This window comes from Desmodus rotundus, chromosome 1, assembly GCF_022682495.2.
Source record: "Desmodus rotundus isolate HL8 chromosome 1, HLdesRot8A.1, whole genome shotgun sequence".
Classification (NCBI taxonomy): Eukaryota; Metazoa; Chordata; class Mammalia; order Chiroptera; family Phyllostomidae; genus Desmodus; species Desmodus rotundus.
The window spans coordinates 41,933,941-42,476,752 of NC_071387.1; the positions used below are offsets into that span (position 1 = coordinate 41,933,941).

The 542,812-nt window shown below is 39.5% G+C and overlaps 3 protein-coding genes, 1 long non-coding RNA gene, 1 other non-coding gene and 3 pseudogenes across 9 annotated transcripts; 4 read left to right on the plus strand and 4 right to left on the minus strand.

Annotated features, from left to right (window-relative positions):
- Window positions 1-32,825: 32,825 nt before the first annotated feature.
- Window positions 32,826-40,387, minus strand: LOC139440912 (uncharacterized). Its single transcript, XR_011651209.1, has 3 exons — window positions 40,254-40,387; window positions 33,793-33,986; window positions 32,826-32,947 (listed from the first exon to the last, which is right to left on the minus strand). It is a non-coding gene; the product is annotated as an uncharacterized lncRNA (long non-coding RNA).
- Window positions 40,262-204,261, plus strand: GNA14 (G protein subunit alpha 14). 2 transcript variants are annotated; one of them, XM_024555678.4, is made up of 7 exons: window positions 40,262-41,157; window positions 128,428-128,612; window positions 190,994-191,148; window positions 193,509-193,637; window positions 195,264-195,393; window positions 197,901-198,054; window positions 199,040-204,261. In XM_024555678.4, exons 1-7 carry the CDS (start codon window positions 41,034-41,036, stop codon window positions 199,228-199,230), a joined length of 1,068 nt encoding a protein of 355 aa, XP_024411446.1. In that variant the 5' UTR covers window positions 40,262-41,033; the 3' UTR covers window positions 199,231-204,261. The 2 variants fall into 2 exon arrangements, with proteins under 2 accessions (XP_024411446.1, XP_045047549.1); XM_045191614.2 differs by lacking the exon at window positions 40,262-41,157 and adding an exon at window positions 82,083-82,136.
- LOC112300488 (U1 spliceosomal RNA) lies at window positions 114,237-114,400 on the plus strand. The gene has a single exon (XR_002974397.2). It is a non-coding gene; the product is annotated as a U1 spliceosomal RNA (small nuclear RNA).
- A 4,391-nt stretch (window positions 204,262-208,652) lies between the features above and the next one.
- On the minus strand, window positions 208,653-412,673 carry VPS13A (vacuolar protein sorting 13 homolog A). Of its 4 annotated transcripts, XM_024555661.4 has the most exons (72): window positions 412,179-412,672; window positions 396,564-396,607; window positions 395,306-395,348; window positions 389,046-389,141; window positions 388,478-388,579; window positions 384,182-384,291; window positions 383,484-383,543; window positions 381,393-381,452; window positions 381,105-381,185; window positions 375,963-376,020; window positions 373,188-373,315; window positions 372,896-373,002; window positions 371,063-371,234; window positions 369,484-369,546; window positions 368,856-368,988; window positions 367,906-368,000; window positions 367,444-367,586; window positions 354,324-354,513; window positions 354,122-354,236; window positions 352,533-352,669; window positions 350,216-350,348; window positions 346,322-346,439; window positions 341,922-342,060; window positions 335,022-335,103; window positions 333,620-333,774; window positions 333,149-333,305; window positions 323,469-323,548; window positions 322,453-322,512; window positions 322,082-322,235; window positions 320,742-320,858; window positions 320,562-320,665; window positions 318,590-318,757; window positions 316,761-317,062; window positions 309,486-309,633; window positions 303,825-303,972; window positions 302,218-302,345; window positions 301,699-301,868; window positions 300,927-301,144; window positions 299,724-299,956; window positions 292,236-292,328; window positions 291,538-291,894; window positions 290,090-290,191; window positions 288,648-288,806; window positions 288,210-288,465; window positions 286,672-286,832; window positions 284,037-284,140; window positions 283,413-283,695; window positions 281,081-281,476; window positions 280,715-280,819; window positions 280,433-280,579; window positions 275,747-275,875; window positions 275,248-275,381; window positions 270,053-270,182; window positions 268,267-268,499; window positions 265,096-265,249; window positions 264,447-264,593; window positions 264,160-264,241; window positions 263,257-263,326; window positions 262,092-262,197; window positions 252,395-252,508; window positions 251,186-251,331; window positions 249,617-249,698; window positions 248,660-248,773; window positions 247,714-247,789; window positions 247,460-247,623; window positions 247,123-247,168; window positions 246,898-247,021; window positions 240,083-240,197; window positions 223,076-223,161; window positions 219,284-219,407; window positions 216,640-216,714; window positions 208,653-214,603 (listed from the first exon to the last, which is right to left on the minus strand). In XM_024555661.4, exons 1-72 carry the CDS (start codon window positions 412,276-412,278, stop codon window positions 214,553-214,555), a joined length of 9,516 nt encoding a protein of 3,171 aa, XP_024411429.2. In that variant the 5' UTR covers window positions 412,279-412,672; the 3' UTR covers window positions 208,653-214,552. The 4 variants fall into 4 exon arrangements, 3 of the variants coding, with proteins under 3 accessions (XP_024411429.2, XP_045047540.2, XP_024411436.2); XR_008426793.2 differs by lacking the exons at window positions 208,653-214,603; window positions 216,640-216,714 and adding an exon at window positions 231,724-235,035 and having other exon boundaries at window positions 219,373-219,407; window positions 412,179-412,673; XM_045191605.3 differs by lacking the exons at window positions 208,653-214,603; window positions 216,640-216,714; window positions 219,284-219,407; window positions 223,076-223,161 and adding an exon at window positions 235,042-237,578 and having other exon boundaries at window positions 412,179-412,673.
- Window positions 412,674-442,547: 29,874 nt separating this feature from the next.
- On the plus strand, window positions 442,548-443,028 carry LOC112299716 (large ribosomal subunit protein eL21-like; annotated as a pseudogene).
- A 50,989-nt stretch (window positions 443,029-494,017) lies between these two features.
- Window positions 494,018-494,993, minus strand: LOC112299700 (replication factor C subunit 5 pseudogene; annotated as a pseudogene).
- A 27,220-nt stretch (window positions 494,994-522,213) lies between these two features.
- Window positions 522,214-522,339, plus strand: LOC112300466 (small nucleolar RNA SNORA2/SNORA34 family; annotated as a pseudogene).
- Window positions 522,340-536,341: 14,002 nt separating this feature from the next.
- FOXB2 (forkhead box B2) lies at window positions 536,342-537,583 on the minus strand. Its single transcript, XM_053920139.1, has one exon. The coding sequence runs from the start codon at window positions 537,581-537,583 to the stop codon at window positions 536,342-536,344; it is 1,242 nt and encodes a 413-aa protein (XP_053776114.1).
- Window positions 537,584-542,812: the final 5,229 nt, after the last annotated feature.

Here is a 542,812-nt window from a genome sequence, read left to right on the forward strand (position 1 = left end):
GAAAATTACCATGTAACTTTGTTCAGGTTACTTTGACAGAAACACGTTTTTGGTGGGTTTCTTTTCCTCAAAGAATGCTCTAAATGCAGCTTCTTGCTGGATTCCTCACCGGTCATCACGCTGGGAAGCCCTTCCTAGACCCATGTATTTAGGGAGTTTCGTCAGCAAACATTTTTAACTTGCAGTATTTAAAAGAATCATATTTACTGTTCTTACAATGTCATTCAAATGCATGTATTGTCTACTGTTTGGGGTCGGGAACTAGTTTTGCAAAACAAAGAAAACACCTAATGTTGTATAATAATGCCCCCGATGATCTTGCTGGTTAAAAATACAGTATTTTTGGCCATAATTTGTACTGCAGTATTCTTCATTCTTGAGTTTTGCTTTTGAAGTTGCCCAAGCTTCTCTCAGAATGTTGTTTTTATTATGAGCAGTACTGGAATAAATCTTTTCTTCCTTAAAACACTTCATACTGCACATGCATTTTCCAAACTAGGCTCAATAGTGTCTAAACCAACCAAAAGAAAAGAAGAGTCTTTTCCCTTCTGTACATCATCAGAAATTTCAGTCTGCTTTAGTAGGAATAGTCATACTGATTTAAAAAAAAAAAGCAAACTTGCCCTGGCTTAGGTTGCAAGAAACTGTAAAACCAAGCTTATATAGCTGCTCAATAAAGACTTACAAAGGGCCGCCTATCCTCCACCTGAGTCTGTCTTCTAATGAGAAAGAATGCTGGCCGACAGGGGCAATGCTTGGCCTAGAGTTCCCCCAGTGAGCAGTTGTGGGAAAGGGTGCGCTCCACGGGGCAGAAGGACACATGGAGGTGTCTTTATGTCTGTGCCTTTTAGAAGCACTCATCTAGGCTTTTGAAATCAGCTAAAAAGTAGGGGGGGGGTTGGTGGGGGGGCTGGCAATTTTGTGAAGTTGGTGTTGGTGGTGGCAAGTGTTTTGCTGGAGACCCCTGTGCAGGGTCTTAAAACCCTAGCAAAAGCAAAACTTGGTCCTGCTACCTAGGATCAGGTCTTTCTGATTGACGGCCCAGCTCTTGCTTAGGGAATTTTGTGTTTTTCAGCAAACTGTTCCCTCTAAATACTTTAGAGAAGAAAGTGTCTTTCTTACTGAAAAGGATTTGGTTTAAGGCTTTCCTATCCCATTCCTGCACGTCTCAGAGACCCTTTCCAAAAGATGGTGCTCCCTTTTTTCTGGATCCGACAGTTCAGGGGATGGTGGGACTGGGGACGGTCACTTAGTGCAGGCCTGAAGCGATCAGTTCCCACAGCCTCTCCGCGGAGAAGCAGGGTGTTAAGCAGCCCTCAGCTCACCCCACTCGGTGGCCTTCTGACCCCGGCTTGAGCTCCCTAGGAGCTGCGTCCTTCTGCATCGCCATCTTGAAGACCCTCAGTCCACAGAAAACACACGCACTCACTGAACACTATTTGATCTAAGTGAAATATTTTTTACTGGACCTTTGACTCCTGGAACAAGCCTGCCTAGTCAGATTATTTTCTCTCCTATTCTTTTGGAAGGAAAAAACTCAGTTGGTCTGAAAGTTTTTCTGTGGGGCTCTTCATCTTCCGTGCCGCCTCCCATTTTTCATTTGATAGCCCGAGGGCTGCCTCTTTTAGGAGCCAGTGAAACCATAGCCAAACATGAGGGTGGAACTTGATGCTGAGGAACAATAACAGCTAAGTGACAAGGTGTACAGAGCAATTTCTGATGGTAAGTCAGCCAGTTGCTTTTCTTTTGCTAATGTTGAGTCATTACCACGCTCTTCTCTTACTCCATATTTAAAGCCCTGATTGAAATTTTGCCCAGGGGTGGAGAGCTGAAGGCAGTGGTGAAGGGTGGGCTTCTAGTTGGTTTGTTTTCTTTAAAGTTATCTGTGCATCACCATTGTTCCTTTGTTTTACTGCCAGGACTGAGTGAAATACAGATCCAGCTAGTACAAGGAACAGAGCAGCCTATTTTAAGGAAGCTTCCCAGCTCCCTGCAAAACAAGGTTGTGGTTGTAAAATGGAGGTCTCTTTAAAATCTAAGATGCACACAGGGAGTTCTGAGAAGATTCTTTTTTCTTTGAATTCTAACGCCTCAAGACTTGAAATCTGATCTGTGTTGATTTTCTCTCAGAGAGAAAATCCTGTTTCCTCCAAGAATGCAAAGGTATTTTTCTGTCCCATTAGCCTGTGGGTACAATGAAGCAACTTACGCTCTTTAATTAAGAGGGTAATTAAACCAAATGGTAACAGAGAGCTGCTGGCAGGAATCCCTTGGCGGGGCCTCCCCAGCCGCACACAAGCTCCGGAGCCCTGGAGGTGTTGCCCTTAGAGGACTGAGGGCCTGTCCCACCCAGGACTGCTTAGAGGAGGGCCGCTGGGACTTTCACTCTGTTCTCAGTTTGCCCAGTAAACTGGTGTGGTGGGTATTTAAAGTATCTTTCGAAATGAGGGGGCTAGGAAAAGGTAGACTGTCAAATGGGGTTTGGCAAACCCTTTATTTAAGTCTGCAAGTGGGAATTCCACACCATGCTACCAGCTGCTAGGAGGCAAACACAGCTGCTGACCAGACCGTGGTTTTGTCTGCTCTGGGGTGTGCCTCACCTAGGACACCAGGCCCGCTGGCCTGGATCCCATACTGCCTGCTGCACCAGGGGTTATAGCAGCAATGAGTATATGCCTGGGATCACCACAGCGTCAGCAAAAGGGGCCTGCTTCCTTTTCTTGGAATACAAAAGGGCCACTGCCAGTGGTATCCTGGTAAATGGTTAACAATTGGAGGGGGGCGGGGTGGTCCAGGAGTGTGTTACTGTTGCATAGTGTGTGCTTATTTCCTCTATGTAAATAAATACTTCCACCATGCCCAGTTTTAAGCTACTGATGGGTGATGTCACAGAACTCACAGTTGGGAAAAGATTCTAACAATAGGTGCTCCCAAGTGGCACCGGCCCCGCACCCTGTCTTTTTAAGAGGACTCCCTGTAAACCTGGGGAAATGGCAGCAGGACATGCCCACCTGGCCTGCTGCCCTCCGAGCACATGCGTGCCTGCCCCTGTGCCCTGGGGCTGACCACCAAGGGGCTCCCGGTGGGCTCAAACAGCAGCTTGGCCAGAAGTACGAAATACATAAACTCTTAAAAGGAATGGCAGGCATGGATAGCCAGGGAGCTGGGGGGAGGGAGGATGCAAAACCGATTTGGATATTGGAATAACGTGACACGTTGTGAGTTTGAGTGTATGCGCGTGAACTGTCCCCGCGTCCCTGAGCAGCTCTATTGTTACTGAACACAGAAAACGCCCGTACAGATGTTCGTATCAGTTAGGTGACAACATTAATCCTAAGCGCTTTATAAAACTAATCGCTATACCTGTGGGTTACACGTAGAATTTAAAAATGGTTTGACTTTGTCGAAGTTGTGCACACAGATACACGCGCAAATATACACGAGTACATACAGTGAGACTTGCGTATCCCTTGGTTATCAGAAGCTTTTTCACTCACAGAAAAGGACTCATACCGACACAATCAAGACAGAAAAGATCACAAAATCCATGGTTAATATTTTCTTCAAAATTTGTCATGTCAGCCTTTCCAGGTGCCATCTTCGAGAGCTCTGCCATATCTCTGAATGAATACCTGATTATGGCACCTGACTAACGTTTTGAAAAGGGCAGATGAACCTAGGCTGGGGCTTGGGTATCTCTGATGATGAGGGGCTGTATCCTCAGCGGAGAACAGGAGGGAGGTTCTCCTGGAAGATGCGGAAGTTGGATGTAATCTTCTCTAACTCACAAAGGGGAGGCCGGTATGACTTAGTGCACGGTCACGGCTGGATTCATCATTTCTCTTCCTGAGGTAAGTTTCCCTGTGCAGGTTGCTCACTTGCCGTGAAGGACGATGGATCCCCACAACCCCAGGCTCACACCTCACAAATGCCTACACAAAACCACACACTGGGCTCCACAGGGAACGGGGCTTGGCTGGCTCTCTGTCACTATTCTCAGACAGGTTGAGGGTGACCACCTTTCCATGTCCCCTGATTCTCACAGGGGTTACTGCGGGCACTTCTCTTTTGGGTCAGGAGCCACCTGCACCCTTCCAGCATTTTCTGGCCCCAGACCAGAAGCCGTAAGTCAACTCCTCAGGAATGACACACCACGAGTGAGGGACAGGCAGTGGTGGGTACACACTGCAGTTTCTGGTCCTTGGTGGGCAAACCCAAAGCTTGTTCAACACACCCTTTTAGAGGGTCCCCAGTGGGCCTGAGCCCACCTGCTATTGCTGGAACCCGCTCATTCACGTAACCTTTATTGGTTTCTCTCCCTCCCAGGCCACGCTTCCACATTCTCCCTGTGCTTTCTGGGGTCACCTCTCAAAGAAACAAACGCACCTAAATCCTTTACATAGTCTTCTGTAGGGAAAGCCCAGTTAAGGCAACAGGGCCATCCGGGTTTGGCTTCCAGGTGGGGAAGCACCCGAGGGGCTGGTCAGGAATGCGACACAATTGAAGCTAAGGAACACTTGGGCTTCACTGGACTCTGAACTGCAGCTGAGAGCTGATGTTCAAGAGTAGCACCTGGAGCCCCGGCATGAAATGACTCTGCCGCCCAAGCCCACAGTGAGAGACTGTATCTCAATAACACATTTATGAAAAAAAAATTCCACCTTCTCCTGGAAGCTACCACTAGAGCATTTTTAAAGATGATAATTTTTAATTGTTGAAGAAAAGTGATGCAGACATTTCAACCTTACTGCCATTCTGTTCAGTGGGCTGCTTTACTCCTTTTGTCCACCTGCCCAGCCCTGGCCATTGCCTGCAGGATGAGCCCCCAACCAGCCCTGACGAATCGATTCCAGATAGGTCAGGCCAGCTGCCTCCTGGGAGACAGGAATGCACTTCTGTCTTGCTCCCCGCCCAGTGGATGGTGCTGATACAATCAGAGGCAGAGAGGAAGGACTATTCCATCAGAGCATGGGCACATATGGTGATATTTAAGTGTTGGGAGAGAAATCAGAGAAGAGGGAACATATATTGAAAACTATAACAAAAGTAAAGGAACACTATCTAGGCCGTGCTCTGAAAGAGAATGTCTGCTTTCTTTAAAAAAAATAAGTTTCTTGAGTTTTTCATGGTTGATAAAAGTATGTCCTTAGAAAAAAAAATTAAGGAAACTATGTTCCCAATTTTGATACAGGACCTAAGAATGAGAGGCTCACTGCCAATGCAGAAACTATTATATCACAATTTTGTTAGTACTGATGTCTGAATACATTGTTCTGAAGTGTTGGAATGTGCTTAAATTGTATTTAGCTATCTAGTTACTTTATGAAGTAAGTTCTTGGACTGGATTATAAAGGAATGAGTTTTGGGGTAGAGGTTGCATGCCTGTAAATTTTGAGATGGTTCAAAGCTAAATAAGACTGCATTCAAAATCAAATGCTGTTATCTTTCTAGAAGATACTGCCAGGATTCCAAGTTATTTCATAAGACCAGATTCTGTTTACCCGAACACTTTTGCTGGACATAATTCTATAAAGAATGAGAAGATGTGTCCAGAAAGAAAAAGCAACAATAAAATCCAATGATGGCTTAATATATTTTAAGGCAAAAATTATTCAAAAACATCCATGTAAAAGAATGTGTACCAATGTGTCTGGAACTTGGACAAAAAGTTTAGGTAAACTAAAGGGGAAAAATTTAGGATAAAAAGAAAACCCACTGTTTTTGTGGAATTCGGCACCAAGAAACTAATTTAATGGTTTGAAATATGAGTGATTAAGGAAAATCTCTAACAAAACTGACTGCTCCCATTCTAACTAACCACCAGAAATGTGTTATCATTTCTTACCCTTTTTCTTCATCATTTATACATTTTTAAAACATGTCCTCATTTCAGTTACTCAGGCGGTTTGAGACCTCTTTCTACCTTCTTACCTTTGACTTGAGTGTTACTTATTAGCCTTTCCGAGGCAGGCTGTCCCACCTCTGGGGTTGCCAGGACTAGGGACACCCATGGAGCCACTGAAGAAAGGAAAGATAGTTTTTCTTTCTGACATCTTTACAACTTAGACTTGTCACTTTAAATAGTACATATCACCATAAACTCACTTGTGAATGTACTGGTGTTAAATATTAATAATGGGGATAAATTTTATTGCAAGTACTACAGACTGAATTACATATAGTCCACCAAACATGGAATAGACTAGGGAGAAAGTGATCTACTCCTATTGTTTTAACCCTGGGCATTTTTTACCTGAAATCAGTTTATACTTTTACACTTGGGGGAGGTCAGGGGGCTAAACAGTATGGTGTGGACTGAAGGGCACACTTTTGCCCATCAGAAGAAGCCAACTCATTACTATGAACTTATATCTTTATGCTTACACCTGTTATATACCATATATATTAAGAATTTTTTGGAGACAAAAGTCTGCTTAAGTGACTTCAACAGATCGGTTTTCCCCTTCACATTTCACCAAGTGCAGAGTAAGGGCTGCTCACCTTTTGAGGACTCACCTACAACGTGGCTGACACCCATAAGGTCTTCAGACCTTTTCTTCATGGTCACAAGATGGCTGCTGTAGTTCCAACCATCATTACTACGTGCAATGGAAGACTGAAGAAAAAGATGCGGGTACCTGTGTCAGGAAAGCAAGAGCTTTTCCAGACACTGCAGAGCAGATTTCCGCTCACACTCCATTGGCCAGATATGTATCGTATGGCTAACCCTAGAAGGAGGGCAATGAAGGAGAAGGTTCTGAATGGGCGTCGAGTCAGTCACTGGGCAGGCTCTTGCATCATGAGTCCAGGTTTTTAAAATCATTAAAAAACATACTAAACATGCATCAGTCTTAGGAGAATACAAACCACATCAGATGGTATGATTAGGCCATTGAAAAAGAACGTAGGAATTTATAAAGGCTTTGCAAAACTTCGATCCATGATCTAGAAAAGAAATGTGCCTGGTTCCCTCCTACCTCCTACCACTTACTAAGCTCCCCTGGCGTTACCTGAGTGGTGCGCCCTCAGCATACATAGGGATAGCCCACTGGGCAGCCTGGACTTGGGGGCTCTATATTTTTGTCTCCAGTGATCAAGTTCTCTACTCCACCCTAGCCACCCGTCTCCATGCTCACTCTTTGAACCTGTAACTCCTCTACCTACAAAGCACTAACTCAAACATCTGACTACAGTTATGCTTCCTAATTGTTTTTTTCAACTATATGTGTAGTTTTTTCTGTATGATGGCTCTGTTTCTACTCTGTTCGAAACAATTTTGTTAAATGTATTGTGACAGCTGACATATTAGCACGCACGTTTTAAAAAGCTTATCAAAATTGGAGAATTTTTGTGCAGCCATTTTCATACTGAAGATGGAAAAAGATATGTAACATTTTCAGTGTGTTATGCTTTATTATTTCAAGAAAGGTAAAAATGCAACTGAAACACACACAAAAAGATTTGTGCAGCATATGGACAAAGTGCTGTGACTGATCAACGGTGACAAAAGTGACTTGTGAAGTTTCTTTGTCCTATTGATATTGTGGCCAAATACTCCTTTGCTCTGGGGCTGTCTTATGTATTGGAAGATGTTTAGCAGCACCTCTGGCCTCTCCCCACTAGAAGCCAATAGTGGGAGAGAGCTGACTTACTCAAAATGTCTAAATTAATAAAATTATTGGTGAAAATGAAAAATGTCTTTTATTTTACAGAAAACTAAATAGACTTTTTTTGACCAACCCAATATTTCCACTCAATTTTCCTCAATTCTTAGGGTTTTCTTCAGGATTTCCACCACTTTACTCTCTCCTAGTGCACCAGCCCACTCTCTTCTTCACTTTCCTTCTTATCCGGGTTAGATTTCATATTCCTGAACTAAATAAACTGTAAACTCAGTATTAAAAATTCAACAAACCCAAGAATGATAAACTCAAAATCACACTAAGATCCTTCATAATCGCATTTCTGGAAACCAGTGATAACAGGGGGAAAAGGCTTTAAAGTAGTGTAAGAAACCAGACACATCATTTCCAGAGGAACCAAGATAAAAATTAACAGATACGTCTTATCTGAAACTATGATGACAATGAAATGCTATTTCAAGTGTTTGAAGAAAACAGCCTAGATATCCATATCCAATAGGAGGAGAATCCTTTAAAAATTAAAGATACAAACTTTTTTGGGAGCAAAACAAACAAATGCCGACAGAATGTGCTACAAGTAGACCTGCACTATGATAAACATTAAAGGAATTTCTTCTGACGAAAGAAACATACCAGAGAAACACTTGTATCTCTTTCTCAGGGAGAACTGAAAAAAACCAGTAAGTGGTGCACATGTGAAGAGAAATGAAGGGTGTTTTTCCTTTCTTTTTTGTTTCTTTAAAAGATAATGAAGTTAAAAACAAAAATTATAATAGATTGTGGACTTTATAACATGTAGAAGTGAAAAGTATGAGAACAATAGCAAAAGACAGGAGAATAAAATGGAGGTGTATTCTTTTAAGGTTCTTACAAGTGAAGTAGTTTGTATTATTGGAAGATAGAGTGTAATGAGTTAAAGATGCATATGATAAATGCTAGAGCTACCACTGCAAACCAACACAAAGAGGTATAGCTACGAAGCCAAGAGAAAAGACAAAGTTAAATTAAAAAACCCAGACCCTCCATTAATCCAAAAGAAGTGAAAAGAAAAAGAACCGATAGGTTCAATTAAAAAAAACAAAACAGCAGCAAGAGGATAGATTTAAACCTAACCCTATCAATAATTACATTGAATATAAATGACAAACACTCAAAAGGAGTGTCCATAGTCTTTATTTTTATTCCTCGCTCCTCCTCACTCCTCACCCTCCTCCACCAGTGCTTAGAAAGAGCCATCCCTGAGCTCGCCGGTGATCACGTGTCCATACACACACAGAATAGTCCTCAGGCCTCAATTTATCTCACAGTTCAGAAGTATTAACACCTTGGACTACGATTTGCTTCCTGAGATAAACTCTTTACTTCTGTTATGAAACTCTCCCTGTTTTTCTTGTTTCCTTAGTCTTCTATTTTCTTCCCCCACAGGTTCACTGAGCCATTAAACGTTGGAGAACCCTGGAGCTTACTCCTAGCCCCTTTTCTTTTAACTCTCGGAAGAGAGAGTTTAATTACCACCTATGTGCCCATTGTTCCTACATTAATGTCTATTGGCCTCATTTCAGAATCATATATTCATGACATATCAGCAAATGAAAGACAGCTCGAAGTTAACACATACATGACCTACTCTTGGTCTTCTGCCTGGTGGTACCTCATCTCTCTCCCACACTAACTAAATCTAATCCGTTATCGCGTCACCAGCATTTTACCTGCTGAATGTTTCTTCAATGCACATTTGTCTCTTTTATTACTGCCCTCATTTAAGATGCCAAGATCTCTCGCCTGAACAGTGGCACTAACCCTCTAACTGGTCTGTGTTGACCTCACATCCATCCGATGGTCCCCTACAATCTCAGAAACCTGTTTTCTTCAAAGCAGCCAGAGAAATTTTTAATACACAGAGAACATAATCCCTTCCTCCCCGGCCTTAACTTTTTTAAGTGCCTTTTTAGGATAAAGATAGAGCTTTTTACATAATCTGCAGGGCCAGGCTCTCCCCGCAGCCAGCTCACTGCATTTCATCGTGTTCCTGCTGTATTAGGCTTCTTCACATCCCTCTTCCTGCTTCAGGACCTTTGCACATGCTAGTCGCCTCTCCCCGAGCATTCTGCCCTTACTTACATCAGCAAACTGACACCTCACTTTGAGCTTCAAATCTCAGCATTATTTTCGCCTTCCTCTGGGAAGCCTTCCCTGGCCTCTCTGGGTGGCTCCAATCCGCTTATTATGGTCTGTTGTGGCGCCACACACTTCATCGCAGCACTGGTTAAACACACGCCTTGCATTTGGTTTTGTGACTATTTGATGACTACTTGTGTCTCCCAGTAGACTGCTTTTGCTCACCAATGCGTTTCTAGTATTAATCACATTTCTAGGCACATGGCAGGCATGCAATAAATACTGACTGAAAAAAAATGCATACATTTGGGTAAATGGGAGGTTTTCATAAGCAGATGTTCAGTTCCTATTTTCTTATTCCCTTCTCTCTCACTAGTACTATCTTCTTTTCCTAAGTGAACTAGGTCTTCTGTGATACATTTTGCCCAGACTGTCAAGCCGCAGAAACAGAACTGTGTGTCCTAGGGAAAGGAACTCCTTCTAAAGCTGCAAGTAACAAAAGCTCCAGACAATGACGAAGATGTGGTTTAGGAAATCAGACTAGGCTATGAGGAATGCCTTTGGAGGGTTTATCTGAGTGAAAACACAACTATAAACTACTAAACTTTTGTGACAAGAACCTCCAAGGGCAGTGGGGTCATGATAGGTATTATAATAACCACCCCCAAAAGATGTCTTCCACCTAATCCCCAAAACCTGTGAATATGTTATATGTGTATTGCATGCAATGGGAAATTAAGCTTTAGGTGAAATGAAGGCTGTTAATCAGATGACCTCGAGATAAGGATATTCTGGATTATGTGAATGGGCCCAATGTAATCACAAGTGTCCTTAAAAGTAGAATTAGAGGCAGAAGAGTTGTCAGGGTTGACGTGAGGTGAGAAGTACTCGACTGGCCATTGCTGGCCTTGATGGTGGGAGGGGACCATGAGCCAAGGAAAGCAGGCAGCCTCTAGGAACTGGAAAAGGCAGGAAAACAGATTTTCCCCTAGAGGCTCTAGAAAAGAATACAACCCTTCCCACACCTTGACTGTAGCCCAATGAGACCTGTGTCAGCCTTCCATCTCCAGAACTGTAAGATATTAAATTTACATTGTTTTAAGCCACCAAATTTGTGCTAATCTGTTAACGCAGCAACAGGAAGCCAATACAGGAACAAAAAGCCTTTTCCAATTAGCATGGTTGGCTACAGCTTGAATATACCAACTGGTGAGTCCCCTCCCAGAACAGAGGTGGCATTAATCAGTTAGAGTTGTGTTACGTGGTAAATACCTCCTCGAGCCTTCCCGATAACTCCTGACTGAAAATCTTGTTATAGCAATATTTCATTAAGGAATCCTCCAAGTTCAGGGGTATTAAAACATACTTCTCAGCACTTCTTGCATCCTCCTGGGCCCCAGCCTTGATATCCTGAAGGAATATCGAGACATTCTTCAAACTGAAAGCTCGCAAGCAGAGACGGCCTTGAGACTTCTCCCAAATGCTACTCTGACAATCCCCTTCCTTTCTTATCAGCAACTGGGTGGGTCACTCCATCCGTGAGGTCACTTGGAAGAGTGTCTGTCAGAACTTTGAAAGCAGGAATTGCACCTTAGCCTGAATCTTCTGCAGATGGAGTTGTGGTTGCTAAATAGCTCAAGACTTTCCAAAAGTAAAAGCTGGAAGCCATGAATTCTCCAAGAGATAGATGTGTTTGGGGGAAATAAAAAGATGTGGAAAGCAAACTATGTGAAACACATTCTTTAAGCATTACATTAGTATATCTGAACGATGACGAAACACCAGCTGGACTAAGTGTGCACTTGGTTTCTCCTTCCTGGCTTGCCGCCCCACTGTGACACAGGCCTCGCTCTTGGTTACTGTAAGCTGCTCTTGTAACTCTTTCCTTCCTGGTGTCAGCTGGTGAATAAAATAAAACTCAAGTGGATAGCAGAAGTAATACATCCTTTTCTTGAGCATATTGCTTCTGTTGTGTTTGGCCTCTTGAAATCAGTTATCTTGAATACAAAATATTAAAGATTTTCTTCCTAGACCATTCCCCGACACAGCCAACAACCTAGGTCTTTGAGAAGGAAATTCTAGTCTTACCAACCAACTTTTTTCGAGTTATTCGTAGCTTCCTGCCGAGTATAAAATTGGACTTTTATTATTGTAAAATTTGCACAGTACATGTGTTCCACATATGGAACTCAAATACCAACTTCCCAAACTGATCCTCATCCAGGGGGCATGCGGAAGCTAGGCATAGGTCACAGAAGGAATTGGGAATGACAAGGGGTCACTCTTCACCCTAGCTCCTCTTTTTTCTAATGGAACTTAGCCACCACAGAGAGAGGACCCCCACCCAAGGCAATGAGGATTTTTAGGGCTCAGACCACGAAGACAATTGGAGAATCTAGAAATGAAATGTAGATATGTTTCCTTCCTGTCTCAAAACAAATCCTCTTGCATGTTGGTTTCAGGTAGATTATATCTTCAAAGTTATAACCCTTTCTTCTCGTGAGCATAAAATGTAAGGACACTAAGTGACCTTGTGGTTAAAATTCCTTCTTATAACCCATTTTGCTGCCTTTAGAGAACTTGAGGGAGCGTTACGGTCCTTTCAGTCCACACATTAAATCAGGCATTCTTGGGAGCGATGGGAATGCATGTTGTGTCAGCCAGCTCTCACGTTTCTCTGCCATCTAAGCTGGTACCAACCCTATAATATACAGATGAGGGAAGAGATATTTCACCAAAGAAGATATATAGATGAAAAACAAACACCTGAAAAGATATCCAACATCATTAGGCATTAAGGAAATGCAAGTCAAAACCAGAATGAAATACCACGCAACACGAGTCAGAAGGGCTAAAATACAGACCAGTGGCAGCAGCAGATGCTGAGGAACTGGACAGGACCACCCATGCCTTGCTGTGGGAATGCAGACTGGTCCAGTTACTCTGGAAGACAGTTTGGTCATTTCTTAGAAGTTAAACATGCAATGACCGTATTTCCCAGAAATTGTACCCCTGCATTCATTTCTCTGGGATGAATAGGTTCGCACAAAAGCCTGTACATGAATGTTTATAGCAGTTGTATAATAGTTCCAAATAGCAATAGTTCCAAACCGGAAACAACCTAGATGTCTTTTCTCATGGCTGAAAGGTTAAACAAACTGTGGCACATTCAGATCATGAAACACTGCTCAGCCATAAAGAGGAACAGACTGTTGGTATATGCAATAAACTGGATGAGTCCCTGGGGATTATGCTATGTTAAAAAAAACAACCCCCAAAGTTTACATATAGTGTAATTCCATTTATATAATGTTACTGAAATGAGAGATTTATAGAAATAAGAATGGAGAAGAGTGTTGTGGTTGCCAGGGGTTATCAAGAGAGTGAGGGGTACAGGGTAACGGGCGTGATGCTGGAAGTGCAGCATGAAGGATGCTGTGAGGATGAAAATGTTCTGTTTCTTGACAGTGTCAATATCCCTGCGAGATTATACTCTAAATTTGCAAGCAGTTTTCATTGGGAAAATTGAAAACTTTTGCAAATAAAACTGCTAAACATTCATGTACAAGGGATCTCTTTATTTCATTTTTTAAAATGGCATGTGAACTTATAATTAGTTTAAAAGAAGTATTTTAATTGAAATATTGATTTAATGTCTTGAAAGCATGATATTTAAAGGTAGTGCTATCCAATACAAATATCAAGCAAGTCACAAACTTGAGCCTTTATATTTTCTAGTTAGCAAAGTAAACTAAAAAGGTAAAACTAATTTAAAATTACATATTTTTATCTAAGCCAATATAGCCAAAATATTATCTCAACATGTAATCAATATACAGATTATTAGTCACATTTTTTACTTCCTGTTTCAGTTGGGTCAGGCTGGGAGAGCAAAAATACCATAGAACAGGTGGCTTAAACAACAAACAATTACTTCTCGCCGTTCTGGAGGCTGGGAGGTCCAAGTTCACGGTACCTGTAGAGTTGATGTCTGGTGAGGACCTGCTTGCTGGTTCGGAGATGGCTGACCTCTCACTGTGTCTTCACATGGTGGACAGAGTGATGTCTAGTCTCTTTCTCCTCTTAAAACAACACTAATTATGTCGCAGAGGCTCTACCCACAGGGCTTCACATGAACTTAATTACCTCCCAGAGACCCCACCTATTAATATCACCCCATTGGTGTCACATGCCCATGTCAGAGCTGAGAATAGAATCAACTCCACCCAAAGCACCTGTGCTGAGAGTGAAGGCGGTGGCAGCTCCCAAGGGGGAACCACGGTGGATCACGTGCGGAGATGGCGGGAAAAATTCTCATGTTCCTCTGTAGCGTGACTGCAGCTTCTCCCATCAGCAAGTGGTGTCTTATTTCCCCTCCTGTTGAATCAGGGCTGGTCTTGAAGTTTCTGGGTTCATACAGGTTTTCTGAGAAACAGAAGCCAAGGCAAGAGTAAACATGCAAAGATTTTGTTGGGGGAAGTACCTCTGTGAAGGAAATTCTGGAGAGAAAGTTGACAGAGCCATCAAACCTAATGCAAGTCCAATCCTGAATGAAGGAGAGAGGGAGAGACAGCTGGGTAGCAGTGTCTGAGAAATATACAGCAAAGCCACTGGGGAATCTTCGAGCCAAAGTTGGCTGGTAAAGAAACCCCATGTCTCCCAGCAATAGGTCTGAGTTAATATCCAGCCTCCGGCCTCTGTGCGAATTCAGCAATGGATTTCAAAGCACAGTAGCTGAGGCACCCAGTCAATTAGATTTCCTGTAGTGGGAGGCCTGCATGTTATCGGGGTGGCCAAAAAGTCCATTGTACTCCGTAAGATGGCTCTAATAGTGCTTAGTTGTCTTTAACTTCGTTCAAAGCAGTTTTGTTAGATTGTATTGCGACAGCTCAGTGTGCATTTAAAACAAAACGTCAAAATTGGTGAATTTTTGTGCAGCCATTTTAATATTGAAGATGGAAGAAGATACGCAACATTTTTGGCATATTATGCTTTGTTATTTCAAGAAAGGTAAAAATACAACTGAAACGCAAACAAAGATTTGTGCAGTGTATGGAGAAGGAGCTATGATTGGCCAACCATGTCAAAAGTGGTTCTCGAAGTTTCATGCTGTGAGGATTTCTCACTGGACGATTCTCCACGATGGGGTAGAGCAGTTGAGGTTGGTGGTGATCAAACTGAGACATTGAGAGCAATCAACATTATACTATGTGGGAGGTAGCCAATATACTTAAAAATATCCACATCCGTGAAGTTATTGGTGAAAATGAAAAAGGTCCATTATATTTACAGAAAAAAATGGTACAGACTTTTTGGCCAACGCAGTACATTCTCTGGGCCACTCACTATACTCGCTTTGACCAGGACAAGGTGGTATAAGTGAAGTGATGTGACTTCCAAGGCTTGCCCTTAGGAGACCTTGTAGGTCCACCTTTATTCTCCTGGAGTGCTGGCCTGGAACACCATGTAAAGAATCGATGTGTCCCAGCCAAGAGCCAATGCCAACTGTAGGTGTGAGTGAGGCTTTCTCGTGTCTGTCAGCCCAGCCACCCTCCAGCTGAAAGCAACTACATCGTTGAACCCAAGCAAAATCAGCAGAGGAGTCACCCAAATGCCCTACAGAATCTCAAGAGGTAACAGTCATTGCTGTCTTACACCACTAAGTTTGGGGTGATTTCTTACATAGCAGTAGTTAACTGGAAAAAAAAGAAAAGCAGTCAGTCCTCGGTGGCCCAAACTCAGCACATGTCCAACGTGTCACTATTACAGCTAACAAAGAACGCCCCCCCCCTCCGCCCGCCGTATGGGCGATGCTGCCTCATGTTGGACATCAGCACTGAGGGACTTGAGGAAGGAAGGCAGAAGGTCAGCCTCGAGAATTCGGGGATCAACTACACCTGTTGTTCCTGTAATGGGGCCACACGATTCATCTAGAGCAGCTGCTCTCAGTTGTGCGTACACACTGAGACTGCCTTGCAAACACCCAGCTCAAACTGGTTTGGGGTGCAGGCTGGGTATCCAGTTTTTTTGGTTTGTTTTGTTTTTATCCTCAACTGAGGACATTTTTTCATTGCTTTGAGGGAAAGAGGAAGGGAGAGAGAGAAAAATTGATATGAGAATGAAACATCGATTGGTTGCTTCTGTACATGCCCGGATCGGGGATTAAACCCCCAACATTTTGGTTACAGGTCGATACTCCGACTGACTGAGCCACACTGGCCAGGGCATCATTTTGTTTATTTGGTTTCTGTTTTTTAAAGCTCCCCAGGTGATTCTAAAGTGCAGCCAAGTTCAGAGCCACTGACCTAAAGGCTTCTTTAACCTTTTTATACAGGCACACCTCATTTTACTATGCTCTGCTTTATGTGCTTCATAGATGTTGCGTTTTCTTTACAAATTTAAGGCAAGACCCTCTACCAGCAAAAATATGGTGATTTGCTTTATTGTGATTCTTGCTTTCCTGTGGTGGTCTGGAATAGAACTCGCAATATCTCCGACGTATGGCTATATTTGCTATAATCCTATCTTTTGAGGGACAAACAATGGCAGATACGAGTTGATGGGGATCCAGCAGACCTTGTTGGTGGCTCCCTGGCCTGCTCCCCTTTCCCTCTCTGCCATTCTGGGGCTACTTCCAGGCCTTCTTCCTCAGTTCTCCCCTTCCTACTGTGAACATTTAACCCACTTTCCTCCCTTCAGAGGATGCACGGACCATTGGTTTGAGTGTTTGCCTGCATTAGATGTCCTGAAACACCAAGCTGCTTCCATATGGGAATCTAGCTAGTAATCACCATACAGTCAAATTAATACGCCCTCTCCATGGACTTCCCTCCACTCTTGATGTCTGTGACCTTATGCAAGTTGCTTTACCTCTCTTGGCTTCAGCTTCCTCATCTCTAAAATAAGAGTGCTCTACCCTTCTATAATTCCAGTAGTTTCCTCTGGTCACTTTTATATGACAGTCACTCTGGTTACCAAGTTTGTTTGGCTTTATAGGACTAACAGAGAACAAAAAGTCACTTTCATTAAAATTCCATAAAGGTATAAATATATACCTGCTTGAATTTATTGTCAGCTTCAGTGAACAACTGGGAATTTAAAATGTTTGCTCAGTGCCAGGAGCACATACATGGACAAGCAATAGTGTGGGGAGTCTGTTTGAAACACTCTGTTCTCAGAATCTCTTTCCCATTGTCAATTTGCAAATGATTTCCACCCCTGAAGAGCAGCGGGTCTGCTGTATTCTTATCCTTATTTGTATACACCAAAAACAGCCTTCCTTGAACTCACCAAAACATGTAATCCCAGGGGATAAATAGTGCGGTGTCTGTCTACAGTGTTCTCAAGAAGGCATGCTTGTGCAGAAACATATTAGGGAATAAGGGATAAAAGTATAAGCGTGAATTGCCTCTCTGGAAAGCTTCATTAGGCAAAATAGGCAGTGATTGTTAATAAGGGGGGCTTCTATTCAATGACAGCAAATATATCAAACTATTCTTAGCCCCCCACCACACACAAAAATCTTTGGCTCCTCAAATCTTTGGCTTAGCAACTAGTTGCTAGAATGAACATTCTTTATTCAGCAGCTACTGAGTGGCTTACACTTGAAAAATTTCCCCATTGGTGGACACTGGCTGAGTCTCCCTCTAGTCTTGATCACTAATATGAACCCTCTCTATTTTTTTAAACAAGCTGCTGAGTTCCAGATAGACAGGTAGATAGATAGTTAGATAGAGATATAAAACTATTTCTATATATTTTCATTGATTTTATAGAGAGAGGAAGGGAGAGAAAGACAGAGAAAGATCAATGTTAGAAATATCAGTCGGTTGCCTCCCCTGTGCTCCCTGACTGGGGATCGAACTCACAGCCTAGGTATGTGACCTGAGTGGGAATTGAACCTGCAACCTTTTAGTGCATGGATGAAGCTCCAACAACTGAGCCACCCAACCAGGGCATATCCCCCTCTTTTCCAGCTCACCTCTGTTTCTCTTTCTTCTTGCCCTCTCTAACGACAGCAGTGAGGCAATGAAAACGATTTCCAGGCATACACAGGAAGAAAGGAGCTTCTCAAAGTCTGAACGATCTATAGGCAGAAGAATGGAAATGCTGGCATTGAAAATGGTCAAGTGGTGTTTCTGAACCCTGGCAAGGAATTACAGTTAGAGTTTCTGGTGCATTTTTAGCAGTGTTTGGTGGTTGAAGTTCAAGGAAGACTGGTTTGAAACATAGTCCAAATAATACTTCTCCAGTTTACATAGCAGGGCAGAAGGACCAGCTGAAATTCATCTTTGAAGTGCAATTGGAAATCTGCTGAAGGAGAGAGAGAGAACTTCTTTGCCAAATATGGGGAGATTTAAGGCAGATTTTACATTCTGCCAAATAGTACCCCTTATATCTTGTAAATCCAAGTCTGTATGTTGCAGAAAGAAAAAGATAACCCGCACATTTAAATGTATGGTACAGGGGAGCCTCTCTGGTGATTTCCGAAGCAGCTAATCATTGAAACACAAAGAGAGCTTGCAGGTTTTCACTGCAGGCAGAGGCTGGACAAAGTGCCCAGCTCAGCGAGACCTTGAGAGCACCGAGTTATCTGAACCAAGTGCCCAGAGCTATGAGCTCAGGCAGAACGCAAAGTCCACAGTCTGGTTTTCAGATAAAAACCCCAGACAACTGAACTGAGTGTTTAAAAAACTGGCAGGTGCAGGGGAAATTGTATCATTTTATCCCTTTAGTCTCTAGTGAAATGATCCAGCCATCCTGCCACCCACAAAGAGAGCCTTTGGTAAAGTAATCCTAGTAGACACAGTGAATAACCGCTTCCTCCAGACATGTATTTCAGGGTACTTCAGAAACCAGGCGGTGTCTGCCTGTTTTGGTAAACAATCTCGACCACACATACCATGACAACTACAAAAATAATCAGAGAATAAAGGAAAAATTGAAGCCCAAAGCTTTGGGGTCAACAGATCTGGATTTTAGTCCCAGGGTGCAACCTCTTGGGTAGCAGGGTAACACTGAGCACATGACAGGGCGCCTCGGAGCCTCAGTTTCTCCATCGGGACAACGGGATAACAATAATGCTTGCCTGAGAGTACTGTGGCGATAATTAAATACTGTAGTGGCTGACTCATGGCTGATGTTGAATAAAAGTTATTTGTGTTTCCTCTTAACATTTGAAGGTAGAGTTTGAAACAGAACAATAATGGTTCCTAAGAGTTGTTCTTTTTTAAACAGCTTTATTGAGATATAATTTACAAGGCATTGAATTCACTGTTTAAAGTACACAATTCTGTGTTTTTTAAAGTATATTATGTGCAGTCATCACCACAGTCTCATCTTAGAACACTTTCTAACCTCCAAAAGAAGCCCATACCTGCTACAGCTGTCACTCCCCCTTCCCCTCCCCCCAGCCCCTGGCAAGCACCAATCTACTTTCTCTCTCTCTGGATTTGCCTGCTCGGGCCTTTCATACGAATGGAATCATACAGTAGTGTGCAGTCTTTTGTAACTGGTGTTATGGCTCATTCTTGATTTATTTTTACATGACTAGTAGCAAGTGAAAATCAAAATGATTCTCTGGTAAATGATCTCATTGGTTGAATTTTAAAAGATTGACACAGCATTTGAGAAGAAGGGAATGGTTAAATGCCATATTCTTTTTCAGCCACCATTAAGCAAATAAATCATGCAATTTGATCGCATTAATGTATAACAGCCTTTCCTTGTTCATTTGTTTTCTCTGGATCCAGTCCTCAGCATTTGGCTGCATCATGAAGAAACTCCTTCCAGCATTGAGAGTGTCCTTGACTTTGGCCAAGGCCTGACACATTCGTTCCTACAGCAAAGCCTACGGTTGCACCAAACGGCTCCCTCCAGGAGGCAAAGGGTCCTAGTGTGAATGTAGGAGATCGGGTTCCAGCCCTCACTCTGCCGCCAGCTGCAGGTGCTGAGAGTTAAAGGAGGTGACGAACATGGAAGTGCTTTGGAAGGTGTCCATGTACCGGTTAGGACTCGTGGGTTATAGCAGTGGAACTGCTGGGTGGTAAGGCAGTTCAGTGTCTGACTTTCTGAGGAACCTCCAACTTGTTTTACATGGCGGTTGCACCATTTTACGTTCCCAGCAGCAACGCACAAGTGTTTCAACTTCACCAACACTTATTCTCCTTTTAAAAAAATTCTACCTATTTTAGTAGATGTGAAGTGGTATCTCATTGTGGCTTTGATTTGCATTTTCCCAGTGACTAATGATGGTGAGCATCTTTTCATATCATCTTTGAAGAAATGTCGACTGAAGTCCTCTGCTCACTTGAAAATTCTAAATATGGGCACTTCTCTAAAGAGGACATGCAGAGGGCCAATAGATGAAAGGATGCTCAACATCACTCATCATCAAAGAAGTGCAAGTAAAAACCGCACTAAGGTATCACCCCACACCCACTGGTCAGGATGGCCTATTGGTCACACGTGCCGGTGAGGACGTGGAGAAAGTGGAGCGCTTCTGCACTGCTGGGGGGAATGCAGCCTGGCGCAGCCCCTGTGGAAGCACTATGGAGATACCTCAGAAAATTAAAAATGGATCTGCCTTTTGACCCAGTGATCCCACTTCTGGGAATATATCCAAAAGAACCTAAAACACTAATTTGAAAGAACATAAGCACCCCTTTGTTCATTTACAATCACCAAGATGTGGAAGCAGCCCAAGTGTCCATCAGTAGATGAGGGAAATTTACACAATGGAATAATAATTGGCCATAAAAAAGAAGAAAATTTTACCCTTTGTGACAGCATGGATGGACCTGGAGAACAGTATGCTAAGTGAAATAAGCCAGTCAAAGAAAGACAAATATGATTTCACTCCTATGTGGAATCTAATGAACACACTGAACTAACAAGCAAAACAGAGACAGACTCATAGATGGAGAGCAGATGGCAGCCATGGGGGTGGGGGTGAGGGGGTGGAGGGGTTGAGCAAAAAGGAAAAAGGACTCATGGACACGGACAACAGTGAGGTGACTGTGGGGAGGGGCAGTTTAGGGGGATACAGGATAATGGAAAAAACACAATAAAAAAGTACTGCACAGGGAAGAAAGTGGGGTCAGTGCTCTTGTCTGAGGAGGGGCTGGGGGTAGGGGCCCAGTCAGTGACCTCACTACATTGAGCTTCACTAAGCGATGACCCCACTTCCTGACAACAGAGCCCAATAGAACTTGGAACCTGGTAACCAGACAGCCACATTCTAAAACTGCCCCTACCCGACTCATCTGGCTAGAGATGTCTGTACCAGACAGGATGTTTTCTGTTGTCAGCCCGTGTCCAGAGACAGTGGCTCCAAAAGACGCAGTGATAATAATATGTTCCACTGTGGCCACCACGGGGCCCACACTCATCTCAGAAACCTGTGGCCCTTTTCATGGAAGGACCCAGAGGTAACACGGGGTGGCCCAGTGTGGTTTTATTCTGGTCAGGCCACCAATCTGATCCCACCTGAGCAGCCCTATGTCCCCTCCCCTTGTGTGTGTGTTGTGTGTATGTGTGCATGCACACGTGTGTAAGGGGGTTCACGTGGGGAAGGGGGTGCCCAAACAGGAGCAGGCTGAGTGGGGCAGGCAGAAGCCTGATGGGCAGGTCAAGGCTGGCTGGGTGGACACAGAGTATGGGCGGTGCCCTCTGCCCCAGGTTTACCCTGAGCCTTGGAGGTGAATTTCACCTCCCCTGGGTGGAGCTCTGTGCAGACATGGGGCTGGGCCTGATCCGGGAGCAGAAGGTCCAGTGGGCAGAAGCAGCATCGACTAGGGATGGGCAGGGATTGAGGCCACTAGATGGGCTGCCGGTCACTGTCATTGCAGAGCTCAACCCAGGTCGTGGAGGAATGGCAGGTGGTGGACGAAGACCCCCACCCCATGTCCACCAGCGAGGGGCAGGTGTACCACATCACCAAGGGCTAGAGCAGGCCCGAGGAGACTGTGGCGTGGCCACCTGGGGATCTGGGGAACCAAGGCCAGTGGATAGCTGGAAAAGGACACCACCCCCGAAGCTGCCCAGGCTCCACCACCAGCTCACAATTTCTGACTGCAGCCTGGAGCATGGTGCCCACATAGAACACACAGGGCAGGATGACCTGGAGCCCAACGAGGCAGAGACCTAGGGTGAGAAGGTGGGGAGGGTGGGGGTGGCGTGGGGATGGTGGCACATGTGAGCTTCTGAGGAGAGGTCGGTGCCAGACACACAGGGAGCACCTGCAGAGGCTGGCCAGGGGCAAAGACTGACCTCAGACCACCCATGAGCTGGACTTCCCATGGGGAGGGTATCCAGGGTGGTCCTGTGCTCTGGCTGTGTCCTGTCTTCGAGGGCACATGGAAATGCCGGCATGTGGGTGATCTTTTCTCCTCTTGTAACTCCAGCACCAGCCCAGGAGGCAGAGCCAGCTCCTGCTTCAACATCTGTCATACAGCCTGAGGAGCCTGATGCAGGGGCAGACTGGGAGGCTGCTCCAGAACTGGAGCGGTGTCCACCTCTAGCGGCTGTGCCACAACCAGTGGCTGCTCCAGCTGAAGCTCTGCAGCTGGGGCCCAACTGCATGTCCTGATCTGACTGAAGCCCCACCCCTGCCTGAGGAGCCTTGAACCTGCCCTGGCTCCTGCCACAGAGGAGGAGCTGCCTCGGGAAGATGCATGAGGGCCAGCTCTGTAGCTGCCTGGTGAACCTGTTGAATTTGCTTTATCTTTGTTCCTTGACTTTCTTCTTCTATTTGCTTTTATTGTTGTTTTTCTTTCTCCATGGTGTGATTCAGTCTTTTATTTCTTTAATTTTATTATCTGGGGTTCTTTTGGTTGGGGGGGGGGTTGTATTCTTTTCTTTTTTTTTATCCTTCATTTTTCCACGGCGTGATTCATTTTAAATGCTAAATAAAAGATACTGTTTGTATTTTAAACTTGTGCCATTCCTGAGCATGACGTACGTTCATGACACTGTGCAAGCATCACCACCACTATCTATTTGCAGGATGCTCCGTCACCCCAAAGGACACCCTGCACCAGAAGTACTCACTCTCCACTCCTCCTACCCCCGGCCACCCGTGACTTGCTCTCTCTCTCTCTCTCTGTTCCTTTACCTATTCTGGACATTTCCTACCAACGAAATATTACAAGATGTGCCTTTTTTTTGTGTCAGTTCACATATTTTTGTTTGTTTTTATCTGAAATAGCATTTTGATTATTTCAAAGGGAAATTCCAGATAGATTAGAGGTCATCAGTAAAAAAAAAAAAAAAGAAAAAGGCCCTGGCTGGTGTAGCTCAGTGGATTGAGTGCTGGCTGCTAACCAAGAGGTTGCTGGTTCGATTCCCAGTCAGGGCACATGCCTGAGTTGCAGGCCATGTCCCCAGTAGGGGGTGCACAAGAGGCAACCAGCCATTGATGTTTCTCTCCCTGTCTTTCTCCTTCCCTTCCCTGTCTCTAAAAATAAATAAATAAAATCTTTTTTTTTTTAAGAAAAAAAAGCCCTTTTAGTGAGTGTGTCAATAATCTTAGGTAGAGACCACTGTCTTAAGTGTGACCCCAGGGCCACAAGCCAATCAGGACTATTCCAAAGAACTCAAGAGGAGAGAAGATGCCCAAGCTTATTTTACCAGACCGGCATTATCCTAATACTAAAACCAGATAAAGATGCTGCAAAGAAAGAAAATTATAGGCCGACATCCCTGATGAACATAGATGCAAAAGTCCTCAACAAAATATTAGCAAACCAAATCCAGCAATACATTAAAAAGATCATACAGTGTGACCAAGTGGGATTTATTCCTGGGATGCAGGGTTGTTATGATATCTGCAAAACAATTAACATAATACACCACATAAACAAAATGAAGGATAAAAATTATATGATCACATCAATAGATTCAGAAAGAGCATTTGACAAAATATAGCATGCACTTATGATAAAAACTCTCAGCAAAGTGGGAATAGAGGGAACATACCTCAACATAATAAAGGCCATATATGACAAGCCCACAGCCAATGTTATACTTGCTGGGGGAAAATCTAAAAGCATTTTCCTTAAAATCAGGAACATGACAGGGGTGTCTGCTTTCTCTACTCATACTCAAGATAGTACTGGAAGTCCTAGCCACAGTAATTAGACAAAAAGAGGAAATAAAAGCATCCAAATTGGAAAGGAAGAAGTAAAACTGTTATTAATTGCAGAGGACATGATACAGCACGTAGAGAACCCTAAAAATTCCACCTAGAAACTAATAAAATTGATAACAGAATTCAGCAAAGCAGTAGGATACAAAATTAATATCCAAACATCAGTTGCATGTTTACACACCAATAGTGAACTATCAGAAAAGGAAACTGAAAAAATCATCCCATTTATAATTGAACCAAAAAAAAAGAAAATAAAAATATCTAGGAATATAGTTAACCAAGGATGTAAAATACCAGTATTGGAAAATTATAAAGATGTTGAAGAAAGAAATTGAAGAAACTACAAGTGAGTGGAAGCATATACCATGTTTATTGATAGGAAGAATTAACATCATTGAAAAGTCCATGTTACCCAAAGCAATCTGTATGTTCAATGCAATTCCTATCAAGATTCCAATGACATATTTCAAAGAACTAGAACAAATATTTCAAAAGTTTATATGGAACCACAAAAGGCCCTGCATAGCAACAGCAATTCTGAGAAAGAAGAACAAAGTTGGAGGAATCCTGCTACCTAATGTCAACATATATTATAAGGCCATAGTAATCAAAAGAGCCTGGCACCAGCATAAAAAAGGACACATAAATCAGTGGAACAGGAAAGAGAGTCCAGAAATAAACCCACACCTTTATATTCAATTAATATTCAGCAGAAGAAGCAAGCACATGCAATGGGATAAAGGTGTTTTATTCAATAAATGGTGTTGGGAAAATTGGGCAGTATGTGCAGAAAAATGAAACTAGAGCACCTTCTTACACACACACACAAGAATAAATTCAAATGGATTAAAGCTTAAATGTTAGACCCGAAACCATAAAAATCCTAGAAGAAAACATAGGTAGTAAAATCTTGGACATTCCTCTTAGCAATATTTTATCAGCTGTTTTGCCTCAGGCGAGGGAAACAAAAGAAAAAATAAACAAACGGGACTACATGAAACTAAAAGATTTTTGCACAGCAAAGGAAACCATCAACAAACTAAAAAGACAACACACAGAATGGGAGAGCATATTCCCCAATACATCTGATGCAGGGTTAATATACAAAATTTATAAAGAACTTATAAAACTCAACACCAAAAAAAAAAACCCCAAAAGAAAATATTCAATTACAAAATGGGGAAAATACCTGAAGAGACACTTCTCCAAAAAGAACACACACAAGTGCAAAAGGGTTACATTTCACATTTCAGTCTCTCTTAATGGACAAAATCATAAACGAAACAAAGAAAAAAAACCATCCAAGAAAGTATCTGCCTCCCTTCAAATTTGTGCTTCTATGCCAGTGGTTCCCCAGAATCTTCTGTTAAGAGATCCTGTCAACAGTGTATCAGTTAAGGATTGAGTTTGACTGTGTGCAATAGGAAACTCACTGACTTAAACTAGAAGCTTCAGTTCGTTTACCTGCATAAAAGAGGTAAGGAGATGGGCAGTCCCTGGCTCTTCCTGGCTCTTGCCACACAGCCATTCTTAGTATGTGGTTTAATGCCTCAGGGTCACAAGTAGCATCTCCACCCCTCCCTCCGTATTCCTGGACCAGGAGCAAAGAAGGGGAGGGGCAAACTGTGTGTGCCAGGCGGATCTGTGCTCTTCCCTTAAATCTTCCACTGGTGACTCTTACTTCCATCTTATGGGCCCAAACTGTCACGTGGTGACTTCAAGTTTCAAGAGATTGAAAATGTAGCTTTTCAGCTAGGTATAAAATTTTCCTGTTAGTTAGGAAAAAGAGGAAATGGATTATGTGTCCCCAGAGTGTCTGCCACAAATCACCCTTTGATTTGAAAAACCCAGTATGCCAAACATCCATCCTCTAGTGTCTAGTTAGTATCTTAGATGTTACTTCTCAAACTTTAACGTGCACTGAGTCACCTGGGAATGTTGTTAAAAATGCAGGTTTTGGTTTAATACATCTGGGAAGGGATCTGGATTTTTTTAATATCTAAGGTCTCTTGCCTATACTTGGAATAGTAAGGTCTTAAATCACTAGATTTTCTCATTAATCAGAAAAGAAATGGACTATTTCCTTGTTTTTGATTTGTTTTAATGTGTAAGTTTACAATTTAAATCATATTCCCACTGCATACTTACTAATACAATGACATTAGAACTATCTAGCCCTGACCGATACGGCTCAGTTGCTTGGGCGTCGTCCCCAAAGTGAAAGGTCGCTGGTTTGATTCCCTGTCAGGGTACATGACTGAGTTGTGTGTTCAGTCCCCAGTCCGGGCACGTGCAAGAGGCGACCAATAGATGTTTCTCTCTCACATCGATGTTTCTTTCCCTCTCTTTCTCCCGCCCTTTCCCTCTCTCTAAAAATAAATAATTAAAGACTTTAAAAGAACTATCTAAATGGCCTGTAATATTCTTGACTGTATTTTTAAACTGAAATCAAATAATGCGAAACCACCAAATAAATGGAAACTGTGGAGTGTTCTATAAGTGAACCAAATTTGTCAAAAACTCAATAGCATGAAAAACAACAAAATGCGGAAAGTTCTAGATTAAAGACACTCAGTCAAGATAAAAACTAAATGCAGTGCATAAACTCTGATTATATCCTAGATTTTTGAGACAATGGGGTACATTTGAATATGTATTATGTATTAAATTATGTCATCAGATTGTTAGCATTTTTAGGTGTGATAATCATACTGGGTTTCTGTAGGAGAACGCTGTGTTCTTAAGCAACGTGGTTGCATTACTTAGGGGAGAAGGGCTGTGACGTCTGCAGCTTACTTTCGACCAGCTCAGCAAATGCAGATTTTGAGAGAGTGAGAAAAAAGATTAAACGAATGCAGGGGGATATTAACAGCTGGTGAATCTCCGTGAAGAGTTTACAGGCGTTCTTTGTGTGACACTTACAAATTTTCTATACATTTGAAAATTTCCCAAGTACCGAGTAGGGAAACGTTAGTCACATATAGCACACAGAGCTAGGAATTGATTTTTTATTTTATTTAGAAGTATTCGGAGAAATGGCATGTCCCAGGAAGGACGTTACACACTAGCATACTCATCAAGAAAATGTTTGTAACAGAGAAAATATTCTCTACTCCTGAAAGTTCCCCTCCTCAGTGATCCTAGAGCCTGGGTACACATCTAAGCACTTTTAGGGTGCGCTGTAAATTTATTGATAGATCTGTCTTCTTGACAAGACTATAAGTGCCTTCGAAGAAGAGACGGAGTCTCACGGGAGGATCACTCTGTAAGTAACATAAATGTTTAACCACTAAGCTGTACGCCCGAAACTAATACAATACTGAAGGCCAACTGTAATTTTAAATGTTTTTAAAGTTAAAAAATAAATTAATTAAGCCAGACAAATAAGTAAGGGAAATATAATTTCAAATGTACTTGCTTCTGTAGAAACAAATAAATTGGAAATGTATTTTTTGAATTAATGAATGGACTGTATATGAGACGACACATTTTATCACAACTGAATTTTGCCCTAAGAGACAGAATTACAGAGAGAAAGAGAGACAGAGACAGAGAGACTGGCTGACTTATTTCTATGATCCAGGCCAGAGACCCTCACGAGCAAGCGTATGTGAAAGAAGGAAGGAAGGCATGAATGGACTGACAGCCTATCTCAGGGTAGATTAGAAGATGGCCTTGAAGCCAAATTCAGGGTCTGAGATCACAAACAGCCTCAGACTCGGTGGCAATGCCACTGGAGTGGAGCCCTGCCTGGCTGGGTTAGTAGTTCCTTCTATGCACCGTGGAGCCAATAAACCTGTCAGACGGGTTTGCACCGGCAAGCAGGTCGTTTGGAGCAGTTCCTTCCCAGACACTTACTGCCTCCAGGCTCCAAGGCAGTTCAAAGCGCACAGATGAATTCGGCACCAAAGAAAATGAAGACAAGGGCCAGAGGGAAACCATGTCACTCTTAAATAATCATCCAAACCAACAAAAACCACTCAGACCGACGCGAAGTCTTTTAGTTTGAGTATGTAATTGTTTGCCAGGGTTCCTCTGCTCTCTGAGTTCTACGGCGATAGTGCTGGACTGACCAGTCTTGTTAGCAATACCCTTATTTCTTTTGTTTCTTCAGATTAAACTAAATACTCTTGATGCAAGTACAGATGCTGGTTCAGATGTTTGACAGATAAATATTCTCCCACATATTCAGAAAAATCTTGTAAATTTGCTGCACCCCCCCAAAAAAAAGTTTACTAACACATGCATTAAAAAGCAAACCAACAAACAGACCTGTCTGACCACAGGGAATTAAGTAGTAACTAAAGGCACAATCAAGAAATAAAGTTTGACAGAAAATTAAGCCAAAACACAACCTCATGCCAGCTATAAAAATACCTATTTGCTCATTTGTATTGGCTAAGTCTTAGCCCATTTCCAGCTTATTTTTGTGACAAAGTAGAAAGAATCTGATGGCCACTCACCATTAGTTTTTCTTACAAAGATAATAAAGTAGGTATTAAAATATTACAGGACTGTAAAATAATCATTAATGGAATCCAAGGTATCCAATTTTGCCCACCCACTAACTTCTGCGTCTTCAGGAACGTTGGCCATGATTCTTTTGGTTACAAGGCAGAGAAACACAGTCTACACTGGCTTAACTGTGTAAAAGGGACTTTTACTGGCTCAAGTAACTGCGAATCTGGATTCAGGAGTTGGGATTACAGGAGGCGGATTCTCTTTATCTCAATCTCTTGGCTGGCGTTCTGTCTTTGTGTTCTATGCAGGAGGAGAGGTTCCATATCTGCAAAGATGACCCCCAGTGGCCCCAGGTTATTTCATATTTTCAAACTAGTTATCCTAGAGAAAGGGGAACACAGCCTTTCAGATGTCTCAGGGAAGTCTCAGGGAAATTTCAGGAAGGATTCAGTTTAGCATCCCCTGAACAAATCTCTGTGGTTAAAAGGTGGGTGTTCTCATTGGCCAGCTTGGGCCATGTGCACACCTTTAAACCAATCTATTGGTTGAGGAGATGGAGTGATCTGATAGGCCAGACCTGGATCCTGTGCTCATGGGTCAGAAGCAGCATCAGTCCTGTGTCAACCAGGTGGATGGGACTGAATTTTCATAGAATGGTGAATGATTATTTCTCAAATGGATGCCAAGCAAACATAACTGTCATTCATAATATCACCTCCTACTTTTTTTGGACTAAAAGCATGCTACAAACAATGGTGAGTTAGTGTTCAGTACAGCCTCAAAGTTATCATTAGACACCCCCATCATTATTGCTAGGAAAACCATGCGAATCTATTTGAAAAGGCGAAAGACTTATACGGTCTGAAGAGAAACTAGAGGATCCATGTGAATCCGTTTTAAACACACAGAGTTCAGGCACTCGGACTCCAGTGACACAGTGAAAGTACGGTGCTGAGACAGCAGAGGACTGAGAAGGTTACCACCTCGGTTTCTCTGCCTCAGTTCCCGCCTCAGCCTGGGGAAAGCCTTCCTTTGAGGGGAGAAGGATGAAGGAGAAGGGAGATGAAGGAAGGAAAATGAAAGGCCTTGTGGGGCCGCAGCCTTTGGACCAGACTCAGCCTATTACTCATCATTGGACATGCTACTTTGACACAGGATTTAGTTACCTCAGTTACCATAGAAACAACATTATGTGCAGCCCCAGGGCCTGCCTTCCCTTTTACTATAGGTTTCCTGTAACACAGAAGGGAAAAACTTGCTTTTCTTCTCTCCCCATTCTTCTCAAGAATCTCACTAGGGCATAGTCCAGAGTTACTCACCTGGGCACTACTGACATTTTGTGCCGGTAATCTGTTTGTGTGGGGGAGGTGCTGATGTTATAGGGTGTTAAATAGCACCTCTGGCCTCTGCCTGCACCAGCCCTTTGTTCCTTAGTTGTGACAACCAACAAGGTCTCCTGATATTGCCAATTGTCCCTTGAGGGCAGTGGGGAACAAAATCTTGGCACGTGGAGATGACTGCCAAACTTCCCTACCTCCAGGGGAAAGGAGTGTGGTTCTATTTGTTGAGCAAACAAGGTTTTTGAGATTTGTTTGGGGTGTAATGTTTTCAGACCAATAATCTCAGATATGCATTGTATGTAACTTTTTTTATTTATTTTTTACATCTAAACTTAATTTCTTTCTTGAGATTCTCTCTACAAACTTTTCAATGCAGGGTAAACTCGGACCAGATCTTTCTCAGTCAATTCATGGTCTTATATCTTTCCTTTACCCTGAATTCCAAAGGAAGGAAGAGGGTGGGGGTCAGAGAGAGGTCTGACCTGAGTTTCTCATATGATGTCTTCCTCTCAATCTTGGGTCAAGGTACCTCATCTCTGTGGCATCTACAGAGATGTGCAGGTTCCCTTCCTCGGTTCGAAGTACTGTGTTTTATTCTGGTGTCAGCTACTAGGTCCCCACAGCCCCGCCCCAGGTCCTACCTGCTCCATTGCCCGCTTCTGTACCTTTCTCTGGAGGATACACCAATTTTCAGATTCTTCTACTGGGCTCTAGGGCCATAGGAACACAGGTTTCTTCCCTTGCATGTTCCAAGTGGTATTATTTTTCTATTCTATTCTTTTTTTAACTTAAAAAAATGTTATCGTAGTTTTTCCATTACCATTTAACCCCCTTATACCCTCTCCCTCCTGCAATCACCTCGATTCCATTCCTCTCTTCTCCTCCCCTCTTCACTCCATTTCATTCCACTCCAGGATATTCCATTCTTCTTATACCCCATTGAATCTTGAGAGCTGCCCAGTCCAACATGGCTAGTGGCTATAAAACATTTGAAGTGTGGCTCGTCTCAATGGGGATCGCTGTATAAGTGTAAAGTATACACTGTAAACTGCTGCTTAATATAAATAACAAAATCATTAGAAATTATAACACTGAACCAATGGTAACATATTGACTATATTGGGTTAAATAAAATAAATTACCAAAACTAATTTCGCCCTTCAGAGGTGGATGCATTCTCCAGACTTGAGTCAGAGTATTCTGTTACTCTGCCCATCATGAATCAGTTCCGGGAGGAAGCAGTGACTCAAACTCAGTTAATCAGAGTTAATCTTGGAACTTTTGCTAGAATATTGTAAAGACGAATTTTTGTTTCTGTCGAGGTTGCCAATAGATACCAAGAAGTATGGAGCTTCTGGCAGTCATCTCGCCGGCACGCTGGGCGAGACTCGCCTGACACTAGAGTTCGGAGGCAACTCTGGTCAGAACGATGGAGAGAGACGCTTCCTTAGGACGCACTTGAGCATCTGAATATAGCAGAGCCTAACACCAAAGCATCCCTGAATTTCTCTGCCCTGATCGTTAATAAATTTCATTTTTGAGTAAAGGCTGTTCATATAAGGTCTCTGTTGCTTGCAATCAACATGCTATGTCCTGTCTCCACAAATCAAGGGTCCCCAGGGGTGTTTTGTTTTCCTTGCTATTATATAACATAGTATAAAACAAATTTCAAATCATATATACAAATCTCATATATATAAATCATATATATATATGCGTATATATATATATATATATATATATATATATAACCACAATTTGTTGATTTATCTAAGACTAAACTGTATTGTTGAAATGGAATTTGGACAGAGTTCAGTAGTACAATCATAGGATTATGTAGCCTTCTCTTCCCATGCAACCCCCTTCTCCAAAATCATTGGGCAAATAATTCTGAATATTTTCTCCAGTGGATTATGAGATATATAAAGATAACTCCTGTTTCTCACAATTGTTACTATACCAGTGTTTAATACATAGCTCAAGAAGTTGGATTGCTTACTGTACTGGGTCTTCCATAGCTCACTGGCATTACAGTACCTGTGTACCCTAGGCACTCAAAAGAAAAAGGTATACCCTCCACAAAGTGGAAACTGTTGTAATATAGCTTTCCTTGGCCAACAAACCGCTTAATGTCTAACTTGCTTCAAGGGCTTTCCAATGGCTAGTTTTGACGTGTTTAATTCATCTTGTATCAGTTCAGAAATAACCTAATTTAGCAGATGAATAACTATTGAACTATATACAATATTACCAGAGAGTTCAGATTATCTATGGCTGCTTAGTAAACTACTCAAAATTTAGTGGCTTAAAACAACCACCATTTTATTATGTACTGGAATCTGTGGGCTAGGAACTGGGGCAGGCTTGGCTGGCGGCTCCTCTGCTCCCCGTGGTATTGACGTGGGGTCACTTGGTGAATCTAGCTGCATTAGGCTGGGGGCCTGGGTCCTCGATTCACACTCCTGGCACCTGGGTGGGTATGGCTGGGGGGATTAGAACAGCCAGTTCGTCTCAGGGTCTCTCCAGGTGAGCTCTCCAAATCTTTATGAGGCAGCTCAGGGCTCCAGCAGTGAGTGATTCAAGAGACAGGAAATGGAAGCTGCTAGTTTCTTAAGGCCCGGACTTAGGAACTGACCCAGTGTCATTTCCACTCTAGTCCGTCAGTCAAAATAGCCACATAGCTCGCCTAGTTTCAAGAAGAGGGAACATGTCTCACTTCTCGAAAAAAGATGTGTCCAAGGATTTCTGGCCGTCAGAACCCACCTTAACGGCGCTAGAAAGTGCGTGGGTGGACTCCCTCGTGTTCAGAGGCCTCAAGGAGGGACTCGAGTACTCAACGAGATAGAAGGCAACTATGTATTTTCTTCTCAACTCCATATTTCTGACTGGTATTTACCAACTTAACAAATCTCAAAATTATGAAGAGAAATGCTAAGTGAAATGTATTTAGGAGAGGAGAACTCTGTTGTTTGCTCTACTTGTGAAGACCTTTAAAAAACTGCATATTTGATTCAGGTATTTTAAATCAACTTTTACTTTCAAGAGAATTCAATGGCTAAATTCCTTTCTGGAGTGGACAGGCAATGCAAGGCGTTCTTCTACTTCTCTCCCTCTGCTGGGAAGACTTGCTACGTGATTCCCATCTCCTGTTGCTTCCAGATGCTTGGCATTATTTCAGATGGCTGTGTGAACTCTTCCTTCTTATATCCATAGTGTCAGAGTAACTGTGGAAGTATCTGTTGTGTGAAAATGAAGTATTTTTATTTGTTTATATTCAATATTGTTTTGTATTAGTTTCAGGGGTATGGCATAGTGGTTAGACAATCATATACTTTACGAAGTGTTCCCCCACTACTTCCAGCCCCCACTTGGCACCACACATAGTTCTCACTACCTTATTGACTGTATTTCCTACGCTGTACTTTACGTACCTGTCACTATTCTGTAACTACCAGTCTGCACTTCTCAATTCCTTCTCCTTTTTCACCCAGCCCCCCACCAACCCCACTCCCTTCTGACAACTGTCAAAATGTTCTCTATACCTTTGAGTCTATTTCTGTTTTGTTTGTTTATATTGTTCTTTAGATTCCACATATAAGTGAAGTAATATGGTATTTGTCTTTCTCTGACTTATTTCACTTAGCTTAATACACTCCAGGTCCATTCATGTTGTTGTAAATGGTTATATTGTTCTCTTTTATGGCCAAGTAATATTCCATTGTATATATGTACCACAGCTTTTTGAAAATGAAGTTTTTGATGGTGATGATATGATTTTAAAAGTAACACTGTCTACGATGAATGAATATACTAGTTTCAGGCAAGGAACCAAAGATTTTATATATATGCCCTCTTCTAAGCTTTACCAATAATCCAACGAGATAGGTGTCATTCATTCATTAATGTCACAAATACTTAGAAGCACTACATGGCTTCCTAATGACATTGCTTTAGCACCTGGAGCCGTCAGAGCTTATAGCTAAGACCATCCCTAAACTTCTCAGTCCTAAGAGCCAATAAATTCCATTTCTAACTTAACCCATTTACACCGGGTCGCTGTTGCTTACAGGCAGGGTCTTACCTCCACAAATCAAGGGTCCATAGGGTGTCTTGTTTTCCTTGGTATTACGTAATTATAGTATAAAACAGGCAAATGTCCAGCCACAAATCTCACATTGCTGGCTTTTCCAGGACTGAACCTCATTGTTGAGAATGGAATCTGAACAGAGTTGGGTGGTACAATTTTATGATGATATGGCTTTCTCAGCATAGGCCCTAAGGATACAGTAGTGAATAGGCTAGTTAGAATCCTCTCTCTCATGGAACTTACCTTCTTTTTCTGGTGGGAGAAGATGGCAGACAAATAAGGAAGCACAGAAATGAGACATCAGACCATGACAAATGCTACACTGAAAACCTAAGAGTGTGACGGTATGAAGTGGATGGGACAGGGAGGAGTGGCTGCTTTAGGCCACGTGGTCAAGGAGGCCTGCATTTATCAGTCACATTTACGGTGAGACCTACATGCCACGTACAAACCAAACATTTCAAGGTCTGGAGAAAGGCTGATTCAGTCAGCAGAGCAGATAGTGCAAAGGCCTGAGTCATGTCCCCCCCCCCCAAAGGAGAGGCAAGTGCTTTGTTTCTTCCGTGTGTGTGTGTATAAGTGCTTTTAATTTTAGACAATCTATATGACATGTGTCTTTCAGACAGTGCCTCCACTCTAAATAAAGTGAGGCGAAAATCAATGAGGAGCTCAAGATGACATCAGTCTCATTTGTCTAAGGCAGGGGTGTCACACTCATTGTCACCGGGGGCCACATCAGCCTCGAGGCTGCCTTCAAAGGGCCGAAATAACGTTGGGACTGTATAAATATAACCACTCCTTAAACACTTGGCCCTTTGAAGGCAACCGTGAGGCTGATGTGGCCCCCAGTGATGGTGAGCGTGACATCCCTGGCTAAGGCCTGGGGTTGTGTGGATGAACAGCAGCAGCCATTTATAATGACAGGTGATAGACCCCAAGCAACTGCCAAATTTGTTAACGTTTTTCCATTTCTAAACCATCCTTAAAGAAAATCATATATGGAGTCATATATACACATGACTAGAGTGTATTGGAACAGGAGGGAGAATGTTAATATACGAAGGTGGAGAGGTAGGCAATGGCCTAGGCCTCCTGGTCTAGAACAAGGACATTTAATTTTACTCTCTAATGGGAACGTATTGATGGTTTTTAAGCTAGAGAATGGTGGGATCTGTTTTGGGATTTTTATAGCTCATTCTGACTGTCTCATCCTGTGGGGAGTGGATTTTAGAGGATCAAGAGTAGAAGCATGAAGACCAGTGACAAAGTTCTTGTTTCAGTCCAGGTCAGAGGTGCTGTTGGCTTGGTCAGAAGTGGTGGCAGCAAAAATAGAAATGAATATACCTGGGGACCACATGTAACACAACAGAGGACAATTCAGGGGCCTCATTCATAATGATTAAATGTGTGTGACATTCTCCAAGCTGCTAATTGCAGGAGCTGGTGGCTGCATGCAGTGGCTCCCCAAGAATTCAGGTTGTGGCTGAAGGCCTCATCCATGATTATTAGGAAGGTCATGTGTGGGAGGCAGAGCGAAGAAGCAATCAGTTAGGTGTTTGGTGGTGCTGAGATGAAAAAGGGAGTAGGAAGATATATTTGGGGAACAAAGTCAATTTTGTTTTGGGTTTTGGACTGTTAAATTGAGATGGAGATGCCTATAGATATCCAAGCCAATATGTCAAGAAGAGAGTTGAAGTTAGGGTGAAGGTTATGCTTTGAAGTTCAGGGAAGAAGTCAATGATAAATGACATTATAGTTCATGTGGGAGAGTGAATATCTGATAAAACTAAGAAGAGTTTGATAACACTGACAGGTGATATGTCCCATTGATATGGAAATATTCCATAGAGACCCTGTAATCAAATCAAGATGGCACTGAAATGGGAATAAATCGCTCAGTGGAACAGCATAGACTTGAAGAAATGGATTTCAGTCCAAATGAAACTGTAACACATGACAAAGATTACACTTTAATACATTGGGAAAAGGATGGAATGTTCAATAAATGAATGATGTTGGTACAACTGGCTATCCATCTGGAAGAAAATAAAATTAGTCTCCTATCTTACACATTTTACAGAAATAAACACCAGATGGATTAAATATTTAAATGTTAAAAAGAAAATAATAAAAGTGCTTGCAAGAAAGTCTAAGATACTGCATGTACAATCTAGAAATGGGGAGACCGTCCTACAAAGACTGGAACTCTGGAAGCTGTGCAAGAAATTAAAGATATTTGGATATGTAAAAATAAAATATTTTCTATGGAGAAAGAGTCCATTAAAAACTATAAAGGGCAGCTCTGGCTGGTGTGGCTCAGTGGAGTGAGCACCTGCCTGAGAACCAAAGGGTCGATGGTTCAGTTTCCAGTCAGGGCACATGCCTGGAAACTGAACCTTGCGGGCCAGGTTCCCAGTGGGGGGCATGCAAGAGGCAACCACACATTGATGTTTCTCTCCCTCTCTTTCTCCCTGCCTTCCCTCTCTTTAAAAACAAATAAAATCTTTTTAAAAATTTTTAAAAATTATGACAAAAAATTAAGGACAAAAATGTATTTGAAAATTTGTAATTCAGATGTCAAAGTTGATATGTAATATTGAAGAGCTCTTACAGATTGTAAGAAAAAAGACAAGTAATGTAATTTAAAAAATGGGCAAAGGATGTAAATAGACAATTCATAGGGTGGCAAATGCAAATGCTAACATGCTTTGAAGAAATGTACAAATTCATGAGCTGTTAGGAAAACACGAAGTAAGACAACTCTTTAATGTTGTTTGTATTTCTTCTGGGTGCCAAAAATTAATGAGTGATATTCATTGCTGGTAGGGACATGGATATTCATTATTTTTTGGTGGAAATATGAGTTGTTATAGTCTTTTTGAACTGGAATCTGGCCACATCTATTAAAGTGAAAAATGTATATATCTTTCAATTAAGCAGTCTTTTCCCCCTGGGAATCTATCCCATAGAAATAACGGCACCAGTGCACGTGAGTTTAGATAGAGATTCTATTACAGCTTTGTTTTTAGTGGCCAAAAATTGGAAATAAAAATGAATGCTCCTCAAAAGGGAAAAGCTTAACAAAATATGGTCCTTTTATGTCATAAACTACTATGAATATACAAGGGGAGGTCCCCCCAAGCCCAGAATTTATTTATAAAATATTGTGTATTTATTCTTACACGTTTAAACTGCAGTCGCCTTCAAAGTACTCTCCACCTGTTGCAGTACACTTATCGAGATGTTTTTTCCATGTCTCAGAACAGTGTTTGAACTCGTCGATTTTGATGCCTTTTTGTGCTTTTGCATTTTTTTTTGTTTTACCTGTTCCATATCAGCAACACAGTTCTCTTTGAGGACTTTTTTCATTCTGGGAAACAAAAAATGTTGCTTGGGGGAGATCAGGTGAATATGGAGGGTGGGGCACAGGAGTCATGCTGTTTTTTGGTAAAAAAACTGCTGAACACTCAGCGCAGTGTGGGCAGGTGCACTTGTAAGTCACCCATTGTGAAGTGGGAAAATGTGTTGAGTCTTCAAACAAAATTCACTGAAGCCAAGTGCAGCCTCTCACAACAACACCAGCTGGTACACTGATATAGATGGTTTCCCAGAACACTCACCTAGTGGGGGGAAGCTTGTACTACAAGGAACCCATCCTCTAGAAGATAATTCTGGGATTTTTTTGGTCCTCCCTCATATGAATGTATGAAAGACTGAATCTGAGGTAAGCAGTTTACTTAGATTCCCATAAGGTATTGTTGGAGGGGAAAGGAAAATACGGAGTTCATGTAATATATTCCAATTTGAAACTAATGGTGACAAAACTCCTGTGTGCACTTATATATGTTTATGGGTTTTTTTATGCTTATGTAGCATTACAAGAGCATAACAAAATAGAGAAGAAAACATACTAGATTGTTAAAATTGGTTCATTCTGGAGGAGAATGATATAAGTGTAGAGGAGGACTTATGTAAACAAGGAAAAGAAAACAAAATAAAAATCTCCAAACTTCTTATCACAAAGACTTTTACCTTAGGTTCTTGAGGTAGCTAATTCCTATGAAAATTCAAATTTAAAAACAGTAGCTATTCCTGCCCACCCAAAGTCATGTGTGTTTGAAGGCAGGCTTTAGTGTCTACATAGCCATGCCTCTCTTAACGACGGGGATGCATTCCGAGAAATGCATCTCGTTAGGCAGTTTTGTCATATGGACATCATAGGGTGCACTTACACAAAGCTGGGTGGCACAGGCTACTGCACACGCAGGCTCTGCAGTACAGCCTATTGCTCCTGGGCCACAAACCTGTACAGCGTGTTACTGTACTGGAAATTGTAGGCAATTGTAACTCAATGTAAGAGTATTTGTGTATCTAAACATAGCTACAAAGATCCCTTTGAGCCTAATCTGGTTCATCCCTCTCATTTTGCAGTTGAGGAAAGTGGAACCAAGATAACTTTAATAGAGCTGCCCCAAATAATGTTATACCAGAGAATTAAAACCAACCAAAAAGCTATGACTCAGAGCAACCCCCTTGTTAGTATATGTCCATTTGGTCTCTTAAAAATGTGTGCATGTGCTCCCATAATAAAGCTTATATCATACTGTTTATATGTCTGTCTTACGCTTTTCTCACTAAATACAGTTTGAGGTTGCCCCCTAAATCTTGTATTGTTATTTACACATTTGTCACTGACATTCCGACTAGTGACTGTATAGTATCTCACTCTATGGCTATACCATAATTTATTTGACTGATTCCCTGTTGTTGGGCATTTAGTTTTTGTTTTGTGTTATTGTTGTTGTTAGAAATAAAAGCTTTGCACCTAAATTATGGCTTATCTCTGATTATTCATTTCTCTTTCCCCTTTTGTTGAACTTATTGGGGTGACACTGGTTAACAAAGTTATACAGGTTTCAGGTTGCAGGATTCCACAGAGCATCCACACAGCGCACCGTGTGTTCACCTCCCCGCGTCAGACATGACCGAACACTTCTGATTATTTCATAAGGGGAGAAATACCAGTTTGGTTAAAAGGGATGAACACATTTAAGGATTCTGATACATACTACCAAGTTGATCAGTCCAGAAAAGTTATACAGATTTGCCACAAGTAATGTTTTATATCTTTTTTGAAATTTTATCAACTTTGAAACAGTCATTCTAGATAATGTGGAGGTCAACTTTGCCCCAATTTTACTCATTTAAAAATACTAGTAATTATGTTGCGACTACTGGTTTGAAAAGATAAGAAGTCTTATTCTCATATCGTAGATGAACCTGCAAAGGGCTGGGGGAGAAAGGGATGACTAAATGCCCGAGGATCTATGGGAAATGTCCAGGAGTTTTCCTGTAGGGGTCACTGTTACTGTCAACTTAGGCCTGCAAGGAAATGAAAATAAAGCCAGCATTTAAGAATGTATGCTCATTCATTTTTAATGCTTGAGTTGTCTACATTCTCTAAACTGCAAAGTAAATAAGACCTTCAGCCGAATAGCATCATAGTGCCAAGTTCTTTGTATAATAAACAACTACCACTCTCTCCACTCAATATGCTCCTGCGTTTGAATTGGTTATATGTGTGCGACTCGTGAAAGGCACCGCTGCTTGCTCTTAATAGAGGACGCATTAGCTAATTACCTAACGCCAGTAAAGTGGTTTAAGTGGCATATATGCTGACACGAAAAGGAGAAGGAAAAAAAAATCCATTGCTGTGAACGACAGGATCCCTTCTCCTCACCTTCCTTTTTCTGTTGTTTCCCCTGTGAACCTGTTTGCTCTCTGCCTCAGAACCTACATAGAAGACAGAATCAGATATAATCTGCACTCTGCACTCGAGTGCTATTTGAGTACAAAGAGGTGCTTTTCAATCTTTAAGTTTTTATCAGTGCAGCTCAAACACGGTCCCGACGTTCCAGGAGCCGGGCCACCGCGGCTGTGAGGACACACCTTTCTTTGCTAGGCTGCCGTCAGGCTTCAGCGCTGGGGCAGGGACCAGGTCAGGTGTTGCTGGAAACGTATCACCTCTCTCTACAAAGCGGGAGTCTTCCCCATCATAAAATGCAAAGTAGCCTGCCGTTTTCCATGCCCCACATCCCCGGCCCTCCTCGTCCGGGGGTGTAGGAAGGGGCTGGAAGGATATTTACTCTCCGCTCTTGGATTTCTCTTATTTAACTGAACCCAACGGCATTCGCTTCTCTAAGCTCAGCGCCAGCGGGTTCAGGGCTAGCCGCACCTGGCGGGCAGGCGGCCGAGCTGACTGTGGGCTTTGACCGAGCCTGAGCTGGGCCGGGGCCTCCGGGAAGCTGAAGGAGCCCGGTTAGGAAACCAGGGTGTGTAATGTAGAGAGCTCAGCCTCGTCCCTGGCACGCCGTGTCCCGCGGCGGACGCTTGGCTTCCCTCCACTCCTCTTGCTGCTGGGAGGAGTTGAGGCTGGGAGTTGGTGAAACTCTCACCTGTCGGAACCCGGATCTGGGCAGGGAGCAGGGCCTGGCGGCCAGAGCGCGGTGGTCACAGCAACCTCGGCAGGAGGCCCTCCCCACGCCGGGACGCCACAGCCAGGGAGGCAGGTGTGGGGGCTGCTCCCAAAGACTCCAGCCGCCCCCACCCGCGGGTCCGCACTCCAGCTCCTTGCTCGCCCCTTTCGCCCACACTCGCCATCCGCTCGGTGTGCCCCAAGGTCAACTCTTGCAGACGCCAGGGTTGCAGGTTCGAGACGCTCCGCCTCCTGCTGGCACTTAGAGCAGTAAGCACCAGCGGGAACCTTTTCTGTTGGTCTCAGTCTGCGGTCATTGCCGAGGTTTTCGGAAGCTTGGCTTCTAACCGACGCCGTGCCTGCACCGTGCCTGGGATACCCCCAGGCCTGGGAGATTCCGCTCTCCCTCGGGCACCGACGCCCCAACTTTTTACGTGCTGTCTGCGCTCCCTGACTGGGTGTCCACCTCCGGTGCCAGCACCGTCCTCAGCTGAGCTCAGCTCGCCCTCCTCTCCCCCGAGCGAGTGCAGGCTGCGTGAGTCTGGATCCCGGGTGCACTTGATCAGTGCCAGCGCTTTGGGACTCACCCCCGCCTCGGAGACCACCCGGGAGGAGAGATTGAACCCCGAAGGTCCAGGCCTCTTACTCCGAAACTCCAGTCGGCCCCCGTCTTTTCTCTCCGAACCCGGGTGCCCGTCGCGGCCGGGAGGAGGATCCGGGCGCTCCGGGCCACCTCGCCCCGTCGGTGGCGGCGAGCACCATGGCGGGCTGCTGCTGCCTGTCAGCGGAGGAGAAGGAGTCGCAGCGCATCAGCGCAGAGATCGAGCGGCAGCTTCGCCGGGACAAGAAGGACGCGCGCCGGGAGCTCAAGCTGCTGCTGCTGGGTGAGTGACACCTTCCTTCCCGGCCGTTCCCTCTTGCGGATCCCCGCCTCCAATCCCGGGGGCATATATATTCCTTAGGCGCCTGTCTGTTGCAACTCCAACGGGGTGACTTTCAACTACCCCAAACAGGGTTGAGACGGGACGCTTGACCTCTGTGTGCCGTCCCCCATCTGTTCTGGTTTGCCTCTGTCCGTAAGCCTGGACCTCCCCACCTTGCCCCTCCCACCCCCTCAGCGCACACAGATTCTGCAGAACCCCATTTTGGATGTTCGGGTCGGTGGTGGGGAACTGCCTGATTCCTAGGTTGGGTTCAGCTCTCAGTTCTAATAAATAAGTACTGTTGACAGAGCACTTTATCAAGTGCGAGACTGTGCTAACTTCTTAGGGGCATCGCCGTCAACTGAGAAGGACAGGTAATGTTTCCATTTTAGAGAATTAAAAATGGAGGCCCAGAAAACTGGCGAACTTGCCTTGACGAAAAAAAGGCAAAGCAGATACCAGGTCACCAATGCCGGTGAAGCCCAGGTCCCAGCCACCTCCCCCACTGTGACCCACCTCCACTTGCCACCCCTGGCCCTCCCTGGGAGGCCTTTCTGTTTGCAGCAGACCCTAAACGCCCTTGCCCAGGTGACTCAGCGTGGGGAGGTTCCTAGGATTCTGGCTTTGTGGCTGTAGGTGCTTTGGCTACTTCTTCATTTGGCTCTTTTGGGCTCCTTGCTCTAGGTAGGACCCCCATTTTCAAAAACAGAAAGAACTTCTAAGGTTTGCCCAGTTTATGCCCTAGGAAAGGAACCCTGTTCAATCCATTTGCCATTTGAAGAACAGAGCAGCTAGCTGCAAGTATTTCAACTTTTTCTTTCATCCTTTCCAGACAGGAATCCTCTCTTATGCCAATTTGTCTTTGGTATGAGTCTTCCTCCCAGAAAGAAAAGTCGATGTAGTTAGAATAAAACAGAGAAGGCTTTTAGACTGTTTTACCTTGAACCTGAAGTAACAAAACCCCTTGTACTTATTTACAGGGTTTAGAGGGCAGGGTCTAAACTTCCCCACACTGTGTCCCCTCCCCTCACTGAGCTAAGTGTCTGCAGGTGAAGTGGACTGCCCACCCAGAATCCCTGCTGACCTTCAAGTCCCAGACACCCATGGAATTCCCTGCCTAAAGTCCCCCAGCTTGCTTTTAAGGCCTTCACATGCGGAGAGGGCAGACTCCATCCTTGAGGAGTGCCCAAAGGGGCAGGTGTGCCAGGTTGTAGACTATCTTGCAAATATGGGTTGAGGGTCCACAGGATGCCCAAGAGGCCTCCCTGGGGAGGGAAGGAGGCTGGGTAGGGAAGGGAGGGAATTCACGAATTGGCCAGAGTTGCTCTTTCCTGTCTGGCCTGGAACTCTGAGGGGTCTGGGAATTCGAAACCATACCTGGATTCCAGGTGGTCATAAAGCGACACTTGTCAAGGGAGGAGGGTTAGGTGACACTTTTCTAGCTTGATTAGCACTTTAAAGTAGTAATTATGTGGGCCTCCATTTGTGCCCTTGCCCCGAGCCCCATAGGTGATAGGGGCGGCCTGGCTTTAGCCGCACACTTTTTCTCGTCAAGGACAGGCTGAGCCCTCTTTCATTTTGAGATATTTCAGTGTGTGTCAGTGTAAGAAGTACAATGTCTGGAATACACCCGGAGCTTGGCAGATGCCGGCTCTTTGTGTGAAAAATGAAGCAGTAAGCTGAGCTATACTGTATTGGTAATAAGCCTATTTGTTTGCAGTAAAATGCTTGCATTTACACTCAGACTAGGGGAGGAATGTGCAGAGATAAATTGTTTGCCCTGGAAGCTGAATTTAATCCTGATGACTAGAATCATTCTTCATCTCCCCAGGCCCTTGCCCCAACCCTCTTCTCATTCCCTTGAGGCAGGACTGCCTGACCTCCCAGGACCCCCATTTTCATCAGGCCCAGCTGTGACTAGCTCCTTGTGTCAATGCCAGTCACTCAGAAATTGCTAGAAATTGTTTCCAAGCCACATGGAGCTGTCCAGAACCCCCAAAGGATGGATTCAAAACATCTGATTTCTTTCAGTCTTTAAGGGAGTAGGGCACATGTCCATTTTTTTCTCAAAATAGAGGAGGAGTCAATGACTCAGAAAACACAGGGATCAGGGAAGGGTATGCTATTTTGTTTGAAGTCAGGCAGTTCGTGTGCAAAGTTCATTTACCTGAGCCTCTGCAGTGGGTGGAGGTGACCCATTGCTCAGATACCTCAGGTGAATGCTCCACTTTGCAAATGGGACTTTAGGATCTTGTGTGAAACGTGGACTGGCCTGAAAAGCCACCAGCTCTTTCACAAGGAAGCGTGCTTTTGCTACTACGGGACCTGAGGACGTTTCTGAAGTGCATCAATGGTTCAGACCATATCCTGTCTGTGCATAACAAAAGTATGGGTCAGTGTCCACAGGAAAGATGAAGCTGTGGTCTCGTTACAGGTAGTCATTGGAAGATGTCAGTGTGATGGTTTCAGAGAAAGGCAGTTGAAAATAAAGAAGAGGCTCCGTGTTAGTAGAAAGAAAATCCTTATCAGTTCCGCAGATAAAAGTAGGACCAACAGGAGTTCCAGTGAGAACCCTCATGAGCACTTTTCAGTGTGAGAAGAAAGTGGCTGGACAATAGAAAGTAAATGGAGAGAAATGTAATCTTTTATTGATTTTTTGTGTTAAATGAGGCTTGGTTAAGTGTTGTTAATCAGGCTGAGTCTTAATTTTGGATGCAGACCTCATGTTGGAACTGCCTGGAAAGAATGTCTACTGGGGAATTAGAATTGAACTTATATGGGTATAGGAGTCAAAAATGTAGGTTCTTAAGCCAGACTGCTTGGGTTCGAATCCCAGCTCTCCCCTTCTTAGCTGTGGACTAACTTCTTTCCACTTTGTTTGGCAGTGAGCACTTGGTGTCGGCTCTCATGGCTCCGTTTTCCACCAGGACGGTGCCGCTTTCCATTTTAGTTGCTCAGTTGTTGGTAGCGTCGTAGCTGTTTGTCTAAATAGTCCTGGTGGTACTTTGACAGAAATGGCTTGCTTTGAGTCTCCCCTACTGGGGTTTTGTTTTGTTTTTTGTGCCATAAGCTCATTTTAAAGTGTCTCTTCCTCCTTGTAACAAAGAGTTGAAAATCTGAGCCCCAGAAGGTTTTATTACATTGGTTACGACAAAATCCCATTTTAAAGCTGTGTTTCTGGGCTGGAAGTCCCTTGGAGGAAATGGTGTAGATAGCATGGGTTTCTCAGTAGAAGGTGACAGAACTCTCTGACTCTGTGAAGAAGAAAAGGAATGAAATGGTAAGTATGCCTACGTTCCTTTTTGCTTAGTTTAATCCAAAAGGCTTTTCCAAAGTGCCAGGCACGTGCTCAGTGCTGAGGGTCATTTCCAAGTTGACTCGGAGTTGCTTTCTCACAGTAACTGTTATGAGGAAGATAGTCTGTTGGGGAGGGATCCTCTGGGTAGGGCCTTGAAAGATGGGGAAGGAAGGGTGTTGATGCCATCAAAAGGTGGGGTGTGGCTTGTGCGGAACACATGCAAGAACCCCTGCCTGCCTACAAAGAGCAACCTTTGAGGACAGTAAATGGTGTTCTCAGGATCTGGGATAATACGAGGGACCCCTTGGGGGCAGATTTCTTTGAGTTTTGGTGTTTTATTTTAACCATTTATGTGAATATTATGTTCCCTACAAAATAACTGTTAATGCAAAAATGCTTAAATTTTTGTGCCATAATATGCTTCAGAAAGGGAGACCATGAGGGTTTGTCTGTGGCTTATGCCCACCCAGGTTGGAATCAACCAACCTCATCAGGTAGCCGCTCCTGCCCTTGGCACAGCGGTCCCTAGAGCCTCTCGCGAGACAAATGAAAGTCCTCCCTCTCTCCTTTCTGCCTGTAAACAAACACAGAGCCTTTCAGATAAAGGGCTTTCACTTGTCTTTTACCTGTTCAAACAAGGTGCATCAAAGTATGATTTACCTACACCAAAGTCACCAACTTTAAGCGTGCAGTTTGACACATGTGAACAGCTGTGTAAGCAGTAGCACAGTCACGATGCAAACATTTCCACCATCCCCTAAATGTCCCTGTGCCCTCTGTCTCAATGTCTTCCCCTCAAATCATTGAAACGTTTTTTTTTTTTTAATTTGGAAACAATTTGTAATAATAAGAATAGTGCCAAAACCCATAGGTGTACCTTTTCCCCAAGTGACTGTTACTGAAATTTCAGCCCATCTTCGTTCTCATTTGTGTGTTCCCTTAGTTTTTCTGACATGCTTGACAGTGAGTCGTATATGTATCAGTTCTCATATATGTGAATGTATTTAGTTTCTTCTACTCTGGAACACTTCCACAGGCTGTCATCGCTTTTGCAACTTCACATTTTTGAAGAATATAGTCCCCTCTTCCTTTTCTTTCTTCTCTCCCTTTTTTTTAATTTGTTAAACCCTTTAGCTTTTTAATAGACAACTTCTCATTTGGGGTTTGTCAGATGATTTTCTTATAATTAGAGATTCCAACTATATGTTCTCGACTGGAATTCTGGGTAAGTGATGTGTGTCCTTCCCAGGGGTCACCTCTAGAGGCACCCCATGTCTGTCTGCCCCTCATTGGTGATATTAAGTGATCACCCGCTTGTTTTCTCTACTGTTGAACAGTTTCACGGGGAGATACTTTCTAAGACCATGCAATTCTGCTCCTCATCAAATATCCCTCTAGATTTTGTATCAATATATGTAATTCCTGATCCAGTTTCTAACTGGATGCTGTAAAGTGATGATTTCCCACCTGCAGCACTATCTCACATTTACCAGTTGGCGCTAGGCATTCAACTGTAACAACCTTCCCTTTGCTCCCACTTATTACCCCTGAACTCTTGGATCCCTAGGGTTTTTTTTTAAAACCAATGGTTTTTACTTCATTACTCTATTTAATCACATTGGTGCTCAAATTGTATCCGATTTGCACACTGAGATCCCCTTCTAGCTGGTTCCCATGTCACTGTGACATGCCCCAATCATTTCCTTGAGCACTTCCTTCCTTTCAGGCATAACTAGTTACTCCAGGCTCATCTTATAACCCCCTTCCCGGTCTGGGAATCAGCTATTTCTCTACAGGGCCTTGGTTACTTTTAGCAGAGAACTGCACCTTTTCTTTTAAGATGCTTAAGCCTCCTGAAACAAAGATATCAAGTGCAGTAATTCAAATCAATCACCAATATCAAGTACCCGAGGACCACATTTCTAAAGCATGCAGTTAGAGGATGAAAGTTTGAGGTTGTGAGAAAATATGAAATGGAAAATTCTGACAGTGAAGTTTGATTAAAAAGCAATGGAAAAAAAGTCTTAACCCTCAAGAGGTTCTTTGTCTTTTTAAAAGATGCCTTCTAGTCTAGATCACTTTTTGTTTTCCCTTTTCCCATGATACCTGAATCACAAGTGAAGACCTTTCCTTGTATGAGCTCCCATGTGTGGGGCTGTAGGGAGAAAGGGAACTAGATTGAGAAGGCAGAGAGAGAGAGAGAGAAAGAGAGAGAGAGAGGTTTTCAGTGAGTCAGTGTAGAAGAGATATTATGTTAATACCAGAGACAGAGGGTGAAATTCAGGTCAACGAGGACTTTATTGAAGGATGCTCACCAGGGCATCTCATGAAAATAGAGGAGTCGAGTAATAAAGCCTGGGAAAGAGCAAGTGCCAGGGCAGTTCTGGGGCACCACCATCAGCATGACCTGGCTTTCTTCCTTTCCCAGCTTGAGGGCCCTCTGGGCCTTCCTTGCCCCTGTGAGAGCCTGAGGCCTGCTCTGGATCAGGGTGAACTCCTGGGTCAGTCACTTCTGGCCAAGGGAAGTGCATCACAGACATGGCCTGGGGCGGGGCTCCCTGTGACTCCAGCAGTCTGCTGCAGACATTGTGGAGGGAATCGAAGTGGGTTGGGAAATGCACGAGCTCTCAGGGCGGGAGTCCCTGCAGGAGCCTCTGCGGCAGGCCTCACTTTCCTTAGGAGCGCTGGCTCTCTGCTGCTGAGGAAATTCATGGGCTATCATGTTGGCTAGGGTTCCTGGTTGCAGACCATTTGAGCAGAAGAATAATTTATTGGAAGGGAAGCAGGAAGCACACAATCGATGGGAATTGCAGAACAGGCTCAGCCAAAGGGCAGGATCCTAGGGAGTTTTGACACTGGTATCAGGTCAGACTGCCAAGCACACAGCCAGCGACTCTGCCATCCCCATAGTCACTGAGCCTTGAGCCGGACACTTACCTCCACTGCACCGCTGCAGATAATCTGTGACCATCTCCTGCATCCTTGTGCCACTTTTCAAAACCTCAGGCCATTGATCATGCCCAGCTGGCAGGAAGACGGGGGAGAGGCAGCATGCGCAGTGGTGAGAACATGCTCTCTGGGTTTAAATCTAGGCAAGAGGTAGTTCCCATTGTGCTGCCAATGCCCTGTCTGGGCCCAGGACACCTACCTACCTACCATTACAAGGTCACTGATAGAACTAGCATGTAGCTCCTAGAAGGACATGTGGGTAGGAGGGTCAGCAGCATGAAGTCCCTGCTGGCACCCCTTCTTCTCAGAGATCAGACTCCTGATGTGTGGCCACAACAGAATCATGATGTGAACTGTGCATTAAGGCTCTGGAGACCCAAGTTTCTTTCTGTGTGTGTGTGTGTGTGTGTGTGCAGCCTCTGAGTGCTGGGTATATGACAATGAGCAGGACTTTGAGCCCCAGGGTCCTTACTTTTAAAATGAGAGGTTTGGGTTAGGTAACTTCTGAGGTCTTCCCAATTCTGTCATCAGATGTTTTATACCAATAGTTCCCAAAGTGTGTTTCTAGGACCAGTAGCATCAGCATCAGCATCTCCCAGGAATTTGTTAGAAGTGTAGACTCTCAGGCCCTGTGAAACAGACATCTTGGAATGGGGCAGCATTCTGTATTAACGAGCTGGGCAGGTGATGCTGGTCCATGCTCAGGGTGAGAGCCCCTGCCGGAGAGCGCTGGCCTGGCGCTCAGGACCGCGCAGCCTCTGATTGTTGCTCTAGGCTCTAAGGCAGACAGCCTCATCTTTCAGCGGTTCTCCCGGAGGCCCTTGGGCCTGCTCTGCCTGGGGAATGCTCAATTTCTTGAAAATGAAGCACTTTCTCCTTCGTGAACTTGATGAAGAGTCTTCAGAATCTGAGCTGGGTAATTTCTAGGGGTCTTTTGGCCTTGTACCCAAATTGGTGGGCAGAGAGGAAGAGCAAGCACACGCGTACGATTTACCAGGCCAGAGTCCTTCCAAATCCAGCAAGTGGTCACATTTGCATGCACTCCTGCACTTCGATGTGTTACTCAAGAAGTTGTTCTCCTTCAATTACGGTGGCTTGGTGGATAATAACCATTAAGTAGTTAACTTTCTATCATGAACTAAGTGGTGAGGAGGAAGCAAATTCTAGGAAGAGCTCTCATGTATCGGTCTTCTCTCTCAAAGTTCACCCTCTGTGAAACATTGGCTGGTAATTCCATCCAATGTGTGATTAATATTCCTGGTTGTCAAGTCTTTTTTAAGCAACTGATAAATTTTCATATTTTTAATTTTTTTTAATAAGAGGAAAAGAGAACACTTATCTTTTATTATTCTGCCTGAAAGGGGTCTTCTGTATTGTTAGTTGTCAGTGACCCACAAGCAGATTACCATATTTTTTGGACTGTAAAACGCACTGGACCATAAGATGCACTTAGGATTTAGAGGAGGAAAATAGCAAAAAAAAATTGAAGCAAAAAATGTGGTAAAATATTTAATAGCATCTTAATATTTAATAACAATATTTAATACCATTTAAAGCGGAAATCCTTTTCTGCTTTGACATCTTTCCGCAATTACGGTAGATTCAGCAGGAGACTACGGTACGCTGTCATATCCTTCTACAACAAATACAGTAATGACAGAACTACCAGCACTGTGTCCTTCACAGTTATGGGAGCACCGTAGCTGAGAACATCAGTGGGTGACCCACTGTTATGGGGAGATCTGCTGCTGACACTGTCATGGGGGGATCTGTTGCTGGAGGGCCACAGGTTGTGCAACACTTTTGTATGGGGACAGCAGTTTTGCACAACCTGTGTGGCTCTGCATCTGTTGCCAAATTACAGCTCCCATCATCCCACCCTGTCCAAGCATGATGGGAGTTGTAGTTTTAAACAGCTGCAGGGCCACATTGACAGGTCACCCTGCAGTGGAATCTGCCTATGTTAATGTTCATGGGGGACACACCAGTCACGTGATGGAGGCACATTCGGGCGCTGCAGGTTTTCTTCTCCTAACGTGCCTGCATCGCCTGTACCCTCCTCCCTAACACTATAGTATGCTGCGGCCGGGACTCTGCTCCTGCCTCCCTTGCTTTGCACCTCTGGGACACTCCTTCTCCCAGCCCAGGGCCCGCAGCATCTCCCCACTCCTGCCGCTGCCAGCTTCCTGCAGTGGTGACCCTACTCCTGCCTCCTGTGACACCGTTCCACCGCCGACCACCTGTCCCTTCACCCCCCGCCAAGCAAGCCAGGTAAGCTACGTTCTTACTATAAGACGCACCCCCCCCCCCAAACTGGGGGCTGCGTCTTATAGTTTGAAAAATACGGTAACTATGCCACTGCTTTCTCAAATTTTCCACAAATAACACCTTCCTTTTGAATAACTGATTCCCAGAATTGTTGTTCCTTCTGCTCAGCTACTTGGTAATTGGGGAGTAGAAGCTAATTGTATTACTGAACAGAATCAAATAAAAGAAGGTGGTAAATCACCTTCTAGAGTCATCATCTAATCTGCATAGTGGTCTAATTCCCAGTAGTTGAAGTCGGCGCCACTCACAATGCAGCTGGAGGCCCTGGCCAGCCTGTTCAGAAAAGACAGGCACAGGGAGTAAGCATCTGGGGGCTTTTGTAGCAATTTACTATGGCTGTGCCCTGGAAGGGTGTTTTTATTGTATCTTATAAACATATCAGTCTGCCACTGAGGGGGAAGTTTTAAAAACTGATTCCTCACTGCAGAGAATGTGAGGAACACAAGTGCAAAACTTCATTTTACGGATGGGGCAGAGAAGGTCCAGAGTGGTGAAGAAACTCGACAGATGTCACGTGGCTTGGGGCTCCGTAGCTAACTGGCAGTAGAACCAAGGCCAGGAGTCCAGCCTCTGAGTTGCCAACCCATTCTTTCATTGAATCAGTCTGAGTCTTCATGCTGAATTGCGTTGTTTCTAAGGCAACACTGATCTTATGGTTTGTCATTGACTTGAAAACAGCTTTTTCAGGAAACCAACAACCACCATAGTTAAATGTACACTTCACTGCAAAAGCATTTCAACCTTAAAAATGTTCATTGGTGTGGCAAAAATCTTGAAATCGTGGATATAAGGCATTTTATTTCTTTTCAAAAATCTTGCAATCATGGATATAAGGCAATTTATTTCTTTTATCAAAGAGTACATATTAAAATAAAGCAAAACTGTTCCAATTATTGACATTGTATTTAATTTCATGAGACCAATTTCCATGCTGAAATTAGATCAGGGAAGAAACCTCTCTGTATTACCATTTGCTCACAGGGTTTTATGTTGAGTTATTATATAAAACTTTGAAAAGGGTTGCTTCCTGGATTAGAGGGACTGTTATACACAAAGGAGGGTAAGAAAAAAAAAATAAGAGCAACCAAATGTTGTGAGGACTCCAATGCCTGTGGATGGGCCACATCCAGGCAATAGATAAGTTTAGGAAGAGTTTCAAGTGAGACCTTGAACTCCTGAGGGCTTTGCTCACCACTGATCCCACAGTGCGGGGCACAGAGCTAAGCTCAGATGCTGGTTGAATGGAAATGTCAGTCATTCTCTATGCAGCGGTTTACATGAAATACTGGATGGGAAGTATGAGGAATTTCTTAGAGGAGATGGAGATCCCTGCTGTTTGGGATGGTCTGCGAAGGTTCGTGAAAGGAATATAGACCTAGGCTGGTTCTTTAAGAAAGACAAAGTGGAAAATCCCAGAACTGATTTTTTAAAAAATGCCCAATATCTTGGCTAACTACTCTTTTTGAATATGTATTTATATCTAGATTAGTGGTTTCAAGATATAAAAATTGAGCCTGGGTCCCAGGACTGAAGTGATACTTGGAAAAGAGTCATTGTATTTCCACAAAGAATTTTTCCTGTACAGGAAAGAATTTAGGTATGTAACTGGAACTATAATTGAGAAATTTGCCAATTGTTCTTCTCTATTGCTTTGTTCTGAAATAATTTTAAAAAATCATAACTCCTCATGGTCTTTATGTAGCTTTTCTAATCATATATAGATCTGTCTATAAAATAAAGGTGTTAGATATCATGACTTTAGAGGCCAGTCTCACACTTAATTTTATGGATAAGAAATTTGGAAATTCCAAAACGGGAATCAGTAATTGCAAGGACTTAAATACTCTGAAGTTTAAGACCTAGTGTAGTGTGTTAAGAGCCATGGCATTCATTACCTGAGCAAATTTCATATGGAACTGGCCTCTTTGTGCAACTAACAGAAATAATAATCTTATATTGCACTAAAGTGGGGATATTTGAAGTGATAAGAAGGTATGTGCTCCATATATAAACCTATTGCTTTTGTTGATATAAATCTTTATAATTGGTGTTACTTGAAACAGTGGTTTTGCCATGGCTGGTGTGGCTCGGTGGATTAAGTGCTGGCCTGTGAACCAAAAGATTGCTGGTTTGAATCCCAATCAGGGCACATGCTTGGGTTGCAGGCCAGGTCCCCAGTAGGGAGTGCATGAGAGCCAATGACACATTAATGTTTCTCTCCCTCTCTTTCTCCCATCCTTCACCTCTCTCTAAAAATAAATAAAATAAAATCTAAAAAAAAGTGATTTTCAGATTTGGGAATTTTGAGTTTGTTTATAAAAATTGGGAAAGGAAACAAAATGGGAGTATTCATTAAAAAAAAAAAGCCAAGTAAGAATGTTAAATGTATTTTAATATATTCATCTAAAAAGAGTGATTTTAGACATAATTACTACCTCTTTTTTAACATATCCAAAATTGAACACATTGAACAAAATTGAAGGCTTTTCCCTTCTTCCTCCCCAAGTCATGTGTTTCCACCTATCTTCCTTATCTCAGTAAAGGGTACTATTAACCACCCAGGTGCCCAGACCAGAATCAACAATCTTTCTTGACTCTTTTTTCTACAGCTAACACTAGAGATGGAAACGATAATAATAACATTTAATAATAGTAACAAATTATATTAGTAACATTATACATCTAATCATTATTTTAGACACTTGAAATGAATAATCTCACCTATTCCTCACTGTGCTATGAGGTACAGTTAGTATCACCCTCTCCATTCTCCAGCTGAGGCAAATGAGGCCCCAGGACAAGGTTTACCAGCCAGAGTAGGACTAGGGTTTGAACTCAGGCAGCCTGACTCCAGAGCCCTGGTTCTTAATCATGGTCCTGCTTCTACCTGAACAGACACTTTTCCAAGATGGACATACCAAGGGCTCAGAGACATATGAAAGGATGCTCAGCATCACTAGCCATCAGAGAGATGCAAATTAAAACCACAATGAGATACCACTTCACACCGGTCAGAATGGCCATCATAACTAAATCAACAAACAACAAGTGCTGGCAAAGTTGTGGAGAAAAGGGAGCCCTAGTGCACTGTTGGTGGGACTGCAAACTGATGCAGCCACTGTGGAAAACAGTATGGAATTTCCTCAGAAAACTAAAATGCAACTGCCTTTTGACCCAGCAATTCCACTGCTGGGGCTATACTCTAAGAATCCTGAAACACTGATTCAAAAGAACCTATGTACCCTAAGGTTCATAGTAGCACAACTTACAAGAGCCAAGTGTTGGAAGCAACCTAAGTGCCCATCAGTAAATGAGTGGATCAAAAAACTGTAGTACATTTACACAGTGGAATACTACACAGCAGAAAGAAAGAAGGAACTCCTACCCTTCATGACAACATGAATGGAACTGGAGAGCATTATGCTAAGTGAAATAAGCCAGGAGGTGAAAGACAAATACCACATGATCTCACCTATAAGTGGAACCTAATGAACAAACAAACAAGCAAGCAAAATATAACCAGAGACATTGACATAAAGAACAAACTGACAGTGGCCAGAGGGGAGGTGCGAGAGGATAATGGGGGGGAAAGGAGGGAGGGTTGTCAAGGACCATCTATAAAGGACACATGGACAAAGCCAAAGGAGGGGATAGGATCGAGGGTGGGATATGGGGATGGCTGGGGTGGGGGGGTGTGGGGAAAATGGAGACAACTGTACTTGAACTACAATGAAAGAGAGAGAGAGAGAGAGAGATCATTGTCCTGCTTCTGTCTCCCAGAGCCCCCATCTCACCAGAATCTACCCCAAGAGGGCAAATCTCTACTGTGCCCTATTCTTGCCATCCTATTTGCCATCCTACTTTCTTCCTACCTCTTGTCTGGATTACTCCATCCATTCTCTACGCTATGGCTAGAGTGATAATTTAAAAACATAAAGCTGACTATTTTCTTGCTCAAAACCTATGCTTTCCCATTGTCCTTGGGTATAAATCTCAAATTTGTGCATGGCCTGTGGGACCCTCTGTCTGTCCCCTGCTACCCCTCTGCCGTTATTTTCTGTGATAATTCATTTCTGGCCACAGGGCCTTCTTTTAGGACTTTCAATTGGTCAAACTCTTCCTTCTTACGTCTCTGCACATGCCAATCCATCTTCTACAATGCACTTCCTTATTAGTCTTCTAGCTAACTGCTACTTATTTTCAGAATGTAGCTTAAATATTCCTTCTTCCCAAATATTCCTGACTCCCCAGTTCAAGTCTCCTCAGAATATTCTCTCATAGCCCATTCTACATTTCCTTTAAAAAACAATGCTTATCCTAGTTCTAAACTCTCTTTCAGATACTGTAGTGACTATCTGTTTTCCCTGCTGGATCCCAAATGGGAGGAGTGTAGGGGTGATTAGGACCAGTGAGTCCTCAGCATTTTGCATAGTGCCTGGGTGTTTCATAAACATGTCTGAATGAACAAATATATTGCCAGTTAGTATCAACATTATTGCATTAAAGAAAGGATAGTTTAACTTCGAAAAGTAGAAAGAGCTTATTCTTAATAGAGAATAACCTTTTACATTGAATAAATATGCTTTTATGACTAACTCACTATTCATTCTTTTTATTTAAAAAAATTTTTAAATCCTCACCAGCACTTGTTGTTTGTTGACTTACTATTTTTTAAATTTTATTTATTTTGTTGGTGTTGTTCAAGTACAGTTGTCTTCATTCCCCCCCACCACTCACCCATATTTGTTCTTTTTGAACCTTCACTTTTGGGCTAATGAAAACACCATTACATACTGATATTGGACTCTGAGCTGATGCTCTGGAACCAGTGATTTATTTCAGGTATCTTATTTGTTTCCTAGGCTTCTAGATTTCCTATGCACAAAAATGAGTGCTCCTTATATGTACATATTTTTTAACTTAAAAACGGGCATATTTGTATTAGAGTGGCTAGCCATCTCCTGAATATCTGTTCTTTCCTCCTGTAATAGCAGAAGTTTTTTCTGGGCTCATGGACACCATCCAAAGACTATGTATTTCCCAGCTTGCCTGCTACTAGGTGTGGCCATATGACTAACTTATAGCCCCCGGGATGTAAACCCGTAGTAATATTAGCAATTTCTGTGTCTTGACCTTAAAAGGAAAGGAAGCTTTCTTTCCTTCTACAGAAGGAGGCTGACTTTGGTGGCAGGAGCTGACGCAACCATCTTTTACAAGAAAGAAGGAAGTCTATGTTGAGGATGCAAAAGCACCACGGCAGAAAAGGCCGTGTCCATGATTCCATGAGGCTGCCATATTAGCCCTTAACTACGAATGATGGGGCCCTGTTCATAGCAGCTAAACGGGTATTCTAGTTAAAAAAATGCTAGGCATTTTGTTTTGCATTAAGCTTTTTAATATTAAACAATATGTCTGAGAGTTCTTTGCAAAGCATATATAATTCTAAGGCAGAAAAGTCAAAATGGAATATGGGGGAGGGGGATCTAATGGGGTGCTGTTATCGGCCAGCTGTGGGCAGCTCTGCATCTGTGTCTCTCATTCCACAACGTCATTGGCATTGTGACACACGACATGCTTTCCTGTATTTTCTGTAACTCAGTTTGCAGTTATGCGATAGGGGCTCTTCTGTGAGCAAACAAACATTTGAAGCTTCTTGTTTTAATTGATATTGAGTTTATTAAAGTTGAAAAATGGAAAAACCTAGCTTTCCTAAGCCTTTAGTGTTTATTTTAATTTTTTAAAATCTAGACATTTTTGTATACAAGTAACTATGTATTTCACTTAATTCCTTGATTACATATTAATTTACTACTAAATTAACTCATTATTAAGTCAGTGAATTAAATAATTAGATTTCCTTCAAACATTTAAAAACACATTTACACATATTAAAAACAGGAGTATTCTCAAGTATTTCAAACCCCTGACAAAACTGGCAAAAAAAGCTAAGCATTTAAGAGACTCCAGTAGACCTCATAAACCTTAAGTTATAAACCAGGCAGAGAACACTGATGCGTGACTCATGGGCTCAGACAATGATACGGGGATTGACTAAGGGAGGGGAGTGGGTGGGGCCGGGGAGATGGGCAAAGGGAGAAAAGGCAGGGACAACTGTAACAGCATAAACAGTACAATTAAAAACTCAATGCTGACTAATGGCTACAATACTTATTCTTAAATTTAACTTAGAGTATCATCACTACATGTGTGTTTAGGTATTCCTCTTCCTTAGTGTGATGGGGCTTGCAAAGTTCAGCTCAATCAAGAAAAGATTTGCAATTTTGACCTAAGAGTTAGGACTATTTTTCAAGTCCTTACAATATCTGGCAACCCAAATCATCACTTATTCCTTTATTCCAATTTTTACTCTTTTTTTTTAACTTGTAATCACCTCAGTTTAATTGATTAGATATAGAGCCTGCAGTGGCAACTAGTTTCTTCATTATCTACTTGTGTTGAAGAGATTCTGTACTTCTCAGGCTCTTTTAGTTGTTCCATGACCATGATTTCTAATTCTCTTACTGCCACTTTAAAGAAGAAAAACTTAGGCCTCAGATTCAAGAAATGAGAGATGTGAGGTCCTTGCTTAATGCTGGTCTCTATTCTGCTCTGGACAACCTGTGTTTGAACACATCTTATCAGTCTAATATTGTTCACACATTTCTTCCCTTTCAAAGGAAACATCAAGCAATTTAAGAATGAGTTAGAAACAAGGTGAAATAGAGTGAATTAAATATAAAACCCTAATCACAAACCATAAGCCTACTGAAAACTCCACCAGCTAGAAGCCTTTAAAGCAAGAAGTAATTAGGTTTAAATTTACATGCTTCTCTTTTTTGTGTTCTAAAATGTCTAAAATTTGGCTGAATCACTCGCTTTAACATCTCTCTGCCTTTGCATTTGTTGCTCTGGAATTGCAGACTCTCTATAGGTAGCTCATGCATGAGGAAACTGCTTGAACTTTCCCTGTTTTCAAATTACCATTCACTTAAAGCAATGAGGAAGTCTATCTCCCTTGCCTAATAATTTCATTTGTCTGCACTAGGGGATGGGCAGGTGGAGGAAATGAGGAGGCGTTGGTTTATTTGACTTAAGCTCATTCGGGAAAGATTGGACACTAAAGTTAGAGGCAATCAAATAGGCATGGCCCCAGTGAAGCCAATTCTCTCTATGTGTTTGCATGTGTGCACACACCCCCCATTACCAGCGGATAATTCGAAATCAGTTAATACTTACAATTTGAATGTTCCATTAGGATAATTAAACTGATTCTATCCATAGTGAAGTTATATCCTGCTGCAAACCAGAAAACGGCAAAACAACTTACTGTTTATGAAAAGGGTATTCTTTTGTCTAGTTAAAGGATTCATCTGAAATTTCTGTTTTAAATCAACTTTCTCTTTAAGGAAAGTCATGTTGGCCAAAACAGAATGGGTGTGGTTTTTCATTATTACTAAGATTAAGAAAACTCAAGGAATACCTTGATTTATATTATGATATCTGCTAGAGCAAAAATGAGAAATGTCATTTCAAAATTCTAAACATTTCATATTACAGTCACTGCCTTGCCTGTTTTGTGAATTGCTTTTCCTTTGAATACTTTCCAGCTTTCAACTACGTGAAAAAGCTGGATGTTGTCTAAAGCCTGGTTGTAGATGGACTGGCAGGAATCTTTGGTGTGAGTCCTAGCATGGCTTCTGATTTGTAGTGTGACCTTAGGCAAATCGTAAAATCACAGAAGCTCCTCATTGTTCAAGTGAGGAGGCTGGATTCAGCAGTCTCTTAAATTCTTCCAGCTGAGTTTCCATGGTAACTCTTCAGCCATAGTGGAAGTGTTAGTTAGCGCCATCACTCCGTAGAAACGGGCTCTGTGTGTGTGTGTGTGTGTGTGTGTGCATCCAGCACAACTGAGGAAACAGTATCTGGTTGCTGATGCCTTAGTAAAAAATGGCATAGAGGTCTCCATATTCCTTTGTTTTCTAACTGCTCGAATTTTCATGTAATATGAGACTTGACCCATGTAATAATCTCCGTGTATCGAAACAGGTTTATCAGGGACAGAAACCTATTGAATGGGTACTCTGACTGGAATGTCTTGTTGTAGAAACATCTAGTAACATAAAAATGACTTCTGAACTAACACTATTTGTCATTAGTTGAAAATCTTTTAGATTTCAATTTCCTTTAAAGCACACGAATATTTAATAATAAGCTTCTATAACACTGACAATATGCCAGATATGATTCTAAAGGTTTGTATCTGTTAATTCCTTTCATCCTGAAGGTATGCAATATGCTTTTTCCATTTGTTGAGGAAACTGAGGTAAAGAAAGATTTAATGTGCTGCCCACAGTCATACCCCAGTAGATGTGGAGCTGGGATTTGACTGCCCAGGAGTTTGGTTCTAGGGATTCCTTGCTCTTATTGCTCTTCTTAGAATCTGCTGTGTATTTTACACTGACAGCACATTTCAGTTCAAATTACCTACATTTTAAGTGTTTAATGGCTCCATGTGGCTAGTGGCTACCATATGGGATGACACAGCTCTGGAAACCCTGGAGAGGTAACGTAAAATGAGATCTTGGTGATGGATGATCACTAGGTCCTCAGCTCTTAAATTCTAGGAATCTATGACGAGAAGCACCTGTTCTCTTCAAGTGGTTTACCATGAGATTACTTGTTTCTTTCTTCCCTGCTTACCTGGCATGAAGAAGGCATTCCAAGATAATAATTCAACAATGAAGTGATCCTTTAAGAATCACAAAAGCGATGTAAAGTCAATATATGTATGCATACCAGAAAAGGATTTTCAGAAAGTGACCGTGCTTTATTGGGTTAAAAAAAAATTATGCCCTGGCTAGTGTGGCTCAGTTGGTTGGATGTCATCCCATAAACTGAAAGGTCACGAGTTCAATTCCTGGTCAGGGCACGTGCTTAGGTTGCATTTCATCCCTGTCAGGGCACATACAAAAGGCAACTGACTAATGTTTCTCTCTCACGTTGATGTTTCTCTCCCTTTCTTTCTCCCTTGCCTCCCTTCTCTCTGAAATCAATGATTATATCCTCGGGTGAGGTTTTAAAAAAATTAATGATTTCTTCCATAAATATCCAAGAGGTTACTGTTTGACAGGTCCTGTTGTAGACCCCTGAGGTTCAGAAGAGAACAGCTCAAAGCCACTGCCCACACGGTGCTTATGGTGGTACGACAATAAATAGACGCATGAGAGGTTTTTAGCTTAGGCAAGTACGAAAGGCAGCTGATGGATACTTCTCTCTCACATCGATGTTTCTGTCCCTCTCTTTCTCCCTCCGTTTCCCTTTCTCTAAAAATTAAAAAAAAAAAAGAAAGAAAAAATAGTTGATGGCTATTCTGGAGATTGACGGAATCAAGTGGTCGGTCATATTTCTTATTTTCTAAGGGTTCTGTGATGGTGCTTCTGCCACATTTGTTTCAGCCACAAACCATTTGCCTTCATTCCACAGGCAACTGAGAACTTTCTCCATGCCAAGAACAGCGGGCTCAGAGAAGATGCATGTAAATGGGTTTTTGGTTAAATTAGACTTTAAAGCCCCCTGGTCTTTCCAGGCTCATAACCCTTTAGCAGCTGGCTTCTAAAGCAGCTGGCTTCTGCTGCTTTAAATGCTCTTGGCACTTACAGTAAGTTATGATAGTGGGAGTATTTGCAGTTGACCACCCCCGACTATCTCTTTGAGGACAAGAATCTTTTTCACTGGGTCTGCTGGTTGCTCTCCTTGGGAGGTCTAGGCGGTGGAGGATGCAGAGAGAATGCTGAGAGATGTGAGGGAGGCCACGTTGATCTATAATGAAGAACTGAAGTGGGGAAGAGGCAAGAGAGAGAAGCTATGGGGCCGAATGGCAGGCAGCGCTTTCAGAGGGGATTCTGGGGAGTTGAGAGTAGGAGAGTTTCAGGGAGTGTCTTCTCTCTGTGTGGAAGATATTAAGAGGAACAGTGATCAGGAGAGAACATTCTGAGGATATGTTCTGGAAATTAAGCATGCACCTCTCATTTGGCATTTTGTAAAGATTGAGAAAGAATTGGAGAATAAAATACATGTTAGTTGCCCCACTGTGCTTATTTGAATCTGACACATGTCAAAACTGAGCTGCTTGGGGCCCCAGGATTTACTGAGGAAACAAGGAACTATGAGGGGGGACCCCCCCAAAACCAGAATTACCTTCTGGAGGGTGGGCCCCTTATAGTACAGTCTTCCCCCAGTAGAGGAGTGTTCCAGGAACTCATCCATATCAATGCACTATCTGGCGTTGCTGTGAGAGGCTGTGTTCGGCTGCAACAAATTTTTTTTTGAAGACTCTTATGAGCGCGCCTGCCCCACCGTGCTGAGTGTTCAGCAGTTTTTGACCTAAACCGGCATAACCTTTCCCTGGCTATCTCACTGTGAACACCTGCCAGCCATGGTCTTTGGTGAGGATTTTGATTTTGGCTCTCTGGGCACATACAAAATTACTTTTTCTTTCTTGTCAGAGACAACCCGGGGCACTGTGTAATAGCTCAGCTTTTGTGTCTAAATTCCAACTGTCACTTACTGTCTGTATGACTTTTGATGAGTAACTTAATTTCTTTAGGACTCTACTTATTTGTAAAATCAAATAAAATTGTGTGGGTGTGTATCTTTAACACAGCTTCTGGTTTATCATAACCAGTAATAACTGTTCTGTTGATGCAGTTGTGCACCAGTTAACAATGGAGATACATTCTGAGAGATGCATTGTTAGGCAATTTTGTAGTTGTGCAAACACCTCAGAGGTGCACTCACACAAACCTAGGTGGTACAGTCTACCAAACACTACGCTATTGCACCTAGGCCAAACACCTGCACACTATGTTACTGTACTGAACACTGTAGGTGATTGTAACACAATGGTATTTATGTACCTAGATATAGAAAAGTACAGTGCAAGTATGATATGAAATATAAAAATGCTACACTTGTATGGGACACTTACCATGAATGGAGCTTGCAGGACTGGGGGTTGCTCTGGATGAGTCAGTGAGTGAGTGGTGAGTGGATGTGAAGGCCTAGGGCATAACTGTACACCACTGTAGACTTTCTAAACACTCTACACTTAGGCCACACCAAGTTTCTAAGACAACATGAGATTAAATCAAGCACAAGAGAAAATGTTGCAAAGACCTGGTAAACATGAGGTATATATAAGGCTACTGCTGTTGTAACACGACATACGGTTTTGCAGCAAACTCTTTTTTATAAGTAGAAAGGGTACACACTAAAATAATGATCAAGAAGTATAAGTAGAGCAAATATGTAAGTTAGTAACACGGCCATTTGCTGTCAAGGGTTAGGTACCAAACGCACTTGCGCGTGCTGTAGGCGTACTTCTGCGTGCCTGGCATTGCAGTAGGTTTGTGCGACAGCGTCACCGCAAGCACGTGCGAATTGCATTGTGCTGCCATGGTTATGCGTCACTGGGTGAGAGGGGTTTTTCAGCTCCTTTTTAATCTTAGGAGACCGCTGTTGTACATGCAGTTCACCGCTGATGGAATATGATGCGGCACGTTGGCTCTGTTATTACTATTAGTGACAACGTTACCCGTTGTTTCCTCTTTAGTTTCTTCTTATGTTGCTGTTTTTTAAGTTGTGCATTGATTATGGGTCTTCATACTGTGCATTTTGGGGCAACTGAAGTTTAGAAATTTCCAGGTCATGAGAGAATTCTAAGTTGATTTGGGTGCAGAAGGGCAGCTCAGTGTAGAAATCCAAAGGCTAAATGCTGTTTGGATCACTGAGAATAGTCTTTTCCATTTTCAACTTTGGTGTCAGGCTGCGGTGGGTACAAGAAGCGCAAGTCACTCAAATAGTCACCAGTAGCAGAAAAATACATTATTGCTTCCGTCACCTTGGCTTTGCTTATTTTTTTTTCCTCCAGAGAACACACATATGAGAAAAGGGCTGGAAAGGGGGCAGTACACAAGGAGGATGATTAAAGCCAAGGCAGATGCACTGTCTGAAATCTCTGCTTTGCACCTTCATGGCCACTGTTGGGAGGTAATTCCCCACGGACCTCTCCTGTTTCTGCACGTCTTGCAAGTGAGGCACTAACTGTCCTTTTCCCGGACTTACATTCATGTAACAAACAGCTTTGAAAGATAGAGACAGTGTTTTTCTCCAGAGTAGAGGGCAGGCATGCTCACAATCCCCTATAAAAGATTCAAGTGTCCTAAACTCATAGTCCCTCTCTTGTAATGCAACCACAGAGCATTCAGGCATCCATCTGGGCCTGCCCACATAGTTCCCTTGGGACCTTGGGCCAGGGGAACTGATACAAATATGCTGATGCTAATGCTTTTTTCTATGTTATGAGTAATACTGTTCCTTGCCTCTGACTCTTGGCAGTCTCGAGTCATCTGCCAGCACCCGGGAAACCAGTGTGGCAGGCTAACTCGTTAGCTTTCAGGTAGGGTTAAATCTCAGACCCTTCTTAGTTCTTGGCAGTGCTGGCTTAGTCACCGGTCCTCTGGCTGCCTTAAACCCACTTGGGAACAAGGTGGGGTCAAATCGGTGTAACCGAATTAAAGTCATGAGCCACATGGTCCAGTCTCAGAGTGCGAATTGATCCACTTATTCTTCTACGCTTCCTTTCCTCCCAATTCTGCATCATTAAAGCCCCAGGAGCAAAATCATCCTTGAAGTGAGTGGAAGGGGAGAATGTCTTAAGAAATTAAACCAGAGTCCTTTTTGACACAAGTGAGAGGGGAGAAATTGGTGGCATTCATACATTAGTCCTCTCTGAAGCAAGAGTTGAATCTTCTTACATTTTACAAATATTTCCTATAGATGGTTCTTGCCTTTTTCTCTGCTCTGGTCTGTAACATTATAACAGAAATGAATACTAGAAGTATTTTATTTCGTTGTCTTCATCTGATCAAACTTATGTAGATGTTGGCATTAATGAATCAATGACTTATTTAGCTCTAGTTTGTGAGTGTAGAGGAGCATGTTATGGACTGAACGATTGTGTTCCTCCCAAATTCATAAGTTGAAGCCCTAGTCCCCAATGTGAGGGTCGTTGGAGATGAGCCTTTGGGAGGTAAATAGAGTTAGATGGGTCACGAGAGTGGGTCCGTGGTCCAGTGAGATTAGTGCTTTTGTAAAGAGACACCCTATCTCCCTACTTCTCCCCCTCGCCCTCTCAGGATACAGTGAGAAGGTGGCCATTTTCAAGCCAGGAAGCATGCTCTTACCAAGAATGGAATTGGCCAGTGCCTTGATCTTGGGATTCCCAGCCTCCAGTTCAATGAGAAAAAAAATGCTATTGTTGAAGCCATATAGTCTGTGGTATGGTGTTATGGCAGTTGTAAGAAACTAATACAGAGCAGCATGCAGGCATTGAGATGTTCAGCAGTCAGAAACGTTTGTGAGGATCTTGGGAGTTGGTCTTTATAGGAAATATTCTGGTTTCACGGCCACTTTGGAACATCTGGTTCAGGTGTGTGAGGCAAAGATGGTGTTAATCTGCATGAGACACATCTGAACACATTTGGCTCGGTGTGCCATCCCAACTCCCATACGTGCTCGCTTGAATCAGCTGCCTCAAAACATTGTTCCATCAAGTGGCTTTCCCTGCTTATGGATCTACGATGTCCTCTGTCTTCAGGATTTCTCAGCAATTACTTATTCTGATTTCTTATGCTTTATCAACATGTCTCTAGGTATCTTTGTGTATGTGATTTGTCTATGTGAGCCAGTGACTGATGTGGAATCCTCTTACTTTACTTCCGTGGTAATCTGTGCTTTCTTTTATTATCATACATGGTTGAAACTTGAATAAATCTAAAATCATTCCATTTGAACCATTATTTTCCAGATAAGGAAAGGGAGGTGTCTTTGTCAGTTTGAAGCTATAACAAAGTATTATAGACTGGGTGGCTTAAACAATAGACACTTACTTCTCACAGTCTGGAGTCTGGGAAGTCCAAGATCATGGTGCCGGCATGGTTGGGTTCTGGTGAGGGCCATCTCCCTAGCTTTCAGATCATTGTTTCCTTCATGTGTCCTCATGTGGTGGTGACAGGCAGCTCTGGTGTCCCTTCCTTTTCTTAGAGGAGCACTAATCCTGCCATGGGGGCTTCACACACATGATCTCCCCTAAACCCAATTACCCCTCAAAGACCCCCACCTCGTCATATCAACATATTAGAAGTTGGAGATTCAATGTATAGAATGGGGGGGGGTGTGGACAGATACTCAGTGCAAACTGAAGACTTAGTGAGGATGAAGCTTTTGAGCTACATAGCGTTTTTCCTTTCACAACATCTACCCAGAAAATGACAAGCCATGAAATCCAACTATATAATTAAGCCCTTTATTAGGCCATTTGATGGCAGCATTCACGCACCAACTCTCGTCTGGGGCTCTGCTAAGACACTGGGTACGCAGGAGCCACAGCATCTGAAACAGGTCTCAGTCTTGGAATTTATTATCCTTGTTTCAATGATAGTGGCCCTTCACCTCCTGAAAAGAAGGGGCTCTGCCTATTTACAAAGAAAGGATCCAAGAGGCTGAGATTCTGGTTTGGTATAATTACAGGATAATATTCATTAGCTAGTTGTACCAGAAATCACAACCAACTTAATGGGTTTGTAGGGAGAGATGTTGCTTGACTTCAAAGAGGTTTGTACAGACTCTCACTAGAAAGATTCAGTAAGAATGAAGTATTTTATCCTAACTGGAAAATTACCTTTTCAGAATGTATTGTTTTGGTAGGAGATAACTTTTATTTCCTTTTTACAGAACAAGCACTATTGATTGCTGGTAGTTTTTCCCAGATCAATTAGATTACCTTCTCCTGGGTCAAGGCCTTAAAAGGAGAGAATAGTTTCTTCCTTTTGGGAGAATAATAAAGCACTTACAGTGTTTCTGTTTCATTTCACCGCTGCCTACTTAAGAATCTAGTTCATCTTGCTCTGGCAAACATTTCCTGAATTACTTCATTGTTTGAATGACTCCCTCCCATTAACAGGAAAGGGAGATGTCTTTCAACAGAATATATTAAACTTATCAAGGATTACTTTTTGCCAATGGATAGTTTTTTTAATCTAGTTTTGTTTCGGAATGGAAAAATAGTGCTGCTTTTAATAGGATCTCAGAACATGGAAGGAATTTAGAAATCATATAATTCAGCTTCATTATTTCAAGCTGAGGTAACTGGGACCAAGGGAAGAAACCTGCTAATTATTAAAGAATCAGAACCAGAACCAAGGCTCCTTAGCATCCAGATTAGTGTGGTTTCTGACCCATGACACTGGCCTCCTTTCTCATTCCATGGGGCTCTGTCAGCCCTATGTTATCCTCATCCATGGTGAATGACAGAAACAAAGCAAGTCTCAATACAGCGTTCAAGCAGCCTTCTCCATGACTCAAAGATGTATGAACGTGTCTCCAGAAAACTGGGATCATGGCCCCTTGAAAAGTTCCACAAAGGCTTATGGAGCACGTCCGGGTACCAGACACTGTAGGTCCCAGGGTCAAAGGGGCATTCACACTGCAGTCAGTGGCTATGATGTGCAGTGAATATTCTTGCTTATAATAGTCTTTAAAAAAAAAAAAGGAAGAAAAGAAAATTCTGACAGTGATTCTAGTCTAGTTTAAGACTAGTGACTCTAGTCTTAGACTCTGGTCTAAGGTCCCTTCTAGTCCAGTGGAGAAATGGCAGGAACTTATGATGCCTCCAAATGCAGAGATCCAGAATATGAAAGGAAAGACACATAAGTAAGTCTTGAACTGCTTGCTGGGTTGACCTTCCCCTTTGAGTTAACCCAAGGAACATTTCTCTGGGGTTTCCAGCCTCTGCTTCTGTCACCTTTGCATCTTGCACCCATTCTTCCCCTCCCTGGGGCCCTGGAGCTGCTTCAGCCGTCCTCTCCTCTTTACTCCCACACGTTTGCTTTCCTGTATCTGTGTGCAGGGAAGGCTCCACTGCTGTGCATTTGTGGCTTAGTATGAATTTACACCAATGGTTCTTGTTTACCAGAGCCATTTATTCGATATCTCTAGAGTCTGTGGAATGAATAGCTTTTGTAATGGAAGGGTAGGGACTCAGGCCTTTAAAAATCTGGAGTGGCTGGGATGTCACCTCTACCTTGACATTTTATCCTTAAGACTTAGAGCTTACCCTAAAGAGTCCCCTAAGCCCATCTTTCCCTCCAAGGACTGGTAACCTCTTTGAATGACATAGCTGCAGTGCAGGGTAGGCTCTTTCCTATAGAAATTTTGAGAAATTTGTGGGCAATGAAGCGGCACTGGTTCCCTTAGTCACCATAGTCCAGCTAGATTTTCATCTTTAAATATTTAAATTGAAAAATTAATGTGGAGATGAGTAGGTAATTTTTATAGGGTTAAGTACCAATATTTACAGAGTTAAGTTGGACTGTTGGGTGATGCTAAAATCAATGAGAAGGGTAGAAAGAATGAGCTGATTGTTAGCACCATATAGTATACGTAGTGCTTTCCTCTATGTAGTATGACCCTTATGATGACCCAGTAGATAGTCAGGTGTTACTTCCACTTTCCCTTTGCAGAGACTCAGACACATTTAGCCAGTGGTGGAACCATGGCTTGGTTCTAGATTTCTGGGCTCTGAATAATATGTTTTTGCTTCATGTCATTCTGCTTCCTTGGTAAGATTTGTAAGATAAACCAGCAGGTCTGCCAGGTGGCTAGTTAGGAGAGAAACTCCAGATGGGGTCTGTTTTGCTATGTTTTCAGACAATATCCACAGACTTGAGATAACGACGGACTTAAACAGTGATCAGCTCGTCCTGTTGCCCATGTGGCCAGAATCACCTTAGTGACAGCATGCGTAAGGACTAGCATCAGCCCCAGATCCCATCCCGCTGTGCTGACTTTGAACCTCCACTTGGGGCTTTGCCAAAATGAGGGAGGCTCAGACTCAATCTTTACCAGATGCTTGTTTTCTTCTTCATGCAAACCACAGGGCTGTCATCCTGTGAGAACTTATCATATCTGTGGTTCTTAGAGCAGAAAAGAGCATTCTGAAACTTTTTCATCTAAGTATCCTTAATAGCAGAGGAGAATGAAAGAGGAACCTTGGGCATTTTAGTATAAGCTTAAGCCACAGTATCCCAGCAGGAAGTATCTCTGAGGTCTTATATTTACAAAAATTAATGGGGATTTTACATTAGTCTCTAACATATTTTTTCCCATATTAAAGATAACATTCCAGATTAGTTATGATGAGTAATACCTTCTTTCTAGACATCACCACCAGCTGCCCTTAGGTTTCTCTTCTTTAGTTTAAGAAGCACAGAGGCAGGCTAGTACTTGAGTTCCTTCTGTTTCTCCTGGGACTGGAGAAAGCTGGGGTCATTCCTGCTAGCCAGTAGGTGTGGTCTGGGGCCTGCATCAATAGCTCGTAGACATTTACAGTCACCAGACCAAACGTTTCACACTGTAGCCATTTTCTGTTTCCACACACAAAAACCATCATAGTCGTGCAATAGTGCCCCTTGCCTGCACTTTCACCCTCCGTGGTTTATCGCCATCAGTCACACTCCAAAAATATTAAATGGAAAATTCATGGACTAAACAATTCATAAGTTTTAAATTGTGTTTTGTTCTGAGTAGCATGATGAAGTCTCGCACCATCCCACCTGGAACCCGAATCATCCCTTTGTCCAGCATGTCCACGTTGTAGGTGCTGTCTGCCCATTGGTCATTTAGTAGTTGTGTGGTTGTCAAGGTAAGCCAGTGCTCATGTGCAAGTAACCCTCAGGGTAGCCTAGAGCTCTGTCACAATGCCTGTGTCATTCACCTCATTTCATTTTGTCACACAGGCATCGGGTCACTGCACATCATCATAAGGAGGAGGCGCAGGACAGTGCGGTAACATAATTAGGGAGAGAAAAGGAGACCCCACTCATATAACTTTTACTATGTATATTGTTGTCACTGTTCTATTTTCCTTATTGTTGTTAATCTATTACTATTCCTAGTTAGTATATACAGGGTTTGATACTATGTGGTTTCGAGCATCCATTGGAGGTCTTGGAATATGTCTTCTCACTTAAGGGGGGACTCTCTCTAGTTAGGAGGAAGGACATCACTTATGTAATAGTAGAAAGTGAGGTGTGGTTTTAATACAGATGTAATTTATTTTATGAGAGAAGAATATAAGCATGCCCACACGACAGATACCAGTATGAGCCTGCTGACTGTGTGAAGAGATGAGTGGGCAAAACTTTGACAACCACTGATTTGTTGGGAGCCTGGTACGACCACGTGTTTGCTGTACTTTAAAGAAGGCAGGAAAGAGTTGGCAGCGTAGAAATATAACCCAGGACATGTAGGACATTTAAGAATTGGTAGCAGGTTAAATAATGTTCAGAACTGGCTGCCTAATTTGCAGGCCAGTGCAAAATGAAAATGGTCCTTTGTGCAAATATTAGGAAGAAGTTCAAGATGGCATCAGCAGAGCATTGCACTGAGCTTAGGGCCCTTCCAAGCAGGAAGCCCTGTGAACTTGCACAGCTCACATGCCCATGTGGCTGGCCCTGATAGAGCTTCGTAAACTGAGAAAGTGCTTTCTATGTAGAATAAAGCCCTGTTGTTACACGAATGTGTTGTTTTCTCATTTGAAAATATTGGAAATCCTAACTTCTGAAACATTGTGTGTAGGGCCAGAGAGTTTTAATCAAGTCATGTTTACTTCATCAGAATATATGAGGGCTCTGTCTGTGAACGCTGACATTAGAGACTGATTAATCTGGAGGAAAGAAAGAGTCTTCCTTTGACTTCCTTTTGCCAAAGGTCCCTGGATCTGTTCATCACTCTCGCTGTTTTTCACGCCGTGGTTTCTCGTCTCGCTCTGCGGACTACCCTGACTCTCACAGGGGGCACTGCCTGAGAGCGTTTTAGCAACTCCAAGGCGCCGTGTGACAAGCATTAGGGCATTTGCACATTTTGGGCCCTAGACAGAGAAATGGGAGGTCACAGATTCCCCAGTTTTGTCAAGAAGAAACCTCACATGTACTGTACAGTCCAGGTAATAAAGAAGAAATTGATTGCTCTCAAAATTTCCTAAGAAAAAGAGAGTTTAAGAAATCAGTTTTCCTGACAAAAGCTCTTTCCTGATGAGCATGCTTGAGCGTGGTTGTCAGAACAGAGGCTTAACCATCATTCCGCGTTACTGCTCTGAAATGCAGTGATGAGAAGGAACACGCTTCAGCTGTCCTCTCTTCTCTACTCCATCGGGCAGATCCAGAGCTTGGACATCATAACATCTGAACCTCCAGTACTTTTAAAAAATTAGACAGTTGTGAAAAGACCCCCAACAAGGATATCATGACTATTTATAGCTGAATCTTAATTAAAACAGGAAGAGAAATGTTGTTACCTCACTTTTAGAATTGAGATACCTGATGATGTCACACATATAGTTTTTTGATTGACTAATTTTTTAAATTTAATTTTCCTCATTTCTGTCACTAGCCACCATATCTCACACCTTGGTATTACTTGATATAATGGTGGATGGAAGGGATGCCTCACCAGGAGAAATGCCTTAGCCTGGAGGAGTCCTGGTGACAGCTGTCAGCTCATGGTCCAGCATGCACTTGACCAATACGTCTGAACTTGACCAACCTGACACTGGAAATAGACCACAACAGGCTCCCTGCTGGGTTAGCATATGCTGTGCCCTCAGGGACAAGCTTATCTAAATTACAAAGTTGGTGGCATTTGTCCCACTCACCTCTGTTTTCTTCATGGTGATCAAATTTCATTACCAACAGAGACACAATGACCTATCTAGTGTCTTTGTGGGAGTTAGGAAAAGGTTATCTCTCATAGCAAATCCCTGGGCCAGATCCAGCCCGTACTTACCACCCTCGGTGTGGAGCGTGACCTGCCCGCACTTGCAGGGATGCTCGGTATTCCAGCAAAGGGCTCTAGCCTTTCCCCTTTCCCCTACTCAGAGCTTCTCTGATGTGTGGCTTTTTCTTCCAGGCTTTCATTTTACGGAATGACCTAATTACTCAATGAATAAATTCAAACCAAGATGTTAATAGCAGTGCTTATGCTAGGCATGTATTACAATGCCAGTACTGCTTTCATTGTCCAGAATACTGTGTCCTGACTTTACATCTGGTGGAAATTTTGTCCCTTTCTCAAGGCTCACTCTAATATTGATTACTCTGTGAAAGAAACTCCTGACACTCTCAACTGTTAGTTATTTCCTTCTCTGAATAGTTGTAGTACTGGGTGTGCTCATCTACCATATTTTCATGTTTCTCACATTGTTTAATAAGTATTTATACACCAGTTTCCCCTAGTGGGAGATCCCCTGGAGATCAGAGGCAGTGTTGGTCATTTTTCATCGCTGGCTCCTGGTTTATTAGACACGAATAGGTACCTAACAAGTAAATAATGAATCATGGTGTTGAACTGGTCAGTCAGACTTTGCACCCACCATGGGGCTCTTCACTTAAAGAGGGCACTCCCAGAGACTACTCCTCAAAGCAGCTGATCAGAGCGAAGGCTGCTGGAGGTAGTGAACTCCCTGACTCTTTGCCTGAAGCCCAGGTGGTATTTTGTATTCAATTCATGGCTGGATCAAGAATTAGTAAGACCTCTAGAAGGAGTGGTTTCCCCCCCTATTCCTTGTTTTCACCTGAGACTCAGGAGCAATAGGATTTGATGGATTGGAGGCCAATTTACAGCTTATGTTTATTCAGTGTAATTGAACATAAAGCACTGTCTGCGAGGTAACGTACACTCCAATTAGGGAGATGAATACATAAAAGTGATAAACTGTGCAAGAGGTCAGAAATCCCCGCAGCCTTTGGTGACTAGAGAAGTCTTCATGGGAGCAGATTTTGAGGTGGATCTTGAGTGAGGAGTAGGATTTCAGTTTAGTCATTCAACTGAGAAATATGTATCTGATGCACCCCATTCTGTTGTAGGATGTGAGGATCCAAAGATGACCTAGTCAGGAGTATATGTGTATCAGTCCCAAAATTTTTAAAAGATTTTATTTATTCATTTTTAGAGAGAGGGGAAGGGAGGGAGAAAGAGGGAGGGAAACATCAATGTGTGGTTGCCTCTCGCACACCCCGTACTGGAGACCAGGCCCGTAACCCAGGCATGTGCCCTGATTGGGAATCAACCTGGTGACCCTTTGGTTCTCAGCCCGAGCTCAATCCACTGAGCTACACCAGCCTGGGCCAGTTCCAAACTTTTAAGGTGGTGGAGACCCCAAAAGCAATAGAGTTCTTTGCCTAACCCTATGAAATATTGACAAATTAACACAAAGATGACTAAGTGGGCTAAGCCAGGTTTCAATGCAAAGAAAAGGAAACGTATGCTCAAAACAAGTTTTTTAAATACAAAAATTTGTTGGAGAAAACTAAAAGATGTGTCAAGTATCTCATTTTTTTCTGTATTTTCTACCAAAAAAGATCACTGAGGATGGGATGCCAAGCAAGACCAATATTTCAAAAGCTTGCTGAAGAAGATCGTCAGGAAAAGAATCTCACATTGGAGCAGAGGCTGTTTATTAAGTTTACCAGTGGATTTGGGTATGATGCTGTTGGTTTTGTTTTCAAAACTTATTTTTTTCCTCATCCAAGTATATGATTAGAGACAGGGGAAAGGAGGGAGAAAAAGAGGGAGAGAAACATTGATGTGAGAGAAAAACATTGATCGGTTGCCTCTCTCATGCTCCATGACTGAGGGCTGAACCCACAACCCAGGCATGTGCCCTGATCAGGAATCAAACCCGCGACCTTTTGGTTTATGGGACAACACTCCAACCAACTAAGCCATAGGCCAGGCCTCAGAACTCAGTTTTGTATTGAAAGTTATACTGTGCCCGTTCAAGGCCACTTGTTAGAGCCATTTCTGCGAAGTTTATCAGTTCTCTAGAGAAGTTCAAGCTGTGAGACCACAAGGGGTTTTTACCCTTTTTGCATATTTGTAATTTTGGTACAAATGCAACATCTTTAGAATGTGGGCAAGATGTGGGCAAGATGTTCGGTTTGTCAGGGCAGTGCTGAGGGTCTAATTAAGTTCTAAGGAATGTTGTTTGTTTGAAGTGCTGCCAATAGCTACAAAATCATCCTTCAACTATTCAACCACGCTTGGAATTAAAACTTAAAATAAGACAGTAGAATAACCAAACTTGTTTTTTATCCCTTTTGGAATATTTTGGGATCAGCTTAATGTCTTATTCCTATTTCCTTCCCTTGATGTTATCACCTGAAGTATATCCCAAGGAGCATTTCACTGAAAGCCTATCACATGACAGCATCAGAAAAGCACTCATTACTGTATGTGGTGGGGAAGAGGCGGAGGAGAAAGCAAGAACCTTGGTTTTAAGGGAGCTGGGGCGATTTCACAGTCAGGTCTTTATTTCTAATGGTAGGCAAAAACAGCCAAGTATCACTTGTGTAATACCTCATTCTATACAACAAGTCTCTCTAGTCAGAAAGAAAGAAATTAATTGGGAGATACCGTCACCCTTTCAAGGTTTCTATAATCAGCTTAATGAACATGACTTAATTTTAATCATTAAGAAAATACCTTTTTATCAATCCTGACATTTATGTTTATACTCGATGCAGTGACTGACATTTGCTTAGTGACACTGTCTCTAGACGACGAGCTGAGGAGGAGTCGGCATTTGGAGAGAAGTATGTCACAGTGCAGAACATGAAGTGGTGTGGCATTTTCCTGTTCAGAAGCATTTGTGGTGCTGAATATTTTCATGCAGTATACTTCTCCACGTGTCCCTGGACTCCGGGCCTGCAGGGGAGATAACAGCTACCTCCCTGAGGTCTGAGGGAGCCCCCATGTGCCATTTCCATCCTCCCTGTCCTGAGAGATAAATACAGCCCTGTCTCGGGCAATCTTCCAAGGGATTCATATCTTGTCTTTGTTTAAAAAAACAAAAACAAAAACAACTCAGCCTGGTCCATCAAGAGGTGCTTGTCTTTCGAAAACATCCCTAAAAGCCTTGAGTGTTTCTTTCCTATCTTTCTCTTGTCAAAATGGTTGCAATTTGGATTCTGCCACAGTAAAATTCATTTCCTGTCTGTGGTGCTGGCCAGATTTACTTTATCACACTTACATGCCTGTCAAGTGATAGCGTGGGTTAGTTGAGAGCAGCAGGAAGCAAAACAAAATGAGAAGCGCCGTGTTTTATAATCACACAATCAGCATCTCACTTTAGGGACAATGGTTTGGAAGGGAGTATGTTGGGCTGGATAAAAGCAAGAGCCCTGAGACCAAACCCCCTCTGCTGCCCTGGCCTAACTATGTGATCTCAGGCCCAGAGAAGTTAAATAGCTGCTGGTTTCATCTTCTGCAAGAGGAAGCGGTGTGTGTGTGTGTTGCATCCAGCATGGTGTACGTGGAAAGCCCTGGGTAGATGGTGTTATTGTTATCGTGAGCAAAGAACTAGGAAGAAGCACTCAAGGCATCTGTCACCAAGAATCACCCACTGTGCTTATGAGCTGTGATAGCTCATTTGGATAGAGAAGGCATACTCCCATCTGTAATTTATTAATTTAGCTTCTCAAGTCCTTGGTGAGTAAAGCCAAGGAATAAATCCGGACATTAATTTAGCAAATGGTCATCAAGCATCAGCTGTGTACTCGTGGATCTTGCCAAGTGGCGTGGAGAATGCAAATACGAAAGATGTGGCAACAGCGGCAAGCATTCCACTGCGGACACGAAACACGGCAAACAGCCGTATCATCGGGCAGGGCTGCTGCCAAGCGAAGGGCGTGAAGTGTTTAGAAGGGTGTAAAGTGTACAGTTCAGAAGTAGTCAGAGAAGGTTTCCTGCCAAAGGTGGCATTGGAGCTGGGCATTGAAGAGCGGAGGAAATCCTGGGGAATGGCATTGCAGTCACAGAAGCAGTGAGAAAGGCTGGGTTTACTCCTTCACACTTACATGAAATGCTGGTCAGTTATGTTTTTTTCCCCAAGGGCCTACAGTATTCTTTATTTTTATAACATGTTATATCTTCTTGCTTCAAGCAGAACCAGAGTTCTCTGCAATGCACATGGACTTGGGGAGTGCAGCCAGCTCTGCCACACACACATGGGAAGACACCATGGTTGAAACTTGAGCAAACCTGGCAGGGCCAGGGTCTTCTGTTCTGAGAATGGATTGCTAATTACAAACTCAGTTGTACCTCAGGAGAGGGTTTCTCATGACAGCTGATATGTCATTTAATTTCTTCCATCTTTTATATACACTATCCAAGGCATTAAGCTTTCTAAGTGTGCCTGGGGCCCTTTTCAAACTTGGAAGATGAGGAAAGTGGATGTTTTATCAAGACTGACTAGTTCTGTAGCTTTGGCAGCTCGGGCTCTTCAGAACCCAGCAGCCTCCCCATAAACACCAAAACTTTGGGTGTAAGACACTTTGTGATTTGGTTTCAGTTCTTATCCTATTTAGGGCGAGCTGGAGACCAGGGCAGCAGGCACATCCGTGGAAAGACACCTTTTCCTTCCACCACTCCGGGCCCGTGTAGAGGGGGCGGGGGATTGCTGCTGCACTCCTCAATCTCCGACCTGCCGTGTTCAGGAGAGCAGACACAATCTCTGTCTTGGACGAGAAGAACTGAATATGAAGAAAAACACAAGCCTAGATGCAAGGAATGGGCCTGCCCAGTCTCTGAGCTGAGAGTTCTTATATTCTGACTCTTTCTGATTCTGTTGTTCCAACATGTTGATGCTGAATTATTTCCTTATTTCTGTAACTGTTTCCAATTTATTTAGTCTTGGCAATGATATAATACACATACCCCCAACTCCTAACAAATGAGGCCTTGAGGGTAAAGGGGCTTTTTAAATTCTGAGGCATTAGACAAAAAAGGAAACAGGTCTATGAATTACATCCTAAACATGAAAAACAGTACAATATAAGGTGGCTTTAGCCTTATCAGACCTCCTCATTTGCTGACTAGTAGGAAAGAATTTTAAAAATACTTGAAACCAAGCTTTTAAAACTGTGCACATATTTGACCTGGATTTTTTTTCCTTCCTTTCTCTGCTTTGCCAATATGTAGTTGAACTGCATAGTTCAAAAGGCGAATCTGTAGGCAAGAGAGTGATTGTGATTGTTTGCAGGACGTGTTGCGACAGCCCTGATCAGAGCTTAGATGGTGCAGACAGACACATTGCCCTCAGCCCAGACATCCCAGAACCCCTCTCTCTGCCCCGCACAGGTCTTCACATCGTTTCAGCCTTCAGCAGTCAGGAGCCTTTAGGGAGAATGTTTTGTTCATGCAAAGTACAGCTTTGCCTTTGAGCTCTGTATTGGGGGTCAAAACGCTGCCCCAAGTCCTCCTGGTTTTCATGTGATTCCAGAGTAGCAACGTCTGTCACAATACATGGAACAAAATAAAGTGCAAACCAGACAGAGCATCCTAACACATCAGTCATTAGAGAGTTTAAGGAATGTTTTCCTGCAGATGAAGATAGGACAACATTTGAAACTGCACATCAGGGCTAGAAGTACAACATTCTCTCCTTTCCTAGTGAACTTCCACCCCTCTTCCTGCCACCTCCCTTCCCCCAACAAGAGCTTCCTAGTAATTTTCCTAGGAGGAATAATTGATCATTGAAACCAAGCCCAGCCCAGGGAGAAAAGTCTCATGCCTTGTGTGTTCTGACTTTCTCATGATCAAATACCTGGTTTTTGTTTAATTAAAATTATTAATTAAGAGAGAACCAAGATGGCGGCGTAGGTAGACACACTGAGCCTCCTCACACAACCAGAACTGACAGAAAATCAAACGGCAAGGAAGTCCGACACCAAGTAGATAAAAAAGAAACATACATCCAGACCGGTAGGAGGGGCAGAGAGGACTCGCGTGGCTGTGGTGGGACCGTGACTGGCGGAGTGTAGGACGAACGGGGCAGGCAGTCTGACCACTAGCAGACCCTGCGGCCCCACATTCACGCACAGATAAACTGAGAGCGCCGGACTCAGAGTAAAGCAGACCGTGCAACCCAGGGCTCCAGCGTGGGGAAATAAAGCCTCAAACCTCTGAGTGAAAACGCCCGTGGGGGTTGGGGCGGCAGCAGGAGAAACTCCCAGCCTCACAGGAGAGGTCGTTGGAGAGACCCACGGGGGCCTAGAGGGTGCACAAGCCCACCCACTTGGGAACCAGCATCAGAGGGCCCCAGTTTGATTGTGTGTGGCGGAGGGAGTGATTGTAATCCGGTGGAGAGTGGAGTGGGAGCCATTGCTCCCTCTCGGCCCTCCCCCACGTACAGTGTCACAGTGCAGCGACCAGCATTGCCCCGCCCCCGGTGAACACCTAAGTCTCTGCCCCTTTAAGTAACAGACACGCCAAGACAAAAAAAAAAAAAAAAAAAAAAAAAAAAAAAAAAAAAGGCCCAAATGACAGACCAGATCAAAGCTCCAGAAAAAAATACAACTAAGCGAGGAAGAGATAGCCAACCTATCAGATGCACAGTTCAAAACACTGGTTATTAAGATGCTCACAGAATTGGTTGAATTTGTTCGAAAACTAGATGAAAAAATGAAGACTATGCCAAGAGAAACAAAGGAAAATGTACAAGGAACCAATAGTGATGCGAAGGAAACTGGGACTCAAATCAACGGTGTGGACCAGAAGGAAGAAAGAAACATCCAGCCAGAAAAGAATGAAGAAACAAGAATTCGGAAAAATGAGGAGAGGCTTAGGAACCTCCAGGACATCTTGAAACGTTCCAACATCCGAATTATAGGGGTGCCAGAAGGAGAAGAGGAAGAACAAAAAATTGAAAACTTATTTGAACAAATAATGAAGGAGAACTTCCCCAGTCTGGCAAAGGAAATAGACTTCCAGGAAGTCCAGGAAGCTCAGAGAGTCCCAAAGAAGCTGGACCCAAGGAGGAACACACCAAGGCACCTCATCATTACATTACCGAAGATGAAACAGAAGGAGAGAATCTTAGAAGCAGCAAGAGAAAAGGAGACAGTTACCTATAAAGGGGTTCCCATAAGACTGTCAGCTGATTTCTCCAAAGAGACCTTACAGGCAAGAAGGGGCTTGAAAGAAGTATTCCAAGTCATGAAAGACAAGGGCCTACGTCCAAGATTACTGTATCCAGCAAAGCTATCATTTAGAATGGAAGGGAAGATAAAGTGCTTATCAGATAAGGTCAAGTTAAAGGAGTTCATCATCACCAAGCCATTATTATATGAAATGTTAAAGGGACTTATGTAAGAAAAAGAAGATAAAAAATATGAACAGTAAAAATGACAGCAAACTCACAGTTATTAACAACCACACCTAAAACCAAAATGAAAGAAAACTAAGCAAACAACTAGAACAGAAACAGAACCACAGAAATGGAGATCACATGGAGGGTTATCAATAGGGGATTGGGAGGGGGAGAGAGGGGGGAAAGGTACAGAGAATAAAGAACATAAATGATAGGTGGAAAATAGACAGGGGGAGGGTAAGAATAGTGTAGGAAATGTAGAAGCCAAAGAACTTATAAGTATGACCCATGGACATGAACTGTAGGGGGGGAATGTGGGAGGGAGGGGGTGGGCAGGATGGAGTTGAGTGAAGGGGGGGAAATGGGACAACTGTAATAGCATAATCAGTAAATATATCAAAAATTATTAATTAAGTACCTGCTTGTATTTGGTGCTAAGCCAGGCATAGTCCAGTCACAGGATCTGTCTCAAGGAGCTTGTACTTCGGGAAGGGCAATAAAGCAAGAACATAAAGTATTATGACACAAGACACTGCAGTGTAAGTGTCACTGCTGTGACACGTACCTTCACCAACACAGCCACGGGAGCTGAAAAAGAGGAAGAAAAAGTATTTTGAGTACAGAAGAATCAAGGAAGAATATATGAAGGGCTTAGGATGCATAAGATATATTAAATAGATTGGGGATTGCAAACTCAGATACCTTCAGAGGACCAAGCAGGGAACCTAATGAGGAATACTGTGGGGGGGGGGGGTGGCGGGGATCTGGGGTAAACTAGAGAAGGCTCATCCCTCCAAAAGGGGTTGCAATTTTTCAGGCCAAGCCAATGGTTGCCACCTGGGAACAGAGGCCCAACATGGCTAGACCTCATGTTTCATGAGAATGTAGAAATCTTTTTTGGGTGAAATATTTCAATTTTTGACAATTAAAAAACCAAGCTAAGATCCCATGAGAGTAAATATGCTTGTGCGGTGCGCACACAGTCATTAGGTTACAACCTCTGAGTTCAGTGTTAGGGGTGGATTCAAGCACCCAGGCACAGGGAGGAGGGTGTTGGATGTGAACGAGAAACTCAAGTGCGTTCTCATAGAACTGGAGCTTTGAGTACAGGGAGGGCTAGGGAAGGAGGTCAGAGGCCCTCGGATGCCAGATAGGAAGTTTAAACCTAATCCTCTCAGTATGGAGAGTCAGTCAGTGGTGTTTGGGAGCTAGGGGTGGGTTTACCAGATGGAGAAATAATCTGATCCACTATAGGAGAAGCATTAAATCAGAGAGATCTAGGCACTATGCTACTGTATTACACTCTACTATGCTGCATGTTTTACACAAATGAAACCGTTTCACCCTAACTAAGCTAGAGGTAGATATCGTTAATTATGTTTATTTAACACATGAGAAATGGGGGCTGCAGGGAGCTCCCCAAGACCATACAGGTAGGGAGAGAGGGGCTAGGATTTGAATCTGGGGACATTTGATTTTAATATCTGGATAATTTGACCTTCTGGTTTATGAAATTATTATTTTTTAATGGAGATGGAGAAATATGTTATTTCTTTTAATATACTAAATCTATCTCCTGTAAGTTCACCTTATATTCAAATATCTGAGAGCAAGGAGGGAGCGTTCTGTTCCACCAGGAGGGTTGATGTTAGGAAGCAATTTCATGTAGGAGGTAGAGCGGCGGCTGTCGGGAGGGTAGGACCAGTGCAGTTCGCCCTGGATGTAGTGGGCGATTGTCCTGAAAATGCCGTCTTTGGTGCAAGGGCTGTCTTCCTGCAGGGCAACGCCCATCTCTTAGAGCATGCTGACATTGTCATTCATTGTCTGTCAGTGAACCTGACATGACTGAATTTACTGATTCTTTCAGGGCTGCGACCCATGTTTCCTTATTCCTCAGGAGGAATGTAGAACCTCTCACCCCAAAGCCAGGTCTGGCATATGGTCTCCACTGCTGACCTGCGCCAGTAACACTTTCAAATATTTAAAAATGTTCAGTGTTATTCTTATTTATCCAGATATTGGATCTTGTGGTTTTCTAATTGGAAAGTGAATAACATACAGTCTAAGTTCCACTTAAGTTCTGGAACTTTAGTTCTTTTAAAATGAGCTGATTATGGGGAATGTTTGTGTTGATAAGTAATAGTATCTTCCTAATGACTTTGTGCGTAAAGTTTTTAAAAATGTGTGTGAGCCAGGACAGTCTTTGCTGGTCCCAAAGGGTGAATGGGCCTTTAAAAAGGTTACTTGCCTCGCCCCCTGCTATGCTACTGCTGCCCATCATTCTGACGCAGGAATGAGCTCAGGCAGCCCAGAAGCAGACTTCTGGGACTGTAGGTCAAAATGAATGAAACCAGGGCCGCATGGGCAATGTGGGCTGTCTGGTCCCCATCCCCTGACGTTTCCCCAGCAGAGAAGCAACGAGGGGGGCAGTCCCACGGCTCACTGAAACGCAAAGCTGTGTGCCGCGTGTCGTTAGGTCGCACTGGTTTCACTGTGAATCTTACGGCAGCCCCTCAACCACATGCTCCCTGGCTTCCTTCAGTGCAAGCCCGTGCCCAGATCATTTGTTTTGCAGGGAGAAATCTCTTAATTGATTACAAGGATTAGGAAAATGATAAGGAAGTGGGCTGAGTGTAAAACTGACATTGTACTGATTTCCTTCTCGGTAGCACTGGCTTTCTCATCCTTTTCGGGGAGAAGGGACGTGATTATACAGTTGACCCTTGAACAACAGGGTTTGAACTCTGCCGGTCTGTTTATGCACACATTTTTTTTCAACAAATGATTAATCAGCCCTCCATATCCCTGGGTTTCACATCTATGGATTCAACCAACCGCAGCTTAAAAACTGTATTTTCTATCCAGGTTGGGAGTCCACAGATGTGGAGGTTGTTCTATGCCATTTCGTATAAAGGACTTGAGCATCAAGGATTTGGGTATCTGCGGGGGTCCTGGCACCAATCCCCTCTGGATGCTTAGGGACTGTAGTTAAGTTTCGGGAGAATCAAAAGTTATATGTGGATTTTTGAGTGCACAAGGGGTGGGTGCCCCCCTACATTCTTCAAGGGTCAACTGTAGTCTTATTTAATATTTTCCTGACTAAAAGGCATGTATTGTAAAGCATCATTTTAGGAAGTTAATTTCTCTGTCCTGAAGGCAATAACTCTGATTGATGGTCATAATTAAAATCCTAGAGACTGCCTTTGCAGGCAACTCCAACTGCCTGTGTTGCTTTAGGTAACCTGGTTTACCCAGTGTGTACCGACTAAAGGTTAAAACCCAAGCAGAGAGGAAAAGGCGATATCCAGCCATCCTTGGTGCTTTCTCCACCCTGGACAAACAAACACCCCCTCCCCTTTTGACAAACACATATCTATAAAGGCTGAGCTGACTCATGAAATGGCTTTTGAGAATGGAATACAAGTGATACCTGAACCCCAGGGTGATACGTTGAATAAGGATTATTCTTTGTTCTTCCAGGAACCCTCACTTCCTAAAAAAAACATAACTCACTTTGTTTAGCCTGAATAAAATTTCTAGGTCAAGGTCAAATAAATTGGCTATACTAACAGTTTGTTTAAGGCAGAGGCAGTCAAATAGCTCTGCCCTAAAAAGGCTTCAGGAAATGAAGTAGCCTGGCTTGTCAGAAAGGTAGACTGTCCTCACAATTGATTATTTGATTACCAGGCCACAGAAATGTACCTGTGAAAACCAATGCCAGGCCCTGGCCAGATGGCTCAGTTGGTCGGAACATCGTCCTGTACACCAAAACGTTGCATGTTCTATTCCCGGTCAGGGCACCTTCCTAGGTTGCAGGTTTGATCCCTGGTTGAGGTGCATATGGGAGGCAACTGATCAATGTTTCTCTCTCATAGCAATGTTTCTCTTTTTCTCTCTCTTCCTTCCTCTAAGTCAATTTTTTAAATGCCAAGCTTTGGAAAGCTGGGACTAAAAGTTAGTGAACTAAATAGATTCCTGGGGCCCCCAAAAGTCTTGTGATACCAATCTTGATTTCTCAAATATATTGCAGGATCTATATAAAAATGGAATAAAAATGAAGATGCCTTTAAATGCTCATGTCTCAACAGACAGCTCTCCTTGTCGGCCCTGCCGGCACTTTGCTTTTCCTGATGTGGCTAACATGCAACCCCGTGCTGCATCCTGAGCACCTTTAGGCGGTGGCCGAGGGAATGCTCAAGCATGTGCCCTCCTTTGATGAACTGGCCATGGCTCTCACCGTTCAGAGCAGCATGGCCACACTCAGTACATATTTGTAGGATGGAGAAAGCTGTTACTCAGTGTGGGGACAGCAGAAGGCCTTTCTGGGCTGAGGTGACCTCTGACTCAGTTTAAGGCTTAACAGTAGGAAGGCATCACCCCATAAAGAAGGGTGACTGGTAGCAACTTCCATGCTGTACGTGCTACACAGCATGCTAGCTTAGGTAGTAGATTTACTACCTTTGACTGTTTCCTGACTCGTCTCCGTGCAGAGTTACCCTTGCTTCTGCAGGCTCTGATTAAATGCTGTTGTTAAACTTCCCGTATTTAGTTCTCATCCTTTTATTCAAACAGCCCTCAGACGCTTATTAAGCATCTGCTTGTCTTGCTTCCTTGCTACTGGGGAAAGCACTGTGCCAAACCCAAAATTCCTACCAAGTTCCTTAGTCATTCTCCTGTTATATCAAGAAATCACCACATTCTGCCTGCTGCTTTCATGTTCTCCATTCATTCAAAACGCTGAAAAATATAAAGCATTTTATTGGTTGAGGTTCTATGGTTACAAGTGATAGACACTTGCTAATGAAAGCAAGAAAAAGAATTCACTGAAGGGCTTTGGATTGTGGGAGAAAGAAAATGGACTCACAAAGATGTCCACATCCTAAACCCTGAAACCTGGGAATACAAAGGGACTTTGCAGGTGGAGAGTATCCTGGACTATCCCGGAAGCCCAAGGTAATCACAGGGTCCTGATAAGAAGGAGATGGGAGGGTCAACCAGAGGAGATGTGATGACAGAAGCAAAGGTCAGAGGGATGGCATTGCTGGAAGGAGGTGACACGCCGGGGAAGGCAAGTAGCCTCTAGACGCTGGAAAAGGCAAGGTAGGAATCCTTCTCTGATGCTTCCAGAGGAAGTGCAGACCTGTCACCCCTTGGTGTTAGGACTTTGGACCTCTAGAACCGTGAGATAATAAATTTGTGTGCGCACACATGTGCATGCATGCATGTGTATTAACATGAAATTTACACAACATAAAATTAACCACCTTAAAGTGGATGAATCGGTGGCTCTTAGTACATTGCAAAAGCTATACAGCCATCACTCTATCTAATTCCACAAGATTTTCATCACCCCAAAAGGAAGCCTCGTACTTATCAAGCAGTCACTTCCCATCTCTTCACCCCCTCTCTCTCTGGGAACCACCAACCTGAGGTCTGTCTTTATGGATTTACCTGTGCTGGGTATTTTATATAAATGAATCATATGGTATGTGATCCTTTGTGTCTGGCTTCTTTTACTTTGCATAATGTTTTTAAGCTTCGTTCATGTTGTAGCAAATATCAGTATTTCATTCTTTTTATGGCTGAATAATATTTTGTTGTATGGACATACCATAGTTTGTTAATCCATTTATCCACAGATGGGCGTTTGGGCCGTCTTGACCTTTTGGCTACTGTGAATAGTGCTGCTTTGAACATGCATGTGCATGGACTTATTTGAGTACCTGTTGTTGATTCTTTGGGGTATATACTTAGGAGTGAAATTGCTGGATTATGTGGTAAGTCTGTGTAACTTTTTGATGAAATGCCAGACTCTTTTCCTTCGTGCCTGAACCATTTTACATTCCCACCAGCAGTATACAAGGATTTCAATTGCCCCATATCCTTATTAACACTTATCTTCCTTTTTAAAAAAATATAGCTATCTTAGTGGATCTCTCACTAGTTGGTTTTGGTTTGCATTTCTCTAATGACTAATGATGTTGAGCGTTCAAATTTTATGTACATCTTATATATAGAATGGTACATTCAAGTCCTTTGCCTATCTTAAAATTGGCTTTTGTCTTTTTGTTGACTTTATATACTCTGGATGCTAGACCCTTAATTTGTGTTGTTTTAAACCACTGAGTTTGTAGTAATTTATTATAGCAGCAATAAAAAACAAATGCAGAGGAACTCACAGAATTCAAGGAAATATTGAACAACCAAGTTGTGGGAAAGATGCTGTGGGATTCTGGGTCACAGGAATTAATGGATGATCCATGTGAGACATTTCTTTTAAGATGTATCGATTCTAGTTGCTTTCAAGTTTTGTGTCCCTGATGTAAGAGGGCAGAGTGGCTTGTGTAGTCAGTGTAATGCTCGGTTGCTAGGACAGACGGCTGCAGATGGCCTTGATTGCTAGTACCACTGAGACTGCGTGTACTTGAAATAGAAGGGCAAATGGTGTTGGAAAGGCAAAAACAAAAGGAATCCACAAAGGCATGCTAAGAAGGTAACACTACAGAATAACAAAATAAACCCAATGTGATAGACTTAAAAGCTGTGACAATCCAAGAGAGAAATCTGGAAATTATAAGATAGGGAAGGTGTAGCAGAAGACAAGCACCAAAAAGAAACATTTGGGGCTTAGTGGATAGATATCACAGATTCCATCCATAGGAACATACCATCTGGAAAAAGGAGGTGATGACTCTTTTGTTCTGCACTCATCATACTCCCCTTCAGGTAAGGAATTCCATTCTGTGCTCCCCACCTTGACAGTGATACAGGCAAAACAGAGCATGTTCAGAGGTGAGAGGCCAGGAGACAGGAATCATGCCATTGGAGTAACAGTCAAGGAAATGGGCTGTTTACCTGAAGGAGGAAAGATTCTGGACAAGAGGAGGTAGGCTGTGATAATTGTTCTCAAAGTGGGGAGGATTAAGACCAAAGTAGTTTAGTTGAACAAAATAGAAGTCTCCTTCTCGCTCGCATCATAATCCAGAAGGGTCTGTGGTGGTGAGAGCTGAGTTCTGCTCCTTGGATTTTATGGCTCCACCTTCCTCCAGACCTTTGCTCCCTCATGCAGTAAAGGAAGAAGAAAAGAGTGAGGACTCCACATGCATGTATGTGTGTGTTCATGGACCAGACCTGGCACTTCTGCACATCCCTTCTGCTCCCATTCCATGGGTTAAAACTTATTCGCACATCCACACCCACTGCTAGGAATGCTGGGAAAAGTAGTCTTGTTGCTCAAAAAAAAAAAGGGTGATGTGAACATTACTGAGCACAAATCACTTTCCCAAGGCCATGTGTAGTGGGCCCACAACTCTGGGAAAGCAAGATTGATTAATTATTGACCCCCATGGGGAAAAAAGGAGGAAGCAAATAAGAATCCCTGCCTTTGCTCTTTTGTTTTCATTAGGTTGGCTCCTTATCTTGCTTTTCCATGTTTTCTTTCTCTTTTCCTTCCCCTTATAGGATTTAGCTGTGTGTTGACTCTGACTTCATGACATATGAACTTTGCTCTTCATTTCCTGCCTGTCTTTGTATTAATTATGATTATGGGGCTTCAGGTAAAGGTTTTAACTCTATACAGAGTGGATAGAGCAGACCAATGCTCACGGTCCAAATGTGGCTTGAAGTCTTGGCAAATTCAAGTGTGTTTGTGTGTGTATACATGTGTGTGCATGCATGTGCACCTACGTTTCAATATTGTGTGATACCCAGTAAAAATCCAGATGTGTGTTTTCCTTGAAATATGGAAAGATTGGGCAAGTCTGGGTCTGCATGCCCACGCGCACAAAGAACAGTAAGAAGAAAAGGCGTGCATTTTCAATGTTGCCACAGTCTCTACTACTCCCTATTGTATTCTTGGTGCTGAGACCTAGAGTCAGTTTCCACTTATCATCACATGGGTTCAATCATTTTTCAAAATGTTCTGCTCTCTAGATAATTTTGTGATCCCTCCTTTGCTGTTAGGCATTTGAGTTTGGAATCATTGGCTTTTCCTACTGCCACTGCAGCTGAAACATTAGTTAGAATGGAAGGTTGGGGGTGAGGGGTCACTGAAGACAAGGTGGGTTGGAGGCAGAGGGTTGACTGAAGGATGCCAAGTTGCTTATTCTGTAATACAGGGGAGGCCAACTGAAGTATGGAGCAGTGGTCTCTAAACCTTGATGGTGGGCCTCATCAATAAAATAATATTTGCATATGTGTCCCTCAAAGTAGGAATTATTACTTAAAATTATATGCACATACTGATATTATTCCCAGATGCAGTAACTCTTACGGTCATAATTAGAGATGACTGTAAGTCCATATTGCAAATAATCTTCATTATAATTGTGGCTTTCTGGACCAACTATTTAGTTGGCAGATTCTTAATGTTATCTTTAATTGGCAGTTTCTTGGCATTAGTTGAGCCTCTTATATATTTTGTGAGGGTTAGTTTAAATGAAACTAGATGATGTGTCCTATAAATTCTGTGACTTACACACTTCAGCCTGTTGCATGCAGTAAGCTACACAGAGTGAACAAGTCATTCCACCTCTCTCAACCCCTCTGAGTTGCCAAATTTTATTTCCACCCTTTCTCATGATTCTTTCATACAACCTGTTAGGAGGCCATCTGACAGATGGACCAAGTGAAGGTACCTGTGTTTGTTTAGATTTAAAACTTTTAGATAAAAATAACATAAATAGAAGTTTAATACTTTCTTCCTGTGGACCAATGAAGTATCTCATTTGTTTCCTAGACAGCCCACTTTAGGTCCAGTGGTGGCGGGTTAAAAAGCCTTGCTACTCAGAAAGTCTCCAAAACAGCAGTGGCATCATCTGGGAGCAAGACAAAAATGCAGATTCCAGACTACGCCTCAGACCTGCTGAGCCAAAATCTGCATTTTAACAAGAGCTCGGGAGATGTGTATGCACAGAAAAGTTTCAGAGACACTAGTGAAAAGGCCAACCAAGGAGATTTGGGGGGGAGGGGCAGTGGAGGGCAGGAGGCATGTAGAGGAGATCATGGGATCTCATCATAACCCGCAGACACTAGACACATCAGTGAGGTGTTCGGCAGCTTCCCAGACCCATACTGGGAAGTGGGTCAGTCAAAGCCAACAGAACTATTCTGAAAAGATTTTTTTTAAAAAAAAAATTCCCAACCCCTCAACCAACAAGAAGATAAAACAAAAATAATTAAAATCCCAAGCAAAAGTTTAGTGGGATTTCATGAACTTACAGAGAAAGCATTTGTTTTGGAATCTGCAGGCAGATTAGTCCAGATTCCTTGAAGGAGGGTTTTTTGGTTCCCAGAGCTTTTCCACATTTCCCAGCTGCCTGCAATTTAGCTGCCTTCTTAGCTGCAGCCTAATGACTTCAGGCATGTTCTTGTCTCCCCTGGTTGTCTTCTTTCTCCCTGTCTTCCAACCTGAACTCAGCCTTCAAGGCCCTGCCTCCATTACCTGAGCAGATTCACAAAACAAGGCTTTGCTGTCTCTTCATTTGTTTGGGAATTAGGTCAATTAGAGATGGAATAAAACTCTTGCGTATCCCAAGACATCTAGGTCTTTGTACCCGTGAGTGCTGAGGGGAAGTCTCTGTGCATCCTTCTGTAAGCAGTTTGACCAAAACAAATTTCAGACACTGGCGCTGTAGAAGTCAGCAGGGAACCTGATTTGACATGGCTGAGTAGAGGTGTGAAAACCCGGCCCTGCCAGCCAGATGGAGGTTTCCATCAATGCAGTGGTTTTGACACCTCCTGGATACTGCTCAGTGCCCTGAGAATCAAAGATAAGCAAGACCAGGCCTCTGACCTTACAGAGCCCAGTGTCTTGTGGCAGATAGAGATTTGTAGATGGATACTTCAGCAACCACAGATATGTTGTGCAACAACCAAAATATGTAGGAGGTGTCAAGTGATAAGAGTGGAGAGAATGATTAAATTTTGTGGCAACCGAGATGATCAAGCAAAGGGGGGCTGTGTTTGAAAGTTAAATAATATTTGTCTAGTGGACTGGAGGGAACAAAAAGAAATCTAGATAGATGGAATAGCTTATGCAAAATGGACATGTGAATTGGTGTTGAGTGTTGGTCAACTGCAAGGCCAAGGTGATGGGCAGGATCTCAGGAGAGGCAGATAGACAGTGACTAAGGAGTCTGGATTTTACTCTGGTGGACAGTGTCTCTTAAACCAGGGTGTACCTAACTAGGGTGCAAAGCAGTAGGGGAGGGGTGAATCCTCAACAGAGTAGGAGGGGGAAAGGCTGGTAAAGCTGTAGTGGGCAGTGATGAAGGTGGGAACTGACCAAAGTTGAGGGAAAGCACGGCACCGAGGGTATGGAAATTATAAGCACACATCCAAGGTTTCCTCGGGTTCTCTGGGGCTTTCACGTGCAGAGTAGGATCAGGGCAGGGTCAGTAGCTCTGGGTGCCCCAGCTGGGCAAACACTGGGACGTAAAAGTAAAGTGTCAGTGAAAGTGGACCAAGAGGAGAGAACATGTGAATTATTTTTAAAAATGATAGAGCTACATGATCCAGACCATGTAAAAAAAAAATGAAGCCAGGAGAGAAAATAATTTGAGGAAAAATGGGGGTTCCATAGAACTCAAGGTATTTATGAGCTCTAGGAAGCTGAGCTGATCTGAAGTTGTGGTCAGAGAGCAAATTGTTAGAATTGAATGTTGCACAAGGGGAAGGTTCCAGTGGACTCCAGGTTTGGGGTGCCAGACTTCCCCTGTACCTCTTTCTCTGTGCATTAAGCTGGGTCTGTCCCCCTGTGTTGCTTTAAGGTGGTGGGGAGGTCCACCAACAGATGAAGTTGGGTGATGGGAGATCATAACAAAGGTGCAGGGGAATGTGGGATCAAGGCTGATTCTTTGGAGGAGTCAGGAGCCCTGGGGTCTAAGGCGTCTGTGACTTGGCCAAACTGTGGGAACAGGAGCTTCCTGTCACTTGAGATTCAACTTTAGTGACTTGCCTAGTTTGCCAGGCATTTATTTCCTAAAAGAGAGAATGTGACTGGGTTGATTCGGTCAATACCCAAACCAAGGTCTTTTGTACCAAATCTTCTCTGAAAGTGGATCTCCCTTATGCCGGGGCAGTTTGTAGCTGTGTGGGCCTGTAATCTGGACCCGGGAGATAGTTCACGGCAGGAAACTCTTTCTAACAGGTAGTATGTGCTGGCACGCGGACTCGTGTTCTCTTCACAACAGCCTCGTGACGTAGGTACTATATTGTCTTCACTTTACATGTGAGGAAACTGAGGCACAGAGAGACTGAATGACCGGCCCAGGTGCCCATAGCTGAGACGTGTCTGGCTGTAGAGTCTATGTTCTCAACCTCTTGAGTGACTGGCCGCTTCTGAAAAGAAATGATTCCAAACATGTTTCTTAAAAGGTGGGAGCAGGCTTCATGGTTTCCTTCCACAGCCTGTGAGAGAATAGCAAATAAATAAAGTTTCTTGAGGTCCCTATAAATGTGGCCCTCCTCCCACATACCCCCACGCCCCACCCCAAGCCCGTGAGAGTTGCAGGTGGATCTAGTTAGCTGTAGGGTGACAGTACAATTAATCAGTCAAACTGGGGCAGTTGGAGAGTAAAAGTGGGCATTATTGACTATGCCAGCACAACAGGCACAGAGTAGGGCTTCCCAGGCAACGCAGACCACCTTAGTTGCATGTCCTATATTAAGCAAGAATTGAAAGGAGCCCCAAGTTGACCCATAATATTTACGACCTGCCAGAGGAGGACAAAAATTCAAAAATTGCAAATTCCAAGAAGCCTGGTTTATAGATTTTGAAGGAATAAATGACAGAAGTTCAGTGTGTCCCGAAGAGGTTGCGGAGAAGGATAGGAAACAATCGCCGGGAGCAAGGCGAGGGCATAGCTGGTGTCCATGTAAGAAATGTCCAAACCTGCAGAGAATTTTTATAAGAATTTGAGCCAAACTGATGACAGTTGTTGGGAAGCGACATGTCAAATGCTCCCTAGAAAAATGCTTCCTGCAGTTTGCAACTTCCTTTTTGCATTTTGAATTAAGGCCAAAGTGTAAAGTTACCTGAAGGTGGGGGAAAGCAAGGAGGGGATAGTTAACAAGATTACGCACTCTCTTGAGAGTGGCTTTTGAGGGTCTGAAAGAGGCATTTCAAGGTGTTAACCTAGATGCACAGAGACAATGGACAGGGCCTGCCGAGGGCAAGGACAAACCTTTACGAAAATGTTATGTGCTGGGGGAATGACTGCCCACCATGACCTGCCCAGTTAGGAATTTGTGATTAGATCGCCCTGTGAGGTCACTTCCCATAGAACCTCTTTTTCATCCACACTGGAAAGTGAAAAAACAGGCCACTCTTTGCAATAACTTTTGTCCAAGCCCTTTACAGATGAACAAGTTAATACTTGCCATTGATTTAAATTAGTCAGCAAACCCAAAGGAAACTTTATGAAACCCAGGTCGTTTTGCCTCTCTTAGAGAGTCTATCACTGAAATGTGTCTCAGGGGAGAGCTTGGGGTCCACTCAGCATTTCCTGCTGTAGAAAGCAACCTTAAATGGCTGAAAGAGAAATCATAGTACTTTGAAAAGCCCAAGACCAGAGATTTCAGGAATCCAGATTTCCTTTGAATTTGCAAAGCTAACATCACTTTACAAAACTGGAGAAACTTGATTCTTGGGCAACTGAAAGAATGTGCCTCAAGGTCATAATGTCATAAAACCAGAACCAGTACCAGCCTGGGCAAGCAGCTGGCCTCTGGTTCCAGATTTTCATCTTTGTTGTTGAGGGAGGGCAGGACTGGGGGCACCCCTCACCCGGAACTTCTAGTCCCAGTAGTAGTTGGTTTAGGGAAACAGTTGAGGTGAGAGGGTGAGAGGGAGGGAGTCAGGGAGGCAGGGAGAGAGAGAGAGAGAGAGAGAGAGAGAGTTGTCTGTGTTGGCACAAAGTATTGTCACCCGAAGACAATTGTCAACACTACCTGCTCTGCTCCTTTGTGGTCACTTGTGCTCAGCCTTGGAGTGAAGACCCTTCATTTGTTCAGGGTGCCTGAGGGCTGGCCACATGGGCTGGTACTCCAGCTGTACAGGAGTGGGATAGGATGGGACTAAGGCCACAGATCTCAGAGTTCCTGATGTGGGGGAACAGGAAATTTCCCCTCTTTTCCCTTGTAGTTCTGGCTGGCCTAGGAATTAAACTGACGTGAGAGTTTAATAGGAAAAAATAACAAAATTTAATTACGTATGTACCTTTGGAGGTTCCATAAGAATATAGGACCTGAGGACAATTGGGCAGTTAAAGCTTTTATGCCATCTGAAGCTAAGGAGAAAGGGGGTAGTGGTTTGTACTTCAAAGAGGAGGAAGGCAGTGGACATGGAAGTGGAAAGCAGATGTTCGGTAAACGAATGTTTGCTGGGCCATCTTTAGCCACGGGACACGGGGAGCGCTATGCTCAAAGAGGCCTTGCCAGGTTCCTCCTTGTCGGTCACACCTAGTTCATATTAATTACGATTGTCTGTGAGGATAGTTTTTCCAAGAGCAGATCCTCTATTTCAATCCCTTTAGGTAGTTAGGGGGAGGTCAAAGATTCTTTGAGTCTTTTGTTCTTAAAAAATAATCAGCTTAAAATCATCAATATGCCCCCAAAAGGCCTACTTTGGGGTGGCAAACTCTGCTTCCCTTACTGGGTCCAGGCATCCTCAACCCATGCCCTGCATCTCACCCCCAGCCTCCCACAGCTGGATGGGCCAGAGGCAGTGAGTGACTCCGTGGTTGCCCCAGACATCTTAACCAGTGTCACCCTGTAATCTGAGATAGGACCATGCATTCTCTACGCCCACAAGGCGGTGTTTTGGATGGGAGTCAATTTGGAAGGATTTATGACTCGTGAAAACTGTGGAGCTCTATTTTTCCTGGAGTATGTTAGGTGGCCCTACAGTCTGTGTGCCTCTCACTCAACTGGTCCATTCCCTTTCCTGGTAATGAATCCTCTTCGTGTTCGAAGCCTATTTCTTTATGAGGACAACAGTTGGTGTGGAAATGAGGTGCTGGAGGGTTTCTACTAAACTGCAATATGGGAAGCTGTGTGAGGATAAGTGTTGGAAGGACAGTCCTCAGTGTTTAAACTGAGGATCTGGGTATACAGGCATGAAAATATTTTTGCACTCTCATTTGCGAGTTTTTAAAATCCTATCCTTTAAAAAATTTTCAATATTATCGACATGCAATATTAGATTAGTTTGAGGTGTGCAACATAGTGATTAAACATTTGTCTAACTTACACAGTGACCTCCCTGGTAAGTCTTGTACACATCTAACTCCATAAATAGTTATTATTTCAATGCAACATTATTGACTGTATAAGTTTTGTGAGCTTTAAGGAAGTTGGTGCTAATCTATATCTTAAGATTGTAGCAACATGTGACCAAACTTGTTATTTTCGTACTATAGGTGGTGTTTTTCACTGTTGTACCTATTCCAATAGTTGAGTCATATAGGAAACACAATGCAGAACAAGTTCTAAACAAGTTTTTCAAGTGATATAAACCTGTCACGGGCCCTGGACGTAATAGAGTTTTCTAAAATTAATGTGAGAGATGAAACCACAGAGCCACTGATGCAGGATAGTCCCAGAGGTCCTCAGACAAAAGCGAGGCAAGACTGGATCTTATTGCCAGGACCGTTCATTGATTCACTCTGTCATCCTCGGCCTACTTTTCCGGCTTCTGATGATGAGTGACCCGACACTGCATGATGCGGGCTTGTGATGGTGAGAGAGGAGCACTTAGGGTTTCTTTGTTTGAGTCCATAAAAACACACGGCTCCTTGGAGAACAAGAGTTTTCAAGATCGTTTGATGGGAAAAAAACAAGTTATTGCAGAGTTAAGTGCAAGAGCCAGACAGTGGGGTGCTGGGATCGGTCAGAGGCTGTGGAAGTTATGAGTTTACCACCAAAACAGCGCCCCAGAGTCCTGATAGTGTGACCAGCGATTCCAAAGTACCCCCACAAAATCCTTTTCTCTCTTCCTGCTTCAGATGCTAGAGAGCCCCCTTTGAAAGAGGTAAATAAATAGGCAGGTTCTCAGAGTGTTTAAGTTATAGATGGGGAATATCAGTGATTTAAGGAGGTTGTGCTAAAATGATTCCAATTGTGTTGATGGTAAACCAGCTGCCTCTGGAAAACACTTTGGCAAAGAGAAGTCTTATCCAACTGGTAACAACCTTGGAGGGGGATACCCCACCATCGGAAGATGGGTGGACTTGTGCATTTTTTAAAGTACGTTGACTTGAACCCACTAAATGGCTGTGGCTACCAGACCCACTAATTAAATTTCTGAGTAAATAAAGAGTAAGCTATGGTCAAGGTCTGAGAACTATACTCTATTTTATTGTTATACTACCAAATTGGCAAAACTCTGAACTTCCATTTAGGGGAAAAAGGAATTTATCTGAATTTTTTCCTGTAAGTGTGAAGTATGTAGACAAGTAGGGGCAGATGCCCTCCGTGTCCCCTAAGCAGTAAATTCAGGTGTTCAAGTCCATATAGCCAGGTGACAACTAAAGTGAGTTCCTGAGTGACTTTTAACTTAAGATGAAGGATGCCCCTCACCACCCACCGCCATTAACTCTTCAGACACCTATGGATCTGCATTAATATGTGTAAGTGCTTTGGTGTCCAGCCTGAAGTACTTAATTTACACTTTCTTGCAGAGGGCTAGGAATATGACTGTTCCAAAGGCTACTTCTGTGTGATTTATTATATTTCTGTGCATGCCCATTCTACTACTGTATGGAAAATGCTAGAGTTCAGCAAGGAACAGGAGTAAGTTTCTGAGCTATCAGATTATAAGTAGGGTTCAGATGTTTGACATTTGTAGGTTAGCAGATGAGGTTCATATTTTAATAATTTCATTTACTCCGGAAAACATCGTCTTTGTTTCTGAGAACAGTCATAAATTGGGGGAGGTTTAAAATGTTCATCCAACCTTTTGTTCCTGAGTTGTTATTAGATGGAGTCGTGGAACATATATCATTTCTATAAAAGTTTAAGGGAATGAGTGTAGGTTTTTAGATAATGGAAAATATAAGAAATTATTGACTAGACAACTGGATTGTGGTAATAATGTAAGGAATGTAGAGAGCAAGGTGGGAAACATGAATCTTAGGCCATCTAATTTTGGGGGTTATCACACCATGTTAATTCATTTTTGATAAAGCTACACAAATATATCAACTAGAAACCTTCAATGGCTTATCATTTAGTAGGATAAGATGTTAATATGTGAAAATGGGCTCTTTCTCAAACTATTTCGTGTTCACATCTTTAAGCAGAAAATTGAAAGCTATATATATTTATGCTTTCAAACTTTACATGGGAATTAATTATGTTTTTTAAAATTCTGATAACTTGAAAAATATTCAGGACACTATCATCAGCTAAGAATAAAAATATGTTGCTTCTAAAAGATAATTAGTCATAATTATTTTAATCTATGCCTTGCTCTCTGGACAAACAACAAAACATTCTTTCTACATCTTTCTCTTGTCCCCATTCCCCACTCACTATACCCCTCAATCTCTCTTCCTTAACACACCATGATATAGAAATAAAACCCCACAGAACAATAGATATGTGTTTAGTAAAGTTTTATATCTCTCAATTTTAAAATATGCAGCAGCAGAAGATTTATGTTTTATCACTTTAAAAATAGATGCTCACCGCCTCACCAATAGAAAAATTCACCTAGATGACATTTCAGCACCACGGAGAGCACCACCTGGTGCGGCTCCCCCCTCCCCAGTTTTAGCTGGGCCACCACCCACCTTTGGTCTGACAAGGCCTTGGGAGGTGCGGATTAGAGATGACTGTGTTGCCATAAAATGGCAGTTCTTGCAAAATTAACTACATGTGAAATTGCCCTGAAGAACTGTAAATATACCAAAGTCCAGCCCCCACCACCCTGACCAATTAAACCAGAATATCTGGGGTGTGTCGCAAGCACTAATCCTTCTTAAAGCATCCCAGCCTTAATACCAATAGACAGTGGTAATTTCTAGTTAAGGTGAGTTTCTTCTAAAATATAGGTTCTCAAACTTAATTGCCTCTCATTACCCGAGTAGCTTAAAAATAAAATCATTGCTTGGATATGTCCTTAGCCATTGTAACTCAATTGGCCTGAGAAGAGGCATAGACATGAGTAGTTTGAAAAATATCTCAGGTTGTTATAATTTACAAGGGTTGATCAACAGTACTGTAAGACCTAGAATTAATTTTTTTCTTGTGGAAAGTTTAGGCAACTTTGACATCTCAATAGGAATCCTACATTCTAGAAAGAAGCAATGTGTAGTTTTATGACATTGGACTTGAAGTTGAGAAACTTGCATTCTAGCCTTATTTGAAATCAAATGGGACCCCAGCAGCAAGCAACCTTCTGCTCACATGAGGTGTGAAATCATAACCTTTTACCAACTTGCCACGGAATTACCTTTTGTCTCCAACTAACATTGGAAATTTCAAACTCTCTTCTAGTTAAAAGTGTCATTAGCAGTCTCATTTACTTTGCCCACTATAGGGCATGTCCCTGGCTGACAACTCTTCTTTAATAAGTTAGGAGAACATCAGTTAGTGTTCACCAAGTGTTTCCCATGCTGCTTTGTGTTTTTACTCCCCCTTACAGTTATATTGGAGCCATGTGACTCTGAGTAGAGAGCCCCTCCTGGGACAATGCAGATAAGAGCTCAGGTGTCTCCCCCTTTTCCTCTTCCTTTGCTGACTGCCTCAAGGGGGGATAGACCACATGCTGAAGATAGCATAGCTTCATCATGGAGGAGGGCTGCCTGCTTGCATGAAATTGAGTGTAAATAAATGAGCTACTGAGAGTATATCAGAGCTTTTCCGATGTGATGCTACTGCTAAGACTCTCAAATATTAGTGAATATTATTGAGAGTATCAGCTGATTTCAATCCTTATGTTCCCACCCATTTTTTAAAGTTTTTATTGTTATTCAATTACAGTTGTACCCACCCGTTTTAAAGGAAGAGGAGAAAATGTGTGTATATTCATCCTTATGCTCCTACCTATTCAAACTAGGGGGAGAAACAGTATATATAATATATGGACTCCAGATTATATAATTTTTCTTCTTCCATTAATCATACTTAGCTATACTACTAAAGCATATATAACTACCTTTTCAGATTTGTGCTAACTCGGGGGAAATAACCTTCCACCAACTTGTCCACAAACATTACTTTTTGTTTCCAGCTAACATTGGAGATTTTGAACTATCTTCTAGAGAAGGTAATTTCACATGAAATTATCAGACACGACTTCTTTAATTCATAAGTAAGGCACCCAAAGTCATTATTTCTATCAACCTTAGCTTATCTTTTTTTCATACCTGAAATACTTTTAAGGACAAGCTCAATCTTTCTGTTGCTGAGACTGGTTTTTACATCTGCCCCCCTGTATACTCAGTGGCAGCTGCTCCCCTGTGCATCCTGCAGGCTCGCTCTTTGCTCAGCTGCGCATGTGCTGTGCTTCCCCTGGTTTCCTCCTTCGCTGAGGTGGAGCTAGCAGCATGCCAGCCCCGAAAGTTTCCCCAGCCTTGGAGTAACTTTCTGACAACCACGGAGAAGCAGACATGTTAAAAACAAAAGCAAATAAACAAATGGTGGTGCTTACATGGTACAAGAAGTCTAGTTGTTTTGGGCCACTGACTGTCTTTGAACTGTGATGGTTCTTCAGTGGATGTCAGGCAGCCTGGGCTCCTACAGATTTTGGTGGAAGATCTTCCTCATTCTGCTGCTCATGCTTTGCCTTCCCTCATTCCTTCTTCACTATTACAGAGCCTGCAGATGCCCGGAGAAAGGAACCCAGTCTATCTGTTTTCAAACTCTTGAGCATAGGTCAATTATATCCCAGTGGAAGCTAGAACCTAGATCTTCACTATTAATGCTCCCCCCTCCTGCAACCCCAACATCCTTTGTGCAGAAAAATCCAACTTTGATTATTCTCTGGAAATGTTCAACATCTGGAAAAAGTAATTTCAGCAGGACATTAAAGTAACCTATAGTCTAATTTTAGCTAGAATAACATCACTTAAGTATTTACTTCACACAAACTGTGCTGTGCTGCTGGGCTTATTATTCATGGCTTATATCTGTAATTCCTAATTGTTCAGTTCTACAGACCTGTGCTTATCTACCTGCAATATTATCTCCATGAAGCCACCAGTGGCATATTTAGCAAATTATTGCTACAGCTGATTAAATTATGACCTCGAAGCATTTAGAGACATCCCTGTGTTCACCTTTCTAATTGGATCTGGCCTAACCTCATTTCAAAATGTGCAAAGTCCCCAGGAGACACACAGAGAGCAGGTTTTTCAAGGCATGGAATGTCTTTTAGGCTAATCGCTGCTTTAAAATGTTTGATTCTTTTGATAGACTCCATTACCTGGGCCCATTCAAACTAATTTGATTTTTTATTTGTAGCTAGTTAATTTTAGTTTTTTAATTACAGATTGTGATTTTGATATAAATATTTTCAAAAACTGTGGATCACAATCACAGATTAGTTTATTGCACATTGAAACAAAGCTGGTTCTTCTAGGATCTTTTTGGGGGTGAATTTGGAATTAGTGTCTCGTTACATAGTCTGTAGAACTAAGATATAAAGGTGTTTTCATTTTATAAAAGAAAGAATGGTGGAAAGAGAAGACTAACCCAAGATAGGGAAAAAGATGTAACATTTGTCTGTATTTTTTTGGATATTATTTCCCAGTCTAAATTCCTTCACAGACGCATTTTATAATCTTTCTTCCCTTTAGTTTTGATGTTTCTTACCCCTGATTTTTTTTTCTTGTGAAATATTCTGTTGTCACTATTATTGCCCCTTTTCCAAATCCTTATCACTTGCTGGCCAAATATCACTCACTGCCAGTAAAGACTGACTGTAGTTTCCAAAATGACCTGACTTTTCTGCTTAACCTACATAGTTTTCATGGGCTTGCCAGGGCACACTGCTAGGGCTTCCCCACGAAGTCTTTGGTCCCAGCCCCCACCCTGCTTCAGGTCTTCCCTGGGTTGCCGGAATACCAACATTTGCACCGTTGAAACCTGCTCTAAGTGGCAGCAGACTCTCCCATGATGTGACACCTAGCACTGAAGTCAAGCCCTCCTGACTTTCCTCAGTCCCTTGGCACCCTTCCTCCAGGCTCCAAAGGAGAGCACCAATGACTGTTTTCTTGGCTTGTCTATAAGCAGAGGCCTCCAACTCACCTAATTTGAATTCTCAGGATTAAGGTTTAGTTTCAGGTTAAATAAAATATGCATTCTACATTTTCTTCCTTTTTCACATCCTCCATATGCTTATCCTCCAGAACCTGACATATTACAGGAATACCAGAAAGATTAAATAAATGAACAATGAAATTGAAAAGCAAAAGGGTTGAAGGAAAATAGTTGTTATATTACTTTGAATATTTCTATGTACTTTTCCCGCTCATAAATGGACCTAGTGCTTACCACTTACTTAAATAACTGCACGGTTGAGTATAAATGTGAGTAGACAAATTGTTTTTATTTTTTTCCTCATTTGACTGTTAACTGTTTATGGTGCGAAAGTGGGATAGACTGGCCTTTGCCCTGCGCTTTGTTTTCTGGGTCAGTGTCTGCCTCATCTCCCAGTCTGTGTCTCTAGTTTTGTTTCACTTTCCCCCAAACCCATTCTAGATTCTTGGCAGGGCTTCACTTCTTCAACTTCTTATGGGAACTTTTTTGCACCCAGAACTGGGTAACCCGGGGTAACCTGGGTATTGGGGCCACTTCTGAGATGGTGTTCATGGGCGTCTGATGGCAGCCAGGCCCTCCCTGCCACTCAACACTGTTCATGAATAGGACCAAACCTTCTTATATACCTGCAGCCACCTGTGCCCCCCACTCCAAAATAGCTCTGTGCCTTCAACGAGGGTCACTCTGAACCTCTGGTGGACGTCAGCACCACTTAGCTCTTCAAAGGCTCCATCTATGATCATTATCCCCTAACCCTGCTCCTTCAGTGGCCCTTCTCCTTGCCTTGATCTTCAGAATCACTCTTGACTTCTTCTGAATGGCTCTTGTTGATAAAAAGGAATTCCTTTGACCTGCTTCCCTCTTCAAGCAGCTGACAGCCCCTATCTCCTGCTGACTTCTAAAATAATCGGACAAGACCACGTTTGCCAGTCCTTGCTTTCTTCTGTTCCAGCCACTGCGCTGATACTGCTCTTGGAGGCCTGGGGTTACAGCCTGGTCACCAAATCAAAAGCACTATCTCATCTGTGTCTATCCCATTTCTGCTTGACATTTGGCACCTCTGGTCCCCCCTCCTCCTTGACACTGATGTCACTTGACTCACCAGGCAGCCTCATCTCCCAATTTCCCTGCACTCTTCCTTGTCAAGGTCCTGCATTGGCTCCTTACTCTTTCACCAACTTCTCTTTTCCAAGCTTCTGTCCTTTCCTCTGTTGACACAGTTTTTCTATTGTCACTTTTATGCAAGTGATTCGATTTCTCATCCATTTATGTGCAGGGCAGTCACCTGGGTGTTACATGTGATCCATCACTTTTATGAGTTTGGAGAGTTAGGCTGAGGAGGTTGTTCTTGATCTTTAATTTGAATACACTTTATTTAACCCACTATATCTAAAATATTATCATTTCAACATATATTCAATATAGACATTATTAATGAGCTATTTTACATTCTCTTTTCTTGAACTAAGTCTTTGAAATCCAGTGTGTAGTTGTAACACTTCCCGTTTGAACTGGCCACATGTCCAGTGTTTAGTAGCCATGCGTGCCCGTATGGGAAGGCACCGCCTTAGAGCATTGACACAAGATGTTCTTCTACCCACACCTGCCGACCAAGGCCCACCTTAAATCCCACTTATCCCAAGATAGTTTCCAAGAGTCCCTCTGTCAAAATTCATCTCTGTCCTCCCCAGAGTACTTTTTAAGATTGCACTCATAAAAAGGTACATATTACCCTTTGTTGATCTTTGCAAAACAGCATGAAAGTATAGAAGAAAAGTGGACATTGGCAGAAAACTGTGCAGTGGTTGCTATGTAATTATGACACATTTTTTAACCTTAGTTCCCTCATTTGTATGTTAAGGTAATATCTCTCTCACAAAGTCAATCAGCATTAAGTAAGCTATGCTAAGGACTTAGTTGGGGCTCAGTAAATAACTCTATTGTAGTTGCCACTAGTTTAAAGTGCATGTGCATTTAATAACAGACAGCTATTAAAGAGTGTAAGGGGAGATGACTATATTAAATATGCGCATGGATTATAAATGGTACCCTTACTTCAGAGACATTAATATTTGAGGGCTCATGTACTGCTAGTGGAAATGTAAAATGTTGCAGTCACTTTACAAAGCACTTTGTCAGTTCCACAAAAGATTAAACACAGAGCTGTCATATGACTCAGCCACTCTACTTCTAGGTATCTATCCAAGAGAATTGAAACATATGTCTACAGAACACTTGTGCATGAATGTTTATAGCAATATTATTCATAATAGCCAAAAAGGGGAAACAATGCAAATTTCTACCAACTGATGAATGATAAACAAAATGTGATGCACCCACACAATAGATTATTATTTGGCAGTAAAAAGGAAGGAAGTACTGACACGTGCTACAACCTGGATGAACTTCAAGGAGCCTTATACTAAGTGAGAGAAGCCAGTCTCTAAAGACCACGTGTTATGTATCTGACTGGGCAAATCTCTAGAAACAGGAAACAGATTAAGCACTGCCTGGGCTGGGGTTGTGCAGATGGGAAATAACTGCTAACCGGTCCCAGGTTCCTCCTGAGAATGACAAAAGTGTTCTAAAATGAGATTATGGTGATGATTGCACAACTCAGCAAATGCACCGAAAACCATTGAATTGTACACATTAAATGGGTAAACTTGGCAATACGTGAATTATATCTCAACAAAGCTGTTAAAAATTGGGAGGAAATTGGTTTAGAATTAAGGGCATATATTATTTATTTGTTTAACTTAAAGAAAGAGAAACAGCTTCCCCCAAACAAACCATAGCAACAAAACAGAAGCTCATCGGTGTAAAATTCTCAGACCTCGAATTAATAGATATTTTCCCTGTGCGATATGTATAAAGAAAACCATGTATTTCCCACCAGAAGTTATCTCTTCTTTCAGTCTTGCTTCTTTTGGAGCCAGACAGAGACCTTCAATTCCAGTGAACGCAGGTGGGAACCAAAGTCCAGAGGCAGCCTTGGCCCTTTATTCCTCCTGCCTTAAACCCTCCCTGGACTGACCCCCCGCTTCTATACTCTGAGGTGGTGTCCTGTGGAGGTGTCTCTCCCTCTCATGGGGAACAGGGACCATGTCCATCTTGTTCACAGCCATTTTGCAGGACCTGTCATATAGCAGGTGCCCAGGAAACCTGTTGGGCAGGGCAGTTCTGACCCCTCCATCATCGGAGAGGAGATGCCAAATCACCAGCACCTTCCCGCCAGGCTGCATCTGCTAACATGTGTTTGCCTTTCTGAGCTGTGCCATCTTAGAAGCCCAAGTGCCAGTGACATCTGTGCTGCTGCTCTGCCAACAGGACAATGATCCTCTTGGCCTCTCGTGTTGGTTACCGCTTCAGGGCCAGCATCAAGGAAAGGGCACACCTGGAGCATGTTTCATGTATTAACAGCAAGAGTAAGGTCAAGCCACCTTCTGCAGGGAAGGAACACTATTTTTCTACTCCATTCATTAAAAAAGAGGAGAAAGAGATGCATTAGGTTGAGTATTAAATTTAAAATGCACCTGGGGCAGTAGAGCCGTTTTACAGAATGATAGGGTTAAGGGTATGGGACTTGGGTTTCTCATCAAGTATTGTTTAAATATTGGGTTGGCCAAAAAGTCTGTTTAGTTTTTTCTGTAAAATAAATGACATTTTTCATTTTCACCACTAACTTTATTGATTTGGATACTTTGAGTATGTCAGCTATCTCCTGCTATTGGCTTCTAGTGGGCAGAGGCCAGGGCTGCTGCTAAATATTTTCCAATGTATAAGACAGCCCCACAGCAAAGGATTATTTAGCCAAAATGTCAGTAGTACCAAGAAACTTCGCAAACAACTTTAGACATGTCGATCAGTCATAGCACCTTCTTCATAAACTGCACAAATGTTTTTTTGTGTGTTTCCATTGCATTTTTACCTTTCTTGAAATAATAAAGCATAATATGCTGAAAATGTTGTGTATCTTTTTCCATCTTCAATATTAAAATGGCTGTACAAAAATTCACCAATTTTGATAAGTTTTTAAAAATGCACACTGATATGACAGCTGCCACAATACAATCTAAAAACTGTTTCAAATGAAGTTAAAGACCACTAAGCACTAATGAACATTTTGGTCAACCCAGTATAAGCTGTTGATTTATTGTTGTTTTTTCCTGCCCGAGCATTGGCAAACTCCTTTGATTTGGAGTTTCACCTGAAGCTATCAAGTAGATCAGTTGCCTCTCATACCAGGAACCAAACCAGCAGCCTTTTACTTTGTGGGATGTTGCCCAGCCAATTGAACCACACTGGTCAGGACCCATTAAGGTCTTCTGAAGGGTAACTTGGATGCTTCAGTTGCATTTTGCTACTTCTGCTAGGCCAGCCGAAGCAGGTTAGGTTTGCTCTGTAGCCCGCTGCAAAGGCCACACGGGCCCAGGACAAGACAGATTCTGAGAGACTTTGCCATCCCTTCCCCATCTCCCACAGCCCAGGAAGGAGTGGCTCTGTGCACTTCCTCCGGCCTATCCAGTATGCACAACTTTGCCACGTCCTCATTCGCACCTCTGAATCAAGAATACAGGTCTCCTCTGTGTGCTTTGTTACCTGGGTTACTATTTTTCTCCATCTTACACTCTTTAAACAAGTATTTGAATGTTGCTGGATGTTCCAGGACATGTATCAATACTAGGAGCTGTGGATAGAGTGATAAGCAGGAAAGACAATTCCCTTTCATCAGGAAGTTGACAGTTTAGCCTCTCCTTTTTCTTCCTCATCTTTTTCTCCTCTCCCCTCTTCTTTCTTTTATTATCTAGAATCTTTTAGGGTCAATATATGAAAGTCAATAAATATTAGTTTACAGCAAGACATAGCGAAGGTCCTCACAGCTCTTGTTGGCTATAATTTGAATACCTTTACTCAGGAAACTGCCCACAAAACATATTTTTAAAACACCTGGGGGGAAATGGTGACCAGTCACAATGAATTGTAATTGTTTCTAGCATTTACCTTGTTTTGCATGCTCTCATGCTGAGAATGAATTCATGACTCAAAATCACTGCAGGAAGAATTTAAAATTAGTTCTTTATTAGGAGTTCACAAAAGAAGAAGAGTCACAATTTTCCTAAAAAGCTTTATGGCTGTAGAGCACCTCACATTTGACTTGTCATGTAAAAAACTGGGAAATTTTTGCTGCAATTTGCATTTTTGTAAATATGACAACTGAAGGTTGGAGAAGGTAAATAATCTTGCTTCCTAAAAAAAAAAGACTCGGTAAAAATTCAAATATGGGAGCAATGCATTTCATATAAATTTTACCTCCAGATTTGCATAACAGATTTAGATCTGCAATATATTTCTCCTTGCTCAGTCATGTAACAGGATCATCTATAATAAACATATACTGTGTTTTAGGACGAGCAGCTGCCCCTGGCACACGACTTATCAGTTACTGCACATGAAGGTCATCCCAAGGGCAGCCTTTGCTGGGAAAACACAGAGTGCTGTAGGGCCCTGGGTGTAAGATAAACACAAGTAGGTTTTTTTGTATTTTTTTAAAATTACCACAGTATTTGAGACTTGTACCTCCTCTCCTAAGATTCAAATTTTGGCCACAGTTGAAAAGGAAAGAGAGATATTAGTTAATTAGTCTAGTTAGTTAAAAATTAACTATGTCAGAACCCCAAATGGATTATGTTCTGAGATCAGAGAAGACAGTTTTCAAAAGGAGAGATTAAACCTCCAAATATTATTTACACTCTGGGGCTTAGAGTTATCTTGTCACTCCTGTTGTTGACTGTAAGAACTCAGACTAGTTCTTACATTGTGAGGTCTCTTGAACTTCTCCAGACTGGATTTATTTGTTTGTTCTTTAATGATTAATTCGAATATTCTCTACTGTAATGAGAGAGGAGTCTGGAGGGAAGTTGGGTGGTATCTGTAACACTGGCAGCAGCACAGGAACTCCAGGACTTCCGAGCTACCTTTGAGAAACGCTCTCCCACACGTGGATAACCATTCATACATAAATGGGTTTCCCAAACTCAGCACTTTGATATTTGCGGCCAGACTGTTTTTCGGTGTGGGTGCTGTGCTCTGCATTGCAGGGATGTTTAGCAGCATCCCTGGCCTCTGCCTACTGGATGCCTGGAGCGTCCCCAAGCTGTGACATCCAAAAATGTCACAGATATTGCCAAATGTCCCCTGGGCAGTGTGCCAAGTTGCCCCCTGTTGAGAACCACTGATGTGTAAGAATGTCCACTAGGGTGCTGTTTTGGTAATGTCGAATGAAGTACAAATGTCTTAAGTGCCGGTCATTTACAACAGAGCCATTCGATAGAAACATAATATGCACCATTCAATAAAAATATATATTTTCTACTCATGACATTATAAAAGTAAAAAGAAATAGGTGAAATTGATTTTAATGTAGCATTTTATTTAATCCAGTATACCCAACATACCATTTTAACATGTAATCAATATAAAGAATTATTGAGATATTTTATATTCTTTCTTTCTAGTAGTAAGTAGTCAAAATCTGATGTGAATTTTATACTTATATCACTACTCTGTTCAAGCCGGCCTCACTGAACTATTCAGTAGTTGCCAATAGCTAGTGGCTACCATACTGCACGCAGCAGATTTAGAGGGATGGCTTTTAAAAGCAACTGTGATGTGCTCATTCTATGCAGCAGTTAAAACTAATGAGGCAGGGCAGTACTTCATCGAAAGAGCTCAAGGCGTATTATTAAGTGAAAACAGAGCAGCAGAATAACCTGGTGGTATGACATGTTAAAAATTAGTTTGAAAAATGAAATGTGCATGTATTTTCATATGTAAAAACATGGAAACACGTCTGGAAGAGCACCTGTCACTGAGAGAGGACTGGCGTTGTGAGAGGCAGGAGAGGTGTCTGAGGCAGGCTTTAACTGCAGTACTTTAACTTTTAAAATAAGGATAAATGTGTTCATGTATAACCTGTGTAATAATAAGGGCTTTAAAAAGTGGGCTCATTAGTTCTAACCGTCCCGACCGCCTGTGGATGCCGATGGCTCTTAACCTGGGCCACACTGTACAATCATCAGAGGAACTTTATAACCTGTCCTGCCTGGACCCCGCCTTGGACAAACTGGTTCAACATCCTGAGGGTGGAGCTTCTATCTTAAGCTCTTCCGATGATTCTGAGGCGCGGCCAGAATTGAGAACCACGAATATGGAGGAAGGGGGCTTTGAGGCATTTTTACCTGGTGAGGGTTTCTGATGTTGAAGAAGCTCACATCTATATCTCACAGTTAAAATAGATCAGATGAGTTGAAGAATGGGCTTGACGGAGTTTTGTGAAAGTTGCAATGTCTGACAAGTCTTTCTAACTCACGGCCATACAACTTCATGTCAAGTTTGGTCGAGAGCGTCTGTAAAAGTAAGGCTGGTCTTTCTTTAAGGCAATTTTAGATAAACTCTAACAAATGAACACGTATTGTGGCAGACCCAAAGTCTCCATAGAAAATTGCCTAGAGGTAGTTCACAAAAGAAAGGATTATAGACTTTAAAAATTGTTTACTTAATTAGATTCATGAGCTCATCATCACCGTTTGAGAACTTGAGATTCACCATCCTTGGTATTTAGAACGTACCACTTCAATTGGACCGATAGAAAAAAAATCTCTTTAAAAAACCAGGTTTTCCTATTGCTGTGTTCTGCCCGAATGCATGACAATCACAGTGTCAGTGCCATTCTGGGCAAAGCCAACGTAATTTCACTTGACAAGATAAGCCCCTCTGAAAATCAGGCATGTTTTATCCTTGATCTGGGTCAGTATTGGTTTGGGATGTGGTTCTCTTACATTTCTCCATCATCAGCCTCCTCTGCCTCCTCTGGCTTAGAAATGAGACAAATCAACATTTGGCAAGACTTTCAGCCATTATCTGTCTTCTCCTAGGCTTTGAAAATACCCAGAAATTGCCTGGTTTACTGAACACTCCATTCATACGTCCTGGAGTTTAAAGGCACACACTCTTGTCACCATGGAAACACATCCTAAGGAAACTGATTCAGAACCTGCCTCCTAACGATAATATATAGTATGAGCTCTGAGGAGAACAAGGGATCTTTGTTAGGCTCCATTGCCGAGATGACGGCGTTTCCTAGCTCCATAAATCTCTTCCTCGGTGGGCTTTAGTCCCTGGGTTTGCATTTGCTAGGCAGTAGTACACGGTGAGAGGTTTGACACTTTAATCCCTTGCCACTGAGTTACTGCATTTATGTGAACAACCCAAATGCCAGATGGGTTTCCTGCAGACTCTGAAGTTGCCGGACATTGGCTAGCAGGTGCCCGTGTATACTTCCAGGAGCCTAGTAGTCTGTTACTGGGATCTCCTTCTGGACGGAGCTGGAGTGAACTAGTCAGGGCTCATGAGAGACCCCATGATCTGGAGGACTGACTCAGGGAAAAGGCTACTGAAACGGGCCCACTGAGGGTGGGGCCCAACGTTTCGGAGTAAATATTCTGGAGACCAGAGTGCTTTAATTGGGATTTCGCTTTGAAACATAAAGCAAAAATTATAAACAAAGTTATTTGATCTTCCATTAAAAAATTATGTCATGCTATCAAGAATGGTTGAAAATGTCAGTTGACTTAGGCATGAAAGAAGTATTGCATACTTTGCTATAAATTATGCAGCAGAATTAATAGCTCATGGGTGCTTTCCTGCACACGGGACTTTTGGCATGCACCAGCAGCCCCGGGTCTGTCATTCAGACCACTCCCTTTTCACCGTCCCATCGAGTTGCAGCCTCCCTTTTTCATGTTACTTTCTGCTTCCTAGACGAAATCTCTCACTCTAGCTTGGTGGCTCCCTTCTATGTCTTCCCCCTACCTCACACCTAAGAGTGTTACTAACACATCCATATTATAGAATATCCAATCTATATTCAAATATCCTCACTTTCTTAACAACAATTCTAAAAAACTAGTTTCCTAAAAAAAGCTGCAGAGACTGGGAAACCGAGGCAGATTTGGGGGGTGGGGGGCATTGAGAAGGAAAGAATGAAGTGGCACCGTGAGGAAAACCTGACACTCGGCTCCAGAGTCCCGGGTTGAAGTTCCGAACTGCAGCGAGGCCTTAGGGAAGACGTTTAGCCTTCCAAGCTCACTGGCAAAGTGAGGGAGTTGGGTAAGATAATCCCTAAGGTCCCTTCTGATTCCCTTTCAAAAATATTATAAATCGTTAATGTAAAAACATGCAAATGATACCCTGCTTTTTTGGAGGAAATTCTTTTTTTTGCCTCTACATTCTTGATTAAGGATGGTTAGTTTAGTGATGAAACCTAAAGGTCACTTTCCCTTCTTTGGTGCCCTTTTCTCCCATGAAAGAATCAGCTAGTAACCACTGAAGTTCCCCTTGTTCCACTGGAGGAGGAACTGTTTTAAACTTAGCATACTTCTTTGTACTATTTATCTGGACCCACTCTTATTTTTCCATTATATTTTTGTTATTTTTTGAAAAGATGGTTTCATCCCCTGCCAAAACATTTTCCCTAACATGGACCATTCATATTCCCTGCTAACCAGTATCCTGTTCGTAATGAAGTATTGTTTGGGGAATTGTGGAGCGAGAGTGCTGAGCACAATGTCTGTGGTTGCCCTAGGACATAAAAACATTGGGAAGAACAAGGTGGTCTTCTCTGAATGGGCTGATTTTTTGATTTGCACTGTTTTCCCAGTGGGCCAGAATTGCTTTGGGGTATAATAAATCTGGGAGATATGGCTGGCCCTGCTAATCCGTCATAGTCTGACCAAGTCTGTTGCTTCTTTTTCTTTCTATTTTTCTCTCTCTCATCCTTCTCTTTCTCTCCCCTTCCTCCTCTCTTTTTCATTCACGTATTCATTCATTCACTTGTTCAGCATGTTCCTGTATTGCCCCTCCTTGCCCTCAGGCACAGGGCGGGCTGCTGTGGAGGGGCATCCCCACCCCATTGGTTTATTTCTACATTGGCACAGCCCACATCAGAATGAAGGGCTGCGAGAGGGTCATTGCTTTCCAAGAGCCTGCTTGATGACCATCATGCAAAGGAACCCGTGGGAGGTGTGTGGAGTATTAGTCACTTACAAGGCAGGTTTCAAGACAGCTTCTGATTTGGGAAGCCTGGGATTGGTTAGAAGGGGGAGAGCTCAGAGCTCACAGTTGCAACTGGCCTGAGCTGCAAAGAAGAGGGAGGCTCAGTGTCCTGGGATTTGCTGACACACAAGTGGAGATGCTGCGTGATGCCTTGGTGGTGGCCTGGAATGACTCCGTTTCATGATGAACTCATTTTAGTCATTTCTAAAGCATTTACTCCATTAAGTTGAAAAAAAATAAACAAAAACCTTCCCCCCATGTGTTGCTCAGAATTAGATTGCTTTCATCAATACAGGGTGGGATAAGGGTAGGCTTACAGTTGTGAGTACGTAAAACACAGAGTTTGTTCTCATATTATTATTTATTAATTATTGTATTACTGTCCATATTAACAACTGTAAACCTACTTTTGCCCCACCCTGTGTTATCTGTAAGCTCAGTCATGGCCCCTCCTTTTCTCTCAGGGTCCCCCTACCCCACCCCATTAGCATCCGCCTTCCTGTATCTACCGGGACTTCTTTCTCCACAACAGACATTCTCCATGTCTGTCACAGCTATGCAACCAGGATACAACATATTTTGTGTGTGCTTAAAAATGGACGTTTAAATAAGTAGGTTGGAAGACTCATTGGCCAAACCACTTTTATTTATTTATTTTTCATTCAGCACTGCTTTATGAGATTCATCTATGTACCTGTCCCGCAGGTTCAGTGCACGCCTTTCCATTGCTGTAAAATGTTTTTATCCAACAAACATATATTTGATTGGCCACTGGGGCAGGTTTCAGTTCCTATGGTTCTTTGCGGTGGCGCAGGTTGTCTTGCACACACGAAGGGGTGCCACCGTTCCTCCCACTCTTTTGTTTTGAAGATCTTCAAGACTGCAGAACAGTTGAAAGAGCATATAAAAATGCACTGCTTTTCATTTACCTGGGTTTTCCAATTATTGACTTTCACCATATTCTCTTTTCCTCCCCCTTCCCTCCCTCTTTTCTCCCTCTCCCTCCCCCTCTCCTCTCTCTCTCCCTCTTTCTCTCTCTCCTTTTCTCTCTCTCTCTGTTCAGACTGCTATATCAGAATACCATAGAATTGGTGGCTTATGAACAACAAATTTATTTCTCACTGTTTTGGAGGCTGGGAAGTCCAAGATAAAGGTGTCAGAAAGTTCTGTTTCTGGTGAGAGCTGCTTCCTAGGTCTTAGACGGCTGTCTTTTCATTGCGCCCTCACATGGCAGAAGGGGGAATTGAGCTCTCTGGAGTCTTCGTAAAGACACTGCTCAGGACCTAAGCTTCACCCTGCCAACCTAAGCACCTCTGAAAGGCTACACCTTCTAACACTGTCACCTCTGGGATTAGATTAGGTTTCAGCATATAAAATGGGAGGTGGGGACACAAATATTCAATCTCGGGCATTCTTGCTCTCAGTAGATAGACAGACAGACAGATAGACAGACAGGCAGATAGAATGTGCATATGTATATACACACCTACATACATATATATGTGTTTAGGTTTGTTTTTTAAAACAATCTTTTAAAGTTTTAGAGCTCACTCCTAAATATTCCATCATTGGTCTCCTAATAACAAGGTCATTCTCTCACATAATCACAGAACAATGATCACACCTAAGAAAACTGAACAATTCCATAGTATCATATAATACAAAACTAGATGCATATTTTTATTCTAAAAATAATTCCAACGTCTCTCCAGAGCATTTGTATTATTTTATTGTTCCCAACAGCAATGCATGAAAATTTCAACTTTCCTGCACATTCACCAACATTTATTATTATCTGACTTCAATTTTCGCTGGTCAGATGGATAAAAAGTATCAATTTTACATTTGCATTTAAATAAGAAAAGTTAGCCACAAAAACATGTAAACCAAGTATAAGATTTTATCTTTAATTTTCAAAGTATAAAAACAAGAGATCCCAACTTGACTTCCAGCGCAGGAGAGTAAGCTCCATGTCTGCGAGCAATTTAGAGCAACATGCTTACATTTTTCTGAAGATTTAGGAAGGAAAAATAATGCAGCTCAATTCTTCATTTTATAAATGTAGACCGGCCAAAAGTCTTGTCAGACAATGTTCTGACACAATTATCTTGGGGATCTGAAATTTTTTCAGTAAAGCATTAATAGTTAATGTCATTTTAAAATTTATGTGAAAAGAATAACTTAGTATTAGAATAGCCTGTAGGATACGTAGTTCTGATGCTGAGAATAGGGAGGAAATAGAACAGACTGTATCCCTGATCTTTGTGACAGTAAAACTCATACTAAAATTTTTTAAAAATCCAAAAAACTTAGTTTTAAACCTTGACAACTGATATGCTCAGAACTAAGTAGGCATAAAATTGTTTACCTATTTATTCATAAGAAAAACATTCTACCCCTACTACTCGGTAATTGCCACTATTAACATTTAGTGATTAAATAATTTGAAGTTAAAAATGTGTGTGTGTGTGTGTGCATGAAGACATAAAAGCAATCCAGATCACTTTCACCTTAAAGTCACACTAACGCTTACTGAGTACTTGCTATGGGCTAAGCACTGCTCTAAGTGTTTACACTAGAATCACTTCATTTTCCAGAGGAGGCCACTGAGGTTCAAGTTTAGGCAGCAAGCGAGCAACAGACCTAGAATTTGAGTGTAAAATTGGAGCCCTCTTAACATTTACTATATCCTAACAAAGTAGGTTTGACGCATGACTTTCTCATGTACTGTACTAGAAACATCATTCCATGTCAATAAGTACTCATCTGCATTAATTTTCTTGGCTATATAATATTTTCATTATATAGAGTTAACATAACAAATTGAGTTCATCTTCTACCCCTGTGAATTTAATTTTTTAATTTATTTTTATTATTGTGTACCACACTGTGGTCACTGTCTCATTACATATGTCTTCTGCTACCTGTCCAATGACTTCTTTAGGTTGCATAACCTAGAACTAGAACTTCTGGATGACACAGCATCCCATTCTGCATGATGTTGGTCTAAGCCGTCCTGTTATCTTTCCTATTGCTGTGCATAGGGGCTGCAAGAATACATTGGAGTGCTTTCCTGTTGTTTTTATATTCCCACTAATACTGAAATTTGTCCATTCTTCTCCTCTTGTGAACAAAATACAGTGTCTCATCATTTTAACTTGCATTCTTTCACTACAGAGAAGCCAAATAATTGTCCTATGCCAATTTGTATTTTCTTTTTGTGAATTGTCTTTTGGTACTTTACATGTTTTTTTCTCCTGTTGATATCTTTAAAAAATCGATTTGCAATAGCTTTTTAAATGAAGAATATAAATTCTTTGTTAGGATAGCTTTTTTCCTAGCTAGGTCTTCATTTTGGGGGGGTTTGGGGGGGTCATGTTTTTATGGTGTATTTTACATCTTGTGTATATTAAAATAGTCCAAATTTCTCCAATGCAATATTTGACTAATATTCACCTTTCTTTTCTTGAAGTATATTGATCATTTAAATTTTTTTGCACATAGACCTTTAGTTCATCTGGGATTAATTTTGATGTGCCATACAGATCTTTTTGTTTTTTCCCCCTACTCAGTTAAACTCTCGTCCCAACACTGCTTACTGAGATGACATTTGTGAAAGTGGTAGGTGTGGTCTCTGGTACACAGCTTCTCCGGAAACAACCCGTGCTTTACTTGCTCCCTGTCTCTTGCGTTGTCTCAGAGGTGTAAGCTACCGGTAAGGGGCTTGCAATATCCAAGAGCTGGTCTGGAGGTGGAGAAACAAGGAGCAGGACGAATAATTGAGATTTCACCATTGCATTAATGGTAAATATTTATGCGGCTCCTATGAATGATGGGTGAGAATTGTTAGCTTCTGTAAAGCTAGTTTGGGATTTTGATAAACCCCTTCTCTTGGGACTTGCTTTTCCAGCAGGCCAATGTCATCACCAGGGAAACAGGAGATTTGCTTATCTCTCCATCTCTCAAAGCCTCCCCATTTCCTGCACTTTCCTCCACCAATTTGCCACCAAAATAAGCCCCCCCCCCCCAACCAAACATGTAAATAAATAATCCCTCAGAATCTGGATATTGCAGGTTCCTTCTACTTCATCTTAGAACTTGTTGGAAACACTTGACTGCTTCTATGGAATTTCTTTATATTAAGGCTGTATTGCAAATATTGCCACTCTAAGGTTACGGCACCTATTTTCTACCAGATAAACCAAGAAAATGAAAATGATTGTTTTTTTTAAGAAAAACAAAGAACATGCCACCAAATCCCCTTTTATTATTGCTTCTTTTTTATTGGATTTTTCCCATTACCATTTCTCCCCCTATACCCTCTTCCACCTCCACTCACCCCCCATTATTGTTTCTTGTTTTCCCAAAATGCCATTCAGATCTAGTAGGAGGATAGTCCCTCCCCTCCATTTTTAACTATATTCTCTCTTGTGGGGGCTGAAACTGACCGGACTTTAGGAGCAGGGGAGGTTCCATGAAGGAGGACTTCAGCTCTAGTCTGGAAGGAGCTTCAGTACCTGATGGCCTAGTGATTTGGGGTCACTGGGAAGGGTGGGTGGCTAAGTGTGTGTGTATGTCTGTAATGAAATCCCAGTTATAGTCTTGTATCTGCCACTCATGTACTTCATGGAGGAAGGGGGCTGGGGTGGGCGGAGGGTGAGTTTATGTCAGCCGGTGGTTGCCAGATACCACAATCCAATGAAGGAAGTTAAAGACTCTGTCTGCAGGACAGAGTTTGGATTGTAAATGTATCAGTAGACAAATGGAAACTGAACCCTTCAGGAATGCAGGAAGATTCAGAATTTGAAATGGAATGAGGAGGAAGGGGAAGAAAATAACAGCTAGAGAAAGTACATCAAACTGTCAAAGACCATTAGCCAAGGATTCTTGATTTGAGTTCTGGTTGATTGGCAGGCACATTAAGTTCTGCATAAAGTATAATGAAAATTCTTAGCTAGTCTGCCAAAGAGGTTGAATTTTTTCCCTTAAGTCTATAGCAGAAAAAAATTAATTCACATGTGTTGGGATGGAGCAGGTGTGAGGGAAGGCTAAGCAGACTGCATGAAAATATTTACTATTTTCATCAGGAAAATCAGAACTGAATTTTCATTTCCCTGAAGGATTTAAAAATGGGAATTAGACCCCAGTGTCATAACCAGTAAGGGAAAAATCTCAAATCGGATCTCGAGACCTAATAAAACTAAGTTTCCAGCGTATGACAGTGAATATGAAAGTGACCATTTAAATAAGCACACTATAGCCCATAACCAATCTCATTTCTCCTGTGGACAATCAGACTTTGGCGAAATCCTTCCAAGATCATCTCACTGCCATCTCCCATTAGATTCTGTTTGGATTTCAAAATGTAGAGAGTAGTTGGATGATAGGAGAGCATATGAGGTGTTATTTCATGGCTACTTGGAAGATATTCTACATGCATTTTTAAGTAGTATTATCCAATTGATTTCACACTGTAGTGCCCAACTTACACCCATGTTATGATAATGCATGTGTTTGGCACCTGGATGTGCCCTGTGATAATGGTTATTTTAGGGTAGAGGTTTACTGTGATCAGGTGACATCATTCCCAATTGTCCCGGGTCCAGAAATACTGGCTAACTCAGAAGAATCCTCCCATATTTAGCAAATGACATATATCATTCTTAATGTGCTTTCAAAGTTTTCTTCAGTTCTTAAAGACCCTGGGTGAAAACAAGTATTCTCTGTGTTAGTCTGTCTTCCTTTCAGGAAATAACTTAAAAGTCAGATTTTCTCTACTGGGTAGATCTATACCAAATATACCCAGGCTAGGAAGGCATGTCCTAGGTAAATAAGAAACTTTTGTGATTGAGATTGACCCCTTGAACTCTGAGTATGTATGGAACCAGGGAAACAGTTAACAAAGCCAGGGCGTGGGTAGGAATACAAACAGAAGCCCCTGGCGGGTGTCTTGCCACCCCTACCTCCCACACACCATGCAAAGGGCTTTCCATGCACGCAGGCCAGCACATCCAAGCTTTGCCCACACCCGCTCACAGACATCTGTGCCTTGGCCGCACTCAGGCCTAGGGACACACACACTGATGGGATGTGTGCCCTCAAGAGGATGGATTGGGAAAGGGCCCACATAGACCCTGGAAGTGGGCTTGGGGCCATTTGGGCAGGGAAATTCAGGGTCTCAAGAGCCTGGGGCACGGTCTTGAAGCCGAGGAGAGGACAGGCATTCTAAGAGAGCATGTCCCCTTGGCCCTGCGGCCTCACTGCCCCATTGGTTGGAGAAAGATGAAAGAGGGCCAGAAGGAGTTTGAAGCAACTTTGTCCAACTCTGAGGGTGGCACCATGTCCAGCCCTGGACAATGGGAATGACTGCAGGATGCTGTCTTGCTGGCCCTTCTGTGTTTAGCCAGCACCCACTCAAGTGTCTGTTCTGTGCAGGTGGTTGGACCAGGTGTTGTGGGAGGACACAAAAAGAAAACTTTGTTTAATTCAGTTGTGGGGGAGACAAAAGCTGACCTGAGGATAGTTACGAAATAACTGATTAATAAGGAAAAGTGGTTGGCTCAGAACTGTGGGACAGGGGAATTTGGGGTGAAATGGGGTGAGTGACGGCCCTAGCTGGGGAGGAGGGCTGGTCTGGGGGCTGTTGGGCTCCAGAGAGCCTGGAGTTCAGCGGGGGCCCAGTCACGTTTCCAGGCTTCAGCAGGTACCGTAAGTGTGTGACCGAACCTGGTATAAGACAGTGAGGACTAGGGGTAGAATGTGGGAGGGTTTGTGTGGTATTAGCAAACCAGGAAATTCCAATTAAAAGTTAAAATGTTGCCACTTACCTGGCAGCGGAGATTCCATGATCACGGAGGTGGTTTTCCCAGGGTGCGGCTTATCCGTTGCACCCCGGATGTGCTGACCCCTGCGATTTCCCCAGATGCGGGAAACTCGACTGCATAATCTGTGGAAGTGGGGGGCTGCATTCGTGCTCTCCCCTGAAAAAAAATTAAAAAATTAAAATGTTGAACGATATACTGACCAAATAAAATGGGAATGGGATCCCAGAGCCCAAACTGCCGGGATTGTTGCTGACGGGATCAAATTCCTGTTGCCACGCTGAAGCTGAAACATAATGAGCTCACCCACAGTTACTCCTAAAAAAGTAACTTTATTTTTTACAAAACCTTTTTATTTTTTAATTACAGTTGACAGACCTTATTATATTAGCTTCAGGTGTACAACGTGGTGAGGAGACATTTATAGAACTTACAAAGTGATCACCCCAATAAGTATAGTACCCACATGAACAGCATGCAGAGATATTACAATATTATTGACTATATTCCCTATAAAAAGTAACTTTAGTCGAGGAAGTTGCTTCACATAGAAAATGTGAGGGGGAAAGTTCTAAAGAGAAAAACTTTGGCATCCGAGAAACAGTCCAAATGTTGGTTAAGACAAGTGGAAACAGTGAATAGCCCTTGTCCCTCATGCTGGAGGTTTAAAATGTTCATTATATTTAGAAAATGTGACGGAACCCCCTTTTATTTTTATTTCTGTAAAAATCCTACCAAAATTATTAAATCAATTTTCTCTGAGTGTTGAGAATGCAGTTGCCTTTCCCAAACAGACACAGTCCTGGGCTGACTAGAGTGCCCCCCGATTCTTGATGAGTTTGGCACCTGTGATGCGAGCTTAATTGGAATGGGGTCTCTGCAGATGTAATCAAGTGAAGATGTAGTCCTCTGGGATCAGGGTGGGCCCTGATCCAGTGCGACTGGCGTCCTTAGAAGGTGAAAGATATTTGGACGCAGACACACTCAGAGGAGTGTTGGCCATGGGAAGACGAAGGCTCGGACTGGAGGGCTGTTGTCACAGACCAGGTTGCGTCATGGGTTGTCAGCAACCACCATGAAGCTAGAGGGGACGCAAGGAATGGATTTTCCCCCAGAGCCACAGGGAGAGAGTAACTTTCTCTTGTTTTAAGCCACCCAGTTCGTGGTGATTTATTACAGCAGCCTAGGAAACTAACGCAGGCACTACTTCCCAACATCCCCATTATCGTCAGAAATGCCACCAAGTTCCTGGTCTCAGAAAGGTTACAATTCCTGTTTCTAATCTTGTCTCTCAAATACATTCATTCTTCTGCACCATTCCATTCCATTCTTCCTCTGCATTTCCACAGTGATCTCCCTACCACTGGTAATAATAATATTTGAATACTGCTTTCCAGAATTAGAGTGATTTTACTTCTCACAGCTGAAGATGATGGGACTGGTATTATTTGTTCTGTTTACTTAATTGATGAGGAAACTGAGGTTCAGAGAGTTTAAGTAATTTGTCTAAGATCACACAGTTAATTAGTTAAAAATCTGGGATTCCAGCAAAAATAAGCCCGATAGTTCCAAGAAAAGAAAAATGCTCCACCCCAGATGGAGTGCCTGGCTGTGATGGTTTGCCATGCTGCCTTCTCATCATTCCAAAGGGAAGGCCCCAGGAGCACACCTGTGTCATTGGGGCGAGATGAGAGTAACGCCCGAATCATTCTCCATTGCACCCCCACCCCTTCTGGGACTCACCCTTGTTGCGATCACAGCAAAGCCATCCCAGTGTTGACAGACTCGAAAAGAGAGAGCTATTTGCCTCTTTCTTTTTGTCTTAAAACAACAGAATTTCTTTTATATGTTTAATTCCAACCTTAAAAGACATTGGATTGACTTTTGGTGGAAAGCTTTTTTTCCCAGAAGTAGGTCACTAGAGATATAATTAATAGAGATAATAGCTATTTCATACACAGATTTCTTTCAGTTGAAATGACCTTTTCTGAATATGTTTTCCCCCTGCCAGTAACAAAGCAGCTGGTTGGGTTCCGCTGTTCAGCTGGTTTCATAGCAAGGTCAAAAGTGCATCCTCCCAACATAAGAAATGTGTTAGCTACTCCCGTACTTGTCTTACTGAAAAGCTGTTTTTTTTCCTAAGGTGGAGGTTATGGATTTTCTCCTTGTGGGCTGTATGTTTACGCAGTAAATTAGAGTTGTAAGGCCGGAGGCGGCTGTAAAGTCTCTTCCATCCTCAATTTGGCAGTTACACTGAGTGTGGCCACATTCTTTATTGGCCGAACTAGAACACTTTTGAGAATGAAAAAAGATACCAACAGTAATTACCTCAAGACAACAGGGCTGGTCCTGGGCAACTGGAAGACATGGTCAGACTACTCATTTTAATTCACCCTGCGGAGAGGAGTCCAGCCACGAGCAGAGAGAGCTGTCCACAAGCAGAGAGAGCGCTTGATGAAGGGGCTGGAAATTACTATTAGTCATGAATCATTAGATTGTCTTTGTTTTAAATTAAATATATGTATTTAAGGAACTCTTTTGGATATCTGTGAGAGACACATTGAAAAATTCTTACCCAAATCTTTTGGTCTCAGTCATTCTGGAGCTCTTGGGTCCGGGAGACTGAGGTTCAGAGGGATCTTGGCCTGGAGGAAAGGATACCAGGGAGCTGCACTTCCCACCGGGGGGAAGCTGCGTGCCCTACAACTAGCACCCAACCCAGGCACTCAATATATGCTCAGCAAATAATGTTTGGAATGGCTAAGCACATCTTCCATTGGATTGTGAACTTATTGATTCACAGTTGTACAACAAGAAAGAAATGTGTTTCTTTCAGTGGATGAAACCACAGTGAAGACCATTTAATGAGAATCAAGAGTTGAGTAGGCACAGGCTCATTTGCTGATACGGGGGTTGAGAGGAGAATGAAAGGGGGAGGATATATCTCATTTACTTTGGGAAAGGCTCCGCTGAATTGAAGTGGTAGGAAAGATTCCAAGGCTGCATGATTAGGTGAGGAGTGCCAAGGAAAGTAGTATCAGGTAATTCTTACACTATCCAGGCGTTTATTGAGTGCCTACTCTGTGGCAGGTGCTGCCCAACGTAGAAAAGAGAGTTTCTGATCTAAGGGAAACCACAGACTATTGAGAAGACATATAAATTTATAAGCGTCATGACAAAATGTAATAAGAATGGTACGTAAAAATATAGTAGTAACAGGAAGAAGATCATGAGACTTCTACCTGGGTTTCAGGGGGATTCATGGGAAAAGTGATGCAGGAGCTGTGTGATGAGTTGACCTGGGAGGCTGCAGGCTACTGAGGTAGGAAAAGGAAGGCAAAAACTATGTGGCCTGAATTTTAACCTTGCCAATGTCTCACTATTCCTTAAACTGGACCTTTCAAGGGTAAAGTCACATATTCTGGTTGTGATGGTGAACCAAAAAACACCATATATCTATGTGTATTTCTACGTAAATCTGAGTACAACTCATTTCATATCTGTAAGAATCATGAGAAGGACTTCAGGAGAACAATTACATCCCAAGTGTATGGATGACGTTGCGTTGTATTTTCAAAGCTCTACAGTTTGGAATCCCATGCTTCGGTCCTTAACTTGATCCTACATGTAATTGCACTTTTGTCTAACTAACATTTATGATCATTTCAATTTATCTTTGGGGCTGGGGGAGGATGGGTAGTAGAGTAGGTCAGGTCCTCTGTAGTTGCAGCTGTTTTGGCAAAATGGTTGTGTTTCAAAATGGTAACTTGTCTACTTGCCGGCACTTACTGTGGCTTAAGGATTATATAAGTTCATTGTCTCTTTTGCTTCTTTCTTTCCCTTAAGAAATTTTTATCTGTTTACTAGTCTTTCTCTCCTTTCTTTTTCAACATAGCAAACATCAAACTATTGGACAATCATAACTAGAACAAGAACAAATTCTGATTGATTTTAGACTCATTCTGGTGTTCACCATTCTAGGGTTCTTTAACTCCTCATGCTCTTTCACATGTGAGAGGCCAAAGTCTTGCTGGTGCCCTGGTGGTAGGATTTCTTGGTGAACGTTTCTGTAAGAATGGGTGGATATTCATTTTTAGGAGGAGCAGTGAACTGTGGAAGATTCTAAAACCATTTACGAAAATGCTTCCTATTTGTCCTTTTGGAGAGTAAAACAAGTCAGAGTCAGATAGCAGAAAGAGATCTTGTGACCTTCCTTAGAAGTAAAATGAGTTGCACTTCTAATTGAATCAGTAATACTTTAGCTGTAAGCCATAGAGCTTATTTGAATAGTTTTCTCCCATCCTTTGTGTGTCTTATTCATTTTGAGGGAAAAGTAATTGATGCCCAGGGCATCTTCCATAATAGAGTTTTGTCACTAACAAGCACTTGATTATTAAGATTCTACATATTTTGCTACTTTTCCAGACTTACACACATGAGCTATTGACATACAGAGAGCAAAGTTGTATAACTCTTTATAGAAGGGTCAGTTATAATGTTTGGCAAGTAACAAAGATCTCTAGATCATGTGATTATATACAAGAAATACCTATCAGTCAATGACAACTGCTTCCTAATGCAAAGCAGTTAGTACTCAGCTAAACATTTGCATTGAATTTTTGAAGAATACCATACCACATTTATAGTAAACTACAGAAATTTGACTGTATAGGTAAATGGCTCAAACCAATTTAGAGTAAAAATTAGCTTTGTGTGTTATCGCATTTTTATATTAAATTTATTGGGGTGATGATTTCCAAAACCATACAGTTTTCAAGTGCACAACCCAATAAAACATTACGTGCACACTGCATCAGGTGCCCATCACCCCAGTCAAAGTCTCGTTCCATCCTCAATTTTCTCCCGCTTGCCCACCTTCACCTCTCTTCCCCCCCTTTCCCTCCGACCAACAGCACGTTGTTATCTGAGTCTATGTACTTATGTGCTACATATGTACGTTCTTTGGAAAATCCCTTCACCTTCTTTCATCTAGTCCCTCAACCCCGCCCCTCTGACAGCTGTCAATCTGTTCCATGTATCCATGCCTCTGTTTCTTTTGTGTTCATCAGTTTATTTTGTTCATTAGATTCCACATATAAGTGAGATCATATGGTATATATTGAATTTAAACTTTTAAATATGAGAAGTACCATTATTTCCTGGTACTTCCAATTAGAAAAACAATTATTCAAAAATTCTTTTTGATCAAAAATTGTGAACATGAACTTTTGGCTTTGCCTGAGATCAGAAATTAAGTTTGGACTTGCAAATATTTTCTTGATCAAAATGAAGCCTAACAATGACATAAAGTGAAGGGAAATACTCAGAATTGATGCTGTTATTGGTTAGTCAATAAAGATAATTCTGCAGATTAATGAAACAAGTAGACTATTAAATATAATACAGCATCTTTTGAATTTTGCTCCATTGTTTATGGTTAGTTTTTCTTTTAATCTTATACTGTCTGTTGAGCCTCATCACTTAATTTCTTTCAGCTTTCTGTTCTTGTTTCAAAGGCTTTGTATTCACCTCTTTTATTGAGAGAATAGCCATGAGCCCTGTTTCCAGTTGTTTACAGTTCTGTATTGCCTAGGACATTGCTATGTCTCCTTTTAGGGTGAAAAATAGCACCTCCTCTAACTGCAAGCACAGGAGCTGGGGAAGGAGACGTACTTGTGATGTGACACGGGGGCTGGGCAGAAGCAGGGCTGACTTGAATAAGTAAACCTTTATGGCCCTTTAAATATGTTTTCCTCTGGAAATTGAAAAACAGAGCTCACACGGGGATCTTTTATTCATGCAGAAATGAAATTAGAACTTGCTATAAAAACCCATCAGCTAAAATGAACATGATGTAAAAACTTGAGCATTCATTCCCAAGTAGGTTATATTAGCAGAGGTTCCCCTTGGAAGAACCCTGGAGTAGTGCTTCCCAACCAGTCTGTGAACTGGGTGCATCAAAACTCCTGGAGTACTGGTTAAAAATTGCATATTCCCAGGCTCCTTCAAGGGTCAGTCAGATTCGAACTGAGGAGGAGCCCAAAATTTGCATTTTTCTTGAGTATTCTCCTCTCCACTGGATTGCACTTGGGTAGGTATCTTAGTCCATCAGGCTGCTATAACAAAACACCACAGACTGGTATTCAGCAGTACCCAACCTTAATGGCATCTGACCTCCAACTTCCATCCTCCAGACTGTGAGTAATAAATTTCTGTGGTTTATTTTATTTCTCACAGTCTGGAGGCTGGAATTTGCAGATCATGTGCCATTGGGTTCTGATGAGTGTTCACTTGCAGACTGCAGACTGCTCCTTGTCTCCTCACATGGTGGAAGGGACAGAGGGACTCTTTAGGTTCTCTTTTATAAGGGTACTAATTCCATTCATTAGGGGTCCACTCTTATTACCTAATTACCTCCCAAAGGCTCTTAGTACCATCACCTCGGGTATTAGATTTTTCAAATCATGAGGTTGATTTTCGGGGAGGAGGGACACAAACATTCGGACCAAAGCAGCAGTGAATGGCTTGGAATTTTCCCCAGCATTAGCCAGATTCTCTCATAAAACTAGAATGACAAGTTCCCAGACTGCAGCACTTACAGGTGCATAAACTCCCACTGAGTGGGGTGGCTGCTACCTCGAGTCAGCTGCAAGGTAGAGGGGGCCAAGCAGAATGCCCCAAAGTCTCATCACTCTCAGCCCTCTGTGCTGCTGAGAACACTCCTACTTAAAGATTCCAAAAGTAATTTCCTTAACTCATCTATCTCCACTACCAGGAAACCGTGAATGGAACCTGAACCCGCCTCTTTGTGTGGCTGGCACTGGGTCTTAAGTGTCCATCAGAAAGGGCAAGTGGCAGGGTGCCTCCTTCTGTGTGAGGTAGCCTGGTATACTCAGATTTATCCAATCAATTCTGAGCCTTCCCGTAGCTAGGAAAACCCACTTCCTATTGCTTTCCAAAACAGTAATCATCCTGGTTGCCTTAGTCAACAAATACCCATTCACAAATATTTATTAGGGTCCTAAAATGTGCTCTGTTTTAGGCTCCAAAGATTCCCGGGAACAAAAGAAACAAGGCCCCTTGCTCACAGAGCCAACCCGTGGGTCCCCTCAGCATGTCCAGACCCTCGTCTGAGCCCACTGGGCTCACGGACCATGCAAACAATATCCAGAGTTGTGTTCTCGGTTTTGTTCTGATTTACATTTTGTTTTGTATGTATTCTGTAAAACTGAGCTAAAACACAAGGACTTCTCACAGATGCACGGTTTTAGAAAACATCACCGACTACTGAAGAAGGCTTTGCCCATCTCAGAGCTTTATCAGCCCCTGGCCTTGGCTCTCAGCAGGAGGTCTTTACTCAAGAGCGTAGAGAAACTGTAGAACAATTGGCTTTCTCTTTAGATGTCCTTGGTCCATCACTTGGAAAGGATTTATTTTGCTTTGGCCTCTGTTCCCTCATAACTCCTAAAAAGCAACGTTCTTTTTCTTCATGAGCTCTTCTGTGTATTTAACATTAAGCTGAAATGTGCACCACGTATTGCTTTCTCAAATCTCAGAAAGAGTGTAGAATTTTAGTGCAAAGACATTTTGTTGGCCCTTTTTCAATGCCATCAGTTTCAGCCCCCCGTTTTTTCATATCTGGGTGAGGTCTTGGGTAGATTCAAGAAGCCCCTAGACAGAAAGGGTGGGAGTTCCTTTAAGGAGGTGATATAGAAGGGTAAATTTCACATAAAGAGGACAATAATTTGTGTGTTTTGTTTTTCAAAATATGATAGCCAAATCACCGGGGACAGACAAAACGTTTTTAGTTGTAATATATCACTGGCTTATTTACTTTATTATAATATGCTTAATTTGATTAATTATGGCAGATGATATTGGCTTTCATTTATGACAGTCATGTTTCCTTTCATAACAAGATTATTTAAATAAAAGAATATAAAAAGATTAAATAAACATACAGGTGGTTTATGAATATGATAAAAATCACATGGCAGGTATAGAAATGAGTTTTAGGTAACACTGATGCCAGGAGCAAGGCCCCAGACCCACACCTGCCAAGGAGAGGTGTGCACCCATCACCCACAGAAAGCAGGAAGCTGGTGGAGGTGAGCTTTGAGTTAAAATAGGGCACATGTTATCATATATGCCAACCACACCAGAGCAGCAAGCTGTGTGTGTTCAATTTAACCACTTACTGAGCGAGCGTCTACTCTGGAAAAGGAAAGAAGTCACGTATAAGGGGCTGGGGGAGGCCAGGGATCCCCAGCAGACCTTCCCAGTGAGTCAGAGACTCAGGGAGATTAACCGAGACTTCCTGGAGAAACAGGTTGGACATCAGCCAGGAGGGCAGAGTGCCTTACCCAGAACTTACCCACTGATTTTATTTGGCGCTAGGGTGATACTAAGCAAGAATGTCTTAATGAAAGCTTAAAAGTACTTATAACCACTGTTGTTATTTCCCCCCAAATATGAAAACCATGAAGCAAAAACAAAATGGAGAAGAGAGCCCTTTCCTTACTTATATTTGAAACAGAATCTAGAAATAATATTGTAATTATATTTCTTTCCGCACCTGTGTTTTAGCAGATTTGGGTCAGGGAGCAAAAGTCTTTCTGGGCTGCTCAGAGTGGTTCCTCACCCCAGTACCTCCCTGCCCCTCCCCCATCCTCTCACGTGGCTTCTCCCCCCCACACACACACCCCTTGTGGCCTCTTAATGAATCCCTTAGTTACCTGACAGCAAAGTTCACCTCCCAGTTGACAGCGGTGCCCAAGTTGAGGGCTCAAGTTGCCTCTCTTTCTGCAGTTGTTCAGGCTGTAGAGAGGCCCCCACCAGCACGTTGATTTGGGGAGCGGGTGGGTGAGAAAGTCCTTGCAAAAAGACAAGAAACAGAGCAGAGTGGATCCGTGCTACTGACCCAAACCACGCATTCTGATGAGTAATTAGGTGGGATGTAAAAGCTAAGTCACCTAATCCTCCAATCACCAACACCTTTCTAAAAGTTACATCCTTAAATTTTTCTTTTACTTGTACAGAATAAATGGTTACACTCAAGGTCCAAATGTTGTTTCTGTTTAGAACCAGTGAGGAAACTCGACTCAGATCCTCAGCCTGAGCTTACTGGTGCCCGTGGTCTAGTCGCAGCTGTCATTGCGGATAGGCCCTCGTCTCCTGCCTTTTCTCCCTTCAAGCCTCCATCTGCTGCTGGGACCGGCTGGTTTGGAACAGAGCTCTGAAGGATTAAAGATACAGTCCCACGTGTTAGAATCTCAGCACCAGACAAAGCCGTTCATAAGCAGATAGGAGGGTGTGGCCGTCATTTACTTGGAGAAGCACTCAGTGTAAAGCCAGCACATGGTGTTATCTTGGAAAGTGCATGCACCAACATTTAGACCCCAAACCCAACACTTCCAAGATGGGTGACCTTGAACAAACTTAGACCTGGGACAGAGATTAAATAAACTATTTGGCCTTTCTGAGTTTCAGTTTCCCTTCTGGAAAAAGAAGACACTCACTGGGTTGTGTCGGGGCTTAAATGAGAGCAAGAGAACCTCCCACGCTGAGTCTCTACCGTCTTGACTTCATCCCCCAGTGGCCAGCATCTTTCAGGCTCTTTGCCTTTAACTTGTCCTCTTTTGTTCTATACTTGGATTTTTATTCTTCAAATAACCACAGTATAGAGCTGAAGAATACTTTAAAGTATTGGTATTAATCAAATACATTTACATGTTCTCTTTTAGTCAATATTAATCTTTAAAACATTTTTTTAGAAAGTTCCATGTCCAAAAGCAAAAATCAATGACTTTTTAGAAATGTGTCTATGTTTGGGACGGGTGGTAGGGGTGGCTTAAAACTCTTGTTAATGACTGGTCTTTATAGTTAAAAGGATTCTCTATTTTCACAGTTGGGCTGAGTCTTGAGTGATTTTTTTTTTTTTTTTTGCTTCAGGCCCAAAATCATAGTTTGCCTTGAGATAGTTACATAATCTCTCCATTCATCTCAGCTTTGTGGTGTGTAGAATGTTTAACACTTAAAAGTAATTGTTAATATTTTCTTGGGGTAAACTAGCACAGCCTTACTGAGGTGGAATACAGGAAAGCATCGCAGTGTCATAGATGGGTAGAGGTGCCGGGACCCCAGGAGTCTGCAAGAGCAGAGATCTGATCTGACCGAGGACTTCAGAATGAGCTCTGACAGTGTAGGATCTTTCCATAGGTCCTCACATTATCATATAGGGTTTAGGCAGCCAAGAGTCATCATTAGAACGGTGGCTTCAGGGGCACCTGTTCTTATCATGATCATCTTCAGACAACTTATATCACATTTTTCTGCAGTTGTCCATGATATAAGACCTATGGAGGAACACTGTGACTTCCCACACTTGTTCACATCATGCCTTCACATAGCCGTTCTTTGAGAGCTGGTTATGTAGCAGGCACCGTGTTCGTGGTACCTAAATGAGTGAATCCCAAGCCTCACCCTTACTTGACTAAGGATGTGGGGAGAGGCTTATTTGTAAACAAACAGTTATGGGGTGTGCTCCACTGGGGTGTCCACAGGCTGTTTGAGAGCTCAAAGGGGGAAGGTCTAGCTGTTGGGGGTTGGAGGGGAAGAAATTCCTTCAGGGGAGGTAATATTTGTGCTGAGCCTTGAAGGCCGAGGTGCTGATGGCCTGACTTCTAGCCCCAGCTCTGCCTTTGCATCTACCTTCCCTTGTTTGCTGACTCACAGCCAGGTTCCTCCTCTCTGATGTGGGAAGACAGCACCCACTTTTCCTGCCTCCAGAGGTGGAAGTGAGGTGACGGTGAGACTGCTTCTGAGGATGCTCACCTGTCTGAAGGTGCTTCCTCATGCCCTGGCAGCAGGCACCTGCAAGATGGTGGGTCTGCTGGGGCTTAGGGTTCAGTGTGTGGCTGTGAACTTCAGATGTGTCCTCATTAGAACAGTATAACTACGTCCTTTTGGTCATGACCCTGACTTTCTTCTCCGACAAACCAGTTTGCCTTTAGAGTCTGATTGCCTGAAAATCCTCGTTCTCCCTCTTACAAGCTGTGTGACCTGGGAGAGGTTACTTAGTCTCAGTTTTCTCATCTGTAAGATAAAGATGATGATAATAGCACATATCTTGTGGGGAGACTATGAGGATTAGAGGAGGTAATCTGTAGAGAGTACCTGGAGCATACTCTTATTCATCATTATTGGGACTCGGAGAATACCAGAAAGGGTCTCAGAGAATGACGATAAGCCTCCTGCTTGGCCACTTTTGGGGGTTGTTCCTGCCATGGTTGAAGTCATTGCTACCCACATAGCACTGGGGGGTTGAGAGAGAATGACCCACTCTATTTTCCTGTGTTATGGATAGTGTAGTACTTGAGACTAGATGAATTCTTTGTCACTATCATGTATTTAAAAATACTAGAATACTATTTGAGCCCTAAAAAGGAGGCAAATTTTGACCTGGGCTATAATATGAATGAAACTTGAAGACATTATGCTAAGTTAAATAAGCCAGTCACGAAAAGACAAATACTGTATGATTCCACTTACATAAGGCACCCAGAGTAGCCAAATATCCAGAGAGAGAAAATCCAATGGGGTTGCCAGGGGGAGGGAGGAGGGGGGAGTGGTTTAATGGGTACGGAGTTTTAGTTCTGCAGGATGTAAAGAGTCCTGGAGGATGATTGTACAGGAATGTGAATGTACTTAGTGCTACTGAACTATACACCTAAAAAGATTGACATGGTAAATTTTATGTCTATTTTACCAGCATTTTTACAAAGCATATTAAGCATGTGCCAAGTGTTGGGCACTACACCGGGCACAAGGAGAGGTAGGGTGACTACCAACAAACACGGCTGCATCTCCCCTTAGGGAACTTACAGGCTGGTAGGGGGGACACATGTGGTAAGGAGAATGACACTAATGGGCACAGCTACAGGAACAGGTGCTGCAAAGAGCAGTTCATGGAACCAGCAGAACCTAGAATACAAAGACTTGACCTTGACAGGGAGGCCAGGCCAAGAGCAAAGTTGAGTGGGACAAAGGAAGACCACTCTAAGAATGTACAAAGCGTGGGTCCAGGTTACAAGAAGGGAGGGTCTGAACATGTGGCAGGAGTGCAGAGAGCAGAAGAAAGTGTGTTGTGAGAAGCGGCTGGTGAGGACGGTGGGCCGGGCCACGCAGCCTGTTGGCTGTGTTAACTTCCATCTGTCTTTCTGAGCAGAGTGGGAAGTCATTGGGGGTTCTGAGCTGAGGTTAGGGAGACAGACCAAAAAGCTGGTGTGTGTTCTGAAAAAATAGATCTGAAGGAATATTTTTTCTTACAAGGAAAAATCTTATCAAATACTAAGAGTCTCAATTATCTACATGGAATAAAACAAAAAAAGAGTCCGTTAAGTGTTTCTCAGGGCCCTGATTTGAATACAAATGTGGACCCAGGTCCCATAAGTCTTAACAGTTACAGGTCATTATCAAGATAACAAACTGTTACCAGTATGTCCTTTCTTCCTACCCTGACAAACACGTCTCTATAACTAAAATGTCAAAAAAGCTATGTAAAACTATTTTTTTTTATGACTAGGAGTTGGCAAAGTATTAAAGATAATTGAATGTAACTACAAATACACTATTTGGGTGTTCTGGTGGGTCAGTGAGACACTGGAGTAACAAAATAAAGATCTTATAATTAATAATTTCCTATTCCATAATGTTTGTCTTCTTTATAGAAAAAAATCAGCCCTGGCCGGTGTGGCTCAGTGGACTGAGCACCGGTCTGTGAACCAAAGGGTCATTGGTTCGATTCCCAGTCAGGGCACGTGCCTGGGTTGCAGGCCAGGTCCTCAGTAGGGGGCGCACAAGAGGCAACCACACATTGATATTTCTCTTCCTGTCTTTCTCCTTCCCTTTCCCTCTGTCTAAAAATAAATAAAATAAGCTCTTTAAAAAATCATGAATAATATTGTTTTAATTAAGATATTTATATAGTTTTGTGTTCGTTTAACAGAAACACTGAGTTAGACAGCTTTTTTTTTTACTTTGCAACACCTTTATTGAAATATAATTTGCATACCATACAATTCCAGCGTTTGAAGTGTACAGCTTCTCTGGAGTCATTTTAGTTTGGGGTCGTCTGTGAGTCATTTCTACGTGAAGAAGCTGTGCCCTCCTGGGGCACACCGACTTGCATTGTTAACAAAACTCAGAAAGCAATATTTAAACTTAAAAACAAAGCAGATATATGAGGTGCCATGTTCCAAACATGGCAATGGGATTTCACACAAGAAATTGTTTTTACCACAAAAAACAGTAGAAATGACTTTAATTCCATCATAAAAATCTCTATCACTGATGCAACAACGTTGACTGCCTTTTCACCAGTGTCTCAGTCTAACGTGAATGCGAAGCCCAGGCATCACATAGCACACGTGTTATGCCTGGACACCTGTACAAATATGAGAGCGATAGAAATGATTTGCTGTGCTCAACTGTTCCTGGGCTGCCAGGTGTAGGTGTTAGAGGGCCTCCTGAACGACAAATTGGAATATGAGGAGAAACAAGAACGTAGACACTTGTACAATGGGGCAGGTGCTTCATTGTGCAAGGGCCCATTGTGTTCAGGGATCTCAAAGGAAGGGCGTGACCAGTGAATTAGCCTTTCCCCTTAGCCAGGAGTTCTGCTGCTCACGCCGTCCTGCGCTCTGGAGCAGCCTCCGTGACCGCCACTGCCCCGTGTGGCGATGGGGAAAGCTCAAGTGTCTGCAGCTTTCAGACACAGCTGCCAGTTGTTCTGAGGCCTTGGGGTAAGGGGGGTGGGGGAGCAGTTCCCTGGGGCCTCAACTATATTAGTCATAAGAGCCGATGTTCAAGATTACTCCAAGTGACACAGACACTCCCGTGTCCTTAATAAACTGTGTGTATGTGTGTGTGTGTGTGTATGCGAATGTGAGAGAGATGCTAATTGATTGATTGATTTGAGGCCTTCTAAAGCACAGAGTCCAGGGTAAAGACCCCTCTGCCCAGGATTAAGGACAGTACTACCCTGGCTCAGCACTCGACAGGCCTTTTCCAAGTTCACCCGGTCAGCCTGTTAGTTGTGATATGGACCGACCTGCCAGGAGGTCCTATCTCTCTCAGTGTGCTTTTCTGAAGACTGCTGACTGTGTGTTCCCCTGGTTTGGTCTTGCTAGGAACCGGTGAAAGTGGCAAAAGCACCTTTATCAAGCAAATGAGAATTATCCACGGGTCTGGCTACAGCGATGAAGACAGAAAGGGCTTCACGAAGCTGGTGTACCAGAACATCTTCACCGCCATGCAGGCCATGATCAGGGCCATGGACACGCTGAGGATCCAGTACGTGTGTGAACAGAACAAGGTAATGCGCCGAAGGGCGTAGGCTCTGTTTGTGAGGCTGTGCGTTCCTACTCCCTTAGCAGGTGTGTTTTGAACAAAAAGGCTTACCGAGTGCTTTGGTCAGAGGCCAAAAGAGGCTCTTGAGGTCAAATGTCTGAGTGGTGAATGTGGCCAGCCCTGTGGTCTCATTTACGCAGGAGTTCTAGCAGAGGGAGTGTGGGCTATGCCCCGTGCAGGGAATCAGATGTGGGCAGTTATTAGTGGGCTGTTTCAGGCACTGAGAAAAGGAAGACCTATACATGTTCCCTTTCAGCTAAGATACCCTGTTAGTTTTCCAATGGAGCAAGGGAGACCTTGGGTTTATAATGGCCAACTTTTTAAGAATTCCCCATCTTAGGAAATATATTTTCACAAATGCCCTGTAGATACTCAGAAATAGAAGGGGGTTTTGTTTATTTATTTTGAGAGTTAACCCTTCTTGGGAGTTAAGTGATCGCTTATGAGAATGACACTTTATATCCCAAATAGCAGCGGACTCTGGCAAAGTGATGATATCAAGTTGGCATTGGCTTTCCTGTTACCACTGGTTGTTTAAAATACAAATCATTTTAAGACCATAGGAAATATTGAGGCAGGATGGTGGGAGGAGGAGGCAAATAAGACTGTGCACGGTACAGTGGCATGCAAATCCATGGGAAAGTACTATGCCTGGGTTCCTTAGGCATGTGGGTTAGAAATAGAGTTTATTTAAAGTAATACCAAATTACGACATGACCTGATGCTAAAGAAAAAAATTCTGTCTCAGATGAATCTCTTGAGGATCTATTAAAAAGAAATATAGCTGCTAAAGAGCCACAACTGCATGGGCTTTTGTACAGACTCCAAGGACAACTTTATCATGAACCTGGAGCGCCTGTATCCATGTATATTTTATACAAACAGTGTCCAGCAGAAGTAATGCCTGCTTGAGTGTGGTGGGTAGGGTAATAATATGGGTGTAATAATTTACAGTTTTAAGTTGAATATTTCACCTAAAATGTCACATGGTGTGCTTGAGTGTGATATTGTTATGTTACAGAATTACACACTCATGATTTTGTAATAAAAACAGGGGCATTATTTGTGCTGGACCCTGTATAATATACAAAGGTTTTCAAAGCAATCAATCAAAAATTTTTATTTCTCAATGACTGAATTACATGGAAAAACACAGCATGCTTCAAATCTTAGACTTACTTTTACATTGTGTCTACAAATTTGTGTCTACCACTATATCCTTGCAGTCTGGAAGAAACAAAGGATTGCATTTTGCCTATAGTTTCAACTTTCTGAAAAATGTGTTGAGGGGACATTAGCTGGAAAGTATGTGTGTAGAGGGGTTATGAGCCATGAATACATCTGGGGCCGAGGAATGTGAGAGGTGCATACTGAGCCACTGGGAGATCCTGAAAGTCACTTTGATGATCCTTTCCCACATGTGTTTTAAGTACACACTTGTGTATCTTTCGAACTTGTGCCATTCTTTTTTCATCACCCTGTCCAAGGCATTTTAAAAATTAGGCCATCTGGGAAAATTCAGAGTTAGAAGAAAAGGTATGTCAGGCACATCCTTGTGGTTTAGTTAATCTGTTTTTCTCTACTGTAAAATGCATTTGGTTTCTTGGTGACAGAAGGGTGACTGGGGAAAGCTGGGAATTCAGGGATGGATTTGTAAATGGACCTCAGGGGAAGAAAATGTTTAAGTGTAAGTCAGTTCTGCTTACCTTGGCAACGTGTTTGTGAAACCCAATCAGGTTTAGTACTCAAGGGTTCTGGGTTTGGTTTGATTTTGTTTTCCCTCAAGGCCTTCTAGAGCGACAAGTTTATACTTGGAACAAAAAGGTTTTATGGGTTTAACATTCTACTATTTTCTCCGTTCCTCTTGATCTTAATTCTTTTTCATCGGCCATATCCACCTGATCACTAATCTCTGTTAGTTTCCTACAGCCGTAACAAAGTGTCCCGCCCTGGATGGTTTAAAAGAGAAATGTATGTGGCAGCTGGAGGCTCTGAGGGAAACTGTTCCTTGTGTCTCTCCTAGCTTCTGGTCATTGCTGGCAATCTCTGATGTCCTCCTTCCCAGACTCTGCCTCTCTCTGCACGAAGAGCTCTCCCCTGTGTGTCTCTGGGTGCACGTGGCATTTTCCTCTCTATGTGACCACATTTCTTCTTATAAGGACACCTGCCATTGGATTAGGGCCCACCCTCATCTAGAATGACCTCATCATAACTTGATTACATCTACAAAGACACCATTTCCAAATATAGTTTCTTTCTGAGGTTGAGGTTTGCATGAACTTCGGGAGGTTGCTATACAGCTCAGTACCGTCTGTCCCCAGTCTCCTGTGTATTCCACAAGCAAAACACATTCGCCTCATTCCAATAGTCCCCAAAGTCTTAATCCATTCCAGCATCAGCTCTGTCTCATATCTGATCTAAATATCAACTCAAAAGGTTCTAAATATCACCGTGTAAATCATCTAAATCAGGTATGGGTGAAATTCAGGATTTGATCCATCCTGGAGCAGAACTTCCCCTCTTCCACAGATCCGTGAAACTGGGAGACTCGGGTACCTTCGGTCTCCTCACTTCATGTATCTGGCTCTGTTCTCAATGCCCTCTTTCTTTCTACTTCAAGTACGTACTTTCATGCTTCGTAAACGTCCTCTTATCCCTCGGACATATGCCTGGGATGAACCACATGCTGCAATGGTTTAAGGAAAGGCAAAAGATTGAGTGGAAAGAACATTGGATTGGTTCCTAAAAATCCGGGCTGTACTCATGGCTTCCCTGTAGGTTTCAGGCAGGAGTCAGCAAACTTTTTTGTAAAGGGCCAGAGAGGAAATATTTTTGGCTTTGAGGGCTGTGCAGTCTCTGCAGCAACTATTCAGCTCTGCTGCTGTAGTGCAAAAGCAGCCACAGGCGATGCAAGAACGAAGGAGTGGGACTCACTTGTAAACTCCAATGGCAAAATGTGAAAGCTACCCTTAGCTCATGGTCCATACAAGAACAGGCCACAAGTAGACTGAGTCCACCGGCTGTAGCTGCCTACCCTAGTCCTAGGGGAAGCCTATACCCTCTCTGGTCTTGCATTTCTCCATCTGTTCAGTATAGCCCACACATGCTCTATTTCATAAGCCAGCACGAACAAAAGGAAGTGCTTTACAATTAAACACCACTCAACAAATATAAGGTTATTATTGAAGCAGGTTCAAAAACCAAACATGGACTCATCATTTCTTCTGGTTTTTTGGTTTAGTTCCGTTTCATCGATTCCTTCTCTGTTGTTTTCTGAATGATTTTCTCTGTGGGTTAAAACTGATTCCTGAACATGAAACTGTAATAAAGTGCCATACTCACCACGTCATACAATGATGAAATGATTAGAGTTCCAAAAATATTACGTAATTAAAGAAGTGTGATATCCACGTAGCATCTTCTTTACAAAGTATCGCATCGCTGGAAGACATCACCAATGGCATCGCTAATTGCATCCACGGTGAAGACAGGGATGAGCAAAGCCCTCATTAGCTTTTATTTTCACAGTGGTATATTCCTTCCCTCATTGCTTCTTTGCTGAGTATTTAGTTTGATTATCTGATTTTTTTTTCAGAGCTGGGAACACTTTCTTAAAAGCATGTGTAAGGAAATGAATAGAGATTTTAGAGTTAAAAAAAATTTAAATGTTAGCAAGATTGTTGCTCAGCTAGGTTGTTGAAAACCTTTGCCTATTACGGACAGGCTTCTTATGAAAGAAAAATTCTCAGATATTTAGTTCAGCACTTGGCTTTTAACCATCATATTTTTTCCAGTTAAGATATAGCCTTGAAGAATATTTTCTTCTACGTTGCTTGCTTTTATTTTTAAAGAAATGGTTCCTATGTACCTGCTCACTCTGTTGATGAGCCCTAATTTTTATGAATTCTGACATGAGCACAGGTCGGAATGTATGACTTCTTGAGTAAATATTGCAAAGGCATTTGCTCAGTGGCTCGGCTACTAAATTTTCATTAGCCTGTAACTCATGTTTACTAGTGACGATGTCACTGAAGCCTGAAGGACTTCGTAGTTTTTGCTGTTTGTAATGTCTCCAACTTGGAAAATTTTCATTCTAGACCTGTCCTAGAAGGAAATCTTTCTGATCCCCTGGAAGGTTCTGCAGAATCTGCTTGGATGATTTAGATGCAGAATTTCCCAAGGGCAAAGGACAGCCTCCCTGACTTCTCAAAAGCCTTCTAGTTCTATGTTCAGTGGTGTGGATGAAAGAATTAGGTCTATAGGCTCTCTTGGCAGCAGGTCCCCAGCTTCTTCCCTGACCCCTTGCTTTTCTATCTATTTCTAACTGATCTATTGGAAGTTTGGCAAGTTCCACATTTGGGTAAACAGATGCCTTTGTCATCAGTTCCCTGCAGTGTCCTGGGTTTCGGCCCCTTGGGGTCCCCCTTTCCTGACTGCAGAGTTTATCAAGCAACAGGGCACCTGAAACAAGGACTGATTTGCAGACGTGGCTGCTGTGCTTTGGAATTGCCAGGGGGTCTTTTCTGTTGCTACCCAGGGTACCACCCCCAAGAGTCAGAGTGAAATATTTCGGGAAGCAGCCTGAGCTTTGGAACTGACTTAGAGAAGCTTCCCAGGTGATTCTGATTAGGCAGTCAAGGCTGAGAACCACTAACACCTGTATCTCAAGATGATTCAGAGGTGTCCTGTTTGCATTCGACTCTCCTATCAATCTTTCCATAGCGGGAGGTAATCTTTTCCATGGAATGAGCTAATTAGTCTCCACCCAATGGCAAATTGAGCGAGTGGACAGCATTGAGATGTTTGTTTTGTTCAGCCGTGCTGGCTGCCTTGGTTAGACTTGGTGACAGTAGTTTTGACAGCACCTCCAGGGGACATTTTTAAATTCAGATCAGATTCTCTGTTTGTTTCCTCTGAGTCTCTCAGGGGCCAGGCACAGCATCAAGCCTAGAGCTGTAGGGATGGGTGCCGTCAGGGGAAAGTGCTGCATTTCATTCTCCAGAGGTCGAAGCAGTGGCGCCTTCTTGCCCTCCTTTTCCTACTGTTGCTACGTGGAAATTATATATATGTTTCTTTCTGGAGGGGATTTTATTGCTCATAATGCTGAAAAATACAAAGGTTTCATCAGTGCCTCTTCATTTCTCCTTGGAAACATGTCACTTTGCCACCCCTCCCCTTGATTTCCCTTATTTGACAATATAGACCCAACTGGAAAGATTTAAGTGCACAAAGGCGCCAGTTGTGGTGAATCTTACTGGGAACAAAGAGCTCAGTAAAGATTGGCAAGCATTTCCGAAGAGAGCCCAGTCCAGCCTGTCCTGTGTAGTTGCCTGCGGGAGCTGAGGTGAGACAGGTCCAGGGAGAGTTCTCGGGGTGGGAGGAGAGCGCTTGGCGGCAGGAGCTTTCATTCCCCTCCTCTGGTGGCTCTGAGACGGGACCTGGAGACTTAGCAGAGATGGGGGGGTGAGGCAGGTGTGGGGAGCTTTTCTAAGGGTGTGATGTCTAAACTTGTGCCAAAGGGGGACTATTGCCTCTCTGTAAACGTGGACCCTTCCCTGAGATGAAGCACAAAGGAGGTGGGACCGGGCATCCCTGGTAGCAACAACTTCCAGGAAAAGGGGAGGGCAATTCCAGGCAGTAGCAAGGGCTCAGTAGAGAATTTCCTCAGTACTTGGGCCGCCCTGTGGCGGCAGCAGCTCTGTAGTGCCCATCCCGACTCCAGGGCTATAATAATGGGAATGAAATCAAGGTCCATCTGTATTATCAAAACTAAAAGGTTATTTGGTAAAAGGCTTTTATTACCTTAATGCTGATTTTTCTATGCTTTTCCCCCCTTTCCAGTGAAACCAGAGAGCCTTCAGAATTGCCACGACCAATTTTCACTTGGTTTCTTTGGCTTTTCTCTGAGTTGAGTTGGGATTCACCTTCTGTTCTGGACGACTTGGGTGGAAAGGTGGTGCAGGCCAAGGCCCCTTCTAGGGGCCACACCTCGGCCAGCTGCAGTAGGGCTTGCTCATGCTGCCCCACGACCTGAGCAAGCCCTGAGCCTGGAGACACACTGGCAAGTCAGCTGTCCAAGGGAGAATGGAACTTCCATCGTATCTCCAAGTTCTTGTATTTTGACTCTGTGTAAGTTTGTTTGGGTTGCTTGTGATTTTCAGTTGCTCTCTTAACATTTGTGTTAGAAACAGACTGAGAGCCTTTGTGACTCAGGGGCACTTGTCTCTCAGTAAGTTCATGAAGGTAGTTCAAGTCCACATTGGAAAGAGTGCTGATGTGATCTTTTCTTGGTTTTGCATTCTCTTTCTTTCTAAAATTTGTCACTGAGTGGTATCCAGCAGAGTGTTTCTAATACCCTGCCAGAAGTCTGCTCTGCTGGAGCAGGTCCGTTGGAGGTTACTCTGGGCCCCTGGCTCCCAAGTGCACTTGAGTGACATAAGTCATCGTTAGAGGCATTCATAATCCCAGTTGTTTCATTGATACTTCACAGTTGTTGAAGTATCAATAGGCTTATTTTGACTTCATTGCTGTCTGGGAGTATTTTTCGGGTTTCCTTCACTGACAACCAGATCTTCAGTCACCAGAGACTTCAGGCCACGATCGAGTTTTGGCTGTTTTTGACTTGCACATGGCTGGTCTCCTGGAAGGTCACTGGCCATTGGTTCTTTCAGAAGACTGACCCTCTGGTGCAGTCCTTGAATTTGCACTCTCATATTACTCTGTCTCTCAGGAGGAAAAAGAAGCCCAAAACAGAAAAGTCTGCAGCTCAACATTCCCTGGTCTCAGTTCAGCATCTCAGGCATCTCCCGGTAATCTGTGCTTGGCTGGACCGGTCCCACAGTCCCCAGCACCGTCAGCATTGTCACCGCGTTCTTCAGCTCTTCATCCAAAACCATGTGGTATCTCCGCATGGCGGGCCAGAGGGGGTCCTTCTTCACCCTTTCAACCTGAATGGCCAAGAGGTCATTTCTTTTTGATCAATAAAGAATCAGGGATACAGATTATGTTGATGACATGCCCAAGAATGTAGATTTTGTTTATCCTAAAAATAGCTTACGGCTTTGTTTTGTGAGTAATTAGAGACACGACACATTAGGATATTAAGCAATTATGTATTTTCATCATTGTTAATAGATTTTTATCTATTGAGATGCTAACTTACCAGGTATACAACTTAAACACCAAATATACAACTTTACATTTAAGCAATAAAGTCTAGCATTTATGGGGGAGGATCACAGAAGGTAACACTTTCTCAACACCCAAAAGAGCTTTGCTAATGTCTCACTTGTGTATATGTAACTCTTCCAGCTTAATTTTGCATTGTCAGAAAGCAAGAGGAGGAAGTTCCAGAAGGATGATTAAAGACTCATGTGAGGAAATCAGACCCAGTTAAGTGAAACGAGTCAATTGATGTCACTTTTTGTAGAAGAGTTTCTCAGGGCTTGAAGTATTTTAAGACCCTCTTATTTTCTATTTTTTAAGCATCTATTTAAATATTTTTCAGTCCTACTTTCTCATCCAATTTGAAAAGTCCGAGTCGCCAGGAGCCTCTGGGAATAGGGAGGCCCGTGCTCCGACTTGGGCTACAGCCCAGGGCTGCTGGTTCTCTGGCAAATGTTTAACTTAGGCTCTTTTTCCCAAGTCCTACTGGGTAGGGAAAATTGTCTGGTACATTTTCTCCTCACTAAGAACTTAGAGTTCTAGCGAGTGTCACAACCACAAATCTCTACCAACATCCTAGGCTGCAGATTTTTTATGTATCCCAATAGTTCTCTGATTAATCGCTGTTGAGTAAAAATTGCTGTAGTCAGAGTTTGAAATGTAAGATTTTGGAAAGTGGCAAAGGATGTAATAGAGAAAGAACTGCTTTTCTCCTTAATCCCATTAAAAGTAAATCTGACCCCTCCACTCCCATTAAGCCCGACTTGAGAAGGGGAAGAAGTTATTTGAGCATTGATATATTAAATTCTCCCCTACCTCAAGTCTGGCACATACTACCACATCCAAAGAAATGCTTTTAAAAATCTAGTGAAAAGGGGAAATTTCACAAAGTGACAAGCAATCCAGAAACTAATGTGACTGTTAGTCTACTTGAACATTTATCCATCTGTCCCACACATATGAAATGTTTGCCTTTTGTCTCTTAAATTACATACTACTTTGTTGCTCTCTTAAAATGTGATGGGGGACATGTGAAACACCCTCATGATTCAAAACTGAAACAAATGCTAGAATCATAATTAGTGATGCCAGTCAAGTTCTTGTGAGATCTAACATCCTTCACAGCTTGCTTTTTCCTTCTGGGCAAAGCTGCACTTTCGTTTTCTCAGGTTGGAGACAGAACAGGTGTGTCGGTGCTGCTGTCCCCTGAGCCCCGCCTCTTTGGACACCTAGTTACCTCACTGGTGAATGAACACCATCAACATGTGCCAAGAGGTAAATTCCTCTCCAGGTTTGTTTTGGAATCCTGCCAGGGGAGTCACGTACTCGTCTGGTATCATTGAATCTAGAGGTAGACTTTCTTATTGACTGGTTAGCAAGCTCTGCGATTATTATCCTAGGCAAAACCTTCTGGAAAGCCTGATTTCTGTATGAAAAGATTTTTTAGGGGGGGAGGGGTGCTCAAATGGGATCCTGTAACTAATCTGACTGAAACAAATTGTTAAAAGGTTGTGTGTGTGCACGTGCCTGCCTCTGCACGCACACACGGTGAGCGTGTTTAGCGTGAAATCCGTATTCGCTAGAAGCCAGAACAGTGAGCTTTTCCTTTCTATTCTTTTTTTTAAATTGATGCTTTTTTGGAAGCTCAGATGTTTCCAGGGAGCGCTGAGACATTGTGTCTCATGTACTTCATCTTGATTTCTGACACTTAAAACTGTCAGGTTTAATTAAGAATGATCTAAATTAATGTGAAACAGCTTTCACATTGATACTAATTGCTTTGTATTTTCCCTAAATTAAATTTTAAAATATTTTGGCACTTTCGATCTGTAATTGGAAGTAAAGATTTGTTTAAATTGATCACTTACAAGATCTTGTTAGGAAATTGTTTGTTTTTGTGTGTGATTGCATAATTTTTTAGAAAGATTTAGGAAGTTTTTCTAGATTCTCCTTAAAAATAAAAGACACTTCCAGTCTTTTAATCGTTTACATAGTTACGGTGGAGTTAGTTGTGAAAAGGTGGAGGCTGCTAGGAATGACTGCACTTGAGCGACATTGTGGCCTCTAAGTTCTCCCCCTCCTCTTTAAACCGGGGGCAGTGGAGGTGGTTGAATGGTGGCAGGCAGGGGGACCATCACGGCTGACCAGTAGCCCCCAGTGCTGCCCAAGGCCCTGAGCTCCTGACCCCTCCTATTGTGTCTCTGCTTTGTGCTGACGTGGAATGTCTTCCCTGGTGAGCTGTACGGAGACTTCACTTTGGAGTTTTATCCTCCTCCTCCTCCTGCTGCTCCTCCTCATGATTTGGACCAGTTGAGGTGCAGAGCCCTGGCAATTTAGTAACTACCCCAAACAAGACAGTCTTTCTTTCCAAGGTCGGGTTGGCCTTAGGTATACTAGAGTGGCACAAGAGCTGACAAAATCGAATTCCTGCCCTGCCTGTCATTTACCTTGATAACCTCGGGCAGATCACCAAAGTCCTCAGTGTTTTTACCGTCTTCCTCAGTTACAGGCTATGTTAGCTTTTGGGGATAAGACAAAATTAGATGTATGTGTCACTCACCTTCAGAAGCAAAAAATCCCATTCTGCTATAGCCTAAACAGGCTGCGGTTTTCACCAAAATTTTAAAAAATGTTACTTTTTATTATTAACTTTCCAGTTAATCAGACACTGTATCAAATATACTGTTATCTATAATACATCAGTATAGGCTATTCTACTTAATGTAATCCAGCAGTTCTTTTCAGATACAGTAAAAAGGACCAGAACGAGGACCAGAAAGACACACACATCAGACTTGCAATGAGGAAACCCATGTTCCAGAGTGTGTGGTTTACAGATGTATCCTCGTCTCCTCCCTGAAGATAATACCACTTTTTAGGTATTTAATGCTCGTTTTCAAATGAGCATCTCCCGCCGTTCTCATCCACCGCCACGAGAGCAAGTATCTGCAGACAAGGACATCGCTCACAGAAATCTTGGGTCTCAATGGCAGAAAAACAAGGCAGAATCCATGTAGTGTCTTTTGGCTTTAACGTTTTTTAAATGATGAGGTTAAATGATTGGAGAGAGAATCTTCCCTAACAAATGTTTCTGTATCCGGTGATTTCTTGACTCCCGCAGACAAAAAGAAATGTCCCACCTGGATCAGGCACTCTGGCTGTCTCTGTGTTTGAGTGTGCCCAGACTTGGGCTTTGAATTAAGGGAAACAAGAGCTAGTCCCTTTGAGTCATGCTGTCTACTTTCCTACCTACAAGGGAGAAATCTTCACCACTGTAGTTAGAGTGGTTTGTTTTTTTTCTTTTTTATTTGGCTAGAGATGACCCTTGTTACTGTCAGCAAAAGTGATGTCCTTCCTAATCCCCGTGCAAGGTCAAGTCCTCCCTTAATTTGGTTATGAAAACCCACCTCCTTGCTTCTGGGTGGGTGGAATTTCTGCCACTAGATGTTAACATGAATGGCTGATGAAGCCTAGTCATCTCTATAGAGAACTTACATGTGAAGACCCATCCCATGGCAATGGTAGTCACTTGATATATATTTATTTTATGAATTAAAGAAATGCCACAAGCTAAGAATTCTCTCTACATGCAAAGTTTGAGCCTAAGAGAAGATGAAATGGACAACTATTTTAGATCCTAGGGAATCAAGGATATAATGGTGTGTCTGTTTCCCTGGAAGGAGAGTCCTCTGAGTGAAGGTCCCCTCGTGGCCTGAATGCTCAGGGACTCTCTCCACAGTGCTCCCAGGTGTGCTTCTGTTAGTGCTTCTCTCCCCTCCCAGTGTGAAGCGAAGCTGTTACAGTGCTGTCTCCCAGCTCCCTCTGAGCTCCCGAAACGCAATCATATATTCATGTGTGTTTCTTCCAGCTCTCAAAGGGGATGCCAAAAAAAAAAAAGAAAAAAAAGAAAAAAGAAAAAAAAAAGCTGCTTCCAGGTGGATAGCATCAGAAATCTCAAGTTGTTACATCATTGTTTTGGCATTAAAAACAAAACAAAATGCACCCAATGATGCAGACAGGCCTTGTTTCTCCAAGCATCGGGGCTGTGGTCAGCGGCACCCCCACCACCCCACTGTCTGCTCCTTCACCCCCAACCACGGTGACCTCCTCTCTTTTGGCCTCGGTATTCACAATGCTCCTTCAAGTCCAGAACTCTGTGCATGATCTTCTCTCTGCTCTTCCTTTCTCTCTTTGCCTAGTCTTTCTTGGCCTTGATTAGAATGAAAGGTTCATGTAGGTCAAGGGCGTGTCTGCATTTCCGCACTGTTATAGCTCCAGTGCCTGTCATGGGTGCAGGCTAGTTTGCTGAAATCCCATTCACTGAAGAACCAATTTCCAGGACAAAAGAATATGATATATTTTTTAATGAACCCACACAGGTGATCATAGGCCCATGTGTGGCCTTTCCAGAACTTGTCTCTCTGACACACTGTCTAACCTCATCTGCTCTCCCTATTGGGTTATGGTTTCTGGCACATCCCATGCCTCTCCGTTTGCTCATGTTTTCCATCCGTTAGAATACCCTGGCACCCATTCCCTCTGCAGTCATAAATAGCTGGCTTCATTTATCTTGAATGAGGCATCCAGTACTGTAGCCGACTTTGTCTGACAACCTCCCTCTTCCATCCTCTGTGGGGATACGCGCTCCTTCCGGTGTACTTATAATGCCTTGCTTTGACCGCATTACATTATGATTTCTTATGCATCGCTCCCACTTCAGACCAGTTCTTTGAGACTGGAAGTCATGTCCTGTTCATCTCTGTATCTCTTTGGGCTCAATAATTGTTAGTGAAGTAACATTAACCATGGGTGAAAATAACATCCTAAATTCAAAGCTGTTTGAGAACTTCGACCTGGGGTGAGATTCACAATCCCAGGGGATGACTGAGCTGTTCTTTCACATAATAGGATCTTGTTTCCTTACCGGTGGATTGTGACACCAGGCAGAAAGGAACAAAGAGTCTATAGGGCCTTGTTTTCCTTCTTCCAAAGAAATAGCTGACAATTAGAAATACTGCTTTTGAGTTACGAGATCATCCAGAAGCCTGGCGTGCCTGTGGGGCTCCACATCCAGCGCAGGAACTTGGGGTTGGCCGTGCTCGCTCTCAGGCCGTGGCTGGAGGACAGTGAACGTGCTCGGCCTGTGCAAGTCAAGTCAGTGGTGGTGACTCTTTAAGCTGAGTCACCAGGCAGCTGTTTGGGAACCCCATGGGGCTACAATTGGTGCTGTAGGGAAGAATGGCTTGCTTAGCAGTGAGAAGAGAGACTCCATGAATTACTTTACAACTCAGCAACCTAGTTGTAGAGTAATTGAGAAATAAGGTGAAGAAGTAAGCCATAGGGTCACCAAAATGGCATGTTAGTTCATCTACAGCTAACGGTAGAAAATGTGGCTCATAACAGTCATGTTACCTCTCAAATTAATACTTAACTCAGAGTGTGACAGGCTTACCCATAGGCCCTCATGAGGTCTGGAAGACCCCAGGCCTCACCCACAGGGGCAGAGTTCAAAGAGCATAACAGTGGGGTGGGGGTGGGGGGACAGAGGTCAAGCAGAGGTCAGGAGAGTTACTCATCTGACAGGCCTCCACATGGAGAGTGTGGCGTCTCACCTGGGTCACGGCACTTATCGAGTCCATCTCTGTCCTTGCTTAGTTAGCTCCCTGAGGGTGAGCACTCAAACAGGTATGAATTTGTGCTGAGCTTTACTGAAGGGATATCATCTACCTCAGCGATTCTTCAGTGTGGATACTATTGGTATATAGAAACTGATATGGAAACTGAGGTTTACTGGGGTTAAATCACTTCCCTCAGGTGAGGCAGGTATTACCTATCAGCGCTGGGAAGTGAACCCAGGCGCCTGACTTCCCGGGCCCAGCTGTTAACCCCTGTGCTTCACCTTCTCCGTGGGTAAGATGAGGCATGTGCAGTGGAGTCTTGGATCTTCCTTTAAAGGTTTGATGATAAAAGCAGCAAATTATATGAAAGGAGAGTTCTCTTTCTCAAAATCTCAGTTCCTGGACTCTTTCAAATAACTCCTTGTCTCCCTAGCTGGGATCTGACCTGCTCACACAACTGTCCATATTATCTCTATCAGTATTTACACAAACAAGTCAGGCAATTAAAAAACCCAGAAATATCAGGATTGTGCATCTGTTGGATGAAGTTTGAGGACTGAAGAACTTTCTTTTAAGTGGATTTGAAACAGTTATATGGAGAATATTTTAAATTTTTTATTTCCCTAGAGGAGAGAAGTAAACAAGCCAGAGATGATTTCAAATTTATTCTCCAAACTGAAGCAAACAAAACACGGCAATGACCTTTGAACCAGTGCCAGACAGTCAGGAAAGATCAAATAAAACCTGAAGAGCACGTTCTGAGGACGACGGTGTGCAGGGGACTCACTTTAGCTTTGAGATTCTGCCGGGACTATGCCTCCGGTGTGATTGTAAGTTCTAACTCACTTCACCCCCAATTTATTCAGATTTCCAGACCTGCTCGTGGGCTTGGTTTAATTCAGCTGGGAAAAAACACAGGAGGAGAAAGAAGAGAGATGTGAACGAGCTACCCGCACGCTTGTTGCACTTGCACTTTCTCTCTCTCCGTGAGGAGCGGTCCCTGATTTCCGGCGCCTATCAGTGAGCTGGGCCACGGGGCCCACGTGGGGCATGGCGTGCCTTCTGCTGTCTGTGCAGCCTTAGGGGTGCTTTGGCAGTCTCGGGGTGTAAGAGGAAGTTCTGTTCTAGTGAGCAAAGCAGGGATTGGAACAGTGCCTTAGTGGCTAGTGTGCTGAATGAAGTGGGCAAGTTAATGGCCCTCTCAGAACTTGCTTCCTTGTTTATAAAATGCAGGAACTGGACTAAATGGCTTTTGAATTTCCAAACTATAGAGAAACGAAGGACCTATCTTAGAATTGGAGAATAAAAAATGAGGACATTTTAGAATTTCATAAGATTATGGTCACCTTGAAAAGGCTTTTGTTTTTTTTTAATTCTATCCCCTCTTGACTTAAAAAAAAAATTGTTTTGAGATGAGAAAATGTCTAGTGCCCTGGACCTTGGGGTCTGAGATTCAAATCTGCTGGGCAATTCTAATGTAGAGACACTTTGGCCCCATTTTGACTTTGGCTTGTTCTGAGAGCTTCTGCTCTTCCCTGCAAGGGCTGGCTGCGCTGCTTCGTCATTTACCAAGTAAACTTAGAACATCTCCCGACCAGATGCCTCCTCACTCCTTTCTCCCTTCTTCCCCTGGACACTTTTCAACCTAACTCCCTGCACGTCTGTCCTGAGAGCTGCTTCCTAATTATATCCTAGAAGCTTGATACAGAGAGGGCCAAAGGGAACATTCCATCTCTGCCTCCTGAGCTGTCTCAAGGGCATCTTAGGTCATGGATGGAGGCTTACTCCTTGGTGAGATGCCCAGAGCCACTGACTGGGAACCAAACCTCAGCATGCAACAGGGCCCATCTGAGGGCGGTGTGCTTCCGTGTGAGGACCGCAGGGTATTCCCAGTGTCCGGGCTCCTCCGTTTCGATGTGATTAATGATTCTTGATTAGAATTGAAATAAATCACGCATTCCATCTCAAGTTCTGTGAAGTAAAAGCCCTAAAGTGTCACCCCAATGAGGATATATTCAAAGAAAGATTCATCCTGAATACCACTCAAAAAGTAGGATTATAGAATCATAGAATTTCAAAGCTGGAAGGAACCCTCAAGTATGTTCTAGGTTAACCCAGATCTGTCCATGGCTGGGATAACTGTAGTCTACAGTGGTCTAGCTTGCTCCAGGCAAGTTAGCAGGACTGCTCCACGTGAGTCAGCAGGGTTCTGCTTCATGTCAGTCTACTATAGATCTAAACATGGCCTTTAAAGTGAGGTTCTCAGGGTTTTTTTTTTTAACATCAGCTTGTGAGAAGTTAAGATCACAAATTGAGGAGAGCTGAGAAGTTGTCTCCCTGTACTTCTTTCCCCGTCTTAATCTGTGCTTTCTTTCTATAGGTTAGAATTTTTTTTGTTCCTATGTTCTCCAAATAACTTCTCCTCTTAACTTTTTAAAAGAACAATTTCACAACTAGAAAAAGACTTGAAAGATTAGCACAATGAACACTCATGTACCCTCAAAAATATTGATCGACAATATTTTGTGCTACTTTCTCTCTATCTCTGACTCCTCTGCTGCACATGTGTGCATGCGTGGGCACACATGAGCACGCACACACACACTTTCCTTTTCTTTATGTGAGTAAAAGTCACGTTATGAGCTGCAGGCATCATAACATTACCCTTAAAAAGTCCGAGGAGTGTCTCCTCAGAAACAGGGCATGCTCCGATAGCACCATAAGCACACCCCGGGGAGTTTGCTTTGTAGGTAGAATGTTACACAATATAAAATGCAAGTTCAGGTGTCTCTTTGTGCCCCAATATGTCCTTTACACCTTCTTTTTTTTTAAATCCAGGAACAAATTGTGTGCCCTGCATTATATTTAGTTTTTATCCTTATTCCCCTTTAAACTCCCCTTACATTTTACTTTTGTCTCTAGTGACATTGGCGATTTTGAAGGGTCCGGGCCAGCTGTCTGGTAGAATGCCCCACAAAGAGGATTTCCACTGTTTTCTCATTAGAGTAAACATTCAGCAAGAATAGTTTACACAGGAAACCTCCTACTCTGCATGCGGAATGTAAAACGGTGCAGCCACTTTGGAGAAGAGTCGGGAAGCTGCCCAAAAGGTTAAAACGGAGTTCCAGAGAACACGACAGTTCTTCCTGAGAGACTCCCGAGGGATACCCGAGAGAAGTGAAAATATTGCCATAGGGAGACATGTAATAAATGTCCATAGCGGCATTTTTCATAATAAAAAAAGTGGAGATAGCCCAAGTGTCCATTAATTGATGAATGGCTAAAAAGTGGCATATCTGTATAATGGAATATTATTTGACAATAAAAGGGAATGAAGTACTGGTACGTGAACACCTTGCATGAAAACATTATGCTCAATGACAGAAGCCAGTCACAGAAGGCCAAATATTTTGTGAGTCCATTTATATGAAACTTCCTGAGGTAGGAAAATCCAGAGGAAGAGAGAGATTGGTGGTTGTCCGGGCTGGAGGAATTGGGGGAATGGGGAGTGACTGCTAATAGGGCTGTGTTTTCTTTGGTGGGGAGTGGAAATGTTCTAAAAATTGTTGTAGTGATAGTTGCACAGTGCTGTGAATACACACAAAAAAACGTTGAATTGTGCACTCTGAGGGGCAAAAGTGTGCGTACGGTAAAGTGCCCCCTGGGCACTGTAAGAAGCCCTTAGTGCCAGTTCGTCCTGATGTTGCTGACGCCAAGTTTTGACCACCCGGTAACGTGGTTCCTGCCAGAGCTCACCATCGTGAAATTGCCTTTCTCTGCGATGAGTGAGTGGTCTGCAGGGTCGCACTTGCCACCGTGCGAGCCTCCTGTTCTCCACCCGCCAGCACCCACTGACGGTCGCTGCCAGTAGGGTCTGTACATACGTGGGGGAAACGATGATTTTCAGTGGTCATATTTTTTACATTTATGAAGTAGTAGTTTTCTGTAGAGAAAGTATTTCTTTTCCCTCTTTTTCAAAACTCACTAGGCTCAAAAGATTAAACATAATATTATCATTTGACTCAGCAATTTCATGTCTTGGCATGTACCATGCGAATTGGAGGCAGAGACTCAGATGGATGTTTGTACACAGGTGTTCGTGGCAGCAAGACACACAGGATCCTGGGGGTGGACAGCCCGCGTGTGCATCAACAGATGAGGGATAAACAAAATGCAGTAAACGCAACGGAATACTATTCTGCCTTAAAAAGGAACAAAGTTCTGACACGTACTAAAACATGGATGGACTTTGAAGACGTTATGCTGAGTGACATAAACCAGATGCAAAAGGTCAAATATTGTGTGATTCCCCTTATGTGGGATGCTTAGAGTAGCGCAATTCACAGAGACAGAAAGTAGAATGTGGTTTTTAGGGGCTGGGGGGAATTAGGAGTGGAAAGTCATCGTTTAATAGGTACGGGATTTCAGTGTGCAAAGAGAAGAAGTTCTGCAGATGGGAGAAGGCGATGGTCGCACAGCAATGTGAGTGTCCTTAATGCCACTGAAGTGTGATGCCACGTGTAATGGTTAGGATGATCAATTTTATGCTGTGTATATTTTACCACTGAAAATACCTCATTCAATTCTTGTTTATTCCTCCTTATTTTGATATATGATCCTAATTATTCTTTTTTGATTCTAGAAATTGGCCACCAGAAGTGCCTTCAAGCTGCTTCTGTGTCCCCTGTTCCTCTTTGAGGATTCCTTACTTCCTGGCACAAGACATGTCAGGTCTACTTTTCCTTCCCTGTCTCAGTCTTAGACACAGCCACTGGTCCAAGGACACGTGGGCCCACTTACAGGGCAAAGGTTGTCAGAAACCGAGGTCTGGATGCTAGGTGAGCTCATTGCCACCTGGTCGTCATGCGCTTCTTACCCTCTCAGTGGGCAGCGCATGCCCTCACACACACACATATGCACGCAAACAATACACACATACACACATGCACATGTACACACACATACAAGTACATACAGATGTGCTAATCATTAGTCGCCAATTTAAATCCAATGCTGCATTTTCCCCAGCTCACCTCAATCTGTATTTATCTCTCTTCTCCCATAAAACAACTCTGGTTCCAAAGATTACCAACATATTTACTTATCTGCTCTATCCTTGAGTAAACAAAATTTTTTCAGATTCATCACACCAATAACATTAATCATTTTAAGAACTAAAGAATAAAATTCACATCATCTGATTCTTAGCAGTGCTAAATGCATTCTATGGACCTATTTGCCTTCTTAGTGGGTGGGGAGGGTGAGGTTGAGGGCGTGGGGGTGTCGGCAGTGGCAGCGGAGAATGGAAAAGGCAGAAAGGGAGGGGGAGAGTGCAAGAGTGGGGGAGCGGAGGGGAGAGAAAGAGAGAGGTTTTCCCACATGTAAGATTTTCACATGGAGTGAGGTATAGAAGAGGTAAGAATGGGGAGGAGAAGAGCCAACAGGACAAATATTTTTTAAAAGAAGAATCTGGTTTTCTGACTTTTGGAGTAAATGCTTTTTATGTTTACTTAAAAGAGAAATAGTACAGAAGGTTAGACTCAGTGAAAACAGAGAGAAAGACAGCTGTTTTTTATGAATTCCGATAAGATTTTATCCTGCACGGGGGGTTCAGCTGCTGTAGTCGGCTTTGATGGTGACATTTTCTCCGACGTGACATTTGATCCAGCATGCATGTTCTACACGGCTGTTCTTAAAATGAGGAATTGATTTATTTTTAAAGGTTCTCCTGCCTTTGGAAGAGAACCAAGTATTTCTTTCAAGTTGGAGAAATAACTTCCTTTTGAGACCTAACCCTGTTGTCACCCCAGAGGGCCGTTTGGCCTTTTGCGCAGCAGCTGGGCGCGTGGATGGAAACGAGCGCTTCTTCTTCTTCCGGACTTAACTCGCACACAGGCTGTTTCCTCCGCCGGAAAGTCCTCAGTTTCTGAGAGGTGACGAAATGAAAACGAGGTGTCCCAGGACCTAGGCTTGAGTTATGGCCTGAGATTTAACCAGCCATGTGACTTACAGATACCTTACAACCCTGAACTTCAACTCTTCAGCTGTGGAATGGGCATAAAACCTGCTTTGTTTTATTTTCCTTTAGAATTTTTGCCCTACACACTTGCCAAAAAGACTTCAGGTGACTTGTAAGAAATGACACATCTCCAGCCACTCTGATAATGTCAGGATAAGTAATTAAGAGTCATGGGGTGGGGGGCAGGGGGAAGGAAATTAATGACACCAGAAACCCAATGGAGAGAAGTAGTTGCTGTGAATGAATGTGAAGTATGTTTCTAACCCTCTGCTGTCCAATGTGGCAGCCCCTCACCCTTACAAGGACTCCGTGGCCAAGGACTTCACGGCCATCGAGTCCTTGGAAGGTGGCCAGTTTGAATCAAGATGAGCTGTAACTGTAAAATATGCACTGAATTTTAAAGACTTGCAATATCTCAATAACTTTTTACATTGATTATATGTTGAAATGGTGTTTTAGCTATACTGAGTCAAAAAATTTTTAATTAAAATTATTTTCTTTTGTGCCTTTTTATATTTTAATGACTACTAGAAAATGTTAAATTTTGTAAGAACCATTAACATTACATATTCCTAAACATCTCATTGTATTTCTATCAGTGCTGGGCTAACCTATTTTTATCTGAGGACAAAAAAAAAGGAAGGATGTTGTTTTGTTGGCATGCCATGCATTCATGTGGGCCTGGGGACTTTAAAGTTTTATATGAAATAAGACAAACATAGTGCCTCGCTATGCTGGCCGTCCTTCCTCCCTGTTGGTAAGCCGCCGAGTCTCGCTTCATGCCTCTCCCTGGCATATGTGGGAATTTCTGACTAGCAAATAACATGTGACTCAAAAATCTGCAATATATATTTTTATTGGATCACTCAGTAATGCAAGCATCCATTTATTTATTTCACAAGTTTTGTTCAGACAGTATAGTGCATCTTTGTAGAACAAAGATGAATCGTGACTCAGTCCTGCCTTTAACAATTCCCAGTGTTCAGTGAGTGGGAGAGCAGGAGAGAGGCAGCCGTGCTGACCAGTAATTTACAGTAAGCACTGCAAACGCTGGTCGGGAGCTCTGTGCAGTGTGCAGCCGTAAAGGGGAAAAGGCGACCAAGACTTGACTTGGCTTTGGGTAATTTATGATTTGATTGTCTACACTGTTATTTAAGGAGGCTTTGCCAAGTTTATTTAAAGAGATTGAAAATAGCAATACAAATGCTAAAAGAGTTTCTTATTTATCCTACACTTTCAAAAGACCCTTATTATAAATATATATTCTTTATTCATCAGGCTGGGTCTACTTACTCTCTCATATTTAGTCTGTCCACTCAACTGTATCCTTGGCCAGACTAATTCTCTGTGAAAAGCATACATGGGTGACCAATGTGTCAGAGCCTACTTATCATGGGGGTGTGCTTCTCATTTGCACCCATACCTCTAATTCTACATCCTCTCAGGAAAGGATGAATACAAATGATCAGAGACCTTTAACTTGAGAGAACCCCGTGAATTAAAATTTTAAGTTGACCAGATGGTCAGAACTCCATAGCCCGACAGAGCCATGGCCTTCCCCAGCAGAGGACTCGGTCAGTCGTATTGAATGTGGGCTTGCCTCTTGCCTCTCTCTCTCAAAGAAAGAATATCATGGTTTGGCAGACTGTTTCTTTTGGTTAGGAACATGCTGAAAACTTGATCATGGTAATGAGTCTTCTGAGGAGCTTTTGCCTTTTTAAACATTTCTGACTTTTGCCCTTCAGAAGAGAGCTCTGTGAGGTCTCAGCCAAATCTCGCTACAGGCTGAAGGCTTAGGGGAAGCAGGTTCCCCGGGAGAGCACCCTCGTGAACTGAAGATCTGATTTGTATACTCTTGAACAAATGATCAAATATTTAAGGCTTTAAAAAAAACGACAGTGTTTATAAGGGCCCTTGAAAAGAATTTCTGATGGAAAATGGTGAAAACGATTTGTTTCCATTGCTCATAGCTCAAATCAGCTGTGATGGAAGTTGTTTAAATTCTCACTTTTCAGTGGGAAACTTAACAAAAGTGGGTGGTGAAGATGGTTGGCACGGGTAACTTGGGGGCAGAATAAGTAGAGAGGTGACAGGGTCTGGCTGGAGGTGAGTTAGCGTGCTTGGGTTTATACACCAGGCCCAGCTCATCGCCTTCGGCGCTAGAATCCCGGTGTCCTGGCCTGCGTGGGATGTAACTATCTTGTGTACTTACTCAGTCAGGTTAGGATATTTCCACAGGAAATTTCCATAGAACGTTTTTAGAAATCAACACAAGCACATAGCGCAGATGGAGATGCCCCAGCCCTGCTGGGCAGTGCCAGAGGAGGCTGGGACTGACATCCCCACAGACAGGTACTAAGGGGTCCTCCCTCTCCCATGGGGTTGATGTCAAGGGGGCCAAGTGGAGAAGCAGGACTTGCATCACTGCCTAAGCATGTGCTATGGGCACCCAGGAGCTGTTTGAAAAGGCACGGTGAGACCTGCAGACATAGGAGTGACTGCTGTGAAGGGAGGAGTTTGTATGGACAGTTCCCCAGAAACAGGGAAGGCACACGGTGCGCAGTCACACGGGGAAGCACCAGAACGGGTCAGGAGGCAGAAGGAGCAGGAGACAATATGGACGAAGGCCTTTACTGTGTTTTCCACGAGAAGGAACAGGGGAGGCAGGGTGAGCAGGCTAGGGTGGGCTCGTTTCCAGGTCTAGGCTGTAGGGCTGTCCCGAGTTGTCTGATTGCTGCTCCTGGGGTCTCAGGGCAGGAGAGCAGTGGCCCAGAGTACAAGAGCCCAACAAAGGAGTGGCTGGGGCTGTGGGGTCTGGATTGGTTGGTCTGTACAGGGAAGGTGCTCCTGCAGGGCAGTCATTTCCTATCACTAGGAACCGGCAAGGCCTGCAGACTCAGCAAAGGTCCAAGATGTGAAAACACCCCAAAATAAAAGACATGGTTAATACAAAGAGTAACCAGTCCTCCTCCCCCTGTCCCCATGGCAGGTGGAGGTCACATGTGGAACAGTCATCAGGCTCTCCTACCTCTTTCAGCAGAGACGTATCAGTGGGGGTCACGAGGGAACAGAACTCCCATCTGCACCCAGCAGTATCGAAGGGCCCCAGCCACCTCTGCTGCCAGAGCAGGGCAGGCCAGCTGGAACAGAATTCAGAGACTCCTGATGTAATATCCAAAACGTCCAGGTTAATTGAAAATCACTCATCATGCCAAGTACCTGGAAGATCCCAAAGGAATGAAAAAAGTGTACGTAACCACTAATACCAACCAAGATTTTATTACATGACAAGACGTTAAAGCAGCCATGGTCAAAATCCTTTGATGAGCAATTATGAACACTCTAGAAGCAAAGACTCGACAACAGCAAAAAAAACCCCCAAAAGACATAAAGAAGAACCAAATGGGGATTTAGAACTAGTAAAGGTAATAACCAAAGCAGAATGGAAGAGACCAGGGAAGAATCCGTGAATTGGAAGATGGAATAATAGAAATTACCCAGTGTGAACAGCAAAGAGAAAATAGATTTTAACATTGTATTAAAAGGATGAAAACACAAACTGCAAACAGGAAGAAAATATTTTCAAACCATATATCCGATAAAAGACTAGAATTACAATGCATAAAGAAAAACCTATCAAAACACTAAAAAATTCCAATTTAGAAATGGGAAAAATAGACATTTCAAAGAAGATAAACAGATGGCAAATAAGCCCAAGAAATAATGGTCAACATCACTAGTTGTTAGGGAAATGCGAATTAAAATCACAATGCGATATCCCTATCCATCTACAAGAATGGTTAAAATGAAAAGTACTGGCAACACCAAATGCCAGGGAAAATGTGGAGACTGGACCACTCATAAATTGCTGGTGGGAATGTGGAATGGTACCACCACCCTGGAGAACAGTTTGGCAGTGTTTTAAACAAAGTCAACGTGTAATTACCATACAAGCTAGCAATTGCATTCCTGGACACTTATCCCAGAGAAATGGAAACTATGTTCACACAAAACCCTGTCACAGATGTTCATGGCCGCTTTATCTGTAACAGCCCCAAGTGGAAACAACCCAAATATCTTTCTCAAAGGGAACCGCTCAACAAATTGCGGTGGTTCTCTCTCTACCATGGAATGCGGCTCCACAGTAAGTAGGACTGGACTGTTGATACACACAGTAGTCTGGATGAATCTCCGGAGAATTATGCTGAGTGAATAAAGCCAATCACAAAAGATTATATGCTCTATGATTCCATTCACATAATATTCTTGAAATAAACTTACGGAATTGAATTGGAGAACAGATTAGTGGCTGACATGAGTTGGGGACGCGTTAGAAGTAGCTGTGGCTATGAAAGGGCAGCGTGAGGGATCTTTGTGATGGGGGAAGATTCTATATCTTGACCGCATTAGTGTTGGTAGATCCCGGTTGTTGGAGGAAAGTGGGTAAAGGGTATAGCTCTCTGTGTGCTATATTTTTACAACTGCACGCAAAACTATCATATCAAAATAAAAAGTTTACATTAAAAATTGTCATATATCCTTTGCCTCAGTAGGTTCACTTCCCAAAGTTCTAAAGAAATAATCAGAATTCAACATTCACTAACAGATAAATCCCTTTGGTGTCTGCAGGATCTGTGGTGTTATCTACTTATTTCATTCCTGATATTAGTAACTTCTGTCTTTTCTCTCTCTATTTTTTATTTTGGTTAGTGTTAATTATTTTTTGACGTTTTATTCACTTACTTTTAGAGAGAAGGGAAGGGAGGGAGAAAAACATCAATGTGCAAGAGATATATGAGTTGGCTGCCTCTTGCACGCCCCCAACCAGGCACCTGGCCCACAACCCAGGCATGTGCCCTGACCTGGAATTGAACCAGCGATGTTTTGGTTTGCAGGCCAGCACTCAGTCCACTGAGCCTCACCACCCAGGGTGGTTTGATCAGTGTAATTAACAACATCAGTGTATTTTAGACACTTTTCAGATGTCCTACAATATTGTAATTTTAAATGCTATTAAAAAATATTCAGAGATTTGCATAGAGATCCTAGGTCCTAAATATATAGCAGGAGAAAGATTAGATTATGGCACGTATGTGTGTTTAAATACTATGGAGTAGCAAGACCCATATTCCAGGGGATTTTTTCTATTTTACTTATTTTTAAATGAACGTACATGTTATACAGTCCTGTTTGTATGCATGCTGTACAATAGACTAAAATATTTTTTAAAAATTAAGTTTATTTTATAACCTGGTGAGATGTACAAAGTCTAGATGGAAAAATCACCATACTTAGTTCTTTGAAATTTTGTCATGAGGTTAAAAAATATATATATATAAACTATAAAATACTGAAAGAGATTCACCAAAATGCCAACAGTGGATATCTCTGGTGGTGGTGAAGGTTTCCATATTTCAAAATCACTTTCTGGTATTTTCCAGTGTTTTACAAGGAACTTTTGTAATTATGAAAAATGGAATGAGCTTTTGAAATCAGGAACTCCTACAAATGTTACTTAATGAAGCAATGGTCTGAGCGATGCTTAAAGGTGGTAAGGCTAAAAGCCTGGGGTAACCTCTAGCTAAATACCCTTTTCTTAATACCATCTATGTTTCCGATGTGTGTGTGGAATTCCCCCACACAGCAGCATTTTGCTTGTTTTTCTCCCCCATCTAGAACATGTTTGACATTCACTCCCCTCACGTCAGGCCAAAGTGCCAGAAAATTCCACTCACATAATTCCTCACAGCTGTTAGCATTTCTCCACCAGCTTGCAGATTTTCGTGTGTAGTGTCCAGTTGGCTGGACACTTGTATGCCGGAAACCTTGACAGAAGGGGGAGGAGAATGGAGGCGAGGGGGGCAAGCACTGGCCCTGCTCATGGCCTGTGTCTGTCTGTTATCACGAGACCCTAGGAACTGTAGCACACTCGGTCAGGAGGACCAGAGACACCCATCAGTGCCTCTGACTTTGGCCATTCAGCCGTGGGTAAAGCTAAGCTCATGGCACCCCTCAGTGTGGGGAAATCTGAGGGCCGTGAGACCAAGATCACGACTCACTCCCTCAGAGCCATGAGATATGCATCAAGACCATTATTTTAAATTGGTGTAAGAGTATTCCTTGTTCACGGTGTATGCTGAGCACTTCCAGGCACATTTAATCACATGACCCTAGGAGGTGGGTCCCAGAATCCATGTAATCAAGAATTCTATTATAAATAGACTTCCTTCTATAGCCCCAGTCCTTTTCCAGGTATGTTGTTAGATTCATGAATAAAATAGACCCAAATGCTTGCCCCAGTGCAGATTGTTTCTTTTGGGTTAATTACAGATGAGAAATTGAGAAGCAAAGAGGCTAAGTCATTTGCCATGACTAGTAAGTGGAAGTGCCTGGATTTGACCTTGGCAGCCTCGCCACAGAGGCGCAGGGCTCGGGCATCATCACAGCAACATTTCCAGGTGCAGCATCCAAGTAGCAATGCTCTGATGGGGGGCACTGGCTACCAGTGTCATTTATGCTAATTTGCGTTGCCAAATGAGAATTATACCTGGTGTTTGTATGCTTTATAGATCATGAATATATGAGTATGAATGTGTTAGATTGTAAATACAGTTATGTTTGATCAGTTTAATTCATCCAATATTTGCCGAGCACCTATTGCATGTCAGGCACACGGTCCCTACTCTCAAAAACTCACAGTTCAGTGGAGAAGGCAAATGAGTCAATAATTATTATACAGTCGTGAAATGCTCTAATAGGGGTAAGTTTAAGATGCCAAAGGAGCATGTCTAAGGCACACGGATGCAGCCCTGGTAGGCTTGCAGCTCAGGCACGTGGTGTCTTTGTTTCATAAGTAAATAAATGGACTCAGAGAAGCTGAGTGTCCTGCCCAAGGTCACTTTCTAGGGGCTGGAGGAGCTATGGTTTGAAACCAGGATTCTGACAGTTGGTCTAGTGTGGTGTTTGCCTCCCCAGATGAACAGTTACTGGAGTGTACCCTTCAGGCCCAGATTAGCTTCTGCATAGACAAGAAGCCAGAGGGTAGATCCGACCCATCTCTTAGGTTCTAACCTTCTGGAAAGAGATGGAGTTAAAGGTGAGACCAGCAGGTTTTATCATTCATGACAGCTTCGATCAGCGGGACCTTAGTGGAGAACACTTCTAAGGTTCATGGGAAAGAATTAACAGTCTGTTAGTAGCATCTGCCATGGAGGGAGAATGAAGAAGCAGAGGATTCAAATTCCAGATTAGAAAAATGAGTGGGTTATCTCTGGAGAGAAAGAGAGGAATATGAATTGGAGAGCTACCTGGGAAGCTTCTATGTGACATTAAGACCTAAAGCAAATACCATACAATATTACGATTTGACAGAGCAAGATAGCGGGTACAAAAATGGTTGTTATATTATTCTTTATACCTTTCTGTTTGCTCAAAATATTCCATTAGAAACACAAAGCATATCATGAGTGTGGTATAATATGTGGATTAATCCCATAGTAAGCACTTCACTGATTTCCAATAACCTTGACCTTTCCTGAACAAGTGCTTTGTTGCTCTAAGGTCTAGTTCAAATGTCACTTCCTCTGTGAAAACATCTCTTATTCCCCTACATGGTGGAAAGAATGTGCCCATGAATTCCTGCGATACAATTAGTACCTCTTTCTGGGCAGGCCCAGGTCACATCTTTCCTACTACAGTGTCTGGTTTAACTCAGAGCTTCTGGCAGCTCCCAGCCCGGGCGTTGCTCGGAGAGCTCTCTGTCCAGTCCGAGTTGGCTAAATGGAAGAACAAGCCTCTGATGCCCCAGGCAGAAGTGCGTTGTTCTGTAGTTTTCTCTGAGAATTTCACATTTTACTTCCTTGGATGAGTCATTGCAGCTGAGTGTTGTCAACATAAAATGTAAAATCGCGGAAGGAAAACGTACTAAGAACACCCTCCCAGCATGAGTGGGGAGGTCAGAGGAACTGGTGTAGCCAAGGGCACTGATGCCCTTCCAGTTGTGTTTCTAATGGACTGTTTTGATCAGACTGAAAGGTGTAAAGAACAATATAACAAATGTGTTTGTACCTGCTATCCTGCTTTGTTAAATCGTAATATTACGTGGTATTTGCTTTAGGGCTTAATATCACTCCCTGCCTTTCACAGCCACTTCTGTTCCCGGGCATCAGAGGGTACTTCAGGGCGTCTCAGGAGCTTCGCATGGATCTGGATCCAAATAAGCAGGGCATTCCAGGGCCACACTCTTCTTAAAAGGACTTAGTGATAAGTAAAGAACCACCATGTTATGTCCTGGGAGAACTTGACTCTTGAACCTGAGGCTTTACATGAATCAATCCAGAGGAAAGTAACCAAGCCAGTGTCCATGCAAGGGGATTACTCAAAAGTTTCCTAAAAGTCAACTGTTTCAAAAACAGTATTTTTCCACTATCATGATTCGAAATGTCTTTATTTGCCAAAGGAAGGAAAAATGGCAAATTCCTTCCCTATCTACTCATCTCTAGAGGGCACAAGGTTCCAAGAACAAGGTAGATGTGCCGCCTCCTGCAGAGTGCTTCCCCCAGCAGCGGCGCCGTGGCCAGTGCTCCTGCCAGCCTTGGGGGCCGGTCCTCACAGAGCAAGGCCAGGGTCTCCCTGGTATCGAGCACAGTCTTTATTCCTTTCATGAAGCATTATTCTGACTCATTAAGGAATGTGATTTTTTACTGTGTGACAGAGCATGTTGCCTTTCTTTTATTTGACTATGTCACCTCAGGACAACTTGTTTTTATTTTAAATACTCATCTGAGGATAAGTTTTTTATTGATTTTAGAGAGAGAGAAACTGGGGGGAGGTGGGGGGAAAGAGAGAGAGAAAGAGAGAGAAACATCAATGTGAGAGAGAAACATCGATCAGTTGCCTCCTATACACGCTGACTGGGGTCAAACCCAAAACCTAGGCATGTGCCCTGACTGGGGATTGAACCTGCAACCCATTTGTATATGGGACCATGCTCCAACCAACTGAGCCACCTGGCCAGGGCCAGAACCATTTGTTTTTATTTTATTTTAAAAAATATTTTATTTATTTATTTTTAGAGGGATAGGAATGGAGGGAGAGAAACATCAATGTGTGGTTGCCTCTTGCATGCCCCCTACTGGGGACCTGGCCTGCAACCCAGGCATGTATCCTGACTAGGAATCAAATCTGCAACCCTTTGGTTTTCAGGTCGGCACTCAATCCACTGAGCCACATGATCCAGGGCCAGAACCATGTGTTTTTAAAGAAATAGAGCACTAAAACATAGTTAAAGCCACTTGTATATACTTTCCCCCTTCTCATTTGCTTCTTTTTTAAAACTACAGTGAAATTCTCAGAGTGCCTAAAGGTGTGGAGCATCCTGGTTTTCCAGTTATTATAAAATAAGCATGCAGCAAACTGTAGAGAGCATAATTAATACCTTTGTGTTCATTACTCAGCTTTGTCAAAACCTGGGAGCCATATTTGCTGTGTAGTCAGGGTAAGTATTATTAGCTGATGTAACAGACAGCCCACAAACCTCAGTACCTCAACACCTTCGAGGTTTATGTCTTGTTCATAAAACATCCGCGTACCCAGTCCGGCACCTTTCTGCCAAGCAGTGACTCAGGGCCCCAGGCTGCTTCGTAGTGTGCTCCCACCTGCCATTTGCAACGTGTTGTCTCCGAGTCACTGTGGCACAGAGGGCTTATTAGCCCAGAAGTGGCTTCCCCACAACTCTGTACTGTGGTGGGTGAGAAGGATTTGTTTTTGGCTAAATAGCTACCATTGCCTCATGCAGGGTTTTTTTTTTTTTTAAGGAATTTTTTCACTCCTACAGGGCAGCCCACTCACTGTGTAGCAACTTGAGGTCTTAAATAGTTCTTCCTTTGGTGTAACCTAAGTCTCTGCTGAGTCTGAGTCCCACTTCCTTGTGTTCTGTCTTCCAGCAGTGCGAGAGGTTGCAATGTGTATTAAAAAGCTCTGCAAATTTCCCCTGGCTGGTGTGGCTCAGTGGATTGAGTGCCGGCCTGTGAACCAGAGGGTTGCTGGTTCAATTCCCAGTCAGGGCACATGCCTAGGTTGCAGGCCAGGTGCCCAGTAGGAGGCGTGCAAGAAGCAACCACACATTGATGTTTCTCTCCCTCTCTTTCTCTCTACCTTCCCCTCTCTCTAAAAATAAGTAAATAAAATCTTTCAAAAGAAAAAAAAAGGCTCTGCAAATTTGAAGGCCCTTTCTCTCTTTGTTTTTCACATTAAAGTTAAATACTTCCAGTTCAATATTTCCTTGTAGATATGAATTTCCAATTCCTTTACATCAGAATTTCCCAAAGTATCTTCCCCAAACGGGATTTTAAAAAATGGTAACTCTAAAGTGGTCAAACGTGTTTGAGAAATACTGTAGACCAAATAAAACCATCTCTTTTCTGAGAATATCTTAATACACTAACATGCGTTGGGAGTTTTTAGAAATAAACTCTGCTATATTTCCCAAGTAGATTTGCTCGTGGACTTTTCCTGTGGTGAAGCACAGCCTGTAGAGTGTCCAGGGAATGCATTTTAAGATACAGTGCTTTAAATCTCTGTCTCTTCTCTCCTTAACCTCCGAGTTATCCATGCCCCTTTGAGATACTGGTCCTGATGTCAAACGTGATGGCTTGAGTTCCCTGATATTATGTACTGAATTCTTAATGGAACCCCTCCCAAATTTGTATGCTGAAACCATAGCCCCCAAAGTGACTGTGTGGGTACAGAGCCTTTACAGAGATTATTAAGGCTAACTGAGGCCAGGGGGTTGGGACCCTAATCCAAAAGGACCAGTGCCCCTTTAAAAAGAGACTCCAGAAGTGTGCACACAGAGGAAAGGCCATGTGAGGGCACAGCAAGAAGGCAGCCATCTGTAGGCCAAGACACCAAACCTGCTGCTGACATCTGGATCTTGGACTTCCAACCTCCAGCACTGTGAGAAACACATTTCTGTGTAAGCCACCCGTCTGTGGTGGTTCATCAGGGCAGCCCGAGCAGACAACGCACCATGCTTTCCACACTGCCTCTTTGACACAAATATGCCTGGTATGTGCAGCTAGTATTTCCCATGCACATGTGAAATTCTCCACACGTCTGCGTGTGAACGCCACTATTCTGTGTATAAACTAGTATTTTGGTTTTGTTCGTTTGAGCAGTAAGCCAGGTGCTAGGCTCTGCTCCGTGGCTACTCAGAGACGAAGACGTTTCTGCTCTCAAAGAGACTCCTCCTCGTTTACTACAGAGGGCAACGCCAGCTTTCAGGATCCAGATTCTTCTATGCTATTTTAAAGTACCGAGACAGGTATCTTTGTTGGTAGAGTTTTGTCATGTCAGTATTTCTAAAAATCTAAAATCTGAATCATTTCCCCAGGAAGCTGGATGCTGCATTAAGCAACAGATTCTTTCATTTCTAAAGCATTCTGACCGCATTCCTCCCCCGCTTGAACCCTTCTAAGCTAAATTGTTTGAATTCCCATGTCCTAAGTTACTCATACAAGTGGGGCAGCTCTTGTTACATTTCGTCACCACGTGCATTTGTGCCAAACCAATTTCATTGTCAATGACTCAAACTAGAGGCCCCACCTGGGCCTGCTCCTGCAAGGATTTCAAGGGGCTTGGAGGACATGCCCACCTGGAGCCTGTACCGTGCTTCTAGACCATGTCTGGTACCCAGACCCCCAGAATCCCCAGCCAATGGCACTGAGTGGCTTCAATGGTGTGGGTATGTCCCCCAGGTGCCTCTAGTGAACAAAGGAAACATACACAATTGTGCGCCCACTGGGGTTGTGCGGGTACCTGAGACAGCACGTCATGTCCCCTTTAATTGTGTACCCTCGACGCTGCACTTGTCTCGGCCTGGTCCTGCTAGGGAAAGAATGAGGAGTGGTGAGAATCAGAGGAGAGGGGGGCAATGATGGAAGAACATTCCCAGGTTCAGATCTTCCCCTGGAGCCAGACCACTCACTTCCCCAAGGCCAGATTCCCTCCACTCCCTCTGCTATTTTAGTGAAGGACCAGCACTGTTCTCCTAGGGCCTGACCTCCACCGTTCACCCCAGGATACATTTTAGGTGATGCAAAACAAATACTTAACTACAGGTGTTTTCATGTGGCTTCAATAATGCAAAAACTGTCATCCAGTCATCCTTTTCAAATTTTGTTCCTGGGGACCAAATTTTTCTTCATGCAATGTGTTTCTGCTTATCTTTACAAAAATCAAGCCCGATTATAGGTGTTGGTGATTATCAGGGGAGCAAATCCCCTTGCGCAGCACGCTGGAGGAGAGGGTTCATATCAATACTTCATCTTCCGGGCCACACCCTGTTCTCATGTTGTTCTTCCATTATTGTAGGGTGACTGTCCATCACTCAGTGATGGTAAGCAGTGCCGGTGAGTTGCTTCTCCCTTGCCTCTGGGTTTGCACCAAAACTCATAGCTGCCGGGAGAACAGCAGCAGTTCTCAAACTTGGGTGTGCTGCACCGTCACCAGAGCACCTCAATAACCCGGACTGCGGGACTCTACCCCTAGGCGTTCTGATCCTGGAGGTTGGGGTGGGGCAGAAGAACTGGATTTTCTAACAGGTCTGCAGGTGATGTAGATGTTGCTGGTGGGAAGCACACCACGAGGGTTACTGGAGTAGAGTGGTCCTTCTGACTCATGCCTTGAGTTGAGACCCAGGTAATGAGAGAAGGAACAGTGTACACAACTTAGGTGTCATCCTCATTAAGCCGCCTTAGTTACTGCTTCCACTCTCCTTCCCCCGGTCTGGACTTCCAGATCTCCTCTTTCTAAACTGCCCCTGAACAATTTTACACCTCTATTCAGATACAGTTCATGTACCGTGCAATTCACCCCTCTAAAGTGTATAATTAAATATTTTTTAGAAAAAATTTCGTCTCCCATAAAAGGAGCCCTGTACCCATTAAACAGTCACCTTCCATCCCCCTCAGCACCTCCCAGTCCTGGGCAGCCACTCATATACTGTCTGATCTATAGATTTGCCAATTCGCACATTTCGTGTAAATGGAATCACACAGTGGGCGGCCTGTTGTGACTGGCTTCTTTCCCTTAGCCTAAGGTTTTCAAGATTTACCCATGTCGTAGCATGTGTCAACCCCTCATTACTTTTTCTTGCTGAATGATATTCCATTGTATGGAGATATAGCATTTCATTTATCTGTTCATCAGTTTATGGGTATTTGGGTTGTTTTTACTTTTGGCTATTAAGAATAGTACTGCCATATATATTCACGAATAGGTTTTTATGTGGATAAGTATCTTGTATTCTCTCTCTCTTTTTTTACTTTTTATTGAATTTATTGGGGCGACACTGGTTAACAAAATTACGCAGGTTTCAGGTGCACAGTTCCACAACACGTCATCTGCACACTGTACTATGTGTTCACCACCCCGAGTCAAGTCTCCTTCCCTCACCTCCACCTCTCCTTACTCCCCCACCTCAGTGATCACTCCACTGCTGTCTGTGTCTGCGAGTTTTTCCCTTATTTGCTCAATTCCACCTCCCAGCACACACACCTAGCCCCCTAACTTGTATTCTCTTGTGTATAGACCTAGCAGTGGAATTGCTGGGTCCTAGAATAACTCTACATTTAACTAGGTGAGGAAATGCCAAGCTGTTTCTCAAAGTGGCTGCATGATTTCCAGTCCCACCAACAATGTATGAGGGTTGTACTCCCCTACATCCTTGCCAACACTTACTTCCTGCCTTTTTTGAATATAGCCCTACTAGTGCATCTAAGTGGTGTTTCTGTGGTTTTGATTTCTATTTCTCTGATGGCAATGATGTTGAACATCTTTTTAATGTGTTTCTCAGTTATTTATATTTCTTCTTTGCAGAAATGTCTATTCAAATTCTTTATTTTTGAGTTTTTCACTTTTTTAATAACTGAATTGTTCAGGGTTCTTTATTCTGAATAGAAGTCCTTTATCAAATATGTGATTTACAAATTTTGTTTCATTATATGGATTGGTTTTTATTTCCTTCACTTTTTTGATAGTGTCCTTTGAAGCACAAAAGTTTTTAATTTTTTTAAAATCCTCACCTGAGGCTATGTCTATTGATATTAGAGAGAGAGGGGGAGAGAGAGGGAGAGAGAGGGAGAGAGAGGGAGAGAGAGGGAGAAAGAGAGACATCAGTGTGAGAGGGAAACATTAGTCAGTTGCCTCTCATATGCACGCTGACTGGGGATCAAACCCGCGACCCAGTATATATATGCCCTGACCAGGAATCAAACCCACAACCCTTTGGTACATGGGTCGATGCTCCAACCAACTGAGCCCACCCAGCCAGGGCAAAAGTTTTTAATTTTTATGTAGTCCAATTTATTTAATTTTTTTCTTTTGTGGCTTTCTCTTGGTGTCATAATTCAGAAGTCATCGCCTGATAAAAAGTCACAAAGATTTTCTCCTATGCTTTCTTCCAAATGTTTGACAGTTTTAGCTCTTACACTTAGGTCGATGATCTATTTTAGTTATTTTTTGAATATTGGGTGAGATAAGGATCCAGCTTTATTTTCTTATATGTGAATATCCAGTTGCCCCAACACAATTTTGTTGAATAGCCTATTCGTTCCCCATTGGGTTGTCTTGGTGCCCTTGTTTAACAAAGGAATTGACCACAAGGACAAGGCTTTATTTCCAAACTTCAAGTCTGTTTCATTCATCTGTGCGCCTAACCCCATACCAGCGCTGCGCTGTCTTGATTCCTGCAGCTTTTCAGTAAATTTTGAAATTGGGAACTATGAGTCCTCCAACTCTGTTCTTGTTTTTTAAGATTATTTTGGTGGTCCTGGGTCTCTTGCACTTTCATATTTCTTTGAAGATTAGCTTGTCAATTTCTTCAAAAAGGAAAAAGAGGCAGCAGGGACTTTGGTAGGGAATGCTTTGAGTATATAGATCAGTTTGGAGACTATTATCATCTTAAAAATATTGTCTTCAGATCCATGAACATGAGATGCTTTTCCATTCATTCAGATCTTTAATTTCTTCCAACAATATTTTGTAGTTTTTGGCATACAAATCTTGCACTTTTAAAATTAACTTTATTAAATATTTTATTCTTTTTGGTGCTATTGCAAATAGAATTGATTTTTTAATTTCATTTGTGAAATGTTGATTACTAGTGTATAAAAATACAATTGATTTTTTATACGGACCTTGTATCCTGCATCCTTGTTTAAGTTATTTGTTCATTCTAATATTTTTAATATACACCTCAGGATTTATTACATGTAAGAGCATGTCATCTACAAATAGAGATAGTTTCAATCTGGATGCTTTGTATTTCTTCTTATTGCCTAATTTTCCTGACCAGAACTCCAGCCTTGTTTCCTGTCGGGAGGTAAGGGCCCCAGAAACGCAGGCTTCCCTTGCTGGGATTGAGGCCGCGAAGATCCCGTGCACAGAGAGGGGCTTGTGAAACTCGTTCCACTTAACATGGCCCCAGTTAACACACCTTCCCATGGCCACATTTCAAAACATCTTACAATAGAAAAGTCCTGGTATGCTGTTATCCATTTTCCAGGCTGTCCATGCAAGTTCTAGGGAACAGATTGGCACGAGTATTTTATCTGTAAATAATAGGGGGAAGGGCGTCTGGGCAACAGCGCTGATGTCAAGCCGCACGGAGTTGAGTTCGCTTGTGCAACGACTGCCAGACTCAGCACTTTGTCAAATGCTAGAAGACAAGTCCAACTCTCAGAGCATCGGCCACTAATGGTAGTTTATAAACGAGTGATCCCACAGGGAAACAGACCTCCAAATAACTAACAGCCCGCAGTTTACTGCTGCAGGTGGCGCATACATTACCTTTTATGTATTCGTTCTTTACTTGCTCATAATAATTTTCCGGGTGCGTGCTTTCTCCTTTCATCGGACTCGAGAACAGGGACCTTTCCCGGTCCTAACCCCCTGGTGTGTCAGTGCACAGACTGGCAGGTAATTGAGCCTAACCCAGGCACATCTGTAGCCAATGACTTTAGTGATTGACTTACCAGTCCTGACTTTTCTCCTGTGCTCTCATCTTCCCTGTCAAACATCTCCCTAAAATGCATCCTTAGCACCTCAAACACAACCCGTAACAAACCGGCCCCCCACTGCCCCTGCTTCAGCTGCTCTCCTAAGATCTCCATCTTCTCAGGATGATGCCATTACACTTCTTGCCTGAGTCCCTTGCGAACACACCCTCTCCCTTGCCTCTTTGTCTAGTCTTTACTGGGCTGTGTTGAGTCCCACGGTTTGGTTTCTAACAACTGCATTCCTACTTCCCTCTGCCTGTGTTCTCAGGGCTCTCTACTCATGTCCAGTGGCCTTGATTGTTTGAGGACCCTCTATTCATCTGTTCAATCAGTGTAATTTGTTGAAAGACGAGCCTGTTAGCATTGTCCTGATCATTTCTCTTTCCTGCTCGTACACCCTCCAGGGCTCCCCCATTGCTGGGAAAATCAGCCCAAATTCCGCAGCATGCAAAGTTTGCCGTGAAGATGTCTTTTCCGTCAAATCTATCGCTGGCCATACCTCAACATCTCCCATTTGTGTTCCTTTGCTTTCTTACTGCCAGATCTTTGCTTACCTTGTCTTATCATCTGTGAATGCCTTCCCTATCTCTGTATTTATCCTCTTGTGTTCTTATAACTCATCTCAAATGCTACCTTCTCTTTGAAACCTGTCCTGCTTTCTCCAATCAGTAGTAATCTCTTGTGCTTTCTGCAGCCCTGTTGCACTTTAGCTATAGGTTTCTTAGGCACTTTTCACTTTCTATCTTATCAATTAGTTATGGTTGTAAATGTGTGAATATCTTAATCTCCTATGAGCTATTTGCAAGGAAATGGATGTTGACTGAATCCATCACAGAGTATTTCACAGCCACCATGGTTTGACATTGGCACTAGATGGGATCAGACCCTGGTCATTTCTCACCTGTGCTTTATACTCACCTGTATTTACCATTCAGCCTCCCATTCTTCTCTTTCCCGTTTCTGCTCATTTGAAATACTATCCAGAGTCATCTGATTAGTCACCCTCCTTCCTAGTATGATTTGATGCTACCCCATGTTCTCAGGGCTCACTTTAGGCCCCTTACTGCCCCCACCACCCCCAGCCTCCATCTCCCCACCCCCTACCTCACACACACACTGGCAGGCTCCTTGGGCATCCTGAACGTGCCATGTCCATTCTGAGCATTCTCCACTTCCCAGAGTGTCTGGGGTCCTGGTAACTCCTTGCTATCCTCCAAAATATAAATATTTCTCTTTGAACCTATTCTGTATTCTGCCCTTTCCTTGTCATCACTGAGTCCAAATAAACCCACAGCCTCTATATCTTGCATAGTCCCCCAAACATACCGAGGCATAGCTTTGTTTGTTTACACAATTATGTGTGGACACGTCTGCCTCCCCACAAAGGCTATGAACTCCCTGAAGAGCAGAGGCTTTCTTTGCATCTTTAAAACATCAGCAACTAGCCATCTGTCATTTAATAAATGCTTGAGTGAATGAAAACAAAAATCCAGGAATGCCTTTTGATTCTGAAGAGGAAACCAATGAGCAAACCACAACCAATCAAGCCAATACTGTCTCTTCGTAGCCTCCTGAGAAAGAGAGGAAGTCAGACCGGGTCTGCAGCACAACTTTCTGCATGATGTAATTCTCAGCCTCCTTCTGGGAAGTAGTTCACATTCCTGATTGAATGCTTGAGCAACCCTCTGATACTCCTAAATGATTAAGAACTTCTGGGAAGTTAGGCTTGTCCACCCAACTGACTGACTAACCTAATAATCTGTTAACAGACTTTTCTTTTTCTTGTTGTCAGTCTTCCCTTGCCAAGAGCTTGAAATAAAACTTCGGTACAAACTTGTGAGCAAGTATCCTGGCAAGCTTTAAAAAAACAAAACAAAACACACACCCAGTTCATCTTAAGACTATTTCTGGGCCCTCCCACTTTCATAGCAACTTACACGCAAATGCAGTATCTTGTTCATTTTCTCTTCATTCCACCTTCCCCTCCCGGCCTTCCCTGTTTGTAGAAGGTGGCACATGTGGAGTCTGGAAGGTTGGATGTTGGTACCATGTAAAGGAAGAGGGAACGGGTGGTATGCTCAGGGGTCAGAGCCTCGTGCAGTTACATATAAGAGAGGAAGGGGGAGGTAGAGCATCCTTGGACAGCTGAGACCAACAGATTGGCAGGGCACAGACATGGAGCACCTTGTGGACTCACTAGGGAGCTAGGATTTTATACATACACCAGACAATGAAATTGACCGTAACCAGTATCTTCTGAAGTTCAGAAACATGTACTGCATATGATAGAAGTTTTAAGAAGAATATTCTTATCAGTCGGGATAGACTAGGATTGCTTCAGAAGCAAACAATCTCCAAATCTCAGGGGCTTAGAACACCCAAGATTCATTTCTTGCTCACACCATGTGTCCAACCAGAAGAGTGAAGGCTCTGCTTTGTACAGTTACCTCTCAGGACCCAGGAGACCAGAGGCTTCTTCACTTTGTGACGCTGTCATCCCAAAGCTTCACGGTTTGTTGCAACAGAGGAAACAAGATAGAGAAACATACAGCAGCAATCAAGCAATTAATGCCAAGCAAATTATTCTTCTTGGAAGTGACAAACTTCTCATGTTTCATTGGCCAAAGAAGATAGGAGTCACACCCAACTTTTTAAAAAATTAATTATTATTATTTTTAATTAATTAATTAATTTTTATTCAGCTACAATTGTCTGCATTTTCTCCCCTTCCCTCCACCCCACCCCAGCCAGTCCCACCTCCCTCCCCCACCTCTACCCTCCCCCTTGATTTTGTCCTTGTGTCCTTTATAGTAGCTCCTATAGACCCCTCTCCCCACTATCCCCTCCCCACTCCCCTGTGGCTATTGTTACAATGTTCTTAATTTCAATGTCTCTGGCTCTGGTTATATTTTGTTTGCTTTTTTCTTTTGTTGATTATGTTCCACTTAAAGGTGAGATCATATGGTATTTGTCCCTCACCGCCTGGCTTATTTCACTTAGCATAATGCTCTCCAGTTCCATCCATGCCATTGCAAAGGGTATAAGCTCCTTCTTTCTCTCTGCTGCATATAATTCCATTGTGTAAATGTACCATAATTTTTTGATCCACTCATTTGCTGATGGGCACTTAGGTTGCTTCCGGTACTTGGCTATTGTAAATTGTGCTGCTATGAACATTGGGGTGCATAGGTTCTTTTGGATTGGTGTTTCAGGGTTCTTAGGGTATAATCCCAGCAGTGGAATTGCTGGGTCAAAGGGCAGTTCCATTTTTAGTTTTCTGAGGAAATTCCATACTGTTTTCCACAGTGGCCTCACCAGTCTGCATTCCCACCAACAGTGCACTAGGGTTCCCTTTTCTCCGCATCCTCTCCAACATTTGTTTGTGGATTTGTTTATGTTGGCCACTCTGACTGGTGTGAGATGGTACCTCATTGTGGTTTTAATTTGCATCTCTCTGATGGCTAGTGATGCTGAGCATCTTTTCATATGTCTCTAGGCCCTCTGTATGTCCTCCTTGGAGAAGTGTCTGTTCAAGTCCTTTGCCCATTTTTTTAATTGGGTTGTTTGTCTTCCTGGAGTAGAGCCGTCACACCCAACTTCTAGGATGGCAGGAAAAGAGAATCTTTCCATATTCCCAGAAAGAGAGAAGCCTCCGAAATATTGCTGAGTATTAGAGAGGTCTGTAGTACAGAACAAAACGGTACAAAGACAGAACAGCCACTTCAGATCTTGGAGGGTGTTTTAGATTGTGGCGACAAAGAAGACTCAGTTGACCGCTGTATGTCTGACTGTAAGAGGATCTCAGATCTTCAGAATGATGGTGTGAGGAGTTTGGTAGACCCTTTCACCAGCAAAGCCACAGAGCTGGTGAAAATTATAACAACCATTTAAAAACTCCTGGAAATTGTTCTAAGAGCATACGGCAAGTGGAGAAACACTTATTCAGAACATCCATAGTTCGGGAGAAACATCAGGAGTTGGTAGCGTTTGAGCCGTGACTTGTCCTCATCTGCCTCCCCCGCTGTATGTGAGGGAAGCTCTAACCCAGGAGGACGTGGCTGAGAAGATGGGGCCACCCAGCCTTTTCCTCAACACCGAGTCCAGGGCTGTGGTTTCGCTCTGGGAGGGGGGGACTGCTGTCTTTCCTCATCCTCTCCAGCCCTGTGTATGGAAGCACTGTCTCAGGTGAGCCTGGTTGAGAGGTCTGGGCTCCCTGTTCCCACTCAGTTCTTCCTCATGGGGCAGGATCTCTGCCCAAGGCAGAAAAGGCTGAGCATGCTGGGGCCTCAGTTGCCCCCACCTGAGCCTGCCTGCAGGGTGGATATTTCATGTCAGGAGGGCTGAGAAAAGAAGACTAAGGATTATCAACTCCCCCGACCTCACACACAGTCCTCATTTGTAGAGCAGAGCTTTCACTCAGGAGAAGTGGGCCCTCCCCCAACTCTGGTGTGGGAGTTCTACCCCCCAAAAGAGCCAGGATGTAAAAATAGCATTTCCACCAGGAGAACTGCCTTTACTCAGAATACAGCATGAAAATGTTCATGCCTAAGGTCATTGTCAAAGACAAAGGAAATTTGGGTGGTGACTAATTAAGAAGGTGCTGGTAGTCTGAGATGCTAGCAGCAACAAGCGAAGTGGCAGGCTGAAGACAGCTAAGAGTGACTGTCCTGAGACCGCCGTCACTCTAGGGCCCAGAGGACTGTGTGCATGCAAAGTGCTGAAAGGGAAAAAAACTGTCAGCGAACCCCCCTGTATCCAGCAAAGCTAACTTTCTAAAATGAAGGTGACCCTCAGGTGGTGCTGGCAGGAGTAAAAACAAAAGTGGGGCAGCTGCTTTGGGAAGCAGTTTGACAATTCCTCAAAAAGTTAAATGTTGGCTGACCCAGTAATTCCACTCCTAGGTATCTACCCAAGAAAAATGAAAACATATGTCCCCATGAAAACTTGCACACAAATGCTCATAGAAGCATCATTCCTAAGAGTCCCAAAGCGTAAAAGATCCAAATGTCCACCACCTGACGAGTGGTTAAATGTAGCATATCCATGCAATCGAATAACACCAGGCAGTAAAAGGAAACGAAGCACTGACACACTCCACAACATGGGTGAACCTTGAAAACGTCATGCTACGTGGGAGAGGCCGGTCGCAGAGGACAACTCTCTGTTGTGTGGTCCCACTTGTGTGAAACTTCCGGACCAGGCCACCCCACAGCGATGGAGAGCGTACTGTCGGGTGCCTAGAGCCGGGACTGTGTGGAGGGGATGGGGAGTGTCTCAGTACCGTTTCCTGAAGTGCCACAAAACAGCATAAAACAGCAAAAATGTATTCTCTCACAGTTCTGGAGCCAGAAGTCCAAAATCAAGTTGTTGGCAGGACCGTGATCCCTCCAAACCCTCTAGGACAGAATCTTTCCATGCCTCTTCCAGCGTCTGGCGGCCCCAGGCATCCCTTCCCTCGAGTATCTGTATCGGGCCTCCCATGGTGTTTTCCCCTTCATGTGTGTCTGTGTCCAGTTCTTCCCCTTCTTATAAGGATGCCAGTCAAACATATAAATGGCCTCATCTTAACTTGATTACTTCTGCAGAGATCTTATTTCCAAATAAAGTCACGTTCACAGGTACCAGGGGCTAATACTTCAGCATATCCTTTTGGGGACAGAGTTTGACATATAACTAACTGTTAATGGGCACAGGGTTTCTTTCGGCTTTATACAAACGTTCTAAAATTGATTATGATGATGCTTATACAGCTCCTGACTACCCTAAAAACCATCGACTTGTACATTTTCAGTTGGTGAGTTGTATGGTATGTGCATTATATCTGAGTAAAGTTGGCTTAAGGTGAACGAGAAATATAGACATTCCCAAATTAAAACAGCAAAAGCAGAATTCGTGGCTGGCAGGCCTCTCTTAAAAGAAATACTAAAGGAAGTTCTTCAAGCTGAAAGGTAGGCACACAGACAGTAATTCAAATCCAATGAAAAAACAGAGTTCCAGTAAAGGCAATTATGTAGGTAATGATTAAAGACAATTACATTGCACATTTCTTTTTCTTTTTTCTCTTTGCTGTAATTTGAAAAGCAGTCGTATACAAGAGAGGAATCTACACATGCACTTTCACCCACATGAGGCCAGAATGACCCTGGCATCGCTCCCAAATTGTAGCCACTCATTTAGACCGGTTCTGTCCAGCTTCCAAGATGTTCCTGGACGCTGAGATCCCCTGGCTTTGTTCAGGGCTCACGGAGTGCTAGCCTTTTGAATTTGACATTATTTTACCATCACCCACTCCTGAAATGGGGGCCAAATAATCATTTTTGAGACATTTCTAGTTGCTTTTGATCTTAGTTAAGAAATTATGTGTGTTCTCTGCAGAAGAAACAAAAGTTTATCTAAAAGTGAATCACACTTTCTCAATGATAGAAATGTTTGGCTGGAGTTAAAAACTAAAGGTTAAGGATAAAGGTCCGTTTTCTCCAGTGCGATCCCCTTGGCCCGGGCCTGCCCTGTGCCACACAGGGAGGTTTTCTAGTGCCAAGGTCAGCATTGGTCTGAGAAGCGACCATCCCACCCCTGTAATGCAGCCTTTTTTTTTTTTTTTAAATGACATTAACTGTTTCCAAAGTGTTTCATTAGCAGCCCTGGGTCTTGGGCATCTTGAGTGTAGAATCATTACTGGTTTTGCCCAAATCGTGGCCACTGATTCGGATGCACCATTACTGTGTCTGACCGCGATGGGGATCCATGGCATCTTTTCCCATCCACAGAGCAAATGAGTCTGTGTAGAGGTGTGAGTGTTTTATTGTGAAGTTCCACTGCCACTTGCTCTAAAATCTAGAGGAGAGCCAATATAACTCTGTATTCTGGAATGGCGTGTTTTGCGTTCGCACCAGAGGATCAAGATAAGAACTTGCTCTTCCAAGCTCCTCTTCCTCACCCTGTACTTCCAACTCCACGGTATTTAATGCCCTTGAGTTGTTGCCGCCAGAGGTCCATGGGGTGGGAATGAGGCTGAAGTCACCACAGCGTTACCTCAGGAGAGAACTCAAGCCAATTTCCCCGCCATCTGGAGAGACCACTGGAGTCCAGTAGGGAGACCCAAGGACAGCTGATCTAGTGGAGGAAGTTGCTGTTTGGGTATCTGTGGATCTTGGGGGTCAGTTTGAAGCTGCCCATTCTCCCTGAACCCTGAAAGGCCAAAAGAAACTGCAGAAAGAGCGAACTAAGTTCTTTCTTAGAGAGAAAGAAGAAGGGAGGGAAGGGAGAAGGGAGGGAAGGCTGAGGAGCCTCTAGACATTGTTCATCCAGCTATTTCATGAGGAAGCGAGCAGCAAGAGCTGTTGTACCTTTTGAGCAGGACCCCTCCATCACTGGTATTCCGGTGACCAGGCCCAAGCACAGGTCAGCCTCTAGAGGAAATGAACTGCCCATCTAAGTAAAAGCCACGGCCTCCTGGCCAGCTTGGCTGAGCACATGCCCAGGGAAAGAGAGCCAGAAGTTGGAAATCAGGTGTTGACAGGGTGGGTTCCTTCTGGCGCTCTGAGGGAGAAGCTGCTTGATGCCTCTCTCCTGGCCGCTGCTGAGCTCTGGCAGTCCTTGTCATTCCTCGGCTTGGAGATGCGGCACTCCGCGCTCTGCCCCCATCTCCACATTGCCTTCCTCTCTGTGTCTCAGTGTGTTCTTGTCCGTCTGTTACAAGGACCTCTCACAGGATTTAGGGCCACATTAATCCTGTACGATCTTATCTTGATCCCTACTTTAATTACATCTGCAAAGACACTGTTTCTAAATAAGGCCACATTCAGAGGCGGACCTAAATTTGGTGGAGACCCTGTTCAACACACTAGAGTTGGGAGGAACTTTCTGATGGGTTTGTAGGGTGAAGATCTACAACAGGGACACCAAGGCAGAGAAGGAAATGAACTTGTTCAGGGGGAGTGCAGGGAGGCCCCGGCACAGAGATATGGGTGCTATGGGAGGTTCTCCATGTGACTCATTGGTGGCCTCCCAGGGCTACAAACAGCTTGGTGAGCAGGACCCTGAGCCTGGGCCACTGTGAGGTTGGGGATAGGGCAGAGCACAGAGTCACCTGGCAGCGGGCACTGTGAGATGCTGGGGGGTGAAAAGGCACTTTGTGCGCCCCCTGGGCTGTGAGAGAGCTTTGTACCTGTAAGTCAGAGGGGTTTGGGGTTGAATAAGGACACATTATTATGCTTGGCTGCCAAGAAGCTGATTTGACATTTGGAAAATAAATAAAAATTGTTGAGAATGGGGCATTGCTAATATTCCATAAATAGCAGGAGAAACCGTGGGCCCAGCCTCCCCTGCAAGGGCTGACGGGGGAGAGCTCAGGAAGGAGTGAGCGGTGGGGCCTTGGAGATGAGGGGTTGAGAGCCGTGATGTTGCCTGCGGCAGGAGATGGGGGTGGGGCCATCTGTGAGGGAGAGCCACATGGGGACACGTCACGGTAGCAGGAAAGGCCATGCATGGATCTGTGGGTGGGTGAAGTAACGAGCATGCACGCAGAGGCAAATAGCAGGTTGTGGGGACGGACTTGCTGTGACTGAATTCCGTAGGCGGAGGGCACCCAGGGCACGGCGGGCTTGTGGGGCATTGCGGGCGTCTTGTAGTAAGACAACCCGTCTGTTCTTACTTTTTCTTTTCTAAATTGTTGTGAAACACACATAACATGAAGTTTATCACTGTAACCATTTTTAAGTGCACAGCTCGGTGGAGTTAGTCAAGTGTATTCATAATACTGCGCGGGTTCCTGACTTCCTATCGTGCGTGAGGATGGAAGGCTGTGTGTGGGGGGAGTACTAATGTGGGGGGCAGGAAGGGACCCATGAGGACATGGGCCTGGAGTCTCGGGTCAGGGGGATAAAGCTGGTCCTGTCCAGCTTGTGACAAGAAAGAGCTCTGGTTTTATAGTCAAGTGGACTTCCTGGAACACTGGGAGCAGAGCAGAGAGGTGTCCTTCAGAGGTAAACGGGCACTGATTTCTGTCTTCTCCCCGCGAGGGGAATATCGTCAACAACGTTAATAAGTTTACCCGGTGACAGACAATTTCTAAAATTAGCTGGGTGATCACAGTGTAAGGTATAACAATATCAACTATACTTCAATAAAAAATAAATTTATAAAAAGGAAAAAGAAGATACTTTAACGCAAGTTCTTTTCGAAAGCATGGGGGCATCCTTATATTAAGAGAGAATTTGTTGTGTATCTGGAAAGCAAACTTAACCAGTGTCCTCTATTTTTATTTAGTAATCGTATTCTGATAAAACTTTGATATCAGAGCTCACTTAATCCAGAACTTCGTTGTGGTGGGGTCTCTCACCACCAGTCCGTGACCCGTGGGAAACATGCAGGCTCATGCACATGGGGTGAGCCCATCTCCGCCCTCACATCCCGCCCCCCCATCACTAGTGCAACGAAGACAAAGCACCGATGGCTCCTGCCAGCACCCCTCAGGCCACATGGAGTTCCCGGGAGACCTTTTTCCCTCTCCAAAGCTGTGCACTTGGGCCTGGTGTCACCTGCAGTGGGCAATGACTGAGAGAGAATAGGGATCAGCCCGGTGCCCACCAGAGGCCGTCGTTTCCCCTCCATAATCCCATCTAGAGAGCCCAGGACACACGCTCTGAAAATTGCAGGATGGGCCTGACTTATTGCACTTGGCACAACACCCTCTGGGTCCGTCCATGTCGTCGCCAGGGGCAAGGTTTCAGTCTTCTTATGGCTGAGTAGTGAGTGTTCCACTGCGTGTGCGAGTCACATCTTTTCCATTTATCTACTAATGGACACTTGGGCTGCTTCCATATCTCGGCTCTTGTAAATCATGCTGTGATGAACATAGGGGTGCGAATATCTTTTCAACTGGTGTTTTGAATTTATTTAAATATTGTCGATAACATCGTGATAACTATGTATGGTGTCAGGTGGGTACTAGACTTATTGGCGTGATCACTTCGTAAGATAAAAATGTCTAATCACTATGTTGTACACCTGAAACTAATATAATATTGTATGTCAACTGTAATTAAAAAATAAAAAATATTTTTGAAAAGACCATAGGGTAGGGGAGTTGCTGCAATGGCCTCCCCCAGATCCAAGGATGAGGGAGGCTTTGGGAACCTGGGGCACCCTGCTGTCCTAGTGCTCCTCCCAGGTAGACAGGCCTGTGGGTTCCCATTGCCAAAGGAAAAACCAAATATGCATCCAGGATTATAACCACCATTTCAAAAGCACATCATTAAAGCAAGCTGTGACCCAAATATTTGTTGTGGTGTGCTGGAGAGTCTTTCAAGCTATTGAAAAGAATGGAAAAAGTGAAACACCAAAAAAAAAAAAAGTGGAAACCCCACCCCCAGAGCAAGGAATGTTGTTGGATCATTCTCTGAAGTTGCGTGGCAATTATTTTGTTTTCAGAAATGCAAGCTTCGCGTTGGAGGGGGAACCACCACATCATTGGAGCATGATTCTGGAAGTCTGGAAGGCGGGGAGGTGTGGTGAGGGCGTCTCCAGCCCAGACAGCTGTGCACTTGAAATGAAAGGCGCACCAGTGGGGAACACAGGCACCTGAAACACGATGTTAAATTCCGTGCAAACGGGTGCACGACCTCACGCAGCACCTTGGAAGCCAGGGATTGGCTGCCTGCTTGGGAGCCTTTCCCCACTCTGGTAGGCGCTTGCCTCCTGGCCGCACAGAGCTGGCCATCAGAGCATTGAGGAAGCAGTTTGGACAGCTCAGGGACAAGGACAGCAGGGCTCTGTCCCCTTGCTTTATGACTAGTAGATGCAACTTAACCCTTCTTGTCGAATTTTATGTACTTCAAAGGACTTGCCAATAAAATCTGAATTTACAGGTCACTGTCCTGTAAGTGGTTAATACTCCACTACCTTTGAGAGTAGCAGCAAACAGCAAAGCTATGCCTTCCACGGAACTCGAACTCTCTCTCTCCTACTCTTGTGCCCTCTTTCTCTCAAAGAGTGAGAACGTCTCAGTCCTTACCCAGACGTTCTTCACTCCAAGATGGACTTCAACATAAACTTCAGACCATGTGACTGCGGCTAAAACTTGATAGGAGAGTATGAAGCAAGGATGATGAAGAGTCTTGCCACTATCTGTGGGCTTGCAATCAGGGAAGATGCCACTAGGTAGCGCTGTGAGTCATTGTGGTGTGACCTGACTGGGCGGGCTCTCCCCGGTCCTGGCTATTGGTGGGCCCAGGTAAATAAGTGAACTAATTAGCGTTACTTATTTTTCTGTCACCATCACACCCATTGATATTTATATAAAACACAAAAACAATGAATTGATTTTAAGAATTGTTTATTACATAAATGACATCCTTTACAGTAAGCATTGAAGAATACATGCTCTGGCATCAATGGCGAGCCTCCTGAATGTATACTTCTAACTCCGCTTTTCATGTTATGTTTTAAGAAGAACACATTCTACCTCACTTGCGTGGTGTCTACCCGAACGTCTTCCACGTGGAAGAGTCCATGGCGTGCTTGGGGCTTGCTGTCAGATGTTCTCTCATACCGGTTCCCAGTTCATCACAGAAAAAGCTCACTTGTTTCCAAGCCCTGCTTTTACCTTGCGAGGCCCCTTTCCTCCTTTCCTTCGCGAAGAGCCTTGCTGTTGAATTCTGTATTCTGAAGAACTTCACTGGAGGTTGTCGAGGAGCAGTTGGCAGGCAAGGTATGCAACAATTCTTCTGGCTCTCACGTACGACAATATCTTTCTGGTCTGGAGGGTTTCACAGGCGACCCTGTCCCCCGTCCTTCCTCCCTGTAAAATGTAAGTGTTTTAGCTCCAGCTGAGCGTGATGGTTAACTGCACGGGCCGCGGTCTCAGGCTTGAATGGCTGCTCCACCTCTGCTACCTCTTCTCCTCTCTAAGCCTCAGTTTCCCCATCTATTAAATGAGGCTGTTCAAAGCATCTAATTTACAGGGTTTTTGTAAATGGTCAAATGAAGTAATGTTTATGCACGGTGGTCACATAATAATGGCTCGGTTTATACTAGTTATTATGTTAGTTTTTTTGTATTTGTGCCTAACTTTTTAGAAGCTACTTATAAGAATATCTACTTTAAAAAAAAACTCAGTGCCAGAAAAATTTTGAATTAAGATGAAGAGTGAAGCTGGGGGAAAGTAGGACATGGGAATTATAGGACACTGGCACTCATAAACTTTTCCTGAGTTACTTGGACCTAGCTACATACTTGTTTCTGAGCTTCCCACTAGCTAAAGTGAAAAGAGAATCATGGTCATTTACATAATTCCTATGGCCCACAAGGCAAAACCTACTACTCCCTCAAAGAGGCATGATTATTCTTGGTTCTTACTTCAAAAAATATGTATTTCTTATGTGGGGCATCATAGAGCAAAGGCAAACTGATATAAGACAGTAACCCCAATAATTGCCCTACATAAGGCATAATAGGCACTCCTTTACTGTAAGCTGGGGGGAAGTAAAACGTAGTTACACTCCCCAGAACCATGAGAAAGACCAGGTGGTAGGCAGAGTTCTAAGATGCCCCCCACTCAAGATTCACTCCCCCCATGTACATGCCCCTCAGAATCCCTCTCCTTGAGTGTGGGCAGGACAAGGAGGGATGCTGTTCCCATAACCAGATTAATGTGATAAGCAAAGGTGAAGGGTTTTTCTGGATGTAATTTAAGTTCCTAATCAGTTGACTTTAAGTCTCCTGGGTGGCCTGATTTAATCAACCCATTAGAGGACAACCTGGAGGTAGGGAGATTCTCCTGCGAGTCTTGAAGAAGTAGCTGTGGTGTACTGAGAGGACCACAACATGCCCAGGACCTAAGGGAAGCCTCTAGGGGCTGTGAATGACATTCAGTGACAGCCAGCAAGAAAGCTAGGACCTCAGTCCTATGACTCAGTCACTGGCAGAAGCAAATGAGCTTGGGGAGGACCCTGAGCTCCAGGGGACGACACAGCCCAGCCAATGCCTCGATTTCGGTCTTCTGAGATCTGAACAGACAACTCGCTTGCACCACGCTTGGCCTTCTGGCCTACACAAACTGTCAGATAATAAAAGAACATCGTTTTAAGCTGCTACGTTTGTGGCAATTTGTTGTGCAGCAATAGGAAGCTATTTCAGGTAATATGGCTGAAGTCCACAGCCTTTGGATAGATTCGGAAATAAAGCCTAGTGCATCGATGGAATTTTCCAAACTACATTTAATGCAACACGACTACAGGAAGATGTTAACAGATGTGTCTCGACAGCAGGAAAACATTTATTGCAGACCCTGGCTGTTTACGTTTGTTCTGCTGGCGTGAGGGGCACAGTTTTTGAGGGGTTTGTTTGTTTGTTTGTTTTCATTGGAACCAACAGCAAGATGCTGGATGACACTTGGGGAAGACAGTTTGTGGAAAGGCTGTGGTAGAGGACAGCACGAATCAAGGACAAGGCCGAGAAACAGCCTCAGAATAGGCAGGACCCTGGAAATTCCTGGGGTCTCACTACCAAGAAAAGCCTTGGCCTCATTGCTATCAAAATGAAAGAATTTCGCCCGTTGCTTCCCCCTATCCCACTAATATCTCACAACTGTGCTCGGGGTGCACGGTCTCAGCGAAGGGGGGCTGGCCAACATGTAGCCACAGGACGGCAGGACACCTGAATTAACAGACCCTCCAAGATCCACAAGGTAGTGCCCGCAAGGCTGATTGGAACCAGAGGGGGGAGAATGGACGGTGGACACCAAGGCGGAGGGAGTCCACACAAGCGGGGTGGGCTTGTAAATGCGGAGGATCATCTGAGCACTTCTCTCCGGTGTCTGAGTGATGGAGGAAGGGGAAGTCCCTCTGAAAAGAAAAAGTGAAGAACTGAGAGCCCCTGAACTCCAAAGCTGCAGGAGAGAGGGCCGAGGAGGCAGCGGCGGAATGGGGGTTGGAACTGCCGAGATGGCAGACGCTGTGCGGGGTGACCCTCCCTTGTGAAACCCGTGATTGTGCACAGGCGATGCTGTGTGTACGGTGTGGGAAGGCTGGGCTTTGTGCCTGTGCCGTGAGGATACTGGAGCCCTGGGACCTAGCAGAAGTTACAGAAGAGCTTCTGACTTTCACAAGCCATGGAATCGACTGGGGTCTGAGCTAGTGAGACCTTTTGAGAAAAGGGGGTCTCGCCTACCACTTAAGCTACCTGAGTTTTGCAAACAGTCTAATCTAAATCTCCTCTTTGGAAGCTCATAATAAAATGAGGGTTCTGTGCTCTGTTCGGGCGACCCTACCTGGTAGTGTTCTATCTGTCGTGGTTGCTACAGGCTTGTTACTGCTGATGTTCGCTCAGTTCCGTGAGTGATCACTGAACGCTGCATCGCTGAGGGAGTCCCGTGGCAGTTCCCTCAGGAACAACACCCACCTATCGCACACCTGCGCATTCTCATTGTACGTGATCGAATGGTCAGGAATTTGGTGTGAACACTTACCCATTTGCATGAACTGCTACATCCTATTAACGCATGTTGCTCCTTGATTTAATGTATTTTATCCACATCGACTAAATGTCAAGTTTTGATGTCACATTCATTTGTTCATTCATTCATTTATATTGATGTGCCGACTACCATTCTAGGCATTGGGGCACATCGACGAAGAAAAGAGACTAAGGTCCCTGCCCCCTCGGGGGGCGTGTCCTGCACTCTCAAAGGCTCACTCACATACACAACTGGGAAATCCTGCAGTTTAAAGAAAACTTGGGAGACATTGGGAGACTGTTTCAGACCTTGTCCTGAATTTATCTGGACAAAGAACTTCTTTTCAGCACACTTACAGCACTTTGCAAAGTCGTGTTCTCTATAGCATAGCACTCTGGGAAATCCTGACTGAGGCCTAGCTGGACTACGCGTACTCAGACAGAACATCCTTGCATGTCATTTGTTTCAACGTTTGACGGGAGTCAGACAGCAGAGAGATTGCTGATAAAGTCTCTGCCAGGGTCGGGAGTGCAAGTATTCTCTGTCGCCACTTAAGGGGAAATCTAGACGCTTGACTTGGCCAGTGAGTAGGTGACTTTGGTGACATCTGAGGCCTTATTGGAGACCGTTACTTGACAAGATGTCAAGCCCACATCTGCTGACAGGACTGGGAGACCTCTGAGGGACTCCAGGTCGAACAGCACTGTGATCAGCTGTGCCTGGTCTTTGTCTTTACCGCAATGTCACTCTCAAGTCAGGCTCCGGGGACTGTATTACCCACCTCCCCTGGACCCAGAACCAGTAGCAAGCAGCAGGCACGCAATCCATTCTATTGCACTCTGGGGACTTCAAGAAACCACGCTGAGTTGTCTACACAAATACCTACCTGCTGCCTAGATGTGCCCAGCTGGTCACTCGGTCAGGATTCTTTGACAGGAAGCATGAACTTGGTTACATGTTTGCTCAGCTTTGAAATGCTTGAGGAGAGACTCACTTTGCACCAATTTCAACAAGTGTTTGAACTCGCCCAGGCACCACAGAGAGCCCCGTGCTATTGCGTGGAAGAGGGGCTGAGTGCCTTTGCAGCATGTTGATTGGCGCGTTCCGTCTGGGATGGAATAACCTGAGGTCCAGGGCCCTCAGGGCTACTGGTGAATTGTGATGAGAAAGGGGAAAGAGTTGGGGCAGTATCATCTTTGGCAGGGTGGGTAACTGCCTGTGATGCTGTCTTCCAGTTATTTTGAGGTTAGGAAAGACAGAGATGAGAGATGGGCGGGGCATTGGCCATGCTAAGGATTCTTAGGGCCAACCCAGACGAGCCCTGACCCTGGGTCACAGGAGCTGCACCAGCCCCTTGTCCTGGGCTGTGCGTTCCTTGTACTTTACTGGGGGCCGTCTCTCATATCCGCAACTGGGCATGACTTACTCTTCCTCCCTCAGAAATTATGATGATTGCTTTGGGTTTTCCAGAAGAGTGATAATGGTGGGTGTGTTTTCTTTTACCCAGAAGGACATCCACAAGACTAAATGTTTATGAAATCTAATAGTGAAAGGATACATTCTTTAGCGCTACAGATTGCTAATGCAGGAAAGATCACCCCACCACTCCCATCTCATTTTACCAATGAGGAAACTGAGGCCCAAGGGTCCAACAGATTTATTCAAAGCTCCTTGCTGGTGAATCAGCTGAAATTGTATTCTGAGGCCCCCGATTCCCAAAGGAAGTAACGCGTGTGTTCTCCCCGTGAGGCCCACCCCAGCCTTCTTGTGCTTAGGATCTCAGCACTCCAGCACTGTACTGGGGGCCATTTTAAATGGCGAATCAGGAGAAAGCACAAAACCACCAAATCATGGCAGTAAATAGACGGCAAAAAGGACACGTGTTTATAGTATGAGAGCTGAAACCAGAAGGCAGAGCTTCACTGTGTCCCACCTCGGCTGGTTGCCCGGGCATCAAGCAACTCCCATTTTTTGTTGCTCTGTGCTTGCTTGTAAATGAGGGTTACGGATTTTAACAAGTAGGTGAATTTGCAAACACAAAATCTGTGAATAATGAGGACCAACTTTCTCGAGGTGATACGTAAACACCAGGCCTTTAGGAAGGCACAGGGAAGTGGATGAGGGCTACTGTCTATGGAGACTTTACTGGGTACCTGGCACGGTGCTGAGCACTTTATGTTTGCCGGGCTGACCATAGTCCCCGTGAACTGAAATGTGGAGAGAGAAGAGCGCTCATCTTGCCTTGATGTAGCCCATCCAGGAAATCAAGACTCAAGAGTAATGAGCATGAAGAATCCTGGGTGGAGACAGAAAGGGCAAGTCATTTAGTCTGATCAGCTGGGAACCAGAATTCCAAAGTCCCAGAAAGCTGCCGCCCCTGGGACGAATGCCCCGAGGATGCAAGGAGCCATGGAGTACAGAATGTCCCTCTGCCCAGCCCCGTTTACAGTCTGTCTGGGCCCCCAGTCCCACTGATTTCCCTGCTCTCTGCCGTTTCTGGCCTTCATGTCAGGGTAGGGAGGAGAGGCTGTCTGGATGACTGTGAGGCACACACGGAGCTTCTAGAATTGTGGCTGGGCCCTAGACGACCTTTAACTGGAGACATCCAGATAAGCCTCTGGCTCGGTGCCATTGGAAGGACTTTATTTCTTAATGGGTGTCCTTCAGCTCAGCCTCAGATGTGCCTGCCTGGCTGGCGTTACTGAACTAACTCTTGAATCTTGCATTTTCTTCCTTTTGTGGGGTGTTAATAGAAAACTTGTTTTATAGGAGTAGATGGGAGGGTTTTTTGGAGTTACCTTTAAGAATATTGCCTTAAAGAATTTCCTTGAATGTCAGTAGTGCCCCAGGAAGGATATGGGACCTTTCACCTACTCCAGGGCCAGCCTAGGGGGGCGTGGATTACAGGGTGTCTGGAAACGTCTGGCCTTGGTCCCCAACTGGTGACACAGCATAGACTTTATAAAAACAGTAATATTATACCTTAGGAAACAAGGACATAATAAAATGGGCTGCTTAAGGGAGTAATGAAAGAGAAAAAGAAATGGAAACATTCTCACAATTTGGTGAAAAGGAGTCTGAAACAGAAACAATCCCAGCTTTCTCCACTAGGGGGTGTTTTGTTTAATTTTACTGTCTGCTTCCAGTCACAGGGCAGCTAGCTCCACATTCCAGGCCGGGTCTGGGCACTGCCCTGCGAAAATTCTGAAGAGCTGGGGGAATTTACTTGGGTAGAATTCTCTTGCTTTTCATACTAATTGATTATGTTTTTTGCTTTTTTAAAAAAAGTCTGATACTATAAGTTTTTATTTATTTTTTGATTTAACCTTTATTGTATTTTTCCCATGACCATTTAGTCCCCTTGTACCCCTTCCCCCAGCAAGCACCACACTGTTGTCCATGTCCATGAGTCCTTTTTCCTTTTCGCTCAGTCCTTCCACCCCTAACCTCCCCTCCCCCAGCTGTCACCCTGCTCTCCATCCACGAGTCTGTCCCCGTTTCCCTTGTTCGTTCAGTTTGTTCCTTAGATTCCACATGTGAGTGAAAGAAATCACGTGGCATCTGTTCTTTAGAGGATTCTCTTTCTACGCTCTAATGCCTTTTTCCATCACTCCCATAAGGACTGGACACTTGAGCACAAAGGGTTTTCACAGCCATAGTCTTGTACCACGCATTGTGCTTGGCAAAGAGTGGGTGCCTCACCGTTCTGTGCCCGCTGACTCGGTGACCGAGGGAGTTAGGGTTACAGCAGTTTCTACTTGGCACAGTTGAACAGAGATTCTTCATCTACACCGGGGCTGGCTTGCGTCTTCTGTGAAGGGCCAGAGTAAGTATGACAGGCTTTTGCACCATGCAGACTCTGCGGCCACAACTGGCTGCTGATGCAGTTGTGAAACCAGCCAGACAGTATGGCAGGGTGTGGCTGCGTTCCAACAGAACTTAACTCGCACAGGCGGGCAGAGAGCTGGATTTGGCCATGGCTGTAGTTCGCCCTGATCTGTACAAAGGCACACACAGGCACAGCACACACCTTAGAGATCCCTGTGGAGAAGAGACTTTGAGAATGTGTGAGTGGCAGAGACAATGCCAGGCGTCCACCAAATCTCATGCCACTTTCCACCTAGCATGGGAAGACCCCATCTCCCAGCTTCCTTGACAGGCAGGGGGCATCTTGTGACTACTTCTGGCCAATGAACTGTGTATCCAGGAGTGAGGCCCTGTTCAGACCTGGCCTGTAAAATGAGCAGCCCACTGCTCCGTGCTCTCCTCCCTCCCCTGCCAACTGGGTGAAAAGAATCCAGGGCAGGACCCCAGGGCCCTGGGAGTTGGCGGGGACACTTGATAGGGGTGCCGGGGTCTCTGCAGAGTCCTCCCCACCCCCACCCTCGACTCCTGTTGGACTGAAAAGGAGAGTAAAGGGCACCTGTGTGTGTTGTTAAGACACCGAAATTTCGGGGTTGTTAAGCAGCCCTCTCTAATAATACTGAGCTTCAGCTCAGATGTGGATAAAAGAAAGAACCTAAAAAATAAGAAGAGCTCAGAGCCGTCGTTCCCTCCTGCCTGGCAAACCTGTGGTTTTTGACTGGGGAGAAGGGGGCGAGGGGACTTGGGAGCTCACACTCTCAGAAAGTGGGTGTGTATGAAGTAGTACTGCCATTTGGGTCTGAGAAACTGGGACCTTGAAGAGAGAGAGCCAGTCAGGGGACGGAGTGGGGTGGGTAGGGGTAGCACATGTGAGATCAGAGATAAATGGCTTTTAAAAGAACCCACACCTGGGCCCTGGCCAGATAGCTCATTTGCTTAGAGTGTTGTCCTGATATGCCAAGGCTGTGGGTTCGATCTCCAGACAGGGCACATACAAGAAGCAACCAATGAATGCATAAAATAAGTGGAACAAAAACAAAAAAATCAATGTTCCTTTCTCTCTCTCTAAGTCAAAAAGTAAAAAATAGAAACAAAAATAAAATATTGTACTTGAGCCACACTGACCCTTGTACAGAAATGTGGCCTCGTATCTTCAGCATGATGGCTCAGCTCTGTGCTGGCTGAAAATGGGTTCCTTTGCGCTGGCCCAGGACCTCCCCATCCTAACGTCATTTCTCTCTCTCTCTCTCTCTCTCCATGGGTGCACAAAGCAAAACTTGTAGCCTTATAATAAATCAACACTGAAACTTGTGGCTCGGTGAAGTATTTCTCAGTCACGTCCATCTCAATCCGATGTGAAGTGGTGGGTGGTGGGCTGTGCTCCACACCGTCCCCGGGGGGCGCCCCTCCACTGGGCTCTCATCGTCTTCTCCTTTCAGCTGAGAAATGGGAAAGGAAAGAGTGGGGGAGGTTGCATGGGGGTTCTGAAGGCCAGGCCCGGAGTGGTGGGCATCACCCCAGCCCGAATTCCATGGCGCAGGACTCGGCTACGAGGCCCTGCTGACTTCAGGGTGGCAGGGAAATAGAGCACAACCTGAGAGCCCAGAGGCAGCTAAAGCTGGATTTGGGGACCCGCAGCAGCCTCTGTCTCAATGGGAAAACACTTTGAGCTTCTAGCAACCAACTTTACAAATAAATGTTTGGAATCAAACTTCTCTTGAATTGAGGCGTGTTAATGCTTTTTAAAACGATAAGCCTTTCGTTACCAAACATCATTGTCTAGAAAGGCCACAGACACAATCCAGTACCTAGGAGAGACTGTGAGCCTGCCGGAGGCCGGCAGGGGGAGCAAAGCGTTTGCTACTTTCCCTGTGGGGAGGGCCTGGCAGGGGCTATCCCCCCAGCCCTGCCCCTCTGTTGCTCTCCTTTTTCTGCTTCTCTGCCTTTCCCTGCAGGCCCTGCCCCTCAAGGTCAAGAGCCCACAGTCATCCCTGGCTCCGTCTGGGGAGCGCCGGGTGGGTCCTCTGAGGCTGTGCCATTCATTCCTGCCAGCAGGTTCTGCAGGCACACAAGAGGCAAATCTTCCCCTTGCTCATTGGAATTCTCTCTCATGAGACAATTTTGACCTGCTCGGAGAGGTTGGGGGGGGCAAGGTGGTGACAGGGAGGGACAGTCCCATCTTGGTATATATCATATGACCATATTCTATGTCCTCTGAACACAGTAAAACTCACCCCAAAGACGTGATTTTTCTGATAAGCAACTTGCACTGGCCAAATATACTCATTCCTTTTTCGAGGGACTGTCAGGTCCTATTGGTGAGTTATACCTTGAAATCTAATCCGGTCCCATCCTTTAACACGGCTGCCTTTGGCAATCACAGTTAGGAATCCACATTCACGAACACAGGAAGAGGGGGACGCGGCCTACCTCTCCTTCCTAACATCAGGCCACCTGTTTGACATCTCAGCCCATCCCCTCACTCATCCCCAACTGAAATCTGTCCCTTTCTTTGATTGCTTAGCGTTTGTGTGTAGATCTGAAGTAGTTCCCACCAAATGCATCACTGTCATTCTGAAATCCTCAAGGTCAGGGCCGCGATCCTATTTGTGTTCTCAGATGGCGGTCCTGGATGTACCTAGAGCAGCCGGGAGCACCTGTGAACTGGATGGTGGCTGAGTCTGGCTGTCAGTGCCCAGCTGAGTGTGGGACATTCAGGCCACCCCGAGCTGAGGCCTAAGCTGCTGCTGCCACCCTAAGGTTATAGGGGATTTTGCTCCCAAAAGAATTGAATGGACCAGATTGGAAGGTCCTGTGTATCAATTTGGGCTTCATTAGGAAGTCAGAGTTGCTTAGAGTGATGTACAATCATGGATTTATTGTAGGGAGTGTGCTGTGTATAGCTGTTGGAGACGGGAGGAAGGAGTTGGAAGCTGTTGTCTCTGCATATCTGGTGGCTGGTCAGTGGGCCTGGCAGTCGGGGAGAAAGCTGGGTCTGAGGCAGGCAGAGCAGAGACAAACTGGAGTCTGAAAAGGAAAACCAGAACCCACAAAGGCAAAACGGACCCATGGGGACCAAGTGGAGCAGCATGCATCCCTCATCACCTCCGTGCTAGCAGTGTAGGTGACTTGTAGAAGCAGCTGGCATCCTTTGCCGTGGCCCTGCACATGTGTCTGCCCCAGGACATGGAGACGCTGCCTGGGGACATGGAGACGCTGAAGGAGGAGAGCCGAGTGGGAGCTGGGGGGACCGAGGGCCCGGCTGCTGCCCCATGCAGTGAGGCTGACCGGGAAATCAGCTGCAGTGCGCTGAAGCAGAGCTCCGACCTGCAGAGAGTAGTAGCCATTGTTTCACCTCCAACTCCCAAATCTCTTTCAAATTCCTCAGTGTGAGAAGGGGTGTCAGCTGAACCTAGTGTGGCAATCATTGCACCAAACACGTAAATCAAACCATCACGCTGCACACTTTAAACTTACATATGTTTGTTATATACAAGTCAATTACTTCTCAGTAAGACTGGGGAAGAACGAATAAAAATTAAAATTAAAATGTGAAAAAAAATTCCCTACATGTGAAAAAGTTTGCTTTCTCTTCCTGCCAACCCTGACCCGGAACCACACAGGGGAGCCCTGGGAAGCGCCATCAGGGCCTAGCCAGGCCGACGCAGTGCGTGGCCACGGGCTCTGCCCCTCAACGCACTGTGAACAGCGTCGCGGCTGCAGAGGTTTGTGCCGAAGGAACTTACCGCTGGAGCCTTTGCAAAGAACAGTTCTAGTGAAACCTACTGAAGTTCTGACTGACGGGAAAAGATAAAGTGACTCGGCCTTTCATGCCAACACTTCGTGGCCAGCGAATTCTGTTATTTTGGTTGGAGAAAAGATGAGAAAGAGGAGGATAAATATGGAGTAGAAATGAAGATTTCCTTTGAATCTTGAACTGGGTTAGAAAAGCTTACTTAGAAAGCCTACTTTCCCTTGTGAGTGTGGTGGGAGGTTGCTTTCCACGAGAAGTCTGGACGGCTCAGGCCAGCGGGGAAGTGCTCGATGCCGGCTGCTGACAGTGTGTCCGTGGAGCAGCTGGAATTTGACCAGAAGAAGCTGGAAAACCACATTTTTTAACATGAAAACCTTAATAAATGGTCACTTTCATAAACATTCTAGATGTGCTTGAGAACAGTAAGTATTTTACGGTTATTTTGAAAATAGGGCTCCACCTGTGTCCATAAGGTCAAATTTGGTGAGAATGATGTTTGAATTGTCTGTATCTTCACTGAATTTTTTATCAGTCACTGAGAGGTACGTTAACATTCCCTGTAAAGTGAGATTTGTCTATTTTGCCATATCCAAGACATTTTTCTCTATATATTTTGAGCTTATAAAAAACTTTTAAAATTTTTTTTGTAACTTTTGGTTATTTAAAATATATGTATCTCTTTTAAATAGCATAAATGGTAGGTACAACATAGGCAGGGGGAGGTTAGGAATAGTATGGGAACTGTGGACGCCAAAGAACTTATATGTACAACCCATGGACATGAACTGAGGTGGGGGAATGTGGGTGGGAGGGGGTGTGCAGGGCAGAGGGGAATAAAGGGAGGAAAATGGGACAACTGTAATAGCATAATCAATAAAATATATTTAAAAATAAAAAATATCCCTCTCTCTTAAGTTTTTAACCTTCAAGTCTACCCTTTTCAGCTTTATTGAGGTATTATTGATAAACAAACATTCAAGTCCACTTTTATACTGATAGAGTCTCAAGCTGCCTTTGAGTTAGTGTTTGCATGGTGCATCATTTTCCATCTTTTTACTTGTTGCTGCTTTTTGGAATTGTCTTTTCTTCTTACGCTTGGTTATTTTTATTGATGTGCTGGACACCCATGAGAAAAATAATTTGAGGGCAAGAAAGATATTATCTTCCAAACTCCAAAAAAGAATTTCTTTTTCTTATGCCAGGTGTCTGGGGATATTCAACTCTGAGACAGTGATGATTCCAAGCTTAGCTTCAACCCCCAAAAGGCTTTTCTGTGGGACCCCACCCCAGAGCCAGAGGGCTTCCAAGGGCTTATTGCTCTTGTTCGCTCTTAAACTTCAATCTCTCTCCCTCAGCCCTGTGATTTTAAAGCAGGAGCTGTCCCAACTGCCCCTTCCAGAATAAGCAGAAGCCCCAGGGCAAAGGCCTCCAGAATGTGGGGTTCACCTCCTTGCCTGTCACCCTTCCCTACATTCTGGCCCAGCAAGTATCTGCTATTTCTTTAGTTTTCTGATATTTTTGAGCATATTTTAAAAAATATTTTTCTCACCATTCCTAGCTGTCCTTAATGGAAGCTTTGATCTAAATTTTCCAGTTTTCCTTTACCAGAAGGTCCTCACTGATTTTCTCCAGAAAAAATTCTTTCTCTCACGTAGTTGTCCTTGTAATGTTTGGTATACTTTAAAAGCTGATGGTTTTGGAGCGCTGCCATTTTACCTCATAGTTTTCGTTCAGTAGGCTATGTTGTGTAATTCTGGGTCTTGATGTAGATGTTCAAACAAGTGGGGTGGCTGTACAAAAGTCAGAGATACTGTGGTACAGAGAGCTTTCATTTTTAGTCATGTATTTTCTTTTCATCTCACTTGTTTTCACAAAGTGTGTGTGGTTCCTAGGTACTCCCTATGTCAGTAGACACTTGAAATATTAAGTCAGGCTTTTATCATCTCGGACATGTTAATGAATACAGGTTTTAATGACAATGCTTAAACATCTGATGCAGGACAAGAACTCTGGCTCCCTGGTAAGAGGAGACTCTCCCGTTGTCATTGAGAAGGTCCGTGTGGGAGAGAAAGCGTGGGCCTGTGGTCCGGTGCGGTGGGGGTGTGGGGCCTTTCCCAGGGAGGGTCTGGGGGAGAGCCGGGCTGCCTGCTGGGCCCTGGTTCCCAGCCAGTGAGGCCTGCTGGGCTCCGCCGAGTCTGTCACCTAGGCAGCCGCGGGCCCACATGTGAACCCAGCAAGGCACCACTTTGCGAGCAACTCCTTTCCTTGTCACCCTGGGAAATTGCAAGCGAAACACATGCAGGACATCTGTTGGCCGTGCTCCTCCTTCAGAGCACTGGGGACACTGGTTTGGTTTGGGAAGGGGGGACAGGAAAAGCTCCGTGTTTGGGAAAGTGGTCATGTTTCTGTTGTATCTGCTGCATTGGCTCCTTGTGGTTTTCCTTCCTTTTCAGTGAAACGATGTTAGGCAATTTCCACCTGTGCTCCAATTTCAATGTGCTCCTCTAGCCTAGGGCTCCCCTGAACGACAGATCCATTGCGATCACCTGCGTGTGTCCTGGGCATCTTAGATGTCGGCTACCTCAGAGTCGGCATGTCCTGAAACAATCCTACATCGTGTCTGTGAGAGGAGGTAGAGACACCTGTAGCGTCCCTGATGATTCCCCAGTGCCACCTCTCAGCGGTCAAGCAGAGGAGGATGCCCAGTCACCAGAGCATCTCCTCCTCTGACACTTTCCGGTCTTCTAGCTCCCGGTGCCAGAGGCTTCTGTCCTGCCCTAGCATCCTTGTGCTATTATTTCCTTTGTGATTTTGCGTCAGATACATTTTTTATGAACGCCACGAATGTTTACTGGACACTTGCATCAACAGAGGGCACCTGGCATTTGCCAGACACTGCCGCCCTGGGTTCTGGGACGTAGGGACCAATAAGACATTGATAGACTCTGCCCTCGTGGCGGTTCTTGACTTGTGAAGAGACAGAGAGGAAAACAGACATTTTAAATTTAGATGGTAGAGCTGGGCACAGATACTTTAAATTTAGAGGGTGAGAAGAGACCACGTGATCCTTTGGGGAGGAGGGAGGGTGGGGAGAGGAGGGGTGAGTGGGAGACAGCCCTTCTGTTCGATACAAACACTGTCCAGCTTCTCCCTTTATCATCCTCTCTGGCTGAGAAGAGGGCAGGGGATCAAATGTGCTAGTGGGTGGGGTTAGAAGCTGTGGTTTAGGGGCTATCAGTGTGTCCTGTTTTGCAAACAAGAACTATTGGGATGGCCAAAAAGTCCATGTGGTTTTTTCCATAAAATAAAAGACACATTTTCCATTTTCATGAGTGACTTTATTGATTTGGATATTTTGAGTATGCTGGCAGTCTCTCACATGGTGTAACATTGACCGTTCTCAATGTCTCAATTGGATTGCTATCAAGTTCAGCTGGTCTACCGGACCATGGAGCAGCGTCCAGTGAGAAGTCTCCAGCATGAAACTTCACAAACCACTTTTGACACGTTAGACCAGTCACAGCACCTTCTCCATACACTGCACAAATCTTCTTTTGTGTTCAGTTGTGTTTTTACCCTTCTTGAAATAATAAAGCATGATATGCTGAAAATGTTGCATATTTTCTTCCATCTTCAATATTAAAATGGCTGCACAAAAGTTCACCAATTTTGATGTTTTGTTTTAAATGCACTTTGATATGACAGCTGTCACAATACAATCTAACCAAATTGTTTCCAGTGAAGTTAAAGACAACTAAGCACTAGAGCCATCTTACAGGAAAAATCAAATGAACTTTTGGGCCAACCCAATATTTATTAGGCATCTGCTACGATAATAAGGCTACTTCTACTTACATCTGGGTGATTATAAATCAGGTTCCCCTGAAAATCACTGGCTCCTTTGACAAACGAGGACGCTGAGGCACGTAACCTGTTGGGGTCCTTGAAAGTCCCAACCGCACTACTTAGAACCTGGGGTCCTGCTTTGCCACCCAGAGCACTGCCCACTGACCCATCCTTCTATGGACTTGTTTGAGACTTCACCCACCTGAGGATCCCACAGGCTGGCAGAAGAGTTTAAACCTGCTCAGGTGATGGGTGTGGTACAAAGGCATTTGATTTCATCACAGCCCTCGGTCAGGCTTAAGCCAGGTGAATCTAGATCTCCCTGTTCTTTGGCTTCCTGTTGGAGTATTAATGAGAATGAGCAGTACAAGATAAGAGCAACTTTTCTGGGGGTACCACATATACCCGTGGAGATCCCAACTGCAAAGTGGATGCTTTGCTGATGCACAGCTGCCAGGAGTAGCCAGCTCTGCATGATGTAATTGCTGTGAGATTCTGCAAGAAGGGAGAGTGAGGAAGGGGCCAGGCCCCTGCCTCTCTCAGCAGAATTCTCTTGTTTGCTCAACTTGCAGCCAAGGATGGGATGCTGAGTCCTGGGGACTAACACATGGATGTGTTGTGGATGCAGGCCAGCCTTACCATGTTCATTTGCTCAGGTTTGGAAAGATTTCTGGTCTTGTGCTAGCCTTCCAATGATTCAAGAAGATAATGTATGTAGAAGCCCTGGCACATAGTAAGTGGGCAACAAACAGCAACTGCTATAATAACAGTAATTGCAATAATAATGATCTTAATTACTGAAATAATAGGGCAATAGCATTAGAGCAATAATTATTTAATAATGATGGTAATAATATGCATACTAACAGTATAGTAATCAGTGGCATGGGATGGGGGCTGCTGTGGGGGGTTTGTCCCAATGGGAGTTTTATCAGTGACGTGATAATAAAAAGACTCTGCGAACTCTCTGTACTCTCTGCTCAGTTTTGCTGTAAACTAAAACTCCTCTAAAAAATAAGGCCAGTTAAAAATTTTTTTTAAGAAGAAGAAAGAGAGAGTAAACTGGAGATCAGCTGGTGTTACTATTGGTTTTCAATTCTCTAAAGACAGTGCACGCACCCCCTTGTTGCTTCCACCCACTGCTACCACCCCGCCCTTGGTGCGCACGCCACTGACAGGAACCATGGCTATTTTTAAATTGCTCCACTGGCTATGCAGATATTCAAGTAAGTAGCATGCCAATGATGCTCAATTGGTCCAGGGTTTCTCTGTTCATGACTGGCTGTTGAGTGCTGGTAAAGCTGGCCTCCGAGTACTGCTGGGACCAAAAGTCACACGCGCTGGGCTCTGTGGTTCTCTCTGTGGAGTGATGCGGCCACACCAGCCCCACTCAGCGTGGCTGCAGCTGAGTGGTGTGGCTGTGAGAAGACCCTCCAGAGGGCACCCACCATACCCTGGCACCTATGATCTTCCCCAATCCACGAACCAGGGCTGGTCTTGTCCCTAAGTCCCGAATGGTTTGGCTTCCGTTCCGTTGCTTAATGAGAGGTTCTCTTTCCTTTGAGTAGGAAAATGCCCGGCTGATCAGAGAAGTGGAAGTAGACAGAGTCTCCACACTCTCCAGGGAGCAGGCGCAGGCCATCAAGCAGCTCTGGCTGGACCCAGGTATCCAGGAGTGTTACGACAGGAGGAGGGAATACCAGCTGTCAGACTCAGCCAAATAGTGAGTACAGTGCCCAAGGGGCTTGCAGGCCAGCATGCTCTGTATACCTCAGAGAAGAGTCTCATGGGGAAAGGCAGCTGTGTCTAGCTCGGGGGCAACACTGCCTCCCTCCTGCTTGTCTGTATTCCCCTCTTGCTTCCTGGGGAATCTCTCCCCACCTACTAAAACCTTCAGTCCCTCCGCGGATCCCAGATTTCTCTCCTTGCCCATAACCGCCTTTCCTCACCGAGTCCTGAGCTTCTGTCCTTTCCAATGAAGCTAAATCAAATGTGAGGTTCCGTTGGTGGAACTGATATCATTTGGGTTGCTGAAATGATCTGATTTAAATAAGGACCGGCTCTGCTTCTGGCTTCTACTTCCCTCTTCTCCATATCCCTTTGCCTTCTGGTTTCCTGATCAGTGGACTGCAGGTCCAATTACCCTAAAATCTAAAATCAGTTTAGACCTCACTGCTATAGGCTGTCAGTGGCTGATCTTGTGCTGCCCTCTAGTGGGCAGTATAGGCTCTGCAGGCCCAGCACAGGGAGGAAGCTGAGTCCTGGAGCCCTTTGTTTATTGTCTTGCAAAAGCCTACACATTTTTGGGGGGGGGGGATCCATAAAGCTCTGGTTTTAAATGTTATCTTTAGGGTAAAAAGATAAATAGATGGTTCTGCATGTAAACTATTCCAGTGAGATGACAGAATCTCCATTTTCTTAAGAATTTCCTGTGACGCTCCCTCGGTCAACCAGATCACTGGGCAAATAGTTTAATCAAGGTCCTTCTTAAAAAAATGATTCCTGCTTCTGCAGCTCAGCTCTTCCGCCCTTGGCCCATGTCACCTTCCACCTTTGGTTGTCATTGCCCTCTGAGCTGGCGTGGTGGGCGATTCACTCCCATCCTCTGGACAAGGCAGTGAGCAGGAAGGGAAACTGGAATCTTGCCTCTGGCTCTGGTCCCAGGCTGAGTGTTTACTCCATTAATCCAGGCTGGCACACTGACTGAGTGTAGGGATGTTTAGATGCAAAGCAGGAAAAGGGAATAAGGGAGTCCCACTAAGGTGTTGAATGGGCACTGAAAAGAGCCAGAAGGGGGAAGGGAGGTAGTGTCCCAAGAGGAGGGCAGACTGCCTGTGACTGCTGGGGCACCAGGGACAGGCACCAGTCGGCCAAGGCATCCCTGGCTCCTTCCTGAGAGCCTAGCGTCACTTGCTTCTGTGGAGGGGAGGGGCTGGGGCTCTTGATGCAGATCCCTTTGGAAGAGACCCATGGGAGCTGCTGTAAAATTCAGGGGAGCCCTGAAAACTGCGGCAAGTCGGGGAGGACCGCTGAAGAGACTAGGCCAGAGCTGCAGCAGCGAAGATAAACCCAGACAGCTGCCCCGCCTTGGGAGCTGGTGACCCCTGAGACACTTGTGGGTTTCCTTGGTCCAGGCCAGCAGTTGTCATCTGCTCTGCTAGTCACGTCTGCTTATTTGGACAGGCATTCATTGCACAAAAAACGTGATGTGTGCCTGCCATAGGCCAGGCACCGAGGTGAGGGTGGCAGGTACAACCAGTGCTCTTAATGTTGAGAAACGTACGATCTGGTGGAACAAGAGAGGTGTAAAGATCACACACACGGAAGTCCGTGCTGATTAGCCACAGGGTCACGTATGGGGCACAGAGTGGGTCTCAGAGGGCTGATGGGCTTGGAATCTCCAGCTCTGTCATTGGCCAGGGCCTGAGTTATTTTACTCAAAGATGCCTTTTTTAAAGGCCTAATTATTATTATTATTATTTTTAAAGTGCCCTCTTGTTTTACCACAGAGAAGTGATATATTTTAAGCTCCCGGCTTTCTTCAATATATGGCAAAAAATAATTCAAGACAAGTTTTGGTTTATTTTAGATGTTTAATTTCTCTGTGTAACAGGAAAACTTTTCCTTGTTGTTATTTGGAAAGAACTTCCTGTCGGCCTGTTTCATGCCGTCATACTTTCTTAGAAACTCTAATTCATTGAGGAGAGCACTGGGGAACAGCATCTGTAATCTGTAATCTTGGATGAGGGCGAGTGTGGGAGGGGGAAGGACCTTCGAAGGCGAAGGCGGAGGGCAGATTCCAGTACCCCTTTCTTCCTGCCCCGCTGTCTCTCTCACTGCCAGATAGCGATCAAGCTGAGATCCAGGAGGAAGTGGTGTGGTCTGCAGATTTCCCAGAAGGCTCATGAAAGCTTCTGATCTATACTGTCTCCAAAACAGTTGTAGGAGAGCTGGCTCTCAAAGTCATGGATGGAACCCATGAATCTGAATGGGGGTTGCTCCAAGTTGGGGTGACTTCCCTGGAATGGGAAGCCCCTCCTTTCTCTAAAATGAATCTCAGTGCATTGTTCTCTAATGTCATAGTTACCTGAGTGACATTGACCGGATTGCCATGCCGTCGTTTGTGCCCACGCAGCAAGACGTGCTTCGTGTCCGAGTGCCCACAACCGGCATCATCGAGTATCCCTTTGACCTGGAAAACATCATCTTCCGGTAAGAATGTCTCCCTGCCATGGTCCATTAAGAATTTGTGCAGAAGTCCCCCAAAGTCTTCTTACATACGTTATTCCTAAAAGGGGTTATGTCTTTCAGGGCAATATGCCCTCTCCATCACAGGGTGTTCAGAGTTACGGCAGGTCTCAGGTCCTGGTATAGAGAGGAGCCCACCTTTCTATTCCCCCTGGGGATGAAGCGTCTCCGTACTAACGTCTGGGACAATGCTTATGTGTAACTCCCCTGCCCCCCCACCACACACACACACACACAGATGGATACTTCTATAACCCACACACCGAATATGCTGATGTCTCTTTCATAAACTTGAAATTATTTCTCTTCCCTTCTCCAAGATTTACCGTCAAAAAAGAAAACTAAGAATCAATACAGAAATGTGTATTAAAAATTATGTTACATGCAAACTATTTTCCAGCTGTGTTAGAACTTTCACATATAAATATAGTAACTTTTCGGATGATTTAAGTAGGTCTTCATTGCATTTAATTATGGCAGAAGATGAACAATAATATGGCACATGCGCACGCCCTGCAAATTTCAAAGCGCCTTTGTATCCATTAGTCCCCTTGTTCCCCCTGATAGTTACTACACACGAGTGGAGACAACACGAGTCCAGCCCTGCCACGCCCAGGTCCTGTCTGCAAACCCCAGACACCTCAGGGCTCCTGGAGCAGAGGGGAGCCCTGGGGTCAAGTCCCTGGAAGTCCTGTGTCTTTGTGAGCACTTCCCCGTGCTGTGTGCGCATGAGCTTATCTCAGCCTTTCTGGCATCAATGCTACTTCAACTCCCAAAGCCAGGGTCTGGTCCACAGATGTGTTCTCTTTGGCTCACTTGGTGTTTTAAAAATCTTTTGAGCCAACATTTACGATTTGGGCTGTTTCACTTAAAACATTTGGTATCTAGTTTCTCTGGGAAAGCTGGCAGAACTGGTCACAGTGAGCCTGCATTTTCATCCCCCGTGGCTGGCCTCAGCCGTGTGGCAGCCGCCCTCCAGACGGGCCCTCGCACTCTCCCCGTGCATGCTGCCCCAGTCTGCGAGGGCGCGCGTGGCTCATTTTCATCAGCTGCCGGACCCTGTTGCCTTCAGGCGTGGGATCGACCCTTTGGCTAGGAGTGACTGCAGTCTTTCCTACAGACACTTTGGATTTCCATTGTCAGAGGACACTTACACACCACGCATCTTTAGAGGGAAGAAGGGGCAGCGTCCACCTAATGTACAAAGGGCCAGTGGATGAATCGGAGGAGCCATGACCACAGGAAGGGGCCAAGGCCTGGGGGAAGCCGAGCGCATGCGTGCTTGTGCCTTCTGCCCGGACGATGGCAGCTCTCTACCCAGTGTCCCCAAGCAGGCTCCACCGGAATGACCTCTGCATTGTTTTCAGTAACTTCACTTACAAAGTCCTCCTTTGCTAGGAATCTCCCAGTGTTTCCTCATGTCCTAAAGCAGTGGGACTCAAACGCTGCCACCCTAGGACCCCTTTCCACTCTTGAAGAATCCCGAGGAACCTTAAAAGCACTGACTCCCATGCTATCGTGACTTGTGCCCTTTTTCTCCAAAGAGTCGGGTGTTCTACTCTTTGAGAGATCTGTGTTTCTGCTGAACAGGATGGTGGATGTCGGCGGCCAGCGGTCTGAGAGACGGAAGTGGATTCACTGCTTTGAGAGTGTCACCTCCATTATTTTTTTGGTTGCTCTGAGCGAATATGACCAGGTCCTGGCCGAGTCGGACAATGAGGTACGCCGGGTGGGGAGTTCGGTTACCTGTAGAACACAAAGATCTCTTTTTGTAGTTTGCAAAAAGCCAGCCGGCTCTGCCATCAGACTCCATTCCTGAGGGTAAGCTGTCTTGCTACTCAAAGTGGAGGCCGTGGCTGAGAAGCACAGACATCCCCTGGATACTCGTTAGAAATGCGGGCCCTCTAAGTCAACCCAGACAGAATAAATCAGAATCTGCACTTTAACCAGATCCCGGGTAATTCACGTACACATGCAAGTTTGAGGATCACTGACCTAGAGACCTGGTTCTCACAGCTGGGTGCACACTGGAACTCCATGGGTACCTGATGGCAAAGCCTGGATTCAGCCTGAGATTCTGGTGTAACTGGTGGGGTGTGCGGCCTGAGCGTGGGATCCACTCTAACGTGCAGCCGGGCTGGAGCCACTCCAAAGCACTGGTTCTCCGCCTGGGCTGTGTGTTGAAATCCCTTGCAGGGTTCTGAAAAAAGAAATACCATCTTTTGGACCCCACAGTGGAGATTCATATTGCTGGGTTTGAGGTGGGGGGCATCTTTTCCAAGTTCCTAGGGCTGCAAATGTACTGCCAAAGTTGAACAATGCTATTTCTAATAAACTTGACCTGACAACAGGCTTCCCACTGTCCTGGGCCCTCCCGGGTTAGGCCCCGGCTGAGCTGGCATGGGGAGTGGCGCCAGCTGCTCACAGCTGTTCAGGGGCCTCCTGGACAGCATCTACCCTTCACTTCCTCTTGAGGGACTAGCTCAGGGCAGCTGGGACCGATCCACCCCGCCAGGCTTTAGTGCCTTCGCTTCTGCAGCGTCCACAGTGCTGGCTGGGCGGGCTCCATTAGCTGGATCTGCCCAGAAAGTGACATCGACCATCACGGTCACTTCTTTGTGAGGGTGGGGGCATTTTCTGTGGGACAGCACTATCCTCCCAACGTCTTTTCCCCTACCCTTCACAAGTCCTCTTGACTTTGAAGAAAAATGTCTTTTGCTTCTAGGGCATAAAAGACAATCAATAAAGAAGTCTGTCCAGGATTAGGTAATAACTAGGAACAAATCATATCTTGTATTTCTTGAGAGCAGACTCTTCTCTGAGGAGCACAGCTACATTAGCTAATTAGTGGAGGGTTAACCCACTTACTAGTGTCATTGTGTGAAGAAGAACAGGATCTTGGCTGCCACCCAGCTCTTCGGGCGGAGAAATTTTTTAAAAAGGAAAGTCCTCAAGTTATTAGTATGAAAAATTGGCTCCAAATTTCTCTCAGGAAACTCGAATGATCAGTCAGATGTGCAAGGGACAAGCACTTCAGCCTGATGTGCTAAAAAATGTTAAGTTCCTCCTCTCCTAAAAAAAAAAAAAAATCACAAGGTATCCGGAGAAAAATTAAGTGGTGGCTGCCGCTCTAGACTCTCCCCTTCTGGCTGCAGCAGGTACTGCTTCCCTGCCCTGTGCTGCACAGAAATTATTTTTGTCCTATGTTGTATTTCCTCAGAGGTTATAATTGATAAGATCATCACAATTTTTAAAAAAGCTTTAAAAGCCAAGAGGGCTTACTGCTCTGGTGATAAATTCCATATCTTAATCCCCCCAAATATATGGAGGAGGAGACTGGGCCCATGTGTCTGGGAGTTGCAGGGGAACGGAGACTTGTTATGTGTCCCTCTGGGCTGTGACGTTTTTCAGGACTCCTGAAAGGGAAGTTCTTGCTTCTCTCCTCTTAGAAATACTTGAGAGAGAGCAGAATGCGATCTAGAATGATAATTGTCACCGGATAAGATTTGTATGTGCCCTGCCTGCTCTCCATACATTAGGAACAATTAATATTTTCTTGCCAACGTCTAATGCTCAGAAGTTTTACTGTCCTTCTGCATTCATTTCTACCGTTACATGGGCTTGGGAAAGTATTTAAGTTTTGTGACCAATGGTTTGCCTATCCATAAGCTAGGGACCCTGTTCCCCTGGAAGAGTGCGCCGGTATTACCGGTGCGTGAGGTGGAGCACGGGGTCCGGGCTCGGGAGCGCTGGCTCCCTTCTCTCCAGTGTCCAATATTGCTAAGGGTGGTGGCCTTGCTGGGAGAGCAAGTCTTCCTCTCATGGTCCCATGACACCCCCATAAAATGGGTGTCTCAGGTCTGAAACTGTGAACTTCCCTCATCTGGCAGTCCCAGTAATGGCACACAAAACTTTTGTCAAGTATGGGTAAGGACCCTCTTTTTCTGTGTTGCACGAAAGCCTTCCTTATATCCTTGCATATGAGTTTGGGGCTAGACTGAGGGGCTACAGGAGAGGAGAGCCGGGGGGCGGGGGGTGACCAGCGAGGGTGAGGGTGAGGTGGGGAAGTGGCGTGGAGGGCCCACGTGTTCACCGGCTTCAGCGAGGACAGGGACCACCGACCGCGGCTGGGTGAGAGGCCCGACGGATCAAACCAGCGATTCGGCATGTTGTTTCTGCTGTACTGCCTTTCTTTCTAGTTAACCGAAGTGCCTTTTCTCTCACTAGAACCGCATGGAAGAGAGCAAAGCCTTATTTAAAACCATTATCACCTACCCCTGGTTTCTGAACTCATCCGTGATTTTGTTCTTAAACAAGAAGGATCTTTTGGAAGAGAAAATCATGTACTCTCATCTAATTAGCTATTTTCCAGAATACACAGGTAGGTGTCCATCTCGTCCACCGTGCTGACCTCAGTCCAGGGCTCTTAATGTGACTCACAGGGCCCCCCCCCCATCTGCCTCTAACAGACGGTCTCCGCAGTCCTTCAAACAAACCACCAGCTGCATCATTGTGTGTTTTCAGCTCCACACATGCCTCTCCTGGTGCCTGGAATACACTTGCTAGCTCCCTTTGTTAACTCTCCGACCCTCACCCCGACCCTCACCCCATCCCCTCCCCAGCAGGTAGGTGCACCTGCTGCCCCCTTGGCAGCCTGGGCTCACCATGCTTCCCCACAGTCGGCTCCCGAGGGCAGAGACGGTGCCCGACATGCCTCTGCATTCCGAGTGTCGGGCAGAGCGCGGGGCACTTCTAATGTGTAGGTTAAAGTGTGGCTCCCTTGCACCAGACCCAGGGCCGGCACTGAGTTTCTTTATACACATGACCGACCGCTCCGGGAGAGCTTATGACCTATTGCTAATTATTTCTCGCACTGGAGGTCTCAACTATTACTAAGTTTGACATTGATATTTAGAGTGGTGGTGTTTTAGCGCTTTGCCTTTTACTTTTATTAACTGCGTTGGCCATGTAATATAGGAGCCCACAAGCTTTACAATCAGGCTTGGGCGGCTAGTAATGCTAGCTCCCATACTCATCTTTTTCCCTCTCCTAGCTCAGTTCTGTCTGAGTAGGAATTACCTCTCTTCAAAAGTGGTCCAGGTCAGAAAGTTAAATGGGTCACTATTTTCAACCAACTGCCTTAAAGTACAATTTTTAGATACCAGTAGACACTTTAAAATACTCTTTTACAGGTTCATAATGAGAGATAATAAAAAATAATGCCCCAGGTAAAGTATTTTCTAGAAATAAGACAGCTTAAAGAAGGTCCCAAATAAGAACAAGGGGACATTGGAACCCATCTGGGGGGTACCTGGTGGTGAGCTGGTATCTTCCTTCCTTATTCCTCTCACTGCCCTTGTGCCCAGGCCCAAAGCAGGACGTTAACGCTGCCAAAGACTTTATCCTGAAGCTTTATCAAGACCAGAACCCGGACAAAGAGAAAGTCATCTACTCCCACTTCACGTGTGCGACGGACACGGAGAACATCCGCTTCGTGTTCGCCGCTGTCAAAGACACCATCCTACAGCTAAACCTGAAGGAGTTCAACCTGGTGTGAAAGCTGCTTCCGCTCCTCCCGGGACTGGAGCGCCGGGCTGGCGGGTCCGTGTTTTCTGTCCCGGTGCTTCCGGCACCAGCTGCCCCGCCCCGCGGGCAGTGCCAGGTCCGCCTGCAGGCCGCAGGGACAGAGAGGGGTGGTGGAGCTTGTAAGATACTGGAGGTTAACAAAGCTTTTAAAATGTCTTTATTCCCAAATTGTCTTTATATTTCTTTTCTTGACTTTTGGCTGTAAGGTGTTGTGTAATTTTTGAACTTGAGGTTTTATAGAATATTCAAAAGCCACTCTGATTTGCGGTTTCTTTTTAAATTAAATTTAAGTGTGTTTAACAGCCATGAGAAAATCACAATGGGGCCTATTAATTTTAGGTATCATGGCTTGAGACCTCTAGGATTAGCGGGGGTGGCTTTTTAAAAAAAAGTTGTTTTAAGCTTTTTATTAAATCTTGTAATTTTGAGGCATTTTTGTTTTTCTCTTTTTATGCTGAAAAGTATGATGCCTTTAACATGCCACCAAAGATTTTAAAAAATGGTTCTTTTCTGTGTTAGCTTTCTAAGTCACACTAAAGACTATGTCAGTCCACTCCTTTTGGTTTTGCCAGTTTGACCACCACAAAGCCCAAGTCGACACAAGGCACACTGGCTCCAGAGAGCACGTGCGGTGTTACATTGTTGAACAACATGCGTGCGTGTGTTCCGGTGTATGTGACCAGGTCACACACACACTTACGGAATGGCTGAAAGCCACAGCTGTTTAAGAAACACGATGTAACCCTGCCGGGGTTCCGCTGGCCACCACAACGTGCCCTTTGAGAACCACGTGCTCGGTGCTTGTCTGAGGAGGCTGCAAATATACCATCCTGCCGTTAGCACTGGACGATGTGTTTCTTTAAGCTCACGGTGGATTTATGGTTCTGCTCCTAAAAAGAGAAATGCTGTAACTTCAACAGCTAACTACTGAGAAACTTTCTAAATGTCCTTATAGGAGAGGAAGAACAATTTTACCCTTCCCTTTTCGGTCCTTGGCTGAGCCCTGTTCCTGGAGTCAAAGAGATTAACAGGAGGAACACAAAAGGTTAAGAATGTGCAGGCCCCCTGTATCCGTGGGAGACACCCAGGAACACTGAGTACCTCTGCGAAGCCGCCCAAGCCATCACATTATGTTGGGTGGGGAGTGGGAGAGGCCAGTTACGGGAGGTTACCAGGAAAAGCACAGTGAAGAAGGGTAAGGCTGTTTTGTAGATTTAAGTTGGAGCCTTTCTGATTGATAAGACTTCTGATGCAGTTACCATCCTCTTCCAGGTTCAGAGAGAGAAACACCTTTACAAATGGGGAGATTTCTGTTATAATTTTAAGTTTCCCTTATGAAAGGGTCACTACTCTACATTTTCACAACTTTTCCTGTGTCTGCTATTTCTTAAAAATAATCAGCTCAAAAAAATCCTTATACCAAAGAGGCATATTTTGGGGTGGTGTATTCTGCTCCCCCCCAGTCTTACCTTTGAAACATCATGGGCATTTCACAGTCCAGAAGCTGAGTTGATAGACAGCTGTGCTACTTCCCTGCACCAGTCTCTCAATCTTGAAACAGGTCAGTTCAGTTAAACATGCATTTCTCATTTCAGGAGGTGGTATTGCAGGTGGGCTCCCAAGGTTAGGCCTGTATGGTGGGAGCAATCAGATAAGTAAAAAGAGGCGTTTCTATGGAAACGAGGGAACACAAAGTTGAAGGCTGTGTGTCTGACTTACTGGGTGCTCAGGTAAACCGTCTCAGAGGCCCGGGCAACACAGGCAGGAAGTGTCTGGACAGGAGCAACTGTGGCCACTTAGCTGAAGTTGTATCAACATGTTCACATTCTGTGCAGGGGTTTGGGAAACTCCTTTGCAAAAACAACATAATAACTTCTGTAAGTGAAAAAGGCTTAAAAATGGCAATGGTTCAAGATTTGACGAGAGTTCGTTATAAGGCAGTTGACAGACAAATTTGGTTATTTCTGTGACGTACCTTTTCAGATAACTAGAACTACAGGTGATAACGTATCAGGACATATAAGATTTCTAGTAATTTCATGAGATGTGTTCTTATTGATTCCAAGTGAAAACAGTTGGGGGAAAATGGGAACATTAGTTTGGAGAGTTGAAGCCAGATTATTTGAGGATATTAGAAGAATTCGGGATCCAGTCCAGTTTATAGGTTGAAAATGAAACCTCACACAATTAACAGGACTAGAATCAGCCTCAAGATGCATTATAGTTGCTACTTTAGCATCATTTTTCTCTCATCCCACTTTTCACCAAAGATAATTATAGTAAAACTGTTTTCAAAATACATGCAGTCTCAATAAACTTGGCCTGATTATTGGCGTAAGTGCAGCCAGGACAGGGACCGACCAGACACAGGATCTGCTGGAATCTGCTTTGCTGGAAGTTTTCATGAGCAATCTCAGGTTGGGCTTCTCAACGCCTGTCCCAGCTAAGAATCCGAGCCAAGGTCTTGCCCTCACACTTGGCCTGCAATACCTGTGTCTGTTTGGACCTCTTCTCAGTCAAGGTCCCCCACATATCCCGAGACTCCTGCATGTGCCGAGAAGTGACCTTCAAACCCAGTAAGGCTGCCAGGAACCCTGTAAGCAAGGTGCCAGGTGGCTTTCCCAAGGGGCTTTAGTAGAACTCCTTAAAGCTGGTCATACATGATTCTTTGCACAGTCTCCTGTGACTTTCCAGTCAAAGTCTTGGTAATGAAACCAGTGTTTCCAATTGTGTCCTGTTACAAGGAGAACAGATCTTCTTGAACTTATGCAAATACCTATGTTGTCGTGAAAACAAGGGTAGCCCGAACTTCCAAGTTCTGCAGGAAGAAGGTAGGGAAAAGAGGGATTGTTTCATCTTGTTCACAAAGGTACACTTACCAAATTGCTGTGATTCACAGGCACTTTAAGAGAAAAGAGTTCCTTAAATCTGGAAAAACAACACATAAAAAATGTTATAAAAATAATAATCTTCCTTAGTATTTCACTGAGTCCCAGATAACAAATTCTTTGGGTCCCAGATAATACTTGTTGATCTTGATCTTAAGTTAGCAGTTTTACGAATCCATTTTTTCCTTAGAATTTTCCTGGTTTATTCTCACCCAGTCCAATGGTATGATCTGCGAGTTAACCCGAACCCACACTCTTCAGAGTCCTTTCCCTGAGTCTCCCTGATGATGGGGCACTTTTGCAAAAGCAAAACAGTTTCTGTAGATGACAAGAGAGAATGGTCATGGTTAAAGGTCTATTGAGAGCCCATTATAATGCAACCAACAAGGACATTTGGTTGTTCCTGTGACATACATTTTAAGACAATTAGTTATAAGTGATAAGATTATACTAGGACACATCAGGTTTCCAGGAATTTCATACAAATTCTGAAACACAGTAACATGTATCCATACAAATACAACCTATAAAAAAATTTTGGCATTACTTATTTGTCAATCCTTCCCATGTAATATAATAAAAACTTAATTAGTTTAATTAATATCTCTTTTTACAAGGAGAGAGAAATCTTGATATGTTCTAGAGGTCCTCTGAAATATTCCAAGTTAGTTCAAGTTCAAATAGGCTTAATTTAGAATTTGATTTTCAAAGGTTTTTCCAAAATAGCAAAAGTTTTGGACATTTGATAAAACAGGACCACAGATCATTATGAAACAATACTTAATTACCCATTTAACCAAAGTGACAATACAAGACTTTAAAGGCAGATACAGAAATTTATACAGTTGTAAGCAAAACTTAGCTCTTAATATTGAGAAGACTTGGTTTTCTTAAGTAATCAAACATCTGATGATAAAGATAACATGACACACACAATTGTTTTAGTAAAATAAAATCTTTGCCTTTTAGGAGGATTACTTAAAAGGGTAAAGAAAAACCTTCATAATCTTTTATTAGGGACATACTAACAGTCCAAGAAAATCCGAGATGAAAAGAAAAGTTAAGTTTCAGTTTTATGTAAGTACACTATTGATATTAAAGCTTCCATTTGAGCCCTCATAATAATTCATTCCATTTTAGCTACCTTAATTACCCAAGATTCCCTCTGTGTCTCACTTCCCCACTTTCTATAGCCATTATTTTGTCCTTTATTCTCCTCTTCGCAGTTTTGAAACAACTGGCTGTACTTTAGGAAAAATTACTTTCCCTTAACAAAAATGCATCTTCCTGCCTCTAATCTTTTCTTAACCAAGAACACATCTTACTTCCCGTGTACAGAGATGTTTCCCTTACTATTTCTACATTTCGTTACGTATAATGATTAGGATTCCTAACCTTTGAAACCTTAATATCTATGGAAAACTGAGAAGTAAGCAATCTCGAACTGCTACACACTAGCATTATGTAGAGTAGCAAATTTGGTAATTTCATAAAAAGATTATGCTTTTGTGTAGTACAAGTTTTCAATGTAGCACAAGATATGTTTAGTTTTTCTGTAACAAGAAGCCAAGAGTAGGTAAAACTAAATTCAGTAATTCATGTTTTCAGTATTTTATCATATTTGAAAATGATCTAAATATTGAATGAATTTCCATCATTTAACTTGGCAAAATTTTAAGGTTTCATGTTACCAAAAAGACTTGGAAGCTACTTTACAGCAGGCATGTTATAAAACTTCATAATTGTTTAAAAATTCATTGGACTTACATCTATTTAATTCACTTATTCTTAAAAATTGTGTTTAGATTACTGTTGAAAATTTCATGAAACATTAAACAAAGTTACCATCATCCTGTTATTTTTTTTTGCTGACAAATTTTGTAACAGAGAAACTTGAACCCGTTTGACTAATAAAGCATGTCTGCACTATATCTTAATTCTGACAACTCTGAACACATGTCTATTTTAAACTGACTTAAACTTTTACTATTTCCCCAGATCATGTGAAATTAAGGAATATTTGAATTAGTTTCCATATTTCTAAGAGTCTAGAAATACTTATTTTATATAAGCACACATTAAAAAATTTTTTTTAATCCTCACCTGAGGATATTTTTTCGTTGCTGTTAGAGAGAGAGGAAGGGGAGAGAGGGTGTGTTAGAGAGAGGGGAAAGGAGGGAGAAAGAGAGGGAGAGAAACATCAATGAGAGAGAGAAACGTTGATAGGCCACCTCTCGCACTTGCCTAACTGGGGACTGAACCCTTAGTCTTTGGGGTATGGGGTAATGCTCCAAACAACTGAGCCACACCTGCCGGGGTATACGCACACCTTTTAAAGCCAATTGAATAGAGCTCTGTTACAAATTAACTTTGGCCATACCATCTGGAGGTGGAAAAATATCACGCGTCTACAACATACATATAGACTCATAGACATACACAGACATGCAAAACAGAGACCTTGTAGCTACAGGTCAAAGTTTTGGCCATGAATCAGGTATAGTAATACAAAACTCACCAGCTTATAAAAAACAGCTGGATCCAAATTGTGTTTCTGGCAGATGGACTAAGTTAAATTTACCTGCTCAAAGGGTTCAAACTTCTTTACATATATTTACGGAGAAGACACGTTTTCTTCTGCCCAATTTCTAAATAGCTCCTTTTCCACTTCTGATGAGAATCATCTCTTTAAAGTGTGCATTACCCAGAGATGGCTTGAAAGTGCTAACAACGGGGGCAGAAAATTTAAGTCTCAAAGGCACACAGAAAGTATCCAAGTTTCCTCCAAGGAGCTTTGGGTGTATTTGCCTATTATCAGATATCTAGGGTCATTGCTCTAATTGTTTCCTCTTCTTAACTGCCGAACAGTTCTGTCAGCGGTGTCCCAATTTTTTCAATGTCTGTAACATCTTGAGATGAAGAGGGGAGCTTTGGGGATTGGGGGACAGGCGGACTTTGCACTGCTAGGAGAACTGCACTTCTGGTTTGGGAAAGATGTGTAAGGCAAATACAGCTGTTTCCAATGCCCCGAAGAGTGAGCCTGAATGATATCACGGGGCTGACCTGCCCGTCCAACTGCATTATCTTCTACTTGTTTCTTTACATTAGGGAGAAGATTTCCATCCCAACCGAGACAGAAATCGAGGGATTCTGATCCTATGCTCTGAAATTTCAGGGTTTCATGCAGTATGTCTTTGTAAAGTCTGTATAAAGTGTTCAGGAAAGGCCTTCATATGCTCTCCTTTCTGAGCAAACAAATTCAACCTTGGACAGACTCACTTTAGGGGGAAAGCCTCTATTATTGCTTCTGTCAGTCCCAGAACATTGGCTTCCAGCTGGTCCACTTCCTGGTTATTTGTAGGAGGGGTGGGAGAAACTGGGCTCATCTGTGCCCTCTGGAAGGGCATTTCCCGAGGAGCTGCCTGGCTTGTCCGATAGCTGCAGTGTAACTGTGGGTGGGATGAACACCCCCGAGCTCCCGGGAGAGGGGTTGTGCATGCGCACCGGTCTTTCTCCGTTCTCAATCTGGTAGGGTCTCCTGAGAGTGTAGGTAAAAAGGGCTTTGTAGTTTCATCTTGTTAAGAGTCCCTAAGGCCGGATGCCATGCTCTTCCATGTCCCCTTTTCAATTTGATCATTCCATAGGTGCCAATAAGAAAAACGTTTAGGAAGTGAGCTCTCTAAAAATTTTTTTAACTATCGATGTTATTTCAATTTAAAGGATCCATTGTCTGGCCAATTTTTGAGTAGGATCTTCAATGGTAAATTAATTCCAATAGCAACTCAAACCAAGAAACTTTTTTATGACTCAGCCATGGACATGAGAGGCATCCCTAAAGAAGTTGCGAAAGGTGCGGCCTTCACAAGATCCAGAGAGTTCACTCCCAGGGACCAAAAGGCCCCTTATGGCCTGGGACCCCATAAGACAAACACTCCTGAGGGCTGGCACTGTGGGACAACGAGAATGCAGCTATCACTCTGTGTCTCAGATTCTCAGCCTAGTCAGTCTGCCAGAGACGAGCCCACACTTGCATCTTCCGGCTGGTGGAGATCAGAGTATTCTTGAACTGGTCAAAAAGCCAAGCTCTTAAGACACAGAATAAGACGAGAGGAAAAATCTCGTCTGGTCTGTGGTTTTCCTCTTTATAACAAATGATACAAAAAGACAACAGAAAACATCTCTGGGAGGAAGGGGATCAGTGGAAAACAAGAGTACTAATAGAAATCTTTTCCAGAATCTCTTAACTAGTCCATATGAATATTTTCCCTGCTAATCTAAATAATGGAAAGGAACATAGAGGTGGAGTTTTCCCTTCCTCTCCGCACTGGGCAGCACAGAGACTCGGGGGAGCTGACGGGCAACAGTTCATACCTTTGCCGGCTTTGGTCAGTTTTCCAGGATCCTGTCTGCAGGCTCCAGAGCAAGAAGGGTATCTCAGCACGTCCCATCACGAGTTGCCAAGCTGTATATGGGGAAAAATTATTTTCCCTCCACCCTTCTAGATTCTTGACTGAGACCCACTCCTATATAATAAAAGATTACGAGGAGAAAAGCAAGTTTAATAACATGTATACCTGTGTTATATAGGTATATATATCAATACCTCCTGTGTACATGAGAGACAACCAGGAAAATTGAGTAACTCCCTGAATACGGCCCAAGCCATCCCCTTAAATACCTTCTTCAGCTAAAAACACAAGACAGATGTTGGCGGGGGAGGGTAAGTGGGAAAGACCAGTTAAGGGAGGTTGCCAGAAAAAGCACGGTAAACAAGAGTAAGGTTGTTTCGCAGATTTAAGTTGGATCCTTCTCCATTGATAAGAGTTTCTTGTCATTTTGAGTCTCCTCTTTTAGGTACAGAGAGGGATTACAAATGAGATTTCTCTTATAAATGTAAATTCTCCTTATGAAAGGATAACTTCTGCTAGGTTTCTAGAGCTTTTCCTGTGTTTGCTGTTTCTTAAAAATCATCAGCTCGAGACAATCCTTATGCCCGAGAGGCGTATTTTGGGGTGGCACATTCTGCTCCCCTTCATCTTCAAGGCCAATCTGCATTCATTCGTCATGTAGGTTAGAATTCCCGTAGTAGCTGGTTCAGGAAGCAGAAGCAGAATCACCTGGGAAGTGCAGGGTACTTCAAAGTAAAGGCCCCAGATGCTCTTATCCTGCTTTGTATTGGAAGGTGCGCACACACGTTCACACACTCACACACACGCACATCACTCAGGGATTTAAGGTGTGACACGTCTTATCTCCAGTCAGTCTACAGAACGCTCCCAGTTAGTGATGTTGTGGGAGGAATGACGTGTCAGCATCGCTGTAAGTGTACTGAGCCTTCCTCTCAGCCAGGACCATCAGCTTCTACCCCCAAGAGTAAAGCTATCGAAGAAAAGTGCATAAATGCTGGAGAAGACAGGAATTATGCTTGTAGCTACCATAGCAACACTAAGCTTTATAAAGTAACTTTCACTCGAGAGATGAATGTAAAAGCAACAGTTTTTACGGAACCTGAGAAACCGATATTAAAAATTTATCTGGAATAGTAAAGGCCCACAAAGAGCCAGGAAAATTTACATGAGAACAAAGAAATGGGGAAGTAGCTCTTATTGAAGTTAAGAACAATCTAACCATAGCCAGGGGGGAGTGGGGAGGGGACAGTGAGGAGAGGGGATTACAGGAACTACTATAAAGGACACAGCGACAAAATCAAGGGGGAGGGTGGAGGTGGGGGAGGGAGGTGGGTTCAGCTGGGGTGGGATGGAGGGATAGGGAGAAAAGGCATACAACTGTAATTGAATAACAATAAAAATTAAAAAAAAAGAAATACAACAAACAAAAATCAGGACAATCCTGGGAAGGGGGTGGGCACCCTGCATTAAATATCATGGACTGCTTCTGCCTACCCATCTACTAGGAAAAGGATTCAAGAGAATCAGTAGTCAGGGGGATTAAAAAATGTGGGATTTAAAAAAATTACTTTCTAGCACCGATTTATTGTTATTTTTCATTTACCTTTGGCTGACAACGCATGCAAGAAGATGATGGCTTTCAATCACTTCTGTTGCAGGAGGGCTGTCAAATAAATCGTAACAAAAGGTAGTGAAGCATTTTCTCATGTTTTAAGGCTGAACTCCCCATGTCAGAGGTGAGTTACTATTTCTGTCACTATTAATCCTGCAAGGAGAAAATTCCCTCCTCGCCCTTCTTTTATACACTCGTTACTTACTTACTGTGGAAATGAGCCATCTGCAGTTTTCTGAGGCTGACAGGCAGTCTTGCTGCTTAAGAATTTAGAAGAATTACCACTCGAGCTTTTAGTCAGCAGCGATCATGTGGGCCGGAATGCTGTCGGCTGGCTGCCTTGACTGAGAAATCAGGATCTTGGGTACTCTGTTAGCTACCCACACTTATTTAGGCCTCAGAGAGGGTAGAGGTTAGAGGGGCGAGGGAAAGTTCATTGGTAATGTTTCTAGTTCAATTCAGTTAACTAAAAACAGAGGCAGGCTGAAAATCAGAAATCTTTATTTGACTGAATTTATTTGAAAAAGGCATACATAATGAAACCAGGCAATCATCTGACCAAGCAATTTAATTCTACCAATAGCAATAAATAATTATTATTTAGAAAAGGTAGTCATCAGCGAGCCCAGCCAAACAATTTTCAGGAAAAAAAAGAAGACTAAGGTAAATTTCAAGAGGAAGAACTTCACTGTAAACATTTGTGCTAATAAATCATCTATCAGAATACACAAAAGCAAGGCAGAAACTGTGTAACAGGCGACTGGGCCAGGAGCCCACAGGAAGGGGACACAAAAGTGAAAGAAATACTGCAGTGATACAGAAATCGATATTTAAAAACTATCATCATCAACAGCTGTATTTTTACCAAAGAGTAAGCATTCCAGAGCAGCACTTTTGGTCAATACAAAAATTAGTAAGAAAGTATCTTTAAAGTGCACATTCCCTGAAAAAGTCATGTCCCTATGTAATATATATTCATACACAGAGAGGATCACTTTAAAAGGTCTGCAGCGATCTGTCTGACCTTGCAACAACCCCCAGATTAACTTCTAATAGTTTGTGGGTGTGGAGATGACATTATGGACACTGACAACATTTCAATGGAGTCTGCACTCTCACTGGGACGTTTTCAGTCCCCGAACCCAGAACTTGTGGGTAGCCGACGGCATGCTGGTGCCGCGACGGCGCAGGAAAACGCTGGGGTTTTCCCAGGGGCTCTGTTCTAAGTGTTTCTGATGGTCAGACGCTCGATCAGGCCGCTCTCACCGGCCTTCTGGTCACAAGGACGCTGTGAGAAGGAACACAGCGTGAAGGCGTCAGAGCGACCCTGAAGGAGGGGTGCTCAGTGCCAGGGATTTCCAGGTTGCCAGATGTCCATCACAGCAGGGGCTAAACTACAATGCAAATTAGTTTGTATTTGTATAAAGTAAAAAATGTCCAAATACACTCGTATTAAGCTATAAAATTTGAAGTTACACTTCTTATGTAGCTCTGTGGGTAACCAAAATATTTTTTCTTGGAAAATGTCATAATGCTTTTTAAAAAGAACTAATCTATAATTTTAAAGGAAAACTTTAAAAGATATGAAACAATTTATTTTACAAAGGAGGAGAAAAAGTAAAAACCATTGCAAGTAAAAAACATGAAGGAAGTTTGTGATAAAGTAGGACTGTCCTACTTTGGGCGCCTCATGAGGAAGCAGAGTTCTTTGGAAACGACAGAAACACTGGGAAAAGTAGATGGCATCGGGAAAAGAAGAAAACCAAACAGGAGGTGACTGACTCCACAAAAGAAGCCCGCGGCAGGAGTCTACAGGAGCTGGGCAGGGCCGCCGAGGACATGACACTGTGGACTTCGCTCGTGCACAGAGTCGCCAGGAGTCAGAACTCACTCACGGGCAAGTGGCAAACACTTAAGACCCAGCATCCTCTCAGTAGTGTGCTGACCAGCTTCTAGAACAGCCCTGAAACAAGTACTGCTTTACACCAACTGTGGCGAAAGAAAAGCATGAACAGAAGTCTGCACTAATAGCTGTTTTGGCCAATTATCAAAAATGTAGATAAGAACAACCATAAAAATTTAAACTAATGGATGCCAACTTGATTAGGTTAGCATTAGCAGTACGGTATAGTTTCAAAGGATTGGGCAGGAGGGTGAATGATCCCCTTGAGAGTATGTGAAGGAGCTACAGGTGATTACAAGGTAGCACTGAAGAAGATCAGACTGGATGAATTTTGTATCGAATACTGCAGTAGAAATGCAGGTTTTAACGCATCCCGCAGAAAAGAGGAAATCCAATTATTTTCAGCTAAGCTGCACTGGCATGTTTACAGTGCCCTCCCGTGAATGAGTACGGTGGCCCTACAAGAATGTAGCCTATGTATAAGCTCCCCGTTTTTAAGGGCTTTCGCTACCTGTGTGATGAATGGGAAGGTATATGAAGCAAATGCAACCTACTTAAAAGGAGAACTTCTGTCCCCAACCCTAGTTAAATGCTTAGGGGGAGAGAGATTGAAACACATCAAGTAAATGATAGCCTGTGGCCTTCTTTGGGTGCTGTTTGTGGATCTCAGTTTTCTATGCTTTTTCTGGTCCCACTGACACCTGGTAGCAGTGAGACCTGATACACACCATGAAAGCAAAACATTTTGTAAACCAAAACAACATCTATCCTGTCTTCTCACTCTAAAGAAAAAGATGGTGCTCACAATCTGAAGTGTCCCTGAGTTGTAACCTCCGCTCCTTACCTAAGGTCAGGCCCCACCAGTCCACAATGGTTCAGCTTCCCTGGCTGGCCCACGCCTCCGACAGCAATGGCTCTCAAGGTCTCCGGGGTTTTTTGTTTCTGTGTTTTTTACCACAATTCATTTTATATTGTGACTCAGTACACACAGTATGTAGAGTATTTAACCGAAACAGTATTTGACCTTGTTCCTTGTACTGTTCTCTTTTTTTCCTGTTCCACTTTTAAAATGTACTGGTATTGAACTATTAAATTGATATCATGGCCCACTAATGGGTTAAGACTTACAGTTTGAAAAACACTTGAGGGTGGTGGCTGATCTTGAGAAAAGGTAAAACATAATGCCTCTGGGCCCTGGCCAAGTAGCTCAGTTGGTTAGAGTGCCAAGGTTATAGGTTTGATCCCCGGTCAGGGCACATGCAAGAATCAACCAATGAATGTGTAAATGGGTGGAATAAGTTGATGTTTCTTTCCCTTTCCCTTCCTCTCCTTCTCTCTCCCTCTCTCACAAATCAATAAAACCATTTTTTAAAAAGGGTAATGGCTCTGGAACCCGAACAGATTTCTCTGAATTGTGCTGGCTGGGGCACGAAAACACCCCATCCCACGTGGCTACTTCCCCTTTCAGGGTATTCAGCACACGCTTCTCAGCTCCTCCAGGCAAACTGACCCAGCACCTTCTCCCAGTCTTTCTCATACAGGGGCTGTGGCTTGGCCTGAAGGATCAGCTGGCGACTGGGCAACTAAGGTGCAGACAAGTCAGTACTGCGTACGCGCTTCATCTTTAATCAGGCAGAAATAGAACACTATTTACAGGATAGTTCCATAGGTGCGTATTTATTCACTGGGAAAATATTATGGCCGCTACCATCAGGAAAAAATGTGAGGAATAATTATGATAGAAAGAGTTAAGCAAACTTTCTTATTTAAGGCCACAGGATCATTGGAATGCATTAGGACTACGGAGGAGAGAGGTGCAGGGAAGGGCTGTGCACAACTGGTGATGACTATTCAGGGGCCAGAAATGAATGCAGTTCTACTAAACTGCGATGGGAAAAGCTCCACAGTCTTGCCGACACTAGAGAAGAAGCGGCCGACACATAGCTATAGTAGGGAAGCCACTGCGGGAATGCACATTCTTTGGTTCAGAGAGTATTTTGTTAATGTGAAGAAATCACAAGCTTCGTTTTTTACCTGAAATCAAAGTTGCTATTTCTAATGATCGTAGTGTTCCGGAGGAGCGCGGGCAGGGAACAGACACTCTACTCTGCCCTGGGTGTCATACAATAATCACAACCCAGAATATGTGCCGTGCTGGAGGTAAGGGCCTGGGGCTGTAGCTAACAAATAATACTAGGAACTGACATAACACTCAGAACCTCATTCCACAGCAACTACCAAACAACGAGCTTCAAGTTCTCAAATTAAATGTAGTTGAGTAAAACTCAGGGCAGATTGTTTTCATTATAATAAGATTATGGACTCTGTGATATCTAAGAAAAAAGAATACAGAATCAAATATATAATTGTAAAATGTTAAAAACACTAAAAAGACATACCCGTCTGCTCTACCGATACTCTCTGTTGAGAAGATGAAGACAACCTAGAACAACTGAAAAACTACCACTCTCGACGTTGTGAGTCTGTCTACTTTAGAAACAAGACGTGACAGGTGTTGACAGGCAGATGACTGATAGAGAAAGAGTAAGAAAAGACATTTTTAGGTTCTCACTGGTAAGGGAACAGGAAGCACGGGCATACTGGCTCTGCACGGGCAAGAGTCAGAAGGCCTGCCCTGCTAGCCTCCGGAGGATACTAGAATTTCTCCGCTAGTCTTTTAGGCTTTTCCCCTTTGCCTTGGGACACCCAAGCAGTTACGGGCCTGTACTTTCTTCTGAGAACAAAACCATGAAACGGGAGTGGGTAAGGAGGCACTAGGCTACTGGCACTGATTGGAAATCCAGTAAAGGAACATTTCGGACAAAGGCAATCTGCTGAGTTTTCTGACTACCTGTACGCTCAGGTTTAACTGTGATGTACACAAAGCTGGACGAGCTCAGCAACAGAGAAAACGTATGTATGACTTTGAACAAATGCCATCAAGGGAACCCGCAGTATCATGTAATTTGAAATATGTTATCTTTTGATTCAATTTATGTTCGGCAAAGAAAAAACATTCTAGGAGAAACTATCGACAGCAAACAATGTATCTTTATAATCATAGGAAAATCAACAGTATTGAGTGGCAGAATTTGGTCAGGAAGAAATATAATTACAGTCTGGCATGCCGTTTATTTTACTTTTACAACAAAGCAAGGGTTTGAGGAATCTGAGGAACATTTCACAACCATTTACTAAACAGTCTCCAATCCCCAAAACAGTTTATAATAACTTTATGGCACATACAACATGCATCAAGTACTCTGTATTGTTTAATAACTAAGTAAGACTCTGCATCATTTTCTTCCTGGTTTACAATCAACATTCATCTCCTTTCACTTGAGAAAGTCCATTAATATTAAGGTTTTTGAACAAAACCAAGGAAAAGAACCCATAAAGAAAAGAACCCATGACCTTATTTTTACTATTGTGCCACCGTGGTTTTTGTTCTGATGAACTATATATTTAAAAGAATGATTCTCATTTCACCAACTGTAGAGAAAGGAAAACCAGAAGCTCTCAGTCTGTTGCCGACAGGACAGGTTACTGGGGTACGCTTTAGGACACATACATTTATTGGGGGAGGGGCTCTCTGTTCTGAAGCGTAACTCCCATTTAAGGTGGTGGGAATTCTGTTTATTTCATATTCCCACCGAGTGGAAAGTTGGTATTGTTAAGGCCTCAGGAACACTACTTCAAAGTTCAGCGATCTATTAAAAACGTGACTGGGGTGAACCGAGAGGATCCCGTGGACATGGCTTGAGAAGGCGTCTCTAAGGCTTCAGAGTTCCGGGACGGGCTTCCTCTTGTGCGGTGCGACGCTCAGCTTTCAAGCCCTTCTTCAGAGCAGGCTTGAACAGGGTTATTTAATTTGTGGTATATTATATATAAAAAGGTTGTTTTTTATATTCATGCTGTGTATTTGAATTATAGTTCAAACTCATTCTTTATAAAAATAAGGAAAATAATACCAAAATATTTATCTGTAAAAAGAACTTCATGTTTCTAAAGAAACCACCACTAAAGTTCTCTTGATACCACTGAGGCAATGTTTGATTTGATCACTGATGTGATCACTCCCATCACTTATTCAGGGAGTGAGACGTAAGCATGAGAAAGGTTTAAAGTGTAAACTAGGAACATTAAACTTAGCTCCATGTGAAGGCTAAATACGAGTAATTTCTCCACCACCGCAGAGAATCATCTGGAGCAAATATTTAAGATTTATAAAAGAAATGTTTCTTTTATAAAGTAATTAGAATTTTAACCTGATGCATGATTCAAGTTAGAAAACCAGATGGAGCCCCAAAGAGTTGAAATATTTTAATCACATAGCTGTTTTACTTGATTCTAACTGACACACATTTTTTTTTTATGTACTTGAAATTGCTTCTGCACTATTCTTTCCAAACAGGTTTCGGAAGGTACAAAGTGGCAACTGTAACGATTAATTACTGTGTGTCTTCAGGCAGTGTTCTCCATCAGAGGCTCGGGGAAGGTTCTCTTGCTTCTTCCAGCTTTGAGAGGATCCACTGTTGTGAGGAAATAAACCAGTAATTGCTTACTTCAATGAACTTGCAATGAAACTCAATATGTAATGAACAGAAATCTAAAAGCTGACTTTCCAGTTTAGGTAGGTGTATACTCATGGCCAGTAATTAAACTCATCCTGCCTAAGAGATCATTTACTCACATAAATGGCTGACATGGCTCAGGGTCAATGGTACTGAGTTTTATTTAACAGTAAGAATAATGTCTTCCTAAGGTCACTGGACTTGAATGTTCATGTTCAGAATAATGAAAGTAAAGCGAACCAAGCTGAGAAATGGGGTATTATGGCAAGTAGACTGAGTAACTCTAGCATAGCGTGGAAATTACCTACACAGAATTCTTTCCAACCTATACCAGTCCCGTACCACAAGCGTTCATGACCCCATGTACAGGATTCCCCTGATGGAACAGCAGTGATTACATACCCTACAGCGGCTAGTGGTAGCACAGCAACATTCCTGAGCATTTTTAGTTGTTCTCATATTATAGCATTTTCTGTTTTGACAAGATTTGAAATTATAAACACAAAATGCAAATGTAACGCAAACCTTTCTGTAATAGTGTCTATCATCATTGGGCCTGCATGACAGATAAAAGCCTTGGAGGTGATACTGGGATTCGCCCATTCGGATAAACTTTGGCAGAGTTATCTGTGTTTCTTTAACTTAAGGAGAACCTAGTGGGAATAGCTGTAGGTAGGGTAAGGAGAGAGAGAGAACTGAGCTCAGCAGCCGTCTCTGGATGTTTCTGGCAGAGCAGGAGATTAAAAACAACCCTTTTCATATAAAATAAAGCAGTGACAGAGATTAAATGGGAAACATATTACAGAGAAACTGAAACAGGTGGTACTGCCCTTCGGCACCATGAAAGAAGACGGCCCGAAAGGCATGCTATTATCATGCGCTAGACTCTCTCCTGTTGCAGGCAACAAGCCTATCGAGGCTCCAGTCACTTCATTACCCCTGTCAGCTTTCTGCTGTTAGAACGCCGGTGCTGTCTCACATCACACTGTCTGGATGGAAAACTGCGTGGCCCACACTCAACGACCCAGCGTTCCTGGTTTGGGCTCCAGATGTGACAAGTAAACTGGGAAGCAGTCATGCCCAGCCAGGACAACACAGTATGAGGGATTCAGTAAATATGTTTCAGGACACAGTGAGGACAATTCAGTATCAGAAACAGCATCTTAGTTGTGATTAATGAGGTAGATAATCAGTTTGCAGTCCTCCTTTTCCTGACAATGCACATCCTGGTAATTGCCATTAACCCCAGTGCTTTTAAATCCGTATCATTCATATTTTAAGGAAACTAAGGTTAAATCACTTCCCCAAGGTCCTACAGTCAAGTAGGAATAGAACCAATATTCAAATCCAGATTTTCTGACTACAGGCTTGGCTCATTTTCTTAATGTGCCAAGTTATAGCAATTAAAAAAAAAATCACCATAGACCTGACTGGTGTGGCTCTGTCGGTTGGGTATTGTCCTGCAAGGTGAAGGGTCTCCAGTTCAATTCCCATCAGGGCCTGTGCCTGGGTGTGGGCCCAGTCCCCCCTGCTTGGGGCATGTATGAGGGGCAACTGATTGATGCTTCTCTCCCTCTCTTTCTCCCTCCCTTCCCCTCTCTCTAAAAATAAATACATAAAACCTTTAAAAACTTAAAAAATCACCATAGCTATATAGCAGAGAAATCTACAATGTGGGGCTAGCCTCTCCCTGCTACAGCTGGTAGATTAGCATGAGAATGAAATAATTTCTTTGGTTTGACTTTTTCACAAAGTATTACAGTTAGGATGTGAAATAGGATGGAACCAGTTGATATTAAAGACAAGTGGATGTGTTACATTCAATCTAATGAAAAGTACTTTTGGGGAAATATTGTCTAGTTACATATATTAAAACTGTCAAAACGTAAAAACAATTAAAAACAAACAAAACTTATCTGCCTTAAAAAACAGTGCAACTTTCACAACTTTGAAAAGTGCAGCTGCTGTCTGTCTGTGTAAAAAATTATATTTACCTTAGCATCCTCTGGGGTCTTGAAGTTAATTATTTTTCCAAACTCTTTGGCGTGGAATACAGACTTCACTCGTTCCTATAAACAGAATAAGTGACTTCATTAAAATGAAAGTCCGGTTGCAGAAACATAAGAAACGGCACACAGTTTCAGAAATCGGTGCTTAAACTGTCCATTTTACACGAATTAAACACCTTTAAAAAAGCCGAGAGGGAAACCAAGAAGAATCCAACACAAATTGAAAAAAAAGACTAAATGCTAACACATCCATTGTCACTAAACCTAAGTCCTAGAGCTTTAGGTGAGATTTTATTGCTAAAGCCATACAGGGTTTACGTAGAAGATGCACAGGAGACAGGTTTGGGAGAAGGGCCACTGTTTTTCACTTCAAAAAACTTCTCAGATACTTCCTGATATCCGGCCATGGAATAATGATGATTTCAGCTCAAAAATAATAATACATATTTGTGTACATACTTATATACATGCACATGTGTTTATGGAGGTGTGTGTATGTTTGTATGTATGTATGTAACTTCTGACATTTTAATCATCCAGTAAGAATGTAGCTTGAGGATCAAAGAAATCAGGTTGGTTCCTAGACCTAATGTGACCGTCTTCCACTTTTTACACTCCTTCAGTATTCTGTTAAGCGGTTGTGGGGAGAACTGTCTAGTGGTGGACATTAAACATTAGAGGGACATTAGAGGGACAAATAGAAAGAATGGATTATTGAGGAAGAGGGTGGTGCCTCCCACTATTAATTATGAGTAGGGTCACAGAATAAGCAATATGGAGTTTTTTAGCCATCTAACAATTCCTGTAAGTCATTCCGATCTCCATGCAAATATAGACTCCAGAAAAATCAGATTCATTTATTAAAAAGAAAAGGATGGCCCTGGCTGGTGTGGCTCAGTGGATTGAGTGCTGGCCTGTGAACCAGAAGCTCTTTAGTTCAATTCCCAGGCAGGACACATGGCTGGGTTGCGGGCCAGGTCCCCAGTAGGGGGTGCTCAAGAGGCAACCACACACTGATGTTCCTTTCCCTCTCTTTCTCCCTTCCTTTCTCTAAAAATAAATAAAATCTTTAAAAAGAAAAGAAAAGAAAAGAAAATGATGACTGCTAACACAATGTCTCAAGAACACGTAGAAGAGGAAGAAATCAGGGAGATAAGAAGTTTATCCTTGGAGAGAAAAAACATGAAAAATGATAAGACTAGATCAGAAGCTACTAGCCATTATCCATTACTTCATATGCTCACCACAGGGTCTTTCAATTTCTGAGTGAATCAGAGAAATTCTCGAAGGGAAGAGTTCACCTGGAGCTAATATCCAGCCTACCCCACCCCCATGTGTTTGGAATGAGGGATAAGATCGGAGAAATGGCCTTCGCTGGTTACAAATAAGGCCTAGGGCAGTTATGCCCAGAAGGTATCTGCTGATTCTGCCCGCCTGTGTCCAATGTCCCCTTACTTCTCACCTTCTCTCACTCCAATGCCTGGCAGCACCATGGCGATCCCAGGACCCCTCCCTGACCAAACTGACTGATTCAGGAATAAGCAAGTGGCCAAAGGTGACCGAGTGAGATTTCACTCGGCTGAGCTACTAGGATAAGAGCCTGGAACTTCTGCTGTCATCCTGTCACCACAAGACAGCCTGCTTGAGAATGAAGCCAACACTGAGGAAAGGAGAACCTGGAGATGAGGGCAGCAACGAAGGGAGAATGTGGTGAAAGGGAGAGAGAATAATTGCCGATGACATCATTTGAGCATATCTAAGTTACAAGATGTGGTCTTAAGAGTTTTCAGTTACATGAGCCCATTAAATCCCTCAAAATCAAAACATAACAAAAATGACAAAAAACTTACTTGGGTTGAGTCAGAGTATTTGCTAATACAGCCAGTGCCAAAGTGACCCTGTACATAGGTAACTAGTTAAATACCTGAGGCCAAATAACATTATCTTTTATCACATATACCTACTATATTACTATGCCTACATACAACTGCAACCTGTAAGACCTAGTGCGATGATTACCACTTACAAAGGATACTGAGTCTGCCGATTTACCCAATGACTAGACATTCACTGTATTTTATATCAACATTCAAGTACCGGGCACTGTGCTAGTTGCTGGTAATGAAAACAGAAAGAAAAAAAGCCTCTGCCTTTCAAATTATAACTGAATTGGGAAGATAAAATAATACGTTTAAAAAGAGAAAGAACCCTCAACTATCAGCTGTCATTTTCAAGTGTGCTTTTGTGAGATTTTCAAAGAAAACCATTCTGCAGGGTACTGCTGGGGAGTTTGAGACATACAAGTGATTTTCTCTTGTTGTACAGCAAGTAGTGAAGAGGAAAGTAAGGTTCTACTACTGAACATAAAATAAGAACCCAGGAACGTGGCAGTCGATGTAACAGCACAGTGAAGTAGCGCATTTTTCCTTAGCCTAGCTTTCTCCTTAAACCTGAGTGAGGCAGCAGGTGCAAAAACCACATGAAGATAAAACAGCATCCACAAAGGAGGACACTTGCAGAAGTAAAGACGACTATTTCAATGTGTCAGTCAGTTCCAAGACTTTTATATGATCTGAAGAGAAACCGGAGTATCAGTTCCAAGTTTAAAAAAAAACTCTATTCAACTTACCTTTGCCTCAATGCGCAGTCTTCTCCCATGAACAATGAAAGGCTCTTTGGTAAACTCATCAAAACTGTACTGCCACTCACAGGTAAGCTGCCCGAATGTTCCTTTTGTTACAAACAATACACCGCTGCAGGGGAAAAACCCACTTTAAAGACCAAGGCACTTATATCCAGTGACACAATCCTATCTGTATACCCATTCTTCGCGAGTGTACACAGAACATTCACCAAGATTATGGTAGACCATAAAAAAACAGCCTTAATGAAGTTAAAAGAACTGAAATCTTACAAAGTCTGTTCTCAGATCACAATGAAATTAAACTAGAAACCAATAACAGAAAAATAAGAATATTTCTAAATGCTTGAAAATTAGCATACTTCTAAATAATCCATGGATCAGAGAATCTCAAAAGAAATTAGAAACTATTCTGAACTGAATGAGAATAAAAATACATCGTAACCAAATCTGTGGGATGCACCTTAAGTAATGCTAGTGGGGAATTTACAGCACAACATACTACATTAAAAAATAAAGTAGTTATGAAGTATAAAGGTACTTTATAAGAAATAGGAAAAATTGGGGAGGGTGGAGGGGGGAGGGAGGTGGGTTCAGTTGGGGTGGGGTGGAGGGATGGGGAGAAAAGGCATACAACTGTAATTGAATAACAATAAAAATTAACAAAAAAGAAATAGGAAAAATTTGCAGAACCATTTATCTACCAATATTTTGGGGACCTCTCATGTAATTAATACTGTAGAATAAATGCTTTTATTACTAAGACTCCATGTAATATGTTTGCCAACCTACATCAGAAAGAGGCTTTTAAAATTAATTATGGTCCCTCCCCCCAATTTTGAGGGAAAAAAATAAGGCGATGAAAATGTGTTCTGTCTACAGTAATTCTATTTCATCCTCCCTTCAAAGGCCTTTCTTCCCCAAGAAAGACACTGATTGTAAGTGCAACTGGAGGTTTCTTTAAGTTACATATACAGTAATGGCACGGATAATGCCGTTTTATTACAAAATATTTTATTACAAAGTCATAAGCATGTAATTCTGTAACATGGTAATATCAAACTCAAGCACACCATGTGACATTTTAGGTAAAATGTTCAAATTAAAACTATAAATTATTATACCCACATTAACCCTACCAAGCACACTCAAGCAGGCGTTACTTCCACCGGACCCTGTACATTAAGTTAAGGAACTGAGTTAAAGAAAAAGCAGGCTCCTGACTGGAATGGAAGAGAAAACTAATCGGGACTTAGTATTTCTCACCTCAGTCTTCTGTCTCTGACACCCTCTTTCACTAATCCTGGATCACGGGGCTGTGGCACAAACCCTCCTGGTCCTCTAGCACATCTCCAAACGTGAATAATCCAAGGTAGGCTAATCCCGCAGCTGGTACCTAGCACTCCCTCTCCTTATTCAAAGACCCTATTACCCTGAAGTCTGAGACTTGGAAAGAAAAAAAATCCTGAGAATAAATATTACCTTTCAATTAATTACAACTAAGTTACTTCCCTTACTCTGTCAAGGCTTATGTAACCTCATTTAAAGAGTTCTATGTCAAAATAAGGTCATGTATTTAAAAAAGAAGAATCATGTATGTAAAAATGTTGCAAGATTTGTAAACTAATAAACTGACTCTTCTTTAACTCCGATGAATCACGTTTCCTTTAGTCAGTGAGAAAGAGGGTTGATAACAACATGATTGAAAATTGCTATGAACAAAATAACTGCTGAAGCACTGTCTGCCAGCTACGAAGGTTTAGGAACAATTTTTGATGTAAATTACAGTACCTACTATTGAATGAATATTATTATTAGGCAGTCTTTTACAAATTAAGAGAGATCTCCAACTGCTGACAAAGAATAATCATTAAGACATAGATGTAGAGTAAAAAAATTAAAACGAAGTACAGTGTATATATAATAGAGTCCATTTACATTAAAATACATATGCTTGCAAAGGCATAGAATATTTCAGGAAGTATTCAAAGGAAACTAGTGAAACTAGTTGTTTCTTGGATGCAGAAAAGAGGAACTGGCATCTGGGATGGGACAAAGACTGACTTGTACATGCATGCTTTTAATACTGTGTGAATTTTCTGTATAAGAAACTTAAGGCAGTGCTATAAATTCTAGACTCAGAAATTATTAAAATTAAAAACATTAAAGGTTCGATAGTCAACTTGAACAAACGAGATTCTTATATAACTTCACCTTTTCGATAATGAACAAAACCACACAGGTGTACTGACCACTCCTTTCCTTTTAGCCATAAGCTCTCCCCCCTCAGCCACAATTTCTCTCTCTGCCACCCGGAAATCTCCGTATTGAAACTGCACCTGCTCATTCTTTTCCTCAGTAAAAAACTGTGACTCCTGCAAAAGCCTGCCCTTCTGAGGCTATGACACCGTATTTTTGCACGTGTCCTTCAACTGTCTGTCTAGAGTCTAAATTTGAGAATTTGGCTGTAGCTGGGAGCATCCACATAAAAAATTGACCTGTCTTCAATGTTGTATCTGAGGCAGGATAGTAAGAAGCCAGGAAAATTCCTTGGCAAGTGGAATGGGGAAGCTGAGACAGACAGCTGAGGCAAACTGGCCTCATCCAGCACCCTGACTCACCTGCCTCCTTCTCTCTCCCACGACCACTTTTCTAAGCATTAAACCCTCAGGACAATGAGGTTCTGATCAGTATGGAATAATCTTAGGAAGAAAGCCTCAGGTCTGTTGACCACACAGACAGAGTTTTGGTCAAACTAGAGATAATATCTAGGCCTCAGTTGTGTTTCAGCTCCAGGCTCAGCAAAGCAGCAAAGCCAGACAGAGCAATGCCAGGGCTGGCATCAGGACCAGATGCAAGGACGATAACCCCCTACCCGAGCACTGACCAGGAACCTGCCCCTATATGCTCACTCGATGAATCAGCATACTAAAGAACACAACTGGAAAGTTGATGAATATTCTATTGAGATCCTCCCCTGAGGCCTCCCCTAAAATTTGTGCCTTTAGAAAACAGACAAAAACCCTTAAAACAAAGGACCCAGTGTACACCTTCTTTCCAGAGCATGCCCACACCTTCCTTCTTCAGGCGTGTGTCTGTTTTTTTCCTCCTAATAGCTAAGGGCCCTTCTTTTGCCTCTGTAACTTGTTTTCTGAGGCTCTGCAGCCCAGCTGGCTCACTTCTTCTGCCTGTGACTTTCTCTCTAACAGACCAAGTAAGCTCTCTGAGCAGTCCGCTCAAAACTTCTCTAAGTGTACTTTAATTTTGCACGCTAAATAAACTTTCTCTTGAACTAGAGTTCTTAACTCTAAATTCTTTCTTTGCCGAACTCAAGAACTGAGAGCCGACTTCGCTGCTAACACCTCGACTCACCTGAGTGCATCAATATGTATGCTAATGGAGAGTTACCATGAGAACACTGTTGACTCCTGGGCTAATTTGAAATTGTGTACTTTTTCAGAGGGGAAGATGGAACAGTACTGCCTACCCTTGAGAGAACAGTTTTACTGAAATTCCTGTGTTAGTCTAAACTGGTTCAAATGAATTCGAAATTATTTAATTTACAATTATGTCTGTGCATGGCTATGTATTTACCTGTATTTGAGCACAAAGCTAAACATGAAGTGATGTAAGGTTTTAGGTACGAGGCTTACAGCGAGAGGGCCAGAGTTAGCAGGAGTCAGGGAGAGTATCTGGAACAAAAGGTGAGTAACAACTGCTCACTTGGGGAGGGGCTGTCAGTTAATCCCTTATCAAATTCCATTAGAGAAAGAAACTTACCTTTTGGTTATCATTAACATATCTGTTTTGTTGATCATGACATGGGTAAAATATTTGTATTTTGCAAATCTTCCATTTTCTATGACCTAAAAAAAGGTGAGAGAAAATCAGTAATTAATCCAATTGTAATGTAAGTAATCCCTTATGACCTTCTAAAACGATTTCTCAATGGGGCAAGTCATTAACGTATTTATATAGTAAATATATCATCAGAAAATTGAATATTCACAAATTAATTGCTGCTTCCTTTTTAAAAGCATCTATCTGCATTGCTTTACTCAAGATTACTCAAGTGCAACTACACCAATCTTTACTGCTGGAATTGTAGAAAATATTGTTAATAGCTTATAAAGTTTAAATGGAGCCAGTAAGTTTACTATTAAACTATCACATTCATTTTATCTTCGAAAATATGTTAGTATTTGATCTCATCTGTACAACACATGTAAACATGCATACTTAAACATACATATCACATAAATTACTAGTAGCTTCCACCCTGCCTCTTCCCTGGAATTTCCCTATCTGCCTTACTCATATGCTTTTTTTGTCAATCTCACAACTCATTAAAAAATAAGGAGTAGAGCATTTCCGGACAAACAGGGAACTCCAGGCCCCAGGTCCTAATTATCCTATGCAGTGGCCTTTAATTTATTCTCAAGGCTGATGAAACATTTTCTACCCATGACACTGTCAACAATTCTTTGTCCCAGAATATATAAAGATAACTATATAAACAAGAGAGACTTATTCTTCTGTTCTGAATACTACTATTTGTTCTGAGGATGAAATTACTTTGGCTATTTAAAATATATTGAAGGCTAGACTACTATTTTTTAAAGACAAGTGAATAATTGTGACTAAGATCCCTGAAGAAGAGGTATGTTAAGAATTTAGCCTAAATGTTTAATCTTTTGAAGAAATCCCAAAAGAGGATATAAAGATTTTAGAAAATTGTGTTCCATGAGGCTATATTAAAAAAAACTAAAATTATTTAGCCTAGAAGAAAGGTAACACGTAACTACTTAATAATCTTGGTAAAGAAGCCCGATAGGAAGAAAAGTCTTCATTTCTATTGGGGGCAGAAGTTAAAACAGTAACAATAACAAAGACCCAACTACGAGGCATATAAATTAATTACATATTCTACTCTCAGAGATTAGGAAGAATTTCCTAATCTCAAAGATCATAATATTGAGCAAAGAGTATCTTTACTATTTTCCTGTAGTAGGTAGGGCAAGTAGACACACATCTCTTGAATTACAAATAAAAAAGGGACATAACCACAGATGCAGAAGAAATTTATAAGGATTATTAGGTCATAAATTATGTAAATAAATATGAAAAAATAGGTCATATTTTTAAAAAATATAAATTTTTAAGAGAAAGAAGCATCAAATGTAGGAGAAAAAGGGTAGAAATTATTTGCAGATGAGATGTATCTGGGAAACCCAAGTACGTAATATCCAGTAACTTTATTTAATAAACACAATAATCAACTTGAAAAGTGAAAGAAAAAAACCTGTTTTACAAGTGTAATAAAAAAGAAATTTGCACATAAGTTTAACAAACAACATGGGCAGTTTATATGATAAAACCTCTAACACTCTACTGAGGGTAATAAGAAAATTTGAAGATGGAGATCCATGTCTTATTCTTGGATACACAATAATAAAGATGTTTTCCTCCCATGTTTATTCACACATGCGTGCACGCACACACACACACGCACACACACACACTCTCTCTCTCTCTCTCTCTCTCTCTCAGTGTGACTCCAAGATGGTATTTGGTAGTTTGTTTTGGAGAGGGGGAGAAATGACTTGACAAAATTATACTAAAATTTGTCTAGGAAGAAAGTGATAACATTCAGTAAGTTATGAAAGGAGAATAAGAACTACTCTAGCAGATATTAATGCAATTTATAAGTTGCAACAGTGAAACCGTTTGGTGCTGGCAGAAGTTATATATAGACATATCATAGACAGAATGCAGATTATAGAAACTGACCAAAAGGCACAAAGGACTTTATAAAATTCTATATATACAAATATAGAGATTTATCAAATCAAAACAGCATTTCAAGTTCCTGGACAAAATCATGTATTATCAAATAAATGGTGTTTCAGGCAAGTAGCTAGCTAAAGTTGGATCCCTACTTCTCTTTATATACCAAATTAATTCCACATGAATCACTTCTTTAAGTATGTTGAACAATACTATAAAAGTACTAAGGAATAACATTTTAATAATCTTAAAGTGGAAAAGGCTTAAATGTAAAATACAAAGTCCATACAATTTAACGTAAAAAAATTTCCTAAGTATATGAAATCAAACACTATTAAATGGCAAAACAATAAACAAATAGAAATAAAATAACACAAAAACCAAAGAAAAAGTTTGGAAAACATTTGTCAATACAGAGATAAAGAGCTAATTTCATATACAGAGAATTCAGGGATATAAATAAGGCAATATAAAAAAATGAGTAAACTAATAAGAAAAAGGGTGAAGTTTATGAACAGTGAGTTCAGCAAAACACAAATAAATTGGACCAATAAACATATGAGAAAATGTTCAATTTATTTCAAAATCAAGAAAATGCAAATCAATTAAACGTAACCTTTGAGTCTGCAATTCCACTGCTAGGATTTATCTTATGCAAAAGTATCCCGAGATATACATATAGAACTCTTCATGGTAATATTGTGTTAAAAGCAAAAAATCGAAATGTTCATTAATGGGGTACTATTTAAATAAATATAGTATAGCCATATAATGGAACATTACATGGCCAGTAAAAAGAAAAGGGCAGATGTGTGTGAAGATGCAGAAGAATGTGCAACATATATTAAGTGAAATTACTGAGAATGCTGGAGGGCAAGCAGAAACAGATACATGCATACTTACTGACACGTGGACAGCATTTTTGGAAAGGTTGGTACTAACAGACCAATCTGTTCATTGCACTTATCTCTGGGCTTGGCAAGGGTAATAGTGGGGGTGGAAGTGAAGCTTTATGTTTAACTTTACCTCTTTGTTTCAGTTTTGTGGTTATCTGAAAATAAATTAGCTTAAAAGTATTTACTTTCTTTTGTTTTATATGGCCAACTTTTAAAATCAAGAATACAAATGTTGACCTCAAGAATATCACTGCTACCAGGAGTCAGAAGTCTATATATCCCATTAATAGATCAAAACCTTTAAATAACTTAAAAGCTATGGTTAACCTCTAATCTCAGTACCTAGCTTCTATTTAAATATTGCGTTAAGTTTGGGCATGGCAGCTGAGCCTGCCTCTCTTCACTTTCCACTTTTCAGACCTAACTGAAATCAAATCTAACCTGTGCATATATGCAATTAAACCAATTTCAATAGTCACAGTAGCATTTGGTATAAATAAAAGCTAAAAAATCCAAAAAGTCACTCCCACAATGTTTTCTGGAATTCATCAAACACTTTAGCTACAACACCTGAAGAATGAATGATCCAAAACAGTCTACTTTGAATAATGAACTGCATTCTTTGTTATCAGAATGGATACATTTGAGTTAATGTTAAAGATACCTCCACATAAAGCAACATTTTTCTGGTCAGTCTCCACTACAAACATGTGAACATGGAATAAGAACAGCACCATAAGCAGAAGCTAAAACTCTGGAAATAAAACCCATAGATGCATGGGAGAGAATGTGATATATTGGCCATCAGCTTCCCTCACGCTGGAAACAGAGTCTACAAGTATCATGCTTTGGTAACAATTTCCTGCCTAATCACTTGACTTTATTTTTTCAGAATGTCATTATATATTATTTTAGGGGAAAAAACAACAGAATTTTAGACCATTAGGAATGTTATTATACACCCAAACCAAATGCATACTTTTAAACATGAGGAAACTGAGGACCAGGTAAATGTCTGATTCATCTAATCTTCACAACCACCCATACAGCTTGGGTAGACTGCAGTTAAGTGACTTGCTTGGGGTCATATTGTCAGTTGCAAAAGTGGGCTCCGTGGAGTGGCTCCTTTACTTCTAATTCCAGTGCTTTCACTATACCATGATGTCCCCTCTTACGGTGTCAGTCATACATTTCCCCAAAAATAGCTACCTCAAAAATAGCTCCAATACTCCTGGATGCTGCCTGGCGCTGAGGCGGGCTGCTAAAGCAGCTTAGGCTGGCTGTTCTTGTTTATTTGTTTCTTTTAGGGTGACAAGGTCCAAATAGTTCACTGTTAACACGCTACCTTTCTCCATCCCAAACAGATGTCATGTATGAATGTTTCTGCTAAAATAATTTGTGATACCCTGTAAAGTAAATGAACTAGCAAAACCAGGGGCTAGAAATCACTATGCAGAGCCTTTGCATAAGGACCAAGGTTTGGCTGAACTATCTAATGGTGTGGCTGAAGCATCAGGCACTACTCAGCACTTTAGATGTGTCAGCCTGATGTAACATGCTATAATGTTAAAGGAGAAGCAATTTTTTCCTTATTCATAACAAGTACATAGGAATTACCTACCATTTTGAAGAACCTCCTTAAATAAGTAAACAGAAACACAAAGGTAACTGCATTCACGACATTTAACTGTCAGAATCTGTAGGTAACGAATGTATGGTTATTGGTAAAAGGACCCCTTTTGCACTAGGAAAGATGAGTATGCAAACCTTAATTATTAGATATAAATAAACCCAAACAAAATTTATCAGAAACTCAGAAACACACAGAGAGTAGGACCTTGAACGACACTGGTGTCGGGGTTACCCTCTACTAATACCTGTATTTCCTGTGAGACATGCCCCAAAGCTTTAGAAAGAGAATACATGCTAGAAACTACGATGCAGAAAACACTGCTAACTCTCAAATCATGCAACTGCTATGAAGCAGCAAAGTTCTGTAACAAAAATATTTCTGGAAAAACCAAAGTATGAATAGAGAGATATTAGGAACAAATCAGTACTGCAGAAGGGTTTAAATCCCAAACGATATCCAGTTGTTCCTCAGTATCCACAGGGAATTAGTTCCAGGACACCCTCTCCTCCCAGCCCCAGTACCAAAAGCTGGCAATACTCAAGTCCCCTGGTTGGCCCTCCATATCTGTGGGTTTGACATCCTCGGATTCAATACAGTATGTGGTTGGTGGAATCAGCAGATATGAAGGGCTCCTTTTAAAGTGCTAATATTAGTTGGAAATATATTTAAGGTAATTGGATAAAGGATAAGAACATACAGTTGGGCTAAAAACAAAAACAAAATTTGATTAATACTAATTTTTTAAAAGATAGTGGGGAATAAAAGGAAAATAAAATTCATCTAGATGAAAGATAAGGCAGGAATGCTATCAAGCGAGAAAAACCAACAAAACTCAGGCAGGTAATTGTAAATGAAAATAGTAAATGCTACCATTTCTTAATTATTTAAGATGTAGACAACTTGTTCAAAACAATCCTATCTTTAGAAAAAATGTAACCCATCAGTATAACTTCTTTAGTTATGTGGTTAAAGGGTATGCAAAAAATGGTTTGCTAACTCACTTCAAATATGAAAGGCTTTGGGGGGCACCGCCAGGAAAAACAGGCAGTCAACGAAGACGCATGATCGGTGGCAGCCGAAATTCATGATCTTGCCTCAAAGCTCAATGATTTCATACACATAAGAGAATAAATGGAAACAAGAGCAAAAAGGGGATACTTAGCTTATGCTGTGAGGCAATTTGGTTAAAAAACAAACAAACAAACAAATCTAATCGGCTGTCATCAAATCTGAAGAGGAATTAGCCCTTAATTAATCCCCCACACCTGTCTCTGCCCATGCTAATGAGCTATTTCATTTGTCAGCCAAAGTATAAACTATGCTCACTGTTTAGACAGTGCAGGAAAGCCCAGAATAACCCTGTGACATAAAATCAAATAAAATAACTATTTCTTAAGAAAGGTGAACTGTCATCAACTGGTTCAAACTAAAGCAGGCTAGAGAAAGGAAGGCATTACTTTCACCACATAGTATGTGCATTGACAACAGACCAGTAATTAACCTACCTAACACATTCTAAAAAAGGAGCAGAAAGGCTGGTTAGAAATAATGATGTAAGTGAGGAGTTTATAAGACTCTCTCCAACACATGTCCCGCAGAACCTCTATGAGTAACATTTATGACCCATAATACCATATACACTTGAAAACGACATTTTTTATGAAATATAATTCAGAGCAGTTCAAATAACTGAGGTTTTATTGTTTATACTGCTCAACGATTGGTGTGTGAAAATTGTCCTGGTATTTTAACTAAGTGTTGTATTAATTTTCAAAGAAAAAAGAAGGATAAGATTGAATGATGCTTTTATCTTGGTGAAGAGGAGACAAATGAGAAATATAGAATAATTTAATGATAACCAAGAGTTAGCATCAACTGGTATTCCTCTGGAATAACAAAAATATAACAACAGGTTCTTAGTAGGCATTGTATTAATAATCACATACATTACTTCACTTGTTTTAATCTCCGCAAAACCACTAAGGTACTCTTGGTGTTACATATTTCAACATCAAGGTACTGTTAGGTACCGTAATTACCTCTATATTACAGCCTGAAAAATGAGGTCCGACAAGCATTATATAGCTAATAAAAGAAAAGGCTGGCATTGAACTCGTTTACTTGGTTTCAGAATCCAGGCCCTGAGCAACAGGGTACTGCTACATCTCAGTCAATTTTATTGTCAAGATGAGCACAGAAGAACTGTATACATTCCAGCAAATGAGTTGGGATTCCATTTTTACAACTCACTGGAACATGAGTTCAGATATACCACAAGCTGTCCGTCTCGTGCAAAGCTTCAATTTTATGCGATACCTGGGGATCACTATCTCTTTGGAAAGTTGGGCATATCTTATGTGTCTTTGGATTCCCACAGTTCTTCAAAGCCTGACATGCAGCAGCTAATCAACAACTGGCAATGAGACTGTGAAGATCCAACATTTCAGGATTGGACTCTAGCGGGCATGTGTTTCATTCCCAATCACCAGAAGAGTAAAGTTCATGATTATTATAACCTCACAAGACGAGCAGCAAGCCTGACTACTCTCTTCAGGGCTATAACCTTAAGATCCAGAAGAGCGTCTAATGCATAACTAATAAGGGTTTAACAAATACTTATAAAAGAATAAATATGTGACATTACAATTTTTCTTTGTATTCATATAAACTATGCTACCAAATCATCCAGGGAAATTCAATTATACATATATAATTATACATTTACTCTTTTGGAAATTTTAAAATTCAAACTAGCCTGGCAATTTTTTTTCCAGAAGGGTTAACTTTACTTGAAATATCCAGTCACCTATACTTGTATTCTAACACTGTAGCCTCATGAAATTTCTAACTAAAACAACGACCTAGACCCAAATCACCACAAAATATCTAAAAGGACATTTCCCCACACTGCTTCTTATAGGGTTCCTTAGGGTTAATTTTCACTGAAAAACTGGCACTAAGTTCATTAGTGTCATCGTCAATAGTAACAGCAATAGAACAGCAATTCGTTTGAATTTATAACTAAAGACTCTTCACTGACAAAAGTATACAAAGTGCTTCCTTCCATTGATTACATGATTTTGTTTTTAGATGAATGAAAGAGGCCTGCAATCTAACTGTGTATGAAAATGAATTTTCATAGGACCAATAAACATAATAGCGTTTTCGTACTTACACTAAAGTCTTCTAACAACACTATGGTAGTATTGTTATAAAAAATTTGATTTGCCTTTACTGAACTCAACTTATGCTGAGAATTTTAGTGCTTTCCAAAGTAACCAGGGAAAGTTATAAGGCAAAGCTGGAACACCAGTAGAGAAGTCATGGGTTGAGTCCCAGGTTACAATTTAGTAGCACTGTTAGCTAAATAAAGGCTAAAGATCCTCAAAACTAATACGGACTGCAGGGTTTCGGCTCCATTTGCACGGTTTCGGTATGAAGAAAGGAAGACTCAAGTTGAGTCTACTTAACATTTCAGGATTTCTTTTAAAGCTAAATGTACTAACTTTTCTATTTTAATAGTATATGTCCTTCCTTAATATATTTAAGGAATGTAATGATGACAAACTTTTGGAAAAGAATTAGGAATTAAATTAATCTCATTCAAGTTACTAATTTAAAAAAAGAATTAAAAATTTCATTTTACACTTGAGACAAAGAGAAAACTGGAACCTCCCATGAATGGAACTACTGCCTCAAAAAAAAAAAAAAAAGTAATTTCAAAGCCTTACACAAAAAAGGATTTTAATGGAATACTGGAGGATTCTAAGTAGGGTGAATCACTCTATCAGGCCAAAATAAAGTTAGTGTGACCTATTACTAAATATTCAAAAGTATGGGCCTTTGAAAATGATGTGCCAAAGACTCTCCAAGAGATTTCAGCTAAACTAATAAATGAGGTATAGTAATTTTATCCAAGCTGGATAGGTAATCTCCATTTCCATTTGATCTGCTTTATCTGAGATGCTAATAACTCTAATTGGCTTGGACAATAGAATTTGGCTCTCTTCATTTTTCTCATCCCATTCAGAAGTATGCTTCTGGAGAGGAAGAGTTCCAGAATGAAGAGTGAAATCCAATAAGACTTTGTCTCCTAGTTCTTGTGCACTTACTCAAAATTTCAGATGAAGCCAGGAAGAGTTGAGTCACTACTCTGATGATCTGACTGCCTATGGGAAGCCCTTTCTCCAGATCAGCTGTGATTCTCCTCCAGCAGTAAAGGGAAAGGCCACGCGGCTGAAGGCAGTTATCGTCCGATTGCAATTAAGGCAGTGTTTGAAGCTAATTATAAACATCTGTCATTTCTGAAAGAAAAGAAATATACAACAAACGAAAACAGCCTCCCTTCTACAAAAACTTACATCATGGCAACTATGAGATCTTTGTAAGAGAATCAAAAATAACATAGATAGAATTTAAAAATATCTGAAATGGATAAGAATACACTACCCCCACTGGACAACCCAGCTATCAATACTCGTATCAATGAAGGAAGAAGACAAGGGTCATACACACACACACACACATTTTATGGGGTAGAAATTTTTTAAAAACACATAGAATCAAAAGGTAGAAATCTGTTCAATCTTCTGTATCAGCTATAAAAATAAAGAAAAGGCTTTGTTGGCTATTTGTGCATTCCAGAAATAAAAATCAGGCTTTCGATGTTGGAGATGAATCTATAAATACACTTTAAAAATCTTTACAAGTTAATAATTTTGTTTATAAAAATTCACAATAAAAATATATAAGACATTTATATAGTTGGATCAAAATCACAATTTAAAAAGGAAATACATCATCAAAGGTGAAGAGAAAAGATAACTTTTCCGAGCATATATTTCTTTAACAATGTAGAACATAATGTATTTTAATTTTTGAAAATGTTCATGCCTCCTGTAAAATACTAAAATTGTAGACTGAGAATATTAGCTAACTCATTCACAACAAGAATTTAGCTTTATCCATGGAAGTATGAATCACTAAATTTCTAACTTAATTGTAATTTCACATTTTACTGAATATATTCAGAAAATCTTTGTAGATGTATGTAGTTAACTGGTTATTGATAAATTACTATTGTAGAAAAACAAGCATGTCTAATCAAGAAGAATATACTTAGCTTAATCTCTGTTTTTAAACACAAATAATGATTACAGTACTTTGAATGCTCAAATATAGAGCCATCTCTAAGATACAGAGGACTGGCATTATACAAGTAGTAGATGTCTCTGTTACCATCTCACTGCTCAGAATATATACATGCAATGACGGTTACATTTAAAACAAATTTTATAAAATTATTTATTTTAATATTTAATAATTTAGGTACACTGTTGCTATATATATGGGTCAATATGAAATAACTGCTAAATAAATTCATCACACTGATTGAGAAATAATTATGGACATAAAAATGGTCTACCACATTAAAACAAAAAACCGTAAACCCCTATAGATGATAATCATAAATTATTCTAATTTCCTCCCTAACACAGACCTATTTAAAATCATGTATTTTATTTTTCTTTGATTTCGTACCTTCTATGTTTTGTGTAGTACTACTTGTACTCACTGTACTTTATGAACTCATTCACTCACTGAAATTAAAAATTATCTAAATATTTTTAATTGGCCTCCACATATCTCAAAGGTGCAGGGATAGAATAACAAATAATGTTGACATTCTTTTATATATGTACCCCTATGTTTACTGCAGAATTATTTACAACAGCCAAGATATGGAAGCAACCCAAGTACCCATCAATAGACGAGTGGATCAACAGAGTTTTGGTGTATATACAATGAAATATTACTTGGCTATATAAAAAATAAGAATGAGATCTTACTTGTAACAGTATGGATGGATGAACCTATAGCGTGTTATGCTAAGTGAAATAAGTCAGTCAGAGAAAGACACATACCATATTATTTCAGTTATATGTGGAATCTAAAAAACAAAATAAATGAACCAACAAAATAGAAACAGACTCATAAAGAGAACAGAATGATGGTTGCCAGAGGGGATGAGGGTTGGAGAACTGGGTAAAAAGGTGAAGGGACTAAGAAGTACATACCGGTAGTTACAAAATAGCCACAGGGATGTAAAGTGCAGCACAGGGAATGTAGTCATTAACATCATAACAACTACGTGTGGTGCCAGGTGGGTCCTGGAAATAGTGAGGGGAACGCTTTGCAAAGTATATGACTGTCTAACCACTATACTGCACACCTAAAACTATCAGAAATGAATACTGAATGTAAACTGTAATTGAAAAATGAAATAAATAGACATTCTTTTTATATATTCATCATAAGTATTACTTGATCTCAATGAATAATCTGTGTATCTTATTTGGACTCCAAAGGACCTTTAATATTTTTGGACTATAATAAATTATAAGCTTGCAATTAAATATATAAGACAAAAAAACAAGAGGATTGGACGGGCAGTAGAAAAATCGTACTCAAATAAAATTTGGAATGGTTGTCTCTAGGCCTCTCATCAACACAGAAAAGTATAATGCAAAATGTCACCACGGGGCTTAAATCACACAAAGCAGTACAGCAGTCACTATAGCCGTTGTCATTCTTCAGTGTGTATGACCTTTGGATGTAAACACAACAGCACATATATCATGTTGACCATTGATGTCCCAGCCACAAATCAGTAAGGCTCCATCCGCAAATTTTAGTAACACGCCATGAAATCAGTGCTCAACACTGCATCGATGATAGGTGTTTTGAACTATTTCAAAAAGTAAAATTTATAAAATCCTGATTATCTTAAATATAAACAAACTGAAATTTATTCTGACTTCCTTTTCTATAAGGAATGTTGAAGCTGGCAATATTGTTCTGGATTTACATTTCTTTTCTATATGCAATGTGAGCATAATTAGTTTTACTTACAGGCTCTCACAAACTCATCTAGGATGACGGGTCTCCACAGTTTCAGGTAAAACTTTCTCCCTGCCAGCTGTCAGTACGTTACTCAAGTGTCAGGTAGACACAGGCAAAACAGAGAACGAGTGAGTAGTTTTCCTTAGGGAAAACCCTTTTTTCTATATGTCAGACATGATCACATAGAAATTTGGAATATAAATAAAGTTAAAGGCCATGGAAAGGGATGGTATTACATATTTTTTTAAGCATAGCTTTCTCATTCAACTTTCTTGTTAAATGGATACTTCCATTTTAAAGTTCTAATTATTTACAGAGCCACTGATACACAGAAGATCTGTTCATCTTATTAAAGTCCCAAAGTTAACTCTTTTTTTGTGCATTTGCTGAGGAATAAGAAGATACAGTAGAACCTTGGTTGTCGAACTTAATTCATTCAAAGTCTTCGAGAAGCGATTTGTTTGAGAACCGAATGGTCTGAGCCGAGTGTGACCGCTCATGCAGGCGTCAGCGTGAAAGGGCTGTTGGGTAGAGAAGCAAGACCTGCAATTCTGTTAGACAGACAACCCAGACATTTTTTCTGTGAACAACCTGGTCAAGAACCGGACTGTTTGAGAACCAGGATGTTTGGGAACTGAGGTTTGACTGCATTTTTGTACAGGCCCTATTTCTCCATCAAGAAAACTGCAGCGTAAAACAAAAAAATCTCATTTTCTACATATTTGATGAGTACTAAAAAGGGTATTTGGCCCAGGTCCTAAATCTCCATCAAGAACACACTGATGTAAAATGATTATGTTATTCTCAGTGTCAAACATTTCTCTAAAAAAAGGAACAAAATATTTTTTAAAAACCCTGAAAAAAGTAATACCTGTGGTCAAAGAAGCTTAAAAAGAATATTTCTCAGTGGCAGAAAACAGAAAGAAAAAGGGCAATTAAACTATCAAAGAACATATTTCACTAGTTACTAGAATGTTGTTTTAAATCTTTTTATTGTTCAAGTCATTTTAAATAAATGTAATCCTACTTTCGATTTTCTTTTCATTAAAATGGTGTCACTGATGAAATATCCAGAACTTTTTCCAGATAAATTCTTAAGGATCTTCATGAAACCTGTACCATAGAGTTAAGCGTCACAGACCAACCACAGGAAACTCACTTAACAAGTAGTTGAGCATGTTTTCGTTTAGAAAGGTCTTGGACCTAGCCGAGTGGGAATGTAAGAAGCCAGGGAACACATTCCTCAGGCATACACAATGCACAACACGAGGCTGTACTCTTTACAGCTCTAACAGAACCCGCGGGCTTTGATTCTGGCCGAGGGGGACAGAGCACTGGGTGCACGACAAACTGTTTCTGATACAAGTAGTGACGACTTTCATGTACACTGTTTTCATTTATTCACTTATTCCAAAAAGATAAGAAAATTACTTTGATGAAGACACTAATTAAAGAATTTGTTATGCACATATTTCTTAGTCTTAGTACCACAACCTTGGTTTCTATCTAATTTGAATGAAAGCCAGGCAGGTAGGAATTTCAAAAGAGCTGATAATTTTTTAGCTTCCTTTCCTGTAAGTTCAATTGTAAACAGTCATTTTCTAAAACGGAGAAAATAGTGATTCACAGAGATAAAATCTTGATAAACTTAAGAATTTACATGCATGACCCATGGACATGAACAATGATGGGGGGATTGCTTGAGGGAGTGGAGGGTGCTGGGTAGGGGGGGCAAAGGGAGAAAAATCAGGACAATTGTAATAGCATAATCAATACAATATAATTTAAAAAAAAGAATTAGAAGAAATTCAGAAATCATGGGCTACATCCATTAAGTCAAAAGTTGAACAATTAAGGGAATTATTTACTGCAATCTAACCTAAGTCCATTATTAACAGAGTGCTTAACGTAAGTCAAGTCAAATGTTCCTTTGCTGATCTAAAAGCACTGCAGTCTAAAGGGGTTAAACAACATAGTACTAATAGTCACTCACTTTTTAGAGGGTTTTTTAAAATAGTACTCTGATATACTCAGGGAACAAGACTAGACAGGTTCAGTAAGTAGAAATTACAAAAAATAAAACCCTTCAGTATATAAAATATAAAAATTTGCTCACAGAGACACAGGTAACATTTTTCCAATATGACCAAGAGAAACTATACTTAGTATAAAAATTCTCTGTCCTGAATTAATTTGTATCATTTTATAATAGGGATATAACATATGGATATGTAAGTTAATAAGTAATATAATGACTGTAAAACCAACTTTGTTCATTGTTTTACTATATATATGACATGATATATATTATATACAAAAATAAAATAAAAAGTAAATGAAAGAACCCTTTTTTCATTTGCAGACTATAAATTATCACTTCTGTGACAAATCATAAATGTTCCTTACATTAGTCCAAGCTATATGATTTTGGAATAGAACAACAAATTTGTATTGCTTCAAATTATATGTTTATTATTATTAAAAGAAATATGACAAAAATACTTCTAAAATGCTAAAGGAGGATAAAATACTGGCTAGCTATTATTATTTTGTCTTTTCTTTTTTTTTTATGCAATGGCATATGACAGCCCAAAACATGTACAAAGAACATTAAAAATGAAGTTTCACTAATAAGTAAACAGATAATTTAAGATAAGGTAAAGCTAGCTAACATCAACAAAAAACTTAAGTTTAACTTTAAATCTTAAAGACAAACTGTATTACAAAACTACAAAATATATACAAACAAATTCTATAATATATAGTATGCCGTACTTTGGATGTAAAATACATTTTTCTGTGCTTAAATAACGCAATTATTTTGGTTTTTGAAATAGCATAGAAAAACATTTTGAAAAGGAAAAGTATTTTGATTCACTAAAAATGGGCATATGAGTGTTATGGAGGCAGTCATATAAGACATTAACAAAATATTTTAAATAAAATGACAAAGAACGTATGAATTTTAACATCTGAGTTCTGACTAATCATCATCATCATCCTCATCATCATCATCTCTACTGCTACTGTGGGTCATAATCCATTCCCTGTAGGCCTGAATTTTCTGTAAGCATGTCAAAGGGAAAAAGAAGCACAATGTTAGTTAAGAATGACAAATTCCTTGGAAAACATGTAAACTTATAAAATGTTCAAGGAATCAAATAATTTTGAAGCAGACTATTCAGCTCTGAGTAGTTACAGGTATAATATTCCATAACTTAATAGACTAAGATTAAACTCTACTGGCTGCTACATTTAACACATAAAATAGTTTGGTGATACCAGTAAAGTATTCTGGGGATATATTAGAATTATTCTATTTCTCTAGTAGGAAACTTCAATTTACCACTAGGAAGCACTATAAAAATGTGCTACTTTCTAGATAGAAAGTGACACAATGAAAGTATATTTTATATTTAATTATTACATAGGGGCATATATAATTTAGTAAACACAGAACACTATTTTTAGAAAATTAGAAAATAAAAGGAGAAACATTTTTAAGTATTAAACATTTTCTAAGGGTATCATGGTTAAAATCTAAACTGATGAGATTTTAAATCCTATTTCTATGTCATCTAATTCTTTACCACAGTGTTCATATATTTTAAAGCTTTTGTTAATAGTACAATAGAGTTTTGATTCAAAGAAGCACCATTAACCACCAAAGCAACAACCCGCTTCTTACACCCCTAAGAGTATAATGTTAACCAGGAACACCCTAAGGCATCTGGTAGATGCCTCTAGGTATTCCAGCTAATACTGTGTTTAATTTTCTTGTTGAAAAACAACTAATGGCCAAGAAGGATTATGAGTTTTCAGTCATTTAAAAAGCTCTTTTAGTAAGAAATGCTGAGACTGGCCTACTAAAAATAATATACATATTTTTAAAAATATAATCAAATGTTGTGACTTAAATCCCGAAGTTTAAAGCTTCAAAAAACAATTAATGAAGGTGAAGAATAAATTTACTCATCAGTGAAATCAAGTTATCAATCGTGAGAAACATTTGTTATCACATGGCTTTTTTATGTATTCTAATATGTAATTTGTTTTCTAATAATGACGATGTATTTCTAAATTCTTATTTATTCATCCTTACTTCCTATTAAGTTTATTAAAATAGTTTCTTAAATATTTTTAGTTGTTTAAAAGATCTGATAACTATTCAGTCTGGTAAAAAGTTAGTGACCTGTTGTGCTCTAAAGAGGGGAGGCAAGTACCGAGTAGAAAGGTACGTGTCAAGTGCAGGAACCACAGGTTAGTTCTGCAACCCCCCCCTTCCACAGAAGGGCCCACGGCCACTGCAAGGACTGTCTGTACAAAGTGCCAGAGAGCACAGCCTCCCCCCCAACTGCCAGGTCCATCTCAACATGGAACCATGGTGATGACTTAAAAAATATTTTAAACACAACGTAAAATCACTTTACTAAACATCACACATTAATTCAATGGTTATGTTTTACTACATTAGATGAAAGTACATTTTATGCAAAATTATATACTCTGCATATAGTGAGCAAAGTATTAGTTTTATTGATCTTTAGCACTTCAAATATGACAATATTTAAAATTTCAAGGCTATAAAGGGTCATATTCCCACAGTATATTATTACCCTGAATATTTTCAAGTCTATACAACATAATAACTCCTTGTTTTCAAAAATAATTTTATTTAGTATTCTACATCTAAACCACACAAACTACTTTAAAATGGTATAATCTATTATGATGTATATTACCTATACCATAATCCAGATTTTTATAAAGTCCAATGCACTAGTAAGAAAGTAATCTGAACAGATACAATATTCTACCACCAAACTGTCTATTGTTCCAAAAGCTAATTTTCCTCACTAAAAGGTGCAGGCTTTCTTGTGAACTACTTATCAAATTCCACAAGGTTTTAAATGGACTTATAACCATAAAGCAAAAAGAGGGTTTTGGCCACTTGAGCACCTTCAAAAGAAAATCACACGAACCCAAGAATTCGAATCACAATGATCCTGATGTTTCTCCTTATTCATGTCTAATTGGGCATGAGAATTGTATTGGCATAAAAGCTCCTACTGACTCGATAAAGAGAATGAAGCACCCAGAACAAAACAGTCTAATTGGCTACAAAGCACCATCGACTATGAGGGTATACAGGCAAAGTGGCTTTCAGCCAATCTACCAAATCCAGCACAGAGCTAAGAAGCACCTATGAAAAGATCAGATTCACTAAAAATCCTATACAAAAGTTACCAAAAGTTTGTCTTTGTATTTAAAATTCTGAAACAGCTGTAGGTAGTTTGTAAATTTTAAGACTAAAATCTACTGTTGGCTTTCACTTGCAAAGTCATGCATTAACTCTTTTCATATCAAATTTTTTGATGCCTGTAAAAAAGAAAAAAAAATCTCATAGTAAATAAATGTACATTAAAACCTAATGAAATATAAGCAACTTATAAATGGAATTAAGCAAATCATAAAGAAGTTGAAAAAATCTAATATATATTAAAGCATTATATAGTGACTTTTAATAAAGCTAACTTGACTACATCAATTTTAACTTAACTTACCCACCTGTAACATTTGATTTCCAGTACCATCCCTCAACCTGTAAGGTCGAATAACTCCGTCTTCATTAAAGAACCTAGGGGGTCGCAGACTCTGCACTTCATCAGAAGTCTCGGTAGCCCTAGAGGGGGAAATATAACTTGATTTTAAAAAATATTCAGAAGTGGGTACGTAGTCTTTAAAATGCAGTTACTAAAAAGAATTTTCTTTTGGATAAAATAAGACTATTATACCACTTCTCTTCCAAATTTGTCTTTATGCCACAAATAATGTAAATTCTTTAGAAAAATGTAGAACTGTAAAGAAGTTTGTTCATAGTGCCTCTCGGACATTGTAGATCAGAAAATCAGGAGATGATGACTATTGCTTTTTGTTTTCTGATTTAAAAACTTTAAATTCTTTTTCTTTTCCTCTGATGCTATCTAGTTCTTCCAGTCCAATGCTAAATATAAGAGAGGTTTTCAGTCATCCCTTCTCATTCCTAATATAAAAGAAAAAGCCTCTAAGGGTTCTCCATGAAGTACAGACATTAGCAACATTTTCTTAAAGATCTTATTTATTTATTTATTTTTAGAGAGAGGGGGAGAGAAGGAAAAAGAGAGAAAGACCAATGTGCAGTTGCCTCTCGTGTGCCCCCTACGGGGGACCTGGTCCGCAACCCAGGCATGTGCCCTGACTGGGTGTCGAACCAGCAAACCTTTGGTTCGCAGGCTGGTGCTCAATCCACTGAGCCACACCAGTCAGGGCTGTTTTGTTTTTTAAACGCACCTTCTGTCAACCCAAGGGAGTTCAGTTTTACTCTTAGTTTGCTTATAGTCATTTCTTGGTTATTGGTACTGTTTCTGAAAATCTTGAATGGGCAATAGATTTTCTATAAGATTTATTTCCTGATCATTGCTGTGACCACCTGGTTTATTTTCTTCAGTCTAAATGCTATAAATCTTATTATATGGTTTTCTAATGTTCAAATATCCTCAGATCCCTCACAGTTCTACTTGGGCTTGATATGTATTATTTGAAATACATATATGCATCACTGAATTTGGTACTTTAATATTTTATTTAACATTTTTAACTTATGAAACTACATGAGAATGGTTCATTTGTTCATTTATTCAATATTCATGCGTTCAATAAATATTAATTACATAAATATACCTTACCACATAATTTGTCCACATATACAGACATATATGCAGGGATAGTGTTAATATTTCTAATTAAAAGCAGAGATTGGCAAAATCGATAAAAAACAGAATCCAATCATATACGGGTCTGGCAGAAGTAACGCCTGCTTGAATGTGGTTGGTAGGGTAATAATATGGCTGTAATAACTTATAGTTTTAATTTAACATTTCACCTAAAATGTCATATGGTATACTCAAGTGTGATATGTTTATGTTATGGAATTACATGCTTATGATTTTGTAATGTAAGAGTCTGTAATACAAGGGGCGTTATTTGTGCCGGACTCTGTATACGCTGTTCCTAAGTGGCTCACTTTAAAGTGAAAGACACAACGAAGTCGAATGTAAAAAATACGTAAATTGTATCTTGATTTTAGACAGACTATATATGAGGGTGTTTAAAGCAACATTATACAGTACGGGGTTATCTGAGAGGGAGGTAGATGTAGTTATAAATTATAAAAGGGCAACACAAGGTTTTTGTGGTGCTGGAATTGTTTAGTATCTGAGTGTGGTGGTGCGTGCACAAAAATACACCTGATAAAATTGTATGGAATTAGTACACACACAAGCAAATATGTACAAGTCAAACGGGGGATCTGAATAAAATCAGTGGGTTATGTCAATGTCCATATCCTGCTTGTGATACTGTTAATGGTTTTATGAAATGTTACCATTGGGGAAACTGGGCAAAGCACAGTGGTCTGAATGGTGGTTCCCAAAGATACAGGCTTGGAGCCCTGGGATCTCTGAATGTTATTTTACGTTATCTCTGAATGTCAAGTCCATGCAGGTGTGACTGATTGAAGGACTTTTAGATGAAGTGATAATCTTGGATTATCTGGGACGGCTCTGAAAGTCACAAGTGTCCTTATAAGAGAGGCAGAAGGAGGTAAGACATACAGAGGAGAAGGCGATTTGAAGATGAAGGCAGAGACTGAAGCGATGCGACCACAAGCCCAGAAATGCCTGCAGCCACGAGCAGAAGGTGCGAGAGGCAAGGTGCAAATTCTCCCCTCCAGAGAGAGCGCCGTCCTGCGACACCTTGATCTCGGACTTCTGGACTGCAAAGCAGTGAGAGAATAAATTTCCGATGTTTAAGCCAGCAAGTTGGCGATAATTTGTTACAGCAGCCGGCGGAAACATAATACAGTGTATGAAGAATCTCTCTGCATTATTTTCTACAACTGCATGTGCCTCTACTATTATCTTAATTTTAAAAAAGACTCCCACGTGGCAAGCAACAGTCTAAGTGCTGTGGAAGCCCAGGAGCCACTGCATTCACAGGACTTACACACTAGCAGGAGAGACAAATAAACAAGGGAAAATACACACTGTATTAAACAGTGATAAGAGCTAAAGAGAAAAAAAATAACAGAGGGAAGAAAGATAGGAAGTACCTGAGGTGGGGGTAGAGGATACACTGAAAATTCAGGGTGGTCACGAAGGCCTCACGGGGAAGACAACTTTCTGCAGAAAGTGACTGTGCTGACAGCAGAGTGAAGAGTGTTCTAAGGAGAGGGGGTAGCTCCTCTTTTAAGTTCCACGTCTGATTTTCAAATCAGTATTCTCACATAAGACGAATGATATGGAGGGGGGTGTTGAGATTTTGAGATTTCTCTTTTCTCTTAATAGTCTAAGCTGGGATGATCTGTTGGCTTTTTGAACACCACTTTCTCAATGATCCCCCTTACTTTATCTGCCATTCCTTTTCATCTCCTTGGCTGGGCCCCCTATCTCCTCAACTACTAAGTGTTGATGTGACCCAGGACCAAGTCCTTGGTCCTTTGTTTGTTTTGTTTTGTTTTGTCTCTCTTCCATTCTCATTCCCTAGATGACCTTGTCCAATCTTATGGCTTTAACCACCTTATTATAGGCTCACGAAACTCAAATTTTTAACTCTAGCTAGGACCATTCTCGTGAACTTCAAACTCCTGTCTCATTAACTATTTGATGTCACTATTTGGATATCTGTTAGTTAAATTTAATACACTCTAAACAAAACTTCTAATTCCCTAAACTGAGTAATAGCCCCATTCTTCCAATGGTTCTGATAAAAACTTCAGAATTATCCCTGATGAATCTGTCTTTCATATCTCACCCACATCCAATGTATAAATCAATCCTGTTACCTTCAAAACACATGTAGAACATGACCCCTTGTTACAACTTCTACCTTAGAATAGTCCAATCATTATCACTTTTCATCTGATTTATTGCAAAAGCCTCTTTATCTTCCCCATTTCAACCCAGGTCTGCCTGTGCTTTATTTTTAGTACAGCAGCCAGTTTGTGTCATTCTGTGAGAGGATAGTAAGAAGCTAGGAAAAGTCATGGGCAAGTGGAACAGGGAAACTAAGACAGGAAAATTGAACAAGGCCAAACAATGTGAACAACGTAGAGCCAGCTAGTGAATAGTGAACTGCAAGACCTATTCTTCCCTGAGCAAAGACACAGGAGAGCAAATGGTTTACACCTCTCCTCCCTAACCAGAGAACACATAGCTTAAATCACCCTGGTCAAGAAAACAAAGAACAGAGACTCAACTAATGCCATTTGTGCCAGCTAAAACCAAGAACAGGTGAAGTCAGGGAACAAATAACAAAAACCTGCTTAGAGCCAGACAGACCTAAGATAAAAGTGAACAGTAAAGCAGACCAAAGAATAATCCCGAACTCCCTATACACTCATTTTAATGCATCAGCATATTAAAAATGTACCTGGAAAGCTGATGAATATTCTACTGAAACCCTCCCCTAAGATTCTTGCCCACAGAGGAAAATTTAAAATCTGCAAGACAAAGACCCAGTATAGAGGCTGGCTCTAGAGCATGCCCATGCCCCTTCTCTGGCATGAACTTTTTACTTTCTCCTAAACTCTAAGGGTCCCCAGGAGACTTGCAACCAGGGAGCAGTGGGCAGCAGCAGCTCATCCCAGGCTCACCCAGGGATCCTGTGTCCAAAGACCCTTTTTTCCGACTTTCCAGTGGACTAACAGCAGACCCTCACTGGCCCACTCCTTTCCTACCACGTTTCTAGGGAGCCGAAGCAGAGCACTGCCTAGGCTCTCTCCTGTTGCTTCTTCTACCTTAAGTCCTTCTTTGTTTCACAGTCCCCACATGTAATAAACACTCTTAAAATCACCTGGACTCGTGAAACCTTTCCTACATAAAGTCAAGAACCCACATACTACAGGCTAGTCTGAGGCAGACCCACTCTGGGCTGGTCCCTGTCCGGTAACAGTTTTTCTCTTGTCCAAAACCTTTCAAAGTGTTTTGTCTTACTTAAAGGGGGAGGGGGGGGAGAAAGAAAGAATAAAAAAGCCAAATCCTTACAGTGGCTTACTAAGCCCTATATGATCTAATTCACTGCTCACTTTCTGTAGCACCTTTCCAACCTTCTCCTTTGCTTGCTCTATTCCAGGTGTACTGGTAGCTGTTCCTTAAATAGGCCAAGCATACTCCTGCATCAGGATTTTTTACCTGCCATTCCTACTGCCTTCAATGTTCTTCCCACAGGGTTCACTAGCTTACTTCCTCCATGTTTCTCCTCAAATTTAACCTTACCAATGAAACTCCCCTGAACACCTTATGTATAAAATAGCTACCTTTTCCCTCCATCACTTTGGATCTCTTTATGTCTCCTACTCCGCTTTATTTTTCTTAATAGAACTTTTCACCATTTAGTATATCATATATTTATCAGTTTACTTACTTTCATCTCTACTTTCCCACTAGAATATAAGCTGTATGAGGACAGGGACTCGGCCAATTGTATTCATTTCTGGTTCCCTGGGTGACTAAAACAGTACGTAGACGTCCAAGATGCTTTCTAAAATGTGTTAAGACAATACATTTTATATTTATATGTATGTTTTAGATCAAGCTTGCCAACTATTCAAGTAATTTTACTTTAATTTTGTTTTCCTGATATATCAATTATTGAGGGAAATGTCAAATTCTTCCACCATTATAAAAGATTTGGAAAATTCTTGTAATTTTGTCAGTTTTTGCTTTATAAAGATGAAGTCCATTGTGAGTTGAGTACAAGTTCAAAATTATTAATATCTTGTTGGTTAATTATTCTTTTTATCATTAGCTAATTATCTTATGTACCTAAAATAATGCATTGTTTGGTATTAATGTCTATTTCATCTAATACTATATAGTAATCATCTTCAGAAATGATATTAAAATGCTTAATGCCAATCATTCCCTTTTCAAATTGTATCTTATTATTTTTAATATTTTGGTTCTAATGCTGTTTTTATCCAGTTCAATTAGATCTACCCACTAGTGTATATTCATATGTTCGGTTCTTGTAACCCACTTCTTTCTTTTTTCAATGTCTTCCTTCACAAGTGCATTCTGTGTTAGTTTTTAGTCTTATTTTTCTGAAAATGTTTTATTTTGCCGAAAGGGAACGTAGCTGGGAATAGATTGTATGGTTTTAGATAAATGTAAGGTTATTCTAGCAGCCTGGGTAGACATCTGCATAGATCTCTCTCTCTTTTTTTTTTTAAAGATTTTTTTATTTATTTACTTTTACAGAGAGGGGAAGGGAGGGAGAAAGAGAGGGAGAGAAATATCAATGTGAGAGAGATACATGGATCGGTTGCTTCTTGAACGCACCTAACCGGGGACCTGGCCCACAACCCAGGCATGTGCCCTGACTGGGAATTGAACTGGCAACCTTTCAGTTCACAGGCTGGCACACAATCCCCTGAGCCACACCGGCCAGGGCAGATCTCTATATATTTTGAACTCCTCATGTTTCACTGACTTTTGATCTTCTCCAAGGACTATGGCTCAACGATTATATTTGTGAAACTAAAGTTACAGGTAGAACAGACTGTGAACCCTTTTTTCCAATCTTACTTCTAAATTAGAAAACTAGAAACACCCCCAATTATGGTAAAGCAGTATGAAATAGTGACTTAAGGGGAGCAACTCATACAATGGCAACACTTATCTCTTTAGAGCAGGAAGCAAGAGAAAATACAAACAGACACAGATTAGGAAGATATCCACCCACCTAATTTTCTAAATTAGGTCTCATTGGCATGAGTGTAATCAGCTGTAGTCCACACTGCAAACTTCTAGAATAGGGGTAACAACAATGCAAATACTAAATTTCAGCCTTAAGCTAAATTTAATTTGGAGGAAAAGAGGACATATTTTAAAATTTGCATAAATGAAGAGAAATAGAGGAAGCGGACGTTGTAATCTTGAACAAAATATTATAAAGGAAGGGTGAACACAAATGGGTCTGAACTCAGAACAGAAAATGCCATTCTTTGTTCTCTCCCACAAGGAAACAATATTCTACTTGCTAATTTTATAACTGACATGCAGCATTACATTATTGTAATGCATTCTGATCAAGATAACAACAAAGCTCGCTCGCTAAACCTTTCAGGCTGTTGGGAATGAATGACGAATAAAAGAAAACTCTATCAAGGGGAAATGGTGCGATGGCAACAACTTAAAAAAAACATGAAAAGGGTCAGGAAGATCACATGCAACCTGCCGTATTACAGGTTTCATACCTAGGGGCCCTGAGCCAAACGGCAGGTTTACTTCATTTCTCAGGGTTTATAAGCATTTTACTCATATCCTGTGTCAAAGAAAATTCACCTTTTTATTCCTTGAAATGTACTGCTAGCCATGTCTATGATGCCTCCAGTTGGCCTTGCCACAGCGCCAACTAAACCTTTCCCAACACCTTTCAGGAAACCAGCTGCTCCTCCTTTTTGAGCTCCTAGGAATTAAAAAGACAAAGTTTTAGATCAAGAATAAGAATTGAATCGATTTGTGAGAGGCTTGGTAATACATATCACCCAAAGGAACTACTATACTTGCCTTTGATTGGTTTTGTAACAATTCCTGTTATGCCACTTACAAAACCCTAGAAGAAAAGCACAGTTGAAAATTTGTAATACATTCACATGATGCCTTGATGAACCAAGTCTGATGTGCTCTCTAGATACCATAAGAATTAACGTATTTCCTAAGCATTTTATTGAAACAGGGTGCTTCTGGAAGCTACTGAGATATTTTATACAGGCCACAACCCACTGCTCCTCCAATATCCACATAATAGTTGAATGACTGAAAGTTACTTGTCTGTCTCCTTATTCACAGAATGTGGCTTTAAAAGCTATTTCTTGCAGTGTTCACACACTAGGACATGTCTTACAGAAACTAGGCCTTTTCCTCCACGAGTGATGCCTTCTCTAAGGCCAGCCGGCTGCTTATTCATGGCTTCTCTTCTCTTCTGTTGGTAGTCTTCATCCATGGTCATAGCTGCTACCCCTTTCGCCATAGCACTGGTGATTCTGGAGGCAGCACCGGCCAATCCCCCTACAGAAATTATCATATATATCTTTAGTAAAAGCAAATATGTCGTTACTTTCTAGTGTCACTGTACTTGGGAGGCATTCTGTTTCTTACCAACAGCTCCACCAACTAATGCCTTCAGTCCTAGTGCCATTCCCTCCACAAACTCTTCAGGACCCTGGATGGCCCCCTAAAGGGTCAAAAATTAAGAACAACAAATAAGGTTATGTTTACTTTTAAAGGTGACCTAATTGATATAAATGAGAAAATAACAGTGACAAAAACAAAGAGATGTGACAAGAAAGTGACACCAGCAGACAATTTCACGCTAACAGAAGTCTCAGATGTTTGATGACATTGCAAGTAAAAAAGATTAACTGTTGGAAGTTAATCCAACCTCAGACAGGAGTATGACTGTTCACAAATGTGCACAAAAAATGTTTGTTCTGTATCATGAGGTATACAATACGAAGGTGGGCACACACTATTCTTGATCATTTTTTATAAAATAAAACCACTTTAATTGTTAATATATCTAATGTTTTAAATTAAAGTGTACAAAGTAAATATTAGTTTTACTATATTTTTCATTATCACCTGCTCTTATAAGTAAAAGCAGGAGAGTTTTGAACACTGTGAGAGAGAACTTTAAGGGACATAGAAAAAGCATAATCTCTGCCTCTGTTTCAGGTTGCTGTGCACAGCGCCAGCCTGCAGGGCTACGTTTACTGTCCCGCACTGCTGTGCAGAGCAAGACTGCCTGCCTGTGTTCCCCTTCCTTCTAGTGCAGGGTGAATCTGTCCACCTGTGATACCCCAGCAGAACACTTAAAACTCAGTATACTTTTATAAAGTCTTGAGTTTAAATGTTGAGGGAAATGATAAAAGTTTCTCCCCTGATTGCTTAAAAGCTCTTACCATTGTTTGCTGCAAAATAATGTCCCTTTGTAGTATCTCCCAAAATCCATTTACAGCTGCCACGTAAGTTAACAACTGGAATGCACTGTTTATTCAAAAGTATTAGTATGATATGGTGTACAATGCAAGAACAACTATGTTACCTGGTAAGGTTCATAGAAAAATGCTTCTACACCTTCAGAAAATTCTCTAATTAAGCCAAAGGGATTTCCCAAAACTTCAAGTCCAAGAATGAGTACATACATCTGCTTAATGGCCTAAAAATGAAATATGAATATTAATCAATTTGGATAACCAGACTTTACATCTTTTCATATAGTCAGTATACACATCCAATTTTTCAGGTTAACATTTATCATCAATTTCAACACCTAAACCAGGTATCTCACACCTTACTCATCACCAGTCATTGTTTTTAAAAAGAAATTTGATGTCAGAGTATTAGAAATAATATATTTACATAGTGATTCAGAATATTCAAAATGCTTTCACTTTTACAACTATGTGTGACAGTTTTTAATACTACTGTCATTTTATAGATGGAGAAACACAGAGGTCAAATCATGCCAAAGGCCACACAGGGGTTAAACGGCAAAACTGGGATCCAAACCCAGGCCGTCTGAGCCGCGCTCAGTGACCTGTCCACTGTACAACAGTTGTCTCCGACGTTCTGTTATGTCAAAACTCAGAGTCTTTCCAAAAGTGGAAGAAATCCAGTGAAACAAAATATATAGCAGATTCAACAACTCCATTACGTTAAAAATACCGTGTTCATCATGTAGTTACTAATAAATAGTTTCTCTTGAACCTATGTTTTAAAGTAAGTGTGGCAAATTATTTAGTATTTTATTTAAAGGTTTATGTCTAGTTCGCACTGATCCAGAAAAGATTTTGGTGCATGGCTAAAAACTAGAAGAACAGAAAACTGCAATGGTCATTAGTCTCAATTTCTTTCTACAATTCTGAAAATAAAAAACATGTTTTAAAATTTTCAAACTGGCTACTAACTTCCTTGCCAAATCTACATTATTTATGTAGAGACACATTCAGATGCACTATTTTATATCAACTGTCCCTTTATAAAACAATCTGAGACAAACCTGTTTTGAATAGTGTCTTATTACTTCAGTTTGTAGTTCAGATGTTGTGTGAAATCGATAGTTGAGTTCAAAAAATGCAAGTCTGAAAAAAAAACATATAACTGTATAAATACATGTGTATGTGTGTGTGGAGAGAGGGAGGGAGGAAAAGAGGGAGAACGAGTTTTTAATATTAAGGTTTTATTTTCATTAGACCTTTTCTGCAAATCTCTCCTTTCAGTACCTTTTCCCATGCCAATGAGAAAATCTACCCCTTTACGTACATCTCTGCACGTTCTGGTCAAAGAGAGCTCTCAAAGTCTGGTGAAAGCTATGGCTCTTATCCTCAGAAAATCCACCTACATGCACCTATTTTCCGCGTAATTTAGAGGATTCAGAGACCCCTTGGATCCCACTCATGGGCCAGAACTTGTACTTGTCAGCTCTGCCCTGTCACGGCCTGCACAGAAAATGGTTGATACACTGAGATAAACGGAAGGGGTTGCTCAAGAATGGCCAGGGTTCAGTTGCTGCAGGGTAGGGCCTGCCTGCTCAGCCAATAGCTGAGGAATCAAGATTAGTTTACCTACAATCTACTCCCAGCAGATACCCAATCAACTAATTGGGAGGCTCCAGGATAGCAGATAAGATAGCAGCAAGATAAGAAATCTCACTTTATTCCTGATGTGGTATCTTCAAACCTGTGTTCTTTAATTGGACTGCTATCTAACTTTCTCCAGACTTAAGAGTCAACAGGGGAGTGGGAGGGGGAGAGGGGGGGAAAGGTACAGAGAATAAGTAGCATAGATGATAGGTGGAAAATAGACAGGGGGAGGGTAAAAATAGTGTAGGAAATGTAGAAGCCAAAGAACTTATAAGTATGACCCATGGTCATGAACTATGGAGGGGGAATATGGGAGGGAGGGGGTGGGTAGGATGGAGTGGAGTTGGGGGGGGGGAATGGGACAACTGTAATAGCATAATCAATAAATATATTTAAAAAAAAAAAGAGTTACATCTTATTAGACTCATTGATTCTCACCACTCTGCTCAGTAACAGTTCTAGGTGCTACCCGGAAAGGGCATCCTCATCTAAACTCTCCACTCCACCTCTGAGTCTCTTCGGTCAGATATTCTAATAGCTCCCATTATGACTCGCACACTAAAATGTCCATTCCTGATGGTAACTTTAAACTGATCAGTTCATTTCTCCTATCACGACATTCATTTTTTTCCTAGTCACATATGCTTGAAGAGTCTTGATTCCATAGGCCTTGAAGCCACGTCTTTGAAGCACCACCCCTCTGGGCACACGCAGTTTCTTAGGCATTCCCTAGGCTAAGAAAGGCCTTATGTAATACATAAACATGCATGACCCCATCCCTACTTCTTAAGGAAATTATTTAACAATTCATTTGTTACTTGATAGTTCAGGGTTAGCAGGTGTACGTTGTCTAAATTATATTCCATTTAACAGCAAACACCATATTGTGCCTAAGATCTGCAATGTACTTTACACATTTTTCTCTTACAATTTTTTAGATAACTATAAAAAGGACTTAAATTCATAGATTTGAGTATTAAACATACTTAAAAACTACATCTTGCACATCTGTGAGAGTGGCACCAATACTCTTCAGCAAAAGATTTAAAGAACGAATTGCAATAAATCCTACGTGTTTTTCTGATTCTTCAGCTGCTTCTTTACCCGAACTCAGTGAAACACTTAAATGCAACTAATGAGATAAAGAGATAAATATCAGTATCTTCATAATGACAATATTAACTTTTAATATTCATTTTAAAGTCACTACATCATTAATAAAATTTCAAAGTTATCAGTACTATGCCACAACTAATAAGTGGACAGTTACAAAAATTTTTAAATCTAATATAGCTCTTTTTACATTTTAAATTTAGTGATATAAGATGATATATTTAGTTGAATGCAATTCTTTTGATAAACCTAGGAAAATATTAATTTTTATATATTTTAATGACAATAACCTAGGAGTTACAGTTGTCGGAAATAACTCAAATATCTCCATTAAATGAATGTGTCAACTATCAGAACTAAGCTAGCAGGATGAAGCCAGTTAAAAAGCACTTCTATGCTGTATGCATATAATACTGTATATACCATATTACAATAATTTTCTTCAAGTATTCCATAACTCATAGAAACTTTGTATTAAGAACTTACATTTAGTTCTATTCAATCTTCAAATCTTAAATCAAGACTTCTTTATAAATGAAAACTTATACACTACAGTTAATAATATTGTAGTGCATATTTGAAAGCTAAGAGAATAAATCTTAAAAGTTCTCATTACAAGAAAACAGTCTTTGCAATATGTATAGTGACAGATGGTAACATATTGGGGTGATCATTTCACAGTGTATACAATACCAAACCCTCACGCCGCACACCTGAAATGAATGTAACATGTCACTTATAACTCTATTAAAACACAAACTTACACATACATCATACACAAAATTTTGAAAATTGTCACTAAACACCTTAACACTAAGGTAATATAATATCAGTCAAGATATAACATACAAACACATACTGCTGGTGGCTCCACTGTTATTTCCATATGGTAAAAATTATTACAATACAAGAATAAAAATGTAAAAGGATTATTGCGTTGTTATTTATTTATATTTGTAATTGTGAAGTTACAGAATTTATAAGCTGAGAACAGAATTTAAATATTATGTTCGCCCAACAGAGCCGGTAAATTTGCTATGGCCCAGATTACTGTGGATAATAAAGATAACTGATTCCCCTACCTTGATAGGAGATATATGAAAGTACTCGTAGAGACTGACTTGTGATGAATCGACTAATGACGCTGTTTTATAGTCTTCTTGGAAAACTTCTATATCTTTATGAAAAAGTTCAATCTATAAAGGAACACAAAAAGGTAAAGTTAAGGGACCTATCTTCATGCGGCATTTAGGCCAAGAGCTCGTACCTGCGTAACACTCCTCTACAACACCCAGGGCCAACATTATTCATAACTAGACAGTCACTGCCGCAGGGGAGAACTATTTCTATTGTTAGAAAAATTCTTTCTGTCCCTCACAAACTAATCAGCATATCTCCCATGTTTCCATCTAATAATCCATTGGAAGATATTAAGCTTTTCCTCATGTGACTATAGATTTATTCTAAAAGGCCACTAACCCAATCCCTCAACACTTTTTTTTAGGAATATTTACTTTTTAAATATAATGTCCACTTGTAGCTTTTTGCTTTATGCCTTACTTAGATGTATAAAGGCCATCAAAATGGGGAAGGCACTTAAAATAATTTTTCACAAAGTGATTAATTAGTGCTTTCATTCTTGATAATCAATACTACTTCTCTTCCAAACACTAAGTTACTTCTATGTGTTGAGAAATAGCCCAACATTCATTTTTTTTAACCTATTAACAAAACATCAAAGTGATAGCCTTATTAAAAGTATATATGAAAACCGACTTCTGGATGACACTGTGAAGAGCTCTTTCCCAGCTCCCCAGTGACACTGGTGAAATTTATTAAAAAAAAAAACATTTAAGGTTTCTAGGAATGGTCTTAAGGGCATAAAGAAATGAAATATCTATTCAAGAATACCTACATCCCAGTCAGGGCACATGCCTGGGCTGCAGGCCAGGTCCCCAGTGTGGGCCACGTGAGAGGCAAGCACACATCGATGTTTCTCTCCCTCTCTTTCTCCCTCCCTTCCCCTCTATCTAAAAATAAATAAATAAAATCTTTAAAAAAAAGATTATCTACAAAAACTTGGTTAAAAAAGTGAGCCTGTGGTATTTATACAAAAACCATTCTCTCAATTTCTCCTTCCAGCTCAATAAGCTAGAATTCCACTCTAGAATACTACACTCAAGAATGCAGAACTACCTCTCTGCCCAGACTCCAACTGGAGGAGTTTCTTCCTGGCAGACACAGGATGTGAACATTTCTCATCCTGTCCCCAGCTACCAGGTGCTAAATAATGGGAGAGGGGAGAACTACTTTCTTCTGTCCAGCCTCCACTCATGGAGTAAAGGCTTACTTCAGTGTGACCACCACTAAGAGTACTGAGGTTCTGATCACCCTTGCCCCACCCCAAGCTCCAAAGCTCTGGGTCAGAGATTTCACCTGGGAGAGAAATAGTTTTAAACAGATAGTTCCTAATGTCTTTGAAATGACTTCATTTACAACAGTGTGAAGAAGTTCAAGCCTAAGAAGGCTCTAAAACAGTGATTTTCAAAACTTTTCATCTCATGGAACACATGAACTAATTACTAAAATTCTGTGGCATACCAAAAATATACTTTTGCCCATCTTTTAAAAATAGGTATAATTTTAATTCATTCACACTGAGTAGCTTTTCTTGTGTTGGCTGTTGTCATTTTTTAAAATTTGGCAATCTAAGGGAAAAGAGATAGTGCACGTTTGACTAAACAGTCAGGTATTGTGTTTTTAAATTCTTGGGGCTCACCAGTGTGCTGCAGTACATTGGTTGAAAATAATTGCTGCTCTAAAAAATGGTGGATGTTCCTCAACATAATAAAGGCCACATATGACAAATGCGCAGTCAACATCATATTCAATGGGCAAAAGCTAAAAGTGTTTCCTTTAAGATCAGGAACAAGACACAGGGATGTCTGCTTTCACCACTCTTATTCAACATAGTACTGGAAGTCCTAGTCACAGTAATCAGACAAGAAAAAGAAATAAAAGTCATCCCAATTGGAAAGGAAGAAGGAAAACTGTCATTATTCCCAGATGGCATGATATTGTACACAGAAAACCCTAAAGACTCCACCAAAAAAACCTACTAGATTTAATAAATGAATTTGGCAAAGTAGCAGAACACAAAATTAATAGTCAGAATTTGGTGGCATTTTTATATACTTATAATGAACTATCAGAAAGAGAAATTAAGAAGACAATCCCACTTACTACTACTACAACAGCAACAAAAAAATAAGGTACCTAGGAATAAATTTAACCAAGGAGGTAAAAGTTTGTACTTGAGAAATTATAAACCTAAAGAAAAACTGAGAAAGATACAAATAAGTGGAAGCCTATACTGTGTTCATAGATAGGAAAAAATTAACATCATTAAAATGTCTATACTACCCAAAGCCATCTACAAATTCAATGCACTTCCTATTAAAACACCAATGGCATACTTCGCAGATATAGAACAAATATTCCAACAATTTATATGGAACCACAAAAGACCTGAACAACCTCAGCAATCTTGAGACAGAAAAACAAAGTTGGAGGTTTCACACCACCTGATACCAAACAATACTACAAGGCTATAGTGATCAAATCAGCATGGTACTGGCACAAAAAAAGGCATATAGATCAATGGAGCAAAATGAATAGCACAGAAATAAACCCACACCTTTATGGCCCATTAACATTTAACATAGGAGGCAAGAACATATAGTGGGGTAAAGACAGTCTCCCTAATAAATGGTGTTGGGAAAATTGGATAGATACAAGCTAAAAATCTGAAACTAGACCACTAACTTATACCACATACAAGAATAAACTAAAAATGCATTAAAGACTTAAATGTATGTCATGAAACCATAAAGCTCCTAGAAGAAAACATAGGCAATGAAATCTCAGACATTTCTCATAGCCATATTTTTTCTGATATATCTCCTTGAGCAAGGGAAACAAAGGAAAAAAAATAAACAAATGGGATTGCATCAACCTTAAAAGCTTTTGCACAGCAAAAGAAACTAGCACCAAAATGAAAAGGGAACCCATTGAATGGGAGAAAGTATTTGCCAATGGTATATGATAAGGGGTTAATTCCAATATATATAAAGAACTTATACAACTCAACAAGAAGACACAAACCAATTAAAAAATGGGCAAAGGACCTGAATAGACATTTCTCCAAAGAGCACATACAGATGGCCAATAGACATATAAAAAAATGCTCAACGTCACTAATCACCAGAGAGATGCAAATTAAAATTACAATCAGGTATCACCTCACAACAGAACAGTTACCATGAACAAATCAACAAACAAGTGCTGGTGAGGATGTGGAGAAAAGGGAACCCTCATGCTGCAGCCACTGTGGAAAACAGTATGGAGTTTCCTCAAAAAATTAAAATGAAACTATTTTTACCCAGCAATCCTACTTCTGGGAATGATTCTAAAGAAACCCAAAACATGAATTTGAAAGAATATATACAACCTGTGTTCATTACAGTGTTATTTACAACAGCCAAGAGCTGGAAGCAGCCCAAGTGCCCTTCAGTAGACGAGCGGATAAAAAAGCTGTGGTGCATTCACACAATGGAACACTACTCGGATGTTAACAAAAAAAGGAAATCTTACCTTTTATGACAGCGAGGATAGACCTGGGGATTATTATGCTAACTAAAATAAGCCAGTTAGAGACAGATAAATTCCATATGATCTCACTTATATGGAATCCATTATTTTATTGATGAACAAAATAAACTGATGAACCAAATAAAACAGAGGCTTGGCACATGGAATAGACTGACAGTTATTCCATGTCACAGGGGAGGAGGTCAGGGGATGGATGAAAGGTGAGATTAAGTGCAAAAAAGTTTGTGCGTGTGTATATCACAGACAGACAATAGTATGGTGATAACCAGAGGTAGGTGGGGGGTAGGTAGAGGTGAGCAAAGCAGGGAAAATGGGGACAGAAGAAGATTTTTCTTGTGGTGATGGCTGCATGATGCAGTGTACAGATGATGTTTTATTGAGTTGTACAACTGAAACCTGTTTGGTTTTGCAAACCAATGTCGCCCCAATTAATTCAACTGAAAAGAAAAAGAAAAAAATGGTGGATGTGTGGTGAAAGGCAATTGGGAGGAAAATCCAATATTGATTCAATGAAGATACAGGCCAGCCTATAGTATAGGCTTGTTAGTCTTCATACACAACTGGGTAAAGAGACAAGCAGAGGAGTGCCCCTGGGGTCAGAACAAATATCAAACACTAATCATCAGATCAATTTATTAAAAACTAAACAAAACAAAATTTGATTGAATTAGCATATAGAGTAATTTATACCCTAAGGCATTTTGAAAAAAAGCAATGGTTGATGCTTAACAACAGGAAGCACAGAGAGTCCCAAACAAGTTGGACCCAGAGAGGATCCCACCAAGACGCATCATAATTCAAATGCCCAAGGTTAAAGATAAAGAGAGAATTTTAAAAGTAGCAAGAGAAAAGCAGAGAGTTACCTACAAAAGAATTCCCATTATACTGTCAGTTGATTTCTCAAAAGAAACTTTGCAGGCAAGAAGGGACTGGCAAGAAGTATTCAGTAATGAAAAGCAAGGACCTACAACCTCAATTATTCTATTCAGCAAAGCTATCATTTAGAATGGAAGGGCAAATAAAGTGCTTCCCAGACAAGGTAAAGCGAAAGGAGCTCATTATCACTAAGCCGTTATTACATGAAATGTTAAAGGGACTTACTTAAGAAAAAGAAGAGGATCAAAACTATGAACAGTAAAATAGCAACAAATTCACAACTATCAGCAACTGAATCTAAAAAAAACCCAAACTAAACGAACAACCAGAACATGAAGAGTATCATAAATATGGAGATCATTTGTAGCGATATCAGCTGGGAGGGGAAAGGAGGATAAGAGGGGAAAGGTGCAGGGATTAAGAAGCATGACTGGTAGGTACAAAATAGACAGGGGCATGTTAAGAATAGTATAGGAAATGAAGAAGGCAAAGAACTTATATGCATGACCCATGGACGTGAACTAATGTGGGGGGGATTGATGGAGGAAATGGGGGTACCAGGTGGAGGAGGGCAACTGGGGAAAAATGGGACAACTGTAATAGCATAATCAATAAAACATATTAAAAAATAAAGCATATAGGTATTAAACTTATGAGAGGATATTGAATCTCACAAATAGTAAATTATTTTAAACAAAGAAAAACAACAGCTTGGTGTGGGCATGGAAATAGATGAATAGAGCCATGCCGAAACATCGCAGGGTAACTGTGGGTATCCCAAATATTTGCCTCCCTGAAGAATAACATCTAAGACTAAACACTGAAGGGAAAGGTAGGGGTGTTGGCAGGAAACCTTACAACAAAATAATTCAGCCACTGAATGAATAAATAAACTAATAACAACATGAGCTTTGGGGGAGGGGGACCTGGACCCACAGTTGTTACTGTGTATTATCTAAAATGTCCAGTTTCCCACCAAAAACTGAGATACGCAGAGACATAGGAATGTATGTATGACACACACTAAAAAAAGCAGGCAAAGAAACTGTCTGTGAATGAGTGACCAGAGTGGATTTAAAAGAAAAAGACATCACAGAAACCATTATAAATATGTTCAAAGAACTAAAGAAAAGCATACTTACAGTAACAAAGGAAAGTATGTCAATAATGTCACATCGAATAAAAAATATCAATATGGAGAGAGAAATTATATAAGAAAACCAAATAGAAATTCTGGGGTTGAAAAGTGTAACAAAAATAGAAAATTCACTAGAAGGACTCAACAGTGGATCTGAACTCGTAAAAGATATTTAAATGCTTCATTATATGCTAAATTAAATGCTTCATTTCGTTAGTAAACTCGGAGATAAACTGTTACAGATTAAACACTCTGAAAAACAGAGAAAAATGAATGAAGAAAAATGAACAACCCTGGCTGGTGTGGCTCAGTGGATTGAGTGTGGGCTGCGAACCAAAGGGTTGCCAGTTCATTCCCAGTCAGGGCACATGCCTGGGTTGTGGGCCAGGTCCCTAGTATGGGGCGCACGAGAGGCAACCTCACACTGATATTTCTCTCCCTCTCTTTCTCTTTCTGTTCCCCTCTGCCTAAAAATGAACAAATAAAATCTTTTTTTAAAAAAGAAAAATGAATAGACTCAGAGAAATGTGGGACATCATTAAGCATACTAACATATGCAATATGGAAGTATCAGAGAGGAGAGAAAAAAGGAGTATAAAATATTTGAATAACAGCTAAAGACTTCCCAAATTTATGAAAAAAACACTAAACTAGGGAGCTCAATGAACTCCAAGTGCAATAAATACAAAGATGTCCACAAACAAATGCTGAAACTCAAAGACAAGGAAAAAATGTTACAAATAAGAAAAGTGACTTATTACATACAAGGGGACCCCAATAAGATTGACAGTTGGCTTCCTGGAAAAAACAAGGAAGCAAGAAAGTAGCAGAATAACATATTCACAGTGCTCAAAGGGGAAAAAAAATACTGTCAACAAAAAATCCTATACCTGGTAAGGCTACTTTTCAAAATGAAGGGACATAAAGATATTCTTAACTTTTAATAAAACTAAGATAATTTGTTGCTAGTAGCTCTACCTTACAAGAAATTCTAACAGAAGTTCATTAGACTGAAAGCAAGTGATCCCAACTGATAATCAGAATCCAAACTAAAAAACAAAAAGCACTGGTAGGGATAAGTATATAATTGTAAAAGACAGTATCAACACATAATCTTTTCCCTTTCTTGTCTTAACTAATTTAAAAAGCAACTGATTAGGTAATGTATCAGTTGGGCCAAGCTCTTATGAATACGAATACAAAAAATCCTCAATAACATGCTAGCAAACCAAACCTAGCAAAATATTTTTAAAAAATTATACACATGACCAAGTGGGTTTTATTCCATTTATACAAGATTGTTTTAGTGTGCAATGTAATAAAATATATCAATAGAACAAAAACCAAAACCACATAATAATTCCAACAGACGCAGAAAAAGCATGTGACAAATTTGATCATGCTTGGTAAAACTGCTATAAAAACTATAAATAGAAGAGAACTCAACCTGAAACAGAGCATCTACAAAAAAAGTCCACCATCAACATTAAAATTAATGGAGAAAGACTGAAAACTTTCCCTCTAAGATCAGACACAGGGCAAAAATGTCTGCTCTTGGCACTTCTAGTCAACGTTGTACTACAGGTTCTAGCAGGACACTTAGGCAAGAAAAAGAAACAAAAGGTGTCCAGATCAGAGAGGAAGAGGTAAAACCACCTCTGCTCTCAGAGATGATTTTATACACAGAAAACCCTAAAGATCCCACAAAATAGCAATTAGAGCTAATGTATAAGTTCAGTAAAGTTGCAGAATACAAGGTAAATGTGAGAAAACTATTTCTTTATACTTCAATGAACAAACCAAAAATGAGTAAGAAAACAATTTCATTCATAGTACCTTAAAAAGAATGAAATACTCAGAAGTAAATTTAACAGAAGAAATACAAAACTTGCATTCTGAAAACTATAAAATACCATTGAAAGAAAAGAAGGAAGATCTACATAAATGGAAAACACCCCATGTTCAAGGCCTGAGAGGCTTGAGACTGTTAAGATGGCAATACCCCTTAAATTGATCTCTAGAGTCAAGGTAACCCTGGTACAATCCCCAACTTCTCAAGAAGTTGATGAGCTGACTCTAAAATTCACATGGGATTGCAAACTGATCCATAATAGCCCCCCAAAATCTTGAAAAAACAAGGTATGAGGAGTTACACTTCTCAATTTTAAAACTTACTATAAAACAACAACAATAAAGACAATGTGGTATTGGCATAAGGATGAACATATAAATCACTGGAATAAAATCATATATCTATAATCAACTGATTTTTGATAAAGGTATCAAGGTCATTAATGTAGAATGAATAGTCTTTTTAACAAATGGTACTGAGACAATTGGAAAGCCCAATGCTCAACACCGATGTATACCCTTACCTCACACCATATACAAAAATTAAAGACCTAATTCTAACAGTTAAAACTTTAAACCTCTTAGAATATAGAACTAAATTTTCATAACCTTGGATTTGACAAAGGATTCTTAGAAATGGCAGCAAAACATGATCACCAACAAAAAACAGTTTGGGTTTTACTAACATTGAAAATTTTTGTGCTTCAAAAGACATCAAGAAAGTTAAACAAAATACAAATAATGATAGGAAAATATTTAAAAGTCATGTATCTGATTCCAGATTTGTATTCAGAATATATAAAGAACTTATACAATTCAATAAAAATAAGACAACCCATTAAACAATAAGTAGCAAAGTATCTGAATAGACAGTTCTCCATAGAAGATACACAAATAGTCAAATAAGCATCAAAAGATGCTCAATGTCATGACTCATCAGGTAAATGCGAATCAAACCCACAATGACATACTACTTCACACCCACAAGGATGGCGAGAATGAGAAGGACAGATAATAACAAGTGCTGGTAAGGATGTGTTTGTTGAAATCAGAATCCTCACACATTCTGGTTAGAACATAAAATGGTCACTATGGAAAACTGCCTGGCAGTCCTAATAAGATTAAACATGGTTGTTATGTTCCTAGAAGTTCCACGCCTAGGTATACATCCCAGAGAAATAAAAACGTATGACCAGATAAAAGCTTGTACACAAATACTCATTGCAGCATTATTCATAACAGCCCAAATGTGAAAACACCTCAAATGGCCATTAACTGATGAATGGAAAAACAAAATGTGGCACATCCATGCAATAAAATGTTACTTGCTTATAAAAAAAATGAAGTACAGAAACTCTCTACAATATGGATGAACCTGAAAAACATTATGGTAAGTAAAATAATCCCATCAGAAGAGACCACATAGTGTAGTAGTCCATTAACATGAAATATCTAGAGTAGAAAACCTACAGACAGAAAGTATAGTAGTGGTTCCACTGGGCTAGAACAGTTTCCTTTTTGGGTGATGAAAATGTTCTAGAATTAGATAGTGGGGTGGTTGTTTAACTCTGTAAATATACTAAAAACCACTGAATGAAACACTTTAAATGGGTAAAATATATGGTATGTGAACTATATCTCAATAAACTTACTAACAGAAAAAAGTTTATTTGCCCTTATCCTTTATCCATGTAGTTTGTCGTATCTTCAGAATTGTTTCTATAAGGGTAGCTGAAAAAGACAACATACGTGACCCACCCTATTATTGTGATTTTATAGCCTTCCCATCAGTCACAAATAAGATACTGCCTTTAATTTGCCTTATCCCTTCTTCTATCAAATATCCTGGTCATTTCCAAATTTCTAAATTATTAATTTAAACAAAAGTAATCCTGGACCACAAAATAGGAAAAAATAGTAATGTGAACATGACTGATTATCCTCTTCCTCCTAGTATTGGGCCTCCTACTAAACTTTCCTTCTATTTGCTAACTCTGACTTCTATTTGCAAGACTATTTTGGCTTATCTTGCTTCTATACAGTTTTGTTTAAAACTATTCTTAACTAGTCTTCTATAATCAGAAAATAAGATTTCTACCAATGTACTTACCACAGCAGCATAATTAAAATTATATTTTAAAATAAAACAAAATCATTTTAATACTTCTAAGAATTTATAAGGATATTTTTCTTATTCCTCTTTCCCCAGTCTCTCCCATCAACGTTAATACTGTAAGTCTTACCTCCGTTTTTTCAGTCACTTCGGCTTCTGTCATGAGTTCTGCTAAAGCATAGACAAACCCAAGGTCTAACCTGAGATCCATTTCCTGGATCAGCACTTTGAAGTACCTATATTACAAAATAGAAAACATTAACGATCATCAATTAATAAGTTATTAAGAAAATTAGATGAGAAAAGTGTAGGAATAAATTATTCTTCTAGAAAGACGACTGTCGCAGCAAGATTGCTCATAATAGCAACAAGTGCAGCATGACAATGACTGTAGGGAGGCCGTCTACAAGCAAACCGTGGTGGTGGTCAGTTAACACCGAGTGACGGTGACTAAACTCTAGCTACATACAACAAGATAAATACATTTTAGTAAAAAGTTTAATGCAAAAAGCAAGTCCCAGCGGTATATGTACAGTATGAAATTTTTTTCTAATTAAGGGGAAAAGGGAAAATTAAGAAGAATAATGTTAGGTACACATATGCAATACAACTATAATTTCAAAAGCAAGGGAATAAAAGTAGTGTTTTTCTTGGCGATAGGGCAGGGAAAACAAGAGAACGGAGTAATGCATGGATGGGGCTTTCTGTAAATGTTTTATTTCTTGGGTGGTGAGTGAATTTGAAAATACTCTTTCTTTCTTGTTTCTAAAACAATATGCATTAATTAGAGAGCTTATGAGAAAAAAATAAACAAAAACAAAAATAATAAAATGCCCATCATTTTTTGAAGATTTTATTTACTTATTTATTTGAGAAAGGGGGAGGGAGGGGGAAAGAGAGGGAGAGAAACCTCAGTGTTTGACAGAGACACCAGTCAGTCGGCTGCCGCTCCTACATGCCCAGAGTAAGGACTGACCCTGCAACCTAGGCACGCGCCCCGGCCAGGAATCGAGCCTGAGACCTTTAGCGTTGCCGAACCAACTGAGCCACACAGGTCAGAGCAAAACGCCCCTAATTTAGAAATGGCTATTGTTAATATCCAGGTATATTTCATTCGGATCCTTCTGGTTCCCCACGACTATAAAATCATTGACTTTTTCTACGATCTTTACAATTTAGTATTTTAAACTTCAATCTTTTACTTGTCTAAGATTTACTTTTTAAAGAGCACAACTACCTCACATATTTCAATCAAACACTGAACACACACACCGGACGTGGATTGAGACACTCACTTAATGCGCGATATCTGGGAGTGCCCTGCAGATCTCATGACAATACAGACGTCTGTGAAGGGCTTCGGTGCTGTAAAGGTCAATAGTGTGGTCAATCCCAGAATGCTTTAGACGAAAGATAATAAGCATTTGCTTGCAATGTAATGCACATCACAATGACCAACTAAATTATTTACTCAATTACGAGTATCAATTAAAATTACTAATATTTGCACAATCCATTACAATCTTAATTTCAGACTCCCGGATTGTTTTTGTAAATTATCTACAGTCACTGTAAGGATTACCAATCCTTTAAATTCATAATTTTAAATTAGAAGCAAGCATTAGAAGCATCAGGGAAACTGTGAAAACACAGATTTCGGGATCTTGCCCTGGACTTCTAGATGCAAGGGCTTGGGCATGTCTACTGGTCAAAAAGCTTCCTAGCAGATTACGAATATTCCTTAGATAGCTCAGAGTCAGTGGTGTGGAGGTGGGGGTGGAAAGCAAAAAGAGGGGATGGGAGCAGGGTAGTGGGATGGGAAGAGAAAGCGAGGAGAAGAGAGACAGCAAAGAAAGAAAGTGAAGGGGAAGAAGAGGAGGGAAGGAAGGACCTGTCAGTCACTGTCCTGTGGAAATTACAGGACACTTTCTGTGGTCAATGAACAGTCTGAATTTCAGCTTCGCAATTTATTCAAAGGTCCCAGTGGCTTTTAAATCAGAGATTTAAAATTTATAGTTTTTAAAAATTAACATTTCTAAAAATTTAAATATATATTTCTACTTAATCTTTTCTTCAGTATTTATTCAGTTTTGTTGAAGTTAGCTGAGTAAAATGGTTTCATTTCATATTTCTTATAGTAAAAAAACCCAAATACCTAATAGTACCATATATATTGCACTCTAGAAATATAAACAAACCTGAATCCATGGTGACCGACTTGGGAGGTCTAATAGGATAAAATACAAATGGAAATATAGCACCATGTATCTGGTTTTGGATCTAAGAAAATTAAAAAAAAAAAAAGTCAGTATATTCAGATGTTACTTACAGAACCTGACTAGAATAGCAAGATTTAAGAAGTAGAAGGAATCAAAGAGTCTAGAACCACATTGAAAGGGAAGGGCTAACGAAAACAGACCACGGGAACACATTAGTTTACTGCTCATTCCTTTAGAATATAATTTGACAATCTTTTCAAACTCACCTGTATTCTATAAATTTGAATTCTAAATGATGACTGGTGTGCAGATGTGTTATATTCCACTTTTAATGCTGGCAGATAATTTCTTCGTATAGCTATTTCATGTGGTTGCAGAATTTTCATGTTACTACCACTAGGTGTAAAGACAACCTGAAAAATATGCCATCCCCCCAAAACATAGAATTTCTCTTTACTCATAATTCATCAGAATTAGACATCTGTACCAAAATACTTTAAATATTAATTAAAATAACAGGCTAAACATTTGGTTAGGTTCAGATTGAGATTTTTATAGCCCCCATCTATAAAATTCAAAAAACTACTCAGATATTCCTTACAGCGTGGTTGTACGACTTTTTATGTAAATTTACTAAAATTTACCACAAACAAGTGATAAAAGATAAAATAATATCTTAGAAATAAAATAAATAAAAAATAAAAGGCTACTGCCGTGCTAACCAAGGAACAGATAACTTGCATCTCAAGAGAAGTCTGAGTTTTTAATAGACAACTATTTAAAATATTTTGTTTATAGTATGTGTTACAGCATTCCTTGTTTTATAAAAAAATAAGACTTTCCTTAAAAATTCACTAGTGATTAATTATAACAGATAAAAATTAAAACTTCATTATCAGTACTTAAAAATATTACCGGAATATTAGTGTCCAACTCAAAAACCTTATCTTCTGAAGGTGAAGATTCAATATATTCCTTAAATTCTTTCTCTAACTTCTCAGTGTGCTTTATACTCATTGGCTTCCATCTTGCCTTCTTCTTGGGCTTTGTCTCCCAAACCACATCAGAACTTACATATGAAAGCAAAAATCATGGTACTAATTTATACACATTTACATTTTAACTGGTTTATTACATGAATTACAAAACCTTGAGTAAAAATTTTGCAATATCCTCAATAAGCAAGCACATTACAAGTTTAAAAACATGAATTCATTCAAACAATCTTATTAAATTGCTACTTATGCCCCATTGTAGGTGGTAGGAATACTGTCAGTAAACATCTCTCCCATTCTGAAGCTTTATTTTAGCTGAGGACATAAATATAGTAATTGAGCATACTTTAACATATTAGGAGGTGAAATTATTTTGAAAGAAAAAGAGTAGGGTAAGGTGGATATGGAATATTGATATATGCAAATTTGTGGGGTTGCAGCATTAAAACAGAGTAGTCAACAGGGCTTTAGAAGCCCAGGGCTTTGTCGTAGACGATTTCAAGAATCTTAAAGGAAATTTACCCAGAAGACAATAGGTGAGCATTTCAAGCAGAGGGACCAGGTAGAGCCAAGGCTCCAAAGCAGAGCACATGTGTAGTGTATGAAGAGGAGGAAGCACACGGGCATACCGAGAACACAGGAAGAGCAGAGATTAAGTAAGACAGATTGTGAGAGGCCAAATAGTAGGAAAGTCTTGTAGGATATTGTAAAGACTTTGAGTTTACCTCTGAGATGAAGAACTACTGATCGATTATGAGAAGATCAAAGACATGATCTGACTTAACTGTTGTTAGGAATACACTGCTGGGATGGGAGAAGAGATAAGGGGATAACTGCTAGAAGCAGACAAACTTGTTAGGAGTTCAATTATAGTAGCTGGGGGAGAAATAGTGATGGTGCTGCCTAGGATGATAACAGTGAGCCAGTGGAAAGTGGCCAGATTTTATGTGTGTTTTGCAGGTAGTGCCAGCACAGAACTTCCAGATGGATTAGAGGCAGGGTGGGAGATAAAGAGATGAATCAAGATGACTCCAAAATTTTTGCCCTGAGCAACTAGAAGGATGTAGTCATCATTAACTTCAATGGGGAGGCAGGTTTTGGTAGAAGATCAGGCATTGGGTATTAAACGCATAAAGTTTAAGAAGTCTCTTAGGTATCTGAGTAGAAATTTTGTGTAGGCAGTTGGATATACAAGCCTGGAGTTCAGGGGGAAAAATCTGGCTGAAGGTGTATTTCTAGAAAATTCTGACACATGTAGTACTTGAAATCACAAAACTTCTCAGTGGAGAAGACAAGGAACCAACAAATGAGACTGAGAATGTTGGACAGAAAGAAAAATCAAGATGGGAGGAACCTTAAAGTCAAGTCTAAGAAGGGATCTGTGTTAAATGTCATGACTTTAGGCAGAAGGGGAAGTGGTTGGTCACAGTGCAGTTAACCCGGCTGGCAATACACTGGTCTCTAGGGTGATTTCGACACCACTGGTGGCACGGTACATTGAGAGCAAAGGCCTATTTGGAATGGTTAAAGGAAAAATGGTTAAAAAAAGATCTGAACATAGTGAATATATCTAACTTCTGTAATGGACAACACTTTTGGGCAGTTTGGCTATAAAAGGAAGCAAATAAATAGGTAGTAGGTAGCAGAGAAATCAGGTTCAAGAGAATTTTTTTTTAGGTTGAAAGAAATAACACTGACAAGAACAATCCAAAAGAGAGCCAAAAATTGTTGATATAGGAGAAAGAAAGAAGAGAATAACTGTACTGGTGTCTCAAGAGGTAGGAGGGAATAGAATACAATGCAAAAGTAGAAAAAACTGTATACATAGGAGCACGTATGATGTATCTTTGATAACTGTGGGGAAGTATGTCAACACAGTATGTAGGTAGTAAGTGTTGGGGGTAGGAAGCTGATATTGGGGGGTGCGTCTCTAAAAGTTCCTCTTTGAAAGCTTCCATTTTCTCAGTGAAGTGAATGCAAGGCAGTGAACTAAGGGAGGGAATCGGGGTTTAGAAAGACAAAGAATGAAACAGTAATATAAGAGGGACAGACAGCGAAAGGAACAAATCTAATTCATTGAAAAGTTGCTGAAAAAACTAAATATAGAATAAAAAAACCTATCCACATTCTAAACTACTTCACTCTTTCTGTTTTAGTATGTAAGTTATTTAATTTTTTTAGGCATTCTATTTGTTTACTTTCTAAAATTTATATTAACTTAATTAAAAGAAAGGTAGGAAATCTGTATTATTTATTTCCACTTCCATTCACACCACAGCGTAGGACATAATAGACTTAAAATCTGCTGCCTCCTGACATTTCTGTTGAAATAGTAAACACATTTTTTTAGAACAATAAATATTTTTACAAAATAGTGTTTAATAATCTGTTTAAAATGGATTCCATTCAATGAGGAGTCAGAGGCATTTCTAGATACATTTACAGAGAAAAACAAATTTAGACCTGTATTATATACCTTATATATATATATTTATCTAATAGTTTTAGTCAAAGGATTGAAACGATATTATCCTGGTTATATAGACTAGAATCCAGAAATGCTTTCAAATTAGGAACAAACATAAATTATTAATTTTATTTTGAGTTTTTATGACTAAGAATAGTAAAGGTATAGGGAAAGGAAAGGGTTTTACTAGGGATGACTTATATGGGGAATGATAAATATAGTATTACTTTATTATATCTTAAAGTACCAAGGTCAAAATAGAACATAATTGTCTTTACTCTCTGAGAAACTATTTAAGGAACATCCACAATGGACCCTGCATTGTGGTAGGATAACCTTATGACATGTTAAATAAAGTATACTTTTGGTAAGCTGAATAAATCTAAATTTTCAGAGAGCTGAGAGAATGAACAACATAAAGAGGGGTTTACAAATTTGATTTCTGATATATCTTTATCTCAAAGGGCAAAAAAAATCTCAAGTATTTTTAAATTAGCATTACCTTCGTATCAAGACTAAACAAAACGAAAAAGTTGAACTAAATTATTTTATATTTTACAGTCACCACCTCTTGATAATTAACAACTGATCACTTAAATTTATACAAATTTTAATGCACCTAACCTTGTAATGCCAATATAGGCTACTTCTTGCTTTGTGTAATTGTTGACCAGAGAAATTCCAACATCTTGTAACGCCAAAACAATTTCTTGCTCTGCTAATTCTGCTTTCTCATTTTCATATGTCACTTTAAATACCTTTGGATCTTCAGTGAATAAAATAATGCGCTGTAAGCCTTCAAAGAATGAAACTAAATAAATAGTCTTTTTTCCCGAATTTATAGCTGTCATCATATCCTAAAATAAAACCACCAAAAAAATTATTAAGAATTTGGTCCCAACCAACATGAAATCTAGAATTCACATTTAAAAAAATAAGCATAGTTATGGGACCTCCTTCATAGAGTTGAACAAACTAAATTAACTAATATTTGTATAATACTGGAAATGTACATAATTAGAATCATTTGATATTAGCTTGTGCCATTATTATAGTAAAGTTATTAGGAAGATACATCAATTGTTCTTTTATTTAACATCTCGATAAAATCTAATTAAATAGTCTTCCTGTGTAGATTTATCAATAACACAAAGTATTATGTTCTCTCCTTTATTCTAAGACTACCCAATATGTTACATGTTTCAGTCAGAAATTCGTATTTTCTTACAGGCTGAATTAAAGAGAATAAAACGTATCTGACATCTCAATTGTATGCTCTACAAAACATGGATATTCACCACAGGTGAATAATTCTGTAGGAAGTTCTTATATATAAGGACTGTGTTGACATCAGTGTCTTGAGGTTCAATGACAAGTTAAATATAGCAAATTGTAATAATTAACACAGTTATCCATAAATTTCTAGTTAAGTAACATTCTGATTAAGAAAAAATATACAATATACAGTCATGTTATAACCCACTGAAATTAAAAACCGGAGTTGCTACCATAAAACCAGTATCTAGGAAGAGTTATATTATTTATGATTCTTTCTATAATACATAGCAGTAAAATTACATTGAAAAATAAGAAAACTAACTTATTTTCAAATATTTCTGAAGTTTGGCAATTGCCAGAGTGAAGGGAGTTGAGGGAGAGGTAGAAGAGGGGAAAGGGGGATAGATGGTGAGGGAAGGAGACTTGACTTGGGGTGGTGAATATACAACACAAAATACAGATGATATATTTTTCACATGAAACCTACATAATTTTATTAGCCAATGTCATCCCAATAAATTCAATAAAAAATAAAATGAAGTCTTTCTAATATTCTGTAGTGGATTTCAGATTTAGCTTTTTCAAAATTAATTATCATTATGACATAAATATACAAAAATTACTAATCAACAGATAGAGTCAAATTAAGACATATTTTGAAAGACTAATAAAATTTTAATAAAACAACTTCTGAAAGCCATTGGAAATGTTACTGGAAAGTGTTTATGTACAATTTTATCATCATGAAAAAACAAATCTAAAATCACTTGCTACCAGAAATAACTTCTTTAGTGAGGAGACCAATAGGTGTTCCTCACACCAGTGAAAATGACCCAGGATGACTGTCAGCCAAGAGCTTATCTGTTTACGACGTGAATGCTGAAAGCACCTCTCTGAGCACAATTTACCTCTGAAACCTAATGGAAGCAAATAAGGATGTAGACAAAGACAGACTAGTTCTAGTGTTAAACATTCTTGGTTAACTTAAAGGTTGAACACTACTTTTAAATCTTTGGCAGTTTCTTTTACAAGTGTAAACATAAGACAAGCATTAAACTAGCATGGCTAAAAGAGAATACCATTAAAATATAGCTACTGAGAACACCATGAGAACCACCAGCCCAATACATACATCCTTTTGTGTCACTTCACCGTAGCATTTCCCACAACTCCACTTCAGGTTTCTAGAGCCCACTGGATCGGCCCACGTATAAAATACTGCTTTTCCGGGAGGGAGGGAATCTTCTATTTCACTGAGAGAACTAACATAAGCAGTAAATATATGCATTAAATTAGGTGTAAGTATACGAATATATAAAGAACGCAAAATAACACTTCATTAATTCCAAGTGCAATAATTGAGATTTAAAATAGCTCTGATTAAGAGTAGACTGTAAATTTTTCCTTATGCAATGGAAAAGAAGTTTTCTAAGGAAATAATGAGAATACTTCAAGGAAAATATTTGTCCTACATAGGAAATAAAGGTCTTCAGGTCCTTCAAATTACTTTTTCGACTTTTGTGTTAACAGAAATTAATTATGAAAGAAAAGTATTCTAATTACTTTATCTTATTTATACTAAATCGGAGAGAATTTAAATTGGTTGGTAACTCTTTCCTAAGTATTCGTTTTGGTCTGGCAAAAACAATACAGCTCAATTATTTCTAAAAACCTAAGACACAGAATATAAATCTAAGAAAGTCAATCAACTCACAAACTGATTACCAGAATAAAAAAACCAGAGAAGTTAAAAACCAAAGGAATAATAAAATATAACTTCTGTGAGCTGTGTAAGTTGATTCCCCAAATTAAAGGACTTCATTAGTTATGAGACAAAATTAATAACAACAGAATATCATCCTAGAGATATCTTTGTAAAATATTTAAATTTTAAGAAAATAAAGAGAAAACAGTCTATGAACATCTAGGAAAATTGAAGTTACACACAAAGTAGCAAAAAGAAGACTGGTCTCACACTTTTCCAAAATTCTGAATGGCAGAAAACAGTGGAGCAATGACTACACAATTTTAAGGAGAAAGCTTATGACCGAGGTTTTTGTCTAATTCTCATTAATTTGCAAGAATAAGATTTACAAGCAATAGCATAATACATTATCCACAAAACCTTACTAAAAAAGTAACTCATAGACTTTTTTCCAACCAAGCCAGACATGACTCAAAATAAAATTTGAAGAACTGAGATGCAGAAATATTAAGCAACTATACCAGTCAAGAAATCAACTTGTCCATGTTATAAATGAATGCAAATGCCAAAAAAGCCTTGAATGAACATATTTTTAAAAAACTATCCATTTTATATTAACCTGGATCAAAATCCCAAATTATATTCATAAGACACCAGGAATTTGGAATGAGGACTTGAAGAAAATGAAGAAGTATTACAAATCTTTCATGGGTAGTTAGCACTCTCAAAATTTAAAATGCATCAAAATCTTCAAGAACAAAGAAGTAATTATCTAGAACAGAAACAGAATGCATAGTTTCCAAATCATTACTAGCAGGAAATAATCCCCATTACAAACAAGTGTAGCAATGGATCATAAATTAGTTATTATAAGGATTAAAAATGGGTTAAAGATCTTCAGATGAGTATTTATTTGATAGTGATTCTATATGATGGAATATCATGCATTCATTAAAAATTGATTTTGAAGTAAGTTTACATGCTAACAATAGTTGTTAAAAATGAGATTCAGATAGACAGATAAAAAGAAATAGTAAAACAGTGTGAAAAATGCGTTAAAATGTTGACAGTGTTGGGATTCCAAGAATTATAGTTTCCTCACAGTTTATCTATAGAATTTTTAAAAATTAGCAGCTAACACTTTTATGTACAGGAAACAATTAACAGCCATAGTAACAACAACAAAAATACCAAGGGAAAGGAAAGCAGAGGAGATAAAAGCCCTATCCTTCTTATATTTTTTATGAAAAAATTATCAAATATAAATATGTTGAGCAGATAAAATAAAAACTAACCATAGTCCTCAGAATGTTAACTACGGACATGTACATGTCTTAAACGCACAAGAAAATGAGAATACAATGACAAACGCTTTTATCTACACATGTCAAGGTGCAATCAAAAACTGGGGGTACAGATTAAGGTGGGGAAGGAAGGGATCACGTGAAAGTGGAGTGTTTCTGGAGGAAACGAGAACCTGTACATGGAAGGACCCGAGCATTCAGGAAACAAAGACTTCAGTTGGTCTTAAGTACAGGTTAAGAGTTATGCAACAGAAAGAGAAATGGTTAGACAGGTAGCCTAGAAACATAGTTTATTTTAAAAGAAATGAAAAGCCACTAAAGAACTCTAAACAGGAGAGAGATATGATTATATTTAGTATTTTTGCAAACCTACCTCTAGTGGCAAACAGAGGTTTGACTATTAGGAGCCGAAATGACAGGAGAGATTAGACAAAAGGAGAAGGTGCGAAAAAACAGAGCTTAACTGGTTGGTGTGGAGAGGCGGGGGAATCCAGGATGACAGGAGGAGCTGACACTGCCATTCACAGAGAAGGGTCTGGAGGAGGAGGAGAGTTTGCAGCACAAATGAGGAGGTCAGTTTTGAATCAGTTAAGGTTCTTGTGTGATATTTAGTAGGTGGCAGCCTGAAATATCACAGGCTCCAAGAATAGGCTGTGTTGGAGTAAAGATGTGGGGAGCACTGGCACCTAGGACTCTGGATTCAATCAGACTCTTGATGTAATAACTACTTCAAATAATTCTAAATCCAAATCTAGTGTTCACTCTTGCAGGCTGTAAAATTGCAAATTTTATAGGTTTCCATTAAGATTGTGATTTTTTGTTTCAGAATTTCAACACATGATCTAGTTGCTCCCTTATCCCTTACTCTTACAATTAAAACAATCTAGTAGATAAGATTTCTAAAAATTTTGTATCTGAATTGTACTATTAAAAAAAATTGCAAGGTCAAGGCCAAGAAAAGACTGAGAAGTTTCTAGGCTAGTTTGAGTCTCAGCTAGGCTCATCTATATATCAGAGAATTAAGTTATGATGTGCTACATTGTAAGTAAAACATAAAGAATTAACTCAGCTCCTATGTATCTCAAATGCTACCAGCTATGCACCTACCTTTGAGAGAACTGAGAAAATAGTCACTAAATTCCTTTTCTGTAGGTCTTGATTCTGTGAATACTCTTTGGGAAAGATTACTTGAGGTTAACGGATTGAGGAAAATCACTTCTACCTGTTTTTGTTAGTTTTTTAAAAATCCTCACTGGAGGATGTTTATTGATTTTACAGAGGGAGGGAAAAAGGGAGGGAGGGAAGGGGAGGAGAGAGAGGGAGAGAGAGGGAGAGAGAGAGAGAGATCAACTGGTTGGCTCCCATATGCCCTGACTGAGGATGGAACCTGAAACCTAGGTTATGTTCTCTGACCAGGAATTCAACCTGCAACCGTGTGTGTGTGTGTGTGTGTGTGTGTGTGTACACACTCCAACCAACTGAGCCACCAGGCCAGGGCTGTTTTTGTCATTTTTAATCAACAAATTTATTATTTTTATAAATATAGATTACCATAAAAAATAAGCTTTTGTGGTACCTCAACATTTCCAAAGATGAGAGAACTGATGGGCAAAGAGGGGTCTAGGTTATGTGCCAGCTCAAACTTGGGGTCCTCACTCATTGTTTATTTGAGTCAATGATTAGAACTGTACATTTAGCAGTGGAAGGAAGCGGTACACTCATAAATATGGGCCCACTTGTAACTGATAGATGAAGACAAACTAAGAAGAGCAGACAAAATAATTTCAAGACAGTCTGGGACCAGTAAGTGCAGGAACAAAAAGTTCCATAAACTATAGCATTACTGCAAGACATGGTATCACAGCAAATTGAAACGATGATGCTCGTAGGAGTCCTGAAATATCAATATATAAATACAATCTTTGGGGAAGTTTTAAAATGTAGCAGTCCTTTAGCACATACCTCAGCAAAAAGATACCTACTGTTTGGGAAAAAAACACTGAAGTTTGAATATTTATATTGTGTTCAATAAAAACACAAAAAAATTGAAAAACAGACAAAACAAAGATTAACCCTGACATTTTCCTCACGGAATTCTACAATGATCAAGCTTCTGCCATACTTGCTTCAGTTTCCCTTTTTGTTTTACTGAGGCATTTGAAAGTAAATGAAAAAAGAACATACAGATCATATGAAAAGATGCTCATCATCACTAATCATCATGAAAATGCAAATAAAAATCACAATGAGACATCTCCTCACACCTATTAGAATGGCTATTATTTTTTCAAAAAGAAACAGAAAAGATATAACGAGCATCGGCAAGAACGTGGAGAACAGGATGCCCTGGGTACTGCTGGTGAGACTGGAACTCGGTATATAGCCACTATAAAAACAGTACGGCGTTTCCTCAGAAACTTAAAAATGAAACTAGCATATGATTCAGCAATTCTACTTCTGAACATTTAACCCCCCCCCAAAACCCTCAAGAAAACACTGACTCAAAAAGAGGGCGCCCATGTTCACTACTGCTTTACCTACAATTGCCAAGACATGGAAACAATCTAAGTGTCCAATGACAGAAGAACAGAGAAACAAAATGTGGTATATGTATACAATGAAATATTATTCAGCCATATAAAAGGAAAACTCGCCATTTGTGACATCATGGATGGATCTTAAGGGCATTATGCCAAGTGAAATAAGTCAGAGAAAGACAAATATCACAGACCTCACTTACATGTGAAATCTTAAAAAAAGAAAAAATAAAACGACCTAAAAAACCCAAAAGAAGAAAAAGGAAAACAGATGGGTGGCCGGCTGCCAGGGGCGGAGTTGGGGAATAGACCAAATGGTGAAGGTGGTTCAAGGGCACAAACTTCCAGTTATGAAATAAATGTCATGTAGTGTACAGCATTGTGACCATAGTAATAACACTGTATTTTTTTAATTGCTAACAGAGTATATCTTAAAAGGTCTCATCACAAGAAAAATTATGACTATGTATGGTGATAGATGTTAACTAGCTTTGTGGTGACCATTTTGCCATATGCACAAGTATCAAATCATTATATTGTATATCTGAAAGTGATATAATGTTATACATCAATTATGCCACAGTTTAACAATAGTACAGGTATTAAGTCAGTTTTACCCCTACATGTTTCAGTATAAATTTTTTTTAAAAATGAGAACACAGTTTAATATAGCCAAAATGCCATTATCAGTGTTTACATTTTTAAGAAATCATCATAAAGTCGGTGTCTCATCACTTAGACTTTGCTCAAATCGGGGATACTGTATTTGTGATAATCTTACCTTTGCCTATATTCAATAATGTCATCCTTAGTGTGATTTATTAACAGGAATGTCGCTGCCCCATCATGATAATCTGAAAATGTAATAACTGTAGAATGCTCAGCCAAGTTAACTTCTGCTATAATACCACCAAGCTAGAAAAAAGGGAAAAAACATTCTCTAATATGATCATTTTCCAAAGAATATTAACAACATTTAATAATAAAACTACTCATAACTTTTTTTATTTTATATTGTATGTTTGGGAAACCATGCTCTTGATTATTATACATAGATGTGCCAAATTCCAGATGTATATTTTCGGCACTTCAACTAACTTTCTGTAAAACAAATTGTTTTATGCCTGTCTCCTTTTAGTACTATTTCCCTTCACAGACACAAAAAAATCTTCGTTAATTTTTGGTGAAAGGAAAAAAATAATGAGAAAATTATTTGATACAAAAAAATTAAATATTAGTAAGTAACATTACCTTCTTTAATCCCTCCCCGCCCAAAATACCTCATTATCCAGACGCAATAAGATGCAATTTTCTTGCTTGTTAAAATGTATTTTTTTGGGAGGGCCTTTACTTCTTTCAACTTGAATAAGAAGTGTATTTGAAGCATCCTCAGGCCAAAAGGGGATACACTAAAACACACATATTACATATATTTATTTTTAAAACACAACAGATTGCATCATAAAGTCCTTTATCATTTTAATAAGCCCATCAGAGTAGACTTAGGATAAAAGTAAAGTAAATCTCTTTCAACACCGTTCTAGTTATTGGGTTGTTTACCTAAACAGCTGTAAACTGTCCCCTTAGAGATGGGCTGTCACGTGTGGGCCAGGGAAATGAAAGCAGTAATTGGTAGTAAGTCGAAAAGCTATAATAAACAGAGATTTTAATGTGGTACAGATCTACAGAAGGGCTGAAAATCCAGGAAGTCAGCTGAGGAGAGAGCCGGGAAGCAGGTGAACAGTTTAAAACAAGGAAACACTCAGTCATGAAAAATCATAATCAGGTTGTGGGCATCATTTGGTAATTAAGCAGCAGTCAAAGTACACACAAATGTTGACTCAGGATACGTGTGAAATCCAGAGCCAGGGAAGTCAAGTAAGGGTAAAAAGTAAAAGAAATATTCAAAGTTCAAAGCAGGAAATAGGTTCAAAATCTTCACAACCTGGATATCAGTGATCTGGAAACCAGGTAGTCGGTGTACCCAGAAAGAAAACTGGACAATAGGAGCTGGAAACAAAGCAAAGAGCTGAAAGAACAGGAAAGGAGAAGCAAACTCGTCTGAAAGCCACTGTAAACCCTGTCTTACTATGATAGGCCCTGACCAGACTGGGGACTTCACATATTTCAATGAGACTGTTCATGTGTGACTCTGATTATCACCATATGACCTGGGAACAATGTAGCAGAACTGAGATGTCAAGTCCGTTCTACTCAACCATAAAAGGTAATTAACAGAACTAGACAGGGAATATGCTGAAGGCTGTAAGGGGCTGAGAAGGTTCCTCTCTGGGTTTCTTGCAACCTAGCAGAAACTTACCTGGAAGAGTCAATACTAATCCAAGTATACTTCCCATAAGCAACTGATGTGCTCTCTGAACATCCCCTAAACTGCTATTTTCTGATAGCCTTTGCCTTAAAAATATATGTTTTTATGTTTAGTAAGGTATGCTGTGTATCTTTTAAAAATATTATGTGCTCCACCTCTTGAGACTAGAGAAAGTAGGAAAGTACTTGTCTTGTAGTTGAAAAATAGAAATAATAGGTAAGTTTAACAAATCTACATAAGTAATAATCATGAGTATAAATCCTACGGTAATGTTTGCTATGATAAGTTAAAATGAAAATGCAAAACTTTTAAACTAGCAAAGAAAAACGATCTTAAAAAAACTAAAACTAAAAATAAAATAAAATAAAAAATAAGTTGTTATGCAGTTTTAACTGCAATTAATGTAAATATAAATTAACTGTTGAAAGACAAGCTATGGATTAGGTATTTTAAAAGACCCAATAATGTTATCAGCAATAGACACATAATGCAAGACATAGAACTGTTGTAAATAAACGTATAGAAAAAAATATACTTAGAAAAATCTAAAAGGCAAAGCAAGGCTGGAGTTGTAATGTTAGTAACTAGACATAGAGCTCTACATTCAGCAAACCAAGAACCCATAAGCACACATGGAACGTGTGTAAAAATAAATCACATGTTATTCAGCAAATATGTATTGAGAGCATACTGTGTTTAATCACCATTCAAAACCCTCCAACAGTTATCCATTTCACTCAGAGCAAAAGCTAAAATACTGGCAATGGCTCAAAAAGTTCTACATGATTATTCTTCAACACTGTTATACCTTGTTCTCTGCTACTTTTCCTTCTTTCAGTAATACTGGCCACTTTTGCTACCCTTCAAACATGCCAAGTATTCTCCCACCTTAGGGGACAAGCCCCGGCTGATTCTTTTGTCTCTAATGCTCTTCTGCAGATTCTACATTGCTGGGGAGTCTGACTGCTGGCTGTGTGTAATTTTTCAGGTCAGAACATAGTCAGTTATAAAGGGGGTTTTGTCTGGCAGGCCTCACAGGGAACCGACCTCCTCATACCAGACTAGGCACACAGCCAGAGTGCTGCACTGTGAAGGACTCAGCCCTACCTCCAGCCAAGCTCAAACACAAACCCTGGGCACCTCCATTCAGTGGCCTCGTTATTAGGGCCCTTGGCAGAAGCCTTCCTCAGGAACCTCTGCAAAACTTTATCAGGACTTTTCCACTCATAGCCTTTTCTTCTTGTTCTTTCCCTTCCCCCAGGTCCATAAAAAAGCCTTTTGTTCAGGGCTCCCCTGACGGTGATAAAACCCCCTTATCTGTGCTGATCCATTTGACCACTGACCAATGCCACTCCTGGGGGGAGTCACTGTTTTCTCTGGTTTAGCTTCTTGTTTATACTATCACAGTAAGTAATCAAAGGCTTGACTGTTATATTCATTTCGGTTTGTCGTCTTAATCAGCTACTCCAATACCTAGCAGCTCAGCTCCAGCTCAGCTGAACTGACAATTGCTACCTCTCACATTTCCTCCAAGTCTGATGAAATACGACCTGAGTCCTATCTGTGACCACCTTACATAAAATTACAGTTCACCCCTTGCTTGTGACAACTCTTACTACTTCTTTCTCTTATTTTCTTTTCCTCTATTACATTTGTCACCTTTAAACATATATATTTTATTAATTGATCATGGTATTATTAATTTATTGTTTTCCTACACCTCCATTGAAATATAAACTCCATGAGGACAGGGACTTGTTTCGTTAACAGATGTATCAATGACAAGCCACATAGGAGTACACAGTAAGTATTTGCTGAAAGAATGTATTAACAGGCAGACTTAAAAAAAGTAGAGCTTCTGGAAATGAGAAATATAATTATTCAAATAAAAAACCCAACCAAAGGCTTAAAAAGCAGTTCAGACACAGTAAAAGTAAAAAATTATGGAAGATATACATGTAGAATTTATCCAGATTGCAGCAGAGAGTTATACAGATGAAAAATATAAAAAAGACATTAGGAGACATGGAAGATAGAATGTAAAAGTCTAAATATGTTTGATTAAAGGCTCAGAAGGGGAAATGGAAGGACAGGGAAGAGACAATATTTAAAGAAACAATAGTTGCAAATTTTACAGACAGTACGAAGAATTATTAATCCACAGACCCAGCAGTAAGGCGTCTCAAACAGGACATATTAAAGGAACTCACACGTGATTAAACAGTAGTACGACTGCAGAACATCAAACACAGAGACTGAAGGCAGCTAAAGAGAAAAGAAAGATAACCTCTAAAGAAATGACAGAACCACTCAACATGAAGGGATGCCAAAAAACAGTGGAGGAAAATATACATGCTGAGAAAAAATAGAATTCATTATCAAGAAAAAGTACCATGAAGTAAAGATGATGATAAAAATTGGAGAGCATTATGCTAAGTGAAATAAGTCAGGCGGTGAAAGACAAATACCATATGATGTCACCTAGAAGCGGAACCTAATCAACAAAACAAACATGCGAGCAAAATAGAACCAGAGACATGGAAATTAAGGACAATCTGACAGTGACCAGAGGGGAGGGGGGAGGGAGTAATGGGGGGAAAGGGGTAAGGGTTGTCAGGAACAACTACAAAGGACACGTGGACAAAACCAAAGCGGGGCAGGATCAAGGGTGGGAGGTGGGGATGTCTGGGGTGGGGGGAGAGTGGTAAGGGGAAAATGGAGACAACTGTACTTGAACAACAATAATAACATGTGAACAAAAAATTAAAAAATATTTATTAAAAAAAATCACACAGGCTGGAGGGGCAGAACTGGGAATTAAATGTACAGTGCATTCCAGAAAATGTGCTTCTAACTTAAATTCCAGACTGCCTTTTGGCAATCTGAGGAATGCATAAATAATTGAAACTATCTCTTTTAAGCAAGTATTATGTTTAAATATAGCTATTAGAGGATTTATTCTCAAAAAAAAAAACTTGTATGGATATACACAAACATTCCATCTTCCTCCAACAACAGCACAAAGGAAATTCTAAAGGATGCACAACAAGAAGAATGATTCCAGAAGGATGGCTTAAAAGCAAGGAAAGTGAATAAAAATAATAAATATTTCTCTTATAACCCTAATATATCTAGAATAAAAATTCCTCAAAAGTAAAAGATTCTGTCAACCTCAGGCAGTCCTTCAGAAAGTTCTTGTCTAGAGGTTTAACAGCTAAACATGGAGTAAAACAAATATTTTCCTTCTAAGTCACTATCACCTCCCTAAAAAAACTGGTTTACCATGCTCTTTAAAGACAGTCCTAAGAGCTTCCTGAAGAAAATAAATCATTTCCTTCTCTTCCCTGCATTTATAACGTATCTAGTCTTATTTGACTCCATTTGGTTAGTAACTGTTAAATGTTTACACCTCCCTTATCAAGCAATGTATTCCTAGATGGCAAGGTTTGGATTTTAATAATTAAATATCCAGGGCTTGGTTCAAATACTCAATGAATGTTCATGGAACCGAAACAAACTTGGGGGAGTGCAGGAAAACTTGGGGGAAAGTTAAAACATTACATTGTAATTTCAGTTATCTAACTTCAAGGAAAAATAAAAATCCAAAGATTAATGTTATTGAAATTCATCTACCCACCTGCTCCAAATCAAGGGAGAGCCATTTATCATTTCCTTCTTCAGCCACTGATATACGGTATTTGCTTTTGTTTTCAATCATATAAAAAGGGGTAAATGTCACAATTCTGGTAATGTTAAAACTGCTGAGGCCAATAGTAACACCAACCTAAGGAAAATAATATTTTCAAAAACATTTCAAAAGCTGTTACATTAAAATTACATCCTTAAAAATTAAGTTGTCAGTAGAGTCAATAGACACAGTTTAGATAAAAGTTTCTTAATGAGCACGGAGTGAACTCACTTGATACTCCATTTTCAGGGCTTTACATTTAACAGCTCCATGACTCCCGACAGTATCAATTGAAAACTGATCGGACAATTCACTGTCAGTTACCATAAGCTGAACCTAGGAAAAAACATTTCAAATATATTACAATCTTTAAAAAGTCCAACCTAAACTGATAATTTCTTTTTTGCTTTTTAGTATAAATATTATATTGTTAATGCACTAAACCTTTCCCAATATGAAATTTTACTCTTTACAACCTCAAATATTTAACAAATGTTATTTCTACCTGTTTCATAGTATTTTATTCTTCAAAATTCTAAACTCTAGAAAGGAGTGATAAATAGCTAAGAAAAATGAAAGTTAAAAAACTTTACATACCTTATTGTTATTAAAAAAGTGCTTGGGCTGAAAAGAAAAGAGAACTGGCATTTTATAATTAGGTGGATGCTTTCGATGAATTCCATCTGCTTTATACTGTAACATTCGACCAGTTTTATTGACCATCCAATAAGGACTATGAAATGCCACAACCGTCTGGCCAGGATTATAAGTCACATGGATAGCAATATCTAAATCAGTCTTTTCTATTTCTGTAACACAGGTAAAATTGATGAAGCTAATATCCTGTTGATTAGGTTTTATATGATATTCACTTTTCCAATCATGATCAAGATAGTCAAGTAGCTTCAAATGTATCTTGGCTTTATCCAGTTGCACAGTACAAATATGGGCGGAACATCCCTCATTTAGAGTAAAAACTCTCTGTTCATTCCCCTGTAATAAAAAAATATAGTAAAATTTTTAACATTTCAGAATAATATGTCATAAATTCTATTTGATTCCAAATGCTATACAAAATGCTTTTGAAATATACTTCTGTCAGAACAAGACAGAAGACTTATATTCAAATTCTAACTCTGCCAACTATGTGACTTGTGTAAATTATTTGAGATATGAGTTATTGTATTTGTAAAATGGTCTACATGGACTATTGTTAGGATAAATCTAAATAACACAATGTGAAACTCTGTTGGAACTAATAAATGTTATAAAACACTATAATTAGTAAAACATTTAAAAGTCTTATCCATTAGTGATTTTAGTTTGGAAAACTAAAAAATAATGAAAAATGCATGAGAAAACTGGTGACAGTCCAAAGTAAGCAATCCCTACTAACTCCCATTCTTGATTTTTAATACTCCCTCACCACCCATTTCCAATTATTGTTTTGCATTTTACGTATCTCTCAAAACTGTTCATTTCTCTCCACCCACACTCCTATTACCTTAGTTCACGTCACCGTGACCTCCCAGTTTAAGTCGCCTAACTGCTCTTGTCTCCTCTAATCCCTTCTCCATACCACAGCTAAACTGTCTTTTTAAAAACTGATCATATGCTTTGGAAGCTAGCAAACAATGTATTCCCTAAAAGCATCAAATTAAAAGTTCTATGAGAATTGAACATAGATGGTACATCTGGATAATTCACCAGTTTTTCCAACATCTCTAACCTAGTTCCTTACTGTTGTTATAAATAGGAATCTCTTCATCTTAAGGTTTTAAAGTAATTAGAGCAAGAATGATTTCAGAGGTTGGTACCTAACACGCAATGTGCACAGAAGAGAAGAGTAGTGGAGGCGGTGTTAGAGAGGCACAGAAGTGGCAACTGCGTGTCTGTCAGGCGCTCTACTAAATCCTTCACATACAGTGTTTCACTTGATTTTCCCCATGCCCCAACTGTGGCACTTTTATTACTATGCACGTTTTATAAACTAGGATAAATAATTCAGACAGATAATATAACCTGCCTAAAGACATGTAAGTAAGTAATACAGCTAGGATTAAATCTCAAAGCTACCTGACAGCAAAGTGCAAATTCTTAACCACTGCCAAACGTAGAAAAAACAGATATTCTTAAATCATAGATATGTTAACTTCACCCTCCCAAAAAATTTTATAAGAAGTGTATACATATAGTAAACCCCAATGATTAATAATTAATAGACTACAACAAAAACAATAATTAATAGATTACAACGAAGACCTTCCTTATATTTGATAAGCATGGCAAATGTAATATTAATATCCTAAGATCAAATCAGATATAACTTGTTAAAACAGAGTATTTAAAAGAAAAAGCATCTTTCTAGGGCATAAAATCCTTTTAGAGAACATGAGGATAATATAATGTAGCAGGGTTTTTTCATTTAAGTCCAGTACTTGAATGCAATTTTAATACTAATTCTCATACTTGTTTTACAAGTTAGAATCCATCTTTTTAGTGTATGATATATGACATGCACATGCATAGAAAAGATTGAAAAATACATATTCTAAAACTAAAATGATATTTTCATCTAAAGTGCTACCTTCAGATGATGTGATTATAGGCATTTTTTATTATCTCTATTTTCTAAATTTTCTAACAGGAATTTATATTACTTTCATAAATATTTTTAAAATGCCATATCACATTTGTGTATATTATTTATATTCAACTTAGTAGCCAAATTTCAAAGGTAAATTAATGAAAAATATTTTTAATCCTCTTTTTATACATGATTTGAAACATTTTCTTTTCCATTTGAAGTACTACCTATCACCAGTACTAAAATTTTTATTAGAACAGTAAAAAATTTATTCTTCATACTTTCAAATAACTAAAGCTACAAAATCAAAGGTACAAAGGCATTTAAAAATTTCCAAAATACCTCAATATAATAAGCAATTTTGTAAGGGAGAAGATTTCGCAGTAGGACAGGTGGCCACAAATGTATTATGTACGGTAAATCCCAACCGTCTTCTGAATAAACTGACAGAGATGACAGATTATCTTTCTCTGGGACAACATTAATAATAAATGGTTTCTTAGAAGGGTTTATAGGTCTACAGCTCTTCTTCAGAAAAGTGCCTTCATTTTTTATAAGTTCTTCAAAGTCAATTCCTTCACACATTTGATAGTCCTCATCTTCTGGCTTCAGACAAAAAAGTGATCTGCATAAAAGATTAAAGAATATGCATTGAAATACTTTAAAAGGGAATATATTAAGTTATATGAATACAGCTTTAGAACAACGAAATTACCTCCCTCCATATTATTCTAATACATTTTTATATTTTCACAGTCTTAGAAATAGGTAAGATAGACAATAGATATCTCCATCTTTCAGGAAACTAATGAAGTTATTTAACTTTTAAGAAAAGAATATTTTTCTTATAAAATTACTATCTTAGATGTATGTTTACAATATATGTAGATATCCTTACCAAGTCAGAAACTAAAAATTCCATACGAGACCACAGAGCAAACAAAAAGAAGGATAAAGAAGAGTCACCTGTAAGATGCTAATGGTATGTTAAATTCATTTCCAGATGTAGCTATTCCCAGTAAAGTATCCCCTTCATAAACTGAAAGTGGGACTGAAAAATGATTTCTAATCTGGGAAAGAAAAACAGTAACATTTAGTACCATTAATGTAATAAACTAAAGACATTTAAAATATATTCCGTCTAAATACCCCAACAAAAGAACTATGCAGTAATATTTACCTTGCTTAAATAAATTAGAAAAGAAACAAACATGATTGTTTTTCCTGGAAATACAAGAAAAATTTTGATAGTTTTATAGAAAAGGAATCTCAAAAAATGAAACTTTAAAAATCCTAGAAAGAAATAAGTAGTATCTTCTTGACTTTGAGATAAGTAATAACTTCTTCTTTAAACAAAAATAGTAGAAAAAGTTCAAAGGAAAAAATATTACATCAAAATTTTAAATGTCTATATGACAAAGTAAAGAACAAGCCTCAGGCTGGGAAATGCCCTTTTTCACACTGCTGTTCTATGTTCTTCATGGATGAGACACAGTGTATGGAGGGTGTCATACCCAATGAGTAGCATATGACAGTGATATGCAGGTAACATAATTTTGATTATTACACATTATCTGATAAACCTACAAGCAGTTACAGTTACCTTTGGAAGGATAAAAACAAATTGGTTAGAAAGACCATTTTCTTATCTTCCTATATCTTACTAATAAAAAAAGTCATACAAAAACATAAAACATGCTCAGTGGGAAATAAGATTAAAATAGTCTTAACATCGCTATATTTTATTTCTAGATATATTGTTTGCCCCACCTATTTAAAGCCATACAAATACATTTTGATTTCTATAAATACCTGTAAGAAACTTAAAATTAATGTTTAAGTAACTTAATGAAATTTTTAAAATCAATCATAATGAGAACTGCCCAACAGTCATCTTTTAAAACAGTTGGTTATAAATCATAAATGAAAGAAAAGGAACTTACATTTTTAGCCATAAGGGAAAAATAGGGACCAGATATACCTTCCAAACCTAAGTAACTAAGCACTGGAGGGAAAACACACATTAAACTATAATTTTCAGACACCGGGTAATAAGCAGCACAGGAAAGAAAAAATAAAAACAAAAGCCTCCAAGAGAAGCCCTAAAATTGCTCGAGCTTACTGCCTGGAGAGTCTCTGGGCTGCTGCCCAGGGAAGGAGAGGTCAAACAGAGCCCAGGCTGCCTAAACTGGAGATGACAATTTTGGAAAGCCAACGCGGTATAAACTGAGAGCGCACTGCATGAGAGAGGAGTGCACTGCTCTGAGGGGTGAAAGGTGCAGGGAGGAAATGTGTGCTCTCCTTTCAAAACTTCAGTTCAGTATTGACCAGCGTGCGCACATGAGAAGACTGTCTAAGGCTTGGTAAGAGCAACCGAAAGGGGCCGCATCCCTGTGCCGAAATAGTTCCTTTTCTCACCACCCAAAGTGGTAAAACTTTGTTAGTACAGAAGATGTTAGTTGCAGTTCCTTACTAGTGGGGCAAAATTAGCCCTGGACTAAAGGGTGCTTGAATCCCATCTAAAAAATTAAAAAATAAAGACTAAAAGGATCACTTTCTAACATAACTGCACTGGAGAATACATGAAGAAATAAAACATCCAGCAAGGTAAAATTCACAATTTTAGGTATCCAATAAAAAAATTACTAGACACAATAAATTTTTAAATGACCCATAATAAAATAAAAGTTAATAAAAGGAAACATATCAGATGTAATGCACATGAGAGAATTAGTAGACAAGGACATTAAAACAACTATATTTAATATGTTCAAAGTTAGGGGAAAGACAAAGTATTAACAGATGACAGAAAACATAGATAAAAGTGCAAATTGAAATTCTAGAGATAAAAATATATTGGAGGGCAATAAAGAAAGACTGGACTTTGAAAAACAAAAGTACTATAAGACACAACAATATAAACTAAACAAACACAAGGGGGAGAAAACTGAAAGAAAAAATGAACAGAGCATTACTGAGCTGTGGGGCAGATCTAAAACTCTAATATATACCTAACCGTGGTCAGTGAAGGTGAAAGAAGAGGGGAAAAATATTTTTAAAATTTTGAAAAAAATGGCAAAAACTTTCTAAAGTTGATAAAAGCTGTAAATCCACAGATTCCAGGAAATTAATAAAACCAACTACAAGAGACATGAAGCAAACAGCACTAAGATCCATCACGATCAAATTACTTAACATCAGCGATAAAGGATAAGACCCTTTTAATGCAAACAACTTGAAATGTATGCAGCTTATTGCACATCAATTGTACCTCATTAAAGCTATAAAAACTTTCTCTCACCATATTGTTTGATTAAAACAAAAGGATATATACATACTATAAAACCCCAAAATATTAATGAGTATTTTTCAAAATGCTCCAAAAAGATTTTACAAAATAGCCCTATAAAAAATTACAAGTACATTGAACAAAACCCCATGACTGCTCATATTAGAGTAGTACAATTACTGGTAATGATGCTTTGATATTGGCTGTATTCCTATTATAATCTGTATTCTTTCGGTAGTAATTTTAGTTCTTTTTTTTTTATTAGCACATAAATATGCACATGACCCCACAAAAAACTGTATCATTTCATACCTGCACTGGGGAGCGAACTGTTACCTTCTTACTTCCTTCCACTGTATCGATTTGACAAACAATAGATCTTTCAACTCCAGACTCTCTGTGTCTTACAGTGTACAGTCTGCGTCCCACTTTTGTTAAAGGAATTTTATCAGCAGTGGAGTGGTTAGCAGGTGCTAAATTGAATATACATATTTGAAAAGTTTATTATAAATCATCATATATTAATTTTAGATAGATGTTAAGAGTAAGAAACAACAGATTATTTCTTAAAGTTACTCAAGTCTTTGGATTTATCACTACACAAAGGGTATTTCTTTGCATAGACATAATGTATACCAAGGGATATTCTAAGAAACCACAATGCATTTTCACCACATTCACCTAAAAGTTTCAAAACATTTTAGCAAAAAAAATTTTAATTGAAAAAAAAAAGATACTCATTCACTAGTTGGACATAAGGCAACTTATGAACAAAAAGGTTTCATAAACCTTTTCAAAATAACTACTGAGAAGAATTATTATAAAATACAAGAAAAGTGATCTCTGATTTGCTGTTATAATAACCAGAGTCTAATACCTTCAGGCAATCACTGGAAATTACCAAGGTAGCTGCAATTTTTCCGTTTTTAATTTTGTAACATGTGACACTGTGGTATCTAGGATTTGATTAAACAAAATTATATACACACTGATCTAATATACATACATATGCTGTATTGGGGGATAAAGTATTATTTACATTAATCCCCTCACTCCTGACTATATAAAAAAAATGTTAAGTTAAAATCAAACAGAGGTAAAACTGGCAAGGACAATTCACGGACAATGCTCGGACAACACCTGAAACCTAGCCATAGTTGTGCATCATTTCTTGATTAGGAGAAAGCACTAGCTGTCAGTCTGGTAACTCCAATCCAATGTCTAATTAACCTTCAAACACCCTCCACCTTAACTATTTAAATGTCAAAGTATCAGAAAGTGGTGTAGGCAAGGCTCTGGGAATATTTAACTTCATAATGAGTAGATATGTTATGATAACTTAAAGTTTATTTATTTTCACTTCTCATGAAAAACTTCTGGGAAGCAGAAAGGACAAAAGAAATGTTCACCTCAGCAGGCTTAACATAAATAACATTTATAAACCCGAAAACTATTACAATGTGCCATTTCCATAAATTCAAACCTTATTTTGAATTCATTCAGGGGCACTGGTGGAATACTACTGAGTTATACCAAAGGTGGTTAAAACAACTACCACCAATAGCTATAGTCTGTAAAAGCTGAGTAAGAATGAGATCTACTATTTCTCCTCCAAAAAATGTACAGTAGTAAATTACCATGCCATAAATAACGCAGTGAATAAGGAAAGTTACAATTTGGCATGTGAAAATACAGTGACAATAGCAACCAAAGACCTGCAAAGGAAGAAACGAAATTCCCAACCTATTAGGAAGGAGATAAAACTTGTAGGATATCATAAATGAGTAAAATGGGATGTAAAATATAACTGAAAAGATATTTAAGCCCTAGGAAGATAATTTATCACTTACTAAGAAGGATGAAGAAAAGTTTGCTGCTTAGGCTGGTCATTGCATTGAAATGATCGTTGTCTTTTGTTCGGACATAATCCATACTTAAACTCTCCTCATTTTTCAGTACATACGATTTTGCCACTGGAACACTGAGTACACTGAAAGAGTCACTCGGTGAAACAGAGATGGTAAGTCCAAGAGAGTTTACAATCATAAATGGCGCTAGATCCCTTATGAAGACAGCTGAAGATCCAGTGGCAGCTTCTGTAAATGCCTAGTAAGGAAGAATGGTCGTAAGTAAAATGAAATGAAATGTGGAAAACTAAATGACACGCAGAACCCTAATGGACATATGAAAAATAACTAAGTTAATATAAAAACATTTTATCCAAGAAAAGAAAAGGGATAACTCAGACGAGGACAGATACATTTAAAGTTTCAAATGTCTCTTCTTACCTTGACTAAATTATTTAACATTACAATACCACATTTGGATAATGTAATGTTTAGTTGGTCTTTTGAATAGAAACTGATGACAGTTTTATATTCTGGAACTTTGTAATTTTCTTCTTCAGTATCTGATTCAACAATGGCCTGTTTTGCTTTCTTTTTCATCTAAAATGACATACAAATTATAGAAATATAAGGAAAATTTCTCTCTAAGAGCACAACATAACTCACTTTGCAAAGGACACGCTTTAGATAAATTCCAGTAACATTAAAGAGAGCAAAACATTTTATCAGTTCCACTGCCTTATTGGAATTACTTGGATTATCAGCCAACTAAGGTCACATAACACAGGAGCAGTATTAGAAGAAAAATTCTCATCTTCAATGATACTAAAATGACAGTCATATTTTAGAAGAAAAAAATCAAAATTACTAACTGCATGTGGCATCAGAATGAAAATGAAAAGCACATACTTCACAGCACATGAAAACTCAGAGAGAGGAAAGTCACTCAGTCTACTGGCCATGTTATAAAGGAAGAACAGAAAACCAGGGACTTAAAAGTCCAACAAGAGCTACAGGACAGTGCCACTAGAACCCGGAAAGAAACAATACCATCTCCTTCTTTTTAGGATTCACAGATCCAGTGCCCAGGTATATATTCCAACCTAAAAACCACCAAATAAGTCCCTTACCCAAATCCTTTACCTAAAATGTGTTAAATCAAATGGAGTGATCTAATACAAAAAACCTGAACACGCCAAGCTAGTCACCTTTGTTGTTAATTTAAATGGCTTTAACCACCGAACACCTGTCTGCAGGTTGGCTGAATCTTCATTAGGGAGGAAACATGCTAGTAATTCTGTAGTCACTTACTTCAGAAGTGTAATTTCATCCACCTAAAGGTCCTGATTCTTATGATTACATAAATGCACAACATATTTCAAACCAAATAACAACATAATTTTCTTCCCTATGCACATCCTTCAGAAGACGAAGGAAACACAGGATAAAACCACCACCTACAAGACGCCAGTGGCATTTGAAAAGGAGTGGGAGCTCTGTAACCAGAACTGCACCCCACTTCCTCCACTTTGAAGGTATGTGTATTACTACTTCAGCAAAGCCCCTCTCTAGTCTCAGTCTTCTCACATTACCATAAAGTTAAAACTGTATATTCTTCAGACAGTTGTTATAAGGGTGAAAGTAAAAGTGTATCATTTAGACAGTGCTTAGTACATATTAAATGTTATATAACAATTTGTATTAGAAAAAGCATAGGTGGGCATTGACCTTGGGTTTGAAAATTACATTCAGAGATCAAACAGGGAAGCACACAGCAAGGCTCACAATGAGGAAACCTAAACTTTGTTGTGATTAAAATTAATGTGTTTTCTTCAGTGTATACATCTTCAATTTTTGAAAAATTTTTAGAATTCAAAATGTACCTTGATTCCAAGATTCCATGGTCTAAATTCCTCAGTCTGATCAATTTCCAAGGGTTCAAGCAAAGGTTCCCACACACCAAACATTTCATTGTAATAATGCACCTATAGAGAGAAGTTTTAATTTTTTAAAAATGGGCATTCTGGTATTTGCTACGATGACCTTCCATGTTGTTTTTCTCACTACCGTTCCTTTTGGCTGCGCTGTTTCTTCTAGATGCAAGCCATCCTATTTGCCACTCATTGGTTTCCTACACACACTCCCTCCCTCAGCGTTTTCCTCACCTGGTTAACTTCACAGTTCAGTCTTCATTATTTAATCCAGACAACATTTTCTTTTAATAACCTTTCCTTGACTGGCAGTCCAGGCTAAACTAAAAATCTGTGTCTGTTTATCATATATTATTGACATTTTTAGTATGTCTGTCTACCTCTACTGACTTTTCAAAAGCCTTCAAAGGCAAGTAACACAGGATTCAATGGGTGTATATTTATTTCAATTCTCTGAACTTCCTGGATATCTTAGATTAAACCCTCTGGAAAATACACAGAATTCCAGCCAGAATGTGAACATCTATAATCTAGTCAGTCAATTCTACCTCTATTAACATGTAACTGTATCAACACAGATAACATAGCAGATTATAAATCTCTGCATTTCTGGATAGAAAGGTAGATTATCAGATTAGTTTCCACTAGATATAAACTTGATTAATAATTTAAACCAAAGTACCTCTGGATGATTCTATATAGGTAATTCCAAAGCAAAATATACACTGGTTCAAAGAAATATTTCTTATGCAAAGTACTCTTACAAAAATCTAAAAGATCTTCGTGGATTCTCACTAGAGTATAAAGATTCTGCATTTTATAAAAGTATATGATATATCCTTAATTCTTTACATTACCCTTTCAGAAGAGATTCAGAAATAGTTTACTTTTAAAGAAAACTTAATTCATAAATTCTTTTAAGTTCAATTTAATTCATAAAAATAAGAATTTTGAATCCAACAAGTCTATTAATATATTATGTTTAAGTTGATAAAATTAATTGAAATATAAACCTTAATGCTTAATGTGGATAAGTAGTCTACAAGTAATGTACTGCAGGTCCTCAAATAATGTTGTTTTGTTCATTGTTTTTTTACTATAACAGCAATGAGATGCTGTAGGAATTTACTCTTGTTCATATCAATTAGCTATGGTAAAACTGGTTTTGTTATATGTCCTTTTGCGTAAAGCCAAAGAACCTATCAATGACATTAAGTGAGGACTTACTGTACACACAAAACTATATCACAGGCATATATATATAAACTTTCTTCCAAAAGTTTTGTAAGATGACATTATATTTATAATGTTTAATTTAAATACTTAAATAAGATTCTCAAAATATTCCATGCATAGCATTATTTGTTATAAAACCTAGAAAAAATACTACATATGCTTACTTCTAGCTCCAGCTGACAGTGGAGATTTATGAGGGTACTCCAGTTTTTGCCTTCCCCTGAAAAACATGATTTTGCCAAAAGCATAGGCACTGTTCTATGACCAATTCCAGCCTCGAGAACTATAAAAATAGAATCAATGTTCATTTTTATTCTCTCTCCTTTAGGTACCAGTTCAGTTGTGGGAGCTATGTTTTGAACTTCATTTGGTTCTTCAAGAAACCACATTTTTAAATTCTTTATATCCTTTTTTTCCCATAAATGTGCTGTAGAAGAAGTAGTTTCTTGTGGGATGGTTTCCTTCGTTGTATAAAGTGCTGAAGTTATGGTAATCACAGTATTTATGATAACTGGTGAAACCTAAGGAGAAAAAATTAAACTAATAAAAAAATCTATTCATACTCTTTTAAAAATACATACATCAAAAAAATTGAATATATTTGCTGAAGGACAATGAATAATTAATGTTGAAATAATTCTACTACTACCATGAAATAGCAAATACAATTCATTGCCTACAAAACTTTTTTATCATAACTAATTTCAATGAAGATATTTACATGAATCTTATAGATATTAAAATAATTTTAAACTACAGCTTTTTATTTAACAAGAGTTGCTATAATAATTGCTTATTTCTAGTGTTTACTATTTTTTTAAGTTCACTAAAGATCTAAATGACTGACTACATTTTAACTTACCTTGAGTGTCAGAGATTTTACTGATATATCAATCACTTGTGGATCTCTACCTGCCTGAGTAGCTTGATAGAATAAGTCGCAGGGCTGCAAAACCTATGAGGAAAAAAATCAATACCACTAAATTACCATTTTCTTAAAATATTTTTATTTAAAAACTTTCCTAGTAATAGCTAACTGTATTAAATAAACAAGTTAGTCAAAACTGTTAAAAAATAAGTGACTCTATACTTCTTAATTATTCTCTTTACATAATCATTTATATTAGGAAGTATAATATTAGCAGTATTACTAACACAATGAGTAATATGTAAACATATAAATATATAAAATTTGTATTACACATTTTATTTTACTTACTAAAATAAAAACTTATGGTATTTTTTCCATTATGAAATTACAATGAAATGTTCATCTACATAGAAAAAGCTACAAAAGATGAGATGGAAAAATTACAAACACATTAGACTTACTAAATAATCCTTCATGTAATTATAAATTTACTGAGTTTTCCCTAACTGTGGTAAGCAGAATTCTGCTCTCTAGCACCCAGTAACTCATATTCCTCCCAAACACAAAATATATTCACCTCCTCCTAGGGTTCTTAACTGTCTCATGCCATTAGAGCCCAAAGTCCAAAATCACATTATCTAAGTCTGTATCTCATCATACATCTATCTCATCTCTCTCTCTCACTGATTCAAAAATCCAGAATCTCATCTCTTACCAACTCGAAGTCCAAAACTAAATCAGCTCCAGGTGCTGATGAAATTCCTGGGTGTCATCTATTAAGTAAAGCTGCTAAGGCACAATTTCTTTCCCTTTATAAAATTGTGAAACTAAGATGAGTTACCTTTTCCCACCACTCCCAACATAGAATGGTGGGATAGACCAAGGATGACAATTACCGATATTCCTGTTCAAGCGGGGAAAATGGAAGGTAAAGAGAAGCCACGTGTCCAAAGCAGTTCTGAAATCCAGCCAGGTAAATGACTTTCTTGATTTGGTTTCAAAGCCTAATAACAATTCTCTGTGGCTCTCAGCTCCACCCTGAGCCATCCTTCCTTCTTTATAAAAGGTAGTGCAAGTTTGCAGCAGGGTTTTTTTTTTTTTTTTTTTTTTTTCAGCTGAGTAGTTTTATCATAATGCCCGTAGATTGTTGGGCATTCAAGAGTCTGTCTTCCTTTTGTGCCCCCCTATCCCCCTAAGTCCATGCTGGCAGTGCTTCTGCTAAAATAGTTTTCTCACAAGGTTTTACTCCATTAGGCAAAAACCACATCTACAGATCTTTTTTAAATACTCATGGCCTCCTCCTGAGACAGCTGAGGTTGATACCCTTATGATTCCTAGAGTTCCTCTAGTTTGACTCAGAAGTTACATGAAAGACACACACATTAATTTCTTGAAAGGGCCCTTTGTGTGACTGAATACTATGAATTTTTGATCTAAGGTTTAGCAAAAGATTATATAATCACAGTCTCTTCTCTATACTACACTTTAGCAGCCAATTCTGACTTTTAACATCTTATGTCATTTAGAAGGCTAAGAATTATCAAAATCATTAAGTCCTAGTACTTTTTGTTTTATTGTTTTTCTCTCAGTTTCTCTCTGCTCTGGCATTTTACTATGAAAAGTAGAACACTGGGTAGCACCTTCAAACCAGGCAGCTGGGAAATCACAGTTACACATCCATGTCGGTCACTTACGCATTCTGCTTTACATAACACTGCAGGACAATTTTGCAAAGCTTTCTGTGACTACGTATCAAGCCATCCTTCCAGTTTCCAGTAACATGTCTTTTATTCAATACCTTCTTTCTGATAATTCATTGGCAGTGTTCTCAAAGACCGTATTTCTACCAAGAGGTTGTTCAACACAATTTAGGCTTTCCCTATCATTCATTTCAAAATTCCTCCAGCTTCTCCAAACCTTTGCATACTGCCCAGTTCCAAAGCTGCTCCCACATTTCAAATAACTGCCGCATCTTACTTCTGGTACAAAAATCTGTATTTGTTTCCTACTGCTGCATAACAAAGTACCATAAACTTAGTGGCTTAAAACAACACAAATTTATTTTTTTCTTCATTTTCATGGGATAGGAATCTTGCTGAAATCAGGGACCAGCTGTTTGTGTCCTCTTCTGGAGGCTTGACCAGGGAAAGGTCTGTGCACAAGTTCATTCAAGTTGTTGGGATAATTCATTGCTTTATGGCCCTAAAACTGAGATCTCGTCTCCATCTGCTTGCTGCTGTCAGCCGGGGATCATTTTTGACTCCTATTAGTTGCTTATAGGTTCTTGCCATGCAGCCTTCCCCACAACAGGGCAGCTTGCTCCTTCAAGGCCAGCATTTTTAAAATTAGGTTAGGCCCACCAAGAACCTCTCTTTAGTTAATTCAAAGTTAACTGATTAGTAACCTAATTCTATCCCTTGGTCCTGTCCACACTCAATGGGAGGAAACCACACTGGGTACATGCAACAGATGGTAGAAATCTTGGGGGCCATTTTAGAATTCTGCCTATACTAACAATAAAAAATAAATTCAGAAAAAAATATGACAATCAGACCCATTCTCCAAAGAAATCGCAACTAGTATGTGACTTAAATATTCAATGTTCTTTCTTGAAACTTCAAGGACAGGAAATTATAATCACATTACAATACATAGCCCAAGAGTTTCACCATAAAATTTGTGTTATATCTTCATCTTAAGGAAGGGAAAAAAACAAAAAAAGTATTATTTTAAATACATATAAAAAGTTTCTAACTTGAAAATTTTTAATTGGCTTTTTTGTATAGCCCATTCCCCCCTAAAATAAAGTATGCTCTTTTCCTTATCCGACTCCTATATTTTCAAGTCTTGTTAAGCTTCCAAGGATTAAAAATGCAGCTGGTCCAATATGTTAATGACAAAACTACATTACAATCAAGTTGTCCATAATACAGTCCATACATCAATTTAAAGATGTAGAAATATATCTTAAAATAGAATTACTTTCCTACTATTAATATTTTATTATCTCCAACTACATTCATTGTATTTTAGTGCCATTTTTATTTTTTCCCCCTTTCTACTCCGATTCTCACTATACAATTCCCATTTTATATGATTTTTCACTATTGATGCATTATTTTCTTACTGCTAATGCTTCCCCTTTAAAGAATGACCTCCAGCTCTCTAACCTCTATAGAAGCCTACAAGAGCTCACTGTAGTTCCCTACTTAACAGCATTATCTTGGTGATTGGAAGGCTGCCCCAAGTTGAGCACCATTGAGTAACAAGAAAAAAGGAGTATATGAGTATAGATGTTGGTTTGTGCAAAGATATGGGGTGGCAATCTGTGTTCTTTGGAACCCAGCTCTTCTGCATATGCTAATCCTTCATCCTGAAACACACTCCTATGACTCCTGTTTTAGCTCAGTTGGTTAATACCTAACTCATCCTTCAGGCATCAGCATAAATGTCACTTCCCCTGAGACGACTTCATTACTTACTCCTCCAGAACAATTATAGTCTCCTACTATGGAATACAACAACAAATCAAAATGCCCTCAAAGTTAGGATTGACCCATAAATATAAAGCTGGTATGCCACTGCACAAAACATCAATGTAATTTATCATAAGAATAGTAAAAACTATGATAGTTCTTTAAAAAGATGGCAGTAGACAGTAAAATTCCATACTTACTCATAATTAAATTCTTTTATATTAGAGATGAAGGATTTCTCAATACACTAAAGGTTTTACATGTAAACTCATAAGCAAATATTAAAACTACAGTAGTATGACCTCACTTAGCAATAGGGGTACAATGTGACGAATGCTTATAGCCATTCAAGGAGAAAACAAGAATTTGACTTTTGCAGGTAATTTTCAGAATATCTAATATTAATAAAATAGTACAAGTCACAAGTTTAGGAAAGTTATAGAATAAAATAAATTCATGAAAAGAGCTGATAACCATCTACAACAAACATAAAAAATTAAATCTCTGGATCATAATTTAGCTTTATTTATAATTTAGAAATTTATTTAAAATTTATTATAAATCCCCAATGGGTAAAATAAACTCAGATAAACTTATAGTCTAGAGGCCACAAAGATGAGTTTATCTCATATGTTAATATTTCAAAAAATTGGGAATCATATATCCTTTGAAAATTAAATAAATTCTCATAGAAAGAAACACATATACAGTAAGTCCTTACTTAGTGTCCTTGATGGGTTCTGCAACTTTAAGTGAAATGATGTATAATGAAACCAATTTTACCAAAGGCTAATCGATACAAACAAGTTAAGTTCCTATGGCATCTCATCAGTGTTACAACAACACATTTAGTTAATAACTGAACTGAATAGCATGACTCTAAGGCCTGTTACACACAACACTTTATATACCTTTTCGAAAGGTTCGCAAATAGTCATGAGCCCCATAGATGAATGTTGAATTAAGAAACTCTGTTCTAACAGAAAGTGAAAATAATGCCAATTAAAGTTCCACTAATAACAACTTATCAAAATGCATGTGGCCAAAAGTGCTAGTTGGCCATAAATACTCTTCTCAAAATTCCCTATTATCAAAGAAGTTTCCCTTGGGACATGATGGCCCAGCTAAAGATATCCTTTTTTAGACTTTTATTTCCATCTGTGAAGGGATCAACTCACGGCAGAGCAATAATTCACCTACCAATTGATATATCATGTAAAAAAAATTCTGCTTAATAGTATAAGCAAGCTACCAAGGCAACCTTGCCAAGTGCCCAACAAGGGGAAAAAGGAACAGAGAAGCTATCTCAAAACTTGGTGGTAGTTTACTGTCTAGCTATTTGTCAAATTCCTTACCTAAATACTAAGCAGAAGGCTACTGTTAGTAGAGTGGAATGGGCAGTTGTTTTAGAACACTCAGCAAAATGAGGCTGAGAAAAAATTATTTCAGAATTTGCCAAAACAGGCTAATAGGGCTCCCAGACGGGACCCTAGAGAGATACTATTTAATAATGGATATGAATCAGAAGTAAGCAAGGCCTTACCAACACTATAATTTAGCCTCCAATAAATTGTTTCTACTGCCTAACAAAATACAGTGAAACCCTCTTTAAAGAAAGAAAACATCATGAAAGCCTCTCTACCCTTTCATTATACTGTCTGACATTCAATTTTAAAATACCTGATATATGAGAAACAAAACCAAAAGGTAAAACAGAAATACAACTCAATTATTGCGTTAGCAAAAGTAAACTTTAAAATAATTGTGAATAATTTTTAATAAAAAGGATAGGAAAAATCAATAAAAAGGACTGATTGTAAAACCTAAAAATTCAGTAATAAAAATTAAGACTCTTTCAATAACTGATAAAACTGACCAAAAAATTGATCTAAGAATACAGATGATCTAAACAATAATAAACAAAATCTATATAAACAGAATTCTCCTCAAACAACAAAACACATTCTTCCAATGTATTTAAATATTCATAAAAATAAAATTAATGATATCGTGGGAAGTAAAGTAAGTCTAAACAAATTTCAAAGAATTAAAATCAGGGTATGTTAACAGACCACAAAGATATTAAGGTAGAGATCAATGATAAAAAGGTAGATTCATAAAAACTTCTCTAAGGCTAAGCTCCAAAAGTTTACTACCTATGTTTTCTTCTATGTAACTTATTGTTTCAGGCCTTATATCTAAGTCTTTGATCCATTTCATGCTAAGCAAAATAAGTTAGACAGAAAAAGTCAAGAACCATATTATTTCACTCATATGTAGAATATAAACTAAAAGCAACAAATGAACAAAAAAAAGAATCAAACAAAAACTCAGTATGGTGGTTACCAAAGGGAAAAGGGTGGAGGGCATTAAAGGACAAGGGGGTCAAATACATGGTGATGAAAGAAGATCTGACCATTTCTTCTCCTTATCACCGCCACGCACCTCTGGCAAAATATAAGCTTGACTCATTATAAAGGGCTTGGTTCCCCTGTATTAAACCACAGCCATTATATTAAGACATTGTACCATGTTCCAAAAAAGAAACATGTAGTTCTAGCATGTCTTAAACTATCTTTGTGGTGGCCATATCTCTTGTTATAGCAGCCTAATTAATATCCTAGCTAATACCAAATTTCATACCTAGAAATTGGTGCTGTTGCCAACAAAGTAAAAGAAATATTTGTGGTTGATTTAGTAATTACATGGACAAAGTATATCTCAAAATACAAAGTGGTGGATGACTTTAACAATGCTATATTGAAGTATTTGGTAAAACTGCTGCTGGTGATAACTAGGAAGGAAGACCATACAGTTTTTAAACAGCCAAAAACTTTAGCCATACAGTTTGGAATATTTAGAATGTTGTTGTATTATTAGCTCTTTCTGCTGTTTGCAAAGTCCTATACGAGAAAGGAAAATACTGAGGAGATTCAAGCTCTAAAGAGAAGCCTCAGCAAGACATAAGACTGTGGCTCCTATTCTTTCTCTGGCAATTCTTGTTAAAATCAGAGATAGGAACCAGCCGGTGGCAATCAATCAATCGATCAGTCAGTCAATCAGATTACAAATGTTCTCTATCTCTCCCTCCCCAAACCTACTGTTAAAGTAGCCTTTAGTAAATCAGATGAAGAGAAGATTTTTCTGGGCACAAGGTGACTCCAAAAAAAAAAAAGACCACATTCTCCAACTGTTTTGCAGGTAAGTATGGTCACATAGCTAGCTATGTTCAAGCTAAATGATGCATATAGAACATATATACAATTTCTAAGTCATCACGTGAAAGAGAATCAGATACCCTCAGTTTTCTATATCCTACCTTTTCTTAGTGATGAGCTATCAGCCTTGCAACTACAGATTTATAACTTACATTTCCATGTTGACAATTTTTAGAATATTTATGCTTCTAGTATTCCTGTAGAAGACTAAACATTTTTATGTTTTATAAAAGTATTAGGGGTCAGATAGTTAACTTGAAAAGATGTCTTTGAAGAAATAAGTTTTATGTTATGAAGAGAAGGCCAAGAGGTTGCTAGAGTAAAACACAAACGTGGAATATGTCAGAGCAAATGGCTGAAGTTCAAGTATATTGCATGAAGAAAAGCAAAATCATGTATCTGAGCAAAATATCCAGGTGAGAGGAAAATATGAAAAAAATAAAACTGCAACAACGTCTCAAACAACTGGTGGGCAATCTCCCAGCCTAAGAACAGTGTGGAATTGACATGGACAGAAAGTCCAAGTGGGGTCTTTAGAAGCGTGAAGATGAAAACAGCCTTTTTAGTGAGACTTATTCACACAGACATAATAAAATGAGGAACAACCGGAAGACTGAAAAAGAGTTTCAAAGCGGGTGTAATAATAATCCAGATTAGGCTCTCCAAGCAGAAAGAAAGGACTTTATAGAGAAAGGTTGGAAAGTCTGTAGGTAAAATTCCTAAAGTGGAATATAGTAAATCCAAACCAGTTTATAACTAAGCAGACAATTAAATAATAAACTCACTGTAGTGATTTTGTCTTTTCTCTTGTCTGGAAGAAATGGGCATGCTCTCATTTGGAGATCTTTAATAGCAGCGGTCATTGTATTGTTCTCAAGGTCACCCTTCCAACAAATTTCACATTGAGTCGTAATGACTAAGGCAGGAGCATCATTTCTTGTCATGTCGGCCACAAACACAATTTCAGGATTTTTAATAATAATATTAATTTCCCACTTCTCTTGTTCCTGTATAGGTGCTAAAATAGAAATAAAAATAAATGAATAATTAAAAATATTTCTAAATCTTTGCTATATGTATTATTTATAAAAATTTATTATGTATCGGAAAAATGTTATTTTCATTCTAAGTAAAAAGTAAAATAAAAGAATCTTAGATCCCAAAGAAATAGCAACTCTGTTAGTATAAGATTTGAAGAAGCTACTGACATAAGGACATTTAAAAACATGGGGAAAATCTTGACTATACCATGGTAGACCAGAAAACTAATCCAGTTTCTGACTTCCAACTTGATATGCTTTCCACTATGCCACAATAAAGAAAATATGTGAAAGACAGTAAAAAACTATAAATAAAATAAAAATTAGAGTATTTTAAGTTAAAATACGTCTTTAATAATGAAAAGGAGTGATTGATTCATCATTTCCCCCTGCTAGTTTTCTTCCAAAAATTTTTTCAAATTACTTCCTGCAGAGAAATACAGGTACTTATTATAATAATGGTCTCATTAATTTTTGAACCCAATATATATTCACGCCTTGAAAAATATGCAAATTGAACATCCCAACAGAAAAGTATTCCTCTTACATCTGAAAAAACAAAGATTTTAATTTATCAATTCACTTAACCTCATCAAATAGAACAGTAATTTTCAACCATTTTCACCTCATGGCACATATAAAATAACTATTAAAATTCTGTAGCACACCAAAAAATATATTTTTTGCTGATCTGATGGAAAAAATAGAAATAATTTTAATTGATTCACACGAGATGGTGAATGTTGTGTTGGCTTGTCGTCATATTTTTTATTTGACAATCTAAGAGAAAAGAGGTCAGTGCCCCTGACTAAGCAGTCGGGTACTGCATGTTTTAAAAATTCGTCTGGCACACCAGTTGAAAATCACTGATCTACAAAGCTAGTCAAGTTAAGTGCTATTGTAGCGCTTCAATAGCACAGATATTAGACATTTTAGTCAATAACTAACCTTCTTCCTTAGCAGTCCATGCTTGAACACTGGTTTCCACAGCAGTGCCTGCGGTGTAGGCCTCAAGAAAGACATTCGCCACTGTCAGCAGAAACTCCACACTTGCACAAATATACATTTCTTGAAGGACCAAATCAGTCACGCAACCATCTCTGACTCTTTTATACTTTACATCCATCATGTCCTTTTTGTCAAATCCAACTGTCAGCCCTATCATTCTGAAAAACACAATGATAATTCCTATGAGTATTTTACAAGAAACTGAACATGCCAAAAAAATCTCAAAGACCTCTTATCCCTTTCACTGACAGCCAACCAGCCTCTGAAGTCATTTCTCGCAGGAGGATCCCCAAGTACTGCAAATAATAGACTTACAAACTTCTGGAGCATACCTGTTCCATAAATTAGGAAGTGTGTCTTTAAGAAATTATCAGAATTTGGAATCTCAGCATAGTTTTCCTCTCAATTTTTTCATGTATTTCCCATTATAATTTGAATGGACTGATAATAATTTAGATAATATAGGTTAAGTTTTAAAAAACCAAAATAATGCCACTGATTATTTGTATTTAATCAATCTATCAACCATCCAGCAAGAAAAGCACATAACTGAACCAAGACATTTTAAATGTTGACTGATAACCAGGATTCAACTGAATTAAAGTTTTGAAGATGTTAAGGATCTACCAGAAAATGAACATGCAACTTTGGGAATAAGTTTTATAAAATACATCCATCATTTCTCAAGTAAAAACTCAAAGAACACCATTACCTAGGAGTTGCCTTCTTGACATGAGGCCTTTTATCATCTAAAATACAGTTTTTTAATGAAAAGGCAGAAAGTGTGGAGTCATCCGTATACATTTTTAAAGTGCTTATTATATTCTCCAACCTAAATTCAGCAAGTTTCAGAGCAGGATCACGGACATCTGTAAAGGAAGTCTATAGAGGAGAAAGTCAATACAAACTCGACACACAACACAAATACACAACATTTTTTAAAATATGAACTACCACATTCTCTGTCTCCAAAGGACGCACTAATGAAAGACCAAAAACTATAATGACTTTAATTTAAAAATTTATTTTTCACATCACTGGTTATAAAAAAGATAACTCATTTTAAAAGGAAAGTGGTTAAAATTATTTTATTAAAATGAACAGATCAGTATTTTCTCTCACAGAAACACTCTAAAATATACATGAAATATCAGTAACTGTTATCTTAATAAACACTCACTATATAACTTTCATCAAGCGGAAATGTATTTTCTTCCCCCCCGCAACTCACCTGTTCCGGACCTGGGCTGTACAGTACCATGGTGAGATAGTCAGTTCTGAAACTCATGTTTAGTGTTGTCTTCACTTGAGAGGCACGGGAATGTACTTCTACCACAGCAGCTGTCACTACAGTCGTCCCTTGAAAAAATTATTAGATTAAAAAAATGTCAGGAAAGATAGAACTCATTAAAACAGACTTGAAATAAATTCAACAGAATTATTAATTAAATGGGTATAGGAGAGAGTTACAGTAGCAATAAAAAGTCACATGATATTAATTGTTGAAATTGGGTAATGGGCACATCCATGTTATAAATGTAGGGTTGTTTGTATATTAGGATTCTCTTTGACCGGAAAAGCTGTGTAAAAATCTCAGGGCTTTGTGAGAGTAAATTTTACGAGCTAGTGGGTTGCGCTTTAAGATAAGTAGGTTTGGGGATCTCCCAAAATGCCAGAATGAGAACTTTGTTCTTGTGAAGCAAAATCATCTCAACAGCCCTATCCTCTGTCTGCACTGGTGTTAAAATTTGAACCCAGTCAGGTTCCACAGAGCACACTATAGCCAATATTCGATGCACTGCCTTTCTTGTAACAGGGTGCAGCCAAGAGGGGGGCCCCAAATAGGGATTTGTAATGGGGTCCAGAAGAGCTTGGAGATAATTGGCTCCACACCACAGGCCACACCTGCCCGGAATGTTGGCAGCTGTGGCCAGTTGTGGGAGGAGCCAGAAATGGGGCTGCAGAGGAAGACTGGTGCTGGGATTTAAACCCAGGCGCGGCAGCCATTGGGCGTCTCTTTTTGGGACCACAGGGCTTTGGAAGTGCTCCCTTTTTGCCACGTGGATGGTGCTGGGAGCCTGAATCACGGACTTCTACTTCCTTTCCTGAGATACGATAGCCCGCACTGGGCAGAGGGAGAAGGAAGGACTGTGTGCGTCTGTGGGTATCCTTAAAGGACTTTAGTATTTTAACGAAGACATTAAGTCATTACTCTTAAGTTTGTACAACTTTCAAGTAAATAATTCCTTTCCTTTTCACCAGTCTCTGGCATTGAGAGACGTCTTTCTTCTGGCAGCGGGCAAAGCGAACCTAGTATGGGGGGAGGAAGCCCCGGAGAAAAAGGGGGGATCTTTAATATTGTTCACCCCCCACCCCGCCTGTTCTGTAACATTCTGAGTTATGGTTCCCTCTGTTTTGTTCCTTTCATCCGCCCTCCAAAAATTTGTAGAAATCCGTAATTTACTAATATTCATCTTGTTTTGTCCCCTTTAATTATCTGATACTCCTAATATCAATAAAAATACCCCATCTGGGTTTGATGCTGCACTAGGAATGAAGAAGACGAGGTAAGGGGAGAAAAACTGGAAAAAAAAATGTATAGGGAAGCTGGGATAACAAGAATAAATACTAAGGAATTTAATTCACAACAAGACTAAGAATTTTGAATCAAAAGAAAAAAATCAACAGAACTAATAAACAATTTAGAGATACTTGAATGGGATTACATAATACAAAAAGATTTATAAATATTATTTTACCCAAAACTAGAAATAGAGGTTGAAAGGAAAGAACAGTGGGAGGTGTGGGGGAAGAAAGAATTCAAGGTCAAGAACATACCTCCTGAATGATGTGATGTGTTATTTACTCCACTAGTACCACTGTTCTGATCTTTTATTCCAGCAGGTGAGACATTATCACTTTCATACCATATGTTGCCATATAATGTTTTAAAAATAGTTGTTATATCTTCTTGACTAAGAATAAACTGTTAAATAAATAATATTTGCTTGTTTTAATATTACTACTTCACATATTTAAAAAATTCCCACACAATAAAAATAAGTCTTTCATTTCAGCCCTTTACAAAACCATTTTTACATGAGATAGTTCTACTAACTGAATATTTTGTTTTAAATAAACTTGGGAGACCTTCAGTACCTTGGGAGACATTCAGAACTAAATAAGATGTCAACACCAATGAAGCTACGAATGGTGAACTATTATTGTTATGACTGTACTTATTAACTAGTAAATTTTAAAACAAAATAAAATTAAATGTTTCAGTATTCATTTAGCTACACTTTTTTGGTTAGTAAGCAGCTAAATTTATAAATTAGGGTAAAGAAAATAATACATTTATATGATGAAAATTAGTTCACAATGTATTTTACATGAATTCCTTTATTTAAACCTCACAAGTCCTAGATATAAAGAATATATAGTCCTGATTCTATAAGAAGTTGAGGCTTAAATGGTTTAGTATCATGCTTTAGTCTACTTAACAAATTTAGTAACTAAAAACCCCATGTGTTGGGAATTTAACCTAAAATCACCTGCACAGGCTCTGTCCTGAAACATGTGGTAGTTAATTTTATGTCCACTTGGCTGGGTCGCAGTATCTAGGTATTCCTAGATGTTTTATACACACACACAAACACACTGCAGACCATCTACAAAATGCCTCGCTGCCTTCTGCAGTGGACCCACTAAAATGACCCACTTAGGGGCTAACAGCTATGGTAGCCCATCTTGGCGGACCACATATGGACCCCTCTTGGACCTCAACCTCAGTGTCGGGAAAAGGCTAAATCAAGTCTTCAAGAAGTCAGTGTTATGCATCCAGGCTACGTGTACACACAAACCCATACATCACATTTGTTTTATTTATCTGGAAAACTCTTAATTTAAAAGCCACTATGGAAAAAAAAATAAAAAAACCTATGTTTTAAATTCATATATTTAATTACCTCAAGGAGATAATTTTAATTTCACAACATTAACAACTTGGTTTTCATCAGGCTTCCTTTGGCTGCATTGCAGAGGTGACACAGGCATACCTTGTAGATATTGTGGGTTTGGTCCAGACAACCACAATAAAGCGAATACCACAATAAAGTGACTCACACAATTTTTTTGTTTCCTGGTACATATAAAAATTATGCTTACACTACCCTGTAGTCTCTTAAATATGAAACAGTATTATTTCTAAAATAAAACAATGCATACATTTATTAAAAATACCCTATTGCTAAAAAATGCTATCATCTGAGCCTTCAGTGAGTCATTATGTTTTTGCTGTTAGAGGGTCTTGCCTTGATGTTGATGGCTGCTGACCAATCAGGTTGTGAGTGCTGAGGTTTGGGGGAGCTGTGGAAATTTCTTAAAATAAGATAATACAAAGGATTGTAAGAACTTACTAAAAACAAGTATATGCCAAGAAATTTGAAAACCTGGGTGAAATGAACAAATTTTTAGAAACATATAATCTTCCAAAACTGAATCAAAAAGAGGAAGAAAGCCTGAACAGACCAGTAACAACTAGTGAAATTGAAGCAGAAATCAAAAAACTCCCAGCACACAAAAAAGCCCTGGACCAGAGAGTTTCACGGGAGGATTTTACAAAACATTTAAGGAAGAGCTAACCCTATCCCTTTTCAAACTATTCCAAAAAATCCAAGAAGAGGGAAGACTCCCAAACTCTTTTTATGAGGCCAGTAAGGTAATAGTGACATCTGCCATATTGATTAACTCTTTCTTTCACAATTTCCTTATGGCATGCAATGCTGTTTGATAGCATTTTATCCACAGAACTTCCTTCAAAATTGTAATCAACTTTCTCAAAACCTGCCACTACTTTATCAGTTAAGTTTATGTAAAATTCTATAATAAATCCTTTGTGGTCGTGCCAATAACTTTATAGCATCTTCACTGGGAATATTTTTCATCTCAAGAAACCAGTTTCTTTGCTCATCCATAAAAAGCAACTCCTTTTATGATGAGATGGCAGCAATTCAGCCACATCTTCAGGCTCCACTTCTAAATCTAGTTCTCTAGCTATTTCTATCACATCTGCAGTTATTTCCTCCACCGAAGTCCTGAACCCCTGAAAATCATCCATGAGGGTTGGCATCAACTTCTTCCAAACTTCTGTTAATGGTGGTGATATCTGACCTCTTCCCACAAATCATGGATGATGTTCTTAATGGCACGTAGGATGGTTAATCCTTTCCAGGAGGTTTTCAATTTACTCTGCCCCGATCCATCAGAGGAATCACTACCTATGGGAGCTACAGCCTAACAAAATGTATTTATTCAATAATAAGACTTGAAAGTCAAAATTACTCCTTGATCCAGGGGCTGCAGGATGGATGTTGTATTAGCAGGCACAAAAAATAACATTAATCTTGTTGTACTGCTCTATCATAGACCTTGGGTGACCACACATATTGTCAATGTGCCGTAATATTTTGAAAGGAATCTTTTCTTTTTTCTGAGCACTAGGTCCCAACAGTGGGCTTAAAATATTCATTAAACCATGTTGTAAACAGACGTGCTGTCGTCAGGTCCTGTTGTTCCATTTACAGAGCACAGGCAGAGGAGATCTAGCATAATTCGTAAAGGCTATAGGATTTCAGAATGGTACACAGAGCACTGGCTTCAACTTAAAAGTAACCAGTTGTATTATCCCCCAACAAATGAGTAAGCCTGTCCTTTGAAGCTTTAAAGCCAGGCATTGACTTCTCCTCTTTAGTTATGAAAGTCCTACATGGCATCTTCTTCAATACAAGACCATTTCCTCAACGTTGAAAATCTGTTGTTTAGTGTGACCACCTTCATTAATTATCTTAGCTAGATCATCTGGATAACTTGCTGCTGCTTTTACATCAGCATTTGCTGCTTTACCTTGTGCTTTTACGGTATGGAGACAGCTTCTTTCCTTAACTTCAGGAACCAACCTCTGCTAGCTTCAACTTTTCTTCTGCAGCTTCCTCACCTATCTCAGCCTTCAGAGAATTGAAGAGAGTTAGGGTCTTGCTCTGGATTGGACTTCAGCTTAACAGAATGTTATGCCTGGTTTAATCTTCTATCCAGACCATTAAAACTTTCTCCGTATCTGCAATAAGGCTGTTTCACTTTCTGATCATTTGTGTGTTCCCTGGAGTACACTTTTAATTTCCTTCAAGAACTGTTCCTTTACATTCACAACTCAGCAGTTTGTTGCAAGGGGTCTCGCTTTCAGTCTATCTTGGCTTTTGACATACCTTTCAACTAAGCTTAATCATTTCTAGCTTTTGATTGAAACTGAGAGAGGTGGAACTTTTCCTTTTACTTGAATACTTAGAGGCCACTGTAGGGTTACTAATTAGCCTAATTTCAATATTGTTGTGTTTAAGGGAATAGGAAGACCCAAAGAGCGGGAAAAACAAGGGAACCAGCTGTACCAGGGGCCAGTTGGTAGAGGAGGTGAAACACATAGACTAATCTATTAAGTATGCCTTCATATATGGGTGTGGTTCATGGTGCCCCCAAAACAATTACAATAGTAACAGCAAAGATCATTGACCACAGGTCACCATGACGAATATAATAATAATGGACAGATTTGAAATATTGCAAGAATTACTAAAATGTGACATGTGAAGTGAGCAAACACTGCTGGGGAAATGTTGCAAATAGATCAATTGCTCAAAGCAGGTTTCCCATTCAGTTTGTAAAATAAATGCAATATATGTGAAGCGCAAAAAAAAAAAGCACAAAAAACCAAGATATGCCTCTACATTAATCTAGTTTTTAAGGTCAAGTTCCTGTGTACCTTATTCATGTTACTTACATGTTTTATTTATGTATACCTACTACTTAGGTTTTTTAAAATTATTTATTCATGACATTTATCTTGTGATTATTGTGCAGATGGCATTCAAAAACAGTAAGTTCATACAAATTTATAAACTGAAATCCAATATTACAACTTCTAAGCCAGTGTAGTTTCAGTGAGTACACATATATTGAATGCCTGCCAAATCTTGATATTAATCACCACTCTTCCATCTTGTCAAGAGCTGGCAGCTGGAAAAAACGGTAACAACCCCAGACTGTTGCCCGGTGGCTCCCACATGTCAGGACAGGCTGCGTGTGCTATCACCAAACATCTGCCAAGTCAGAAATCACAAGCTGCAGTGCTTAGTTTGGATGCATTGGACTAGTTGATTCCAGCTTCTCTCTGATGCAGAGGATAATGTCCGGGAGGGGTCAAATATGTAGACCACGGGGCGGGCTACAACTGCTAACTATCCAAGTGACATCAGGGTGAGGGAAGACCCAATTTCATCTGCCCTGAAGGGCAGCTAGGCATTTGCATGTCATCTGAACATTCTGCAAGGATTCTCCCTGGGGGACAGTGAGAAAAACAGTGTTCTGCCACCCCACATAAACCTGCCCAGTGACTGTGCTTAGTGGGAGGATTTTCTCAGCAGGCTACTTGTTTTCTAAGTCTCTATCTTTTGTCTAACCAATATAAAGAGACTTCAATTATTTATCTTAAGAGGGTACTTTCCACCTATAAGTTAATAACTCCATATAATTTTTTACACTAAGAATTTAATATTTTCTTTCCGCTCAGATGTTTTAAATTCTAAATATCCTTTTAACTTAAAAATCTTGAAACTGTAAAACAACTGTTTTCTCTTTTTGAATACATTTTTAACAGGAAGACACAGAAAAGAAAACTGGGGATGGGGCTAGAAAGAGAAACCTTCAGACACAACATCAGTTGCTGTCACTTCAGCAAAGCATGTGATAATCGTTTTGGCCTTCCATCAGGTCGAGAGGGAATGATATGAACTTGTGGACAGTTACACTAGGTATCTGTGAAGCAGTATCAACCAACAGGAAGGTAAAGTTATGCCTAAGGCCCTGACCCATTTGAAATTTTCATCTTCAACTTCTCCATTCTTCTAGAACCTTCTCTGGATCATTTCATATATTCCCATGACTGACAATTTCCAAATTACTATTCCTAGCCTAGACCTCTCCGCTAAGTTCTATATTAGTATATCCAACTGACTACTTGTGGCACCTGGTCTAATATTTGTTTCCTTCAGGGAGTTTGCTGCAATTTAAAACTATTTTAATAATATATCTATTTACTTTTTTACTATCTATCACACCTCTAGCTAGGGGTTGGTGATATTTAAAACCACCACCAACCCCTGCATCAGACTGGTAAGTCCACAAAGCCACAGAAAATGTCATAGCTCCTTTGCCACTGTATCACCAATATCTGGCATAGGGCCTAACACAGCAGACACTCAAATATTTGTTGAATGAATGAATGGAGAATATTCAATGAACTCCAGGTTAATATAGCTACTATTTCAATTCTGACAAAGGTGATTAATAAATATATAACCTCATATAACTTCTACACCCAAAATGTCTTATGTCCCCAAGCAATATTTTTTAATCAAAAGTGGAATCAGTAAGTATCCAAAAAATTACCTCCATGGGCTTTAGTTGAGCATTTACATTAAAACAAGGAACTTCCTGGTACCACTCCCAGGATAAATTTCGCTCAACAATCACCTCAAGATTTAATGGCAGCAGTAGATCCAACACTTCCTGGTATGTATCATTAATAAATTGAGACCTATAGGGAGAAATAAAATTCTTTTGAATAGTTACATATATATTCAGATAGTAACAATTAAATTTATCATTTTAGATACTAATAGTAGAAGTCATTTGTTTTGTGTGTGTGTGAAGACAAAAAATAAAATTCATTAGGCTTTCCATATCAAATGAAACGTGTTCCTCCAGCACACGAGGAACCTAGGTGACTTTCTCTTAGCTGAAGTGTTCTATGAATTTTTAAAACAGAAGTTTGCAACTCGTATAAAAGTGCCAAACATATACAAGTTATGTTGTTTCTAATTCTTCATTGTAATAATTACTTGAATCATTATCTTTACAAATATGTTTGAGTAAGTTTCTTCCTCTGGACTGCAAGAGTCATTAATTGCTATGTCAAAAGATAAATTATTCTGGAAAACTTCTCCTTATCAGTACTACCCACTATTTGAGGTAGACGCCTTTCCTGTGTGCTCATACAAATAACTCAAACTTTCTCTGTCATTCTGTTTCATGAACTGTATTTTAATAGCTTATTCTTTTATCTGTAGCTTCAATTAGGATGAAAGCCTCATGAGGGCAGGGACTGTTTATCTTATTCTTTGTTTTATTGCCAATACTTGGCTCAAATGATTGCAATATATTATGTACTATACAATTATTTGCCAAGTTTCATTCAAAAAACTGGATCAATATATAAACTACAACATATAAGAGCTCTACCTCCCTGTACCCCAATTAAGAAATATTAATTATTAAATTTCTGACAATTAAGAGTAGACATTATTTTACTGTATTAATTTTCATTCCTTTGATTATTAATGAGATTAAACATTTCTATTAGTTGCTTATTGGTAATCGTTACTCCTTTAAAGAATCTAGTCAGGTTCTTCACCAATTTTTCAAAATATCTTTTTCTTACTGGTTTAAAATATAAAGATTTTTATCCTTTGATAAAAATGCTAATTACCCCATATTCTATTTCCTTATACTTTTGTTTTGATGATTAATGCTAGAGATTTATATCCTCGTAGAGTCAAAACCAATCGATATTTTTCCCTTCCTTATCCCTTTTCTTCTTTCTCCGATGCTTAAATTAGGAATTTGTGTTCTACACTATTACTGATACTTACATGTTACTTGCCTTTAATTTTTTTTTACATTTTTTTGTATTTTATTTAATCTTTCCTGTATTTTTTTCCATTATAGACCCCCTACACCCCTCTCCCCCATCAATCACCACACTATTGTCTATGTCGATGACCCCTTCTTCCTTTTTGCTTAATTCCTCCACCTCCTAACCTCCCCTAAGCCTTTAGCTTTTTAAAAAGTGTTATTGAGACAATTCAGATCCATACAATTCACCCACTTTTAATCATTTATGGTTTTTACTGTCACTATGCTTGGCACCCATCATGAACAGCAAAATGGCCAACAGAAAGTCCCCAAATGCAAAAAACAGCATGCAAAAAGGCACTTGTTTACAACATGAGAGCTGAAATAAGAATACAGGGTGTCACCTAGTTTGACACCTCAGCCTAAAACGTAGACTTTGGGGGACCCAAATTTCTCACAGCTCTGCACATGCCCACAAAATGCAATCTATCAATTTGGGGGTTACAAATAAGTTATAGCAAGTAGGATACTTCACAAACACAAAATCTGTGAAAAATGAGGATTGACTACACACACACACACACACCCAATAAGGAAACACCCCACACACGGTCAATTGCAGAGTTTCCTATTCTTCTTCACTATTTGAATTATTTTAGCTTTATGACACATTTTAGTAGTGTTTGATATAATTTAATATATTTTAGCAGTATCTCTAGAATTGTTATGATTCTCCCATGGCCCATCAAAATTTCTTTCTAAAATAACATTAATAGATTCTGTTCGCTTTTTATATTTCCAGAAAACTTAACAATTTTAAAAGGCTTTAAAAATAAAGTGTGCTGTGATTTTTATTTAGATTGGATTAAGTATGTAAATTAATTTATAAGAAGCTGATATGACATTGGGGAGGGAAAGGAGGGATTAGTCAAAGAATATGTATGAATGACTCATGGACATGGACAACGGAGAGTAGACAGTCAGTGGGCAAGAGGGATGGACTGGGTGCAGGGGGCGCAACCGGGAAAAATTGGGACAACTGTAATAGAATAAACAATTAGAAAAGAAACTGACATTGTTAATAATACTAGATCTAGAAAAACATTCTCTACATTAATCAAGATTTCTTCCTGGCCATTAGTTAAGTTTTACAACTTGCCTTACATAAATATTATAAATATATTTTTGTTTTATTACAATTCAGTTTTGCAACAAAATGATTATAATACAAGTAGTAGCAAATATGAAGTATTTACTTTTCTTTATGTGCTTTCTATGAAGCTATAAATAAACTGAACTTTTGCTGAATGCAAGTCCTACAACTACAGAATTGAAGAAGAAACCTCTGGCAGGAGAGGCAGAGGTGGGTGGGCTGGTCCCACACCCACACGTGGCAGGTAAAAAGCAGGAGAGAGATCTCAAGAATGAAGGGTCGCAGCACCACACCAGGCCCCCCAGCCCAAGGTTCCAGTGCAAGCAAGATAAATCTCCATAATTCTGGCTGTAAAAAACCAGCGGGGACTGAGGCTGTGGAAGACAGAAAGTGCTGCAGTCTCAGGCAGTTCCTCCTAAAGGGCCCATGCAGAGACTTACTTGGACTCACTCCCTCTGAGCTCCAGCACCAGGGCAGCAGATTGAAAGGCATTACAGACATAGGGGGAGGAACTGAACTGTCCAGCATCAACGTGAAAAAGCTTGGCAGCAGCTTTCTCCCAGACAAAAGTGCTGAAGAGGCCACTGTCCCTTTTCTGAGCCCTGCGCCCACAAAGCCAGCAGGCGGGTGCCTTATCAGAGTCTCCACTAATCTGGCTCACACTGTTAGACCCACCCTGGTGATTCCCTGAGGCCCTGCCATACCCAAATTTTAGGCCTAACTAAGCTGTTTCCAGTGACTTTTCCATGTAAAAGATTTGTCTTGGTCCATGCTTCAGATTTTCCTAAATTATCTCAAATAAGCAGCATCTGGCTTCAGGAGGCCAGTACCTCTTGCTAAGTTGCCCCAGGTCCAGCACCAGCAACAGTTGGCCTTGGTTCACAGCGTGGCCTCACCTGGGCACCTCCAAGCCAAACACAATTAGCAGCCATCAGCAAATCACTCAGCTTATGCCGAGAGACTCCTGACAGAACACAGGCAGTGGCTGCATGTGATCTAGGATGTGCCAGAAGCAATCAAGGCTCAAGTACAAGAGAGTGTGTATACAGCCCACATGTGGGCGCACCTTGAGAACCCAGCTCGGGTAATAGGGGAAGCTGTGCTTCCTCATATTCAAAGTGATGAAAACCAAGGACCTACAAGCAAGATTACTCTACTCAGCAAAGCTACCATATAGAATCCAAGGACAGATAGTTTCCTAGACCATAAAAAGTTAAATGAGTTCATTACCACCAAACTAGTATTACATGAAATGTTAAAGGGTCTTCTTTAAGAATAAGAACATCAGCCCTGGCTGGTATGGCTCAGAAGACTGAGTGCTGGCCTGTGAACCAAAGGGTCACTGGTTCAATTCCCAATCAGGACACATGCCTGGGTTGCAGGCCAGGTCCTCACTTGGGTGTGTGTGAGAGGTAACAACACATTGATGTTTCTCTCCCTCTCTTTCTCCCTCCCTTCCCCTCCCTCTAAAAATAAAATAAAATCTCTTAAAAATGTAAAATAAAATGAATGTAGAAAAAATACTATGAACAATAAAATGGCAATAAATACATATCTATCAACAACTGAATCTACAAAACAAAATAAACAAACAAGCAGAATAGGAAAAGAAATCAAGATATAGAACAGTTTGATGGTTGCCAGATGGGAGAGGAGCCAGAGGTGGGCAAGAAAGGTGAAGGAATTAAGAAGTTCAAACAGGTACTTATGAAACAGTCATGGGAATGCAAAGTACAGCACAAAGAATACAGTACCCAAAGCACATACATGCAGACCCACAGACATTGACAACGGTGTGCGGACTGCCTGGGGAGGGCTGAGTGGAGAGGGCAAAGGGGGGAAAATAGGACAACTGTAACGGCTTAAACAATAAAAATAAATAAATTTTCAAGTATCAAGTATGAAATGTTCAATTATTGCAGGGAAAATTGATTATATTTGATAATAGTAATTCTATTTATAAGAATTCATGTGAAGTAAATGAATTATCCTTAAGAAATAGAAAATCATAAGTACTGATAAACAAAGATATCAAGCATCATTATAGAATTATTTATAACAAAAACTGGAATCAAATTTCTAACAATAGGCAAATGGATTTTTAAAAACACCATGGAATATAATAATGTATTTAGAAAATATTGTGCATTCAAAATAACATTCAAAATATGGCATATTGTTAAGGGAAAAAATTATAATCCAAAATCCCCAAAATAATTCTTATTTAACTTAAATATATATCCATATATAATTAAGTAGAAGAAACATAGGAAATTATTAATAGTAGCTATCTTCTGAATGGTCATATTGTTGGCAATCTTTAATGTTCATCCTAATACCATTTTATGTGCTTCAGTAAAAAATTAATCTTTTTTGGACATAGAATTATTATATAATGTTCTACATATATTTAGTGAAATCTTAAAAGCAATCTATTTGCTTTCTACCATTTCCTAAAATCTAGCAGTATGTGATTAAATACAGATATATAAATATTCAATTTTAATAAATTCAGACTTTTATGTAGTTTAAACTCCAAGTTAACGAGCCATCTAGAGCTGAAAATCGTTACTCTCTATCTATGGGCTATTATTAAAATAGAAGTCTCTCACCTAATAATATTCCCTGTAATTTCTGAAATCCCTAGTCTCATCCGAACAAATCATTCTATGTTTTCCCATGTCTTCGCTAAACATATCATTAAGTTCTTATTTTAATGAAACCTAACTTTCTATGGCATTCTATTAAGTAGAGGCAGACTTTTCTCCAATACCTATCTCTCTTGGGGTTAAGAGACAGAAAAGAAATGTTTACATTTTGCAACAGCATGGATGGACTTGGAGAAAATTAAGCTAAGTGAATTAAGCCAGTCAATGAAAGAAAAATACCACATGATCTCACTTATATGTGGAATCTAATGAACACAATAAACTAATGAACAAAATGGTAACAGAAGTTAGATACATAAAACAGACTGATAGCTGCTGGAAAGGAGGCAGGGGGAATGGGATGAAAGATGGGGAAGGGATTAACCAAAAAACATTTATGCACAACCAATGGACATGGCATTGTAGGAACTGGTGTGGGAGAGGAAAGGGTGGGGCTGAATGGAGGTGGAGAAAAGGGAGAGAAAGCTGGAACAACTGTAACAAAGTAAACAGTAAAAATAAAATAAAATAAAGTAAAATAAAATAAATGCAAAAAAATCATTTTCTTAATTTGCAACTATGACCCTGAAATCTCACTCCTATTCCCTGAAGAATAGTATCATCCAGGTTAACCATGTCTATTCTTGCTATAATCCACCAACGAGATGCCATAACCTACCAACAATTAATCAGTACGATTTTTGAGATCTCCAGTTTATAAAACCTTTTCTACATTCTTTTATTCTATCAGTACCATCTTGTATTTAATTTCTTCCCTCTCCATTATCCAATAACATGACTCAAAACTTAAAATCCTGACCCACTAACTTTAGTCACATCTGCTTGTTAAAATTCTGTCTTGCCTGAATCCAAATGACTGTTGGACTCCAAATACCAAATATCAAGATTGCATAAAAAAATTACACACTATTAATTCAGGGACACCAACATCAAAGAACCCTCAGCACTGCCTCAGTATTCCTGGTTCCCCTCCTATATCTCTATCTACTCCTTTTTAGTCTCTTTTAAGAATTCTTTTTTTGCCAATTCCTTAAGTATTGGTATTGCTAAGTATTCTGTCCCAGTTGTCCCAGTCTACAAACTCTCTATGTGATACTATTCCAATGGTTTCAATAACTAGCTAAATATTACTAAACCCCCCCAAATCTAGAAATCAAAACTCTCCTAATATCCAGACACATTATCTAACTGTTTTCCAAATCTCTTTCTACACAGCTCCATAGAAAAGTCATGCAACCAGTTCCAAGTTACTATGCCCATGACGGAACTCGTTACTATCTCCATTTTACTGTTTTTTCCCTGCATTTCTCAATTTTATCTCAGTGTACTGCACTATTACCAAACACTGAATTTTACGTGCCTACAACCTGGAGTCAACTTTAACCTCTCTCTTTTAACCCAGCATCCCCTCAACTCAACAGTTACTATTAATTCCACTTCTTAAATTTTTCATAATTGGCTAGTTCCCTACTACCTGACTTCCTTTACCCTAGACTGTGCCACATATCATTCCTATCATGAATTACCAAACCAGTCTTCCAACTCTCAGTTGTCTCCTATTGAACTATTTTCTACAACCCTTCCAAAATCTATATGTGATCCTGATTTTATGCACCAGCTCATTAAATTCATTAAATTGTACTTCCCTCGACAACCCAATGAGGTAGGTACTATTTATTCATTCTTTTTAAAGATAGCTCACTATTATACTTCATGTTCCCAGCACAGTTACTGCATAAAGTGCTTAATAAATACTCAAAATTTTCAGCTGATGGAAATTTCTCCTTTCATCTAAGATAGAAGAACATGAATTGATTTATCCTCCTGACTCAAGCAATTACCCCCAAACACACCCCCCAAAATTGTGATGTGAATAAATGTTTTATATTAGGAATTCCTCCAATTCTCCCATAACCTGATAATTCATAAATAACTGCAAATAAGCACAAATATTCTTCCTCAGGTAATTTTACAGTGTTCTTAATTATCTAAGAACTAATTTTCAAATACTTTCTTAAGTTTTCAAAGACTAGAAGACTATGATTGATTTCACCAAAAAATACTTGGGGGAGAGAGCATCACAAAATTCAGTATAGTTATAATAAAACAAAATCTCACTGTAAACAGAAGACTCAGGATACCAAAGCCTTTAATGTAAAAAGTTAGAAAAAGATTGCACCTGCCTGAATATACTTATGGAAAGCTTACCTATATAGTCGCATTTCACTCAGTTTTATTGTAATCAGATCAATAATGGGTGGGGGGTTGCTCTGGCTCTTTACCACATGAAATGTGTTGGTCATTGTAATTAGTCCAAAATCAGCAACAAAAACATTTTCAGACACTGGGGACTGAGGGATGACCACGACCGGGGCTTTGATGTTAACATCTAGTGCCAATCTGGAACTTCTCTGTGCCAGTTCTTTCACACCGGTAGCAGCCATTCCTGCTGCCTGAACGGTTGCCTCAGCCAAGGCTTCTTTCACTGCTTGAAAATTATCTATAAACGCCTGTAAAAATAACAGAAGTATATTTACAAGATTACCATTAATGAATGAGACTTACTAAATGTGTATGGAGGTTTATAATTTTACATACATAAGAAAATATTTTTCTTGGTACAGCCAAGCATTATTTATTCAAGTCTGGCTGCCTATATTAAGTCTTAATTTTCTCTATTTAAAAACTGGGAAATAAAAAGATACAAAGTTATAGTAAAACAATAAAAATCTAGGACCTGGAACAAAGTAACATGTGGATATTGTAGTATTTCACTGATAATCTAGTTCCTTCATTATCTTTCTCTAATTGTCAAGCAATTATATTGTACAACCTCAATGGACAGAGAGGTTATTCATGTTTATAAGATAAAATAATAATAAATGTTTCCTTAAGAATGCTAAACTTTTCTAATTTCTGAATTCTGGAAAAAATATTTCAATGACCTAAAATATACCTAGAATTATACTTAATTTTCATATTTAGAAAAAACATTTCAAGTAATTTTTTAGTATAAGGAAGTATCGCACAGGTTCAGTGACATAATGCTTTTGAGATCTAAAAAGAAGTTAGAAAAAATTATGCAAATTTCTTGCCTACAACCTGGAGTCAACTTTAACCTCTCTCCTTTAGCCCTGACATCCACTCAACTCAATAGTTACTATTAATTCTACTTTTTAAATTTTTCGTAATTGGTTAGTTCCCTACTACCTGACTTCCTTTACCCTAGACTGTGCCACATATCATTCTTATCGTGAATTACCAAACCATCCTTCCAACTTCCAGTTGTCTCCTTTTGACATATTTTGTTCATCTTTTCAGTATAAAAAAATTTGTATGGTTAAATGAAAAATTACATGACAACTTCAATTAAAAAGATTTTTAAAAGCAATTAATATTTACTTAGAATCAACCAATTATCTACTTTATATACCAAAACTAGGAGCATTTTAAAAGAATGAATAGTGAAGGCAAAGAAACATGTATGACACAGGAAAAAATATCAAATGGCAGGTTGGGAAGGCCACAGGAAAAAAACACCATGAAAAGCAGCACTAACACTCAAACATCTTAGGGTATATCATATACATACTAAATCTAAAGCCTTTAAAGCCCCAGTCACAGAATTACAATGCCATGGAAAATACAATTTTTAAATAATAACCTCATAGAAACAACAAACTTCAATTATATATTTAGCATCTTTAATTACAGTTGGAACTCAGGTAAAGCAAAAATGTAAATCAATGATATATACATAAAAAGTCAATTCTTATATGAATATATATAACATGTGACATAATATACATATATTTAATATGTTAATATATGAAATAAATATTTAATTAACTGGATACTCCCAGGTGCAAATAATGCTACACAAATAAAGTGTTATACATTTCAGTCATAATAAATGGTACCCAAACAATTATAAAAAATCAGGGGAAAAAGCAAGAAATTATTATTCTTCATCTGTGTTTGATGCACAACCATTTCCAACTCCCAGGAAGAATCAAAAAAATGATTAACATACTTACCAATATAGAATATAAAAATTTTGTGACAAAAACTACTTCAATGCAACCAACGGTTAAATTAACTTGAATGTCAACCACACTCATATCTGTGTATGCAGAACCCGCAGTTGCATCCACGTAAGAAATCATTTTGAAGCTGAAAACTTCTTTTCCAGTGATATAAACAGCCTTAATGAGAGAAAATTCAAATGTCAAAATCCATCTTTTAAATGATGTGTCTTAAGATCTTGCAAGTCTTCAAGGCAAGTACAAATAAGGCAACAATTCTAACTCCTTTACTGGAACCATATCGCAGGTTTTTCAGATTGGTGGTGGCAGCTCCCCTTGTGTGCAATGAAATCAATTTAACAGGTCTGGCCCAACATTTTTGTAAATGGGGAGAACAAAAGAAATTTACCAGGATATACATTTTCATTTAGTGTGTTTACTTATGTACTAAGAATTGGCACACAAATATATTTCTGGTCACTATCAAAATTTTGAAAAACTATGTACCTCTATGATTTAATGAAATGTGCTTCTGTTGATTTGAAGTACATGAATAGATCTTCCAGATTCTTCAAACAAGTCTCCTATCACTGTATCTCTGTTGTTTATTAGTTTCTGAAATCATCTCAGTTGCAAACCAATAATTACTGTCAGCAGATTAAAACCGCAAATTTTGCAATAGTTTAAAATGGTGGAGCTGACTTCCAGTCCAGATGGCAGCATAGGCAAATGCAGAAGGCACCCACTCCCACAACCACATCAGAATTTCAACTACACTACAGAACAATCATCATTTAGAATTACCTGAAATCTAGTAAATGGAAGTCCTACAACTAAGGACTTAAAAAGAAGCCACATAAAGATTGGTAGGAGGGGCAGAGATGCAGACGAGCTGGTCCCCCAACCACATGTAATGGATAAAAACCAGGAGGCATATCTTGGCTGCAAAAGTTCCCCTAAGGAGGATGGGTTACAGCCCCACACCAGGCCCCCTTATGGGCTTACATCCAATAACAAAACACCTACCTATCCTTCAACCACTGGCCATTCAGTTCACACGACTGTCTTAACATTGTAACAGCTATACTAGTAAGCATTGATGCAAATAAACTTATTTATTTAATCTGACTTCAGACCCACTACTGTTGAAATCTAAAACATTATGCTAAATGAAATAAGCCTGTCAGAGAGAAACAGATATTATGAATTCACTCCTATGTGGAATCTACTGAACAAACTGAACTGACAAGGAAATGGGGAAAGACAGATGGAAAGCAGGATGACAGCTGGTGGGGGGAGGTTAGGAGGTGGTGAGATTGAGCAAAAAGGAAAAAGGACGCATGGACATGGACAACAGTGTAGAGGTTGCTGGGGGGAGGCAGGTATAAGGGGACTAAGTGGTGGTGGTAAAAAAATAAAATAAAGAAAATTTTAAAAAGGAAGAAAAGTGAAATTTTATTTTAAAAAATATTCTACCCTGGGAAAATGTTTTAAGAACTGTTTCTTCTGCACAAAACTGTTTTTGTCACCTCAATTTGTAAGGTGGAAAAATTACTTCTTTCCCTCAAAAGTTTAATTTGATTAAATTATTTTGTGACTTGAAAAAAAAATGCATTACAAGGTTCAAAGTATTTGAAAATTTAAAAAAAAGGAAAAAAAGTGAAAAAGGCATTTACTAGTCTCCCATCCTTCCTCAGTTGTCACATACTCCTGCAACTACATTCGCTGGAGTGATTACTTACACTTATCTCATTTACAAGATATTTAATCCTCATTTCACACATAAAGAAACAGAATCCAATATGAGGTCACACAACTACTAAGGAACAGAGCTAAGATAAGAACCTAATTATGACTAACTCTAAAAACAAAAGACATGAGTCACACAGCTAAAATGTGACAACTGTCTAATTTAAAGCTATGACTAATCTTAAAGGACAATGAAATTTAAAAATGTATTATTAAATAATAAATAAATTCATACCTTTTTGTATAAAGCTGTTATATCAGAATCCAAAACAATTATATTCCTTAGCTTTGCATTTATTTCAGTTACTGAAGGCCTCATAATTATCTCAGAATCAAGCCCTAAGGGGGAAAAATGGTTAAATGCCTTTTCTTTCTGGTATTAGTTCTGAATTTATTTTTTCTGATAATTTATTACCTTCAATCTTAATTTCAGAAATGTTACGTTTCTGATCTTGAATAAAGATCTGTAAACATGACAATTCTGCTAAAATCTGCAGGGTAATAATATCTTCATTCTTGGATCGTTTTGATGCTGCAGAAAGAAATTATATTGTAAACATAAGGAAAAACTTGTAGCTACCTCACTACACTTATTAAGTAAATAAAATGTAACAACAAATAATGGTATTGGGTTGGCCAAAAAGCACATATGTTTTTTTCCATAAAATAAAAGACATTTTTCATTTTCACCAATAACTTTATGTCGGCCATCCCCTGTGATGGAACATTGATTGCTCTCAATTAATGTCTCGTTTTCATCACTAGCAACTTCAGCTGGTCTGCCAGACCATGAAGCATTGTCCAGAGAGAAGTCTCCAGCACGAAACTTCACGAACCATTTTTGACACATTTGATCACTCACAGTACCTTCTCCACACACTGTACAAATCCTATTTTTTGCATTTCAGTTGCATTTTTACCTTTCTGAAACAAAGCATAATATGCTGAAAATGTGTGTTTTCTTCCATCTTCAATAATTAAAATGGCTACCCCCAAACTCACCAATTTTGATGTTTTTTTATATGCATGCCGAAATGACAGCTGTCACAATACAATCTAATGAAATGGTTTTGAATTAAGTGAAAGACAACTAAGCGCTACTAGAGCCACCTTATGGAAAAAAACAAACGAACTTTTTGGCCAATCCATTAATACTAGAGAAAACCCTGATTTGCAATTCAGCTGAAAACAAGCAAGATATTCCCTAATAATTAAGAATTCTAAAAAACAAGTATAATGAGAACAAAAAGCCAAAAAAGAGCAAACAATGGGCAAAAACAAAAAATGGTTGCTAGATTAGACTAACATTTGAAACTGAGACATTACTAGAGGTAAAATCATAAATCTTTTGAGAGTCAATAATTACTAGATGATATCTGTTATCACTGAACTTGCAACTTTTCACAGCTTAAAAAGTACTCTAATTTAAAAAATACACTGATATTATTCAGTTTATTAGTTCCGTTTTTCTAATCTAAAGTAATGATATTGAATACATGAATTTTAATCTAAATCAAATAATTCTATAGTATAATCTTCAACTTAAAAGAATGATTGATAAATTAAAGACATTTTCTTCAGCAGTAATCGCTTTATTATTATTTTCTAAAATTAACCTGGAATATAATGAATCCTTCTAGATTTTAAGCTAGGCAATGAAATTCTGAAGGCAACATTATAAACTGATAAAGCCAAAATCAAAATTTATTAATCTTCTTGTAAAAAAATTTAAAGTTAAATTTTAAAGAAACATACATATTTTTTTAATGACCCCTCCTTTGTCTTCAGTGTCTGCAACATACACTGAGGCTGATTTTTCCTCTAATTGTGGAAGAATATTATTAAAATAATTTATTGTATTCAGAAGTGCTTCAGTATGCAAATGAATATCCAAAGAGGAAAAATTCACCTAAAAAACAAAGTTGATTTTAGTAATAGGTCAATAAATATTTGTTTACCTCCACTGCATAAGGCACTAGGCTTTGTGTTACAAAGAATCCAATTTATAATATTCCATTTTTATCTTCAGGGATCTTAGAGTTCTGGCTATAGAATAATTTTCATAATATCCTATTTACTTAGAAATACAGTATCTAATTAAAAACCAAATAATTATTCACTAATACCTTAATCAGTTGTGCAACATTACTATAGGAAGTTTTCAAGTTTGGTACATTATTTTCAGCCTATCCAAAGAGAAAAAAAAAAATCTGTTAGAAAAATCTTTTAAAAAACAGTTAAATACATAAACACAGTTATATAATGGTCCCAATAACATGTATAGAAAATGTCCAGTTATTTATACATATAATTACCTAAATGAACAACTGCTTCCACACAACAAATTTGGCACATAGCAAGTATTCAATACATTATCAACAGTGGACAATTAAATATTGTCAGCTATGGAGAACAGTCAGTCATCAACAACTCTGTAAGGTCCTTCCTAACTCATCCTGTACGTGAAAAGAAAATTTGTGACAGAATTTTCCACCAAGTATCTACATAATCCACATTATCTTCATATCTAGAATACTTCTGTAATATTCAAGCTATTTAACGAATAAACAAAAAACCCTAAAGTACCTACATAATAGTAAAAATGGTCTTGAAAGTGATAAAATGGTCTTTCAGCATTATGCTTACCATAAAGTAATTATTAAAATAATGTGGCACTTACATGAAAATAGGTCAATGAAAGCATGGAATAAATCATAAGTATATCATAGTATATACAAAAACATAATAAATGATAAAATGGATATCAAAAATCAATAGGAAAAAGATGACATCGGGAATCACGGACACCAGGATAATTAGGTAACTTCAGACAATTGCAAGAAATAAAGTAAAAGCTTCATCTCATGTTATAAATCACAATAAATACTATCAAGATTAATGCATTTCTTTCTTTTTGATACCTTGATGGCGGGGAAAAAAACTGCAGGTCATTTCCACTTAGAACACAGGCTTCTAATTTTGCTATATGGAATATAGCAAAAAAACCCCAAACAATGTAAAGTTTTGGAGCTATAGATATCTCAATAGAATCAGAATCAAATTGTATATTACTAAACTTACAAAACTTAGTATTTCAGCCATACAGTCACAGTGGCAAGCAGATATAAATGGCACGGCCTACCTTCACATATTCCAGTGTTAACAGGTCTTCCATTGTGTTATCCAGTGTTGTAATCAAATAAACTGGTTTTTTGTTTTTATCTAAAAATAATTTAAAAAATTATTCTTTCACAGTAAAACTAAGTGAAAATAAATGCAAGCAATATTATTAAATATAAAATTGGAAATATAAAATATCAGTTCTGGATGTAGGAGATTCTTTTTACTCAGACAGAATCTTTGGATTCCATCTTACCCAGGTCAGGTCCATCGTCCTTTATTTTAAACTCTAAAAATGTAATTTCTACTCACAATTCCCTTCTCTTATCTTATTCTAATGCTAAAACCTCTTACCTTGCCAAACCTAGATAAACGGAAGGTTAATTAAAAAAAAGTAGCAGTCAATTAAAGCAAAAACATGAACAATTTAAATATATATATGAAAAAAGAAAAAAGCATAATAGTTAACAGGAACAATGAAAAGACATGAAGATAATTCTAGCCCTGAGCCATAGAAGTAGCTTTAAAAAAATTGTCAGACTCCCTGAAAACCTAGTTTTTGAGAAGAAATCAATAAAGTATGTGATGAGAAACAAAGTTTTCTTGTGCATTAATATAGATTAAAATGAACCCTATTACCATACGACCAGTCTTACTAGCTGTATTATTGCTTCTGTTCAAAACTTAGAAAAATAAATGAAAAACTGCTGTAGAGGAGTATTTTATATGGAGCCCTAAACATTACCATTACCAAATTTCTTATGAAATTAACATCTAGATACTGGAAGAAAAGACTAAACCAATTTTACTATTCTTGAGAAAAAGATGCAACATATTCTACAGAGTCCTCCAAATTTAAAAGCTTACTTGTACTTTAGCCAGACTTCTACTCCAGGTGTTCCACCTTTCGACCCTTGAGAAGGTCCCCATTTTCCTCACATTTATTTTCATTGAACAACTATTTACTGATATGCTTTGTGTAAGTAACTACTATTCACTTCTTCCCATTCCCTCTAAGAAAACAGAAGCAAAACTATTACAGAAATAGGTGCAATGATAATTGTATATCCTGTATTCTGTGTACAAGGTTTTTCTTATCCTTGCTCTTGGGGAAGGAAATAAAAATAAACATACAAATTAACAACTGGTATAATGCTTCTGGATTACTGGAAAACACTGTCAAGTTGGTTCACCTATTTTTCCAATTACCAGAGCAAATGGTTTCTTGATGTAAAAAGCATAATAAACCAAAACTCTGTATCTGCTATTTATGATGGTTTCCTAGGCAAGAGAGGATAACACAATCCACCACACTCAAGTTCTCAAAGGCTACAGAACAAGGGTAGAGAGTATGGAACTATTGTCAAGGAACATGTATAAAGGAGACATGGACAAAAAGCCAAAGGAGGTTAGGATCAAGGGTGAGAGGTGAGAATGGCTGGGGTGGGGGGGTGGGGGGGATGGGAAAGTGGAGTCAACTGTACTTGAGCAAAAATAAAAAAAGTTAAAAAAATTTTTAAAAAGAGAGAAAAAAATATATATACACTGCATCCAATGACTGAGCTTTCAGGTCACAATACTTAGTTTGCTTACCAAAATACAAATATCATATTTAATAAAGAGCACATAAAAGGGGACGTTTTCATGATACAAGCTAATTGACATCTTTGCCTGGGAATGAGTACCTAGATAAATGGCTTTCTTAAACCCTTGAGATGTATACAAGCATATTCAGTATCTTTCTTAATTTCCACAGACAGAAGCTAGGCCTTAAATTTTCACTTTTAGTTTAAAGTTCTGTAACTCCCTTATTTTCAGTATCTCAATTTATCAGAGGAAAAATTCCTAAGTGAGTTGAAAGTATGTCACAAGACAGCTTCAATTTAAAATCTGAATCACTTATAAACATTAAAAAAGTCAACCATTAAAAATATATCAAATCCTCGGATGACCAAAAGTATTTCTATACACATGTAAACAGAACACTTATGTGGTCTCAAAAATAAAGTTAAATGGTTACTTTTAATTTCCAAAAAACTTTTAAAGCCAACTGTACCAATAATTGCTTTACACATCAATGGAATAAATCCACTAATTAAAAGACAAAGATTGCCAGAGTGAATCAAAAGAAGACCCAACTATATATTTTATATAAGGAACTGACTTTATTTTTTTAGTCTGGTCAAGTAATTTTTAAGTATAGTTGGTATGCAATATCATGCTACTTATATTAGTTTCAGATGTACAATATAGTGATTTCACAGTTTTATACACTACAATGTGATCACTAATGATATTAATCATCTGTCACCATGCAAACTTATCACAATATTTTTTACTGTATTTCCCTTCATCTTTTTCATCTAACCTCCCCTACCCATTTCCCCTCTGGCAAACATCCCTTTGATCTGTGTTTCTATTTATGTTTTGTTTTGTTTATTCATTTGTTTTGGTTTTTTTAGATTCCAATTATAAATGAAACCACACAATGTTTGTCTTTCTCTGTCTGACTTATTTCACTTAGCACAACACCCTCTAGGTCCATCCATGTTGTCTCAAATGGCAAGATTTCATTTTTTTATTCTTGCATAATATTCCATTGTATATATACATTATTTATATCATATCTTCTTTATCTATTCACCTGTCAATGGACACCTAGCTTGTTTCCTTACCTTGGCTGTTGTAAATAATGATGCATGAGGTTGAGATATCTTTTCAAACTAGTGTTTTCATTTTCTTTAGATAAATACCCCAAAAATGGAATTGGTAGATCATATGGTGATGCTATTAAATTTTTGAGAAACTTCTAATACTCTTTTCCACAGTGGTGCCATCAATGTAAATCCCCACCAAGAGTGCATTAAGGTTCCTTCCTTTACTCCACATCCACACCAGTATTATCTTTTTGATAAAAAGAGACATTCTAACAGGTGTTAGGTAGTATCTCACTGTGGTTTTGATTTCCATTTTGCTGAGTATAGTGATGTTGAGCATCCTGTACCTGTGGGCATCTTTGGAAAAGTGTCTGTTCAGATCTCTGCCCTTTTATAAATTGTATTGGTTTTTTGCTATTGAGTTGTATGAGTTCTTTATATGTTTTGGATACTAACCCCTTATCAGATATATAAATGAAAAATACTCGTATTTTCTCCCATTCAGTAGGTTGCCTTTTCATTTAGTGACAATTTCCATTGCCATGCAGAAGTTTTCAGTTTAATGTAGTCCCACTTGGTTATTTTTGGTTTTGTCACCTTTAGTTCTGAAGTCAAATCCAAAAACATCATCACGGAAACTGATGTCAAGAAGCCTACTGGTCGTGTTTTCTTCTAGAAGTTTTATTGTATTAAGTCTTGCATGCAAGCCTTTAGACCCTTCTGAGGTAAGTTTTCTATGAGGTCTGTCCAGAAAGTAACAAACCTTGTAATATGAAAAATAGAGACATTTATTGAAGAAGATACAAGAAATAAAAAACTGTACACAGGACAATGATACCTCAATCCTCTTCAAAGTAGGCATGTTGGGACCTCACATAGTTCTCCCAGTGCCTCTTCCACTGTTCAAAACTCTCTGCAAAATGCTATGTTGCAATCCCCAGCAGATGCCCCCTCATATTTTCCTGAATTTCACTGATGGTCTGAAATCTCTTCCCTTTCAAAGGTGATTTTTTGGGGGGAAAAGGCATAAGTCACCAGGCACCAGATCTGGGCTGTAGTGGGGCTGAGTCACCTGAGTAATTTGATGTTTCACCAAAAACTCTGCACAAGACGTGATGCATAAGTGGGCACGCTGTCATGATGAAGCTGCCAATTGCAGTAGCCCAGAGCTGCAGCTGCTCGCATTGTATTGCACCTCTCACTGATGAAGAACATTGAGGTAGGACTCTTTATTAATTATTTGGCCTGGAGGAGCGTGATGGACAGCACCTTCCCAATCAAAAAACACAGTTAACATAGTCTTGATCTTGTTGCGACTTTGTTGTGCATTCTTTGAGCGTGGAGAACCAGGTTACTTCCATTAGGACAGCTGGCCTTGGTTTCCGGATCATAGCCATACACTCATGAGTCAACTCCAGTTATGACCTTCTTGAGGAGATCTGGTTCACTGGTAAAGGTTTGAATTAAGTCATTGGCAACTGCAGCATGATGTTACTTCTGCTCTGATAGCAGAAGATCTGGAATGAATTTTGCCATGACACATTTCATACCAAGATGCTGCATCAAAATCTCAGACACAGTAATTTTTGGAATCCCCAGATTGGCTTCTAGTTCTCGCGCTGTTGGTCTCCGATCTTTGTTGACAGCAGCCTGTACACGTTCAACATTCTCAGGTGTTCTGCTTCTTGCAGGCCTTCCAGAATATGGATCACCGTTGACAGACTATCAACCATCTTTGAAGCACTTGTGCCACACTTTTATTTGTGCTGCACTCATTGCATCAGCCTGAAAGCCTTCTGAATCATCCAAATACTTTCCACAGAGGAATGTTTAAGATAAAATTTGATGCAGATTCATTGCTCTACTCAGTCATTTTGATTGTGGGGGCCACAAAGTACACGCATTCACTCAACAGCATGTGCCACCCACACTGACTAGTACAGTGAAGTTGTCATTGTTCATGCATGCCCATTCCAGTCCATTGTCCTTGGCTGCCAGGTTACATCAATGTGGAACAAACCATTCTCATTATATTAACAATGGCTGGTTCCGGCCAAGATGGAGGCATATGTAGACACACTTTGCCTCCTTGCACAACCATAAGGAGGACCACCACCATTCTAAAAACAAAAAACAACCAGAACTGCTAGAAAATTGAACTGTATAGAAGTCCAACAACCAAGGATTTAAAGAAGAAACATTCATCCAGATGGATAGGAGAGGAAGAGAGAGGGAGCTGGGGCACAGGGGACATGGTGTGGGATGGCGAGGTGGTGGTGGCGGGGAGGCAGCGGTAGTAGCCAGTGGAATGGGCAGTACCACATTCATGGGCAGTGGATAAAAACTGGGAGGAACAACTGGGGAATGAGTGATCCCAGCCCCAAGCTAGACTGCACAGGCCAGGGTCTGGAGCCAGGAAAATAAAGCCTTATAACCTCTGGCTGGAAAAAGCAGTGGGGATTTGGGCAGTGGAAGAAACAGCCAGTCTCTCAGGAGAGTGTGTTTAAAGGGCCTGCAGGGTCCTAGAACATACACAAACCCAACCACTTGGGGAATTAGCACTAAGGCAGCAGCTAGAAGGACACCTGCCACTTATGGGAAGTGGGGGAAGTAACCACAAATGGGGCAAGAGCTGAGCAAGCAGCACTGTTCCCTCTCTGACCCCTCCCCACATACAGCGCTACAAAGTGGTAAAGCAGGTTGCCTCATCCTGTTGAATATCTAAGGCTATTCCCTTACATCGTAACAGGTGTGCCAACACAGGGGTCAAAGCAGCTCTACCTAATATATAGAAACACAGGGAGGCTGTCAAATTGAGGAGACAGAGAAATGTGGCCCAAATGAAAAAACAGATCAAAACGCCAGAAAAACAAATAAATCAAAAGGAAACAGCCAACCTATCAGATGCAGAGTCCACAACACTGGTGATCAGGATGCTCACAGAAGTGACTGAGTACGAATACAAAATAAAGGAAGAACTGAATGCTATACAAAGTGAAATAAAAATATTCAGGGAACCAAAAGAGAAGGGATGTAAGCTGGGATTCAAATAAATGATTTGGAACAAAGGGAAGAAATAAACATTCATCTGGGACAGAAAGAAGAAATAAGAATTCAAAAAAAATGAGGAGAGGCTTAGGAACCTCTGGGAAAACTTTAAATGTTCCAACATCCAAATCATAGGGGTGGTAAAAGGAGAAAAGGAAGAGCAAGAAATTGAAAACTTATTTAAAAAAATAATGAAAGAGAACTTCCCCAATTTGATAAAGGAAATACACATACAAGTTCAGGAAGCACAGAGAGTCCCAAACAAGTTGGAACAAAAGAGGGCCACACCAAGACACATCGTAATTAAATTCCAAAAGTTAAAGATAGAGAATTAAAAGCAGCAAGAGAAAAGACAAGAGTTACCTACAAAGGAGTTCCCATAAGACTGTCAGCTGATTTCTCAAAAGAAACCTTGTAGGCAAGAAGGGACTGGCAAGAAGTATTCAAAGTCATGAAAAACAAGGACCTACATCCAAGATTACTCTATCCAGCAAAGTTATCATTTAGAATGGAAGGGCAGATAAAGTGCTTCCCAGATAAGGTCAAGTTAAAGGAGTTCATCATCACTAAGCCCTTAATATATGAAATGTTAAAGGAACTTATCTAACAAAAAGAAGATCAAAACTATGAACAGTAAAATGACAACAAACACAACTATCAACAACTGAATCTAAAAAACCAAAAATATACTAAACGAATAATTAGAACAGGAACAGAATCTAGAAATGGAGATCACACGGAGGGCTATCAGCAGGTTGAGGTAAGTGGGAAAATAGGGGAAGAGGTACAGGGAATAAGAAGCACAATTGGTAGGTACAAAATATACAGGGGTAGGTTAAGAACAGTATAGGAAATGGAGAAGACAAAGAACTTATATGTATGATCCACTGACATGAACTAATGGGGGGGTGGATTGCTGGAGCAATGGTGGTAATAGGCAGAGGAGGACAAAGGGGAAAAAATGGGACAACTATAATAGCATAATCAATAAAATATACTTAATAAATGGAAAAAAAGACAACGTTGCCGACCAGATGCAAAAAAAACAAAAAAATAACAGTGGTTGGACTTTTTCCAGATAGATCTGTATATGGTGTAAGGCAGTGGTCTGGTTTCATTGTGTTTATTCAGTTTCCTAATACCAGTTATTGAAGAAACTGTCCTTTCCCCGTGTATATTCTTGACTCCTTTGTCACAGTTAATTAGATGCGTGAGTTTATTTCTGGGCTTTCTCTTATGTTCCATCGATCTATACCATTTATTTGTCGATACCATTTTGTTTTCATTATTATAGCTTTATAATGTAGTTTGATATCAAGTAGTGTTATGCCTTCAGTTTTGATCTTCTTTCTCAAGACTTCTTTGGGTATTTGGGATCTTTTGTGATTCCATACAAATTTTAAGATTCTTTTGTTTATTTCTGTGAAAAATGTCACTGAAGTTTTGATAGCATTTTCATTGAATCTGTAGATTGCGTTCGGCAGAAAGAACATTTTAACAATATTAATTCTTTCAATTCATGAGCACAAAGTATTTTTTCATTTATTTGTGTGTTCCTCAATTTCCTTTCATCAGTATCATAGTTCCCAATGTACAACCTTTTTATATTCTTGGTTAAATTTATTCCTAGGTATTTTATTCTTTTTGATGCAATTGTAAATAGAATTGTTAATTTAATTTCTCCTTCTAGTATTTTTTGTTAATGTATAGAAACACAAATTTTTATATATTGATTTTGAATCTGGCAACTTTATTTAATGTGCCTATTTTAAAGGGTGTTTTTTGGTGGAGACTTTAGCTTTTTTAAAATATAATGTTATATTATCTGTAATAGTGACAGTTTTACTATTTGACCAATGAAGAAATCAAAAGAGAAATTTTTAAAGATACCTTGAAACAAACAAAAATGGAAATACAATAATTTATGGGATGCAGTAAAAGCAGTTCTGAGATAGCAGTTCATAGTAATAAACACCTACCTCAAGGAACAAAGTAAATCTCAAATAAGCTACCTAGCTTTACACTGTGAGGAACCAGAAAATGAACAAATGAAACCAAACAGGAGAATAAAGGAGATAAAAAAATATCAGAATAAATGTAGTGTAAAACAGTAGAAAAGATAAATAAAACTAAAGCTAAATCTTTGAAAAGAGAAAATTGACGAGAGGACTCAAATAAAAATGAAAGAGGAGACATTATAACAGATAGCTCATAACTACAAAGGATCATGAGACTACCAAGAAAAATTATAAGCCACCAAATTGGACACCTAGAATAAATGGATAAATTCCTAAAAAAAAATCCTTTCAAGAGTGAATCATTGAGAAACAGAAAATGTGAGTAAGCCAATTGCTAGTAAGGAGAGTCAACCAGCAGCAAACACCTTCCAGCTAACAAAAGCACAGGACCAAATGACTTCACTGGTGAATTCTAGCAAATATCAGAGAAGAATTAGCACCAAATACTTCTGAAAATTTTCAAAAAAAAAGAGGAAGAAACACTTTCAAATTCATTTTAAGAGGACAGCATCACCAAAACCACACAAGGATGCCACAAGAAATAATTACAGCAGTATCCTTGATAAATATTGATACAAAAATCCTCACCAAAATATTGTCAAAGTGAATATAACAATACATTAAGAGGCTCATACACCATAATCAAATAGAATTCATTCCAAGAATATAAAGACGATTCAATATCTGCAAATTAATCAATGTGATATATACCATATTAACAAAATAAAGGATAAAAATCATACAAAAATCTTAACAGAAGTGATAAAGCACATGACAAAATTCGATATCTGTTTATGGCAAAAACTCTCAACAGAGTACAGAGAAAACATACCTCCACGTAATAATTGCCATATGTGACATGACCATACTTAAGATCATACTCAATGGTAAAATGCTAAAAGCTTTTCCTCTAAGATGAAGAACAAGACAAAGATGCTCATTCTTACCACTTTCACTGAACATGGTATTAGAAGTCGTCACCAGAGTAATTAGCAAAGAAAAAGAAGCTTAACAGACAGCCAAACTGGAAATAAAAATTTGCCTGGTCATTCGATCAACCGCTCAGAATTATCTTTTAGGGAATAACCCAAAATTATAAGGAGGAAATATGAATAATACCCTCCTAAATGCCTAACATAGCAAATGGAAATATTTTCTAAGGTGTCATATAGTTGATCCATTATGATTATGGGACATAAAGTGTTTGTGGTAGGCAGAATAATGCTCCTCCCTCCAAGGATGTCCATGCTGTATTTCCCAAAACCTGAAACTATGTTATCGCATATGAAAAAATGAACTTTGCAGAGCTAAAGTTAAGGGGAAATTTTTCTGGACTGTCCACATATGCCTAATCTAGTAGCTTGAGTTTTTAAGAGTGGAATCAAAAGGCAAAAGAATGGGTTAGAGAGATTGTTCAGGGATCTAAGGGACTACGTGCAGGAACCCAGAGACTCCAGGAGGAGCTAAGGACAGCCCTTGCCTAGTAATCAGCAGGGAAACAGACTTAAACCACATGGAACTGAATTCTGTCAATGTCTGAGTGAAAAAGGAAATTGCTCTTCCCCTACAGGCTCCAAAAAAGGAACTCTTCTCTTGACACCTTGATTTATGCCTGTTGAGACTTAAGTCAGGTTTCTGATCTAAAGAAATTTAAGATAACAAATTGGTATTGTTTTAAGACACTAAGTCTGTGGTAAACTGTTACAGTATCAGTAAGAAACAAATTTAGTGTTGCAGAATACAGTTAAACAGATTTATAATTAAACTATGACTTTTATTTTCCATAATAAAAAAAATTATCTTCATTTTCTCTCTGGTCTATCTAGATTCCCACATATAAGATAAAAGTTAAAAACTAACTGATAATATGTTTCTGAGAATGTTTCAGCAAATGTATTTATTTAATGCCTAGAGAGTTAAAAACTGTACAGTAGGCAGCTGAACAACAAAATTATTTATTTTAAAACACAGATTCTTACCCAAGTATTCTGGGCATTTTAGGCAGAATTCTTTCAAAAAGGCAGTGGCTTTCAAATCAAATGTTCTAAGCTCTACTTCTGTGCCCAATCCTAAGACAAGAATTTCTACCACAGGTAGTTCACAATCTTCAACAAGGTGATAAAATTGAACTGATACCTGGAGAAGAAAGAAAAAAGAAACTAATATTAGCTAAATGAAAGAATTGCGTATGCGGTGACAGTTATGTATGGATACCTGAGGTATGCATACAATGTAAATGATACGTACTTAAAATAAAAGATGTTATAAGCACACAAACATACAACGCACACAAAGAAAAGAAGGGGAAACAACACAGTAACATCTGGGTTCGGCTTAAATAGGGTGAAAGCAACAGTGTGTATTAGTAATGACACTATATAAATAAGCTGTGAATAGTAAAAATAATAACCAATTTAAACAAACCATATCAATTTTACCATGGTACATACCTCTGGTACTTCAAATCTTATTTTATACTGAATTATATTTTTTGAACAATCCAGGTTTTGCAACTCGTTTAGTTGACAACTTTTAACTTTAGTTGTTGGCTGAAAAGGTTCTTCCAAGGGACTACATGGCGCATCATAAAATTCCTCCTCTGAATCTAAGTATCACAGAACATTGTTTACATCAATAACCAAGATGATTTATTTAATAACATATTTATAATTTTTCTAAAGTAAATATGAACAATAAAACACCAAAAATGGTCTCTTTCAAAAATTTATAATGTAAAGAGGAGAAAATAAATCTTAAAGTTTAGAGATTATGTCTGAACAAATAACATTCCTGATGACAAAAAGTACTGAAGCTTACAAAATGCATTCCTTACCTAAATGAACTTGTAAAATCATTGGTCTATCTAAAAATGGTTAAAGAAAATTTTATAGCAAGTGACAATACCAATGATTACCACATCATGAATAATCAAAGGAACACACTAATATGTTCACCCCTGGAGAGCAAAAAAGGACCTAGTTAAAAACTCTGCAATGTTAAAAGCAGAAGGCAGGTCCTAAAGTTTGAATGGAGCAACCAACATGGAGCACTACTTCATATACATACATAGGTACATACACAAATACATATGTGATAATAAATTTGTAGAATTTGCTACTTTAAAAAAAGTCAAAAAGTTAAAACCATTAAAAGAAGGTTTAAAGGAAACTAAGACAAGCTGAAGTACATCTCTAACAACCTAAGATCGCATTTAGGGCAGATGAGCTCACAAACAATACCTTCACCCTTCCCACCCCTCCCTGCCCTGGTCACAGCACACAAAGGAGAACATTCTCTAGAGAACTGAAAGCCAACATGGCAACTTCTGTTATTTAATACGGAGCAATTTTAAAAGTCTTAAAAACTGAAAATTATTTTTCTTTCCTATGTGGCCAAGAAAAAGCATCTACTTGAGGTCAAAATATTAACCCGTTTCCTTGTGTAAATACATAGTAAGGCTTGGTTTTACTCCTTTAATAATAAAAAACAAAAAAGGAAAATATCCAAAGTAAAAAAAACCTTATAATAACAAAATTCTCCAAATACATAAGTATCACATGAATTAGATATCTATAAAGTTTAATGGGACCTCTTAGCTCACAGCAGGATTAAGATGATTAAATTACTAGATGTCCTTGTAATTGAGTTCAACTTTTATGCACCAAAACTCCCACTGCAAAAGTAACTTTAAGGGACATCCAAATTAGAGTGACTTAAGGGAATTTTAGTAAAATTTCTGGAAAACGTACAAATATCTGCTATTGCCTGAAATTTTTATATGCTTTCAAAGTGAAAATTATTTCTGTAAGGTATTTATAATAAGGAAAATTTTCTAAAGTGGCTTCCTTTTACCATCTTCAACACGTTTCAGTTCCAATAGAGGAATCACTTTCTGTGATATCTGTGATGCTCCCAAAGAAGCGGACCTTTGTATCTGAAAGAAAAGTAATTCACTGTTACTTAGCACAAAGACTTTATTCAAGGCTCTAAGGCACTTTAGACACCACCCCCAAAAGAGAAAAAATCCAGTCTGAATTAGACAAGTAAATTATAAGAAATACATTTAAAGAAGTGATTTTTACAATTTCAGGGCTAGATATAAACTGTAGAGCTATTTTTGTAATTTCTCCACTGACAGACTTTGAGTAGAAAGTGACCTTAGATACATCTAAACCCAATGCCTTGCAAATGAAGAAGCCACCTTCATGACATCCATGAGGAACAACAAGTCTCAAGATTTAAAGCCTATACACTTGAAGAATTTGCAATTTTATTTTAAATTTTTATAAGCTATTTTAGTAAATTTACTTACTGCTCTGGGAAATATAGCATAAAAAACATGTAACGCAGTTTGAAAATCATAAAAAAAAGACACCCTGTATCTGTCACGCAGGCCGAGAAACAAGCCATACCCCATTGACCTAGAAACACCCTCCTCTGACTGCCTTCCCCACCAATGATCGCGATCTTGCTTGTATTTAGTCTGCTTTTCTAAACCTAGGAACTAGTCTCTAAATAATGCATTTACCTCTGCATCTTTCTATAGTGTAGAAAAAGAAAATATTGCATGTATCTTTTGGTGATATTATTCTACAAAAAAACCTTTCAATTGTATCTGCATTGACAGTTTACTCATTCTCACTGCTATAGTGTATTCCATGGATGAACAAACCACTACTTCATTGTCCCCTACACTGTTGATAAATATTCGTGTGGTTCACAGGTTTTTGCTTTTATTCACAGTGGCGCTATAAGCATCCTTGAACCTGACCCAGGTGCTCACATGCAAGACTTCCCGTGGTGTATATATCAAAGAGTACACCTTTGAAATGCATATGTACACCTTTCTAAGTTCTACAAAACTGTATTCACAAGTGGTTACAACACATTACACTGATGTGAGCACATTAGAGTTCGTATGGCCATACCCTCAAAAAAGCTTAATGTTTTTAGACGTTTTAAACTTTGCCAATATCACTGCCAGTTTCACCCTAGTTTTAATTACAATTTCACAAATGCATAATAGTTACACAACACATTAAAGTTTCATGGGTTATTTGTGTTTGTCCTTCTCAGAATCCTGTTCATTCTGGGAATACCTTTTTATTAAAAAATGATCTACTACACAGAGGCACATAACTGTACGTACACGGCTCAGTAACTTTTCAAAAAGTAAACACACTCATGCACACAGCATCTAGACCCAGGAACAGAACTCTACCAGCAACTCAGAAGCCTCCCTCGTGCTCCTCAGAATCATTCCACATGCTCCCAAAACACAATGACCATGCTGCCCTAATTTTAATTTTAATGCAATAAATGTTTTTGCATCTAAAGCCATAAAATAGCAGTTTGCTTTTGCATTTTCCTGCTGAGTAATAAAGTCACACACTTTATCTTAAAAAACCAACAAGTTCACTAAATCAAAGTAACATACACTCAAATAAATCAATACAAAAACATGATCAGTTAAAAGACACTCAAAGAAAGAAGCTCCTGGCCACATACTAGGTCTCCTCATTAAATTAACAATTGATTTCTCATTTGAATCCATGAAAGACAAAAAGTACTGGAATGACATTGAAAGGGCTAAAAGAATATAAAGGTGAACCAAGAATTTTATGTATGATGAAACTGTTCCTTAAAAAATTGAAATTAAGACACTGCCACACAGACAGCATCTGAAGAAGTGTGTACCATTAGACTTGACCAACAAAAAATGCCAAAGAGAGTCCTTTAGGTTGAAGTAAAGAACACTAGGCAGGAACACAAAGCCATAGCTAGAAACAGAATTTCCAGTAAAGATAATCCCATGGACACATACATAAGAAAGTATTATTGGATTTATAGTTCAAAACTACAATTTGTATAATCTACATGCTTACAAGAAAAAAGTATTAAAAGGTTATAATGGATACTGAGCACCCAGTGCACGAAGGTGCAATGTGTGACACCTTAGTAATGGCAGAACAGAGCTCAACCAGTAGCATGCAGAAACTCTTCTGCGTTTCAACTCAAAACACAATGTTATAAACTGGTATCAACTCAAAACACAATGTTATAAATTAAGAATGTTAAATAAAATAAAACTGACATACCAGCTACAAAGAAAATATCTAAAAGTATACACAAAGTAAATTAGAAGGGAATCAAACAGTTCACTCCAAAAACCCACTAATTCCAAGAAGAGGGAGTAAACAGAGAAAATGAGTGTAAGACATACAGAAGACAAAAACCAAAATGACAGAAGGAAGTCTGTCCTTATCAGTAAGCATTTTAAATATCAACAGATTGAACCATCTAATCAACAGGCACTAACTGGCAGAATGGGTAAAGACATATATATACATATGATTCAACTACATGCTGTGTACAACAGATTCATTTTAGACCCAAATACATAAACAGGCAGAAAATGAAAGGATGAAAAGGGATATTCTAATAGCAGTCAAAGCATAGGTGGTTTCAAACCACCTACTGGTTTCAAACAAAAGTCATCATATATAATAAAGAAGATAATTTGCTAGGAAGATGTTAACAATTATAAATATATACGCCAAACAATAAAGTCCCAAAATATGTGAAGAAAACATTAAGAAAAGAGGAGAAATAGTTTGATACTTCAATATCCCCTTTCAATAAAGGACAGAACATCTGGACAAAAAAGATCAGTAAGAAAATGACTGGAACACTATGTATCACCTAGATATAACCGATAAATACAGCATAATGTCATGTATATGTGGAATCTGAAACAAGAAAGAAAGTCAAACTCAAAGAAACAGAGTATAAAAGTGGATGCCAGGGGCTGGGGGTTGAGGAAAAAGGAAAAGTTTATTAAAGGTAGAAACTTTTAGATATAAGATGAATCTAATTTAAAATATGGTGACTATAGTTGATAACACTATATTGTATAATTGAAATATGCTGAAGAGTAGAACTTAAATTCTTCTCCCCCACCCCACCAAAAAAAGAGATAAATATGACAGGTAATGGATGTGTTAATTAGCTAGAAATGGGAAAAACTTTCACAATATATATCAAATCACCCCAATGTACATGTTAAATGTTTGAGAATTTTATTAATCAATTCTCCCTCAATAAAACTTTTTAAAAAATCACTGCAGAAAGCAACTTCCTACTGAGGAATATATAAGCAACATTCAACTTCAACATATATTTAAATTTAAGACTTGTGACTAAAAGTTTGTTTGAGACATGTCAAACAATCATTCATGAAGGGGTGGTTCTTTGTTTAAAATATATTTTATTTGACCTATAAAACCACTTCAACTTAAAACAAAGCTCTTAGTACAGATCTACTTTTTATACTGAACTTCCTTGGGAAACTTGGAAGAAGCAGAAACAGAACCCCTGCAGATTAGGAAACCACCTATATATATGTGTATAGAAAACTATGTGGTAACAGCACAAAGAATGCCAGCTGGAGATTTGTTTTAAAAAAAGAAATGAAAAGAAACAGCAAGCTACAAGCTACATGATCTTAGGCAAAGTATCTAACCTCTCTAAAAGAGAATTTGTCAGCAAAATAATGACGGTAGTATGCAACTTGCTGGATTGTGATAAGGATTAAAGATAAAAATATGCAAAAACATAGAAGTTTGCTAGCTGTTAAATATAAATAATAGAGAGCCTTAAATAGAGTCCTCTTCCAAATGTGTGGCCTGACACAACACAGAAATTCACTTTAAAAAAGATTAAATGGTAATTTTCAGATTTTTATGTAAGCATTGGATTTTTAAAAGGAACATGATCTAGTGTAGATCATGTGTTTGAGACTCTCTTAATATAGGCTTACAGCTGTAATACAAATAAATAATATAATTAATAAATAACAAAACAAGAATAAACTGTCTCATTTACTTACCATTGTAAACCTACTTTTGCCCATCCCTGTATACTGTGATTAAGTCTGGGAGTGGGTGGGGAGGGAATTCCTCTTAGCCATCACTGATAACTAAGATAGAGCCTAATAGTTACACAGACAGTTTTTCTTAAACTTATAACAGCTTAAGAAAAAAAATACTGACAGTGTGAAAGACAATAAACATCAAGGCAAAAAGGACTCAGAGGTATGCAGTCAGCACAGCATGAACCTGATGGAAGAACCAGACTTAGGAAACTGTCACAGAAATTCTCCTCAACAATTTGAACAGCATAAAGTTTTTTAAAAATTTAAAACTTTAATTGGATTGTTTGTCTTCCTGGAGTCTAATCAACAAAACAAACAAGCAAGCAAAATATAACCAGAGACACTGAAATTAAGAATAAACTGACAGTAACCCAGAGGGAGGTGGGAGGAGATAACGGGAAAAGGGGTTGGGTTGTCAAAGAACTTGTATAAAGGACCCATGGACAAAGCCAAACGGGGGATAGGACTGAGGGTGGGAGGTGGGGGTGGCTGGGGTGGGGGGCGGGGTTGTGGGGAGAAAATGGAGACAACTGTACTTGAACAACAATAAAAAAAAATTTTAAAAATAAAAAAAGTAAAATTAAGCCCTGGCTGGTGTGGCTTATTTGGTTGGGCGTCATCCAACAAACGAGAAGGTCAAGGATTTAATTCCCATTCACAGCACACGCCCAGGATGCAGGTTCAGTCCCCTGGTCAGGGGTTAGAGCACAGATGAAAGGCAACCAAGTGATGTTTCTCTCTCACACAGAAGTTTCTCTCACTCTCTTTCTCCCTCCCCTCTTCCTCTCAGCATGTCCTCGGGTGAGGATAAAAAATGTTTTTAATTAAAAAAGAGGTTTACCATGTAAGTAACTATAAATAAAATAGTATGGTATCGGTGAAAGGACAGACACAGACAGATCAAAGGAAAGGATACAGAAATCATTGTAAAAGATCATAGCCAGAAACAGATTCAACTCACTGAAGAAACTTTTTTCAACAAATGAAACTGAAATAACTAGAAATATAAATGTAAAATAGAATGATGACTCATCATACTCAATGTATAAAAATATTAACAAGTAATGGATCATAGCCCTAAACATAAAATCTAAAAATATAAGATTTCTAGAATAAAACATAAGAGAAAATCTTTTTGCCAATGTGTTAGGCAGATTTCAGATGAGATAAAAGGCTTTATCCATTAAAACAATTAAAAATTAAATTTCATCAAAATCTAAAACATCTTTTAAAAAGACACTTAAAACATAAAAAGCACAGCAACAGACTGAGAAAATACTGTAGAACACGAAAGTGTTCAGGATGATGGTACAATGTATCAGAAACATTCTCAAATCTTTGAGGAAAAAACTTCTTTACACTATTTTACAACATTGCTATAAGTCTGAAATTACTTCAAAAAAAAGTTAAACAAAAAATCAGAATTTTTTTCAAAAGAGAAAAATAGGAATGGCTATTTCCTTTTTGAAATTCACTTCATAAAAGACACATAACACAAAACCCAAACATCATGAAGGGAAATCTAACAACTTTAACTACATAAAAAGTTTGGCGTGGCAAAAATAAGTGTATCAGAATAAAAACAAATAATAAATTTTTAAAAACTGATTGTAAGTGAAAAACTTTGAATATTTCCTTAACTGGAAAATAATAACCCAACAGAAGACATAAACAGCTGTTTTCAAAAACAGAAATGCAAATATTCAAACTTATGAAAGTAAGGTCCATCTTATTCATAAAGAAATGCCTATTAAAACCACAAGGTAACATTCCTTCATTTAATAGAATAAATTTTAATATGTGTTAATATGATTCATGAGAACAGAGAAACGGACACTCATTTCCTATTGGTGGGACTATAAATCAGGACTCAATTTAGAAAAGAAATTTGGCAAAGTTCATTAAATTATAATATTCACATGGTATTTTATAATATTCAAATGGTAATTATAATATTCACATGGTATATTCAACAATTCTTCTAGGAATTTATTTAATGGATAAAAATATGCCCAAATCTATATAAAAGAAAGTTCAAAGCCATATTTTCACAAGTAAAAACACTCGTAACAATGTGAATGTCCACCAAAAGGGGATTATGTTAGGTAAAGGATGGTATACACACACATAATTCAAAACTACAGGATGGGGCAAAAGTAGGTTCATAATTGTTCATATGGAAAACAATAATTAATAAATAATAATACCAGAATAAACTCGGGGTTTAGCATACTCACAAGGACAAACCTGCTTTTTCCCCACCCTGTATACTGCAACAAAAAATAAGGTAGATCTGGGCTAAAATGGAAATATCTCGAAGATGTTTAACATGGACAACAATGGTAAAGAATACAGGTTCAGAACACTAAGTATAATCTCACTTATGTAAATTTTTTTTCAGGTTTTTTAAAAAATTTTTATTGTTACTCAATTACATTTGTCTGCATTTTCTCCCCATCACTTATGTAAATTTTGAGAACACAAGAACATATATACATGTACATACACACAAGCACATATGTTTATATGTGTGTGTACTAGCATAGGCCATAAACATTTCCCGAAAACTAGAGCTGCAGTGGCTAAAGTGTTACCACTGAGGACAAGAACTGAAGGCTGGAGAAGTAAAGAAAGGTAGACTTACCATTTTACACTTTAGGCACCTTTTACTACTTCATCATTCGTCCTTTTAAAATATAATTTTTAAATGTCCATTCAGATGAATTGGTTTTTTTTACCCAAAATTTCCGTGGCTGTTAAAATAACAGCTGTGAATTCTTTTTAATTTGTGCTTTTATTCATTTTGTAAGTAATATTACCTGAAACGGTTTGACAGGGGTGTGCACTTCAGTTGCAGGTGTGGGTTTTGGAATGCTTTCAATCAATTCCAAAATCCCTTGCAGTTTTTTATCTGAAATTCTTAAAGAAATCAGTGGTAATTTTCCAAAAATCTTGAATCTGTATCAAAAAGAGAGGAATCATCATAACTCAATTTTTATTCTGATTTAAATGCATTAATTAAAAAGATGACTGTTCCCCTTACATTATCGCAAAATAATCAAATGTGATTTTAGCACTAAAAATTACCCACAGTCCATGTGCAAATTATCCCATGTTCTCCACTCAAATTTACACAACCTTATTGGCCAGTCATTAGATAAAATAATCTCATTTTTCAAACGCTATTTTCTAATGTTACTGTGTTTATTATCCCACTACTATCTGCCAAGGACAGTTGACAATTACTATTTGTCAAGTCTTAGTTACATGATAGGCATTAAGGAGAGCACTGGATATGCATTATGCTAAATAGTCCTCACAACCTAGGAGGCAGACAACTTATTTCTCTTCCCTGTTCCTTATAAGTTCTCGTATGTATATAGCTCCTACCAAGAAATTAAGACTTTAGTAATTCAAATAACTTGTCCAAGAGATTATACATCTAAAACCATGTTTAAAAATCTGATCTGACTATAAACAGGAAAAAAACACATGAGCGTATAAAATAGATGCATGTGACAAAATCTAACGTACATTCATAAAAAAAAAAAAACACCTCTCAGTAAACTAGAATAAAGGATAACTTTTCAACTTGAAAAACCTACAGCTGACATCACACTTAGTAGTGAAAATACTCAAAGCTTTCCAGGTATGATTAGGTGCAAAGCACACATTCCTCTCACTGCTCCTTTTCAAGATCATGTTGACGGTCCTACCCAATGCATTAAGGCAAGGAAAGAAAATAAAAGTCATACAGATTGGAAAAGAAAACATAAAACTGTCCTTGTTCAAACTGATGAAATAATCCTCTACGTAGAAGACCCAAAGAGAAACAACAACAACAAAAACACCTCCTGGAACTTATAAACGGTTATTGTAACTGCAGGATACAAAGTTAATATGTAACAGTCAATCACTTTCCTATACACCAACAATGGAAAAGTGGAACTAGAAATTAAAAACACAACACTACTTATATTAGCACCCTCCAAAAGAAATACTCAGGTGTAAAACTAAAAATATATACAAGATCTACATGAGAAAAACTTCAAAACTGAAGAATGAAATCAAAAAACTATATAAACAGAGGTATTCCCTTTTCATGAACAGGAACACTCAATATTGTCAAATGTCAATTCTTCCCAAACTGATCTACAGATTCAATGCAATCACAAACAAAATCCCAGCAACTTATTTAATAGATATTAACAAAATAATTCTAAAATTTATATAAAGACACAAAAGGCTGGAATGGCCAATACGATATTAAAGGAGAAGAACAAGGTTGGAGGATTGACACTCCAACCTTGACTTACTATAGCCCTGACTGGTGTGGCTCCTTGGGTTGAGTGGCAGCCTGCAGAACAAAAGGTCACCACCAGTTGAATTTTGGTGGTGTCACATGACTGGGTTGCAGGCCACGTCCCCAGGTGGGGGTGTGCAAGAGGCAACTGATTGATGTTTCTTTTGCACATCAATGTTTCTCTCCCTCTTTCTCCCTCCCTTCCCTCTCTCTAAAAATAAAAATAAATTTAAAATCTTTTAAAAAATACTTACTATAAAGCTACAGGAAGACATTGATGTTGGTGAAACAATAAACAAATAGATCATCTGAGAAAAGACAGTCCAAGAAAAGACCTCCATAAATACAGTCAACTGACCTTGGACAAAGGAACAAAGGCAATAAAATGAAGCAAAGACATTCTCTTCAACAAAGAGAACGGGGCTGGAATAAATGGACATCCACATGTAAGAAACATGTATCTAGACAACAAACTTAACCTTCACAAAAATTCAAAATGGATCACAGATCTAAGTGTAAAATCCAAACACTATATAACTTCAAAAAGATAAATTCAAGAAAACCTAGATGACCTTAGGTATTGGCCATGACTTTTTCTACACAAAGGCACAATTCATGAAAAACAGTAACTGATAAGTTGGACCTCATAAAATTAACACTTCGGATCTACAAAAGACAATATTAAGAGAATTATGAGACACACCACACATGGAGGGAAAATATTTGAAAAACATACATCTCAAAAAGAACTGTTATCCAAGAATATACAAAGGATTCTTAAAACTCAGTAAGACCAACAATCCAATTGGAGAAATGGGATAAAAATCTTAACAGATACCTCATCAAAAAAGATATACAGGTAATAAGTGAACGTATGAAAAGATGCTTCACAGCATATATCATCAGGTAAATACAAATTAAAACAGCAACGAGATACCACAACACACTTATTAAAATGACCACAAGCTGGAATACTGACGATACCAAATAATGACAACAGTGTGTAACAGCAGGGACACTCATTCATTACTATTGGAAATGCAAAATGGTGCAGCCACTTTGGAAGTTTGGTGGTTTCTCACAAAAGGAAACATAGTTTAACCATATGACCCAGAAACTGAGCTCTTTGGTATTGACCCAAATGATGTGACACTTGCGTCCCCATAAAAACCTGCACACAAATGTCTGTGGCATCTTTACTCATAGTTTTCTATGAATGAAACTTATCCACATAAACTTTATACTCCAACTTTATAACCAAAAGTTGGGAGCAACCAAGATATCTGTCAGCAGGTGAATGGATAAACTGTTGTATATCAGACAATGGAATAGTATTCACCACTAAAAAGGAGCTAGGAAGTCATGAAAAGACATGGAAGAACTTTAAATGCATAGTATTAAGTGAAAGATGCCAATCAGAAAAGGCTACATATTGTGTGACTCCAATTACATGAAATTCTGAATAAAGCAAAACTACTGACACAGTAAAAAGGTCAGTGTTTGCCAGGGCTTGGGGATGGTAGAGGAATAAGTAGGTGGATCACAAAAGATTTTTACAGCAGTAAAAATACTCTATGTGATACAGTCTATATGAAACCATAACAATGAATACATGTCATTATGCTTTTGTCCAGAACCACAGAACACACAACACCAAGAGTGAACTGCAATGTAAACTATGGACTTGGGTGAACATGACGTTTAACGTAGGTCCATCGATTACTACAAATGTACTACTCTGGTGGGGATGTTGTTAATGGGGGATGCTATGTATAGGTGGATACAGGGGGTATATGAGAAATCTATCTTCCTATCAATTTTTCTGCGACCCTAAAATTGCTCAAGTCCTTAAAAATAATAAGAGAGACTGACATCAAAGAGAGAGTAAATATTCATTCACTGCACTTTTTTTTAATCTGCACACTTTTCTTAAAACTTACTTTTCAATTCACATACCAGTTTAACTTAGGAACATACTATGGAGCAGTCTCATTAATGTATCTAAACTTCCCAATGTCTTTAAATATGCCTGTATGACCTGAAGATGATGGGTGCCAACACACTACCTCCCAAATAATACAGAACTTCCTTTGCCTTAAAATTTCTAAGTTCAAACTTAAAAAAAATACTACCTGATATTGGCAGGGTTCTAGGATTTTATATACTATCATATTTATACTGCTTGCCAAGTTACAGAATTTCTTAAAAAGCTTCTCAGATTTCATCTTTTTAAACCATTATAGTTTCTACCTGTGGTTATTTCCGGTACACTTCTCTCATCCTAACTTACAGCCATTTTAGTATCACAGAATACTAATTCGAATGGCTTTCCTGGTGTCATTTCCCTTTTACTAATCACATTTGGCTGTCGTGCACTGAACCAGAGGCTGGCAAACTATGGTCATGGGTTAATCCAGCGTGCGGCTTACTTTTCTAAATAAAGTATTATGGAAACACAGCCCATTCATTATGTATTGTTGAATCAACAGATGCGAACCTGGCTACACAGAAGAACAACTGTATATTTATTTTTTTAAACTGCATGTAATTGGACCCAAATAGTTCAAACCCATGCTGTCCAAGGGTGAACTGTACCGAGAGTAGTCAAATTCATAGAGATGTAACACAGACATGACTGTCACGAGCTAGGGCGGGGGAAGGGAGAAAGGAAAGGACATTGACGTTTAATGGGCACAGAGTCTCCATTCGGGAAAGTGACGAAGTTCCAGAGATGGAGAGTGGTGACGGTTGCACAACATGAAAGTACCTAATGTCACTGAATTATTCAGTTAAAGTGGTAAATATTGGGTTTACTCATTTTAACCACACACACACAATGAATCAATGAATATGGTATTTCCTTAGCTACCGAATTACTGAGAAAACCTATTGTCTCATGAAACAGATGATACATACTTAGGCATCCTTATATCCATGAAAACCATGGCCTTCGAGAATTCCACGTTGAAGTGCAGAGGTACCAAAATATGTTGTGTAGATTCACTGAGTTTCCGTGCTTCTTTCCAATTATCACCTAATTACAGAAAACAGTGTGTTTAACACATGTAGAACTTAAAAGATACCAAACGTAAAATTATGTTTAATACTTCATAGTCACAAACTGCATGATTCACATCTAGATAATCATAACACCACGTGCCCAGGTACACATAATTGGCAGGTAAATTCTTTCCCTTTCATATTTTTCATTTGCTGCTTCATAAGACTCTCTATGTTTTAATAGGGAAAATGCTTACTAAGAACAACATAGTTTTAGTCAAATCTGCTGTGCATTCACTGGTAATCACCTACTCACAAAAACAACACGGCTCCAAGGCAATAATGAATACGGTAGGGGAGAGCACAGTTCTTCAGTAGTAACTAATAAAAGCTGCCATTTACTCAAGATTTGTAACTGGCACTGTTCTAGGCAATGTTTAAACTTTCATATAATTCTCACAATGATTTATAATCATCACATTTTAGAAAACTGAGACACAAAGGAATTTATAACTTGCTTACTACTACCGAAAGGCTAGTGAGTGATAAAGTTGAAATTTATATCCAGGTCTGCTAACATGTGACCTTCGGGAAACATTCACTGCAGTATTTCAAGCCTTACTGTTCAATAAGGAAACGGCTAAATACCTGACAGCACAGGCTTAGAACATCAGAGAGCTAATAAACACCATGGACTCAAGTGCCTAAAATATTACTGGTAAGTGAAAGAAAAATCACGATATAAAACTATGTAACTCATGTAAAGAATGCATTCATAAATACTCCCACTCATAAATACCACACAAGCATATTCCATATACTCATAGGTACATACATTGGAAAAAACACCCAAGGGTATGCACTGAAATATATTACATACATTACCTCACTTGAACCTAACAATTCCATGAGTCAGATAAAATCCTTAGTCAGGAAAAACCAAGTCAACAAAAGATTAGGTTTCTAGACATAGGTAGTAAAACAGATTTAATTACAATTTTAAATTCTAACAGCACTGAGACAAAATATTTCCTTCACGTCTCAATTTACAGGTAAAAAGATAAGATATTTAAAAACCGGGACTTCCTGACAAGATGGAGGTGTAGGTAGACACACTTCACCTCTCGCACAATCACAGAAAGAATTACAACTAAATCTCAAAACAAATAACATCCAGAACTGTCAGAAAACCAAACTGTATGGAAGTCCAACAACCAAGGATTTAGAGAAGCCATTATTTATCCTGACAGGTGCCTTTTACAGGGAGTCAAAGCAGCTCCACCTAAAACACACACCAGAAGGCTGCCAAATTGAAGAGACAAAGAAATGTGGCCCAAATGAAAGAACAGAATGAAATCTCAGGGAAAGAACTAAATGTGATGGAGATGGCTAACCTATCAGATGCAGAGTTCAAACCCTGGTGATTAGTATGGTCAAAGAACTCATTGAGTATGGCAACAACATAAACATAGAAATGAAGGTTACATTAAGTGAAATAAAGGAAAATCTACAGGGAACCAACAGTGAAGGGAAAGGAGCCAGGATTCAAATCAATGACTTGGAACTTAAGGAAGAAATCAACATTCAACCAAAACAGAAAGAAGAAACAAGAATTCAAAAAACAAGGACAGGATAAGAAGACTCTGAGACATCTCCAAATGTGCCAACATCCAAATCATAGGGGTGCCAGGAGAAGAGGAAGAGCAAGAAATTAACAACTTATTTGAAAAAACAATGAAAGAAAACTTTTCCAATTTGGTGAAGGAAATAAACATGCAAGTCCAGGAAGCACAGAGAATCCCAAACAAGTTGGATCCAAACAATATAACACCAAGACACATGATAACTAAAATGCCAAAAGTTAAAGATAAAGCGAGAATCTTAAAAGCTGCAAGAGAAAAGCAGAGAATTGCCTGCAAAGGAATTCCCATTAGATTGTCAGCTGATTTCTCAAAAGAAACTTTGCAGGCAAGAAGGGCCTAGCAAGAAGTATTCAAAGTGCTAAAAAGCAAGGACTTACAATCTAGATTACTCCATCCAGCAAAGCTATCATTTAGAGTGGAAGGGCAGATAAAGTGCTTCCCTAAGTAAAGCTAAAGGAGTTCATCATCACCAAACCATTACTACACAAAATATTAAAGGGAGTTAGCTAAAAAAAAGATCAAAACTATGACCATTAAAAAAGGCACAAAGTCACAGCTATCAACAACTGAATCTAAAAAAAACAAAGCAAACAACCAGAACAGGAACAGAATCATTTGGAGGTTTATTAGCTGGGAGGTGGAGAGGGGAGAATGGGGGGAAAATACAGGGATTAAAAAGCATATTAGGTAGGTACAAAATAGCCTGGAAGATGTTAAAAACAGTATAGGAAATGGAGAAGCCCAAGAACTTACATGCACAATCCATGGACATGAACTAAGAGGGGAACTGTTCGAAGGATGGGGGGTACTGGGCCTGGGGCAGCAAAGTGGGAAAAATTTGGACAACTGTAATAATATAATCAATAAAATGTACTTAAAAAGATATTTAAAACCTGTATTTTAGAATTTATCAAGAGAATCTATGACAATTACATAAAGTAACTCATCATAAAACCACATCAAAATGATTTAATTATTTAATAGTTAATGCCTATCAAAAACATGCCAAGAAATTCCAATAATTTTCAGACAATAATGATATATTTAATTTTTTTCACAAAGCATCTCAATATCTTAAATATTAAGTACAGTTAATGGGCTTCAAAAACTAACGACCAAAATGTATCAAACATACCAAAATACAGTAATTTACTCCCTGAAAATATTTATGAATGTTCTACAAACAATTTACATGTGCTACCCACTATACTTCTGGGCTCCTTCTACACCAACTAGAATATGGTAGAACCAACCACCAATTTCATTATCCTAAAGCAAATATAAAGAAATATAATCAAAATGTTCCAGTCGTAAGTAAACTGATATTTTTAACAATCATTACTTTGGATTCTCCATTGCTTCTCCTTTCATTAGTTAGCTCAGTTGATTGGAATTTGACCATATAAATACATAGAGATCTCCAACACAGTCACCAGTCCACCTTTGCTGAATTAGCTGAATGTTCACTAACAGTCCAGGGATTCAAAAGCAGTATGACAGTGGGAAGAGGGCTCAAATGCTCAGGGCTCTCTCACTATCCTTTCGTGGCTCCTGACAAGGGAATTTCTGGCTCTGTCAACTAGATCTGGATCAAAGACTCCTGATTAGCACAACAAAGTGAACAGGGTGAAGTTATGACTAAGAGAGTGATTCTCCTTGTATTTGAGTGGATATTTACGGCTGGCACTGTCACAGCCCCTGGGCTGGTTGCCTCCACCCTTCAGCAGTCTCTTCTGCTTATCTCACTGTCTTACACTAATATTTTTTAAAATGTGTCCGTGTTTTCCAACCTTGTCCAGCTTCTGGAAAACAGTGGTCTAAAACAGGATTTGTTAATCTTAGCACTACTGGCATTTTTGCCAAAGATGTCTTGGCTAACATTCCTCTACATTGTACGTTCATTAGCAGCACTGACCTCACCCACTAGATACTGGCAGTGCCCCCAGTGTCCATGTGTCACAACCAAAAACGTCTCCAGACGTTGACAATGGCTCTTGGGAGGTAAAGTTGCTCCCAGTTGAGATACTGCTCCTGTCTACCATACACTTCTAATGTAAAAAATGTAAAGTTATAACATATTCAGAATGAAGGTCTTCAGAGAAACTGTCTAAAAATATAATGAATCACTCCAGGAAACTAAACAATACATAATGCACTGTCTACTTACCAACTCTGCTGTAAAGCAGCTGTATGCTTGTAAGCTGAATATCAAAGGAGTCGTAAGCTCTATCCATTAACTCTTCAAGTTTGGCCCCGCCTTGTTTCATATCTGGTAATTCTGAACGACTTTTACTTGTTACCTTGAAGTTAATTTTAAGAGTTTAGACCCAGCAAAAATACTTCAAAGTGAAAAGATAAGGTTTTTATCTTTCAGAATATAATAAAAAATAGGAGAGGATAAACTCACAAGCTGACATAAGACTATTAGAAATGTCTTTATCCATAACATGTATAATGAGAAGGTTAGATATAAAAGTGAATTATAATATATTAAGTTATATTTCCTAATTATTTATGTTAAAAGAAAGGAACCAAGCCAGGCCTAGAGAATAATGAATATAACTAAATTATTTAAAAATCTGATACGAAGTCTTTTAAATAAAAACAAGAGACAAATATAGCTTATAACACATTTCTTTGACATGATGACAGGTATATAGTAGTTTTATAATAAGAACTAAGAGTCCAGGATTATACCATATGATTTCACTCACACATGGAATCTAATGAACAAACTGAACTAACAGCAAAATAGAGAGACTCAGAGAGAATTTGGGATGACAGCTAAGTGGTGGGGAGGTTAGGGGTGGAAGAAATGAGCAAAAAGGAGGAGGATTCATGGATGTGGACAACAGTGTGGAGACTGTGGAGTGAGGGAGGTGTAAGGGGACTAAATGGTGAAGAAATAAAATAGAATAAAAAAATAAAATAAAATAAAATAAATAAAAGTCCAGGATTAAATATTAGGAGCACTGAATTTTAGTCCCAACTCTGACATTTATGCGACCCCAAACAAGTTATATTTGTACCTCCTCTTTATTGATACACTATGCACACTCCATTTTTCACATAAGCATCCTGGAAATCACTCCACAACAGTAAATAAAGATCTTACTTAAATCATATATATATATATATTATATATTTTAACATTTTCCTCTGTTTCATATTGCGCATGTGTATAGTCAAAATTGATTATCTCTCTTTGAAAGGTAGTGAATTTTAAGCAAAAGATTAAGCAAATTGCCTAAGCTCAAAAAATAGATTGATACCCTTACTTTTGACCTTATGCTCTTTCCATTATACCAGGTTTCCTTGAACCAATTTCATAACCAAATCTACATATGAATAATTAGCTGTATAAATATTGTAACTGTAAATCCACCAGTTGCCTACATAATTACCAACTGAAAAGTAAAACATAGAAAAAAGGAGAATATCAATATCAAGGAAAGGCATATATTTGTTAGGTAGCAAGAAAGGGCATTCTAATATCACCCATCCCTCTTGGATCTTTAAGCTGTTACAGCTATTCCTTTACATTTAACAATATAGAGCAGTGCTATCCAACAGAACCTTCTACAATGATAAAATCGTTCTCCATCTGTGCGCTAACATAGTAGCCACTAGCCACTTGTGACTATTAAACACTTGAATGTGGCTAATGTGACTGAGGAGCTGAATTTTTATCTTACTTTATTTAAAACTTTTTTACTGATTTTGAGATATACACAAAGAAATATTGATTTGTTCTTCCACTTATTTGTGCATTCACTGGTTGTTTCTTCTGTGTGACCTGATGGGATCAAAGCCACAGCCTTGTATGGAGACAATGCTCTAACCGACTGAGCTATCCCGTCAGGGGTTTCTTACTCTATGCTGTTAACTGGCTTAATCAACCACATGTGGTCAGCGGTTATCATATGAACAGTGCTGATCTGGAAACACAAAAAAATTATCCTCTACTTAACACTACGAAGAAAAATACACATAATTGGATAGAAGGTGAAATGACTTAGGTAAATGCAATATGACCATCTCTCAATGTAGGATTATATGACAGAAATATTAAAATATCAATATCTAAAGTTATATACCCCCCAAATTTCAGAAGGACAAAGATATATTTGATTACTTCCAGAACTCCCACACAATCTATACATTGTAATTCATCCACTAATAAACTTCAATTGAAAAGAAAATAAACTCTTTAAGCATTACTCTCAAATTCTACACATAAAAGTAATTCTTAGGTTCACCCCTGACTTGCAGAGTTCAATTGCTCATTTTGCTTTTAGAAATGTAGGAAAATTACCTAATTAAATGAAACCTCACTTTATTCACCAGACAAGAAGATTTCTCAAATCCTACTACGTACCATAAATCTAAAAAGCAATATGCCAAATCAAACAGTCTAAACAAAATACATTTTAAACAAAGAAATACCCTATATTCCATATTTCAAAATAAATATTAGTATATACCTTTAAATGACCAAGGTCCAAAAGAAGCAGATTTGACGTTGGGCTAAAAATTCCATCTTGTGGGATAATAACATATGAAGCTTTCAAATTAATTCTGAGATCAAGAACTTTCTGTGTTTCAATAATATACAGCAGACCTGCAGAAAATACAAATCATCACAATATTTTTCACAAATTACTCAAGAAAAAGAATTACTAAATGTATGAATGTGCAATTAGAATTCATTTTAAAATGACCTAGAGCAAAATATTTTCAATATAAAGTAAAAATGTTTGTTATTAATGTGTACACACCTAATTAAATATAACTGAGTGAAAAATTAGAATTATTCCTCAAATAAATGTTCTTAACCCCCAAAACAATTTGGATAAAACTCAAGAGATAACATATCTAAAAAATTAAGTTTTATGAAACATTTATTAATAACTGCTATATTAGAATCTATATAATTCTTTCCAAATCATGAACTTACTACAGCTACATCTACCTTACTGAAGAATGATTCTTGATCCTTATGATATCACTGAGACAAGAAGAAGCCTGAATTATTAAATCATCTTCAATAAAAGCATATGTAAACCAGAAGAGGCAACAAACCAGTGTTCTCTATTCCTCAGATATTCCATTCACTTAAGGTGTTTTATTCTCATAAGTTTAATCCATTCACTTTCATGTGATTTGTATACCAAATTAATCTATTTCATAGTCCCAAATCCAGCACTGGCTTTTAAATCTAAAATTATTATCAATGATCACATTATAATGACCCCATGACATGGGAACTACTCCTCAAAGATGAAATTCTGTAAGCAGCCACTGAATCATTTTGAATCAATAAACAATGTTTATTTTTAAGGTTTAGGGCATCTGATATTCAAACAGAAAGGTACCTTACTTCACAAAGGACAACAACAACAAAACCCACACAAGAACTAACATGTTTTGACATGAATTGTGAGAAACTAAAAATGATAGTAACAATCTAATAAGTAAAATTATAAATACCTAGATTGAAAAAGTTTAAGTGATGTAGTTTATTTAACGTACATAACCTCATCCTATAGTCAAAAGCATGTGCAGTTAAAAGAACATTTTGTTCAGAGGTTACATAAGGTCACAAGAGAGCTAAATGGTAAAAGGGCAGGGATTAAACTAAAAAAGACCATTTCAAGAAGCCCTATGATTTTATAAAAGAATTCAAAGGCCAGTTTCTGTCATAAACAGAACTTCAAAAATCCTAACAAAATTTTATAATTAACTTGAACGTGGTTAATAGGTTTGACCTGAACACAAGAAATGATTATATACAAAATTATTTTCAATTAAATTGTATCTGGTCTAGATAGAAATTTAAAGACGACATTACTTATGGTCATGGACAATAGGCTGGGGATTGACTGGGGAGGCGTGGGGCAGGGGAGAGCAATGGGGGAAAAGGTAGGACAACTGTAACTGAACAACAATAATAAAAAATAATAATAATAAAGTAAAAAAAAAGGAAGACATTATTAAAATCAGCTTTAAATGCCTGAATGGTTACTATACAATTCCGTATTTAATTCACCAAAATTAATGCTGGCATTTTTACCTGTTGCTGTCTTATCACGAAATTCTTCAAGTTTTGTCAAAGTCGCTGAAGTGAGCTGTGATAGATTGACCTGTTTTGGAGGTCTGAAGAATTCCACTATACTATTCACTGTTCTCTGGTAAAATAAGCATTATTAAAATTAGGCACAAAAATCAAACCAAACTGAAATGTATGAAAACTTAGAAATTTAAAAAATGCTTACTGCATCATATATCATTTCTAAAGGTTCAGCTTCTATAATACACCTTTGAGCAACAGTTTCATCTAATGGATTTGTCTCGAATGTAATCCGGAAAAGTGAGGCAGCATTATCCAATGAAGACAGAAGGCGGGGTTTTGCTGAATTGTCTGGTAGGCCAGTAATGTGAAAGGAATCTATTTTGGTCTCAAATCTGCATGAAAAAGATAGGATAAATATTAGCAATTGATATAACTATAAAGTATTTTTCAAATTGAAAATAATAAAAAAACAACTTCACTTTGCATTTCCTGCTATTCCAGTCTGCTCACATCAAACAAAATATACAACTATTAGATCTGACTTGAAAAAGATTAATTCACTCAGAACCCTATTCACATGTTGATTTCTACATAAAAAAGCTATGAAGGGTTAGGGGTCTCTGGTTCCCCATGAAAGGAACTTGGAAGTCACCATTCTATACTAACAAGTAAAAAGTTGAACTGAAAAATGAACAGCTCTTCTTAGATATGTAAAAGAATGCAGCAGCAGGACACGCACCAAACCGCTGCCCCCCAGATTAGAGACACAGGTGAATATAGGGAGGCACGGCTTACCAGAGGAGAGACTCAGGACAGGAAACTACTGTGGATACCAGTACCGAGGCTGAAAGCCTGAACTGTAGCTGATGAATTGCTGGAGAATCAGTGTGGAGAACTCAAGAGTGTTAAAAACTCTAGGCAGACCAAGTCATAGCAAAGCCTCCACAGTATTTTGAGGTATCTCCAGAAATCTGACCAGCTTACAGTAAATATTGCAGAAAAATTCCCTTGAGCTTCAAGCAAGGGGAAGGAGACAAATCATTTTAAAATATGCCAGAGTACTCTGTACTTCTTAACAAGGCCTGGCCTTTAGAGAAACTAGTTAACCACAGCCTACCCTGATGGGGTATTATCAGAGCCAAAATGACGGGGAGAAATAAAAAGATGCTTTACATTATATATTATCTGGGAAATACAAATTAAACAATAAGATACCATTGCACACCTATTAGAACGGCCAAAATCTGGAATACTGACCAACACCAACTAATAGCAAGGATGTGAAATAACAGAAACTCTTAGTACATTTCTGGTAGTATGCAAAATAGTACAGTTACTTTGGAAGACAGTTTAGCAGTTTCTTACAACACTAAATATAGTCGTACCATACAAGCAAGTAATCACACTCTTAGTGTTTACCCAAAGAGGCTGAAAACTTATCTATACAAAAACCTGCACGTGGATGTTTATAGAAACTTTTTATTGTTCTACAGTTACAGTTGTCATGCCTTTTCCCATTGCTCTCCCCTACCCCCTCACTCCCACAGTCAGTCCCCTTCCCACTGTCCGTGCCCATGGGTCCTTTTCCTGTTCCTTTGCTTGCCTCTTCCCCTTCGTTCCCTGTTCCCCCCACCCCCCCTCCCCTCTGGTCACTGTCAGTTTGTTCTTTATTCCCAAGTCCCTGGTTCTATTTTGCTCATTTGTTTACTTTGTTGATTAGGTTCCACTCACAGGTGAGATCATATGGCATTTGTCTTTCACTGCCTGGCTTATTTCACTTAGCATAATGCTCTCCAGATCCATCCATACTCTCGTGAAGGGTAGGAGCTCCTTCTTCCTTTCTGCTGCATAGTATTCCATTGTGTAAACGTACCACAGTTTTTCAATCCATTCACTTACTGATGGGCACTTAGGCTGTTTCCAGCACTTGGCTATCATAAATAGTGCTGCTATGAACATTGAGGGGCGTAGGTTCTTTGCAATTGGTATTTCAGGACTCTTAGGGTATAATCCCAGCAGTGGGATTGCTGGATTGAAGGGCAGTTCCATTTTTAGTTTTTTGAGGAAATTCCAAACTGTTTTCCACAGTGGCTGTACCAGTCTGCATTCCCACCAACAAGCATAATAGGGTTCCCTTTACTCTACAAGCTCGCCAGCATTTATTTGTTGATTTATTTATGACGGCCATTCTGACCAGTGTGAAGTGGTATCTCACTGTGGCTTTAATTTGCATCTCTCTGATGGCTAGAGATGTTGAGCATTTTTTCATGTTTATGAGCACTCTGTGTGTCCTCCTTGGAGCAGTGTCTGTTCAGTCCTTTGCCCATTTTTTAATTGGGTCGTTTGTCTTCCTGGTGTGGAGTCATGTGAGTTCTTTATATATTTTGGAGATCAAACCTTTGTCTGATGTATCACTGGCAAATATTTTTTCCCATGTGGTTGGTTCTCTTTCCATTTTGTTGATGTTTACTTTAGCCATGTGGAAGCTTTTTAACTTGATGAAGTCCCATTTGTTTATTCTTTCCTTTATGTCTCTTGCTCTATCTAGGGCAGGGGTATCAAACTCACTTTCACCGAGGGCCACATCAGCCTCGTGGTTGCTTTCAAAGGGCCGAATGTAGTTTTAGGACTGTATAAATGTAACTACTCTGTAACAGTTAAGTGAGATCTCAGTGCTGCTGCTGGGGAGAAACAAGGTGTCAGGCCAGATAAAACAAGGTACAGGGCCGGATTCAGCCCACGGGCCACCTGTGCTCTAGGGGACATATTAGTGAAAATACTGCTGCGTGGGATATCTAAAATTTTCCTGCCTATGTTTTCCTCTAGGATTTCATAACTATTCTAGGACTTCTCTAAATCCAAGAAGGGGGAAAACTCCCAAACTCTTTTTATGAGGCCAGTATTATCTTAATTCAAAAACCAAATAAAGATACAACAAAGAAAACTACAGGCTAGTATTGCTGATGAACATAGATGCTAAAATCCTCAACAAAATATTGGCAAACTGGATCCAGCAGTACATTAAAAAGATCGTACAACATGATCAAGTGGGATTCATTCCAGGGATGCAAGGATGGTACTGAGGCAGGAGACAGCATAGGAAGAACCCTGAGACTGCACTGCTGTTACTGGCCAGTGTCTAGTATCCTGGTTGCCAGGAAACACCTTTTACCTCTTAGGTAGAATGAATAGGAAACCGAGGCAGGAAGGAGGGAGGAGACATGTCTTACACACTAATTCAGTAGTCCTGAGCCTGGTCTGATAATAGTGGCAGGTGTTCCAACACCACAAAAAACACTATGTTAGCAAGAGACAAAGGAAGTCCTTGAAATTATATGTAGCATTTCCACTATCTGGGAAAGAAAGCTTTGAAACTGTGCTTTCATCCCAGGGCCTGGAATGTGGGAGAGGGTGCATGCTGCCCAAAGAAGAAGCCCATAAAACAACTTTGGTCAATTGTCTACCTCTGGTCACCTGGGTTTATGAGGGAGTCCCAAATGCTTACAGAAAGAGCCCATAAATAACTTTCAAAAGTGGTCCAATTTTAATTAACTGCCTCCTGTCACATATTTGTTTTATGACAAGATGAACAAATAGATTCTAGATAAGGCAGATAAGGATTCAGGCTGATAGACACCCACACATACCTACATTTGGGTAGTCACATCCCCCCAGGAGAGCTGGTAACACCTTTACCCACCAATCAGTATTTAACTTTTTTCTCCCATCCAACCAACTATGTAAGTCCTCAGAACAAAAAACTTGCTTTCTCTCTTGGGGGCTCAGGGCACTCTTGGCTCTCTGGCCACTGGACCTCTGGACACCCAGCCTCAGGCCACCTGGGGGTTTGCCACCCTGATCTTCAGCTGCTCTTAACTGCCTCCCTGCTTTGCCCTGAAACTGCCTTTCACCCTCCACTCTAGCTAGTCCCGTTCTCTTCCATGGGAACGGATCACTAGTAAACTGACTGCACGCTAACAGAGTTGCTGATTTGTAATTCTTTACATGCATCAGCAAGAAGAACCAGATCTCTCCCGTAAACAGTGCAATATACACAAATCAATAAACATAATACCTTGCATAAACAATAAAAAAGATAAAAACCACATGATCATATCGATAGATGCTGAAAAAGCAGCTTTCTTTATATTGCCAAAACTTGGCAGCAACTAAGAGGTCACCCTTCGGTGGGTGAATGGAACTAAACTAGTACATCCAGACAATGGGATGTTAGTAAATACTAAAAGAAAATGAGCTATCAAGACATAAAAATACACAGAGAAAACTTAAATGCATGTTACAAAGTTAAAGAAGCCAATCTGAGAAAGCTACATAATGTATGATTCCAACTACATGAGATTCTGGAAACAGCGAAACCATGGGCACAGTTAAAAAGATGATTGGTCGGTGGTGAGGGAATGACTAGGCAGAACGTAAGATATTTAGAGCAGTGAAAATAATCTGTATGACACCGTAAGAATCCAAACCCATAAAATATACAGTACCAAGAATGAATCACAATGTAAACTAGGGACTTTAGGTGACCATGACATGTGAATGAGGCTCATCCTTGGTTTAAAAAAGAAAAAGTACCAATCTGGTAAGAGAGATTGAAAATAGGGGAGACTATGCATGTATATGGGGCAGGAGCTACATGGGAAATGTCTGTACCTCCCACCCAATTTTGTTGTAAGCTTAAAACTGTTCTAAAATAAGAGTCCTAAAAAATGTTAACGGAACATTGTCATTTAAAATGCCAGAGTCAGGTGCTCAAAGAATCACTTTCCCCACTGAAACGGCCATTATTAAGCTGGTAAAAACTGCCAGAATTAACAGTTTTGCAAGTCTGGAATTTAAACAAAAACTTAGAGCAACCAGGAAAGTCCTAAATGAAGGAAAAGACAGCTGACTTTCAGAAAGAAAGCACTCTGCCATAGTTGTTTAAATGACTATCAACCTATTCCTCACTGCAGCAGTGACTACGGGGAAGATGGAAACTCTCCAGGCCTGGCCTGCTGAAGCCAGGAGACTAACACAAGCTACTAGGTCGAATGTTTGTGTCCCTCCACTTTCCTTTGTTGAAGTTGTAATCCCAATGTGACCATATTAGGGCCTTCAGGAGGTAATTAGGTCATGAGAGCAAAGTCTCTCATCACTGGGATTGGTGGTCTTATAAAAGAGACTAGAGAGATCCCTGCCCCTTCCACCATGCAGGGACACAGCAAGAAGTCAGTGGTCTGAAATCTGGAAAAGGACTCTCATTAGAACCCAACAATGCTGGCACCCTAATCTTGGTTCTAGTCTTCAGGAGTGTGAGAAATAAATTTCTGTTGTTTGTAATACAAGTCTGGGAGCTCCATGCAATCGGGACATGAAGGCTAAAGCAGAGACGTAGGTAGTCTGACAAGGCGCTGAAGAAGTGCCACAGCTTACAGCCAAGTGCAAAGACAGAGAGTAGTTCTCTTTGCTTTGATTTGGCTCCAGGAATTTAAGGCAGTCTTTGTCAGTTCACCTGCTAACCAATGAAATAGTGCAACAGAGACATCAGTGACCTCACAGGACAAACAAATAGTCATTTCAAAAACAGTTTGGGAAATTCACTGTTATTAGTTTACTGGGTCTGTAATAACAAATTATCACAAACTGGACAGCTTAAAACAAGAATGTATTCTCTCACAGATTGGGAGGCCAAAATTCTGAAATCAAGGGTCAGCAAACTGCTTCCCTCTGGAGGCTCTGTGAGATATCATGTTCCAAGTTTTTCTCCAAGATTCTCGTGGTTGCTGACAACCCTTGATATGCCAACCTCTACCTGTCATTTCATGGCATTATTTTCTGTGTCTGTCTTTAAATTGCCTTCTTCAGCCTCCCTATTTCTTCTGTGTCTGTGTTCAACTTTCCCTCTACTTATAAGGACATAAGTCATATTAACCTTTTTATATTTGGAAACAGACCATCTCAAAGTAAGTTCACATTCACAGGTACTAGGGGTTAAAACTTGACATAGCTTTTGGGAGGAAACAATTCTACCCACTATAGTCCTCAACAACAGCAACAAGCTCAAATGAGGAGAGGGAATCTAATTTCTATAGAGTTACACTATACAATTCAAAATGCCAAGTTTTAAACCAAAAATTACAAAGAATACACATAAAGAGAAAGCCCAGATATGGTGTTTAGGAATATAAAAGAAAAACAGCAAAACTGAGTTGATACTGTCAAGAGAGCAATCTGAAATGATGCCAAAAGGGCCTCCAGGAAGCTGGGCTAATATATACTTCCGTGTGAAACTGTGCTTTTGAACTGAGCTAAACAACAAAGCTACATCCAGATACAGTTCCTGGAACTGACTCTGCATCACTGAACTCTCTATTAAAAACTAAATTTTTCACCAACCAAGAGACTTAAGTAATTAATCACTTATAACAATGTAAGTCAGCTTGCCAGCACCAGTCACAGTTCTTTCAAAGCCCCCTTTTTCTTTTATAAATTCTGTCCTTTTGTTTTCCCCTCCAAACACAGTTGGAGTATCTACCCAAGTCTGTGCTTCTGAATTTCAGCCCCTAGAAAAAACACCCAATAAAGTTTTTGCGTGCTTTACAGTTCTTGAACAAAATTCACTGACACTAGAAAAGATATTAAACAATTCTCTTAAATATACTCAAAGAGCTAACTAAATAAACAGATGATTATTTTTTAAAACACCTGGACAAAGAACTAAGAAAATCTAGGAGAAAAATCTACAAACAGAGAATATAAATAAGATTATACAACTGTAAAAATAAAACAAATAGAAATGTTGGAGGTAAAAATTACAAGTTGATATGAAAAACCACTAGAGAAGGTCAGCATCAGATTTGAGCAACCAAAAGAAAAAATTAGTGAACTCCAATAGAGGACAAGTGGAAGTATTGAGAGTGGAGAAAAAAGAAATAGGAATGATGAACAAACACTGAATAGTACCTAAGGTGGGAGACCATTAAGCAGACCAACACAGGTATGCTGGGAATCTCAGAAGAAGATAAAAAGAAAGGGACAGAAATCATATTTGAAGAAATAATGGCCCAGAACTTATCAAATATGATATAAGCCATGAACCTAAACAAGGAAGCTGAACAAACTCTAAGATGAATTCAAAAAGACTCACACACACAACACATAATTAAACCACCAAAAGTCAAAACAAAGCAGTAAGAGAGAATAAACATCACATACAAAGGATACTTAATAAATTAATAGCTGATTCATCATCAAAACCCACAGAAGTGAAGTCAATGAGATGATACACTCAAAGTGTCAAAAGAAAAAAGTGTCAACCAAGAATTCTATATCTGACAACACTATCCTCCTAAAATTAAAAAGAAATGAACATTTACAGATGAACAAATGCCCATCTAATTTGTCACTAGATTTGTCCTACAAGAAATGCTAAAGGGAATCCCTTCAGGCTAACAGGAGGGGATACAGTAACTAGAAGCTACGTTAGTTAAGAAATAAAGAATTACATTGATGAATATAAAATCCAGCATTGTTTTATTTTTGGTTTCTCACTTCTTTATTTCCTCTAGGTCTAAAGACAACTGCATAAAAACAATCATAAATCTAGGTTAATAGGCATGGAATATAGTGAAAATAGTAACATATAGGGGATAAATTTACCTCTCGGGGAGCAGAGTTTTTGTGGGTTATTGAAGCTAAGTTAGTATCAATTTACACTAGATTATCTTCAATTTAGAATGTTAATTGTAATCTCCATGGTTTCCACTAAGAAAGTAACTAAAGTATACACAGAAAAAAATAGGAAAAAATTGAAATGAAATTGAACACAAAAGAAGGCAGAATTAAAGTTGAGGGGGAAGGTACAAAACATACAGTAAACATATAGCAAAATGACAGAAGCCCTTCCCTATTTACTTTAAATGGCAGTGGATTAAAGTCATCAATTTAAAAACAGAGACTATCAGAATAGGTGAAATATCATGATAAAATATACTGTCTACAGAGAGACTCACTTCACATTCAAAGACACAAAAAGGTTGAACATGAAAGGATAAAAAGATATTCTATGCGAAGAGTAACCAAAAGGGAGCTGGGTAGTTATGTTAATATTATACAAAATAGTCTTAAAGTCAAGAACTGTTACAAAAAAAGGTGATTTTATGATGATAAAAAATGTGAATTTATCAAACATAATTATGAACATGTATGCAAATACCAAAAATACATGAATCACATATTGACAAAACTGAAGGGAGAAACAGACAATTCTGTATTAACAGTGAAAAGACTTCAATACCTCACCCTCAATAAAGGCAGAAATCCAGACCAAAGAACAATAAAGTAATAGAGAACTGGAACACTATGACTCAGTTAGATACAACAGACATATATGGAGCACTCCACCCAACAGCAACAGAATACACATTCTTCTCAAATGCAGACATATGGAACATTCTCCAAAATAGAACATATGTCAGGCCAAAGTATGTCTTTAAAAATTTACAAGGAGTAAAATTGTACACAGTATCTTCTCCAATCAAAATGGAATTAAGCTAGTATATGTGCTCCCAAGGTGAGCACAGGAATTAATCTAGAAATCTTAGAGGTAAAATCCAAAGTTCCTGGTAATTTTCAGAAGGAAAACCCTCAAAATTCCAAATAAATCAAAAGGAGACAGCCAACCTATCAGATGCAGAGTCCAAAACACTGGTGATCAGGATGCTCACAGAAATGACTGAGTACGAATGCAAAATAAAGGAAGAACTGAACGCTATACAAAGTGAAATAAAGAAAAATATACAGGGAACCAAAAGAGAAGGGACCGGAGCTGGGATTCAAATAAATGATTTGGAACAAAGGGAAGAAATAAACATTCATCTGGGACAGAAAGAAGAAATAAGAATTCAAAAAAAATGAGGAGAGGCTTAGGAACCTCTGGGAAAACTTTAAATGTTCCAACATCCAAATCATAGGGGTGGTAGAAGGAGAAAAGGAAGAGCAAGAAACTGAAAACTTATTTTAAAAAATAATGAAAGAGAACTTCCCTAATTTGATAAAGGAAATACACATACAAGTTCAGGAAGCACAGAGAGTCCCAAACAAGTTGGACCCAAAGAGGGCCACACCAAGACACACCATAATTAAATTACCAAAGATTAAAGATAAAGGAGAGAATCTTAAAAGCAGCAGGAGAAAAGATGAGAGTTACCTACAAAGGAGTTCCCATAAGACCATCAGCTGATTTCTCAAAAGAAACCTTGCAGGCAAGAAGCGGCTGGAAAGAAGTATTCAAAGTCATGAAAAACAAGGACTTACAACCTAGGTTACTCTATCCAGCAAAGTTATCATTTAGAATGGAAGGGCAGATTAAGTGCTTCCCATATAAGGTATAGTTAAAGGAGTTCGTCATCACCAAGCTCTTATTATATGAAATGTTAAAAGGACTTATCTAAGAAATTGAAGAAGATCAAAAACTATAAACAGTAAAATGATGACAAACTCACAACTATCAACAAATGAACCTAAAAAAAAAGAAAAACTACAAAAACAAAAACTAAGCAAACTAGAACAGGATCAGAATCAGAGAATTGGACATCACATGGAGGGTTTTAAGTGGGGAGAGGGAGGTAGAGAATAGGGGGGAAAAGGTACAGGGAAGAAGAAGCATAATTGGTAGGCACAAATTAGATGTGGAGAGGTCAAAAATAGTATAGGAAACAGAATTCAAAAAACTTATATGTACAATCCATGGACATGAACTAAGTGGGGGGGAAATGCTGGAGGGTTGGGAGGTGCAGGTCAGAGGGGGCATAAAGGGGGAAAATTGGGACAACTGTAATACCATAATCAATAAAATATACTTAATAAAATCAATCAATCAATAAATAAAATGGACTTTTCAAAATTAAAAACATTTGTGCTTCAACACATACCATTAAAAATGAAAAGAAAATAATGGGAGAAATTAATGGAAAATATTGGATCTGATAAAAGGCTTACAGAAATACAAAGAACTCTTACAACTCAATAATAAAGAAAACCTAATTTTAAAATAGGCAAAAGATGGATTGGAAGAATTAACATTATCAAAATGGCCATACTACCCAAAGCAATTTATAGATTCAATGCAATCCCTATTAGGGTACCCATGACATATTTCACAGATATAGAACAAACATTTCAGAAATTTATATGGAACCATAAATGACCCCGAATAGCTGCAGCAATTTTGAGAAAGAAGAACAAAGCAGGAGGGATCACAATACCTGATATCAAACTGTATTACAAGGCCACGGTAATCAAAACAGCCTGGTACTGGCATAAAAACAGGCACATAGACCAATGGAACAGAATAGAGAGCCCAGAAATAAACTCAAGTCTTTACGGTCAATTAATATTTGACAAAGGAGGCAGGAGCATAAAATGGAGCAAAAACAGCCTCTTCAACAGATGGTGTTGGGAGATCTGGACAGCTACGTGCAAAAAAATGAAACTCGATCACCAACTTACGCCATACACAAAAATAAACTCAAGATGGATAAAAGACTTAAATACAAGTCGTAACACCATAAAAGACCTAGAGGAAAACATTGGCAGGAAAGTCTCAGACATTCCACGCAGCAATATCCTCGCAGACATGTCCCCTAAAGCAAGGGACATAAAGGAAAGAATAAACAAATGGGACCTCATCAAAATAAAAAGCTTCTGCATGGCTAAAGAAACAGCACTAAATTACAAAGAGAACCAACAGTATGGGAAAACATATTTGCCAATGATACCTCAGACAAGGGCCTGATCTCCAAAATATATAAAGAACTCACAATACTGCACTCCAGGAAGACAAACAACCCAATTAAAAAATGGGCAAAGGACTTGAACAGACACTTCTCCAAGGAAGACATACAGAGGGCCCAGAGACATATGAAAAGATGCTCAGCATCACTAGCCATCAGACAGATGCAAATTAAAACCACAATGAGGTACCATCTCACACCAGTCAGAGTGGCCAACATAAACAAATCCACAAACAAATGTTGGAGAGGATGCAGAGAAAAGGGAACCCTAGTGCACTGTTGGTGGGAATGCAGACTGGTGAGGCCACTGTGGAAAACAGTATGGAATTTCCTCAGAAAACTAAAAATGGAGCTGCCCTTTGACCCAGCAATTCCGCTGCTGGGATTATACCCTAAGAACCCTGAAACACCAATCCAAAAGAACCTGTGCACCCCAATGTTCATAGCAGCACAATTTACAATAGCCAAGTACTAGAAGCAACCTAAGTGCCCATCAGCAAACAAGTAGATCCAAAAACTATGGTATATTTACACAATGGAATTCTACACAGCAGAGAGAAAGAAGGAGCTTATACCCTTTGCAACAGCATGGATGGAACTGGAGAGCATTATGCTAAGTGAAATAAGCCAGACGGTGAGGAATAAATACCATATGATCTCACCTTTAACTGGAACATAATAAATAGAAGAAAAAAGGAAACAAAATATAACCAGAGACATTGAAGTTAAGAACAATCTAACAATGGTCAGGGGGGAGTGGGGAGGGGACAGTGAGGAGAGGGGATTACAGGAACTACTAGAAAGGACACAGCGACAAAATCAAGGGGGAGGGTAGAGGTGGGGGAGGGAGGGGGGTTCAGCTGGGGTGAAGTGGAGGGATGGGGAGAAAAGGCACACAACTGTAATTGAGTAACAATAAAAAATTAAAATAAAAATAAATAAATAAATAAATAAATAAATAAAAATAGGCAAAAGAACTTAATAGACATTTTTCCAAAAACTACAGCCACTAACCACATAAAAGATGCTCAACTTCATTAGCAATCAGGGAAATGCAAATCAAAACCAGTGAGATAGATACCAGTTTATAACCATTAGGATGGCTATATTGAAAAGGACACACAAGTGCTGCCAATGATACAGATAAATTAGAAACCTTATACACTATTGGTAGAAATGGAAAAGTCTGGCAATTCCTCAAAAGGTTAAACAGAGTTACCATATAAGACAACAACTCCATTGTATAGGTATATACCCAAGATAATTCAAAACTTATTGCCCACGCAAAACATTGTCTAAGAATATTCATAGAACTATTATGCATAACAGTCAATAAGTAAAATCAATCCACTATTCATCACCTGATGAATAGACAAAATGTGGCATAACCATGAAACGCAATATTATTAGGCAATAAAAGTGAATGAAGCACTAATTCATGTTATACCATGGATGAACCTTGAAGATATCAAGTGTAAGACTCCAGATAGAAAGAGCCATATATTGTACGATTCTGTGTATATTAAATGTCCAAAACAGATAAATGCGCAAAAATAAATTAGTTTTTGCTAGACACAAGGGAGGAGGGAATAAGGAGTGACTGCTAATGGGTATTAGGATTTCTTTTTAGAGTATAAAAATGTTGTGGAATTAGCTAGTGTTAATTGTTGCACAACCTGATAAACATACCAGTGTAATTTGGTATACAATACAGTGTCACAAACAAATGAATTCTACACTTTAAATGAAGTAAATATGTGAATTGTATATCAGTAAATCTATTTTTAAAAACAAAGGTAGCCCTAGCTGATGTGGCTCAGTGGATTGAGCATCAGCCTGCTAACCAAAGGGTCACCAATTCGATTCCCAGTCAGGGCACATGCCTGAGCTGTGGGCAGGTCCCCAGTAGGGGGTGCTCTAGAGGCAACCACACATTGATGTTTCTCTCTCTCTCTTCCTCCCTTCCCTCTCTAAAAATAAATAAAATCTTTTTTAAAAAGGTAAAATAAAGACATTTCCGGATAAAAACCAAATTATCAATGCTGTTTCTGCATTGTGTGACTGCTGAGATCTTTTGTGTCATTCCATAGTGTCTATGTTTCCTGAGCATGCAGTTTTCTACTGACTACATATTATTTTAATAATTATAAAGAAATGTATTACTGAAAAAAACTTAAGTTCCTAAAAATACAAAAGGATACATTAAAACGTAGTACTCTTTGAAAAATACTGCAAAATTTACTCTGGCTGGAGTTGCTCAGTGGATTGACTGGCAACCTGCATACCAAAGGGTCAATAATTTGATTCCCAGTCTAGGGCACATGCCTGGGTTGCCGGCCAGGACCTCAGTGGGGGGCACATAAGAGGCAACCATACATTGATGTTTCTCTCCCTCTCTCCCTTCCCCTCTTCCGTAAACAATAAATAATTTTTTTAAAAAAAGAAAATAACTGGAAAATTATAATCGAACTCCCAACTTCACAGTGAAATATTTTTCTTATAGATAAAAGAAAATAAATTAGTACTTACTTAATTGCTTGTGCTCCCGGTCTTTGTACAATCGAAGTGCTAAATTCTTCTACTACAATATCCAACAGCTCAGGTTTTTGTTGTTCCTCTCTTAGAACAATAGACATACTTTTCAAGTGTACATAAAACTTCATGGCTTCAAACTAGAGTATATTCAGATGAATAAATTAAATAAGTATACACACACACAATGAAAACAACAACCATTCTTATTTACATCCTATTCATATAGTTTATTCTTTCCAAAAACCAGAAAATACTTCAAAAGCAACCCTTTATATCTTAAAGAATCACCATATAACACTACGAAGTACAAGACAATGTTTATCCCTACCTTAAAAATTAAAAAAAAAAAAATTACAGACCCAGAAAAAGATTAAAGAAAAAGCAACACGTATTTCCTAAAGGATTAAAAACAGGTATCACTATCATTAAAGGTAGTAAGGCAAGAAAACCTCTTACTGATTTTGGCAAGGTTGGGTCAACAGCTGTTTCACTATAGCCAATTGCTTCATAGAGTGATGTTTTTTCTTCAGGTGTCAAGATTTCTTCAAGACCTACAAATTATATAAAAGTGTTTTGTGTTTTTAACTGATACCAAGATAAAACTAATCTATAATTTAGTTGCCTTTAATAAATTAAATGTAAACTTATTCTCTTTTTATAATACTTTCAAGAAATCATAGTTACAATGTTAGAATGGCATTGGCAATTTTAGAAGAATTATTCTCCAAAAATATAAATTTCTAAGTACATAAACTTAGCAATATAAATTTGTAAATATTGGTATTAACCAAGAGCATATAGAATGGTTTAACCATATTAGGCACTGAATGACACTGTGCTAGGCAACACACTTAGCACACAAAGTAAGCAAATATTAATTATCAAAGTAAGCAAATTATTAATACCATAATTTCCCATCTTCCAAATGATAAAATTGAGACTCAAAGAGCTTAAATAATTTACCAGGGCCACAGTGCTCATAAGTGATAGATCCATGAATAAACCCAAGCCCCTAAGACTCCAAAGCTATAATCTTAAGCATTTGGTTGGGAAACAAATATCTTTCCAAGAAATGATCTGACTTCAATAAAGATTTGCAATGATTTATACACATTTGTAGTTTTTATTTATCTGTTATTGTGTTATATGCATTTACTAAACCCAATGGGCAATTCTTTTGCAAACACTAATAAGATAAAAAAATTTAATTTTTATATGGCATATACTTACAATGTTTTAATAGTAATTTTATTGATAAAAAGGATAAAGTATGTATCATGTGCATATATACTTACAATGCCTATTTAATTAGAGAATTTTCTGCAAAACAGTTTTCATACCTGATGATTAGCTACATTACCACACCTGATGATTAACCGCACTGATATAAAATAAAATGAACGTACTTCCAGGTTTAATATCTGGCTGCTGTTCTTCAGTCTTTGATTCTGACCAACTCCACAACCAGTTAAACCATCCTTTATTTTCCTCTGAATCTTTTGTTCCTTCTCTGTAAATCCTGTATCCAGCTTTCTTTACCTAAAATAAATTTTCAAATAAATGACAAATTATCCTTTATTGAACGATCTAAAGAAATAGAAGCCTGATATTTCAAAACTTGTCCACTTAAGTAAATAAGTGTAAACAATACACAAACTGACAACATAATGAAATAACTGCAATATTAGCCAAACATAAGAATTTAGTATTACCAGGCCATTAACCCCACTGTCTTATAAGCAAAGGTAATTCCAAAACCAAAAACAAACAAAAAAATTGGCTTTTCATTTCCACATGAACTCTGAGTATTTGATAAGTCCAATAACTTAGAAAGAGTATTTTTCTAATAGAACATGTCTGCTTTCAATGGATGTATCAAAACATTAAATTATCTTATAACAAATACAAAAAAGCAAATTTGAATCCCTTTTAGGAAATACTATAACAGAGCACCATACTAATAATATCACAGCACTTGCAAATCTGTATCAATCGACATTTACATTTACTAACTGAAAGATAACCTGAAATTACCTCAACTTCCGCTTGTTGTCTCACTACAGTTATACTAAATACATCCAGGGTCTTTTCCAACTCCTAAAAATATAAATAGAAATGTGTTTACATAAATAACTTTAGTATATACAATGTCACATTGCTGTGCTAAAGATATAACGGGAAGCAGGAAGCAGATCATCCATTGACATAATATTCCTATTAAGTTCTGAGAAGCAATAGTTTCATATATTTATATTTATTTTTATATATCAGCTTGGAAATTAGTAATAATGGAAAACTTTGTGAACAAAAAAACATTGTATCATGCATATGAGTTACAACTCTACAAGACTTACGAACACATTCTAAAAGATACCACACATGCACTGTGTAAAATGACTTTCACTTGGGTTTTGACTGTACTAAGGATAAACACAGTGTCACTTTCAACTAAAAATACAATTATAAAACCTTCACATTATGTGCACAGCACAGTATTATACGTCATCACTGAGATACTCCAACTAGATCTACATACACTTAAAAAACTTGTTTTTAAATTGTATACTTTTCAAAGTTGTTATGGCTATTGAAATAAACTGCAATAAGCTAGACCTTTCACCACATCACTCTACATGATGTCCATGATTACTTTTGAGAGTTCCACGTGCAGACCAGTTTTCCTTCCAAAGAGAAGCAACCATGACCTACTGTTTAGAAAACAACTCAGGGTTCTACTGTCCAGCAGACTTAGAGGATTCAGGTTAAGATCCAAAACTAAGTAAGGAAATCTGTAACTAGCCCAAAAGGCCTCTAAAAATTTAAGCATTTATATTAGCGCAGGTCTTCAGAAAATCTACTTTGAAAATAACAATAAAACTCAGTCTTTAGGTGTCGCTAGTTGGAAACTGGCCTGGATTCAAAATGGTCAGCTATCTTTATTCATCTGTAAAACAGTCCCTTCTAGAATATACTATAATGCTGAACGATAAGATGACTAATATTTAGAGAACTCTCAAGATAAATACTTAAATGTGAAGTTGCTGGTAAAAACTAGAAATGCCACAGGAATTAAAAGAAAAAGAGCTCTATGTGGGCAGAAAATTCAGAGAAGAGATGGGACTTATGTAGAACTTGAGGGCTGAGTAAAACTGGGACAGGCAGAGAGATGAGGAAAGGCAGACGGAATACATGAGCACAGATATGGCCATAAGCATAAAACGTATAGAAGACAGGAGATTCTATTTGATGAATCACAGTCACATGGTGGTAACAAAGGGAAATGCACTAGTGACATAATGCAAGGCCTAGAAACCAACACAGAGAAATTGGAATCAATGTAGGAAAAACTTTTTAGGCTTTTGAAGTTAAAAGTGTCTTAATAATATAAGGCTTCAAGTTACTATTTGCATAAACCCAAATCTCTCCAGATTGAGAATCATGTTAAATTCCAAAAGCCCCCATGAAAATAACACCAAAGTTTACATCACCCAACTGACTTTAATCAGGAATAAAAAAAAATCTAAGCAAAAGAGAGACAGAGAATGGTCAGTCAAAATTAGAACAAATAATTAGGAAGTACTAAAAATACTCAACAATTTTTAAAAATGCGAACCTCCAAAAGGCTGAGAAGTTCACCAGGTGGCTTCTTGCTTGTAATTTTTTTCTTATACAGTTCTTTGTATTGCTTCATTTTTTGCCGATGTTCTCTAACATGCTTCCATGACCACATCCGTAAGCGGGGGCAAACATTTACTTCAAGAATACCACGAATAGCATAAGCCCACCTAGTTCAAAAACAAAACAAAAACCCTACACTTAATACCCTCAAACCAACAGTATGACATACAGTTAATACTGCTTCTACTCTAACATACATATCATTCAGAGAGTATAAAAATGGTGTATTATCTGAGCACCTGCTTTTTTTCAAACATCATGTTTATTTTCACAATAATTAATATCTCCTTCCTCAGTGAAAATAAGCAAAATCCTTTAATTTTGTTACAATAAGTAAAGGTCTACAGAAAAACTATTAAAGTATTAATTGGCAAATAGTACTTTAGTCCCCTAAATAGTAATTAAGAGTCAACTAAAGAATAATTACAACTTCTAGAAACTATGGAAGAACCTAATAACTAGAATAACAAGACTTCTGAATTTCAAAAAAGGATAGTACTTTAAATACTCCCATAACCTTTACAAGTTTAATAGGTTTAAAGTGTATAATAAAGAAATTTGAAAATTTTTAAAGATACTGATGGACAACAAACTGAATATAGTATAATAATTCCAAAAATACAGTAGATAAATTATATTCTAGTATCCCCAGTTGTAAATTCCATTATAAGTGGAACCTAATCAACAAAATAAATAAGCAAGCAAAATATAATCAGAGACACTGAAATAAAGAACTGACAGTAACCAGAAAGGAGGGGAGAGAGGGATAATGGGGGAAAATATGGGAAGGGACATCAAAGAACATGTATAAAGGACACATGGACAAAGCCAAAGGGGGTAGGTTCAAGGGCAGGAGGCGGGAATGGGTGGCATGGGGTCGGGGGGCTGTGGTGGGGTGAAAATGGAGACAACTGTACTTGAACAACAATAAAAAAAAAGAATCCCTTAAGTGAATTTTATTAGCATAATAAGCAAAATCAGCTACATAAATTTCTCATTGCAAATCAAACTTCAGTTTGTATCAGCCTTTAAAGAGAGTATCTTTAAAAAGTCAAGAAATTCGCTTTTCTGCTTTATTTTTTAAATCTTAAAAAAAACGTTGTAGCTCAAGCAATTCCACTTATGGACATTCACCTGGAGGAAATGAAAAGATAAGTCAAAAGTATATGCATGCCCCAGTGCACTGCCACATTATCTACAACAGCCAAGACATGGAAACAACCCAAGTGTCCATCGATGGAAAAATGAATAAATAAAGTGTGGTGATATGTATACAATGAAATACTGTATTACTCAGCCATAAAAAATAGAATCTTGCCACTTATGATAACATAAATGAGCCCTGAGGGCATTCTGCTAAGTGAAGTAAGTCAGAGAAAGACAAGTTCTGTATGATCTCACTTATATAATCTTTAAAAAAAAAAAAATGGAGCTCACAGATACACAGAACAGATTGGTAATTCCCAGAGATAGGGTTTGGGGTAGGCAAAATGGGTAAAGGAGGTCAAAAGGTTCAAGCTTTCAGTTATAAAATAAGTCACAGGGATGTAATATACAGCATGGTGACTATGCTTAATATTGTACTGCATACATAAAAGTTGCTAAGAGAGTAGATCTTAAAAGTTCTTTTCACAAGAAAAACGTTGTAGCTATATATGGTATGAATGGTAACTAAATCTATTATCACGATCATTTGAATCATTATTTGTACACCTGTAACTAATATGACATATGTCAATTACACTTCAATTATTTAAAGACATTTTACCATTCTCTGGCATGGTCGTGAACAGGTACATCAGGTCTGAATTTCCTATATGGTAGATTTTGCGTCATCATATCAACTGATTCAAGAAGCTCCATAAGACTGAAATACTGTGAAGCAAAAAAATTAAAGTTCTTACATGTTTCAGGTTTTTTCCAATTACTGAAAACAAAAGTTAAATTACTGACTTCCTAAAGGAATTTTATCATGTAACATTAAGAATTTTTGAAAAACATTTAAAATCTTAGTTCTTCAAACTATAACTCACAATTTAAAATACCATTTAAAAAATCACCTGTGGTTTATTAAATTCAATTGCTATGTCATGTAACTCAACATCCAGGTTTATCTTGGGGGCAGAAAAGTCGAAATCAGATCGGCGATTCATCTGAAGTTTGGCATTAGCAGATATGGGGCGAAATACTGGAAAATAATACAAATTTTAATAAACTAAGTTACATTCCAAGAGTTTCAAAGTACTCAAGGGATCAAGTTGAAAATACTAATTTTCACTTCTTATATATCCTTTCTACAGTTTCCATAGTTCCCCAGTACTATAATTTGGTCAGGTGAACTGTCACTTAATTGGTAAAAAAGTTTCTTTTATCTTTTTCCTACCTATTCATCATATTGTCATCTCTAAGTACAATAAAGGCTAACTAACTAAACTCCTCCTCAAGACACTAACATAAGCTGTGAAAGCAAGAATGTTCTCTAAAAGGCAAAATAGTCCAATAAAGTAGCTTTAAAAACAATATACAGTTTTAAGGAATGAAGGTACATGAGAAATTCAGGAAAAGAGATTATACAGGGATGGTGAATAATACAATAATTAATAAATCAATAATACGAGAATAAACTGTGTTTCACATACTCACAACTGTAAACCTACTTTTGCCCACCCCGTATTAAACACTGACTTCCATTATATAAATATAATTTCTGAATTTCTGATCAGTTTCTCTGTATCCATCTGTTTCCCCTTTTAACTTGTAAAGGAAGCAGAGAAAAGATAAGTGAGGTAAGTTGCTCAGGATAACCTCCTTGGCTCAATTCATAACCTAAGACAGATTTCTCTCAACTCTTTGTAATGAGTGCCAAAAAAGAATGAGAAAAACACAGAGGGAGACAAATAATAGCAGAATCTAAATAAAGATCAACTATTAAATTATAAGCTAATTTACATACAACAATACTGTCTCTCTCATTTTAATCATCCCTGAGGCCTAGCACTTAAATTTTTACACATTAAGCATTAGAACATACTTTTAAGTTGAATGGAACATTAGCATAAACAATAAAATATAATTTTAAAAAAGAAAAAAGCTATTCACTAATAGATCATTGGTTAAATTCATTATAGATGGTACATCTATACAATAGAATACTATACAGTTAAAAATGAGAAATCTTTATATGTACATAAATGGAAGGTATAGTAAGTCTAAAAAGTATATGTATAAAGTAAAAATATCAGTATTTGAAAAATAAAATTATTCTTCTCTCCAACTTTAATTCTTGTGTTACATAAAAGGTATACCACCCATTATACTGTCCCTGGTTGCAATCAACTACCATCTCTGTGCTACACCCCCTCCTACCTCTCTCAGACTTTAGCCCTGGTAACCCTAATTTCCAAGTGATTTCAATACACAAACGATCTTTCCAAAATTGTGGCCTGTCGGTTCCTTGGACTTCTCCACCCTTACCTCACCTACTAGACCCGACTGCACCGATATCCTCGCCTGCTCTATAAACCTGGTCTCAAGCATCAAACTCTCCTTACCACCACCACCGCCTCTAGCTCTAGTTTTCCAATACCAAACCCTCGAGTGCTGGGGGATGTACCATTCATTGACCCTCTCTCTGTCCTTCACCTCTGCTTCACGTTCTCAGTCCCCTCCCTACCCTATTGAAATGCCATGATCAATTATTTCAATAATTCCAACCAGTGAGCCGTGGCCATGCCTTTTCCAACACGTTCTAGACCTCAGTGCTGAGGAAGGCAGACTTTCCTCTCTTTGGATACTCCTTCTCAGTCATTGATTAGGAGCTATTTCTTCTATCTACTATTCCTTGATTTTTTAGATTTCTCTCTACTTTTCTACAGATATTCCCTTTGTTAATCCAATCCCCTGTTACACAATAGTTGTAATTCTTTAAACTGTCCCTACTCAAAATACTTTGTGGTTTCTCTCTCCTCACTGGGCCCTGACTGATACAGTAGGAAATGACAGTTTAAGAAAGGAAAAAGAAGTCAAACCTAAAGTGACAGATTTGAGAATCAACACACATCACAGACAATCCCATCTGTTCTTAAAGTTTTGAGGAGAGAATCAAGAAAATGAAATCAATTCAAAACCATGAAAATAATATTTTAAGAGTGAGCACAAAAGGAGCCACTTCAAAAAAATTAATAAAGAATATTTATGAAAGTAGTACACAGAAACATATCACTAAAGTCAGAAAAAGAAATACTTTCAGGAAGGATAGTCATGGTTAATGACATTGTCAGCCAATCCAAGAACTAAGTTACCCATTGCCAATCAATATTTACTGAGTGCCTTCAGGGTAAAAGAAACAGCACTCCACTTCTCTGCATACTTTAGTAACTTATTTCTGATTGTTAAAGTACTACATGTTCATTTCAGAAAATTTAAAACCAGAAAAAATATAAAGAAGAAAAATTTTAAGTAACCATTTTTAAAATAGTAAGATCACACCATAGACTACAGCAGCTGGCCTTACTAAATTGTATTTGCCATGTCAAAATGTCTTGAAAAGTATCGTAATTCTTATCAAATAATCCGTAGAGACTTCACAATTTATTAGCAACCCCTCTTATTGGACATTATTCTTTCCTGGTTTTCATTGGTTTGATATATAGCCAGTAGCTCAACAACAATAAATAATATATGTGTTTTGCTTTTGCACATACATATATATTATAAATACATTTAATTACATAAGAAAACATAAAATATCACAATAATATCAACAATGTTGATTTAAAATGTATGCTGATTAATAAAATAAAATATGCAATTTTTATTTTAGGAAATGTACTTACCAAAATCATAACCTTCTGGAACAATATTTTCATCGACAATGCCAGCCTTCAAGCTGTCCTATTAAAAAACAAGTTGCTTTTATTTATATTAATGCCAATATGCCTTTATCTTGACAAAATCCTATTATATGCAAAATAAAAGTTTAAAAGCAGTTTTAAGAAAAACTTAGGAGGACTTACATATAAAAATATTATAGTAGTCAGATATTTCATTAAAGACAGTAACTCATAAAAGAATATCTTAGAAATATTAAGATTTATGTGTATGTTTGAACATACTTATATACAAGCACAAATATAAAATTTAACAAAGTTCAATTTCTACTTATGATCAGTACACTTGAATATAATAAAGGGTTTATATCACACACCTGCAGCTAATATCACACTCAACAGTGAAAAGTTGAAAGCTTTTCCTCTAAGATCAGGAACAAGACAAAGATGCCCCCTGTCACTACTTTTATTTAACATAGTACTGGAAGCCGTACTTAGAGCAATTAAGCAAGAAAAAGAAAGAAAAGCCATTCAAATTGGAAAGAAGGAAATAATACTGTCACTATTTAGATAACATGATATTATTTATAGCATCTCTAAAGACTCCACTCAAAAAAACCTGTTACAACTAATATGCAAATTCAGTAAAGATGCAGGATACAAAATTATACAGAAATCTGTTGCATTTCTTCTACACTAGTATCAAACAATCAGAAAGTAAAATTAAGAAAACAATCCCATTTATAACTGCTTCAAAAAGAATAAAATACCTAGGAATAAATTTACGAAGGAGGTGAAAGACCGATACACTGCAAACTATAAAACTTTGATGAAAGAAACTGAAGACACAAATAAATGGGAAGATACTCCACACTCAAGATTGGAAGAATTAATATTGTTAAAATATCCATACTATCCAAAGCAATCTATAGATTCGATGCAATCTGTATCAAATTTCCCACTGCATTTTTCACAGAAAGAAAACAATCATAAAGTTTGTATGGAATCACAAAACCCCAAATAGCCAAAGCGATCTTGAGAAACAAGAACAAAGCTAGAGGCACAACACTCCCTGATTTCAAACTCTGGTACAAAGCTACAGCAATCAAAGCAGTATAGTACTAGAACCAAAGCAGACACATAGATCAGTGCGTCTATCAGTCTCTAATAAAACAGGGAGCCCAGAAATAAGCTCCTACAAATGCTTAATTAACTTACTACAAAGGATTAAATTTGGGAAAACTGGACAGATACATGCAAAAGAATAAAACCGTACTGCTATCTTACACCATAATCAAAAATTAACTCAAAATAGATTAAAGATTTGAATGCAAGGCCTGAAACCATAAAACTTTGAGAAAGACCATACATGGTAAGCTCCACGACATCTGTCTTACTGATGATTTTTTTGGATCTCACATCAAAAACAAATGCGACAAAGACAAAAACAAGAGGGACTACATCAAACTAAAAAGCCTCTGAGTAGCAAGGGAAACAATCAACAAACTACAAAGGCAACCTACGGAATGGGAGGAAATATTTGCTATTCATATACCTGATAAGGGGTCAATATGCAAAATACATAAAGAACTGATACAACTTAAAAGTAAGCAAAACAATCAATCTGATTAAAAAATGAGCAGATGATCTGACTAAACATTTTTCCAAAGAAAATATATACAGATGGCCAACAGGTACATGAAAAAATGCTCAACCTCACTAATCAGGGAAATGCAAGTCAGATGACAATATAATATTACCTAATTCTTGTTGAAATGAGTATTATCAAAAAGACCAGAAATAACAAGTGTTGGAGAGAATACGGAGAAAAGGAAACCCTTGCGCAATGCTGACGGAACGTGAACTGGTGCAGCCAGTATGGAAGACAGTTTGGAGATTCCTCACAAAAGTAAAAACAGAACTGCCACATGACCCAGCAATTTCACGTCTGGGTACTTATCCAAATAAAACAAAAACACTATCTCAAAAACTACGTGAATGCAGTTCGCTGCAACATTATTTACAGTTTTCGGACAATATAGAAACAACTAAATATCCACCAACGGATGAATGAATAAAGAAAATGTGGCCACATATGTAACAAAATATAATTTTGCCATAGAAAAATAAGGAGATCTTGCCATTGGAGACAACACAGGTGGACTTCGAGGGCAGTACACTGAATAGAATATGTCAGGCAGAGAAAGACAAATATGGTATCACCTCACTTATATGTGGAATCTACAAAAAACACTCATTAATATAGAGAATAAACTGGTGGTTACCCTTGGTGCAATCAAAATGTACAATCTTCTAGTTATAAAATAAATAAGTAGCAGGGATTCAACATACAGCATGGTAACTGTAGTTAATAATACTGCATTGCATATTTAAAAGTTGCCAAGGGAATGTTAAAAGTTCCCAATTCAGCAGCATTCAGGCCAAGATGGAGGTGTAGGTAGGTACCCTTTGCCCCCTTGCACAACCAAAAGAAGGGAACAACCAATCTAAAAATAAAGAACATCCAGAATTGCCAGAAAATCACACTGTATGGAAGCCCAACCACCAAGAAGTTAAAGAAGAAACATTCATCCATACTGGTAGGAGGGGCAGAGATGTGCAGCCAGGGTGGAGAGGATGTGTGGCAAGGTGGCGGCTGGCAGACATGCAGGCAAGGCAGCTGAGAGCTGAGCAAGAAGCACTGTTCCCTCTCTGACCTCTCCCCCACATACAGCACCACAACACGTGGGTTGCCTTGCCCTGGTGAATACCTAAGGCTCTGCCCCTTACAACAAAACAGGTGTGCCAAGACAAAGAAATAGGGCCCAAATGAAAGAACAGATCAAAACTCCAGAAAAAGAACTAAGTAACACAGAGACAGGCAACCTATCAGATGCAGAGTTCAAAACATTGGTGATCAGGATGCTCACAGAAATGACTGAATATGAATGCAAAATAAAGGAAGAAGTGTAGGCTATACAAAGTGAAATAAAGAAAAATATACAGGGAGCCAACAGTGAGGAGAAGGAAGCCAGGATTCAAATCAATGGTTTGGAGCAAAAGGAAGAAATAAACATTCAGCCAGAACAGAATGAAGAAATAAGAATTCAAAAAATGAGGAGAGGCTTAGGAACCTCCAGGACAACTTTAAACATTCCAACATCTCAACATAGGGGTATCAGAAGGAGAAGAGGAAGAATAAGAAATTGGAAACTTACTTGAAAAAATAATGAAAGAAAAATTCCCAATCTGGCAAAGGAAATACACTTCCAGGCAGTCCAGGAGCTCAGAGTCCCAAACAAGTAGGACCCAAAGAGGGCCACACCAAGACACATCATAATTAAATTAACCAAGTTTAAAGAGGAGAGAATCTTAAAAGCAGCAGACAAAAGTTACCTGCAAAGGAGTTCCCATAAGAATATCAGCTGATTTCTCAAAAGAAACCTTACAGACAAAAAGGGGCTGGAAACAAGTATTAGAAGTCATGAAAGGCAAGGACCTACATCCAAGATTGCTCTACCCAGTAAACTTATTTTTTAGAATAGAAGGGCAGATAAAGTGATTCTCAGATAAAGTCATGTTAAAGGAGTTCATCATCACCAAGCCCTTATTATATGAAATGGTAAAGGGACTTATCTAAGAAAAAGAAGATCAGAACTGTAAAAAGTAAAATGATGACAAACTCCCAACTATCACCAACTGAACCTAAAAAAACAAAAACAAAAACAAACTAAGCAAACAACTAGAACAGGAAAGATTCACAGAAATAGAGATCACATGGAGGGTTATCAGCAGGGAAGGGGAGGGTGGATAATGGGGGAAAGGGTACAGGGAATAAGAAGTGTAATTAGTAGGTACATACAAAATAGACACAGGGAGGTTAAGAATTGTATAGGAAATGGAGCAGCCAAAGAATTTATATATACAACCCATGGACTTAAACTAAAGAGGGGGAATGCTAGAGGAAATGGGGGTACCAGGCAGAGGAGGATAAAGGGGAGAAAAAAAGAATGGGACAACTGTAATAGCATAATTAATAAAATATACTTTAAAAATAGTTCCCATGTCAAGAAAAAAATATTTGTATTCTTTTTTATTCTTATTCTATTACAGTTGTCCCAATTTTTGCCCCTTTGCCCTCCTCCACCCAGCCCACGAAAAAAAATTGCAACTATGTATGGTGACAGGTATTAACTAGAATTACTGAGGTGATCATTTTGTAATATATGCAATATCAAATCATTATGCTGAAACTAATATAATGTTTTATGTCAATTATTAAAAACAAGGTGTATGTTTGTACATGTTCACGTACAGGTACATGCGAGGTCTGTCTGGAAAAAGTCTAACCATCGTTAATATAAAGAGAACAGTTAGCGTAATAGCGATGTTAACCTGGAAACCAAGGAGAGTGAACTGGAATGCACATCTGTGAGCAATGACAACTTCACTGTACTGGTCAGTGAGGGCGGTAGATGCTGTTGAGTGAGCATGTGTACTGTGTGGCCATCACACTCAAAATGACTGAGTGGGAAGAGCAATGAATCTGCATTAAATTTTGTGTTAAGCTTGAACATTCCTCCACGGAAACTTCAGATGATTCAGAAGGTTGCAGCTAAGGGCAACTGGTGATTGGCAGCTTCACAAGATGATGTGCCCCCACATAAACCATGTGTTATAGTTTTTTGATGAAACATCAAATCACCCCAGTGACTCAGCCCCCCTACAGCCCAGATTTGGCATTCTTTGACTTCTGGCTTTTTCCGAAACTAAAATTACCCTTGAAAGGGAAGATATTTCAGACCATTGATGAGATTCAGGAAAATACAACGGGGCAGCTGATGATGATGACTGTGTGAGGTCCCAAGGTGCCTACTTTGAAGGGGCCTGAAGTTTCATTGTCCTGTGTGCAATGTTTCTTTTGTCTTTTATCTTCTTCGATAGATGTCTCTAGTTTTCTCATTGCGTGGCTGGATACTTTCTGGACAGACCTCATATGCATTCACCTGTTTCTGTGAATTCTGCTAGCAGATTTGGCCTTAAAAAAATGACCACTCACTACTGTATGTTAGATAAATGACAATGAAAAAATCTTTATGCAAAATACAATATCAACATATGTGTATACACATATAAAAAATTACTTACCAATGAATCATCATAATTAGTAAGATAAAACATCTGAGACTTCACATTCCAATAGGCAAAAAGGTTATCCAATCGGATTAACTGAAAATAAATGGTTCATTATATGTCTCATTTTCTTTGAAGGATCTTTAGCACATGCTATTTTCAGAAGTCCCAAATAATTCAGTGATATAACAGAGTTAGGCAAGTAAACACAATTCACATACACTCATGTTATATATTACCATTAGCTTTTCTAAAAGTCTCTTCTGTCAACTCTCTGGGTTGACGAAATAGAATATTTGTTACCTTACGAAATAGTTTCTCAGTTTCATCCTGTAAACAAGGAACCCAGTTTTGATCAGTTGTCTGAAAAGGAAAAATGGTAGTAAAACTGTCATTTCCATGTCATATGTGGCAGAGTGATAAATCACATCTATCATGTCCTAGACCAATTTCCCATGAAAATGTCCTCAAAAACATAACACTGAAAGAATATTAACTGACTATAAGAAGGTCTCTGTTTTCAAGGAGCTCCTTGTTGATTGAAAAAGCAAATGAGAAGCAATTACAAACAAGTGCCACTATAGAGAGAACACAGTAGGAGCCTCAAACTCGGAGTGTGATGAAAAAAGTGATATCTAACCTAATATATGACACGAGAATAGAAATTACTGATTCTAAGATCCCAAGGGAATGATTCATCCTAGGAAGATAAGCAAATACATGACACATTCAGAGAACACATTCAGTTCTAAATTCAGAGAACTTAAGAGACCCGGTATGACCAGAGAACATAATGCAAAACAAAAGAGCTGAGACCACGTATGTTCCTTGGGATCAGATCACAAAAGGATTATAAACGACCCGAAGACAAAACTATGGACTTTATTCTAAAAGCAATAAAAGCCACTGAGGACAATAACGTGATCAATTGCTCATTTAAAAAGATGGTTTTCATTTTTTTTTTTTAGAGAACTGAATTTAGAACAGTGATTCTCAAACTTTCTTATGCAACAGAATCACATAGAGGGTTTTAAAACATGGATTGCTGGGCCCATTCTTGTTTCTGATTGAATAGGTCTGGGCTGGGAGACAAGTTTCCAAGGACCTCCAGAGGTGATGGTCAAAACCACGGCTGTCACAGTCACCAATGACTTTCACAATGCCAAATCCAACAGTTAATTCTCCATCCTTAGTTTTTCAACATAACAGCAGCATTTGCCATTTTACCCCACACAACTTTATTGAGTAACTTTTCATTTGGCTTTCCCTTTTTCTGTTTTTTTGCTTGTAGCGGACCCATGTTTTAAACAATAGTCACACATGCCCTGGCTGGGTGGCTCAGTTGGTTGGAGCATTGTCCCATACACAAAATACGGTTGCGGGTTCAGTCCCTGGTTGGGGCGCATATGGGAGGCTGCCGACAGATGTTTTTCTCCCACACTGATGTCTCTCTCTCCTCGCCCCCTTCCTCTCTCTCTCTCAAATCAGTAAACATATCTTCAGGTGAGGGTTAAAAAATAATAATAAAAAACAAAAAGAAATCATACACAAAAACCCAATGGATGTAACAAATAAAAGCATGTAATAAAACACTATATGGCAGTTAAACTGATAGAAATGAATTACATGTGGCAACATAGATGTCAAAAACATTGTGAAGAGAAAAAGGGAATTTATAGAAGCACATAAAACACTTATGTAAACTTTTAAAAATCTACCAAATACCATATAAAATTTTAATGGTTATATTATGTAAAATTTAAAAACTTAGGATGTTTACCTCTGTGGTAGGAGGAAAGTGTAGTAGAGAACAAAGATATTTAAACTTTATTCATGACAGTTTATTCTTTTAAAGTATTTAAAACTTTGTGAAAAGAAAAAGGGAACTTATAGACAAATAAGTCAAACCAAATGACAAATTTAACAAGGAGTCATTCTGGTTGCAAGCAAATGTTTCATAATCCTCTGTGTACTCCTATACTTGTAAATTCTTCAATTTGAAAAATTAGAAAGATTATTATTATTAATATTGGTGGCAAGGACATGGTGATTTGTTTCTTTACACTTCCCATGACTTATCGAAGTTTCTAAAATAAACATTTATTACTTTTATTTTATACATACTCAGAAATGGATTCTTTTAGGTAAAAAAGTAGCAACTATGATAATTAACAAATATAAACAGGCCCTCGTATTTTAACTTGAATTTGATTATCAACCATAATTTTAAATGTGAAATTACCGATCCTCATTTCTAATCTAATTTATGCACTGTCTGTACCAATCCTATATAGATGCCTATTTCTGATGGTGGCATAAGTGAATAGTAATTAGTAGTCTGATTGACCATACTACACAATTAAATATAGTTAAACTTATTTTGAAATAAAGTACCTGCATGCTGAGATTTTGAAGGGAAATACCAAATGACAGTGGGTTTTCTCGATTTGTGATCTAAAGAGGAAACACAGTAAATTTTACTCAGGTTTTAATAGTGGGACAAAATTCACATTATAAAAAAAAGCTCACTTTCTGGAAGTAAGCAGTTTCAAACATTCAAAAACATTTTAATACTTTTCAGAACTTTTATTCATATATTTTTCCTAATATAGTATAAATTAAAATAGTATCAATGCATTAGTGCTGTACAGTAGTAATATACCCTCACAATACCCTCACAATAGTACTATGAGAACCTAATTATTATGTGTTTTAGAGAGAATCCCTGATCTATTTGGGCTCAATTATTTAAGTCTTGTTCTATTGATTCCTAGACCAGTGCTCATCCCAGGAGATAAATATTGTATAATTTGAAGTACATTAAAAATATATAATAGCTAAATTCATAACTCCCACCTATCAAAGGCAATAAGAAAGGCACTTTTTTTCAGTATCTAATGTTTGAACATTTTACAAAAGTGTAAGCAAGACAGTAGGGATTGCAAATTACAACTATAGTTAAGGAAAAAAAGATCACGTCATCTTTAGCCCTATCCCTCCACTTCCCTGCTCTGGCTTCTACAGAGCAGATTTTAATAAACAGTAGAATATATGTAAATATAAAAACAAGTATCATCTATTAAAATACTTACATCATCTTCATAACGAATATGGATGTTGGAAATTTTCACTTGAAGATTTTTTATGATCTGAGTAATTAATTTTTCTGTGAAAGTGTCCTGTCTCTCAACCAGGTGTTTTTCTAGAATTACAAATATTTCTTTTTTAACTTGAATGAAAAATATACTCAATAAATTTCCACATACTGAGGTAACATAAATGTTACCTTGTTAAAGAAAAAAATCTGTATTTGCAGATTTGCTTTCCAAAAAGTCTTAGGTACCAAAGACTTTTCAAAAGTAGCTAAAAACACAGTTTTCAAAAACTAGTTTCTTGTTCAGGGAAACTAAAGCCAACCTTGCCGAATGTATTGGTATTAAATTGTATAACTTCCCTCTGTTGACTATACCTGAGTAAATAAAGATATGAAAAACAATGAAGATTATTAGGTAAGAATTGTAATAGGCTTAAATGAGAAAAGCCAGAGAAAGCAGCAAAGACGGACTCTATCAAAATTAGAGATAACATCCTAAGTTGTCTGTCATTCGAGGTGTAAAACAGTTGAATGTGATTCTCCTCCTGATGACTACAAAATACGATAATTATTTCCCTCTGTCCTGCCTGGCAAGAATGAAGTTCTTCATGGTTTTTTTTTTTCCTAAAAACTATATTTACTATCTCCAGTTTCAATACTTTTCAGGGAAACAGAAAGAATAAGAAATTGAGGTTCCTAACCTTTTTAATATGCCTTTGATAACAACTAGTTACTACCCCTTTTTTCTTCCACTTAAAAATGCCAGTGAAAGCTATCTTCTTTCCTCTTTCCGGTCCTGTTCTACCTGCATATATGCGTTACCTATCTTTTCCTCTAATGACCTACTACTCCCTTATTTGGCTGGTGCAGGAGGCCTTAAAGGAAAGTTGATGAAAATGTCAGTGTGAGTGAATGAGAAGTAAATATATTTGAATATAAGGACTTCAGAATTAGTAAGTACACATAAGCTCTTTGAAGACAGGTTTTTAATCTTTATATCACACCACTACCTAAGAAAACCCTTTACTCCATAAACTTGTTCATTCAATTAAATGCTAAATCTTTGACCATCCATTAGTTCCCTCCTGATTTCTTAATCCAGCTCAGATTCCATAATTTATTTCACCAACACTTTAAAGTCTTGGTCTTTTTTTCTCATTTTCCTCTGTCAATACAACTCCAACCCTGAATAAAACCAACTATCTATGTTTAATATAAACATGCCTATGTCTTGCCAGGTGAACACTGCAAGAGAAAAATCACAACAGGACAGACTGGAATCACCGTAAATTAGCCATCCCCAACTTACACCAACCAGCAACCTTGCTACAATTCTCCAATCAACTTGTTCACTCTCTTCAGAACAACTATTTAAAAATTACTTTTGAATTTCCTTAAAGTTCCAACAACCTTCCCACTGCTCCCTTAGTACATGACATTGCTGCCAACTTTGGAAGAAATGGAAGCTCCTTCTCTGAAATCAACAATCAAAATATCTATTTCTAAGGTGACCAGTGATCTTAAATAAAATGATTATTTCCTAATCCTCAATTTACCTAATATCTCAGTAGGATCTGATACATTTTTCTTCCTAAAACACCCTCTTTCCCATGGAATCATAATCTCCAAATTTCCTTCTACCTATCTGACCACTCCTTCTTGCTCATCTTTTTCTAACACTCTCGACACAATCATGAAATGTGGGATTTCCTTAGGGCTCAGTGCTAGGACTGCTTCTCTTCTCACTCTGTACCCCTGCTGCAGGGAATATCATCCACACCTTAGAGTCTAAAATATGCTGGCAATTCTCAAATGTGTATTGGATAACGTAGGAAGTGAGACACAGTCACAGAGAAGTTGGTACATTCAGGAAACTACAAATAGGTCAGTATGGCTGGAGCAAACAGTACAGGAGATATGAGAGAAGCAACAATGAGGCTGGAGAGGTAGGCAGGTTTCAAATCACAACAGCTTTTATATATCTTGCATAGGAGTTCAAACTTCTACATGATAACAGTAAGGTATCTCTGATCAATTTTAAGCATGGTTAAACAGTTGTCTTTAGACCTAAGTATACATAGAAATAGGAGGGACATCTTATTAAACATGATGGATTGTATCTAAGAGGAATATTTCTCTATTCCTCAGTAAAACTCCATTAATGCAAAAAGTAAAGGGAAAACATAGATAAATTCAGAAGGCTAAAAGGAAGAGTATAGGAAAAAGGATATATAAGAGATAGATAGCATCAAAAAAATAGAAGCTGGAAAGAAGATGGCCTTAGCCAACTTAGAGAAGAAAATGCATTCCTAAATGCCCAGAGACAGAGATAACAATAACACACAAGATGAGGGGAGGGGAGGGGAGAAGGAAGGAAGGAAGGAATTAAGGAACCCTGGAAAGATTCAGGAACTGGAGTCCTCAGAAAATATGAATAGTAAAGAGAAAATGGTGGAGGGAGAGGGTGATAATACACAGATTGATTTAAAGTCTGTATAATGAGCAGTTAAGAGACTTCCAGGTACTCTCCTTCTCCCGGCCACAGAGCCAAGCAACTATCCTTTTCCTACACCACTAATAAGCATGGGTTGGTTCTGGAGACAGTTAACCTGGCAGGCTCCAACTCTGAAACCACATAATGAAGGTACAGGGAGATTTTATCACACCAAGAACACATAATAAGTAAAAAGATCTACATCATAAACAATCAGACCTAGATGAACCTACTATTGCCAAGCAAATAATAAACTTGTACCAGAAAATATATGTAATCAGAGAACACTATTTGGCTCTGTGGTAAACTCTTGTTATAAAGCCATGGGAACATAAACAATGAATATTGATTTGAACAAAAATGTGATATAACTATATTGGGAATATGGAAAAGAGGTTAATCTTCATAGTGCATAAAATTAAGTTTATGTATTAAATGATATATAAATATAATAAATCAAGTAATAAAGATATAATCATCTTATGTAGCCATTTGGAAATAAATGAAAAAAACCCCTTAAAAACACGAAAACAAATCTATAGGGAGTAGTTAAGCCAGGAGACAGAATTTTTTTTATACTATAGGTCATACACTACTATTTACCTTCTAAAGCAATGTATATGTATTTATTTTATCTCAATAAAATAAAAAAATTAAAGGAAAAATCCTAGAGGACTTAGGAAAGAGAGGACTGGAGGACAGCTGATGACGATTAGGAGAACTGTGTGAGGTCTCAAGGTGCCTACTTTGAAGGGGACTGAGGCGTCATTGCCCTATGTACAATGTTTCTTGTATCTTGTATCTGCTTCAATAAATGTCTGTACTTCTCATAGTGCACGGCTGGGTACATTCTGGACAGACCTCATATATCTACTTTTCTTTTCAGATGTTTAATTTTTAAATGAAGGACAGAGGAGAAGATAAGCACATGACCAGGTTAGAAACATGACTTTATGATAGAAGATAAACACTACAGTACATTTACATGCTAAGAAGAAAGATTCACTAGAGAGAGAAGTTAGAGTCTGAGGACAAAAGGTAGCTGCTGATGCTGCATGAAGCACAAGTGGAAAAGGATTAAATTTCTGCAGGACACCTCTTCCACCAACAAAAGAAGGGGTTAAAGTAACGGACCATTTGGTCCGGGTTGAATAGGAAAGGATGTGAAACCAGAGAGCAAATAAATGGATTTGGGAAAATTTAAGTATATCAAGGGACAAAGTACATCCAAAAGGTGAACTGATAAAAAGAATAAAAATAAAAGGCTAGCTAAGCAAAGAAAAAATAGAGACTCATGCACACAGACAACAGTATGGTGATTGCCGGGACGGGGTGAGGGGGTTGGGGCAGATAAAAAGAGGGTAAAGGGGGGATAAATGGTGATGGACTTGGGTGGACTTGGGGTATTAAACATACAATATGATATACAGATGATGTATGGTAGGAATTTATACCTGAAACCTATATAATTTTATTAACTAGTTCACCCCAATAAATTTAATTTTTTTAAAGGCTAGAAAGATAAGAAAACAAAATTAATTAAATTAATTACTATAGTTACAGTTAAAAACTAACCTCACCCTTATAGGCTAGGTGCATTATTTGCTCTAAGGTAAATGTTTATAAGGTAAAATTTCTATAAACATGATAGAACACACTACATTAAAATGCTCCTGTAATAAAGCTCTCTCATATTTGTTAAGTAATCTCAGTGTTTCCAGAGAAAAATAATATTCAAATGTAACCAATATTTAGGTCTTTCCCCCATTTCTTATTGCCATTCTTATTTGCTTTGTTTACCTTGATCAGCTACTTTTTGTTTTGCTTCTTCTATTCTTTTTAGTTCCTGTTGCTTTGCTTCCAAGAGTTGCTTTTCTTCTTTTAAAGGATCATATTTTATTACTACAGGAAACATAAAAAGGAAGAACCTTAATTATCTTAAATTTAAATAGACTCATTCCAAAAAATATACTAGGAAATAATCTCTAGTTCCAAGTCTGCAAAAATTTAACATAAAAACCAATTTAATTCAATTATCTTTTACCAAATTTAAATATTAAAAGAAAATTCCCTGAAAGTACTCTGACCATATAGCTCAGCTGGTTGAGCGTCATCCTGCAAAGCGAAAGGTCGCAGGTTCAGTTTCCGGGCAGGGCGCACGCCTGGGCTGCAGCTCTGTTCCCGGTCGGGGAACATATGAGAGGCAACCTATCCATGTTTCTCTTCCTTTCTCCCTCCCTTCCCCTCTCTCTAGAAATAAGTAAATAAAATCTTTTAAAAATTTTTCCCAAAAGTATTTAGAACAAATATAAAGACTTTCCATTCGCAAAAAAGTAATTTAAATTAAAATGTTTATAATATGACTTACTAGAAGAAGGCACTATGAGTAAATAAATGTTTTCCAGTACAGCTACAACTGGTTGAGTATAAAGGTTTTTCCATGGAATTTTAAGATTTAGATTACCTACATTAAAAAAAAGACAAAAAAATATTCATTTAACCAACACTTACTGTCAGCCTATTTTCAGTCAGACATTAGCAGATAAAGTGGCCTCTGACATCACAAGCTCAGTCACTTTATGCAAAGCTATTTTACAATGAAAAACAAGCCTTTTTGTGAAAATTTGAAATTATTTGTATTAGTATCATTGGAAAATCTATTAAATGATAACTTAAACATTTATAAGTTTATTTTTATGGCAATCTGTATCACAAACATTCTAATATTCTTCTTCTATTAACCAACAATCCTTGACATTATAATTTAGAATCTTCTTATTCTTACTCTAAATCTCTGTAAGTAGAGTTTCCCTTTACTTTAAAAAAGTAGATTATATACTTTGTGTTATTTTCATATATATGAGTGGGGACCCCCCCAAAATGTAATTTACTTATTTAAAAAACTGTATTTATTTTTACATGATTAAACTTCAATCACCTTCAAAATACTCTCCATTTGATGTAATACACCTATCAAGATGTTTTTTCCACTGCTCAAAACAATTTTTGAACTCGTCGATTTTGATGATTTTAAGTGCTTCTGCCATTTTTTTGTTTTACCTCTTCCACATCAGCAAAACGTTTTCCTTTGAGGACTTTTTTCATATGGGGAAACAAAAAAATGTCGCTCAGGGTGAGATCAGGTGAATAGGGAGGGCAGGGCACAAGGTCATGCCGTTCTTTGGCCACAAGCTACTAAACACTCAGTGAGGTGCGGGTAAGTGTGCCAGTAAATCACCATCATGAAATGGGCAAATGCATTGAAAGAGTCTTTAAAAAAATTCACTGATTCTGAATGCAGCCTCTCACAACACCACCAGCTGGTACACTGATACAGATAGGTTCCTAGAACACTCACCTATCAGGGGCCTATACTACAAGGGGCTCGCCCTCCAGAAGATAATTCTCTTTTGGGGGGTCCCCCTCCTACAGTAATGTGCAGCTTTGCAATGGGGATGCATTTTGAGAAATTTGTCATTAGGTGATTTTGTCATTGTGCAAACATCATAAGGTGTACTTAGACAAACCTAGATGGTCTAGCCTAGTATGCACCTAAGCGATGAAGCATAGCCTATTGCTCCTGGGCTACAAACCTGTACAGAATGTTCTTGTACAAAACAACACAAAATTAAATACAGCACAAGAGAAAATGATACAATCAGGTGACTGAGAAGCACAAGATGTATGAGGCCCTTTTTGGGCCTAACATGGCATAATGATTCACAAACAACTTTTTTAAAATAGAAAAAGTACACTCTAAAATACAAATTAAAAGCATGAATATGTAAAACAGCAGCAGTCATTTATTATCTTTATCAAGGATTATATAGTATACCTAAGTGGACGTGCTATACATCTAAACTGACAGTGCGGTAGGTTCGTTTACACCAGGACCACCACAACCACATGAGTGAATGCGCTGAGTTGCAGCAGCTACAACAGCACCAGGCAGTTGGAATTCTTCAGCTCCATTATAATTTAAGGGACCATATACTGTACCTTGAAATGTCATTATGCTGTTGTTGACCAAAATGTCATTATGCAATGTATGAATGTATGTACGGTAACATACATGTATATGATTATCACCATCAGAGTATGTACACACAAATATCTCTAGTAATGATGAGGATCATAGGAAATATTGAGAATTATTCAAACAAATATTTTACAACCCAATAGCAAAAAAAACTAAACATCTTGAATGAAAAAATACTATATAAGGGGTTGTCTATACTATCAACTCTAGCTTTGTATTTAGAAAATTTATATAATAAAGAGTTTTAAATATTTTAAAATTATTTAGAAAGTATGGTCTCTAGATTTAGAAAGAGCTGTCATAACTGAGAAAGGGAAAGATTATTAAATACATTATTATCACATTGACTGATTAGTAATTTGGCAAGGGGAAAAAATCTACTTAGATCTCTTTTCATAACCCATGTTTTAAAAAAACCCAAAATGAGAAAAAGATTCCTTCACACAATGTCAATCTAGAGAAAAAGAACCTATCAGATTTCTACAAGAGGAATAACTTTCTAAGTTTTGAAATCAGAGAAGATGGTGACCATTTCAAATTCCTGTACAGTACAAAATGTAACCAAAATGAAATGAGTTGTGACATATTTGAGTTTATTTATAATTGTATCGAGCAGACTGATTACACACATATACACATGCATTAATAATCCAAAAAAGTAAATGAATTTAAGGACAGAGAACAGTGACAAAATAGCATTAAGTAATCAAAGAAAAACATATAAAATTAATAATGTAGCATTTCATCACTCAATCTTTTTTTTAACCAAACTTTTGTTCTCTCATTATAAGATGTAGACTTCTTATAGAAAATGCGGAAACTTCATTAAAAATATAAAGGAAGGTTAATTCCAAAAATCACCCACATGAAGACAGCTACTTTTAAAATATGTATGTATGAATATTTATATTAGACAAATGTGGAATTCTGTATACTTAATGTGGAAAAGTTTGAAAGATCAGTAAGATTAACAATATACAATAATAGCAAGGGAACAACATGTTCCTATAAAACTAGTTGTATTACTGTACCACTCATTTGGAAACATGTATTTCTTTCATCCAACAAATTATGTTTCTACTATATGCTAGGTATTGTGCTAAGTGCTGTGGATACAATAAAAATTCAATCTACTTCTCAAGAAACTTATTGTCTAGCAGAAGAAAAAAATGATATTAAAGAATGACAGGTGTGCAAACAACACCTTAAATGAGTATGGAAATTATTGTGTATTAGGTACTTAATGCAGTATACTTTCCACTATCATGTATTAACACTAAAAATTACCTTATTACCATGGTCAAATACTCAGGCAAGAAAAAAGAGGAAAGAAAGAGGGCAGGCTCTAAATGAATCAGATCTATCCACTCTATTTGTACATTTTTTTACTTTTCTTGGATTGATGTTAAATTTATAAACACTGAAATATAGTGATTATAAAATTCGATTACTTTTGGAAAATTTTTAAAGCTACATGAAAATATATACTGTAATATTCTTATAGCTTTGAAAATACAGGATTTCTCTACAATGTCCAAATATATATTACTTGTATTATAACACTACCATAAAAAATAAATGAGGTCAAATCAACATGGATTATATCTAATGGGAAATCGTTATTAAATGTTAAGAGTATGGAATTGTACATATACTATGATTACAAGTAATTAAAGGGTACAAATAAAATATCATATAGAAATATGCAAAAATAAATGTTAGGTGGAAAAGTAATGGGTGCCATGGTTTCCCCTCTTATTGATACTAAAATGCCTTTAAATTGGGAGGAGTGGAGATAATTTATGTCTCAGCAATGTAAGATAATGAAAATTTCCTTGGGCAAACGGTCTAACTGCTGGGGGCCACTTTGTGTGGTACCAGAGACTGTAGCCCCTCGTGAGCAGGCCTTGAGAGAGGCCTGTAAATCTCCACCGGAACACAGGGAGTGGAGGTGGCAGGCACGAAGGGATACTAACACTGAGGGTTCCCGTGGGAAATCAGGCCTGAAGAATACATTGTATCCTTTGAAGCTTGCTTTGCTTTGCTACAGCCTGTTGGGGTAAACCAGATGTTTAAGTTCAAAGCATAAGGAGTGAACTCCTTATCTCATGAAATAAGCCATAACAACCATTTGACATCAGCATGTCTAACAGACCCTGACCTGAGACAGATCTCTGTGTTTCAATTGTCATCTATAAATAGTATCTGTTTTTTTATAACTGTAGCCTTTGGACATAGCTCATTGATTGATGAGCTAAGCATGTATGCTATATATCCCTGCACATACTGATTACAATAAAAACCATTTCAGAGAAGGGCTTGGGGCATTTTCCACTAGAGGGAATTGCCACCCCTTTCCCACCTGAACAACAGATTGTGTCCAGGATGATGCATTCTCATCCACGATGGGGAAAGCTCCACGGGAGGGGGCATCCCACAGTCTAACACCAACTGTAAGTGTACAAAATTATGGAGATATTTATCACATAACTTAGATAAGCTTTCAAAATACCTTGTTCTATCTATAAAGGACACATGGACAAAGCCAAACTAGGGTAGAATTGAGGATGGGAGGTGGGGATGGCTGGGATGGGTGGGGGGAAAATGGATCAATTGTACAATAATTTTTTAAAAACACTCAATCTACTGTACCAAGAACCATCATAAATCTTGAGCAGCTACTTAGGCACTCTGTGCCTCATTCCTCATTTGTAGAATGAAACAGCATTACTGTCCCCATCAGACGGTCATGGGAACAAAATGAGATAATGCACTTTAAGCGCTAGTAGATTCACTATATAGCTTATAGTCCTCAATCAAGAGGAACTACTGACTGAGAATGATGATGAAAATAATGGTTACCCTTCGTGGTTATGACTTTCCCAATTAGGCAGATAAGAATACTGAGGACACAGTATGACCCAGCTAGTAAACGGGGGCAGGGCTCTCTGCTTCCAAAATGCACACTTTTCCTATGCTACCCCCATCCCATCCTCTGCAGCCTGACTGCTCTATGTCACAGAGGAGAAATGAGTCCATCAGATATTCTCAGGTTTGTAACAAGGAACAGAGAGAACTCAGCTGACACAAGTGCTTTAGACATAGAAAATAATAAAGTACAGTATAAGAAACGGAGTAGCCAAAGAACCTATATGCAAGACCCATGGACATGAACAAGGGTGGGGGGCTACCTGAGGGAGTGGGGGTGCTGGGTGGAGAGGGGCAAAGGGGAAGAAATCAGGACAACTGTAACAGCATAATCAATAAAATATAATGAAAAATAAAACAATATGAGTCTATGTAAAAAACAAATAAGAATAAAAAATTCCAAGGAAATTCAGGATTAGAGATTGATAATTTCATTTTTTAAAAAGACAGAGCTTCATTGTGCTTTATGTTAACTCATTCCAAGACAGTTTTCTCTATAGTGGCCACCTTCCATAACAAGAACATTGTTTTGTCAAGAAATGAATCTTAATGAAATGTCACTTTACAAGTTTCAAGTGAAAGAAGTATTTGAGTTATCTTGCTTACAAGCATGACTATGGGGTTTTATTTTTAACAGCAAATATTAAATTTGAGTCAACTTGTGTAAAAAGAAAAGACAGAATACCTTGCTCCCCCACTGACACCAATGTTACAATAACATATAAATCCTACTACACAAACTATCTGTACAATAAAGTATATCTAGGTAACTTTCAAGTCTCAAATAATGACACTATCATCATGCACAATATTTAAAAAATAAAGTTCAAACAGTAATTTAAGCAATGAAGTTGACAACAATAAGCCAAATAATTTAAGAAACCAAACATACATGTTTTTATTAAACATCTTATTTTTAAGTATACTTTATTGATTATACTATTACAGTTGTCCCATTTTTTCTCCCCTTAATCCCCCTCTGCCCTGCACCCCTCCTCCCACCAACATTTCCCTCCACTCAGTTCAAGTCCGTGGGTTGTACATATAAGTTCTTTAGCTTCTCCATTTCCTATACTATTCTTAACCTCCCCAAGTCTATTTTGTACCTACCAATTTATGCTTCTTATTCCTTGTACCTTTTAATCAAACATTTTAAAACACATATTCCAATCAGTTTTTGCTCCAGCAATACATTTAAAATGCAAAATATCAACACCAGGAAAATAACATAGAATGAGGACTAGCATAACATTTATGGAAACCTAGAAAACTTCTAGTGGGAAGAAACTTGGTTTCTGATAGTTCCATAGCCACACTGTCTGGCTGCTCTAGACTCTACTCCTTACAGCACATATCCATGGCCAATCAGCATACAGAAATGATAACTAGTTAGAAACCTAACTGAGTGGGTTACGCTCAAAGTTTTGGCTCTTAAATAACTCATTTTTAACAACTAATAAGATGTATAATTTCATATGTATTGGGCAAAGAATATGTGGACCACGCAATATATTTAAGCTATAAAGTTCCACCTAAATGAAAACACATGATTATTTTCAATTAATGCTCAGAAACATAAAAAATATCGCATTACAGAATACTAAGTATATTATTCTGGTTGCACATCTAGTAAGGAGAACATTGAAATAAACAGAGCTTACCTATATGACCAACTTTAATTTTAAATGGTACATCCAGTTGACTCTACAAAAAATATATAAATATAAAATATTAGTACACATATAGTTCAACAAAATCGATGCCTATTTGTTTTTCCTAGAATTATTTAAAGAGTTTAAGTTAACTTACATCTTCCCTTTACCTTCAACACATTTAAATTTATAAATATATAATATGATTATTGTGCTCAAATCCCTAAAATTCAAGAAGACTGATCTTTCTGAAAATAAACAGGGAGCCCTGGCTGGTGTAGCTCAGTGAATTGAGGGCAGGCCTGTGAAGCAAAGGGCCATGGGTTCAATTCCCAGTCAGGGCACATGTCTGGGTTGCAGGCCAGGTTTCTCAGTGAAGGGCGTGCAAGAGGCAACCATACATTGATGTTTCTCTCCCTCTGTTTCTCTTTCCCTTTTTGTCTGTCTAAAAATAAATAAATATAATCTTTTTAAAAAAGAAAAAGAAAGAAAAAGAAAATAAGGTTGCGAAAAAAAAAAAGAAAGTAAATAGGTAAAAGGTTCTACAGTAATACTGACCACCTAAGTGTCCATCAACAGAAAAACAGAGAAACAAAATGTGGCAAATACATATAGTAGAATGCTATCTGGCCATAAAAAAGAAAGATGTTCTGATATACACTATAACACTGGTGAACCTTGAAGGAATTATACTAAGCAAAACAAGCCAGACAGAAAATGACAAAATAGCATTATTCTAATTATATGAGGAACCTGGAGTAGGTAAATGAACATAAACAGAAAGTAGATTAGAGGCTGCCAGGGTCTACAGAGAGGAGGACTGGAAGGTTAGTTCTTTCATGGTTACAGGGGTCCCTCTGGCATAATGAGAAAGTCTTAGAAACGGATCCTGCTGACGGCTGCACAACACTGTAAATGTAATTAATGCCACTCAGTTCCATACTAAAAACTGGTTAAAATAAGAAATTGAACTAACTGGGAAAATAAGTAAAAAAATATACAGAAACTAATACAATATTGTGTTGCAATTATACTTGAATAACTTTTAAAAATAAAACCATAAAGAAATATTAGAAGTTTTTTTAAATGGAGAAAATTATGCTGTCAGTTTGTGATTTTAAGGAGATTAATAATCTATTTTTGTAAAATTCACATTTTACAAAACTTTCAAAAAATTTTCTCAAACTTAAATTATTTAAGGTGACAAAGTAAATCAGGAAAAAGTCTATATAAATGCACTAACAAATTTCTTATAGCCAAAACATACCAGGGCATTTTCTTTAATTTCCAGGTTCTTCAGAGCCACAGCTCCTAAAAAAGATTTAAAAAAATAAAATTGAAATATTCAAATATTTTTCATTTTAAAAGTTAGGTGCACTTCATTCCTAAAATGTTGTGTTAAGAAAATATAGTTACAAATAAGGTAATGGGTTGGCCAAAAAGTTCATTTGATTTTTTCCATACGATGGCTCTAGTAGTGCTTAGTTGTCTTTAATGTCATTAGAAACAATTTTGTTAGGTTGTATTGTGACAACTGTCATATCAGCATATGTTTAAAAAAATATCAAAATTGGTGAACTCTTTGTCCATTTTATTATTGAAGATGGAAGACAATAAGCAACACTTTCAGCATATGTGCTTAATTTCAAGAAAGGTAAAAACACAACTGAAATTCAAAAAAAGATTTGTGCAGTATTGGAGGAGATGCTGTGACTAATTGAATGTGTCAAAAATGTTTTTGCAAAGTTTCTCGGTACTATTGACATCGTGGCCAAATAATTCTTTGCTGTTGGGCTGTCTTGCAGGTTGGAAGGTGTTTAGCAGCAGCCCTGGCCTCCACCCACTAGAAGCCAATAGCGGGAGAGAGCTGATATATTCAAAATATCCAAATCAATACAGTTATTGGTGAAAATGAAAAATGTGTCTTTCATTTTATGGAAAAAACTAAATGGACTTTTTGGCCAACCCAATACGTAACAGAAAACTGAATCCAACTATAATCTTATTAGCTCACCTTCATTTTTCCACTTGTCTAAGATTGTATGTTTGCCCAAACATCATTTAAGTTATGACCTCTGCGGTTGAGCTCCATGTTTTTACATTTTAATCACAATTACCCAAATAACATGAATCTAGTAAGGCAGCTTGATATAAGAACAAAATACAAAAATGAATTATATTTGTATATACTTGCAATAAACAACTGGAAATTCTTTAATCCAAAACCAGCAAGATACATAAACATAAACTTCCCAAACGGAAGTACAAAGGGAAATAATAAAAGAAAAATAATGAAACAGAATGTCCAAGAACTGGAGGACAATTGTAATAATTGTAACATACGCATAATGGAAATGCTAGAAGGAAAAAAAAGCAAAAAAAATGGGTTAAGGATTAAAGAGAAATTTCCAAAATTAATGATAAACACACCAAACCATAGATCCAGGAAACAAGGAGAATACCAAGCAGAAAAATACAAAAACAAAACAAAACAAAACAAAATAAAATCTACACTTAGATTTTATCATATCATACTCAAACTGAAGAAAACCAAAGATGAAGAATAATCTTGAATGTCATTCATAAATGCCACTTCTGGGTGTACACCCAAAGGGAAGGAAAATGGGATATCGCCAAGAACCTCTGCTCCCATGTTCACTGCAACATTATTCACAATAGCCAAGATATGTTACCGACCTAAGTGTGACATCAACAGAGAAGGGATACACACAAGAAATAAAATATCTGAAATACGCAGCCATGAGGACAACGGAAATCCTGCCATTTGCTGTACCATGGATGGACATTAGAGGGCATTATGTTTAGTAAAATAAGCCAGATACAGAAAGACAAATATTGATGTGGGATACAAAAAAGTCGAACTCAGAAACAGAGAGTAGAATGGTTGTTACCAGGAGCTGGGATGTGGGGGGATTGGGGAGGTGTTGTTAAAGTGTGCAAACTTGCAACTAGGAAATGAGTAAGCCTGGCCATCTAATGTACATCATAGTGATTATAGTCAACAACACTGCATTATATACTACAAAATTGCCAAGAGACTACATCTTAAATGTTCTCACCACAAAAAAGAAATGATAATTATGTGGCACGGTGAAGGTGTTAGCTAAAATTACAGTGGTTCTCATAATGCAATACAAGGTGAGGCAAAAGTAGGTGTGGAACATAATACAATAACTAATTAATACAAGAATAAACTCTGTGTTTTGCATACTCACAGCTGTAAACCTATTGTTGCCCAATTCTGTAAAGGAATGTATCAATTCAATAGGTTATCCCATTAAATTTACACAATGTTATATGTAAGTAAGATCAACCAAAAATTAAAAACCTTGAATGAAAGCAGAGAAACACACACTCCCCAAGAGAGGTACAAGGAGTAACTGAATGAACAACTCACTAGAGAAAGTCAAAAGCTGACTCAGACAGACAAAACAATGAATCAGCAACCTTGAAACCAAAATATTTAAAAATAAAAAATACATGAATAAAATAATAATACAGAGAAACGAAAATTTTTAATGAAGAAAAGTGAACAGTGCCTAAGGGACTCATGGGCCACTGTCAAATGTACGTATCATATAAGTCCAAAAGGAGGAAAAAGAAAGGGGAAGGGAACTTATTTGAAGCAATAATGACCAAAACTCCCAAATCTGAAGAAAAACATGGCTATATGAATCCAAGAATCTCAATCAAGAAACATGATAATCAGAGACAAAGAAAGATTAAAGGCAACAAGAAAATACTGACGTATACACAGACTCCTCAATAAAACTATCAGTAGATTTCTGCGCAGAAATCTCACAAGCCAGAACAGAGATGATATCTTTAAAGTGCTGAAACACAAAAAAATAAAAATAAAGTCCACTGACAACATTATATCTAGCAAAATACATCTATTTAAAATGAGTAAAAACTTAAGATATAGTCAGATAAACAAAAGCTGAGGGAGTTCATTACCAATAGATCTGCCTTACAAGAAAATTTAAAGGGAGTCAAAGTTGAAAAAATGCTAGGCAGCAACATAAAACCATTAAGAAAGACAAATGTGTGTGTGTGTACACACACATATATATGTTCTACAGTAAAGGTAAATACATGGACATATAAAAACAGTATTATTGCAATTTTACTTTGTAACTCCACCTTCTGTTCTTTTACAGGATTTAAAAGACAAAGGAATAAAAGTAAGTCTATGTTAACAGGTACATAATATAGAAAAACGTCATTTGTTATACCAACAACAAAGTTGGGGAGGCAAGCTCTAATGGACTGAAGTTACTGATGTGATTAAAGTTAAGTTGGTATCAGGTTAAAATATGTTGTTATGAAATTAAAATATGCCCTGGCTGGGGTAGCTCAGTGATTGAGTGCCAGCCTGCAAACCAAAGGGTCGCTGATTCGATTCCCAGTCAGGGCACATGCCTGGTTTGTGAGCCAGGTCCCTGGTGGCGGGGCATGAGAGGCAACCACACAGTGATGTTTCTCTCCCTCTCATTCTCCCTCCCTCCCCTTCTCTCTAAAAATAAATATATAAAATCTTTAAAAAAAGAAAAACCTGCGAAGAGAAGTGTTAATGCAGGTGTAGATATAATGAAACCCATATACAATATGGCTGAAGTGTATAAAAAAATTAAAACATTGTATGTCATCCCTGTGGAACCACTGAGAAAATATCTATAAGAATACACAAAAGGAAATGAGGGAATAAAAACATGTCACTAAAAAAATAAAATTCACTGTATGCAAAGGAATAAAGGGAAAAATGACAGAAAAAGTTAAAAGGTATATAGGAAATAATTAACAAAATGGCAATAGTAAGTCCTTCCCTACCAGTAATTATTTTAATTGTAATTAAATTCCCCAAAAGACAAAGATGGGCAGAATGGTTTTTTAAATAAACCAAGATCCTACTATTCAACACCTACAAGAGACTCACTTTAGCTCTAACAGCATACATTGGTTGAAAGTAAACGAATGAAAAAAGATTCCCCATGCAAGTACCCAAGAGGGCAGAGGTGTGTGCGTGTGTGCCCATGTGTGATACATGCCACCGAGTCAGCTCCAACTCCTAGCAACCACGTGAATGAGTGACGCCCACAGTGTCTGCCCTCAACAGCCCTGCTCACATCCTTAAGACTCATGCCTGTGGCTTCTTTACGGACTCTATCTCATCTGTGGTCTTCCTCTTCTCCTGCTGCCTTCTATTTTTCACTGAATTGTCTTTTCCAAAGATCCCTGCCTTCTCATATGACCAAAGTAGAACAGCTTCAGTTTTGCCATTTTTGCCTCCAGCAATATTTCAGGCTTAATTTGCTTGAGGACCCCCTTTTTCATCCTTGTGGTGATTCAGGATATCCATAAAGTTCTCCCCAAAACACTGTATTTCAAATGAATCCATTTTCCACCATCACCTTTCCTCATTGTCCAGCTTTCTCATCCACACATATGCGGATATTTTCTCATAGTAAATGAGAATACAGGGGTGTGGATGATCTTAGCCCTGATCACTAATGACACATCTTGGTACTGGATGACCTTTCCTATTCTTCTATTGCTGCCCTTCCACCCAAGTTTCAGCCTTCTTTTGATTTCTTGGCTGCTGTCTCCATTTGAATTCATGACTAAACCAAGGTAGTAAGCAAAATCTATAACAATTCCAGTATCTTCACAGTTTATGTTAAAGTTGTGTATTTTTTATGTAGTCATGCTTTCTGTCTTCTTGATGTTCAAATGCAATCCGGCTTTGACACCTTCTCCTTTCACTTTCATCAGAAGTCATTTCAAACTACTGCTTCTTTCAACCAGTGAGATGATCATCTGCATATCTGAAGTAATTTGTATTTCTTCTACCAATTTTCACTCCTCCTTCCTCTGAGTCTAGCCCAGCGTTCATATGATATGTTCTAGTACAGATTTTTAAATTAGGAAGATAAAATGAACCCTCCTCTGACACCTTTGCTTAGAGGAAACTGTTCTCTGTGTCCATATTCTGCCTTGATGGTGGCTTCCTGCCACAACACAGGTTACACATCAGGGCAATCAAGGACCGAGGCACTTCTTTCGAGTGCTGAGGCACAACCATTTCTTTCAGACACACCCACAGCACTTCATGATCCACAGTCAAAGGTCTCACTGTAATCTATAAAACACTAACATTCTTCTGAAATTCTCTGCAGCATGCCAGTATCCAATGAGTGTTCACAACTACTACCTCTTCCTTTCTTGAATCCAGCGTGAACATCTGGCATTTCTTGTTCTACATAAGGTTGCATCACACTGAGCATCACTGTCCTTGAATGGGAAATCAAGGTGATGGTCCTGTGCTTACTGCACTCCTTGTCATCTCCTTTCTTAAAAATTGGGATGTATATGGACCATTTTCAGTCTGTGGGCCATTGTTTTATTTTCCATATTTGTCGACGCATTCTTGTTAGAATTTTGAAAAATTCAGTCTCTACAGCTGAAAAATTTCTACTAGAATCCCATCTAACTCTGGTCATTTTTTCCCCTAATACTTTCAGGGCAGTTTTCACTTCACTTTCCAGAATTGCAGGTTCTTCCTCTTAAGAATCTACTTCAAAGCTATCTGTCATACTTTCGTCTTTTCTGTTATTATTTCCACCTTCCCTTTACTTCTCCTGGCCAGATAGTGTACTCCCTCGGTGGTCGTTCAGCCTTCTTATTCTAGGTTTGGATTTGCTTTTATTTCTTGAATCTTCTGATAGAGATCACTTGTTTTTTCTTTTTCATTGTTCTCTTCTATCTCCATTGTAAATCTCCAACTATAAATGTTGCATTCTAGTCTATTTGAGCTCACTAACACCAAACACTGAATGTGTAGCTGTCCCATTCTTGGTTTACCTTGGCTCATGCTTGTTACATTCCATTTCTAACGGCATGTACTGTGCAGCATTGTACTTTCCTTTTGCCTCTGTGCACATCAGCTGCTAGATGTCCGCCTGGCGTTGGTCCGGCTAGGTCATTAGCAACAATGCTATTTGTACTTGTTCTCTACTCTCCCCCATTAACCATTTCAGTGCTTTCTGACCTGGGAGTCTTATCTTTCAGCATTATCTGATATTTCATTTTCAACTGTCTCATCATAGGGTTTTCAAGGTAAAATGAAATGAGAAAAATAATTTGAAAAATGCAGCAGTGGTTTACCATTGTATTCTGCTGTGCAGTGTATGGGTCTAAATCACATGTGTTTAGGTCCATGGTGCTGCAAATGCATACAAAATGGAGGAATTTCTGTGGGTAGAACAGATAGCTATACTAATATTAAACAAAATGGGCTGTGAGTCAAAGTCATTACAACAGACAAAAAAAACATTGTATGATGATAAAAGGGTCAATTCACTAAAAAGATATACTTGTAAACATACATTTATACACCAAACATCACACTCAAAAGCATATGATGCAAACACTGACAAAATTAAAGAGAGAAATAGAAAGCTCTACATTCATACTAGGAGGCTTCAATATGACTTTAGTAATGGATAGAAAAACAAGACAGAATATCAACAAGGAAACAGACTATTGAACTTAACAAACATATACAAAACATTCTGCAAAACAATGGCACGATACATAATTTTCTCAAGTGTACATGGATCATTCTCTAGGATAGGTCCCATGTTAGGCAACAAAATAAATCTGAATAAATTTTAAAAGATTGAAATCATATAAGTATCTTCTCTGATAAAAGAATGAATCTAGACATCAATAGCAGAAGGAAAACTGATGCAGCAAAAGAATACATATGTCAAATCAACAATTTAAATCTGCACATTAAAGAAACAGAAAAAAAGTAACTAAACCCAAAACTACCACAGACCAAAATAATAAAGATTAAAATAGAGAAGATAAAATCAATAGAGAAAAATCGATGAGAACAAAGGTTGCTTCTTCAAAAAAATCAAAGTTGACAAATCTTTAGCTAGGCTGACTAAGAAAATAAAGAAGAGTCAAATAACTAAGATCAAAAATAGTGTGGACAATACTACCAATTTCACAAGTACAAAAAGGATTATAAGGGAGTACTATGAGCAGTTAACTGTGTATCAACAAATTGGATAACCTAGATGAAATGGATACAATCCTAGAAACAAAATTCTAACAACTAATGAATATTAAAAATATCAATAATCTGAACAGATCTATAATAAATAAGGAGGTTTTATCAGTAATCAAGGACCTCCCAACAACAACAAAAGAAAGGTCCAGGACCAGACAGACTCACTGTGAATTCTACCAAACATTTTTTTTTTAATTTCCCTTAACCTCTTCCAAAAAACTGAAGTGCAAAGAACACTTCCAAACTCATTCTATGAGGTCAGTATTAATTTAATACAAAAGCCATGTAACATATCCAAAACTTAACTCAAAATGGATCAAAGATTTAAATGTCAGACCTTAAAACTATAAAACTCTTAAAAGAAAGCATAGGTGAAAAGTTCCACGACACTAGATTTGGCAATGATTTCTTGGATATGACACCAACAGCACAGGAAACAACAAAAGGGAGATGATTTGGACTTCATCCAAATTAAAAGCTTTTGTACATCATAGGACACTATCAACAGTGCAAAGGCAACACATGGAATGGGAGAAATGTTTGCAACTCATAGCCAGAATATATAAAAAACTCCTTCAACTCAACAACAACAAAAACAATTAAAGGATGGCCAAAGGTCTTAAACAGACATTTGTCCAAAGAAGATATACAAACGGCCAATAAACATAGGAAAACATGTTCAATATCACTAGTTATTAGGGAAATGCAAATCAAAACAAGGTATCATCTCACAATCATTAGGATGGCTTCTGTCAACAAAATAACAAATGTTTCTGAAGATGTGGAGAAATCGTAACCCTTGTGCGCTGTTGGTAGGAATGTAAAATGATGCAGCCTCTATGGAAAGTAGTGTATGGCTCCACGAAAATAAAAATAGAATTACCATATGACCCAGCAATTCCACTGGTAGATATGTACCCAAAATATTTGAAAGCAGGGACTCAGAAATATTTGGACACTTACGTCTGTTGCAGCATTACTCACAACAGTCAAAAAATGGAAGCAACCCATGTATCCACTGACACATGGAGTGAGAAACAAATGTGGTACATACATATAATGAGATATTATTCAGCCTTACAAATTAATGAAGTCCTGACATATGGAACAACACAGAGGAACCCTAAAGACATTATGCTAAGTGAAATAAGCCAGACACGAAAGAACAAATATTGTATGATACCACTTATATGAGGTACCTCGTATGGTCAAAGAGACAGAAAATCAAATGGTATTGCCAGGGGCCAAGGGAGAGGAAAATGGGTAGTTACTGCTTAATTGGCACAGTATTTCAGTTTTGCAAAATAGAGTTCCAGAGATGCATGGTGGTGATGAATACTTAATGCCGATGAACTGCACACTTAAAATGGTTAATTAAGATGCCAAGTTTTATGTTGCATCTTACCACACTTTTTAAATAGGGGGGCTGGGGGGTAAAGGAGAAATACTTTCTCAGACAAAAACTGATGGAATTTATTGCTAGTAGACCTCCCTTGGAAGAAGTGTTGAAAGTTTTCAGAGATTAATAAAAGATGATATAGGTCAGAAATTCAGATGTATAAGAGCATGAGAAAAGGGATTAAAAAAAAGTAAAATCAATCCTTTTATTTTCCTTATTCCGAATAATCTAATGAAAAACTGTTCAAAACAATAATAGCAATAGCATTGAGTAGAGCTTATAGATGAGTGAAATGAATGACAGCAATGTTATAAGGGGCAGAAGGGATGGATGAGAATACTGTTATAAAGTACCTCCACTATCTGTGAAGCATTATAGTGTTATTTTAAAGTGATATTATATTAAAGGTATACTGTAATTCTAGGGCAACCATTTTTAAAATTAAAGAAGTATAATTGATATGCTAAGAGAAGAAAATAATTAGGTCATGCAAAATGCTCAATTAAAACCAAAGAAGGCAGAAAAGTAGGAGAAGATTTTTAAATGAAAATAAAGACATGCAACAAATAGAAAAGAGCTACATATATGATAGCTATAAATCCATTAACCCAACTACATCAATAATCACTTCAAAGAAAATGTTAATGGTCTAAATATAACAAATAAGAAACAGAGACTTGACAGAGTGGATAAGAAAACCAAAAAAAAAAACCCCAAACTCAACAACTATAAGGGGTCTAGAAGAAACCTACTTTAAATATAAACACACAAATTAAAAATAAGGGGATCTAACTGACATGTATAGAGCATTTCACCAAACAGCAGCAAATACATACTCTTCTCAAGCCCACATGGAGCATTCACCAAGATGGACCACACTCTGGGCCATAAAATGTACCCTAACAATTTAAACGAATAGAAGTCATACAAAGTTTGCTTTTATACCACAACAGAATTAAACTGGAAATCCACAACAGAAAGCTGAAAAATCCTAAAATATGTGAAGATTATTAAATAAACACTAGCTTTAAATAACTCATATGTCAAGAAGACATCTCAAAAGTAATTTAAAATATTTTGAATCAAATAAAAATACAGCTTATCAAAATTGGTGATATGCAGCAAAAGCAGGATTCAGGAAGATTTATATTATTGAATGTATATATCAAAAAGGAATATCTAAAATCAATAATCAAAGCTTCTACCTTAGGATTTCAGAAAAAGAGAAACTTAAATCCTAAGTAAACAGAAGAAAAGAAATAATTAATAGACCACAAATTAATGAAATTCAATACAGAATACCAACAGAGAAAAATCAATGAAACCAAAGACTGGTTCTCTGAAATCTAACCAGGTTAAGTAAAAAAGGGAAGAGACAATTATGAGAAGTTAAAGGAAAGGCCTTCAAAAATCAATGAACATAATACATTATATCAATGGCTGAAGAAGAAAAATCTTATGACCACATCAATAGATAAAGAAAAATCATTTTACAAAATTCAACAATCTTGAAAAAACCCCTCAGCAAACAAAGAACAGAGATATGTATGATAAAAAAATCCGAATATTGGATGCCTCTGGGGATGGGGACAGGGAAACGTTTGGGTGTGATGGTCATGTCCGTTATCTTGATCATCATGACAGTTTCCCAGGTGCACACATATGTCAAATTTATCAAATTGTATACTCTCAACCTGTACATTTTACTATGTGTCAATTTTAACTAAATAAAGCTGTTAATATATAGTTAACAATAGAATCTAGATTGTGGGTATATGGTTATGGGCTGTAAAACCTTATAAAATCAATGTATGTTTTAACACTTTTCATAATAAAATGCTCCCTTTCAGCTCTAAAGTTCTACGAAATTATCTTAGAACATAAAGGTAAAAATAAAATTTAAAAATTTAAATTGATAATTACCACTAGACTATAACAATCATTTGTGTGATCCCACAGTGTATTTCTACCACAGAGTAATGCCTTAAAATCAGGAATTGTGCCCTGAGTAAATCTTGATATTCCCACGGAGCCGCTGGTACAAGGGGCTATGCAGTTAAATGGCCACTGAAGGTAAGACTTTTATAAAAAGAACACTGAAAGAATAACATTTCAAAAACAGAATACGAAAACTAGTTAACAACAAATCTGAGCTTCTAACGTTACATAAATATGATAGACATAACAAAAAATTTGCAAACTTGACCAAATATTTTAATTTTAAAGAAAACAAGAGAAAGAGGGAGAAGGAAGACTACACAGTAGTCCCCACTTATCCTAGGTTTCACTTTCCTCAATTTCATTTACCTGCACTTCCAGTTACCAGTGTTCAACCATGATCTGAAAATACTAAGTGAACACTCCAGAAATAAGCATTCGTAAGTGTTAAATGGTGTGTCATCCTGCATAGCATGAAGAAATCTCACGCAGTCCTGCTCCAACCCTCCTGGAACCATCCCTTTTTGCTCAGTGTGTCCACTGTATATGCTCCTGGCCCATCATTGTCTCTTTGTGGCCAGCTAAGTTATCAAATCGACTGTCTTGGGGTTGCAGTGTTTGCATTCAAGAAACCCTTATTTTACTTAATAATGGCCCCAAAGCACAAGAACAGTGATACTGGCAGCTCAGCTTTACCAAAAAGAAGCCATAAAGTGCCTCCTTTAAGTGAAAAGGCATATACGCTTAGGAAAAAACATAGCATGTATAAGGTCAGTACTGTCTGTGGTTTCTGGCACCCACTGGGGGTCCTGGAACATATACCTTGTGGATAAGGGGAGATTACTGTTATAAAAGGAGGCTATAAAGTTCGGGTGCTCCCTGTGTTATAAATGATAATTCTATCACACAAGCCACCCTCACTACTGCTTCTGCCACTGAATTTCTATTACTTTTGCCCTGAAGTACTCTAAGGGCACCTAGTGGTACAAAGCAATCCTGAGTCATTTGTTTAAAAAAAAAAACAAAAAAAAGGGAAGGAAAGATTTTGGTGTTCTGCTCCAGATAAATTAATTTATATTAACAGCTTTATTCAGTTACAATTGACATATAGTAAAATGCAGCCTAGCTCTGTGAAATGCTAAGATTGCTTTAGAAAGCTGGAAGATAAACCTCAGATGAGTCTATGAAGCACCACCACCTCCCTAAGTAGTTGATATATAAGAGTAGAGATTTGTAAACGGTGTAGAAAAAGTATACTTTTGCATTGAAATTAAGAACAAACTGACAATAACCAGAGGGAAGGTGGGAGGGGATAATGGGAGGGAAAACGGGAAGGGTTTTCAGGAACATGTATAAAGGACACACGGACAAAACCAAAGAGGGTAGAATGAAGGGTGGGAAGGGAGGATGGCTGGGGTGGAGGGGAGTGGTGGGAGGAAAATGGAAACAACCATACTTGAACAACAATAAAACAATGTGTGGGGGGGGGAGAACAAGTATACTTTACCAACATCAAAATTTGCCAAGACTTGAGATAAAGATCAATTAATCTTTCTCCTCCCACAAAATAAATGCTTTCTAGCACTTAATCTACTTAATCTATAGGACCCGGTATAGCAGCATTGTTCTACTCCATTATAATTAAATATGTTTTTGGAAACTCGCCACTCATATGTAACAATACTTCTAATGAAAAACGGATTCTAATTTCCAAAAACTATCTGAGAAACAAATTTTCAGAGTACTACCCATAATTAAGTTTGGAACCATCCATGTGACTCCTGAATACTAATTAATACTATTAATATGCTAACAGTAAAATTAGATGGAGTATCATACAGAAGCCTACCAAAAGCATAAATTTAAAACTAATAGGTCTGACATTAGACCATAAAATATTAAGTCCATAACCTTAACATTTTTCCAAGGTAGCAGCTATTTACAGTTTCGACTATTGAAATTTTCAAAGAATACTTTTTTAAATCCTCTAAATATATAAAATATTACTTTTTAAATTCTCAAAAGACTTTTTAAAATTTCCAGCTATTATTTAAAGCTCTATTTTTCAAAATATAACCAACTACTACACATAAAACAGTGACGTTATTTTAAAATTTGACAAACACCAAAGTTAGAGGGATCAAATGACCTGATTCCAAGACTTCCTACACAGCTAGTTATCAAGACAAGCGTGGTATTGGTAAAAAGATGGACACACAGACCACTGCAACAGATTACAATCCAAAAATAAATCCACACAATATAAAGTATACTGATATTTACAAAAGTGCAGAGATACTCAATAGAGAAAGGATATTTTCAGTAAATGGTGCTAGAACAATTAGACATTTGCATCCGCATGCAAACAAATGAATCTCAACCTTCAACGATACCACACCTTGCGCAAAAATAGATCAGAAATTTAATGTAAAATATGAAATTATAAATTTTTAGGAGAAAATCTTTGTGGCTTTGAGTTAAGCAAATATTTTGTAGATGTACATCAAAAGCATGACTCAAAAAAATTTTAATCAACTGGACTTGATCAAAATTTAAAACTTCTGCTTTGCAAAGACAAACTTGGGAAAGAGTAGGGGAACATATCTACAAATCACATATCTGACAAAGAACTTGTACCCCTAATATCTCAAGAACTCTCAACAATGGACAATAAGAAAACAAACACTTTGGAAAAGAGTGTTTTCTTAAAAGTCATATGACTCTGCAATTCCACTTCTAGGTATATACCCAAGAGAATTTAAAACACACCCATAAAAAACTTGTACATAAATGTTCACAGCAGCATTACTCATAAAAGTCAAAAAGTAGGAATAACTTAAATGTTCATCAACTGAATAAAGGATAAACGTGATGCATTCGAACAATGGAATACTATTCAATCATAAAAGGAATGAATACTGATAACATGCTATATAATATGATGAACCTCAAAAACATGTTAAGTGAAAGAAACCAGAAATGAAAGGCCACTTATATTGTATGATTCCATTTAAATGAAATATCTAGAACCACAGAAATGTCCATAGAAACAAATTAGATTAGTGGTTGCTGAAGGTAGGGTGGAGGGAATCTAAGAGAGATATCTAGTGACTGTTGATGGGTATGTTGTTTATCTCAGGGTTGAAAATGTTCTAGAATTAGACAGTGTTGATAGCTGCACAATTTTGTGACTACGCTAACAAAACACTTTGCATTTTAAAAACATGAATTTGATATGTAAATTAAATATCAATAGAAAAATAAAAATTAAATAAGCAAAAGATTTGAACAGACACATCAATGGAAATACACAAAGAGCAAACAAAAACAAGAAGTTCAATATCTTTAATTAATAAAGAAATAAAAATTAAACCCATAATGTTTTATCACTCTATAGCTATCAGAATGGCCAAAAAAAGTTTAAGTGACAATACTAAGTGCTAGTGAGGGGGCAGAGCAACTAACCACTCATACAACACTAATGAGACTGCAAATGTAGAGCCACTTTAAAAAGCAGTTCCATCACTTCACATAAATTAAACATCCCCTTACCATATGACCTCAAAATCCCACTCTTGGGTATTCACACAACAAAATAAAAATGTATGTTCACACAAAAACCAGTACATAAATGTTTAAAGCAGTTCTTCATAATTGCCAAAAACTGAAATGTCCTGCAACCCCTGGACAGATAAACATTTACAGTATAACCACACAACAGAAATACTACTAAAAAAATATAAGAATGAAACACTGATGGTATGCAACACATGCGTGACTCTCAAATTCACTTTATGTAAGTTAAATGAAAGGAGAAAAACTAAGTAAAAGATGCGAGACCCCAAAAGCTACATACCACACATTTCCACTTACATGGCACTCTAGAAAAGGCAAAACCGTAGAGTTGGAAATAGATCAGCGCTTCCCAGGAGTTAGGGTAGGGACTGGGTGGGATGGATTGCCAAGGGGCAGCAAAGGGAATTTGGGGGTCTTGCTGGAATTCTGTATCGTGACTGTGATGGTGGCTACGTGCCTCTTTGCATTTGTCAGGACAGATGGAACTATGTATCACAAGAGTGAATTTTATTGTAGGTAAATTTTAAATAAACAAATCACAGACAGGATTAATCACACTCCACACAAACCTCCACCTAGTATATAGAAGGAAACTGCCTCTATAAATCAAAGTACACCATAAACTATTTTCAAGGCTCCCAGCACTGAGGTAGGTGGAGGTATGTTTTGTTATTTTAACTTTGCAAATGAGAAGCAGCACATATTAAACAATATCCAAAAGGACGTAACACTTATGTCCTTAGTTTTTGTAGTCCCACTCTCTATCCAGGTAGTAACATTAGTAAGTAACAAGACGTCTTCCTAGTCGTCTTTATCAAACTTAACTACCTATGTCGTAAAGGACAAAATCAGGAAAAGCATGTATTTTAGAAGAAGCCTGAAAGTGTGTCCATATTCAAGAATAAATTATTTTTTAAAAAACAATATACTATTTACACAAAAAAATTAACCCAAACTTCATTTGGCCTGGGAGATTCATTTCATAAAAATAAGGAATCTAATTTCTAGCGGGTGTTCAAAATAAAGGGTATAATACAAAAACAGACGAAAGCACTAAAAATGAGGTTGCTAATAAGAACACTAGAGTAAACATAAAAAGTAAAAGCTCAGGTCCTTCATTAACTAAGCAAAGTTAAGTGCTTCCAAGGTTGATATGTTGCACCCCTGCACCTCGTTTCTTTAAAAATTCAGTCACGCACTCTGACCCACAAAACCCCAAACGTAACACATTCCTGAACCAGGTCGTGAATTGCAAACACACAACCCAACCGTAGGAGTTATGCACAAGAGTTTCGCTTTTTGTTATCAGCCGAATCGGGGAGAGCAACCGGAGTCCGGGTGGTGTGGCCCAAGAAAACATCACGGTTTGGCCGTACGCGGAGGCTGGGGAAGGAAAGAAGAGGGTGTTTGGGTGACAGCGTCTTGCCTTCACGTGCAAGGCAGCGTGCGACACACCGTGGGCTCTCCGTCATAAGCCAAGGGAGAGAAGTGACACCGATAAGACCAAGCCTAGGTGCCCCCGGTTGCCTCCCCTTGTCCAACACAGCTGAAGCCGGACCACGAGGGCAGGAATTTGAACTCCACACCCTTGGAGTCCTCTGGGGCACCCTCAGCCGCTCGGCTCGGAAGAAGTGGGCCTCTTCATCCAGCACCCATGACCCCATCCCCTCCAGACAAAAAATAAACTCGCGGGAGGAGGCCCGGAACTGCCACCCGCTTTACGTAATTTGAACCCGAGAAGGGCGGTGGCAGGTGTCTACGCCCGGCGAGCCAAGGGCCCGAAGCCCCAAGATGGTAGGGCCCAGCTCCATCAATAAATAAATAGTCGTGCGGGAGGCAAAACTGAGGGACAGCGGCGGTTTCGTTACCTCCCCAGATGCCCAGAGTGAGCTGGGACTTGTCCAGGTTCACCACGTAGTCCCCCAAGAAGCGGTTCAACACATCCACGACCACCGACTCGAACACCATTTTCCTCAGCCGTAGTGGACCCGGAGGCCAGGCCCCCGGCGCCTTCCTCTAGTGCTGGCCCTCCCGTCCCCGTCCCGCGAGACCGGCTCGGCTCACCGGCTCCTGCGCGGCTCTGACAGCAGAGTAACCCGTGCAGGACGCGCGCAGCTCCGCCTCCAGCCCGACACCCCGGTGGAGGTGGCCGCTCCAGCGACGCGTGCGCAGCCCCGGCTGGAGGGCGGAGGCGGAGCCAGGCCCCGACCTGGGCGAGCCAGCCGGGCAGGGAGCCTGGGCTACCAGGCCGCCGGCTCTGGGACGCTCGCCCCTCGGTTGCTGTGCGGGATCCTTTTTTCCTGGTGGGCCCGCCTCCTCCCTCATCGCCTGGCAACGGGGCCAGTAGCCAGACCTGCGGAATTTTTCCGCCCCCGCCCCCACCTGGTACAAGTCTGCTGCGTGAGCGGGGGCTGGGCGGTTACGCCTGGCAGGGAAAGGCCCACCCCCTATCGAGAAGAAACCCCTCCTCCAGACACGTGGGCCCGGAGATCCTGCACTTAATAAATTGGGGGTGGAGTTTTCGCTTTTAGGCGGGAAGCGTTGCGATGGTTGTTCTAGGGAGCACCCCTGCGGTTGTAACACGGTGAGAGGCAGAGGCTCCTGGCATTGCTGGCTATCTGGGTCCCGCTAACCTGTAACTACTTGCCCCGATTCTCTGAGGGCCTGGCGGGGACTTAACTGTGGGTCACTTACCTTCCCGCGCTGCAAATCATAAACTCGTGGTTGCTATTCTACTCCCCCTTCCCTGCATCTGAGATGGCACTCTTTTGATCAAAAACGCTGAGCCACCTTTCATCACATAGAGAGTTTCTTCAGATTTGAAGTTAGAAGAGTCACCCCCAAAGTTAGAACTAACTGAAGTTTGTGAGCAAGTTCCCAACCTTGGTCGACAATTGGTATAGAGATTTGTGTGAACTTTCAAAAGTTTGCCACAAGACAGGAAAAGACATTTCCAAAAAAGGATATACACAGGCATATAAGCGTATGAAAGTATGGACACTATTAGCCAATGAAGAAATGTAAAAGCCACAAATGAGGTATCACTGTCACTACATACCCATCAAAATGGCTAAAAAAGAAAAAGTGATAACACCAAATGCTAGTGAAGACACAGAGAAACTGGATCATTCATGCTTTAGTGGGAGTGTGAAATGGTACAGCCACTCTGGAAAATTTGGCAGTTTCTTAAAAAAAAAAAAATTAAACATGTCTACCATACAAACCAGCAATTGTATTTCCGAACATAATCCCAGAAAAATGAAAACCTTGTATTGTAAAAATGAAAACACACAAAACTTATATACGAGTGTTTATAGTGGCTTTATTCATAATAGGCAAAAACTGGAAATAGCTCAAATGTTTTTGAACAGATGAATAGCTAAACAAGCTGTATGTAGTACCTCCATACCATGGAACATTACTCAGCAATAAAAAGTAATTAACTGTTGATAAATGCAACTACTTAAGTGGATCTCAGGGCATTATGTTGAGTGAAAACTCACTCTATTTATCATACAGCAAAACTCACATTATGTGACTTTTGCTGTATGATAAAATAACAAATGTGTAGAGAGAGAAAACATTAGCAGTCGCCAATGGTTAGGTATGGGGAGGAGGGATGGATAGCAGGGAGTAACCTGGTGTTCATAGACCACTTCTGTATATTGACTGTGGTAGTGGTTACATCAAGTTGCATTATACTACACACACACACACACACACACACGCACGTGCATATAAAATTGGTGAAGTCTGAATAAGTTCACATGTTTTTATTTCCTGATTTTGATACTGCACTATAGTTATGCAAGATGTTATAATTTGGGGAAACTGGGTTAAAGGTACATGGGACCTCCCTGAAATTTTTTTTGCAACTTTCTATAAATCTATAGTTATTTTGAAATAATTTTTTAAAGGCTCTGCTAACTTGGGGCTTAATAGGAGGTGCCCCTGAGCATTCGATGAGCCTGAAAGATGAGATTCTAATCTACGTGATGCTTTAATATCCCTGTGCATGGTGCTTGGTAAAATATTCAAAAAGGAAAAGGATTTGTATACGATACCTTATCAGAACATATTAAAATATCAATTACTCTGTAAACATCAAATATTAGGGGAAGAAATATATTTTATAAGGGATTTTCATGCACCTCTTTCTGGCTCAAATTATCTAAAATGACTGAGCACTTCCCCCCATAAAGCAGAGTCCCAAGTGATGATGTCCATCAGTGTTTGCTGATCCCAGATTTTCACATGACTGATTGCTTGTCATTCACGTTTCTATCCAAATATTACCTAATCAAAAAGGCCCGTTCTGACCTCTCAGTCCCAACCAGCCAACTTTTACACTGTCATATTCACCTTACGATCTTCGTCTCACTTATCACTCTCTGAAATTATCTTCCATCCAGACTTTTAAAACTTCTGTCTCTCCCACCACTGCCACAACTAGAACAGGGAGCTAATGCGTCTAGTTGACTGTCGTATGCCCAGTACCTACCTGAGCACCTGGCACAAAACAGGTTTTCAATACATATTTGTAGAAAGAATAAACAAACGTTGAGTATGAACACACACCTCTCACAAGACCACACATACCACCAGAGAAGTAGATTAATATATTAAGACGTACTGAAGGAGAGACTATTCAGCAGGTCCAAAAAGAAAAGGAAAAAAAGAAAGAGGAGAGAGGGAGAGGGAGAGAAGGAGAGGGTGGGGGAGGGGGAGGGAGAAAGAAAGAAAGGGGGGGGGGGAGGAAGAAAAAAAGGAAAGAGAGAGAGAGAGGAAGGAAGGAAGGAAGGAAGGGAAGGAGGAAGGGAGGGAGGAAGAAAAAAGGGAGGAAGGGAGGGAGGAAAGAAAAAGGAAAGAAAGATAAGGGGAAAAAAAGAAAAGAGAAACTCCAGAGGCTGTGATTGTGGAGTGAAGGTGCAGCCCTAGGAGCAGGGATATTGGAAGCTTGGCTGGGGCCTGCCACTGCAGTGCTGTGAGAGGCCGGTATGGTACAAAGAGAAAGAAACGAGGCACATGGAAGGCAAGACTCTGGATCCAGAATTAAGGTCCGTTTGACAGGGCTGACGTGAATCCAGGTCCAGGGAGGCCTATCTACCGTAATCTCAAAAGAGCACCCAGAAAGATCCTTCAAAAAAGTAAGTCAGATCCTGTCACTTCTGTGCTCCAAAGAGGCCCACATCACCATGGTAACAGACACAGCCCTTACAATCCTAGATAAGGCCCTACCTAACCTGCCTTCCTCTTTACCCTGCCTTTATCTACAATGCTCTTTCCTCAAATATTTGCCTGACTCACTCCCTCTGTCTTTGCTCTCTTGTCTTCTTTCAGCCCTTCCCTGAACAGCCTGGTTAAAATTGATACCTGCTCTCTCCCCACCCCTCAGCTCTCCTATCACCTTCCCTGCTTAATCTTTCCTCAGAGCACTTACCACCTAACATGCTAGGCTTTTTACTTGTTTATTTCTTGTCCATCTATCTCTCCCCACTATAATGTATATAATAGAATGTAAGCTACTCAAAGAGAAATTAATATTATTGTGTTACTCATGGTTCTATCCTCTGTGCTGAGAACAGGCTGAGCACTCACATTTTTGTGGAAGGCAGGCAAAGCATACCTGCTAGTTATTCAATCATTGTCAATCAGTGCCAAACCTACCCTTCTACATTCTGCTCTATGGTGTGGGGGCAAACCACGTTCACTTTCCACAGCTGGCTTCTGGTTGGGCTCCGCCAGGAGGGGGCGGAAGAGGGGCTGGAGAAGGAAGAAGGGGCTTGCCTGTTTCTGTTCTTTATGGGGCTTTCTGTCTACTTCCTTTTCTTGTGAGCAACCATTCTTCACCCAGGCATCGGCAGTTCCTTCGCAGCACCTGAATCTGACTTATGTTCTCCCCAACTTGCACAATTAGCACCATTGCACCATCTCAGAGACAGCAGAACCAACTTCATCACCTCCCCAGATTGAAACACCCAGCCAAGTAGCCCCCTCCTTTGACCTCTGAGCTTCAGCCCAAGCTCCTCTTCTAAGTTCCCAGGTCTGTTCCTTTGCTCATTCAACACTTTGAATTTTATTCGCTTCCTGCAACAACTAACTGGGCAATACACTACAGCACTTTAATTCACTCTTTCACTACTTAACAATTTTATACCTTGTTAACACTTCTCTTGTATCTCTTTCTATCACAGCATACATACTCTAGTATGCTCCAAAGCAGTCCGTATGAGCAGTGGGAGTGAGGGGAGATGTTGGGCTGAGAGAAGGAAGCAGCAGCATCAGAGAGAGTAAATGCAAATTGTGGGTGAGGACAGGAGACAGACTTAGGGCCAGAGATCGAATTAAGTGTCAGGATTGGCAGCAGCTGCCAGTCTGTAAAGTAATGAGTCCAAGGATCAAGGACTAGGATAGTCAAGAACAGGTCAGGCAGTGAAGTGTGCGGTGGACACCACAAAGGATTCAGGAGACAGGCTACCCACAGGACGTGCTGGGGGTCTGTGCTTAATGATCCTTTGGTGCAAGGGCAGGGGCGTTAGGTGGCTCACTACAAGCTGATATCAGCCCCTTCCTTATTTCTTCAGTCCAGCTCCCAATTCCTGAGCCCATCTTGACTTAAACAGAATTTCTAAGTCCTACCAGACATGAACTCTCTGCCTATCTGAACTTTTGAATATTGACAATTATCTCAACGTCCTGCTTCTGTTCTCTCTCCTTGGTTGGGGAACCACTGACTGAACTGGAGGCTGTGTGACTCTGTGTGTGTGTGTGTGTCTTTCCACAGAAGCTGGGCATCTCCATGTGTACTTCTAAGGCCGGCCCCTGTCACTCCACCCTACCTACCCCCCATCTATTAATGCAAACAATCTGAAACATTCAGATAGGAGGCACTGACCCATGTGAAAGTTGACGTAAGTGGAGCCATTATAAAATGGAGTCGGAGCAGCCATTCCAGAGGAACTGTCTTGCATGTCTTTTCCCTTGAATCTTTGAACTATTTAAATTGGGCCAGACCTTTGGAATAAACCAAACCAATATTGTCTTACAACAATTGTTTGTAAAGCCAGCAGGAAAACAGATATCCTGTCCCTAAGGACTGATGTTTATGGATTCTCTACCTGAAGATAGAATCAGTAACCAACTGTGTATAAGTAAGGAGTAACTCAGCTTATTAGCACCAATAGGGATTCCTTTCTTCTATTCATGTAATTAGTCCTTTCCTTTTCTCATAAAAACCCTTTGCCTTTACTTTTGGGCCATTCTTTGGGGTTCTGCCTGAATCTGTACTTCCAGATTTGCAATTCTTTGATCCTAAATAAATGCTTATTGCCTCTCATTTCACCTTCTTCCAATTTTGGGTTAACATGAGGATGGAGTAGGGTGGGAAAGTTCGGAGTTAGAGAGCAGCCAGGAGGCCCTCGTCAAGATTTAGGCAGGAGATGATTGTAAATCTCAACCAGATCATGGCAATTTAATTGAATAGAAAGGCATAAATGAAATGGAGGTCATACAGGTAGAATTTATGAGCCTTGGAAACTGCTTAGGTAAATAAAATAATCCCAAGATTGTGTCATTCATAGTAACGGGAATGTAAAAACAAGGTACTGGTTTTATAGGAGATAAAGGGGAGTTCAGATCCAGGGGTGGTTCCATAAGATTTGAAATCTAAGGGAAAATATCCAGGACACAGTGTGATTTGTCTAGTGATATAAATTGAGAAAGGAGGTCCCAGTGAGACTAGAACAAGAGATGGAATCTTAGAGCTCCCTACAAAGAAGCAACTATCCGTACTGAATGTGTGGATGACGCTTGGTAGTAAACAAACAGAGAGAGAGCAGAGCGGACCAAGGATTGAACAGTGAAGAAACATTCTCATTTAGGGGAGAGTCAAACGGACATGAGAGAGGAGGCCTAGTACAGAAATCAGCGTCCTTGAAGTGGGATGACACAGAAGTCCAAGAAGAATTTCTAGGAAGAAGGGGTTGTCAACAACATCAACAATGTAGAAATGTCAGGAAAGATAAAAACTGTGAAAACTCAACCAAATTTAGCTACTAGGGAGTACTTGCAAAGTCTTTTTAAAAATATATTTAATTACAGAGGGGAAGGGGAAGACAAAGAAAGGCAGAGAAACATTGATTGGTTGCCCCTACGAGGAACCAAACCTGCAACCCAGGCATGTGCCCTGACTGGGAATTGAACAGGTGACCTTTTGCCTTACAGGATGATGCCCAGCCAACGGAGCCCTTCCAGCGAGGGTATACTTGCAATGTCTTTTGATTTAGCAACTAAGAGACATCTAACCAAAGTCATTTTAAAAGAGTAGACTTTAATATCAAATTGGGACTAGCAAATTTGAACTTTATATTTACCCATACGATGTTTTTATTTTTTTATAAAATTAAATTCATGTTGACATTTATCAAGACTTACACACATTTCTAATGAGGTTTCATTAACTCAATAAATGCTCACATTATTTTTGTATTTTTGCAGTATTTAAGCTCTTCTTGTCCTAGCTTTTATCGTCACAATATAATGTCATTCCTGGTAAGTATCTTAACTGATCCAGAAATAAACCAAACAGTCACCTCCACATATCTTATTTTCTGGCTGCTTTAATCACAGTTTGTCCCTGCATTCTTTATTTAACAACTACTTGCCTGGAGACAGGCTAGTCTATAAATAGATATTGAAAAAGCTGTACTGTTTTCTCACTTTATGTGCTGCTATAAAAATCTTGACAAGACATACCATTATGACACCATGAGCACGCATGTGAGGTCCTGAGAAAACAAATCCCTCAAATACATGTGCACACACAGATGTGATATAGAAGTTGTAATATGCTCTAATATTTTGATAATTTTATCCGTGTCATGTATAGCTTATGTATTTTATATGTTTGATTCACATGTATTATGTATGTATATATAAAATTCACATGTAGTATCACAGGTGAAGAATAGATTTTCAATAACAAAAAAGATTATTGGTGGTGTGTTTTTATTTAAAATATTTAGTTTAATTCAACAATTACTCAAGTAAAACCTGTAATGTTTAAAATTTTCTATGTTCATATTTGATAAGATCTCACTTCCCAAAGAGCACAAAGAATCTCTTCTTTGAAAGTAATATGGTATTTTTCCGTTTCTAATAAAAGTAGTCTCCATCAATTAGTTATCACATTTTTGGTGTTCTTAGGTTATACAAGGTGCTTTTTAAGGCCAAGGAAATTCTAAGTCAGATGCGCTAATTTTGTTTCATTAACTTTAAATTAGCAGAGTCAGACATCAACTGCTGGTTCAAACTTCTTCGGTTTTCCCTTAGAGGAATTTATAAGAGCACCATCTAGTGGAATTTTTTTTTACAAAACATTCATCCAAGTTAGTCTTCAAATTGAAGTAATAAATTTTAAACATTTTCTTTTTAATGATAGTGATTACAAATTAATTCTCATATATTTTCTAAAATAAATTCTAAATATATTTTCAACTGAACTTCAGATTAGAAAATCACAATTAATAATTCATTTGACATTTAATCACATTTTAACTACTAAATTGATTTTTCTCCCATGAGTGTTAATTATAACATATTAAAGATTTTATTACTTTACATGCAGATTCACATTTTTTAAAAAGATCTGATTGAAATATTATGTCATTGATTAGAAATTTGACTTTGTTTTTTCCCCCAACATTTTTTGTTAACGGATCAGTTCCTAAACAAAAGTTTAATTCTCCTCACTGGTTATGTCAAGCATTTGAGCTTGTCTTTGAAGAGGTTCAAAAGTTTTAAGTGTAGAATTATAATTTGTCTTTTATTGGCAATGCCCAATACAAACTATTTGACTTGTACCTTAATTGCATAAAGTTCATCATCACATTGGTTATGAAAAGACAAACACGGTGAGTGCCTCGGCTTGAAATACTGATTTCATACCAGACTAGAGGGCCTGTAAACAACCGGAGCAGCAAAGGAAGGCCGTGTGTCTTTTCCATACTGGAAACGCATAAAAGTGGTCACGCAACCATACTGACCGATGGGAATACAAGTTATAGCTTCCAGCTAAGTTTTCTTTTCACTTTAGGCTTATTCCCTTATTTCCTTAATTTTTGTTGTTGTTCTTGTAGCCTCTACTCCTCAAATTCCCTAAATGATCCCTCTTTACATTAAGGTGTCTCTTCAATTATCTCTTAATCAAAGAGGCTTTCCTTGACCATTCTATCAAAAGTAGCGCCGACCATCCCTCCACCCATACCTCACCCCTTGTTATGGTGCTTATCACAACCTCTCATAATACATATTTGCTTATTTTCTGTGTCCCTTTGAAATAATTTCAACATTGGCTCTATATTTTATCCATCTCCAGCTTGTTATTAAACTTTGTATTATGGGTGGTGCATCCAGCCCAAATCTTTGACTCTATGCTCAGTTGTGTGACTTGCTTAGGCCAATGAGATATTAACAGCTATTATGCAAGGAGAGCCTGAAAAGCATTTGCACAACTGGGCTTGTTCTCTCCCTCATAGCCAGTGTAATGAGAACACACGTGGTCCAGGCTACTAGAGGGGGGGCAATACACAGGGCAGTGCCCGGTCACCAGAGTTGCCCCAATAACCCCAACTGGCCTAGTTAAGTTACCTCTCAGTCTTATATTTGGAAAACTCTAATAATAAACTTGTATTTAAAGACACCATCTAGGGTTAGTTTGTTATACAGCAATAAATAATTGGTATACCCTCCCCTAGAATGCAAACTCCCTGAATGCAGGAAGCTCATGTTTTCTTCATTGCTACAACCTAGCATCCAGCTTTGTACCCGACAAGTAAATATTTGTTGAAAAAATGAATGTATTGGGGGTAGGTAGGCCATATACTACAGCTTAAGTAATAACTTTTGTTATGGTCTATCTTTAGTTTATTTAGGGATAGATTCAATGACATGGAAAGAAATAGGTAAGTTACTTATCCTACAGGCAATTCTCAAAATTACTATTTCTCTCAGTGAAGCTTTTGATAAGTATTAAGGACTAGTGAGCTAAAGGTTATGTATCGGAGTTCAAGGTTATGTGTCTGAGTTCAAGGTTATGTATCTTACCAAATATTTTAAGTGTAACAATTTTAAGTGCACAGTAAAATTCTATAATAACAAACTCAAATGAAGTGGCGTTATGACTGGCTTCCTTTTATGATCGTCGAGTAACTTGACAACAAAGTTTAAGAAAGCCATCCCACCTTCACATACAGGTGGGCTCAGGGTACACCTTCTCATAAAGGAATCGATTTGAGCTTTAAGAGGAAGATGATGGCATAAGCAAGACACCCAAGTTCTGCGCCGAAGAGCATGGCTGTAATATTTTTAGCCTGAAATGTATTTTTAAGAGATCTTACCAACTGTAATACCCAAGCTGTTTTTTAAACAATCTAATAATTAAATGTCTAATTTTAAAAAATTGTTTCCCCAGTCCAAGTTAAAGAAAATGTATTGCCTTGTGTTACAAAATTATTAGCTCTGAGACAACATTTTATTTAGCATTAATATTAACACTTTGGGCTGGATAATTCTGTGTTATAGAGGATTTCCAGTGCAGTGTAGGATGTTTAGCAGCATCACTGGTTTCTATACAATGTCTCAAGACATTTCTAAATGTCCCATGAGAAGCAAAATCCCTCTTTGTTGAGAACCACTTCTCAAAGCTAATAATTGTTGGTAGAATAACTACCATCAATGATGTTTCATTGGTTCATATGCAGTTGGAAGAAATAATACAGAAAATCCTGAAACAATACAGAGCATTTCCCCAGTGGTAACATCTTGCAAAACTATTGTTCAATATCACAGCCAGGAAATTGACACGGATACTGTCACGATCCAGAGCATTTCCATCACCACAAGGGTCAGTCATGTTGCCCTTTTATAGCCACACCTACTTTCCCTCCTACACAACTTTCTCAAACACTGGCAATTTTAAGAATGTTATATAAATGGAATAAGACAGTATATTACCCTTGGGGGCTAGCTTTTTTTACACTCAGCCTGCATTCATCAATGTTGCTGCATGGATCAGTACTTTGCGTCTCTTTACTTGAGTAAGTGGTATTCCAATACACGGGTACACCACAGGTTGTTTAGTCTTACATTGAAGAATGCATCAGTTGTTTCCCATTTTTGGTCATTACGAATAAAGTTGCTGTAAACAGACTTTTGTGTGAACATTGATTGTATTTCTCTAGTCCAAATGCTCACACGTGCGTGCCATTGCTCAGTGGTGTAGTCGTCTGGTGTTTAGTTTTTGAAGAGACTGTCCGACTTTTCCAGAGTGGCTGTCCAGCTGCTCCAACACCCTTTGTTGAAAAGTCTATCTTTCCTCCATGGAATTGCTTTTGCACTATTGTCAACAGCATTTGCACATATTTGGGGGGGTCTATTTCTAGGTTCTCTGCCTAATACTCCTTAAAAGAATACAAAACAAAACAAAAAAACCCACTAAAATTTAACAACATGACATCACAACGTCCAGCATCCAATTAAAAATGACCAAGGATGCAAAAAATCAGTAAAATGTTGGTGACAAAAGAGAAATGATCTAAATAGTAGTAGATATACCAGTTAGTTGCAGAGTGTACCTGGATGTGTACAGTTCGAATTACAATTCTTTCTGTCTCTAGGATGATAATAGCACCTACCTCACAGAGTTTTGCTGAGGACTAAGTGACTTAATGTACAGAGCACTTGGCAGAGTGCTTAACACCTAGAAAACTTATAAAAACAATAGCTGCTATGGTTATCATCACAGTAAAATTTACAAAATTGTTTCTAAGGAAAAAAGTGAATTTTGTTCTACCTCTCTTGATGCCAGAGACACTGCATTGAATATGAAAGGTATTTTTCAGTTTCTGTGGGAGAAATGGCTGTGGAATATGGAGAAATAGTGGGTCAAATACATTTCAAAAATTCTTAAATTATCCACTAGTAGAATGGGTAAGAAAAAAGAATATATGTCTGTTAATGACACCATAGAGAAATAAAAGGTAAAAAAATCAAATGATCAATATATAAGAGGAAATAGGATTTTTAAAGAATAAGACAATAAAACATACTAAGCCAAGATATAAAATAACAAGACTAAAAATAACATATTAGTCATTATAGTAAGTATAAGTGGGTTAATTCCTCCTTATTAGACCCATATTGAGACAAAGAATAAAATAGTTATGTAGTATTATAAGATATGCCTCTAAATGAAAAAAGACATAAAAAGATTGCTATTGATCAGGAAGATGGCGGCAACATAGGTGGGAGCAGAATTCACTTCCCCTCAGTGCCAGGGAAATACCTAGCTGATCTGAGGAGCAGAGCGAACAGCCAACAGTACTCCAGCATATACGAAGATTAGAGACCAAAGATAGAGGACACTGAAAGATCTGACGGTAAGAAGAGTGCTCAAGGACAATAAGGTCCCCGGGACCCGGGACCGCGCGGTACAAGGGCTGCAGAGGCGCCAGCCCTGGCGCAGGGGCTGCTGCAGGAGTCCTGAGAGAGGGCCAGGCTGCGCTGTGAGCAGCCAGGTGCTTGATTGGACCAGGGGGGCTTGAAAAGGAGGAATTTCTCAAAAAGAAAAAGAAAATAGAGACACTCAGGGGCTAGTTAGAGAACTCTCGGTGGTGGCCGAGGCCCCTGGCGCCCCTCCCCCCTCCGCCCCTGGACTGCGAACGGGGAACGCGGGATAAGCAGCACCGGCGCTCACCTGAGGTCCGGTTGCGCGCGGTAGCGCGCGCGCAGATTAGCGAACGGGGCCCGTACATGAAACCCCGGAGGGGCGCCCACACCTGAAACCTCCGAGATCTTTTGGAGCAGAGACTAGCTGCTCCACCCACAGACCCAAAACCTCGGAACCGAGGACCGCGTGATTCGGTCCCAGGGCGGCCCCGCCCACCCGAGAGTCTCAAGCCCCGGACAGCTGGATCGGGCCCCCAAGCGTAGAGCCTCTGGCTCGGCGGCGGGCTGCGCGCTCACCAAGCGTAGGGCCGGCTGGATGCGCACTTCCCAAGCACAAAGGGGCTGGCGAGAGACGTAACACCAAGGCGGCTGAACCAGCAGTTTGCGGCGCGCCAGCCTCCCTAGCCTGGGCGGCTCGATCAGTCGGCCGGCTGCGCGCTCAGAGCCCAAATAACGTCACAAACCCGAAGCGGCTGGATTCCCCTGCTGCGCGCGCACGCGTCCGGAGCCAAAGCGGCTGGAGCGGCCACTCGAGAGTCCCAAGAACAAAGCTGCTGGATTGGCTGATCAACGGCCTGATTGCCTGCCAGGGACCACACCTACAAAACAGTGAAGAGTGTGACCCAGGAAGGAAGAAAAGTGAAACCAATCCTTCCAACCACCGCCTCCCGTTGCACAGACAGGACAACAGCAGAAATAACCTGAACGGTTTAAAGCCAACAGAAGATTTTTTTTTTTTTTTTCCCCCCTTTTTTTTTTTTTTTTTTTTTTTTTTTCCCTTTTCCTTTCCCCCTGAACTCCTTCTTCCTCTCTCTCTCTTTTTTTTCTTTCATTCCTTCTTCCTCCCATCCTTTACCATTTTTATGTCTTCTTCCTCCCTTCTTTTATCTATTTCTATGTTTTAATTTTTGTTAAAATTCCTTCTTATCTTGCCTCCGATCTTTCTTTAATCCTTCTTCCCTCCTTCCTCCCTTTCCTCCTTTCCTATTTCCTTTTTCCCTCCTTCCCATCTTTGGTTTTTTTTGTTTGTTTGTTTGTTTGTTTGTTTTTTCCTTTTCTTTCTCCCCCCCTTTCTATTTTTCCCACAGGTGCGACAACAAAACCTGGAGTGCTGAAAAGACTAGAGTTAGACCGTGTTAAACACATAAACGTCAGCTCAAGACCAGTGAGCACAGGAGAGTAAGGAGACAGCACCACCGAATCCCATTGGCATTCTACCATAGAAGTTCATATCATAAACCCAGGGATTCAGAACAAAGCAATTTAAGAAGCAGAGGCCAACAAGAAGAGCCTCACAAACAATGGGAAGACAAAGAAACAATTCCCAAATGAAAGGAAAGGAGGAAGTCTCAGAAAGAATACTAACCGAAAAAGAGGCAAGTCAACTATCAGATACTGAGTTCAAAGCAATGGTCATCAGGAAGCTCACTGAGCTCTCTGAGCTCAAAGAGAACTACCAGAAACTACAAGGAAACTACAATGAACTCACTGCAAACTATATCAACATGAAAAAGGAAATAGAAAATATCAACAAGAGCCAAGAGGAAATGAAGAATACAATTTCTGAATTGAAGAACACAGTAGAAGGAATTAAAAGCAGACTTGATGAAGCAGAGGATCGGATCAGCGAGCTGGAGGATAAAGTAGAAAAAAACACCCAGAAGGAACAAGAAAAGGAAAAGAGGCTCAGAAAGAATGAAGAGGCAATAAGGGAAATGCAGGACAACATGAAACGTAACAACATCCGTATAATAGGAATACCAGAAGGAGAAGAAGAAGAGCAAGGGATAGAAAACCTGTTTGAAAAAGTAATGATGGAAAATTTCCCTAATCTGAGGAGAGAAAAAGTCACCCAAATCCAGGAATCACAGAGAGTCCCAAACAAGAGGAACCCAAAGAGACCCACTGCAAGACACATCATAATTAAAATGGCAAATTTCCAAGACAAAGAGAGGATCTTAAAGGCAGCAAGGGAGAAAAAGGAAGTAACATACAAGGGAGCCCCAATAAGGTTAGCAACTGACTTCTCAATGGAAACGCTCCAAGCCAGAAGAGAATGGCAAAAAATATTCCAAGTAATGAGAACCAGAGGCCTCCAACCAAGACTACTTTACCCAGCAAGGCTCTCAATCAAGATAGAAGACCAAATAAAGAGCTTCCCAGACAAAAGAAGTCTAAAAGAATACAGCTCCACCAAACCAGCTCTGCAAGAGATGCTAAAGGGACTGCTTTAAGGAAAGGAAGGAAAAGAGAAAGACAGAGGAACACAGGTAGGAAATAATGGCAATGAATAACTACCTATCGATAATAACCTTAAATGTAAATGGATTAAATGCTCCAATCAAAAGACATAGAACAGCTGAATGGATAAGAAAACATGACCCACACATATGCTGCCTACAAGAAACCCATCTCAGGACAAAAGACTCACACAGACTGAAAGTGAAGGGCTGGAAACAAATTTTCCAAGCAAACGGACAGGAAAAAAAAGCAGGGGTAGCAATACTCATATCAGACAAAATAGACTTCCAAAGAAGGGCCATAAAGAGAGACCCAGAAGGTCACTTCATAATACTCAAAGGAAGAATCCACCAAGAAGACATAAACATTATAAATATATATGCACCCAACATAGGAGCACCCAAATACATAAAGAAAATCTTGGAGGATTTCAAGAAAGATATTGACAGCAACACAATTATAGTAGGGGATTTTAACACCCCACTATCAAAAATGGACAGGTCTTCCAAACAAAAGATTAACAAAGATATTGTGTCACTTAACAATACCCTAGAGGAAATGGACTTAACTGATATATACAGAGCTTTTCATCCCAAAGAAGCAAAATACACATTCTTTTCAAGTGTCCATGGATCTTTTTCAAAGATAGACCACATGATAGGACACAAAGCAACCCTCAACAAATTCAAGAAAATTGAAATCATATCAAGCATCTTCTCTGACCACAAGGGTCTGAAACTAGAAACCAACCCCAAGGGTAAAAACCCAAAACACTCAAAATCATGGAGACTGAATAGCATGCTATTAAACAATGAATGGGTCAAGAACGAGATTAGGGAAGAAATCAAAAACTTCCTGGAAACAAATGAAAACGAACTCACAACAACCCAAAACCTATGGGACACAGCAAAGGCAGTCCTGAGAGGGAAGTTCATAGCAATACAGGCCTACCTTAAGAAGTTAGAAACAGTTCACACAAACAACCTAACCCTACGCCTACAAGAACTGGAGGAACAACAACAAAGACAGCCCAGAGCAAGCAGAAGGAAGGAAATAACCAAGATCAGAGCAGAACTAAATGACATAGAGACTAAAAGCACAATTGTAAGGATCAATGAATCCAGAAGCTGGTTCTTTGAAAAGATAAACAAAATCGACAAGCCTTTAAGTAGGCTTATCAAGAAGAAACGAGAGAGGATCCAAATAAACAGAATTAGAAATGAAAGTGGAGAGATTACAACTGATACCACAGAAATACAAAGGATCGTAAGAAATTACTATGAAGACCTATATGCTAAGAAATTTGAAAACCTAGATGAAATGGACACATTTCTAGAAAAATATAATCTTCCAAAACTGACTGAAGAAGAAGCAGAAAACCTGAACAGACCAATATCAGCAAAGGAAATTGAAGCAGTCATCAAGAAACTCCCATCACACAAAAGCCCTGGACCAGATGGTTTCACAGGAGATTTCTACAAAGCATTTAAGGAAGAACTAACCCCTATCCTTCACAGACTATTCGAAAAAATCCAAACTGATGGAAGACTCCCAAACTCTTTTTATGAAGCCAACATCATCCTAATCCCAAAACCAGATAAAGACACAACGAAGAAAGAAAACTTCAGGCCAATATCGCTGATGAACATAGACGCTAAAATTCTCAACAAAATATTAGCAAACCGCATCCAGCAATATATTAAAAAGATCATCCACCATGACCAAGTGGGATTCATCCCAGGGATGCAAGGATGGTACAATATTCGCAAATCAATAAACATAATACATCACATCAACAACAGCAAAGACAAAAATCACATGATCATATCAATAGATGCGGAAAAAGCATTCGATAAGATACAGCACCCATTTCTGATAAAAACACTCAGCCAAGTGGGAATAAAGGGAGCAGTCCTCAACATAATTAAGGCCATATATGAGAGACCTACAGCCAGCATCACATTCAATGGACAAAAACTTAGAGCTTTCCCACTAAGATCAGGAACAAGACAAGGATGCCCTCTCTCACCACTCCTATTCAACATAGTATTGGAAGTCCTAGCCACAGCAATCAGACAAGAAAAAGCAATAAAAGGCATCCAAATTGGAAAGGAGGAAATGAAACTGTCACTGTTTGCAGACGACATGATAGTGTACATGGAAAACCCTATAGACTCCACTCAAAAACTACTCGACCTAATAAATGAATTTGGCAAAATAGCTGGATACAGAGTCAATACCCAGAAATCAAAGGCATTCCTGTACACCAACAACGAAACTGCAGAAACACAAATCAGGAAAAAAATCCCATTCGATATAGCAACAAGAAAAATAAAGTACCTAGGAATAAACCTAACCAAGGAGGTAAAAGACCTGTACTCAGAAAACTACACAACACTGAAGAAAGAAATTAAGGAAGATACAAACAAATGGAAGCATGTACCATGTTCATGGATTGGAAGAATTAACATCATCAAAATGGCCATACTACCCAAAGCAATTTATAGATTCAATGCAATCCCTATTAGAGTACCCATGACATATTTCACAGATATAGAACAAACATTACAGAAATTCATATGGAACCATAAACGACCTCGAATAGCAGCAGCAATTTTGAGAAAGAAGGACAAAGCAGGAGGTATCACAATACCTGATATCAAACTGTATTACAAGGCAACGGTAATCAAAACAGCCTGGTACTGGCATAAAAACAGGCTCATAGACCAATGGAACAGAATAGAGAGCCCAGAAATAAACTCAAATCTATACGATCAATTAATATTTGACAAAGGAGGCAGGAGCATAAAATGGAGCAAAAACAGTCTCTTCAACAGATGGTGTTGGGAGATCTGGACAGCTACGTGCAAAAAAATGAAACTCGATCACCAACTTACGCCATACACGAAAATAAACTCAAGATGGATAAAAGACTTAAATATAAGCCGTAACACCATAAAAGTCCTTGAAGAAAACATTGGCAGGAAAATCTCAGACATTCCACGCAGCAACATCCTCACAGACACATCCCCTAAAGCAAGGGACATAAAGGAAAGAATAAACAAATGGGACCTCATCAAAATAAAAAGCTTCTGCATGGCTAAAGAAAACAGCACCAAATTACAAAGAGAACCAACAATATGGGAAAGCATATTTGCCAATGATACCTCAGACAAGGGCCTGATCTCCAAAATATATAAAGAACTCACACGACTCCACTCCAGGAAGACAAACAACCCAATTAAAAAATGGGCAAAGGACTTGAACAGACACCTCTCCAAGGAAGACATACAGAAGGCCCAGAGACATATGAAAAGATGCTCAGCATCACTAGCCATCAGAGAGATGCAAATTAAAACCACAATGAGGTATCATCTCACACCAGTCAGAATGGCCAACATAAACAAATCCACAAACAAATGTTGGAGAGGATGCGGAGAAAAGGGAACCCTAGTGCACTGTTGGTGGGAATGCAGACTGGTGAGGCCACTGTGGAAAACAATATGGAATTTCCTCAGAAAACTAAAAATGGAACTGCCCTTTGACCCAGCAATTCCGCTGCTGGGATTATACCCTAAGAACACTGAAACACCAATCCAAAAGAATCTGTGCACCCCAATGTTCATAGCAGCACAATTTACAATAGCCAAATACTGGAAGCAACCGAAGTGCCCATCAGCAAACGAGTGGATCCAAAAACTATGGTATATTTACACAATGGAATTCTACGCAGCAGAGAGAAAGAAGGAGCTTATACCCTTTGCAACAGCATGGATGAAACTGGAGAGCATTATGCTAAGTGAAATAAGCCAGGAAGTGAGGGACAAATACCATATGATCTCACCTTTAACTGGAACATAAGCAATAGAAGGAAAAAGCAAACAAAATATAACCAGAGACATTGAAGTTAAGAACAATGTAACAATAGCAAGGGCGGGGGTGGGGGGTGGGGGCGGGGACAGTAGGTAGAGGGGATTACAGGAACTACTATAAAGGACACATGAACAAATCCAAGGGGGAGGGTGGAGAGGGGGGAGGGAAGTGGGTTCACCTGGGGTGGGGTGAAGGGATGGGGGAAAAGGCATACAACTGTAATTAAATAACAATAAATAAATTTAAAAAAAAAAAAAAAAAAAAAAAAAAAAAAAGATTGCTATTAAAGAATAGCCAAAGTTAAAATAAGAAAATTCAGGAGTAGAAATTCAAGATGCTAATATTAATGTAAAATAAACTAGTGTTCAGGTAAAAAAACAAATAGCAAGACAGAAATATTTTATATTGATTAAAAAGTACAATCTACAAAGAAGTTTGAGCAAATATATAGCTGTACACTATATAGGATCACAATACATAAGCTGTTTGAGATATAGGAGAAATTGACATTGGCATGAGTAGAAACCTTTGACACACTTCTCTCAGGAATAAAGATTCAGAAGATCTATAACATAGTTGAGAAAATTGATTACATATCTATGTATGTAAACAAGCAAACAGACATGTAGGTGAGTGACATAATCTTGGTGTGCTGGAGGATTTTTTAAGCATGACCCTAAAGCTAAATATCCTGAGGGAACTTAAAAGCAAATGGTAAAATGAGGAAATGGTTTTCAAGTCAGTCATGAGGTTACAATACAAGATATTCTTATAAACATAAAAGCTCTCTAGTAGAAAAGTACACAAGTGACTTGAATAGACAATTTATGAAAGGACAGATATAGATGCCTTATAGATATATAAGATATTTGAGTTTCCAGAAAGCAAAATAAATATAAATTAAAAAGTAGTTCTTACCTACAAGATTTAAAATTTAAAAAATTTTTAAAAATACTGATAGTGCCCTCAATTCTGAAGGAAGTGATGAATGGGTAACTTCAGACACCAGTGATGGTAATAGAAATTGGTATAATCTTTCTGGACAGCCATTTGACAATGTATATCGAAAGCTTTTAACTTGGACTAATATAGTCCAACTTTGGTAAATTATTCTTAAAATATACCTTTTATTGAATTCTACCTCTGAGCTAGTCACTGTAGTAGGCATTTTATTAACATAGGTATTTAATCCTTGTAACAACTTTGTAAGCAGATGGTAGTGTCATCTTTTACAGATGAGGAAACTAATGCGTAGAAAGTTTTAATGACAAGCCAGAGATCAAATAGCTGGAATAGGAGTTTACATAAAAGTCTATACTTTTTTTTTAATGGGCATATATGCACATCTGTAAGAATAAAGATGTTTACTGCAAAGTTTATAATAGAGAAAAGTAAGAAATAGAATTCATTAACCATTGATAGGGGAATTACTATGCAAGTTGCATTTATTTAAATATACATATATAAATTTTGAAAGAATATATATTTAGAATATATTGCTAAATCTAAAAGATTGGTGGAAAAATAGTGTTGATAATAATAGCTGAATTCTTTTTTGAACACTTGCTATGTGCTAAGCACTTCACAGACATTTGTTCAGCTCTTGTGAAAGTTTGCATACAAAATAGTCTGGAAGGATTTGCGCTGGACTCTAACAACGGTTGTCTCCAGGTGGCAGAATTAGGGGACAATTTTTTAGTGTGATTTTTTTTTGATGATCGAATTTGTTTCAATGGGCAGTATTTATTTTGTAATCAGAAAAAAAAAAACCCGTTAACTAAGAGAGAGAAAGTAGTGTCTTATACATTGCGAAACGAGGGAGTGGAGTATATTCATATTGTTTTGAGCCAGAAGAGTGTGCTATGCTTCCATCTTCCCGAATCTTCTACCTTTTTTAAATAGAGTACTGCATTTTCAAAGATGATTATGATATCTTTTTTGTAGATTCTTTAATAAAGTCTTTATAGTCATGATTTAGTTTTCCAAATGTTTGAAATATTTCAGAAGACTACAAAATGAAATAAAAGCAAACAGGAGGTTTCTGGTTTGTCTAATAGATTTATAGATGTAACTCACACATCTTCATTTTTCAGCTCCCTGGAATATGGGTACAGCCCAAAGGGTGTAGGTTATAACGACAATAGTCTCTTTTGAGCCCTCTGCTGCTCATCTGCATTTCCCAGAACATCACTGCCTCCTCAGCGCTGGCAGGATCTGGGGGGGCTCAAGCTCTCTCTTCAACAACTTGTTTGCCCAAGTCCTGGCACTAAGTAAGCCCTTGCGTCCTGCCCTTTGCTTTGCCTACCACCACCTGCAGGTTGTAGCTTCTGGTGACAGGAATGTCTCTGAGGTTCACGAGTGAGCCAGACACTTGATATTTCCATGCTTGACATTGCCACTGTCCATTTCGTCACTTTAGAGAGGTCAGTGGAATTGTTGACAGTTTTTCCTCAAGGGGTCCTAACAGCTACTCTGCTGCATTAAGCAAAAAACGTTTTTTAATAAAGAGATTCTAGCTGCTGCTTCTTTCTTTTTATTCCTTCCGCTTTTTTGCTAGTAAATTTCATTACAAACTAATTATAATTGTCAGAAGTTATAAAACAGAAAATTGAAATATACACATACATACATAATACTTTGGGTTTTTACAATGTCCTAATGTCACAGTATTAATTAGTATTCCTACCACGTATGTCCATCAGATTAGGAATGGTAACAGACCTCTGACATCATCGAGCTCCCTATCTTTTAAACAAATCTACCAAGTGATAATCTGCAATTTTCTTTGTTTCAGAATATTTAACTTTCATCTTCCCTCCTTGTAATCTTGATAATCTACTGATATTTTACATGTAGGAGGAAACCCAATTGATATTCCTGGTACAAAAGGCTGAGGAAACCTGAGTCATATGGAAACTTTTCGGTTCCGAGGAGAAGGTCCTCTACGTCAGAAGATACCAAAAACTCACACGAGTAGGTGGTGTCTTTGAGATGTTAGAGGGATTGACAAGTTTCTACCTTCTATCTTCCCCAATGCTATTAGGCTGAACCGTATGATACTGTTGAACTTCCTAGGTAAATAGTTGATTATCAGTGATTTCATAGGGTCCAACCTAAAGTAAGGAAGTATGCGTTGTACGTCAGAGTGAGGAAAGATGATATGGAAGGGATTAGTGAGGGGTTTCAATGGCAAATGCATTTTTGTTGACTTCTAGAAGTATTGGTTAACATGGATCCCCTGAGGGTAGACTGGACATGTGCGATCTTCCCTCCTAGTGCTGGCAAGTATGCTGAGGTCCATGAACCCTCCGGAGAGCCAGTATGTCAGACTAATGTCTACTTTAATGAATATTTTACCAAAACCTGATTGTGTCAAGTTATATATACAGATAACAGAGACACAGTCTTCCTTCAAGGAGCATTGAATCTTGGGGAGAAAAGGACATAACCAATCATATTACAGTACATCATCCTGGATGTATGTTCGAGGTATAACAGAAGCCTAGAAGGAGCTCGAACACTGCTTGGGGAAATCAGGAAGGCTTCACAGATGTGGATCAGAGTCGACTCAGGTTGTGGGAAAACAGATACAAATAACATCTCTGCCACATTGTTTTCTACAGGACGGTTGGTCAGAGTTGGGCATTCTTCCGCATTATGTTGCTGGAAGTCGTATCATGAGTGGATGAAATGGCAAGAAGGGATTCGATCCCTACCCAAGGAAACAGAAAAGGACTTCGCTGGGACTCCAGCAGTGAGAGATCCTGCTCCGATAGGGGGAAACCTGAGTTTAATGTTAAAAAGTTATTTGGATGTAAATGTCCTTTAAAAAATAAAAGCAAGCTCCGTCTTGAGGATTGGATTATTTCAGTGGACTCAAGCATCTCTAGATTAAATACTTCATTTATCTTGCTTGTTGAATATGTCTCTCTCTCTCAGAAATATTCAAGGGGCCAGACTATATTCTTTGGGGCCAGACTTTCTATCCCAAATAAAGAACACTTTCCCTGTGCCTTGAGCCTTCCTGGTACTCTTTTCAGTTTTAATTGTGTTTTAATTAGCCATCCTGGCTTGAAGCTTTCATGGCCATTCCTATGATCTAAGTCCTAGGAGATATTTCAAAGTGTTTTGGTCCCCATGTAGCTTGATTTCACCATCGATCCATTATTCATTCAACAAGTATTTATTACTACTTACAGCTATGTGCCAGAAACTGTTCCAGGTGCTGAGTATACAAATCAAAGTCCCTGTTTTCAGGGAGCATCTTCACTCAGTTCTATGAGGTATATTATCCTGATTTCACTTAGAGGAGACATGCAACTGACAGATTATAAAATTAACAATCATTACACATTTACTCATACATTCCTATATGTTTCTAATAATACCTAAAATGAACCAATAAAGATAACACATGCTGTTAGAATTACGATAATTTTAAAGATTTTATTTATTTATTTTAGAAAGGGGGAGGGAGGGAGAAAGAGAGGGAAAGAAACATAAATGCATGGTCGCCTCTCGAGCACTCCTTACTGGGGACCTTGCCTGCAACCCAGGCATGTGCCCGGACTGGGAATTGAACCAGGGACCCTTTGGTTCACAGGCCAACATTCAATCCACTGAGCCACACCAGCCATGGCAGAATAATGATAATTTTGGTATATCTTAACCCATCTGGATATTTTCTCCCTGAATTTCATTCAATACCATGTGACTCTGAGAAAGTACTTGTACCTGGTTGGTATAAAGGAACCTATTAATTGAGCTTATTTTTCTGTCTTACCAGAGCCCAATCTTTGGAAAGGATTAAATTACGTGTAAACAGTGTATCTATACATATTTTAATGTATGAATAATTTTGAAATGTTCCTTTTCATTATGATTTAAGAAACTGGGTACTTAATCACTAGAACTCAACCGTAATTTCCTCCTTAATCTTTAAATTTCTGTTTTCCCAGATGACCTACTTCAAAGGTTTATTTTCAGTACTACAGAACATTAAACAGGTCTATGGAAGCAATTAAAGAGCATTGCGTAGGATCAGCGAAGACATAGATATATTCAACTGCCCTCATTTTAAACCGGAGAACTAACACAGAACTGTGATGAACACCCACATGGTGGGCAGGCTCACCTTGAACAAAAAACAAACTACTTCTGTTAGCTCTGATCTCAAAGCCGATGAAAGTCAATAGTGATTTTTATCTTTTTTTTCAATTTTTATTGTTATTCAATTACAGTTGTATGCCTTTTCTCTCCATCCCTCTACCCCACCCCAGCTGAACCCACCTCCCTCCCCCACCTCCACCCTCCCCCACCTCCACCCTCCCCCTTGATTTTGTCCATGTGTCCTTTATAGTAGTTCCTGGAATGCCCTAGCCTCACTGTCCCCTCCCCACTCCCCCCCTGGCTATTGTTAGATTGTTCTTAACTTCAATGTCTTGATAACGGAATAATTAGGGCGGCAGGACAGCAGAGCAGCTGAGAGCACTGCAAGGAAAACCAGAGGGGCACCATGCCGGCCACATCGATGGGAGGTAAGGGACTGACATGTCAGGGATTAGGAAGGTCTTATGAAAACTGCAGGGAGGCAACCGGGAGGCTGTGAGAAAAGACCTGCCACATTGTCCCTGGTTGTTTCCTATTACTGGTATCTGTTTGCCCCGAACACCTGCCCCTGCAAATCCAGCGCTTAGAATGATCTTTGTTGTTCACCTTTACAGTCACCATTCTCTTCACCTAGAAGATCAGAACACGTTGAACTTAGGACTCAGCTTGGCTGTTCACAGCCACTAATCTTAGTAATGGTGTAAACCTGCCCTATCTTTGGTCCAAGAGCACATAAGGAAGGGCCAGGAATATTTTTAGTTCTGACTCACTGAGAAGTGAAAGTAGTAAGAATAATATGTAAAACTTAAAATACATGAATTATACCCTGATCTGTATACAGGAGGCTGTAGAGCAACTTCCTGTAGAGACTTCCTGTCTCCCTTCAGAACCACAGCTCATTCCCTCAACTTCTGCTAGCTGCCGATGGTTCATTACTTAGTCCCTCTCTGAGCATTGCCCTGGACCGGAGAACGTTCCCTCCTGCAAGCTATGTCTCCTCTTCAGGGGCAGCCTACCTCCAGCGAGTGGTTCATGCAGGGGTGCAAAGACTCAGTTCCCTTGTTTTGAGAGAGACATCTTGTAAAAGGCGGTTTCAGCTGCTGACATTTCTACAGAATTGGCCGAGCCCTCTGCTGCAAAACATCTCTGCCACTCAGCTTCTCTCTGCCCAACCCTGTTTCTTTAGCTCCCTTAGAGGGGTTCTTTCCAAGAGCCTCCCTGTGAACTTCCTTCTTGCAAATCTCCACCTCAAACTCCGTTTTTCAGGAGAACTGACCTAAGGTAGCACCTGTCCAAAGGAGTTCGTGGAGGGGAATTTTATGGAGCTAATTTTCACACTTCTGTGAATAGTATAGTAAACCCTACTGATTACAAAACAGATACCCAGTGTTAAAAGACTTAATGGGAATAGAGTCCAGTGTGGTCTGATGTTCCAATTTTCCAAGAGAAGCTGGAAATCCAGATTTTTATGTGAACGTACCCATTTGAAAATCAATACCCACAATTTCATAAAATTCTATGTCTAAATTTCATACTTTGTATCTAGCCTACAGTTTGCAATCTCTGACCAAGAAGAGCCATTTTTCCTGGGGGGGCCAAATTTTTAAGAAATGTTGTACCATGCAATAAGAAATGGACCCCATTCCCTTGCAATCAAAGTTGAGGGAGGAGTTTGAAATGAAGGTTTAAGTGACCAAATCCATGGACCAGGGCAAACAGTTATACCCTGTGGGCAGGCAGCCCATCAGCCACCTGGCTCTCTTTCCCCCTCTGCCATTCATAAGGGGCTGGCTCTGAAGCCAGCATGTACAGTATTTTTACAAGCACAAACCACAGATTTGCCCATTTCTTGCATCTTTCTGTTTTGACCAGAAGATGGCAGCAAATATTGACCAGACTTGGGCTCTAATTTACACCTTCAGACTTGATGTTCTTTTTGATGCGTTTTACTTGAATTGTGTCAACAAAAACAACAAAAGTCATTTACATTTGCCTCGCCCATTACTTCTCACATTGAGAAGCAAGGAGTTTACTCCATTTTAGACCTGGTTTATCCTTTTGAAAGAGTTGTAATAAAAATTTGACTACATGAAATAGTGGAGCAAATGTCTTAATTTATTCCTTGATAACACAAGGATATAAAATTTAATGTATATCACAAAAAAGGATTATTTATTTAATTTTAGCTCTGAGGGCTGTTCTTAATAAAAGATACAAATATTTTTTATATTTCTAAATAGAATACAATGACTTCAGAACATGAACAAAACAGTAAACATTTACTGCTATTATTTTATGAATAACTTTCATATTTATGCAGACCCATCTCTTTTTAAATGTACTTCATCCTTTCAATCACCTAGAGGTGCAAATAATGAGATATGTCAGGAAAAGTTAGTAGGAAAATCTTTAAGTCATTAAATTAAACTCTTGATATTATTATTGTTTTATTTTTTGGAAAGCAGCAATGTAAATATTTTTGAGAGTTTTTTTTTCTGTCATCAGTGATTATGAAATAAATACATGTCTCTGAGGGAAAAAGGCAACCATACTCATTCAGCAGTGGTCAACAAGCAGGTCAGATTCCTCTACTTTAAGTGCCTCCCTCAGCTTCCTCACCAGTCATGTCTGATAAAACCAATATGGCCGAGATTGAGAAATTTGATAAATTGAAATTGAAGAAGACAGAAACACAAGGGAAAAAATCCATGGTCTTCCAAAAAAATGATTTAATGGGAGAAGCAAGCAGGCAAATCGTAATGAGGCCTGTACCACCAATATGCACTGTACATTCCACAAGTATTGCCTTCTTATTCTACTTCTTTTAGCTATTTAAGTTTGTAAGATGCAAAAAGGTTGGATCAGTTTAAATGACTGTGCTGCCCCTTTTCACAGCAGAACTATTGACAATTAAGGGCGTACCTGCTTCTCCAGTCTGCCTCTCTGGCTGGCAGGGAAGGAAGAGAATTTGCATGCTGGTGAAGGAAGAAGCTGGTGGGACGACAGTGAAATCTAGAGTGAAAACCAAGCTGGCCCAACATGTCCTGCAGGCTACAAAATGCAGTTTAATCAGAGTGACAATATTTTTTTGTTAAAATGATTTTAATTATTGGAATGCACAATTTTTAAATATGCTAATAAAATGTTTTAAAACCTGAAAAAAAGGAAAACCATATTCAATAAAGTAATTCAAGTATCAGAGGGTACTAGGTCTACAGAATAATTATTTCCATACCTCATGTTCAAAGTTTTATAAAATGTAAACCAATTTCTCAGTAACCTAAGAAGCAAAAAATATATATATGACAGATGAGCAATCAGGCTACACAACAAGTTAGAAGATCAGGCATGAAAAAAAGGAGTTATCAATGCTTGAAGATATCAACAGAATTGAAATATAAGTTGTTGGGTTTATTAAGAAATGTAAAGACATCTAAAGATGATTGTTAAAGGTAAGTAGATGGAAAGGTAACAGACTGAGAAAGATGTTGTGATAGTTCTGAAAGAATCAAAATCTTTGTAAAGTAAAAAATAAAATAATAAAAATAAAGAAAGACAAATTTGTTACAGACTGCATCAGAGAGTTACAGAATCACGGGGGGTGAAAGAGTGTGGGAATTTTTCTAGGGTAGTCTTCAGCCTGCCAAAATTCTGTGGATTTCTTCCTTTGCATCTTTGGACATGTTTATCTGGCCTCTGCTTGATTGCTTCCACGGATCCTGAGCTCTTGACATTTTGCTGTAAAGATTTTATTTTCAAACAGCTCTCCTTGTTATAAATTTCTTCTTTACAGAGGTCTGAAACTGGTCTCCGCGTAACATCTGCTCATTAGTTCTCCTCTGGAGAAGTAGTTCTAAACATTATTATTTTGGATCACAGACAGCTTTATGAGATTTATGAAAGTTATGGACACTCATCCTAGAAAAATGCATTCCCTAGGCTTATTCATGGAGTTCAGGTTAAAGCATCCCTACTATACGGAGGATTAAAGCCTTTTCCACAAGAGAGTTTTTCAAACAGTTTAAAACATCATGTTCTTTTTAAAAAAAACCTCACCAGTTTTTTCAGTTCCTTCTTTTCTTCTCTTCCTCCTCTCTCTGTCTCTTCATCCACTTTTTAAAAACAAGAATATAGCCCTGGCTGGGTAGCTAAGTTGGATGGAGCATCATCCCATACACCAAAATGTTGCGGGTTTGATCCCTGGTCAGGACGTGGATCAAACCATTTGGGATCTTGTGGATCTGGTTTGGAATAGAACCCTCCACTGAAAATAATAGATTTGGAGTTGCTTTTTGTCCTTCGTAGCCCAAGTCATGAGCATGGATGAAATAGCCCAGGATGCACAAAGGCTGTGAAGAAAACGGAAGGCAACCAAGGACAGAACTCAGGGAAACACTAGCATTTGAAGGTAGCTGGGGGAGAACGGGGAGGAACAGCTGATGAAGGCAATTGACAGTTAGGGGAGCAGGCAAAAGCTATCCCTTAAAAAACCCAAATGCCCAGTAAGCTTCAGACATTCTGCTAATTGTTAATCTTAACTTTTTTCTTGTATAGATAGCATGTTGCCCAGTGCCGTCCTTGTCTGTTGCTCTATGACCACCCACACAATGAGCCGAGGCCCCACTTGTGTTGCTATGCTCTTTATTATGGTCTAGATGTCTATCTCTGCACTAATGCCATGCCATTTTAATTACCCAGTTATAAAACTTCTCAAACTTCTCCCTCCCACTATTTCATTGTGAATATAAATTATGGTCATATTTCAGGTGGACAAAGTGGCTGGCACATTTCCAGCAATATAAGTGTGCTGAATTACATAGACTGGCCATTTAGAAACCTCTGTGCAGCCAGTTCTAAGATGAAACTAAGGAAAGAGTTAACATACCATGTGGTATACTCTCTCTCTTTCCACTTTTCATCTACATAAATCACATTCTCTCAGACAGTGATCCCTAAACTTGGCTGGGTGTTGGAATCACCTGGGGAGCTTCTAAAAAGTGTAAGTTCCAGAGCCCCTTCCCAGATGTACTGGGGACGATGGAGCATTTGGGGCCAAGGAATAGGTGGGTGTGATGCGTTCAGTTCATGGCCTGGCACTTGGGAATCCTTAACAGGGAGTTCTGAGCACATTGATTAAAGACTTTTCCAGTGAGGTTAGAGTGCTACTTTGTAATTAACTTTCATAAAGCAAGCAATTTAGTAATCTGTCTTATTATTATATAACAATGAATGTTGTTAAAAACGACAAACATTTTAAAAATAAAAAGGAATGTAATATAACCTCATGATTTCCTCAGTGATAAATAAAGGATATGAATAATTTTGTGAATAATCTGTGTTTATTTCTCCATGATTTACTAGGTTATTTTTTTCTGAAAGTAAAATTGGATCATACTATATTTCGGGAGACTAGACTAAGAACCTGCACTTGGAAGCCAGGCTTGTCTGGGTTTGAAACCCAGCTCTGACCCTTACCAGCCTCCTTGGGCCAATTATGTAACCTCTCTGAGCCTTGGGTCTTGTTCATTAAATGCAGATAAAAATATTACCTACATCACAAGGTTCTTGTGGGAATTGGAGGTAATGCTTATAAAGGGCTCAGAACAACATACAAAATAAGTTCCAATAAATATTTCTTTCTTCTTCTCCTTCTCTTTATTATTATTTAAAAAAATTGCTAACAGTTTAGATATATCCACCCAATATGTTGAACATTTGTTAATAAAACATGTCCTTAATTCTTTTACACTTATATATATATTTCACTATATGAGTGTACAGTGCTTTATTTAACCAATGCCCTACTTGTACACATTTAGTTTTTCTCCCAGTTTTTTATGATCATAAAGAATACTGCAGGGAATATCCTTGTACGTATATCTTTTCATACTTGCATCAGTTTCTCTCTAAGAAAAGAAATTGTTGAGTCAAAGCATATGAATATTTTAATAAAGGTTTTCCCATTAACTCCACACAGTTTATGTATTTATAAATAAATAAACAATAAATCAACCAAAAGTGTAGGGGTTTGTTTTCCTACATACTTGCCCACATTGGATATTAGTATTTTTTTTTTAATTTTGCTAATGGGATAGGCAAAATGATATATCATTGTATTTGTTTATTAGAGAAAGGAAACACTTAAAATAATCTATGTCATATTTTTTTATTTAGCTTTGTATTTTCCCATATGCCCCTGGTGTATTTTTTCTGAAGAGTTTACCCCCTCTTTCACATTATTCCTTTCATTTCTTTTCCTTCCACTCATCTTCTGATTTTCTTTCTCTCCTTGGTTTATCACTTGAATGATATTCTATAAGTTAATGTTATTTTTCCTTCTCCTTTAATATTACATGGTCTTTTAATATTCTTTTATAAAAAGAATATTAAAATATCCTTTTAAATATTCTTTAAATATTCTCTTTATTTTATTTGTCTTTTCTAACCAGAAGATGCCAAATTATTTCAACCTATATTAGTCAAATCAGTGTTTTCTCTCTCCCCAACAATTCACATTGTGTGGAAGAGGGGAGAGTGAGCTTCCTCACTATCGATTTGAAGTAGAAAAAGAGCTGGCTGGTTTTATATTTCCTTCCTTCCCAAATCAAGTTATCTTCTGCAGCATGCGATTGTTTCTTTGGCTTTCCAGATCCAACCTATTGCTGATAGAAAGTGTCAGAGCTTGTGTGCGTGCCCGTAGCATCTAACTGTACCCTCAGTGATCTGCACTGGCGTTAACAGGCTTGGCAGAACGTTATGCTTTGGTGAGATGGAAATTTGCTTCAATAAATTGTGTTTGCATGGGATTTGACCTCAAATTAAATCACACTGTTGTATGGGCTAAAACAGAAGTGGCCATCAAAGTACTAAACAACCAGGATAACATGAATATCTGAATGGTATTTTTAGATAGGTTACAATTTATAGCTTATTATAATAACATAATGGTCATAAATAGGGCTTCATTCTTTCTATTCCAGATTCACTGTGTTCTAATTTTACCAAAGTTGATATCTTTCCTCATTTCCTACGAAAGTAATACATAGAAATATTCTCTAAGTAGGCATGTAACGTATTGATTTAAATTTTATGTTAAATAAATGAAAATCATTTGGTATTTATTATAAAAGTAATTTGTACCTTTAAGGTATAAAAGTAATATACCTTAAAGGTATATTAGCACATTTTCCAAGTTGAATTATGTCAGTTTACAGTGTAGGATTACAATGTTTTCAAAAGCCTAAGTCAGCTTTTCAGACAGAAGCGCCATCTTCCAGTAATTCGCCAAAATGACTAACATGGAGGGAAAGAGGAGAGGTACCTGTTATATGTTCTCTAGGCCTTTTAGAAAACACGGAGTTGCTCCTTTGGCTACACACATGTGAATCTACAAGAAAGGTGATAGTGTAGCTATCAAGGGAATGGGCACTGCTTGGGAAGGAATGCCCCACAAATGTTCCCCGGGCAAAGCTGGAAGTCTACAACGTCACCCAGCACACGGTGGGCATTGCTGTAAACAAACAAGTTAAGGGCAAGATTCTTGCCAAGAGAAGTAATGTACGAATTGACCATATTTTGTACTCTGAGAATTGAGACAGCTTCCTGAAATGCGTGAAGGGAAATGACCAGAAAAAGAAGGAAATCAGAGAGAAAGGTACCTGGGTTCAGTTGAAGCATCAGCCTGCTCCACCCGGAGAAGCACACTTTGTGAGAACTAATGGAAAGGAGCCTGAGCTGTTGGAACCCATTGCCTATGAATTCATGCCATGATAAGTGTGAAAAAAATAAAAGACTTCTATGCTGATAAAAATGTGGAAAAAAAAAGCCTAAGTCATTAAAATAATAACTCACTAAGCAATATTTTTAGTGGCTTGTATCATGTGTTCAAATATATGAGGTTTCCCCAAAACATTATTACCATTACATTTAATATTAAAATGATAATGTCACAATTAAAATAAAAACTATATACACTAACACAGTATGCCGCTATTGAAATATGATTAGGAAAACTATGTAGGGACAAGAAAATATTTTTGACAATGTATAGTGAATAAAGTAAATATTAAAATATGATTGAAGGCCAACATAAAGAATCCAATGAAAATGGCTACATTCTATTTTCAGGATTAAGTTGTCTTCGTCTTGCTATTATATTGTCTTCTCAATAAAAAATTCCTGTGTAATAAATATAAACAGTAGCAAAGGTCCAATCTTTATTCAATAATTCAACAATTCTATCTTTCATTAAACAAAAATCAGTAATAGTGACTTAACTAATATCTGTAATATGCAATTAATCTTCAGAATATACATATTCCTTGTATCCTTAATAATCTTGGAAAGTTGGTCCTGAATAGATTTGGATGGAAACAAGGGTGATATTTAAAACATTAAAAAAATCTACCATCAAACAGAAAATCAACAAGCAGAACAGTCACAGCCACACTCAAGCGTAGGGGCCGAATGTCTGTGCTGGAGGGAAGTGACAGTGTGCGTTTAGAACAGGCCGAGGGAGCTCTGTTTTTCTGGACATCAGCATAGTTTGATGGACAACATAGTAGGTTGGCAATGAGAAGGCATAGGTTATAGATCCAACTTTGCCAAATAAACCCCTTCAGTCTTATCTTCTATATCAATAAAAATAAATAATTGAAAAGATGAGGTAATAAATTTGGGAAAACATTGTAAATTTTAGAGCTGGATAGAATCCATGAGGTCTTTACAGTAATTAATGAAATTAACATTTTATTTGTTTACTTGCATATTGTAGATATAATTAGCAATCTTGTTCTTCTAACATATCATTTAACGAGTCCCATAACTGAATTCTGACTAAAAATGCAGATTTCAGATAGTATACACTGATTCGATCAAAAACCTATCTGTGAATTATGAATAATGATTGGAACTGCCAAATGTACAGGAAGTTGTTGTTTTAATTATAAAAACCAAATCTGTGTTCGGTGACTTGAGAAGTATGAGCCACATATGGTCACAAAGCTCAGAGTTTAACACACACATTTCCTATGTTAGACTCTTCCAGGGTGGGTGGGAATTTGCTGAACACTTATTGTACAGTAATGCTGATATTTTATTAATCCTGGGAAGTTTTGCCTTTCCTCCCTCATTTTCAATCCATTTTTCTTTCTCCAAAGTTTTCCTCCCCACTAAGTCATAGGGGGGTTTCGGTTGGTTCTCCCAGACTATGGGATGCCCCCGTGATGTTTCACTGTGTCCTGTCAACTGTAGATTCTCTGGGTTTTTATACACAGAGCAGTTTTATACTTCTAAAACCTCTAAAACTTCTGAGCTTTTTATTTACTTTCCAATGCTTAAAAAGTACCAAAAGTTATGTTGTTTAAGTAAATGGTCAGTGGTTCAGGCAGTCTTTGTAAAGAATTTTTGCACTTTATTAAGTTCTGAATGTTGTAAAAATCCTGAGCTTAATTTTAGAAAGCTTACTTAACAAGTGCTCAGAAACTCATACAATCCTTACCTCACTATATAAACCACTATCAGTGTCAACATGTAAAAAGTACAACTTGATAGTCATCTCTGGCTGGAGTGATAAAATTATACAGGGTCCCGCACAAATAATGCCCCTTTTTTATTACAAAATCTTTTATTACAAAGCCATAAGCATGTAATTCTGTAACATAACAATATCACACTCAAGCACACCATATGACATTTTAGGTGAAATGTTCAAATTAAAACTATAAATTATTACACCCATGTTATTACCCTACCGACCACACTCAAGCAGGCGCTACTTCTGCCAGACCCTGTATATACAGTAATAATACCAGGGACAGAGTAGCAGTTGTAACAGTAAAGACAATTTTGAATATCCTGTAGAGACTGAGAACCAAGAAAGTGTTTATTTGTCCCAAACATTAAATCAAATCTTGCCCTAAGCATTTTATCACCAAAAAAGAGAAAATACTGTCCTAAAAAATCACAACCTAAGAATTACATGTCAATTACAAGTCTTATTTATTGCATTTTGTATCCTCAAGGGGCTCTTCTCATAGGAATTATGTCATTTTTCTAGCATGGAGGCAGTATAGCATCATAGACAGACACCTGTTGTATAAACCGTCTTCATACAAATGCACATACAGCTCATATTTTCATGTGTTCTTTAAAACATACTGTCATTCATACACATTCACACGTGTCATAATAATGCAGCTATAACCATACATATAATCTGAAATGATTCCATTCAAGAAAACGTTTGAAATGCTTGCATGGACACGGTGGGAGTATTTTCTACCCTCCGCATCCTCCCTCTTCAGGGATTTATCTTTGACATCAAACATATCAGCCCTCTGTATCTCAGAGATAATTACATACACAGAAACATACACAGCACAGCACTGTATCTGCACCTTCCTATCAGTTCTTAGAGCTGTTTTCATATTCTAGGTTCCAAGTAATTGATATTTTCTTATAACATCAGATCTCTGCGCTCTGCCATCTTTCATTGTTCCCAAATCAGGCACCACTTACTTCCCCTTATTCTCCTCTACTTCCTCTTATTTGTAGTTAAGCCAATTTCTTTAATGTTTAAAACAAACAAAAAACAAAACCAATCATTCCATCTTCTTTACTTTTGCCCTGCAAACCTGTTAAGTTGCATGATATTGAGCAAGCCAGCCTCTCTGGGCATCAGCTTCTCTTCTGTGAAACAATTGCTGAAAGACCTCATCTGATTGTGAAATGCTGTTTTTTCTCAGGCAGCCTCTTACCCTGGGAGCCTGTCCTGGAGCACTAAGTAAAGCTGGGGTTACTGCACCTTCAGATTTTCATGGCCTCCCTTTGAACTTACTTAAATTGATTTGCATGCCATTTCCCAAACTTTTATGCTAATTCCTTTGCATTTGTTATGGTTTGTTTTATTTATGGCTTTGCTTCATCTCTCAGTCCAGAAATGTTTATCTGCTTCTCTGGCTCTAATTCTGGTCTCCCTCCAAATGATCACTCATCCTCCTAATCCTTTGCTGTGGCCTCTGCGACTAAGAACTTTGTCATGGTTATTCATCTGGTCACAGACCTTGCACCTTTGGCAGAAGCAGTTGGAGCTGATGCCCCTTGCTAGCTTCACCTTGCCAGCAGTGGGAACTTGGCATTATGATTCTATGTTTCTCTTGCCTACACATTTTCTGCTTCTGATACAAATGCTGCTCACCCTTCTAGGCTCAGCTCAAGCCCTAACTATTCTATGAAAATTCCCTATCCTTATAATATCAGCTATCATTCATCTTTTTAGTTGGGTGCTTACAGTTACCACCTGCATCACGTGTGGCACTAAATCATAGCATAACTTTTAATAAAGTAATCTTAGATGTCATTTAGTCAAATTGCACCATACAAAATTCCACTCTCCCACATTCTTCACCAAGCCTTACTCGGGATAATTGTGCTCCTTGGGAAAACAGGCATTCTGTTTATGGAATAACCCAAATATCTCAGATATCATTTTCTTCACTGGACATATTGACTCTAGGATGTTACAGACTAATATGTATCAACTCAATTTGAGAAAACGTAAAATGACTTCCTAGGAGACGTACGAATCCTGTTGTTCAGAACACACTGTCAGCTTTAGGTAAAGGACTGGCATAGTGGACTGAGATAAGGGAGGGGGTCGTACGTTTAATGGATGGATGGCAGGAATCTTCTATGTTTAATAGGTGGATGGCAGGAATCTTTGGTCTGAGGTTTCCCAGTGGAGGACAGTAGAAGTGAAAACACCTATTATCTCACGCTCCAGAGAATGAAACTTCTACATGTACAGATCTTTTTTTTTTCCTGCTAAAGACTTGAAAATGATGGCGATGATGTTACATTGAAGAGTCAAAGATGGCCTCAGTATATTGGTCCCTAAATTGTTTACTTCTTCACAGCAGGCTAGGACTGTTAGCTGAAGCCTACTGATGCCAAACTCAATTTTCTACCTATCTAATTGCTTTAAATATAGCCTCAATAAGCTATAGCCACTTAGCCACTTAGAATCTGTTTGCTTTGCATACCAAAGATAACTACTGTCCAAAGATAACTACTATCAACTATTGCTTGGGTATACACATGGAAATGTCCCACGTCCACATATACACACGCACGTTGCATCAGTTGGCTAGGGCCACTGTAACAAAACCCCGTAAACTGGGTGGCTTAACCAACAGACATTTATGTTCTTATAGCTCTAGCAGCCAGAAGTCCAAGATCAAGGTGTCATCCACTGTGGTTTCTCTGAGGCCTCTCTCCTTGGCTTGCAGATGGCCATCTTCTTTCTGGTTTCTCACATGGTCTTTCCTCTGTGCCTGCCCATCCCTGGGGTCTCTTTGTTTGCCCAAATCTTCATATAAGTACATTAGACAGATTGGATGAGGGCCCAGCCTAATAGCCTCATTCTAACAGAATTACTTCTGTAAAGACAGGCTCTATCTCTGAATACAGTGGTGTTCTGAGGGACTGGGGTTTGGGGTTTCAACATATGAATTTGGGGGGACACAATCCAGCCCATAACATGTACCTATATCTACCTTCAGAAAAATACTAATGAATCTTACTGTGCATATTGTCTTTTGCTTTTTTAATTTACTATATGTTGATGTTCTTCTCATATCAGCAAACAGATATACTTCCATCTACCTTCTTCTTTTAATGACTGTGTAGTATTTTGTTGTCTGGATAGATGGAGTATGCTCTTTATCTCAAACCCAATTGTTAAACAATTTGGCTGCTTCCAGTTTTAATTTCTTTTACAGACAATGATACCATAATATCTTCATAATTATGTTTTCTTTTACAAGTGGAGAGATAGCTATAAGAAAAATTTTTTCTGAATGAAGACTGCTCAGTCAAGAGGAATGGGAAGGTACGTTTGAATAGATAGCACTAATTGCCTCACAAATAGAGAGCACCGGTTTACACTCCCATCAACAGCACCTGTGAAAACCCTCCATGTGCTTGCCGTGGTTCTACATTATCAAATGGTGTCAGCTTTGTTCGTGAATTATTAAAAGCGACATCTCAGTGTAGTTTTAACTTGAATTTCTTTCATTGAAAGTGGGGGGTGAACATCTTTTCATGTTGAAGATTGTTTGTATTTCCTGTAAACTGCCTGTTTACATTCTTTATCCATTACATTATGGGCCTTTTCCTTAGTGATTTATCTGTCCTTCTCTACATATAAGAGATTCATATGTGGTTTTATGGGAGACAGGTTGCAACATTGCCCTGGAACCCTTGGGTCTCGCGCAACCTCTTGGGTAAGTGGTTCCTGGAACCAAAGCATCTTAGCCGTGGTAATTCAGGCACAGATAGAAGGTGAATTTCCACCTCCACACCTGACAATCTCTTGTTTTAACTAGGATAATACTAAGAAGCTGAGAAAGGTTGGATGTTGAACATATTCGCTGATTTTGTCAGGCACTTTCTAGAACTTTAATTTTGCTAACCACATGAATTAGTAAACTGAGTACACAATTACAAATTAAATAGTTTAGTTCATAACACACCTCTTTTCTAAAAATTAAAATCTCAATTTCAATTAGTAAACTGCCAGGGAAGTAGAATCATCTTGTTATTCATGTTGTCGATGGGATCAAAATTTATGGAATATATCTCTAAACCTTAATGACCTGTTTACTCAGTTGAAAGGACCACACTCCACACTATTGGTCATTGGGTCGTGGAACATTATTCCTGCCTAGCTTCTTCTCTTCCTTCTCATCCCAGTTGAAGTGCCTTGTCCTCAGAGACACCTTGCCTGATACTTACTCAAGCCCTCGCATAACAAAGACCATTCCCATTAAGCTCCAAAGTACACTGTTCCTTCCTTTAGTAGCACTGAGCATGATTGGTAGTCATATATATATTTGTTTAAGACAATGTCTAAAATGTATTCGACACTCAACAAAGGGATGAATACAGGGTGGTGGGAAAGTAGGTATACAGTTGTTTGTGTAGAGAATAATATAATAATAAATAATAATACAAAAATAAGCTGTGTTTTGTGTACTCACAACCATGAACCTACTTTTTCCCTACCCTGTACGTAGAGGAGTGGGGGTAGGAGAAATGGATGAAGGTGTCAAAAGGTACAAATTTCCAGTTATAAAATAAATAAGTGATGGGGATGAAATGTACAGCGTGGTGACTATCGTTAGTAAGACTGTACTGTATATTTGAAAGTTGTTAAAATGCACTCTCTAGTGCATTTAAATGTTGTCACCACACAAAAAAATTTGTAACAATCTATGGTTAATTAGACTTATTGTGGTGATCATTTTACAATATATACAAATATCAAATAATTACATTACACACCTGAAACTAACATAATGTTACATATCAATTACACTTCCATATAAAAGAGATGAACACATGGACTAAAAATTCCTTTAAGTTCTAACATTGCACAATTTTATGAACGGTCACATTCCAAAGAAACTATAGATATTTTTATATCTTTTAATTCTTGAAGTTACCATAACTACTTTGCAACAAAAGCATACATGTCTGGACAAAACTCAGCCTTCACTATTCATTTCCATCCATATTCTTGGGAAGACAAGCTACCTGAGACATCCCAGACTCCTGTCTTGTTCACTGCATAGCAAGCCCTCTCCATTTTGAACTCTCCACAAGTCTTGCCTGGTAACTTAGAAGTGAAGGAAGTGTGAGAGAAGGCAGTTAATATGTCCAGAGCTGTGCTCCAGTGTGTAGGTACAGGTTAAATGCCTCTTTTATTTTTATCATTACAACAGAGTTTATGACTGCAATAAAGATGTGAGTGGTTTCTTCGAAGATAAACATCTGAAACAGAGAGGCAGGTTACATTCTAATAGCCTGTGGCTGCTGTCAGACATAATTTAATGCTTAGTGCTTTGTTGGCTGACCCGAGTCCTTTGAAGAAGTGAAGCATGCCACTTGCACATCATGGCTGCCCAGAATCCACTCATTTATGTGAGGTGCTCTGTAGTGCTGCTCAATGAAGGCAAGAAGCCTGAACTTGGTAATTGAGAATGAATGTCAAGTAGTATCAAGACGCCTCAATTCATAAGGCTGATAACTCCTTCTGTGATTGCATTTCCATTTTTACAGCTGCTTCGGCGGCCAAGTTCGCCAGCCTTGTTTGGGAAAGTACATACATTACAGGACTCCTGGCGCCGCCCGAGGAGAAGCTGGGTTCCTTCCTTTTCCTGCGGGCTGTGTAATTTGCCAACTCATATGAAGGCCAGTTGTACACAATTGACAAAGAGATAGAAAGAAGAGAGAAATTCTTATAGGACAAAAAATAAGGAAAGAAAAGGCACGGATTGTTGTGTTACTATTCTAGCAGTCACACATTTAAAAATAGCTTTGACATTGGCAATATATTTCTTCGAGAGAAAAAACTTCCTTAAATGAAATGAAAATATCCAAATGACTAAACAATGGTGAGGAATGAATTCAATTCCTAAGATGTCTTGGAACTACAGTTGTTTAAATGGAGTAATATACCTATTACCCCTAACACACAGTCTAGCCCCTCCTTCTGTAAAGAGCTAGAGAATAAGTATTGCAGGCTTTGCAAGCTTGATAGCGTCTGTAGCAACCTCTCTGCTCTGGCGCTGTGTACAAGTAGCCATGGACAATGTGTAAACTAGTGAGCATGGCTGTGTCCTGCTAAAACTTTACTTATGGACACTAAAATTAGAATTGTATTATTATTTTGTCATCAATATTTTTTAACCTTTTTAACGATTTAAAAACGTAAAAATCATTCTTAGCTCATGTGATATATAATAGATGGCATGCCTGATTCTACTCCAGGCCATTGTTTGCTGATCCCAAGTATAACACACGGCAGATGCTCCCCAGCTGTGCTTGAGTCCCTTAACTAAACAGTTACGTCTCTTGGATAAGCCACCTGTGTGGACAGGGTCTTTGGCCAGTGCTTCATGCCACCGTCTCTGGGCTTTGCTCCACCCATGGTAATGTCTGTTTTCATCAACAGTTTTTCCATACATACAAAACTGTCTGGGCAGAGTCGATAGATAAAAAGAAGCATAAATTGTCTCAAGGACATTCCTCCTTCCTCCCCACCCCCACCTTTCCAAAAAGACATTTGGGTCTCTTGTTCTAATCTGGAAGTCAGAGTGAGGCAGGAACCACTATGATATAAGCAATAATACAACTGAATAAAGTTGTTTCCAGTTACCCTGAGGTGTGGCTACAAAGAGAGCAAATGGTGAGGATTGGAGAGCATTTTGTAAAACTGCAAAACTGAAAATTTAGTTGAACATCATATGGTCTGTTTATACTTAAACCGTGAGTGTACCTACTACCCTCTTTTCTCTCTAATTATATAAAAGTGATTAGCAGATTGTTCTTACATCAGAAATTTTTTAAAAGACATTTTGAATATAAATGATACATGTGGGAGAGTCTGCTTTTTTTTTTCTTATTGTGATATAAATTGCCTAGGTTGGCTGACAATATGGAAATCAGCCAGAAAAAAATATATTGACTCATTGTTCATTTTTTCCCTGAGAGTAGAAACCTAAGGCTTCACTCTAGCAGTGGTGAAATTACAAAGAGAAACAAAAACAAAACAAAACATTGGAGTTATTTTCACAACTTGGGCGCCCACTTGCGACATGGAGCTGCTTTAATGGCGCCCCACTTTAAACCTTCCCTTTTGTGCTGACGGCAAAACAAAGGGCATCCTCGATGAGAATCAAGTTGACTGAATTGCAAGTCTGACTGTCCCGTTTGTCTAAGGAAGGGAATTAATATATAACGCAAATGACAAATTGGATCTGATATGCAAGAGGCACTTTTACATACTGAATTCTAATAGTTCAAGGAAGCAGCTTCAGATTTAGCATGTCTAATAATTCAGAAAATTGTGAGAAGCAGTAGGTAGCTTTTACAATTTTGTTGTCTCGCTATTGTTACATCTTAGAAAGCAAGTGACAAAAGTCATAGTTGCTGTCATAGTATTTAATGTGCTTTGGGAGGTCTAGATTAACCTACACCAAGGATTTAGACAAAAGTTTCAGGCATTTATTTACATATTTCCTAATCACAGAGTCAGCTTATTATCGAGATTTTTCCCAGTAACAAATATCCTGATAATTGAGGACGTCTTTGGTATTTACATGGATGTCAGGCATTGTCCAGGTGTCTGAGACTACTTAGCATTTCTATGCCACTTTGGAGATGCTTTCAGACTTCGGGTGGCTAACAAGCAGTGTTTTGTACAACACTGAGGATCTTAATCTGATCAAATGGTGGCACTGAAAGGCTCCCTCGGATTCTAATATGATGATCTAATGCTAGGAAATTGCAGTCCCTTGTTAGCGCACATAGATCAACACATTCCATTCTGGACGTGGACCGTCACCTCTGCAGACCTTATTCTGTTACTGCAGATCAGAGAATCTCGGGGCCATGGGAGCAAGCTTAAATGTCTTTATTTTGTCCACCAGTATGCCTTCCTCCCACTCCCATCCTGAATACATCTTAGTCCACAGCATAAGCCACATAGTAAAATGAACGGTTCAGGTAGTTTTAATTACAAGTCACACTGTCATTGGGTAATAAATAATTCCTTATAAATGATCAGAGGTAGATTTATTTTTAAATGCTGTTTTGCTGATAAGCTTTCCATTTAGCTCAGCCTTTTTAGTCTTTACCTTTAGATGTGGGACCAGTACAAATTGGTCCTAGTGGGTCTTCATAGTGTTGATGAAAAAAGTATTTAAGAGACCTCAGAATATCACGTAACTTAGGTGACATACTGAGCATTTGATAAGCCCCTGAAGTGCTTCCTTAGCTTCCATTCCTTTTAGCTATTTTTAGCTCTTTTTATCATCAGGTTTCTTTATTTTCAAGTGGGAGCCCTACTTCTGGTCACTGGAAAAACTACTGTGTTTTACTTTATCCATCATCTGCTTGATAAACACAATAGGTAATTTTACCATAACAGCTTTCGATCAGTTAGATCGGAGAGGGCCCTCTTCAGTCAGATCACAATCAGGAACAACGCACTTCCTGAAACACAACCTTCCTGAAACGCACTCACCCGAGCAGCTAAGTAGGTCCTAATGAAACACCAAATGCAGTTTTTACCTGAGGAAGCTAATAAACTGGCTCCTCCCTTTCTTCAAAGCTTATTTTCTCTTTCAATGTTGTCACAGATTCTTCTGGTGATTTTAAAAAGCTTTCTTGGTTTGTCATGTACCAAAGAGAATTTTTCTTAAAATAGAGTCAAACTTCTCCAAGAAATTATTTTTTTTTGCCTTTTCTTTAAATCATTTAGATGCTTTGGGATTTTTTTTTTAAACCCTCACGTTGTTAGTATTTGAATGTAAACTTTCTCTTTGGTATCCCAAATGTTGTATTGTAACACTGATAGAGTTAATGTGAAATAAATAAACAAACTCAGTTTGGCAATGGGTTCAATCACATAGGTAGGTCTTGGGCATCAAAGACAGGTTTTTTTCTTTTCCTTTTCCGAGTTTTTTTTTTTTCCTGCTATTACAAAAAGAATGAGAACTTAAGTAAAAATTGGAGGTTGCTGCAGCTGTTAAAAGCCCTCTGAAGCCCATTGAGCAAGAACAGAGCTGTTGAATAATGCAGACAAGATAATGAACAGCAGACAAATGATCCCAGGAGGCTCCCCGCTGGGGAAAGGGAGTGTATCCTTAGAAGCTAGATTTATTATCCTAACATCTTTTCTGGTGACCTCCAATTTATTGGAAATACCTGAGACATTTATAAACTCTTGAGTTCTTCCCCTTCAACCAAAGCCAAACTTGCTCATCACTTCTACCTCAGCTACTTGAAGTCACATAGCAAAGTTGCAAAACCCAGAAATCCCACTTTGAAAGAAGAAATGGAGACTTAACGAATCATGTAAAGGAAAAAAGACTAGGAATGCATCTTTGTGGTCGATATGTTAACTGAAGTACAAATGTGTTTCCCTAGACTAAAGAAAAGCATTCTAGGTAGAAGGTTTTCTTGTTTACTAGAAATTGCCAGTATGGTAAAACCCTAAGTAACTAGATTTCATAATGCAGCACTAAATTTGGCCTAGCCAAATTTGTTGGCCATTTTCCAACAAAGGCAACATTGTGAGATATACAGTATTGTGGGATTATAAATTACTTAAAATCCAAGACACCTTTGATGCATAATTTATTCTTTGAATGCAATTCATCAGATTTTATTATATACAACTTCACAGTCAAATTCTGTGAAAACTTCACTTTGAGACTGAAGATATTACTCAACATAAGCAGAGAATAGTTTCCAAAGCCATGAGTAAAAATATTAGTTTTAGGAATTTTTGAAATAACAAGTTTCTAAGATACCTGGTCCATTTTTTAAAAATTCCATATTGCTGGTTTCTCAACTGCTTCTTAGGAAAAACAAAACCACCAAAACCATATCTAACTTTAAACCTCAATTGTCCTGACCTGCCAGGCCAGTTGAACTTATTGAGGTCCTTCGAGCTTAACATATGCTAATTATGGCAGTATGTTAATTTAAGATAGCAAGATTCTGAAGACATTTGCTGTTTGAAAGGTACTACTCACCCTAAGTGTTTATTCATAATGTATATCCATCATTTCAGTCATATTAAAAAAAAACATTTGGGAATTTTTGTTAGTGTTAAGTAATATATTTAAATCATAAAAAAATGGCATATGTATATGTGAATAAATAAAGTGGAAAGGTTATAATTTGCAAAAGGGATTGAACTGGAGGAGATTAAAGGTTAATTTGGAATACTTGGAAGTTTTCTCATCATAAGAGATAATGGAAGAATAAAATCTTAGTGGGGTGTTGCACAAGGCTGGTGAAGGGGGCGGATTCTTAATACCAGTTAGATGAATTAAATTCAGTATAGCTGAGATAAAATGAGTTCCATTACACTACAGTAGGTCCTGAAAGAGCACCCAAATGACTTAAGTATATGACTTTAAATGCCTACCAGAGCCACAAAATAACTAAGGCTATCTGATGAATTTATGTGTCCTTTCTTCTTCTTTTTTTTCTTGACTTCTGTAAAAATTAAATTCCGTCTTGATCAGTTGATGTCTAACTATTTGAATCATGTTAATGAACTGATTGTATGGACTACTTCTGAATAGTCAAGTTAACAATGCACGTAAATCCAATCACAGACATTGAGCAGCAAATTGCACGGAGAGATATAATTGAGCCTCTGGAAGTGTATTATGTGTAATGTGTATATTCCTACTAATGAAATAAAATGGGGAAATATAATAGAACAACGAAATACATGTGCTCAAGTTATGAAATTATGTGAATTCATTCATCCTTCAATTATTTTTTTAGCACCTACTATTAATAGGCACTGTTTTAGACAACAGTGGTCTTATGGTTAAGAGCTACAAGATCATTGCTTTCATGAAACTTATATTTTAGAGGAGGAAGAGGACAATAAATATGTGCATATTAAGTGGAGATAGAAGAATAAAATACCATCACTGCTCTTGAGGAGTTCACAATCTGTTGGGGAAACAGGTAGAGAGAAAAAAATTACATTTTGTTAAAGCTACATCTAAGATAGGACTTCCAGTTAAACTTGGTAAATTAACCAGGTATACTTATCTTATCTTAACTGCCCCTTGGGAGCCCCAAGAAAATGATAGTAAAAGGATAAAGTATGCATAAACTCATAGGAACAAAGAGGAGAAAAAATATAGAAGAGATAATACATGTTTTGAATTTGAAAAAAGGATATGTAACCAGTGCTAAGAGATTTAGCTGGCCAGGGGAAAGCTGAAACTAAACCTATAGGAATGGAAGCCTCCCAAAAGCAGGCCAAACCCAGCAGAGAACTCGGAAAAGATAAGAAATTGTAGGCAATAAGAACCTCTAATTGGATTGTTTTATAGAGTTGTACGGAGTTTCTGGCATATACTGGAAACAGGTCCTTTGTCAAAATGCGTGTTGTGACTATTTTCTCCTAGTGGGTGGCTTGCCTTTTCATTGTTCTTTTCTCCATCTTCTGAAGAGCAGAGGTTTTTAATTTTGGGTGAGATCCATTTATATGTCGGGTTTTTTTTTTTTTGGTTCTTGCTTTGTATTGCCTATCTAAGAAATCTTTGTGTATGTTACACTAATTTCATCCTGTTTTATGCTAAAAGTTTTATAGTTTTATATGATATCCACTAGAATTGGACTGTCCATTACAGCAGCCACTACATGTAGCAGCTAGCTACGTGTGGCTCTTGAGCTCTTGAAATGTGGCTAGTCCAAAGTGAGATGTACTATAAGTTTTGTAAGTATAAAATATATGAAAAAGAGAAGGTTGAATATGTAAGTAACATTTTATATTGATTACATATTAAAATGATAATTTTATTAGGTTAAATAAAATATATTGACAAATTAATTCATTTTATTTTAAAACTTTAAAAAATATAGCCAGAACATTTGAAATTACATATGAGGCTCTTGTTTGGGGTACAAATATTTTCTATTAGACAGGGCTGATTTAGATACCTTTCCCTTCACTCATCACATCTTTTACCCGCCCCATGGAGCAGACAACTACTCCTCCATCACACTAATAGAAGATGGCATGTTGTATAAAGAGGTTGAGTCAGTGGAATTTCCTCAGAAAACTAAAAATGGAACTGCCTTTTGACCCAGCAATTCTGCTACTGGGATTATACTCTAAGAACCCTGAATCACCAATCAAAAAGAACCTATGCACCCCAATGTTCATAGCAGCACAATTTACAATAGCCAAGTACTGGAAGCAACCTAAGTGTCCATCAGCAAATGAGTGGATCAAAAAATTATGGTACATTTACACAATGGAATTCTACACAGCAGAGAGAAAGAAGGAGCCCATACTCTTTGCAACCGCTTGGGTGGAACTGGAGAGCATTATGCTAAGTGAAATAAGCCAGGCGGTGAGGGACAAGTACCATATGATCTCACCTTTAACTGGAACATAATCAACAGAAGAAAAAAGCAAACAAAATATAGCCAGAGACATTGAAGTTAAGAACAATCTAACAATAAGCAGAGGGGAACGGGGAGGGGACAGTGGGGAGAAGGGTTTTCAGGAACTACTTACTATAAAGGACACATGGACAAAACCAAGGGGGAGGGTGGAAGCAAGGGAGGGAGGTGGGTTTAGATGGGGTGGCGGGGAGGGGTGAGGAGAAAATGTAGACAACTGTAATTGAACAACTATAAAATAATTTAAAAAAAAGAGTTTGAGTCAGAAAAGCTCTGGACTCAGAAGCAGCGAGATCAACTGTGGGCAAGAATGAGGTGTTATAATAAAAATAAAGGGATTAAGAGAAATTTGACATATAAAATAATAAAAGCCCTTAATCCCCTTTCTATGATTGATCTGTGAACATTGGCATACAGGTATATACCCCAATACAGAATGCTGAGTGTAAGAACTTTTTTCTGAGGAAAAAAACTTGACCAAAAGAAAACTTACACATATTGATATTTGGGAGTGACCAAATTTACCCAAACCCTGACCCCTGGTCAGTGAAACCCATAATTGACAAGCCCCACCCATGCAAACAAGGATTACAAATAGAATTTTAAAGCCTCATTCTGGACAGTAAAGATCATTGAACATTTGAGGAAAGCCTCCAATGTGAAAGCCAGAGACCAAAATAAAAATAAAATAAAAGGAATTCAGAGGACATAAAAAATGTCTTGGCAGAAAAAGCACTCAAAGAAACATAATTATTTTTCTCAGAGAAATAGAATATATATACCTTCCATAAAATAAGCGCATAGGCTATAAAGGGAAAGTATCCTGTGAACAAGAACATTAAGCATTAAAAGGATAGATTGGATTAAAACTTAATAAAAGAGCTTGAAGATATAGCCAAGCAAATATTTTAGGCAGTAGAATAAGGAGAGAAAAGGAAAAACAAAGAGCATAAGTCCATATGGTACAATATTTAAATAATTTTAAAGAACTTCTTGAAAGAACAAAAAAAAGAGATGGGATAAAATCATCACAGCAATATATTTTCTAAACCACTAGAACTGAAAAACATAAGTCCAGATTCAAAAGTCTATTGAAGCTGCAGCACAGCAAACTGAAGAAAGACCCTTCAAGGACATGATTATAAAATGTTAGTACATTGGAGAAAGAAAAGGTCCTGAAAGCTTTTGAAAGTAAACAGACAAAAACACCTTGCAAAGAGCAAGAATTAGGACGGCATTGAATTCCATGGCTACAACACTGGAAACTGGAAGACGGTGGAGGAATGTCTTCAAAATTCTGAGGAAGAATGATGTCTAATTCAGATTTCTATAACCAGAAAATCTATCCATCAGAAAAGAGGACTGCGGATATTTACTGCCTTCCAAATTAATTCTCATACACCCATTTCCAGAAAGCTCTTATAATGCATATTTCACTAAAATAAGAAAGAAAACTGAAGTAAAAGTATGGGAGTCCAAAAAATGGGGAACATAAGACTTAAAAGGGTAAAAGGAATCCCCAAGCTGATGGTACAAGAAGACTCCCAGGACATCGACTCTGTAGCAGGCCTGGAAAGCAGTCCCAAGTAGAGCAAGAGGAAGTTACCTTCAGGAGGGACATATCCCAGAAAGAAAAATTATAAACTATATAGATTTGATATATTTGAACATAACCAAAATGTTTTTTCTTGCTTTAGAGTATTTAGAGATAAATTGATGCTTGACTCATAGCAATGAATAAAATATGGACTAAAATGATACAATCATTAAGTCCAGGGGAAAGATATGCAAAATAGGAAGAGTAATCAAAGTATTTGATGTGCTCCATTGTGAATAATATTTACACAGTAATGATCATGTAAACACTGAATACTTATCTAATAAAAACAGGGTTGTATATAATTTGTTTGGATAGGGGAGTAAAGGCACATGTGTGTGTGGCAGTGACATATAAGAGAATCAAAACTTTTAGGATATCAATAGATAGTACCTAAAGACTAAAGTATTAGAAGAAAGAGTTAAAGAAATTGAAATGGTTATTATTGGGAAAGGCCACCATTGCTATGGCCCATACAAGTCAATTCCTGGGGCCCAGAACAGTAGAATGGAAAAGGATGAAGAGTGAATCTGGAAGAGCAAAGAGAATATAACCAGTATACACAGTTCCAGAGAAGAATGGGGAAAAGCATAAAAGAAAAGGAACATAAAATATATAAATAATCTTAATTCTAAATCCTAGAGAACAAAATAATTAATAATAATTCCAAAATATGAAGTTTTTAGACTAGAAAATAGCTATTTAAATGGTTTTTTTCATTGAAGCACTATTTACAATAGCCAAGATTTGGAAACAGCCAAGTGCCCATCAGTAGATGAGTAGATTAAAAAACTGTGGTATGTTTACACAGTGGAATACTACGTAGCAAAAGAAGGACTTCCTACTTTTGCTATAGCATGGGTGGAACTAGAGACTATTATGCTAAGTGAAATAAACCATTTGGTGAAAGACAAATACCATATGATCTCACTTATAAGAGGAATCTAATGAACAAAATTAACTAATGAGCAAAATAGGAGCAGAGGCATGGAATCATGGAACAGACTGACAGTAGTAAGAGGGGATGGGGGGTAGCGACTATCTGAAAGAAGGTGAAGGGATTAGTCAAAGAACATATATGAAGGACCCATGGAAGTGGACAACGGTGTGGGGATTGGCCATGGAAGTGAGGGACAGGCTGGGCAGAGTGGGGAGAAGGGGGGGAAATGGGACAACTGCAACATCATAAATAATAAAACATTAAATAAATAAATAAATACTTTTAAAAAAATCCTGGAATATAATGAATAGGTTTTACCATAATTCTGTAGACTAGGTAGTATGACAATCTATGCCAGCAAGGCACATCAAACACTTGAATGAATCCTTGGGGAAGTATTGGGCCTTTTCTCATGATACTGATAGATATGTCAGGTTTATTAAAATCCTTCCCCTTTTAAAGATAAAGACAATATACCAAATAACTCTTTTTCGGTTCTATTTTTTTCCAGAGTGTAGCCACATTAAGAGCTACTTTGTTTCTTCAGGCATTTGTACTATCATTAGAAGTTGTATACATTTTCTATTGTTATGTAACAAATTGACCACAGACTTAATGACTTAAGGTAGCATATTTATAAAGTCACAATTTCCACAGGTCAGGAGTGTGGGCATGGCTTAGCTGGGTCCTCTGTTTTTGGTTTAACGAGACTGCAGTCAAGGTGTCAGATGAGCTGTGCTCTCATTTTGAGCTCCACTGGGAAGAATCTGTTTCCATCCTCATTCAAGTGTGACCAGAATTTGTCTTCTGGTGGCTGAATGGCTGGGGGCCTCAGCATTGTTCTAGCTGTTGGCCGGTGGTCACTCTCAGATCCTAGAGGCTGAATGAAGTTCCTTGCCATGTGGGCTTCCTCAGTGTGACTGCTTACTTCATCAAGCCAGGAAGAGAAATTGCTCACTTCAGTCCGTTAGCATGGAGTCTGACGTGAAGAAGCATAATCATAGGAGTGATAGACCGTCACCATTGCCATATCCTGTTTGTTAGAAGCAAGTTACAGAGTCTGCCCACACTCAAGGGAGGGGATTGCACAATGGCATGGAACCAGGAGGTGGAAAACCAGTGGAGACCAACAGTAACAAAAAAATACAGTAAAGATTAAATCAAAAAATAAAATAACTTTCATGTGTTGTGGGGTGGGGGAAGAAAATCACTGGGGAGCACCTTAGGTCTGTTTGCTACAGAAGTGAATGAAAAACAGGAAAAGTTAACATTTGCTAAACCTTGATGTGCAAATGTGGTTTTCAATATAATTGTTTCTCTACTCACATATATTTGAAATATTTTAAAGTTCCAAAGTATTTATTTACAGAACAACTCATTACTTCTCTTTGCTCTGTTTTCATCACCCATTTGACTTGCACTGCACTGGAACCCACTTCAGTGGTCTGTGCGCTCTGGTCCTCTTATTTCCCACACCTGCCACGGTTTCTGACTCACAGAACCCGATCAATGAATGATTGGCAATCACAGGAATTCCCTAAAAGGTTAAAAAGAAATGACAAAAAATCAGTTATATATCCACACATTTTACTCCAGCTCCACACTGTCAGGACCTGCCGTGTGGTTAATGATTGCTACTGTCACTCAGGTATAGACTCGTAATTAAAACTAAAATTTATTGAATGATTATTCTACCCCAGCCACTGGTCAAAGTGCTGTACACATTGTTAACTACTGTTTAATTCTCATGGCAACCTTAAAGAGTTAATTAAATATTTTAAGAATGGTGAGCCCCTCTAAAAAATCCTATGGCGATGAGTTTTACAGACAATAAAACTAAGATTAGTTAACCTAACATTTCTTCTCTTACAATTTTATTATCATAAACAACTCACTCTTTTTATTTCTTTTTGTAAGGTAATAGTTGCCTAAGCAAACTCTAACCTTCACATTAAAACATCTTTTTTCCTCTGGCCTCACGTGTTCAACAGGTCTTTGCCCTAGGCACAGAAAGTAGTCTTTTATATTTAAACCAGAGATGATTATTTTATGCAGATCTTAAAATGTATTTATAAATAATCATGCATTCAAACATATTAAGTCATTTAGGACTGTAATTAGTCATTGTCAAGTCTCGGCAAACAGCAGGATTCTAATTGGAAAGCAGTGTTTGCCCTACTTGTGCCTCAATGAAACTTTCAGAGAAGGGCAGCATGTGCTTCTTAATCTGTCTTTCTAACAGCTCGTAGCAAATCAGTGAAGACGGGGCTGGTGGGTATGATAAATTAATATGCACACTGACAACTTATAACCGTGCAATTGCTTAGGGAATTGCTATGCGACCATATCCAAGTAATTATATGTTTTAAATGATTTATCTCAATTTATTAACAATACACCCCTAAAATGGAAATAAAAAGAGAGAAAATGCAAATAGCATGTTATACCAACTTTATGTTGAACTTATTAAGAGGTTGCCCCTTTAATGAAAAATTTAATAAATTAAGAGGTTTGTTATGAATAGGCATTCTTACTACTTGTTAAGTACTTGCCACCACAGACCTGTCATAGTCATTCTAATTATGATTAATACCTTATCTTGAATTCCATCTTCATTCACATTTCAGTTCCAAATGTAACTTCTATTATATGATCAAGGTTCATGAAAACAGGATCATTTGCCTATGACCTTATATTTTATTCATTTTTACATTCATATTTAACAGATTTCTCTGAAAGTTAACCTTATGAATCTTGTAATTTTTAAAGTGCATTTTATCTTTGACATGCTTTTCAACCCTTTATACTGTCTCAAATCATAGTTGTGTACTCAACATAAATGAAAAATCCTAACATTTTGATTATCCTTGTGTATATTTAGGAGCTGCTACTTTGAGGCTTTGCTTTAACAAAAGTTTTTGTCTGCAATGAAAAGGGCTGCTTTAATTCTCTTGCTATGCTCAATATGGAAGATCCAGGTTTATGAAGTTCAAAAAATCATGTGTTAGAATGCAAGGTCAATTTTTTTCATTGTAATCTATGTATTATAAATCGTGAATATGGAGGGTTTTGTTGTTGTTTTTTTTTTTTCCAGTGGTATAATAGAATGTACAATCCATATCAGACTATGCTATGTTACATGTTACATAGTTCTTTTTCAGTTCTTTCTCTTTTTCCTTTGTACCCTCTCCTATCTTCTACTTAATTTTCTCTTTCCAGCTTTCTTCAATTTCTGTCCCCATTTTATTCCATCTTCTGTTAATTGTTTCTTTATCTTTTTCTCTGAAGTTCTTTGCCCCAATTCTCAACAAATATATTATTCTCACCATTTCCATCCTCCTTTTGGTCCTGTTTCTCTCTCACCCTTTACTTTCTAGCCCCATCCATTTCTCTCAAGGGAGTCCGTATTCTCCACCTGTGTAAAAGAAAGGCTATAAGTCATCTTTGCATTCGATTTTTGTGGTTTTAGGAGTCCTCAATTATTTACACTAATAGGTGTTAAAAGCTCCAGAAGGAAATAAGAATAAAAATATTACTTCTTTTTCTATCCCTTTTATTAGACTACAAGAAAGCCTCTATGAGCATATAAAGTGCTACATTAACTAATAAACTCACAGGACTCACCATGAAAATTAATCCAATTAACTTTGGGCAAAAATAATAGTAACAATGGATTGTAAGGAAACTAGATCATTTATCAAACATGAAGTCTGCTCTCCTAAGGGTAGGATATCAGTGAAGGGCAGCTTCTTTAGCAGGAAGAAGCTCCCTGGTCCCCAGAGCCACTGAATCCTTCTCAATCTCTGGTGTTGACGAGGAACACTCTACACACACATCAGCAGAGCATTTGTAGTAAGCCAGGTAGCATAAGCGAAGTGTATGCAAATCAGAGAAATGAACCCTCTCCTGAGGTCTTCCAAATCACTCAATTCTTGAAGCAATTAGCTGATAGTCTATTTCCCCTTAAACCAGATGCATTTACATTTTCTTCATCATTTGAAGCATGTCTTCACACATTTCAGGTTCTCCATTATAAGCAGAGATAAGTACTATGCACTTATTGTTGAATCCAGTGGAATAAAGTCAAACACTTGTGGTATGCAATATTCTAATTTTGTAAAGATCTGATGAGTTTTTCTTTTAAAAAATACCACAAAACAGACTACATTTTAATTACATTTTCTCAGAGGTATCTGTGAGAAGGAAGGTCATGTGTTTAAGAGTGTTTAATGTACTTAAAAATTATATCTTCTTGCAGTCTCCAGCACTGATTTAATAGGTCTGGTCTTTTGAAATGAATCCTATATCATATTTATGATGTCTTATTCAAGAATGAGGCTAAATCTAATGAGAGGCAATTCCTTTGATGAGAGTGACAATTACATCACTTGAACCAACACATCAACAGCTATCTCATCTTACTGACAAACTACTTGCCTCAGAAATAAATTTAATGTTTTAATCTCAGCTTTTTGATTGTCAGTTGTGAACAACACAGCTCTAACTTAGGTGTATCCATAATCATGCAAAATAAAGGGGAAATAGGAAATCAAATGCCGGAAATAAATCAGAATTTCCCATTCACCATCATTTTCAACTCCTCTAAACACCAAATCTTTCCTCGAAATGCAAGTGAAGAAACCAAATATGGAGGCTCTCCTACATAGCAGACTGTGTTACACCTGACCTGCCTGGTTCAAATCCTTTTACAGATCTAACCTGGAGATACTATAGATTCAGTTCCAGACCACATCAATAAAGTGAATATTGCAATAAAACGAGTCACACAAATTTTTTGGTTTCCCAGTGCATATAAAAGTTATATTAAAATGTTATGTTTATACTATGCTGCAGTCTATTAAGTGTGCAATGTATTATGTCTAAAAAGCAATGTACATACCTTAAAACGCTAATCATCATCTGAGCCTTCAGTGAGTCATAATCTTTTTGCCGGTGGAAGATCTTGCCTCAATTTGTTAAAAAAAAAAAAAAAGGCGATCTCTGTAAAGCACAATAAAATGAGGTATGCCTATGTTTCTCCTACAAGTCCTGTGTAATTAGCTAATAAGTACTGAACTAGCTCAAGTGTCAAAGGCAAGGAAACATGGCAAAGTTCTATGTGCTTCACGAGCTTCTGATTTGATGCTATGTAGTCTAAGTCTTTAAAGCTTAATAACTGAAAGTCTTAAAAAGGCAACTCTTCTGCTGAGGAAAATGTTAATGGCAAGCAACAATCCACAGTTTTAGCTTGGTTAGTTGACAGAGTACAAAGGCACCACAGTTGGTAAAATATGTTTTAGTAAACAAACAATATTGAGGCAATTGGCTAGGCAAAAATAAATTTAAGAAAATCAAAACCCTTACCTGATTTCTAATAGCGTTATAAATTCTAGATGAACATGCTGAATCACAACAAAAATATGTTCCTTCTAGCTCTAAGGTACTTTGATGTGAAAAAAAATGGAGTTTCAAATTGCCTTTTTTAATTCTACAAAGATTTTAATAAAATTGCAGAGAACATTAAGTAAAAGATTGCTTGTATCTTGTCTAAACACCAACTAGACCTTACTCATCTGTCTTTACATTTGGCAGCCCGTGCAAATGTCTTATTTTGGCAAATGTCCCTCAATCTATAAACTTCTTACCAAAGAAAATGAATCGATCTCATTTGCTAAAATGTCCTGCACACCGTGGCCCAACACTGCTAAAAAGAGGTGCGATTTGTCTACCTGTTATAATAAAGTTTTCATAACGAAAGCTTTTGGTCACTTTCCATTTTCATCATATAATGAGATGTATGACTTTACAGAAATGGAAAAAGCCAGCAGCTTCCTGAGACCCATGCCTACAAGATGACTGTCATTGGTGCTGGCCTGGCGTCACTCACCTTTTCAAAATGTGACATAAGCAGCACGTCCTGAGCTCCACTGGAAACACATCAAGAATGAACACCTAGTAAGGGATTATAGCAAAACAGGAATGTAGTTGCCATTCAGTGACTGCAGGTAATACCAGCCAGCCCATCCAGCCAAACCCTCCCCAAACTGGTTTAATTATCTCTGCTGAGATCTTAAAGAGCCCAGTAAAGAATTAATTGATGGAGCACTTGATTGTTTGATATTAGTGTAGGTTGCAACAAAAGTGGTACAGTGAAAAAAATTCCTTTTATAGAATAAGGAAAGAAAAGAAAAAAAATGCCACCAGAAAAAGGCAGCCAAATTAAAGAGGATCTTTTCAATTTCTTTACTAAAACTGTAACTTATTTGGTGTCCTATCTTCTGTTTCCCAAGTTCAAATTTGCTCTGTGCTTTAAAACCACTTGTCCTAAGAAAAGGGGGTACAGACCTTAATTAATGATGACACTTAATGTGCTTCGGAGCATTTAAAAATGACAGACAACTTAGATGTGGATAGCTTGTAATGAGGAAGTTATAGATGGAATACACCTGGCTGACAATGAGCTAGCTGGTCCCCAGAACAAGCCTGCAGGTGCACAGTAGATGGGCATTATCAGAGGCTACAAGTCTAAATCCTGCTCTTGCTAGTAAGTAAAATACTAAGTATTCCATGCTCGAATGCCTTTGTTGGGAGAACATTTAGCTTGAATGACGTCCCATTCCACTGGTATCAGCACTGGTGTAAAATAGGCTTGATAAGAGCAAAACTGCAAGTCCAAGTGTACCATACTTTTGACTATATTCAATTTTGCCACCCTGGAAAGGAAATAAAGGGCATCCAACAGGTTGCAGGTACTTCTTTTTCCAATAATACTTTTGGAAAAGAAAACAGAAAGAGTAAAAATATCCTATCGTATCATAGAACAGAAAGAAATATCTCATCATTTAAAAAAAATTAACTAAAGGTAGTATCTGTTTTATTATTCCTATTGTATTTGTGTTCTCATTTTAAAAGTTATTACATTTAGTCCTGGCTGGTAGAGCTCAGTGGATTGGGTACCCGCCTGCACTCAAAGGGTTGCCGGTGTGATTCCCAGTCAGGGCACATGCCTGGGTTGCAGGCCAGGTCCCCAGCAGGGGGTGTGTGAGAGCCAACCACACATTGATGTTTCTCTCTTTCTCCTTCCCTTCCCCTCTCTAAAATTAAATAAATAAAAAATATATTTTTAAAAGTTCTTACATTTATATATCTTAAGAATGTACACAAATTATAACATGAAAAGTCTAAAAATCAATAGTATCTTTTAAAAAATTGAAATAAATCACTGTACCAAAAGACAGAAACATAATAAAATACTGTTACATTTTTCTCACTTGTTACTTACTTAATGAATCCTACTATTAATCATTTCTAATTGCTACTGTTAACTAGGCTTATTATTGTTTTGTTTAAATAATAGCAGTTATTTAACACAAAATAAATAATACAGAATATATAATTTCAAATAAATACCCATTTTTTCATATTTTTATGTTAAAATAATGACACATTTGAATATACTTATTTATTACATACTATCCTTTTATGGTGTTTTTTTAAGTCTGGTATAACTGTGTCCGGTTTGGCTCTCTAAAAGGTTGTTTCCTCCCTTAGCCACAGTTCTTGCATGTTATAGTTCAAGGCTCCCAAAGGGCATGTCCCAGGAGGCAAGATCCAGGTGGGTGCTGCATTTCCTTTTAGGGCCTACCCTTGAAAATCACACCACTAGTGCTAGAGCCTGTTCTTTAGAAATGAGTCACTAAGTCGGGCCCACATTCAAAGGGAGAATCAGACTCCATCTTCTGTCAAATTGTACACATTTTTTAAAACTACCACAATGTATAAAGAATACAGTCACTCAAAATTTTGCTGGGCAAATACGTGGGTTCACTCTTTTTAGACAGTTAGCAACTTGGAAATATCTATCAAAATTAAAAATACTTCTATTTTTAGGAGTTTAGGATATGGACATATTTACAAAAATATGCCAAATATATTAAAGATTTCCCACACCACCCCAATTTTTGATTTTGAAAATATTAAAAACTACAGAAGCCTATTGCGGAAGACAAGAAATGGACACAAAATGTTTAATACTCTTCCCATTGAGACAGAGTCTCTTTCTCCTTCCTTTGAACCTGAACTATTACAACTTCTTTAAGCAATAAAAAAAGGTGGAAAGTACCCTGTACTGGTTCTGGACCTGGCTTTTAGTGGACTGGCTCTTTATGGTGTGGTTTCTTGAACCATGTAAATTCAACTACCCTGGTGTAGAGACCTTGATGCTACATAGAGAGGGAGAGGATTCCAGCCTAATTCAGCTTCACATCTATCCCTACCAAGGAACCAGGCAAGGTTTGGATTCTGTGTAACGGCCCATCCAAACAGCTGGAAGCCACAGAGTGACTATAGGTAATGCCTCATAGAGCAGAACAATCGTCCATCAGGGCCCTTTCCAAACTCTTGATCCACAAAATGGTTAAATATAATGGAATTTTTGTTTAGCCACTAAGTTTTGGAGTTGTTTGGTAAGTAGGATGCTTCTATGCCCTTCACCCATATCCATCAGCTGTTAATATTTTACCACTTTTGCGTGCACTCTATCTTTTCTTTAATCGTTTGAAAGGAACTTGCAAATACCTTATAATCCATACCAGATAATTCAGCATGGATTCTTCTTCATAATCGCTACAGCATTATCACTCCCCAAATATTTAACAGTGACACAACAATGTTACCTAATATAAAGTATAAATCATAGAGCTGTAAAAATAGAGTATCTGATCAAGGATTACACATAGCATTTCATTGTCATGTTTCCTTAGTCTTCTTTTATTTATTTTTTAAAGTTTTTTCTTTTTAAAGACTTTATTTATTTTTAGAGAGAGAGGAAGGGAAGGAGAAAGAGAGGGAGAGAAACATCAATGTGTGGTTGCCTCTCATGCGCCTCCTATTGGGGACCTGGCCTGCAACCCAGGCATGCGCCCTGACTGGGAATTAAATTGGCAACCCTTTGGTTGGCAGGCCAGGGCTCAACCTACTGAGCCACACCAGCCAGGGCTCATTAGTCTTCTTTTAATCTATTGCAATGAGCCTCTGCCCTTTTTGTCTTTCATGGTATTGATATTTTTGAGGAGTTCATGGCAGTTGTGTTATAGAATTTTGTACCATCTGGATTTGTAAAATTAGTTTCTCTTGATTATCTTAGGGTCAAACATTTTTGGTAAGAGTACCACATAGGAGGACATGCACTTTTCATTATATCATACAAGGAGACACGTAATGCCGGTTTGTCCCGTCATTGATAATGCCAACTTTTAACATTTGATTAAGATGACTGGCATTAGATTTTTTCATTGGGAAGATATATGTAATATATATATTATAGATCTTCTCCTTTATAATTAATAAGGTCTCTGTAGGGTGATACTTTGAGACTGTGTGGATATCCTGTCCCCTCACAACTTTTCACCAGATTGTTTTAGCATTCATTCATGATCCTTGATTGACTCAGTTATTCTGTGGGGGTTGTATAATGGTGGTTTGCTAATTCTGCATTTCTTCCTACATTTGCTAGTTGGCATACTTCTGTAAAGAAGTTCTTTACCTCCTCCCTCTCCTTTGTGCTTGTCATAAGAGACTAAGAGATTCTGTTTCTTTTTGCCTTTTTTAAGATATAACTAACAAATATGATTGTAAGATATTTAAAGTGTACAATGTGATGACTTGAAATACATATACATTGTGAAAGAACTCCCCACACTGATTTCATTAACATATCCATCAACTCACATATTTATCTGTCAGGTGTGTGTGTGTGCGCATTTAAATTTCACTTTGTTAGCAAATTTGAATTATACAGTTCGGTGTTATCAACTATAGTAATATTATACTTTAGATCCTCAGAACTTGTTCACCTTAAAACTGGAAGTTTATACCCTTTACCAACGTCTCTCTACTTGTCCCAACCCTAGCCCCTGGCAACCACTTTTCTATTCATTGTTTCTACGAGTTTGTCTCTCAAATTTTTAATTTTTTAGATTCCACTTATGTGATACCATGCAATATTTATCTTTCTCTATCTGGTTTATTTTTAGCAAAATGCCCTCCAGTTTTGTCCATGTTGTTGCAAATAACAGAATTTCCGTCTTTATTAAGGCCGAGTGCTATTCCATCGTGTATATATACCACATTTTTTTGTTCATTCATCACTGATGGGCACTGAGGTTGTTTCCATGCCTTGGCTACTGTGAATAACGTTGCAATGAACATGGGAGTGCAGATATCTCTCCAAGATAATTTTGTTTCCTTTGGGCATATACCCCAAAGCTTTATATATCCAAAGTGGGCATTACTGGATCATATAACACATTCTTTTTTCAATTATTGGTTTTGATGTTCGAATCATCTCAATTTGGCCAATGGCTTCTACATTCTCTTTGCTTGTCCCATTATCTCGTTGTGTACCTTCCTCCTTTGTGGTGTAAGATGTTCCAGGAGGGGCTGAGCAAAAAGGGAAAAGGACTCATGGACATGGACAACAGTGTGGTGACTGCAGGGGGAGAGAGGGGTGTAGGGGACTAAATGGTAATGGGTAAAGAACACAATTAAAATTCCTTTTAAATCCTCATAAAAAATAAAATAGATGTAATTTAAATAAATCAAATATTGTAAATAGATCAGCACACCTTTTGCCTTGGTTTTGGTAATCATATTATTACTTGAACTTCATTTAATCATAGGTAAATTTTTTTATCCAAAGTTTAAGTGTGAGCACTAACATTTACTTAATTTTGTTTTTGTTTTCTCCTTGAGTATCGCATGGAAATTAAGGTGACATAAAGTTAAAAAAAAATGTTCCAGGCTCACCCGGATCAGGAATTGACCATTTCCCCAAGGAGCTCTGGTTCCCCTTATAAGAAAGGTATTTAGAAGCCAAGTACTGTGTTCTAGGTGTGCTTATTACTACTGGAACTCAGTTTATAGTGACACCACCAATTCAAATCCAACATTACAGGGTCCCTCATATTCCCTTATTCCATATTTGTATCTCTCTCACAGTGGTTCCCTGTAACATTTATTCATTTGCTGTATCTTATACATACACAAAAGTTTCAGAATGATTCTACCAATACAACAACTGAATAAAGCACAAGATTTCTTTGTAATTATTTTTGATCTTAGAACATATTTCACTAAAGAATTTCAGCCAGAGTTTCATATATAAAATTTGCTTGAATTAATTCTTTCTTCTGTTTGGTTATCAATTTTATTTATGGCCCAACTCCACTTTCAATGCCAGTGACTTCTTTTTTCATATTTTTAAATTCAATTTGCTTTAAAAAGAATATCTAGACCATTTACATGGGTCAAAAGTCAAAAAGAACTCTTTCTCCTATCCCTATTTATTTTAGTCCATTTCCACTTATAACATATAGGTAATCAATTTCAGTAATTTGTTTTCTATTTTTTCTTTCTTTTTTTAAAACTAGGAAAATATATTGACCCTTCATTTTATATAATATGTAGCAAAATTAATATATATTTTAACTCCTTTCTTTTTTTCACAGGGTATATCTGGGAAATATTCATATCAATTAACAAATATCTTGTTCTTTCTTTACGACTAGTTGCAGAATCCTTTTATAACTAAACGTTGTTTTAAAAAATCATTAAACAACAGACACTCTGGGATCAACCCCTCTGGGTTCAAAACCTGATTTTAATCTCCTCAAGTAGCTTTTTCTCAGCCTCTTCCCCCCACCCCTCACTGGTGCCCTAAGGTTCTTTCTTTGACCCTTTTTCTTTTTCACTCTCTTTACAGAATTTCTTTTGATTGTTTTTTTTTCTTTCAGCCCTGAAAAATATTAGAACACTTTCTTCAAACATGTAGCATGTTTCTTCGAACTTATATCATGTTTCTTCTGATGAGAAACATGCTACAATTACAATTGTTTTTCCACTGTAGGGATGGAGTTGTTATCTATGGCTGCTTTTAAGATTTTCTTTTTTGTCATTAGTTTTCAGAAGTTTAGTCATGATGTGTCTTGGTATGGGTTTACCCTGTTTGGCCTTCACTTAAATTCTTGAACCTGAAGGTTTACGTCTCTTGCCAAATTTGTGAAGTTCTCAGCTATTATTTCTTCAGGTACTTTTTCAGCCCTTTCTTCTTTCCCCCTCTTGTCAGGACTCTGATAACATGATATCAGATCTTTTGTTTTAGTCCCACAGGTTTCTAGGGCTCTTCTTCTTCGTTTCCCCCAGTCTATATTCTCTTTATTCTTCAGGGCAATTTCTTTTGTTCTTCTTTTCAGTTGGCTGATATTTTCCCCTCTGTCTCCTACATTCTGCTACAAAACCCACCCACTGAGTTTTTTATTTGTTATTGTATTTTCATTGCTAAAATTTCCACTTGGTTCCTCTTTATATCTTCTATTTCTTTGCCGAAGCTTTCTATTTTTCTTTTGTTTCAGGCACGTTTATAATTGCTTGTTGAAACATTCTTATCGCATCCACTTTAAAGTATTTGTCAGGTAATTCTATCTCTGTTGGCATTTATTGATTGCCTTTTCATACAGTTTGTGGTCTCCTTGGTTTTGGGTATGATAAGTGCCATTGAGTTGAAACCTGGACATTTTTATATTATGTTATAAGACTCTGGATCTTATTTATACCTTTTGTTATAGTTGACTTTCTTTGACACTACTCCATCAGAGTGGAGAGGTGTATCGTCTCATTACCGTGAGGTAAAGGTAGAAGTCTGGTTCCATTCTGGTTCCATGAGCTGGAAAGATTCATTGTTACTACTGGGAGAGAATAGGAGTTCCAGCTCACAAGGCCACTGTGGGCGTGGACTTGTCACTACGGGGCAATGGTGGAAGTCCCTGCTTTTTACTAGTGTCCTCTGACATCACCCCATTGGGGAGAGGTAATCTCATGGCAATGGGGGGTAGAAGTCCAGGCTCCCCACTTGGTCTCCACTGACATAGCGGAGGTGTGGGGAAGGCCTTGTTAGCAGCAGTGGGGGGGAAAGTCCCAGCTCCCTATTTGGTCTTCTTTGATACCACCAGGGCAGTGTTCAGGCGCCTGTATTAGTCTCACAAGTGTGGAAATCGAGGCTCCCCACTCAAGTCTTTGCGGGTTGGGATAGGAATGGGCCACCACATTCTCTGTGATGCTTAGCTGTAGTGGTTATTGACTAAAGATTTCATCTTTCAAGGCTTCCCTTTTCCCAGTCTCTTAGGTAGAAAGATCAATCAGGCCTCGTTGGTGCCCTTTTTCCATCTGTGTCCACTGGAGTTTCTGGTTTACTGTGTTCTTCAGCTCTAGATCTGGAATGTATTTGATTAAAAAACCAAAACAACAAAAACAAACACAAGTTCACCACTACATCATGTCGTGGGTCCCAAGATCCTTAGCCAGTCTGCCTTCTTCTGTTTTTCAGAGACCCTCTCACATTTGTTTGATATATAATGTCCAGGTTTTTTAGTTGTGCTCAGCAGGAAGAATAGGAAAAATGTTAACTCCACACTCCTGTAAGCAGAAGTCCTTTAGTGTTAAATTTTATCAGAAGCTTTTTCTAAATCTATAGATATGACCTTTCTTTTTGACTTTTGATGCATTGATTTGACCAGCTGATGTATTATTGCTTATTAACAGATCTTGTAAAATACATAGCACTAGATTTTTAAAAAAATGTATTATAATAGAGTATAGGAATACATGCAAATTAGATAAGCTTTAAAATGTGTATTTAAAAGAAAAATTATCAGTTATGTAAAAAGTGGTTTATATAAAACATTATTTTTCAGTTCTAAAAAATAATTGCCATATATTTTAAAGAGGATTGTTTATTATCAGATTTTTGTACACAACAAAAATGCCCATTTTCTCCACTTTCCCCATCAGTTTAAAATTGAATTTCACATTGAATTTAGAAGAAGGGGACCCAGAAAATTGTAATACTTGGTTCTGTGTGCTTACACATGGTCCTCATTAAAATGGCAACCTGATCCTTGTGGTTGCGCAGGCAAAAGTTCTGTTCTTCTCGATTCCTCTCTCTCCTGCTGCGTGGTTATCTCTTCAGCTACGTATCCATGCATCTTGCTCTCACTTTCTTAAGGTCTTCTCTGCCCCCTACCCCCACCGCTCCCAGCCCCCCATACAAAATAGAACTCCCTCACCTGCTTTCCCTTTCTTTCTTACTTTGTTTTACCCTTTTTCCCCTTCCTGTACCATTTACCCCTCCCTGACAGTTCCATGTTTATTCGTTTATATAAACTGTAAGTTGTATCAGGGCAGAGAGTTTGTCTTGCTCACTACTTTATCGTAGATCCCAGAACAACATCTAGCGTGTTATACGAACTCAATAAATATTCGTTCGATGAGTCAATTGTTAAAAGTGATGAAGACTATGGTGAATAAATGACTTTAGTGAAGATAGGCTGGTCTTCATACTTTTCATTTTAACTTGGCATCTACATTTCTTATATTGTTTCATTTTGATGTCCTGAAAACAGAACTTGTGCTTTAACATATCAAATTAAATTCCCTAATAAGAGAGATAAACTCACATTTGTAACAAGCCATCAAAATAAAAGTTTGTTTCCACCTTAATTTGGTATATATTATGGATCGTATTTATGGTACATGTTATAGGCAGTATGCTAATGAAGGGCATGGCAAAGGATGCATGATGAGTTTAATTGCAAGTCACCACTGCACTTGAGTCCAACCTTTCTGCATAGAGCCATTCATCATGAGTGACAGCCAGGAGAAGGAGGAGAGGCAGCAGATTCTTCCACAGATCACTCTCCCCGCTGCTCACCTCACCCTGTCATTCAGTTTACAGTCCTCTTTGTTGGCTGCAATTATTCCCAGAGGATGTATTTATCACCATGGCAAAAACACAAATGACATCAGCAGCAGTACTGACAACCCTGTGGCTGATCCAATAAATAACATGTGCTCAGTGTGTGGAAGTGTTGAAGTGGCCCCTAATGTTATCAAGGAATAAGAAAGGTTACCTGGGAACTGGTGGGACAAGGAGAACCTCAGGCTTCACTCCAGATCTGCATTTCAACAAGACCTCAGTGCTTCGTATGGACACTGAAGTCTGAAAAACACTGGTCTAAAGAAGGTCTGACCAATATCTAAAACTACCATATCTTTAGCAGATTATTTAGGACCACCATAGACACAAATAGAATTCATCACAAATTCTATTCATCACAAATAGAATTTGACTAAAGTGAGAAAACAAAGTCTTTCACTTCTTACCCAGCAGACATAATAGAAAAAGAAATTGAATTAACCCACTGGATTGACCTATGTGGGTATATGGTTTCCAAAGCTCTTATGTGTAAACCATTTCATTTCCTGCAAGATGGGTGTCATCATTCCTGTTTTCAGTGGAGTGAACTGATGTTCAGAAAAGTGAACTGGCGCTCCCAAGGTGACACAGATAGTAAATGGACCAAAAAAGTGTCATAACCAAGTTTTGGACACCACCTCCAATCCCAATCCAACTCTCTTTCACCTCACCATAAAATTTCAAAAGTTTCTCTCTCTCTCTCTTTCCCCCCCCTTTCTCCCTCCCTCCCTCCCTCTCTTCATAAAGGATAATATATAGCTAGTAAAAGCACACTTTTCCTTCTCATAACTGAATCCCACATTCAATTAATGTGACGCAGCCCTAAAGAGATCAATTTTTGATGATTCTTTGCAAATCACTTATTTGAATCTGAAAAGGCCTCTCCCTGTGGTGAATGTTCATCATTTGGTTAATGTTATATAGATACAGACTAAGTTCATATTTGGGGTCAGCTAAATGAGTACTCAGCATTACATCAATTTGTAAAGAGGTATCTAGTTAAGTGGTACCGCTTCACTTGGTTTATTTCTTAAATATGGATTGGTGTTTATGAATATTTTTGCTGCTACGAAGAACAAATTTAACATAGTTTTGGGAGGACTAAATTGTGAGGATTTGAGAAGAGTGAGGAACATTGTCAATAGTTCCCTAAAAGGATTTTTTTAAGATAAATGAAAACAAAGTATCTCTATTGACTTAATGTGTGTGTGATACAGCAGGCTGTGCACATGCACCCACATAATTTGATCCTAATACCTCCTTAGGTATCATCTTTCCTTGTAGTACTTCAGAGCAGGTCCTGTATATTTTAGCTGGTAGTCCTGCAGAATCTGTGAAACAGACAATAACAGCATTGAGTGGATTATACTTCTGTAAACAAAGTTATCAGTGATTAAGACAGTATACTAAGTGCCCATCAGTAAATGAGTGGATCGAAAAACTGTGGTACATTTACACAACGGAATTCTACATAGTAGAAAGAAAGAAGGAGGTCTTACTCTTTGAGACGGCATGGATGGATCTGAAGAGTATTACTCTAAGTGAAATAAGTGAGGCGGTGAAAAACAAATACCATATGATCTCACCTATAAGGGGAACCTAATGAGCAAAACAACAACAAAAAAATGAGCAAAATAGAACCAGAGGCATGGAAACAAGGAACAGTCTGACAACACCAGAGGGGAGCGGGGAGGGACAGAAGGGGAGAAGGAAGAGGAAGGGTCTAGTTGAGGAACAGGTATAAATGACCCAGGGACATGGACAGTGGGATAGGGATTGACTGTGTGTATGGGGTGGGGGGAGCAGGGCAGGGGAGAGCAGTGGGGGAAGTTGGGACAACTGTAATAGAATGGCAATAAAAAAGAAAGAAAAGAAAGGCAGTACATTTAGATGAGCGCCACGATATCATGAAGAATGGAACTGTTAAACTCTTCCAGTTCTCTTCTTTGGATTCTTTGTACAAATAATGGAAGAGCTGAAGGTCTTTAAAGCTATTTACTCCTCCACAAACCTCATATGGAATGGCTGTTGGGGAATACACAAAATATTATATGTAATTGACTTATAGGGTTTGTTTATTTTAAGTGTCAAAACCAGCTCTCTTTGGGAATCTGAAATCTAGTTTGGAAAGAGCATAACTTGAGTAGCCTCTGTGCTCCCATCAACATACTAGATGGCTGTAAGTCACAAAACTGTGGCTGAAGAAATAATAGTTGACATTCTGTACTCTCACAAGTAGATCTCAAGGGCTCAAGAAATCTGTATGGTCTATACATTGGGTACGTCATGTGAGTTCTCTATTCAATCTGTTTTTCCATCAGCCATATTTCATCAGCAATCATTTAATTGAAAATGGGAGCACTATAGGAGGTTCATAGCTTATTGCCATTATTTAATATTTGTTTTTATGACCAGCTAGCAAGGGGCTGTGGAAACCAGCAGTTTTTCTCTTGGGGAATACATACAATCAGAACCATCAACGCCAAGCATACATAAAACAGGATCTAAATCACATTTATCTTCCACCAGAGAACCAGTAACACAGTGACTATGTCTCCAGAATTAAAAATTAATAGCCATAAAAGGGACTATAAAAGAGGTGAAAAGGATGTAGGTTTTGTAACAATATACAAGGAATGCCTAGAGGACCATTTATTTGCATTTTGGAGCTGAAGCATTACAGAGGTGGTCAATTCTGTTTAACAATTTTTTAAATGAAAAAAGCTTATTTGCAAACACCAACTTGAACTCAGTTAAACTTTGTTTTGAATTGAAAGCTTGTTAGCCTTAAATTCTAGTTTAACTGACAATAAAATGCAACAATATAATTGCAAAATGTCTTCATTTTCTAATGCTTGACTACTATTTTATTGTAATAACATTACATTTTCTTCCAATCTTGTGGTTATTTGTAAAATCAAATATTGACTCTTTCTAAGGGGAAAAAAACCCTTTGATCTCAACAATGACAAAAGTAATACAATCACAATATTTTCTAATTCACTGCATGATGTTAGCATAAAGTCACTTATTTATTAATGGAGATATTTTACTATGCTACATTTTTACAGAAAAAAGGCTGAGAATTTTAACCATTATATTCAACAGGACAATTGGTACTTTGTCCTGGTAACAGTAAGATTACTGGCATTTCACTGAGTTCCTTGTATAGCTGCACATGACAAAGATTATGCTCTAGAGTTACATATACTCGTACGTGCATCACACATTTTCTGAAAATTCCTACACTTTGGGGACCTTGACAGATGTTTGTTGAGTAACTAACCCTCACACACCACTCTCCCAGCCAAATGAGCACAGTGGAGCAACAGCAGACCGCTCATCCCCCTGGCAGGCGACTAGCAGGAGGAAACAGGGGGTAGATGTTTGCCAACATCGGAGATTTAAACCACAACATAACTTTTGGCTCCTAGAAGAAACGTGAAGTGCAGCAACTGCGGGGACCGTCTAGAACCTGGTTGCAGCTCATCTTTATCTGCAGGGATGGGAAGCCTCTTTTTATCTCACTCAGCACGGATCTTACTTCCACAGAGTGGCTGTCAAGTCTCTTACAAATTGCCTTTATTTTGTACCTTTCACTCACATGTCAAAGTGGATTTCTTTAAAACAAACAAAAACGAAGAAGCAGACTGTTATGGGTGAATCATTCTTGCCCCAGATAGAAGTGCTGGTCCTTAAAGAATTGTGTAAAGACTATTGCATGAAGGTCAAGAATTTACCGAGGTCAAAAAGAGTTGGGCTTAAAACCTAACTACATGGTTTGTCAGTTGTAAATCCATCCTCGCATGCCTCAGTTTCCTCATCAGCAAATGGCAGTAAGTAGAGCTCCTACATCAAAGGTAGCTGTGGGGAGTAAATGAGCTAATTCTTATAAAGAACAGAAATAGTGCCTTTCACATAAGACCCTTAATAATGTTAACTATTATTAATATTTCTCCTGACATTGCTTGGTTGTTTTTACTTTTAGTGTACCTTTTTATTTTAAAAGAAATATAATGAGACTATGTTTCATTCTGCAAAGGCAACAATACTTGAAAAGAATTTCAAAATTCCCTCCAATACTACCACAATAACACTAACTATTTTTGTTTGTATATATTTCCTTCCCTTATTGTCATACGCATGTATGTTTCTACATAGTTGAAATAAACCCACTCTTCTGTCAGTATTTCCCAACATCAGAAACCATCATCTCTCACATAAACTCATTGCATTCAAATCCCTGACTCAAGAGTCTGTTTCTGGGGAAGACTGAACTAAGACCTTGTTTTGTATAGTATGAGACACAAAAAGCTGCTTTGGTCTGAGGAGGAAAAATTACTATCTAGCTGAATAATTGCTTGAGTTGACCATCAGACATCTGCAGGATTTCCCGAAGTGAAGATTAAGGAGAAGAACCTCTTGCTTAAACAAGAAGGGGGAAGAGCCCAATGCATGTTTAGGAAGTAGGTGGAACCCTGAGTGGTTTTTTTAAGTTTAAAATTCAGCTAAGCAGGTATTTTGGGTTGGTGCTCCTGAAAGTCTGGTTCATGGACTGGTGGTGTCCCTACAACTGTTGCCAGTCAGTGAAACCCAAGTGCAGAAAGTAAGGGTTTAGAAACTTTTATAGCAAAGTGACATAATTGTGATATTTTATTGTATTTAACAGGAAACTCAATTCACAGATCGGGTTTGGTGGGGGTCCCTGGCTCTTCACTATAGATAGTTTGAGAAGCATAGCTCTACAGATAAAAAAAGTTATCATCTGAGAACTAAGCTACAAAATGTTTTCTCTAATGAGTTCTCGTATATCAAGAGCAAAGATGTGTCATGAGAGACCAAGGCTAAGATCATCCACACCCTCATATTCCCAGTCACCACTGTATGGTTGCAAAAGTTGGACATTGGAGAACACTAATAGAATAAACATGGATTCATTTAAAATACTGTGTTGGAAGAGAACGCTACAGATAGTCTGCACTGCCAAAGAGACGAACAAGTGGCTCCTGGAGCGAATTAAGCTTGAAACATCGCTGGAGGCAAAGCTGTCCTACTCTGAGAACATAACGAGAAGGCAGAGTTCTTAGTGAGAGATAACAATGCTGGGAAAGATAGAAGGCAAATGGAAGACCAGATAGGAGAGGGACTGACTCCTTAAAGAAGCCATCAGCAGGAGCCTACAGGATCTGAGTGGGGCTGCTGAGGACGGGACACTGTGAACATCACTAGTTCATAGTGTTGCCATGAGTCAGAGCCCATTCCAGGGCAGGTAACACACACATTCAGAGTGAGGAAAAGGTCCCCCAAAGAGACAGACATTACCAAAGGTAAGAATGTGTCCATCCTGCGAGGATCGACAGCTACCTCTGTGAAGAAAAGGAGCCCATATAAATTCAATCCTACAGAAAATCTCAGCCCTTGGGGTTTTCTCAGTCATTTGGGCAGGGATGGATCTATGCAAAAATGTACATCTAAGGCCCCCAGCTCTGAGCGCACGTCTCCCAAACACCCTTGGGGCTCTAATTTGGCCTCCCGTGTGGATCACCCACATGAAGCCCACACTGCTCATGCAACATGAGTTACCTCATCTATATCACAGTATTATTTCCTATGATTTGGTTTTATACATCAAGCTTTAGAGGTCAAATAAAGTGAGTTTCTCCCAACAAAACACTGACTAAGTTTCTGAGTCTGAGTCTTGGTAAATTGCCAAAGGAAAGAATGTCAACCATAAGGTCTCACGGCATATGACTGGCCCACCTTCTCCTGCGGGTAATCTTCTGTGCTGAGCCTGTCCATCTGAAATTTCTACAGGAAGAAAGGATCTTAGAGGGGTCTTGGATCCTAAATCATCTTGTTTAATAAATACATTTAGAATGTATGGAAAACCAAGAACTAAAATATGTGTTACGATGGTTGTCCTGTGGCCAGTCCTATGGACTGTAACTTGAGTTTCTGAACCACTTGTCTAATTTCTCTGAGGAGTCGGTCAGATTCTGTGACAGCATCTCTCCCAGCATGTATTAAAGATAAAAAGTCCTTAATAATAGCCGGTAATTGTTAAGTGTTATTATTTTCAGAGTACTATACTAATCACCTTACATGGTGTTATTTAATGCTCCCAACAACCCTTTGAAATGGGAACTATTTATTATTTCCATTACACAGAGGAGGGGAATGGAAGAAGTGAGAGATTAATTAACTTGCCCAAGGTCACAAAGTTAGGAAGTGCCAAGGGCAAGGTTCAAACCTAGGCTCTCTAATACAGCCCAGCTCTTAGCCACTGTTCAGTTCTGCGCTGCTTTTTTGGTTTTTCCAACATTAGTTTGTTCTACTGAACCAAAAAAAGTGAAGATCATGAAAGTTTTTGTCTTGTAGAGCCAAATCCAGAGGGCGTTGGGACTATAAACTCTGCCTTTTATTTCAGAATAAGTGGGCTCTGTGCTGGAACTGGAAGAATTCACTTCATGATTTTTATTCATATTCAGGAGGGTTGAGTATTGGTTGATTAAAAATCCCCAAGTCTAGTGGATTCAGCTATGCAGCTGTATCCACACTGGTGGGATTATGTTAATTTTATACTCCCACATAATTTCCTTCACCCAATTTCCTAACCTTTTAATTTGAATTATTAAGGAAATACATTCTTATAATAAAATACATTTAAAACAATATAAAAGGGTATAAAGTGAGAATAGGAATAACCCTTTCCCTTGTGCTCCCTCCAGTCCTGTCCCACTTCTCAGAGTTAAGCACTGTTACCAGCTGCTTCTAGGTACCCCTATAAATGTTGCTAGGTATTTACAACTATTATTTTTTAATAAATATTATCACACATACATGACATCCTACTTTTTAAAAAATGTATCTTGTACATCATTTTACTAATATCTATAGCTACATCAAATGCTGCATTGCTTGGTGGGCACCTAGTTGGGGCACTGGCAAAGCAAGGGCAGGAAGAAAGAAAGGGAAAAGAGAGAGGAGGAGGAGAAAGGAGAAGAGGAGTAGGGAGGGAAAGAAGAAGGAAGAGATGTATTCCACAAATTTATACAAAGTCTGTGCAAAATATTTTCAGAATCTAAATAATCTACAAAGAAGCTATTTTCTCCTGGCAGAGAGTTTTGAGTTTGTGGTTTAAATTTATTTGAAATTGGAATTACATATTGAAGGAGCATCCTATTTTCAATGTTTAGGGTTTTAACATCCTTAAACCATCTCTGAACGTAACATTCTTTTAATGTCCACATCCATTTCACAGAAGTCCCGTATTTATTTACCCTGCCCTATGGAGGGGCATTCACATTATTTCCAATTTATAACTACAAACAATGCCTCAGTGAACATGTATTTCTGCATTTTTTTACTCTTGCTTACCTGTATACATACATCTGTACACATGGCTATAAATTCCGATAGGTCGAATTCCCAGTTTTTAATCCTGAGATTTCCTTGCCAATTCAAAACTTTTCTGGAAGAAAGAAGAGAAAACAGAATTTTGTATAAGAAAATCATCCTATTAATTAAGGCTCTGGAGAGAAGGGAGAGTTTTTTATTTTGTTGTTCTAAAATTTAACTCCAAGAATTTTGGGGGGAGAACACAACAAATCTCTGTATACTTGGTAGAAAAAAATGGAGACTCTTTTATACAGGTACAGCTGGTTGTATTTGGGGGATTCCAGGAAATCGGACTCACTATTTTCATCAGTAGATACTATTATTACTTGCTTGCCATTTATGTGTTTTTCTTTTATTGTGAACAAATAATACCATATTTTTGGACAATAAGACACACTGCCACCCCAAATTTAGGAGGAAAATGGGGGTGCATCTTATATAGTCCGAATGTAGCTTACCTGGCTCACTGGGGGTGTGTGTGTGTGTTATTTATGTTATTAAATATTTTACCAGATTTTTTGCTTCAAAATTTTTTTTCCTATTTTCCTCCTCTAAAACCTAGGTGCATCTTATGGTCCAAAAAATATGGTAGTTCATAGATATTAGGAAATTAGGAAGGACAAGCCTCTTCATCAATTTCTTTTTATTACAGTCTCCTGCTGACATTGGATTTTCCACTAGGTAGGGGCCATTAATTCAGAGCCTCAGAAACTGGAATCCCCTTACCTTCCTGAAATTCTTCTAAAAGTTCACTGAACAGGGCCCATTCTAAGCCTGCTATTTGTGCTGCCTTATGCTGAATTCTGCTTTAGAACAAATACTAATGATACTGCCAGATCCTATTATGTTTCATAAGCCAGCATCAATCTTTTTCTGGAAGAACATACCACTATATTAAGCAGTTTGGACACACACAGCAGAGGGCAGAGTTCTTAATTAGTCAGCTAAAGGTATGTGAGTATGAACGCACGTGTGCGAATACACGCGTCTTCGAACATTTACCCCAAGTGTTCTTTGTAGATGACACTAGCTGGGTATGTGGAAGAAAAAAAAGACAAGCTCTTAGAATTTCCTATTGCCATTTGGGGCAATATGGATGGACCTTGAAAATATCATGCTACACAAAGTAAATCAGACAGGAAAAGACAAGGACCATATGACTTCACTCATAGGTGGGATGTAAAACAGAAAGCAACAAATGAACAAACAAAACAAACAAAAAAAACTCAGACACAGACGACAGTACTGTGGTTAGCAGAGGGAAAGGTGAGGAGGGTAAAAAGGGTCAAATATATGGTGATGGAAGGTGACTTGACTTTGAGATAGTGAACACACAATGCAATATACAGATGATCTATTATAGAATTATACACTTGAAACTTATATAATCTTATTAACCAATGTCACCCAATGGATTTAATAAATTTTTTTAATTCTCTTAGAATTTTCATAGGTCACCATTTTTTCTTGCTCTCGAAAAGATTTTATTTTGAGAAATTAAATCCATTTTATATTCACTCCTATTTTACAATTAGATGGCCATGTTGGAACCCCATGTTTCCTAGAGAATTGGTTGTTTTTACACAGCAAAGGAGCCCTAGATCCCTGATTACTTTGTAAAGAGTGAATCCCCAAGATTATTTAGTCTTTAGTGCATGGAGCTTACCTGATTAGTTGCCATTAAAGCTAATGTAAGACAAATACTCATCCTGGGAGGAGAGCGCCTGTAACTTTAATAATGCCCAAGGGAATATGCATGACCTCACACCTCCAACCCAGAGATTGTTTAACCATACCCCACAACTTGTGAATTTCAATTATTTGTTCAGAGGGGCCATTCATAATTGCCTGGTGTAAGCCTGCCTTTAGGATGCAAAGCAGAAGACAATGAAAATGCTACCCAGGCGAATTAGGGCAGCAGCTCTTAAACATATAAATTAACTAGGCCTCTTTTCACATCTCTTCCTTTCTATTCTGAGAGGTTTCAGTCTAGTTGACATCAAAGACAGGATTACGGGAGAAGATAAAAACTTGATCGAATGTCCATGTTTGAAGTCATGAAAGTCCTCCTCTCTCCATGGTAAAATAACCCTCTTCATAACACACACAAAACGCGGGTCCAGGTGCAAAGAAGTTGGGGGTGGGGTGAAGATGAGGGCCAGCTGCAAGAAGGCCCTGGCTCCTTGAGGTTGTAGGAATAACTGGGTGTTAAAGCTCTGCATTGCTGAATGTGCTAATGGCTTGTTTGTAGGCCTGGGCTGGCTTTGTTCTGCAAATTAATATGTTAAGTATTTCTTTTAAGCCTATGTGATGTTGGGATGGTTCTTTAATGAGATTTTAAATAGGTTTCCCTTACTATCAGCAAAACCAGAACAGAAATTTTTCTTAGGAGCAAGGAGAGTGATCTTTAACTTCAACACCATTAACAAATATTTCCTTTACTGTCATTTGTCAATCAACAGTTTTGCCCCATAACAAACTACGGTATTTGTGTCCACTGTGCCAACGGGATATGAAGCATCACATATATTTACATTAAAGTGGTAGGGTTAAAAATGTTTCAATAGATAGTTCTTTGGAGGCGAAAATTTGCAGGAGGAGAGCATATCATAATTTGAAGACATTACCTTACTTTGGAATTCATTGAAATTGACTGTGATGAATACAAACCTTGGCCCTTTAAACATATGCAGCTGCACTGCCTGGCACTGCAGCCCGGGAGATTTATTTTCAAAACTCCGCAAGCTACAGCCCCATGACTTTTAAAGTCTTTAGTCCTTTAAGCACCAAATCAGCATTCAAGTGGCTGGTTAATCTCCCAAGGGCCAAAACGAAGTGCTCCAGCCTAGTTTATAACCCAGGCTCACAGTTGGAAAAGTCTTTCTTAGCACCAAACCTAGTGAGCCTGGAGTATAAGCACAGCCTTTGGACAAAACCGTTGTGTTGGCTTCCCTCCTCCCTTTCTCCTTTCTTTATACGTTGTACACTCATGTACACTTGAACCCCCCCAAAAAGAAAAAAAAAATTATTAAGGGAAGAGAGGTAGCAGATATTACAACTTGGTCTGACAAACGTAGTTCTTTAGGCTCAACAACCATAAAAAGCTCTTAGTTCCTCTCTGTATCCCCAGCCTACTTGGTTGGGGGTCTCACAGGGTATGACTGCTCTCCGTATACTATGATTGGCACACCTCTAGAGGAAGAAGGCAACACACGATGGCAGTCTATCACAGTGAGTGACATGTTCCAGTCTGAACAATGGCTCTGCCTAACAGTTGGAGGTCTTTAATCTATTTCTCCAAGTTAACAGAAAAATCAAACCTCCCAATCTATTCAAAAGTTGCATCTTTGTTGTGTGTTATTGGTAGGGATCTCACCTTTTTCTAGAAAAGTCAGATTCTAAAAAGGAAACCTAAGGAGCCAAATGGCTTAGGAGTCTGAGCAACCCCAGATAACTTTCTTCAGCCTCAGTTTTATCTCTTTACACACTCCCTCAATTTTGTTTATATATTTACCTTAAAAGTTATTTGGTTGAACGTAATAAAGGTCAATCATTTATTCTGTTAAAGAAAACGTGTCAGCCTCTGGATTTTTACTTTCAAGGGCATTTAAGAAAGTTAGCACATCCAAAGCTTGAAAATTCAAGCAACCAAGTGATGAAAAAAGGTCTACAATGAGCTTTCAGAGTGTAAGTCACATACCAGAAACTGGTAAAATGCACTTGTCTCTAAGAAACAGGCAAGAAACTTGCCCTTTTGCTTGGTGTCAATATGCAGAGTCTTCCAGCTTACACCCTCAAAATCCCTTCTGTTACAAGGTACAAGCAGACCTGAATAATTTCTATTCCTTTTTCTCAAAACTCTTCATGGCTGGTGTAATATATGAATCACTCTGCTTTGAGTGTTGACTATCTCCTGCACTCGGGTGAATTCTCAGCCTTTGTAAACAATTCTGGTAGGAACCCATTGCTGTAATGCTGTCTACATGCCCCATTACCAAATAGCAGCCATGGGTCAGGCATTCTTTCCCAGTGATTCAGACATCAGCATGTACACTCTCGCAGTATTTTTTCCATGCCTGGTACTTGGTCGTTGTTAATCAGGGAGAACATGAGAAGATGCAATATGAGTTTTGTATATTTCCTACATAACTGGAATAGCTCTGAGATACAAAAACTTGAACCAGAGTGATTTAGAGAAGTGTTGGACTTCCTCATCATTCTGGAGTTAGATCTATCAGGGCATATTCTTTCAGTCCAGTCAGACGTTGTTGCCACTGTGTCAATTTCTGCAAGATTAACGGCAAAGGCTCTCATTTCCTGATGGGGCTCTGGAGACCTTGGTGGGTAATTTCCAGGACATTGGGGACGCAACAACTCATTCTCAAGGACCTTGGGGGTCCTTGCATCACAATAACTCTGGGTGCCTCTCCTGAATCTTATATGGTGGTGATGGATGTTTCTTGAAATGTTCTTCAGTCAGTGCGGTTCAAGTCTCACTTGACAGAGACTGTCTGATTGCTTAACGTGAGCTCCCCACAGTGGATTGCAGGTTGTGAAGATTTCATACTCTTATTTTCCCAACTTCTCAGCCAATCAGAAGCTGAAAGGCCACTTTAAGCACACTCCATGCCAGACATCAGAAAAGGAGTAATGTTGGTAGTCAAAGCAACTGGAACTTAAGTAGAGCAATAGCAGTCGCCATTAATAAGATTTGCGTAGCTAGCTCCAACTCAACTGATTCTGTATGTTTTCGGTCTACTTCATCACCACTGAGGGAAGGGTGTTAAAATATCCAACTATAACTGTAGAATTATCCATTTCTAATTTCAGTTTTATCATTTTTGCTGTAGGAATTTTAGGGTTCTATGCATTAATTCTGAAGAGCAAACATTTGTTTTCTGAAGGTTATGTTATCAATATTAGAAAAAGCAGACATGATTGTATCTAACATAAATTAGAAAGTGAAGCCGTTTATTATCAAAGTCCAAAATCTAGTCTCTTTATGAGGCTGATCATTGCAGTGTGCTGCACATGTGTGTGTGTGCGTGTGCGTGTTTCAGGGTGCACCGAGAGCAAGCTTCTCCATCTGAGTAACAGTGCAGACAAAAGCTGCCAAAAATTCTACTGGAGAAAGTTTGTTTGACTCCCACTGTTTGCATCTGTGAGACAGGACACCTTTTGTATAATATCTAAACATATGAAACTATGAATCCATTTTCTTTATTATAATCTTTTTGAAAAGGAATAACAATGGGGTCTATACTACACACTGTACATTATCTTTATGCGTAAGAAAAAAGGAGGGAAAATAAGAATGCATGTATATTTCCTTTAGCTTGTAAAATAAAACTCCAGAAACATAAATTAGAAACAAATAAAAACACTTACCTATGGGAATAGAGGGGAACAGATGGAAATGAGATTTCGCTAAGTATATTTTTCTCCCTTTATTGAAGCATAACTGACATATAAAAAGCTGTACATATTTAACATATATAACTCAATACGTTTTTGGATAAGTATACACCCGTAAAACAATCATTGCCATCAAGGCCATAGACATATCACCTCCCAAAATTTTCTCTGATGATGATGATGATGATGCTGCTGCTGATAAGAACACTGATCATGTGTGGTAAGAACACTTTACACATGGTTTAGCCTCTTCCCAAGTTGTAAATATACAGTGCAATATTGTTAGCTATAGACACTAAGCTATATAGTCGATCTCCAGCACTGATTTATCATGCGTAACTGAAACTTTGCTCCCTGGGACCATCACCTCCCTCGCTTCCCCCTCCTCCCAATCAATCCCTAGTAACCATCGTTCCACTCTCTGCTCCTGTGAGTTGGACTATTGTAGACTCCACATAAAAATGAGATGATTCAGTATTTGTCTTTCCACATCTGGCTTATATCAGGAGTTTTGCCCTTTAAGGCAGAATAATATTCCATTGTATGTATATATGCCACATTTACTTTACCCATTCTTAGGTCAATGGGCATGTAGGTTGTTTTCATGTCTTGGCTACTGTGAATAATGCTGAATGAATATGAGAGTACAGATATCTCTTCAGAATTCTGATTTCATTTCCTTTGGATAAATACCCAGGGGTGAAAATGCTGGATCACATGGTAGTTCTACTTTTAATTTTTTTGAGGATCCTCCGTACTATTGTCCCTAATGGCTATACCAATTTATGTTCTCACCAACAGTGTACAAGGGTGCTGCTTTCTCCACATCCTCGCCAACACTTGTTATCTTTTGTTTTTATGATAACAGCCACTCTAACAGGTGTGAGATGATATCTCATCATGGTTTTAATTGCACTTTCCCTATGGTTAATGATGTTGTACGCCTTTTCATATACCTGTTGCCTATTTCTATGTTTTCCTAGAGAAATATCTATTTAGATTCTTTGCCCTTTTTAAAATTTTATTTTCTTTTATTTGTTATTGAGTTTATGAGTTCTTAATATATTTTGGATATTAAGCCCTTATAAGATGTATGATTTACAAACATTTTCTCCCACTTAGTAAGCTGTCTTTTCAGTTTGTTGACCACTGCTGTGTGGAAGCATTTCAGTTTGATAGGGTTTCACTTCTTCATTTTTGGTTTTGTTGCCTGTGCTTTTGTTGTCCTACTCCTGCCACCCCTGCCTCCCAAAAAATCATTGCCGGGACCAACCTCGAGAAGCTTTTTTGCTATGTTTTGTCCTAAGAGTTTTACAGTTTTCATTATTATACTTAAGTGTTTAATACATTTTGTGTTGATTTTTGTGTATGGTGTGAGATGGCTTCCATTTCGTACTTCTGCTTGTGGTTAAGCAGTTTTCCCAACCATTTATTGAAATGACTATCCTTTCCCTATTTTGTAGTCATGGTGCCCTTGTCAAAAATTAGTTGAATGTATATGTGTAGGCTTATTGCTGGGCTATATATTCTGGTTCCATTGGTGTATATGTCTGTTTTATTTACCAAACCATACTGCCTTGATTACTATTGCTTTGTAATATAATTTTAAATCAGCACATTTTGTTCTTACTCAAGATTGTTTTGGCTATTCAACATCTTTTTTGGCTTCACAAAAATTTCAGGATTTTTTTTCTATTTCTGTGAAAAAATACCATTGAAATTTTGATAGGAATTACATTGAATCTATGTATTTCTTTGGGCAGTATGCACATCTTAATAACATCAACTCTTCCAATTCATGAACACAGGATATCTTACCATTTATTGGGGTCTTTTTTAACCTGTATCAATGTTTTATAGTTTTCAGGGTAGAGATCTTTCGCATTCTTGGTTAAATCTATTCATAAATATTTTATTCTTTTTAATGTTATTATAAATAGGATTATTGTCTTACTTTCTTTTTTCAAATAATTCCTTGTTAGTGTGCAGAAATGCAACTGGTTTTTCCATGTTGATTTTGTATCCTGTGCCTTTAATCTTTTTGTCTATCAGATCTAACAATTTTTGGTGATATCGTTAGGGGTTTCTATATATAATATCATATTCTCTGCAGAGAGAGACAATTTTACTTTTTCCTTTCTCTTTGGATGCCTTTTATTTCTATTCCTTACCTGACTGTTCTGGCTAGAGCTTCCACTACTATACTGAATAGAATTGACGTCCTTGTCTTGGTGCTAATCTTAGGGGATATGCTTTCAACCTTTTCCCATTAAATATGATGTTAGTTGTGGCTTTGTCATATGTGGCCTTCATTATGTTGAGGTACATTCCTTCTATAATTAATTTGTTGAGAGTTTTTATCATGAACAGGTGTCGAATTTTGGCAAATGTTTTTTTTTTTTATTGACCGTGATGATCATATGATTTTTATCCTTCATTTTGTTAATGTGGTATGTCACATGTACTGACTTGTACATGTAGAATATGCATCCCGGGGAAAATCCCACTTGACCATGATGTATGATCCTTTCAGTGGACTGTTGAATTTGCTTTGCTGATATTCATTGAGGATTTTTCCATTTATATTCATCAGGGATGTTGTGCTACAATTTCCTTCTAACATAATGTCCTTGTCCAGCCTCATGATTTTTGCAGTATTCCCTCTTCTCTAATTTTTTGGAAGAATTTGAGATGGATTGGCATTAATTCCTTAAATGTTTGGTAGAATTCACCAGTAAAGCCATCCTGTCCTGTGCTCTTCCATATAATTTTATTTTTAATTAAAATTTTTAAAAAATTTGTTAAAATACACATAGCATAAAATTAACCAATTTAACCACTTTTAAGTATACAGTTAAGCTATGTTAAGTACATTCATACTGTTATATATTCAATCTCCAAAATTCTTTTCATCTTAAAACTGAAACTATATTCATTAACCAACTTCTTATTCTTACCTTCCTCCAACCTCAGGACACCATCGCTCTAGTTCTCTCTTTATGAATTTTCTACTTTAGGTACCTCATATAAGTGGAATCATGCAGTGTTTGTTTTTTTGTGTCTGGCTTCTTTCACTTATCGTAATGTCTTCAAGGTTCATCCATGTTGTATTATATGCATTTGCCAGAATTTCTTTCCTATTTAGGGCTGAATAATATTCTCTCGTGCATATGCAACACCTGTTTCCTCATTCATCCACCAGCGAGCTCTTGGGTTGCTTCCAGTGTAGCTATTTTGAGTAATGCTGCTGTGAACACGGGTACACAGATCTCTGTTTGAGTCCTGGCTTTTAGCTCTTTTGGGTATATGCCTTTTCATATACTTTCAACTTTCTGAATGTTTTTATATTAAAAAGTAAAATCAAGTTTAAAAAACCCTAAAATTGGAATCAAACCCCAAATTGATAAAACATGAACTATTTAATTGGTGTCATCAGAGAAAATAATTATTTCCAGCTCTTTACAAAAGAATAAAAGCCAATCAATGATGATGAAGTGGTAAATGGAAGGACCATTAATGGATTATAAGGCCATCAAGTGAAAAGATGGGGTTGAACAGCATATTTTAATATTGCCAAAGTATAATCCCACAGATTTCTTGCTATTTCAAAAAGAAAAATATATCTTTATAAAAGTGCAGTCTCATTGTTACCACCATAACCAATGGTGAAGCTTAGATCAAAAGAACAATTTACCTGACATCATGACCTCCAAGCATGAATGCATCACCTATACAGTATTGCCAAGAACATTTAACTGAAGTCTGATTGAGCCCTTAAACTTCCAGTTTACAGGAAATATAAGAGCTAGAGAAACAGGTTAAGTGACTTCAAGGGTAAACAATAGAAAGTATACAGAATGTGAAACATTATACAAGAATCTCTTGGTATCTTCAAAATGCTAGCGTCATAAAAAATAAAAAGGAGGGATGGGGGAACATTCTTCTCCAATGAAAACTACTAAAGTGATACAATGACCAAATGCAATGCATATACATCATCTTAATACTGGTTTTAAAAATCAGCCATAAAACACAATTTTGGAACAAATGGGGAAATTTGAATTTGGACTGGGCACTATATGATGTTAGGGAAATATTAATTTCCTTAGATGTGTATTAATGGCATATGACTATGTTAGAGAATGTTCTTATTCTTAGAAGATGTACACTGCAGCATTCAGTAGTCAAGGGTCATGATAAATAAATAGATATATTCAAGTGTGCCAAAGTATTAAACATTTAGGTAGTAGGTATATAGGCATGGAATCTGGATGGTGGGCATATAGCTATGCATTCTATTATTTTTTAAATCCTCACCCAAGGACACTTTTTTCATTGCTTTTAGAGAGAGAGAAGAAGGGAGAGAAAGAGAGAAACATCGATGTGACAGAGAAACATCAATTGGTTGCCTTCTCCTACGCACCCTGAGCAGGGATCGAACCTGCAACCTGGGTATTCTGTCTACGGGATGACACTCCAACAACTGACCAGGGATTTCATATAATTTTTGAAATACTTCCATCTTCCCTGTACGTTTAAAGTTTTCATAATATACAGCTGAAAAAGTAAAAGATCAAGCTTTGACAATCAGCACAGAAGGCATATATCATATATATGGCTTGCAGAGGCTCCACACTGAAATTCTACATCAAGGAATTGTCTCAACTGAGCTGTGGAGAGGAGATTTGAGATCTAGAAAGTTAGCATTTGTCTAGTGATGGATCTTCTTCCCCAGAAGAGAGACAGGATTCAGTGACTAAGTTTTAATTCTAGGCCCCCAAGCCAAAACTTTCAGACGGGACTTTTTAGCCTTTGCTAGTTATAAATTAATCAGCTTTCTAGTGGTGAGAAAGCCCCCTTCTTTCTGCAACCCCCCTTCTTACCCCTCAGTGTTTATGCCTAGGGCAAGAATGAGACATTCTATGGAACACAAAGAAGCTGTTAAAGAAGATGATATGGTTGCTTGGTTGGTAGTGATGAATGGAGCACTGGCATAATTATGATCTGTAAAGTTTTCAAAAATGACTCAGACTTTTTCCTTTATGGAGTGGAGTGGTCAGTGGAATAGCAGTTAAAAGGGAGGGCTGTGAGTTAGGCTGCCCAGGTCCAGCACTGGACTCCACCACTTAGTCACTGTGTGAGATGGGAACTGGAGAAACCGTACATTAAGTGAAGATAATGACAGCACCCATCTCAGTCACGTGAGAATGAAGAATGATAAATAATACATGCCAAATAATAATACATGCCAATAATACAGAACCTAGCAAAGAGTAAGCACAAAAATATTAATAATTATTATTTTAATTATTATTCACTGAAGGGAAGTGAATACTTACGAATGAGTTGAAGGAGTCTTTAGAACACCCATAGGAAGGAAGAAAGGGTCTTCCTATTGGGTCTTTAGAACATCCATAGGCAGGAAGTAAATTTGGGTCCCTTAGTTTATTGTGAATTTAAGCATTTTTACATGAGGGTCCTGAGAGTTCTTTCAGCACAGACCTGGCACACTACCTGTCCATCTCCAGCACCCTAAGAAAGCTGGGGTCAAGGACACCATGGAGAGAAGGCCCACAACATCCTCTGTCACTCTGCAACAGTGATGCTCTGTATCACCATCTTGGTGTCAACAAAGCAGGCAGTTAACCCCTCTCAGTGGGAGCTGCAGCACTCTTTTCCCAGCAGGTTTTAAAATGTAAAACCTCTGTTAAAGTATCTGGTGGTTGTTGGAAAACAAAAACTTTCACTAAAAGCATTTTTTCATTTCTTGCCTGAGATGCTATTTCAAATATTTTGGGGTTCCTGGCAATTGAGATGGCATTTAGTGCTATATAATTTCACTGATTATGCACCAAGCACTTCAAGACACCAATCTAGCTCTATAAGTGGTCATTGTCACCCATCTGTTTCTGTGACTATTGAAGTTTTTTGGGAATCAATTAGTAAAAATTTTTATTTTAAGGGGTGTCTTGAAATAGGAGACCCTCTGCTTGACCATTAGCTTTCAAACTTCTGAAGATGTCTACGTTAGCTAATGGAATCTACAGAAATCATAGATGATGAAATAAGACTTCTCCCTGTCAATATTATAAGACTTTAACACTTTTATAGAAAAAAAAGAAGACGTCCTAAGAAAAGTTCAGTACTACCAGGAATGGTGATTCTGGGATCCTCACACTGGAGAGTCCTGAATAGAGATGCATACTGAGTAGGGCAGCCTATCTGTAACTGCGTCACTTAAGAAAGAAGGGTCATATGTCATAGAAACAAGAAAGCTGCTTTTTAAAAAATTATGAAGAACACTAACATAAATGCAATACAATTGCTGTAAAATAAGCTGTTTGTACAAAATGCCCTTTATTTTCAATTTTACAGGTTTAGAAACAGGCTTATTATCTGTTGTTTTTACTATAAAAGACAAATAAGCAGTCCAATAACATACCTGTACATGAATTTTGCTTTCTATGTGTTTACTATACCATAAATGCAGCACTTTAAAAAAATTCTGCCAACTAAAGCCTGGAACTCTGCTTCCCAATACTTTTGGGTGATTATAGTTGTGTCCCATAAATGTGTCCTTTGTTCTCAGCTACTGCTGAGTCCTGTGAATTGTAGCTAAAGTGTAATTCTCTGCAACAATCAAGTTGCTGGTGATTTAAAAGCAGCAATGAAGAAACTCAGTTGAATCTTCTCATTGGTATCAACAGAATGTTTCAATGTCGCCATTTTAATCAGTAAGAGTATTTGAACCAATCATGGGAAGTCAATTCCATGTACAGAAAAGAGTAACATGTACTTCCAACCTCTTTAGAGTTGTCAACTCCATATTATTTCTATAGGCTGTGGCAGGGTCTTGATTTAGCATCCAGGCCAGAATGTTGGCAATATCAGATTTGAAGTGGTATCTGTCCTGTTTCTGTCCCCACAAAAAAGCATTTTGGAACTCTGCAAAATATTCAAAGCCCTTCATATATTTCCATCAGAAGGAAGTACAAGTGCTTTCAATCCATCTTCACTTATTCAGCTTTGTCTCCTTGTATGGTTTGTCCTACATAGGCAACAATGAGTTCCGGAGTCAAAGGACTGACTTCAATCCTAACGCACCAGGATTGCAATGGAGGGGTGATCTTTGACAGATAGTTACAGATAAGGCAAAAAAAGATATTCTTCATGAATTCCTCAATCACTCAGACATTCTGAGCATTGGGAGTCATGGCATTAGCTTCTAATTTTAAGCCTTTCCTAAATATTGTCGTGTGTGGGCAAAGTTCAGGATTGGCTCCTGAATGGTATCTATTCCTCCATTTAGCAAGGTGCTAATTTTTAAAAAATCTTTGTATAGTTGCTTAGCACAGGCTAAGATAGCCTTGAGGGTCATTGAAAAGCCAATGGGGTAATCAGTCTTAATTGACAAATTTTTGAATGGTTCTCTGGATGTCCTGATGAGAAATGTGGCTTGTATCTTTCAACCTAGACCTAGGGGTGACCAGCTCTGAGGCTCCAAGGGGAATTGTTATGTCCCTAGCATGTCTACTAATGGAAATCTGACCCTGAAAAGTCCACATTAGTGTTATTTATATGTTTAGAAATTTGTGTTATTTTTATAGTACACGTAGTTCATAGTCATTGTAAAAGAAATTGTTCTATTGATAGGCAGACAGAAAATACCTCTCCTGAAAGCTTCCTGCCCAGATATTGCCATTGTAAATATTTTGGTAGGTATCCTTCTGAAATTTTCCAAATAAAAGTTCGCTAATATTCTTGTACTGTTCTGTTATCTTCTTTTTCTACCAGCATAGCATGGATATCTGTAAAAAATGAATATGCATCATAATTTTCATGGCTAAAAACAATCCCTTGAGTAACAGTTAATTCCTAATAGCTAAAACTGATTGCTGTTAATAGTCAAGTGTCTGATCAACCTTTGAGGAAGTCCACCTTGAAGGAAGTGATTGCTGTGCCTTCAGAGAAATCCCACTTTATTGTAGTCACCTTCCAGATATTTATCATGACTTTGTTCATCCAGCCAGACACAATAAAGAGGGCACTTCTGAGTTCGGTTCCAGGAACTTTTGTCCAAAGAGGACATAAATTAAGGTAGCTATGAAATTAAACTATACTCCCCGCCCTGGCTGATGTGGCTCACAGGATTGACTGCAGGTCTCTAAACCAAAGGGTGCAGGGTTGATTCCCAATCAGGGCACATGCCTGGGTTGTGGGCCAGGTCCCCAGTAGGGAGTGCTTGAGAGGCAACCACGCACTGATGTTTCTCTACCTCTCTCTCCTTCCTTTCAGCTCTCTAAACAGAAATTTAAAAAATATTTTTAAAAAATTAAATTAAATTAAACTATACTGAGTTTAGTTATTTATTTTATCTATCTTGAGTTATGCCCTGCTCAGTTGTCCAGTCTAACTCACTAAGAGTGTTACATGAGCACAACCCCAAAGCACAGCCCAAATAATACAACCCTAAAAATAAAAATATCCTGAAGTCTGTGCATTATTAGGAGAGAGTCCGTTTCTGGCCTTCGCCAGCTGCCAGAGGCTACCCATATTCCTTGGCTCATGGCTCCTTTCCTCCACTTTTAAAGGCAGCAATGTTACATCCTCTGACCATGTTCTTTGTATTCACTCACATCTTTCTCTGATCATAGCTCGGAACGGTCCTCCACTCTTAAAGACAGAGCTGATTAGATATTCCAAAATAATCTATCTCAAAGTCCTTAACTTAATCACATCTGCAAAGTTTCTTTTACCACATAACATCATCATAGGTGCCAGGAGTTAGGACATAAGGATCTGGAGGATCGTTATTCTGCCAACTACGGTGGCTATGACAAGCATATACCAGTAACCAGTAAGATGTTTACTGTTTAACATTCAGAGGAAAAATGTTAGGTATGCTTCATCATCATCATCATCATTATTACTATTGTTATCATCATCATTACTATCTTCATCATCATCATCATTACTATCATCATCATCATTACTATAAATAACTACCTTATAAAGGTAGTAAGACCAGTAAGTAATTGTAACAAAATTGTAATTGTAAGACAGTAAGACCAGAAGTAATTATAACAAACACTAAGGTAATTTTCCTTAGGTTAGAAGAGAATTTTAAAACATATTGTATTTACCATATCAACACTAATCAAAAGAAAGCTAGTATAGCTATAATAATTTCATACAAAGCAGACTTTGGAGCAAGGGAAATTATCAGGGATAAAGAGCATCAGTTCTCTAAGAAATGTAGTGATCCTTCATGTATATGTGCCTAACAATGGAGCATCAAAATTCACAAGGCAAAAACTGATAGAAATGCAAGGAAAAATAGGTGAATTTAGTATTACAGTTGCTATAATACTAAATTATATTAGTATTATATATACTAGAATATATATTATACCATATATAATATTATAATACTATATTATATATAGTATAATACTATGTTGTAGTATTATAAAACAATAATCATAAAATTAATATAAATATTATATCATAGTATTATACTATTATATATTGCTATACATTAATAGTAATATATAGTAATAATATTATTATATTAATATTTTGATAGTAATATTGTAATATTACTATTCAACATCACTCTATCAGAAAAATCAGTAAGAATGTAATGGAACTCAAGAGCACCATCAGCCAGCTAAATATAATGGACATCTTTAGAATAATCCATACCACAACTGAATACACATATCTTCAAGCTCATGTGGAACATTCACCAAGATAGACCACATTCCGGACCACAAAACACACCTTGACAAATTTAAAAGAATAGAAATTATACAAGTATGCTCTCAGACTACAGTAGTATTAACTAGAAATCAATAACAAAAAGATAGCTAGAAAAATCCTAGTATACAAAGGATTAACAACACACCTCTAAGTAACACATAGATCAAAGAAGAAATCTCAACAGAAATTAAAAATAATTTAAACTACATTAAAATGAAAATATAAAAATATTTACCAAAATTTGTGGACTGCAGGGAAAGAGTGCTTAGCGGGAAATTTATATAAAGCACTGACTGCATACAGGGTGGGGCTAAGGTAGGTTTACAGTTGTGAGTATGTGAAACACAGAGTTCATTCTTGCATTATTATTGATAAATTATTGTATTCTTTTCCCTATGAACAACTGTAAACTAACTTTTGCCCCACCCTGTATATTAGAAAGAAAGATCTAAAATCAATAATCTAAGCTTTCACCTTAGGAAACTAGAAAAAGAAAAATTAAATCCAAAGTAGGGAGAAGAAAAAAACTTAGATCAATGTCAAGGAACTTTTTTTGCTCTTTTCTTCTAGGAAGTTTATGGTTTCAGCTCTTACATTTAAGCCTTTAATGCATTTTGAGTTAATTTTTGTGAATTGGGTAAGATACGGGTCCAATTTCATTCTTCTCCATGTGGTTATCCAGTGTTCCCAATACCATTTATTGAAAAGACGATCCTTTCCCCATTTGGCTCCCTTGTCAAATATCAGTTGACTATATATGCATGGATTTATTTCTGGACTCTTGATTCTGTTCCATTGGTATATGTGTCTTTTTAAAAATTTTTGGCCAGTACCATGCTGTTTTGATCTCTGTAGCCTTGCAATATAGTTTGAAATTAGGAAGTGTGATGCCTCCAGCTTTGTTCTTCTTTCTCAGGATTGCTTTAACTTTTCAGGTTTTTAAAAATTTTAATTGTTGCTGTTCCACACAATTTTTAAAATTGTTTTTTCTATTTCTGTGGAAAAATATCATTGGAATTTTTATAGGAATTGCATTAAATATATAGATGGCTTTGGGTAGGATGGACACTTTAACAATATTCTTTCAATTCACAAAACACAGGATATCTTCCCATTTGTTTGTATCATCTTTGATTTCTTTCATCAAAGTCTTGTAGTTCTCACTGTGCAGATCTTTCATCTCCTTGGTTAAATTTATTCCTAAGTATTTTATTGTTTTCGATGCTATTGTGAATGGGATTTCTTTTTCTAGTTACCTTTCAGATAGTTCATGGTCAGCATGTAGAAATAAAACTAATTTCTGTGAGTTCATTTTGTATTCTGCAACTTTACTGAATTTATTGATTAGCTCTAAAAGGTTTTTCTTTTTTTACAGAATCTCTTGGTTTTTCTATGTATAAGATCATATCACCTACACAGAAATAATTTTGCTTCTTTCTTTCTGATTTAAATGCCTTTCATTTCTGTTTCTTGACTGATCACTCCAGCTAGGCCTTGTAGTTCTATGTTGAATAGGAATTGTGAGAATGGGCACACTAATCTTTTTCCTGATGTTAGAAGAAAAGCTTTCAACCTTTGACCACTGAGTATAATGTCAGCTGTGGGCTTGTCATATATGACCTTTGTTATGTTGAGGTATGTTCCTTCTATACCCAATTTTTTTTATCATGAAAAGATGTTGTATTTGTCAAATGCCTTCTCTGCATCTATTGAGGTGATCATATGATTTTTATCCTTTATTCTGTTAATATGGTGTCACATTTACTGATTTGCACATGTTGAATATTCTTTGCAGCCCAAGAAAAAGTCACACTTGATCGTGATGTACGATTCTTTTAATGTTCTGCTGAATTTGGTTCATTAGTATTAGTTGAGGAGACTTGCATGTATGTTTATCAGGTGTACCGGCTTGTAGTTTTCTTGTGGTGTCCTCATCTGGCTTTGGTATCAGAATAAAGTTCATTTCAGAATATGAGTTTGGGAATGCTTCTTCCTCATTAATTTTAGAAGAGTTTGAGGAGGATTGGTGTTAATTCTTCTTTAAATATTTTATAGAATTGACCAATGAAGCCATCTGGTCCTGAATTTTCTTTGCTGAAAGATTTTTAATTACTGATCTTTTACTCAGTCTTTTTACTATTATTGGACTTTTCAGATTTTCTATTTCTTTATTATGGTCTTCATAGATTGAATGTTTCTAGGAATTTATTCATATCTCTTTTAAATGTGTTTTATTGATTATGCTATTGCAGTTGTCCCATTTTTCTTTCCTCTGTTCATTTCTTATAAACTATTCAATTTATTGGCACATAATTGTTCATGGTAATCTTGTATAGTCCCTTGTATTTCTGGGGTATCAGTTGTAACGCCTCCTCCAAAAGACATATCTGATAAAGAACTTTTATCCAAAATATATAAATAACTCTTAAAACTAACAATAAGACAATGAACAATCTAACTTAAAATGGGCAGAATATCTGAATAGACACTTTACCAAAAAAGATATACAGATGGAAAAAAAGCGTATGAAAAGATGTTCTGTATCATGTCTTCAGGGATTATAAATTAAAACTGTAAGATATCACTATACGCCTATTTGAAAGGTGAAAATCCAACACACTGATAACACCAAATACTGGGGAAGATATGGAGCAACAGAGACTCTCATTCATTCCAGTGGAAATGCAAAATGGTGCAGACACTTTGGAAGACAGTTTGGTATTTTCTCATGAACTAAACATTTTTGTACCATATAATCCAACAATCATGCTCCTTGGTATTTATCCAAAAGAGCTGAAAACTTACATCCATGCAAACCCCTGCACATGGATATTTATAGCAGCTTTATTCAGAATTTCCAAAATTGAGAAGCAACCAAGATGTTCTTCAGGAGGTGAATATATAAACAGTATGCATGCAGACAATGAAATCTTATTCAGAGCTAAAAGAAAGGAGCTATCAAGCTATGAAGAGATATGGAGAAACTAAATGCATATTACTAAATGAAAGAAATCAGTCTGAAAAGGCTACATCTTATATGATTCTAACTATAGGCCATTCTAGAAAAGGCAAAACTATGGAGACAATAAAAAGATCAGTGGCTGCCAGAACTTAGAGGAAGAGAGGGAAGAATAGGCAGAACGCAGAGGACATTTAGGGCAGTGAAACTGTTTTGCGTGATGCTGTAATGATAGACATATCTCATTACACACTTGGCCAAGCCCTTTGAATGTAGAACACCAGGAGGGAACCTAATGTAAACTCCGGACTTTGGGTGATAATGATGTGTCCTGTAGGCTCATCGATGACCACAAATGACTCTGGTGGAAGACACTGATCGAGGGGAGGGTTGTGCATGTGGGGGTGAGGACAGGGCTATAGGGAAGCTCTTTGCATATTCCCCTCAATTTTCCTGTGAACCTACAACTGCTTTTAAGAAAGTCTGTTAATTTTTTAAAAAGTGTGTTTAAATGTGGCCTTACTTGGCCACTTACTAGTTGTGCAACATTAACAAGTAACTTCCGTAGGCCTCCATTTCCTCATGGGCAAGAACATCCATCTCAAAGGGTTGATGCCATTCAAAAAAATCGGTAACTCAAATAAAGTGCTTAACATAGAGCCCAGCACAAAGTAAGCACTTAAGAAACATTGGCAGTTTTTAAATTATTATTATTATTAATTTCTTTAATCTTACAGATGTGAAAATCTCATTGTCTTTCAAAGTACGGTGCTTTTCTCACCAAAGAAGCTGGGGTGTCATGTCTGGAATTTACCTGACACATTTCTCCCAGATGAAACTCAACATACGTGTGGTGGAGGTGTATGTGAGCTATCTCACTTGTTTGGAGAGCTGATATGTACCTTGAAAGATTCCTCCTATATGAAATATTAATGTGTTTTTTTTCCTCCAGAAAGCTACTCTGCCTCAAGGCTTCAGGTGTTTCTTCATTCAGGTTAACAGGTATTTTCAAACCTTTAGTGGGTTTAAAACTGAGATTAACTTTTAAAAAGCATGCTGGTTTTTTACATTGCTTTAAAACTTGTAGCTTTGTTCTCTGCCTTGTCAGCTACAATTTAGGGGAAAAAAAAAACTTTGAATTCTAAATGATCCTCGCAGCCTTTTGATTCTAAATTAGTTAATTTCTTTGAGGTGCAATGTTTGAATTTTTAAAAAAGAACAAGAAGATGAAGTGAACGAAATGATGAGGAATGACAAGAACCCAGCTGAAGGCATCAGTTGACCGGGTGCCTTTACTTGTCTGTCTGGGGCAATCTGTTTCGTGTGTCACACAAAAATGTGGCTTTTAGTTCCAAATGACAAGTGTAATGGAGTGTTTTGTGAAAAATAACTGCATTACTGATGGGATTTTATGATAGAGTTTTACTGATGACTCAAGAGTTATCCAACTTAAGACATTTTAAACTGGGACAAAAAACAGCAAAGCTTTTAAAAACATATGTTGGGGGGAGGAGGTAACTGAACTTGATGGAGTTTCTGACACTATCCCCATCTTAGCCCAACTCTAGGGGTTGAGCTGATTGGAACTTGTTAGGGTTACTTTTAAGAACTTATAAAACATGGTCTTGTTCTGGGAGAACCTGCCAAGCCTCAGGTAGTCTCTCTGGTAGGAAACCCTCTTTGGAGGGCAAGTGAGCTTCAACCACTGACTTGTTGTAGATTTTCTCATGCACAGTCCTCAGCATATATTAAGGGCTCAACAAATATTAGCCAAATTGGATGATCTAAATTTGCATCGATCATCTTCCTCGCAGAAATGCAGCAGCTAAAGACATCATTTATGGTTTAATGTGTGATGGTCACAAGTATAGCCTTCATCACCAAGTAAGTATCAGTAAATTTCTAGTGACTTTCTACTACCTCTCACTAAACAGAGTTCTGTGTTGTTTTCTCTCCTCCCTGCCCCTCTTTCTTGCTATGTTCTTTACTTGCTTTTAATGTGGCCAGTGACATACATAGGAATTTTATTCTTTGTAGATAAGTCTCATCATCAGAAAGATTTCTGACTCTTTGGTTACGAGATAATGGAGTTGGGAGGTGAGGGGAAAGCCCACCAAGGGTAATTTCAGAAGCTGAGGAAACTGTTATCTTATCCACTAATTATGTATGATGTGGTAGGCAATTAAAAGTTAAATTTTATAATTTAGGTGCCATAAGAAAATCAACTTAATAATTTCTCAATCAACAATCAACGTTAGTGAATTCTTGCTATAAACAAGATCATACACTAAGCCCTCTTGTAACAGGGTACAAAGTCAGGGGTCCCGAAAATATTCCCCATATCCCATGGTTGGGGGATCAGATGATACAGCTGTTAAGATACTTTTCATAACAAAGGCAAGTTGATAGCTATGTCTTTCCTGAAGGGAAGCAGCTGCCACCCTGTGAAAAAGGAGTAAGTGATTTTCAGAATGTATAATGACTTGTGACATAGCCAGGGAACTTATATCATGCCTGCAGGTGAGGCAGGGAGGCGGAGGCTCCTGTGTCATGAGCCACCCTTACCTTGACTAAAGATGGCAGCTGAAAGGAGGTAAGATATGGGGGAAACTGGCAAAAGTAGCTCATTGCAGAAGGGGCTGGATATGAGGTCATGTAGGAAGCTCTGGGTCAGCATTTAAAATAAGGGTCAGCAGTCATGCAGTTTGAAAGGGTGTAGAAGGGCCAGTGTGCCATGAGGTGGTGAGGAGGCAACAAGCAACCATGCCAGTCTGTAGTGAAGAGGGCAGCCATGCAAGAGAGTCTCAGCCATGCTGCCTGTAGTGAGGGAGGAGCTATGTCTGCTCCTCTGAGCAGGTAGCCGTGAGGTCTGAGGAAGAAAGCAGCAAGCAGCCATGCAGTTTGCAGACAGGTTTCCACCATGTTGCCTGGTGTAGTAAGGAAGCAGGCATGCAGTCTGTAGTGAAGTCGCAGCTGTGCAGGAGGAAAGGGTGTAAGGAGAGAGCTGATGGAGCTGTGCAGGGACCTGCCGAACCAAGCATGGGTTCGTGGGAGATGCCTGGAATGCTGAACTGTGGCCAGGAATGCTGAGACTGTAGACTTTTGCTTCTCTGAAGGACATACAGAGAAGCCACTTTCTTGAGACGTGTGCCTTCCTGGATTTCACCATGATCCAGTGTAACACGGCACACGTTTTCCTGGACTACTAGATGGAGGTTGAGGACAATGTACCCCAGATCTTGAAAGAGAGAGCTGCCGCAGGAGGATGACGATTCTGAAACCCATGAGTGTGCCTTCCAGAGGAGATGGAGAACTGTTTGTACAGCCAGCTTAAGAAGAGAAAAGAACTGGGCATGGTTTTGGCTTATAGCCTAGTGGGGAGCCAGGGAAGTGCTGGGTCTCATGGGAGAACCGGGCTCTGAAGAGGAGTGCTCTCAGCTCCCCGCAACTTTTCCTCAACACTAATTGTTGGGTCATGCATCAAGATGCCAGGTGCACAAGCCCTGGTTTGCTCAGTTACACTCTGAAGGTGACAAAAATAAATACAAGGGGCAAAGAGCAAATCCAATTTGCAAGGTAATAATGTGCTTTTAGCTGGACTGCAGGAAAAAAGATTCTGGCTGGGAAAGAAAAGGGATTAATAGGTTATTGGTCTGGTTGATTTCACAGAAGCCAAATAACTGTGGCTTCCACAAGAAAGAATATTTCTTTCTCTCTCACTTTGAAGTTTGACGTGGCAAACAGTCCAGCACTCCTTATATCTTATGGCTCCTACATCCCCTACTGTGCTGTTTTCACCTGCAAGTTTGAATGTGACTCCCCACTATCTCATTACAATCCAGACTGCAAGAGGGGAAGGAAGACAAGCATCTATATTTTAAAGATGTGAGTCAGAAGGTACACACTTCACTTCTGTTCTCAAGCTATTGACAAGAACTTACTTGGTCAGGTGACATTGTGGCTTGGGGGAGAATATGCAGCTGCCAGGGACGCTGGGAACTGTGGTCTTTAGCTGGGAGGCAGGGTGCTCAGGTACATTACCGTAAGAAGAAAGGAGTACAGCTATTGGGTGTAATTAGCAGTCTCTGCTATAGGGGACAGACTAAGGGCAAAGAGATCGATGAAAAGACTATTAAAAAAATAATAATGGCCTGAACTAGGTTAGTGTCCATTATAATAAGGATTAAAAGAGTGTTTAGAAAAAAAATTGACAAAACTAGGTAATTTATTCAATATGAGGAATAGAAGGAAGTAAAGAATAATTCACTCATTCCTTAAGCACACACTGGGCCCATACGATGTGTCAAGCATTGCCCCAAGTGCTGGATATACAGTGGTGAATAAATTGGTCGGGGTTAGATTTTGGTAAACAACTGTAATTCTCGCCTTAGGGAACTTAGTGAGTAGGGTGTGCTATCCAGATTTCTACTGAAGCAAAATACACTGCCATTCATTGGTATAGGGAATACAAAAGAAAGAGCAGGTTCGAGAGAAAATGATGAATACATGATAATCATAATAAACTTATGATGCAAGTGGGACAACCAATTAGTGATATGCAAGATATGGTTGAATATGTGAACCTGAATCTCAGGAGAGAAACTGGAGCTTGAGATACTTATGCACTGGGGACTGGCAGCACAGGTGGTATTCTGTAGCCGTGTGAGAGATTGCTTAAAGAGAGTACAGAGAAGATAAAGAGAAGAGGGCCTCAGACAGAATACACCAGCATCTCAGTAGGAGACCATTGTGCAGAAGGAGTGATCGCAAGGGCTAAAGGAAAACTAAGTGAACCTGTATCATGGAAGCAAAGGGAAGAGAGTGCATCAAATACTTCCAAGAGATTAAATAAACTAAGGACTGAGGCTGTGATGAAGGAAAGGGAGTAGAGTGGAGCAGATGCAGGATTACAAGGGGACATTTTTTTGTGACTGCAGGGGAATCTTTTTGTTTTGACTTAAAGGTGGAGACAATTGAGCCTGTTTAAATGATGATGGGAAGCAGCCAGTCCAAAGGAAGATACTGGTGATAAAGATGAGAGAATCAAGTTCCTGGAGGTGGTGTTTGGGGTAGAAACAGAGTTTATATAACAGCTAGCCTTATAACGATGGGACCCTTTCTTCCTCGTGAACTGAGAAAATTAAGAGAATATAGGTATAGATTCAGGCAAGTTCATGAGTTTGCATCAGAAAGTAAAGCAGGCCCCATCTGGAGCCTTTTATTTAGTTAGTTATTTTTTGCCTGTGAAGGCAAGCTCTTCTATAGACAGCTAGTGGGTGGGGAGGTTATAGGTTGGAAATTTAGGGAAATTAAAATATTGCTTGATAGGATGGAGGAAACCAATTATGCATAGGAACCATTACAGAAATGTACAGTTATACTGACCTCGTTGTGGAATCATTTTCTCCAGTGGTATTCATAAACCTGGATAAAATCCTGGAGGTAGCAGATGATTAAATTGGTCCAGGGTTAGATTTGGGAAGACATCTGTAATAAAAAGAATAAAAACCAAAGGGTTTGGGAGTATTTACAAGAATGTAGTTGAAATGGTGGGTAGAGAAGAAAGGAAAGATGAGAGGGGTGTTAATAGGGAAGATAGAGGGAACGTGGAAACTTGAGATCCCAGATTCGTTTAAGAGAAGATAACTGAGTGTGAGAGCTGGAAGGGCAAGGGATTCTGGTCAAAAAGTAGCACAATTTGGAATAATACCAGGATCCAGATTTAGAGAATCACAAATTTTTACAGCATTTTAGAGGCTGGAGATGGGGAATAAGAAAAAGCTTTGTGCATACAGGAAACGACACTTGAAATTGACCATAAAAAGTTGGTAGGTTGGAGCCCTGGCAGGGTGGCTCGATTAGTTGGAGCATCGTCTCCTACACCAGAAAAGGTTGCAGGTTCACTTCCTGGTTAGGGCACATGCCTAGGTTGCAGGTTCGATCTCTAGTCAGGGTGCATATGGGAGGCAACCAGTCGATGTTTCTCTCTTCTCTCTCTCTCTCTCTCTCTCTTTCTCTCTCTCTTTCTCTCTCTCAGGTCAATAAAGCCATCTTTGGGTGAAGATAAAAAAATAAAAAATAAAGAAAAGAATGGGCAGGATTGAAATAGACTAAAGGGAAATATGATGACAAGTTATACCTGAAAGCAAATAGTCCTGCTTCCGTGTGGACCAGAAAATTGGTCACAGGCTGTGGAAGGCCCAGAAAGTCGTGGCTGCAATAACAATAACTACAACAATACTACCACTGACTTTTTTGCACTATGTGCCAAGAACAACACTAAACATTTTACACATTAGATTTCTTCTTGTCATCTCCACTTGAAATGCTCAAAGATACTAAAATTCAATACTTCCAAAAGCGAACTTTCATCTTTCTACCACATCCCAAGCCCAATCCCCTCCCAGGGCTAATTTCAGGGAATGATGTAGCATACATCCAGGGAGGCAAGCCAATGCCCTAGGAGCCGTTCTGGACACCTCCCCCTTCCCAACACACTACACTCTATTTGCCACCAAGTCCTGCTGATTTTGCCTTTTAAATGCCTTCTTCTATCTTCAATATTTCTTTCTCCACACCTAACTAATCCAATACTGTCATCATCTTTCAGTTGATGTGACCCCATGGCCTCCTGACCAGTCATCTCTTTGCTTCTTCTGATGGTTTCTCCTCACTGGGACCTGAGTGATCTTTTAAAAATGAGAAATCAGACTATGTCATTCCCTTCCTTTCAAACCAAAGACATCTCCATTAAGGGCCTTCCTCTTAAGAGACCACAGCCTGCAAGGTCCATGTTCAGGCTCCTTCTCCACACTGTGCCTGCGTGATTTTCTCTCATTCCTCCTATGTGCAGTCTCTCCCAACACAGAGGTGGTTTCCTTTCTTACATAATTTTCCCAACCCCTTCATCTATAAATTCTTCATTGCTTGCATTTTTCTGATCAGTTATTTCTTCTCAGAACTCCGTACCTGGCTCTTTTATGACTAAAGCAAAATACCTTTCACAACAATCCTTAAGGTAAAGCATTTTTTAATCTCCATTTTACAGATAAGAAAACTCATGCTCAGAGAAGATCAGGAATGGCAGCAAGGTTACATGAGAGAGCTGGGGATGTAGCATTTGGTTCTCAACCCTGTGCTGTTGCCATGACATCATATTTGCTTTAGCTACATCCCCGAACAGTATTCAATGATAATGCTACATTAAGAAACACATCCGTTTTTAACCTTCTGTAAAGAAGTTTTTATCTAAGGGAAAGCAGAGAGAACAAACCTCCTTTACTAAAAAGTACACTTTTATGTCTGAGGGGTCCCTCACATCCACTCCATCAGCTCCCTGCTGCCTACATGACTAACTATTTGGAGATGAAATTGTAGCAGAGAGATTTTCCTCTCACCAAATATCCATATGCCATGTTTTCCAGCTCTAACAGATAGGCAGGGCCACGTGGTTAGTTCTGACCAAATACTACTGTTAAATGGAAGTTATGTGTCTTCTAGGCTAAAGCATTTAAATGCAACTCTCCAGCCTTCTCTTCCTCTGTGTGTCAGACAACCTGAAGGCCACATGTTCTGGATGTCATAACTAAAATATTAAAACTGCCTGGGTCCCCGACTCACCACTTGGAGAGGGGCTGACCTGAAAAGACGCCAGACCCCAGAATATGTGTATGCATTCACCACTCTGATGTTAGAGTTGCTTGTTAGTGCAGCATGCTTTGGCCTATTTTGACTAATACAAGCTCTATAATTGAAGAATTCTCTGGCTGTAATTAATTCTATTTGCATTCTGAATCAGTAAAGGCCATTCAGTTAGCCATATTCCTCCCCTCAGAGTCGGAAGTAGCTGCTTGAGGTACAGTACTATCGCTGTTTAACATTAACTGGATTCCGAGATTTCTTCCACTTCCCACCTTTATCCTACTACATGATCTTGGGCAGTCACCTAACCTTTTTTTTCCCTTAAGGTTTATTAGTTGGAAAGACAGGACAGAACAAAACAAATCTTACTCTACTGTGAATAGACAATAAAGGGAATCACTAATAAAAGGATGGAAATGTTTTTTTGAAAGTAAACTGCTAGGTGCTTTGTTGGTGGGTGCTGCTAGAATGCAGGATATTGCTTCTTTCTCTTTGAAAGTTTTCAGTATATGAATGAGAAAACAAGTAATTACTCTATCCACTTGGTGAAGGGTCTGTTGGAAAGGTGGGTTTGAGATGAAAGTTTTCATTTTCAATGAAATTTTAAACAATGATCTTAAGAAAAAGTATAATATTTTGATTTCTAGGTCTTAGACTAGAACGTGAAGGAATAAATTCCTTTAAAATGGCTTACACAATAGATGTTTAGTGAATAAAAGATGAAAAAATGAAGCCATATGTTAAGTATTAAGAGCTCTTGGGATTTGGACAGACAGTGTGGAGCTACCTGTTGTATTACAGAATTTATTTCTGGGTAAACCTAACCTCTGCGGGCCCACATCTGCTCTCTCATAAATACCAGCTTGATATAGAGCTGCGAGGTATCTTCGTTTGCTTCTCCCCCATACTCTCCATTCTTTTTCACCCCACTTCCTTTTTCCAGGAAGCTAATCTGTGTGGATTATACAAACTAACTCCCTTGCCTAATGGTTTTTTGTTGAGTTTGGCCAGTGGGAGCCCTCCCAGGTAATCAGAGGGAGAAAAATGAGTCCTTGCCCTTTCTCTACAGGGTGGCCTCAAGCTGGCTGTGCCCCTTCCTCCAAGGTCCTGCTTCCCCAAAGGTGGCTTCTCCATAAAACTGTCTTCTCTGGGATCCTGGTAACCATGTTCTTTCCTTCAGTTCTTTCCTTCTCACCAAGGGGGTGGTAACAGCTCTGTTGCTACTAACCCCAGGTTAGTGTATTATTTCTATGGTTCCCTTAAACTCCACATAGTCCCTTTATAAACAAGCACTTCTAATTACACTAAGTAAAATGTGTGATTGGTTTTTTCATCGAACTTCCATTTAACACATGGGACATTTCTATGCATTCCCTAAAGCACAACACTCAACTTCCTGCTTGTTGATTTTCAAATGATGGGCAACGCCTTCTCACCTGTCATCTCCCAGCCACGTGCAGAAACCCAGCATAAGAGCCAAAGGCGGTGTAAACTAAGAAATGATGTAGAAGAGGAGAGGGGATTGAGAAGTACAAATAGGTAGTTACAGAATAGCCATGGGGATGTAAAGTACAGTATAGGACATGGAGTAGCCAAAGAACTTATATGCATGACCCATGGACAAGAACAATGGTGGGGGGTTGTCTGAGTGAGTGAGGGGTGCTGGTGGGAGGGGGGCAAAGGGGAGAAAATCAGGAAAACTGTAATAGCATAATCAATAAAATATAAAGAAAAATGAAATGATGGTGAGGGCAGGTACCAAGAGATAGAATTAATTGTTTTTTGAAGGGGGAGAGCATTCAGGTTGAGAGCATTCAAAGATATGGTCAATGTATTCCTTGCTAATAAAAACAAAATATTTATAGTGTGATAAGATCTAGATTGATGTAGTAACATAGATTCTTTTCTTCACCTTTTTTCCCATACCATTTTAGCATGGCAGTGTAGATTATGGATAAAGCGTGCAGTGTAGAGTGATCTTTATAGCTAAATTCTGATTCTGCCACTTACAGGTTATATGACATTGGACAAGTTATGTACCCTCTCTGTCTCAGTTTCCTCATCTATTAAATGCAGCTAGTACTATCATTTAGTTCCTAAGTATTTGTGAAGATTAAAGTAGTTGGTATAGGAAGTGCTTAAAATAGTGTTCAACCCATAGTAAGTGTTCTGTAAATGTTAACTATTAATATTTGGAATCAAAATAAATCTTAGAGTTTATTTAGACTAAATCATGAGACAAAGAAATAAAGGAGTATAGACCAAATCACCTGGCCAAGGTCAAATGGCAAAGATTAATCTCAGGTTTGTTCATTGGCTTATATGTTCAACAAATATTTACCTCCCCAGTACAACTATGATAACAAAAGTTCCATTAACTTGGCCAAGTCTATAAATATGGTTAAAGCCAGAGTGAGAACTAAACAAACAGCAATAACACCAAACAATCACGAGAGAAAGCCCTGGATCTCACTTGTTCAGCTGTTTCTTCCCTCTTCGTGCTACCTACACAAGGTACTGCCTAGCTGTCAGAATGCCCACCTTGGATTTTAATCAGTTTCCCGTCTAGCATCCCTCAGAAAATCCATACATATTATATGGGTACAACAGTTGATACTTAGATCTTGGCTTTTGGCTGATATGCAAAAATGAAAAAGAGCGAGAAATTCCCCCAGAGACTCCACAGCTGTGCATGTGAAAGAACACAAATCTCTCCAACTAAGGCCTAGGAATTAAAAAACAACAACCCTCAAAGTAATTTATGCTCTAAGATTTCCCCCTGGATCTACATTTTCTGAAAGTCTCAGATAGTATGTTTTGTGTGTGTGTGCTAATTTCATCCTCCTTGGTCAAACCATCCACTTCCGGGAGCGCAGAAGTCCCACTGGTTGGGGAATTGTCTCTGCCACTGGGGAGGGCAACGTTTCAGTAAATCCTTTTTTAAGGGTGAAGACAGCTGAAAATCCCTTTAAATTTATAAGTGAAATTAATCACAGAATTCCATAGGGTGGGTTTGATACTACTGAGAGATTCCCCAATTGCAAATCTAATCCTTCAGTTAAAAAGTAGCAAATCCAGTGCTCCATTCAGGATGGATAATTCGATTCCCCTGGGTGCCAGGGAGGAGGGTTGGATGCGACTTACTCAAATAATAAAACAGAACAAAATCTGTTTATTAACTAAAGGCATATCAACATAGGACATGATGAAGGGCACAACTGAAGTAATTTTCCAGGGAATTTGTGTTTGAAACAAGGCCTTAGAGGATAAAAAGTCTTTTTTAAAAAACATTTTAAATTAAAGTAAATAATCTGTTTTAATTGTCCAGCTTTAGGGATGGAAGTTGGTGTATTTTTCATGGTCCTAGCTGGAAGTCAAAAGTCTTGGTGTCTATTCCCAGTGGCAGAATTACCTGCTGGTGTTTGGGACCATTCACTCATTGTTCTTAATGCCTAAAATTTTCTGTTATTGGAAATAATATATACTGTATTCTGCCACGCATAAAGCACACTTTTTTGCCCAAATTTTTTAGCAAAAAATAAGGATGTGCATTATACATGGGTATAATGATTACATACCATGGGTATAATAATGGGTATAATAATCCCGTGTATAATATGCGCCAAAACACGGGTGTGCATTATACGTGGTGAAATAGGGTAATCTACATGTGATCTGCCTTTAACACATATGCTACTAATTTCTTTACGTAGTAGAGAGTCGAGATTATTAACATCCAATTTCAGTTATAAAAATGGAACTTGTATTTCAGGAATATAACTTGAGACTAATGAAGTATACCATCCCATGCTATTATTGGGGGAAACACTATTTGGAATTCAAAACACTTTCCCCATTTGCTCAGCAAAGACATCAGAGAAAAAAGGAGATTTAAGGTAACTTTTAGATGAGCATTTATGTATTACTTGAGCACCTGTCATAAATTATCTTAAAAATAAAATATCCTCCTGTATAAGTTTACAAAATAAAGCTTGCTCTATGTTAAATGTTTTGTAAAGGAGTTACTGGGTATCGTCACCCAAACTCCTGATATTTACATTTCATATCAACACACACACATACTTCCTTTAAATGCTGGAATGTGAAGATCCACATGTATTACAATTAGTATAAACCTCTGCCTTTTCACTGAAGTGAGGACCAGTTATCCTCACCTGTTTTTGCCTTTTCTTGCTGTTTCTTTACATTCAATACATAAGCGTGGAGCCAATGTTCTCAAATCCATAGAGATTGAGGTCAGTTTTTCCTTTTCCCCAATCTCTTACCCCTGAATCCTGTCTCTTAAGGGAAGAGGTTCCAAATTTTAGAAGGGTCAAACTCTGTTATATAATTCTTACCTCAAAAGTCACATGAATTTCTCTTGTAATAGATTTGCACCATCCTAACATGGCTAAATATCTCTACGCTTCATCCTAAACCAGGTAAAGGTCTCTTTTAATATACTTTCTGGGTGTTCTACAGACTAGTTAGATTATACACGCTTGTCAAGATATTTGAGGACCCATCTCAAGTTCCAGGAATTTGCTATTCCTGGAAAATTGAGCTTCTTTTGTAGGGGATTATTTTGAATCAATTTTCAGATTTGATTTTTCATATTATGTTAGTATCAAAAACTAGACAAATAGAATTCTAGGAGGAATCCCTTGAATAAAAAACTAACATATCTCCATTGAATATCTTTTGTTTTGTACTGCTGAAGATTTCCAACACAAGCTGGCTTCCCCTGGCTTAGAGTGAGCATGTCTTCACACTTTATATCTGCAAAGATCTTTGCAGATATAAAATCATCTTGCAGTCAGTTAATCTGAGAGATATATAAATGAACATTTTTTATCATTACGTTCTCTTTTATTCTAGTCTTTCTTGCTTTGTGATCTTCAGTGCCAGCTGGTCTAGTTGGAGTTCTCCTCAGAACTCACTGTGATGAACAAATAAGACACCAAATCAAAAGTTACTATATCATTTCCATGTCATGTGGATGAGGTTAATTAATGAGTAACTTGCCTGTGTGGGAGACTAATGGCTTCCCCAAGTGTCAACATCCAAATCCTCAGAACCTGTAAATGCTAATTTATATGGCAGACGGGTTTTGCAAATGTGATTAAATTAAATCGAAGATCCTAAAATGGGGATATTATCCTGGATTATCCTTGGGGCCTTATTGTAAGTGTCTTTATAAAGAGGTAGTCAGAGAGGGGAGAGAAGATGGCAGCCAAGTAGGTAGAAGCTGAGTCAGCTTGCTGTTGCCCCCAACTCAGATACTTGGCTGATCTTCTGAAAAAAATACTGAACATTCAATGGAAATGTAGCTGATAGAAGTTTGGAAGCCAAGGAGTACAGAGATGCTTCACAATGGGCGGTAAGGAGATTTTATATGTTGAAGGGGAAATATCCCTTCTGTGGTGCCTGCGGCCAAGGAGAGCCTGGTCAGAGATCACAGCCTTGTGGCTCCCTCCCCTCCCAGGGCAGAGAACACCCAGGCCTGGGCAGGGAGCGACTTGGATACATGAAGTCAGGGATATCCAGGCTGCACACACAAACAGCGAGAAGCACACCCACAGCTGTAGCAGCAAACACCAACTGGGAGAGTGCCAGAGAGAGAGAGGGATTCTGTCTGCACCTGGGTCAGGCAGAGGAGGCAGGCCATGCCCAGCTGTGACTGTGAGAGACTTTTGGCTTTTTGGAGAGGTGGGGTGTGTAGAAAGCTGGAAAGTGATTCAGTGCTGCAGTAAGAGTGTCCAAAGAGACTTCTTTTAAAAGGGGAGCTGAGGCGAGCTGGTCAGGGACCCCATGTGCAGCTTCCCTGCCAGCAAAGGGAAAGGATTGAGGGAGAAGTTTGCTCCCACTGAGTGTAGCTGGGCAGAGAGATCAGAAAAGTGAACAGCAAGGGGATTTCTTGGCCCCAAGCCAGCACAGCTGGCAGGCCGGAGGCTGCACAGAGTGGAAAGTTTGGGACTGCGTCTGTTGCAAAGGCAGTGGGTTGGGAACTAGATGGATGAGAGTTGAGCTCCTGAGATTATTTACAGCCAGACAGAGCCCCTTCCCCAGAGACAGAACATCCAAGAAGGGAAGGACACACCCAGCCCCCACCTCCTGCAGGATCACAAGCACCACCAACAGGGAGGCTCTGAAAAACAGGAAGGACAGGCTCAAGAACCCTCCTGCAGGGTGCATATATGCAAGAGAAAGACAGAAAGAGAAAAAAACTAAAGGGCCTATTTTGAACTTCTCTCAGGGTGATGTTCAAAATACACTGGTCACCTAGGACAAAATACACCTAGAACAAAATACACTGGTTCCTAGGGCCCTATTTCCCTGAGGCCAGCAAAGCAGGGAGATCAGTAATCAGTGCAGTAAGGGTGAATCAGGGCCCCACTCAGCCTCGGCTCTCATGTAGAGCTGCCATCAGCACCAAGCAGGAAAGAGCTGACCCTCTTACACAGATGGGTCCCTCCCTTGAAACAGACAGCTAATTCAGCAGAAACTGTACATTATTGGAAGTAAGCTGGGACAGAAGAAGATGTGTGGTGCAGGGGCTGAGGAACACACCCACAACTTTCCCAGAAGACTGAACAACACCTCCCAGGGGAGACTCAGGGGTCCTGCCCTCCTGATTGCAACAGAAGTCCCCTCTAAAGATGGGTGAAGGTGATGCAGGCAGTGCTGCCAGAAGTTGGACAACCCACCCTCGGAACTTGAGCTGATAAACATCCAGAGGCAGATCCAGAAAGAGAAGATGGAAGGCAAACACCAAATCTGCAGAGACAAATTCCACCTCGTTCTTCTTCAGAATTTATGTTATTCTTTCTTTCTTTCACAGAGCCGTTTCATATTTCTTCTTTTGCTTCCATTGTATTCCAACTAATTCACTATGCTTTGTCTTTTGTTTTTTACCTAGAGTTTTATTTTTTATTTTATTTCTATTTCAAATCTCACATTTTACCCTTCCCTTGTCCTACTCCATTTTGCCTTCTTCCTGCCCTTCCTTATTTTCACTGTAAATTTTACTTTCCCCCATGCTATGTCTTGTTCCTATTCCTTACTCTTACTATTTCTCCTCCCTTTATCCTCTCAAAGGCATTCTTCCTTCTTTTAGTCAACTCACATTCTTTTCCCCTTCTTAGAACATTCTTATTTTCTTTCCACCTTTGTAATTTATGGCTTGTTAGCATGGATATTAAGATCATTGTTATTCTTCTTCAACTGTATTCCTATTTGTTACTATTTTTTAAATTTCAGATGTCATGGGTTACTCTCCCCCTGTCTTACTCCATTTTGCTTTACTCCTGCCCTTGCTTATTTGAGTATGGAATTTTATTTTTTTCCCTTTTTAGCCTGGATTCTATTCTTTACTCTTATTATTTCTCTTCCCTCTATCCTCTTGAAATCATCTTTCTTTACAGTAGACTTCTCACATTCTCCTCTCTCTCTCATATAACATTCTTATTCTCTTTCCACCTTTATTAATCTTTGCTCACCTGTTGTTGTTATTGACCCTGTTGTGGTTTTCTGCAATTCTTCCTTTTGGTTCACTGCGTTTTAAATTTTATTTCAAACCTCATATTATACTCTTCCCTTTTCACTCCATTTTTCCAGCACCATTCCCTATTTACTTATGCTTTAAATTTTATTTTCTCCATCTCTTCACCTTGTTTCTAGTCTCTACTCTTATTATTTCTCCTCCCTCTTCCCACTCAGTATCATTTTTTTCACCTTTAGTCATCTCATATTACTTTCTTTCTATCTTACAATATTCTTAAACTCTCTCCACTTTTATTAATCTTTGCCCAATTGCTGTTAATTTTGCTGATATGGTAGGAGGCTGTTTTTGCCAGCATGGGTTTGGTTTCCTGGGTAGTGTTGCTTTGTTAAGCAGCACCTGTACAACAGCATAGAAGACATGGTGGGGTTTGTGACTCCCAGTCAGCCAGCTAGAGGGAATAAGCCACCAATGAATGAGCCACCAATAATGAAAGCCCAAGTACAACAAGAGAGCCCACAAAAATTGCATGAAGGCCATCTCAAGAGCATCTAGCTCAGGAGATCAAGGAGACTGCACCACTGAGTCCCAGAGGTCTCCTACCACAGAAGGCTACCTCACAAATACAGGGCATCAAAACAGATCAGTCTAAGAAGAGAAACAAACAGGAAGAGTCACTTAAATGGGGAAGCAAAGAAATAATACTCAATTGAAATGAAGGGAAGAATCCCCAGAAAAGCTAAATGAAATTGAGGCAATCAATCTATTAGACACAGAATTCAAAATAATGGTAATAGAATGCTCAAGGAACTCAGTGAGAACTACAAGGAACTTTATGAGAGCTATAAGGAACTTAGTGGGAACCACAGCAGCATGAAAATGACATAGAAACTATCAATAAGAACCAGGAAGAAATAAAGAATGTAATATCCAAAATGAAAAATACACTAGAATGAATTTCAAGCAGGCTAGATGAAGCAGAGGACCGAATCAGTGAACTGGAAGACAAGGTAGAAAAAATACCCAGTTGAGAGCAACAAAATGAAAAAAGACTCAAAAAGAATGAAGATAGCTTAAGGGGGCTCCAGGGCAACAGGAAATCTAACACATTCATATTATAGGAATATTAGAAGGAGAAGAAAAGGAGCAAGGGATAGAAAACTTGTTTGAAAAAATAATGACAGAAAATTCCCCTAACTTGGTAAGGGAAAAAGTTATGCAAGTTCAGAAAGCATACAGAGTCTCAATCAAGATGAATCCACAGAGGCCTACTCCAAGACACATAATAATTAAAATGGTAAATTTTAAAGACAAAGAGAGAATCTTAAAAGCAGCAAGTGAGAAACAAGGTAGTAGCACACAAGGGAGCTCCAAAAAGGCTATCAGCTGATTTCTCAATAGAAACACTGCAAGCCAGAAGGAACTGGCATGAAATATTCTGGGTAACGAAAGGCAAAGACCTACAACCAAGACTACTCTATCCAGCAAGGCTCTCTGGGAAGGTGAAATAAAGAGCTTCCCAGACAAAAGAAAGCTAAAAGAGTACATCTCCACCAAGCCAGCACTGCAAAAGATGCTAAAGGGACTGCTACAAAAAGTAGAAGAGAAAGAACAGAGAAAGACACAGGTACAGAAAAATGGCAATGAATAAGTACCTATCAACAATAACCTTAAATGTAAATGGATTAAATTCTCCAGTCAAAAGACACAGGGTAGCTGAAGGGATAAGAAAACATGACTCACATATATGCTGTCTACAAGAGACTCACCTCAGAACAAAAGATCTACACAGAGTGAAAGAGAAGGGATGGAAAAAATATTCCAAGCAAATGGACATGAAAAAGAAAGCTGGGGTAGCAATACTTATATCAGACAAAATACATTTCAGAATAAAGGTCATAAAAGAGACAATGAAGGGCACTTCATAATACTTACGGGAACAGTCCAACAGGAGGATATAACCTTTATAAAAATATATGCACCCAACATAGAAACACCTAAACATATAAAGAAAATCTTAGAGGACTTCAAGAAAGATATTGACAACAACACAGCGATCATAGGGGATTTTAACACCCCACTGTCAGAAATGGATAGATCTTCCAAACAAAGAATCACCCAGGATATTGTGACACCAAATGACACTCTAGATCAAATGGACTTAATTGATATATATGGAATATATCACCCCAAAGAAGCAAAATACACATTCTTTTCAAATGCACATGGAACATTTTCAAAGACAGACCACATGGTAGGACACAAAACAAACTTCAACAAATTCAAGAAAATTGAAAATTTAAGTCATATCAAGCATGTGCTCAGATAACAATGGATTGAAACTAGAAACCAATATCAAGGAAAAAAGTCAAAAACATTCAAATATACAGAGACTGAATAACATGTTATTATAATAATGAATGGGTCAACAATGAGATCAAGGACAAAATCAAAAAGTATCTGGAAACAAAGGAAAATGAACACACAACAACTCAAAAACTATGGGATATAATGAAGGCAGTCCTGAGAGGGAAGTTCATAGTGATACAGGCCTATCTAAAGAAGATAAAAATAATGTCAAATAAACAAATTAACCCTACATCTACAAGAACTAGAGGAACAACAACAAACAAAGCCCAGAGCAAGTAGAAGGAAGGAAATAATCAAGATCAGGGCAGAATTAAATGACATAGAGACTAAAAGAACAATTCAAAGGATCAATAAATCCAGGAGCTGGTTCTTTGAAAATAAAAACAAAATTGACAAGCCTTTAAACAGACTTATCAAGGAAAAAAAGAGAGATGACCCAAATAAATAAAATCAGAAATGAAAGAGGGGAAATTACAACCTGTACCACAGAAATACAAAGGATTGTAAGTAATTACTATGAACAACTATATGCCAAGAAATTGGACAGCCTGAGTGAAACAGACAAATTTCTAGAAACATACAATATTCCAAAACTGAATGAAGAAGAAGCAGAAAGTCTGAAAAGACCATTAACAACTAGTTAAATTGAAGCAGTAATCAAAAACTCCCAGCGCATAAAAGCCCTGGACCTGATGGCTTCACAGGCAAATTTTACTGAACATTTAAGGAAGAACTAACTCCTATCCTTCTCAAACTATTCCAAACATTCAAGAAGAGGGAAGACTCCCAAACTTTTTATGAAGCCAGTATCATCCTAATACCAAAACCAGGTAAAGACAGGACATAGAAAGAAAACTACAAGCCAATATCTCTGATGAACATAGATGCTAAAATCCTCAAGTAAATATTGGCAATCCAGATTCAGAAATACATTAAAAAGATCATACACCATAATCAATTGGGATTCATTCCAGGGATGCAAGGATGGTACAATATTTGCAAATCAATAAATGTAATACACCACATAAGCAAAATGAAGGACAAAAATCAGATGATCATATCAATAGATTCTGAAAAAGTACTTAATAAAGTACAGCACCCATTCATGATAAAAACACTCAGCAAAGTGGGAATAGAGGGAGCATACTTCAACATAATAAAAGCCATAAAGGAGAAAACTACCGCTAACATTATACTCAATAGACAAAAACTAAAAGCTTTCTTTTAAGATCAGGAACAAGACAAAGGTGTCCTCTTTTACCACTCTTATTCAACATAGGACTGGAAGTTCTAGCCACAGTGATCAGACAAGAAAAAGAAATAAAATGCATCCAAATGGAAAGGAGATTGTAAAATGTCATTATTCACAGACAACATGATAGTGTACATAGAAAACCCTATAGCGTCCACCAAAAAACTACTCGACCTAATATGTGAATTTGGCAAAATAGCAGGATACAAAGTCATATTGAGAATTAGATGACACTTTTGTACACCATCAATGAAATATCAGAAAGAGAAACTAGGGGGAAAAAATCCCATTTATTACAGCAACAAGTAAAATAAAGTACCTAGGAATAAATTTAACCAAGGAAGTAAAAGACCTGTACTCAGAAAACTATAGAACACTGAAGAAAGACATTCAGGAAGATACAAATAAATGGAAGCATATACCATGCTCATGGGTTGGAAGAATTAACATCATTAGAATGTCCATACTACACAAAGCAATCTATAGATTCAATGCAATCCTATTAAAATATCAATGGCATATTTCACAGATCCAGAAAAAATAAATTTAAAAAATTTGTATGGAACCAGAAAAGACCCCAAATAGCCTCAGCAATCTTAAGAAAGAAGAACAAAGTAGGAGGGATCACAATATCCAATACCAAACTATACTACAAGGCCACTGTAATCAAAACAGTCTGGTACTGGCATAACAATAGACACATAGATCAATGGAACAGAATAGAGAACCCAGAAATAAACCCCAGTCTGTATAGTCAATTAATATTTGACAAAGGGGGCAGGAGTATACAATGAAGTAAAGATAGCCTCTTCAATAAATGGTGTGGGGAGATCTGGACTGGTACATACAAAAAAATGAAACTAGACCACCAATTTATACCATACAGCAAAATAAGCTCAAAATGAATAAAAGATTTAAATATAAGTCATGACACCATTAAAGTCCTAGAGGAAAACATAGGCAGGAAAGTTTCGGATATCCCATGTAGCAATATTTTTGCTGATATATCTTCTAGGGCAAGGGACATAAAGGAAAAAATAAACAAATGGGACTATATCAAACTAAAAATCTTCTGCATGGCTAAAGAAACTATCATCAAAATGAAAAGGGAACCAACTGTATGAGAGAACATATTTGCTAATGATACATAGGATAGGGGTTTGATCTCCAAAATATGTAATGAACTCATATGACTCAACACCAGAAAGACAAACAATCCAATTAGAAAATGGGCAAAGGATCTGAACAGACATTTCTCCAAGGAGGACATACAGATGGCCCTTAGACATAAAAGGATGCCTAATATCACTATCCATCAGAGAGATCCAAATTAAAACCATAATAAGATACTACTTCACACCGGTCAGAATGGCCATCATTAATAAATCAACAAACAAGGTGCTGGCGAGGAGGCAGAAGAAAGGGAACCCTAGTGCACTGTTGGTGGAAATGCAGACTGGTGCAGCCACTGTGGAAAACAGTATGGAATTTCTTCAAAAAACTAAAAATGTAATTGTCTTTTGACCCAGTGATCTGCTGCTGGGAATATACTCTAAGAATCCCAAATCACCAATTCAAAAAAGCGTATGCACCCTTATGTTCATAGCAGCAATTTTTTACAATAGCCAAGTGCTACAAACAGCCTAAATGCCCATCAGTAAATGAGGAGATCAAAAAACTGTGGTACATTTACACAATGGAATACTATGCAGCAGAAAGAAAGAAGGAACTCCTACCTTTTGGGACAGCATGGATGGAATTGGAGAATATTATATAAAGTAAAATAAGCCAGTCAGTGAAAGACAAATACCATATGATCTCACCTATAAGAGGATCTAATGAACAAAATGAACTAACAAACAAAATAGAACCACAGGCATGGAAACATGGAACAGACTGACAGTGATCAGAGGGGAGGGGTGGGGAATAATGGTGGAAAGAAGGGGAAGGGACTATCCCTGGTTGGTGTGCCTCAGTGGATTGAGTGCTGGCCTGTGAACCAAAGGGTTGCCGGTTCGGTTCCCAGTCAGGGCACATGCCTGGGTTGCAGGCCAGGTCCCCAGTAGGGGGTGCATGAGAGGCAACCATACATTGATGTTTCTCTCTCTCTCTTTCTCCCTCCCTTGCCCTCACTCCAAAAATAAATAAATAAAATATTTTTTTTAAAGTAAAGAAAAAAATAGGGGAAGGGACTATACAAAGAATATGTATAAATAACCCATAGACAGGGACAACAATGTGGGAATTGACTGTGAGAACAGGAGGTGGGATGGGTGGAGGAAGGCAAAGGGGGAAATATTGGGATGACTGCAATACAATAACAATTTAAAAAATGATTTTTTAAAAAGAGGTAGTCAGACGGACACTAGACTACAGAAGAGGAAAAGGTGATGCAATGATGCAAGCAGGCTTTGAAGATAGAGGAAAAGCCCCCAAACTAAATACAGGTTGCTAATAGCAACTGAAAAAGGTAAGGAAATGGATTCTCCACTCAGAGCCTTGAGAAGGAACCAACTGTGCCAACACTTTGACTTTATTCCTGTGAAACCGATTCCGGACCTCTGCATGCTATGCAGTCCTCCAGGACTGCAAGAATAAGTGTTTGCTGTTCTAAGCCACCAAGTTTGTGGTAATTTGTTATAGCAGAAATAGGAAATAAATATATCTGGCATCTATGCAGATAATTTTGAACTTTTTAAAAAAGATTTTATTTATTTTTAGAGAGGGGGAAAGGAGAAAGAAAGAGAGGGAAACATCAATGTGTTGTTGCCTCTCCTGTGCCCCCTACTGGGGACCTGGCCTGCAACCCAGGCATATGCCCTGACTGGGAATCAAACTGGTGACCCTTTGCTTTGCTTTGCTTTGCAGGTCAACGCTCAATACATGGAGCCAAACCAGCCAGGGCTAACTTTGAACTCTTATTTTGGATTCTAATCTATGCTGATTATATCCACAATAACACATCATCACAAAAAATTAAATGGATAGTTGGCTGTAAAGTTCTGAATCTTGACTGTAGTACAAATCATGATGTAATACACATATAGCTATCTAATTCAGAAACCCAGGAATCTCAATTATGTTTATCTTAATTATACTAATAGAAACTAATGATTTCGAGACCTTTTTTTAGAAGCTGTATCTATATCATATGTTTTAATCTTACTTAATGCAAGAATCAAACTAGTAGGGAGTGTCAAGTGTTTCATTTTTATCTTTAATGGCAAAGAGTGCTCAATGTGCTAAAAATAATATTCAGTATGTGCAGGAGCCGGTAATCAGTTCTGCTTTTGCCAGTGAGAGGCTCTGAAAAAAAAAAATCAGCCTGGGTTTCAAGCAGGAGCCTAAAGCAATGTCTTTCTATGGTCTGTTGGCCATTTCAGAACTTAGGAAATGTAATGGTCAATTCATTAGAAAGAAACATCTGGGGGAAAAAAAGGAAAAAAAAATCAGCCTGTAAATCTCATTGGGCAGCTTGGAAAATTACAAACAACTCAGCAGGCCCTTATATATCTGAGTTTCTGTCTAACTCTGCCTAAGATCATGTCAGTAAAATGTGTTAAGAAGCTGCTTATTGTATCATGTAATGCAGATCTCATGTCTGTCATCTCTGAGAACTTGAACTCAATGTTTATTATAGACACACTAGACTCCATCGCGCAACCTTCTGTTAGATCAAAGCCAAAACTTCTCCCATTTCCATACCCATAAAAGTTTTGTTTGCCTCTTCAGTGAGTAGGAGTGCAGCATCAACTCTTCCTTAAACCCAAGATAATAACTATCCACAGCATCTTCCTCCTTCTCAAAGCAATCTCTATTCTCATCACCATCATCTCCATCCCTAGGATTTGTAGCACACTTAGTTCACAAAGAGCTTTAATTCTCATGACTTCTTTAGGATGAAAATTATTGACCTTCGGAGCAAGATGTAACATTTAGGTACTTCATCTTGCCACAATTTTGTGGAGAAATCTGGGCTGAATTGTTATCCTCCTTGCACACTTCCCAGCAAACTGTGTGTTACATAAGGTGTGCTTGATATGTAAATTAACATAATTGTTTCTATTTGTAAAGGGAAAACCTGCTGTCAATAAGACGTGGTAAGTGCTCTTTTAAAAGTCTTCCATTACTCAGAGCTAATGTGTTTAAGTCGCTGAGGACCAACAAGGCATCTTGTTCTCTGTGGGAGTCTCAATTCTGTGTCCATGGAACACTCGGATCTTTGGGAAGCCATTCATCAGTCAGAAAAACAGGGGATTCAATTTAGTGCGTTACATAGAACACTCCCTTGTTTTTCCTGAAGATCTTAATTCAGATTGATTTAGCTTGACGAGGTTCCACAATTCCACATCAAAGACAGCTAACGTTCATTGTATGGCTACCTCAACAACCTGGGGAGGTAAAAATTGTTTGTTTGGTTGTTAAGATGAGAAAACAAAAGTAGAAAGGCTAAGGAACTTAACGAAACACTATGACACCGAAGTTAAGAGTTGGGACTTGAGATTCATAGCCTTGAGCTCCCAACCCAGGCATAATCACTAACTAGCTTGGAAAGAAAATGGACTCTTATCCTAAACTTCTTTCCTTGGTAAAATGGGGATGGGATTTGGGACTAGAACCTACTGCATTCAGTTGTTTTGAGGATTGATGTTAGACTATAAATAATCAATGATTATCATTAAAGTGACTGAGGTAGTAAATTTCAGAGATGGGGTTCAAAGCTCCAGCCCTTCTCATTGTACCATGTCATCCTTTGGATGGCATTCACCAAGGCCCGAATTTCTCATAGTGAAATGTCTAGGATTAGAGCTTTAAAATGATCTTTCTCATCAAGTTAAATCTGCTGTGGAGTGAGTTCCCTACATACAGTTGGGGATCCTGTTATGTCTTAAATTGAATGCTGTCGATGGCTGCAAGAGCATGAGATGGAGGTCAACAGTCTCACATAATTTCCTGTTCCAGGAAGAAATAGGCACCCAAAGGTACAGATGGTGTTGGACCAGGGAGAATCATCTACTTATCTGTTTAGACACCAGCTTCAAAGGACACCAGCTAGGATAATTTGGTCACACACACACACACACACACCCACACACCGAGTCTATACTGTGTAGAAAACACCATGCAGTAAGGGATATGAAGCACTCCTTAAAGGTCAAGTCCATCCTATTCTACAGTTCATTTCAGCGGGAAAGCCAGTGACATGCCCAGTCCGAATCCAAGCACTCGGTGCCATGGACCTGACAACATGCTCTAAGAATGGGGGAAATGGAGAATAATGACAGAATAGAGTGGGGAAAAACTGATAAAACTTCTTGGAAAAAATAGAAAATACTGTGTCCCTACAATCTATTAGGCACTATAAAAGTTGGCTTTCATGTTGGATTTTAAAGTAAAGACAAAATTCAATTGTTGGATACAGAAAGAATGAAACGAGAGGGAAGAGAAAAATATGCCTGGGGTGCTAAGGGCAGTTATGATTTATACGGCACATCGTTCCTCATCACCGTGGGAGAATCCACATCTTCACACGAGCTTTCAATTACAGCCAATTTCAAGGGTTGCCTTCTCACCATGACATATTGAAAAACTATTCTAAATAACGTTCAAATCATGTTTAAGCTTTTCTTTTAATATGTTTTAATTATTTTTTAAAACAAAAAGTTACTTTTAAGTAAATGCCATATAATACCAAAATTAATTTTAAAGCCAGGAAATTGTTTCTATAAATATGATTTTAAAATCATCACATAGCTTTGAAAAGTTGTAAGAAATATTGCCTGGATCTAGTTTTTAAATATAGTTCAATACAATTTCCTCCTTTCAGCTGGCCTCCTTTACTGAATCATATTAATTTTTAAGTAAGTTTTTAAAAATCTGTCTTGAATTACTAAGAAATCTCTCTCCACTGGTTTTTGAAAATATGAAATTCAATTTTGATTGTCAACATACCTGATTTTATTTATTGGTTAAGTTATACCTAATTAGGTAGGTTTCATTTGCCCCGTGTTTTACAGATGTGAAAACTAAGAAACAGAAGGTAGGAGACCTTTCAAAGCACTTTAACACTGTGGGTAAGAGCTGGGCTTCAGTTCGACTGCCCTGAGACCCAATTCTGGCTTCATCATAAACTAGCTAAATCGCCTTGGCAAAGTAGCTGAATCTCTGTCTATCCCAAAGCTGTTTAAGCTAACTTGAATTTAGTTACTTAATTTTCTTAACCATTTATGCAGACATTTTTTTAGTTAACCATTTTTCTAACCATCTACACATTTGTATGTTATATCAGGATGGAGGAGTATATTAACTAAATTCTTCCTTTTTTTGAACAAATTTTCAGTAGAAATTTACCATGACTCAGGTATTATACTAGGCAGTGGAGGTACAAAGATGAAAATGATAGATACCTTTAGAAACTTTGAAAATGTTTCTACAAATATCAAGTTGGCAAAATAATAGGTAGCAGGTCTCTGACACCAAAGTAAACCTGGACTCCATAGTGCCCAAATACCTCTTGAACTCCCTCATTAGCTATTTGGTGGGTCAAGAACTTGAATACTCTGTCAAAATTATATTTCTAAATATATATTTGCTGCTCTAATAGAAAAATTTACAAAAGGCTATGATGAAATATGTTTAGAGCAACTTTCTATCTTTTTATAGGGCATTGTTAAGGAGGTTAAGGGGGGCAAGTATCCCTCCAGTGAAGAGCTCTGGCTCTGGCTCCACTTACTGGCTGCCTCGCCTGGGGCAAGCTCCCGGAACAGCCTGTGCCTCGGTTTTCTCATCTGCAGTGAGGATAGTAGAAGCACCCAAGTTAAAGACTTCTTGTGAGGTTACATGGGATTTGCGGATGGGAAGCCTTCAGCTCATAGAAACTGGATTTTAAGAAGCTTGATAAATACTAGTTTTTATTATTGTAAGTAGTTTTAAAATTTTTGGTCAAACATTGTGGTTGGGAGTAGCCTCACCCTGGGAAATTAGCTCCTGGACTGGGTCTGTCAAGGTGAGATTGAAGGACCTATCTGCAAACTGATGCAACTTTTCAAAACCACCTTGCAATGAAGTCATTCAGAGAGGACACAAGGTCATGCTGATATAAACACTGTTTATTTATAAAAGTATATATTATTATTTGCTAAAGTGAATACATTTTTAAATATTTTTCTTGATTGCAAAGTACTAGCATATCTATGTCTATACATATTGTTTGGTATTATCAATTCGACCCTTACATTCTCCTCGATGTTCCTCTGGCAGAGGAGACAATCTTCTGCTTCGGGCTACTGGGTCCCGGAGGGCAGATGTATCGAAGTCCAGTCAGGAGACAGAAACTATCCTAACTGTCTTTACAGACAGAATTTAATATCATAAACTGCAACTAGGTGTGAAGACATTAATGACTGAAATGGTAGAGAGAGAACTCCAAGGTGACACTGATGCAGCAATTCCAGGAAGCAGCTACTACCCCCAGGATGGAGAGTACAGAAGGAAGAAGTTGGAATTATTAACGCTTAGAAACTTAGACTTGATCTCAATGAAGCTAAACCTCAGAATGTCAGGGGACACCTGCTGACTGGTGCTAGTGGCTCTGAGATGGGGCTCAGAGAAAAGCCTGTTCTTCAAGTGTTGGAAAAACTACTGGGATTGAGCTGTGGACACCGAAAGGAACTGCAGGGCGAGGAGGCTTTGCCTGCATGATGCTTCCAGGAATCAAAAGCAGAAAGGAAGCCCCGAAGGGAGCAAAGAGGAAGGAGCATTTCTTTTCTTTTTGCTAACTTCCACCAGAGGCCCATATTAACAGGACCCAATACGCAGCCAGCTGCCAAAGCAATAATGTGGTTTGCAAAGTGCCAGCACCAGGCTCTCAGAGCTAAGGAGGAAAGAGTAGGAGAGGAGAGACAATAGCTTAATAATTGGCCCGGTAGGAAACATGTCTTACTATCAGCACCTGGTATAGTTCCTGCAATATGCTATTGAGTACATGTTTGTGGAATGGATATGTGCATACTGTTAGGTAAAACTATGTGATTTTAATAGCTAACATGCTATAAAAAGAACTGTCTTCATTTAGGAAAATAACTTGACAGACTACTTTCATTAGAGAAAGTAGGTCCCGATGTTAAAGTCTGGAAAGAAACGGAAATAATGTGTCTTTTGGGGGGGTTTAGAATGAGCCACCCCAAGATGTGCCTCAGTGGTAGGCAGATTACTTTGAGTGAAAAGCCATTTTAGCTGCAGGCTCAAGAGAAATTGTGTCACCCCCACCTTTAACTGCTTAGAACTTAAGTTAGGGGACTTGCCTATAATAAGAGAATATCAGAGATAACTTTTTTTGACCTGTCTACAGGTCAGGGAGAACTTCTCTTTACTAAATGCCTGTTTTTCTTATCACCCTGCAATGACCATTTGAAGTCCTCTGGTGCATTACCTCATCCTTAGCTCAGGGTGTCTTACACACCTCAATCCCCCTTTCTATCTCTGAACCTCTCGTGTATGTGGGGCTCTGACACTTTTGTGTATGCAGGATTCCCATGCACAAGTATGTATTAAATTTGTTTATTTTCTTTTGCTAATCTGTCTCATGTCTACTTGATTATTAGACTAGCCAGAGCACCTTGAAGGTAGAGGGAAATTTGTTCCTCCTCTACACTTTCATAAGGGGTTAGTGGAAATTGGGGTGAAGTAAGGGGAGAGAAAAAGTAAGCAACTGGAGGGACAGGGGAAATTATAGAGCCAAAGAAAAAAAGTCCAAGAGAACTATAAGAAGACTGCAGTAGTTGGCAAAAGGTAACCAGTGAGAGTTTCCTGGTTGAGGGACAATAGGATTATTACAAGCATAAATGATAAATACTTAAATTTACATTTATAGCCACAACTATAAGGTAAGGTAAAATCAAATTTTCAAGGCATTGGCACTTACTACTCATGCCCGTTTACATCTGGAATATTTACATACGAAGGGGCAGTTTGCTTTGGACAGTGAGCCCATCCATAGACTAAACCAGGTCTGTGGGAGCTGGAGTTGTAAGTTAGAGAGACTGGGGCGTGAGTCTGCACAGCACATGGGGAGGCTACAGAAAATGTCATGAACTCTCCCAGAGGAGAGGGGACCCTTGCTCGTATCCTGGCGACATTTGTTTTGTTAGAGTGCACACCATTTTGTGCCCCAGACCTGAAGAACTAAGTATTTCACAGATAGTTGGCTGAATGGCTCTATTTTTAATCCAAGTGTAATATCCACGCGAGCCCATCCCCCAAGTTGTAGATTCTGAGCCATATAAACTCAGAATAAAGCCTATCTCCTCTGTATATATAAAAACCACATAAGTGTGTGGTATGCAAACAATCACACCACGTTAAGGAAGGAAAACAATAGTTTTCCTTAAACCCATTGGTTAAAATGTTTTTATGATTGGCTTGGCTTATATGATGTAAAGGTAGAAATGGACAGGAGAGTGGACTGACTTCTAGGTTCCATTTTCACTAATTTGTTTTTCAAGTAGCTCCTTGCCTCAGTTGTTTTATTGCTAAAATAAAAAGTTTGTTTTCCAACCTAATTTTTCTATGTGTATGTATGACTGACTGGGAATGCCCCAATTCTGAAGGCATATGAAATGAGGTGTTTTGTTTTCTTTTTTCGTAGTGACAAAAATTTCACATCAGAAAAACATAGCTCTTCCTCTTTTATGCCATCCCAGAAGTGCCTCCAAAATTAACATTATAGAGAGAATGTGTTTATGACACGAAACCAGCGTGATACTTCTATTATGCTTGAAAGTTTCAGGTTTTGAACCTATCCTAAAGGGACTATATAGTTCTGCCAGTCATCTGCCTACATATGTGATAGGTCTCATTATGCCACCTTGAATTTCTCATGAGGACATAGGACATAGTAATATGAAATTTTTGCTTCCCTTATGCATTAACACGTAATACTCAAAGATTACTGGGAAAGCGATAGGTAATTTAATAGGCAGCAATGAATTTCTGAGAGAGAAAGGGGTGAAGATCTATGCCTTCTTTATGATGTTCAAAGTTATTTAGGTATCTCTGATTGACTGAGGTGGTTGTAGGTGAGGTAAACTGACAACAAGGAATCTTTTTTAGCACAGAACTTCTCAAAGTGTGATCTGAGGCCCAGCCCAAATCACCTGGGAGCTGGTTACAAATGCAGGATCTCAGACCCCACTTCACCCCTGCTGACTCCGAATCTCTGGATGTGGGGCCCAGCACACTGTGTCACTGTGTCGAAAAAACCTCTTCCTATGACTCACATGCACCTGAAGTTTCAGAAGCAATGTTAGCAGGCTGACAGACTTTCTGTTTTTCCTTTACAAGGCAGGAGTAACCAGGTCTGAGTCAGCGTGGGGTCCCCGTGCAGGGAAGAAGAAATTTTCTAGTAGTAACTGGGGTGACAGTTCATATTTTTTGTATAGTAAATAAACAGGGTCTTATTTTGTTCTCCAATTGGTGAAACAGTATATATTTGATTATAGTTTGGTTCTCTGGTTCTCCTGGATTAAAAATTCAATTTTATAATTTCAACAATTTTAGTCCTCCAGTGTAACTCATTTAAAAACTCAAATAATAACTTGTGGCCATTTTTAGAAGTCATCAGGCTTCTGCCGTAACGGTTGAGACATGTTTCTGAAAACATGCATATTCTGGGTAGTTACAGAGTTTTACATTTTTGGGGTGGGAATAAACAATTTCAATGTAGACAGGGAAGACAGAATACATATGTACTCAAATTAGTATAAGTGGTACCTAAAACTTTTCCTTGAAAACACTGTCGTTACACATAAAGGATTTGTCAACTAGGAAGAAGAAAAATTATATTATTATTTTAGAACATTGTATATTTTCCATTTGGAAGGAAATGCCGAAGCTTGTAAAATGTATATACTTCATGTTCATTACCTGCCTAATTTCAAAAAGTGTTTGAGGCTACTACAGAAATTCATGAAACGTGAAAGATGAAAAGACAGAACGGTAGGAGAAAAGGTAATGAAAGAATGTGAGATTCGTTCTTTAGCAAGCCCCCTTTGTAATTTTAACCACGTCACATTTTCCTATTCCAGCTTTATAACGCAGCGATTCTCAGAAAATTTTCCAAGAGTCGAAGCTTAAAGTGATAGACTCCTTTTTTCCCTACCAGAAAGGTACACTGCAACGGGGCGCTCGTCGAAGGCACAGGAGGACAACAAGGTGTGCACGTCCACTTGTCTTTGCTGCTCTTTGCAGTTAAGAAATATTGCAACCAGCCAGTTCCTCGCCCTTCCTCCCACACTTATGATACTACATTTTAAAATACTTTATATTTATTGAAATGCCAGTTATACTGGCTGCATAGATTTTGGGGTAATCTTATCCCTGATTATGAAGGTTAAACATGATTGGTATATGGAGACAATCTAAAACAATCTAGAACATATAGAAATCAAGAAAATAAAATGACAACTATTTCATCGACTTAAAGGTACCACTGTTAATATTTGGCGTCCTCTCTTCTAGTACGTTTTCAGTGTACACTATGGAGTTGGGATTATTCCCTCAAAAGGATTTCACACACATTTCTATGTGAGTAAAATTTTATAAGCATTATATTTAATGGCTGCATAATATTCCATAGTCTGCAAATAGCATCATTTATTTAAACATTTTCCTATGGGGGTATAGGTTAATCCCTATAAAAATAAATTGCAAAAAATAAAAAAATAAAACCAAAACAATAAAATAAAAAAATAAATTGCAACACAGTTAATGTTACAAAATCCTCACTTAGGATAAAATCTTTCTCTCTCTCCTTTCTTCCCAGCTTCCTAACTTTCTTTCTCACTTTGTAACTTCTTTTCCTTGCTCCTTCTCTTCTTATTTTCCTCCTTCTCTGCTTCCTTCCCTTTCTCATCGGTGTGTTTCAATATTGTGGATTCTTTCTGGAATGAATCTGATTCAGCTGGGCCTGTACTACAACTCTCCAGCTCCCTTCTTACTCAGCATCTATCCATAGTAACAGTAAAAACACACGGTCCATGACGGTGCTGACAGAGCTGGAAGTGGCTCAGATGGGAAAGCATATTTGAATGCACTTTTTAAATGATGCTTCAATAATGAGACGTGTGACTTACAAGCAAAACCTGGGTGCACACAAAAGACCTGTTCCTTGTGGCAGGAAAGAACCGTTTGGACCAAACTAAACAGAACCAAAATATCTTTGTAACAATATTATTTTAAAAACTTTTTCATGAGTTACTAAGATAGCTTTTTTGACTTTTTGATCATTTAATAAAATCCTTTTTAACATGACATTCTCAGCATGGTTCTTCAGTTTAAAGAAATGTTACTATAATAATACAACTATAATTCTCAGATGCTTCATTTTCTGTTAATGATATATGTGTGTATCATGTGACTGAATGTAGATCACATGAATATATTATGGCTTAAAACTCAGAATTTGAATTTCATGGACCATGCTAAAATTCAATAAAACTACATTTGAATGCAAGGGGGAAAGAGCAACATGTGGCTTGAATTTTCCTTAAAATACACATGGGATAGTTAAGGGGGAAAAGTGCTTGGGACAGAGTACATCTGGAGTTTTGCCAAACTCATACCATTTGAACAATGGTTTAAGACTGAATTCAAATCCCAAGCAGATCTCTTCAATCTCCCCCAAAGGGTATAAGGTAGCATTTCAGCTTTGAAAGATAAAGTTAATGAAAATACTTTCAATGAGCGGAAAGAGAATGTTGGACTTGAAGAAACTATTTTTCCCTCCAGAATTCAAGGACTTCCCACCTCCATTTGGATCCTGTTCTGCCTTTTCACCTACAAAGAGATTACTGGCTTTTGAATCCATGTTTTTTAATTTCCCATCTTCAATAGCAACTCCACCCAGCCTCTGCTCCCTGTACGCAGAAGCACATACACACAGTCGGATTAACACCCATACAACTTCAGCTGCCCTGGGCCACATCATCCAAGCCCTGGTCATGCCTCCAAAATACCCTGTGCCCGTGTCATAGTCGGGTACAGCGAAGAATGAAAATTGTTATTCAATGGAGGAGCCAAATCCCACCACAATGTACAATAATCTCTGTAATTTTGTGCATAGCAGAAATGGCAATTTTGTTGGTGAATGGAATTTAAGGGGATTTAGTGGCTTTGGAGATCAATGTTTCTTCTCCTCAGGCATTCTGTTTCCTTACTCTTCTGGAGTATGTCTGCACTAGGGCCAAGCAGGCAAATGTCACCTTTGAGTCCCAGGAGAGGTGTTGATCAGCCTCCCCAAGGCTGCAATGCAAAGACGCTTGGAGTTCAGCAGCGCCACTTCCAGCTAACTGGCTCTGATTCCTGTGGATGCAGCCAGCCCTGCTCCCTGGCTGGACTAATGCCAGTCTACTTAAGGAGATAATTGACCACAAGCCAGCCTGACTGACAGGCTTCCTAAGTGCCAGATGCCAAACTTGCCTATCCTGGTCTTTGCAGGAGGGCCTGTTCTGGGGACCACAGCTAACACCACTACGTCCCCCTTGGCCCTTGGCCCTTGTCTCAGCTTCTCAAGGAAATATAATCAATAGGTTATTCGAAGTTGTTTTTCTTTTACTTTTCTTTTAAGGACCCCTACACTAAAACCTTTCTCCCTTCTCTGTGCTCCTCCCCATCTTCCTTAGGTCTGTGCCTTCAGTGAAGTGGGATACAGGCTAAGCAACTGCTTTTTTCCTATCATCCTAGAAAACAGAAGTGTAATTTTTTATCTCCATCAGTATTTAGTGTACCCAGCGTGATTTTAGTAAGTCTGTGAGCAGAGATAGTCGTAAATATATAAGTGCCTTTACTTCCATCTCACTTAGGTCCAAAACTTACTTTCCCTCCACCCCAATATGTAGCTAGAGAGAGAATACCTATGAGATCATATGAGATCACATACTCAGTTGAGAAGGTTACCAAAATAATACCATCAGCTTATTATTCTTATTATCTTTAGCAGTTCTCTATATACTTAGATTACCAGGACTATACTTTTTTTTAATGGTTTGACCCCTATTTAAACATTTAAAACAAGCACTGAATCTGGCTCAGTGTCTTTGAGTGGGTGTTTGTCGACACATGGGTATGAAGACCTGATTCTGGTCCAGCGGCGAGCCAGGGCCTGGGGTCCTCCCAGTCCTGCTACCTCAGAGGTCTGCCCAGAACAGTCCCGCCAACTCCAGCCTGGCTCCTGAGAGCACAGTCACAGTGAGACTGCAGGTCCCGTCTCAGTTAGGAAAGGTCTTCAGGGCAGTCAGGGTCCAGGGCTTTAACTGGGACCTCCCTGGAGATCAGAGTTTTGGAGAAAGCTCCTCCCCTGTGTTTACTTACATGAATCCCCAAGTTCTCCGGTCTCAGTGCCATGCATAGCTTCCTTTGAGTACCAGGGTCTCCTGCTGGAAGAAAACCTAAGTGGAATCATTTCTAAGTTCATGTTGCCTTCCATTCTGCTTTCTCTCTCTCCTTACAGTAAAAACGAAACAACCACGATTCCCCCACAGAGGCAGAGGGGTGCCAAGGGAGTGTGCAGATGTAGGACTGGGTGCTAAGAGGGTTCAGGAAACCGGTGACAGTCAGTTATTCATCCGTCTCTGAGGCGTGGCCCTCAGGCTCTTCTCTCAGGAGAGGCTGGCACTTAGGCCAGCCCTCCACCTGCCAAACATCACTTTGGGCCGCGCCCCCTTTCCCAGAAGTGGGCCTGTAGGCATTGCTATAAAGTTCACGGGCTCATTCAGACAGGTGGAGAAGGGAGGATGTTCTTGTGAAAAACTCCTGGAATGCAGGACCTCCTTCTTCAGGCCGAGTGACTCTCCACCTCTCAATTAGGGGTCCCCACCCAGGGCTTTCAGGCATCACCTCACCCAGAGATGTGGACAAAGAAGCCAGATTCTCAAGCCCCCCCAAGTCTGTGACCCCCATGTCAGTGTTCCCCCTTTTTTGTCTTTCAACAACATCAAACTAGTGTAGAGGAAAACCTTGCAGTCTCAAACTGACAGAATGGGATGCACTAGAATTGTCTGAGCCCCCACTGGCCTAGGCTGAGACATGTTTCCCAGGCGCGGCCAGAACTTAGCTGCACGCTGCAAGGGGAGTTGTAAGTAAGGGATGCGTGGAAACACCTATCTTTTAAGAAGCAGCCCCAACCCCCCACCCACCCCTACCCCCACCCCCAGTGTCATTACCGTGCGCACGTCATCTGGTTGGCCCTTCACTTTCTTCTGAGGAAAGGTGAGAGGACTTCTCCATGGGGTCTAGCTGGGCAGAGGGAAGCTGGTTCAAGATGGAGCCCTGTTCGCGGGTGGAGAACAGAAGCTGGGCCGCGGTTCCCCTGGCCCTAGTGGGACTCCCCGCACGGGGCTGGGTCACCTCGCCAGCTCCCCGCGCAGCTCCGTAGTGGTTGCAGCCTGCAGGGTCCTTTCGGGGAGGACGCGCAGCAGGGCCGCGGGCTCTCGCGTGCCTAGCACTCTGGGCCCAGGGCCTCCAGCTGGCGCCATCCCGAAGCCCAGCTCGCCCGGCGCCTGCGCGCAACAGGTCCCCAGGCCTCGGCGGCGGGGCAGACCTCCTCGTTAAAGTAGCTGCGACGGCGGTGGCAGCGTCCCGGCGCCAGCCCCGCAGATTTAAGGGGGCGCAGCTGGGTACCCACCCAATGGAACCGATTCCCCCGCCGCGGCCTTCCTCGAGGACCTCAGGGGATGGAAAAGGGTGTGGGTCGGTGGTGATGGAGTATTGACGTGAACCTCACGTTGGAAAAACAAAGACAAAAATCACTGTTACCGCCCCCTCCCCCGCCCCCCGCCCCGGCTAATCCAGTTTCTAGCACCGAGGTGGACTAGAGCGCACTTGGTATAGCAGATGAATGCGCCAGCTGATAAAGGGGCTGTGGAGGGAACGTGTCCCTGCGGGTGATCCGCCTGCGAACTCACCCCTGGGAGCTCTAATGTTAAGAAATAAAGGGGACGGGAGGGTCTGCCAAGTCCTCTGATCGCACAGTGGGCTCTGGAACCGCGGTCTGGTCTCTTGAGAAGCGAAACACCTTCACACCGGCACCGGCGTATCCAGAGAGAAGCTTTAATGGAGAACACCTTGTACAACACTGGCAGACATGAACTTGTCACAAAATCACAACCCGAGCGCGGCGCGGACACAAACCAGAGGCGACTTAGAGGCGAAGAGCCGCTGCCTCCTCCCTACCCGCCCTCCTTCGTTCCCGAAAGTTTATTGCAAGTAAAGTGCTATTCCTGGGGCTCAAAAAGGGGGAAGGAGCCCCAGCGGCCAGCCAAGTTTCCGTTCCACTCACGGGGACCGCAGCGTGCACAGGTGGCCGGGGCGTCCTCTCGCATCTGTCTCGAGGGCACGAGAAGGCAAAACCCACAAGATGCTCCTGGGAGCCTTAGGAGCGTCTGGTGATGCAGCAGATTTGTCTTGCATTCATGAGTTAGGGGACAAAAATCTCGTGGTGCAAGTAATTTTTTTTTTCCCTTTAACATCCCATATGGAGCAGATCGTGAGAATTCATATTATTTGGGGGCTTCTAAACGGTTTCACCCGATTGCTACACAAACGAATTGCAGGTAGAAAGTCGCCTTTTATTGTCTTTTTGCTTGTGTTTCCCGAAATTTACTTTTGGAATCTGGGGCTTTGCTCTTTAAGCCGCTGCTGCCATTCTCGTTTGTGCAAACTAATTGCTTTCGCTTTCCTCTTATCTCTCTCGACCCCCGGGTCAGAGCCAGGAAACCTACGCGTTTCCCGAGATCCTCGGTGGCGTTCCCACTGCCCGCTAAAGCGGCTCCGCTCGTAACACCGTTTCCTTGCCCATTTCCCTGACCAGGAAAACAACAGTATCGACCCCTCCCTCTTTTCCTTCTTAAATAAAACGAGAAATCCTTAGTGCATAGCTGTTTTGTCTGGAACGTTCCACGAGAGGCAGCCGCCCCGGTATGAGACCCCGGAGAGAAACTTGGTGGCGGAGATCTATTTCAGGGTCGCTCTCTCGCATTTCTCCCCGATGTTTAAATACGACAGCTTCTGGTCCCAGGAATAAGAGCTGAAATCCATTTCCAATTTGCCTTCTAATGAGCCTTCCCCAAACTCCTTGGTTCCCTCCCGCCCCCCCATAACTTATTGATTTATAATATTAATTACAATAGAAACTCTTACCTGAAAATTGACTTTCATTAATCTGATTGTACAACACAGTATAAACACAGACACCAGGAGTGTTATATTTATTCAGACAACTGGAGCATCCACTTTCGCGTTTGTCTGTCTGTTTAAATACCTGCCCAGCAAAGGCTGGGGCTCAGGCCGGCCGGGCCAGGGCGCTGTCTCCCCGTCCCGAGGCCTGGGGACCACACGTCTCTCCGCATTCGTGTCCCCCCGCCCGCTGGAAGCCTTAGGAGTGCACCAGCACCGAGTGCAGGGGGCCCCCCTTGCTGTCGGCCGCGCTCGCGGCCGCGGGCTCCCGCAGGGAGGCGACGGGCGAGGCAGAGGCCGTGGGGCACAGGGCGGACGACGGGGGCGGCTGCTGTGCGGCCGCGGGTACCGGGAGAGCCGGCGGCAGCACGGCTACGGGCGGCAGCGCTGGAGTGGGCTTGATGGGCACCGGCACCGCAGGCAGGCCCTGGCTCGCCGAGTGGCACAGGGCCTTGACCGGCACCCCGAAGGCCCCGTAATCCGGGCCCACAGGCACCCCTGAGGCGGCGGCGGCGGCCGCGGCGGCCGCGGCCACCGAGTCCACGACCCCGACGTGTGGCCACACGGAGCCCACGACGTTGCCGAGCTGGCCCGGCACGGGATAACCCAGGTGGTGCATGACCGAGGCCAAGGGCAGCCCGCCGGCCTGCAGCACGCCCTTGTAGTCACGGCCGATGATGTTCTCGATGGCGAACGGGTGCTTGAAGCCCGACGTGGACGCGGCGGCGGCCGGGCCCAGCCCATAGGGCGGGAGCTGCGACAAGCGCCCCACGCTGCCCACCGCCGCCGCCGCCACGGCCGCCGCCGCCGCCACGGCCGCAGCCTCCTGCATCTTGCCGGGGTGAGCCGGCTGCTGCGGCTGCTGGGCGGGTGGCTGCTGGGGCTGCGACGGGAGGTGCGGCGGCGGCTGCTGGTGGAAATAATGCACCACGTGCGGCGGGGGCGGGGGCGGCTGGGGTGGGGGGTGATGGTGGTGGTGGTGCGCTGCGGCGTGATGGTGGTGGTGGTGCGCGGGGTGCGGGTGATGGGGGTGCAGGTGCCCTCCGGGCCCCGCGCCTGGTGAGCCCTTGGCGCTTCCCGCGTGCAGGTGAGTGTGGTCCGCGCGCAGCACCTTGAAGCGCTTTCGGCGCCTTAGGAAGCTGCCGTTCTCGAACATGTCGCCGCAGTCGGGGTGCAGCGCCCAGAAGCTGCCCTTGCCGGGCTGGTCGGGCCGCCGCGGGATCTTGATGAAGCAGTCGTTGAAGGAGAGGTTGTGGCGCAGGCTGTTCTGCCAGCGCTGCGTGTGCTCGCGGTAGTAGGGGAAGCGCTCCATGATGAACTTGTAGATGTCGCTCAGCGGCAGCATCTTCTCCGCCGAGTGCTGGATGGCCATGGCGGTCAGCGAGATGTATGAGTAGGGCGGCTTCTGGTCGCTGTACGAACTCTTCCCTGGCCGCGGCATCGCCCCTGCCGCCTCCACCGCCCTCTGGCTCCGCAGCCCTCTCCGGAGGCCTGGTAGTCTCCACTAATCCCCACTCCGCCCGCCCAGCTGGGTCTCCCCCTGGACCCTCTTGCCGTTTGTCTTCCGCCTTCTTGCAGCTGCCTGCGGTCTCTCTGCGATTGGCCTTTTGGGCCAATTTAGCTCTCCGCTCGCAACTTCTGGCCCCGACGGTCGCCGACCGGGGAGCGCAGTCGCGGGCGGGGCGCGCCAGCTTCCCCGCCACCCTCGCGGCGCCTTCCCGCGGGTGGCCAGAGACTGAGCGCTGGAGCTGGCGTTGGAAGAGTGGGGAGGCGCCGTGCTCCCTTCCGGGCTCCTCCTTGCCTTTTCTCGGTCCGAGGGAGGCGCAGGCCAAGCCGGCTGGGAGGAAGAGCTGGACAGTCAGAATTCTGGCGCTTTAAATCCGAACTGGCACTCGCTGTCCTGGAGGCCAGGGTCGGCGACACCTGCCCGCCCAGGGAGCTGCCCCCAGACCCGCCACTTAGTCTGCTCTGGAGTTCCGTTCTCCCGGAGGGGAGAGGCGAGGTAAGGAGAAGGAAGCCCACTCCTGGCAGCCTGCGTGTCCCTTTTCTCCGGAGGCTCGCGGCGGAGCCAGGGTAGAGCTGTAGACGGTCGCTGGAGGGGGAAAGTTTGGCGGTTTCTGCAGCCGCGGCGCCTGCAGGCTCCGAGGAGGGGCGGGGGCGCGGGGCGCGCGCTGCGGGCCTGAGGGGCGTTTGGAACCCCGAGAGGATGACAGCCCGGCGGAGGCCGGCTCAGCGATCCGCGCCGCAGCTGCCGCCGCTCTCCCGGGCCCGTCTGGAGCTGGAGAGGCGGCGGCGGCGGCTGTGGCAGAGACGCGCTCTCCTGGCTGCGTTTTGTAATGGTCCCCGAGACGCCGAGACCCCCGCAGCTCACGCTTCGAGACTATCACATGACCGAGGCTGAGGGACTCCGCGCCGCCGCCGCGTCTCTCGCAGAACAAGGGGCGAGAAGGCGAGGTGCTTCGCCCCCGCCCCACCCCCACTTCTGCCCCTTTTGGAGCGCCCCCACCCCGAGCACTAGTCACCCGCTCGCAGCACCCAGCCGCCGCCGAGTGGGGCGGGGAGCGCAAGCCGCTCGCGGAGGGTGGGGGGCGCAGCGCCGCCCGTGCGGTCCCGGCCGCGGCACCCCACCCGGGTCGCGACGCACGGCCGGGGGGGCACTGGAACCTGCCTTTTCTCTCCTCTCCTGCTTCTCCCCGCCCTTTAACTCTTCCCACCTACCGGCTCTGCTTCTCTCTACTGATACTACCTTCCTCCTGGGCTAGCCACTCCGGGCCAAGTTCGGAGAACCGTGACCTCAAAGCTTCTTCTCGGCAGGAAATCCCAGTACCTGGAAGGCAGGAGGGAAAAGCTTATGGGGAGGAGAGCCAGGGACGTTTTCGTCAAATGCTAACTTCATCACAACTTTATTGTGCACCAACTGTACGGCAGGCCCATTGATGGCGCCGGGTACGAGGAAGCGCGAGACAGCTCTCTGCGCTCCAAGGCGCGCTCCAGAGGGAGAGCGGACAGTAAACAGGAAATTAGTATAGGTACTAAGGGGGATTGGTCGATGGAGGCTCCACCGCGATTCTCAAGAGCGAGGGCTGGGACAGGGTGAGGCATTTCTCTGAGGTGGTGACGTCTCAGCTGGGGCCGAAGGGAGGAGTTGGTAGCTCAGAGAGTGTCGGAACCAAGTCTTTGCTATTCTTAGCACGTCGAGGGAAAGGAGATAACTAAAATCAAATAGGAGATCAAAATGATGAATTCACAGGGCCCTAGTGGACCTCTACGAAAAAAGTGGATGAGCGGAAGCGCTGAGGTCCGGGTGCTTGCTGGGGTCCGAGAAGCAGGTTCCTGCCCAGCACTCATCCGCACACCCACCAGCGAATCCCAAATGAATGCAGCGAGGACCCCAAGTTATATTCTGATTTTGGCTGAGGATGCCCTTGGGCTAGGAGGAGACGCAGAGTTTGGGTGGGGGAGGATAAACAAACAAACAAAAAACACCCCCCCCCAACTCTCTTCCAGTCTCTTGGGCCTCAATTTCATTATTTGTAAAATGAGATGTCTGAAGTTGGAAATTGCAAGGGTACCTTCCAGTTCCGCCAGTGGAGGAGAAAACAGCTATTAGGGACTATGGCTCACTCGGTTTTTAACTTCTTTTTCATGTCTAAATCTGCACGCAGAAGGCGATTGGCCCAGACTGCCCGGGAAACCACCTCTTACCCTCCAACCCTGGCGTCACCAGGTCGCATGTTTTTAGCTTAAGATTGTCGGCGAGCCACGAGAGGAGCTTTCTGCCGTCGGGTCCTGGGAGCGCAGTGAGCAGGGCAGATTCATAATTTTCATCTTCAGGCAGGAACTAGCTTCCTGGCTACTACTGTTTGGCCAGTTTGTCTTAGGCCAGCAGCCGTTTTTAGAATAGGTAAAAACAGTTACCGTAAAGTGTGCGAGGGGACCTCGGGTGGGGGGGGAGCTGGGAAGCGGCCTCTTGCCCGGTCCGAAGTGAAGGAGACCCTTTCAGAGTTGGATGCTTTCGCTTTCACTCCTGGCAGGGGATGTTCCTTCCGCCAATGGAGTTTTCTGTGGGGGAGAGGGAATTTTTGGTCCGCTGAGGCAGTTTAAGCAACCGAGCAGCAGCCGGCCTCCTAGCCTCGCGATGTCATGGAGGAATTCCGAGGACACCCGCAGTTACAGTGACAGCTTGAGTCCGTGGGGCTGGGTGTACCCTTCTCCCTTGACGGATGTGGTGCGAGAAGAGCCGTGTTCAGGCCCAGGAGCCGTCGGTGGGAGCTTGGCCTGCAGAGCGCTCAAAGCTCTTTCTGCACAGGCCCCGCACGCCGAGAGGTCAGAGGCATCTTCTGTTGACGCCTTGCTAGAGGATCTTTTCCGCGGGTTTCCGGTAAAGCAATGCCTGTTGCTTGGGAGCAGTTCAGGGACATTACCATCGGGCTAGTGGGCTTTGTGGTGTCTGGGGAGAGAGTGAGGGGAGGAGCCCTTCAAGGGCGCGTGGGGTAAGCGCAAACACTCGTAACTTGGACACTATAAAGCTATGAGCTGGGCGCTCACAGGTGAGCACGTTACAGCCTACAGACCCGCCACCACCACCTCGGCCTCGGCCCCGCGCGGGCCACGAGGCCAGCGCCTTCGTCCCGGAGAGCCACCAAACAATTTCGACAAAAACAGAGCCACGACGGTAGATCGAAGAGTCCAAGCTTCTTGCTTCCGCGTTCCAGGTGCACTAACCGAGGGCAGAAGGTGCTTCCCGACCCTGAAGCCCCAGCCCACGGGTCGGCCCAGGCCGCAGTTGCAGGAGGAGAGTGCTGACCCAAAGGGCCAGACGCCTGTCCACGTTGGAAAGGGGCCCGCAGCCGCCGCCGCGGAGTATTGTGGGGAAATCCCCGGCGTGGCGCGGGGCCCGACCGTGTTGGGTGGCGCTCGCCCCCTCTCCCCTCATTCCCCGGAGGTTGATTTAATTCCGGCCAGTTTTGCAGGCGCTCAGCAACACCGGCGGGGCCAGTACGGGCGCGCTCCAGCTGCCTACAGACCTCTGTTCAAGAAAAACAGATCGTGTAACCACCCTGGCACCAACCAGTCGGTTTCAAGTTTCCGCGTGTAATTTGAAAACACACACACAACCACTACACTATCCAAATATTGGCTGGCGCTGAGGACGCTGGCAGGGTAATCATTGCCTCGGGCTTAGGGTAATTATCTCAGGCGTATTTGGTTTACCCCTAGGCAATTGTTGGCGACGCTTTACTAGGAAGAGGGGTTCCACGCACGGTTTTATTGCATTTAATTGGCTCTATGGAGGGGTGTAAAATTTTGCCAGAAAAATACGTGGAACTTTAGGAGAGACTATTTATTCCCTCTCCTCTATCCTCCCAGCCCCCGGACGGTCCCACACAATCCTCAGCCGTGATCCAAGCCAGACAATCCCAAAGCTTCTGCCAAAGCAGGAGCGCTGGTCACCGAAGGAGCTGGGGCAACTTTCCAGACTAGGAAGGACGTAAAGGTTACTGCGCACATCTCGATCTTTCATGGGCTCTCTCTTTACCCACTGATCTCTGACGCGCGGGTTAGTTACGTCTGGGACTCTCCGACAGGTTTGCACTGTGGCCACATCCCACCAGTCGCCTGACCCTCCACTGACTCCTCCGCCCCCACTTTCCCCAGACGCACCCCCATTGTGGGTGGGAGGAGGTCCGTCTGGGATCCGGACACGTGGTTTGTAGCCCTAGACCTGTCATCATCGGCTGGATGACCCTGGAGGCATTGTTTCCTCGACTGGGCTATATTTTCTTCCTGGAAATGTGCTGGAGTCAGAACTGCGCCTTCAAAGTCCCCGCGCTCCGAAAAGCTGAAGTTTGAGGTGTGGTCGGGAAGGGCGGTGTGTCAGGGGGCCTTGGGCGCTCGGCGCAGGGAACTCGGGACGTGTGCAGCCCGGGAGTCTGCGAGGCAGCAGCGCCACCCTTCCTGCACGCGCAGTGTCCCGGGAAACAGTGGTCTCTGGCGTCGCCACCCGGCCCCGCACTCTCGCAAAGTGCACTCCTCCCCAATGTTGGCCACCAGTACAGACCCCGTGCCTGGCCCAGCAGGCGCTGGGAGCACAGGTGTTAGCTCCGGCCCTACTTGGATTTGTGCGCAGAGGCTTGATTTGCCTTTCTGGAATTTCTGCGATTCCCCACGGAAGGAAAGCAGAAGCGAGAACGCTGAGCTCGGGGTATTTATTTCCTAGAGGGGGAAAAAAAAAAAAACCTTGGCCTGAATTTATTGGAAGAGACTTGAGACCGAGCTTCGCCATCTACTTGCCGCGTGACTGCCTCGTCTCTCGGCCTCAGTTTCCTCTTCTGTAAAATGGCCATAACAGCGTTAGCTTCGGTTGTGATTATGAGGTGTGAGAGAGAATATTTTCATCCAGCAAAACTTCATTGAGAGTTTATTGAGTGCCTGGTATGAGAAAGAGCGTTGTGCACTGTAAACCATAATGAACGAGTTAGATGCTATTGTTTTTTTCCCCCTCAGCTCCATGCACTAATCTTTTCTTTCTCGAAAGCGAGTTGCACCCAAGAAGGGTTAGAGTAAATGGAGCCCAAGGATGGTGCATGAGCAGGGGAATGGTCCAAGTGGGTGGGTGCTGGGGCACCAGGAGGTTTGGTCCCCTGGGAACTGCAGGTGGCTCTTTCCC

Excerpts from the sequence above, each read along its gene's own strand:
- GNA14 (XM_024555678.4), top strand. The coding sequence starts at position 41,034 with ATGGCGGGCTGCTGCTGCCTGTCAGCGGAGGAGAAGGAGTCGCAGCGC. Across the intron at positions 41,158-128,427 it reads GCTCAAGCTGCTGCTGCTGG|GAACCGGTGAAAGTGGCAAA; the intron begins GTGAGTGACACC and ends TGGTCTTGCTAG. Across the intron at positions 193,638-195,263 it reads CTGGAAAACATCATCTTCCG|GATGGTGGATGTCGGCGGCC; the intron begins GTAAGAATGTCT and ends TCTGCTGAACAG.
- VPS13A (XM_024555661.4), bottom strand. The coding sequence starts at position 412,278 with ATGGTGTTCGAGTCGGTGGTCGTGGATGTGTTGAACCGCTTCTTGGGG. Across the intron at positions 376,021-381,104 it reads CTAATTATGATGATTCATTG|GACAGCTTGAAGGCTGGCAT; the intron begins GTAAGTAATTTT and ends GTTTTTTAATAG. Across the intron at positions 263,327-264,159 it reads GTCGGTCACCATGGATTCAG|CACCGAAGCCCTTCACAGAC; the intron begins GTTTGTTTATAT and ends TGACCTTTACAG.
- FOXB2 (XM_053920139.1), bottom strand. The coding sequence starts at position 537,583 with ATGCCGCGGCCAGGGAAGAGTTCGTACAGCGACCAGAAGCCGCCCTAC.